This window comes from Lycorma delicatula, chromosome 4 (genome assembly GCF_047948215.1).
Source record: "Lycorma delicatula isolate Av1 chromosome 4, ASM4794821v1, whole genome shotgun sequence".
Taxonomy (NCBI): Eukaryota; Metazoa; Arthropoda; class Insecta; order Hemiptera; family Fulgoridae; genus Lycorma; species Lycorma delicatula.
The window spans coordinates 31,928,260-32,342,296 of record NC_134458.1 but is presented as its reverse complement, the minus strand read 5'-3'; the positions used below and the strand labels follow the sequence as shown (position 1 = coordinate 32,342,296).

At 33.1% G+C, this 414,037-nt stretch overlaps 2 protein-coding genes and 1 long non-coding RNA gene across 5 annotated transcripts; 1 reads left to right on the top strand and 2 right to left on the bottom strand.

Annotated features, from left to right (window-relative positions):
- Positions 1-400: 400 nt before the first annotated feature.
- On the bottom strand, positions 401-123,859 carry LOC142323236 (uncharacterized). Its single transcript, XM_075362605.1, has 9 exons — positions 123,580-123,859; positions 31,004-31,238; positions 20,174-20,269; positions 18,796-18,978; positions 16,063-16,240; positions 14,094-14,256; positions 8,380-8,544; positions 6,051-6,190; positions 401-865 (listed from the first exon to the last, which is right to left on the bottom strand). Exons 2-9 carry the CDS (start codon positions 31,236-31,238, stop codon positions 628-630), a joined length of 1,398 nt encoding a protein of 465 aa, XP_075218720.1. The 5' UTR covers positions 123,580-123,859; the 3' UTR covers positions 401-627.
- A 191-nt stretch (positions 123,860-124,050) lies between these two features.
- Positions 124,051-250,543, bottom strand: LOC142323237 (nucleoredoxin-like). 3 transcript variants are annotated; one of them, XR_012756057.1, is made up of 10 exons: positions 250,401-250,543; positions 227,491-227,734; positions 206,521-206,585; positions 203,482-203,582; positions 172,020-172,215; positions 166,195-166,285; positions 155,154-155,275; positions 152,650-152,864; positions 130,463-130,638; positions 124,051-124,483 (listed from the first exon to the last, which is right to left on the bottom strand). XR_012756057.1 is itself a non-coding variant. In XM_075362606.1 (9 exons), the coding sequence occupies exons 1-8, from the start codon at positions 250,491-250,493 to the stop codon at positions 152,670-152,672; spliced, it is 1,107 nt and encodes a 368-aa protein (XP_075218721.1). In that variant the 5' UTR covers positions 250,494-250,543; the 3' UTR covers positions 125,913-130,638; positions 152,650-152,669. The 3 variants fall into 3 exon arrangements, 2 of the variants coding, with proteins under 2 accessions (XP_075218721.1, XP_075218722.1); XM_075362606.1 differs by lacking the exon at positions 124,051-124,483 and having other exon boundaries at positions 125,913-130,638; XM_075362607.1 differs by lacking the exons at positions 124,051-124,483; positions 130,463-130,638 and adding an exon at positions 150,274-150,621.
- An 81,262-nt stretch (positions 250,544-331,805) lies between these two features.
- On the top strand, positions 331,806-339,306 carry LOC142322938 (uncharacterized). Its single transcript, XR_012755970.1, has 3 exons — positions 331,806-331,975; positions 334,699-334,891; positions 339,182-339,306. It is a non-coding gene; the product is annotated as an uncharacterized LOC142322938 (long non-coding RNA).
- Positions 339,307-414,037: the final 74,731 nt, after the last annotated feature.

Genomic DNA, 414,037 nt, shown 5'->3' with positions numbered 1-414,037 from the left:
TTAATAAAAAATGGAATGGAAAAATATCTTTAAACAAAAAATGAAGTTAGTTCATTACATTGTCATATACAATTTTATTTTATATTTAAAAAATAATATATCCTTTTGTGTAAGTTATCACAGTTTTAATTAATCTATCAGAAAAGCAAACAATATTAAAAAATACCCTCACATCACTGTAAATAAAAAGGTGAATTTAATTGCATATTTACTAAAAAAATCCTATAAATATAATTTCATCATATTACAAAATTCAGTAACAATTAGTATCACAATACTGCAAATTTTAACTAAAACATAATTAACTTAAAATTACATTTTTCAAGGAATGAAAGAAAAAATATCTTACAATATTTTACATGGAAAAAGAAATGAGTTCACTAATAAATAAAAGAAACAATTAACATTAGCTACAGTTCATTACACTGCAATTCTTTATGTACTGTTTTAATATTAATAGAACAAAGAGAAATACCTCCCCAATTTTTACTTGAGAGTTCATATTCTAAATTAAAAACACAGTACACAATAATCGGTAAAAAAATTTGATCATTCCAAATATGAATTTCACTGCTATTTGCAAGTCTTATTATGGATAATGTCGTAAAAAACAGCTACTGGTTACTATTAATTGAAGACTTCTAACTGAGGTCGCAACTGAAGGTCAAGAAGTCCAGCTACAGCTGATTGAAATCCAGCATTATAGTCAAGTGTTACTTCATTATATATATAATCTTCACGTAAATCTCTGTAAAAATCATTTTCATCTGGACCACTAACAAGAGCACCCAATAATAATTGTGGGTTTGGCGCATTAACACTAAATGACTCCCAACCACACTTTTTTGGTCTATCAGGGCAAGAACTGAAAATAAACAAACCATAAAGTTAGGATAAATTTAGATTTATTTTTCATAAGGAAATATTATGTTTTATTTTACACACAAAGAGCAAAGGACCATGAAAAATGAGTTGAGTTGTACCTTATGAATCTTTTATAAAGAATTATTTTATAAAAAAAGAATGTACTTTATATTTTAAAAGTTATTCTTTTCTGAATTACTTGTTATGCATTTTAATTCATTTGACGAAAGACTGTAGGAGTTACATAAAATTATATGTAAAAAGACACTGTGTTTCTAGTGTGACCTAGTGGCCCAATAGAGCAATTCAGTGTTTTAAAACTTCATTAAGAAGCAATCTAAAAAAAATGTTTTATGCACAATTAAAAATGTTCTTATTTAAGCACAATACTTAAAAAAAATATTCAGATGTCTGTTTCAATAGAGTAACAATTTATAAAAAATGTGCTGTTTAGGCTCTTAGAATAGACAAACTTATTTTAGACTGAACCAGGTGTTTTAAGATTATTACAAAAAACTTGCATAGTTTCATATTTTTATTAATAATGCAAAAGAAAAAAATCTTTGCACAATGATTGGAATCTGGATTTTAAACTTTTATCGAAACTAAACACCTTAAAACTGAAGACTGTAAATTTTGTAATCGGCAAACTAAACTGAATCAGGCCAGTCACAGCCTCAAATCACCCTTCACCTATCATAATAACCTTTCTAGATCTTATCCAGAATTGTAGCTCTAGTTGGACTCGTCCTGTTACTTGGTTGACAACCTGACAGATAAACATGGAAAGGTCATTTAAGAAGAATCCACCAGCTGGACTGAACAATATCAGAGTTCATAGAAGACGGTGCCTGGATATAGTTGGTTTTTACTTAAAATGTAATGACATATCAGTATCTGGAAACCCTCATTTATGCACAATAACCAACAAAAAAACAAAAACACAAGCCGTCCAAGAATAAATTAAAATTTAACAAAAGGAATAAATTCTCCTTCATCACCACATTAAACAACTCCCAGTTGAAAGTGGGAAAACTAAAGACTCTCAGTGATATTTTCGATCAATAAAAGAGTTCAATCATCACCAGAAGTTAGGAACACAGATCAAGAGCCCTTCAAATCAGGACAATGTCAAATTTACAAAAAACAAAAATTTACAACCAACAATAAAAATCAAACTGAGAAAGAGCAAATGGAAACATTTTTAGAAGAACTCTATCAGTTGATGAACAACATCCCAGTCACCCATATAAAAATTCTATTAGAAGACAACACACAAATTAGAATAGAATTAAAGTGCCATGACGTAGCTGGTAAATACCCAGCGCACAATAAAACAAACAAGAATGGAATGAGACTGATCGAATTGCACAGTGATCATAATCTAGTCCTGAAAACATCAAGATTTGTAAGAAAACCCCATAAACTCAAAACATGGAAACACCATAGCATAACAGGCAGTGAATTTCCACTTGATCAAGTTGCCATGAGCAAGGAGTATCAGAGGGAGATCTAAATGTGAAGGTTCTCACAGAGTAGACATCGACTCAGACCATTACATCTGACATAAAAATTAAACTAACCCCAAAGGCAAACTTAAACACAATGATAAAAATAACAAGAAAAAACTGACCCTACCCAACTAATAAATAACACCAAATATCAGGAAAAAACAGAAACTAAACTAGATATTGTCTAAAAATTAAAAGGCATCACCCAAGAACAAGCCCCAATAAAAAGAATAAAGAAACACCAGTGGTGGAATGAAGAATGCAACCAAGTACGGCTAAACAATGAATGAAAAAACTAAAAAATCCCAAGAAAAATCCTCCAAAGAAATAAGAAGAAATCACCATGAACAAGCTGTAGCCCTAATAGAAGAAACATTTAAAGAAAATAATACAAGAGACAACTACAGAATATTTAAACAAGACCTCTCTAAATATGTCCCACCAACTCTCACGTTAAAAGATAAAAATCGTAATATCGCCCTTAACAATGAAAAATATGCCAAGATATTAGTTGAGTAAAAAATAAAAGAGTACCTTCAATTCAACAAGAATCCAGTAAACTAAACTCCAGTTAAAAATGTCACCCATCAACTTATAGAGAAGTAGAATCAGTTATACTCAATTAAAAATTACAAGGTGTCAGGGGATCAGCTCATGTCAGAACTCTGGAAGAACGCAAATGAAACAAAATTTACATGAACACATCAATGATATTTGGAAAACCAAAATGATGCCTAGTCTCTGGAACACAGCCATCATTCATCCCCTTCATAAGAAAAGCGACAAAATGGATCCCAACAACTACAGAGGAATATCCCTTCTGAATGTCACCTACAAAATTTTCTCCAAGATCCTATTAGCCTGCATTTAAGACTAACTGGATGAGGAACTTGGTGAATACCAAGGAGGGTTCAGACCAGGAAGAAGCTGCTCTGATCAAATCATCAATTTTAAATGGATCGTAAAATACCTGAAGATTAGATCAAGTAGGTTAGTGATTTGATTACTTTTTCGACTTCAAAAAGGCATATGATTGGATCCATAGAGTGTCCCTACTAAAAATATTTGAAGTTAATAAGAAACTGGTTAACTTAGTCAAAATCACATTAACCAACACCAAAGCCAAAGTGAGATTGAGAGGAGAACTTTCAAAGGAATTTGAAATCAAGACTGGGCTTCTCTAAGGATATGGACTATTCCCCCGAATTTTCACCTGTGTCCTTGAGAAGATCATGAAGAATGGAACAGGAAGTGCCCATCCAGAATCAAAATTGGAACTGAAATCAAAGCCTTGCCTTTGCAGATGACATTCCTGCTATCCAACAATCTGGAAGAGGCAACCCACCTAGTACAAACCCTTCAAGAAATAGCAGCCAAAATTAATTACAAATATTATTTGAAAAAACAGAAATAATGCCCATTTTTAAACAAGAACTCCAAGCCCAAACTAAACTGAAACAAACCCAAAGAATTACGTGGCCAACATATAGAGGTGTCTATTAATCAACACAAAAATAAGACACTATAACTTGGTCACTAAATCAGAAGCCATGTTGAAAGTGAAGCACTGGTGGTTGATTTAGTGTTTAATAAACACTAAAACTTTAAAAATAGACAAGAATAATGAGAACTGCCATAAATTTCAAATATTAAATTCACGGTAAATGGTGGATAATCCCCAATAATGTTGTCTACAAAGAAAACGAATTGGTAAACAACAAAATGTGAAAAAGTATGCCTTTTTCAGCCACCTCTGCAGATTACTCAACACAGGACTCACTAAGAAACTTCTAGATTACAACTAAAGAACAAGACCCAAAATAAATGAATCCAAAAGATAAAGTCTGACATGAAGGACGTAAACATAACAGAAGAAATGATCCAAAAGTGTGAAGAAAAGAAGGTCTTAAAAGACAAAAAGTCTAACTATCAATTAACAAACAACAACCCAACAGAAAAAAATGAGAGTTGCCAGATCAAACAAAATGAAATGAATATGGGAACGATTGAGGCAACAGCAAGCTAAATTCAAAGCTCATTCTTCGAAGACTAAAGAACATGGAATAGAATAAATAGCAAATAAGCATAGTATACAGACCAAAATATAATGCTTGCCTGTAGAGCTGTTGTACTATGTTAACATCAAACAGTTTCATAATTTTACTCTTAATGAAGTTATACTGGTTGAAATGCATTATGAGACTATGTATGAAAAACAAGATTACTTTTTATGTAATTTCTACAGGTTTCCTTCAAATGAATGGGAACTTGATGCATTTACAGCAGCAATGCACAAAAGAAAAAATGTTAATACAAATAAAATAAAATTTTCTTTTGAGGGTGATTCGTAAGACATATTTTTCAGAGTAAAGTTTTTTCTTTTAGGTTAAACTTACTATCTGTAACTTTTTTATATTTTCATCTGTATTTCCTAAATAAATTATTTCTTTAAAAACAAATCTAACTGTACTGATTAAATTTCAATCAAACTTCAAAATAAATCTCTCCATAATGTGTGTTCGATTATATATAATTCAAGTTTATGTCATCATTCCTGTCATTGTAAAGATTTAATTTTGTTTGTTTGCTTATAATTATAAATAGCTGTATATTTTATTATATGTACATATCAGTTAACAGTTTACACACATAAAAACTGAGCAGTTGTTATTTCAAGCTATTCTACCATATAAGCTTCAAGCTTATATGAAACAGGAAACATAACGTGGACTTTCCAGATACAAAGTGGAGATGCTAAATACAGTAACAAATGATACTGTTATGGCACCTAACATATACATATAGATGATCACCAGAAATGGCAAGTCAGCTTGTGATCCTAAGAATGATAAGTGAATTCCTTAAGGTAGTCGTGGAAGTTAAAATTTTTATTACTTAAAGTAAATACTGGAAAATTTTGGACCATCTGCATTCTTCTCCACATTCTGTGAATGATTACAATGTCAGTCAGAAACATTACCTTCCAGAATTTACTCTTCCAAGATTAAAACTTTAAAAACAAACAAACTTGGCACATATTTCATCCATGCTGTGTTTTTTTTCTAAGTGTTTGGGTTTGCTCCAATTTGACCAAAAATCTTCTTTCAAATTTCTCTTTGATCAGCAGTGAGAAGTAATGGAACCCTCCAGCACAAAAGTTTGTCATGTTAAAATAAAGGTTTAATATTACTATTTTCCTGATATTCGGATACTGCGTCTGAAGTTATTTAAAGAATGCTCAATATCTTTTCATTTTTTTTTTATATGGCTAGTACCTGACAAATCATAATTTTCAACATCCTCTTGAACTCCCGGAGATCTTTTACATCTTCCAAACAAATGCACAACTGACATCATTTCTTCATACACCTATTTTAACTCCTGAATATATTCTTGTCATATTTTTCAATTTCATTAAAGATTTTAGGTTAATCAGCTTAATTTTTTTAACTAAATATTTTTCTATCACATATAAAAAACCACTCTGCTTCAAAGTTGCATATCAACAAAATAAAAGTGGAAGAAAAACAACATTTATAAGAAGTCTGTTAGAGCCTATAGTTGTAATACACGAGTTACAAATGCATTTATAAATAATACTAAGCAGAGTAAATGCTTAGTATTACAAGCCCTTTTTACTAAAATAATTAGTATCACAGTATAATGTAAACTTACCTAGCTGCATGATGTGGCTGTAGTGGATAATTTTTTCCATACCCAATAACATAGCTTCTACCAGAATCTCCCAAAATATAATCGATTTGACTTTTTGCAAACTTACGATATTTTTCAGGATTAATTCCAGTATCTGCAGCCTAAAATAAATATTTATATTAAGTTAATTTACAAAATATATTAAATCTGACCCAATAACAATTAAAAAATTGTTAGAGTGAAGCAAATTTGTATAAAATATTAATTATACGTAATAAACACTTAGATATTTACAAAACTGTGTATACATATTTTTAAAACTAATGAATTTCTTTTCCTGAAGTTTGCATGATTGAGTAAAGTTACTAAAATTCTTAGATGAAACTTAAAACTTTCTCAGTTCTAAACATGTTTTCCATTTACACTACAAATTTTATTTCCTTACATGAAAGAAATAACAAGGTACTTTTTTATTTTTTTGGTAAAATTGAAACCAGAAAAATTTACATGTTAATGAAATCACACATTCATTTTATTTTATAATATAAAAAATTGAATTAAAATAACTTCAAGTAAATGTCAATAAATCCACCACGTTTTTGAAAAATCCTTCTCAGTGAATTAAACAAAAATATTAATATATTATGCATGCTGACACACAACTGCCACACCTACTGCTATTGTGACATTGCCTCCAAAAAGTGTGAAAGTAATTCAAAATGGTAATCTTTGATAATAGATAAACTACTAATGACTATAAACTTTCTACATACTGCTACGTAGAAAGACCTCATAAGAATACTACTGATAAAAAATAAGATCATTCAATAATCTCAAGATAGGTTTACTACTAATTTACAATGGTAATTATTGTGAATACTTATCCAACTCTATGCACATAGTTATAATCACTTTATCTGTTGATAGTACATGAACGTAAATGTGTCCACTAAACCGCAAAACACCCCAGTATGTACTAATAAGCTTGTTACATTAATATGGGTTATAAAAAACTATGGCTATTCTACTCCAAGATCCAATCAATATTTATCATAGTTATCCCTCATTACTCAGGTACTTTATTGTACTCAGGTGAATTTGATTACATGTATGTAACATGACTATCTGCAAGACTTTTGCTACTCATGTTTTTGTATCCGTATCTTTTAATCAGAAATAACATCCCATCTAATTATTTTTTAATTAAATTTTTAAGGAAAAATTATGAAACAAATTAAAAACAGACTTTTCTTAATTTTAAATGATTTTCATACAAAGAAATAAAGTTAGTTTTTGCAAAAAAATGAAACCTAGAATGAGTCAGGATGCCAATAAATGTTGTCCTTCCTTTCTTATTTTTATGAATGTACTGTACCCCTTCACTAAAGTACCTTGACAGAGGAATTCATCAAAAGATTGGTTATACTTTTGGAGAGAAAAGACATCTAACAAGTTAAACGAACTAACTATTAACTGATATATTATTATTGTCAGACATTTCTCAATTTTTAATTATTATTCTTTATTTTCATTATTAAAGAAAAAAATACCAATCATAAAGTAACTTTGTTTAGTTTATAAAATAAAATTTTGAATGGAGTACAGTTTGTTTACATCGCAGAACAACATTTTTCAACTTATCAACTCTTGTGACACACAAACAACATAAAAAAAAAACTGTATGTGTCCTTCATACATACATAGTCAACAACAAATTAAGAGCTTCCTTGTTTAATTATCTATAAAGTTAAAGAATGTAAGATTCAAAGTAACTGTGTAAGTTGCTTGTGAATGGTTCTTCCTTGGATGTCTTGAAGTATGTAGTTTATATACTTATGTATGCATGCAGCTACAAAAGTTTGGAACTGGGCACTGTATGTCAAAATGGACTTAAGGTTTAACATGCTCACTACATTTTGATGCAAAAGCCACATGAATACGTTCAGTTTTCCATGTTGTTGCATATTTTCATTGAATTACTTGTTATTATAGATTAAAATACCATCACTTGGAACTTTTAAAATATTCTTTCATGCTTTCATGCTCAGTAACTGTTAAAATTTAACAAATAAACTGTCAGCATTAGACTCTAAATTAGCTTCAAAACTAGAAACTAACAAAACCAACTCGATCAGCAGTCAATGGATTGAAAGATAAAAGTTAGAATAGAGTTGAGAATTGAACTAAATTACTTCTTAAATACTGCAAAAGGATACTATCCATCACACTACTGGTTTCGTTTAATATACAGTATAAGTATATTTTTTATGATAAATATTTATTTCATGATAAATAACTGGTTTAATTATCACACAAATATATATTTTATTACATACAATATTTATATTACCTGTAGACAGGCAAAAGCAATGTTTGATGCATGACACAATGTTCCAAATTTATCAATGTACACTAATCCTTTAGGAGTCTTTTTTTGATGATCAACAGTGAAATCACAAAATGCACGAGCAGCTTCTATATATTCAAGTTTTTGTGTCAACTGTGCCAAAAGTATCTGTTTAACAATAAAAAAGAAAAATATTTGTCAATACATTATTCACTATGTAAAAAAATGATACAATAACTCTATTTTCTTGCTATTATCAATAAATATAAAATTTTTTTCAGAGGTTTTTATTGTCTCCCAGTGAAGGGTTTCATTCTTTTTGACCTCTCTTAACCACATAAAATTCCAGAAACCAGAAATTAAAACTGACCACTATTACACCTAACACTAAGCCTGACACTATTACACTATTACACATAAATGAAAAAGATAACATATTAAATCCAGGAATACTGAAAATATTGTATGATTTATGATGCACATGATTTGAACAGTTAAAATAAAGTCTGTATTGACAAAATTTTAGAAAAATCAAATTAATTGATTTTAAATGATTTATAAGACTGTAAAGTGAGATCTGCCAAAAAACTTGAAAGGAACACTACTGAATTTTTATGATGCAATGACATTGCCTACTCTGCTGTATGGAAAGGTATCCTGTGTCTCCAAAGTAAAAAGTTAAATAGAACAAGAGGATGACAGTAATGCAAGACATTTACACGGTATTGCATTACCCTTTCTGTGAAGGCTACTGCAAAACAGAATATAAAATACAGGTTGTACAGTATATTTTAATTCCATACAATCAAGACATAAGGAGGAGATTAAATTCATATTAAATCTTAAATGACAATAAAGCCAGTAGTGAATAATATGGGAATACATGTTCAAGTGTGTACTCCAATATTTGCTAATCATAAATTTATTATTAGCATTGATTTCTCTTTCTTTACAAGGTACTTTCTTATAACTTATTTAACACCTTTTTATAGCCCAAATACTGGCCGATAAAGTGGTTTTTATCTTGTCTTCTACCTCTATTTCATCCAGTAATTAAATTGTTTTAATTCAGTATGGAGTGGCTCTGACCAACAGCAATTTATCCTCACTTAAAATCATTTAGTTTTTAAGACTTAATTCCTCAGATGTTTTAAATGTTATGGAACTATTAATTTGTAAGATGGGGATGCAGATTACCATCATATTCAGGACCCAAACAACTTGTTATATTTTTTTAGATTAATTTTTGCATGCATTTCAATTTTATACTCTGAATGCAGAGATTAATAGAAAAAACAACTAATAAAATTATTTTTATCCAGCAAAAATGCCCTTATAATACACAATTATGAGTTTTTATGATTAAATAAAATTAATTTCTTAAACACCACTTTTAATGTTCTACTTATAAAGTAATTAATAAAACACTCTGCCAGCCTTTGTGACATAATGGTAGTCTCTTGTCTTTCAACCATAAGGTTGTGAGTTCGAATCTCAGTCTTGGAATTTTTCATTAGCTAAAAATAATGATTCCTCATCTTCTCATAAAGAAAAAGAAGAATAACTAATTTTTTTATGGTAACTATTAACTGTGATCATAAAGCTGTAGTTGCTAAAAGCAAATAGATAAATAAATTATTGTTTATTGATTTTTTGTATTTAAAAAACCAAAAGGAAAAAATAAACCAACAAACAATATAAACACTGCATGTACACACACAACCAACCATTTCCCATGAATATAATTTCCTATTTCAGCTCAAAACAGTGTCCTTGAAAATAATGATTTGTCTATATTACTGTGAAATTTAAATTTAAATTTTAACTAGGAGTGTCCAGATTACATTGTTTCTATCACCTGTATTTGTACAAGTGATAGAAACAATCACAAACACAAACAATCACAAACATCCACCCAGAAAATAATACAAAATAATCAAATATATTTATAAACCTTTTTGTTAGCAAAATTTCAAAGTTGTATTTAAGTTTTGCAGCGACCAACCAACATTATTTAAAAAATGAAGTTCTCAGAACGCTGATTTAGCTAGAAATTTTATTTATAAAAGTCACATACACTGTATCCCTAATAACCTGATTGTTTCAAAAGGCCTGGAATATCTTGGGAATTAGTATCATGGAAAATGCAGCGTGTTAAAAAACAACCAAAGTCAGGTGAAAGGAACAGAACCAATATTAGGAACAATGGATGCAGTTCACTGCATACAGTCACTGTCTTCTAGTGGCTAATGGCAATAAAAGTCATCAGCATTTGAAATACAAAAAAAAAAAAAAACAACTTTTATACCACACTAAAATAATTACAAAAGCATATTTGAAAATTTTAATTACTTATTTCTGAAATTTTTAACAATTATATTGATTTTGATATAAACATATCAGAATATTGATAAAAAATTAAAACATTAAGATACAGAAAAAGTTAACTTTAACAGACACCACATCTGAATCAGTTCTTAAGTTGATGTTATAAATTTATGTAAATAAAAATTATATTTTACAATCATCCAGTTGAAGGATTTATAGGTAGCAAACAAACTAAATTATTATTATTATTAAACAATAACTAAGCTTTTTTGTTTGACTACATATATATATAATTTCCAGAAAATTGTTATGACAAAGCAGATAAGTTTTGTTTTACGTGGGCATTATCTAGTTGATAAATGTATTTACTACTGTTTATCTATTATTCCTTGTATATGGATTATCAAACAGAACTACACAATACAATCTCTAATTAAATTAATAAAATCTAACAAGATCTAATCTATTTCTATTTCATATATTAGCTGAACATGTGAATAACATTGCTACTTTTCAGTATGCTATAATCTGAAAAATTTTTTTTTACTTTTTGAATTATCCATATTTTAAACAAATATAGTTTTCAGATGTAAAACATTTGTTATAATCTGATATCTGGCAGCTGATTTCTGCAGGTATCTGTTTTTTAATGAAACTCGATTTAAATGAATGATTAATGATAATTTAACACATTACTATTATTTCTGTACCCAATAACACATGGTTGCCTGTAAAAAAATTGCCGCAAGTAATGGCTGCCATTATTTAAACTAATTACTTTCAGTCTGGATGAGTGTGAATGAGAGAGAAGGAATGTGCACGCTTCTTCATGCTGTAAAGAAGAACGCAGCACAACTATCATATACAGAAGAAATTAAACTTCAATTTAGTACATAATTTTCTTGAAAAACACCATGAGCATAAACAATAACATACCTGTTCACACCTAGCAACAATAAGTTGCGGCTGACTGAGAGCTGGCAACCATTTTTTTAAAAATTCTTCACATCATTTTCTTTCAAATGACGTTTAATCACTTAAAAAAAATATAGTTGCAATTTGTTAAAATAAATTAATTACAGCATATTTAATTAAAGGTAATTGCAACTAATTTTTGCTAGGCAACCCAGGAGTAATGTATTAAATTATCATTAATCATTCACATAGTTACATTAAAAAAAAAACAGATACCTGCAGAAATCAGCTGCTGGATCTTAAGACTATTATTTGCAGTAGTAGAATGAAAAACACAAGGGATATAAATGACTTATGAGAAACAAGCGTTTTGACAATGCGTGGAGTATTGAGACTGATTCATTAGTTCATTGAGGTCTAATCCATTAAGATTTTTTAAATTTATTCTTGCTCTTGCACCTCATATATTTAAAAATTACAAATATAATGTTAGAATATGTTTTGTTTGTAACTTTAGGATGAAAAATTCAGGTGATGTGAAACAATAAACAGGTACAAGTCTCTAACATGTTGTAAACAGTGTACGTATAGGAAATATACTTCTGAGAATAGGATGTTTTAACCTGCTCACAAAAGATTAATCTCGGTCAGATAATCTGATGTACTCTATAGATCAAAATGCATAATTTAAAATCTGAATAAACTAATGGGTTAACACTATAGTATAACTTAAATTGTATGAAAATTAGTTTTTCCATGTTACATTAAAAAAAATCTCATTTAATATACACTAATTTTTTTTTTAACTCTTTTTTATGTTGTGGCAGATATTACTTTGATTGTGTTATTCAAAGGTTAATGTGTCAAACTAAATAGGAAAAGAAAGGTTAAAAAATGGAATGTGAAAAGAATGGAAAATGTAGATATTCAAAAAGTAAAATGCTTACAAATAATTATTAATATTGAAATACGTATGAAAATACATAGGAAAATTTGGTGATTTTTAAACTGGAACAGGTAATCTTCCTGGTCAAAAAAAGATGATGTACCAAAGTAAAGGAGTTCACAACAAAATAAAAATCAATAATTTTCACTAAGTATCAATCTAATAAAATAAAAAAACTGATGTAACATAAGAAAACTAAATACTATTTTATAAAAAAATAGAGATAGATCAAAATTCCATTATTAAGCCAAACTAAAAAATTCAGACTTTTAGAAAGCTATATGCAAAATAATAAAGTTTTATGGTATTCATCTGCAATATAATCTTTCAGATCCTTTGACCATGGCTACACTGTTGCTACCTTTAAGACTTAAATAATTGATGAATTCACACATCTCTCTAGATCTGAGTATACATATGTAGGTTTTATACGATACAAATTAAAAAAAAAAAAATTAATTTCCTAGATATACAGAATTATGCTACCAAATGATCTTTTCAAAAATACTGTCCATTTACTACATCAGTGGTTTTGGAAGTGATGTTCACGGTTAATAAACCTATTTAGTATATGATCAGATAGTGTAATCAATCTTTGTCATGTTTATTTGGCTAATAAATCATTTTTATCAAATTTAATATGCGGGCAAATTCCATATTATTCACGTATGTTGAGTTTAAAGCTTTTACATGCTATGTGTAAAATGTGGATATTGGTGTTAACATCTTTGTGTGGGTGACAAGTTTCTAAAAAGTGATTTTTAAATGTTTATACAGCTGTTTTGAATAGTGCTTGTGAAATTTCTTTACATCTATAAGTGAAATTATGTCCTGTCTAATGTAGTATTCAAATAATTATGTCCATTTTGTTTGGAAGCAATACAGAAGCCTTCTTTCCTGAAAACGATGGCAATTTTGTTTTAACACTGGTTGATGAACAATGACATTGTTATTTTTTGTTAGAATGCATGTTTTTTGTTTGGTATTTTAAAATATTTTGCTTATAATTATAGAATGTAGCATTAACTTGAGGTATTTTATTAAGTTCTTTATTTTAGATGTCAGATGACATGGGTGTGTGAAACAGGGATGTTATATACGCAAAAGCTCTGCACATTCATGCTGCATGAGGATGAAAACTAGATGTGTTGAACATAAGTATTTCAGTTGTGGAATTTTATTTCTATCGATGATTGAACTGTACAATACAGTAGTTCTGAAAAGATCTTTTAGAAGCGAATTTCCATATATTTAGAAAGCGAATAAATAAGTTTTAAATTACTTCATTAAAAAGTTAATAATAAAATATACATGATTTTAAAATTATTTAGGTTTATTCAGAAGAGGATCGTAAAGCAAGATCATTAAGAATGACTAAATATTGGGAGAAAGTAAAAGCTAAGAACTTAAAGGCCAAAAGATCGGCAAAAAAGACTTGAATTATTCTGACTAAAGTGGTCCTTTGTGGCCTTAAAAGTAAAGTAAATAATAAATATATACATAAGCTGATTAAAATAAAATAATATACCTGTACACCAGCAACCTTTTTATTATAAAAAAATTCATGTGGACGTTCTTTAAGCCTGAATTTCATGTAATGGTGTTCTGCTTCATCAAGATAAACTGAATTATTGGTAGCCTTGTATAACCATGCAGCCGCCCAAGTCAATTCATCACCGTAATCTGTTGATCTGTTATAAACAAAATTAAAGCAATGTGCAATTCAGCAATCCTAAAAAAGTGCTACTCAATAATTTCTGAAACTGAAGAATTATGATCAAAAGGAGTATGGTACTAATCTGTAATGCTAACAGACTGGCTGGCATCTTCTATTAGTGAGGAGAACTGCACTTGAAGAGACAAACCAAACATAATAAAAAGCTTTTTATGATGAAGCTACAGATCACAAACAAACCTATGAATTTTTAAAAATAGCTGAACATTCATCAGAGATAATCAGGGTAGCTAACTAATCTACAATGATTAGTTTTTGTAGCGTTCATTTGAGTTAGATGTTGTTTGGGGCTTTTGGCAATTTTTGTGATGAGTGGATAACATAAACAAAGAATTGCAGTAAAATTTTGTATTAAGCTTGGAAAAATTCAAAATGAAATGCAAAATACTTAAAGCGGTTTATGGGGAGGACTCTGTAAGCCACACAGAATGAAGTTGGTGGTTCAACCATTTTATAAGGCATAAAAAATTTACCAAAGATGATGATCATCCAGGAAGGCCATCAACAGACACATCCCCGCATTTCCCAAGTAAATGGTTTGGTGAGGCCAAATCAATGTTTAACAGTTTGCAAGGTAGCAAAAAAGACTGGGATTTTTATGGGTTCATGTCATGAAACCCTAACTGACAAATTAGGAATTCATCATGCTGTCATCAAGTTCATTCCAAAATTCTTGACACAAAAGCAGAAAGACAATTCTGAAGTGGTCTGTCAGGAACTTTTCAATCAAGCAAATGATGATTTAACCTTCTTGTCGACAATAATATCAGATGATAAGACATGGCTGTATGGTATAATGGAGAAACAGCCTTAGTCCTCAACCATTGCACTTGCTCATTCTAACGCCTGCTGACTTTTTCATTTGTAAAATTAAAATTCTCATTAAAAGGACAGAGATGTAAGACAATATAGACCATAAAAAAAATTTCAGACCATTTTGAAAATGAATTTGTAAAGTGTGTTTCAGAGCTGCTTCTCAAAGTGGAAGGGATGTTAAAAAAACTGTGTACAATGGTAGGGACAGTAATTTGAGATTAACTATATAATGCTGTAAATATTCAATTTATCCATTATCCATTGGATTTAAAATATTCAGTCTGAAATTTTTTCTTAGAAAATGTTTGACTTTTTTTGAACACACATCATATGTGACATGTTTTTAGATGTACAGCCACGATAAATGGCATGTTGTTATAGGTTAATAAATTTATTGCTTTGGTAATTGTAACATGAGATTTGCATGCACTAATGCAATCATTATAAGTGTTAAGATTTTTAAATAGTTTTATATTTACTAATTTGAAATTCTAGAAACTTACTCCTATTTTAGTTGTCTTTTTAAAGACTAAATAAACTTTTTAAGGATTCCATAAAAACAGGTCCTGTGTTAATATATGCAAACATAAAAGAAAATTTTAAAATGAGTAACAATAATACAAGAGAATATTTGAACTGAAATAAAATTAAAAAAACACTTATTGAGATAGAATAACTATACTGAACTAAGAAAAACCAAAAAAAACTCCATGATTAATTTTAGTTATACACAAATAACTTATAGTTGTGGAAGTGTTATAATTTGGTAAACTTTAAAGAATATTTACCTCAAAATATTCTAAGAAGTATTAGTTTAAATGATTATGATTTTTAAAGTTAAGAAAAAGAATAACCAGTATGGTTTAAAAATATTATAATTTATTGACAAAAACAGTACGTAATACTTCAGTCACATGGACTCTATATCATAAAAATAAATACATACTCATAATACTGCGCTGCTCCTTTTATAGCTTCGTGATAAAATCCTCTGTATTTGTCTGCAAAATTGTAAAGTTCTTTTGCATGTTTCAAACAAAGACTAGAATAATCTGGATCGTAATCTTGGAATACCAATGAAACAGCAGCCATAGCAGCTGCTGTTTCCCCGGCTAAATCAGAACCTGGATAGCAGAATCATAAATTTATGTAATATGAATAATCAGTAAATTTGTCAATAAGCCATCTTAAAAATAAAACAACCATCTGATAATAAAAATGTTTAATATCTATTAAATGTTACCATAAACAAACACTGTTTTCTATAAAATCACACAGCATACTTCTTTATAGAATTGGTGTTAATTGAATCATTTGTTATAGTTTCATGATCTTCAAAATTCCCTTTTTACAGCCAATTTAATCACTTGACAGTTTTCCATCCATTAACATTCATGAATTGCTAGCCATCTCCAGAAATTCCTTCCACTTTTGAGCAGAAAGAAATCACTCAGAAGTAAGTCTGAACTGCATATAAATCGAAGTTTGAAAACATCCACCTGACTTTTCCCAGAAAATTCATTGGCAACCAGTTATCAATGAATTTCAGCCAGTATCACGTTTAGAAAGTGCAAATAACATCACATTCTGAATTTATGAGTCAATGGCTACTTTGATTAATTTTAAAATGTTATAATATACTCATAAATGAATGTAAGCCAACCTCTGCAAAAAGGTTACTGAATAGTTTTTAACTTTTAACATAATCCTCTTAAGTCCCCACATAATGAAAAGTTTATTCATGTTTATAAGATGAACATAACTACAGTAATTGTACATTTAAATACTCTTTACAAACTTCTGTCTGTTTAAATAATAAATTTCTACCCGTGGTATGAGTGATGTTTCAGATTTTTTTTTCTTAAAAGTAATTAACTTATCTACAGTTGCACACAAGTTATTGTGGTTAATAAGTTCTTCAGAAACACCATGATTCACCAAACCAAGAACAAAAAAAATATTAGACAGATCAAAATATAAAAACATATTAAAGACCAAAAAAAGTTAATCCAAAAGGAACAAAAGTGTTATTTTTAATAGTGTTACAAAAAAAAATAAATATAATGATATATTATATTCATCTCTATTTAATACATATGTCTGGAAATTACAAGTCACTTAGTTTAATAAAAAAACTTATAATAAAAAATTATCATGAAATTTTTATTATTCTGCAATTGAAGCTGCACATTTATACCCTAGGGTATGGTATACTATTCATCATATATTTATTTTCTGCCCTTACGCATGTCCCTTGCACCATGAATGTCTCCATCATCCAATACCCCCAAGTAAAATTTTGAGAAACTAATAGTTTCTATTTCAGTTTAGATTGTCTATAACTTTTACTACTTTTCTGCTCTGTCTTTTTAGCACCTTCGACTGATTCTTCTAGCACTATTTTAATCAGTTCTTCCAGTCTCATGTTATGCCCTGTCCAATTAACCTTCCTTTCCTCAATTGTTCTGATTAAGATTCTATCATCACATACTCCCCTCACTACTTCATTTTTCACTTTGTCTACTCATTTAATTTTCACCATTTCACATCTCAAATCAGCATTATCTGAATCACTTTACACTTTTTTCTAAACGTCCATGTTTCACATCTATATAGAAATGCACACCAAACATAACACTTTACAAGATGCTTCCTGAATTCAAACCATCTTACTATAACTGTTAAATGTTTCCTTAGCCATTGCTATTCTTTCTTTAGTTTGTTTTTCATCTGCAAACAAGTTTCTATTAACATAGTATCTGAATACCTCTACTGTCTCACTGGTTCAATTTTTCCTTTTTTTGTGCCGACATTGTGCTAATAATAGAGCAAATTTATTATTTTACAAAATTTACTTTCTACGGCTTCTATGTTGTTGCAAGATTAAAATTTGTTGTTCATCAGTTATAAAGAACACAAGTAACAAACCAATTTCTGAATTGTAAGTCCATTAAAAATTAAAAATAAAATTCCCATTGCCTGAACAGCAAACTGAATTATGACTCTAAGGACATAACTGTTAAGTACATACTGCTTCACAAACGAGATAAAATGTAATGGCTTACAATCTGAAGTCACATACACAAGCAGATATTTCATTCCTAACAACTTGTTAAAAAGAATTATAAAATATTAATTATACGCCTGCACAGACATACAAATGTAAGTTCATGGGCGTACAGTATTGGTAATACTTAAGGTTACTTAACATTTTTTTGTGATCAAAATATATGCAATATAGTCATAATATAAAATTAAGTAGTATGTAATATCTTCATTTTTAAAATTCAGAATTGTACCCTTGCAATTTATAAATGTAAAAATATTTTTAAAATTGTTTATTGTAAAATATAAAACTATTATTTTTTTGTTCGTGACAGTTAACAAAAGATTATTTACAATTATAATCTTTAGGAAATGAAAAGCTGAATTAAATTTTATAAGTACAATGATTTTAATAACTAACTTCATGGTCTTGCAACCATCTTCAAAGATGTACAAATTTATAGGCACATACAGAGAATAATCATTTAATAATTTAAATTTAATTTGAGCATTTGAAAATCTGTTACTAACACCCAAAACCTTACACCACTGAAGATGTATGTCATAAAAACAAATTATCAAATTAGAAAAAAAATTATGCTAAAAATAAAAATGCTTGCTAAAATATAACCACCTGGATGTTCAGTGCTAATCTTGTAAATAGGCCTTGTCATATTCATGTCTTCGGGTCGACCCCAAAATGTATGATCGAGTGAAAAATCTCCAACTTGCCCATAAAGTTCATTAGGACTAACATGGCACTTAATGAAATAATCAGTAGCCCATCGTAGTGCATTGAGAGCGTTCTTCCACTCTCCTAAAAAAAAATTCAGTTGAATTATCTACTCATATAAACTCAGTGCTTAATAAAACTATGTTTTATAAAGTATGGAACAAATGATTATAATCTACCTAGTGTTTACAAACTTGCACATATTACCTGTTACTATTAAGTAATGTGAAAAGCACATATATTTATACAATTGATATGAAAAGTATACGTAAAAAAAATCATATAATAAAAACATACTCGAGAAGAAAAAAATGAAACAGAAAGTTCATACCAATAATGAATAAAAAACTGCAAAAAATTTGTTCTAATTTTTAAAAAGATACATAAGTTAAACAATTATAAAAATTAATTAACAAAAACAACTCAAATGTTAAAATAATATGCTGAATTTATTCTCGTTACTTCTAATTCACACTGTATTTGTAGAGATTTAATCAGAACATTCATAGAATACACCACAAAAACAGAAATAAATATGATCAAAGGCCTAGTTGTTGTATCTAAGGGATAATGCAAAATACACTTTCACAATATTAATTAAATATGTACAAAACAAGAATATGTATGCTATTGGATATGCGTACCAATAGCCTATAATAGGGTATGTAAAAATTTACTACAGAAATTTGTCATTACATTGTACATGTGCACACACATATTCCTCCTTTCATATTCCATTTTCACCATTGTAGCACTTCATTTCATCTGTCACATAGCTACACCTATATCTAACCATAGCCATAAATAACTTCCTAAATTCTGTTTTTCTAATATTTTATATATATATATATAAAATAAATAAATATATATATATATATATATATATATATATATATATATATATATATATATATGGATGTGTGTCCACGTGAGTAATTTTTATCCTGAATTTATTACTAAATTTAGGGTCAATGATCAAAATATAATAATGCCAATGATACCAATGATGTTTAGCAATATTAGTAGAGTTAACATACTCAGTGAAGCATCTTTCCGGATCTCAACTGTGCTTTTGCTGCTGCCCACTAAACAGTCTTCTCATGGTTTTTTAACTGACAGCATGTCACTCATTTGAAGATAATGTAAAATGGATGAGGAATGAAAAACAAAATTCAAATTTCACTAATATTTACTTAAGAAATAAACCATTAAAACTTAAATTCTTTACTATCATATAAACAAGTTCAAAAGAACAACGTGATGATTTATTAATAATTACCTGCAGCCTTATATGCATCTCTATATGATAAACAGCCCCATGCCAGTAAAGTTGTAGTACTTGCAACAGTAAAACCAAATTTTACAAAATCACCAGCTGTAAAATAAAATAAAAATGTAGTAACTTTATTATAAACAAAATAATTATTAATACACAAAAATGAAACGACAACAATCTTTTCTGTCACTTAACGAATTGAGTGTGTTGAAAATAAATTTTATTTTCAACCAGACTTAAACTGGCTACAAATTATTAAATACAAATTAATACCAGGTTGAGATGGCTCATGACTAAAAAATTTAAAGTATTGTGAAGTTAAGGTACTACGTCAGTTATGTTGGTAAAAATTCTTACATATCTTATAAGCATTTCTATAAGTACCAGTGGATTCCTAAGTTTGTTTAAAACTACCAACTTGATTTCTATATTAGAAAACAAAAGAAAGCAGAAATTTTTTTTAAATTATCACACTATTGCCTTGAATTAGGAAATTGCAAGTTTTGAGAGAGTGATTCATACAAGATTGCAGGATTTCTGTGATAAGCTGTGTATTACTCAATTGTTAGTATGGATTCAGGAAGGAAATATCTACTATTACGAGATGGTTGATTATTTTATTTAATAGACGTTTTTGATAATGTAGACGAAGGGCATACAGTGATCAGAGTTTTCCTTAATCTATCTCATTCATTCGATATGCTTTTGACCAACATTTCGGTTAACTATCTCTGTACATTGGCCATCAGAGAGACTCTTTTAAATCTTATAAAATTCTTTTTATTAATTACTCTCAATCTAATAAACTTTAATTTATAAATGATATAATAAAAAATTTTATTCTGAAAAATAAATAATTATAAAGGTGTGGCCCAAAGTTCCATACTGGAGCATGTTATTTTAGTAGCCTACTCCAAACATTTTCTTACTTTTGGTAATTACAATAAGACAATTAAAAATGCAGATGATTTGTTTTGCAATGAGAATAGCAATCTTCTAGCTCAAGACTTATCTGGTACCTGGCGAGCCGAGTAATTATTTTTTATCTGACTTAATTTAAATACTTAGAAAACAGATTCAATTCAGTTTTGATATAATTATTAAAAAAATATTAATCTATTAAAAATGAATCATTGTTCCAACACGTGAAGAGTCTATTAAGTTCCTTAGCATCTACCTATATTTATATTTTGATGAGGGTGTACATGTTGAGAGGTTATGTACTAAAATAAATTCTATTTTATGTCTCCTTAGAATTCTGTCTTTATTTTTCTTTTGCTGAACTGTTAAACAATTATGATGGGGTAGATTTTTTTTTCTATCCATTGGGGTTAAATTTGGGGTGGTACTTAGAGGAGTGGATCAATTAAACACAATAAAATCCTTAGGATTATAATAACATGAAAAAAGTTGAGTCATGCAAGCCAATTTGCTCCCGTACAAGTTGTTAAGATTGTATATTTTCAAATGTCTTTTTATTTTTGAGTCTAAGAATAACGATATCATATTAAATTCTCAAACGCAAAGATATTTCAAAAGGATGTTTTAATAAATATCATACTAATACCAATAATTTAAAATGCAGAGAGAATAACCGATTTGTAAAAGTCCATTATACTTCATCTGACTGCCATCTATCCAAGAATGCTGGAGGGCTTTAAGTTTGAAAATAAATTAAAACAATACTCAACTGATAAATGCCTGCCTGCATTCAACTGCTGAATTATAAGCAGTTTATAATCTATCAGCAATAGTTATTGTTGGTGTTTGTTATATCTGATGTTATTACAAACATATTTTGTTGTCATTCATAGTTTGAGTTTATTTAAAGTAATAGTTGTTTTGTTTATATATATATATAATAAATAACAAAGACAAATACAATAACAAAAAAAGAATAAAAGAATTGATATTTCTAAGTTAATATATATATATATATATATATATATATATATATATATATACTATTTATTTTTATAATATTAATTGTTAACTGTTTACTATTGCATTTATAAGTTATAATTAGTTGTAAATTTGACAGTGTAACTTACAAGGGTAAGTCAATTATTATCCGCAATGTAGTTATAAATTTTATTACAATACAAATAGAAAACTTACATGTACATCATTTTTCAACACAGTCTGCTTGCATTTCAATGCACTTGGTCCATCATTGCACAAGCTTCCTGACGCCCTCATAAAAGAAGGTTTTCGGTTGAGCTGCGAGCCAGGAATGCATCGCTTCTTTCACTGTTTCGTCTGAGGTAAATCGACGGAATATCTCTTTGAGTGGACCAAACAAGTGGTAGTCAGAAGGGGCAACATCAAGACCATACAGAGGATGAGCCACTACTTCAAAGTTGAGTTTCTGGAGCGTTTCAGCAGTGTGGGCAGCAGTATGTGGACGGGCATTGTCGTGCAACAACACAACACCTTTCAACAGCAGTCCTCGGTGTTTGCTTCGAATTGCAGACTTCAGCTTGGCAATAAGTATCTCGCTGTAACACACACTGTTTATTGTCATGCCCTTTTCCTCATAATGCTCCAGTACTGGGCCTTGTGAGTCACAAAAAACCATAAGCATCAGTTTTCCTGTGGATGGTTGGGTCTTGAACTTTTTTTGCAGGGCGAATTTGGATGTTTCCATTCCATACTCTGCCGTTTACTCTCTGGCTCGTAATGATGGATCCATGTTTCGTCACCAGTGATGATTCTGTCTAAGAAGATGTCCTGTTCGTTACCATAGTGATCCAAATGTTTTTGGCAGATGTCCAAGCGCATTTGTTTATGCAACTGTGGGAGTTGTTTTGGGACCCATCTTGCACAGACTTTATGAAACCCAACTCTGTTGTGGATGATTTCATAGGCAGAACCGTGACTAATTTGCAGATGATGTGCCACTTCATCAATAGTTACTCATCTGTCTAAGAAAACCATGTCACATGCACGCTCAATGTTCTCCTCATTTGGCAGTAAACGGTCGTTCAGCTCCTTCGTCATGCGTAACACTTGTGCAACCATTTTTTAATTTTTCAATCCATTTGTAAACACTCTGTTGTGGCAACACACTGTTCCTGTACTGTACCAAAAGTCTTTGATGAATTTCGGCCCTTGATACACCTTCTGATCACAAAAAACAGATCATTGAACGTTGCTCTTCTTTGGTGCAAACAGAAAACGGAGCAGCCATGGTTAATGGCAAGGCAGCGATAATGGAACTAACCTAGCAGCATCAAACCTGCACAGACATAACAACAATTAAACCATGCATCCATCATCTATGCAACACGACAGTACTACCAACATAAACAAAAATATATCGTCCTTTTGCTTATCATCCATAACTCAATTCCATACAATAAGACACCCATAGACAGAATTTGGCTAACCTCTTTCTTAATACTATAAATCCAGACTTTTACTATGTACTTTTACTCTTCTTACTGAAGCCCTGCCTTGCCGATGCCATCTTTCCTTTTATTTCTATTACACTCTTCCAGTCCTCTGTCCTCATGGTACCCAAATATCTGTAATACTGTAATATCTTGTTTTACTCTTTCTATTCTTCCTTCACTTGTCCTTACTGCTAAAACATCTTATTTTTTTGCTTCCATTACTTTTATATTCCTTCCTCAAAGACTGCTAACATACTTTGAAGTGTGTAAATGCCATCATCAGCAAACTTTATGCGTCTTACTTTTCATCCTTCATTACTTATTTCTTCTTCTATTTTTTTCTAATATATTCCTTATCATACCTTCAATGTAAATAATTTATAGTGTAAGTGAAAGGCAGCACCCTTTCCCAACACCTAGACATAAACCCTCCCAGTCAGTCATATTCTATTTTACCTTCATTGCTGCTATATATAATTGTTTAATTAATTACCCTTCTGTCTTTCTATTATACTTTTTTCTCTTTAAGAATCTCTACCATTTTCTCCCATTTGAATTTATCAAATGCCTTCTCTAAATCTATGAAATAAGACTCATTCCTCTTCCATTCTCTAAATTTCTCTCTCCAACCACCCTTTTATTAGCCTGATGGTTCCTTTCCCTTTACTGAAACCAAACTGTTCCTATCCTACATTCTCTTGTATTATTTTTATCAACCTTTTTTATTATTCGTAGAACAATGTGATGATATGTGATAATAGTTTAAAATTATCAAATATTAAACAACTCACTTTTAAAACTATGAACTTTTTCTTCCAAAGAACTTTCAAAGACAATTAATTGTTGGCTTCAAATTAAATTGCAATCCATGCAGTTCAATTTGTGTACTCCTGGGCCAATGTATTTGTAAGTGGGTGCATTAATTCTTTGTGTTTTGTCTGTTGTTTTGAGACTGATAAAATAAGCTTTTTTACTGAAAATATTGTTGGTTAATGTAGGTTGGTAATCTATTGCTATTAGTTAGTGTTATATATCTTTTATCTTTATGTGCATTTTTGTTCTGTGTTTCATGTAAATGTGGGTAGATAACCTTTATTCTGGGTCAGATGTTTTACTTCACCGAGTTTCAGAGAAGTGCTTCCATTTGTCTTTCTGAAGAGTCTTTAAAATACCTAAATCTAATGTTATATCAGTCAAGGATTTAAATTATATTAATTCTCAAATCTATTATCACATCTGTAAAAAAAATATCCAAATTTATCATGTACCCTACACAACTACCAATACTGGAAGCTTCTACTTTTTGACTGGATCATTACAAAAGAGAAATAAAACTGAATCAAACAAGATTAAATTTACAAAATTTATCTCAATTTAAGATGGGATTTATTTTACATACATTTAAAATTAATTAAATGTCTATTGTACACTATTTAATGAAGCGGATTGATTTAAATTTTGTCAAGGAGTTTCTACATGTCATTTACAATTAACCTACATAAAGGTTAGAGAAACAGATTCCTTTATAGAGGTTCCAATTATCAGTAAATGGTTGGCTTGTGGGAGCTATGAAACTTAAAATTAAAACAAAAAATTAATCAATAAATGAAACAAAAAAGTTGAATAAGGTTAACTGAACAAGATTATTTGTTTAAATTGAAAAGTCAACACAATACAGCAACAAGAGTAAGAAAGTTTAACTTATAATTGCAAGATTTAAACAAGTAGATATTAAGCAAGTTTTGTAACATGCACAATGTTGTACGGTTTCATTTAAAGTTGAATAAATCAGCTTCCATGTGGTCATTGTAAAACAAATAAACAAACAAACAAACATTCTTCAACCGCTTTAATGTTGTTTGAATTGAATCCTACCCATTACAAGTTTTTTAATGTACAACTTTTTAAAAACTTGTTATTATTAACTGCTCTTTGTAATCTTTGTATTGAATGCATTGACTAGTTTGTCTGGCTTTAGGCAAATTCCAACCAACATGACAGTTAATTTAATATAAGTACAGTTTTCAGTAGCATTAATATAATTGCTTACTATTATTATTAATAATATTTATTTATTTAAGCATTCATCTGACAGTTATATTTTTAATTATGCAGACTACTTTTTTTATTATGAGAATGATATGATAAATAGGTCAAACTCTTGCTAGGAATTATACCCTAGCAGTGATGCTCATTGCTTCTCCTTTAACTCTTGGCGGCTAGAGTTAAAGTAGAAGCAATGGGTATCATTACTTGATGAAAAGGGACAAGTGTCAGTAGATATTCTAAGGGTGAGGTCGTTGCACAGTTTTGAATGAAGACAGGCCACAACTATCTCCACAGCCACCTCCAGCGCATAGGAGTTGCCAAATCAGCAACATGCCCACTGTGTTGACAAGGGTCAAGGAACTATGACAGCCTGCATCTATCGACCTGTCCTGAATTACAAAACATTGAGGGTGAAGGGTATGGGGCTGCTAGATTTCAGATGGCACAAGACAATCAAGGCATAAGTTAAAAAAAAAGAAGAAAAATGAGGAATTATACTCGGGACCAGTTGAATGAAAAGCCAAATATGTTGATCACTATATCAACTGGCTGGCTGCCTATATATATATATATATATATATAACTATTCACTAAATAAAAAATGTAAATAAATAATTTCTAGAAAAATAAACTTTTCATAGTGTTAAAAGATTTAATAAATACATTACTACGTGAAATATGAACAATAAGCTATTAAAGCAAGAAAGAGAAACACTAAAGATTTGTCAACTGTTTTATATATACGTACAATGTTTAATATTGTTAAATATTTTATTTATAACCATTCTGGAAGTTATAAAATTCAAATTTTAAAATAAATTTATGAATAATAGATTTAAATTATTTACCTTAAAATACTGCTCATTATTACATATATTATGAGTAAGTTCACACAAGTGCTTTCATTGTGGCCATGGCTTCTTCAGCTGTTAGTTAAATAAAATTTTAAGTTAATATTAACAATTTTTAGACAGTTGTTATTCTCTCAATCACCGAGTTAAAACTGAACTGCTATTACAAGATATTAAATAATCAACCTGGTGGTGTAATATGTAACTAATATAATATTTTTAAATTATCAAAAATTCTCCTAATTCATTCGTCTTTATAAAAAATTAATTGTTCTTTATAAAATTTTTACTGTAATTATTTTTAATTATATGTCATTTTTTTCATCGCCATCGTTTTATATTTATTTCTAATATTTTTATATCTAAATTATTAAACATGTGTTTTCTTTTTTTTATATGTTCTGCATAATTTGACTTTTGTTTTGAATATTTATAAGCTTGCAAATGTTCTTGGTATCCTTTTTTTTAATTGTTCTGTTAGAAATACCTGTATAAAACTTTTCACAATCTTCTTTACCACATTTTACTTTATACACACCTGGATAATTATATTTATTCTCGTTTATTGTAGTTTTATTTTCATTTAACTGCTTATTCAAGTTTTTGTTATCTATTTTGTATACCATCCTAAATTCTTTAATTAAATGCTTTTTTTTATATATTGACGTATTATTATTACATGTAATTGGAAAATATTGATTACTATTATTGTTTATTTTATTTAAAGTAGCAAATGTATTAATATTATTATGTTTTACTTTACTTTAATTACATATGTCTAATAGAATTATTTAGATACAAAAAACATTTCTAAACTTATAAAAATTCAAAAAAAGTCAAATTATACAGAACGTATAAAATGTGGAGGTTCAAAAATATTAAAACAAATTTAACTGAGTATCATCTTTGAAATAAAAGATTTTAAACCAGAATCCAAAATCTAAGACATGTTTAATAAACCAGTTTTCACTGAACACTCGATTTTTGTAACATTGGGGCAGTTTTTATATGCTTAAATTTATACTTGAATGAAAACATTCTAGAATTTTGAGTTGTCTTTTGTTAGATGCTAATTGGGGTGACAATAAAAATGTATCTTTCATCCTTTTTTTTTATTATTTATATATAATATTCTGACAAATGTAAGGATTTTAATAATTTTTATAACAGTGTTCTAAGAAATAAAAGTTCTCAATTCAGCATGCTTTTTGTCATGTACCTCATTACATGACAAAACTGAACTGATCTATATTAACCTTCTCACACAATGTAGGTCTAGAAAGTTCTTCAGAGATGATTACAGGCCTAGCAAAGTGGTTCACACACAGTAGGCTAAAAATAAAATTGTTCATGATTAATACAAGATCAGCTGTTTTCTAGTGATACGAAGAAATTCAATTTATTACTAAAACGCAAATTGTTTTTTTAAACCTAGATTGAAGTCTTTCATTTTAAATTTTTTTGTTGCTGAAAGCAGTAGGTAGTTACCAGTCTCACTTGTTAGTAGCACTGTGGAACTTTCCCAAAATAAAACATTTTTGGCCTTACAACTGAATAAAATTTAGTGGGATGATCACATCAATAAACTGTATAAAAAGCTCAATAATTTTTTTAACACTGACATTTTTGGGTTGTTATTTATATGTGAGAACAGTGAAAATAACTTATTTTAAGTTTTTTCATTCATGTTTAAGCTAACAGCCACATTTTGTGGCACAAACAAAGAAGAAAACTGTAATGCTGTACAAACAAAACAAAAACTGTATTTGTCATGTTCCAGTTCTATTTATTCTTAGGTGGTTTATTTATTTATCTTTCTCTTTTGTGTAACTATGATTTTCAGCACATGTTAAATAAAATAACTAAACATAAAAAGCTAATTTACTGTTTTTCTGCTTTTGTCATTAGCATGACATATCAAATTTATTGTCATTTAATGTGGATACCATACATCTTTTTATGAATATTACATTCAGTGTCACTTAACATTGGTGATCGACAAAAACTGATAATTTTATGCGATTTACAGTTCTTATATCCTATTATGTTTATGGATGCTATGTCTTGAGACATTCTAAATGTTACAAAACTATCAATCAATGAGAAATGCAGTTTACACTCAACAACTCAAGACTTTCATGATGGGCAACAGAAATTAGTAAAAAAAAAAAAAAAAAAAAAAATAATAAACAGAAAGTGTTGAAATAACTATGTAAAAAATAAACATTAACATCAGAATTTCAATTCCTGTTTATAAAATAACTACATTTATGAAAAGCCAACTAGACAAAAAACTAATGAATGGAATAATTAAAATTATGTAAAAATATAATTTATATTATATTTTCTTATTTTAGAATTTAAGATACATCTAAAACTTACAAATAACTAAACAACGGTCATTTTCTTTAAATTTAAAAAAATAAAACTTTACTTAAATTGAAACTAAAATCCATCATGAATACAAACACAACTCTTGTAATGTTGCTTAATTTTGGGGAAAGCAGTATCTTCATAAAATACTTATTAAATAACAGCAATTAGGACAGTATAAATTAAAAAGAAAATTTTTTTCAATTATTTAAATGTATTTGTACCAGATGAATCGATGCAGTAATTTAAAAAACCTTTGCTTTAATTGCGAAAAATATGTGTGCATAGAAGTCAATATTTTTCAATTAACTTAAATTACATTAAAATGCAGTTACTATAATTCAAATAAATGTACGCAATGATCATCTGACATAGAAATTAAAAGTAATTAATTTTGAAAAAATGTCAACTTGTGTATTTTTTAAAAACATTTAACACTGTTTACATAAAAATATAACTATGAATGGTTATTAGAAACCAAGATGAGATAAAAACCTGCATTCCTCAAAAACCGCTCAGATCCTTTTTTTTTGTTAACCTCTGGGACCATCGTTAGGTATTGCTTCAGAGGATGAGATGAATGACAATTTTTGCGTCAGGTGAAAATGCCATGCCTGACTGGGATTTGAATCCAGGACCTCCGGATAAAAGGCTGAGATGATACCACTTGCAAACTTGCAACACGGAGGACGTTCAGATTCTAGATATGATGCATAACATTTGAATTCCAAATTGTAACCTTTTCTTCTCAGATACTCCGATTGTCCAAGTTTCACTTCCATATAAAGCGACACTCCAAACATACACTTTCAAAAATCTTTTCCTGACATTTAAATTAATTTTTGATGTAAACAAATTATATTTCTTACTGAAGGCTCGTTTAGCTTGTGCTATTCGGCATTTTATATCGCTCCTGCTTCGTCCATCTTTAGTAATTCTACTTCCCAAATAACAAAATTCTTCTACCTCCATAATCTTTTCTCCTCCTATTTTCACATTCAGTGGTCCATCTTTGTTATTTCTACTACATTTCATTACTTTTGTTTTGTTCTTATTTATTTTGATGCGATAGTTCTTGCGTAGGACTTCATCTATGCCGTTCATTGTTTCTTCTAAATCCTTTTTACTCTCGGCTAGAATTACTATATCATCAGCAAATCGTAGCATCTTTATCTTTTCACCTTGTACTGTTACTCCGAATCTAAATTGTTCTTTAACATCATTAACTGCTAGTTCCATGTAAAGATTAAAAAGTAACGGAGACAGGGAACACCCTTGTCGGACTCCCTTTCTTATTACGGCTTCTTTCTTATGTTCTTCAATTGTTACTGTTACTGTTGCTGTTTGGTTCCTGTACATGTTAGCAATTGTTCTTCTATCTCTGTATTTGAACCCTAATTTTTTTAAAATGCTGAATATTTTATTCCAGTCTACGTTATCGAATGCCTTTTCTAGATCTATAAATGCCAAGTATGTTGGTTTGTTTTTCTTTAATCTTCCTTCTACTATTAATCTGAGGCCTAAAATTGCTTCCTTTGTCCCTATACTTTTCCTGAAACCAAACTGGTCTTCTCCTAACACTTCCTCCACTCTCCTCTCAATTCTTCTGTATAGAATTCTAGTTAAGATTTTTGATGCATGACTAGTTAAACTAATTGTTCTGTATTCTTCACATTTATCTGCCCCTGCTTTCTTTGGTATCATTACTATAACACTTTTTTTGAAGTCTGATGGAAATTCCCCTTTTTCATAAATATTAAAATGGCTATCATAAGAATAACAAAAAAATGTATATCTACCGTTGTATATATACAGTTTTTTCAGCTAGGGTCTGAAGTGGTTGTACATTTAACATACATATCTTAAATGAGGACTTAAAGCATCAGATCGACCTCAAAATTAATACTAATAAGAGAGAATTATGTTTACTGCAATAAATTAAAATATGAAACATTAAAATATTACTAGAAACAGTTTAAGTAAGCAAGGGCAAAAAAAATTCTACTTCTACAAAATGATCTCAACTGAACCGATTAAATTCTATGTTAACACAGATAATTAATACTGAACAAGGAAGTCTTTAATTGGTATAATTAGAAACAAAAATAAAATAACCAAAATATAATTTAAACTCATCACACAAATATATTTAATAACATACATACCATCATAATAACCACCAGTGAGGTCTTCCCCATTTTCACCTTTATCTTGTAAACCAGAATCTCCTCGCCACGGTATCCTGTTGTCTGGAGGAAGGTGTCCTGAACGTTGAGCTTCATAAAAAAGTAAAGAAAGACGAATTACATCATCATATTGATGCTGACCACCAAAAACCATACAAATTAATAAATTTATGACAAAAATAGTAGCACTGTTTATCCACAGATTATTCCCCATCTGAAACAAGCAAGAAAAAACACTAATTAATACATGAGGGGTTATCTCTAAAGTAAAGACAGTCTCGTAAAAAAATTTATTCTGAAAACTTTATAAATATTTTTTTATTTCTCTTATACTACTTCTCTATATAATCGCCACATGAATTAATGGGATTTACGTATTAACGCCACCGCAGCTACAGCTTTATTTAAAAACAAAGTAGTCAATCGGATTTCAGTGGAAAATGGGCCGATATAGAGTTTAACATAGATTTAAAACAGTCTCTTCATTAATTTTAATAAATGGTTATTTATATTTATTTGTTTTATAAATATAATTTAACCAAACTTAACCTATGCTCGCTAACTTTGACTAATTAACAAGAGAGTGTTTTGATTATTTAAATAATAAATAATTGCAATATTTACTGAATTTATTAAATAAATACTCAAAAAAATTACGGTGTTAATTAGTCAAGGTTAGCGAGCGTAGGTTAAGTTTGGTTAAATTATATTTATAAAATAAATAAATATAAATAACCATTTGTTAAAATGAATAAAGAGACTGTTCATTTTCCACCGAAATCCGATTGACTACTTTGTTTATAAATGAAGCTGTAGCTGCGGTGGAGTTAATACGTAAGTACCGAATTAATATATTAAGCGTAGCAATACAACAGCTTCAATATACCCTCGTCGTATTCTTCTGCCGCCAGTCCATTTCGCCATTGATTAACAGCATTTTTAATTTCGTCATACGCGAATTGCTTACCAATATAAAATTCTTTCTATTTTCCAAACAAATGGTAATCGGAAGGTGCTAAGTCCGGACTATATGGTGGGTGATCGTAAATGTCCCATCCAAATGTTCTCAGTAAATCTCGTGTCGGACTCGCAACATGTGGACGTGCATTATCGTGCAGTAGGACGACGCCGTCGGTCAGCCGCCCACGTCGCCGAATTTGAATGGCGCACCGTAACTTAGAGTTTCGCAGTAGGCTTCTGCATTTAAAATCAATCAACAGTATGCCAAACCGATCCCAAAAAATTATGGCCATCAGTTTGCGGCCAAAAGGCACCTTAACAACTTCTTTCTTTTTTTCTTTTTCCTGTTTAGCCTCCGGTAACTACCGTTCAGATAATACTGCAGAGGATGAATGAGGATGATATGTATGAGTGCAAATGAAATGTAGTCTTGTACATTCTCAGTTCGACCATTCCTGAGATGTGCGGTTAATTGAAACCCAACCACCAAAGAACACCGGTATCCACGATCTAGTGTTCAAGTCCGTGTAAAAATAACTGGCTTTACTAGGACTTGAACGCTGGAACTCTCGACTTCCAAATCAGTTGATTTGGGAAGACGCGTTCACCACTAGACCAACCCGGTGACCTTAACAACTGAATTAAGGAACTCATCACCTTTTTCTGTGTAGCGCATCAAAAATTCCAAAGCAGATCCCGTTCGGATTTTTTTGTGATGTTCCGTTAAGACACGCGGCACCCAATGAGCACAAACCTTTCTGAAGCCTAAATGGTCATGAACAATGAGACCAATAACGGCTCTTGAAACATCAGGAAAGAGAAGGGCCAGGTCGGAAATCGTTAAGCGACGATCTTTTCTGATTTCATCATCGACGCGTTTCAACAAGTCCTTGGTGATTATCGAAGGCTTCCCCGAACGTTCATCACGCACATTAATTCTGTGAGTTCTAAACCTTTCACACCATTTTCAGATGTCTCTTACATTCATTACATTATCACCGTACACAGCAACCAACTGCCTATGAATTTTAGCCGAATTAACATTTTGATGGTTTAAAAAACGTATGACTGCACGTATTTCACAGTCGGCGGCAACATCCATTTTCCTATTCATTTTATAACGTAATAACTCACACATAATCAAAGATACTACAACGCGACAATTTACAGACAACAATGCAATTGTACATTACTAGCGTGGCCATGAACGACACATGTTTACTTAACTTAAGCAAAATGTCTTTACTTTAGACACGCACGCACGCACAAATACACACACACACACACACACATATATATACACACACACACACACACACACACACACACACAATGTTTGACTAAAGATTGCTTTAAGAAATGTCAACCTCTAAAACTACGATTTCAAAAATATGATTTTTTCATTAAACTGAATATTTATACAAAAAAAAACTAAACTAAAAAAATTAATAAATAAGTTATAAAAAGGTAGATTCTGATTATTAATAAATAAAGAAATATGTTGATTCTAAAGGTTTTTACTATCTTAAAACACCTCCTAATAAAATAAAATGAACTTTACTTTTATACAGTTATAACAGTAGTACTTTTATAGATCAAATGTACGATTAGTAAGGAATTGAAGATTGATAGCTAAAGATGAACTTAATGCAAAGTAACTAAACATAAAGACACACTAATTAAAGTACATGCTTTAATTTACATGCTGGTCTTCTGCTCACAGTCTAATAAAATCCTGCATTCAAATACATTAGGTTAACAGAACATATAATAAACAACACTATAGAATGATGTGTGAGAGTGGAATAAATAGTGCCCCTTTGAATTCTTGTTACGGGACTATTAATGAAGTAAAAGATCCTTAGCAAATTAGTAATATCTCCTTACAAAGAGATAGTTTATATACAACAACAGTTTATACACATCAGAGAATAACATACTTAAAATAAGAGGTTGTAAAGTGAGGTTAAAATGCTAACAGCTAAAGCTAGGTTTAAGAGAATGATCCCCATAGATCGCTAATAAATATCATCGAGTACAATTTCCATGTTGGTATTCTGTGTTCTTGATATTTATTTATGACTAATGATCATGCAGATAATGGTACTAAAGATTATTTCAAAAAACCTAGTGTTTTTGTTGGTTAAGAACAGAAAAAACCCATGAAAAATTAATTAGATCAAACATGACTTGCCTAAAATGACGAAGACAAATGAGTATTCCTTAACCACCTTGGTTCTTAGTAAAAACGAAAAGATATGAATATATATATATGTACATATACATGCTACATATCATATATTCATACATGAATATATATATACATGATTTTGGACTGAATATTTTGTATTTAATAAATAAAACAAAGTAGATCAATTAAACATAACAAAAGGAGAGTGTAAGTGAAAAAATAATTAAATTAAATTATCAAAAGAGTAATTAAATGAAGTAAAAAAGGAATTAAAAAATAAAAATGTTATTTTATATTTAATATTCTTAAACATAAAAATGTAGAACTTCAGTTAGTACTAAAATTATTCTGAAAAACTACATTATGAATTGTGGATAAACCTTCTTTGTATGTGGATTTTATATATCTTTATATTAACGAAATGTTTTAGTGGCAAATTCTACAAAAAATTGATAACTACTAACAACTAAAAGATAATTTGTACACAGTAAACAAATTCTCGTTTTTAATTAGTTTACTTACAGTAATCATTTTTTTTCAATACAAATGAACTAACCATAATAAAAAATTTAAATAATAAAAAAATACTATAAAACAACAGTTCTAATTAGAACGACTGAAAATATTTCCTTTAGTTTTATCTGCTTGTGTGCATTATGTCACAACCAGTTTCAGGCAACCCAACATGAGACACAACTTGCTGTTAAAGATTTTTATTAAATGCTATAAAATTGATAACATTTTTTATTGTTTAAATGTTTATTAGCTATGCTCACAAATTATCAGAAACCATTGCCAAAATTACATGAAAAAGCAAGGAGTAAAGCAGTAGCCCATTGCCTTCTTCACTAGGCCAAATGCACAGTCACTTATCAGCATACTGAGCTCACTAAATCCTGAGAAAATTAGCCTTAAAAATAACATTTTCAATCTGTTTATGATAAGAATTTCTGTGAAGCGGCTGTTTAATGAATGTCACTCAAATAAAGTAATTCTGATGAGTTCTGCTCAACAAGCTACATGATCCTAAGAAAGGTTGGGACAGGTAGTCTAAAACAAAAAAATAATGTAAATCTCTGTAACACCATTCACAAATGGCATTAGACAAGGATAATGATGTTATAGCATTATAGATATTGCTTCTATTCATTAAGAGAAATGCGACTGCAATAATGAAATCTACTGGCAAGAATCACTGCTTAAAACTGAATTCTTTTTCAAATCCTGTGCTTTTATAAATTGGTATTATGGAAAATAATTTTTACTGTTATTTTTTAATCTATTTAATATAATTCTTGCAACTCAAGTAATTTAAAAAAAAAAACATTATTTCTTCAGTTTCGATTGAACTATACCACTACCGCTATCCCAATAGATTTGTATTTCATTTTCAGACAATAGCTACAAAATAAACCAAAGCTTGTCATTAATAATGATATCACAAACACTTCAAATGTTATCAATTAAATAATCATCATAATCGATACTACCTCTTTCTTTCTATTTGTATTCTCATAAAGTATTCTTAATTTGAATTAAGAATAAGTGCATAATAAACATAGATTGATAACATGCAAAAAGTGCAGCAATGGCCAGGTTGAAGGTTTACTGAGGAATCAACCTGAAGGCACAAAAACATGTTATGAAAAATGGCAGAGGTTTATTTTCTTTTTATTGCATAATGCCAAGTTTCTGCATCAATTTAATAGAGAGCTAAACAAATGAAGTTACTTTCAAAGAAGAATTACACGGAATAATCCATAACTATTAAATGTAATATTTATTACTGTGCTTATCAGATACAGTACAAATCCATTACTTTGGCATCTAGAACTTATTAATACTCAACAGTTTGACACTGTTAATGGTTACAATGCTATACAAGAGAACATTTTTCTTCCTGCAGTCACTATTAATGCAGTTTACACAACATGTGTTATTTATCAGAAGAATTCAGTTTACTTAAGGTGGAACATTTTTCTTTTTCTTATGCTCAGAAATTCCCTAATTGTTGTTAAATTCCTTATAGATTGTTTTTTTTCTAATACTATTAATTTTAAACCTCTTTCTCAATGAAATAGCTTGTGAAATAAATAAATATGTTTTTTTGTCGTTACATTTTTACAGCATTAAATAACATTAATGGCTGTCATAAAAGAAAAATTGCTATATTCACTGCTTAAAAAAGTTAGATATTAGAGTGAAATATGTCAAAAGATATTCAATAACTGTTTATTTGTTCTTGAAAGAAAAAATTTCTGATTACACCAAAGAAATTTGAAAATTAGCACCATAAGAATTCAAAAATATAAAATAAAATAATTACAGAACAACAGATATTATTTTTACTTCAACATAACATAATAACAGACTTCATACTTAAGTTTTCTATCTTCATTCATATCAACGCGAAAAAAATTCCTATTTTATATCTGTAATAAATCTACACAAGTTCTAATAGTTTGGAATTTCTGATTACTCAGTAATTCCATTTTTTTCCAAAAAGACAGCAGTCCAGAAAAACCCAGTTAACAGTAAAATTTGGTTTCAAATATACCTCTATATTATTAATATAAATTTGAAAAAAAGGGCATATGACTTCATGCTTCTCTCACTATTGAATTTGAATTAGATTAAATATTGTTGAACTATCAACTACTTACAGATTATTTTTGAAATAAATAAATATGTGAAATGCACTTCAGACACAATTTCAAAATCAACAATTGTTATTTTGAGAAAATTCAAAAATAGTTTTGGTGATTGGAAACATTTTAACTAGTGTTTTTTCTTTAATATTTCATAAATTTCTTTATTTAAAAATATATTGACTACAGATAGTTGTCAGAATCCAAAATTATATCAGTTTGGATGTTCTGGTTCCTAGAGAAATCATATGTAATCTACATTAGATTACAATTACCTAATGATAATACCAGTTACAGACGCAATAAAAATAAACAAAACTTAAGTAAATTTTCAATAAAAGAAATATTTCATTTATAACTGATAGCTCAAATATTCAAATAATTTTACCATAAAGGGTTCTTACCATTACCTTTTTGTTTCTAAAATTACCACAATTGCATGATCTTAACTTTCACAACTGCTGTTTCTTTTTCTAACTTCTATATCTAAATTTATAATAAACCTGCTTCCATTTCTTAACTGTTATAACAATAATGTTACCCTTAGATCTTAACTTAATAATTTATAAAAATCAGATACTTCATCACACTGCATAATTTCGAGGATAGCTGTGGAGTCTTTGTTAAGTAAGCCTGACAGTATTTGAATTAATACACAGGATATTATATATATAAAAATAATTCTTTATAAACAGGACAGTTAAAGTATTAAACTATCATTTAAAATTTGACAATGTTATAAAGATTCCATTAGAGAACACTACAAATTAAAGAAAAGATTTAATTGACTTTTATGTAAAAATTTAATGCTTAAATATTCACATCATGTATAGACTAATGATTAATAATATGCTAGGAAATTGATCAGGAAAAAATGAAACGAATACATACATGTGATGTCATTTCATGTATTCTACATACTGTATTCTGTATTCTGCGCATCAGTATGTACCCTGTACATCAATATCTGTACCCTATATCTACTACAAAACTCAGTACTCGGTCCATCGTATCAGTGAAGCTGAATGACCACAGTGTATTAGAAGAAATAAAGACTTCAAAGGTTTCTAAGCTATGAGGGAAATTAAGTTTAAAAATAAATAAGAATAAAACAAAGTAATACATTGTGAAACAAGGATAATGATGTTTTAAATATTAAAAAAAAAAAAAAATTACTTTTTTCTTCTTAGAAAATCTAGATGTAGCATTGATCGCTACAATCATTTGCTGCCAAAATATACCATCAGCAAACAATGAACTGCACCCAGTACTCCTAATAATGGTGATCTACAAATACAAATTCATCGAACATGTGTTTCATTGTTGGCATTTAGCCACTTACTGCACACCTATCAGTCTTTAAGATGCTACTCAACAAGATGTTTTAGGTGTTGCAGGACCATCAGATTGTAAAGGGTTTCATGAACAACCGGACAGATTGTTAAATAGTATTGTTAATGTCTGTGCCCACAGGGTAACAGATTACCTGAAATAAACATCAGTCAAAACCTCAAATATCAGTTAGCAATTTATCAGTGTAAATGTAGATGATCCAAACATACTGGATCATTTCAGTAAAGAATTAATAATAAACAACTATTATTTTTTTTTTACTGCTTTTGAAGTTAAGGTTTAATATAAAAGAAAACTCTTCATTAAAGACACTAACAAATTTTCTGTTCTTTTTAAATTATCAAATCACAAGATAAGTTTAAAGCTTATGCAAAAGAATACGGTATGGAAATTTTGAAGCGCATGAAAACTTTCAAGTATGACAAGAATAGAAACCTGGGATCTGGAAGATCCCAGGTTTCAGGCTGAGGAAGTAGTGGAGTGTTCAATTTCAGAAGAAATTTTACACTATTTTTCAATTCCTTAATTCAGTACATCGAGCAAAGTCTGTCACTGTTTATCTGAATATGGAAGAAATGGCTCAAAATATAATATTCATCTTCACAATTAAATATAGTGGAGGGTAGGATGATACTTCTGTATTCACCAGGAAACTGTGTTGCTCACCCTTACTGTAACAAATTACAGTTGTAATAAAAATATATGAATGGAAAATCAGTGTCCATTTTTCAAAAATGAGATTAATCTCATTTAATGAATAGCTTTCCAATATCATTAAATCAGTTTTTCAATCATTTTTGGAAAAGTTATACATAAAAGATTGGTAAAATGTTTTTAAGTATTGATAATCTAAAAAAATTAAAACAAAAAAATATTTTGACTTCAGATACACCACTGATGCGTTACAGATTATATCGCACATTAAACAAATCAGATGATAGAGAGGAAAGAGAGGGAACTTTCTCAGACCATTCACTTGATAAATTCTGCTCTCTGTCAAAAATTGAATCTTAAGGTAACCGGGACATTATTTAAATCTCTTTAGATCATATATTCCAGCCAACATCGATAAGCTGAAATTCTTTTTCAGATAATTATATATTTATTACTAGACTGTTTAATTACTCAGAAACTTCCTTATTCTATTTTGGAACCATATTGTTAACTTTTTATATTAATGGTATGTCTACATCTGACAGTATTCTACTAGAATTGTAAAACTGCTTCAATCAGGAGTAATGGAAATAGTGAGATTTTCAGAAAAATTTTAAAAAAATTGATGCCATTGATAGTGCATATGGGGATAATCATAAAGTTAATGAGTCTAAAGTATAATGCTTTTTAATTGAGCAGATACTGCAGAGGAAGAGTAGAAAATAATGACTGATCAGGAGAACATTAAATTTACTAAAGCAATCCTATTTATGTAGAATTTAGCTTGAGTTACAGAAAACACATGGATAAAGTTTACAATAAGATTAACAGAAAATGTTTTTGCATTAAAGAAGTTAATCGTCAATTGAGGCGATTAAAAAGTGAATTTATTTCTTTATCTACAATTATAGCCCTTTAATTATATAATAAATATACTGATTTTTATTTTTATAGAAATTAATTCACATGAATCTGTTCCCTTAAGCCCAAAAGTTTAAAGTTAATGAACAGATTCATGTAAATTAGTTTCTAAAAAAAAAAACAATGTATTTATTACACGATTATAAATAAAGAAAAATAGTAACTGCTCGAATAGATAAGATATAATATTATTAAACTAGAAAAAATAACTATTTTACACTATGAAAAAATTTGAAAAAATAAAAATTACTTGTTACCGAAAAGAACTCAATTTTTCAGTTAATTACCTCCTGTTAAATGACTGCAAAAAAGTTTTCTTTTGAGAGTGAAAAACTTGCTGGTAAAAGAAGTAATTTACACTATACTCTAAATGGCTGTTACAATCTTAACAATGCAACTGTAATTTTTACCTAGTACATGAAAATGTTAGTTCCGTAAATATATAGTGTAAAATAATAAATTAATTGAATACCCAGATCTACGGGTAACGAACATAATACGGTATTACATAATATAAATATGCAAATATGATATTATATGAAGGTTAACGGTCTAAGATTATGACAGAGTAATGTTACAGTAGTATTTAAAATTACATTAGCAAATACTGTTGAAATATGATACCGTAATCATAATATAATATGGCTGTTATAATAGTATTTAATATAATGTAGTAATAAATAGTAAATGATAAGCTCGATCAACTATTGCGAACATTATATCAGTTATCTGTCCTGAGGCAGGTCCCTCGCACTATGTCCATCTCCATTCTTTGCTATTTCTAATTACACTTTTGAGTTCCTGACAGCTTAATTTTCTTTTAGATCATCTATAAACTTTATTCCTTTTTGTTCTCTCTTCTTTGCACCTTCTATCTTTTTGATTTAACAAAATCTCTCGTATCTCCCAAACTTTTTACGATTATCTATTTCTAACTGTCTTTTCTATCGTACAGTTTGCTTTTCCTAACTATCGTTCTGATATAAACACTCCCGATTTAGGTTTAGTTATTACTGTTACTTTATTATCGATTTATATTATATATTTATTTAGATTATTTTTATTTTATTTACTTTCTGATTTTATATAAACGAGTGCTATTGCTGCGGGTCGAAAATTACAGCAGTAAATTTTTGATAATATCAGACGATTTAATTTAACAGGTAAGGAGAGTCGTATCGAGTGTGTCGTATCTAAAAGGGTGTATCGCAGATCGCAGATGAATTTGTAAATAAAAATGCGATAAAACATTTCACGAGTGAAGGCGATGAACTGTAACTTTCACAAGATAACGATCGACCAGTACACCGCTATAATTACGGTTACTTTTAATTACCTGTACGCACTTTCACATCCAATAAGTAAAGAGAGACGTAAATATTTCATTTTAATACAAAAAAAACCGTTCTGACTTAAAAAGTTATTATTTGAAAGACGCCCGACAAGTAGAAAATCTTTTTAGTAAAAAAGGCCTAAAATTAGAAAAGAAAATGAGAAAGTGTAAGTAACTAGGCTGTTAATAGAAGGTATTTTTTTTAATTTCTGCTGGTTTCAGTCGGTTTCAAAGTAGAGAAAGTATTTTTCTTTAGTTTTCCTTCAGGCCTTTGAAGAAACAATCCGTTAATGAATTCGCATAAATTAACAGAAAAGAAAAAGAGGGATGAAATTAGACCGCTTAATCTTATTTCTCCTCCGTCGACTTCACAAACTTTAGGTCCAGAAACGCCCAAACAGGCCGAGGACGATGAGAAATAATTAGTTATTATGCGGTTAATAGAGCGCGTATTTGTAGTAAGTTGCTTGAGACTTTTACGATCATCTAAATCTTAAAACGATCAAAACGGTACTTTCTTTGATTTTTCTTCAGTAGTTTGAAGTGAATTTTCCGTACTGAAATTAAATCCCTCTCATCCGTATATTAACAGAAAAACGGTCGAGAAATAAAATCAGAGCGCTTAGGTCTTTTAGGATTATTACGACGAAGCGAGTTATTTAGCTTCAAACTCGTCAACAAAGATATAACGGAATCGAATAGGAAACCTTTGGTGTTTCAATTATCCCGGTTTTAATATAAAATATGTAGTCGATCGACGATTCTTTCATTTTTCCGGCTATTCTCCCTCCTTTATTTTCACTCACCACGAGCATATTACCTTTAATTAATGCCGATATTCGAGCGTTTCAAACGCTTCAGTATATTTTCTAACGGTTAAAAACGTATACCGAAAACGTGTCAGTAATTACAATGAAGCATTACTTAGACCGTTAAAGTCGTTAATATTCGCTACGGTCTTTACACCTCGATCGAATGAACTATTATCACGAAAAATTATAATCAAATAAATGCGGATAAAAATATAATTATACAGACAAACTATTGTACAATACGTATTGACAATGTACGATAGATGCTCGGATTCAGTACGTACACATCGGTACGGCTAATGACCTGCACATCAGCGTATGTTTATTCCGTACCGTAACCCGCACCTACAGCATCCTACCGCCTTCTTTAACTCTGTCGATGGCTCCGCTACGTGCGATTAATGACTTACGTTTAACCGTTAAAAATATTCGCAAGACCAAGCCTTTTCTACCTCGGGTTACAGATAATCCAGGCTGGATCGATAGTGGAACTGACTGATCGGTATACTATTATTTTTTTTATTTATTTTTTTCAGAAAGCGGCTATATATATTCGAATGGCTCTCTTCCGCATCAAAGCGTGCTATTAACCTTTGCCCTTTAATTTTTTTAATGCCGACCTACGTTTAACGATTTCTACGAACAGAAAATTATAGCTTATTTAATAATCTATAATACTAAATTTCTTATACTATAACTTGTAGACTGTGATATTTATTAAAGGGAACAAATGACCGTGAATTATTGAAAAGATATGACGAATTCTAATAATCAAACATCACGATTAAAAATATTATTAAGGTGTATTTAATTCGATGGATGTTTAAAACAGCTTTGCTGGAGGTAACACACAGTAGCGAGAGAAAGTCATGTATTTTTAAACCGCAAGTATCTTTCAACTTCTCGTATACGAAAAGCAGAGAGTGTCATGAACTGGGGAAATTTATTTTGTAATGACTAAATATTTCTTTTAGTTTGAATGCGGGTATGGCGGTGTGCGCATACGTCGGAATTACATACTTTTAAACGATTTTAATTTAGCATTAGCATTAGAGATCATCAAGCGTCCGTTATATACCGATAAATAATTAAATCGCTTCTAATCCGAACGGAAATAATTTTACACGGTAGATATGAAAACACAGATTTGTATTTTAAACGTGAATTCACAAACGGTTCCTACAATCTTGACAGAATTTTTCCACGTTTACCGTCATACTTAATTTTGAGTCCGTATTCTTAACACTTATGAACTTTTTTTTTAATTTTATAACCGAATAATTTATTTTTAAGCGACATCGACCGCTAATGTCATCGGGAACTGAAAAATTCCAACATTATCCGTCGAAACTACTCCGATTTCGGCGATAGAGGAACCGGTTTCTCGAACGAGACTATAGCGGTTGCAATTTTATCTTAATTAACACCCTTCGATTTCCCTGAATGCTTTTTACCGAAACATTCCAACGTTGCGGAAGCGTAAAGTCGTGAGATGTGCATTTCATAATCTCGTCCAGAATCCATACTTATTTTTAGTTTTCAAAAATTCGAGAATTCTAGATTTTATTTCTCAAAAACGGTTCGTAAGATTCCGATACGTTAACTGAATTCGATACGTTAACCGTTACGAAATTTACAAATAGGAGAAAATTTTCACAAAATTATAAAAAAAACCTCTTTTTACAGTTTAAACCGTTTTTACTATAGGTTGTCGTTTAATAGGAAGTTAATATCAATGAGATGTCCAGTTTTTATTACAATAAAGTTAAGCCCTTAAAAACATACCGAACGAAAATACGATTCTTTCATTTTCAATTCTTTAAATTTCGAAGTCGGAGCAAAATCTGCTTTTGCTTTAATTTGAAACCGATTTCGAAACTTGAAAATTTTCAAGAAGGATTGAAAAACTTTTTCTTTTTTTTTTAAGTTATTTAATTTTTCTCGTTTATTTTTATTTAATTTTGCACTTATCTACTCTCAAAATATGAATAAGCCTAAAAAAAGACACTGTCCGTGTGAAAACAACTTACTTTTAAAGTATCTTGAGAAAAATAGCAAAACAATAAAGCGAGGAAATGCACTAGCTAAAGCTAAAGTATGAGAATATGTATTATTTTTTACCTTAATTTTATAAACGTATAATCGCAGGAAGAAATTCGAAAGATTTTTCAAATTCGTTTTTAATCTACTTTTTAAGTAGGCAACGTTAACGGTACACAAAACAAAATAAATACGGGTTGAAATCAGAAAAAAAAGATTTAGAGAATAAATTTAAACAGATCGCTTTACGAGCAGATTCGTACACTAACATACTCGTATGTACTGAATTCGTCTCTCTACAGGACCCCGAGTCGGTTCTAGTTAATCCGAACAATAAACTATTTTAAAGAATACTAAAATTTCGTACAGCTTAAGAATGCGAGCCTCTCCTTTTACCTGCAAATAACGGTCACGCCTAGAAAAACCTAAGGTTTCTTTCTTTAGGCGATCATTCTCTTTCTTTTGGGGAAACGCAACACCTGGTTTTATTTATAAAAACACACAAACGGGCGTCCTTTTCATTTACTCAACTGACAGTACGTTTAACGGATAGATTCTCAAAGAAATCTGTACTTATTTGTCGATTCGTAAAATATATCTCTTCCTTACGGCTGTGACGCGTGTGAAGCCCCTGAGTACAACAGGCACCGGTGAGAGTCGCTTCTCTAAAGGTTTACGAAAAGCTAAAGCCGTTCGCAATACGACCCGTCCCTACGATGAACATAGCGAAGGCGTCGCTTACAGAGCTCAATGTCTGGTCCTGGCACGCCGAATCGCAATAGTATATTCGATTCGATGAAGATTCCTCGATCTCCTTAATAAGTACTGCTCGGTTTCATGTTATTCTTGAAAACGCCAGGCGACTTATACAAAGTCCTCTACATCTGTTCGGATAATGTTCCTAATACAAAAAAAGGTCGGGTTCCTACCAAAAGTAAAATCGTTAAAGAAACTACTAACGTTATATTTTTTGAAAACGGCCGTAAACTGTTGATTCCCTCAACCGAGGTTCTGGCTTGTTCGCAGACAAATTGTAATCGTTCTATTAATCGTGAACAAATATTAATTTTTCCCGGGGCGATTTTGTACTTTTAATGAAATTCATAATTTTCTAGTAGGATAGCTTATATAATTTTGAGGAGGAAACGTTTTTTCTAAAAGTATAAACTAGAAGACTCTCGATAACCGATGGAGCCTTTGTGTAACAGCCGATGATAACATTATAAAGAAATAAAGTTAAACAAATTATTAAATATTTTTCAAAATTTAGCAAATGGCATGAATGAAAACATTTGTGGCTGCAATAGTATTGAAGTTCGTATTATTATTATTATTAATAGTAATATATATATATATATATATTTTTTCTATGCAGAAATCTATAGTAAAGTAAATAACAGACCATGAACTTTTTATTCCAAGCATTTTTTTAAAAAAAATAATAGTTTTCATTTTTAATAAGATTTTAAAGAAAAAATTCCTTACAATTAAAAAAAGAGGTTAAACAGAGAGAGATATGGACATGGATGTTGTTTTATATACAGTTAAAATAAAAAAGTAACCTCCGAGAAATGAAAACAAAAATATTAAGATTCGTTATGACATTTTACTTTCGGCAAAACGCAAGATTGAGTTAAAAGCAATACTGAACTGTACGGTAACGTCGGTCGTGAAAAGAAAGAATGAAAGAAAGAAAGAGAGAGAGAGCGAGAGAGAGAGATTTAGTTGAAAAATAAATAAGAATAAAATGAATGAAATGTGACAGAACGGAGCATAATGAGGAATTAAATATTACAATAGAACGATACAATAAACCAGAATCGGTAGAATTTAAAAAAAAATATCTATGTGAAGTGTAGCGGTCTATTGCAGCGAAACACGAATTAGAACGAGAAGACAAAGAATAAAGCCTTTTGAGATACGGTATCGACTGTTCGAAATGAAGACGTTTCAAGTTAAATTGAAGAAAACAGAAGTTTCTGGGAGATTCTTAAAAAAGGATGAGCCGGATCGATGACCGTACATAAGACATCCGCTTTTATTTTATCGGGTAATTCAAAATAGAAAGTAAAATATAACCGCGATTACGGAATTCAGGACGTAGATATAGTAAATATTTTAAGATAAAAGATTAAGCAAACCAGAAAGGAATGGAGAATATTATAGAACCGTTCGAATCACCGATGCCAAAATATAAGAGTTTTTAAAACTGTTTACTTCAAAAGAAATAAATCTACGATTAATATTATTAGTTAAAGATTCATCTCTGATTTAAGATAAAGAAATCTCAAAGTCGATAAAAACATAATTAGAAAACAGCTAATTAATGACCTTACAGAAAAAATTAAAATTAATTTACGAATGTAAAATTTTTACTTTTTGTTTACACTAGATATTCATTTTTTTTTAATTTTGTATTTTAAGTCCAGTTTAGTTTATTACAGATACGATTTTTAACTGATCGTCCTGAAACATTAATTTATTATATTTAAATATTAAGCCGAAGGGACTGAAATTGACGAATCGATCGCATATGTTTTTTTTCCGAATTTCATATTACTTTTTCCAAGAATAAAACGTCATATAAACATCGTCAATCAAACGTCTTTCAAGTCGTCGTATAAAAGTTTGTTGTACGATCGTAGACTTTTGTTAAACGATATGAAAAATATTCGTCTTAAATATCGATAAACCTTTTACTTTATTTTTACGTTCGATGCGACAATACGAAGAAAAGAAAAGATTAAAGAGACCGCATCAAGAATTAACTGTTATAACAATAACGATAACTTCTCTAATCGAAATGAAAAAAAGATATAAATGCATTTCTTCACGTAATAAAATGAATAACTTTAAATTTTTTTAATCGAGAGGTATAGTTTTTACAGCTTATAAGGGGTATTATTAGAGATTTTGCTACGCTGTTGTTTTACAGCCGCGTTAAAAAGTAATATTATATATCATATTACACCGTGAATATTATATTTTGTGTATTAAACATTACACAAGGGTATGACAAGCGAAGAATAACTGTAGACTAGAACGGGTGAACTCAAATACCTAGTACGTGCAAGTCGTGCGGCACATATGCACAATTATTTTTACATCGGCGATGATATTTCAGCGTACAACGTAGTGTAGCCACCGAGTAATTTTTTCACTGAAGATTACGTCCGCCTGCTCGAGTTTCGTGATCGAGATAAATCTTCGCCGCAGTTTATTTTTATTTCAATATTACGCATACCGAGTACAACAATTCAGACATAATGTATGTAATATGAATAATTTCCATACGTAATCGTATGTAAAAGCTTAATTATCTACACGGTTCGCTTTTAAGATATGTTTCGTATAAATAACTTAACATCCTTATCTCTCGGTACATAAAATACTAAATACGATAAAACAAGAATTTTTTTTTTTAATGTGCAAGAGGTACGAAACATACCGATGTTAAGAAACGAGGGTAATGCCGGTTTAATTATTACAATAACAGAAAACAAACCAAAGGTCAGAGAGATTTCTTATCGAGGGATCACACGATGCGATCAGTAAAACAGAAAATAAATTTTGAAATGGGATCTTTTACATAAGGAAGTTGAAAATCAGGCGGATTCGTAAAACTCAAAACGAAAACGCGTTCCTATTCGAATATCTTCATTACGAGTCTTCGCGTGAAATAAAATTGTTACGTATGCGTATCAGAAGGACAGAAGTAAATAATATATTAATTGTATAATATATATTAAAATTGAATTATATTGTAATTAATATATTAATTAAGTTTGTCAAAAAATAAAATCCTTCCCGATTACAGACAGGCGGGGTGCCTGCAAGGAGACGATCGTAAAAGAACCTAGTCGCTGAGGTACACGAATATCTTACGCTTTCTTGACTAGGAACTGTATTCAGCTGATATAAGATTTACGAGCGTCTCTTAACGTTTCCGGAATCGGAAGCAGGTATAACCTACTCCGACATCGTCTTTTGTCTGATCCGGTTTCGTCGAAGAAAAAATATGGTATTATCGGAATTTTAAAAAAAAATACTGTGTGTACACAAACTAAACAACGCGGCGTCGATTTATATATATATATAAATTACGGTTAATAAACGAATAGTTTTAAATTGAATAAACACAGTCGGCGAAATTTTATAACTTTTTATCCTCGTATAAAGAAAGGAATTTATTGTTTAGTAGAAAATAGTTACGGGAGTTGCTGCGGAGATTAAAATTTCAATTCTAAAGTCGTATTAACCCCTCGCTAAATAAGTAAACATAAACGTGTACGAAAAAATATAATATCTTTGAAATTTTTACTTAACTTTATTACGTAGCTATGTATACGTTTATCTATGGAGATAAATACATATGATGTTATCCGTGTTATCAGGGTATTTTCATATGCTAACATTGTTACCCGGTTACGTAACATTCAATTCATTTTTTTACGTACACTATAATAATACTACATAAACATTATAATAAAGTTAACCGATTTCAGTTTTCAGTCTGTTAATCTTTAAAATTAATTAAACGATATATTGTTACCGATTAATTTACTCAGTCGTTCATTCGTTTAAGGTCACCGCAGATACTTAAGTCCTATTAGAGATATCCCTCTTTAAAACCACTACAATATGATCATATACGCGTTTTTGTAGCACGTGATAAACGCCTCGGTGACCGAAGCGGATTCGAACGCAGAACCTTCCGGAAGAGAGAGAAGGTACCGTTCCGCTATTAGCTGCTGCTGGCGATTATAATTTTTTCATCCAAACTTTTTCTTGAAAGGTATAAAACGATTCGGCTAGACGGATCACCTTTTAAAAAATTAATGAAAAAGAATTCGAAAAATCTCATTCAAAGCGTTCCGTAAACTTCAACAACAGATACATATTAAAAACTAAAAAAACACGACTGCCAAAAAAACATTGCTCTTTAATATAGGATAATTAAGAAGCGTTTCGGGTGACAATCTTTTATACAGTATATATTTTTTTCAACTTTTCTAACTTTATTTAAATATATGTACGAGGTCTGTAAATGAAGTAATGAACCGGTTCAGAAAAACTGTTTATTTACAATCCAATTATACATTGACTCTATCACTTTCGAAATACTTCCCTTGGGAAGCCACGCAACGCTTCAAACGGGTTTCCCACTTTTCATAGCAGTGTTGGAACTCAGAAACCGGAATATCCTTCAGATGGTCGGTTACGTTTTTTTTATGTTTTCTACTGTTCCAAAATGGTGACCTTTGAGGTGTTTTTATAAAATTGGGAACAGGAAAAAGAGGCAGGGACTCAAGTCAGGTGAATAAGGCGGTTGAGGAACTACAGGAATGCTTTTCTTTGCCAAAAACTCATTGAGAGCGCAGTGTGACACGGTGCAATGTGATGATGCAGCATCCAGTTGTCTTTGATGGCTGGTCTCGTAATGTCATTGTCCAAAAGAAGTTTTTGCCTGCAGGACAGACTGTAAATCAATATATTTACCAAGGAATTCTAGAAAGACTGCGGAAAAGAGTTACCCGCGTAAGATCAGCTATCAAAGACAACCGGATGCTGCATCATGAGAATGCACCTTGTAAACTGTAGTCTCAATTAATGAATTTTTGACAAAGAAAAACATTTCTGTAGTTCTTCAAGCACCTTATTCACCCGACTTGAGTCCCTGCGACTTTCTCCTGTTCCCAACATAAAAAAACACCAAAAAGGATACCGTTTTGGAACAGTAGAAAACATAAATAAAACATGTAACCGACCATCTGAAGGATATTCCGGTTTCTGAGTTCCAGTACTGCTATGAAAAGTGGGAAAACTGAAGCGTTGCATGGATTCTCAAGGGAACTATTTCGAAGGCGATGAATGTATAATTGGATTGTAAATAAAATGTTTTTCTAAACCACTCTCATTACTTCTTTTACAGATCTCGTATATAGCTATGACACACTCCTGGTAACATAAAGATTCCAACGCGGGTCATACATCTAAATCGGTTCAGCCATTGAGCTTCTACGGTGAAAGAAATATATATACATACACCCTAAATACACTACACTTCTTTTTGGAGCAGTCGTGTAAAAATACTAGTAAGACAACGCTGACACGTATGAGATACGAGGTTTCCGAATCGTTCAGAACGAAGTGTTGCGATAAGAGTTATTCAAAAACGATTCATTCAACTGATAGATTTTTCAAATTTATTTAAACATATATATATATATATATATATATATAATTATTATTATCCTGTTATACTTCCGATAACGTAAGGACTCCAACGCAGGGTCATACATTTAAATCGGTTCAGCCGTTTTTCTGCTACGGTAGAACGAACTACATGCATCCTAAATAAATTACACTCCTTTTTTGGCAGTCGTGTAAAAAAGAGATGTCGCTGTATTTCGGTGGAACCAATTTTTTGTGATTTATTCCCTCAGGAAGTATTGAAATACTTAAGTTCGTGGAAAAATGGAAAAAGAGAACAAAATTTGAAAAAAACATCTGCGGAAAACATTAAAAAAAATTCTGACCAGGGGTTGCTCTGTAATAATAAAATGAACAGACGCCGGATCGGACAAATGTCACACGTAATTCGGGTATAATAATAGGGCGCTACAGTACTACACCTGCCGTGTTGTATCTTTTCTGATGATTTTGAAGCTTAACAACTCGCTTAATAATAACCGTAAAAGAACTACGGAGGGTTACATTCTACTCTGTGGTCGCTGCTGTTCTGTTTACCGATTAAATGTTTTAAATACTTAAATCATGCTTCAAAAACTAAAGAAAATTATTTATTTAAATTATTTTATAAAATTTTTAACACTTATATCGGTTAAACGAGAACAGCTACATTTCTATTTAATGTTTTCAGTCCTCCCAAGAATGCACCCCCACGTATTAAAATCGCTAGCAATTAGATTCCTTACTGTTGCGACGTACAGTTATGACCGCGGTAGAAAAAATTGTGTTTCTCTACACTTAATATATTATATCCTCAGATAGTTAGAACGGAGATGATATTAGGTATCTATAATTAAAATAACACACACACATACACACATACGCAGAGAGAGAGAGAGAGAGTTCAAAAACTGTTATAAGTTGCACTTACGCGCGTAGGTGTTCTGTATAGCGAAAATACAAAATATTCAACTTAATCGGATAACTTTTAAAAGGTAAAATATGAAAACAATTTAATAAGAACATACTTTTATATTTATACCTCCGTAAGCCCTCATAACAAAAGGCGAGCCGATGCTTCAAGGTAACTAGATACTAACGAGTGAAAGGGAACAATTGCTAGCCTTACGGCGATCTTCGTGCGTCATTACACAAAAACAGTTAATTCTGAGAAGGGTTCGTTTCTATATTGTATAAAACGAGACGACCTTAAGACTAAATATCTCAACGAAGTACCTAGTAAATATTTATATATTAAGGGAATAAAAAAAAAACACGTTTTTAATACGTAATAAAAGTGTATAAATATAATATATTTTTGTTTTGTTAAACATAATACGCATCGACATCATCAGAGACAGATTTTAATTCGTTATCGTACCGATCGGTACCATCGGTTATAATGCAGAACGACCTCCGAAACCTAACAAATCAAAAACGGATTCGCTAAGAGTTTTAAAATTTTAATTACATCGATACCTTAACACGGTATGCATTGTTTTTTAAAGCTAGTCCTGTAAAAATATACACTCGGTCCGTTAAATGTTTACGATAAAAGCAAACCTACAGAAAAAAAACATTTTCTCAGCGACGACAGGACGCGCCGATTCAAAATTCCATTAATTATTCTTGATTCGATTTAATTTGCGTTTGTGCTTAATAACAACGGTTAAAAAATAAGTAGAAAAATTATATTATTCGTCTGAAGATAACAATAAACGATGAAGACGACGTAAAGATATTAAAGACAAAAAACTCTCACAAAAAAACTCTATTTCATGTATGTAAACGACCACTAATATGTTTATCATCGGAAAGCGACAATCTAGTACGGAAGTGCGCTATATTTATAATGTTACGTCACAGCTTGGGGAGGGGTGTAGTAGATAAACGTTTTCCAATCGAATTATATTTTCTCATTAACTTTTCTATCTTTCGACCGCAGGTTCAATTTTAGAAGCGGCTAAATCGCCGAATTTCTTTAACAAAACTATTAAGGTCTATTAGTGGGAAAATATAGTTCCGATACACTATACTCAAGGATGTATTTAAGTTAAATACAAATACCTTTCCTTTTTCCTGTTTAGCCTCCGGGAATAACCGTCAGGTATTACTTCAGAAGATGAATGAGGATGATATGTATGAGCGTAAGCAAAGTTAGTCTTGTACAGTCTCAGGTCGACTATTTCTGAGATGTGTGGTTAACTGAAACCCAACCACCTAAGAACACCGGTATCCGCATAAAAATAACTGCCTTTACTAGGACTTGAACGCTGGAACTCTTGCCTTCCAATGATTTGCGAAGACGCGTTCACTACTAGACCAAACCGGTGGGTAAATTTAAAGACCTACCGACACTAAATGAAGGATAAAATGGCGTGAAATCTTTTAAACATATGTTTATAAAAGCCAATATTTACACTAAATAATTTTTGCAGCTGTTTTATCATATTTATAGAGCTTGTAAATCGTATTAAATGAAAAATCTGAAAAAAAATTGTTTTTTCTTCGTTTTCGTATTTTTATAAACGAACAACGTTTGTTTCTTTATGTTTAAATATCTTTTAAAATAATACCGTAGAAAAAACCGGCTCTTATTTTTCTATTAACGTACATTTTGTACTACTTTTTTTTTTAGATAATAATAACAATTCGGTCAGTCGTTTTCTATCGTTAACCGAACCCGTAATGTATTCAGTCGAGAAATAAATGACCGACTAGGCCTGTTGTACTCTCATCCGTCACACCTTTTCCGCCGAACAGGAGTGTATGACGAATAAGGATCCTATAAACCGGATGTAAATAGGTATCTAGTGACGATAGGTCGTACTGTTACGGGTCGATAAACCTGCCCCGAGACCCGACTAATATAACGATAATAGAATGAATTTTTAAAACGATATTTTCTACGATAAACCGGGCTAAGACATTTGTAAGTGTTTCGGCTGATGAAAACTGAATGAACGATGAGATGAAGCGTGTCTTGGTACGCGCTGTAATGCCTGCAGATTACCTACGGTTTCACGCCAACCGTCGACGCAAACGAAATTTTAGCGATGATATAAGCCAACCGTTATTCATTACTGTACGCCTTTTAGAGATTAAATACCGATAAAAAATTGTCTTCGGTAATCACCGAAGATAATTCTTCAGTAATTTTTTTACTATAAGTTTTTACTGAGGTCATTGAACTAGACGATAATCGGTAAATACGGTAAGATGTACCTGAATTACGAAAATGTTAGCGTAATTTAAAATTCTTAGAATTACAAGTACTTTAAAAGGAAAACGATATCGAGAAATTACTTAACAGCAAGGATTTTAATTAATTCGATAATATTTACTTTTATTAACGCACAAAATCAACTTTACAAAACGAACACGAATCCGATTAACAATTAGTATTAGTATACGAGAGGATATTAAATTTACGCGCTATCGCGTATGTTTTAAATATGAACGGTAAGAAATGCAGTATTCTTCAACGATTCGTACGATTATAATTCCACAAAAGAGATGACACATCTTTTTTACTGTCGCCAAGGTTGAAATACGTACGATATATATATGCTGCATTATTTTAATGAAACGTTTATATTTCCCTTATTACGTATTCATTTAACATCCTTCAACAAGCGTGGTATGCGATAAACGCTGTCTTTTCCCAGCATCATATAACAAAAATTACCGATCATCTATACGAATAGGCGTATTTAATTAATTAATCGACTTAAGTTTTCTTCGAAAACTACTCTTATGCGGCTTTAAATCGATTAAAAAAAATTGTTACGAATGGTTTTTTTTTCAATATCGTTATTAAATGCCGATGACATTATTTTGCCATTAATTTTGAAGAGATAATATCAAACGTCCGCTGAGTCTTTTCGTCTCTTAAAAATATATAAATATCGCATTAGATTCAGTTTTTATATCAGACTTCCGTGAAAATAGATTTTAAAAAGAAATAAACTAAATACGAGTATGTAGGTTTACATAAGGATTAAAAAAAAATTAATAATAAACACAACGATACAGCCAAACTGTTACAAATAAAGCGCTCATCATTGGGTAAATAATCGCATAAAAAACACGACGCAAAGCTTTATTAAGCGATCGAAACTATCGTCAATCACCTTAATTTTGATTAACAGAAAATACTTTCTGTAGTAAATACCCGATTAGTTTTCATGGAATCTAGCGATAGCGTGTTTCCTTTTTTCAGTAAATAATCGTATATATCGAGTCCCCGGGTCGCTATATTGTGTTTCACATTAATCGCGACATGGATTCGCTTACGAACGATCGAGTGATACAAGGTAATCGTGTACCTGCAACGATAGCTTACCGTAGCAATATCGTCCGGTTATTAAGTTTACCTTTCCGTACTCGAACCGCATTAACGTCAAATCTATTTTACGACATGCATTATACTTCAGAGACCGCATCATGATCATTTGTACCTGTACTATCCGGTTCGAATTTAAACGCCGTTAATTTGATTATCTTTTAACCCGTTTTATTTACAATTATAAAAAATAAAAATATATTTATAAAGAATCAAATAAACGTACGAAAGATGCGGTTATATGCAAGTAAGTATGTTACTGCCGTAACTGAAAAGTTGTAGGCGCCTGACACGAGATATAAGTCATTTCGGAAGTTGGCACAGCAGTTCTCAAGATAACAAGCATCTTATTATAGCCGGGTTCATTAAGAAAAGCGATGAGGGAGTCGGTTTCCTGCCACCTTCTTCACAAAGCCAAAAAAAGTACCTCGATATAGTACAGTACATCGGCAAGCCGATCCCGTCATAGTGCAGGAGATATTCGGCTCTAAAAGCGACACGTTCATTCCTTTCATCGCACGGACCGGTTGTGCGATAATAATTATTCTTGGATAGAGCCACTGACCGGCATATCTTCTACCACGGGCCGTAACAAAGAACGGGATAGATCGGCAAATTCTCCTTCTGTCGAAAACCGATGCCGATGTACATTGCCTCTACTTTGTTAGAAGAAAGGTCGGTTATGGTATATTACGGTAAACGAAACACGGTATTTTAAAATAAATATATTCCAAATTAAAGATACTGAACGAATTACGGTATAAATTTATCCGGAACTGTAAGCGCAGTTTTGAGTGCCTGTCTCATTGAAACGTTGAAAATGAAATGAGAATGTTTTGACTCATTATTTGCGCTCGATTTGAAAGAAATCCTTGCGTTTAAAATTAAAAAAACTCACGTTTATTAATTACAAACTTTAGTAGTTTTCCAAAATTTCAGGAACTTTGATTTCTATTCTCAAATGAAAACGGTTACTGTATGTGTTTTATACATCTTGGTGATTTCACCTCCTCTATGAATCATGAGACCTTGCCGTTGGTGAGGGGGCTTGAGTGCCCAGGGATACAGAGTAGCTGGACCGAAGGTGCAACCATATCGGAGAGGTATCTGTTGAGAGCCAGACTAAGGAATGATTCCTGAAAGAGGGCAGCAGCTCTTTCAGTAGTTGTTAGGGGCGTGAGTCACAATGACTTAAACGGCCGTATCAACATCACTCAGTCCTCTGAGTACTGCGCAGCTGAAAGCAATGGAAAACTACAGCTGCTTTTTTTCCAAGAAAATGTGGCTCTCTGCATTTTCACATAGCAATAATGGAGGCGCCTTCCTTGGTAAAATATTCCGGAGGTAAAATAGTCCCCCGTTCGGATCTCCGGGTGGGGACTACTAAGGAAGGGGTCACCAGAAAATTAAAAAATAACATTCTACGAGTCGGAGCGTGGAATGTTAGAAGCTTAAAAAAGGTTGGTAGGCTAGAAAATTTAAAAAGGGAAATGGATAGGGTGAATGTGGATATAGTAGGAATTAGTGAGGTTCGGTGGGAAGAGGAAGGCGACTTTTGGTCAGGTGATTTTAGAGTAATTAACTCAGCGTCAAATAATGGGCAGGCAGGAGTAGGTTTCGTGATGAACAAGAAGATAGGGAGGAGAGTGGAGTATTTCAAAACGCATAGCGATAGAATCATTGTAATAAGGATAAAATCAAAACCTAAACCGACAACGATTGTTAACGTTTATATGCCTACAAGCGCCCATGATGATGATGAGGTAGAGTGTGTATACGAAGAGATTGATGAAGCAATTAAACACGTAAAAGGAGATGAAAATTTAATAATAGTTTGAGATTGGAATGCAAGCATTGGAAAAGGCAAGGAAGGAAATATAGTGGGTGAATACGGGCTGGGCAGAAGGAATGAAAGAGGGGACCGACTTATAGAGTTTTGCACGAAGTATAATTTAGTAATTGCCAACACCCAATTTAAAAATCATAATAGAAGAATATACACTTGGAAAAAGCCAGGCGATACTGCAAGGTATCAGATAGATTATATCATGGTTAAGCAAAGATTTAGAAATCAACTCGTTGACTGCAAAACTTACCCTGGAGCAGACATTGATAGCGACCATAATTTGGTGATAATGAAATGTAGATTGGGGTTTAAAAACCTGAAGAAAAGTTGTCAGATGAATCGGTGGAATTTAGAGAAGCTTGAGGAAGAGGAGGTAAAGAAGATTTTTGAGGAGGACATCGCAAGAGGTCTGAGTAAAAAAGATAAGGTAGAAAATGTAGAAGAAGAATGGGAGAATGTTAAAAAGGAAATTCTTAAATCAGCAGAAGCAAACTTAGGCGGAATAAAGAGAACTGGTAGAAAACCTTGGGTTTCAGACGATATATTGCAGCTGATGGATGAACGTAGAAAATATAAGAATGCTAATGATGAAGAAAGTAAAAGGAACTATCGGCAATTAAGAAATGCTATAAATAGGAAGTGCAAACTGGCGAAAGAAGAGTGGATTAAAGAAAAGTGTTCAGATGTGGAAAGAGAAATAAACATTGGTAAAATAGACGGAGCATACAGGAAAGTTAAGGAAAATTTTGGGGTACATAAATTAAAATCTAATAATGTTTTAAACAAAGATGGTACACCAATATATAATACGAAAGGTAAAGTCAATAGATGGGTGGAATATATTGAAGAGTTATACGGAGGAAATGAATTAGAAAATGGTGTTATAGAGGAAGAAGAGGAAGTTGAGAAGGATGAAATGGGAGAAACAATACTGACATCTGAATTTAAGAGAGCATTAAAAGATTTAAATGGCAGAAAGGCTCCCGGAATAGACGGAATACCTGTAGAATTACTGCGCAGTGCAGGTAAGGAAGCGATTGATAGATTATACAAACTGGTGTGTAATATTTATGAAAAAGGGGAATTTCCGTCAGACTTCATAAAAAGTGTTATAGTCATGATACCAAAGAAAGCAGGAGCAGATAAATGTGAAGAATATAGAACAATTAGTTTAACTAGTCATGCATCAAAAATCTTAACTAGAATTTTATACAGAAGAATTGAGAGGAGAGTGGAAGAAGTGTTAGGAGAAGACCAATTTGGTTTCAGGAAAAGTATAGGGACAAGGGAAGCAATTTTAGGCCTCAGATTAATAGTAGAAGGAAGATTAAAGAAAAACAAACCAACATACTTGGCGTTTATAGACCTAGAAAAGGCTTTCAATAACGTAGATTGGAATAAAATGTTCAGCATTTTAAAAAAATTAGGGTTCAAATACAGAGATAGAAGAACAATTGCTAACATGTACAGGAACCAAACAGCAACAATAACAATTGAAGAACATAAGAAAGAAGCCCTAATAAGAAAGGGAGTCCGACAAGGATGTTCCCTATCTCCGTTACTTTTTAATCTTTACATGGAACTAGCAGTTAATGATGTTAAAGAACAATTTAGATTTGGAGTAACAGTACAAGGTGAAAAGATAAAGATGCTACGATTTGCTGATGATATAGTAATTCTAGCCGAGAGTAAAAAGGATTTAGAAGAAACAATGAACGGCATAGATGAAGTCCTACGCAAGAACTATCGCATGAAAATAAACAAGAACAAAACAAAAGTAATGAAATGTAGTAGAAATAACAAAGATGGACCACTGAATGTGAAAATAGGAGGAGAAAAGATTATGGAGGTAGAAGAATTTTGTTATTTGGGAAGTAAAATTACTAAAGATGGACGAAGCAGGAGCGATATAAAATGCCGAATAGCACAAGCTAAACTAGCCTTCAGTAAGAAATATAATTTGTTTACATCAAAAATTAATTTAAATGTCAGGAAAAGATTTTTGAAAGTGTATGTTTGGAGTGTCGCTTTATATGGAAGTGAAACTTGGACAATCGGAGTATCTGAGAAGAAAAGATTAGAAGCTTTTGAAATGTGGTGCTATAGGAGAATGTTAAAAATCAGATGGGTGGATAAAGTGACAAATGAAGAGGTATTGCGGCAAATAGATGAAGAAAGAAGCATTTGGAAAAATATAGTTAAAAGAAGAGACAGACTTATAGGCCACATACTAAGGCATCCTGGAATAGTCGCTTTAATATTGGAAGGACAGGTAGAAGGAAAAAATTGTGTAGGCAGGCCCGTTTGGAGTATGTAAAACAAATTGTTGGGGATGTAGGATGTAGAGGGTATACTGAAATGAAACGACTAGCACTAGATAGGGAATCTTGGAGAGCTGCATCAAACCAGTCAATTGACTGAAGACAAAAAAAAAAAAAAAGGTGATTTCAAGATACGCCTGGAATAACAAGCCGGACTGTTTAATCTGGAATACAGTAAAGAGCTACTGTATCGCTTCAAAATCTTTAGATTAACTTTAGGTAATCATTAGATTATTTTAGACTGTAAAAATAATATCAATTACATCACATATCTGTATATCATCCTACGTCTAAACTATCACAGGGCAAAAACAGTGTTCCGTGACCGCTTTCTCTCGAAAATAGGTCTATATGCGGAGCCGCCCCCGTCAAACCGCAAAAATACCGAGAAACGCTGAAACTCAAGACCTTCGCATCCTATAAATTAATCCGACGGGCATTTTCGAATTCGTTCTAAATTAATGATGCAAAGTTTTTTAAATACATGCATATTTTTTAAATGTTCAAATTTAAACAAAATCGGATTGTTTTGTTATCATAATGTTAAAAAAGAATAAATTTGTGGCGGCTACGAAATCTGGTGCGGTCAAAAATAGATGGACCGTACCGACATCACCCGAGAAACTCTCGGCGAAAACCGACAACTATAACGCCGGGTCATATAAATCGTATTACCGTATATGACCGCATCGTTTCCGACTACGCATCCGCAAAACGATCGCAGCAGCATATTGTTGTAAAGTATATCCGTTTAAATTTACCTTTACCGCAGCCACCCTCTCTCAACCGCAGGTCGAGTTACGATTCGAATCAATAATTCGTTCTCGATATAAAATATGAACGTATGACCCGAAGCAAAAAATCGCGACGATTAATAAAAAAAAACATTTTCATTACTTATTTACACTTAATAAACGATCGCACAATATTACTATTCCAAACCTGAACGAGATTCAAAGACAGACGAATCCGAATCGAATCACGAATAATGCATGTATATATGCAATATTTTATATAATAATAACTTTTTTTTGTAGAACAAAATTATTTCATTTTGGTTGTATTTACAATCCTCAAAATGAGCATCTGAACTGGGTTTTGAACTGGACATCTGAACTTGATTTGCCCGCTGAACCGACGAAGACAGTATGAACAATATTTAGCTGCGTTTTTATGTTTTGTTAAACCGCTCAGAAGTCTAACTAGATAGACTGTTAGAACCTGATTTAGTAATTATTAAACAATAATCGCACTTCTCCGGCTGAAAGGCCATAACTATTATACTCTAGCGTGTACAAAGCATTAACTGTCGCCCGGTGAGTAATGGAACGACTGATTATAACTTTTTCGACGAAACATTCCGATTATTATGACTACCGGTATATATTAGTCGTGAGTTTTGGCGAAAACCGGCGTCTGTGTACTTTAAGAATGCACAATGCGTCCGCTTTCAGAAGATTATGGAGAAAGATTTGCCCGATTTAAATGTTCCCGGGCGTAAAAAATAAATATCTCTACCTATTTGACGACAGAACGATTCAGCACTTTATTTAGGAAATTTAATCTACTTTTAAGCATAAAAGAATTAATATAAGCGATTTTTATTTTTTAAACTAAAAATTCATTTCGAAATTCTCAGTTTTCAATCCTATCAAAACTTTGTTTCTCTGACAACTAGGAATATTTTCATTAATCTTACACCGCTTGATATAGAGTCGTGGTTTTACCTGTCGAGCACTCAAATTTATATTTCCGTGAATTTTTTTTAGAAATTTTGAAGTATTCAAGCACAAATGTAACTATAATTCGATAAAAAATCGTTATCTTTCTCTCCTGAAATCAATCGGTGAAGTCGTTTTAAAATTTTATTCGGTCGTTAATCCGGCTGGTACTTTTGTTTGTTTTGATGAACTTATCTGAAGCCTACCTTTCGATACTAAATGTTTTTTCATGCGTTTCATTTGAACAAATTTATAATTAGTTTTCTCAACGTTTTCAAAAGCTATAACTTTAACAATATATTTGCAGTTTTATAGAGCGAGCATAATTTTGAAAGAAAAGTTATAAAATAAATAAAGAAAGAAAAAAAAGTGTTATAATGGACTTTTTTTAAATATGTAGAATATTTAACTTTGTATTTAAAAAGAAAATTTAAATCCAGACACCAAAAAATGATAAATTTTAATTTACATAAAAAATAGCACTCGACGTTTATAAGAAAAAGATACAAACGGTAACATCGTGTTGTACAATGATCAAAATTTCTTTAAAGAAAATAAATCTAAAAGTCGGATTGTACCTACATCTTTAACTTCTTTTATTTTTTAGGGTCGAAATTTGGCTGTCGACCCTGATTTTTAGGATCCGTTGGGGTCCTTTCGAAATAATAATAATTTTTTAACGTCCGTTTGACAGGGTAAAAAAGAAAATCTGACGATCCAAATAATTAACGTGTTCTTAATCTATAATTAAAAGCGGACGACGAACATTATATGTAACTTAAAACGGTGAAATTAAACTTTCCGTAAATAGCAAAATTAGCAAGCAAACGGAAAATTTTGATAGCAAAAAGGTTTTGGAGTAATGGCGACGGAAAAGGAATAAACGACGTGAAAAAGAAACTTCCCGTAGGGGGCGCAAAATCAGGTACATATTGTTAAAGTAACGTGCTTTATGTTTTATTATGTCATCTTAAATCACTTTAAATTTTATAAAAAATAATATCGCGTAAAGCTTTTTTCTGAATAAAATGTTAACGTAAATCTAACCGCTAAAAAGTTATTTAAAAAATCTGAGTTCCTTAAAAAAAAAAATAGATACCGCTCTTTTTTTAACGGCGAACTTCTAAACCAGCCGTATAAAATCAGCGGGAATTTTTCATATGTACATCGTTAATATACCAGGAAGCATAACAGAGCTGAGAAATATGTTTTTTAATAATAATCAGAGCGAAAAACGAGCGTTAGCATTACTATAACGGTCATCGCTACCGTTTGATCTATCGATGACTTCGAACACGACTGGATAGCAATTTTTCTATTCAAAAGATTGCGCGTCGTGATTCCAATTTAAAAATATCTTATTAGAATATTTTTAAGTAGATTAATTTCGTATTAAAAAAATTTTAATTTTGAATTTTAGTTTATCTAATATTTATCATAATCGAATACGGAACAAAATGTGAAAAAATTAGGAGTTGAAAACGGCAGTTTTAAAAAAAGATTAATTCTAAAAAAAATCAACAATAATTTAAAAGGCTTTTATAGACAATTTACAATAAATAAAATTTATTAGTATATTATATCGTTAATTAACAAGTACAATAATTTATGACGGTGAAAACAGTTCTAAGAATTCGTCTCGTACGAGTTGATTTTAGAGAAAAAAATCGAATAGTTATTACAAATAAGTATAAATAACAACCTTTAGAAACAAAAGAATTTAAATAAATTTTCTAAGCAAAATTTTAAATATTTATAAAAAAAGAAAAAATCTATTTAATTACGCCCTTATATAACGAAATTAATAAAAATTGCAATAATATATGAACTCATCTTATTTACTGTTATTACGATGAAAAAATATAATATTAAACCGCTTTTTGTTGTTTAGGATACAAAAAAGTAAACAGGTAATTCTTCTATTATGAGAACAACATTTTTATGGACTGTAGACATAGTATCAGTGTGTTAGTGAAAGCAATAAAATGTAACTAATTCTTCCCGATCGAGGCGCTCACCTGAATTACACACATTTACTAAACAAGTTTACTGCCTGTCGATCAGTAATTGTTTTAAAATTATACATTCTTCTTGCTTACGGTTAATATCTAATGAATACTTTAAACCGAAACGCCAGAAACGGGTGTACGTTAAATCGTCGATTTATATTATCTTTCTTACGGCTGCGACCGGTGTAAGCGTCCGAGGTACAAGAGGAACCGAACAAAATCGCATCCTCTGAGAGTACGATGTTCATTACACGGCCAGTCCGAGCGGTGAATACAGTCAAAGTATCGATTAAAGGACTTAATACCGTTTTAGTTTTGGCGCTGGCGGCATGCTGATACGTTGAAAGGCAACGTTAAACCGCTTCATTCCTCGCTTTCCCTAATTAACCCGGAACGGGATGCTTGACTTTCTTGAGAACAGCTTTGTCATTTTTTGAAGTGACCTGTGTTTCGTGTGGGTTCAGCTACGACCGTTACGGTCGTAACGCTTATCGTACGAACTTATCTCAACTTAGTAGGTTAAAGATTACATTTTAAAAATTTGTGCAGAGCTAAAAATTTAAATCTTCACCGGGTTACTCACACTGATAATTATTTTTACCGTTACTTTAAAAAAAAAAAATAATAATAATAAAAGCTAAAATAACAAATAATAATAATAATAACAAAAAGAATAATTCTGTCTGACTTTATATGTGTGTGGTCCCTAGAGGCCTAATCGAAAAAAAGCAAAAGTTTTATGGAAGTTATTTTTTTGGACCGGTAAAAATAAGAAACATTTTGGGAAATTTTACCCCCTGTCTCATCGTAAGGTAGCTTGTTGTCCTAAGGAACCGTGAAATTAGATTATTATAGTGGTTCAGAATTCACAGCTCTGAAAATTGAAGTAACGAATAACAACGAAAAATCAGGACGGTAGAGGGGGAAGATACTAGAAAAAAGAGTTTCGATTTATAGAAAAACTTCGATTCTCAAGCGAGTCTGAGAAAAGGGTAATCGGTCGTTATTCAAGAGCGCTTGTAATAATATTGGTAAATACTACGATGTTAAAATTAATAGTTTTAAAAATTTTTGAGTAACGGGTAGATAAAAATTAGTGTTGAACTGTAAAATATGGAGAACAAAAAAAAAATTATTCTAAGTTATGATTATTATTTTTCTTATTTTTTACTCGAATATTTTCGGGGAAAAGTATCTCAGTACTTAGTCAATAGTACTGAACGTTTGTAATATTGAATGTTATAAAGACGTCGTTCTATTAGACTAGGGAGACGATGACCTTTTCACGATAAGTGAAAGCGGGTAATAAGAAACGTCCCAGATGAGATAGTAAGCCGTGTACGGTTTTGTACCCGTTATTTCTGGATTCTGTGAAATTCCGTTCCTCCGCTATTATGAATTTTATACAGCTAGTATGGCGACAGGAAGTGTGCGTAATTTTACAGTCGAGTTCAGGTACAGTCGATTCTTAAACGGGTTCATTGCTGCTTTATACATACATTCGTGTGTTTAACTGGAGCTGGTCAGTGTATTTTCTGCGAGCGTATTGTGCTGTTTTTTGATAAGATGAAAGACGAAGATAAGACTTTAAGGAAAAAACCGATTTGGAAAAAGCACTTATTACGCGGTTCAAAGTGAAGACGAGTGAAAACTTTCCTATAAATGGACACGTTTTGAAATTTCAGGCAGAAAAATTTGTTGACCGGCTAGGATACAAAGGGTTTGTTTGTGGCTGAATCGATTTAAAAACACACATCAAATCGTTTTTGCAAAAATTTGCGGTGAAGAAAGCAATTTATATAATTCTGACGTCTGCAATCGGTTGGATGATAAATGACCACTAATACAATCGGGTGATGAATAGGAAGATATATTTATCCTTAATGCTGATGAAACGGCTTTATCTTATAAATTAAACTTGGGAAAAACATTTAAATTTAAACGAGAAAAATGTGTTAGCGGAATCCATCCAAAAGTAAGGTTTATTGTTCTGTGTTCGAATATGATTGGAACTGGAAAAAGAAAACTGTTAGTCGATGGAAGGAATGTCAAGAAACCCCCGTTTTTTTAAGAATGTCAAAAAAATTTCGGTTAACTACTAAGCCGATACAAAGGCGCGGATAAATTCTAAGATTTCTAAAGCTGAAATTCGTAATCGGGACTGCTAGCTCAGAAAAAATAAGTGAAAGATTTTTATTCCTAATCGATAACTGTCGAGCACACCCCAGTAATGGAAAAGCTCACTAATATAAAAATTAATTAGTTTACAATTATTTTATGCTCGTACAGTAAGTATGCGCTTACATTTTATGCAATAGGATTTAATTTTAGTTTTTAGTTTAGGCTAATTTCTTATACAACTTGTATTCTTTAATGTTGAGTACCAGTTATTTACTTTGTGTTTAGAGGGGAAGACTTTTCGCGATACGAATAGGCTCATTCGTTTATAACAAGCATCCGGGTATAAAAAGAATACATACGCCAGTCCCTTGAAACTCGTTATAAGCGACTTTCACTGCAATAATAATATATTTACAGAACGTAGATTCATCACAGTTATCGTAAAATCACAAACAATAATTGTTATTCTGTTTATTTCAGTCGTAATTTTTAATAATTTTTTCCCGCGTCAAAATATAAATTCGTGAAGATTTCAACAGAAAAATGAAGGCGGTGTGGTATATATATGAATTTTTAATTTTTTTTCCAAAAACATAAATTTTAAACTATCAGAAAATAGTATCGAAACGTTTGTTACACGGCTTCCTCGGGTTAAAGAACTAATATTTTCCCCAAATAATACTATTCCGTTCAAAATAAATTTACACATAAACAAAGGCCGGAAGTACTCTATGAAAATACCAAGGAATATAGCTAAAAATTATCAATTTTCGAGGTGATTGTGAGAACGGAAATATAGAGAGTTCCAAGTAAATTTACAGGCAATCATTTACGAGGATAAAACATACTCAAAAAATGAATACTTCCAAGAGACAGGTAAGTTCAAGAGAGTTCCTAATCGTGGAAATCGACAAAATATTTAATTCAGGAAATTAAACGCCAAAATTACAATTTATTTTCAAGGTTAAAGTTCAAAACAACCTTTATACTTAACTTTAGCTTTAAAAGATCAAAGGATAATTACTAGTGATTCATTTAAACGAACGTTTTTTAATTTAATTATATCAAGAGTAGGATCGATCCCTGAAAACTGCTTTTAGGTTTACATACAAAGAATGAAAAGTATGAAATAAAAAACTAAAGAGACATCAAGAACAATTTAGGAGGTAAAGTACATAACTATCTTAAAATAACTCTCATTTTTCGCAACCTCGGAGTGTACACAGCGAGATCGTATAATTTTATAGTCTTCTTTTTTGTTTTATTTTATAAACGTGATTATTTTTTTTTATTCTCTTGATAAATCATTCCTTTTATTAAGTATAATATTTAATTTATTTTTACGATCGCCTTTATAAATGATAATCGTTTAAAAATAATCGAGATATGTAAAATTAGCGGCAAAGTTTTACTCCACGGATCCACTTAAGTATCAGCATGTAAACGGATAAAAAGCGTTATTTTATTTTTTAAGTTTAACTTTAGTCAGATACTCTAGTAATTGCAACTCCGTAGTTTTATTTAAACGATCGGTTATTTTTTTTAGTTGAAAACTGAAGAGATGGTAACACGACAGTAGAACTTAGACTTATCTAAGTCGATAGCGATTGTAATCGAGATGGTAATAAAGGCGAACGATTAAAACTTTATTTGAATACATTAATATTATTAAGAGAACATATATTCTAATATTTTTATAAATTATCAAATGTAGATCTATTCTAAAACAGGTACTTACTAACCAAATATACTGCGTTAAAAATGGTTTTTTAGACCTCAGATATCAGGATCGGAGATGACTGCATCGTAATTCGTGGCGCGGTCATATACAGGCCGATATTCTCTACGCCTCTTCACACGTCGCTTTCGTCAACTACTATGTTATCCGATATGCGCTATAGATTCGCAAAAAGGGAATCGATTACCGATTATATAGCGGCGGAGGTGACTGAAAATAACAAATATATTATTAACGACATGTCGAAAAGGGTATTAGCGCAGAAAAAAAAAACGATTGTCTGTTTGGCACCTTAAAAGTAAGAATATTTAATTTATACCCTTACTAACTTATTGTGTTATTCAAATTAGAGTCCTTCCAAAATCCTTAATAGTAAATAAATGCAAGGACACAATCCCACGCGTTATCGCATTAATTACCGACTGATACGTCGCCTTTTAATGACGATTGTAAAAAAAAAACCGAAAAGAATGTTATTATAAAACTTGTTCGCACGTTTAATTCTGAGAATTCATTAATATTACTCTGTTATTTGTGGTTTATTGTAACGAACAAAACACCCGCTGGATAATAGTAAATAATCATTTACAAAGAAAACTTAATTCAAAGAATTCGTGCCGTTAATTCTATCAAGGTATTGTTGCTAAAATTAAAACGGTTAATTTACAAAATAAGAAATGAACAGTCCGGCAGATATAAACAAACGACGACTACTAAACATAAGCTTGTAAAGCCGTTTAGAATCCGGTTATATAATGAATAAAATGTTTCGATTTGTTCCTTTATCCATCCGCATTCCGTCTAATAATATTTTTAAACTATAATGCGATTATAGCTTATCTTATTAAGCATACACTACGGAAAAAATGTTATATTAATCCTGATCCTGATCCTGATGAGGGGCTTCACCCCTCGACATTCATAGATTCCTATTAGCTTAAAAAAGTGTTGACGCTTCCAATCTCCACGATTTAATTTAAATTCCCTGCAGTATGCCAAAATATTCATGGCTTAAATATAACATAACCTTCCTGATGTCTAAAAACAAAACAAAACCAAAACTTAACGTCGATTTTAACCGTCAAATACTATCCTGATCTAATAACGACTTAGAATGTCGGATAGAAACTCTTATGCTTTTTTATTTAATTAAAAAATGTATTTATATAGAAATAAACTAAAATAAATTAAAAACATCCACAGTTTTAAGAAAATCACACTTACTCTAAACACATCAATATATTCTCTATCCGAACAAAAAGGTCTTCGAAAGTCATATGTGGTATTTTTTTATATATCCATTGATCAGAATGATATTAAAATGTGAGAATAGAGTTCGAATGAAGAAATAAAAAAAACCAGAAAACTTGGACGAAGTCGGTTGGAAATTTCGAATAAACCTCTATTTTTGAATTCGTGTATTCAAAAAAGGAAATTCCCTTTTTGTATTCCTCAAGATTTCACTACCTCCCTGAATTCAAAAAAATATATAAAAGCAGTATTGTGATTTCTGGTAAAAATACCATACCTTTGTTATTTTAAATTCTGGATTCAAACACCGGTCAAGTTTGGCATTTTTTCAAACGATACAAAAATTTATTCTCACTATCAGTAATTGTAATCGGACTCTTGTTACCTAAAGAATTAAACACAGTGTTATAGGATTTACTACAATTATCAGGAAACTAAAAAATGCTGACCCGCCGAAATTTTCGACATATTCACTCGTATATACATTTTTTCTACCCTTGCCTTTCCAAAATCGGGAATTCTGAAATATACCCGGCTATCTTTAATATTTCTCGATTAAATTTTCAAAGCGGCTTAATATTCTATTAATATACGGAATTTCTTCTAATTAATAGTATTTTTTACATAATTATTTTGTAGAAGGGTCTATAGATCAATTTTCTTTTTTTTTATGAAATTTTATTTTACTCTACAATTTTTCAGGAACGTTTAATCTCGAAGAATTTCTCCCTGAAATAGGTATAATATATAATTTCTTTCTAAGATCTTTCGACTTAATTTCGTACTTCTACTATGTAAATGCTTAAGATATCAAAAATAAAAACAAAATCCAGAAAATAACAATCTCGACGCAGAGGTCCATTTTTTAATATTTATTTTATCCAACTACACCTTAGATCTACGGCTTTAAAGTTGAGATAGAACAAACATACGCTACATAGCTAAGTATGTTGTAAAATCTATAAAGACCGTGCTTAATTTTAAGTCCTATAAAACAGAACAGGACTTAATCTTTGTGTACGTGTTTAATTTAAAAGCAATTTTGATGAAAAAGTTTTATCTTCATCGACTAACCAAAAATTTCTATTTAAATTTTCATATTTTTTAATGAGCAAATACAATTAGCGTTTTTAATTAAACGGAGAAGTTTCTGAAAAAAGAATAATGTCCCAAGAAAACGTCGGAATACAGCAATTCAGAAGGGTTTAGGCATTACAACGAGAATTTATTCTAACCGTACTACGGTTTTTTTGCTAAACCGAATGAATATCTGATATAAACATTAGTAGTCTTCACGAGTTTCCGCTCTAACTTGTAGCCCGCATGTTAATCAGAAAACAGAACACGACATACTGAATATCTAAGTAAGTAACTAAATACGTTCAACGATCGTCATTAAAATTCAATCGCTTGAAATAAAGGTTCGAGCAATTTGTAAAACGGGATATGCGGTTTAAGTTTTCGCGTGCGTCTGCATACGTGCGTGTAAATAATTGAAAGTGAACCGTAAAACCGTAGATTCACACTCGTTGACACACTACTTACACACATACGAAGCGATAAAAACCTGACAGCGCCATAAAATACTAAATCGGGTGGAAATGGAATCGAAATAAGAATCTTAAAATTACGGAAAGCGTCGTTGTCAGCGAAAATGATAACATTTACACGTCGATTCCTGTCGAATGACATCGGATGGTGTGATGAGGGAAGAGACTGTATAACGCCACAAGCTATCGGTATCCTGCTCTGTAAAACGGTTTCCGAACGTTGCTATGCGGAATACTTCCAGGTAACATATATGAGAAAAAATAAATATAAAAAAGCGTTATTTTTTTCATAACCTTTTTATATATATATATGTAAAAAAAATTCTGTAGCGAAACGATTTCAGTCTAAAACTATCAAAAGCGGTTTCCAGTTATTTCTTCATCGAGCTCAGTAATATCGTGGCATATCAGTACGCCAAGCCCATCGAAACGCGGAAGAATTTTCAGTCTTCTCGTTCAGTTTTGTTTTCATTCGGTACCCTGTACGCTAAAGGAACCAGGTGTAACGTTTGAAAAGTTCTAAAACCGATCTCGTATGAAAAGTAACCATGAGAAGACAATCGAAATTAGGTTAACGCGGTTATGCGATCCGAATAAGGTGCTCGCCCGAGTATCCTTTTCTTGGTTAACCGGTTTTCCGCTGAAACGAGGAGTAAAAAGAAAAGATAGGAATTTCTTAACTAGTGAAACTCGAGCGGAGAGGCGAAGCGAACAGACGTCTCGAGAAAGGTAGGCGAACGATCCGGTTAAGTCACCTCGGCTGAACTCGTCCTTCTCTCAAACGTCTAATGAAATAATCGTTATTCGGTGCTTTCAAGAAGATATACATAAGCGCTATTCGGTATAAAATTCAGGATTCGTCTCCGAATATCGATAGCATGTAGTACTTTCACTTTAACACTCCGGCGACTCGTCTTAAACCGGATAACGTTCGAATAGGAACGACAGGTAATAATAATTGAAACGATAAGTAGTATTATAATCATTAAATGTGCTAGTTTAAATCCGATTGTCGAGGCGGACCGAAGCTGTCCTATAAGAATTTTAGAACGGAACAGGAGATTCGGACTTACTCGATATGTACACCTAATATGCAGTCCTAGCTAGGAAACAGAGTAGATCCTGCGGATCTACTCTGTTTCCCCTAACAGAGTAGATGTTTCCGCCCTAACCGAGTAGATCCGCAGGATCTACTCTGTTAGGGCGGGATCACCCTAACCGATCCCGCCGAGGACGAATCGGCTCTAAAGACCCGTATTCTCAGCATCGTCCGAGCACGGTCAACATATACTCAGAACGGGAACGAGAATTCGTCGCAAAGGGGTAGGCGGTAAAAAGGACGAACCGCAACACATAAGAGCATTTGATTAAAAAACTTGGCCAAAAGTTAATTTCACAGAGTTACCCATATCATAAAATAACCTTATACCCGAGATATTTGAATAGATGGTAAACAAAGAACCGACTCTTTATTGTCTCCCCGCCTCACAATTTCGTAGCGCTCTCAATCAGAAATCGGTCGTTATTCACTGTATACGTGTCTTTTCTCGGCGTTTATTGCAATAGCAAATACATCAAAGTGATTTTTGAAGTTTTAACGAAGTGTTAACCGGTTACTGATTATGAATGTATCAGAGGCAGATATGCACAACACATTTTACTCATTTTGGTTACAACATATGTTATGAAAGATATAATTTTTAAAAACTAGTTTTTAATATTGTTGTCTGACCTTTTCTTTTTAAATTTTAAGGGTTTTATTTTAGTTTTGGATGCGTTGTGGTCATGATTTATATCTCATAATGTAGAAACAGCTATCCTCTAATCAACCTACTTAAAAATGTTTCCAACTTTATCCAGTTTCAATAGTAATCGCTCTATCTAGTACGTCCTTAGCAAAATTAAAAAAAAAAATATTTTACAGCACATAACGTTTTTCTTTGTAGGACTCTCCGGAGTCAAAATTATGATTCGGAAACGTTTCTACGACGAAATGAGAGAGCACCCGGGTGAAGACATAAACAAAAAATTGGAGCGTGCTGAATCTTCTTTGTTGGATTACCAGGATTACACAAAGGGCCGACTAAAAAAAATGAAGCTTAAATTATCATACACAAAATAAGAAATAAAACGCAGATGGATCGCTTCACATCATATCTTTTTCCTAAAAGAAATGATAATCGGCTTCAAGGGACATTTGAAATACCACAAACGAGAACTAGACCGGGAAATCCGCAAAGTCTTTTAGTGAAGCCAGTGAATGAATCAAAAGAAGAGAAACAGAAGCTTTTCGAAATGAAGTGAGCTGTGCAGAGTTAAATGTGGCCGCTTATATGAAGTTACGCTAAGAGGGCAAGACGGATGCTTCAAATGTGATAAAATATTTAATACAATCTCCAACGCGCGCAAAGAAAATGTAGAAAATTGTTCATTGAAACTTCAAAAAAGAAGGAACAAAGGCAGCGATTAACATCATTAGAAGAGTTGTTCATGTTCATTGAAGCTGGGCTATCAAGGAAAAGTATGAAGTTATAAGGAACTCCAATAAAAAATTCTATCCGTGCTGTGCAGCTCTACAAAAGGCCGAATAAGACTGTTATCCTATGCAAGAATCATTTAGAATTACAGATACTTGAGCTGAAGTCGATCTCCAAGATCTTTTAAATCACACTGCTTTGTGGCTTTGTTCTATTTGACTAACGTTGTTCAGCATTTGAATATTGAAGAAAGGACCGCATAAACTTTAGTGCACATGTGGGGATGTGGTGGGCCCCAGCAAGCAACATTTAAGCAAAACTTTGAAAATAATTCAGATGCTAACATTTTTTCCAAGTGCGTTTGTCCCGTTGCAATTGTCTTGTAGCGAAGAAAATAAGATAATATTGCCCAATCCAATGTCTTCTACGATTTTGCAGACCAGTTAGAATAAGATTTGTAAAAGAAACAGCAGATATCACGAAGGAAGAAATTAGTTATGAAGAAAAGAAAATAAGTTCACTGGAAGCAACTCGGATCACACTAATAAACAAAACGTTTTTGGTTAAATTTGTCATGATGCTGAAAATAATTGACGGTTAAGTATGCGATACCTCGACGAGCACTAAATCAACGATCACATGCTACATCTGTGGAGTTTCGTCCAAGTCCAAGGATTTTAACGATTTAACAATGACAAAGCAGATAAATGAAACTTTGAAATTCGGCTTATCGATACTGTATGCCAGAATAAGACTGTTTGAAGGATTGCTTCAGCTTGCATACAAATTGTCAGTAAAAAAAATGACAAGTAAGGACTCAAAGTGATAAGCAAATCGTTCAAAAAAGAAAAATGGAGGTACATGAGGAATTTAAAACACAATTGGGGTTTAATAGTAGATGTAATTTTACTTATAGTATATTTTTAATAGGTGTTTAAAAGACCGCTTTATACGGTTATTTCTTGCCATTTTAAGGGCAAGAAATCTCCATTAAAATGAAAACAGGTTTCGTAAACCCATTACATACGCGATTAGAAACATCGAATAGTGTTTAATTTAAAATAAAAGTATCGCTTAATGGATCAGACGGGGTAAAAGAGATACTAACATTTCACTCCACAAAAATTTCATTCAAAAGAAAAAAATTTATTTTAAAGTTATTTTTCGTAACTAAAATACCTCAAAGGAAAAATGCAAATTTACAGTTTGGAAAAATTTACAGTACTTTCAGAAAATCATAAAAAGTAGCTGATTCTCGGGTTCTTTCATAAAAATCGGCTAACTCGGTCGTTATGCTAACAACATAAACATAAATCGTCTTAATAAACAAAAGGGACGGGCTTTTGTTTAAAAAAAAAAAAAACGATTTATCCTGTCTCATCAACAAGCAAAAAAATTACGTAAAATCTATTATTATTCGACTAAAGACTAGATCGCACGACATATGAAATTCCTAAAAGCACTTCGTATTTCACAACCGATTGTCGAGAACAACTCGCCGTACTCGTTTTACATTGTTTACGACCGCAGCAGGTGTTTTCCTGGATTGTTTTCTCTGAACCGAAGCCGATTCGATAAAGATCGTTTACGAGGTAACCTGTTAAGCTGAATTCAGCTTAAAATATTGAAAACTACAAGAAACTTTAATTTCATTTGACGAATTAGGTTAATTTTTTTTTTTTAAGTTTTACAGAACGTAAATGATAATTAATCGAAGTAAATCAACAAATTAAGCGGATAAGGAAAACGACTAAATAAGAATCGCGATTATTGTTAAACAAGAAAATCAAATCGTTTGTGTAAGACGTAATATTTTTTTATAATTTTTAAAGATATAACTAGTAAAGAGTGAAGGAAACGTTTACGGATTATAAAATAAGGAAATTATATTACGTAATATTATAATGATTACGGGTAATTTTTCCTTATTATAGAAAAATACTGAGTAATTCGTACGTATAAATATTAAAATTAAGTTAGGAGTATTATTAACGCTAATGAGATAAAAATAATAAAGGAAAAATAACATAATACTTAAGGATTTTTTTAAAATGTTATTTGAAGAAGATTCTTATAATTCCGGAACTACTTTGCTGGGATTTATCCGTAATGAATAAATAAAAAAGTAATATATTTTGTTACGCGGTACTTTCCAGTAAATTCAAAAAGAAAATTACACGATCAATTTATAATATATTCAGTGTACGGCAAAAGCAAGTCGGCATCTACCGCATTCCACTTACATCAAGCGCTAGGTTAAAAAGTTGGAGCGTTGTAATATGGTCAAACGGTCGAAATTTAAACTACAACTCGACGTTACTGTAAAAATAAATACCGTTTTAACTCATCTTGTGCACACATCTGTTCACGGATCAAAACCGAAACGGACTATCTAAAGAAAGGAGCCGTAATTTTTCGGAAAATGTTTGTACTTTGTTAAGCCCGTCGAGAGCTACAAACTACTTATTTCTGTTGAAATTGTGTCGCTCGTAAGGAAAGCGCATTAGCTCTATTAGTAGCACCGCTATATACTAAACCTAAGGTTCCGGTCTAATTCCCGGCGCGGATTCTGGGTCACAGAGATTCGAGCTTTTTCTAGTCGTTTCTGTTAAAGAAAGCCGTGGGACGATAAAAAAAAAGGTTTCAGATTAACTTATATTTAAAACGATCACGTAAAAGACATTCAACGTGACTTCGGTGTCTATATGCTCTATTTAAGAGTTTGGACGCTTCAAAAAATAAAAACCAGAAAGACTACCGTTATCTTTCTTTTTCACAACACAGAAACGTTTCATTTGTACTATATATATATCGATGGCTTCACCGAAGCTGAAATTTTCTACTTTATCGGTTGAAAAGAATTAATATACAGGGAGTTCAATGGTCACGTGCAGTATTATTATTATTTTATTTCTCTGTACTACAATATCTTTAACACTTCCTACATCGGTCGATAAATACCGATGCTCATAAGTATGTTTATAAGTTATAAGTTTCTAAGTCAAACAAAGAAATATATAAAAATGCCCACGCACTAGAAGCAGATTGTAGAAAATAAGATTAAGATTTTTTGTACATCTGACGATGAGGATGACTGAATCTTGAGTGAATAAACAAATCTTTGATAAAATTTGGAAATACAAATCAACAGGATAATATCAAAAGAAAATAGAAATGCAAAATTCAATCTAACTAAAGAAAGTTTTTCAAATAGAGAAGAGTTTAAAACGTTCATGTACGATCTGAGCAAACCTGTGGAACAGAAAAAGCCCAGTGGTAGTAGAAGTGGACTGAAGAAGAAAAAAAGGTGAAATCATGAAACATGAAGAAATTTTGGGAAGAAAAAGAAAAACGTCAAAAAGTGATATATGAGTGATCCTTTGATCTATTTGCAAAAAAAAAGAAAGAAAAAAAAAGCAACTTGTGAAACATATTCCACAATACGTTATAAAACATTGCAAAAATATCCTTTGCTCGGGTGTAAAAACAATTTACATACTTTAAACGTCTAAACGAAATAACGAATTATTATTTCCGAAGAATTTTGAAATTATGATTAACCGCAAAAAGTGACATACATTCAGATCGGCAACCCAAGCTACTTTAAATAGTTAGACGGGTATATCTACCCGTCTAACTAGGGTAGATATACCCGTTCTTTTAAGGTTTATCAACCCTAAAAGAATGTCGATCACTGTTCCGATATACGTTTACAACTTTTACTTGTACATCCGTTGTAGTGTTATAAATTTGTCGTACACTTAGTTCCTCAAATCCAGTATTTACTCAGTACAAGTTTAAAATAAAAAAATGAAACGAAAAGGATCAAAACATAGTTCGCGGTTGAAACTTCAAGACGGTTAAGTCACGGCTTCGATACAGACTACTCATTTTAATAAAAATACAGTAATCTTATATGTAGAACATAATGTATACACGGAACGTTAAAAGTCGAAATATCCCACATCCGACATCAGCGATGAAACCGTTATAAAAAAAAGCTGCTAGCATGAAGAAACGTGTTCATGCCTGTACAGTTGCAAATGGAGAACATATTAAATATTAATTACAACAATATTACTATAAATTAAGAAATTTTTAATATTTATTTATTTCTTAAAAGTTTTTTCATATACCGATTTTCATGTATATTTTTCTCAAAAGGGTCGCGTAATTTTTCGCTCACTCGGTAGTGAAATCGGACCGCTATACATTTCACATCTCATTAACAATAAAAATCAGGAAAAATGAAATAAAACTGGGGGGAGGGGGGCGCAAAGGACACGTTTGTTGGACATAATGTTTTTTTTTCCTAACCCATATATTTAATTTGCCGTGTATTCAGCTTATGCGATCTTCAATAATCTGACTTTTCCCGGAAACCGGAATAACGCGTTATATCAAATATTATCCTTTTAACAGAATCGCGTAATTTCAAAATACGTTAATGTTTGAAATTGTTTTTTTATAACGGTCAAAGAAAACTTATCCATCCCGTTAATCGTCTATCTGTGTATTTTGTATGATTTATATGCATGCGTATTTGTACGTACGATCGTACGAACGTGCATTCAACAATTATCTGTAATTACTTATCAGACGATACAATAAAGGCTTATGACAATAACTATACACAATAATGGTTAACCCAGGCAAATGCATAAATACTCGCTCGCGATGGCGTCCCGCTGCTCCATAATGGTAAACAATAATTGGCCATTGTTCGAAACAGCACAACTACAAATGCAAAATAATACAGTACAATAAAATCAGGAAAACGCCTAGACACAACAAATTATAGACGACTATAATTAAAGCAGTTTTTTTTTTATAATTATTTGTCGTTTTTTTATCGAATGAAAAGTGTCAAAACCGTTTACAGATCGAAGAAGAAAGATCTATAATTCTACGAAACCTTTAGATACATCGACCTCTGTCTATTGCGACGACTTCGAATAAATGCCGATCGATTAAAATGATTTTATTTTTACATCACGGATGCCCGAACGGATCGGTAGACGATTTGTCAACCGTACAGAACCGGGGGAAGATCTCGTTATTTTAAAACGGCGCGGTAAAAGGCTTCAGAGTTGTTTCGATATTCTAAAATCGATATCCTGGTGCAAAAATTTTGAATACTTTTAGAAAAGAAAAATACGTCCTAAAAATCAAACTTCCTCAGTTATTTTGTAAACTAACCGAAAAGGCAAAAATATACTATTTATTTCGCACATTATTTTTAGATCGGTTCAGTATTGTTGTTGTATAATTTATTTATGCGTTTAATCCGCTTAGTTTTAATTTTGAATTGTTTTTTTATAATCAGTATAAGATCTATATAAAAATATGATCTTTCCGACTTAAGGAAGTTTTACAGAAATTTTAATTTTCACATCGTACATTGCAAAACAAAAGAAGAAAGAAAACAGATATAAGGTATATTTATTCAGTCGAGGGGAAACGTTCCAGCAAGTTAAAAAATATTGACGGGGGAAAAGTAATTAACAAAAAGGACTAATAAAGTGATTCCTGACAAACAGGAAATCTCATACAGTTATCGGTTTTCCTCGGTTCAACTTCGAGTGAACTCGCTAAGTTAAGAGGTATATAACTAATAAAATGTCCAAGTCGACGAACGAGTTTTGGCGACTGAAATAAGGCTGGTTTTTTCCTAACCGATATTAAAGAATTTTAATTTAAAGAAAAACAGTACGACTATATTAAATACCTTACGTAAATCCATTAACGAGAGTTAATGGATTATCGCTCCAAATAGCGAGCAGTCACCTGCTGAGGTATTAATCTAGGGAAATATGAAGATCACCTAAGATCTTTGTAAGTAAAAAGTAAACACGGTATGCATGCCGTTCGATTTAAAAAAAATCTTTAGAAAACGGCTGTGACCGATAAATTCAGGCACTCAATAAGATTTTAAGGAAGTGTTATCATTCTCGATGACGTAGTAACATTCGAGACAATCAGCAATCGGAATCGATCTCTGGATCTGCATTTTATCCGTTATTATTAATGGTAGAATAAAAAACTCGTAATGTCATCAGTAAGAGGGTGTAATTAATAGAAAAAATTTCTAGGATGTAATAAAGTAAGAATTTTTATGATTTTACTTGGCTGATTTAAGATATAGTCTGTATATTAAGATCGTAAATAAGATTTGTCGTGCTGTAGGCATTTTAAAACACGATTCCCGGCTAATGCGCCATACTTACGAAGTAAAATAGTCGAGCGTTTAATCTAAGCGTTTGCGCATGACACAGGACCTCTTTTTATGACACAAATTACAAATTGTGGGAGAATAGCCATAACTTCTAAATAAAACTATCCTTTCTATCCTGTTTTGCTTTCATTTTATACTGGAAATTTACCTGTTTTAAGACTACTTTGAGTTTATAGCCTCCGTCTGTGACGGAAAACGTGTTAAAGAGCATCTGTCTGCGCAAAAATGTATTGTCCTAGCCTTCATAATATTATTTAATTTAAAGACATAGTAGTCTTTATTTTTTATTCGATTAAATTTTATTTACTAAAAAAAAAATAGAGTATATTATAGAATCGATTACGTCCGATCTCGTAGAGAATTAAATCTTCTACATACATACACATTTTCTGCAGAGCGCCTGTCAATATCCTGGTCGGGTTCGAAGAAATCCTAATTTTCCCAAATTAAATGGATTTTAGTACCGACTTTCACGATTTCAGTAGGAGTAGCCTGTATTATGCAAATAGAAAGATTTTCGTAAATACGTCAATCGAATGGAATCTCAACCTCTGTACGATCTAACGAAAGAGATTTCCTGGTCATAATCGTACGTATATTCTGATTGTAACAATTTAACATAAATATGGCCTTCGAATGGCGATTTTAGCTGCTTCCGTCTGTCTTTCTTTTCTCGTTTATTAAACAGAAAAATACTGCATTTTGTACAATTTTACGTCAACATTCTCTAACAATACGTGCGACTTAATATTTTAAAATCCCATAGCTTTTTAATTTAACTTTTAAATCATACATATATCTGTAATCATTAGTTCTATCGATTAAATTTTATCAGCCAAAACCTTAAGCGTTCTAATACTCTTAACAAAGAAGCACATTACTGGTTAGAAAATGATTTCAAATGGCCGATACGCGGTGGAAACCATCAGTCGTAAATACAAACACACTTTACCGAGCCAACAATGATTCCTACAATTACTCAATTTTTGTTTAAAATTTAGAAATTATAAAAATTAAAATTTTTAATCTTATCCGTTAGGGATTCGCTTTAAAATCGCACCCTAGCAGCACTAATTTTCCTAGCAATCGTTCAGGAATTACTATCCAGTAATTCCTAGCGTCCTAGCAATAATTTTGTTAAAATTAATTTTCAACTTACTTAATTTCAATAAAAAAAATTCCTTTTAATAACCCAAGTACTTTCTGCAAACTCTCTCCGGAGACTTTAAAAAGGAAAAGCGGTATATAAAAAACTTGAAAATTAATTATCAACTTCGATTTGTAATTTACAACAAAATATTAATACGCAAAGTCTTAATCTATTCTTCGGGTCTAAATTTCTACCGACAAAACGCAAAAAGATAGATGGGAAGAAAACGAAGCAGAAAATTTTCAAAGCATTATTTTTGTTAATTTTAACGAGTAAAAGATGCTTATCCGTAGCCACCTTTTTCTATTATACTCTGAAAATACCAATCGGTTGAGTAATTTACGAATAAAAACCGGGCTAAATTCCAAGAACGAATAAGCTATGTTAAAAACTATTTTTAATAAAACATTTTCGAGGAAATATGAAAAAAAAACACTGAATTTGATACTAATTTCACCTTCCTATATGATCGATTCAATTATTTAATGTTATTTGCATTCTTACCTACAGTTCATAAAAAAGTAGGAGGAGAATGACATTCTTTTGCACTGAAATCTAAGTACAAGATTTCGGAATTTTTTAGTTACATGTGTTCTATATAACCCCCGACCTAATTATATTTACATTTTTTAAAAACCTACGCGTATTATTTGTATTTATACGATAGTATAACTATTTTTCTCCGCGTACTTCATTCAGAAAATGCAATTTGAAATTAGCTTTTCAAATTTAATACGCCGCCAGTAGATATTTTTATTGACTACTTAAGTACCTGTCTTTCCGCTATCGAGTTTCTGCAGCAGACCTGCATCTGAAATTTGTAATTTTTCACAAGAAGAAATTTTATTCCTAAAGCAAAGCGCCTTCATAATAAGAGGAACCGGCAAAACAATTGTCCGTGACATTAAAATACAAGAAAGAAAAGTCGATATATTTCAGTAACGAAACGAAAATTATTATGTAAAATACAACGATGGGAATTCTGAATAAAACCTCAGAAACCGATTCTAATCTAAAAGACTATGATGTCATTTAGACGTCAAACTGAAGGTCACGATTCCCTTTAAAGCGAGTGCTGAAGGCAGATTATACATCATCGCTTAATTTATGAATTCGATTCATACTAAAGCTCTACTATATGCATTATTAATATAAAACGTATTTCTGAATATAAGAATTCTAACACAAAATCTCGCAGACGGTTACGGTCGATATTACTTAGCACACCGGTACACACTACACTTCTTTCACAACTTAGCACACCGGTACACACTTCTTTCACAACATTTTTGTAAAGAAAATATAAGAGCCGGCAGAGATCTGTACGATAAATAATTTAGAAGATAAGAAATGGCTGAAAATTCGATGAAAGAAATTAAGAAAAGAATAAAAATGCCTTAATTTTATACTTTACCTCGCGACCTTCTTAGGTCTCCGATTAGGAAAATGCATCGAGCAATCTTTATAGTTCTCTAAAATCCTAAGTGTAACCGTCGTAAATTAATAACTACTTTTATATGCATCTCTTTACGGTATAGTAAATCTTTGGATGACATCGACCCGTTTAATAAAGTTATACACGACGGGAAAAAATCAACGGCTCCATTCAGATTACAAAATCCTTTGCGTTTCGTTATTACTCGGTTTATAGCGAGACAAACTTAAAAAAATTATATCCGAGCGCGAATAAGAAAGTCGTAAACAAGGCTCGACAAATAGGCTTTACTACTATATGTTCGACTATACGGATAAATTTTAGTTTTGCATACAGACGAATAAATGAACGTCGTCTTGATAGATGACCTCTTAAACAACTCTTATGTAAAAATGCATGCTTATAGCCTTTCTCATCGCTGACGAAGGATTGAATATTTTGGCTTAATAAGAATCTAATCGAGGATGGAACTTTAAATAAGAAGGGGCTAGGATGCGACCGCGAAATTTACAAAAAAAAAAAATTAGAAAAATACCGAACATGAACCGCTCTAAAGAAAATTAACGATCGGTTGAATAAAACTTATTTAGATAGGACTTTTTTACCGTTTTTTAATGTAAATATCTACAAATTTAAAAACTAGAAGTTAAATAGGATGCAAAAACATATAGTAAAAAGAGTGTTAATTCGATATAACCTTTCACCGCTATTTAATTTTATATTAAGTATCTACAAAATAATGAGTCTACTCGTATATTCGAAACCTAATCGCTCAAATTTACGAGTTTTCTAACAGGTAGGCCTGGAATCGTTGTTGAGGTTAACATTGTTAACCTCAATATATTCTATATATATTCAGAAATATAATAACAATTTTAAAAGAGGACTTACTACACAACTTCGTACGTGAATTTCCGATCGAGATGATCGTAGACAGCGCCGTGCGGTCACTCTTTTTACCATACAGCGCGATCTAGAGAACGGCGAATGTATTTTCTTAGTCCGAGGGTCGCGTATACGATCCTTAACACAAAATGTAAAAATTAAGTGTTTCATTGTAATCCTCAGTTTCATTGTAAGTCACAGACACCCTCATAAGAAAGCTGTGCCAGCACCTCACAACTTTAAAATTTCCTTTGAAATTCTTTTTTAATAAAATTTAGATCCAAATATTTTACTGTAATGGCAATTATAAAAAAAAATCTTGTCTCCTCACTTCATTTGTCTACTGGTTTTGATTTTTGTTTAGATCCAGTCGACAAAAAAAATTAGATAATCTCGCAATAACGTTAATGAAATTTCACAAAATTTGTTTAAGCTACATAAGTAAATAAGAAGAATATCATTAAACCAACGATTTCATTTCTTATTCGAATGAAACATCGTTTATTAAAAATTTACAAAAATTCCATGAATTCAACCCTTCGGTAAGGTGCATTGTGCTATAGTTAAAATTATAATTAACACCTCGAAATATTTAGATAAAAAATGAATACTATATTTTTTAAATATACATTAAAATTTTCCTCCTCTCCAACATTGTCAAAATTACTACTTCCATCTTAACTTGACGGAATAAAGTAGCAAAATAAAGTTTCAAGTACACAAAGAAAAGTAAAAAAAAAATTACTAAAAAGCAACAATTTTTAGAGCGTTCGTATTATTCCTAGCCCATACACAGATGATGACTGAAAACTGTCCATGCCCTATAAAAGTCACGATTAGAGAAAAAGCAATAAAGCGACCTTCAATGCGTTAGGTTAAAACAGAAAATCATTAAATATTTTTATAAAAATCAAATCTTTTCCATTTTATCAGTATACGTTCTTCGTTATTATTTACAATGAATTTTCTGGCAGTTTTAATTTTTAATAAACTAAAACGCACATTAGAGTAAAAATACAAATTTCAAAACTCTGTACAATACTCCCTTACTGTCTCCTAAATCTGCATCTGATTTTTTAAAAGCATTTAACAGAATCGATCCCCTAAATCCTCTATTTTAAGAGGATGACAGAACAAGTATCATAATTTTAGATCGATCCGTTTCCCAGATAGGCAGAATAGATATCGATATACACATTCAAAGAAACAGAATTTCATGACAGATTTAAATGTTTTTGGATTCAAGGGCATCAAAACCTAGGCAGGAAAAAATTCCAGAAGGGGATCATTTTTTGAACTACAGAAACATTTTTGTTACATACCACCTTTGCGAAATATACAACAGTATACTCACTCACCTATGTACTGGATTTTCTGCATTATGATCTAATTGATTGTTTTGTGTAAATCTATTACCATAATGTTAATTATTATTCTAAATGCAGAGCGAGATCCATCTACGAATTTGGCGATCTTGCTGGCCTTTATATAGTATCCTGCGAGGATGAAAATTTTATCATGAATCGATCTGTTCGTGATCTAGTTCTATCCAAGTCGCTATTTCTTTAAATTTTGACGTTGATCCTCTAGTTAAGATAGATCGGTTTCATCCGCCGTTTACAATCTCGATTAAGGAATTTGAGTTCATCAATTTGGATGTACCCAGAGCCATAAGGAATTTACAGTGGTGGCGATTACCTCAACCTCTACGCTGAAATTTCTCAAACGGCTTGGAGTGATGTTTTTCTTAAAATCAGTGTTGACCCAGCAGTAGTCCAGTTAGAAAATTTAATTGTAAATCCATTAAAACAATAATGTTCCTGTCGTTGAACTTTTCACCAGCAATTTTCCAGTTTAGTTCTTTAAAAACCTTACTAACTTGTTTAAAAAAAGAAGAGGACGCACTCTTGCTTCAAAATTTCTGGTTTTACTGCTGGTTATGAGTAGTTTTAGATTTTGAAATTAATCATGAATACTCTCCAGTGGGATAAGTTAACTTACACTCAACGATGTGAGAGTGACCTTCAGAGCGAGCCTTCTAATTTTTATAAGTTTGTCGCAAAAAATAAGAATGATACCAACTGTGCTGTTGCCCCGTTCGCCGAAGGTGAAGTTTTGACGGATTCTCAGGCAGCGTGCGAGGCGTTTGGAAAACCCTTCGAGTCAGTCTACCAGAAGTTTTACCTTGTCGACGAACAACCTTTGCTGGTATTTTCAGCTTTAAATGTTGCGAACTTTAGCTTTAACTAGAAGGAAACTTACGTTTCCTTCTACTTTGACTAGTGACATGATGACTGCAATAAAAGAGTTCAACAGAAAGTAGGTACTGATGGGATGCCGACATTAATAATTAAGAGCACTGGTGATCTCATCGCTCCAGTTCTTGCATCTCTTTTCCTGGAATCTTGCAAGTGGTTCTTTCCCCTCCACCTGGAAAAAAGCCTTGGTCACTTCTACCTCCAAGCCCGTGAAATTTTTACTGCAGAATCCCGTCCTACATCAGTCCTTCCCACTATCTTAAGTCTTGGAAAACTTTTTTCTAGAGACTAATACATTCTTTCATCGATGCAACACAGCTTCAGAAAGAGCCGATCAATATTTTCCAACCTGACAGCATTCTTGCCAACAACAGGCCATGCAGTTCAACAGCAAAAACAAGTAGATGTGGTATATTTTGATCTACAAAAGACCTTTGATAAAGTGTTACATCACTTGGTGCTTCAAAAGTTCCCAACTTCAGGTTTAATATGCAGTAAGACAACTGCAAAAGGTCTTATCTTCAAGCTAGGACTTTCTCGGTATCTTATGCTGACAATGTCTCTCGTCCTTTTTCTATGTCTTTTGGATTCCCCAAGGAAGTTTAGACCCTCTTCTGTTCCTTTTATTCATTAATGACATTGTTGATGTAACTATTTGCAAACTCCAACTGTATCCAGACGATTTGAGATTATATAGTATAATATCTGCACAAGACGATCATCATATTTTACGAAATAAAATTAATAAAATCCGTGATCGGGTACGAACCAACTTTAAGTCTCTTCATGTGGGAAAACTCAGATTGTATCATTCTCAAGAAAGATTTCCACCTCATATTACAGTTACAGCATTGGTAATGTACCAATAAATAGAATATACGAAGTGAGGGATTTAGGTATCTTTCTTGACGATAAGCTTCTCTTAGTAAAACAAGCCGTGAGGATAATCAAAAAGCTAGGAGAAACCTTGGTCTCTTACAATGGTTAGCACATAACTGTAGAAACATGAACACTTGCATTTTTCTGTACCAGTCAATTGTGAAATATGAAGTTGAATATTATATAGTCATCTGGAATCGAGACAGAGAACAGACCTCTATTATGATTGAGAGTGTACAGGAAAGGTTTCTTCCGTGGCTTAAAAGGAAGTTTCATTTCCCGCCATCTATCACGAAAGAATGTATTCGTCAACAATTCGACTTTCATCTTCTTGCTGAAGACGTTTCTGGGATGCCCTAAATTTTATCGTCTGCTCCACGGCAAAGTAGAACAAGAAATGAGTGGTTTATATTCCCTGATCGAGAATAAAAAAGGAAAAAAAGAATTTAAGTACTTCTTAAAGTTTAGTTTATTTCATAAATTTTAATTTTAGTTTCTACTTTTATTTCATTATATATGTTCCACACAGAAGATGCAAAGGTTTATGTAAACTGTTCTGCTGTATTCATTAAAAAAGAAAAAAAAATATTATTATTATTACGATCAATATTATTATTATACATTTAAATTTGAAGTCATTTATGATATTATTAATTACTGTAAAAAATGATTAGACTTGAAAATGAAACCTAATAGTTTTAAAACACGCATCAAATTAAAAAAAAATCAGTTAATGCGCAATATGATATGGACGTTGTTGGACTGGCGACTGGCTCCTTGCTATCTACGATTACCTTTCGCGGTATACTATCACTATTCCCTCCACCGCAGTATTAGCAGTACGAACACTACTTCAGATACCAAAAATAGAACGAACTACTTACGCATAATAAACTTCGACCAGTTATACTAATAAACCTTATCTTGTGGCAACACTTTCACCTTTTTATTTGGACATTTTAAAACTGTGCAAATTTAACTTTACAAATTTAATCTTTTTTTTAAATATTAAATAATTATAATTTCTTAGAAATTATTAATAACTACAAAATTTAAAAGATGGATTTCTCAAAACCGTTTGTACGAAATGGATTAAATTTTAATAAGCATTATTGTTTTAGGAAATTTATTTTTTGCACATATTTTTAGCATCAAGAAGCCAATGCAAAAAACTGCCGAAAAATAATAGTTTTTATTTTAAAGGGCTTTACGTTTCGGCAGCTATTTTAGAAATATTGATCACACTGGCTTCATATCGAAGGAAGTCTAATTCATTAAAAACAATATATCAATATTATTAAACGATATTAACAAAATCAACAGCATTATTAAACAATATATCATTTACCGGAGTTCTTTTAACGGTGTCAGGAGGTCACCTTTACTGTTATACCGTGCAATAAATTGTTCATTAGAGACAAATTTTTAATAATATTTAAAAAAGATAATGATCTGGAGTATTACAGGATTTAATTTATAACACTTTTTTCCGATGTAATAAAATTAATTACTGAAGCGTATTCCAAGGACGTACCACAATACGCTATTTCTTGACCTTATCGACTTGTTTAAAAATGACAATTTCACACGATGATAATTTTGTTTATTTAAGATTTTCCGAGTAAAAAGCAGTATTTAGTAAAATGAATGTAATAATGATAAGTCCCAAAATCATTATCTTTTAAGAAAGCACGACCGTAAGCTAAAAAACACTTTCTCGAATTTTTAATCGATTAATAAGCAAATTATTAAAATTCATTACAAAAAGGAAACCCAATAGAAATAGATTTTTGCTAAGACAATAGTAATAATAATTTCTTTTAATAGGTTATTAAAAAATAAGCTATTTACTATATTAATTATTAAATTATTATTAATTACGTAAAAATTAATTATTTAATTTAAGCTAATAACTATTATTAATTATATACAAATTATTTTATTTAATCGTAAATCTTAAAACTACGAGCACGTTTTTGCTGGTCTCTATTAAAGGTTTAATTTACAAACTATTTAGGTATACAAACAAGTGAGTAAAAGATACCGACGTTTTGTATCGAAAAATTATTAAATAATTAAATTATTATTATAATTAATATTAAATAATATTAAATTAAATTAATTAATTTAAATTAATATTAAATTATTATTATAATAAATTATTAAATTATTATATAACTTATAACTAGGGCTTGTTGCAAACAACAATAAGTTTGTCCTTGAAGCGTTTCTATAACAACAGATTTATAGCGACGACAGATTTTCGGCGGTGGAAGTATGCATTCGTTCAGTTGCTTCGTCTCTATCGAAGTTTGTTATTGTATCTGTATGAGTATATTATATTGGTCTTATGAAAACATCGTGTTGCATTTTGTTTACGAAAATTATCGGCGGTCGTTATAATTTTTTAATTTTTACATTTTCTGTTGTTAACCGATCCTGTTACTTGAGATTGTAATACGTTTAACGTAGGATAGTATTATAATTCCACTTTATTATCATGGAAGGTGAAAGTAGTGGGTATAGAAGAAAGAAAATTGGGGAGGCGTAAACTTATCCATAGCCAGACAAGAGAGTAGTAACCAACCGGGTTGGTCTAGTGGTGAACGCGTCTTCCCAAATCAGCTGATTTGTAAGTCGAGAGTTCTAGCGTTCAAGTCCTAGTAAAGACAGATATTTTTACACGGATTTGAATACTAGATCGTGGATACCGGTGTTCTTTGGTGGTTGGGTTTCAATTAACCACACATCTCAGAAATGGTCCACCTGAGATTGTACAAGGCTACACTCATGCACATCATCCTCATTCATCCTCTGAAGTATTATCTGAAAGGTAGTTACCGGAGGCTAAACAGGAAAAAGACAAGAGAGTAGTAGTTTTTAACTTTATGTCAAAGGAGGCACAAGGTGCCTCCTTTGTCCATATTCTTCTTAAACAAGTTCAAAAACGCGTCGCCCAAGCTACGGGAATTTCAGTCGGTAGTGTTCAAAAAATTTTTAATGAAGCAAAAACTAACACTCTTAAAAAAAATCGTAACATTAAAAAAAAATAAAACGTTCGTGGATAATTTTTATAAAAGTGTCATTCGTGAAACAATTTATAGTTTTCACATTGATAAATATGAACGCGTTACTTTTTGATCGTTACTACCGATCGTAAAAGAAAAAATCAATTTTCAAGGAAGCCTTTGGTCTTTATGGCACATTATGATAGACATGACGTTAAAATGGAAGAAAACTAAGAATAATAAAACAATTAGAAAATCGGGAACTGAGGCTACGTTACAGCTGAAGAGTACCGTAACAAAGACAGACCAATAATTTACACGGACGAATCCTACGTAAATGCCAGTTTTTCCAAACCAATATCGTTGAATGACGGATCTGACCGCAACCTAGCTGGTCTGATTTCTAAAGGCAAGCTTGCTTGCATTGTTCAAGTCGGTTCCGAAAATGGTTTTGTCGAGAACAAGCTTCTTATACTTAAATCTAGTACCAAAACAGAAGATTACCATTGCGATATGAACTGAAATTACGAGCGACGGATAAAATAATTAATTCCTCATTTTCCCTCTAACTCAGTCATCGTCATAGATAATGCTTCGTACCATAACGTACATCTGAACCGCGCTCCAGATTCTAACACGCAAGATGTAGACATGATGGATTGGCTAATACAAAATAACGTGTCATTTACAAATACAATGTTTTACCCAGAACTGTATAGTTTAATAAAACTGCTTAAGTCGCGTGTTACATTATTTAAAATCGATATAGTTTTAGCCGAGAAAGGTCACAGTGCTTGTAGATTGCTTCCTTATTTTCCAGAATTTAATCTGACTGAAAGAATTTGGGTGGTTTAAAAAAAAAATATTAATTTTAAATTAGATGATACTGTGAAGAATGAATTAATTGAAGAAAAATCAAATTCAATTTTGAATGCCGAATGGTATGTCAAGAAAAGAGAAACATCTCATTTGTCTCGGAAACCTTTAATTAATAATGCCATTGAAAACGTAGTTATTATGCAAATAGTGATAGCGATGATAGTGATTTAAATATTAGCAGTGACGGTATAAGCGATGATGAGTTATCAGGAATTGAAACATTATGTTTTGATTTGATAAGTACAAGTTCAAATCGATGTTCGTACTTCCCGCGCCACTTCTCTTCCTTTGTTCTTTCTTCCTTCTTCTACATCAACTCTTTCTCTTTAAACATATTGCGGTTTGCAACAAGATCTAACACAGTTACTTTTTGAGAGTTTCATTTAAGAAAGGATTAACAACAAAATAAGTATTTTTATTGGCATTTTATCGACACATTGGTATTAAAATATGTCGGTCAGGTCAAGCGCGTCGAACAAGACTAGTTAAATATATTTTTTTATGCGACCTCGAATGTATGATCTGATTTAATTGTAAAACATTTGGTGAACACGTACTCCTAAGGCGAAGACTTTGAACGAATCATTCAGCTAAAACTCAGTATATTCTAAAACGATTTGAAAATAGACTCGTTAAGACGTAAAAAAAGAAACGATTTTAACGTGTATATGAAGGTTTGGTCATACGATTAAATTAAAAATGTGTGTGTGTGTGTGTGTGTGTTAGAGAGAAAGTGCGCGCGCGCAAAAATACAGAATGCTAAAGGAATCCAAAAGTAACGGCCTATATTTAGAAAACCAGTCGTTGTAAGTTTTTAAACGTAGGCTCAACCGAGAGGAAATATCTCCAAGATTTTTCTATATACTCTCAAGGTCAGCGGAATACGTACGTGTGCAGTCAAGCCTACTCACAATGCAATTGTAGTCGGCAACGGAGTTTCAATCAGTTATGCGTATTCAACGGCGTGTACGAACTGAATGGAATATCGATTCTCATTTATCCAAGTCTATTCGTCAGTGAGATATGGCTTTAAGAGAGACTGGAAGCTTTCTTTCACAAACTGGAAATCATCCAAAAGTTTCAGTTAAAATGACGAGACTGTGGATGGTGTACGGGATACATTTACTGCCAATCCTGTAAAGTTAATTAGGCGGGCTAATTATGAACTTGATATTATCTTGAATAATCTTATTAATCTTATTATTATCTTACTATCCTTGAATTATCTTAATACATTGTTATTTAGTGATGAGGCAACCTTCCGTACGTGCGGGAAAATTAACAGACACGATTGCCAAATTTGTTATACTGAAAACCCCCATACAGTAATCGAAAATGTATGGGACACGCCCAAAGTCCATGTCTGGTTACGACTACACAGATGGTGTCACAGGTCCATTTTTTTTTTTCACGGATTCCACTGCGACGGGACACACGTACCTTGTCGTGCTTGAGAACTTTGCTGTGCCTCAGATTCCTGCAGGCTTCAGATTCCAACATTATGGTATTCCACCACACTTTCGTCGAGATTTTACCATATTCTTGAACAACACTCTCCCGGGATGTTGGATGGGACGAGTAGGTCGAGTTGGTCCAACCGCATGACCACCTAGGTCTCTAGATATCATTCCTTTGGACGTTTTTGCTTGGGAATTTATTAAAAATTGTCTGTACCAAAGAAAAGTTCGAGATTTGGAAGATTTAAAAACAGAGATTTGTTGAAACTGTTGCTCTACCGACGCAGCAGAAGCTCCTAAACACCGGGCAAGAGTTAGATTACTGTGTAGACGCTTGCCGAGCTAGAAAAGGCGCAAGCATTGAACTCGACTACCCTACATTAAAATTTTGTGACTTGGTTTTTTTTTTTTTACTTTTAAGGCCGCAAAGGATCACTTTAGTCAGAATAATTCAAGTTTTTTTGCCGATCTTCTGGCCTTTAAGTTCTTAGCTTTTACTTTCTCCCAATATTTAATCATTCTTAATGATCTTGCTTTACGATCCTCTTCTGAACAAACCCTTTTTGTATAATTCCAAAACTTCGTACTTTAAAGTCGGTATTCGGATCTTTAATAACAAATTTTAATTTTTCGGATTTATTAAGTAAATATTCGTAAGTCAAATTTAATTCTTGCATGTCTTCTTTAATTTCTTTGATACATAATGGCGGATTTTTTAAAGACCAAAATCGATCGATAATTCTCTTAGTAATCCTATCCTGCGGTAATCTTAACAAGTGTGCACCGAAAGAAATTCGCTTCTCTTTCATAGTATCAATAAAGTTTTCATAGTATCATTTGTTGTTTATTACAACAACAACAAAATTATGAAATTATATTAACTAGTTGTCTAGTTATAAGCCGTTACTTTTGGATACCTTTAGCCCTGATACCCTATGTTATTGCCACCCTGGGCTACGCGGGATTTAGGTTCAAATCCAGTTCTTAGAATTCGATTGTCCTATTTGAAAACTAGTAGACACCGACGACAAAATTCCGGTCATCGACGTTCCGCTAAATCTGTTTCATTATTTTTAATAATAAACATTAAAACTTCACTAATTCGTACTTTAAAGCAATGTAAGCGATTCGGATTATTCGCTGAGAATGTAGTTTCAAATGCGATTTCATCACTCACTCGCTAACAGTAAAAAAATAAAATCTTAATTCTGTAAAAAAAGCAGTTTATTTTATAGATGATAATTAATATTTAATTAAAAATTTCAGTATTTTATCCGTTTATTTATTCCTGGACTAATTCATTAATTCGGCTACTATAACAACAGCTGCTACAATAATACAAAATTTTCTATAAAAAAAAACCCGAAAAATTCTGTATGATTATTTTCAGTAATTATTATTTAACGTATAATCTTTCCGTTATAACACAAACATACAAAACGTAATCATACTGTAATGAATTTCCGTGAAATATTGCCGTTTTTATTAACCGTTTTATTAACGTTTTTGAACGTTGACTACAAATGAAATATAAAAAATTAACATCTAAAAACAGATTAATGAATAATGAGTTTATTATTTTTATATTTCTGGTAAGTATAGTAAAGATGTCAGCCTAAGAAGGAATTAATTTAAATTTTATTCCGATATAACTGGAACGGAAGTTGAATAAGTTTCTAACAAAAAAAAAAAATAAAACCCATAATATTAATTAATAAAATTAGCATAAAGGGAGAAAACAAACAATCGATCAACCCGGTAACAAAGTGACCCTTCATAACATCAGCTTCCTCTCCCCTGTAGCTTGATATTCACAACAGTACCGATGACTCGACCGAACCACACCTTGCGGAACACTAAATTTTTTGCGAATTAAAAGACGGAGATGTTGCAACACTGCAAGAACCGAGCCTATTTACTCCTACTACTCCGTAAGACCAGCCAGTTTACATCATTCATATGTCAGTCATACTGGCCTTCCGACAGCGTAGATAGGAAAGACGACAGTAAAAAAAAAAAAAAAAAAATATTATTTATATATATATGCTAGCCGGTCAGGGCTTGCTTCGCTATCCCGACCGTCTAGCCAGGGAGTTCTACCTCCTGGACCCTCGACACGTTCGTATCCTCATGTTTCTGAGAATATTAAGTATTTTACTGAAATATTTTAGAAAATAAACATTAGCATTTCGTCGCGATGAATTTATTGCAATGATTTTTTGACTACAGCTACATTTATCGATTCGTAAATTATAGAACCAAAAGTGCATCTCAATGGACATTTTCAAGAACATTCTTCAATTTTTTTTTTTAAATCTGTACTCAATAGCGCTTGTACAGTAAATTTTCGCGGTTTATGGCTTTAATATTGGGTGTAGAAAAGTTGAAAAACTTCAGAAGTTCCTAAAAATCGAGATTTATCATCGTCTTGAATTTCATTTTTATATGATGCTTCATTTAAAAATTATTTAACAGAAATTTTAAAATCTTTGATATCCGATAACTTTAAATAACGATCCACAACATATGATTTTTATTTGGTATATCGATAAAAAATTAAAAAATGAATCTTTCGGCTATTTAAAAAAAAAAAAACGTTGTGTAGCCGGATTTATGTAATAGAAATTGCGGTTTACTGGCGCATTAGCACTCGCACCGAAAAAAGAAAAACATAAAAACCACCCTTGCAATAAATAGAAACTTTTTGGCGAATCAAATTTTTTTGTATACCTATGGGGTCCTCAATCTTGCATTTCAAAGAAATCAACTCATACACATACATATATATATATATATATATATCTTGATGGTTTTCTTTATTTATTATTTTATTTCATATACATGCAAACGTTTCGTTTGTGGAAACAGATTTACTTCGAAAATAGATGAGAATTTTTTGTAGGTATCTTAATTACAGTCAGAATCTTTCCAAGAACGTATTTCCTATATCTGAATTATTTAACTACTCGATTTATTTGACCTTTGTGTCTCCGTTTAAAATATTTCTTCTTATATTCCCTTCAGTAAACCGAAGTTACTGATCCCGAGCGCCTTAAAACAAGTTACCCCCTCCATCCGAGTATACTTTTGTCGTGGGTTTTTTTTTGCATCGGAGTAAATTTTATCAGGACTTACATTAATTTACGTAAAATTCGTGAAATTTTTTTCTAGTAAGACTTACCTAAATTTTTTGTATATCGTTCAACAAACCGGAATCTGAAATAACAGAAACACGAAAACCGCCTATGTAATAGAAATCAATATATTTTTCATCGTTATATTTCGCTCGAAATAAATAAAAAAAAAAAAAATTATATATTCCTCACTATAACACAATGGCTGCAGGCGATCTGACACGAGACACAAATCGCTCCTGAAAACGGATTGACTATTTTTAAGAATAACAAGCATCTCGTACCGTGCTTACAAAAAAGACTAAGGCGGTTTCCCGTCGCTATCATCACGGAGTCAAATATACTGCTGCAAATCGGCGTACCACGCCGACCGAAATGCAGGTGATATTCAGGACAACACGAGACATCATTACCCTAGTCACCGCAGGAACACCAGTAGCACTTCTAACACATATATAACTCTCAGGGAAATAATTACATTTAGATTAGAGGCACTTGTACCTTAGGTAAGGCTACAGTGAAGTAGGTCTTATATATATGATATCTACCTTTAGAAATTCACTCTTAACACTTCACAACCTCTACTAAATCCTACCAGTGACGTTAATAACGTCGATGCCATTAATTTTTTATTAATATACCAAATTATAGTAGGGAGAAAAATGTCTTCCTCCTTAAAGAAAAATATCTTTTGATCAAGATATTTTGATTTTTATTATTTTTCATATACATCGTTGCCCTCGAATGAATCTTAAAGTAATTAATTGTTTAAACCCTCGTAGAACTGCGGGCTAAATCGGTAAAAACCAGCACTGATAATGCGAAGTAATATAGAATACAGCAGCCGATTATTCGAGGAAGAACGGTATCATATTAGGATAACCGGTTCCTCATGCCGTGTCTAAGACGTAACATTTCATATAAGGGTTGTATTTCTAGTTCCCCGTAACATATGAGAGGGGTTTGTTTTGGTAGGATCATGCTAGGCTCGACGCGGCAAGCTATTTATTTTATTTTCTTTCTTATTAAGTGTTATATTTAGGAATGATGTATACCACAATCCAATACAAATACATACACGTGTTCATACAGCCTCAAAACAAGATTATATTACTGTAACTTAATATAGAAAATATAATCGATACAAGATGTAACAATCATCGAGATGAGAATAATAAGAGGAGGAGATAGAGTTTACACAACCCTAAAGTAAACCAGCCCGTCGTAAAATTACAGAACTCTGTAACACTCCGTAATGGTAATTTAAAAAAAAATTCAAGTAGAATTGTTTAGGTGTTTAAGTACGAGTACAATCTTTAAAAATGAGAACCGACGTAGAATTTCTTTTACGGGATAGAATATTCTGTACAATTTTTATAATAATTTGCGATACAACACGAAAAATGCCTCAAAGAATTGTGATTCCTGTGTTGTATTTTATTCCTTACTCGAGAGGGTATATTTAGCTTTAATAATCCCACTACTTTTGTCTATTTTATTCGATCGTACAAAGAGTTGATATAAAGATAAAAATACATATAAAACAGAATAAACTGGCACAATAATATGTAAAATAATTCTTGGAAAATTTTACAACGTTTATTAAGTAAGAAATTGACCTACAGTGCAGTAGGGCGAGGCAAAATAATTAAATAGCTCCATATAACAGTAGAAAGCCATGATTCATACAACCGGTTGTAAGTTGTTAATCACTTAGCTTTCTAATTTGAATAAAAGCGAAAGTCGCAACCGATATTTACTTTAATATCAAGGAGATGTAAACAACTCCCCCCTTTGAATAAATGATGCGATTCAAAAAAAGAAAAAATATTGGAACGCTTAATGAAAAATAAAGAAATTTAGACTCTTGTTTACACGAGCTATAGATAATTGTAGAAAGAATTTCATGAAATTTAAAAATTCGGAACGCATCAGGAGTTTTTAAATATGTAAAATTACAAATTGACCTCCCGACAGCAACCTCATCTGTTCAGAAACAATATATAAGATAACAGACCGCATTCGATGATTATAGGCTAGATAGGTTTCGAAATATTAAACCGAATAAAGGGCAGTACACAAGCGCCGCGCGGTTAAAAAACGTTCGTAAAAGGTGGTCTTACTAGTTTTGAAAATTCAGTCGACTAATACCTGTTTAGACACGATTAAGTATACTAACCCCTAAAGATATTAATTTAAGTAAAATAATTGTACTTACTTACTAGCCAACGCCCGCCCTTGGCTGTTGAGCCGTTTGGCGATGCGCTGACCGATAAGGACGGGCTTCTGTGAACTCCGGGATCTCATCCGGCTGGGTGTAGTCCAGGGCCGGACAATCTCTCGGGTGATCAGCATCCATCCTCCCGTAACTACAAAGCGGAAACTCAGGAGACGGCAGCACATGGATACGGTGAAGGTGAAAAGCAAGATAGTCGTGGCCAATTTATAGTCGCAAGGCAGTTACGCTGACCGCAAGCGGTCCAAAATCTCCCATCTCCTACCAGCAGCCGTTTCGGCGAGGCGCTTTTCGTTCTAGCTGTTGACCGCCGCATCGACCAGTGCCTTGGATGAATGCAAAGACGAAGGACAGCTAGGTTCGGGTAGAGTCGTTCCTAACTTGCCCAGTTATCGGCCTTCTCATTTCCACGTATGTTGATATGACTGGGTATCCACTGAAACATCAGTATCCACCCGCGATTTCCCAGGATTTCCAGTCTTATTCTACACTCCAAGCGGACTGCCGTACTCCGGCAGTCCGCTTGGGTGTTGCGCGATAGATTACGTATAGCGGCTTGGGAGTCGACCAAAAACATTGCTTTCGAAGGAGAAACTAGTAAAATTTAATATTACGCATATTAAATTACTTCAGTATCATTTATTATTCAGATTTCTGAAATTAAAAAATTTTAATTTCATCCGATTAAAAAATATATAGCGATTTAAAATTAATTCGCACAATGATTTTAGATTTTCTTAAACCGGTGTCTGCTTTTGTGTAAAAACCGTTGACCATTTTAGAAAAAAATAAATAAAAGATTTTAAGTTTTAGGTATTTCAAATTTTCTGGACAATCGTAAATTATTTTCCGGTAAGGTTCATCGTCGGGAAATTTTATGTACCTACCAGCGTGTAGAATGTTAATTTCTGGGAATAAACAACATTTTAAAGAATCTTAAATTTTAGAAACCGACAAATTTTCCTGATTATTGTAAAAGTTTTTGCGGTATTTTTTTTGTGAAGTAAAAACGCACGAAAAATTTCAAACGCGCCACACAAAATAATTAATTTCATTTATACTATTTTTCTTTTAATTTTGGTGCCCCTTTTTGGCCTGCGTTTGAAATTTTTTCTGGAATGTACTTTTATCAAACAAAGTTTTTTCTAATTTTCTACGCAGCTCGTTGTTTGTACGCGATCAGGATATACGGTCGTTAGAAAATCGTCCTTATTCTATCAAAGATAAGAAAAAATAAACGGTCGGCGAATAAAACGGTTTAGAATTATCGGCAAGACGGGCAAAAAGCAATATCCCAGAAGGTTATGGGATGCGGCGAAAGCAGACTTAAGGAACAGGGTACAGTGTGACGGGAGGAAATCTAATTAAAGCGGTTACGGGAAGCGACTGATTTCGGCCCAGGCAAAAGAGATAAGGAGGTGACCGAAGACAGGACGGCACAAAATGACGGGATTTTTCGTTAAGTCGCTATATTTAGAACTAAAAGAAACCCGCATTATGCGTTCTATTACGCGATTAAAAAACAAATTAACACTCTTTTTCCTAAAATAATTATATTTTGACAATAAAAGAGGTTTAATGTATTTATTCTTCAATTTATTATTATACGCAACAAAAAGCTAAATGTTAATCGAATCCCAACGAATTATTTTTGCAAATATATCTTCTCAATTTATTAGTTTTAAGTAAATTTTTATTTTAAAAATAATTTTTCGAATATTTCCTAGAAGTCGTCAAATATGTGCAAATAAAATATTTATAAAGGTAAAATATGATATACGTGTCGATAAATACGCAAACTGATTTTATCAGAATCATCAAGAAGAATCTAATTAAAGTGAAATTTTGAAAAGTATTTTTGTTATTGCTCATCACGAAAAAGTACACTAATCTTGCCATCGGCTTACGCCAGCGCCGGATTAACCTTTCAATTTAATATTACAGATGATGAGCGAAATGTCGACCACAACTGGAACATTAAATTAATCGACTGCTCATACTGTCGTTCTAACACGCCCTTAAATAAAAATTTCATTTTAATACGAATATAAAATTAAACATTTTGTATATTTACCGACAAGTCAGTTAATTCTATAACAATTTTTGATACATTTTAATTATAAATCATAGTAGTATCAGTGCTGAAGAATAAGTAGTGTACACAACGAAAACGCTTCAAAAACGCATCAGCGCTTACAGCGATTTGAAATTTAAACATTACCTTACTTATAGTTTTATAGAATGTATTTTTTCAATATATATCCAGAAATCGTGCGCCCTACGATGTAGTAAATCTATAAATTAGAGTAACCCTCCATTAAAACAATGTTTAATAATTAAAACTTCTTATTTAAACCGAGTATTAGTTGTATCCAAAACCTTTAACAAGTAACTTATTTCAACTATAGCAGCAATAGTTTTATTTATACTTCTGGTTCGCTCCACCTATATTATAAAATTACGCCGTATAATCCACGCTACACACACGAATAACAATAAACGATTTGACAAAATAAAACACAGGCGCATAACCTACTGTATACCTAGTATAGGCTTGAAAGAAGAGGACTGTACGATAGAAATAACTTCCGAAGAATAATTTACAATGCAAAGGTTCTTGTGAAAGAAAAAGGAAAACAGGAAAGAAGTGGACAGATGAGGAAAAGCGAAGCCATGACGAAAAATGAGAAAAGCATGGAAAAAAAGAAAAGAGACTAGAAAAAATTGATATTTGCGTGGTTCTAAGTTGGCATATTCGCATAAAAAAAATATATATATATATAAGATTAAATAAAACGGTTACTTTAAATAGAATTACATTTCGACTGACAAAATATAAACAGTTTGATCTCAGTGATAACGTAATACACTTCTTTAAGTAGCTTAGTACCGATTCTTCCCTCTCGTTGAAATTTATCGGCAACATTTTCCGTATATACGACGTTTCAGGAAAAGTAGTAGCAGAAAAAATCAGCTTTCTGAACTTATTTTCGAATCTTTCTAACCTAAAATTAAATCCATTTTTTTAGATAACAAATGATAAAATTAGCTACAAAAAAATTGGAGAGTGATTTTATTTTATCTTTTTTTATTTCATTAAACATAATTTATTTCTGTAACTATGCTTAAGACATTACAAATACACGTAAATAATTAATTAGAAACAAATTTGTTTATTTGTTTATATATATGTATCGTATTGCATTTACTGATTAATAATGAAATCATACAGGTTTTATAGTGTAAGAAAAAATACATTAAACTTAGATAGTATTACTGTTATTAGATAACAGTTTTGTATTTTTGTTCTCAAAAAATATATTTACAGATTTAGACGCTTGTTTACGAAAAGCTCTAACTAAAAATTAACAACTAACTAATTAAAAAACAAAATTAACTAAATTCATGCCGAATTAAAAAATAGGATAGGATAAAAAATAAAATTAGATAAAATTATATTTGGAAATATTCAAGAAACTGAAATAAGAATAGAATAATCACCTCATTAAAAATAAAAAGTTAAAATATATAAATAAACGACTAAAGAAAAATGACGCTTAATGGAAACTCAGAATACGGTAGAATACTGGAAAGTTTATTAAGAAAACTGCACTGTTTGTTCAGAATGAACAACGATCTCGGAAGGGAAGAAAAAAATATATGCGAATTAAAATAACGAAAGAAAGAGAACTAGTTTGGCGGGGTAAATATTCAAGAATTCAGAATAAGCTTATTTATTCGATTCGATAACGGAAAGTAAAGATTACAAGAAACGGTTACGATAAATAAAGCCGGTAATTAAAAACGTCAGAGGTAATAAGTGCATTGACATTAAGACACTAAGGGAAAACAAAAAGATAAATAAGTAAATCGACTACTGTATCGAACGCTGAAGAATCTTAAAATAAATTAATGATGTTTACACAAAAAAATGTTATTAAAATAAAAGGATAATGCCAAAACTTAGAAGAACCCTTAACTTCCAGAATAAACTCACTTTTTATCGTACGCAATCTGATGTAAGAACCAGGCGACTCCAAAATAAACTTTTTTCTTTAAAACGGTTAAATGAGAAAAAAAGGATCAAAAAGTAAAACCAAGTGCATTAAGATATCTTTCTTGAGCCGAGCTCTTTTAAGCTTTATTTGTGACGAAATCCTTTAATAAATATAATTAATTACCACAGGTGAAGATAACAATCTATTTGGGAAAGGAGGGTATTTCACGTGATATATATATATATATACAGTGACTCTGTTCTCGCATTTTCCAGTCCGTATAACAATTTACGTGTTTATGTATTCACTAAAAACTACACGCAAATTAATATGCAATTAAATACAAAATATAATGTAAAAAATAATAACGAATCTAAAAAATACAGGATGAAATATATATCTTTATTTTTTCAAATAAATTTAAAACAAACTTACAAAATGCAATCTACAAAAAAAACCTAAACCAAATGTTTTTTAATACTTGTGTACAATTCGAATTTACGTGATAGTATTTTGTGACTCGTGGTATCGCTTTTGGTACCACTTTTCGGTAAGTAGATTTATTCAATTCGAAAGTTATTGAACAGAAAATGAGAAAAGTCAAGCTGCAATAAGGATAAAATACATAAGAATATAGAACGTCCCCTTTAATTTTTGTTTACAAATGGAAGAAGCGGTACAAGAACTAAAAGAAAACCGGAGAGCGCCGTGAAAGTTTAGGAACATAAACTAAATGAAAATATTATGATTCGATTAACATATGTCGGCTGAAACTAGAAAAGAGTGAACACGAATAACAAACGGGTACGGATAGATTTCTGGGAAAGAGAATCGATTCGATCGAATCTGAAGCAGAAATAAAGCTAAGGTATTGAAAGGTGATAGAAAGAAAAATAAGTAGAAGCTGAAACTTCGAGATCGAAGAACGCAATATATGCTAAACGTGGGAAACTTGCGTCTCGACAAAAATAAGAAAAGGGCTGTGAAGAAAACATCTAAAGCGAGTACTACTGAGCCTGCGCTAAAGATGTCAGGTAATCGGGACTCTATACGTTCCAGATTATGTAGAACAACATAAGACAAACAACATAGGTTAGAGAAGCGAGCGTCCAACGAATAAGATCGATCGACGTTCATAGCGTTTATTACAAAGCGGACGAGCATCGACCGAACGAGAGGCTGTCGAGCGACGATTTTACGACCTCGGCATAAACAAGAGAGATTATCAAAAACGTCTTTGGAAAGACGACCGCTGCACGAACCATTGTCAGTCTGCGAATAAAAAACGAAAATAATAAATCGGCCATCAAGGGGGTCGTAACCGGAGGCGCTTTTTCGACGAAGACACTTTGAGATCTGCGACCGATGCGTTTACTAATATACCTAGAACGACATATACAAGCAAATAAACATCACAAATTATCTATGTAGACGGTGTAATTTTTTTTTTTAAATCGTTTTATAGATAGATCATAATACGTAGTTATCTCCAAGAAATTTTCTTTAAAAAACACAAACCTAGAGAAATATTATCGACAAAAACGAACAAAAAACACATCGAAAACGGTGCATTTGGTAAAATGTAAGAATTGGACACCAAGAATGAAAGAAAAATATAAATAAATATATATATATCCCCATATATGAATCATGAGACCTTGCCGATAGTTAGGGGCCTTGGGAATTGAGTGCTCAGTGATACAGAGTAGCTGGATCCAAGGTGCAACCATATCGGAGAGGTATCTGTTGAGAGCCAGACTGAGGAATAATTCCTGAAAGAGGGCAGCAGCTCTTTCAATAGCTGTTAAGGGCGTAGGTCAGGAAGACTTATCAACATCATTCAATCTTCTAAGTACTGCGCAGCTGAAAGCAATGGAAAACTACAGCTGTTTTTTTTCCAAGAAAATGTATAGCTGTCTGCATTTTCATGTAAGAAAGATGGAGGCATCTTCGTTGGTAAAATATTCCGAGGTAAACTAGAGTACCATTCGGATCTCCGGGTGGGGACTGCTAAGGAAGGGGTCATCAGAAAATTAAAAACATTCTACCGAGTCGGAGCGTTGAATGTTAGAAGTCGAAAAAAGGTTGGTAGGTTAGAAAATTTAAAAAGGGAAATGGATACGTTAAATGTAGATGTAGTATGAATTAGCGAGGTTCGATGGTAAGAGGAAAACGACTTTTGATCTTTGGAATAATTAACTCAGCGTCAAGAAAAGGGCAAGCAGGATTAAGTTTCATTATGAACAAGAAGACAGGAAAGAGAGTAGAATATTTCAAAAAGCTTAGCGATAGAATCATTGTAATCCAAAAACCTAAGCCGACAACGATTGTTAACGTCTATATGCCTACAAGTGCCCATGATGATAATGAGGTAGAGGGTGTATACGAAGAAATTGACAAAGCAATTAAACACACAAAACGGGATGAAAATTTAATAATAGTTGGAGATGGGAATGCAGTACCGGAAAAGGCAAGGAAGGAAATATTACGGGTGATTTAGGGGCTGGGTAAAAGAAATAAAAGAAGAGATCGACTAATTCAGTTTTGCACAAAGTATAATTTAGTAACTGCCAACACCCACTTTAAAAACCAAAATAGAAGAATATACACAAGGTAAAAGCCGGGCGATACTGCAAGGTATCAAATAGATTATATCATGGTTAAGCAAGGACTTAGAAATCAACTCGTCGACTGCAAAGCATATGCAAGAGCAGACATTGATAGAAATTATTACTTAGTGATAATGAAATGTAGACTGGGGTTTAAAAACCTAAAAAAAAATGGTGCCAAATGAACCGGTGGAATTTACAGAAGCTTGAGGAAGAGGAAGTAAAGAAGATTTTCGAGGAGGACATCGTAAGAGGTCCTCCTCGAAAAAATCTCTCGAAAATCTGTAAGTAAAAACAGTAGCATAAAAGTTAAGGTAGATAATATAGAAGAATAGGAGAATGTTAAAAAGGAAAATCAGCAGAGGCGAAATTAGGTGGAACAAAGAGAACTGGTAGAAAACCTTGGATATCAGAGGATATGTTGCAGCTGATGGATGAGCGTAGAAAGTAAAAGAATGCTAGTGATGAAGAAGGTAAAAGGACCTATCGACAATTAAGAAATACTATAAACAGGAAGTAACAATTAGCGAAAGAAGAGTGGATTAAAGAAAGGTATTCGGAAATGGAAAGGGAAATGATCATTGGTAAAATAGACGGACATACATAAGTTAAAATCTAATAATATGTTAAAGATTGCGCACCGAATTGTAATAAGAAAGAAACAGTTGATAAGTGGGTGAAATATACTGAAGAGTTGTACAGAGGAAATGAATTAGAAACTGGTGTTACAGAGGAAAAAGAGGAAGTCGAAGAGGATGAAAAGGGAGATACAATACTGACATCCGAATTTCATAGAGCATTAAAGGATTTGAATGAGAGAAAGGCTCTTGGGACAAACGGGATACCTGCAGAATTACTGCGCAGTGCAGGTGAGGAAGCGATAGATAGATAGATTATACAAACTGGTATGTAATATTTACGAAAAAGGGGAAGTTCTGTCAGACTTCGAAAAGAGTGTTATTGTCATGATGTCAAAGAATGCAGGAGCAGATAAATATGAATACAAAATAATTAGCTTAACTACTCATGTATGAAAAATTTTAACCAGAATTCTGTACAGAAGAATTGAGAGGAGATTGGAAGAAGTGTTGGGAGAAGACCAATTTGGTCTCAAGAAATGTACAGGGATAGGAGATGCAATTTTAGCTCTCAGATTAATAGTAGAAGAAAAAAAATCAACATACATGGCACTTATAGGCTTAGAAAAAGTATTTGATAACGTAGACTGGAATAAAATTTTCAGCATTTTAAAAATTTGGGGCTCAAGAATAGAGATAGAAAAACAATTGCTAACATTTATAGAACTAAACTGCAACAGTAATAATCAAAGAGCGTAAGAAAGAAGCAGTAATAAAAAAGGGAGTCCGAGAAGGATGTTCCCTATCCCTAAACCTTTTAATTTTTACATAGAACTAGCAGTTATAATTTAAAGAACAGTTTCGATCCGGAGTAACAGTGCAAGGTGAAAAGATAAAGATGCCACGATTTGCTGATGATATAGTAATTCTAGCCGAGAGTAAAAACGATTTAGAAGAAACAATGAATGGCATGGATGAAGTCCTACGCAAGAACTACTGCATGAAAATAAACAAGAAGAAAACGAAAATAATGAAATGTAGTAGAAATAAAGTAGATGGACCACTGAATATAAAAATAGGACGAGATAAGACTATGGAGGTAGAAGAATCTTGTTATTTGGGAAGTAGAATTAACAAAGATGGACGAAGCAGGTGTGATATAAAACGCCGAATAGCTCAGGCGAAACGAGCGTTCAGTCAGAAATATAATTTGCTTACATCAAAAATTAATTTAAACATCAGAAGAACATTTTTGAAAGTATATATTTGGAACGTAGCTTTATATGGAAGTGAAACTTGGACGATCGGAGTACCTGAGAAGAAAATATTAGAAGCTTTTGAAAAGCGGTGCTATAGGAGAATGTTAAAAATCAGATGAGTGGATAAAATAACAAATGAAAAGGTGATGCGGCTGACTGATGAAAAAAGAAGCATTTGGAAAAATATATCTAAAAAAGAGACTTATAGGCCACATCTTAAAGCATCCTGGAATAGTCGCTTTGATATTGGAGAGATATAAATAGATGGGAAAAATTGTGCAGGCAAGCAAGGTTTTGAATATGTAAAACATACTGTTAGAGATGTAGGATGTAGGGGGTATACCGAAATGAAACGACTGGCACTAGATAGGTAATCTTGGAGAGCTGCGTCAAACCAGTCAAATGACTGAAGACAAAAAATATATATATATATATACATACACACATACCTATATATATAAGTGTTCCATCGGGAACTTCTTCCTTACTTTTTTGAAAATATTTTCTTGAAATTAAAAATATTTCTTACAATAAACCCTGGCTTATAAGTCAAAATTTTCAAAGAAAAAATAAAATTAAAATTTTCTGAATTTTATTGATTCTTTTTTCTGAAATACAACCAAATATATTATTAAAAAGGAAAGAAAATAGAATAAATGAGTTAACGATATAATTCTATATGACGGTTTTAAACTTATTTAACTAAAAATACGGTAACCTGTTCTGCACCATTAATCCCGTTTCAGCAGTAAACGTACCGCTCATATCCCGTAAACAGCTCCTTTCTTCGGTAGTACATTATTGCATCTGCTTTATGTCTTCCCGGCGGCAACCGCCCACTTGTACAAGTGCGCACAGATACTGCATACACGTTCCTCAAAGTCTCTTATGCGATTGCATAAGTTACGGTGGGGAAAACGCGAAATTTTAATTCCGACCGTTCATGAAGAAAAATGCCGTGACGTATAACAACGCAAACTTCGGTAAGCTTTCATAAAGCACTTTTCCTACGCACTCTAATCGGACAAAAAGACCGGGCCCGTCAATATAGTCTTTTAATTTTGTTTTACAAAAAAGGTTCTCCAAATACAAAACCGCGAGTTAATATTAGGTTGCAATTTTTAATTATATTTTCGCACAGAATGTAAAATAAGCGAGAAAATGAGAGAAGAGAAAAAACACTTTTTAAATCCAAAATATAAACGTCTCTGAAAATCATCATTTTAGAATATTTTAATGTCGACTTTCACGTCGTCTGTAGAACCGAAGAAAAATATTGAAAAAGTAGCTAACGACACGCACGATCTCACGAACATAATACATTTTTAAAGGGGTTAAGACCCGATTACGAAGCGCAATTATCCATTACTACAGCCAAGTGAACTTTTAGATAAGAATACTTCTTCCTGCCCGTGCGGATACGAGCGCACGTTTTCCTGTCCCAACAAAACTTTTGAAATACGTCCGAAGAGCGACGACTGATATCGTAAAAAATATTCGGTGAATACATTGCTAAGTGAATTCTCTTGGACTATAAATTTTGGAAGTAGAGCATCCGTTTAGGACTTTCGGTATAAAGGAAAAACACCACGATATACGTTTAAACATTTATAACGAACGGCTCTGTACGGTAACGTTTATTTCCTGTAGGTTTGCATCGCTAATAGTGCAAAAATCGTCATACCGAGATCGTAATTGGCGATGAGGTAAAATATTACGATGCGAGGTGGGAAAAGAATCTCTACATAGAACGCGTAGTGTAAATTTCGAACCGTTTTGGTCGGTTATATATATATAATGACGCATGACCTGGTAGATCACCCAGCCTTTGATGGGCGTTGCGAAAAGCAACCCTGAGACTCATAACACCAATTCATCACGCACCACCTACAAACACCAAACTTCAAAGAAGGATACTAACTATCCAAGGAATTGAAATACAATTCTACCGCACGTAAATAACAGCTACAGTTCTTACTGTTGACCGAATGTTTGCAATCTTTGCGCATTATTTTACAGTTGACCCAAGATGGAGCCTCGGCTTTCTGAGGACCGTCGTCGCGCTTGTGACTTTCCTCGCCATAATGCGCGCAGACCGACGCATACTTACAGAATTTGGCTCTGTGGCCAAAAAGACAGCACATGAAACACCTTTGTACATCCACATACTCAACCCTACAGGACGTTAAATCGACATACAACCTACCCTTAGAAACAAACTCTTAAAGAGACCAGCATCAAGTTCAAACACGCCGTGATACCGCTGGGTATCACGCTTACCAGTCTTGAAGAGCAGCCTACACTCTTTCCTGACTTCGGCCTCATCCATTTCAGTGTTCTGCTCTCTGACGAGAGACAGAACCTCCTCGGTCAATGTCGTAGACAATGACCCGCGGCCTACGCTTTCGCTTCGGGTCGACCTTAACCTCGAGCTTCTTTACCTCAGGATAGTCTGAGATGACTTGGACTGTCTCCTTGTCGTTTGCAACCACTACTGACTACTTCAGGTCGCGAAGAGCGACCTGAAAATCCTCCTTAAGTTTCCTACTAGTTTTAGTAGACCCCTCAGGCTTACTGACGAGCAACACCTCGGGCTGCTTTGAGGCTTGACTAGCTTCGAGCTTGCCCCGCACAACGTCAGCGTAACGCTTCGGGAGTTTGCGAGCAGGCGCCGAAACCTGCACTACCTTGACTTCTTGGGCTGGGAGGCCAACTTTTCAAAACCATCTGCCAAAGCAGAAAGAACTCCCCTAACATGCCGTAGATGTGGCAATATACTACTCCTCGCCCACCCGCGCTAACGCTGCGGGGACCTTCGACAAAATCAAGAAAATTGTCTATACTCTGCTGTGCTGCAGCCAACATCGCGATAGAACTGCCGGCAGTGATACTCCTGTAACACACTACGCAGCTGTGTAGCCTAAACTCTACATCAGCGCAGGTTGACTGACAGCCACTGATCGCTGTCAGCGCCAATAATGTGAACGTAGGAACGCTGTACTTGTAGAAGGAAATCGCTACCAGTAGCAGTAAACACAAGTTATACAGCACGAAGCCAGAGGCCGAGAAGCGATCCAGACGCAGTCAAGAAATTCTTTAAATAATCAATCAGAATATCCGAGATCAAATTATAATTTAACAACAGTTTTCAATTTTAAATAATACCTCCCGCAAGCAGTTATGAAAGCAGTCAAATATATCCAAACCTTAAGATAATTTTAATACAGCTAAATAAATTTAAATCGAATTCGGTCTGGAAAATTAAAAAAAAAAAAAATTGTATTATGTCGTTTCCTTTACCGTATATTGAATTTATACCCTCAGATTTTTACAAACCCCCTCAAAATGTGCAACTGCAAATATAAATCTATTCAAAATATAGTTTAAGAGTTTAATAGGTTCATAGAGTTTAATAGATTTTTCAGCCCTAAATCGACTTCTAATCGACGTTTTACGTCTCTAAAGCCGAAATTAATTTTTTTTAAAAGCCCCGCAAGGTATGCAATACGAGTATAGGAGTACAAGTATAGGAAGACTTTAATAGTAAATAGCCTATCGATCGTATGAAGTAGCCGGTAACCGGTTAAATCATCATCCGCTTCCGGCTCTATAACAAAATGTAAAATGTACTTACACGATCTAATTCCGATATAGGAACTAGATTGGTCTTCAGACCCGAGTTTCTAAATAGCATCCCTCAGTCACATACTAGTAAAAATACTTGCAAATTATATTAATAATTAAGCAGACTTTTACTAAATTAACCGGAAACTGTCCGCATCTCCTAACCCCCCGTAGGGGAAGACACTCTACGCCACCCCCTCCGTTCTTGTCTATGTAATCTTTGTAGATAAAAACATAACAGATATATCTGCTCCTCGAACGACCTAAGTCGTCTTTCTCAGTCGACTTTTTAATAGGCCAAGAGAAACATGTAACCGTTAAAAAAGTTCAGAGTGCTTCCTCGGATCCAGAAAGAACTCCTACACACTATTTTTAAGCTCTCCATTCATTCCAAAATTATCTTAAAAATTATAATAGTAATTAAAACATTTTTCAAAAGATTAATTAATAATTAAACGCCATACGCGTTTTGTTTTTAAAAAATCCGCCTCAGGTATTGTAAAAGTAATCACCGCGTATAAACTAGTAACAGTGTGAAATAATTTTACAAAATTTATGATATCGATATCGGTTAAATTGTAAATGATATCGATATATCATTCTTGTAATAAATCGTGTTTGCTGTAGAGTGTAGGATATTATTTGGTGACCGAATTCAGCATTCAACTGCAACTTTAATGCATCACACGTAAAAAACAGTTACATCTCTGTTAAAAGAATGTTCGTCATATGTTCATGCCTTCCATTCTTTGTTTATTCTCTACCGCGTAAAAATCACCGTATTTAAGCAAAATTTAAATGTTTAATCACCAAGAGAATTATAACCAGCCAATATAAAAAAAATCTAACTGCTATTTAAAATCCTCTAAAATAAAAAAAAAACTATTTTCAAAATCCAGAGTGTTGTTCGTAAATGAATTGATATTACCGAGTACTACGGTACTACGGGTTTAATTACCTAAGTTTGGTAGAGTCGGATTGCTAGAATAACCTGAATTTCACTTTATTAAAAGGTAAAATAGTCGCTTAAGATAATAAAATGTGCGACTGGAAAGTGAGTTAAAATCGATTATAAACCGAAAAATTCTAACGTATAACGAGTATCTTAATAACTAAATCAAAGGTTTTTGCCGTGTAAAAAATGTGACTTGTCTGCCCGTTGTAATCGAAAATCGAATAAACTATAATATAATATAATGTATTTAAATATAATACAGAAATGTGTTCTTAATAAGTAAGTTTGTTCCGTAAACGCATAATTTTATTTCTTGAAAAAATATTAAGGTCGGTCAGGGAAGAAAAATAATTTTTTTTACAATCTTATACGAGGTTAATACGTGATGTGAATAACAAGATTAATTTCTAAGGCTAAAAAAATCTAAAAATGTTTAAATCGATGCATAGATCTTACGATTAAAGTAAATAAAAAATACATACTATACTGCGATGACTTTTTTTAATGCACAAATATAACGATGAAGTTTTGTAAGCGAGTTAGTACAAAACCGGCTAATAGTTTTTATAGGTATAACTTGTGTCTAAAGCTATTGTTGCTTCGTAAATTTTTCGATAAATTACTTAGATGAGTTAGTTCTTACGCTATTATTTTAAGTGCTAACAGTAAGGTATAAGTGGGAACTTCCTTTTCCCGTAATTTAACAATCCTTCCCTTCCCAGATAAATCTTTCCGAATTTACACGAATCTCAAACCCTTTAATCTTTTACCCCCTTTACTTTCACTTCAAATCCGACCTCGGATTCGGGAACATACATTTTACTCCCCCTCCCACGACCACCTTCAAATATAGCGTGTGGGGTATCAACTCAACTTTTTTTGGCGGCTTGATCAATTTTGGAGATTAGAGGCTGATTGACCAACTGGGATTCAAGATACGATCAAAATAATTGCAGTCAGCAGCAGCAGGCGCTGCAATATACTTATAGTTCGCGGGACTCCACCACCAGTGAATCTACTGATGGTGTGGGGACCGGTGAAGGAAAAAAGGAACGCCGGAAGCGGAGCCGCTCCACTAAGTCCGACCCTGGCGCGAAGGAGATGAGGACGGTGGAGAGGATCGAGTGGACCCCGCAAGCAGAGTTGATGAAATACGTTAGAGTTAATAAGTGTGAGTGGCACACTGGCTGGACACGCCGAAAAGAGCCACACTGCCGGAAGCTGAAGGAGCTCGCGGGTGACATGGCGAGCGCAGTCGCAGCAATTCTGCCTTCGTCAAATCAAACCCTTTTAAAACGGAAACGACAAAGTGTGGAGTTGCTTGCAGGGAGACTAACAGCAAACTAGCAGGGAGATCGGAGATAACGAACTCCTGAGAAAAATGGAGGAAGGGGTTCGGAATGAGGACATTGATGTCCTTGTATCGGCTCGTCGGCATAAAGACTGTTTTCAGAAGACGGTAGAACTGAAAGAATCGGTGCTCCTGGAAAGGGAAGAGGACCTTGCGGTAGTATTTGACCTTGCAAAGATGAGAAGCAGATTCTCGGAGGCGATCTTCAGGGCGGCCCCGAGGGGAAAGGATTTGGCACTGCAAAGGCATTTGAAAGCGGGTCAGCTCCTGGGGTGCACAAAGTCTGCCACTATCCTTCTGGGCGACGATTTGGAGGATTTTGTGACGAAAGTCTTTACTATTGTGATGACCTTCTGCGGGCCATCGCCAGAGATCGTGGAGACGACCTCCTTGTAGTGGTCCCGAAACCGAATCTCGGGGTTCTGCGAGATGACAGATGGTACGATTACAAAGATTCTGACCGATCATGTGGGATTGCTTCTGTGTCTGGACGAATTGCTATGAGAGACAGTGGCTATGGAAGTGGGTTTATCTGGGCTGTGGTGGAGGAAGTGATGGTTTTCAGTTGCTATCTCTCACCGAATATACCAATAGCGAATTTTAATGAGATGGTTGAAGAATTGTCCGCGGCGGTGGGAAACTATGATGGACTGGTGCTAATAGGAGGAGATTTTAATGCCACGAAGTAACAAATGAGAGGTGCAGAAACCCATTCCGGTTGGTCCAGTGCTGAACGCGTCTTCCCAAATCAGCTGATTTGCAAGTCGAGAGTTCCATCGTTCAAGTCCTGGTAAAGTCAGTTATTTTTACACGGATTTGAATACTAGATCTTGGATGCCGGTGTTCTTTGGTGGTTGGGTTTCAATTAACCACAAATCTCAGGAATGATCGAACTGAGACTGTACAAGACTACACTCATAATTATCATCCTCATTCATCCTCTGAAGTATTATCTGAACGGTAATTACCGGAGGCTAAACAGGAAAAAGAAAGTGATACTCTCGGCAGAGGCGATGGGCTCTGTGGGTATGGTCTGTATCAATGAATTTGGAGTTCATACGTTTCACAAGGGAAGCAACGGTCACACTCTGGATCTAAACTTCACTGGGAAGTCACATGCGGATGTAGTGAGGTGGAGTGTTGGAGGAGGAGACGCTCAACGACCACAGATGTACAGAAGTGGTCTTTGAGCGTTTACGAATCTGCCGCGTTGACACAGTGCGCCCTAACGGTTGAAGTCGGCACTGTTACCGAAACTAAGAGCAACCTTCGAAATGAACTTACGTGGACAAGATATAACGGAGCCTGAGGGCCATATGAAGTTATAATTCAATCCTGCAAGGAGATCCTCGATAGGGGTGTGAGACGCAGGCCAGTTAGTTGGTGGTCCGCGCAAATACAGGAGTTTAGGAATAAATATGTCAGGTTTCGTAGAAGTCTGACACGAGCAAGGAAGTGCGAGGGCCCATCAGTGGGCGAAAATATAACTCTACTGAAATAGGCTAGAAAAGAGTGAAGAAAGCCATCATTAGCTCAAAGACAGCGAAATGGGCAGAGCTCTGTAGTGACATGGAGAGGAACCCGTTTGGGGATGCTTTTAAAATAGTCACGGGTAAATTCAGGAAGTCGCTACCCAAGCTACCTGGGAAGAGCTTAGGAACACCTTGCGTGAGGTCTTTCCAGCCGATAACAACTGGCGAAGAAAGGAGATTGACTGATGATAACGCCGTTCACGCGGGATGAACTGGAGTATGCGATGCCAAAATAAGACCGCGGAAAGGTCCTGGTCCAAACGGCGTCTCGGCGGATGTCCTTAGACTGTTTGTCGAGACATCCTTCATGACATTATTGGACGCGTTCAACTTAGTCAATGAGTGTAAAAGAATTCCTGGCAGTTGGAAAGAATCTCGTCTAGTGCTGATACCGAAAGGAGGAGGAGGAGGCTACAGACCTATTGCCCTTAGTAATGCCTTAGGAAAGGTATTCGAAGCCCTCCTAGCTAGGAGGTTAGAGTCGGAGCTGAATCGGCGAGGAGGTTGGTCGGAGAAGTATGTGTTTACAAAGGGGGAGGTCGACGTCTGATGCAATCATGAAGGTTATTAGGATAACTAACGAGGCGGCCGCAGGAACGCGACATTCCCTGGTCGTACTGGTGGATATTAGAAATGCATTTAATAGTGTGACATGGGACGCAATTATCGATCTACTGACGGAGAAGAAAGTGGCTCTCTACCTGATCAGAATAATACAAGAATATCTGTCAGATAGGGAGACGAAGATTACCTCGGAGGAGGGAGAGGAGGTCATCGTGGCCATGGAGAGAGGAATGCCCCAGGGTTAATCCTGGGCCCCCTATTATGAAACGAGGTCTACGACAGTCTTCTACGTAGGAGTGTTCCTGCTGGTGGCGTATTCGGACGACCTCGGTGTGGTGGTGACACCATCTCTGAGGACCATCGGAGAGGTGAAGACCCGAGTAAATCAAGCCCTGGGAGACTTGGTAGAATGGTTGAAGGCAAGGGGTGTGATGGTATCACCACAGAAGACTAAGATCTTTCTGATGACGGCTAGGAGGTGCATGTCTCGATTTTCCATTACACTGCAGAGCGTGGCGTGACCCTCTCGAGGAGAGTCAATACTTTGGTGTTTGGCTCGATGAGACGAGGGAGTTCATTACTCACATCAAGGAGGTGTGCAGGAAGTCGGAAAGGGTGTCCTCGACGGTCGCTAAATTAATGATGAACGTCGGAGGCCCCCGAGCTTCGACGAGGAAAATGATTGCCTCCACAGTTCTCTCCGCTAGTTTATAAGCGGCTCCTGTACCGGTCAAATCCCTAAGGATTCAGAGAGACAGGGTTAGGATGCTTAGTACCTACCGCAAACTTGCGCTTTAACTGTTCAGGCATACTGGTCTTTCTCACTTGAGACTGTATTGGTGTTGGCTGGTATGTCTCCAATCGATTTGATGGCCAAGGAACGCTCTGAAAGATACCGAAGCAAGGACTTCTCAGAGACCAAGACTGCACTGATTATAGGCGGTGGCAAGAGAGGAGGGATACGGCCTCAGATGGGAATCCGAAAGACCATTTGACTGGGTGGTCGCTCCTGAAAGTAATGGGAATCATAGGAGGCTCGAGAGAGGTCTGGGACCTATATGTAAGCCGGTTCCGGGGAGTCCTCTCTAAAAATATGGAAGAACCGAGATGATTTGATGGTGTATGGTTCGAGGGGGGCGATGTAAAGCCAGCTCTCGGGGGTGAGCAACGGGGTTCCAACAGGATCGTCGCTGCTGGGTGCCCTCGGGGGGACGCTGGAAGCCGCCTCTCGAGGACGACACCGGGTGTACCCGAGGTCACGTGTGGTGATGTTGCGAAACCCAACGGTGGTTCCATCACATCGTGAGTGGGGGAGGGTTTTTATTTCCCCGCCTTTAGCGATAAACCCCACACATCCAGCAGTACGGGCTACTGGGCGTCTGGTTGCAGATTTTTCCTCTTCCAACACAAAAAAAAAAATTATTTTTATAATTTGCACCTAAGAATCTACCTCAGAACTTGCAGAACACCGAGGTGTTCAGAACACCTTATCGTATATTGAAGAACCGATTTAGGACGTATTAAAAGGATACGAATGTCGTCTAACAAAGAGTTTTCGGGTTTTACAAGACGCACGAACAAGTTAATTTATAACCGAATTGCAGCATGATATTACTAAATTACCATAAAGTAAGCTATAATAAGCTATAAAACAACAGATAAAAGAGAAATTTAAATTACCTTTCAGTTACCTAAATAAATTACGACAAAAGGAATTACCCGACTTAAGTTATCGTCGAACATAATAACCTGGAAATTAGAATCCCAGTAGCAAGTTTAAAAAACTGAGAAAGTTACGATAAGGAACTCTAGAGAAATTACGTCGTACATCTAGTGTGAGAAGGGAGAATTTAACTGATTAATGACGATACGTTGCGGATGAGGAGAGGGAGGCGATGAGTAATGTTAATAACAATAAATTACACAAATTTTCCGGATTCTTCGAAATTTTAGTCATTATAATTACAAAAATGATTAGCAACTCGCTTTCACACCGCTAGAAATAGTTTTTCCAGAAGATCTTGAAGAACAGCAAACCTAAAAGAATACTTTCCATGTAATTTGAAAGCAAATCGCATATTTTTATATCTTTATAAAGCGTTATCGAGTATCGTTATGTTGCCGATGAAGTACGCATTAATAATAAGCTAAAACTAAACCTCCTCCAAAAATTCGTGCTCGTGGTTAAAGCAATCTCTAATTAAGCTGAAGCTTCTACCACAACCGGAAAGGTCGACCACCCGCCTCGACTATCGATCAAAATCGGTTTCATCTCGTCGATAATTACGCTTGAGATATGAAAAATATAACATATTTATAAAAAAAAAAAAAAAAAAACGCGTACCGACCCGATCTAAAAAATAGGATGAATATAACTTTGGCGTTGTCGTTGTTAGTAGCAAAGTAAGGAGCGATATCCTTTTCTCGTCTTCGCCGAGTTCGATATACGATATACTTTTACGGATCGGCATTCCGAGTCCATCGTAATGTAGGTCGTAGGTCGCAGTGAAGGTTTCGTTCTAACCAACACCTTCACTGCGTTTAACGTAAGAAATTGACATTAACAGTCTTAAGGCGAAGCGACTATCGATAGTTGTTTCTTGTATCTCGGGCGCTTTACAAGATCAAAACCGACAGTTTAAAGCGACAGACATTCGAACATAAGTAAATATTAAAGCGAGGTAATGTAATTTTTCCGTTCGTAATTCATTTTTTTTAGGGAGACATTATTTCAGAATATAATTACTACAATACGATTAAGAAGACGTTTTGCGCTTTTTTTATATAGTTTTTTGGGTGCAGAATATAATTTATTAATCTTTTTTTTTAACTGTTCCCTTAAAGAAAACAACAAGCAGAAAATTTTTTAATTTAAAATTTTTTAAATAGTTTTCCGAATGCTTTTAAATAGGTCGATGTAGCACATGACGTTTAATTTTTTTTTTGAAAAGCAAAAACCGATTTTATAATTAATTTTAAAGGGTTTTCTTCCTTTCGTTATAATTCGATGACGGTAGAACTGCACAGCCAACTCTACCGTTCGAGTAATTCACTGTTTTTTCGCTTCAAATAGGTTTCTTTTGAAAATTTAAAAATATATACATGCAGTTACTCTAACGTAATTTAATGAAATAGAAAATTAATAATTTAGTTAAGTATATTAATTAACAATTTAGTTAATCATCTAAACGGCAGATGCAGTTCGATTCAGATAAAACGGCGCTGAGCCGGACACAGAGCGCAGTAAGCCTGAATAAAATAAATATCAGTAGGGACGAGATAAGTATGAGTGTTAATATTACTTCTCTTCGTCGGCTTTATTTATTCCGTTCAGCAAACAAGCTTTCCAGGTGTATTCTGACTGTATTATAATACGACCCACAATTCTTCAGACACATGCATAGAGGTACACAAACAAGTGTCACCAAGACGTTGAATTCTATTCATTCTCCATTTCTAGATTACTGCGTTTATGGTTTGCAGCCGTGTGACCTTTGAAATAAAACTATACAAACAGCGAATACGATGAGGTCCTTCAGACGTCACAACAACAACATGAGTAACAATTATATCCCATTTGTCCTTCCGATTATTTACCTCTCCCCTCGACTCTTTCGTACTCAATCGCTCTCGATCACTCCATCTCTCTCATCATCGCTCTGTTTCACAATCTTTCTAAGTACGTGTCAAAAAATTCATGCTGCTTTCTAAAGTTGACGTCGTAGGGTTCAGTTTACACTTTACGTAGTAGGGTTTCCGAGAGAGAAGTAAACAAGTTAAATGTAGGCCCTAATAAAATACCGTATTTACTCGCGTAATTCACGTACTTATTCAATAATTTTTTTTTATCTAAACGTAGGCGTGTGATTTACGCTAGGAAACGATTTTACATAGGTTTATAATGAAACTAAAACCTGTTATTCGGCGAGAAAATGATAATTATTTGACTGACTATTTTATTTTTAAACATTTAAAAAAAAGTCGTTAAAAGATACAGACGCGTGAATTACGCAACTAAATACGGGTAACTTTTGCGAACGTTTTTTTTTTATCGCATAGAATCTTCGTTTTTCTATTCTACTTTAAGAATAAAAGTAAAAAATTGAGAATAAATTAAATTTCGTCCGCGACAAAAAATTAATAAAACTTAATTCGTGAAATTGGGTACTTACGTATTAACGCCACCGCAGCTACAGCTCTATTTAAAAACAAAGTAGTCAATCGGATTTCGGTGGAAAATGGGCCGATATAGAGTTTAACATAGATTCAAAACAGTCTCTTTATTAATTTTAATAAATGGTTATTTATTTTATAAATATAATTTAACCAAACTTAACCTACGCTCGCTAACCTTGACTAATTAGCAGGAGTGTTTTGATTATTTAAATAATAAATAATTGCAATAATTACTGAATTTATTAAATAAATACTCAAAAAATTACGGTGTTAATTAGTCAAGGTTAGGGAGCGTAGGTTAAGTTTGGTTAAATTATATTTATAAAATTAATAAATATAAATAACCATTTATATTCTATTTGAATCTGTTTCGGCCAATTTTCCACCAAAATCCGATTGACTACTTTGTTTTTAATAAAGCTGTAGCTGCGGTGGCGTTAATACGTAAGTACCTGAAATTGTTTCAAACGAATATATTTTTTAATACAAAAATTATCCCCTTTTTAAAAACAAAATAAATTAGAAAATAAGAAAATGCCGTTTACCAAAATTTAAAGAAACTCGGTTCGTACGATTTATTTCGATAACCGTTAAACATAATTAAAAATAAAACATAAAAAGTGAGAAATGTACTTAACACTAAATTAAACTTATCAACTTTATACGGGAGATATTTCATCAAACTTGTTTATCGAGAAAATCCACGAAATAGAATCTAATAGAAGCAAGTCTAATCTAATTTTATCAGGTCGGCGCGAACAACAGCAGCTTTCATGTAAAAAAAAAAAAATTTTGTTAGTAATAATATAAACTTAAAATAAAAAAGACATTTTGAAAAAATATGTATGTAGTGTAAGCCTTTTACGGTAGTGAAACGCAGACGACAAAAAAAAAAAAAACAGGAAGGAAAAGAATATAGGCTTTTGAATGAAATCAAGTCTCTATCGCTAAAATTCCAAATGAATTAACATAAAAGGAGAGAGCTTTTCGATTGAATTTTAGTTAAGAATCGAAATACGCCGGTGAGATCTAATTTAATTAATATTGTAACAGGAACACGTGTAAAGGGTGAAAAATTTAAAGGAAGACAAAAGGTTGTATATACAATGGGATAAGTCGAAATAGAATATTATTAATAGAACATAATATCATTAACAGAACAAAAAACATATAAACATACGCACGGGCGTATTTCAAAATTTGAATAGCTTAAAAATGCATATCTATCTGACTGTGCGGTCATAATGACAGAAGTAAAAAAGTCGGTCTTATTTCAAAAGCGGACACAATCCTAAATTTTAACTTTTTGAATTACTAATATCAGGTAGGTAAATTATTTACGGATTAAGCAATACGCGATATTAAATCGCTAATGTTTATTTTATCTGCCGTTGTAGTAATTATATTTCGACCTGTCTTTATTTTCTCTTAGTTATGTCGCTGCACTAGTCGATGCAGTCGATTACTTCAATGGTGTACCGGGTGAGTTTGGTGCGCTTGTCGCTACTCATTTCATCCATCATTTTACGGTCTTCGTTTTGCCAGACTTAATCCGTGAAGTACCACCTTAACTACTTGCTGTTCGGTTCGCTTTTTACAACCCAAAGTAAATTTTCATAACCGACTAAAATTGGAATTTGTCGTTAATTATTTCCTGTACGCATGGAGTAGGAAACATATCGGTTTTAAGTTCTGTAACAAAGAATTTCATACGGGTAGTGCCGCTATAACCGATCGGAAAAATTGTGTAAGGGAAGTGTGTGCAGACATGTTACTCCGTAATCCGGTAATAATTGGCAGCAACAGTTTCAAGGTGGAAATAGACGATCTATTTTTTCAAGGAGAAAATAAAATGTAGGGATGGTTTACCCTAAGCAGCGGGGTATTTGCGGGAATTTGTGAGAAACAAATCGTATAGGGGGGTCTGCGATCGAACGAAAGACACGTTACCAATTGTTATAAGGAGTGTATTAAACCTGGTTCGTGCAAAATTTCTGATAGTCGGCGGCGTTACGACGATATAACTGATATACAACGTTACAGTTTTACACGTCAAACTGTTAATCGCTCGGTTAACTTTCGAGATCCGATTACCGGGGCGCATACAAACACAGCGGGGAATTTACGGCCAGCAGCGAAAAGACGGAATCGCACGGAGTGTAGTACGTCGAGATGCTACGCTAAACGTCTATCCATGTGGGGCCAACGTAACATCGACAGGAACCCATGCGATCAAATTTTGCAGGATATCGCCTTGTTTTTTCCTCTACAACAAATACAATATGAATATAATTAAAATTTATATTTTATTACTTTAAGAGCGATTTAGGAAACGTGTTCGCTTTCGAAATAAAACCTGAATAACTTTGTCTCACCCTTTCGGCAGACGGCGAGACGCTAATTAAAACGAATCGACTAATAAATACCTCGGTCGCAATAGGAACGTTAAATAAGGTCGGCGATTTATTTATTTAACATTTTATTAATGTATTATTACAAATTTCTTTTCGCTACGTTATTAAGATCGATAATAACATCGTGAAACTTTCTGTTTCTCTTTGACGGATACCATTAAAAAAAAACTGTACGGCAGTTTTAATTCACACAAGCGACCGGAAAAAGCACTCGCTTAGAGCGCTATGGATTTACGATCAAACGATGGATGAATTTTCCGGCGTATGTGCGCATTACGTTGGTAAATAATACTACGTTAAAATGAATACTTTTGAGTAAAAGGTAGATAAAAATTAGTGTTGAACTATAAAATATGGACAATAAAAAAAATTATTCTAAGTTATGATTATTATTTTTCTTATTTTTTACTCGAATATTTTCGGGGAAAAGTATCTCAGTACTTAGTCAATAGTACTGAACGTTTGTAACATTTAATGTTATAAAGACGTCGTTCTATTAGACTAGGGAGACGATGACCTTTTCACGATAAGTGAAAGCGGGTAATAAGAAACGTCCCAGATGAGATAGTAAGCCGTGTACGGTTTTGTACCCGTTATTTCTGGATTCTGTGAAATTCCGTTCCTCCGCTATTATGAATTTTATACAGCTAGTATGGCGACAGGAAGTGTGCGTAATTTTACAGTCGAGTTCAGATACAGTCGATTCTTAAACGGGTTCATTGCTGCTTTATACATACATTCGTGTGTTTAACTGGAGCTGGTCAGTGTATTTTTTGCGAGCGTATTGTGCTGTTTTTTGATAAGATGAAAGACGAAGATAAGACTTTAAGGAAAAAACCGATTTGGAAAAAGCACTTATTACGCGGTTCAAAGTGAAGACGAGTGAAAACTTTCCTATAAATGGACACGTTTTGAAATTTCAGGCAGAAAAAATTGTTGACCGGCTAGGATACAAAGGGTTTGTTTGTGGCTGAACCGATTTAAAAACACACATCAAATCGTTTTTGCAAAAATTTGCGGTGAAGAAAGCAATTTATATAATTCTGACGTCTGCAATCGGTTGGATGATAAATGACCACTAATACAATCGGGTGATGAATAGGAAGATATATTTATCCTTAATGCTGATGAAACGGCTTTATCTTATAAATTAAACTCGGGAAAAACATTTAAATTTAAACGAGAAAAATGTGTTAGCGGAATCCATCCAAAAGTAAGGTTTATTGTTCTGTGTTCGAATATGATTGGAACTGAAAAAAGAAAACTGTTAGTCGATGGAAGGAATGTCAAGAAACCCCATTTGTTGTTTTAAGAATGTCAAAAACCTTTCGGTTAATTACTAAGCCGATAAAAAGGTGCGGAAGAATTCTACGATTTCTGAAGCTGAAATTCGTAATCGGGACTGCGAGCTGAGAAAAAATAAGCGAAAGATTTTTATTCTTAATCGACAACTGTCGAGCACACCCCAGTAATGGAAAAGCTTACTAATATAAAAATTGTACGTTTGCCTCCAAACACTACTGCAAAGCTACAACCTATGCATCAAGGCGTTATCCACTCTTTTTAAGTTAAGTTCAAACGTTTACTGGTATTATAATTACTTGACTGTTTGGAAGAAAAAATAAAGTCAGTCCAAATGTTTTGGACGCCATCAGATTAATCAATAGAGGTTATCTTCAACTACAATTCAAAATCGATTAAAAAAATCCGGTCTTGCTACAGTTACGACTAGAGAAGATTACGAGTCAGTAGACGAACTACCACTCTCCGAATTTATTCGGACCGTCGATTACAAAAATGTATTTAACAGATGTAATACGGATGATTATGTGCACGCTGACGACGAAGATTTAATAACCGAAAGTCCAGTAGATGAGGAAATAATTAATGAAGTGAAACACAGACAAATCAGCGAAAGCCAAAATGAAGATGACACGATGACTGAGAATCCAGTCATTTTCTTCCGTGCAGTTCAAGACGGTTTAGAACTGTTTACGAAATTTTGTGAAACAAATAATGAGTTTATAAAACGATTTAATAATTTAAAAAATTGTTTTTGACGATTTCAGACAAAAATCAAATTCAAAATGAAGCAACTACAGACAATTCTTTTAAGTTAAATTTAACATTTTATCGATGTACCAAGCCTACAGAATCGCGTATACCGATCGTAGGTTTTAAACGTGTTTAAGCGCAAAATGTAAGTTATACATGTTATAAAGTTTTTTAAATTTTAGATAAGTTTACAACTTTTTCATGCTAGTACAGCACACGTACGTGTTTATAATTTTAAGGAATACGATTAAATTTTTGTTTTTAAGTTCAGGCAATATTTCTTATACAACGTTGTATTCTTTAATTTTGAGTTCAGTTATTTACTTTGTGTTCAGAGGGGGACGATTTTTTCTGGTACGAATTGGCTCATTCGTTTATAACGAAATCAGAGTATAACGAGCACATACTGCCGATCCCTTGAATCTCGTTGTAACCGACTATCACTGTAATTACTCATTCACTCCCGCTCTGCATAAAAAATAAACGCATTTTCCGCTAAAAGAGACGTTCTGAAAAGAAGTTTAAAAAATAATGAATTTAAACCCCTTTAATTGTCGCATCGGAAATCTTTTCTCTAATATAAATCGACCTTTTCATCGAGAAAAAGTAACTGGGAGCGAAATTTAATACAAACTTGAATTCAATCATGACAAAACAGTCGAACGGAATAAAATGAATTATAACAAAATTGCGTAATAATACATATTATGTAATAAATGTATCGCATTACATTAATTGTTTTTACATTTTATAAATATTACTCTATAAAAAAAAAAGGTTTTAATCAACATAACGAGACCAAAAGCTTCCAGTAAACAATAAATCGGTAATATTAAAAACTGCAATTTAAATGATTACGCGCACGTAAATTTAAAAGTAATTTAGTTAAACCTGATAATTTAAAAGGACTATCCATCTTAATTTAACAATATAATTACTGTTTACATAAACAATAAATGAATGAATATAATATGTGAAAAAAAAACAAACAAAACACCTCGATAAATAGTTTGTTTACATATTACAAATAATTGCTAACAATATAAAACAGCGATTAACCGCTGAATAAATAGGCTATAGTTTGCATTCGGTCGTGCAATATTAAGTTTTTCCTCGTTTTTTAATTTCAAAATTTTATTTTCAACAATCCTTTTATGACGTGAGATATTCATTTAAGATGTTTTGTGATAAAAATAAAATCATTTACAAATTAGCAAAAGTAACCTTCTTCTACCTTACAATTAAAAGATTGTTTTTTTTTTCAATCGTCAGGATTTAATATAAGATTCCCAATCCAAAACAAATAAATTCTAAGAAGGGTTTTTTAAAATTATTTTCCTGTGCTTTTGGCGTTTATAGGTAAATAAGTAAAAACATAATTACAATAGGTTTAAAAAAATTAATTTTCGTTTAATCAGACATTTGTAAGGAATTGCATATTATATTTAGTACCGGCCAACCGGTAAAAAGAAAATTACAAAGATTTTACTAACAATTTTTACCAAAATCTTTTTTACCAAATCTATACTTAATTAAAAAAATATTTTCCATTCAAAGCTAAAAACCAAATAATCAATCGATACAAAGATTATTTTTTCTTGATAAAATCTAATTTCATACGCATAAAGTTAGCGACGATTTTCATCGTATCACAAAAAAGGGGCTCATGCATCGACACGAACGACCGGATCAAGTGCCACTTACAACAGAATTACCTATATTTTGCGTAAGAGGGGACCTCAGAAACTTAGCCTCGATTCATATAGTGACGGTAACTTTCGACAACGATATTACAAAAGTAAATTCTAATGTGACATACATAACGTTGACATCGGTGTAAACAGAAAGACTGAGGTCTTTAAACGCCGAACCTTTTATGCAAGTTAAAAAAATAAAATTGTAATGTAATCGTGTTCGCGGTTCGGAACACGCTTCAAAGTCCTACCGCAAAATAAATCGATATATTCATTTCTCATCGGCCAAGTAACAATTTTTCATCATTGACCGGTAAAGTAACAATTTCATTATTTAAATTCGGAATCCCTAACGCAATCTCTCGTTGGCTAATGAATAAGCATAAGCCGAAACAAACTTGGGTAATATACATATATTTTTTTAAATCATCTTGTGGAATAAGTTATATGTTCTAGAGAATTACGTGATGAGGTTCCGACTAACGCAGCATATCGATCAAAAAGTTTACTGAACTAATCTGTATCGTAAATTAATACAGCAGAAAATTTAAACGAGTTAAAAATTATTCAAAGTAAAAATCATTTTGGTTGTTTTTGTAAACTATCAGTTCGGATAATTGTTACTAAATATCAATATTACGAGATAGTTGGCGACGGCAAAACAAAAACCGGTTAAATTTCTAACGTTTTGTCAAATGGTAAAACAGAATCATTGTCAATAAATGTACACACACGCGCGCGCACAGAGAGATATGTGTGCTTTTAAAAAAAAGGAGTAAAGGAAGCATCAGTAATAAGAGATCTCAAAGTTAGCAAATACTTTCTTGTAGTTTCACAATTAATTTAACTGAGATCGGCTAAATTACAGGATGTCGCTAGAATAATTATAAAAAAATAACAAACAATTATGAGTTAATTACAGTGGCATAACGGCCAGTTTACGTGCCAGATGATGCTCAAAAGAGTAAAACCGGTCATGATACACATTAACACGCACAACGCTACCCGTGGAAAGTTTATACTTTTTAATTAATTTGTTTTTCTTTTTTACAAAATGCATACTTTCTATACGTTAATTATAATTCAAATTGAAAACATTCAACACGACATAATGTTGACCTTCATATCGACATAAAGAGGTTTGATTCGACGGCTAACTAGTATACAGTATAGCCTATAGAATGAAGCAATTACATTGAAAGGTAGACCCGACGCACAACGATCGCAGTCCTCGAGGGAGCCTCACTAATGTCGTACAACACCTGCAGCAAATCCCAAATCGAACGGACGAGGAAAACACCAAAACGACAGTCCTAAGATAATCATAAACCGATTGAAATGATTATTCATCCTTACATCAATCGGTACTAAATGATAAAAAAAATATTAAAAAATTGAAAAAACCGCCAAGTATTCAAATAAAGTTACGCCGAACGATATAAATGATATAATTTAAACCTGTTTATATAAAAAAAATTAACAATTAACTTACATACAATTCATTCTTTAAAGATCAAATACGTATTTTTGCAAAATATTTATAATGTATATTAAAATTTTAAATTAATTTGGCCAACCACAGTTATCCAGCCGCTGTGAGGTTCATGGCAATATATTCAAATTATCAGACAAGGGAAAATATCTTTTTGTAAACACAAGGAAGTACAATTTTGTTACATTAAACATAAAAAGAATAAAGTTACTTACCTTCACTAGATTCGTTATCAAACTTTCACTTGTCAGAAATAAGTTCAAATGTACTTATCGATATCGATATAAATCATAATAAAACATTCAACACTGACAATAAAAATGTAATTTAATGTCAAACAGTAGCAAACTCACGTCATACTTGGATGCGAGTGGTAGAACACACCTACGTTTAAAATTATCAAAGAGCACAGATCGGCAAAAACGAGCAAACACAACATTGCGTATCATAGACAGGACAATGCGCGTCGTCTCATGCTAACACAAGTTGTACCTACAGGCGTACATCGAGATGTAACTCGAAGAAACGTTACACCGATCTTCTTAAAACATTATGTTACTGTTGCTCTATCTATCTGTTACAGCTGACACTAGTATTACAGTAGTGTACTCTCGCGCCAACTCTTGTAGTTAGTTACCACTTGAAGATACGACACATACGCAGTCCGTGGTACATATTTTTTTATAACCTCCGAAGCAACCCGTATCTTAAATCTGCACGAATAAAATTTCCGCTTTCACAAAAAAAAGTGATCGAGGAAAATCAAAAACTCTTTCAGATAATAATTCTATGTGCAAGCTATTTTTTAAAGTTTTGTTTTCTAGAGTTATTCTTAAACTATAACATTTATTTTCATTAATTCATTAGGTAATTCCTAAAGAAGTAATTTGTTTAGCTATTAATTTATTCTTTTAAATTACATCACTTTTTTTTGCTTAATTATGAAGTATATTTTGTAAGTAGAAAACACATGTACTAAAATCAGTAAAAACTCTTCAAACATAGCTACTTGATAAAAAAAAATACTTGTTCTCAGTGGCGGCTCGTAGCTAAAATTAGTGGGGGTGCTGCTCCAGAAAATTTTTTTCTGGGCCTTTCCAAGGCCATGGTTAAAGTTTTCTGTAAAATAAAAGAACCAAAAAAAAAAAAAAATTAATCAAATAGAATAGCTGGAAGTATGATAATAATCTAATTCTACATTTTATCACATTCAAGAATATGGTACACAGTTTTTAAGCACATTCTGCTTAAAAACCGTATTCAGTTTAACCTAATAAATAATAAAATGTCAATACATATAATATTTTTTAGTATTAATAACTTAAATAGATGTCCGCTTAAAAACATTATAATCCAATGGTACTTAATCTAAATTTCTATGTACACAGAAATAAATACATAATTATTTTTTACTAATTACTTTCTTTTTCGCTGTTCCAGCGTGTTTTTAGGCAAATTTAGCAATCAAAGACCCCTTACTTTCCGCCATCTTCTGATCACTACTGAAAAAACAACTAAATCACTTTCATGTCTTTCCACCGACTAAACTAGAAAGGGACAAGGAACATTCCATACACACATGGAGTAAAAAAGAACTACCTTTCACCAGCACACAGGGTCGGCACTGCAGGTGTGACAGTGCTCTTTCTCCCTTGCAGCCTCGCTTGTAGCTTACCATGTGCGCATGCACACAACAGCCAAACACTGCGCCGCTGGAACTCTGAGGCACACAGTTCTATACAAAGACTTTTGTATCTTTTTCATGAACTGGGGGATGGTTACTGACATTAAACTTAAGGATTATACATTGTACAAGTGTAAAGAAAGAATTAAACAAAAAAGTTATCTAAGTTAAATAAAATAAGTAGAATATTAAATGTGCTGCAGTTACACAGTACCTATATACGAGCCGCCACTGCTTGTTCACATGCGTATTATTTTAAAATCTGCTGTTTCAGTTTTTTTAAAACTACCATTCCTAAGCAATAATACTGTGCTTTCTTCATTTACTTTATTAATTATGATTGCATGTTGTTAATGTTGAAGTAAATCGTAGACAACTGTTGAAACTTTATAAGAGATTACTTTTAGTTTTTGTAAAATGTTGATGGTTATGCTTAAAAGAAAAAAAAATACTAAAGTGTAACAAAATATTATTTTTTTATTTATAGATTAAAGATTAATTAAAATGTGGTTTATTGTAACTTTGATAATGATCTACTTTTGTAAGAGTAATGCTTACTTGCATTTATTTCCACTGAATATGTTATGTTTATTGTAGTCATAGTTGCTGTAGGTTTTAGCAGTAAGTGTGTAACTGTTATTCTTGGTTATTCATTCATTCATTTTATACGTTCATAATTATATTCATTTCATTATGAATGTGAACATTCATAATGTTCACACAGTCTTTTCATCTTCTTTGTTAAAATATAAATGTTTAAATGCCTGTCTGAGGTCATAAAATAAAATAAAAATCAGCAAGTGTTGAAGATAATCTAACTAAAGCTTTAATTTTTTTTACAAAAAAAATTAAAAATAAATTATTAATAACATTTATTTTTTAGAAGAAATTATATTTTATTTAAAATAAGATTACTATTATTTTTACTTAATTTTAATGTAGGTGTAAAAAAACTTAATCAGATATCTGTTAATATTTATGGATGTCACTTGAAACAATCGTGACATCACTCAATACTTCTCAGTTTTGAATTGTGTGCTGCTGATATGCTGTTAATGTGAGTAAGGACGTATGTGCTGTGCTGATCACATACATATATTCACAGTCATATAGTAGGTATTTACTTGTAACACTGATTGTATAACCTCTTTTGTGAATTCTACATCATTCAACACACCTTTATATCGAATAATAATTAGTTATTTTATCTCATTCTCATAATAAAAAGTTTTCATTTTATAATTTTACTTTCTTAAAGTAAAAAAAAACCAAAGGTCTTTTTTACTTTAAGAAACTTTTCTTCAGGCTGATATAGTAAAATAATTTAAATAAATGATAATTTTTGGAAAAATTAACTTGAGATATTAGCTCCATTAAGGTAATTCTTATCTTATAACTTAAAATTACATACTGCCACATCTATTGCAAAAATAATTAATATAAAAATGTATCTACCGTGCTAAATACATTTTTATCTGATGCCGCATGTCTAGCATAAATAATATAGTTTCCATAACAACCATTTATTTTGAATAGGCTACATAAAATTATATCTGACCTTCAAAAGATTTGTTAATTAAATGTAAATGAACAAAAATAAACACTAAAACAAAGGAAATCTACTTTCTATACATAATTTATTAAATGTTAAACATGGAAATATTTTAACAATTTTACAACGAATAAAATTTAAAAAAACTAACATTTCATCTTAATTTATGATGACTATAAGTTACAATTTTATTTAGTACTAAATTAACTTATCATTGTGAATTTAATAATTAATACAGAATATTTAAATATTTATTTATTTATGCATTATTTATATTTTTTATTAGTTCCTAATTATTTATTCAGGTTTAATATTACAAGGACACAGCTCCAGGGTCATTCACCTCCCATCCCAAATAAGACTCGAGGAAGAAAATAAAAAAGAATGGTAGGAAGTTATAAAAAAAGGAATGTGATTTCATAAAAAGTGGGAATGCATCAGTAACAGACTACTGTTGCACAGTTAAAGAAGGAAAAGATCAATATACCACATAAAACTCACTCTGAAGCTGCATTCAATCAGAAAATTATCCTGGTATATAAATAAAGGAGAATAAGAAAAAACACTAATATATATATATATATATATATATATATACATACGTTCCAGAATGTATTCGCTGAACTTCAGGCACTGATTCAGGACACCAAAATGAGCAAAGACGTTCATATCAACATAATCCTATTTTACTTTGTTTTCCTTCTAGACGCCATTTTATGATTTCAACAAAAAAATTATTTTTCAGGAACAGATAAACCTACTTTAATTAACTTTGACAAATCTAAGATTAGTGTCTTGTTCTACAAAATAAAAAATGTTGAGTCACCTTCAAAAATTTTTAAATGGCAGCCATATTAATTTTTTAATCTTCAATATCTTTGTAATTATTTGTTAGATCAAATTTTTACTTTCACAAAATTTATTAGCATTTTATTTTGAACAAAATGACACCCCATTTGTAAAAATGTGTTGACAAAAAATCGAGTTATTGCAGACTATTAACTCAGCAATACGCTTGCACACCATAATGCAAGCTATATAGATAATCTTTTGCCTGTTTTTATTTACTCCACTAAAGGTAATAAAAATTATTAATAATAAATAATAATAGTAAATTAATAATAATAAAAATTATCACTTTGCATTATGATGTGTAAGCGTACTGCTGGGTTAATTGTCTGGAATAACTCGATTGTTTGTCAACAGGTTTTTACAAATCAGGTGTCATTTTGTTCAAAATAAAATGCTTAATAAATTCTGTGAAAGTAAAACTTTGATCTAACAAAGATATTGAAGATTAAAAAATTAATATGGCCGCTATTTTGAAATTTTTGAAGGTGACTTTTCAAAATTCTTTATTTTGTAGAACAAAACGCTAGTTTAGATTTGCCAAATTTAATTAAAGTAAAGTTTACTTGTTTCTAAGAAATAATTTTTTTGTTGAAAATCACAAAATGGCTTTCAGAAGGAAAACACAGCAAAATAGGACTTATGTCCATTCTGGTGCCCTGAATGAGTTCCTGAAGTTCAACGAATACATCCTGGACCACTCTGTATATAGAGTGCGTTGGTATAATCTATAAACTTATATATATAAATTTATAATATTATAGAAGTATTATCTATCAACGTGATAGACATGGGTATGACCAATTGCAAATTCTCCAAATGTGCAAAAGAGCATATTAATAGCATTAAAAATAACGAACCAGAAAACTCCAACTTTGGTAAACATATTATAGAATACAATCATAATAATTTCATGAAAATCTTTAATATTTCTTATAAATATTATAATACTTCTAATTTAGAAGAATATCATATTTAGTGTAATAATAAAAATTGAATTAATGAACAAAAAATGTTTAAAGATGATACATAATTTAAAAAAATACTAAATATAAATATAAGGAAATAATAATTTAATCTAATAATTATCTCCTTGATATCATGGTTCTGTTTGATTTCATTTTAATCCACCAGAGTACATATATTTTCCTTCAGTATACTTTTAGGGCCGGACAATCATGACAGTTTATACATTTTAACTTATGATTTAACATTTTTGACTTTGATTTAATATTTTAACTCTTGATGATGGCTTCCAAGTAAGCCGAAAGATCTAGAGGATATTTCAATGTGGTGGTAAGATGAATTTTAATAATTGTTAATACTATTTAATTAATTAACATATCAGCGGTACAATGTTCAAAAGATTAATTATTATTTATCATTTTAAATAAGGTTCAGTTATATTTTAAATCTCCTGAACTTCTTAAAGTAAATTATACTTTTATAAATTTGCATCTAGAAAACATCCAGCTTTGACAAAGATAAACCCAATGATACATTATGAGGTATCACTAATTTAGTTATAAGCAATTACAAAAAAAATTATGCTAATTTATAATTTAATGTACTGATTAAAAATAAGTAATATTAGGCCATGATCTATATTTATACAGCTAATATATTAAATTTATGTAAATAACAGAGGTTATATGAAGTCAGAATATATAAAAGCATCAACAACTTATGATTTTTCCACTTGGTTCTACCGTGAAAAAAGTAATTTTTCTTTTTAAAATTTTATGACTTACCCTGTAAATCATTATAGTACAACAAAATCATAATGAGAATTATATGATAAAGTTGTCTTGTTTAATAAAACTGACTGATTATTTTGAAGATTTCCTAAAAAAAAAAATAATAATAAGTAAGAACAAGTAGTGGTGAGATCTGAAATGGCTACCACAAAAAATGTAGATGAAATATTTTAATTTTGCATATCCACCTGTGAAGAAGAGAATCGTTATACACTACTTAAGTATATGCTTTTCATACTGGAAGGATGTAGACCGTACATTTATAAAAGCATAATTTTGTTGTTAGATGTTCAAGTAAGTAAATATATGTAGCTTATTTATCTAATAACCAAAAATATAAATATAAATTTATGAATAAGCTAAATAAATTTCTGGAGGTTTTACAGGTGCTGTACCGTTACATAGACCCACTAGCAAATAGTTCATATAGAAATTCAAGATTTTCAATCTTGAATTTCAATATATACACTAAGTAAAATGATCTTCATTCTATTAACTTGACACATAATTTTTTATTTTTTGTTAGCTTCTGTTGTTAATAGTTTTAATTTACGTTGTTTTAGTATATAAATGTAACTAATGGAAATTCACAATTGTTTCAAATAAATAATACTAGTATACATAGTAATACTCAACATTTCTATGAGTTTTGAACAGCAACAGGTATTTAATCATAATTTCAAATTTTATGTTTCATAATTTTACTAGGTTTTTATGTAATAAATGCTACATTTCTAATTGTTTACTACAGTCATTCATTACTTGCATTAACAAGTAAGAAAACTATGGTTGAACCAAAAACAAACAACTAGCAGTAATGCATAAGAGCAAAAATAAATCCTCACGCAATGATAAATATAACATTAAAAAACAAAATATCTAGTTTTAGGTTTTAACTTTTATCAAGTTTTTAGATTTCATATAAATTATATTTATTATTATTATTATTATCACTATTTTTTAAACTTAATTTTTGGATTTTTTTGTTTTCTTATGGTTTAATATATCATAAGAAACATTAATTTTATTTTATACTGCGTTTGGACATAGTTATATAAATGTAATTAAGTACATGAATTTATTCATGTAGTATAATGAATTTCTCATAAAATATTTATCTACACTGTATCATCTACAAAGATATACTATAAAAATAAAATTAAAATAATTACAAGTAGTAAATCTGTTTGGTATTTATGTTAGCAAATTTCAAATTTCTTACTTTACGATTCATAAAATAATTTAAAGCGACTTACACAATATTAATATATAATTCTCTATTCTAAACCCAACAATTTGCTTAGCTGTAAATATATCATTAAAATATTTGTACTTATTTATCTTTTGATTGTTGACTTTTTTGATATTTAAATTACAATTTTTTTTTTTGCTTAATCACCATTTTATTGCTTTTTAATTGATCATGTAACACCTGAAATAAGAGAAATAAATATTTCATTTAGTATATTATTATATGTAAATAATTTAAAATTGATTTTAACTCCTTCATTTCTTAATTTTTTGTATAAATATCATGTGAAAAAAGTTATTTTACAAATACCACACATACACACACTCACACTTTAATTTACTTGGCATCTAATAGTTATTGTCATTAACCCATCTAAATTCCTTTAGCTCCTACAGAACCATAAGTGAAGAGTAAACATGTCCATTTTTACTTCATATCTTTTTATTTTTTAAAAGATATAACTTTTGTTATAAGTCTTGTTGGTTATTGTTGAATTAAAGTGTTAAGGTATAACAGTTTTAAGGATCAAGAAAGCATGGTAAAAATCAATAAGAATGACAATATTTGTAAGATTAGAGAATTTAAGGATGAGGTCTCTTTTTAATTACATCTTCTTTTATCAAACTTGGAATCCAAGTTTGGTAAAAGTCATCACACCACACATTAAACAAAATAGTGCATTGAAAGTGGATTGTAGTGTCTCATGTGGGTTTACCAGTGTTAAAGAATAGGTATTTAGAAAACTGAAAATTTTTATTTCTCGTAAAGAATGATTCATCAGCAACCAGAATATGACTAAAGAAATTAGATGTATATTTTTTCTAATTAACCATCAATAAAATTTTGATGGTTTTCATGATCTGTCTTGTATGTGTTACATGGAATGGGTATAATTTCTCTTCTATATTCACTACACAATGGTTGTGAAATATTTAATAATATGGCAACTTTATGGTGCTTGTAATAGAAGATGATTGCATTTCTTACAAATCATGTTGACCACCATCAACTAGTTTTAGTTTTAGATAAATCTTTCTCTAAGATGTCTTTCCTTAGCTTCAAATATTTTACAATTTGGTATTCTATGATTTGGGATTTTTTATGGTACTCTTGAACTGCAGTCATATTATAATTATCACTATAAAAAATTATTTACTTTAACATAAACTTAGAGTGCGTCTGTCAACTCTCCAAAGCTATATGAATTCATGTTGTCCTCTCATTACATATAACAACAGAAAAACTATTTTTGAAATTGATTGAAACAGTAACACAAAACCACATTCAAAATTATTGTCATGTAATACACAAAACCTAACTTGATCAGATGTTAACTGGTACCGAATGAAATAAGATTTCTCAAATAAATTAATTTGTTTTAAAAACAATTTTTTTTATTATTTTTATTATTTATTTTACCATTAAGAAGAAAATTTTTGACATGTTTAAAACTGTGACATTTGTCTGCCACATATTGGTGTGTTTTGTTTTAAATTAAAGTTGAATTTCTGAAACTTGTATTTATTTTCTACTGAATTTATTTACAAAACTTTTTCATAATTACTTTTTCTAAAATTTTGTCAGAAATTTTTATTTCTTTATTAGCAGTTTAATGTAGTTATTTTATAGCAAATGGATTTTACAACTCAAATTTTTTGGCCTTTGCAGCAATTTTCTCATATTCTACTTGAGTTACAGTTCTGGTAACTGCTTTATTCAACTTTTAGCACAAAAACACCAAAATTTGGTTCCCAAGAATTTCAGTATGACTTCATTTTAGACTTGTAGCAAAGATAGAGCAAAATATTTTGCTACCTGTAACTCAAAAACAAAGTATTTCTGATTTCTGGATAAATGTTTATAGGAACTTCTTTGCTTATATTAGTATCCAGATCAGCTTCTGAAATATTGCTATGTAATTTTGAATGTATATATCGTTTCATTTTAACCTCCCAGGTGATTTTCTCATAAACTAGGCACAATATAAAAAAAAATTATCTAAACAAAAGTTACTTGGACTGGAGGGGGGACAACTCATAGTGACCTTGACCATTATATAAAGGTTAACAAGATTTTTTCAATTAGAATGACCTATCTTTGACTCCACCAATGAAAAGAGGAAAATTTTACAATAAAATACATGGATACACGTATGACCTTGAAACGTTTTTGAAGGTCAAACAGCAAACCATCAGAGATAGTGTTATACAGTTGCACGTTTTTGAAGTTCATACAATGCAATATTCATATTCCAAGCCATTTATCTCACAATCTATGGGAAAGAGCATAGAAATGATTTTATAGAAGTTATTAATTATATATTTATTATCATTATATTGTCATTAATTATATATATAATTCCAATTTGTCTTGTAAAATGACTCTTCCACAATTCAACAACAAGCTAAATAGAATCATATTGCACAGTCAAATACTTGCCTAGTTCTCTCATTTAATTTCAAATATAATTGAAATAAACATAATTTTGTTTACAGAACCTTGGTCTTCTTAATGATTCCTTTTCTTAAACCATTCAAATATGGCCAACAGTTACCACCAAACATTTAGATTTTGTAAGTCAAAAGGAAAACCTCTACTATGATATTATATATTACGTTCTCTGTCTTTGTTTTTCCATTTTTAATTTTCTCATCTGGGATTAAATTACAACCTCTTCTAACTTTTTGAAAAGTTTAAAATAGCTACTAGTAACTGTAATTTCTTCTCCTATGAGACAAAGACAATTCTGACTATGAAATGTGAGAGAGACACCAGACAGCAAGGGCCTTCACTGTTTTTAAATCAAGGAAACAAAGGTCTAATAAGCTCCTTAAAGCCTTTTGATGTGTGATAACTAGGTGAGATTTGACTGGTTTTATGCAGAATTGTTTGAGGTTCAGATTACCATGTGTTGATTGTGGTGTCATCCACTTCCTTTAGCACTTTGGAGGGAGACTTTAACTATGAATTTTGCTCTAAGCGACCACATTGTAATCATTGGTGATGTGAATAGGCTACTGGTGCAGGATCCCAGTGTTGTAACAAAGATTGGGAGGTCAGATCATAAAAGAGTGTCATTTACTGTTGTTGGCTCAATTCTTAGGAGTGATATCTTATTGTTGAAATTCTGAGGAAGGATTTTTTTATTAATGACCGAGAGGATCCTTATTTCTACATTTGAAACAAATTCTCTTGGGATGATCAAATTAATTTCACTTGTAATCAAAGATGACTGTTTTGATTTGAAGCATCTTAACAAAATACTTATCTTTTTAATAACACGAAAGTGGGCTGTCAGATCATTTTTTAGCAGCCAGAAGTATAAATTATATAGATTGATATTAATAAATTATAAATGTTACATGATCTATGTGTTTATATTTCTTAAGCCACAATCTTCACTAGAAAGAATAGTCAGTTATTCTTAAAAATAACAATATCCACCTCTATCAAACCAGGCAACAAAACTGTTTTTGTATAATTCAACATAATACTTTGGCCTTTACTGAACTATATAAAATAAAATTAAAAGATTTTTTTTTATAGAACAGTATAGTCTGTCTGAGTTTAAAAAAATAGTAGTTAAAAAAATTAAAAATAAATCTGAATTTTTTCCATCTCCATTCTACTTTAATTTTTATTAAAGCCTTTTGAATCAATTAATTTTGTATTTACTTTATATATCTGTATCTTCATGTATATACTTTAATATTGTTCATGTGTTTACATTTTAAATAATTAATATGATGGACTTCAGTCACATTTACTTTTTATTTTATAATTATGCATTTTGTGATGCTGCATAGCATCAAGGTTTTTCATAGCCTGGTTATTAAACCTGGTATTATAGTTTGGTTTTTCACAGCCTGGTCATCAAGGTTTTGCTACAGCTTCCCTCAATCCACCAGACAAAAGCTTGGACAGTTTCCTTTTTTTATCCATGGAATAAAATATTTACCTACACCTGATATGATCTATAACAAGTATTGCGTACTAGTCAAAATAAAAGATTTTTTTATTTGTAGTGTTACTTCCCTTCCCTTTTATACTTTTCATACTTCAATTCTCAGAATTCGATGAGTAATTTTTTCAAAGTTGTGATATCCTGTACACACTTGTTTGTTGTATTCAATTATGCTTTCTGTAACTATTTTTACAGTGAATACATGATCATAAGTACTTCTAGATGGCCTGAACTCATGCTGAAATCTTCTCCAAGCAATACCTTAGCCTTCTCTCTATGGATCTCAAGTAAATTCTACCAGCAACCGAAAGCGAAGTTATTCCCTAATGGTTTGAATAATCTCTGTTACCTTTTTTTCTATGTAGAATGATAATTCTTATACTCCAATTTGGTGGGGTGGTTCTTTATTCCCAACTACCAAGACCCTCTATCTCTTAGCTCTACACTAAATCAAAAAATTTCTATAAGAGTCTCATCACGTCCTGGAGCTCTTTCAGATTTTACATTTTTAAGGTTGCACACAACTCCTTTCTACCAATACGATGACCTCTTAGTCACATTCTCTGTATCAGTGTGCAATTGCATGCCATCTCAGTAGTTTTTACCCATTGCTATTAAAAAAAATATTTCGGAGGTAAAATATCTCTCATTTGCATCTCTTGAGCATGGATTACTCAACAGCAAGTATTCATGAAGTATAAGAAAGACAAGATTCACTGAGTCAGAGAATCGAATGTCAGAATTTTAAACCATGACTGAGAAAAGAAAATACTTTCAGAGAAGATAAATGTATTGCACAGGAAAATAAGATAGCATTTTGAAGAAATTCAAAAGCAGAGGTATTGGTATGAGAAATTCATCAGATGGAAAACCACTCTTAGAAAGTAAAGAAACAGCTGTTAGCTAGCAAGAATGCAAAGATGGGAAAAACTACCTCATGATGTAAGGAAGAGAAATAATTTGTTGATGAGTTTAAAGGATATTATATTGAGTTCTCAATTTGAAGAGCTTTAATGGCCTAAACAAGAAAAAACCAGTATAGTAGATTAATATTATATTCAATTTAAATGCAATTTCTTAAAATAAAATATCTGGTGCTTTTTCAAGGAAACCCTTTAGAAGAATATTATAAATGTGTTCATAAAATTTAAAATGAAGAGGTTTTAAAGTAAATTCATTGAAAAAGGTTTGTGGCAATCATACAATTACTAGTTCTGCATGTCATGTAATTAATTAAAGCACCAAATTATTAAATCTAGTCATAGAAGGAAATGTAGAATTAAAAACTGTAAGGGGAAATAAAGGTCAGAATACTTAAGAATAATGAATAAATAGAATAGATCAGAATAATTAGAGAATGTAAAAAATACTTTGGCATTAAAAGACTCGCATGTAACAGAAAGGTTGGAGAAATGCATCAAACCGAATTCAAAAGGTTAGAGAAATGTGACTTGTTGAAAGAACCACCAGACATCATCTCTGATTACTTTCAGTTTATCCCATCTCTGTAATAATATATCTTATAATTTATAAGGCATAACCTATTCATTTAAAATTCAAATAAATTTATAAAATAACATTAATACCATTAAAAAGAATGGTAAACACCATTATATTTATGACTTAAAGGACCATACCAGATTTGATCTTAACTAAAAAAAAAATATTCATATTTAAATAATAAGGCTTTTTTAATTGAAATTTGTTAATAAAAATGAGTTTCTGAATTTTAATTCATATGATTTTTAATTTGATGATGGAGTTCTGGAAGTCAGCAAGCCAAAACACTAGGATGGATACTAGTAGAGAGACTCGAACATTATATCTAAACTAATTAAAACAGTCTCTGCATCAGTGTTAACATACTCATATTCTTGACGAACAGAAATTTTTCTTTGGTACTGAAACTTCATCAAGTTATATCTTAATAACTTTGAGATTTTAACACTTAGATATTATATTCTGTACTCAACTTGGAAAGTGCACAATACCAGATTGTAATGTACCTTTCAAGAACAAGTTCATGGGACAACAATAAGTGTGTATGATGGATTTCATTCTAGTGCTAAGCATTCTCATTGTTGCCTGCAGAAAATGACATCTCCGTGTTTAAATCCCATAATTGTGGAAAACATTGTGAGTGTTCAGAACCAAACAAAAGTTAGTAATATTATAAGTATTTTTATTAATTATAATTTTTCAATTTATAGTTCATGTAAACACAACAGAATTAAGAGATAATATCTACTTTTAGTTTGTTTTCTTTTTTTTTAGATTTCATTTATTATTATATTTTATTGGTAGCTAATGGTTATAGAAATCACTTAAAACTTGCAAAAGACAATTAGTGCTTTCAAGATAGCTTTATATAAATATAACAAAATAAAATAAACAAAATATGTTGTTGGATCTCCGTAAAATTAATTAAAAATCATAACAGCTGATTTGGTACACAGTACCTTCCTCAGGTGTTACTAACAGAATCAGCTGTTGTGATTTTTTAATTAATTTTATGAAAATGTAGTAACATATTTTGTTCATTTTCTTTTGTTATGATGGATTTTCATCAAGTAATAGCTTCATCCATTTATTATTATTTAAAAATGTTAAACATTTCAAATGTAATTAATTACAGTCACAAAGCAAACACACAATCAATGCTGTATTCACTTCATTAAGTGCACTCTACCTTAGATTTCTACTAGATTTGTATTTAAATTGCACGGTTTGGGTGGCTTCTACAGATTACTAAGTGAAAAGTAAGTAAAATAAATTTTTAATGAATGTATGGATGAAGGCCTGAATGAAGATGAAGAAAGGGAATTAAATAAAGTGGGAACTAAAACGAGAACAGAGGCAAAGGAAGTTTTCTAGGAGGAGGGGGAAGAGACAAAGTTAAGTAGAGGTCCATGATCTGCAACATTATGCGATGACAATTACATAAATGGAAGGATGATGATGATTACAGAACATAAATTAGGTAGAATTATTAAAAATGAATTGCACTGTTATATAACATTAAACTTTAAAAGATTACCATTTATAAAAACTGTTGCTCCTGAAACACAACTGATTATTAAAAATCTCTTTCGGCACATCGAAAGGCGGAGATAGATTTAAATTGTGCTTAGAAGGGAGATAAAAAAGATTTCAATCTTAAAGTTACGAAAAATTTCAAATTTACTCAATACGACAGTGGTTGCATGTGAAAAAAAGTTTCTCATGTTTAGCATACGACAAGCCCCATCTTCTTAAAATTCCAGGAACATTTTGGTCATCCCTTGCCGTAAGGGTTGGTCAAATCAAATATTGTGTTAGATAAAAGTTTCAGGTAATGTTTAGAACACTAATGACCACTTTAAACCAACTGAATACTGTGCCTATTAATGGAGGTATGATTTTTTTGTCTTCGAAACCCCATTTTTTTCACCCCCTGGGTCAATGGTTGGTGATATCAAAAAACTTTAACTAGATAAGTTTATGGATACGGCTCTTATCCAAAGAATAGTAGGAACTTTAACCGAATTCGATATTTTACTTTATAAGAAAATTATAGCGATATTTTGTTTTTTTTCGAAAAGGCCCACATTTTGTTTTTTTCCACCCCCATGGTCTGATTTTGCCCATTAACGAACTCAACCGACATTTTGGGTCGTTATATTTTATGCATCAATTTGAAAGTGATTGGTGCAAAATTACGGCAGTTATCGTGTCCACAAGAAAGTGAAATATATATTGTTGCCACATGTATACCTACTTTAATATCGGCGGGCGAACACGACAGCAACAATGTAAGCTGGCGCACGGTATACGTACGCGCTGATGCAAGCATCACTTCCACCGCGCAGTTCTCCCACCATAGCAGCGTTGCAGCCTCACCGCCCTCAGGCTGCAATAAAAAAGCGTGCACGAGAGTGAATTTTCAGTTCATCGTCGACCACCACCTGGAGAAGATCAAGAACAAGAAGGAAGAAGACACAAGTTCCTTAGCCGGCTCAACGTGGGACCTCGCGGCGGATACCAGCATCCCCACCGAAGCAGCACGCTTGGCCGGCCCGCCGAGGGAGCCGCTGGTCGCGGACGCTACCTTCCCGCTCCAGCTCGCCGGGATTCAATCGCCCTGGTCGGCGGACTCACCATCAGGAGCCGGCCCAGCGTGGGATCGTTTGGAGAGAACCGCCTCGGCCGCGCCGGCGAAGGACGATCGAAGCCGATTCGACACTGCGGGGCTCTGGGGGCTACCACTACCTATAGCGGCTATAGTGGGGACCCGACTGCCGCTGAGAAAAGCCCGGTTGGACTTCAATGGACGAGCCGCAACTCCCCGACTTCGCGTGTTTGTTTATTATAACCAGTTTAGTTTACTATTTTTGTTATTATTCAGTGCATTCCAGAAAACTGAAACTTTTATTGCCACGAAGATAATTAATTCTATTATAGCAAAGAAAGGTAATACTTATAAATATAGAAAAATTGTGATCATAATTGTGAGATATATAGTTTTAATACATACATTATAAATCAGGAAAATTATTCACTCTCTATCCTTTACATGACTTAAAAAACTACAAAATCATTCTATCTTACTTTATTATTTAATTATAATTAAATGCCAATCCATGTCCGTCGTCGTCCGTGGCTTCGATGGTCTCCGATTCGGAGACCGGGAGCTATAAGAGCGACGACATTCTAAAGGAACACGAAGTTGTTCGTAATATGGAAAAGAAGAGGAAAAACGGATGCCCGAAAGGCAAACCAAGGCCATAAATTAATTTACAATTAGCGAGTCGATTCTTCAGTGGAACATTAATGGATGTTTGTCAAATATCCATGAGCTCCAACGCTTGGTAAATGATGTAAACACAATTTGTATATGCCTGCAAGAAACACATTAATGCAATGAAAATTTCTAACTAAGAAGATACGATACATTTCGGCGAGATCAACCGACACATATAAGAGTTAGAGGTGGACTAGCCATTAACATCTACTAGAGCTACCGCCGAAGCTGTTGATCTGAACACAAATCTACAAGCGGTCACAATCAGAATGAAGCTTCCGCTTCAGATCACTATCTGCAGCATATACTTGCCGAATTTTGTTTGAAAGCACGATTAATTTGTAAGCTTTCCCCATGCATACTACTGGTGAGTGACTTCAATGCACACAATTCGCTTGGTAGTCGGATCGAGTAGATCCCCATGGAAGAGAATTGGAAAAGTTCCTGCTGAATTCTGATTTCATTCCCTTAAATGATGGTTGAGGAAGTTTTTCGGTGCCAGAGATGGATCGATGTCCTGTATAGATCTAGCACTTATAAGTGGATCGATAGCACCGAAGTACACCTTCCATGTTTTAGAGGATTTACATGGAAACGATCATTTTCCGGTGCAAATTGTAACTGGCGTTACAAAGAAAATATATCCCATCTAAAAAAGCTGTTTGACAAGACAGATTGGACGAGCTTCACACCTAGAACGATACTCCCTGAAATAACTGGAGTTATCGAAGCCGATTTCGACGCTATAACTAATGCCATACTTGACTCGGCATCAAGGTATATTCCCAAAACATCTGGGAAACTCAAGAAGCGACCCGTTCCGTGTTGGAACGATGAAATAAATGAAGCTATTAAAAGAAAGAAAAAAGCGTATAACGAATTTAAGAAACAACACTAGAAAATCTAATTGCATTTAAAAAATACAGGGCGTATGCAGAAAGACTTATGATAGACTCTAAAAAACGATCCTGGCAGCAATACGTGTCATCCACAGACAGAAACACAACTGCATCGGACATTTGGAAGAGAGTGAAGGCGATTTGCGGGCGTGCAAACCTTGCTTTCATAACTTGCTTTCAATATGAAGATGAAATTAGAGATACTCCAAACGAAATTGCAGAGTTACTAGCCAATCACTTCGAAAAAGCCAACAAAACGGCTAACTACGATAAATATCTTAGGACGAAAAAAGCAGAACTTGAAGGTCTACTAAATTTCACAACTGAGATAAATTATTCATATAATGTACCTTTTAAAATAGTAGAATTTGTAAAAGCGGTGGAGAAAGCCGGCAACACAGCTGCTGGTCCGGATGAAATTCATTATAACATGATCAGGCAGCTGAAAACCACTGCAAAACGTAGGTTGTTAGAAATATATAATCAGATATGGCGGGATGGAATGTACTCGCAGCAGCAGAAAAAAGCATATATTGCTCCAGTACCAAAGATATAAATCTGACAGAACCTAATAGTTACCGTCTCATTTCTTTGACGTGGGCTATGGGAAAAATATTTGAAAAAAATTATAAATAATCGACTCATTTGGATTTTAGAAAAAAGAAAACTTCTTACCTTCACATCAAGCAGGTTTTCGGCAATACCTCCCCTACTACTGATCCAATGATTAACTTAGAGAACAACATATACAACAGCTTTATCACAAGAAAACATTGTGTCGGAGCTTTCTTTGATCTGCAAAAGGCATTCGATATGACCTGGCAACATGGAATAATGTTTCAAATGGATGAATGGGACATTCATGGCAATCTGCTAGTTATACTCAGCAACTATATTAACGACTATACTTTCCAAGTACGCATCAACAACGAATATTCATCAGAAAAAATCTTGCAAAATGGCATTCAACAAGGTTTGCCGTTAAGCGGTACCTTGTTCACGATCGCCATCAATAAACTACTATATTAGCCATTCCAATAGAAATCAGCAAAAGTGTCTGTGTTGATGATCTGGTAGTTGTGTATACCAGTAACAAGACAGATATGGTAAAGTACAAATTACAACGAGCGATTAACGCCCTTAATGAAGTTGCGATGAATAATGGATTCAAATTTTCATCGGAAAAACGTGCTGTGTACACTTCTGTAGAAAGAGAATTCCTCACCGAACTCCTGTTTTGACCATCGACGACAATCTAATAGAATATAAGGATAATGTGAGATTTTTAGGACTGTTACTGGATAAATCCCTTACATGGGAATTACATACATAGAATTTGAGTGATTGATACAAAAAAAGCACTAAACATTATTAAAGGTTTATCCAACACTAACTGGGGCTTTGATAAAGAAATACTATTGAGGCTGTATAAAGCATTGGTTCAATAGAAATTCGACTAAGGATGTATTGTATTTTCATCCGCTAGGAAGTCGCATTTAAGAATGTTAGACGTAATACATAACAGCGGAATAAGATACGCGACAGGCGCATTCCGTACAAGACCGGCGTCTAATATAATCTCGGAAGCTGGAATAATGTCACTACATTATAGAAGAAAGATCTTCTTGCTAAGATATGCAGCAAATATATAGGCCCTTTCCTACCCGTATAAATAACAATATTTTTAAAAATCATCCATTCACTGCATTATATGAACATCGTGCTATCTATTCCAGACCAGGCGGAATAGCGTATCACAAATTGGCAAGAAAATATTAAATTACTTTACCAGAGATATTAGCAACTTCTACAAGAGAAATACCGCCATGACTTTTACCAGCGTAAACACAAGACTAGATCTCTCTGGGAAAGAAATAAAAAAGAAGCCAGGAATAATCATTCAACAGGAATTTTTATCAACCGTCATTAGTTACGAAGACCACATTAAAATTTATACTGAGGGTTCTAAAACCGAACATGGTGGTGGATGCTCCATATATGTAAATAGAGAAGCCCATTTTTGGAAACTGCCAGATATGGCCAGTGATTATACGGCAGAACCTATTGTTATACAACAAGCTCTTCACTACTCTGAACACTACTGCGAAAAGAGAGTGCTAATATGTTCCGACTCTCTAAGTGAGTGCACTTATTGCAATTCAGAACAACAGTAAGGTCGTCCTAATTGCAAACATCCTGTCCATTTTGTTGGACAGGATGTTTGCAATTACTCCATTGTATATATATATATATACATAAAAGGGATTAGCTTTTATGTATACAATGGGAGTCTTGAAGCGTGGCACGTATAGCTACGGAAGGTAGCCCTCTTGCCTAAGGTGCCCTGGCTCGCCTGCATGTAAGAGTATTGGAGTCGAGGCGTATCTGATGGTGGCATGGGGGACCCTCAAGGGTGAGGGGCAAAGGGTATGCGCAAGGCATGCCTGGAGCCAAGTAGGTCAGGACAGGGAAGGGACCCTCCCCGCCGAAGGGTTTTACGGCCATCCTGAACAGGTAATTGGTTAACTGGCATTTCGCCCGCCACCACCCCATTCGGTCGCCCTAGAGCATAGACCAAATGTACCGTGCCAAAAACGGCTACTGTGCCTCTAAACAGATTAGCGACCTCGTTATCCTAAATGCTCCTAATGAGCTCCTATCTTGCGTGAGCGGTTAAGCTGGGCGCCGTACAGCACCCGCCTATAGATTGATAGGAGTGAACCTATAGGTTCACTCCTATCAACAGGTAGGAGTGAACCTACCTGTTCACTCCTGAACAGGTAGTCAAATTGCTCTTATGACACGAGGGGGAACCCGATGGATTATGTCCTACGGGACTATTTATAGGGGGAAGTCAACGGCCACGGCATCCTACGGCGACTGATGTTCTGCTTAACGGTGGTTATGGTTGCCACGGGAGTGCTTAAAAAAAAAGTAAGGGAGACAGAAAAGAAGAGATATTGATATTGTGGACCCTTTCTTTTCCGTTTATATTTTTGTGTTTTACATGCCCATGGAAACAACAACTTCCATGGCAGAGGGTCCACGTAAAACCCCTCGTTCTTGAGAACCTCTTTCTTCGGTAGCGAAGAGAAAGAAGAGTGTTGAGTTTAGTGATACGGAAGAGTTTATAGTTTTAGAAAATACGGATCGAACCTAGCTTCGACCTAAGAGTGAAGAACCTTTTCCTATGTATTTAATAATTAAGAAAAAGGAAGGTGATTTTTCTAACATCACCCCCTTTGTGATAACTTGTGGCATCACCGAAGAAGCATTTGGATGAGCGGTTAAAGATACAAGGAAGATTAAAATTGCAAAAAATTGTGATGGGATTATTTGTTGAAACCGTTAATCCTTACTGTTGTCTCGATTATTAAAAGCAAAGATGATTGGACTTATCGAAGTTGAGGTTGTACCACCTGGTACTCTAAATACCTCTAAAGAAGTAGTTGTATGCAGAGATTTGCTTAACTGTATCGAAGTTGAAATTGTTGATGAACTTTACGGTCAGGGAGTTATTGAATGTCGACGACTAAACACTCGACGAAACGGAGAAGTCTTACTCACTGCGTCACACGTGTTAACATTTAACAGACCTAAATGTCTGGATAAAATACAGTCAGGTTTTTATAGGCTTGATGTGCGTCTCCGTTCATCCCAACACCACTGCGGTGTTTTCGATGTCAAAAATTCGGACACACAGCTGCAAGATGGATGGGGAAACAGATTTGCACGTGTGGCAACCCGTAGTATCCAGATGATCCCTGCAGGGACCTGCTTATATGTGTAAACTGTAATGGGCAACATACCGCAAGATTACGGAATTGTCCAAAATACAAGGACGAAATTACGATTCAGGAAGTAAAGACTGTTCAGAAGGTCAGTTATTTTGAAGCTAGGAAAATCGTGCATAACAGAATGCCAAAGGCCGTGACGGCCTTTGGCATTCTTGTGTATAAGTCACTTATACACAGGTCGCAGCTGCTTCTGCAGTCACTGTCAAACCTAAGGACATGGTAACAGAACTGGCGCCAGTCTTAACGACATTGGTAGAAAAAATAATTTATCAGAAATTAAAAAACCAAACATTTAGGGACAGCAGCCCAAAGTCATCTAAAACAAAAGCAGACCTGCCAAAACAACAGTGTCTAACTTCACTGAAAAATGAGCCATCGACTAATTGAAAGACCATGCAAATTCAAACAAAAATGCTGAAGGAACCTGAAACTAAAGTTCAGATTGAACAAACCCCAATTCGGGACCCATGAAACCAGAAATACCAATCTTAGAACAGGAAGATCTAGGGAAAATTACAATGGATCCTCCGAAATCACAGAGGCCTTTAGCTGAGGGGGTGAGACACTTGGCCGCTCCACACGTTCTTGCAGTAAGTACATCCAGTCTCGACTGAGATGTGCTTCTGGCTGCGCCAATGGAGCTGGTGTCATCTGATGCTGGCAGCAGGAGATCCACCAGAGGAACTGAAGGATCGATCTCGGATGTATCAGATATTGCAGAATTTGGCATCAAGGCCTTCAAGAAAATGGAGAAGAACAAGAAAAAAGGATGGCCTAAACGGAAACCAAGGCGATAGTTTTAAGCAAGAGAAAGATCAAATATCTAAATAGAGAATTTTATAATTAAATGTATTTTTTAATTTTTTATTGCTATGTATTATTGAGGTTTTAATATAAGTGTTTTGTGTGTGATGTTAAATAGCAAGGACCCTTTACACCCTTGTCATACTTCGTTTAATAGATTCTTTAATGTGTGTTTTTATTTTCATCACAGACAAGTTTTTGTTTTGAAAGTTTTGACTACAGTTCATAAGAAATGGCTAGAAAGATTTTAAAATGACAAGGGCCTTTTACCCTTGTTATGTTGTGTTTTTGGGGTTTTTAATAACCATTGACAAGTCTTTTTAAATGCTCTTTTTGACAAGACTAGTTCTTAACTATGTCACTTGTGTTCTGTGTTTTGGGGAGGAAAAGATATTTTGTCTATTGACTATGTCACTAGCATTTTTTACCAGGAGGGAATAGCATGTTTTTCTTTTTTGTTGTGGAAGGAGCTAATGACCATAGCAGTTGATGCCCCTAAAGCTTAAAAAAAAAAATATGTATATATTATAGTTAAACCTGTATTAAATTCTAACAAAAAATGCTTATTCAGATTACTGTGAAGCAGGGAACTTGTGGACCATTTACTACAGTATGGTTTACCAGCCAATCATAGTTTCCACTGAAGCTATTATAGTTATCTTGTATTGTGAAAAAATACTAATATCGATTGCATTCTTCATCCCAGAGTTCATTTTATAAGCCAATTCTAATTCTAAATATGACTATAGGTCAAAAATTATGACCGTGACTTAGAAATGATTCTTGAAATGAGTCAGAAGCATTAATACGTTACTTTTTAATAACCATGCTATATAAATTCTCTACTGACCTGGATAATGTGGAGTTACTGTATTATCATAAAGAAATGAGTAAATATGTATTTTACAGATTTATGCTCTAGTTCAGCAAAGGTAAGATATATTCATAAATGCTTAGCAGAAACCTGCTAGCAACTGGCAAAAATATGCTTGATTAAAAAGAAACTGTAAAATAGTATGAAATTTAAATGAATGAAGATGTTCATAAACCCCCATTCATTCGTGCCTCATTGTTAAAATAAAGAAAAAATTATTTTAATTTTCAGCAGAAAGAACAGCATCATCATTACATAGCCACTCAAGCACCCAGATCTTGCATACAACAAGCAGTGAATGTTTAAACTGTTTTTACAGTGCTTGTCTTCTTTATTTAACATTAACTATAAATTTAATGTAGAAATGAAATGAAGTAAAATGAAAAAATAATCTCCTCATTTCTTTTTTAATAAAATACTGAAAACTCTTAATAAAGTAGATGATATGTAATTCTAGGTAATTGAAAACAAACTATCTAAGTCTTTTCTTTATTAGTTACAAAAATCAATGATAAATGCTTAACAAAAATTAAAAAAAAATTTTTATAGTTATTTAATTTAATGAACTATTTATTGTTTTAACAGTATGAAAAATTAATAAAATTAATTTTAATTATGCGTATGAATATATTTTCTTTAATTTAAAAACTTCAACTTTGCAGTATGCTTTTAGACTGGACTACCAAATAATAAAAATTAAATTTTTATAAAATAAAATCCTAGCTGAGTAAGAGGACTACATCAATATATACAACACAAAAATAAAAAAAAATATATAAATATGCTTTTCTATATCTAAACATTGTAATAAAAAGTAAAAAATAATATTTTCAAGAGTAAAGGACTACTGAAAAATTAAGTTTAGCATACGAAATAATTCAATTCAATTCGAGGAAAAAATGATCCAAACAATGGATTACCCAGTAATCCAGTAAGTTCGGACACACGGCTGCAAGATGTACGAGGAAACAGATTTGCACATGTGGCAACCCATTGTATCCGGATGATCCATGCAGGGACCTGCCAATATGTGTAAACGGTAATGAACAACATGGCGCAAGAACAAGGAATTGTCCAAAATATAAGGAAGAAATTACAAAATTAATAATAGTAATCTAACCACTAGTCTTATTAGCATCACTAGACTAGCACCACTAGTCTTATATTAACCAACAATCGTATAGTGTTCACTTGCAAATACCTTTGCTCTCTACCCGAACAGTTTATTAATGAAGTCTATTGCATTATTTCTTTCACTTATAAACTTAATAGTTTTACTGTAACTCACTGATAGTATTTCTGGTTTACTGGAATTACTCATGGCGTTATCTTACTCGTATCAAACTGGATTCAGGACTCGCCATTAATTTAGCATGTCGTTGTTCACAGAATAGAAGATAATTTTTTTTACAACAAAATAATATGTATAAAATTGTCTATTTTTGCAAGACTACAATGAAAAGCACAGGGTGCAACCTCAGTTCTATTTTGCCCCTTAACTTTAGTTCATACAAGGAGATTTACTAGATATTGTGTATTGAAGGTATGATTTCAATTTAGCATCAATACCTTTGTCATATTTAAAGAATTTATGTAGAAATTGAACATGAAAGTCCGCCCCAAGCTTTTCATTGTGGACTTGCGAAAATAGACAACTTTACTCATATTATTTTGTTGAAAACAAAATTATCTCCAATTTATGTTTACTGGGTAATCCATTGTTTGGATCATCTTTTTCCTCAAATTGATTTGAATTATTTCGTATGGTAAACTTAATTTTTCTGTAGTCCTTTACTTTTGAAAATATTATTTTTTACTTTTTATACAATGTTTAGATATAGAAAAGCATGTTTTTAAAAAATTTCTTATTATTTTTTAGTTACAGTAAATTTCTATTATGTACTTAAATACCAACTAATTAATCACATTACACTAAAAACTGCACTACGTTTTTAAAATTTTATTTTATATTTTTTAATTTTATTAATTTAATTACATTTTTTTAATTACAATGTTTTTAGAATAATTTATTATAACTGTTATAGAATCTATTTATATTGAATAAATATGACTGTTATTTAATCTATGAAAACAATTTAATATTATTAACATTGTAACAAGACCGGTATAGCGAGCCTGAGTAACAGATTCCTACCAGTTATTATGAAAGTAATATAAAGTATAATAACTGCAGAAATCCAGAAAGGGACAAAAGGGGTTCTCCTTTTTGTAAAGTATAGATTCGTTTAACAATTGTCCATTGTTATACTGCCCGCTGACACATAATAAACACCTGTTGTATGGTGAGAAGAAACCAGGTTTAGAATTCATAGGAACAAAAGCCTCGGTCAACTGTTTTCACACTTCGACTTGGGTCTGGTCCGCCAAATAAAGAGGCTAACAGTATAAATAGCCCAGTAAGACCAGCTAAAAAAAGAGTTCTATTAGAATCAGTCTGCGAGACGTTAGGCATAAGTCCTGCAAGGGCAGTTCTGCAAGGAGTTCAATGAGGAGAGGCTGCGAGCTGTGTGGAATCGTGTGGGTTTGGTGAAGTTCTGTGAACCAGTCCAACGAGACATACAAAAACAGTCCAGTGAGGAGAGTCACAGGTGAAAGTCTTCAAGACAAGAGTGCAAGATGTCAGTCCAGGAAGGTGAGTCCTGAATCCAGTTTGATACGAGTAAGATAACGCCACAAGTAATTCCAATAAACCAGAAATACTATTGGAGAGTAACAGTAAAACTATTAAGTGTATAAGTGAAAGAGATAATGCAATAGACTTCATTAACAAACTGTTAGGGTAGACAGGAAAGGTATTTGCAAATGAACTTTAGACGATTGTTGGTTAATATAAGAATAGTGGTTAAAAAGGGTTAAGACTAGTGGTTTCTTTTGTTAATGGGTCTAGTTTTATATTTATCTACCTGGAATAAATTCTAAACTATTATTTATTTTGAACTCTGACTTATGTGTAATCTGTATTTACTTATTTATTATTTACTATCTATCACTATTTGATGTGTAACATTTTGATGGTTATTCTTTGTTGATTACGTTATGTATTTTGCTCAGTTTTTATGTCATACTTACTGATTTGATTATGTATTATGTCATGTACTTTGTTGTTTGATTTGTTGTTATTGACATGTAATATTATTATCGTTTACTACTATTATCATCCTGATTACTATTATGGTTGTAATTACTAAATTAATATTTGTGTTCATTAATTGTTTTATTATTGTCACTTATTATTATTATCATTATTGTATTTGTCACCATTGTTATTATTATTAATTTGTCTGGTTGTAATTATGAACATTTTAAATCAATAAACTGTAATTATATAAACATTCTAAATTGTCAACAACCTCTCAATATCCTGATCAAGCCGCAGAACATACAACAATATATTAAAATATACCAAAAAATATGTAAAACCCGAAACCGTTGAAGCATGAACTGTGGAACAAAGGTGAGTTAAAGAAAAGCATGTAATAATAATTCTTTTTCTTATGAGAAATACTTTGAATGTAAACATAACATGAATGTTATGTTTACATTAAAAATATTTCTATTAAAATAATATATTTTTGTAAATAATTTTACTATTTTCAAATTATTAAGCGATAAAAACCCTCTGATTTAAACACCAGAATCATCTTTACTAACTGCTTAATCACAAAGTAGATGAAAATGCTTCCAGGTTGACAGAACCTTCAGCAAACATGATTATCTTGATTTGCAAGCATGGTAGGGACATATTTTAGTTATCAACTGCAGAGATTTCTTGTCAACATATCAATGGAGCAACTGATCATAAAATAACAAATTGAATGGGTGCAATATGAAAGCCATTTCAACAATATAATTTTTAATAACTGTGGTATTTTTTGATAAGTGATATCATCAGACCTTTCTACTTGAAAAAGAAAGGGAATTCATTCCCTTTTTGCTGGGAATTCATTTTTTCTTGTCGTTTGTATAGCGCTGATAAATGTAGTTAAAGATTCATGAAGAAATAAAACAAGTGAGAAGTTTTAGTAGCTACTGAGGAACCTGTGTTCATGATCGCAGAGAGGGATTGCACTGCAGAGTACTTCTATAAAGAAGTGAACTTTTTGATGTCAGTTACAAATGCTATAATTTAAAATTTATGAAGTCTTAATCTTATATGTTAATTAAATAAATTTTAATTACTCTTACAATTATTTTTAAAATTCCTATTTCTGCAGTACTTAAATACAAGTACAGTACTATGTAAAGTACATGCAGTATTATGTAAAAACTGCATTGCTTAATTAAAACAATTACTGACTTGATCAGAACTAAAATAGAGAAAAGATATAGCTTTGTATTTAGCTTAGCTGATGATAACTTTAATACATATCAATGAGCCTCAATTCAGCAGAGCAGCACCTCAAATATATATGACTGCTAGCTAAGATAATAAATAAAATGATTTAATCAAACAGATGCTTCATTTTTTTTATTTTAAGATATTTAAATGTCAAAAAAGTATTAGGATAATTTTATTAAAAAGTAACTATTAAAAGTAACTATAAGTATTTATAAATAGAGCAGAGTAGTGGAGAGTGGTCAATTTTATGTCTTTCACTTTTCCACTTTTACTAAAAAAAATCTAATATAGAACAATCAAAATTTTTTAATATAATAAATAGTATAAAACCACTGAGAACTACTCAAAAAATTCCTCAATCACTGTAAACTTTGTAAAGTTCTTGGCTTACAAATGATGAAAGATATTAAGCATTTGTAAACGCTTAATTGTAAACGATTTGTTTTTCACATCGAAAAATTTTGTTCTGCCAAAAAAAAAAAAATAAAGTAAAAAATTTTATTTATCACAGAAAATGAAAATTTAATCTGTTATCAATTCAGTGTTTACTTTCTTTTAATTTAGATTTCAGAGTAATGTAGTTAATTGTATTTAAAGTTTACTGTAGTAATGTAGTTTAATATATTTTGAATATGAAACCCTGTGAAGATGGGATGTTGGGTGAGAAGCATCCCTGACACAAAACCTGCAATATATCAAATTAGTCAGTAATTTTATCAATTGTCATTCCTTATTGATTATCATTCTAAAAATATTATGCAAATATTATCATACATTTAAGTCTTTGTATTGTGCATGTTTATAATACTATAATCTGAAATATCAAAATTATACCTTAATCATCGAGTCTAGTATACATATAAAAACAAGTAACCTAAAAACCTTTTTCCTAGGATTTTCACACATATAATGAATTATATACATTCTATATTGAAAATCTTTACAGAATTTAAACACAATATAATTTTATAAAAAATTTTTTTTTTGGGATAATTTTTAAATCAACATGAAATTTTATGAAACATTTGGTACTGCCATTTTTTTACATTACTGTGCAGCATGGTATTTCAACAGTTGAACAGTTTAATCATTAATTATAATTGTGATGGAATAATTAATGTCATATAATGAAAATATGAACATGAATAAGAATTATTACTTTTTTTAAAGATAAGCATACTTTGAACACATTCAATGTGTAGTGATAATTATAATTTTGTATGAAAACTGACAAAAATTTGAAAGGATCAGTCAGTGAACATGGATGATAGCTGTAGATAAGAAATGTAGCTGTACTTGGCTAAATTTTGTATATATTTTTGGGAACTATGATAATTTAATTTTTTTTGATAAATTTTGCAAAGGTTCTACAAATTGCTGAGTCAAGCTTTTCTTTATATCTGTGTTCGCATGAGAACATGGTTATCTCTGATCTTTTACTATGTGAAGACTGTTTCCTATTTGCATTGTTCTGTAAACAGTATAAAACAATAATGTGAAATTAAATGGAAGAAACTGAGGCTCAGTCCTAGGCAAGATGGTACACTTATAATTCAATGCTTCAAAAGAGTTTGAAGTATCTTGTACAGTAGCATCCTGAAGAATGTGGGGTAGGGGTAACATAGACATCGATGGGTGAAGGTATTTTATAAATGATAATAGATGAATAACTTTAAACAATGCTGTGTGCAGTTTACATCTGTGTAGTAGGCCTTGATTACCGATTAATAAATGTAACAGTTGATGCCATATACAAAAGCAAGTAAAAAACCCTTGATCATGAGATGAAGTTAGGATGCTATTATATCATTCTACTATTTAATCTGGTATAAAAAGGATTTGCCAATTTTTCAGCTAATCAGCAATTAATAATTATTACAATTTTTTATCCTGACTTTGTTAATGAAGTGTGTTTATTGTATTTTTTATACGTGAAACTGTTTTTTTTTCTAGTTATTTTATGTCTTAGAGTTATATGCAGTATGAAATGTAAAAATAAAAATGTTGATGCCATTTTATTACAGACTACAATAACTTATTAAATACTGAATGGAGTACAAAGAAAAAGTAATTTACTGAAATCCAAAGCAATCATTCATATAACCCTCTATACTAAATAAGTTCCCTTACCAAACCTTCCTTTGGTTCCTGTGATTACTACAAAAAAATATTTACTGTGAGTGGTTCAAAATAAATCTTTAATTTACATCAAGCAGTCTACCTGTCAAGTTGGTAGTTGTGTCTTTGTACTTTCTGTATGTATGAATGTGGGCACATCTCTCTTTCCCTCTCTTTATCTGTATGTATATATATATATATGTCATACACACACACACACACACACACACACACACACACACACACACACACACACACACACACACACACACACACACACACACACACACACACACACACACACACACACACACACACACACACACGTTGAAGAATAAATTATAATTTTAAGAATAAATAATTTCTGGGAAAGGAACTGTTAAACATAAATAAGTATTAATATCCCAAAACATCAAACCGTGCAGCTATTATACATAGGTACAGTGAATTTTTGGCTGTCAATTTTATTTAAAATTTAAAGATTTTCAACATTTATAGGATAATATAAAGATACTCCTCTAAGTAGTTAATTATAATAAATAATTAAATAAAATTAATTACACTTATCATCATAATAAATAATACAAGTACTTACTTTTTTTTAGTTTAAAACTGTTATACTTGTCCTATAGTACTATACGGTAAAGTTCCTTGTAGAAAACTTCCAACAAATTTTTTAACTGATACCTCTGTTATTTCAGCTGCATACTCCATAACACTAATTCTGTTGGCAGGAAAATCTATTAATGCAAGTAGAGGTACGTCATCATCTAATCGAACATTATCACGGATAAATTCACTGACATCATTCTAAAAAAAAATCATTATGTTCATAACAAACACATTTCAGTAAATATTAACAATACTTGTAGTTATCATTGTTTCCTGTTGAAGTAAAATAATTATAAATCTTAAACCATTCCAATACAGTTTTTTTCTAGTCCTCGACTGGACTTTATGAGTCTTATTTAGAAATTGGAACAAACTTCACAAACATATTTTACTACATCACATTTCTTAAATGTCAGAGAAAATGGCATACAAAAAATTGTTATTCTGTATGCCGTATTATTTTTCTGGTTGCTGACATTTTGTTTTGTACTGAAGTAAATATTTTACTGTAAGAAAACATTAACAAAACTCAAATTATCTTTCAGAAAATCACTAAAACAGTAAATTTTGTTTTTCACAAAATAAAAGCCAAAAGCTAACAGATGTTTTTATTCACAGTGTATAGTAAAACCTTTATCAATTACATAATTTCATTCCATACTAAAATAGCAATGAGCAGCTAAACTTATATGAATAATTATACAACAAAAAGCTATTTACAAGTATTAATCATAAAATTACATGATCATTTCTCCCCAAATTCTTAGCTACACCTGTTCTCAACTTTTGAGAGTATAAGAAATAATGACCTTGAGGTGTAAATGAGCCAAGCTACTAGTTGTGGTCTGATTTGATTTAATTATACATTTTTAAACATGCATTATAGTTTATTTTTCTCAAAAAATTTCAATATAAATTAATTAAAGAAAAAATATGTTAATCATCAGTCTTCTACAGAAAATCTTATGTAGCATTTAATGAAGTTTTATCAATAAATTAAAAACTTCAATGGTTTAGCATACTTGAAATTTCAATTACAATTTAATTTCTAACAAATAGATTGTAAATTTTAACAATATAAGAAGATTAAATTTCATCAAATTCATATAAGAAGATGTTTATCAAGTAAAATAAAAATGTATTTAATTTAAAAGATTTTTAACTTTCATTCAATCTCCCCAAGAATACAAAATATTTAAGATTCCCTACCCCTTTTTCCTATTTAAGTCTTTTCTATGTTAGCTCCCTGTTAAAACACTTTTTTGCTAACTAAAAAAAAAAAAAAAAAATACTTCTGTTTAGTTTTCAAAAATTTTACTATGAAGACCCCTAATTGCGTATGATGCATACCATAAGTTGCATAAAGTTCTGGCAAAAGGTTTTTGGAAAATTCATCATTTTTACATTAGTAACATGCTGCTAAACAATGGTGCATGTCGCTTAAGAATGATTAAAAACATCAATTTTATTCATACAGGTACCATCATCGACCTAATGAAAAATAAAATATGCATCTTAAAACAAAAAAAGATTATTTTGAATATCAAAATTCTATACTTATTTCTTTTAACAAATCTTTCAGAGTAATATATTCAGACTTGAAAAATTGTATCTTTTCATGACCTTAGCTAAAAAATATTTGGTAGAAACAAATGAAGCAATAAACTGCAACCAATTTTTGTTTTTCTATTAAATAATTCCTTTTTTTTGCACAGATTAATGTTTTGGAACACAATAATCATGATGACCCATCAGATCTGGTATCCAGGTGATTGTCTTGTTTACCACACCCTAAGGTCATCCGGTCTGATAGTAACCTTCTTGAGAGTGGTTATGCCAATGTTCTCAGTTTGCTTCCAGAGACCTACTGCAATACAAGTGCTACTTATGTGAAGGCCTTCACCAATTTGTTGAATCAGATCTTGATAAAAAAAAAAATGATGAATACAAAGAAGTCTTAGAACAGCAAATCTCTAAAAATTTTAATTAGTCTAGCTCAGAATGATATCATCCAGCAAGGGCCCTCTGCCTAACATTATGGGTTAAACACTTGTCAATTCCTTAAATGAAGATCTTCCCATCTAAGCTAATCAGAAAGAAATTTTAATTACTAAAAAGGTGCAAAAACTTGCCAAGGAACTCTGAAATATTGTGAAGCAGCTATTGGGATATGAGGCAGAATGCTATTTCACAAGATGACAGAGAATGAACTGTAGTGTTCATTTTAAATAATGTTTTTGTATAATAAAGAATGTTATTAAATTATTTATTACAATATTTTGATGGCAACATGTTACTCAAATTTCATAGTTTCAAAAATTTTCATCACTTGTAGCCAATCTATTTTTAAATTAAAATTACTCCTGCACATCAAAATAACTTGTTTAACATTTCATGAACATTTATAAAACTCAAATCAAAAAAGGATAAATATAGGCAGAATTAATATAGATTAATGTACTTATTAATTAATGTTTGTTTACTTACATCAAATGCAACAAAAAATTCAATTTTTACATCGAATTCATTAGTTTGATTTTTCACCCACTCAGCTGCTGGTGTCAGGACTGATTTAGCAAAACTGAAGTCTTCGATCTCATTTTTTCCTTCTAGATATACCATGAAACATAAAAGATAACAAAAACATTACTTTTTCTACTTATTAGTAATATAATGTAATATACTAGTAGTCATTTATAAAACAATTATCAAATTTATTTTACAGTTTATCTTGTGCTACTTAAATTCATGAGTTGAACTGGTTTAAAATATAATATCAATTCTGCATAATCAATGATCATGTATAAAAAGATAGTGGTTTTTATATGCCTACAAAAATTCACTATAATTTGGTGGAGAATTAACTGTTTGGTTTCTGGGCAAGATGTTGAACTATGTCTTTCATCTGGAGGTCCTGGGTTCAAATACCAGTCAGACATGGCACTTTACTAACGGTGGTCCCAGAGGCTAAAAAGAAGATGCTGACCTACATTCTTTACATTCTTATAACCTAATGATTCAGCAACATATAATGAAAAAGGTTCTTTTGTTGTTGATTACCTAAAAGTGATAGGAAATTAAACAAACAACGTCATTATGTCTCCAAGGAGATACTCCCTCTAGAAGATTTCTTGCATGTACATATAAACCTAAGTTTTCCAAGATTTTGATGGGGATCATACTGGTTACAAAAACTGAATGATAATCAGAGGAAAAAATATTATAATTATTAAAGATATTTATCAAATGCTAAAATATTATAACTATTTAGTATTTAATATTCACAAGTAAAACAACTGATATTATAATAATACTAAAATTGGAACAGTAGTGACAGTTCTAATCAAACAGGAACAGTGCTGTGGGGCAGTACAATCCATAGTATGTATTCTAAAAGATTATCATTTTAATTTTAAAACTGATAAATAATTACCATGACATATTATTAAATATTTTTCTTAAAATTCTCCTTATAATCTTATCAAAATTATTTAGTATAAAATTAAAAATCTTACAGAGCTCTATTACAAGAAACAGTTAAGTATTCTTAATCAATAATTTTTTTTTTAGAGAAGAAATAAAAGTTTAGCTAAATCAAATTAAAGATCAGTAATGTTAACAGAACTAAGTAAACAATAAAAATAAACTTTCAAGGAAATCAAAGTAATAAAAAAATACAATAACAAACAAGAATGCCATATACAGTATAATAATGTGGTCAACTCTGGTAACATATCCCTCTCTCATCATCAGCATTGTTCTGTCTGCAGCAGGTCTCTTATGCCACCACAGTCTCCATTCATTTCTGTCCCAAGCCTTCTCCTTCATCCCCTTGTAGTTTCCAATCTTCATCTCATTTATTAACTTCATCCTTCTTTCCTTTGTCCTTCTACTGGCCCTTCCAGTACAGTTTTTAAGATTTCACTTTCTCTAATTACATGTCCTAACTAGTTTCCTTTTCCTTTGTGCACTTCCTGCATAAGTGATATTTCTTCTTTAATCCCATTCATTACTTCTTAATTGATAAATTTATCCATCCATTTTACTTTCTGTATCTTTCTCCATATACAAATTCAAAAGCCCCAATCCAGTCTCTCTAAATTATCACTAAATTCACTTTGTTATTTACTATTGTTATTAGCTTAGTTTTTCCTATATTAGATTAATTAAGTTTACTTTTTCTTATATTAATTTCCATTCATACTCTTTCATTCCTTCTTCCAGAGCTGTTAACAATCATTAAAGTGTGTGAGTCCCATCAGCTGAAATTACTATATCAGCAAACTTTATGCTTCTTATATTTTCTCCTTCTATACTTATTCTTTCTTCTAATATATTCCTTATTCAATATAGGATGTAAAATGGAACAGGTACGGTATAATATGTGGACGAGTATTTGTTGGAACAGTGACAGTGAGACAGAATCCTTGCTTCAACCTAGACCTACTTGATCAGTCATATTCTTATTTACAATCTCTCTGTCTGTCTCATGTAAAATCACTAAATAACCTTCTGCTTTTCCATTCTACTTGCAGGTCATTCTCCTGAACATTATAGCCTATTATACAGTTCAACTATTTCATCCACTCCTTTCCATTTAAGTATTTATAAAATTCTATGGGAAATTCATCTACTGTATTAATTTTATATTCAACACTTCTTTAATTGCTTCCTGCACTTTACATTTTAATATCAATGGTCATTTATCCTTCTTATCTACCTCCCATTCCTTTTCTACATTTAGTTCCTCAAGTTTCTCTCTTGTCATATGCAGGTCTTCCACATATTCTTTCCATCTTTCTCTTACTTCTTTCTTCTTAAGTAACATTTTATCATCCTTTCATCAGTTTCTCTCATTTTAAATCCTTTCTTTTTAAATCCTCAATATCATTGCATTCTTCCTTTAACCACTTTTCCCTAGCTTTTTGTGTTTCACTCCTCAATTCATTGTTTAATTTGTGATACATCGCTTTTTCATTTTCTTCTGTCTTATTCTTATACTAGCTTCTTTTCCATTTTATTTAGTATTTCTGTTTTAACCCCTGGTTTCTTGGCTCTATTTCTCTCATAACAGCCTACATCTTACTACTGCTTTTACTGTGACTGTTATATTCTCATCCAGGTCTACCCACTGTTCTCATTTTCCTTTCTTTAATTGCTTTGGCTAGTTTTTCTTCCATTATTTCCTACCCAATTTCTTCAATTGTCTATGTTCCATTTCTTAACTATCTTTTGCTTTCTTTAGTTTCTTTAAAGCTATCCCTATTTCCACAATAAGTAGCACTTGATCACTATTGATATCTGGACCTGGTAATCCATATACCTTTTATTTACTAAGGTATGGTCTACCTGACAGCAAGCTTTGTTCCATGGGAATACCCATGTATATCTCCTCTTTTTATGATTTTTGAACCAAGTTTTAGTTATAAATAACTTTTTCTCAAGTCAAAATTCAAATAATCTGTTTCCCCTTTCATTCCTATCCCTAAATGAAATTTTCCTACCGTATTTCCTACTTAACCTTCTCCAATCACAGCATTCCAGTCACCCATCAGGACCCTACAGCAGCATTTTTCTGATGTTTTTATATCTTCAATACTCTCATACATTTTTTTTAATATCTTCTTTTTCATAATTTGATGTTGGCATATATACATGTACTATAACTATATTTTCTGGTAACATCCCAATCCTTAATGATATTAATCTATCATTTATATAACATACCACATAACATAGTGATTTTCTATTGTCTTCTGTATTCTAATATCACTGACTTCCTGAAGAAGTTACTCTGCTTTTAGGGGTAGTTTCCCACCCCCAGAGTAATCAGTGATCTCTTTCCATCACTGCTCATCTGCCCTCTGAGGAGGCTGTTTTTAAAGTTGGCCCAAAATCCCATACTGTGAAAAGACGCAGTATGCTTTGCCTTATGCAGAAGCTAATAAGCTAATCTAGTTTTATTGTGCACATATTTAGGTACATAAAATTTCCCTGAATACAAATGCAGTACATAATATATAATGAAAAAACCTTTAGATTAAGACTTATCCTAATAGGTAATTTTATGCCTCTTCTTGCTTTCTGGACTGCGAAGACTTTTATTGTCACCTCCAAATTTCACTCGATCGCTACTTCTCCTTTGACATACAAAATTGTGTAAATGTTAAAATTTTCTTCCCCTAAATTTGCCCTCCGACAATTCTTAATTAACTTCAGGAACATGTCATGTGTTCGGCAGTGGCTGTGCTGACCAGGAGGGTAAAAATAAACAGAGCAAATCAGTACATTCTGGAAAACTGTAAAACAGGTTATTTTCAATTATAAATTCTGAATATTTAAGTGTGTTGTGTCAGTACAGTTCTCAGTAGAGAAATACAATTCAACAAAGCTCTTGAGTTCATATTTCAGATCAGTCATAAGTCATAAACAGCTAACAATATTTTTTTATTAAAATGTTAAGCAAGTTTCAGAATTACTTACTTAACAGCATATATCATAATTTTTGTGGCATTAAGAATTTAAAAACTTTAATAATCTCTTGAAATCCAGAGATGCGTGCTTCTAATTCATTGCACATTCCATCCACTGCTTCGTAATAACCTATTCGATGTTTATCTAATGATTCCAAAGCACGGTTTGCAGTAGTTTCAAAAGACATTATTTTGATTCAATGTATTCTCTGAACTGGAAATTCACATTTTCTAAGCATATTTTTCCCATTTAGTTTTTGCTTCCATAATAAAATTATTGTAAGTACTTTCACTCCTTAAAAGTTTCATATTGTTCAAGGCAATTAACATGGTGTTTTAGGTTGCTAGTAAGTTTATTTCTTATTTTTTATAACTGTATTTCCACAGTGTGAATTATTTGTAGTACAGAATACCACCAAAATAAATTTAAGTAAAACAAAACAATCAATTCAATGACAACAACAATGATTGGGCATTTAAAACATCTTCATTCTAATGTGGTCCTTAAACCTCTAATGTGGAGTATTCTTATGTTAAATTCTTCATCATCTTCTTCCTGATCAAACATCAAGATTGTCTGCTTCAATTCTTTCAGAATTTGAACTTCAAATCTTTTGGATTCGGATTCTTTGGTTTGTAATGGGTGGGTTCTTGCTTGATTCTAAAAGAGTGTTCCACCACCTGTGAGATCTTAAAAAGTAATTGAAAGTTGTTTAATAACTGAGAAGAAAACTTCAATGGAAGGACTTACAGTTTTTCAGCTGGATGTTCTAAAACTAAAGCCATTTGTTATGAAGGACAATGGGTGTAAGAGACAAACCTATTTTTACCAATATATTCTTTTATCTTGGCTTGTAAACCACCATCATCTCCTGACATTAAATTTGCACCATCATATCCTTGACTGCACAAATACTCCTGTAAATCACAACCTTCAAATAATAAATCAGTTACCTTCTCACAAATAAATGCAGAATCTTCTTTACTCATTTAAATAAAAGTAAAAAAAAATTTAATTTTCACTTCAGCTTCAGGAAAGCTGATCATGACATAACATAATAAAATGGCCATCTGATCAAAATGTGCAATATCAATGGTCAAATCAGTAAGTAATATAAAAAATGTATCTGTAGAATAGATTTCCTAGTTTGATCAGCTAATGCATCCAGTATTTTGTTCATGATTGTTTTACTTAGTTATTTAATCTTTCCTGAGGACTAGATGTGAGTACATAAAGTAGAATTATGACAGGAAATTAACTTGATTATACTGAAGTAGATATCTTAGTAATTGTCTTTCCGCAGATTTTCTCTCTGACCCTAAAACACAACGCCCAAAATGTTATGACAATGTTTTCACATTATCAAAAAGAATGTTCAAAATAGTATGTTTGCTACTTCTTAGCTTCCATGAATTGTTTATCCAATTTACAAACTATCTTCATCTTGAAAACAATGTACAGTAGCTAGTGAATTATGGAGATGGACTTTACTTAGAATGTGCTTCTTAATCGAGGAATGAAGATATTCTCAGTTGGTAAAAACCAGTACACTACACACTCTTCAATTTTGCAGCTGCAAATACCCAACAAAAGTGACAATACACAAACTTTTTTTTTGGTGAATAGGAATAGGACACCCAAGGACTGACGCTCTGACTCATAAGAAATATTTTTCTATAATATTACATGGATTTGAAACAACATTCATTAATTATTGGAAATACTCCATTAGGCAAACAAATTCTTTTGGCTGTCAAGGACCTTGCAGTAAGAGTTCTGATTTGATCTTCAATCAAGAAAGAATAACTCTCAAAAAGCCCCTTATCACTTCCAAATTGAAGAAACAGAAGGCGCTGGCAGTAATTTTTCAGGAAGAGCAGGATTAGCTGCATCATCAATTTTGTCAGAAGTAACAAATTCACTAACATCAACTGGTTAGCAACTAGAGCTGCCTCTATTGGCAGTTAATTTGAACTTGATGGGGCTGATCCATTTTGATTTTTGAGTTTGATTTCTAGGGATGTACTGGTACAGGTACACCTTTTGCTTTCTTTCAAGCCATCATTGCTCCTGAATAAAAACACAATAAACTTCCTGCTTTCAGTGATTATAAGACATGGAATATTGAGAGTTTTCATCCAGTCATTCTTACATTTGCACCTTTATGTCCTTCTTACCATTTTCCTATATGTACATAACACAGATTTAAACAAATATTATGAAACATTATTATTATTGATTCTTTTACAGGAATATTCCGAGCCTCCTAATCACAACTCATTGTATACTTGTATGTAGAATACAGAAACATGAATAAATTGATAAGCAACTAAACATCTATTGTGGTTACACCATTCACTCACATTCACATTTGAGTTCAAGAGAGCTGTATCACTATATGAAACAAGAATGACCGACGGCATGAAATTCGGACACATTATGTGGGAAAAAAACAAAAACTAACTATCGAATGAATGAAAGTAAAGTCATGATGATGTATTGTGTATTGTGCAAATCTGCAAGGATTCAAGGAACGACACAATGAGAGATTTCCTTGAGTCCTGCCATCAAGGCAGGAATGTCCCAATGTACGCTATCGTACCGTATGTTCTTCTATTATTATGTCAACATTGCAAATTTGAACACGCGTAACAGCATGTTGTGAGAATGAAGGTTAGACTGTCAATGGAAGGGACTATGTTTAGATAGCGTGTATGGCTATGTAGGTATAGCATGTCCAAGCCGAATTGGCACAGGTCTGTTCTAGGTGACGGTTGCCTAGTTAGCATGGGGCTATAATATGCTACTTAAGGAAGACATATACACGGTATAATAAATTTTACAGTATAATTTTTTTTTTAGTATTTTTTATACTAATGTTTATACCAATCAATAAACAAATTGACATCATAAAATCTTTTAATTATTTTTAGTCTTATGTTTATATAAAAAAATAAATAAATTCATAACCAAATAAAGCAATACACAGATTACACAGACAAAAAATTAAATATATTACCTTGAAATGTAGGTATTTCTTGTTTTTGCGTTTTAAGAATTGTTTTTACTTGCTCAACAATCCTTTTTTCAGTATAATTTTTACATTTTACTTTATAATGTATTTTGTTATGAATTTTGTAACTAGCACTAGCATAATACAAATAACTAAAGTAAAGAATTTCAAAGTTACCAAATATATAGCACTTCACTCCCTACTGTATGTTTTTGTCTTCTTCTGACAATTCTGATGAACTCTTGCTTCCCAAATTGATGAAGACATATTCAATTTGTTGTTCTAGAGATCCTTGCAGCTTATGATACATATTTTTTTTTAAACATATTCGCAACATTTTATCCAGTCCTCAACTGAGTGTTCTGTGAACTTTTTATGACAAATCTCCATTAATTCAGCTGTTATAAATTGTAAATTTTCGGCTGCAACCCAGTTGTTCACCTGTACCCATAGCATCTTGATGAGATTCAAATCATGATGGTATGGGGGTAGGCGTAAAACAGGGAACCGACCTTCCTCCAATATATCATCTATTTTATGTGTTTTCAGATGATCTTCAATTTGTTTAATTGTCTTATACAACTATACAAATGATCCTTCATCAAATTTTCATGGAATTGTAAGCTGAATTCATGTTGATGCTGAATTCAGTGCTCGGCTTTCTTTAGCATTGTAATAAGAAGCATTATTATCTAAAATAACGACAGTTTACTGGCAAGTCAGACATTAATTTTTCTCTTATCCACTTTAAAAACATGTTGCAGTTCATCTGAGAATGACAATCACCTGGGGAAGATTTGGCTTTCCATACTGTCAAGCAGTTGGGAACGAATTCCATTTCACTACTGATGTGGATAATTATCATCCTTTAGACGATTGGTCTTCCTTTAACTCAATCTATGTCTTCTTGGTCTTCTTCAACAATGTTCAGATTAACAAACGTTTGTATCGAACATCATGTTTTTCAATAAGAATTGACCTTTTATTTTTGATTCTCTTCCATTTGAAGTCCATGCTTAACAAAAATGTCTATAAGCTACTCATTTGCCCATTAAATACCCCACCACTTTTTAGTTATGCGGTAAGTTTCCTTAGAGAAGGCAAGCAGCCCTTGTTTAAGAAAAATTTTAACACTTTATGTTGTATGGCATTCCGATGAAAACTGTCTGGGATTGTCACTTTCTTTTTGCATTTTATTCCTTTGTGAGGAGAACTGAATTTTTTACTGAAGCCATTTCATCTGTAATTCGTTAAAACTGTTCTCTTTGAGACTCCTGTGGCACACACAACACGTTCTACATTTTTTAGGGTCACTAACAAACATTGAAACTGCAGCTTCTCCTGCCATGTAATTAAAAACGTGTATAAGTTCTTTCCCTTAGCAGTGATTGTCTTTTCCATGAAAATTAAACATAATATGCAATATAATAAAATCAATTCACCACCATAAGAATAGAGCCATCAAAAATTTACTAATTTAATGGCGAATAAATTACTTTTAAAATTTCACTTAAAACTTAACTACTGTCAAGAAGTAAAACTCAAAGAATGCTATAATCAAATGATAATCTTACTCTTTGGATACACACAATTAATTGAACAAGTTTTAACTGCAAATAAGAAAAAAATAGAATGGGATCATTGACAAAAACAAGTTAGTCTCTGAAGGAATCAGGAATGGTTTGTATAAATAGATTTAATGTTTCATTTGTATGTTTAGAATGACATATCATTCAGTTATTATTTACACAAACCTGAATAAAGAAATTTTTCTTATGTATGACTCATAGCCTACGGTAGCGTACAGTTGTTTGCCACTCCTAGAACCAAGGGCGAGGAGTATAGCATAAACAGTAGACATCAATCTTGTGTGTGTTTGGCTTGGATATTTTATACAGTTATAAAACTATAAATAAATACATTTAGGTGTAAACAGTAGTCAGTAACAGCCGATTAGTCTGGATAATATTGCATGACATATCTATTTATGTATCTAATAAAGAAATAGATTATTAATTTAATAATATATAAACTTAGGATTAAATAAGTAATTAATAAATATAACATAAATTTATTCATTGATTGGAATAAACAATAGTCATACTGTCTTTAATCGAATATTATAAACTTGTGCTCATTAATTGAATGTTATAAACTCGTGCTTGTTAGGCAGTTATGCATGATGCCTAAGCATGATTCTATGCATGATATGGGATATGGTGATATGCTGTTCATCAGATCTGTGCCAATTCTGCTTGGACAAGCTATACCACTGTACATGTACAGGCTATACCATTGAAACTGATGTACAGTGCACGACATAATACTCTGTTGAATAACACCACTTGCATTTTTATAAATTTAATTAATTTTATAGAATGCATTTTCTTTTATTCCCCCATACAGCCGGTCTCTGACGGTCCAGTCGACAAATGCCGCATACGCCACCCGTTAAATTCACCACTGGTTTTCAACGAGGCACAGCTGTTATATAATCACTATCAATATAATTCTAATTTTAATACTAAATGAGTCACATTTCTTTTCATCATGCCCTGACTAATTAACTCATTAAATTTTTTAAGATAAGAACGATAACGTCATCCAGAGGTCCCGGGATTGAATCCCAGCCAGGCATAGCATTTTCACGCGCTATAAAATCATTCATCTCATCCTTTGCAGCAATACCTAATGATAGTCCTGGAGGTTAAAAAAAATCTCAGCATTTAGTGTGGTTTTGTTTGTAAATCTGATAACAAATTTCATAACATGGTTAATGATGTTACGAAACTTTTAGTTTCATAACATTTACAACCTTTAGTTTTAGATAGTGATGTCAATGGAATTTTTCTTTACTTTTACACGGGTCTTGGAAGGAAGAAAATTTAAATGTGGGAGGAAAAGGATAAGATTTATAACATATATATCAGAAATTAGGGCACAACTCCTTTGTTGATTTTAATTCTAAAAAAATACCTATCTCCTTATATTTCAGAACAAAAATTTATTGAAAAAAGAAAGCTAACAAGAAAGTTGTAATACTTTTCTGGCATATATTATTTATTCTTATGTAGTGGAAAAGTAATAATACAAGAAAATAGAGAAAACAAATTTAAAAAAATCAATACTTTTAAACTTTGATTGGCTACCCCCCCTCCCCTGTAATGTCACCCCAAACTATCTTTTTTGGGTCTCTTATACTACTAATATGACTAGGAAGACATAAAAGAGAATTTGGTTAAAAAATATGCAATAAGTAAAAAGATAACTTTTTTTGATTTTTGGGGCAAGATTAAAAATCAAATGGTAGCACATGCATGCATGTACTGAGTTTAATATAATGTTCAATATAAACTTTTGAGAAAATTGATCCCAAAAACCTATCTATCCCTCTGGGATACAAGATTTTCCCTCTGTCTTGTAGGCTTGTAGGCAGAGGGATCCCTCTGGGATCCCTCTGCCTACAACTGCCCTCTGCCTACAAGATTTTACAAACAAATTGCTTCATAGATATGAGACATAGATTTTGTATGACATAGATTCAAAAGATCATCAAAATTGGTACATCGTCAAAAGTTATTAAGCTTCAAACAAGCCAACACACGTACATAGATATGAACATTACCCCTCACTTTTTTTGTTTTATGGAGTCCCTGGGTCATGAAAAGTCGAGAAAAACCCATACCCCATTTTTTGATAGATTAATATACTTTCCTTCTTATAGCATAGCTGTAGAGTTATGATACCAGGTATGTAAACAACGTAAAAAAATTAAATCTTTAGACAAAATAGTGCTACGCATAATGAACAATATGTAAAAATAATTAAATTGAATGATTCCTTTGACATAAAATAATAATGACTTTATCTTTGTAAAAAGAAGATACTGGTGCTATCCACCTTTCTCCCCATCTTTTGTGTAATAAAAAAATGTTTCAGATTGTTGTTACTGTGCATGTTACTGTGCTAATTAAATACCTAATACAATTAAGTAACCAAATTTACAAATATAGTGGAAATTTTAAAATCATTTTTACTTACCAAGAAATAATACAACAGTTGGGGAATACTGTAAACGTTTAGCCAGCCTTCCGGTTAAAATATTGACAAATGATGGTTGCCATGGGAAAAACTGTAAAAAGAATTATGAAACCTCGATGAAAAGAATAATAATTATAAAAACAATATGAATTTTAAAAAGACTGAATATATCTACAGTGAATATATATATATTTGTGACAAATATTAAAACTTTAATTCAGTGAATTAGAAAAAACAATTCAGTGACATGGAAATATTGTGTGTGTGTGTGTGTGTGTGTGTATATATATATATATATATATATATATATGTGTGTGTGTGTGTGTGTGTGTGTGTGTGCGACACACACACACAATGAATATGAATGATTCCACATTAATATTATATACTTCTACCTTTAACTTTTTGAAACATTAAATGGTATCTTTTCCCAAGAAAATTATAAACTGTATCTTATTTTATTAACTGGTAATAATTATTATTAATCACATTTAAGTGAAAGTATTTATGCAAAAAAAGTTAGTCCACATTTGATAATCCTTAAAACTGTTGATAATATTACAAAATGCAAACTCTTCCATTATAAACATAAGTTTACATTTGTGTAGAGAAGTGTGGTCTGTAGATCTAAGTAGCCACTTGGGTCCATTTATTAAAACAAAACACCAGAAGAATAATATTTAATGTCCCATTAGTTTTTTAAACATTGTAACATTATAGAATAAACTTTCTATAAACTAGTTCTCTACAGTTATTCAGTTTTTTATTTTTATATTCATTATATTTCATGAAAATATTTCATATGTAGTTGTAAAAATATAAATCTTTAAACTCATTATTTAATATCGATAGAAAACTGCGATTTCATCAGTGAAATTAATTTATAAAACATCACATAAAATTATTTTTTTTCATTTTAAGGATTAAGGTGATCAGAAACAACTAAAGAACATATTTTTACTATAGTTTTATTATGTAAAATTAATTGACACGAAACAAAATAAGCCAAGACCATGTATATTTAATTTCTTTTCAGTGAGAGTAAATAAGAGTTTGGGAGAGAATGCTAGAGAACATGCAAAGTAGGGTTAGAAATGGTTGATATAATTAAATTATTCAAGACTAGATGGTAAACTTTGATTATACTTTTGATCAGAGACAGTCCTTCTCCCCTTCTCAGAGTCCTTCTTGAGTCCTTCTCAGAGGCAGTGCATTCATCATCCCCTCTCTTTACTCGCTCCCTTTCTATATCCTTCATTTTCTCTTGCTTGAACAGGCACTATAGGAATTCTGTCATCTGCTATTCTAGATGTACACTTGCAAGTAGCTGGCAGGCAGGATAGCCACTTCTTTATTGATGTTCACCGGGGTAACAACTCTGACTGTAGGACTGTTAAAGGACTCTCTTTCCTATCTAGGAGTGGTATAAAAAGAAAAAAAAATTGCTTAGGTTTCTACCAGGTAAAATTGGCTCTTCGACTCATAAAACCTAAATCAATTGTTTTTAGTTCCTAGAATCAGGTTTTATCATTAATTTCTACTTGTATACAAAAATGTAGGATAGTAGGGTACGTTTTTTGAGAAAGTGTTTAAAATAAGGTGTTAAAGATTGCTTACTATATTTTTTAAATATAAAATCAAACAATTAATTATTTTAGATCTTTTACCTGAAATGAGAGCTTTCTAAAAAGGAATCCTAAAGGAGAGAAGAATTCTTTTTATCCATCTGAAAGTTTACATACTTGTCTTTTACAGTATTTTAGTAAATAAAAAGCAAATAAGCTGTCCTTAATAAGGTTATTATTAAATGGAATATCCACTATTATAAGAAGGAACCTCTGATAAATAAGAAATAGGTTAAGTACTGTTACCAGTAAACAAAAACCCAATTTTTTTTATTTCTTGGTGATGGGTCTCCGACTTCAAAACTACAGGCATCATATTAAAAAATGTTTTTGTTAATATGTATACGAGTTCGGCTCTATTTGGCTTCATATTTTCTGCTCTCTTTACAATCTGATGGTCCTTGTGAAAAATATATAAATCAAATTACGCTAGATGGCCCAAAGAAGATGTACATAGAAAGAATTGTCTGCACTAAAAGTGTTGTATGTGATTATTTTAAAGCTACTATGATGCTGAAGACATAGTGCATAGTGTTATGCAGTTTACTACAACAATATTCTGTCTCCCTCCATTCTTTTCTTTTTACGGTAAAATTTTTAGTTCTTGATAGTTCCCATTTCCTTTTAAATTTCTGAAATTTTTAATCTTCTCCATATCTCTTCCTTAGACCTTCTCCTGATTTTTCTAGGGCTCTTTTAATCAATCTTTCTCCTCACATGATATGTCCTAGCTGGATTGTTTTCCTATTCAGTATTATTTTGACGAAACTTATATTTTCATTCACTCTCTTAATTACTTTCTCATTATTCAATCTGTCGTTTAATGTTCGTTCCATGTTCCTATTTCAAATAATTTTATGCTAGTTTTTACTCTGTTGAAAAATCATAGTAAAAATTGTCCATGAGTACAATGAACTTCATGAACTTTCATTCACATTTTCATTTCAAGTTGCTAGAAGGGACTTGATCATCTTCTATTTTCTCCATGATGAAAGACATATGCCTTGACTAGTTTATCCTCGGCAAATCAAACTGCAAAATTTATTCATTCCTAAGAGATTTTTAAGTGACTCAATACACATATCAAGCAGTTATAAAGAGAGATCCAAAAGATGCACACACATCAAAATTAAAACATCTGTAGTTGAAAAAGTTCTATTGGCTACCACAAGATAGCACCATGGGTATTAACAACAACAAACCTAGATGCCATTGTGATGTAATGATCACATGACACTTGCAGTAGTGCCAAGAGCAAGAAGTTTTCATTGTTGAACATTATTTTTCCAGTTGTTGTTATGCACATGTTGTAGATGAATTTTGTGGGAAATATCCAGATATGGCAGTGCCTAAAATTCGATCATAATGACATTAATTGCCCATTTTAGAGAATGCGGATCAGATGCAGACAAGAAGAGAACCAGGAGATCAAGCATTTTGACTGATGCTTAAGTGGCTGAGGTTAAGAATGTGATGCAGCGTTTGCCTTCAAAAAGCTTGAGAAGACTATCAGTGTACTTTCAGATTTCATATGGAAGTGCTCAGAGAGCAATGAAGTGGTTACACTTTGGTACATATCATGTTCACAGTGTTCAGGAATTGAAGGAGCTGGATTTTCAGTCATTTGCTGACAACCATGGAATTGCAGAGCTTGATTGTGTTTTATTCACTGATAAGGTGTGGTTTCACCTTAGTGACTATGTGAACAGTCGAAACAGTAGAATTTGGTGACTGAAAATCCACATTTGTTACATGAAAACCTCTTAACCTCTCAGAAAATGGGAATGTGGTGTGCTGTATCACACCATCAAAAATGGGCCCCGTTGTTTTTTAAAATAAAGTGAACAATGTTGTGTACTAACATTGTTAGTACACATCATTACATGGTTTATTGTGTTTCTTGAAGACAATGAATGTGAGTGCTGGTTCCAGCAGGACAGTGCCACATATTACACATTTAATGAAACCATAGATTTCTTGCACGAGTTTCTTTGCAAGTGTATCATCTCTAAAGGATTATGGCCCCCATGTTTACTCAATTTGACATCCGCAGATTTCTTCCTGTGGGTTTATCTTAAAGGAAAGTTTTATAAAAAAAGGCCACACACGCTGGAGGAACTAAACATGAACATTATAATGGAGATTAAAGATATCAATATAATCGCACTCCACAAAGTGGTTTTAAATATGGTAAAAAGAGTTTGTACATACATTACTGAATGGGCAACCATTTTGATCATATGTTGTGAAAATAAATAGATCTTTAAATATTATTACTTAATGTCTGATTTTTTATTACTTTGACATGTGTGACTTTTGGCTGTCTCTGTATATACTTAATTTATTATAAGCAGAGAGCAATAGTTATTCGTAATCTCTACTTAATTTGCAGTGATGTATGATCATGATGTATCTGATATTCTTATTTGTCTTTAATATTGTATTCCTTGTCAATGCAGTGTAGATGTTACTTTAGACATAACCTGACTATTTATTAATTAATTCCTATGTTATCCACCCACTTCTCTCATGTTTGTTATTAACACAGAACAAAATATTTCTTTCAGTGTAGTTTTTCTAATCAATGCAATGTAAATACTACAATTTGCCCCTAGGCAGTAGGACAATACAATTTATTTATTTTTTATAATTAGTAGTTTTGATGCATACTTCCTTTTCTCCTTTAGAGTTTACTGTCTAATAAGCAGCACTGAAAAGTATTGTTTTATTTACATTACAATTCTGATACAGGAAGTCTTTTTTATGCAAACTAATCATATGTTGTTGACAACATATTCAGTGAGTTTAGTTTATAACCTGTCTTTTTTTATAGCAATAGTTTTTTTCCTAATGGCAAGTACTATCTTCTAATAAATATTCACTTCAACTCTGAGTGACCTTAATTCTCATGTTAATTCTCCTATGCCTTTAATATTAAGGATTCATTAATAATAATAATAATAATAATAATAATAATAATAATAATAATAATAATAATAGGTAGTCCTTATTTTTGTAATAATTTATAGTTGTATAATAGCATCTATTTAATGATTATTTCTTTCTTTGGGCCAGAAAAAGATTTTTCAAAAGAAAAATATTTTGGTTTCATACCCCAGCAACAGCAGGCAATTATTTCACTTATTTATGACTTTTATCAGTTGCGCAGTTTTCTTCAGCTAACAAGATAAGTATTGTTTCAAATTCTGTTTTTTCATAAAAAAAAATAAAGAATACATACAATTAAAATATGTTAGAGAAATATGGTACAAAAGCAGTATACACTGCACAATAAATTTTAGTGGGAAAGTATGCAAGAGAAGGGAAGAAAAGCAATCAGATTTAATTTTGTAAAAGAAAACATTCTTTCTTAACAAAAGATGATGGTTACAAGCTACAAGCCTCCTGCTAAGATCTAGAATTCTGTCTGACTCTTTTGCATCTAGATTTAAAGTTAAAGATTGCACCACTGGTAACAAACATCCAGCATCCCCACACAAATTATGACCAATACTCAACCTAAACAATCATTTGATATTTTCTTTCCCTACCAATAATCTAAGCAGAATACTTCTTGCTGGCTGAAATTATTCAAAATATAAAACTAAACTTTTGAGAAGTTTCAGTTCATTTATACTATTTACATTTATTTTTATGTCAGTCTAAATTTTATCATACAATTTTTTACAGAAATTGTACTGCTTAATGTTACAAAAATAGTTTAGTTTAATTTAAACATATTTTTAATAACTTAAAATTAAACATTTTAAATAAAATATTCTCATTTATATTTTTATAACTATTTTTTAAATAAAAAAAAAATGTTTCAAAACTAACATGATAGATTGAATTTTTACTGATCTCCATAACTTTACAGATATAAAAAAAAAAAATTATTTATATAAATAAACTTTTTTTTTATTTTTTAAATTAAGAAAATAAATGAGATTGTACGATACGGGAAAGGGTTAAAGCTTTATGCAAAGTTTGCAAAGATTCAATGATATCATTTCCATCTTTTTAGAATATGTGATATATTCTTAATTAGTTATTTTAGGTACAGAATCTAATTTAATTAATCTGAATTTTAATTTTTTTACTTCTTATAACAACTTTAATTATTTGTTAAAATAACATGATTTCTTGTAAAAATTTAATAAAGTGTACCTGTATTTATTAGATGAAAGAAAGCCAAATTACCTTGCCTTCTGGATCATCATTTATCTCTCCTCTTCCATCAAGAGTAATGACACTTAAATCATGATTAAGAATCACGAGAGTAGGTATACCATGGACATCAAATAATTCAGCAAGCTCTTGACAAGTATCTCTATCATCGTATGGTAGTGCAAGCCAAGGCATTGTTGCTAAATAAGTTTCAAATGAGTCTCGACTTCTAAAACAATAAATAAACAAACTTTCTTTATAAACTGATACAAAAATTTTCATAAGCCCTTTAAAATTTAATAAAATTTATTTCTTTAAAAATAAAAATATTTGAAAGGAGGAAGTTAACCATGTCATAGATCTACAGAGCACTGAAGTATATGTAACCTCTTCTCCTAACCTTTATTTAATATAAGGTTATATATTAGTAGGTCAGTATGATATGTTAACTGCCAGTGTATCTTCCATAAGCCTCCCTAAAAGACATGAATTTCTTTGGGTTAGGATTAAAATAATGTCTGAACAGGTCATTGTAAAATTCAAGTTCTTTGACATATTTCTGAGATGAACTGGCACTGTCTCTTGAGAATAATGTGTGTTATCATCTCCTTAAATCAAAAGAATCTTTTTTGCATTCTTCAGGTAGTCCCAAAATTTTCTGATATTCAAATCAGTGGATCCTAAATCCTCCTGTACTGAAAAAAGTCAATTTTACCTTGTATCTGTTTCATCTGTCCCAAAACACAGTTATTTGTTATTGATTGAGCTCATTCAATTTTTTTACTCAGGAAAAACAAGAACAAAAGCTGTAAAAACTGGCAAAAGTTGCAAAAACTAAAAAAGCTGTAAACAAATAGACACAGAAAAATATCTTTGCTTAAAATGGTGTCACTGAAATATTAGCTGTTCCATGATTCTCTGTTCTTCTTCATGACCCCCATGAACCTTTCCTAACTAAACAATGTACAAAATCATTTTGGTATTCTATCATTTCCTAAGTTAGCCATAATTCCCTGAAACCTGTAACATGATAGAACAAGTCCAACTGAGGGCTTGTACTCATTCTACTCAGTACAACTGAGTAGAATGTATTACAATCATTATAAGATCGCTTATCTTTGAGGCTTTACTAATAATCTCTAGCTAATGATTATTTTTCATTCTTATACGATACACTTTCTGAATCACTTGATCTATTGTTGGAAAAGATTTTTTTCATAAATTAATACAGAAAGTGAGTCTTAAATACTGATGTTTTAAAATGCATTATCAGATTTTACAATAACCATTTAAGAAAAACATATACTAAAAAATAAAGAAAAATAGTTAAATGCCCTTGAATAAAAATAGACACGAATGAAAGTAAAATTAAACTTTAAGGAAAGGTAATTTTGGAAAATTTTAATGAAAACCTTTGATAGAACTTTAAAAAAAGCATATTTTCTGCAATCTTACCTCTTAGCACTAATTTTGTTTTAAAATATAAAAGATGTACACATTTTATCACGATCATGGTTTTTAACTTAATGAATTAAAAAGGTTTACAGAGCCCTCTTTCATTTTTATTAATAATGATTCTGACAGTATTTTTTTGACAAGATAGATTACTTTCATTATGAGAAGAATATCATTGTCAAGAATGAAATGGCAGTCTTTTAAACTCTAGAATTTCCAGATGAACTTTCAGATTTCATTGTAACAATAACATAAAACTTACTTAAGTAAATATAATAAAATAAATAGATCATTTGTCATATTCAAATAAAAAATTGTACATTGTTGTGTTTGTGTAAAAATCTAAAAAGTCAACGTTTTATATATATATTTGTATTTTTATCTGAAAATAATCATTTTTCAGAAAAATATTAAACAACCAAAGAAACATTTTCATTTTTTGGGAAGTGGTGTGTAATTTAAACAAATTATTTTATCATTAGTATTAACATGGTACATTTTTTGTTCAAAAAATGAAATGTGGTCGCTTTAATCGACAATGTGGTTACTTTATGGTTTCACAATAGGGAAGGTTACTTACTGCAGGCTGCACAGTAATTTAAATAAAATCTTTTAGACAGATCTCACTTATTATAAATGAAATTGTGTGTAAAATGTAAACAGTTGAATGCAAGTTTGTTAATATGATGGAAAAAGAAAGGAAATACTTTTGCAGACTGAAAAGTGTAATATCAGGAGATGAAAACTATCTGAAATTATCTGTTAGCAGCATGCTATTATGAAAGGAATCTCAACAACTTCACTTCATAGGATATTAAAAGAGGAAAATATACACTTGTATAATGCAAAATTTATGCAGACGCTTTGCCCAGGAGCTTTGCAACATTGCAGATCAGTTTTGTAAGAGGGTTCTGAAGCATTTTGCAAGAGACCAAATCCTTGGCAAAAAGGTAATATTTTCTGATGAGTCTACTTTTATAAAAAATAAGCAATTTAATAATTTTCATAATATTTTGGTATAAAATCAGTAATGCCGAGGATGAACTTGATGTGATGAAACTATTACTTTCCCGTTTAGATTGCACTATAGCAGAGCTATAGCTCTAGAAGGGAAAGTATTGGTCCAATTTGGATATATGCGGTTTTCACCCGCATATTTCCTTAGGTTTCATCTAAGGAAACCAAAAAACTGGAAGGAGATTTTCCAGATGTTAATGTTCGTATGTAGGTGTTAGCCTCTAAATCACTTTATATCTTCAGAACTATATGACCAATTTTGACCAAACTTGGTCAGAATTACTTGTACATATGGAGCATTGATTCCATTAAATTTTCAGCTTAAAAGTTCAAGGGGGTGAGGCGATTGAGTAAGGTCACCATCAGTATCTTGAGATTTCACATAATTAAGGTCATATTTTTCTTAAGCACATTTGTTAACGATCAAAAAATAACAATATCTGTAAAAAAAAATTTTTGCAAAATTGCACCCCTACCCTAACAAATGTTGTAGTCGTATGATTATGTTGTGACACCAGAGGTGAGCGGTAGAATTAAATAAATGAATAATATCTTAAGTGTAAAAAAGTAACTCGGTCTGGCTGGGTCTCGAACTTGATCGCCCGGTGTACTCGGCACCTGGTGCGTTAAGACTCGCGGCTATACCAGTCTGCCGACTTTACAGGCGAAATTTGTTCTATGTGTGTTGTGAAATTCATTAGTTTAATTAGGGCCGACTGTCGCTGCTAGTACCGCCACATTCCTGCGGGAATTAAATAAGGTATGCGCGCGCGCTTTTTTTTAGAATCATTGAATTAAATAAACGAAAAAATATTATATTTAAATAAAATGAAATTTTAGTTTTAAATTTAGATTAAATTGTGTATGTATAGCCGTTCATCAGAAACAATCGACAGTTGTAGAACTTTCCCGGAACGCGGCTTAGCTGTGTGGCGGGAAAGTCCTACAACTGTGTAGTCAGCTTTTTTTTACATTCACTCTGATATTAGTAAGCATGTCTTTACATCACCCCGCTCAACTATTTGTAGTCGGTTTTCTTTTGTTGTCAACAGATCTTGACCGCACTAAACTCACATAAAACTAACTGCGATGATAAAAACGTAGTCGGAAACATTTTCAAGACGACCTGTAATTCAGGATGATTTTGAATTCGCTGTTTTTAATTGAATTTTAACTTCTTATCGGCTGTAGACTCCACCGGTTCTTTCTGTAAATCTTCTTCTATTTCCTTTACGGTTGAAAACGGATCTAAAATCCACCCCGGAATCTTCACGGTAATGCGAACCTGGAATCTTTCATCAAGACTTTATATGAAGCTTCCGATCAAAGTAGACGAACACTTTTTCGTATTTCCTAAGTGTTGCTTAAAAAGAGTCTTTCTAAACTATCGCAGACTTAACGGCCTTCACTTTAATCGAATCGAGTTCATCTCCTTGTAGCTGCAAATTCATATCAATAAAGTTTGCGTGTAAAAACTCTGACATATAGGCTACGAAACATCCAGATTTTTTCATATCGACCACTAGACTGGAATCTCCGAGAAATATTTCAAAATAAGCTTAAAAAGACAACAAAACCGTTCAGATAATCACCCTTTGACAACAGGCCATCTTCAGACTGTTGTAACAAACGGTGTGAATTCCTCACTGTTGTCTTTGTTCAAATAATCATTCGTTAAAAAAAAATAAGAGTTGAACCCGCGAATAACGAGCTCGCTTGTTTTAACAAACAAAATATCGGGGTTTCTTTGGTTTTCTATCTCATTAATGATAAATTAAGTTTCTTATAGCGAGGTATCGACGAATCATAAACTTGTTTATTACGAGCATCTACATTTTTTAAAACGCTGTAATTCAAAAAAGTTAAATAACAACAAAATAATCTGAATGCAAGGGAAATTCCATTTCTTCATTTATAAATTATACCTTTACGATATATACGTAAAGATTGTGACATTTTATCTTAGCCTTGTTCAGGTCAGCTCTTAAGGGTGAACAAAAGGTTTGTAACAGGACATTCTACAGTACCTACAGAACAAGTTCCATTGAGGTATTACATAGGCTGATAGTTATTTTAATTACTCGGGTTTTTCTGTTTGAAAATTTCCAGGAAAGACTGGGATCAAACAATGATCCGTCAAAACCGCCCAATCAGGTTCATCAAATTCTTTAGCGCATTTTAAACGATTTAAGTGAAATCTGAAAAGGGGCGTGGTTAAAGATAAATTTTACCTGTCCTACCCTCACTGGTAAATTCAGTGGTCGTAATTTGCAGTTTAAAAAAACAGTATTGTACCACAGAATCAGTTAAACAAACATTATTGCGTTAAAGTGATCGATCAGACACCCAGTAGCCAAATACAGTACATTAATACTGTAGTCGCGTCAGTGAATTGCTTTTTCATTTTAGTGTTTTTTGCTAAAAAATATGGCACGACGTATTTCAACGGAAGATTACCATGATGAAGACGATATAACACTCTCAGAATGGATTCAAACTCTTAACGCGCTAAAAAAAGATCAAGAATACTTCTCTCAATACATCTTTCAAGAATACTCAATAGATGACGACGTACATACTACAAAAATTCCGACTGATGAAGACATTATCACTGAGGTAACTCATAGTTATGCAGGTAATAGCGAAGCTGAAACTGAAAACGAAGATGAATCTACAACTCTCCTAGTAGTATCAGTTATTGACGCCAAGGAATATTTAAAAAAATTAACGGACTTTAGTGAGACTAATAATGTAAGTGATAAATTTATGGTGTACTTGAAAAAACTACAAAATTGTTTTGATGATTACAGGTATAAGTTTATTAAACAAACAAAAATAAACCGTTATTTTAAGGCTAATTAGTTTGTATGCACAAATTAGCTTTTGACGTATTCTGTTAGAATGAAGAAAAAATAGATTAGAATGATTTTATAGATTTAAAAAATACAGTTTGTACGTAAAAACGTGTGACAGAAATTTTTGTGTGGTGTTCATTTGTTACTTTCCTCGATGGTTTTACTGCATAGTTATTACCAATTTTTTGCTAATTTACTGAACGATAACAGTTCTGGTTAAAAGCAAACATATTAGCGTCTATAAATTGTATTACATCTAAATTTTATTTTTTAGTCTATAATACAAAATACATCGATATTTTATTTTAAACAGCTTCTTAGGTATACAGTATATTTTTTGTATTATAATAGATAATGACGGCGTAAAAATTTACGTTTACGAGGTGGAAACTCGGAAGTACCGAACACTCGGTTGTAACGAGCATATTTGATCGGCCCCTTACATCTCGTTATAACCAAGTTTTACAGTATATTTAAAAAAACACTCCAAATAATCTTTATAACACTCTTCCAAAACAAGAAATATCAAATCTCCTTAAGTTTCTGTCATCGAAAGTCAGGAAATAACAAATTTTTAATTAATCTTTCTTTTTTTATAAACCGAACGTAGGGTAGAAAGTAAGGCATCACTTCCAGATAGAGTTAATTTATCCACAGCTAATTAAAATTTAATTGTTCTTAAAAAAATTACATAACGAGCCTTCTATATACGGAGCCGTTTTATCGATTCGTCGTTGTACTATTATTACTTAAAGGAATTTTCTTAAAGGATTATGTCGGTTGCCGACCGTTGCGACACGGTACGTATAATCTTACTGGCCGCTGGCCAGCGAAGAATTAACTATTCGCTGACAGTACGTGGGTTTTTCGATTTCACAATAAGAGGCGAAACATCGTAAGACGCTGATAGCCCACCGTTTATTCTTTTAATGCGGAAGAAAATATGTAATAAACGACTTCGACCGTTAGAGAAACCGGTTACCGAGAGCTTGAAAATAAGGTAAGTCTGTACCTTTCTTATCACCGTGTTTAATATCCGAGTGTTCTTCCGATGTCGGACTGTAGATTACGGAAAATGCCTTCTGGTGAACGAGACGCATCAGCAATAGTATTTTTGTCGACGAGGGAATAAAACCGTGCTTTAATATTCGGATCGTAACGCCGATCCGAATATTATTATATTTATGTAATAATAAATATTTACGAGTATATAATTATATTTCTTCTTTGACTCTGTCACGGTTATAAAAAAAGTCACTCCCGAAATTCCAAGACTTCAGTCGATAAATTAACTAATAACAGCGAATAAAAAAAATAATATTAATAATGCTTCATCAAATAATAGGAAATTAACAGTAGTAAACGCACAATATAAAAGAGCATTAGCAGTTAAGGCGCGAAAAAAGTATGAATATCTGACTCCTTAAAATGGTATTTTGTTACGCACCGGATAGGATAGAGCTGTTTAAATAAAGTGTAATCAAAACATGCGATGACAATCTGTCATTAGGCTCCAGAATTAGTGCTCGGAAGCCTAAATATGTGTTTATTAAACGAAGAAACATAATTATTCAACGAAAAACATAATACGCGGTTTTTAGTCGACAAACCAGTTAAGCACAAGCTCATGAACCGTCGTCTCATCGTCACACGTTTGATCCTCTGTTTAATTTACAAGATTCATAAATAATAATTGACCACCTTTGTTTTCTCATATCGCATCATACATCTAAATAACGTGTATTCGCAAATTTTATTGTAAATTATATTTTAATAAAAAACTGCTGAAAGTTTATATTACAGCAGATTTAAAAGAGTATGTTATACATTTTACTATAATGGAAAAATCTAAACTGTGTCTAAGTAAATAAAACCATAAATTATTTTTTTTAATTTACTATTTTGAAACTAACAAAACTATCTAAGTCTAAAGTCCTGAATTTTATATATAATTAACCTTTTTTATAAACGGAGTCCGACGGAGTTTCCTTTGTGTCCGACGTCCTTCTACAGCTTGTAGCGTCCCCAGAGTGGTAATAGTACCCGTTTTGGAATACGTTGATGCAAAGGAACGATAGAATTAAATATTTTGTGTGAAACACGGCCCGGTACGGTACCCACTAGACTCTCCGGTTTTAACTCCCCTTGAAGTCATCCTTTGGACCTACCTTAAAAATATAATACTTACGGAATAAAGATTTGTCGATAAAGAATAATAAATAAAATACAGAAATCGCAGTTCATTATGTTTTACTAGAGCCGTGTTTTGTAAATAAAAAGCGGGGTAAGTATATGAGAGAGTATTTTATCACAAGATAACTCTCGAGCACCTTTACGGATACACCGTGTGATTATACAGTTATATAGTAGCTTATTACTATAAGCTACTGGTGAAGATACGATTATTTGTCAAAATACGAGTTGCCAATAATAGTGATATTATATTAGTGTAAAATTAGTTAGGCGAAATACCAAGCGAATTATTAAAAATTAATGGTAAATTTAAAAAAAAACGTTTTAGCTTCTTTTTCATAAAAAGAGTTACTGTAGTATGAATTTAAGTAGCGACAGGAGCCGTATAAAATACTCATGCATTCTCTTCGTCGTTGACGTTCGACAACTATAAATAACACTATGCAGTTTTAGAAACGGTACGGTTCATACTTTGATCTTTTCACGCTCGTTTTACAAATCTTCACCTTCAAATAGATTAAATTAGAACGACCAAAAAACCAGAAGGAAACCTGTTTTAGCAGGAGCTACAACAGACTTACCATGGTCGAAAACCTACCGTCAGAATCATCAGCGGCGGGTATGGACCGTATCATCTCAGCGAAAGAGAATAGCAAAATTAGAACGGTCTTCACTCCAGAAGGGAGGCGCATATGACAGTCTCCTATGCGAACATGGAAATGAAGAAATAGATCGATGAGATAATTTCGCAGATCAAACCTCGGTAAGGTACTTCAGATAGGTAAAACGAGAAGAATTATGAGGTCGAATTAGGTGTTTTTTAACGCGCCAAAGCTTTTATCAAAGTATGAGTGTTCTGACTTCGTGCATGCGTTCAGCAACCGCTGTATATCATTAAAAAAAAATAACGTATGGCAAATGGAGGAAATTACATTTTCGTGGGAAAAGGAGGATTACTGGCCGTATTCAGCGTGTTTGTAATTTGCAACTTATTCCTCAGAGGAAAACTCTTCAGTTTTGAGAGTGTTGGGTTTCAAATTACCCTCCAGTTGACAGCGCTCTCTGGAGGACATTCTTAGTATTAGTTTTTAGTTTGTAGTTTCAGTGTAGGGACAAGTAGTGGACAAAGAAAAGTCAGACAATACGGTTTATGGACGCCACTACGGCCTCTGCACCATAGTAATATAGTTTAATATTGTTAACCTTATAAATATAGCGTAATTAGTTCTTAATCAGTTTGTAATTATTTATTTAAAATACAGTCCATTAGAGTTCATTATTCTGCTACAACGTACAGCCCGTTACAGGCAACTTCATTCAAAAACAGAAGTCTGCTAGTATCAAATATAGATTTAATATTCGGAAGGACATTTCGAAACTATTTGTGAGGAAAGTAGCGCATAATTGTTAACGAAATATGTATAACGGGTAAAGAAGAAAGGGAAAAACAAAACTCCTTCGGTGTTATAAGAGAATGCTGAGAATCAAAAGGTTCGGTCTATTTCGAAACAAAGAGGTAGATGAATAGGAGAGGAGAGCGATTTTTGGCAGAATATAGTAACGGACGGGCTAAGTTTGGTATTAAGACATCCAGGTTTAATTAATTCGAAGGTTTTACAGAAGGTAAACTGTAGAGAAAGACAAAGATGTAATTTATTAATCGGGTGATAAAAATGTAGTAAATATATATTGAGGTTAAAAGATTAACAAAAAAATAGAAAGGAACATGTGTGCAGCAATAATGTCTGTAGTCGACTGACTGATAACTTAAAAAAGATTAAATATGTCGCATCAGTTCAAATTTTAAAGTTGATATTGATGTTTCATGTCTGTATTTTCAATCGATGTACTGCTAATATTTCTGAAAAAACCCGTTGCCGCACCGATTTACATTCATTATTTGTTGTAACTAATTTTATGCACAACGGCTCGTTCAGTGAATTCGATAATAAAAATTAAATGTAGAATTTGCAAATACATAATAAAATCTATATTTTATATAAAGTAAATTGAAAGATGATAATAATACACTGTAGAAAGAATTGAGGGAACTTAAAGGGTTGACAGACTTTAACGTACAAGCGACGTAATAACGTGAATTGTGCCGACGATAAAAACAAAACAGTTTTTATAAGTTCCGGGCGGGTCCGTCCCTTTTTTTATCGTTTCTGGAACGCATATCTATTTACTTAACTTTAGCTTGTGAGATTCTGGAACCGTTTGGAATAAGCGATTCGTATTGGATTTACAGCTGTAATGATGTCCACCGTGACAATTAATTAACAAGCTTCTAACATGTTACAGGACGTAACATGTCCTGTAAGCCTGTAACAGGACGTAACATGTCCTGTAAGTAACAAGCCTGACAGATGTCAGGCTTTTTTAATACAACCATCGTGTATGTACAAAGTCTACTTAGCGCTAGAGAAGAGGACATGGCCAGGAAATGCGTAGAAGTAAGGCCCCGGTCTCTTCCCGGCAAAATCGTGCCCTAATGCCGACGATTACCATGCGATTAGCTGAATTTCAATACTGATGTTCGATATAGCAAGTGAAAATACCGACGAGTTACCAGAACTATACACTGCTTGGTCGGATTCACTGTCATCGTCTGGCGATCGGAGCGGATTGCTAACAACTTATTAATCGTATCGGTGATAATGGTCATTTCTATGATCGGTGTTTTCTGTCTATGAAAACGGCGTATTTAAATTAATACAAGGCTAGGATTTATCCGATCCGATTTTCAATCTCGAAATATAATTTAAGATACGTCTATGTTAATATACATAATGTTTATATATATGATACATAATGAAAAGTACGTCTATGTTTGATCACGGAAGCGTGTTCTTTCTTCTTGCTCTTATGTTTGCCGGTGCTACTTCTTCTTGATCATTAAAAAAGGGCTTTAGAACATATCGCCCACACAGTTGCTAATCGTACTCATTTTAGATCGAATCAAATATGAACGCTTTTTCTAATAGAATTACAGTAAAACTTTCCACTATCGGACACGGCTCGGGAACAACAATCCGTCCGTTATTTAGAGGCGACCGCTAATCAGAATAAAGCGAATACAGTGTTATGTTCGATTATTGTACAGAAAAAAACTTTGAATAGAAAAACAGTATCGTGTATTTATTTCATTTAAATTAACAGTTAAAAAAAAATTAGTTTCTAATTAAAACGACTTTGTAAAATTATATAATTGTTATTTGTAATTTATTATTATACTACTGTAATCGACCAATAAAATTACCGTAATATACTAAAATGGAGTAAAAATAATGTATACTACAAAAATATTAAACAAAGAAGCTAGAGTATTGAAGAATATTAATGAAACCATATTAACAAAAAAATAATGTAAAAATCAATATAAAAAATTCAAATACGGATACGTACAATTTATTTATACGTAGATGGTTTAAAATAGCTGGCTATTTTAGTTTTAACTATGTCAAATTGTCTACCGCTAGGCCTGGCGTTTTAGGAAATGACGTTTGCTTAACTGATTGTCATTTTCAGTCCGTGACTTTAGGATATCAAGTTTGCTTTTTAAGATATCGCTTATCTGAGTTTTCCCAACATCAAAACGTTTTGCCATATCACGCACACTTGAGTTTTCCTTTTTCGTAGACATTTATAACTGCTACTTTTTCTTTTAATGTCAAGCGTTTACGATTTTGAGATATGGTATTTTAAGTTGCTGACGATGGCAGTAAAGATTTTTATAAAATAAACGAAATTAAACGTACAGTAAACGTAAATATAGAAAATGTACTACAAGAAAAAATATAGTACTATACCGTAACAAAAATATTACGCGTGTTCAATGTATAGAATAAACTTGTCCATCAACTGATGACAAATCACGCTGGTTGATGAATTGCTTGAAATCATAACATCAACTCAAATACTTTATTCAGGTAGCTTGCAGAGTGAAGAATAAACAAATGTTGCCTTGTGCGAGTGAGTTCGTCATGATTCTGCGAGTCACGTTCCTTGTAACAGTGCCGATTCACAACGCAGCTATGAATAAATATAAATATATAATACAACACTATAATCATTACTCATATGTAGTCACCGTATAATTAATTTGTCCTACACAGTAGTCAATGTAATCAAACGTTTATACAACGTTGTCTTCTCAGTTCTACAAAACCCTTGATATTTTCTTAGGATCACTCTTGTTCTTGTGTTTCTGTTATTTATTTACTTTAATGTTACTTATAGAATGGAATTTTTTAAGTTTACTGAAATGCGAGTGTAGTGTATTCCTAGATTTGTGTCTTTACGACTTGAGTTATATCATTATTTTTGATGTCGATTCAACTGATAACATTGCACGTTTACTGATATCCTCTCTGAAAAAAAGTCCGCGAAAACAGCCCTTCAGTCGTGCGGAAAAACACATAATTTTAAATGCTTACAAAAGTGAATTACAGAGTAATCAAACGGCGCTGATTTCGGATGTCATTAATAAACTACTAACATAAGTAGAAGTTATGCTGCTTCAGTATACTACGTGATTTGCGAATATGAATAGTAATGAGTTACGGTTTCCTAAAAAAAAAAAAAAAACACCGCGCAGATCAGTTGAAGAAAAAGTTGACGATTTCGATCAAAAACGCGATTCATAAAAAAGTACACGAATCTTATTTATTGAGAAATGGTTTAGCGGTGTGTCACCTCCTCTGGAAAATAATTCGGTTATCGTCTTAGACAACGCCCCTTTCATTTATATAAAAAGAAAAGAATTTCAGCCGTGTCTTGGAAAAAGAATGATATCAAAATACGGCTAAGTCCAAAAGGAGTGATTTTTGAAGAGGATGAGCTTAAGGTCCGATTATTGCAAAGGATTTCGCGTATTAAAGGTAATTTTAATGTTTATAAAATTGATGAGTTAGCAAGATCCAATGGCAAAACCGTGCTACGATTACCTCCTACAATTGCGTACTCAATCCGACTGAGTTAATTTGGGGACAAACTAAAAGTTACGTAGCGTCAGAAAATACTGCTTTTAAATATCTGATGTTAAAAATTTATGCTTAAAAGCCATCGATAAAACAGGCCAGTAGGAATGGAAAAACTGCATAAAGCATGTAACGGATACTGTCGAACCATATTATTGGGAATCGGATATTGTAATAGAAAACAAAACTGAGCTTCCCGTCGTATCTTTTAATACTGACATCACTACGGATTTCTCGCAATCAAATACGAAAACTGAATTGAATTTATTATTTGTTTATTATCATAGAAAGTTAATCTAATATATTAGTGAAATTTTACTGTTTATGGGCAATTGACAATTTTATAACTCTTAAAAAACTCAAATAATATGTCTTTATTTATTTAAATTAAAAATATATATAATAATTTAAAATATACTAGCGCGTAGTTACAGAATAAACGTCGCGTAGTTTCTTTTATACGCATCAGGATTTACAGAAGATCTTGTGATCGGTTGCCTGAACACTCGTACGAGCAGTTTGTTTACTTCAGCTCTATAAGCTATCTCTTTTTTTCTGTTTACCCTCCGGAACCACCATGAGGTATTCCTTAGAGGATGAATGAGGATGATACGTATGAATTTTAATGAAGTTTAGTCTTGTACAGTCTCAGGTCGACCGTTCCTGCAATGTGTGGTTAATTGAAACCCAACCACTAAAGAAAATCAATATCCACTATCCACGATTTAGTATTCAAATCCGTATAAAATTAACTGCCTTTACCAGGATTTGAACCTTAGAACTCTCGACTTCGAAATCAGCTGATCTGCGATAACGAGTTAATCACTAGACCGGCCCGATGGGCAAACTTTATAGTCTAAATGAATAAGATATAGGCGGGATGTGATGCGATTCACAATAGATAAACAAATTTTTCATATCGAGTATAAAATGAAATAAGGAGAATTGCAATTTTTATTCCTGCTGTCCGTTTTTCAGAACTGATTGAACAATAAATTCATTGTCCGCGTCCGTTATTTAGAAGGTCCATTATTGAGAAGTATTTTATCCATTAATACCTCTACAAAACTGCCGAGGAATCTAAAAATGTCCGGTATTAAGAAGAGCACGTTATTGGGAAGTGTCCATTAACGGAAATTTCATTATATATAATAAATATTAATGTTTTAATTAGTGAATAAGTATTACTTGATATCGAATGTTTGTATTTTTATCTTCATGTACCGGCCGGCACCTTTGTGACGCGAGGTATTATCTTTTTAAAGAAATCGAATAGTAAGAATCGCGGGTGAGAATAATAAAACTAAACCCCAGATGCCCAGGGGACATAATTGAAACAGAAAATATAAAAATTTGCAGATGCTAGAAATGTATAAAAAAACAGTAACAGCACGGAAAGAAATAATTTTACTAACGAGTGGTTCGCGATACGAACTGAAGATGTTAACAAAGAAAAAGAAATCACTTTGTAGGACGTAAAAATTGTGTTAACTGTTTAAGAGTTAAGCGGAATAAATATGAAAACAGAGAGATATTTTATTCGTAATCGCTGTACAATTTCCTTAGAATTTCTTTTTTTTTTTTTAAGCGAAATACTATTTTACATAATTATAAATAAATAAATTATCATTTATACGTATCTCAATAATTCTCTCGAAAATTAAAAATAACCTACACTTCGTTTCATCAAAGAGTGGTCCGCTGAATTAATACAGAAATAGAATTTTACTGAATGATGATAACGAATATTGTTTTATAATGTTATTTGTACATTTATACTACGCGTTGAGCTCGTTTTAATCTGTAATGGATCAGATACTAGGATTCAATACAATTCCCGATTACGTTAACGCATCGTGGTCCTTAAATACTATATTTCACAACTCCGTTCCTCGGATGTACCTTAACACAGAAAATTACATTATATGAAAATAAACAGAAACTTTTTTTTTGCGTTTTGGGTATGTTCGTAGTAATTTTTTAAATATATTTACTTTATATTACAGAAAGATTTTACAAGAATTAACAGATCTGTAAAGTTAACTGTGTGAGTTAATGAAGTTACTTAACAGTCGCTTAGTAAACTTAGTTTGGTAAATTACCTTGAGTATTAATTAGTCGGTGTATTAGGTTAGTCGGTTAAGATTGTTGCTGCAGCTGATCTTTCCCCCCCAGAATTACGCCTTCTCGTAAGCAATCCGTATGAAAATCCACGTTTTTAGTCCACATAAAAGAGAATTACTTTAAGATTTACACCTACGTTAAACTATTCATTCGTAGAAAAGTAGATAATAATCTTCAGAGAAATAAAAATAAATAAATATATCAAACTACTTGTAGCCTATTACGTATCTTTTTGATGTGATTTACCTAAAATAATTTTATAAGGAAAAATGAAACGGTATCATTTTCTTCAAGTAAATAGTGACCGACCATTCCAGCGGATTCTATTACGCACCGTACTGTACAGTAGTTCTGGATCCATTTCATTTGGGTTGTTTGACGCCCTATGCAAAACTTTTGTTTATTATTACTATTATATATATAATTACATTATGTACTATATATTATTATTTACATAAATGGAGATTTGAGATTCGCATGATGCGAATAACATTTTCGTAAAAGTTTATAAGGTTTGGCAGAAAAAGTCATTCGATTAACTGGATTGACGTCATTTAATGTCTGAAATACTTAAATTTATACGGATGCATCTTTAAACCCTTATGATAGATCTCTTGAATATCGAAGACCGTTCAGGGCTTCATAGCATTGCAGTTGTTTCTATACATACCCATCGATACGCCCACGCCTTCGTTTACCCGTTTACACTCCTTTAAGTGCTTCTAGTTCAACTCAGAACAAGTTTCTAAAAAATAACATAGATTGCACCGCATCCATCCGGAGGATATTGAAGTGGCATCGAAACAACCGTTACGCGTTATTATAAAATTTCGTTAAAATAGAATACTCGTAATCGATTCGTCGACGATTTAATAAACAATATTTCGCTCCATTCATTTTTTGTTTTCGTAGTGTGTGCATTACTAATACGTAATGACGTGTGACGGTGGGATGAGTGCGCGAGATAAACTCGATGCGGTGCATGAGGGGATCTTAGTTAGGAATTCACGCGGAAGCAAGCAAGATTTGCACGAACGGAGCCTCAAGTGTTTAATAAAAGCGACATAGCAAACAACAGGAAATATAAGAGACCGACTTTTCTTTTTATGTTTAGCCTCCCGAACCGCGTACGTTATTACTTCAGAGGATGAATGAAGATGATATGTATGAGCGTAAGTGAAGTGTAATCTTGTAAAGTCTCAGGTCGACCGTTCCTGAGATGTGTAGTTAATTGAAACCCAACCGCCAAAGAACACCGGTATCCACGATCTAGTATTCAAATCCGTGTAAAATTAACTGCCTTTAATAGGATTTGAACCTTAGAACTCTCGACTTCGAAATCAGCTTATTTGCGAAGACGCGTGTACCGCTAGACCAACCCGGTGGGTCAAGACACCGACCTACAATCGTCTAAAGCGATGTTATTTTGTTATGTTATTTTATTTCCAAAAGTCTCGTCGGTTGAATAAAACCACCCTTTTTAAAAATAGATTTAATATACGATATTTATTCAAATGAAAAATTATACAAACTAATAATTAATATCGAAATATATACATTTTATTTGTAAATCTAACCGGAGGATTTAAGCTTTTCAAGTTAAATACAGAAAGAATATAACTGGATTACTCGCAGTAAAGTGTGAATAGCCGAGATAGGAAATGTACACAACCACCCCTGCTCTTTTGGCAAAGATGCATAGCGGGTAATAACGCCTCTCTTTCTCCCTATCTAGGGACGATCTATCTAGGGAGAGGTTGCTATGACAACGCTACATCTGTTTCACACCGCAATACTCTCTGATCGCATAATATAATTTCATATAATTCATTTCGTTGAAAAAGAATAAAAAAAAATGAACAAAATATCAACACTTTGTAACGAAACTAAGTTCTTCAGTTACACAAATGAAATTCATCGTATGCAGCACGTTTGAAATAATAGCTTCGAACAAAGGGAACGTATAAAGCAATGCTTATGCGCTATAGAAAAACTGCAGTTTATTGTAAAAACCGTTAATTATTTTATTATTAATAAATCTGGAACTTTACACCAGATTAGCTTCCAAAATGAAAATGATTTAATAATTTTAATAAACGAACGTTCTTAAACCGTTACGTTCTTTCTATAATTCTTATAAATGTTATACGTTACGATTAAAATCGGACAATATTTACAACGCGTGTACATAGATCGTAAAAAACGATCGCGCATCGATAGTTTTACAAAATATGTAGATTCAAGAAAATTAATCGTCTCCATTTTGTATCACAACCGAACAAAAAGTCTCAATATAAACTAAAAACGACTTACAGAATGTACCTGTAAGCGCCACAACTAAACAGTTATAGGCGATCTGACACGAGATAAAGTAACTCCTAAAAACGGTGTACCGATTTCCAGAACGACATCAAACGATATCCTTATTAGAAAAAGTAAGGTTAATAGGGTCGTCATTGTTTTCTTAACAGAATCTAATATATTATCGAGAAGCTGCACGACAAGCCTACAAAAACGCATGTAATATTCAGCGCTACTGCCGATACCTCCATTATGTTCGCCGCAGGGACTGAATGTGCAGTACCTGAGACATCAGTACTCTCAGCGAAAGTAGATCCTACCGGTGTTTATCATAGCTTGTACTGTTCTCCGGATCGCAGCGATAAGAAAGACTACTTTCCGTCGCGAATAATTTACGAATGTTTTATTGCCTGTACTAAATTTTGATTTTCAAGTAATGTTCTTTCCGATTCGGTAAGATAAAATACACTTCAGTAACAGTGTTCTGTTGTGTTTTACATCGTAAGATAATTCGACTAGCGATAACTAATAGTATTCGAATACGTTAAGGAAGTATTATCTTTACCTTCTTTCTTTTAAGATCAAATTCGACCGAGCATACCACGATTTGCGACCGATAATTCTTGTTTGTTTATATAAGATTCGTTTTCAAAAATCCATATGTTATCGACGCAACCGTTTCAACATCCTCTGTAACACCGTATTCTAAAAGATTCTATCCTTTTGTTCCTGATTTTACTAAAACGAAAAGCTCTACTCAGAGTTATCGTATAATTATATTAATAGAGCTCTCCTAGAAATTAGAATGAACTCGCACCGTCTTACAAAATTGTATCTACGTTACTGTGGAAATCAATGATCTTACGATTCGTTTGTAATTAAGGTCTTTTTCATATTTTTTCGCTACAGTTCAGTTGTATGATGCGTTCCCAGAACGAATACGATCCAAAACTGGATTCCAAATTTTCATCGATGATATAGCATAAATTCTCTAACACAGACCGTATGAGTTTGTTTCCATTAAGTTCCCGCACTTCTTTTTCTTCAATTTATTGATATCTTACAGCTAAATCTGCAAATAGAAATTTTATATAATATTAATAAATCTGTTTAAAATTTTTCTTTTATTAGTTAACTAAAATTGAATATAATTTCTTTTAGGCGATCTGATTTAATTTTAATCGTGACGTTCGCTGATTGCGCTATCGTGCAAACGATCAGTTATAAAAATTAATCCGCACAATGCATAGCGATAATGATTATTCCGAACTATTAGTAATGAATTTTAATACTCTGACGATTGTTATTCTGTTGCACGAGTGTTTTTGGGAATGACATAATATGCTAGCCAAAGTAGAGATCTGCTAAAATCCCAAGGAGAAAAAAAACCAAAAAAGAAAAAGACCTTAAACATCTGTCTTTGAAATGGAGAAACTATACGACTATCGTTGCATATATCGTATAAATAAATCATTCTACCGTTGTATCACTTTAAAGAGATGATATGAATTAAGCTGGGATTTGAAAATAAAAACCACTAAACCGTGTCCAAAATTTTATAAATCTTACACAAAAGTTGGCTTTTTTTGTTCACTTCCTGTAAGACTACGGTTTTATTTTTATTTAGTAATAATGATTATCATTACTCTATTTCTACAATATCGATTCCCGTTATACTAATAAACGATCTCTAACTTACACGTTTATGAAATGTAATCGATTTTTCGTTTCAAAAACAATCCGTTTTTGTGATATTTTTTTAAAATAACAATTTTCACAGCTATAACCTAATTTTAACAAATTTAAAAAAGTAATCTCATTGTGTAACAGATTTCACGATTTAAATCATCTCAAGCACTGAAGATAAAATTTAACGATCGTAATGGAAAGCCTACATACTGTCTACGTAACACCGTTTAGTAAAAACGTATCGACTCGATTATTTATTTCAAACGCCTTTATGTTTTTCGTGAGAATATCTTGTAATTTTTACATTATATGCACGAACAGAAAACTTAGAAAACAAATGTTATAAACGCTTACAGCATTCGCGATTTGTACTCTTAAAAAGTACGAAGGAACGTATGTATTCACCGGCTGAAGTTCAGACTAAAATGTTAAGATTCCAAAAGTTACGAAAGCGAACTCCGTTCTTCTTATAACCGCTACAATTTTAATTCCGATGACACCGTAAACACGAATCTACCTACTTCGTCCGCGTTACAAAGATTATTTATTCATTATAAAACCTTTTATTTTTAATAAATTACCGATTTTCTCACTTCATGAAAATTCAAATATTTATTTTCTGCAAACTCGATTTCGAAATTAACGATATACTGTGTAACAATAAATGAATATGTATGTACAGTATACCCTCCGGGTTGGTCTAGTGGTGAACGCGTCTTCCCAAATCAGCTGATTTTGGAAGTCGAGAGTTCCAGCGTTCAAGTCCTAGTAGAGTCAGTTATTTTTACACGGATTTGAATACTAGAACGTGGTATTTCTTTGGTGGTCGGGTTTCAATTAACCACACATCTCAAGAACGGTCGAACTGAGACCGTACAAGACTACACTTCATTTACACTCATACATATCATCCTCATTCATCCTCTGAAGTATTATCTGAAAGGTAATCACCGGAGGCTAAACTGGAAAAAGAAAGAAAAAGTATAAACAGTATATTTAATTATAGCGCATATTTTATAAATATCTTATATATAAGATAATATATTTTATAAATATAAAATATTGTTTTATAACAAAACGATAACGGAACGATTGAAAACAATTTACACAATAATTACAGTATTATTCGACAAGCGGGCTGAAAATAGCTCGCAAACAATCGTTACTTTAAAGTTTTATACCGATTATCTTTTTAAATAAATTCTACGCTGAAGAGGGCTCTTTCGACGAACATAATAATCATAATTAAATCGGATCGCTAAGTATATTATATTCACTTCTTAATAAAATAATAAAAGAGAAAAAAAATTGTAAACAGAAAATCGATATAATATACAAGTTTATCGAACGGTTTAGTTGAATGACATTAATAACCTGTAAAATAGAAATTGGTGAAATTAATGTGTACGTTTAGCAAATTAATTTCAGTTCCCGTTCGGTGTCATTCGTGATCACAAGCAGTCCCAAAAACACAGCAATTTGTGCAACATGACGACAATTGATCAGCAAAAAAAATATACAAATCGATATCCACAGTAATTACTATTATTTTTAAAACACCGGCATATTCGAAGTAAATTACTTTAATTTTTTAAGACAACATATGATATATTATATATATAGAAATACATACAGGATATATTCAGGAATCAGGTCGCTACAATAAGAGTAATAAAAAAGGGGAAAAACTTTGGCAAATAAAACAATTAAAGATAAAAGATAAAGGTGAAATAAAAAATAAATATAAAAAATAGATAAATAAAATAAATGAACATTAAAAATAAAAATAAAAGATAACATAAATAGATAAAATAAAAGATTCACTTATGATATAAGCTAAAGAAGAGCAAAAGAAAATTTACGAAACGCATACTAAAGTAGGATAATGATGATTTAAGTAGAGTAGTAAGTTACGAGAAATCAAATAAATCGTTTGAAAAGAGCGGACGAAGTAAACAAGATAGCAAAAGAATACGACTGTAAACCGTGAGCTGTTTTTTGATCGATGCATGATTCCCCGCAAAGCTAGACGTTTGTATGTGATAATATGAAACGGACATTTCTTGTAACTTATGAAAAATGCCATGCCTGACCTCGATTCCTTCAAACAGAAAATCTTCTGTTTGAAGGTAGACACGCTATCGCTCCGCCGGCATCGACTTCTTTTATTAGACAAAGACATTTTCCGGTGTCAAAAATATATTTAGAAATTAGAAATAAATTCTTAATACATATTAACATACGGTGTAACGCTTCATTGCATAGGAAAGCCAAAACAAGTTACAGATACTTTTAAAATGTAGTATAACGGAAAATGCTGATAGGTCCGTTGAAAGAGAGTAGTGCAGTAGTCCGAAGGCAAACTGCAGAAGAGAGATGTTTACGATAGAAGCTTACCTTTAAAACATTCTACCTTTCTTTTTAAGTTTGCATCATTCTTTTAGAACGTTGAGATTACACTATCGCCGTAAAAGATGAAACCGGGGTATTTTTTGTTCTGACTTGTCCAGGTTTTTATCAAATAAATTGAAAGCGTCAAGAATTGCACAAAAATAGTCAGATTTAATAAGATGTAAAACTCAAATTTTCCCATTAAGACATTTTATGAAATAAAACTCTTCAAAACTTGTTTTTTGGTGGCCTATACCGCAGTCGCTGTATACAATATTAATATGATGAATGAAAAAAGTGTAAGTAAATGTTTTCAAATGTTACAAGGAACGTATATGATGAATAGCATTCCGGCTGAATCTCGATCGTCGCCCGCGACTTAAGAAGCTCACAAATGATGAATTCAAAGAAAGGTTGTCGCCGCTATCTCGGATTCAGAACCGTTTTTTTTTTCAGATAATCGCAGAACAGTTCGTTGTAAAATCGCCCGTACAGATTTATACTAAAAGAGTTTAGGGCGTGGGGCATCTTACACGCTAACAGAAAAGCGCAAAAAAATGGGAAGCGGACCGCACTGAAGTTATTAATGACATGAACACAGCAGAAGCGGATGAATTTTTAATTTGATTTTTAAGACGCAAATATAAGCCGTAAAACACGGTCGAATAGCGTTCCGGAGAAACACTAATCGGTCGAGCAGCATCGATGTCGGTCACCGAAACAATTACGAAAACGTAAAGTGTTTTACGGTTTCGATTATCTGAAACGGATTCCGTTTTCTGTCGTTCGATCTAATGCCACAAGGATCAGGGATCGCTGCACCTATCTGCCGGTCGTCCGTCATTAGGCGGTCGACAGAATGCGCTGTTCTGTCGCTCGATGACAAGCGTTTAAATTTTGAACCTGTAAGTCGTATTGCCGGTAAAATTTAAACGGACCGTTTTCAGTCGCTCACCGTACGATCAGAGGCCTCCGGACTTATTTATTCAAAAACTGAAAGGAATTCTTGGGAGGTAAGTGAATCGTCGGTGACGACGAGTAAAAACAGCAACAGAAGTAACAAAACAGAGGTTAAATGTACCGGCGGCAAAGATATACGACGAGTTATTTTGACGCTCACGGATCGAGAATAATCGTCGCCTCTATGTCGGCACTGATTATTTACGAAAGTAGGTTAAGGTATTTGAAATTAAGAAAAACAACAGTTAACGTAATTATATTTAAATTAACCGTTTTTATAATCATTTTTTATTTTAAAGATAGGCCTTGTGTTATATTTCCACACGTTCCAATTTACCATAATCGTTAGTCGCTGGCGTTCATGTGCCCGACACAGGTCAGTAATAAGAACGAGAGGCAGTACGGCGGTGAAGGAAGACAGACGGTACAGGCCGTGCGGTAACTGAATTTTTCCTGTGAAGATACCGTAGATAAACCGAGTAAAATATCCAGATAGAGTTAAATCGACTTCGGTCTCGCTGAAACGAGCAAATAATTTTACTGAAACCGTACGTAGAAAGAGGATACTTGTGAAAAATGATCTCAAAGAAATTCGTTTGTAGACGGCGATAAAAAAATATAAGATTCTACAACGCTTAAGGTAAGACGGGAGCTTTAGGACGTAGTACAAATATAAAAGTGAAGTATAGGAGTAATATTCTATAGTCGCTGCATCAGTACAAGTCCGGCCTGAGTTCTAGTACTCTGATCTCTCGCTCCATCGTCAGGCATACAACGGTCTCCCCACTACTGCATCTTATTTTAAGCGAGCGCGCGCGTGCTCGAACAGATATTCTCTGGAAGCTATCAAACGCGGGGTGGAAGTACGAGTTCGCTTACCACTTAAATTTAGCCGATATAAGAAACATATGTCTGGAAGAATATTAAAAAATAGTTTTACTCTTAACAAGTTTGTATCAAATTCTTGTACTAAATTTCCTATTTTTGAACTAATTTCCGTACTAAATTTTTTTCTCTCCTTTAGCGTCACGCTCTATTAGAAAGTCGTTTAGTAGACGAAGACTAATAAAAATGATTACAAACGAATTTCTAAAAAGATCCCCAAACAAATAATTACTTCTAAAAGATGAAAAAAGGTAAAGGAAGTCGCGTTAATTACTCGAAAATGAAATACCTCGTCTATATAATAAAATTACATACCTTTTATTAATATGTAAAGAGTAAAATACCAATCGGAAAATAATAATAGAATCGGGTCGTATATTTTGTTGCAAATTTATTTTATGACATTAACATTTAATAAGATCACTTTTCTTAGAAACGTACTTTTTATTCTAGTGTGAATGTAAAATCGATTTACACACTCGTACGTATTTACAAAAAAATACGTATGTAACACCTTCACTGTAACGTAAAAAAGAAAATGTAGAAACGTGAAATAAAGAGCATATATTGCCGTCTTAAGAAATATGGAAATTATTGTCGAAAATATTGCATTATATATTTTACAAAATTATACATAAAACGGTATCAAACCTTTTAGCGAAAAATTGAAACGTTTCCTTTTCGTCGATCCTACGTAATTATTACTTACGAATTTATTATTCGATATTTACTAGATTTTTACTCTTCTGTTTTATACTACCATTTCTAATTCAAAGGGTTTATTCGATTATATTTTAAACCCGATACATAATTATGGCGAATTGAAATATAAACCGACAAAAATTTCATTATAAATTCGGATAGCTGTAAAATATACCTATTTGTAGAAACCGTACAATCCATTCTTTCGAATTAAATCCGGTAAATTAATGAATACAACAATTTTATTATGAAAATAAAATTATCGTTACCATCTTTTCATTATTAAAATTAAATTAAAAGTTTACATCAAGAAAACATCCATATCGATATTTTAAAGGATAAACAATTATTTATCTTACGAGTAAAATCTCTTAAATTTAGAAATTATTGCTTTTTTTCCGAAGGTGATGTTTTAATTCCTTGAGAGGTTCGATCATTTTTCGTCGCATTTCATAAGAGAGCACAAATTTAATAATTATCTTTATTTTTATTTTTTTTATCTTTTATTTTTTGACATTCTGTATTTCCTAGCTTCAATTTTTCCTTGTAATAAAGGACCACACTCTATACGAATAATAGAAATCTCTTTTTATTTACCAAATTTACGTTTCGTACAAAATATCAACAATATCGCACAAAATATATTTTTGCATTATATCGGGCGATAATTATAAAAAAACGGTATCGATGTAAACTTGTTACTAAAGAATGTATTTTTAATTAATTTACTACCCGATAAATTACATAATTATAAAATCGCTGTAATATCCGGAAAAATGGCCGTCACTTGAGTGCTATTGCCAAGCAGTTTTTATAACTAATCATACGAGTATGTCCGAAAGCTTTAATTCGATAAATTCGAAAATAAAAATTTAATCGGATCATTTAAATTAATATATACGCGTATCCTTTAAGAAAAAATTAATAAAATAAAAATAAAATCTCTACATATATATTTGAAATTATATAATAATTTTATGCGACTGATTTATCTGTAATATATTATTACAGCGGCTGAAAAAAGGTAAGAGAACAAAAAATACATCCGACAGGCTTGGGGTTCGCATCAGGTCGTTTTTATATCTTACATTTTTTGACAAGTTCTTGTCGTGTCTATCCCTTGATGGCTCGTACTCCTTCAGGGAACGTGTTAATTTGTAAACGTATCGGCAAATGTATTGGCGCACAGACTGAAAGCCTATGTACAAGCATTCTGCGTGCATTGGCCTCTGTTATAAGCAAACTAAACACATTGTCATTTTCTATATGTGTTTTTTTGGCATGGTAATATTGGTTTGCTTGACATTTCTCCCGCCACGACCCTACTCCGTCCCCCTAAGTATAAGACCGAATGTATGTGCCACAAACGGCTCACGAAACAAGTTAGCAAGCAGTGTCCTAACTTGCTCTTAGAGCTAACCTAAAAGCGTGGTACCATACACCACTCGCTTGCGTGTCCCACCGCCCACTTGTCATATATCACGAAAATGGGTAGGCCCACCCCGTCAACTACTAAAACATATATGACTATCAATAATTAATTTATCTTATCAAAGACAGCAATTCGCTGCCACGCCTAGGCCGCTGAATGCCAGCAAGTACCTGTCCACCGTTAAAACGCTTGGAGCCTTAATCTGGCTGGTAGCCAGCCACATCTCTCGGTTACCTTCCTACAGCAGCGCGGTAGGGGTCTTTTCCCTTAGGTGAACTAGTGATGTCGGTTGAACAAAGCAACCGCATCAAGGAACTCGCATACGGTTCGACAATGCGGCTCTCGCCACATTTACTTGCCGCTTGTGAGTGGCCAATTTTCCCCTTGACTTCTAAGTTCCAGGGTGGCCTGAGTTCTGGCCCCTGCAAGAGCTGAGCAATCTAATATCATGTGTTCGTTCAACTGGACCTCCCCGCAGACGCACAGCTGCCAGGTGGAACCAAAATAAATATTGTTTTAAATTTACATGGTTGGAGAACACTCGGGCTCCCGTTTCCCTTAAAAACAAAGGAGAGGCATACCATCCATCCAGATCCTGTATAAATCTATACAAGGACCTTCCCTTAGTCGTGGCGTGCCATTCTTGCTGCCATACTTCCATCTCGAGGCTGTATAGTCTCCTCCGCAGGCGGGTGATGAGCAACTGTTCGAAATTTAGAACCGGTGCATTGAGATCACCGTTCCGCTCCGCTAATGGCCCGGCTCGAAACCGCATCCCAAATACCTCGGCCTCCCTGCCTCTTCGCAATTTCCACATGGCCGCCCGATCTTTCACCACTAAATCGATTGGTTTATTGAGAGGCTTTCCCAATACTACAGTACTAGCCTCGAAGGAGGTTGTTTTAAAAACACCAGTCCATACAATTAAGGGCCTGCGCTGGGCACTCCTTAAATTTTGAATAAGTGCTCGATTTCTTTCCAACCTATGCGTCCAAATGGACGCCGCGTAAGAGGTCATACTTTCAAAGACACCTCGTTACTCCATGTACAAATGACGGCCCGACAGTCCGTAATCCTTTCGAGCAATCCTCCTAAGCTTGTGCATCACAGAGACGGCGTCCGCCGTTACTTGCCTAATGTGGTTGCTAAACAGCAACTTCTAATCAAACAAAACACCTAGGTACTTATGAACTCGAACTCGACTGATTACACAACCTTTATACTTAATACGGAGGTTACGACTGTTACCCCCGTAACAGAAGTAGCCATCATAAGGATAATTTGTCTACACCCTTGAGAAGCATAAACTTCGCCTTGGGCATAGAAATCCTTAAATTTGGAATGTCGATCCAGCCCTTTCGGTTGACAAAGCCGCCTACGCTCGGTCTTCTAGCTGCGGTCGTAAATTACCACGAACTAATAGGAGACAGTCATCGGCGAAAGCCTGGGCTGTGACCCCTTCCGGGAATGTCAGTCCCAAAAATCCATCGAATACCAGGTTCCACATCAAGGACCGAGAACGGAGCCCTGCGGGCTTCCCCTGATGACGGATATTTACACAACTAAGTGCGCATCCTTAAAGCCGTTCGATTCGACAAGTAGTCACGTACTACGGCCTGCAGGGCTTCGAGAACATTGCGGCGTTCCAACTCATACAGGACAGAACTCCAACACAAGGAAGGAAATGCTGCCTCTATGTCAATAAAAATTGCCAAAACATATTTACAGTCGGCGCTCTCCACCTCGGTAAGAGCAATTAAGATGCAATCCTCGGTGCCAACCCCTTTCATGAAGCAATACTGGCCTCGAATTAGAATTGAGTTCATATCGATGCTTTCCAAAGCCGTTCCACAACCAGCTTTTCAAGCAACTTTCCGATTACCAGCAAGAGACTGATGGGTCGATAACTGCTGACCTCATCCGGATCCTTTTTCTGATTTTAAGAGCACCCTCATCAAAGCCACCTTCCAACAAGTCGGAGAGCAACCCCAGTTTAGGCACCCCGAGAACAGTCTGCCACGCGGCTCTCTTATGACAGGCAGCAGATGATAGAAAATATCCGGGTCAAGTTGTCAACCCCCGCTGCCTTTCTCCGCGCCATTCGAAAAACTACTCGGTCTAATTCTACGGGTTCCGCAGCCCGTACGCCAGGGAATGGTGTCTCACCCGCCCTAACGCCGACTTCTGCTTCACCCACCGGAGCATCTGGAAACAGAGTATCCAGGAACGCCTGGTAAGTCGCCACAGATGTTAAAGTGTGGTCACGACCACCAAACCCGCATCGAGCACTGGACAGCTCGTGCAATGGCTTTGGCTGGTAACGACTTCGCGAGCTACCAGGGATTGCACTGCAACTCACGCATGGAGTCTTGCCAAAACTTGAGTTTGGCTTCCTCGATGTAATGAACGTAGATCCACAGACCTCAGCGCGCACATCATCAACGATAATCCCCGTTAGGGGGCGACGCTGGTATCTTCTCCTAGCGTACCTAACTCTTGCGCGCAGCACGCTAGGGTCAGAGGACCACCACTTTTTCCCGGGTTTCTGCCTGCGTTTAACAGACGGCTCCCCGGAAGCAGCGGTCATGACGGCTCCAGGCACTCACCGATCAGCGGACTGGCCACTACCTAAGGGTCCATCCATTGGCTGAGGCCGCCGTAGGACCCTATCGCAGCCAGTCTTGATGGCCCGGCCGAATTGTTCAGCCATCAATTACACCTCGTCCCTGTGCTCCATGCGCCATTCCAACTCCTGTAAGGCAGCCGCACACTCGCGCCGCAGCCTGTTCTTATCCGGGCCCCTAAGGTTATAGCGATCCGAATCTGGAGCTCTTGGACCACCACCGTAAGCGATCTCATCGGTTATAAGCCTATGATCACTCACACTGGGCTTGTACACCTACTTGTACCAACTACTTGTACACCTAAGCAGATCGCCTGTCACCAAGGTGATGTCGATGTAACTTTCTCCCAGTTCGGAAGAGAAAGTCGGCGGTTGTTCTACCTCGTTAAGCAAGTAGATGTTCCTGACTTCAACGAACTGTGCGAGACCAGCGCCTCTGGTGTCAGTGAGTGGTGAACCCCAGGCGCAAAACTTGACGTTAGCGTCTAGAGCAACCAGCACTCTGATGCCCGGGAGACCGTCCAGAATCCGCATGGTATGTTAATATATAAAAAGTAGGTTTCATGAACTTGCTGTAGCGTATGTTATTACTGAGTTTTGTTCCAAATTATATATTGATGTTGTGATATAGGCCTACTTCCTGTTATACAACAACTAATAATAGTAAAATCATTCTAGAAGCATGCATGACTAATGTGCAATTTTTGAATTGTTGTAAACACTACACGCAATTCTATGAATTTCATTTACTTATTTTTAATCTACTCTAATCATTTCGCTATGAAGAATCATATGTTACACATCGCTTGTAATTATGTTCTAGAAGTGGTTATTATAGAAACATTTACTGTGGTATATATTTTACTTAATGAATTGAATAGCTATTAGTGATTATTTATACTATTTGTTGTGTTGTTTTCATTAAAGGCTTTGTCATAAATTCAGTGAATTAAATTTTTAAAATGAAATTAATTTCAAAGGGAGTGAAAGATCTTTAAGGAAAATATTACGTAAAATGGGATCTAGATGAAAAAACAGAAGACAACCGGATAATACTGATAGAACGGCAAGACATTAAAATGCAAAGAATGAAATTTCTACCACAAATTTCCCTATTTCGCGAAGAAGGAAGACCGATTGTACACACAGATGAAACCTACATTCACAGTAGTCATGTGACACCAAAATCGCGAGTAGATACAACAACGTCATAAGGACTGAAAACACCAGTATCCAAGGGTTCACTATTAATAATTTGCTCATGCCGGCTGTAATAAAGGATTCATTAACTATGTTTTACTTATGTATGAGTTAAATAAGAAAGGAGATTATCAAAAATCGATAAATTCCGAAAAGAACACGAAATGGGTACGGGAGAAGTGTATTCCCAACTTGCCACCTCGGTCGGTTATTGGGCTAGATGACGCATCGTACCGCAATGTTCTGCTACAAAAGTGGCTAAATTGTACCCTTTAAAAAGCAATATGATAAAATGGTTAGCCAAATAACGAATTAACAAGTTCACCTGCTATGAAGAAGACTGAATTATATGATATTATAAAATTACACAAAGAAAATCAAAATAAATTTCTATTAGATGACATTTTCGAAAATTACGGTCACACAGTTCTATGGTTGCCACCTTATCACCCTGAATTAAATGCTATTGAAATGATTTGGAGTCAAGTGAAAGGGCAAGTAGCTAAAAGAAGTACAACTTTTAACACGTCGGACGTTCTTAAGTTAGCTGAAGAGGAATTTCATAAAGTGTCTGAAGCTGAGTGGGGAACAACGTCTGTGAGCATGTTGTTAACGTTAAAAAAAATAAACTGAAGATGAACATTTGTATGATGTGCACAATCGACAATTTTGTGATAAATGTGAATTAAGAATCGGACACGAGCTCTTTAGAATCTACCGAATACAGCGATTTCGGAATTTGCGAGCTACAACAATATAGTGAGTAGAAAAAATAATTATTTAAGTACTTTAAAATAATAGTATTATTTGGGAGACTAAACTAGTTTTAATTAAATAGCATCGTATTTATGTTTGGTTATAAATATCATCTATATTAAACTGACAATGTTTTCAGTCGGCCTAGTACCGTGCCAAATCTTTGCTGAATGCTAGTAATTCTTTATGCCAACTTACGTGTCGATAGTTCTAGAATCTTAACCCACCGGGTTGGTCTAAGTGTGAACGCGTCTTCCCAAATCAGCCGATTTGGAAGTTCAGTTCAAGCGTTCAAGTCCTAGTAAAGTCAGTTATTTTTACACGGATTTGAATACTAGATCGTGGATACCGGTGTTCTTTGGCGGTTGGGTTTCAATTAACCACACATCTCAGGAACGGTCGAACTGAGAATGTACAAGACTACAATTCATTTACACTCATACATATCATCCTCATTCATCCTCTGAAGTATTATCTAAACGGTAGTTACCGAAGGTTAAACAGGAAAAAGAAAGAAAAGTTCTAGAATCTCATCGTTTTTAACGACGGCAACCTTTAACGGCAGTATATTGTAATAGCATGCGCTAATATAACGGTATATGGACTTAATGTGTGAATACAGCGTGCGAATATAGCGTCTTTAGTCAGTCCTATTCGATATAACTGTAGGTTGTTATACACTACCTACCTTACTAGCACCGGATACGGGCAGGAAATATGTCGTCGGAAGGCTTCATTTTCTTCCGTACCGGAATCACGATCTCCTATTAAACATTACAACATATTAACTGCTTGTAAGTGTATATCGATGTTCGATACGATGCGTTTCCAGAACTGTACACAGCAGAAACTATATATTTCTAGAATATTTGGATTTACTTTCATCATCCGATCGGTTTAAGACTTGAACGGTTGAACTGAGAATGGTTGTCGAGTCCCTTCGACTCCGGAGACGTCAGGTCGACTGTAGTCGGGGAGTGGCGGCACGTCCATCGGAATCGGTGCGAGCTTCCCCTCAGTGGGAGTCGAGTTCCCGCTCCCAGGCGGCAGTGGTGGTCCCCCAGAGCCCCGTAGTGTCGGGTCGGCGTCGGTCGTCTTCCACCGACGCGGCTCCGACGGGGATGTCGGGAGGTCCTGCCGGCCAGAGAACTTCTTCCTTTTTTTTCTTCTTGTCTGCTCCTCCGGTGGTGGTCCGTAAGAGATGCTATCATAGTGCTCGGATCCAGCGTACAAAGCCGACCAGCGCATGTCGGGGCCGCGCCATTGCTGTGGGATATCGGACGGTCAGTCGGCTCGGCGGGAGTGGCGCTTTTGCAGGCGCGTTGGTGTACTGTAACTCCCGCTAACATCTGAACGGCTAGTGTCACGGTCGTATGAAGTACAGCATGCGGTAACAAGATTTAGGATGTATGTAAGTACGTATGCCCTATCGCTTCACAAACAAGATAGGAAACCGGGTACGCGCCTGACCGAATAGTTTCTCCGCGTATCCATAGTGTTCAACACTATAAAAATCTCCCGACTCGTTCGCTGTATTCTTTTTATAAAAAATGCACCGCGTTCAAAGTATGAAAACCGACGTGTCTTTGAACTGTAATTTTATCTCTTAAAAAAGATTGTTTCTGTTTAGTTCTTCTGGATAATCTTTATTCAAAAAAGTAACCACGAAATCAGCAACAAATTAAGTTTGAAAAAATCTAAGTTTCGAAAAGATTCGAAAACTACTTTAAAATTTTTAAAACAACTACTTTAAAGACTACTTAATACTGTTCTACCAGATTAATAAAAAAAATCCGTGCATACAAAAGAGACGCGCTCGCACCCAGTTTTACACCCCCCCCCACACACACTAAAACAACAGACAGTTTTTATACAAAAAAATTTACTTTATTTTATCCATAAATATAGAAATATGTGAAATCAAGCTTACCTGTCAGAGCTGACGAATATTATTTGAAATTTCTTTCCGCAATCCTTAATTTTTCTATATGTTTTTATAAGTTGACGAGTAAACGCTTTGCACGGCGGACACTGAAACATAACACTTTCTATGTTATTGCAAAAAAGAATTAATTAAAATTTACGTGCAGTAAAAATAAAATACTATACTCGGGGCGGATAAAGAGTAACATAAACATTTTTTTTGACATTAATAAGAATATTATCCGTTTGTAACTTAATACCTATTTTCTTTTACTCCTTGATTGTAACATAATTTTACATCGGGTAACACAACAAATTTATACGTATTTATCAATAAAATTAAATACTGAGAATTTATCAATTTATTTTGTACTACAATCTGTCACGGATAATACTGTTCTAATCTCCTGATGTATCTGTTTGTGGTAAACGCGATTTATTACGTTCTTTGAATAAATAATTAATCTGAAGTTTTCTTGTATTTACGAGAAAGTTGTTATAACGTACAGATCGCTTAAATCTTGTTATTATAATTGTTTTATTATTTATATAATACCTGTTTTTCAAAAGTGATTTCGAGTTATTTTGAGGTTTTAATTGAAATCGTACGTACGAGTCGCATTATATAAAATCCTTTCTGATAAGTTTAAAACTAGATAACGTAATTCATAATGAGGATAAAAATTGGAAAGTCGTCTTATTTTACTCCCGAATCACATTTCCGTTAATATGTACGATTTCATTTCACTGCTGATATTTTCCTTCAAAACTTCAATTATAAAAATATACCCTTATCGACTACTTTTTAATCTAATTCCATTTTAAACCGGTGTGCAACGCCCCAAAAAATTCTAAAGATTCGTCTTAGTAACCGAGTAAGATCTAATCAATCTCATCTAATTTTGGCGTTTTTGAACCTACCGTTTTAGTCATCGAATAACTTGGGTGAAAAAATATTACGATCGGTAATGGGTTTTTTAAAACACTGGTATTTTCGTTTCGGTAAGCCTAATAAAAAATACGTATAGTAATGAAAACCATCGTTTTTAGATCGCGAATGAATCGATACTTGTAAATAAAGATATTAAATATTGCGCGCACTACGGGGGTGACATACTGTGAGTCTCGCAAGAAAAAATTAACCGGTACATTGTAACACCTTTTTGTATTTCAAAAACAGCACACCTTGCGGTAAAACACCTTACTTTAACAATTCTTCTTTTTTTTTTTAATTACGACAAATAGCTGTCGTAATAACGGTCACTTAACACATCGATCGCTGCAAGTTGTGCGATTATGCACGCCATGAGAGTGTGAGTATCTGTTGCTACCGACGAGATTTCTCAAAATCTCGTTAATGACTTGCTTTGAGGTATTAACCCGTACCTTTAATAACATCGTGTAGTAAATGTTCAGTAAACTTAAAATAAAACCCGTCGGGTCTTAGTGAGTGGTGAATGCGCCTTCGCAAATTGCTGATTTCGAAGTCGAGAGTTCCGACGTTCAAGTCCTAGTAAAGTCAGTTACTTTTATACGGATTTGAATACTAGATGGTGGATACCGGTGTTCTTTGGCGGTCGAGTTTCAATTAATTACACATATCAGAAATGGTCGAACTGAGACTGAGCAAGACAACACTTCGCTTACACTCATACATATTATCCTCTGAAGTATTACCTGACGGTGATTCCCGGAGGCTAAAAAGGGGAAAAAATAAAGATGACGTTTTCTTTTTCAAAATTTTAATACTAAGACACATAAACACGTAAGACGCATTACTATCCTAGACCGCAAATGTTTTAGGTTTCGGTAGACAGATCGGAAGATGTCAATATTCGAGTTCCTTGAAGGAGTTAGATACGTCACCGAACTCGATTTATTAGCATTTTGTATTGAATAAAAACATTTTTCAACGGTAACTTTGAAAAAATACAAATTTTAATAATTTAATTTCTTCGACATTTTTACAATTTTATTGAAAATAATATATATTTTTATTTATCCTATGTTTAATAAAGCTTCATAGCTGAAACCGTTCCGTTATTAATTGATATTTTGAAGTCACTGTTTCTTAAATTTGTCTAATACTTACGCTGGACTGTAATAGCAGACTTAAATTTAGCTATCCTCGAGACACGCAGCGATTTTTTCTTTCACAGTTCCCATGAAGCCATTAAGCTATCAAAGTAACAGCCAAGACGCTACAGGGTCTAATACTAATTATTGCCGGTGTAAAATTGATAAATTCCCCTTCACTATAACCTAAACATAACCTTCCTAGGTGCGTTTAAGAGGAAAGTTATTAAACTGCAAAATATTGTGATTTTTCGGATATCCTGCCTTTGTCTACCTTCAACAATTTTGGTAAGAAGGAACCGAATCAAAAAAAAATATTACACTATATTGCACGATAGGCTCAAACAATTTTTTTCAATTTTAAGAAACCTGAATTTCTTAAGATTAGCCAGCACAAACTCATATATATATATATATATATATATATATATATATATATATATATGTAGAACCGGCAAGCAATTCTGGCAAAATAATTTAAAAAAAAAAATTATTTCAAGTTAAAGTATAATTTTAATGACCGTATTTGAATAAAAGTTCACACGATTTATAAAATTTTGTGTACTTATCGTTGTTTCTCTAGGGTAATATACTTATGTAAGTTCAAAATTATTTCGTACGAGATATCGATCACCCGAAAGTCGATAGGTTCAAGAATACTAAAAATGGTACTCGGGTGATCCGAAACATTTTATTTGGATAACTTTTTTTTTTTTTTTTTTTTTTTTTTTTTTATATTCCCACCTACTCCTCTGGAACGGATCTACAATCAAGTTTGACTCGCGCCAGAGGAGTGTCCAATTATCCAATATTTGGATAACTATGAAATTTGTACAATCTAATTTTTATTGAACCTGATATCATAAGGCACGGCGACCCATTCCGACCTGTACGATACAGTAGTCGTATCGTTATGTCATTTTCGCCACTAAACATGTAATTTAAGAATGTAATTAAATTGTACACTTACCCAGTGCGCAGAGAAATATAATCCTATTACAACGCCTTCTAAACTATTGAATTGCACTTTGGATTCTGAAATAAAAAGATAACATACGTATTTAAGTAAGGATTCAAAAGAATTTTAACATTTATTTTAATAATATATCTACAATTTGAGAATTCTTCAGTTTTTAACGCGTTGTAGCTTTTTATTTATTTATTTTTAAGAAATACCTTACTTATTGTTTGATTACGAAGTAAGTGGGAATCGTTTAACCGGCATTTCTCCAACCATCCCCTTTCAGGGTTACCTTACGGCGTAGACCAGGAGTCTGCTCATAGGAAATCTTATCGACTTTAATATAACTTATCGACCGTTTCATTAATAAAATTAAACGTAAGTAATATACACTATGTTAAACTATAAAATAAATAAGGGAATGGATCCCGTTTCCGGCATACTAGACCCGATTAGATCGTGTCTGCCATTCGCATGTCAATCTTAGTAAAATCATTATTATACCGTGTTCTGTGCATCCTAGCTGTTGTTTGTAGCAGTGAGATTTTACTGCAGCGTGTGCGATCGTGTTAGTGCAGTGACTCAATTTGTTAGTCCTCACCAGTATTTAAAAAAAAAATACTTTATCGTCTACAGCAGCCGTACTCGACCTCTTTTCTTTCGGGCTGGTTATATTTGTTTGCTACGTAACGCCGGGCGCATCTTGTTAATGTTAATGGATCCTGTTAACAGTCCGATAAGTTAAGACCGCCGGCAACTTTAATCGAAGGAGTTACAATATACTAACTTTAAATATTCCAAACGTTTATTTTTAAATATTAATGTGATATTTGACATCGAGATAAAATTTTAACACTTTTAAATAAATTGGGTTTATAATTGCTACACGCTTCTCTTAATACATCGTCAAGATGGAATCGGTAAGCCGGTTTTAAGAACGTTCTTCGCATATTTAATTTTAGAGTAGGATGTTGCGCAAAGCTATGTTGGTGTGAACAACGTGGGCAACGTTTGTGCACATTTTGTGGTCTTATATTTTTCAGGCATATCTTTAAAATTCTACATACTTCTTTCCCTCCCTTTCTTCTTTTAAAAATAACCTCCAGATTAGTGTCGTTTTTGAACTCGATTAATTCGTCAAATAGCGTTATATTTCATATGAAAATGTAACTAGTTGTGTAAGAGTTGTTGTTTCTATGCGCCAGGGATTTTCTATCGGTAAGAGGCAATTCTTAATACTTCTTAAATCTTGAAATCTGCTTTTAAATTCCTTCGACGAGGGAGCTTGAAATGATCGTGCAGCTATCTGAAGAAATGGTTATACCGTCTTCTTTAGCTTTTGTTAGAGTTGGAAAATGAAATAGTATTTCTTCATTAGATACTTAGTTTCTCTTCAAAGACGAATACTTTATTCGCCGTTTGCAAAACAATCGTATTTTCACCTTATAAACCAAAATTTAGATCACAAAGTTTGTCTGTAATGTCTACAAGAGACTACCATCCGTTATTGTCAAGTTCACTGTAAACTTTATTGTTTTCTTGTAAGAATAAAATAATTTCATGACGTAAAGAAAAAAACAGATTCAGAACTTTTCCTTTGCTTAGCCATCGTACTGAAGTACGTAAAATAACTTTGCCGTAATTTACAGTTAATTTCTTCTAAAAGATTTTAAAATTTTCTGCGGTTTAATTCTGCGGCTCGAATATAATTTACTACGTTAATGACAATTTTCATCACGGAATCTACTTCTTTAATAGATATATGGGCGTCAAATTTTCTTGATGAATTACACTGGAATGATAAAACATTTGTTAAATTCTATTTTTTATAATAGGGAAACAAATCCCTTTTCCGGTCTGACCATTAAAGGACATCCATCAGTGTATACGGAAACCGATGTTTTTCAGTACTATTCTTCTCCAGAAATATACTAATATTTTATACAAAATATACACTAACTCTGGTTTGATTAATCATCGGGAGAAATTTGTTTAAATCTTTCTGAATTAAATTTTGTCGAGTACAATATCCGACAAATATGGAACATATTGTGATGTTACTGAAATATCGGAGCTAGAATCAACAGCCAAAATAATATACGATATTTACAATTTTTCAAATCTCCTATAATGTTATGAGAAATTCGTAACGCAACTTGTTCAATTTCTCTAAAGCAAGTAGAATCTGAGAGATATTATTTGATTTTTTTGTTAAATTTACAAAATAATATACCGGAAGCGTTTATAAAGCGTTCCTGTACAACTTCTGTGTCTGTAAATGGTTTTATGTTTTTCCAAAAATGTAACAAATTTCATACGATGTTCTTGTGATACTTGTGAAATTTCCGCCATTGAAATTTGTTGTCCTGACGATAATTTTTGAAGGAAGCTAATTTTTCACGCCTCATAACAGAACCGCAAGGAAAAGTGTCATTTAACGATTGTGTTTCGTATTACAATGACGATCAATATCGTACTTTTTTAAAATGATAGTCACCCAGCAAATCGAACACGCCGCTGGACCTTTTTTAAACCGACAAAATATTCCTCATCCCAAGACAATTTCAATCATCTTGAAATCCTTTATTTTCCTCAAATTTTTTTTTTTTATTGTTAGAAGTCATTGCGGGTCGTTATATTATAGTTTTGTTTTTAAAATGAAACGTTTCAAAGAAGGTTTTTCTTAATATATTCTTTCTGAAATAATAATCCAAAAAATTTAATAACGTAAAATAATATATTGTCACTCCTAAATAGGTATACTTTCACGAAAAATGTAAGGCAAACAAATTTTTCAAGTAGAAATACTGCATTTGTTATTGTTACTAGAAAACTGGCGAAGAAAGCGTCTACCCTTCGGTTTTATAAGAGCAGCCGAGCGAATTTTCTGTCCATTTATCCGTCAACTGATGGCTATTGCCGGTTTCAAATTTTTAAAAACTCATAAATTCATAACTTGCAATCGGGCCGCATATAGAATAGCTCGGTGGGCCGCATGTGGCCCGCGGGCCGTAGGTTGAGCACGGCTGGTCTATATTGTTTTTTCAACAGCGATATAACTTTAAATATAGTTGCAGTATAATTAATTCGTAAATAGCTCGATTCAGTCGACGCCAAATGAAAACGACAAACATAAAACATATAATTTGTACGCGTGACTTTCGAGACGGTCTATTACAACGCCACGCGGTTTGTTTACTACAGGATAGCTCTTTAAGTAAATCGATTATAGAATATAAACCGCACTATATTTGAAATAGCCATAGGGTAAACTTTCCTCGTAGGGCGGCTAAGACGGTTCGCGAATACTAATCCTTCTTTGAGCAGCGTGATCGCTCGTGCCGGTTTGTGTCTATACACCGCTAAGGTCGTAAAGGCGTAAATCGAGTTTTATTTTTAAAGAGATTTTTGGTGATCGTACAAGATTAAATGTTTACAACGATCGTAAAAATAAGTTACATAGCTTACTTCACGAGTGCGGTTGGAGTAGCAACAACCTCACTCCACTACTCGGTACAGTTTCGAGTTTGGTCCTATTTATTCTAGACGTTAGTAGCTTCTATTTCTAAAATAGATGATATAGTTAACCGTTCTGTTAAATCGTTTTATATCATATTTATAATTTTTTTAAATTTTGATTCACAGTTTGTATAAGTTTAAAAACCTAGTGCGTATCGAATACTATTCTTTAAGTTACTGATTCCAAAATATTACTAATGAAACGGAAGCTAAGTACACTTTTTTGGTGAAAAATCTCCGAGATTAGCTTAACCGCTAATTCGGCGAAAAGTTTCGACCGAAACTAAAGAACCTACGGTCAAACCGATACACTAAGATTATCTGAACGGCTAATTACATCAGAATTAGTACTATTGCGGTTACAGGCGGAGCTTATCGATCGTCCTTAACCCAAATAAATAAATTTTTATCTTTAAACCGACACGTTAGCTTCACTCTTATCGTTTAGATAACCTAGAACAAATTTTAGAGCGTGGATCTGGAAAACATATAGAAACCGCTTAGATAATATTATTTCTTTTTAAAAATGATATTTGAGAATTTATTTCAGCAAAGAAATTTATGTTTGTAATCTTTTCTTTCATAAATCGTTTCGTGTTTTTAAACTTAAGACGACCGTTTATCCGTATATTTATTACGTCATAAATACAGCCCATAAAATATTTATTACCGAATCTTTCGCCTGACAATTTATCGAAAAACGACAAATTAAAAAAATATATATATTTTATCGGTTTACAAATTAATAATTACGGGAATACATATATTAAAAATATATATATAATAAATGTAATTGTTAATAAAATTAGAAGAGCACTTATTAGAAATTATCATTTTAGAGAGGAATTTATTACTCCCTAATAACTGTAACTGTAATTAGTTTATTACAGCGTTTATCAGGTACACGCTGTAACGGCGTAAACACGGTGGCAAGAACTTCTAAAAAATCCCTAACGTTTGTACCGCTAGAGTTTAATTAATTTCAGATGTAATGCCGGAACAACTTTCGAGTTAGCACTGTTTTCGACTCATTTATACGAGTCGAAAAGTCACCATATATGAGAGAAAATTAAAGTAATAACAAATAAAATGAAATAAAATCCAAACGGCATGGATTCATTACTAGGATTATTTAACTTATTTTTTTTTTAATAGAAAAAAATTTAGTAATAGAGTAAAACAGAGATAATAGAATAAGAAAAAAGGAGAATAATGAGGAATTAGATATTAACTTAGAGAAACACAGTTTGCCAGAAAGAAAAACGTTGTTATTTAGGAAATGAAATTACAAAATATTAACGAAGTAATATAGATATAAAAATAAGACCGACAAGAAAGCAGGACTTTTGTGCAAAAGACGTCTATCGAACACGGATTTAACATCCGAATGAAAGTTTTGAAAATATTTTTACGGAGTGCAGTAACAAAACACGGACGACAGGAAAAACAGTAGCAAATTATTGAGGTTTTTGAAACGAGAACGGGATGATGCTGACGATTAGATGCGTGTACAAATTACAAAATGAAACGGTCAAATAGGAGACGAGAGGTGTGCCGTAGAGACGAACTAGATAGTTAGGACATTCTGGTTTAATTATTTCAGTCATAGAGGGATGTGTAAAGAGGAGAAAAAAACGTACAGGAAGAGGGAAATTGGAATTTTTAAAACGGATAACCGAGGAAGTAGGATGAATCGATTGTATTGAAGTTAAAAGATTAGCATGGAATAGAAAGGAATGATGTAGAGCATCGAACCGGTCGAATAAATGTCAGCTCGAACAAAAATTATACTTGTGTTTTTACAAGACTGCCCAAAAAGGAGTGTAATGTATTTAGGGTGTATGTATGTAAGTATATTTGTTCCACCGTAGCAGCTCAACAGCCGAACCGATTTAGATGTATGACTCCACGTTGGAATCCTTACGTTACCAGGAAGGTCGTAAGCTATATAAATATGTTTATATATATATATATATATATATATATATATATATATATGTGTGTAGTAATGGAGATTTGCCGGTTGTGCTAAAAAAATTGATTAATGAACTATGAACTGCGAGCCTCTATCACTGTGTTAGCTGGGTTTGAACTGAATGATTAGAATTAATCGAATGAATAATATTACAAAAATAGTAGAATTAAATTTACGTTAAATAAAATAAAATAGTATTAAACAAATTTAAAAAGTTTTTATTTCATACAAATTTCTGTTTAAAAATAATGGGCTTCCCAAGGGGACTGCGTGTGAGGCTGCAGTGGTTAGGTGATGCGAGCACCTCGTACGAGGCTAGACCAATCATCATTATCAACTGGTAACGAACGGGGTGTCCCTTGGGAGCTGTTTTAGGAGGTACAATGGGGTGCTCTTATAATATCACTGCAAACAATCATCCGATTTTTAGAATTCAAATGCGGTATTTTTTAGCAGGTTGAAGGCTACCTTTGTATGCGTCAGGTACACTCTCGATCTAGCAGATCACGCTTATTCGGAAATGTTGTTATATCCTCGCAACCGATCTTCCGATTTTAAAAATTCAAACGGAGTATTTGCTAGTGTAATACAAAATCACGATGGAACCAAACCAGAAGAAAAATTGATTGTTATCCTCAGAAAAATCGAGTGGCTTGCGCTACGCCGAAACCAGCTTGAGCCCGGCGAGCTCCCGCAAACGGTTTTTGTAGTTTGATGACGGTACGGTTAGAGTCAATGCTGTTGGCATCGGGTTGAGGATCGAGCCTACTATTGTGTTGAATTTGATGCAGCAGGGACACAAGGCAAATTAGAACGGCCTACGGTGCCCCTAATATTATGCTGGGCTGTGACGGTCCATATGTAGGGGCTACCCTACATAATTTACAAGGGACTACCCTAAATAAGCTATCATACATCTGAGCACTGATATCTTTGCCAAGGGCCAGGCCTACGTAGCACTGACTCGCGTGAGAAAATAGCAGAGTTCAGCCATTGCTTGTGTGGATTCCAGAAAATTGCTGTATGATAAACTCAATCGCTTGAAAACCTGTAAGTTTAGATCGGTATCACACAATTAAATAAATAAATTGAAATGCTTACAATTTCCTCATTTGGCTCAGTACGTTAAATATGTTATATCAATAACTTTTGGAATCGTCAATTTTATTCCATGATCACTAAAAAGTATTAAATAATAAATTATACTATTTATTATAAATGTATTTATTATAAATAATAAATAAACAATTATACAAATAAAAAAAAAACACGACTGCCAAAAAAAAAATAAATAAATTGAAGTAAAAAACGACAATAAATCGAATTAAAAAAAGAAAAAAGCTATGGACATAAAGGACTAAATATCGTTACACAGTATTTATTTAAATAAAATAATGGGTGACCGATCAACCTTCAGACAGTTTTAATTTATTTAAATATATTTTTCATCTTGTAGAAATAGCAGGCATTTAATGCAATCTGATTAATTTTTCACCAGGTCCTACATCAATAAGAAACGTTTGTCCTTCAACGAAAATATTTAAATGCAGTCGGGGAGGCTCTGAATAGAAATTGTCCTATATTAAAGAGCTCTGAATAGTAATTACTCTATACTAAAGAGTCCCCCGACTGCATTTAAATATTTTCGTTGAAGGACAAAATTTTCATATCCATGCAAGAACTGGTGGGAACTTGATTATTAGACAACTTTAAGTGACTGCTATTTCTACAATGTGAAAAGAATATGTAAACAAATTAAAACTGCCTGAAATTTGATCGGTCACCCATTATTTTATTCAATTAAATACTGTATAACGATGTTTAGTCCTTTATTTCTATACCTTGTTTTCTTTTTTCTTTTTAGTTCGATCTATTGTCGTGTTTTTAGTTCATTTTATTTATTTTTTGGCAGTCGTATTTTTGAATCTTTACAATCGTTTTATTATTAGAGATATCTTAAATTTATTACTTATCGATACCAGATAATGATTTGTAACGTTCCACGCGGTCTATTATATCAAAGCGGTTTGTTTTCAACAGGATACGTCTTATGCTGAATGCGATAAAAACAATTTAATAAGTATAAATGGCCTAAAGAACATGGGGTTAAATGTCAAGTTTACCGAACGAAATCTGAGCGATTTCTTTTGTTTCACTGAATCGAAATTAAATTGGAATTTTTTAAAGGAAACGTTACTTCTATTACAGTCGATTTAATAATAGTTTGCATTTTATATTTTTGATGTAAACTAAGAGGTACGAACATAATATAAAAGAGCCGTTCCCTATTCTAACAGTTTATCCCGGGAGAAATTTTAAGGAACAACCGTTTAAACGATACAACCGAAATCTATTAGTTATTAATTTATAAGTAAAAATTACACTGGTCAACATAAAATTTGGAACTGAAAAGGGAGTGGGTATTCTATATAGTATTTTATGTGCTGAATCTGAATTACTGTATCTGAATGTGCTGTATTCCGAAATCCCATCACGTAGCGTTCTTAAGTTACAACCCCTTAAATTTATTTGCTCCATCATTCGTAGAACAAACAATACAAATAAGTTAGTACGTCTGTATGTTTGCTTCTTCACATTTGATTTATATCGTGATGCATGCTGTACACCTACAACTGATACATAACAGGCGAATGATGTCATTTCATGTCAAGCCAGACATGTATATACATGTCAGTGAGTCAAGTTGTAACGTCAGTAATTCAATGTGATGAAATTTTTTTCAGTATGAATTCAGCTACGAGTATAGCGGGCGGCGTATTGCTGTGCACGTAGACTGACAGCTGGCTTACCAAGCTATTAACTAACCTGAAAATATCTTATACTAACTTTTTTTTTGTTTTCGATGAGTCGGAGGAACCCCATTTATAGGCGAAGTGACGGGCTCGCTAATAGGTTCCGCAATATGTTATTAAGAGTGCATATGTGTGCATGCGCCCTACCAACTAAACCTCATATCTAACCGATCCTCCCCTCCCGGGGCCGATCCACAATTAAGCATTGCTCGACCCCGGGAGGTTACTTAATGAGGTGGCATTATTTTTAACCTGTTAAGGCAGGTTAAAAAGTCCGGTTGATAGTGAGTTGGCTTGGACATTTTATCGGATAGAAAAGCTAGAGGTGAGGAAGTGGAGGTAAGAATGAAAGGGGATGGCAAGCCCCTGATGACCTAACAGGAAAATTAACCGATGCCTCTGGAGTGATTATGGAAGAGAAGATTCCGGCATCCAAGTTGTCAATCGTTCATGTTAAAGATTTGGACGTAGACACAATCAGAGGTTAAAGACCGTGGTTAAAGAGGCGTTAAACACGGACTGTGATATGAAGATCACATCATTAGAACCGTCAATTGGAAATTGTTAAAATGGGACAATTATAAAGCAAACAAGGCAGCAGGACGGCTCTCGGCAGCGGGACGCGTCATAGTAGGATGGTACTCCTGCCGAGTAGAAATACGGAAACCGGATGTGTCATGTTACCGGTGTTGGGAGAAGGGCCATGTGGCAGCTGTTTGTGGAGGGGTTGGTCACAGGAACAATTGCTATAACAGCTGGGCAGCGGGTCACAGACGGGCCGACCGTAAAGAAAGGCCAGATGGGTCCTATATGGAAAGGTCGGACATTGGTCTGGCGGCCGGGAATGCGAATTGAATAAAAAATGAGGTGTGTACAGCTTAATGTCAATAGAAGTATAGCTGTGGCGTTAGAAGAAGATGTGGATTTCGTACTCGCAGTAGAACCAAACCCAATGAAAGGCTGGTGTCCTCTTAGGGCTTTTATGTTCAGAAAAAGTGGATTTTACAAAACCCTACTCAATCCGCACCCTTTTAGGGTTTGATGAGGTGGTCGTGACTCTGAACATGTGGCACACATCCAATCGACCGGTTAGTATTTCAACTGTAAACGCGATCCGCATAACCTGCAATATCGTCCACGGTTAATTGTTAGGTGGGGAGGAAGGTCACATAATTCACGAATTTTTACCAAAAGTGGGACGAGGATATAAGATAATAGAGGTTCCTAACAGCGCCATTTACTTGCCGATCAATACCAAGTCCATACGAAATATAACGGTACGCATGTGTATTCAAGATTCCACCCCGATAAATTTTGGTGACGAAGAGGTGACAGTAAGGTTGCATTTGAGATAACGAAACGATGAGATTGATTTTTATCGATGATGGTAAATATAAATTTACCCTCGCAGACCCTTCGCCAGACAGTCAACAATGAACGGACAAATAATAAATGTAGATTCAATAAATGTGGTGTTCGACGAAACCATGACGGGTACAGAATATCACACTAACTACCCTTACGCGGTTCAATGTTTAACAACAGCGATGAGATAAGAATTCCCGTTCAACAGCAACAGGTATACATGTTGCCATGCGGCAGTTATCTATAAATTCACGGAACGTATGCTGATTGTAAGGGAACGAGTGATAGAAGTTTAAAGCTGTGCAATAACTTCGGCGCTTTTCTGTTTGATTAAATCGGTCCGAGATAGCGGGCCAAGAAGTTGACAGGGTGAGAAACCCGGGTGTAACGTCTACAATAAAAAATGCTTTATCCCTTAGGAGTTCGGAAAAAAACGAAATCCACTCAGCGGGTTGGTCGAGTACGGGTGTAGACGAGATCAGTACGTCTGGTGGTGGTTATATTGCAAATGATATTTGAATGTTTTGTGTTTATCTTCCGCTAAGAATACTGTGGGATTCTTTGAAGACTACCACAGAATACTGTTGAACGTGAAACAAGAACTAATTCTGCTTCGGGCCTCAACCGATAATAACGCGGTGGTCGTTCCAGCAGGAAAAACGTTCGCTTTGAAAATCACAAGAAATTAATGTATCCGATGAAAGACGGTTGTCACTGCTTAGACTTGTTGACAGAGATGAACCTGTGTCAATTGCCTTCAGAAAATGGTACTTGTACAAATACCCATCCTACTGGAAAGGATACCATATGGACTGTGAAAACAACAACACAAGCGGAAAAACCACGTTATGTAATTATCGGATTCCAAACCGGAAGAAAGAAAGATGCCACTAAAAGTGAGTCAAAGTTCGATTCCATTTCTATTTATAACATTCGCTTGTATTTGAATTCAATCTATTATCCATATGAAAATATTCAAGGAGATCAAATTGTGTTGTACGAGATGTTCAAAAACTTTTATCGGTCGTATTACAACAGGAGAACTGAGGGTATTATCATTGATTCGAATAGCTACAATTCTATACCATTGATTTTCATAGACTGTTAAAAACAAAACGATATTCTGAAAACTGGTGCGGTAGATATTAAAATCGAAATCGAAACCACCAATTCTATCCCCGCCAACACTACTGCATATTGTTTGATGATAAGCGATTGCATAATGCGATACACACCTTTAACAGGAACAGTAAGGAGCGTTTCTTAACCAGTACAGTTTGTTGTTTGTGCGACTCAACATGACATCCTTCATAACCGACTTTAATTGTTTTAAAATATCTGATACCGATGTCTATATCAAAGACCATCGTTTCTCTGGATGGGTACCAATTTGATCATTATTTATTTAAACCACTTTTCGACTACCACAATATATTGTCCCCGGCTACCAGAGCTACTATACAGAACCTCCAAAAAGAAATAAACCATAATTGGAATTCGGGATTCATTTCATATTCAAGGTTGTCGTTTCATCCTTAAGGAGAGCATAATTGAACAAAATATGTAAAAGGTAAAGACAAAAAGACTTTGTTTAACCGTATCTTGAATGATAAACGTAAAAAAGTGAAAGATCTCGACGGGTAAAATTGTCCTACGATCAACATGTTTACCTGTAAAACGAACAAAATCTGTCCTTTTGGAGATCATTACGACTGTGCTATGCACAAAGCAATATGCTGCACATGGTGGAGTCAGCACATCAAATTCTGTAATACGCTGGAAGCGGTGGGGGGCACTATGAAAAAACGAACGAGTGCTGCTTTAACAATCCCGGATGAGAGGTCTTACGCTACCTTCCCAAATGGTTCATCATCAACCATTATGGGCGGGTCGTTTTCGCAAAGGTGTACAAAGATCTTCCTGGTTACCTGCAACAAGATTCGGACATCAAGGTTTACCAACCATTTCCCGAAGACGGTGAAGACGAGTTGAAATTGCTTTTATATTTAAAACTTAATGCTTATCTGTTTGTAGACTATAACTGTAATTGAAATAATAAAAATAGGTATTTAGGCTTAGAAAGAACAAACAATTGATTTGTAAAAAACATTTGTTTTCATTTCTTGATTTAATAACCTCGTTTCCTGTAGCAATAACTTTTGAGGTGTATTTAAATGCAGCGTTCGAGTCGAATCGTTCAGTCCTCAAACGAAAACAGTGATATAATCGTCACGGTCTTATAACTTTTTCTACTGCGACTGTCATTGTCGCTGCAAACGAAAGCAATTCGATTCAATTTCTATTACACTCTGGGTAACTGAAGGGGGATAATTCGAGCTTAATCGATAATTAATCGAATAATTAATCTAAACTTCTATAAATTAAATCTATAAATATATTTAATATATATTAAATATATTATATATTTATTTGTTTATTATATATTTAATCTATATTAGTTCTATACATATTTACATTTTTTAGATTTAATTTAAATAACAATTGCATACGAATAGTTTTTTGTAAAAATAATCGTATAAAATAAACAAATTAATTAAACGAATAACTTATATAATTATTATAAATAAAAAACAAATTTAAATTAAAGCATTTTAAATTAGATAATCAATTTGAATAATAACAGCTTAATGCCCTTTTTTTTTTTTCTCTCAGCTCCCCTGGGCCGGACCGACTTGTTGGTATTACGCCGACCAGGGGAGTGTCTTTAAACTCAAATAGGCCTCCCCACCTACCGGCTATATACCGGCAAGGCAGGTCGGCCTACCGGATAGCTCTTTTTGAGAGTTCTTTATCAATATTGGCCCCTTGGGGACCCAAAAGGGCAATACTAATACACTACGCCAGACCCAGTTCGCCGCGACGCGGTACCGGGTCCCTTCAGTATTCAGTGTGCTCTTGCCTGACTGTTACTCGTGGAGTCCTAGGTGGCTCATCAGTGCCAACACACCGCAGCATGCTGGACCTCACCAGCAAGGCTGTCCACCCAGTCCTATTCTAGCCAACACCTTGTCTTCTCTCATCGGAGTATTTCTGTAGAACAACCTGTCTAACAAAACTAGCAAAATTATTCCAGTTTGACTCGCTTCTTAGCATGTAGTCTATTGTTGTCTCTGGAGTTATACCTGTGAGTGCCTTACTATGTCTAAGTGTGTCCCACCTATTGCACTCAAAAAAGGTGTGCTCAGCATCATCTATCTCGTTGCAGTAGTTGCAAATTGGTTCTTCTCTCTTGCCTATTTTGTGCAGGTAGTTATTGAAGGAACCATGTCCTGTAAAAAACTGCGATAGGTGATGATCAACCTCACCAAATCTTCTCGACAACCGTGGCTTGATGTTGGGGATGAGGGTTCTCGTCCATCGACCCACAGCTTCCTGCGACCATCTTTCCTGCCAGATATTATAAACGGCATCCCTGACCTCTTGTTCTGGCTTGCCTTGTGCCCTCTCCACCCTCTTTTTTGCGATTAGGTCAATAGGAGGTGTACCCGATAACACACACAGGGCGGCATAGGACACTGTCCTGTATGCGGACACAACACCTAGGAGCACACACCTGTGCGTCCTCGCCAGTCTCTCTTTGTTGCGCCTGATGGCGATAGAGCGCCACCAGGCCGGAACGGCATACATAAGCGAAGACACGACGGTGGTCGGCAGTAAACGGCGCTTTGAGGCCCGAGGGGCATTCTGCGATGACATAATGATGTTTAGACTTTTTATCATCCTTTCTGCCTTGTTGCATACATTGACTATGTGCTCGGTGTATCTACCGTTTTTCTGGAGGATAACTCCTAAGTACTTGATGTTAAGCTTAATGCCCTGAGGTAGATATTCCCCACGTCCGGAACACAACATCTACGTTCCACGTCCAGGGCGGCAACAGCTGTACTCAAGTACATTACATATAGCTGGCTAACGGGGTTCCGAGTGTTGTTTCTCGGATATGCTTTTTTCGGTCGATTTACATCTATAGGCCGAATTACAGGACTGGACCTTACGGCCACCTGCAGATACGACATTCTTAACGATTACGGAAATGGATTAATACCGCCTTTAGAGCTGGCGATGTGGCGGCCACGGTCAAAGTTATTTGCAGGTGTAACGGAGACCTTTCGTCGTCCACATGCCCCCCGCGATGGCAAGCATGTAGTTAAGGTGCCCATGTTCGGAGCATGGGAGCCCTGAAAGCTTCGGTGTGTAGGGGCCTGGAGTCAGTACAGAGACTGCGCATCTGCTCTCTGCCAGGACATATGCCGGTTCCACCGGAGTACCGGAACGGACCTCCAGGGTTGGTAGCCCTGGAGTGGGGGTGTACCCCGGCGGCTAGCCTTACCACAGAAGGGATTATTTGTTCATGGAAACTGAACAATTAAACGTGGCAGAGGGTTCACGCAAACACCCTCGTTTAGAACCGGCTGTTTCGCCTGAAGCGAAACGCCGAAAGAGTACGGAGATTAAGAGGATTGAGATTGAGGCTAGGAAAAGCTTGCAGAAAGCTTTTTTCAAGAGCAGCATCCCAAAACCTAAGTATTTGGTTATTACGAAGGAAGAAGGTAATTTCTCGAAGGTGAGTCCTTTCCTTATCGCTCGAGAAATAAACAAATGTGCTGGAGGCCCTGTTAAAGAAATAAGAAAAACTTTCACGGGACTTCATGTAGAGACTGTTAATGATATACAGTCTCAGAAGATTCTAGGACTGAAGAAAATTGGAGAATTAGCTGTACGTGTTGATCCCCACGGCACGCTCAACACCTCAAGGGGTGTTGTGGTCTGTCGGGATCTTTTAAATTGTTCGGAGCAAGAGATTGTAGAGGAACTGGCAGCACAAGGAGTAATAGAGTCCCGTCGATTGAACATGAGAAGGAACGGTGAGGTCTTACCCTCAGCTTCTCATGTCCTCACTTTCAACCTGCCTACTTTGCCAGAAAAGATAAGAGCGGGGATTCACCGTTTGGATGTGCGGGCATTTGTCCCACAGCCAATGAGGTGCTTCAAGTGCCAACGCTTTGGCCACACCGCTCTTAGATGCGAAAGACCGCAAATATGCGTGTGCGGTGAAGAGGTGCATGAGGGAGAGCCGTGTAAAGAGCCTCCTACATGTATTAATTGCAAAGGAGCGCATTCTTGTAGATCAAGGAATTGTCCTGTCTACAAAGATGAAGTAGCTGTGCAGGAAGTAAAAACCCTGCAAAAGGTCAGCTACTTCGATGCAAAGAAGATAGTTAACGCCCGTAAGCCTAGAGCAACAACAACTTACGCTCAGGCTGCGGCTGCCGCTCCTGTCACTGCTCCAGTTGCTGTCGATGAGGATCAACTCATAAGTAAACTTGCTCCGACCTTGGCTAATATGATTGAAAGAATTATAGACAATAAAATGAAACATTTCAATAGTAAAGAGCCAATAAAGCCAAAGATATTAGTACAGCCTCCTGAAGATAAAACACAAAAAGTTGCTCTTACTCTCAAGAAAACGGACGCCAAAGCAGAATGTCAAGTCCGTCTCAGTGAGATTCTTGATGAAAAGAAAAAGGTGACTCCTACAGAGACTGTTATGGAGGCTCCAAAGCCTCCAGCAACTGAGTTGGCCTCTAAACCCCAGAGGCCACAAAAAATCACACAGGGGGGGGCGAGTGTCCCCCCTCCCACAGGCGGTGACCGGTGCTATCCCCGTGTCGGGGAGTGGCCAGGTTGCCGCCTCTCAATCGGCGCCTGAAACCGGCGCCGATCCATGTCGGTCGTCGTCGGCGGCTTCGGTGGTCTCCGACACGGAGACCGGAAGCCTTACAGGCGACGACCTTCTCCGCGAACATGCTGCTGTTCGCAACATGGAGAAGAAGCGAAAAAAAGGATGGCCGAAAGGAAAACGCAGACAATAATTTAATTAAAAATTAGTGAGTCGATAGTACAGTGGAACATCAATGGATGTTTTTCAAACATCCATGAGCTCCAACGCTTGGTACATGATGTAGACCCGATCTGTATATGTCTGCAAGAAACACATTTCCGCCGAAATGAAAATTTTTAATTAAAAGGATTCAATATATATCGGCGAGATCAACCGCCAAATATAAGAGTTAGAGGTGGAGTAGCTATATTAACATCGACTAGAGCTACCACCGAAACGGTTGTTCTAAACACAAACCTGCAAGCGGTCGCCGTTAGAATGAAGCGTCCGCTCCAGGTCACTGTCTGCAGCATATACTTGCCGTATTTTGATTGGAATAAGGATGACATAGCAAGACTAATTTCCGAGCTTCCCCCACCTGTTTTACTGGTGGGTGACTTTAATGCTCATAATTCTCTTTGGGGATCAGATCGAGTAGATCCCCGTGGAAGAGAACTGGAAGGGTTCCTGATGAATTCAGAACTTATTATTTTAAACGACGGATCAGGAACCTTTTTCAATGCCAGAGATGGATCGACGTCCTGTATAGATCTTGCACTTATAAGCGGATCGATAGCACCGAGGTACAGCTTCCATGTTATAGACGATCTGCATGGAAGCGATCATTTCCCGGTGCAAATTGTAACTGATGTTACAAGAACAATATATCCCATCCCTAAAAGATGGTTATTTGAAAAGGCAGACTGGACGAGCTTCACAGCTAGAACGATACTCCCGGAAACAGCTGGAGTTATCGGAGACGATGTCGACGCCATAACAAATGCAATAATTGAGTCGGCATCGAGATATATTCCCAAAACATCTGGGAAACTTACAAAGAAACCCGTTCCATGGTGGAACGATGAAATAAGTGAAGCTATAAAAAGAAAAAAAAGGGCGTATAACGCCTTTAAGAAGCGTCCTAGTATAGAAAATCTTGTTGCCTTTAAGAAATACAGGGCGTATGCAAAACGGCTTATGATAGATTCGAAAAAACGATCCTGGCAGCAATACGTGTCATCCATCGACAAAACTACTACTGCATCAGATGTTTGGAGGAAAGTGAAGGCGATTTGTGGGCGTAATGATTTTGCTCCCATAACTAGCCTTCAAGATGAAGATGAAATAAAAGATACTCCATATGAAATTGCAGGGCTCTTATCCAATCACTTCGAAAAGGCCAGCAAAACGGCCAACTACGAGGAAGGTTTTCGAACCAAAAAAGAAGAACTCGAAGGTCTACTAAATTTTAGAACTGAGTATAATTACTCATATAATGTACCATTTAAAATGGAAGAATTCGCGAAAGCGTTGGAAAAAGCAGGTAACACAGCTGCTGGTCCGGATGAAATCCACTATAATATGATCAGGCAGCTCAATACCACCGCAAAGTGTAGATTATTAGAACTTTATAATAAAATATGGCGGGATGGAACGTACCCGCAGCAGTGGAAAAAAGCTCATATTGTTCCAGTACCAAAGAAAAATAAAAATTTAAGACCCCAATAGCTACCGTCCTATTTCTTTAACGTGTGCTATGGGGAAAATATTGGAAAAAATGATTAATAATCGACTCGTCTGGGTTTTGGAAAAAGAAAACCTGATATCACCGTATCAAGCAGGTTTTCGACAATACCATTCTACCACTGATCAAATGATCGGCTTAGAGGACATTATATATAACAGCTTTATTACAAGGAAACATTGTGTCGGAGTCTTCTTTGATCTTCAGAAGGCTTTTGATATGACCTTGCGTCATGGTATAATGCTCCAGATACATGAATGGGGCATTCGTGGCAATCTGCCTATACTGCTCAGCAACTACATGAATGACCGTACCTTCCAAGTACGCGTCAACAATGAATATTCATGTGAAAGAATCTTGGAAAATGGCATACCGCAAGGTTCGCCGTTGAGCGGTACCTTGTTTACCATTGCCATTAATAAATTGATATTAGCCATTCCAGTAGAAATCAGCAAAAGCGTCTATGTTGATGATCTGGCAATCGTATATGCCAGCAACAAGACTGCTATGGTGAGGTACAAATTGCAACGAGCGATCAATACTCTAAATGAAGTTGCAAGGAATAATGGATTCCAATTCTCACCAGAAAAAACGTGCTGTGTACACTTTTGTAGGAAGAGAATTCCTCATCAAAGTCCTGCGTTGACAATTGATGATAATCCAATACAATATAAAGACAGCGTAAGGTATTTAGGACTAGTATTGGATAAATCCCTTACATGGGGATTACATATACAAGACTTGAGTGATAGATGCAAAAGAGCCCTAAACATTATAAAATGTTTATCGAACTTAAATTGGGGCTCAGAAAAAGAGACATTATTGAGATTGTATAAAGCATTGGTTCAATCTAAACTAGACTACGGATGTATCGTATATTCATCCGCTAGAAAGTCGCACTTAAGAAAGTTAGACGTAGTTCATAATAGCGGAATAAGATACGCAACAGGTGCTTTCCGCACAAGTCCGGCGGCTAGTCTGATGTCTGAAGCCGGAATAATGCCACTACATTATAGAAGAGAGATCCTCTTGTTAAGATATGCAGCAAATATATGGGCTTTCCCTGCTCATATAAATAATAAGTTGTTTACGAATCATCCCATGGCTGCATTATACGAACGTCGTGCTACCTATTCCAGACCAGCCGGAATTAGGTACCACGAATTAAGAAATAAATATGAAATTGCCATTCCAGATACATTGGCAATTTCTACTACAGAAATACCGCCATGGCTCTTGCCAGCGGTTAATACAAGTTTGGATCTCTATCAAGGAGAAATAAAAAAGAAACCAGCAGTGATCATCCAGCAGGAATTTTTGGCAACCGTCAGTAGTTACGAAGAACATATTAGAATTTATACTGACGGTTCTAAAACCGAATATGGTGTTGGATGCTCGATATATGTAAATGAAGAAGCCCACTTTTGGAGACTGCCAGATGTGGCCAGTGTCTACACGGCAGAACTCACTGCAATTCAGCAAGCTCTTCGCTACACTGAACACTATTGCGAAGAGAGAGTGCTAATATGTTCCGATTCATTAAGTGCACTCGTCACAATTCGGAACAAGAACATTAAGGATGTCCAATTGCAAACATCCTGTCCATTTTATACGTACCAAAACAACGAGGACAGCGATGCGTATTTGTATGGACTCCGGGGCATGCTGGTATTACAGGTAATGAAATCGCAGACGAAGCTGCCAGAAAGGCAACAGTCTGCGATGTTTTGGATGCAATTCCTGTAAGAGTGGCAGATGTTAAAAACCGTCTAACAAACATAGTAAAAAACAAGTGGAATGCTGAATGGAGGAGATTAAATACAAAATTAAACACAGTAAAATCTTCTCCTTATAAATGGAAAAGCGACTATAAGTTGACTCGCCGTGAACAAGTAGCGGTGACCAGACTTAGAATCGGTCATACGCGATTAACAAATTTATATTTGTTAACCGGCGAAGTGAGACCAATGTGCGGTGTTTGTAATAATACACTGACAATCAAGCATCTTATAGAAGAGTGTACCATATATGAGGACCTCAGAAAGAGGTTCCGTTTTAGAAATAATATTACTGCTGATCTGGATAATGGAAATGAAGAAAATATAGTTGCATTTTTACACGCCAGTGGACTTCTTAAAAGTCTATAAAAATGAAAGTTTAAAGCTGTGACAAAAGAAACTCTAAGCGGTAGCTTATATATATATATATATAAAGAAAAAATGGTATTGATAAGTTTAATTTTAATTTTAAATGTATGCATATATACATAAGGGAGTCTCGAAACGTGGCACGTATAGTGACGGGAGGTAGCCCTCTTGCCTAGGCCATTTTGGCTCACCTGCATTCAAGAGCAGTGAGTCGGGGTGTGTCCGATGATGGCATGGGGGACCCTCAAGGGTGGATTGAGGGCGCGAGGCTGTGGGTGTACGCTGTGCATGCCTGTACATAAGAAACTGTTTATAAGAAGCCTGTTTATAAGAAGGATTCAACTGCCACGGCACCCTGGCGCGACTGATATACTCCTCAACGGCGGTTCTGGTCGCCCCGAGGGTGCTTAAACAAACTATAAATGAGACTCGTAGAAGAAAGAAAGAAAGATATGGTAGGATAAGTTTTAATTTTAATTTTAATTTAATGGTCTTTTGGGAAACTATCTCAAATTTTAATATTGGGGCCCTTTACACCCCATAAGTGTTTGTGATTGTCCTTGTCTTTATGTCTTAAATGTTTTGTGTAGTTTTGTGCTTTTAAATAAAATGTAAGGGCCCTTTACACCCTTACATACGACGATCCAGATGGTGATAGTAGTTTCTTTTAAAGATTATTACGAGGGCTAATGACCTTAGCAGTCGATGCCCATAAAAATTCAGAAAAAAAAAATAACAGCTTAATTGAAATAGATGTTGTAAATAATAGATTATCTCTATCAATACACCTTTAGTTACAAATAAACCTAATTAAAATAATTAATAAAAAATATTATTCATTAAAAATATATAATTATTAAAAAAACCTGTGTGTAATTCTCCTAAAATTTTAAAAATAATTCATTGAATAATGTATAATATATTCAATACCTCAGAGTATAAATAAATATTAAAATTTACTGACATTTTTGAAGAAATTAAGCTGCTTTTTCAATGAAAATTCAGTGAAAACAATAGTATTGATTTTTATCGTTTCAGCTTTTCCGTGTGAATGGAAGGGTTTTAAAAAAACCGCTAAAACGGAGATCGGTACTTGAATCTTCGCCTAGTGAATTAAACGGATTAACTGCATGACATCAAATTAATTAAATTAGATTAATCTTTTCTGTAGATAAACAACGTATTATGCATTGTAATTGATGTTGGAGCTTATTTTTTTATTAGAAATGTATTTTTACAACCTTTCGCACAAACACTTTCTGATTTTCAATAAGTAAAGCTAATCTCATTCTGGTGCTCACGTTTATACTAAAAGAAAATCGAGAGATTTCTAGGCCGTCAAATAATTAATTGCTCGACAAACAGTTAATAACTTATTATATTACAAATACTCATAAATAAATAGCTACAAAAAAATGAACAAAAATATAGAAAATATTTCCTTGTAAGTAAAAAATCCTTACGACAAATTTTCTGAAATTAGATGTCCTTTACGGTTAAAAAAAAGCTTGTACGCATTTATTATATCGGGGTTTGCTATTTATATTAAAGAAAGTTTATTTATCTAATTTTGAATTCACTCGACTTTATAAGTTCCCTTTAGTTCTTTAATTAAGAATCTACTCTCTGATTTTTCAAAAGCCAGAACCGTGAAAATGTATTCCAAAAAATAATAATAATAACTATAAACATCTAGCAAAGGAAAATTATTTTAAGAAAATAAATTTGATTACCTGTAAGGTGACTGTAATCGCTGTTGGCAGAACCTCCTTTAAGGAGACCTCTTTTAGTGGCACGGGTAAGTAATTTCTTGATATCTTCCGCGGTAGGTGGTGCAGGAGAAGACCAAGGAAACCGAACGCCTTCTGGGTCGTCAAAAATCCGATCTCTCGCACACCTTGTCAATTCGTTACCGGATTCTCCATTAAGAAGTATCAAGCTTCCATCCCTAGCTTCATATCGACACAGTAACCTTATCTGGAAAAATATTTAAAAAAATATTAAATAAAAACAATATTTCAAATAGTTTACTTTTTTTGTAAAGTAAACTTTTTTAGTTTAATTTTTTGTAAAAATTAAACCTTCATTTAAATTTTTCTTTAATTAATAAAAAATGTTAAGAGATGAGGTTTTCCGTAATTAAATTAGATATTATACACGCTATCGAATAGGAAACTAACTGTGTGCACGATATTATATAACTTAAAAAAGGTGAATTTAAAAAAATGATTTCTAAAATAAATTGTCACTGTTAAAAAAGAGAGCGAGTTCACACGGACAGAAATTCTGTGTTTAGCACTCTACTTACAAAAGTATGACAAACACCAACAAAACGTTCACGAATTTCTACTAGCTACCTAAGGATAGATTTAAGGAGATAGGAAATGTTAGGCCTAATAATCCAGTAATTTGCTTTCGTTTAATTAAAATCGATCAAATACTTTTCAAGAGATATCTGAGGACACGCTTTGCCGTGTCGATACGCTTTATTTTTTACTGTATCCTGGATTTACAGGACTATTTACTGTCATAAAAAAAATCTTCTTAAATTCAAAGTATTTGAAATATCCATAAGGCATTGTCGGAATAAACTCTGATCCGCACCAAAAATTCGCTAAATAAGATGAATTAAAAATTCAGAATAGTATCTAAATTATCGGTTAAGTTATTTCTTGTCTCAGATTATAATAGGTAAAAGAACTGATGCCAATTTTTTATGCGTAATCATCACACCTCAGGTCAAGTAATAATAATAATAATAATAATAATAATAATAATAATAATAATAATAATAATAATAATAAAAACAAACCATGTTAATTTTTAGCAGAATTAACTATTTTTCTGGCGTTAAAAACACTGACAGTTTTTTATTAAAGAAAATTAAGCTCTTTAATGAAAATTCAGTGAAACAATAGTATTGATTATTATTGTGTTAGCTCTTTCGCATGATCAGAAGGGTCGTAAAAGAAAAGAAAACTGCTAAAGGGGTGATCGGTACTTGAATCTTCTGCTAGAAAATCGGAACCTTGCCAAAATCGTAACTTTATGCGCGTTCAGAGGGAGTTACTGAGACCTTTCACACTCTATTAAGCCCTCATTATTATTTTACTAACAATGTTTGTACTGTTCTAACATACAACTTACTAATGCTTAATTATGTAGTGCGATATATCAATGAAATATTTTAATTAAATTCTCTCGCGAGAATATTTTTTTCGCTAAAAGAATCTCAAGTAAATTTATGACGAAGAGAAAAAAATAAAAAGGCGAATTCGTAGGGGCATATAATGAATATTAACATCTGGAAGATATTATTGCACCAAAAAAAAAAAACGGCAAGGTGACGCGAATAAAAGACATGCAAAAAATATCGTTTATACTTAAAATATGTTTTGTAAAATTTTCATTACGATTAAAATTTTCTAATTGAAGTTATATTTGTTATAATTAAAAAGAATACATTCCTGCTTGTGCAGTATGCTCTCTGATCGGTAGGGGGGAATTATGATTTTGCAAATTTCAGAAATATTAAAATAAAATTATATTACGCTATACTGAGATTAACATTTACGTTAGTTAGTCTTTTATAAACAACGAACGATGAAAACTTTTCTAAAATTTAATCCACGTATAATTTAGAATAGGCCAAACATAACTAATAAGTTATCGCTATAAATTAATACGTATTGAAACTACCCTCGCAAATAGATAAAATTAACAGCGGTTAGGCCAACAGCAGTAAAATTATATTACCGATATACCGCAAAGTTTTGGAACGCGAGTTTACAATCCAGTGAAAACTCTTTCTTTACCGGAGAGTTTTTTTTATTATATAGAATGTTTTAAATACAATATTATATAAATAGATATAAATATATAAAGTATATTGCAAGAGCACCACCAAAACACCGAAGGTGTCGAATGAAAAGATCTTCTATGTTGACCGGTAAGAAAAAGAGTGGTTTTTAAATATCGTTCTTAATAATATTTCCCTTACTCCGTCCTGATATTTAAAAAAATTTTAAGAGCATTTACTTGTAGTTATATCATGTTCCTTTTTGCGAACGTAAAAATAGGTTCAGAAAGCTGCCCGTATCCCTGTATTTTGTAATCAAACTGATACGGATTCGAGTCTGGGAGCGCCTTAAAAGTTGTTTTTTTGTTTTTAATAATTAACGTACCGATAAGAAAAGAATCTTTTAAAACAGAATCGAAAAATTCCTTAAAAATAACAAAATATGTAAAGAACTTCATGATGCAGGACTTTGAGAGTGTAAAAGGTCGAACACATCCGAATAGTGTAGCTTTCATTTTAATCGATAAAACAAGCACCGTTTATACAATCTAGAGGGCTCTTTTTTAAATAAAATGAAAAAAAATTATGAAGGGATCTATTACAATAAAAAAAAAAACCACCATACCGTCGGTCCCTACCTTTTCAGGTTGGACTATAAAAGCAATATTCAAAAGAGAGTAACTATACGTTATACAATTTTGAACACGTTCTTTCTTTTCAGCAGTTTTTCGCTAAAAGCTTATGAAACAAACGCATTAACGCTATCGTTAATGTAGGGTTAATGCATTACTCTTTCACCTTTGTTCTTTTGTTTTAGATTTCACTCGAGTAACACTAACAACTCATTGTTACGTGCAAGGTAACTTTTACTTCCTATTACGACTAATTTTACTACATTTTTAACGCTCTCGAACTACATAAATTCATGCTTTTTTTCGTATAAAAAATGATTTTTGAAAATGCAAATTAATCAATAAAGATTAAATTTAATTCCATAATTTTATTTCTTACACGTTTACAACTAATGAGTAAAACCAAAATTATATAATTTACAATAAACGCTAACAAAAATATCCTGCAAATTTATAAACTTTTAATGGTTGTTGTCCGATAAAAAACAGTTGAATAATGAACAACACGGATCTTGATGGAAGCCACTTTTTAGTTAATTATTTCTTTAATGTAGAACTAATCGCTTTCAAAATACGCTAAACTGGATTTTCGGAAAATATTTACCGAGCTAACTTTACGGTTTACGGTTTACGGTTTACCGAGCTAATTTTACAGGAAGCGGTTTTACTTTACTTCATATTAGACTAACATTAAAGCAAACTTTAAGTTATAAATACGATGCCGATAAAAGTGCTTTCGGCTAATTTCGATCCCAAATTGGTTTTTTATCTTTGCTGATCCTATACACAACGTATAAATTTCAAATTTATTCTGAGATAGAGAATACAAATACATTTCAATCGACAAAAAATTCGAAATAAGAAATCTATTTGTATAAAAAGCTGACAATAATACTTGCCTGGCGACGGTTATTTATTCTTATATAGTGGAAAAATAAATATACATGAAAAAAGTTAGCTAACATTTATTTTTGTGGCGTGGGGACAAATTATAATGATTTTTTTTTTTTTTGTAAAATTATCATTATATGTTTAACTAAACTGAAAAAAGTTTTGAAGAATTCAAAAAAATTGATAATTTTTAATTTCGATTGGCTACCCCATTCCCAGTATTGTTGCCGTAGTATTTTTTGGATTATCTGGACCACTACTACTACGCCTAGGAAAAAATAAAAAAAAAAATCCGTTAAAAATATGCAATAAATAAAAAGATAGCTTTTCGATTTTTTTTGGAGAAGAGGGAATTTTGGGCCAAAACTTTAAAAAAATGGTAATATAAACATGCACGCATTTACTGGGCTTAATATAAAGTGGGATTATGTTTGCAAAATTTTAGAAAATTTATCCCCAAACTGCCCATCCACCCAGTGTTGATATCGACTACAAAATGTTACCGACAGGTTGCCTTACGTACAAGTGTCTCCGTACAAAGATTTCATGAAAATCGGTTAATGCAGTCAAAAGTTATTAAACTTCAAATACGCCGACACACGAACATACATACGTATAAGCATTACCCACCACTTTTTTGTGTTTTGGGTTCCCTGGGTCATGAAACGTCGAAAAATTAAAAAACCCATATCCCATTTTTTAACCGATAACCATACTTTCCTTCTAGCAGCGTAGTTCTAGAGCATGCCAGGGTAGTATTAATTTTGTTTTATTTCAACGTCGCTAATGAAATAATTTAAAAATAAATTTACAAAGATAATTAAATATAGTTAGAAAGTTATAACTAAAACTGTTTGTAAAAATAAGATACGGCTATAACTTAAAACGTTTTTAGATCGAAAATATTTATTTTATTCTTTCTTAGCTTTAAAAATAATACTTTGTCGAACAAAATTCTGCTTGCGGTTAGTTTCTGAATGTTTATTTAATAATTTAGCGCTTATTTTTCAGAGAAGATCGCTTCAGAGGTCCGTTAAAAGTATTAAGATTTAAATATACGCTCTATAAAAATTCTACTTCAACTTTTTATATAAATTTGTAAATACCGTATATAATTTTATTCTTAGTGAGCTCTTAGAAACGTAAATCTGTTTACACGTGTTATTATCATAACGATCAAAATACGATCGGTTAATAAATTTGATTACGCGGCTACTGTGACTTATGAGATTAAGGTTATAATTTTTCCTTTAGAGAATTCTATCGATACGTTGCGATTAAGTTGTGTTGACTTCATGCCTTTTCTATGAAATTAAAGTGAATTAATTCCGATCGTTTACAGTTTAGCAGCCGGTTGGACTCCACTACGGCCAAGATTTTCTAAAAAACAATTTTGATAATAACGAGTCGGTCGCAACAGTTTTCCGTTCCAAGTGGATTATTCTTCGAATAATCCTTAAAATATACTGAAAAATAAATTTAAAAAAATATCGCTCGACCGATACAGGAAACTGGTATTAAACTATTTTGAGGTTGACCTTGATAATTATAATATAAACTTATCGATTTTCATAATCGAGTTCTTACTCTCGACGAAGTAATCGGAACGCTAGGGAAGAAGATCGAGACGAATCTAAGACACAACGAGAACGAAATAGTATTTTTTTTGGCAAAGACCTTTTCCTAAAGAGACCGTAGAAATGCTCTTACACCCGGTTAGTGCGGAAAAACGCAAAGACAAGGAGGTATTGAATTCCTGGAAGAAGGCGACTCTTTCAACGAAGTAAAAGATACGCTGTACTGAATTTCTTCGTTCATACAGCGCTTCTCTGAAAGGTTAATTAAGTAGATTAAAGGATATCCGTTCCTTAGATTCAAAACGTTTGTAGATAAGAGTTTAAGACTAAATATTTGGTGACCGGCTAAGTCGATGATAGGCGTGAAACTGGGATTTATTGGGTAAAATTTCGCGAATTAAAGTTTTAATTATTTTTAATTAAAAATAGTTAAATATTTTTAATTAAACTATTTTAATTGAAGTTTAAAAACTATTTTTAAGAATCGTATGTAAAAATGTCTACTGTTCGGTTACAGATGTTAAGATATCGATTGAAAAATAATAAAATAGCCGCAAAATAGAGTTTTATCGGTACGATAACAAACGCCAATTGTTAGAACGATTAAAAGATTATGTATATTTCAACTGTTCTTACAGCCATAAAAAATTATCTAAAACGCACAGTTTGATATTAATCTATTAACAATACCTAAAATTAGTTAGTTAATAATCCTTTACTTGCTAAACTGAGTCGTGACAACACGTGTTTAATATCTCTTAAATGTTTACATCTGCTCGTACCATTAAATTATTAATTTTTTTTTTGTAATAGATAAGATTTTTTTTTAAAAAACTAAACGGTAATTAATATGCTTTTTAATTTAGTGTATTTAAATATTATGTTCAGTACTTCAAAGATCGTTAAGTTAAAGAGAAATTCAAAGAAATTAAAGGGTAAAAAAATCAAGGGTAAGAAATCAAGCTAGGTCAGTGCGGATAAAAATCACGAATAAAAACTTAATCTAGATAAGATACGATATCGTTCGTAGCACGATATGCTCGATCGTACATTGCGGAAAAATATGACTGCAAGTAATGTAGATTTATTTGTTCCCCGTTTCAAATTAATGGAAGGAAGGCTTTACGGGATCAATCAACAAATTTTTTATTCTAACCGGCGTCGGAGTTCCAGACAGTATTACTCGTACGGAAAACTGTATGTTGTTTTTTCCATTCCCAGTAGAATTGGAGTGCGGTTGAAAAATAAAACCGAATAATATATATATATATATATATATATATATATATATATATATATATATATATATCGATACCTCCACTTACTTATCTTTTATACCGCGAAATATCGTTTACAAACCGATGAAATTTACGAAATTAAATCTTTTTCGAAGAGTAATTTTATATCTCTTCATATATTAACTAAACAGATTAAATAAATTTTGCGCTATAATTTCTGATTAATTCATCGAGAAATGTTTCAACATTTTATAACTTGAATTTCAGCAGGGTGTAAAATACTATATAAACTTCGGTTTTTTAACTATACAGAAGGGAATTTTGAATTCCTCTGTCTTTGTGTTATTATCAACCGAAACGGTTGTAGGCGATCTTATATAAGATACCAGCCGCTTATGAGACCGGTAGAGGTATTCCCAAGAATAATACATATCTCATACCCGTTTAATTGGGGAAATCAAAGAGGGAAGCGGTTTCCATCACTTTCTTAACTGAACCGAATATAGTACAGCGTATTAGCATCTCGAGCCCGCCAAAATGCAGTTGATATTCAGCCCTGAAAGCGATACTTTCACAGGTCTTTTCTTACATTTGAGTTTGTTATTTTACTGTAATTATTATTTTAACGTAGATTTGTACGTACTTACTAACGATCTAGTAAGTATATGCATCGAATTGTTGATGTATATAACGATATTTACAGTAAAGGAACAGAAAGAACTGCTCCAGGCACCCCCTCTCAAAACTACCTCATCGGTCGGAAAGGAAAATCAAATACTATTTTACTTTCACCCTCACTATAAATGGGTAGCTTTACTACCACCCCTTCCTTAAAATTTTCTTCGTCACCTGTAGTTAAAAAACACCCCATGTTTTTTTTTTTAATAAACATTCCTATTCCTTAAAGTAACTGCTTCCTGAAATACGTAATATATATGTAGTAAGATCCCTATTTATCGAATCGTCTTGTCTATGTATTATAGAACATGTACATAAATATTCTGGTAATGTAAGACAAACACTTTTACAGGAAATATGAAACGGGAAGATTATGGGCTTCCAGTTACAAAATATTATAAATAATCTACAATTTTTTTTAAAAGATGCATAAGTATCTCTTAATATTAATTTGTTTACCGAGTTCAGCCGCTATGGAATCGTTAGTAGACAGCGGCAATGTAATTCTAGAGGAAAGCATAAAAATAAACCGACTTAAAATATACTTTTAAAAAAGTAGCAGATATTAATGAAACGGAAGTTTCTGGTAAATAGTAACAGAATATTTATTAGGAATTTATGTCAAACACGTGCGGTAGTTAAATTAATCTGAAAGTACAGCTGAATTCGGTATTTCGGCTTCTTTGTAAAAGCTGTTCAGTGTTATCATAACACCGCTTAGAGCATTCGTTCTCAAAGTGAGCTACAACGCCCCTTGAGGGTGCTGGAAGCCTTCAGGGGGCCGACAGAAAATTGGGGGCGTTCAGGCAGTCTAGGAAGGCGATGACTGATTAAAAAAAAACCAAAGATTACGTTTTCCTGATATTTCAAACTAAAATTACATACCTACTACACTAGCACAAAAGATTAAAGGGACACCTACATTTTACGATAGAGAATGACTGTATTCAAACTACTTTAACTTTGCAAGCAAGAGGCTTAGAGAGACGAATAAATAAAAGAATCAAAGCTTGTTTTTTTTTTAAATTAAAAATGCTGTTTTTAAGAGCGCATCTTAAAATCAGCAACTTCAATTATTATTTTTAACAGATGGTAGTTTAAAAATCTTAAGGAAAGCTAGAAAAGTTTTGATTCTCAATGTCGGTGGTGGGCGAAAAAGTTTGAAAATCAATGGCTTACAGATTCTGTTTTTGAGGAATTACTGCTAAAAAAGCAAACAAACTTAATCCGTAATATTTCCGGTTTCAATTCACACATACAAATTATACAGCTTTCAGAAAATGTTCGCATCGTTTGTGTTTACAGTGTACGTATACAAATACTTAGTACTTAAAGGGGATGCGTAACTGAAATTGCATAAAAATAAAGTCAGTTAACCGATTTATAAACACGCGATACGTAAAGATAATAAATACGTAACTTTATTTTTACGGTTAGTAAATACAATCGTAGGTTAACGTTATATTCGAGTGATTTATACGTATCAGGTAGATGGGAAAAATTGTACAGGCACGCAGCGTTTGGATTATGTAAAATAATCTACCTGTCCATCCAATGTCAAAGCGAGGTGTGGCCTATAGGTCTCTCTTCTTTTAGCTATATTTTCCAAATGCTTCTTTCTTTATCAGTTTGCCACAACACCTCTTCATTTGACACTTTATCCACCCATCTGACTTTTAAGATTCACCTGCAGCACGGTATTTCAAAAGCTTCTAATCTTTTCTTCTCGTGTACTCCGATCGCCCAAGTATCACTTCCACGTAAAGCTACGCTCCAAACATATACTTTCAAAAATGTTCTCCTGATGTTTAAATTAATTTTTGATGTAAGTTAATAATTTTTCTGACCGAAAGCTCATTTCGCCGGAACTATTCGGCATTCTATATAGCTCCTTCGTCCATCTTTAGTAACTCTACTTCCCAAGTAACAAAATTCTTCTACCTCCATAGCCTTTTCACGTCCTATTTTTACATTCAGTGATCCATCTACTTTATTTATACTGCACTTCATTACTTTCGTTTTGTTCTCGTTCATTTTCACGCGGTAGTTCTTGCGTAGGATTTCATTCATGCCATTAACTGTTTCTTCTAAATATTTTGTTACGTTCCGCTAGAATTACTATTTCATCAGCAAATCGTTGCATCTTTATCTTTTCACCTTGTACTGTTACTCCGGATCTAAACTGTTAGCTCCTGATGTAAAGAGTAAAAAGTAACGGGGATATCCTTGTCAGACTCCCTTTTTTATTACTGCTGTTTTCTTATGCTGTTTGCTGTTAGATTATTACTGTTACCGTTTGGTCCCTGTAAATGTTAGCAATTGTTCTTCCATCTCTATAATTGAACGGTAAATGTTTTAAAATGCTGAACATTTAAAATTTTTATAAAACCCTTCAAAAAGTAGTTTTTTTAATATTGGGTGACGAGAACTACGGGTGTTTACGACTTAATTTCAACCCAATGCTTATCGATTTCTTTCAGTATATAGATTCTTTCTTTATATATATTCGATTTCAGAATATCGATTCTTTCAGTTCATATTCTTTCAGCTTACCGATTTCTTTAAACAATAAGTAATCTAACCTGCCGGAAGAGGCTGTGTTTTTAAACGGTCCATGTTTGAGGTGTGTTATGCCCTAAATGAATATATAAGAGATCGGCTTATTATCTGGTAGGATGAGATCGATACGGTTACAAATCTGTTATAATCTGTGCTGCACTGTTATAAATATTGCTGAATTCATCTTAGTAAGGTAAAAAAAAAAAAAAAATAGATTACGAAAGACATTCACCGAGAAAGTCTTCAGAGGGAAACTAATTAAATTCTACATGCTAATGGGTAACTGTATCTATTAAAACATAATAAAGAAAAAAAATCAGAAAAAAATAATTAATATTATTATCATCATCCAATATTACACACTTTATAGCTCATCGTGTTTTTCCTTTATTTTTATAAAGAAAGGACACTGAAAATTAATTAGGAAAAGTGCACGTTACACTTGAAAAAACTGGAACCGGGAGCTTAAACACAATGGCTTCCTTTGTATTTCTATGATGAATATCTTAATAACTATAATGAAAGATCGTTGTTTATGTGTGCGTGTGTGTGTATGAACATGTCGTGAGTAAGTGGTGAGCGATTCATAATCAACGCCCAGCAAAAAATACTTAAGATAAACTGATGAAAATTAGTATTCACGTTCTTCTTAGTGTAAGTGCATACTAAGAAAAGATTTGTTTGAAATTCCGAGTTTAGTTAAAGTGGAGTATGAATGAAATTTACTAATTTTATAATTTCTCGGTAACAAATGAAAATACCAACATGATTTTTAGTGTATGTAATCTTCATGCGAATATCTAAAATCAAATTTGTAGATTTTTTAAAATTCGACCTTGAAAAGGGGTGAAGAAAGGTAAAAAATAAAAGTCGAACAATGATTGAACATTTTTCTCATTTCCGATTATATTCAACGAACTATTCACTCGTTTTGGGCTTGCAAATACTCTTCAGATTAATATTTAAAAACCATTTTCGGGTTTTTAGAATTTTTATATTTTCAGGAGTAAAAAGACAAAAATCGTTTTCTACATTTTTGCCGTTTTATGCTACCGCTATCAAATAAATTCTTATGAGGTTTGGTAACATTGTGATGGTACGTTTGTAATTCCGATTATGTATTTCGCGAGTGAAGCCGTGACGAGATCTAAAAACCAATTAGTGGGTACTGTACCGACCAAATTGTGGCTCTGAAGTGACTACAGTATGCTAGTTTATAAGTAAGTATAAAAACACAAGTCCGGGAAGTCATATAAATTACTTATTTGCACTGCAGCTCATTGATTATTCGTGTACACGGATGGAATAAAAAATTCTACGGCTGATTTAATTATAGAATTAACGGTGGAAAAAACGAGTAATTATAAGAGGAAGTAAACGGAATAATACGGACACAGGACCATTTAAAAACGGATTCATATCTTTTTAAAACAATTTCTATTGAAACAAACCCTACGTAATTTTAACTACTACTTATTACAGTATACGCATTGCAAACATGGCGTGTGTGCGTTTTCGACATCAAAGAAACTACGATATTACTACAATTAAAAGCACAACTTCACGTTCCACTCTGCGATCATTTTATCTTCAACACAGAGCTTAACGGTTCGGGTTGATAATATCGACGGCTGGTTATACAGCAATCGCTCATATATAACGTTTACTCACCGATTTAAAATATTTCCGATAAACCTTGCCGTAAATAAAGTAAAAAGGTTATCTGCATAGAAAAGATTTTCCTTAATAGATCGCAAAGATCGACTGATAAGAGTGAAAGATATGGTGGAAACTTTTTTCTGCGAATTTTCTTTTACGAGTTATATATAACTGTATATCTTGCTAACCGACGTCGCACACTGGAGTATTTGGCTCAAAAATCTGACCAAAATTGAAAATTTCGTTGTATTTATTCAAAACCTGACACCTAAGAGTTTTTGGGGTCACTGACTTCAAATTTGGCGTCAAAACTACGAAATTCAAAACGACCGATCCATTATAGTAGCCGAAATCACAAGTTTCCTCAATTTTTATAATGATTTGTCGAATTACTATATTTATCTCTTGCTTATTTCAAATAAAATTTGCATTTTAACTAATAAAACAAATTCATTAACTTATTCATTATTTTTGTTTTTCTCGTGAAAATGATTTTGTACATCCTCACTTAAATTAAAATCATTCTTTTCCTTTAACTTATTTTTACAAAATTACTTGGTTTTATAAAACAGTAGTAACAAAATTATATTAACTTAATATGTTGTAGTTTGATACTTTTTTCGTATTATTTATTGCATTTTAACTTGCAAAAACAGTAACTCGTTAAGTATAGTTATCGTAACATTCAGAATATTTCGATATTATAATATCGTGAATCCAATTACTTTATTTACTTAGGAATTGTGCTTTCAAATAACTTACACCGAAAACGTTGTTGTAATGTAGTATGAACAGTTAGGCCTAATGTCATAAGCTATTAATAATGAAAGTGTTATTAATAGTTACAATAATTTATTGTACTATTAATAACACACCGCTATGAAAACTGTTTTTTTAAAATAATAAATATTACCCGATTACAGATCTGAAGTAAGCAGCAACCTATTTAGGATATCTCTGCTGCAGTCTTTCCTTGTAAACTTCCTGGAAAATCGTAATCTGTACTGTAGAAAGTCGTTATTACTCGACGCAGCTGCCTCTTCCGTCAATTGATCAATTGGTAGTAGGGTGTGATTTATAACAGTAGAGCCATGAACTAATATTTTGTGCATTGTCGGAGTTATCGGGTGCTAAGCATATAACGTTACACTTTTCCGTATCTATACTGCGACCACTTGAAATCGCCTCAAGAATAAATTTACATTTTGCAAATTTATTCTCATTTTGCGAACGGTTCGGCACAAGAATGCCGAACCGGTCGCTGGCCTGCGTTCTTAGTCATCCACCATTGGCTTACGCCGCCATACCACGGCTATAATGACCAACTCCTCAGCCTTCCTCGGACCACCTCCAGTCTCTTTGGAACCGGCTAACGTCCGTTTCCACCGCGGTAATATGCGAGTCACGCTTACAATCAACAATTTCTGCAAAGATACGGGCCGTCCATCCCTTCATGGAGTTCCATGGACATCATCAAAGAGCACGACCCAATCGGGCCCCACTCCTCTAACCCAATGGATTGTTCGCACCCTAACTAATTACTTCCCGTCGTGTTCGCATGACAGTTTTCACAAAATCTTCAAATAACTAATAACCCTCTTTATTCTTCATCAAGGGTTGCATCTCAAACGGGAGGCTCAATACCTTTGAGGTTACGCAATAATATGTCCCGATAGTAGTCGTGCAGTATGCAATTAAATAGAACATGTTCCACCGTGTCCAATTCCTGACATGCCGCACAGAGACTATCTTCACCAGTCCAAAGAAGTGCAACTTCGAACGAAATGGAACGTTTCTTGACAAAACCTGCGTCAGTTCAAAATCTGGTTGAATGTAATCCAACCTCACACCTTTGTTCGAAATCCTGGAAAATTACATATGTATGTCTACCAACCACAGAACATTCCCACCGTTCTTGCCAGTCTGTATAACTTCGCAACTCAATCTCTCGTATCCGATCCGTCGTGCACATCCCGGCACACCTCAAATCTGTAATCTCTTTGCTCTCTCATACCAGCAAGTCCAGCGGCTTTACACCCGCTGTTGCACTAAGCATCCGAAGTTGTCCTATAGGCTCTAGTCGCCATAATTAATAATGTCCTTTGATACCGATGTAATAACTTTCTGCTACGATCTTATTGCAAGCTACATGACCACGCTGAAGAGGCATACAAAATAATAGCTTCTGCCAAGCCTATATACAAGGTCAAGGTCGAAAAAGTCTACCCGCATCGGGACCTTGACATTCGCCTCAATTTCGAAAACAGGGGGCAGGCTTTTTTACTGACCGTGTGAAAGTATTCCACAAATGAGCCCCGAGGATCCAAAACGACCCCCAGGTACTTCTGGGACGTAACGAATATCATCCGCTGGTTCGCCACCCGAATCACTGGCCTTCTATACCGATTGAAGTTTCCCTTCAGCATCATTACCGTAGTTTACCGGCATTGAATTTCAACTTGTGTTATCTAGCCCATTTCTGTAATAACTCTGCCGCAAAATTTGACCGTCTTTCCATCTCTACTCTGAATCACCTGATACCAGCAAAAGAGCGTCGTCTGCGCATGCGATTACCAAACTACCTGGAGGGAAACACAACCGCAACAAAATTTCAAATTCCACCGCCCACAAAAATGGGCTCAATACACTGTCCTGAGAGCAACCTTTACTTAGCACCTTCTCTTGACCTAACAAGCTCACTTTCCTATTTTTAAAGTAGTCAATCATTACTTCAAATTCCTCTCTCGTCACTGCCCGTCATAATTGATAACGCACAGAAGGCCACCATAATTATTATGTCATAATTCAGAATTAGTCATTCTAGGGCATTTGATAATGCCCTAGAATGACTAAAAAATATTCCCAACACGTATTTCTCAGGCGCATTCGTGATAAAGGCCTGTACCTTCCAAATCGCATCTCCGCCTGCATTGGTGGAATGCCGATATAGCAAGGAATAGAGAAGAATACCACCGGGCTAGAAGGCGTATGACAAGGGCGTACTTGCATTCGGTTAAAGTCGTGTTCGCTCAGCTGTATAAGAAAAAGAGGAGAGAGCTTGCTAAGCTCATCGTACAGTCAAAGTCAAAATGTTGGGCTCAATTAATTGAGGAGGTGGAGACGGACCCGTGGGGGAGGCCCTATGTGGTTCTAGTGAAGAAAGCAGTAAGACCTAGAACTACAGTTATGAGGTGTCCACAAGAAGTGCTGAACATAGTTGACTGGCTCTTCCCCTCGGGGGGCGTATTACTCCCAGAGGTAAGAGGAGCGGCTGAGACTGCACCGTTGTTTACCGATGCAGAACTGGAGGCCGCGATCACACGAATATCGTCGGTCAGGGCGCCTAGCCCGGATCTCTTGCCTAATATGTTTCTCAAGGTGGCGGATCGGGCTGAGCCAGAGGCGTTTTTAGAGACATACAACATCTGTCTTACCAAGACAGTTTTTCCTGAAAGATGAAAGCGTCAGCGGCTGGTGCTGCTTCCTAAACCGGAGAGGGATTTGGCACTTCCCTCCTCGTTCCGGCCGCTGGCGATGATTGATGCGCTAGAGAAGGTACTGGAACGAATGCTTCAGCAAAGGGTAGTTGGTGTACTGGAAGAGCAGGGCGGGCTCTCTGCGAATCAGTATGGATTTCGCTGCCAGTATGGTAAGTCCGCCCTCGATGCTGTGGGTGCTGTCTGTGATTTGGCGGGAAGAGCCTTGAGGAGAGGCGATGGTAGGATCTGCGTCCTAGTTACACTGGACGTATGAAAGGCGTTTAATTGCATTCGCCACTCAGCAATAATGGGAGCAATGGAAGACCTTCACGTCCCTTCTTACCTGCGACGGATGGTGCGAAATTATCTCATTGGGCGTCAAATGACCTTTAGACTGTATGATGGGAAGAAGTTGAGAAGAATCTCGATAGAGGGGTGCCACAGGGGTCAGTTCCTGGACCGACCCTCTGGAACATGGTTTATAATCGAGTGTTACGGGTTGTTCTCCCACAAACAGTTACATTACTTGGGTATGCAGATGATATAGCGTTGCTAGTGGAGGCGGAAACAAGGTATGAGGCTGTAGGCAAAATAACAGTCGTATACAAGGATTAGTGAGTGGATGGCTGGGGTAGGACTGGAGTTGGCTCCTGAAAAGATGGAGATGGTGATGATCTCTGCCGCCAGGAGGAAGCCAACTTAACGTCTGCATTCTATCAGTATTCTGATGACGTATCCACATCATCAGAATATTGGCACAGTATTCTGATGACGTGGATATGTCATCAGAATATTGCGTGCGAGCCCAGGAATATCGATATCGTGCGTTAGGCAGTACCTGACTTCCTGACCTGAGTTAAATCTGTGGGAGGCAGTTGACTGGGAGGATCCAGGCAGCATCAATGAACCAGGACAAGTCCAACCATCTGTCGCTCGCACTTTGTGACATATTGACTGGTGAAACTATAGAGTATGGTACAATCTGCTTCCACAAACTCCGTGGGAGAGGGTCCACGTAAAAATTCTCGTCCTTCAGAGCCTTTGTCTTCGCATGAGAAGGGAAGGAAGAGCGTCGAGTTTAGTGACATGAAGAGAAATATCGAACTAAGTTTTGACCAAAATGTAATGAAGCAATGCCAAGATATTTGGTGATTAAGAAAACTGAAGGGTATTTTTCCAAGATCAGTTCTTTTGTGATCGCTCGAGGAACACAAACAGCAGGATAACTCGTTAAGGAAACAACGAAGACTGCGACGGGATTGTTTTCTAAAACCGTCAATAAAATACAGTGGTCATATCTGTAGCTCTAGGTCTTACTGCTTTCTTCACTAGAACCGCATAAGGCCTCCCCCACGGGTCCGTCTCCAGCTCCTCAATTAACTGAGCCCAACATTTTCTCTTTGACTGTAAGATGAGCTTAGCAAGCTCTCTCCTCTTTTCCTTATACAGCTCAGCGTACACGACTTTAACCGAATGCAAGTACGCCCTTGTCATACGCCTTCTAGCCCGGTGGCATTCTTCTCTATTCCTTGCTATATCGGCAGTCCACCAATATGCAGGCGGACAACCCCTGCAGACGTACTTACGTGGGGGAACTTCGCAGGCTTCTTCAAGACAATCGGCAAGACATGTGGCCTTCCCCTTGGCCGTGGAGACCCGACGTACTGCACGTAGGTCAAACCGTTCAGTAAAAACACCAGGGTCGAAGTCCCTGGTGCTCCAGCCCGTGAATATAGGCGGTCCATCACTACCAGCTCCGGTGCCAGCGATCGTCATCAAGATCGCTTGATGATCGCTGGCCGTGTAGCCTACCCAAGCTCTCCCAGTCTGCAATACGGACAGCAAGCTCAGAGGAGGCAAAAGTAACGTTGATTATAGAGCCCAAGGGCGCTCTCCGAAATGTATATGCATCGCCAACATTTAGCACTACTAAATCCAGTGCCGCAGTCGTGTTTACAAGCACCGAGCCTCTTGCGTTTCTCCTGGCCGATCCCCACTCGGCCGACCAGGCATTAAAACTATCTGCCACCAGCACTGGCCGACGTGTAGACATATCCCTCACCATAGTAGTTAAAATCTATAACACTCCATGCTGATGTCGGGCGAAAGGTAGGCGGAGTAGTAGGTCACTCCTCCCACCCTCGCCCTTACAAAGCCCCGTCCCAGCCACACATCACAGGCAGGGAGTCCTGTACAGCACCAGATCGCCGCAGTCCCGTCCTCAGACATCAGCAAACCAGGACGCAGTCTAGAAGCGCACGGTTCGGAGATGAGCACGACGTCCAAGCCCATCTCCGCCGCATAACTGACCAGAAGGTCCTGTGCCAACACTGCATGGTTCAGGTTGACCTGCAGTATCCTCATCGACGGGTAGGAGCCCTCCCCTGGCTTCTACTACGTCTCTCCGTATTAGCCTCTCCATGTCATGCTGCTGCTCCGGTACGGTGTGCCTCTAAGCCACATCTAACGCATTTTTCAATATTCCTGCACTCCGCAGCGCGGTGCCCTTCACCACCAGAGTTGAACCACGCAGCCTACCTATCAGCACCTTTGCAGTTTCTGGCTGTATGACCAAACTCCAAGCATCGATAACAATTCATAGGTAGATCTAAAACATCTACTCTGCATGACACGAGGCTTATCTTGCCCCTTCTTCTCTGCACCAGTGATGAGACGATCGGCGCAGGAAGTCGACAAGTCGCCACTGTAGTTTCTCTGTATGCAGGTCTGACGGTCACTTTGAGATCTTCCTACAGGCAGGCCTGAGACTACAGGCCTCAGACAGCCCTTGTTGGACTTCAGCTGGCTGTATGCCGCTCTCCATGTTTCGCACCCGGAAAACGCTGTGCCAGTACTGCGATGACGTGGATATGGTGGAGTGCGCCTTCTTTTTGTGCCCCAGATGGAGGCAGGAGGTACCGCGTGACGATTGAACTAGCCCGGGGGAGAGTCATGCGGTTGATGTTCTCTCCCGGTGAGGGCTAAACTGCGTGTACCTGATGTTTTATACGGGTACTACAGCAGAAAATAATAGAGGAGGACCGTGAGGGCGACAAGGAGAGATCGGTTGAGGAAGGCGATGGACGCCAGCCTTTGGGGTAGGGTGGCGGGGATGCCTTGGCATTGTCGTCACCAATGGCTCCCGTGGGACGTATTCCTGTTGTCTAGGCAGGCAAAGCTATAGTATAAATTCTGAGCTGTATATATTATTAATTGTAAATACTGAGTGTAAATAGGTTCTGAATGTGTTATGTAAATATTGGTGTAAATGAAAAGTGTGCCTGTTACGCGGGTGGTGCTGATGTTATGCCTTTACGTCAATTCCAGCACCACCCTGCATGAAGAAGTGGGTTTTTAGTGGGTCCCACCTCATAGGCGGTGAACTCCACCCACCCAGTACGTTCGGGTTGCTGAGAGTTTTTGTTCAGGCAAATTTTCCCACTTCCTACGAAAAAAAGCCTGAAGTGAAAGTAAAAATTGAAAAACTCCCCTCTCAAGGAAATAAGAAAAAAGGAATTAAAATTTTATAAAATGAAGATATTGGACGGCATACAATGGAGCCTCCGAAATCTCGAAGACCTTTAAGCGAGAGGGCGAGCGTTTCAGCCGCTCCACAAGCTGCAGTGGGAAGTGCATTGAGTCTTGACTCCGATGCATTACTGACGCACCTTCTGAGCCGTTATCATCTGATGCCGACAGCAAGACACCCTCCAGATTTACTACGGAGGATCAGAAGGATTCATCTCCGAAGTATCAGAATCCTTTGATTTCGACATTGAGGCCTTTAGAGAGTGGAAAAAAGAAACAAGAAAGAATGGACGGAGGATAAATTTAGGCGATAGAATTTAAGAAGTTTTCATGCGATTTTAATATAATTAACTTAGTATTCTAATTTATTTTGATATTTTTGACGTTTCGTTAGAAATGGTTTGTGCGTTTTAAGTGTTTTTAGTATGTTAGTTTTAAGTGTATTTAAGTGGCAAGATCCCTATACGCCTTTGTCATCTTGTGTTTATTTGGATTTTCAAAACCCTTTGATAAGTGTATTTATTTAGATTATCTGATTCGACAAGAATAGTCTTCTGACTACGTTGTTAGTTTTTTATCAGGGAAGAGAAAGAATGTATCGACTACTGTGGTCTAATGACCACAGTAGTCGATACCCCTAAAACTTCAACAACAGAAAAAATAAATAATAATAATAATAATTTTATTGTCATATTTTGCAAAGTACATATTTCTTACTGAATTACGTTGTAACTTAGAAACAATTCAACACACTTATATAGACTTAAATAAAATACGCATAGCTATATGGATACATAATTATATGAATAATAATAATATACATAGTAATAACAATGAAAACGAGGTACTCCCGAGGAGATTCAACATGGGCGTTAACAAACTTTGTAACTTAAAAAATTGTTTACGCTGGGTCTTATTTAAAATAAGACGTTAAAAAATTGCAATTTGTAGTTAAAAAAATAAAATTAAATTAAATTATTTGTTTTGGGACACTAAATTTATACGTAGAGTAAGGGTAAAGGATTTTATAATGAAAAAAAAAATACGAAGAGGATAAAAGGGGGAGAAATTAAAATCACGTAGTTTACAGATGACTTCGTACTTTTATAAAATAAATTAAATTTATTATACAGCTCCTTCGTTCTTACAGAATTTTCTTTAAATGGAATTCTACGTACAGAAAGAATGCGGTTTATTGGTATTCATCATTTTACGAATAGAAGAAATTTGTCATGCAGCAAGAGTTAACATAATCATTATTTCCAACGTATACTATTTACCTTATTTCAAGACAGCGACACAACAGCATTAAAAAATTATATCAACTGTTTTTTACATAAACACAAAAACGTACTACAGAAATAAAGAAAGAGAAACTGTGTACCGTACGTAATCGCCATCGATTGAATTTATGACTTATTTTGTGGTTTACGTTTAAAGTTATAAATTATATTTCTTATTTTTAAAGCGGCATTTCTTTTAACTTCTAAGTTATAATGTACTGCGATTTAATAAATACCATACCACCGCATTCATTTTATATCGTGAAAGTTTGTTAATGATTTTAATTAAAATTTATATTTATAATTATTCATTAAACTTAACTCGTTTACCCGGTTAAAAGTCACAACACCATCGTTTGTAATTAAACTAATAATCTTTTTTTTAATTTATCGATCGATTTGAATCGGTTTTCCGAGTGGAAATATTATGGATTCTATTACTTTCATTAAATTAAAATCTATTACCTTCGACAGACGGTACCGGTACTTTAAATTACTGCAATAATCTTAACATACGAAAGGAAAATCGAATATAGCTTTTAAATTTATAGTAATCCCGTTATTTATTTAGTCGTACGGGTTAATATAACAATGACGGCAAAGGTTTTGTTAACGTAACGAAAATAAAATTAATTTTGAAAAACAACATATCTGTTCTGGAAATCGAACCCGAGACTTCCTGAACGAGGAGATATCGTGCTCTCCTTACTTCGTCGGTCGCCATCTTTATTTTCTAAAGAATGTCTGAACTGAATTTAAGTGGAATTTTTGCACGTAAAGACCGAAAAACTAAAGCGATAAAGTTCATAAATCGCGGCTGGTAACAAAACTCGGTCGGTCGAGACGTTTAAACAATTTTACTAGAATGTAAACAGAGTTGCGCGCGCGTTTGTCTGTCTGTCTATCTGTCTGTATGTATATGTATATATGTGGATGTGTATAAGCGCGCGCCTCTCTCTGTGAATATATATATATATACATACACACACGTGTGTGTGCGCGCGCGCATAAAATTAAGTATGTGTATACAGTAGTATGTTTATAAAGGAGTTTGGGTTATAAATAAATGGATAAACAAACCTGCAATTCAGGTAATACTTTTTTGTACTTTGCATTGTGGCTTGTATAATAAATCTAACTCGGTTTTATTTATATATTATTTACAAACATAAAGAACGGCAACAGCTGGAAAAAATGATGATGAATAGACGGATACGCGAAAGAAAGGAGAAAAGATTCCCTACCGAACGGCATGAGAAGGAAACAATCTGACAGGAATTCTCGAGAGATTTAAATAAAGTTTAGTTTCACACCTTTCGACCTCAAAGGCTGCGAACAAAACATCTTTCCGTATATTTGTACGTATCGTTAAAAGTTTCATAGGAATAAACATACGGATAAGATGGATACACAGCTCATTACCTGTACATACATACTTGCGCTCGCGGGCGCTGGCGCGAATGGAGCTACTTTACGATATGGAATCCATTATTCGACTCTGTCATGTCAATAAGTAATATTAATTTATGTAACATAAAACTTACGCGTTACATCGACCACGCTATAACTTTAAAATTATTATAATTATGAAACGGGCTAACTTTTAAGTCACTCAGTCTATCTGATTTTCAGTTCTTTAAATGCACCCCTCGATCTGAGAAACTTAAATTTCTCGACCGACTTAAATCTGTTTGTCTATTTTTATATACGATCCACAATAAATACGAATCTATATAAATGAAATCCGGGATATTACATGTAAAACCGTGATCGGCAAAACGCCGATGTTTTTTTGCAAAATAAAACACCGGCAGAAAATACATTAGGTTGCGCCGATGTAACATCGACAAATAAAGTTCACAAGGCATTAAAGAAAAGGAAAATAATACCGATCGTAAATTTAAATTAACACGTTCGTCGATTTACGTATTTCACCTCAAAATTATGTTATAAAATCGGATACGGCGTTTTATAAGATATCAGAGCCAGACGCTTAAATTAAATTACAAACCAGACATGTTTTGTTAAGTCGGATAAAAGAAAGACCATTTTACCAAAACAAAAATAAATAAATAAATGCGAGTATTTGATTTCCACGTGAGCTACAAAGTCGGAAAAACTAGGTCGAAATATAACACTCTAAAATGTTTTTACGTCACGTTTCCTTTCTTTTTTCGTAAATATGAAATAAATCTACTTATAATTAAGTCTTACAATAACTCTACTTTGCTTTAGAAATTCTTTTTTATTTGCGTTCAATATTTTCTGTCTGTTTTAATATTCACTACTTTCAAGAAAGATCTACTTTTTCGGGTCTTCTTCCTACGTCGTGCGGTGTTAACATCGGTTCAAAATGAATCCCAAAGATTACGATAGACAAATAAAAAAATCGTAGGAAATAAAGCCAAAACATTGAAATATTTAAATTTAACGAATTTAAAGAGGTAAAATATAAATTTAGTTTTTATAATAATAGAATTTTAACTTATCTTATTTGTAATGTAACGACGGAAAATAAATTACGATTACAGGTAAATGTCACCGAAAGAAGTATAATTATGAAATAGTTTTCAACATCGAATGTTTTTGATCTTTCAAACGGACGTACAGAACTGTTACAACATAATGTGATTTTCTTTTTATTCGGGACACGATATAGAATTAAATATATTTCCTCTACTTCAGTCGATCATATTGTTCATTTTAATATACTTAAAAATAAATTCGGTCGATGAGTATGAATTTTCTGCATTTGAATACAAAGTAAGTTTTTTAAATTCTATTTCCAAAAACATATCGTAGTACGTACATAAATACGAGTAAAATTAAGCAAAATGGATTCTATATATAAATATACTATATATCATTTCAACGAGATTTAAACAATATACAAAGTTAAGTCGTCGCCTACAAGAAATTTATAAACATTACACGTTTAAATAGTGGGGATCTTTAAATTTTACTTCCATTGTTTTTCTTTATTTTTCTCCTTAATTAAAACGTAAAACTACTTTTTCATATTTCACTACATAAAATGTTAGTTATAGTTTATATAATCTTTATTTCTTCGTAGAGAGTTAATTTAATTTTACTTTTTAGAAAAAACCTAGAAGAATTAAACGGCAATGTTATGCAAAATTATTATTATTAATAATAATAATATTATTATTGTTGTTGTTTTGTTTATTGCATCTTTCGTTAAACAATTTTTCAAAAAAAAAAATCAAGTAACTTCTAAAGTTTAAAAAAGAAACGATTTTTGTTAAACAATAAAGTTTTGAGTAAAAAAAAAAACGGTCAAATCCATAGAATCGGCTTACCTGTTTTACGTGTTGAAGAGGTAAAGCAAACCACGGTACGCGAAGCAAAACTTCTTTTAATTTATTCGTAAGTTCGTTTTCGAGTTCGAACATCGAGAACGGTGTTACAAATACTTGAATAACTTCTAACTTTTTTTCATGAGCGTTTATAGTCTCGTAAAACTGTAACAGTTGTTTTACGAACTGATCTTTTGTACCGAATTCGGTAAAATACAGGCCGATGACGAATTTTTTATCGATAACGTTATCGATACATGTTTTTTCGATCCGATCGCCAGAAGTTACGATCAGTTCATTACCCAGTAATTTATTGTACCAAGCCGATGACGACGTCGAATTCGAAGGGTAAACAGCTGCGGTAGCCATTACAGCGCGTCGCGGCGGCTGGCAGACGACTGAGCGAGGGTTATACGTACAGTCCCTGCTTCGGCTTCCTGTACAACCACCCTCAGACGGTCGATCGATATAGCGCATTACATTTATCGATCCGATACGACCGGTCTTTACGGAAACTACATTCGTTTCAATTTACCGAATAATTAGCTCAGAAAAAACTATAAAATCGAGCGATAATACTTTTTCTACATCTACTCTAACATCTACCGCGTAAAGTATTTTTTTTTAAATAAAATTATCCTTAGTCTAGTCGACTCTTTACCTTCATTTTTGTCTTTTTTAAAAAATAAATTAAAAAACTTTTTATCGTACGAGTTAATCGCGGTAACAACATTAAGTTTACTTAAATAACTCGTTCGAAATCGAAAGAATAAAAGCCGGTGTCAGGATAGAATTAATTTTTTTCTCGCACGATTAAAAACCAAATCAATGTTATTTATATTACAAACTGTAAGTAACCTTTAACCGTAAGTAATACTTAAAAGTAGTAAACGATTAAAAAAATTAATTAATAACACACACACACACTCATATTAGTAAGTTAATATATATATATGATAAAAAATATCTACTTACGAAATATCTGCATTCGGCGCAGAGAAATACTTGCAGTTAGTTACAGCTGACGTCTTCGTAGACATTTCAGTGATTTATACCTTGTACGGTGATATATATAATATCAGTGTTGTAAATAATATGTTACGAGTATTTATCAATTCCATTAATATTTTCAGTCGATCTACACAAACAGGTTAAAGAAAAAAATCATAAAATCCAGTGAAATCTAAGTTATAACTTGGCTATTAAAAGAAATTAATTTTCATTAAAAATTAACTCGCTACTTGTTAAAAAGTTGTATATGCTCTATCAAATAAACACTAAATCTCATACGGTTTTGTTAATACCATACGACCCAACATACCAAATAAAAATTAGATTCGGGTTATTCAAACCGCCCTACTAATCAGCCTTTTATATGTCTCATATTAAATTCGCAAAATTAGAAAAAATAATTTTAGCGATTAATATTTATACTAAATACGCCAGGATTGTAAGTACATTAACTGCCGTATTTACAGCGCTTGTAGGTCTAAGTCGACAAGACACCGACCGCTGTCAAAAACCGCATCTCAGTTCTCAAGAATAACAAGCGTACCGGGCCGAACTTAATAACGAAATCGAAGAGTTAAACTCGCATTCTATTTCACCGATCCAAATATATTGATGCGAATCAGCACGTCAAAACCATCGAAATGCAGCTGATATTCGATCTAACCAGTGCCACTTTAGTTGAGTTCACCGCAAAGAATGGCCGTATAATGAGCATCGCTAAGCTCAGAGAAAGCGATTTGGACTAATATCGCTCACACCTCAGATGCTTTAAATGTGTTAACGATTATTATAAATAATGGGGGATGGAGATAATGTAAAGCGACAAAGGATAAAACAATAACACACCCTTTTTCTGAAAAATAAATTGAATACGTCTTTTAAAAAACTGCATCTACTGTGTAGAAGCCCGTTATCATTAAAAATAAATAAAACGTTTATGAAATATATTGATTTTAAATAAAAATGACATTATTGTCTAATATGTACGACGATATGGGATGTAAGTTTTACTATAATGAAACATTTACATTTACATTTTCTGTTAATTTAAGCATAAGCTTTAGCCGGTCGAATTATTAAAAAAAAAAACTCTATGTTTTTTTAAATTTTGTGCGGCATCTGCAACCTCTAATTTAGGAACTTTTTGAAATTAATTTTTCAAAAACAAGTCGTTATCGCTTTAAAATAAAAAATGAGTATGTCTGTAATTACGAAGAACAGTATTTACAATTCTAAAACTAAGAAAATTAAAAGATTAAATCTCTGAAAGACAGTCGTAACACTTCTAAAAGTTTTAATATATTGTCGTGTGGAAAATGAAATATGTACTAAACCGCTGAAAATGTTTAAAGAGACTATTAATTGTATAATTCAAATAAGATCACGGATACATTGTTGAGAGCTTGTATACTTATAAGCTCTTAAAAAAGATGTCATGTGAAAAAATAACAGTTAGACTAAAAATATTTTACACGTTCAAACGTGGGAGCTCACACACACACACACGCGCACTCACCTTATGAGTACTCTAAGGAGAATTCAGATCATTAAAATATTTTTGTTTTCGGTCAAAGTTGACAACTCATTCTTCGTAATCTTTTCCTTAGAATCCTTTCTAATAATCGAATTTTTACGCAGTATTTCTATCTTATTCGTGTAAATAGAAATATCGCAACTGACTGTTTGAAAATGGAAAATTTATACTTCTTTTAATCGTAGGAAAGATTGATATCAAAATAAAATATCGATCACCGATTAAAAATAATTATCTAGGATATACGGAAGGTATAAGCGGTCGATGTAAGGAGGTCTCCGGCCACTTCAATCGAAGTAGGTTTTGTGAACGTTATCCCTTCCGAAAGCAGACTTAGAAAATGGTAGTAAAAATACCATACGTTAACTATAGCGAGGGAAGAAATTACACTTAATGTATTTTATATCGAATCGGTAAACTGCGGGAGAATTTAGCTCATCTTAAAACTCAAGGAGGATATTTATTAGATAATACCGCGTAAAAAATTTCTGACGATCGGTTCAGAACAGCAGTTTAGAAATTATCGTACAAGCGACCCAGCCAACATATAAAACCGATTTCACGTTATACTGTTACTTGCTTTCTCAGTACGCTGAAATGAAATTTTCATAAGATCTGTCTAATACAACGTTTACGATAATAAAGAAAACACTGATCGATAAAACCGATTCGAAGTCGCTATTTCAAATAGTAGAATAATTTTAACCTACAGAGGAGAAAGTAATTTTTAAATAAAATTCAGCCGTTCGTTTCCTACTAAAAAAATGGTATCGCCAAAATTACCTAGGCGATCGTAAAGAAGTAGGATAATCAGCGTACAGAAAGAAACGAGATGAAATTCTGGTCCCGATTCGAATTGAAATCTGAATGAAACGAGACTGCGGCTTAATAAAAAACAATTTAAACCTAGGTAAAAAAATCTCCACAACGTTTGTTTCATTTCTGAAGTTGGAAATTAACTTTAGACGTCACAAAGAGGCAAAAGAGTGAGCGAAAGGACATTTTTTTCTTCTTTTTTTTTGTTCTCAAGAACTATGAATATCTATAATACAGTAAAAAAATTAAATTAAAAACGTACGTATGATTAATGTAGCCGACATAATTAGTTTGTTTCATTTTCAATTGAATTTTAATAATGAATTTTAGTTATTTATTAAACGAATGAGTATTACGAATATACGAGTACTTTTAAGTGTTCAAGATAATATTAGAAAGAATAAATACAATAACTGAAAAAAAACGTAAAAACTTTCGGTATCTTTGTCTTGATGAAAAAATACTCATTTTAGAAGATGAAGTCCTCTGTCAGCTCGATAAAAATTTCTTTGCAAAAATAATGTCGAATTAAAATAAGATTATAAATAAAGTTCTAAAAAAATAATTAATACGAAAGCATTTAAATTAGTACATTTCTCACGATTAAATTTGTTTATTTCTATCGGTAATATTTAAAAATAATATAAAGTATATCAAACGCTGAACTCTATTGTTAAATAATACCCACAGTAACAATCAACGGTAACAACCATCCAAAAAAGAAAGACGTAACCACCCAAAATTTACATACACATAAAATATGTTACACGCAAATCACACGCATATACAGCGTGTATCACGAAGTTCTCTCCAGACTTTTATAAACTATTCTACTCGTGAAAATAATGCAAAACGCTCAGATAAACATCTCCTAAAATTTTTCGTTTGCGAGTTACGGCTAGTGAAACATTTCGCTCGAATTTCAGCTACCCCGGTGAAACGAGGTCATACTGAAATTTTTAGGATATTAATTAAGAAAAAGAATTAGTGAATTCTTACGGTTTTAACCTGTAAAATCGAAAAAATAACATCTAGAACCGTATTGCAGCAGTTGAGAAATTTGGGATGAAAACCAATAAATTGGGGGTAAAAAGATCCGATTTATATATTTGACGTACAAAAGCTCTGTGAAACAGGTAATAAACATGTAAAACTTAAACAAAACTTGGAAAGAATTTAATTCTGAACAAAATGGTGAAAGATAAGTCGAGTAAATCAAAGAAGTTAGAAAAATTCGAATTTTATTTGGAAACGGTTCACTAGACCAAAGTGCATTATACATACCGGTTTCTAATAAATATTCAAAAATGAGTCTGCTATTTTCAACCCGTTTCTTGGCACGCTTCTGTACTGCTTGTGTTGCTCTTTTTAGTCCTCCAGGGCTGTCCTTAAAATAGTCAGCCGTATCCATAATGCGGACAACTAATTCTTCACGAGAATGTGTTTTTGTTTTGTATAAAATAGTTTTCATCCATTCCTAGACGCAGAAATCTAAAGGTGTTAGATCAAGCGAACATGGTAGCCAGGAATATGGACCTCCACTACTGATCCGTTTCTCAGCAAAATGATGATTTAAGTCAGCGGAAACGGCACAAGAGAAGCAGGGAGGCGCGCCATCGTGCTGGAAGTATACTTCGCGTCTGAGCGCTAGAACACCTTCAAGCGGCTGCAACAATTCATCTTGAAGAAAAACCAAACAGACTTCAGCATTTACGCGGACAGGGAATACGAACCGTCCAAACAGCTGATTCTGGAGAAGGTCGCGGAATACACTAACGCTACATCAGTGTTGAAAATGGCGTTTCACGAGGAGGATTTACTTCTGCCTACGCATGCTCATTGCGTAAGTTGCTGACGCCATCTCGAGTGAAATTTGCCTCATCCGTAAACAAAGCAAAACATACTTGTAGAGTTGAAAATATACAATCTGAGAAGATTCAATCTGGTTCTGTTCAAGTAATCAAAATAGTGCGACCGAGAGTAGACACATATACACGCAAACGTGAGCGCACTTACAGACCGATTTAAATTTAAAGAAAAATCTTTTTCAAATGCTCCTCCTAAGATTTATAAACCAATGTGAACCACTTTTCCATTACAAGCAGAGACATACAACGTTCAGGAACGATTGAACTTCATGAAATTACACGACTCAAGAAGCACATTCGGAACCGAAAAAATAAAACCCTGGATCGGTTGGAAATTTGAATCGTTATATCTATGAATATATAATACATATATCTGTAACGTCTTAAAACGTAGGAATACATCGGCTATACGATTCAAACGTATAGGAATTGTTCCTATATACGTTTCTACGTTGTAGGAACGTATATAGACGTGAGAAAAAAATCGATTTTTTTTCATTAGGATACTCAAAAAATTGGGTTCATCACAAAATTAAATTGTATATCCGTTGATTAATATGTAGCGCTAAAAAAAAGTACCTATTTAAAAATGAATACTACTATATCGAAACGTTTATAACAAGTTCTTATAAATAATTAACAGAATTAATTATGGGCATTTTTATTTATTTACTTTTCGTGACTCAATATACGTCTAGTACCGAACACATTACATCACGTTTACACAATAATAATAAATATTTATAATCTTTGAAAGGAAAAAATAAAAGGAAATTGAAAGGAAAAAATAAAAGATCGTAGACGTGAGAACTACGCTTGGGAGGAAAACTCTATTCACGATTCCATTTATCAGGAGGAAGGGTGGGTTTACCTGTAAATGTTAAATATATAAATAATAAAATATAATTTTGTTTTTTACCCGTGTATATATATATATATATATATATATATATATATATATATATATATATATATATATATATATATGGGTAAAAGTACATAAATACATGTAAAAAAAGGACAAAAATGTATATGTTTAAATACACATCTACATAAAAAATTTGGAAAACTCTCCTAAAAGGGAAATATACACAAGCACACAAAATATGTATACTATATATATATACACACACACATATACACACACGTGTATGTGTGTAAAAATAATACAAATGAAGCGATGAAAAATTTTAGCAAACCATCAAAGCCGAAAAGTAGAACACAAAGTGAAGATGTTTTGATGTGATAAATAAAAATCTAAACGAAACAAAAATTATCCCGATTTCAGTTCAGTTCACCTCGATTATCAAACCAAAACCTATCGGTAAAAAATTAAAGTAGGATCTACTTCTAAATGAAAAGAAGTAGAAAAGAGAAAGACAAAATACTTTATAAGTAACATTTTTTTTTATGCACAAATAATTTTGATATTTTTATTATTTTTAGTGTACTGAATTTTGGAGCATACTTTTGACGACTTCAGTCAGACAGTCAGATATCACAAAATATTATTATTCTTTTAATAATTTTGTCATTAAAGCGAGAAATTCGGATACTTGTTATTTAATGTTACATTTTTTTTTTCTCTTGAGAGGAATTTAGACGAGATTATCGTTTTTTTAAAACATTAATTCTTTTTTTATAAATTTTAATAAACGTTATCAAAATATTATTTTTAATTATATTAAAACGAAAATGTTTTTTTTTTTTTTAATTATAAATTTTTACCTTAAAGTTTTCAAAGCCATTTTATTATTTTGAAAACTGGTCGTGGTAAAATGTAAAACTAAGCGAGATAAAAGGTTCATAATAATTTCTCTCATATACCTTGTATAACGGCTGAATAAAAGGTATTAAAATTTGAAAAGTTTAACGTCTCTGAAAATTAATTTCTAGGAATAAAACTATAAAGTAACAAAATAGTATCGCGTGTTCGCGACTCGACCAGGATATTGAGGAACTAACAAATACAGATGTTTTCGCAAATACAGTTTATTAGTTTAAGAGTATAGAAAATAAGGCAAACCAATAATAATAAGCAACATACAATAACAATCAATAACAATGGTATAAATAATAGTAATAACAACCACACAATAATAATAATAATGAATAAATTACACACAAAGTAGTATTTCAAATAAGGACAGAATTTATTTAAAGATATTTAAATCATAAAAACCAGCATAGAGACTAATTGGCAAAACACATTATAATGACCGCTAATATTAACACCTAATATTGCACTAACAACCAGATAAGATTAGAGAAGTCTTAAGTTTAAGATTCATACAATTCCACTCGCTGCAAATACCTTTGCTGTTTACAGTAAAATACCCTAACAATTTATGAATGAATTCAATACTGTCATTTTCACTTATTGTTTATCAAACACGCCGAACAACTTCCTGCATTCATCACTGTCCATACTGGAATGCTTGGTACGTCACTCTACTCTTCGTTACTGCACGCTGACCGATAACACCGTCTCACAATCGCGTTGAACGCGACCTGCCGCACTACTCGCTTTATCTTGATTCCTACTGACCGTTCCACTGGTCCGAGCAATGTTTATGAACACCGTTGTAGCGTGAGAATTCTCATCGTCCCTTTCATTTTTCCATGAATTCCTATTACGGTACGGTAACCCTTGTTGAACAACAGCCGTTGGAGGTGTGTCATTGACAGTATTACAAAGAAAGAGGTTAAGCGGACCTATTAGTTCCAGAAAAGGGCTCCTTTTAGTATCCTTCAGGATTCCTTTAATAAATATTTTCTCATACTTTCTTCTTAATTTGAATGAATCCGTTATACTGGTTTTGTTACAAAGATTCACTCTTAAGAGTGCCGTATTGTTTTTGAGTGGTGGAGAGTAAGAAAAAATAGGTGATGCCGACTTCAATTGTACGTTTCTTAAAAACGCAAATTAATAAAAAAAAGAACAGACCGTCAAACGGGTACCTCAAATGACTGTTCTGCAATATTAGAAAAGACATTGTTTTTTTGTTTTTTAAAACGATAAAACTGATAAAAAGGATTTATAAGATATTTTTAGTTGCAACAACATAAATATCGACACAATTTTAAACGGAAGTTCAAAATACATTTTGCTAAAAAGCAAAAATGAATTATTTTTCATTTTATATCGATGTAATTTTGAGTTCTTACTGTAGATATTTACTTATAACATACGCACACATATTTATGTTAGCAGAGTACTCCAGGCAAATCCTGAATCATCTGACACCACTTAATATTTTAAAGTGGCTTTTAAAATATTTTATTGTCGTTGATCCTACAATTATACGACTAAAATTTTCAACAAAAATTGAAGAAATATAGGAAGCTTGGTTATTAAAATTCAATCTTTCGAATTTTAAATTATGTTTCCTTTTGTTATAAACGGTTCAAATCTTTTATTTTAATCAAGCGTAAGGATATCATGCATTATACGTATTATTTATCATATACTACGAAGATATATGTATATCTTTATATATGATATTTATGATTATACCCGGATCATAATTAGAGTATAATTTATCTATATTCAAGAAAGCATATACCCCTAAAAGTTTTCAGAAGCCTAGAAAATTGAGGTATACATATGGATTTTTAATCCAGAAGGTGGGAATTGGCAAAAAACGAACGGTTTCTAATTTCAAATCACGTGATTGTCACAGAAATGCGTCTCCGACAAAAGGCCTAGCTCTCGCAGTGCGATTATAGTAAAATAACGAGTTAATTAAAGCACAAATGCTTTAATTCTAAACAAGATTCTGCTATATGCCAGATATTAAATTGTTTAATTTTTGATGTTCAAAAGCGAAAATATCAAAAAATGAAGAGGAGAAGACTTTGGAATTAGTTGCAAGACTGCAAGCCGACTGATTTCTTCACTCAACTTCAACGACATGATACACCGATTCCTGATCAGAACCGACCTTCGTCATCAAAAAAGAACACTAATACTACTTTGATCACTTCAAAATCAAAATATGATGATGTTGGAATATTCGAATCGTCGAGATTACGAGGAGGTTCATCAGCACATCTCTCACTACTGACCTCACTTTGCCTGTAAATTCTCTTTAACCTCAACTGCAAATTTTAATGTAAGTTGCTTTACAAAATAGTTTGAGATTGAAATAATTGCTGAAAATGAAAGTTTAGTAGGCTATGGTAATGAAATGATTTAGTCGGTAAAAGATGAAGTAAATATAGCAAAAATCCAGTGGCTTGATTGTTTTGCCGATGACGTGACTTATTGTACTGCTTGTGGACCCACTGACTGACAACAGCACAATGGGACATTTGAAAAGTAATGGTATTTCAGTAGTGGCAAGCCAGTAACATACTGTTGGGACAAAAATCAATGGTGAGAAATACAAGAGAAAGGTTACTGTATTCTCCAACAACGGGATCAGTTTATCGTTTGGTTAATAAACTGTTTGTTCCTAAAATTTCAGTTCAGTGACTGGCAAAATACTACTGTAATTGATAACATGAATAAAACACTATTCACCGAGACCTATACTAACATACTTAACTTGCAGAAAAGGTGTAGGATTGGGGCAACAGTTGCAAAAACAAATTCAGGAAGATTGTGATTACTAGGAATATGTCTTGAGGCATGTCATAACTGCTATTCGTTCGTCGGCTGAATGTGGTTTGACTTTTCAAGGAACCGAAGAAAGATTTGGATCACTGCAAAATGGAAACTTATTAGGGCTCCTTAAACTCAGAAGTCAGTTTTAACTATTTTTAGCAAGTAAAATTATGAAATATAGAAATTGTGGAAAAGGAAATATTTCTTATGCGTCCAAAACCACCTGCAATAAACTCATTCAACTATCGGCGTAAAAGGTACATGTACTTACTATTAAGTAAAATTGTCTGGTTGATTCAACGCCAGATCTCTCACATATGGATCAGTTAAATGTTGTACTTAGGTACTTAAAAAAATATGGACACCATATTGAACGCTTTTTAACCTCTTTAGAAATGAAAAGCCATACCAGTGAGCAAATCGCAGATAAGGTGGTACAGTACTAATGTAAAGTTTGTCAGCTAAACTTTTCAAAATTTAGGAGTCAGTTTTATGTCTGCTACATCTGGACTTATAAAGCAATGCAACAAAACATTTTAGAAACAAACAAGTTGCTATATATATCCGCTGGGCAGCTCATTTACTAAATTTGGTAGACTGAAGTGCTGTTGACTTCTGTCAAGAGGGAGTTAATTTCTTCTCTACAGTGTAGTTGCTCTAAAGATTTTTTTCAGCCGCAACCCGCTGCTGGAAAATTATTAAAGGTTGAATTGAAAATGAAAGTTTCTAAAAATCCCTCTCCAATACTAGCTGGGAGGCGCACGGTATGGCAACAGTGGCAATTTTGAAACGTTTCCTTCAAATTTTAGAAGCATTATATCTGAAGACCACAAACAGGAGACATTAGAACAGAAGCAGATAATACTTCAAATAAGATGCAAGAGCTAAAACTCGTTTTTATGTTGAATTTTTGAAATGAGATTTTTCAAAATTTTCATCGAATAAGCCAAGTTCTACAGAATGAGGATGTAAACTTAAAAAAATATGCAGATTTGTATGGATTATTAGCTGACCAACTGTGCACTTAACCAGATGAATTTGAAAGATATGAAGCATCTGCAAAGGAAGTGCTACCAGATGTTCATTAAAAGACAGCTCAAACTTGCAAATGTATCAGAAAAAAGATATCCAGTGACAGAGATGCACCAGAAGTATATCTGAATACCAGAGATAATGTTCATATCACCTTTTACACAACTGTTGAAAAACTTGAAACTGAGATGATAAGATGGGGAGAAATAAACAAAGAAATATCAGAGAGATTTTCTTTTCTAAGTGATGCACCACATAATGTTTTACTACTTCTGTGACTTCATCATCTACTGAAATTAAAAGGTATTCTCAATCTTGTCAAAAGCTCATTGATACTTATCCAAGAGAACGTGAACACTAATTTTTCAGCTGAGCTTCAGCAATTTCACTCATATGTGCGCCATAATTTCAGTACAACAAAAAATTTAATAAGATTCAGTCATGATGAACTTTATAAAATAAAATAAAAAATTTATTTATTTAATAAACCATGTCTCACTGTCTTAAAATGTGTACAATATATTAATCAGCAAATCAGCACAATAATTCACTAAATCTTAAAATTTTTCAGACTTCATAAAACAATCAAAAATTAAAAGAGATGAAAATACATAATAACTAAATCAAAATGAGCTGGAAAAAAAAGTTCATTTGTATTAAGTAATAAGGGCACTGCCAGCAAAGCAAAAAGCTTGTGCGCTAGCAAAGAGTGCAATTCAGTCAAAGTGCAAAAGGAAATGTCACTACAAATAAAATAATGTAAAATAAAAGTAAACAATATTAAAATAAATCTGAATAAGCTAATTATAAAAACGGTATAACGATACCACTAAGTACAATATTATAATAATAATAATGCAGAAGACAATATTGAGTACAAATTTAAGTACAATATTTAAGAACACATAATTGCAGAAGAAAATATAGACATTTACTTTCGTATATTTTTAACATTTATAGTCATAGGTTGCTCAGCTGAGGGTTCATTTTCTCAGTCAAAGTATAAAAAAATCCACAGAACCACTATTCAACATGACAGGTCGAATCTCTTATCTTTACTAAGTATAGAAGAAGTGTACTGTTATTTATTCATATAAAAACGTTTTTTTGTTTTATCTAAGTCATTTTATTGCACTGGATGTAGGTTGGTAGCATTTATCTCTATATAACTGATTCTTATGGCATAAACTACAATTAAGTGTTCTATAGAAAAGCGTACTCCAGAGCTGCAGAATGAGGTGATGGGAGCTAAACAAAACCATTGTACGCTTGTGTGCAATCTTTCGTTGTACTTACTTAAAGAAAGACACATTGCTCAATTTCATATCTTTTGTTTTACAAAACACATACTTCCACATGATTTTTACTCACAAATTTATTTCCAATTTAAAAGTATTCACAATCGCAATCAGTTGTTCTTTAATGTAATAAAAACTGGTCACTTCGTTCAAAATCAGAACATTTCTACTGCATCGGTTTAAATTTAAAACGTGTATGTTGCATTGCATTTCACACACAATGCATTGTGTGTGAAAAATGTAATGGAAGATAAAGATCGGAATAAATAAATAAGATAACTGAGGATATAGGATATAGTAAATGTGAGGTTAAGGGATTACAGTACTAAAAGGAATGGTGAGAGAGGGAAATGAAGAGTATCAAACTGGTCAAATGACTGATTATTCAAAAAAATTAAATAAAAATTTAACATGTTATGAACACAAAATTATTTAGAACATTTAATCTAGCATTTATTTCAGCTCACCGATATCATTTTGTTGCATTGGTTTGACAAGGTTCTAACTGACAAGCTTGAGGTTATGTATGTTGGAGTTTATTTAGAATGAGATCTTTAAAAAGAACTTACTTTGGCTGCAATCTGTTCAAAAATACATAAAATAATAAAACTTATACAGTTTTATCTACAGTACTTTTCGTGAAATATTTTTGACAAGGTTGTAACTGCCAGTTAGAACTATGTCATATTGTAAAAGCTGCTGATTTTATGGAATTATAACCAGCTGTTTCTCATCTTTTTAAGACTGTTTTCAAGTTGAAAGTAGAATTCGTTGCTAGTAGTTGTTTTTTGAATAATTATTTATTAAAAGTGTACTAATCATCAGCAAACACAGTTTTTTGACAGATTATAGTTCTGATTAGACAGATTTTCAGTGATGGTGATTCAGATGACTATTTTACCTTCAGCTTCAGGTGATAGCGATGGAGGCAGCAGCAGTTCTGAAGACATTTTTAGCAGGTAAGTTAAATATATTTAATTTCTTTAATACATAATACTGTCTTTATAGATCATTCAGAAGGAAATAAGTTTAACTCCATTTTTTGAAATGGTGAAGAATTTTCATTTCCATATTTTGATAACCACTTTTTTCATTGATATAACTAGATAAAGTAAATAACTAATTATTCTGTTGGAGTTATCAGGAAGAATTTTATTTTGTTAAATTACTTTATACATTCCATCCTAAAATACTTTGAAAGTACATTCTTCATTAACATCAGAAAAATGCAGTAACAAAAAAGTTAGTTTCACATAGCCTAAATTTATGGAGGCCTGTATACATTATGGTTGCTTTGTTTTCTTAGCAACAAGTGTTATTTTGTTTCTTTGCACTACAGCTAAATGGACCCTATTTTTTTTGCAGGAAATGAGAATGAAAGTAACAGCAAATTTTCAGTGTAAAAAGAAAATGTTTTTGGGCATTCAGCACCAAAAGCCAATTGAAAATATTGATAGTATTAATAAAGTATCAGATTACCATGAAGATAATGACCAAGAACAATATGAAAATGGTATGCAACTGAAGTACGTAATTGTAATTAAGAAAACTAAAGAATCAGTTTTTATACTATTTAGCAGTAGGATATTAGATTGGTGTTAAAAATTAAAACAACATATTCACAAACATCCTCACTTGTGTACTTATTAGCAAGTGTAAAACTCCTATGTCTTCTTACACTGTAGTGCAGTGCTAATTTTAGTGTACCTGGCATCATGTGAAATTGTTAACATTCTAACATTTTTTAGGTTTTTAGAAAATACTGATTTTGGTGTACTTATTTTATGAAAAAATACACAGGCTGCCTTTACTTCTGTAGAAGTTCTGTAATGAACATAGTTTAATAACTACAATATCCATTTGAAACATACTGTTATGTAATATATTTTTTTCTAGGCTTGAAACTTCCATTTACCAAAGTACACCACATGAAGAAGAATGCCCGTAAAGTTGTGTTAATTCATCATTTTGGTAATGTAATATAAGGAAGAAGGCACACCAGAGTGGTAAGGCTTATATACGTCAAAGAGGTAAGAGGTTCCAAGAAAACAAATAAGTACTTCTAAAAACTGTCAGGTTGATTGTAAATATAAATGTCAACAAAGCATTTCGAATGAAGAATGCTCAGATGTCCACAATTCATTCTATTCTCTACCACCTGCTACCGAAAAAAGACATTTTATTTTAAAAATCACTAACCAGTTTTTTCACAGCAAGGCCACAGAAAACATACATTGAAGAAAATGATGATATAGGACAGGCATATAATGAACTACATCACAGGGCTTCAAGAAGAAAATTTTATTTTAAATACTGCTTTCATATTAAAGAAGAAATTCAGGTATGCAAATCATTTTATTGAAGTACATTTGCCATATCACAAAAACCAGTATACACTGCACACAGTACAGAACACATTATTACCAATACGCCTAATCAGGAGCAAAGGGGAAGAATTAAAAAAAGGAGACAAGTGCCTGAAGGTGATACTGTTGCTGTTATGAAGTACATAAAGTCATTCCCAACAGTAGAGTCGCATTACTGCAGAGCCAACACAAAGAGATGTTACCTTAATAAGAGTTACACTCTTATTTAAGTGAATCAAAGATATATTACCTGTACAAGAAACAGTGTGTAGATAAAAACATTGTGCCAGCTAAGGAGTATAAATACTACAAAATTTTTGTAACAGTTTAATGTTGGATTTCATATCCCTAAAAGTGACAGATGTGATCTGTGTGAGAAATTTAAAGTAGCAAATAAAACCCAGACATTATCTGAAGAGTTAAAGCATGATGATGAAATTCACCAGATACTAAAATATGAAATGCGGGAGGTCGGGAAACAAGAAAACGACTGAAAAGATGTATCTGTATTATTATTTGATTTGTAGAATGTTATTTTAATTCCCCAATCAGATATTAGTTCACTGTTTTATTTAAGAAAACTCAATATGTATAACCTTCACTGTAACTAAAAAAGTCTATTATGCTTTGTGCTGAAAATATGGAAGGACGATCAGGCAATGATATTACCAGAGCTTTTCATAAGATTCTGGATGTTGTTGCTGATCAGGATTTTAGTCTATTAATTACTTGGTCTGACTCATGTGTACCCCAGAATCACAATTCTGTTATATCTAATGCAGTCTTACATTTTCTGAGAGAACACCTGAATGTGTCATCAGTAACAATGAAATATTCGCTACCTAGACACTCATGTGTATAAGAAGTAGACAATGGACAAAGCATGATAGAAAAATCAATGAGAAATAATGATTTTTACTCTACTATAGGATTAATAAGAATTTTAAAGCAGCTGAGCCTTCAAAATACATATAGTGTTATTCGGATGCAGCATAAAGATTTCAAGGATTTTTCAAGCACTGCTAGGTTGTTGAACTGTAAGACCGTGCCATATTCTCAAGTGGTGTATTTGAAATTTACCAGAACATTTCATGTGGTGTATTACAAAACAACACATGACATGTATAAACCAGAAAATGCTGCTAATATGAAGTTTATTTAAACAACACAATGGAAATGTAAGGAGGGCAAAGTAAAATCTACAAGTTGTTTAATCCTACAAGTTGAACACAAAGTACTGAAGTGTGTAAATGAGATTTCAGTTCAGAACTATAAAAAATAAGATATAAAAGCTGCATTCCCTTTCATACCACTGCAAGATGAGAATAATATTCATCAGTGTTACACAATTGACAGGATGAAGTTAATCTGTAAACTGGATGCCATTTTTTTAAATCCATTATTATTTTAAGTGATATAAAAGTTAATATCAAGATAACTTTTTTTTTACATAAGTATGCTAAATCATATATTTTATTGTTTGTACTTGCAGTCTGTCTTTAAGTATTTCTTTAAAATATGCATCTGATGTAATAGATTTAGTCTGTAGATGATGTAATTTTTATGTGTATTTGTGAGTTTTACATTGTGTTACAAAAATTATAAAATGTGTTATAAAATTTTGTTGTGACTATGTTGAAACCTGTATTTTATTTTTTGTACTTAGTCTTTCTTTATGTTTACATCTTTGATATAGTAGATTTAGTCTGTACATAAAGTTTTTTATGAATGACAATTTTTATAAATACATATTACACTTAATAAAAACATTTTTGTAATTATGTCAGAAAAAACTTGTATTTTATTTCATGTTCTTAACATGAAATTAAACAAAAATAAATAATGATAATTTGACAAAGTTCTACTGGCACTTCAACCTTGTAACTTACGTAAATGCCAAATTTGGTTTTGACACAGTTCTAATTGCAAAACATAACACATCTTATCTCTTGTACAGGTAAGTTCTTCTAGCTGAATAGATACAAAGGACATGTAAAATTGGCTAATAAACAAATGTTAATACATTCATAAACAAAAAAGCTACGACCAGTTGAACCTTTGGATGCGTTTAACTCAGAGCTTAAGCGAATGCAGATAAAACCATGTCATTGGTAATTTCATTTACGTGAAATATTACTACAACGTAGGCTTTATTAAGTTAATTTAAATTCTGTCGTTACCAAAAGTTAATATTAAACAAGCCTGAATTACAGTTAAAACATTATTTTTCTATATTTAGATTTAACTCATTAATAATACACAGATACAAATGTAATAATAAATAAGCATAAACTCCAGATCTAGCAATAATTAGGCTGTCGGTATAAATGTGTACATTTCATGAACAGAGGTTTTAGGTTATGTCTACCGACACGATTTTTAAAAAAAAATTTTATAACGGAAGAAATGTAGCTTATTAATGACCTTACGCATTAAAAGAAATTTTCAATTATCAATCGATTAAAAGTAAATTAGTTTCTTCAAAACAATCTTTTAACTGTTGAGGGAAGTTGTCGAAATCTTATGATAATGTGTTCCAAGCGTAAGTAATAAACTATTATTCAAGATTTGTATTACAATAAAAAATAACATTAATTTTTTAAAAATATGTATGATTTATAATTTTAAAACTACCTTTTATTAAGATAGTTCTACTTACGCGTTACAACATTTCATATTAATTATTTTTAGAAATATGAAGACATTTCTTAAAGACGTTGTCTACCGACCTAGTTATATGGTTTTAACAGATGCTGGTGTATGACTTCACTTGCCCACTGTACCATCTGGCTGTGTTCCCTCCTACTCACTCATCCTGTCCAGCCTGTTCATGGTTTACCCCTCCATCTAGTGAACTCAGACCCTCAGCATCGTAGTAGTTACACTAGTACAATAATTTAGTCGAGTCAAGTAATCGAGAGATAATTTCCTTAAACGGCAGCATTTTTTATAGGTGAAAGTACAAGCACGCCTTTCGATTTTAATTTCACTTATCTCTTTTTATTTCATTAATATTAACTAAATACATTTATATTAATTATCCTGCATTCTATATATCTATTTTACGCGATTAGTTTACTTTATGTTAAGATATTTTATTTATAATATTACATAGTCTGATGTATACAAATGTACTTAGGTGGCATGAATTCTATAATATTTATTAGGCTATTATAGCAAGGGGCATGAAATCTAAGCTTGAAGTCAAGCAACTAATATGCTGTATATTAGTGATTCTACAAACAATTCTCGTATCGGTATTTATAAAGCGGAAAACTAAATCTGTTCATGATTCGATCTCAATCATTTTACAATTTACGTTAAAAGTAAATCTTATTTAACAAAGAAATTGTTATACCAATCGATGTTAAGTATAATTTAATAATTTATTTTATAATATTAATTACAATTAAATAAAATATCCTGAGTTATTTCACTTGTAATTATTTTTGAAAATGTTGAGGTATTTCTAAGTTATGATAATTTATATCCCAGCGATTAAAAACTACAAATGATGTATATGTTGACAAAATTGATAAATGTAGTCAACAATTCCTTTTAAATGAAACAATTTTGTAAGTATGAGTTTTGTTAATGAATGAATCGTTCTAATTTGCTGATTAACAGTAAAGACATACATCGATTGCAAACATATACAAATAAGACAAGTATTATATTTATTCTATTTATAGAATATATTAAATTTGAAAGCTTTGCGTAATAATAATTTTCAGTCATTTTTGCTCATCTGCTGATTGCGTTTTGCTTTTCTTGATTTATCGTAGTGTATATGTACTATAGGTTAAATCTATATTTGATCTGTAGTTGCAAGCAGGATGAATGAACTTAAATCCACTGTTACTCGTAAAAAGTTAAGTCGGTAAGCTCAGAAGTTAATCGATAATATGTACGAATCAAAGAAAAAAAAAGAAAGTAAATTTGGAAAGTCGGGAAATGAAGACAAACATATTATTCCCATTCAGAAGTATGAAGAAAGAACAGCGGATATAAAATCCGCAACAAATTGGTAACAGGACTAGATGATTTCGATATGTGCGTAGTGAGAAGGACCGAAAACGTATTTTATCTCAAAGAGAAACTGTTGCCCACCGTTCCAAAATTGCAAGTACATCTTAAAAGATTCAATAGGATTCTCAGGAAGTAAAAGAAGCCTACGAAGAGTACTACAAGAGTTGGGTTTCTAACGGGAAAATACTGAAAACAGTAGGAAACTTGTTTTTGAATATCATGGCATTTGGATTAAACGAATAGAATACGTAAACGCGATAAGAACCGAAAACAGGCCGATCATATACCTTGAGAAAACTTATATTTTGTCAAGTCATACCTCAACGAAATCATGGAGGAATGATTCAGAGGGAGGACTTCTAACTCCTACTTCTAAAGGCAGTAGATTGATTATTATACATATTGGGGGTAAAATGGGATTTATTCCGGACACATTGATAACTTGGAAAGCAAGTGCAAAATCTGGCAACACCAAGACCATATGAATGGAAATAATTACTTAAAATGGGGCTGAAGAAAAATTAATGAAAAATCTTCCCGAAAATTCCGTAATAATTTTAGACAACGCATCATATCACATTGCAAGAAAAATTATCCACATCCAATACAAGAAAACAAGAAATACAGTACTGGTTACGTAATTATTGCATTCTATTCTCATCTACTATGCTGAAACCTCAATTATACGAGACAATTAAAAGGATCAAAGAAAAATACAAAGCGTTAATGTTTGATGAACTTGCCAAGAAAAACGGACACGAAGTGTTACGACTATAAATATTAATTAAATAGAAATAATATTATTTAATAATAATTCTTGACATGATTAATATTAATACAAATGAAATAATAATTATGATAATAATAATAATAATAATGCCTGGATAAATCCATCCCCACGTCCATGTAACAACATCTACGCATACATCCGGGGCGGGTAACCACATGGTACTTCGGTACCTGCACTTATGTCCGCTAACTGGGCAATGGTCATGCTCAGTACTCCCTTTGGAGTACGAGATTGGCGGTCCCAGCTGGCTGCGGTTGTGCTTCTCGGTTTCGCTGTTTGCAGCGGGGATGGGAGGGCATGACCGTGATCTGTTTGCCTACGCCGGGCGGATTGCGGACGGGGAGTGCTCATCCCTCTTCTAGGTTGTGGAGCCGGGTCGAGGATGGGCTGCTGTGAGCTTGCTCTGCCGATGTTTTGCGCCGTCCAGTGTGAGTCAGTTGCTTTGGGCATTGGCAGGGATTGTTCCATCAGTGAAGGCGTCGAAGCCTTACTGTTGTGTGCGAGCCCTATGATGTCGGTTTCGTGGGTCAGGCAGTACCTGACTCCCTGCCATTGGTTAAATCTGTGGGAGGCGGCGGACTGGAGAACCCAGGCAGGATCTATGATCCGGGACACGTCCAACCTTCTCTCCGCCAGCACCTTGTGACATGTCGACTGGCGATAATATAGGCTATGGAATTTTTAACATCTGTACTGTTTTCTAAATCGAGGCTTGTATGGCTTCACGAAAGGGGTTGGCAGCGAGGATTTCATCTTAAATGCTCTTACCGAGGTGGAAAGGGCCGACTGTAAACATGTTTTGGCAGTTTTTATAGACATAGAGGCAGCATTTCCTTCCTTGTGTTGGAGTTCTGTCCTCTATGAGTTGGAACGCCGCAATGTTCGCCTAGCTCTCAGGCCGTGGTATGTAACTATTTGTCTAACCGTACGGCTCTGTTTAAGGATGCGCACCTAGTTGTGGAAAATTCCGTTCCCAGTGGAAGCCCGCAGGTTTCCGTTCTCGGTCCCCTGCTGTGGAACCTGGTATTCGACGGATTTCTGGAATTGACATATTTAGAAGGGTTTACGGCCCAGGCTTTCGAAAATGACTGTCTCTTTTTAGTTCGTGGTAATTCCCCAGCACAGCTGGGGAATTAACCAGCTGATATTACCCAGGGAATTACCCAGATAAGGCGGGCGCAGGCGGCCTTATCAACCGCAGAGGGCTGGATGGACATTCCAAATTTTAAGATTTCGGTGCCCAAGACGAAGTTTATGCTTCTCAAGGGTGCACACAAATTATCGTACAGTCGTAACCCTTATATTAAATATAAAGGCTATGTAATTAGCCGAGTTAGAGTTCATAAATACCTAGGTGTTTTGTTTGTTGAGAAGTTGCTGTTTAGCAACCACATTGGGCAAGTAGCGGCAGACGCCGCCTCTATGATGCACAAGCTTAGGAGGATTGCTCGGAAGGATTACGGGCTGTCGGGCCATCATTTGTACATAGTGTACGAGATGTCTTAGGAAGTATGACCTCTTATTCTGCGTCCGTTTAGGTGCATTGGTTGGAGGCCTAGGTCGAGGCCTAGTAGGAAGGCCGAGGTATTTGGGATGCGGTTTCGAGCCGAGCTTGTACCGGATCGGAACGATGATCGCAATGCACCTGTTCTGAATTTCTAACAGTTGCCGATCTCCCGTCTGTGGAGGAGACTTTACAGCCTCACAATGGAAGCATGGCAGCAAGAATAGCACCCCACGACTAAGGGTAGGTCCTTTATAGGTTTGTACAGGACTTGGGGAGATGGTACGCTTCTAAGTCTTTTTAAGGGCAACGGGAGCCAAAGTGCTCTCCAACGACGCGAATTTGAACCAATACTTGTTTCGGATCTGCCTGACAGCTGATAATCTGCGCGTCTGTGGGGAGGTCCAGTCGAACGAACACATGATGTTAGACTGTCAAGCTCTTGGGGCGGCCAGATCTCAGGCCACCCCGGAAGTTCGAGGTCAAGAAGAAAATTGGCCTATCATAAGCGGCGGGTCAATGTGGCATGAGCCACATTATCGGACCGTTTGGGAGTTCCTTGATGCCGTTGCTTTGTTCAATCGGCATCAGTAGTTTAAGAGATATAATATTCCTACCTTTCTATAGGCAGATACTCTCGAGAAATGCCTGGCAATCGGTCAAATATAGCTCCAGTTGCTATAATACGATTGACAGGCATTCGGCGACCTAGGCGTGGCAGCGAATTTTTGTTCTTTACGGAATAAATTTTAATTTATTGACAAGTCAATTATTTTAGTATGTAGACGGGTTTGCGCCTACCCATTTTAGTAATATATGACAAGTGAGCGGTGGGACACGAAAGCGAGTGGTGTAGGACACCACGCTTATTCTGCTCACACAGTTAGGTAAGCTCTAGGAGCTAATTAGGATATTGGTCGCTAAACCTTTTTGAGGCACAGTTGACGTTTGTGGCACGGACATTCGGTCTTATGCTTTAGGGTGACCGAATGGGGTGTTGGTGGGAGAAGTACCAGTCAAACCATACCGTTAGCAGTTATAAATTCCCTAGCAGTCCAGATAACGTTGATAAAGTAAAGTTACGAATCGGCTTCAAGTATCATTCAAATTCAATCTTCACTGTACGTAAAAACTATTTAATTTGTCTATACTCCATTCATATTTTTCCGAAATACCTTATAAAGCAGCAAAGTCCAATTCTCTCTATTCGAGAAGAGATCTTCCAAAGAACAGATACTGGTAACTCCACAGAATAATAAATTAATTTTTGAGCAGTTCTCCTCATTAAATTCATTGCAGACCGTATATACGTTTTTTTGTATTTACGGGCGAAAAATCTAAGAATCATCATTGTCCGAATACCGAAATAATACGTTATTTTTCCTTCCTGCAAATCCCAAAACATAAAATTAAAGAAAGACAAAAAATAAAGTTGAAAACAAAGTAACCGTAAAGATATTATAAAACAATTCATTCTTTAAAAAAATCAACATCGCATGCGATTAGCACTGTAACACGCCTTAATGTGGATTCTAGGTATTACATTTATTTTTATCTTATAAATGAATCTTATAGAACTGAATTCTTAATTAAAACGTTTATACGATTAAAACGATATTATACAATATTGGCATTAGATAAATTATTGTAAAGGCTGCGAAGTATTAATCTGAACAGCTCTCGTTTTTCTGTTTATCCTCCGGAACTGCCGTGAGGTACTACTTCAGAGGTTGAATGAGAATGACATGTAAATGAAGTATAGTCTTGTACAGTCTCAGGTTGACCGTTCCTGTGATATGTGGTTAATTGAAACCCGACAACTGCCTTTAGTAGGATTTGATCGTTAGAACTCTCGACTTCGAAATCAGCTGATTGCGATGACAAGTTCACCGCTAGACCGACCTGGTGGGTCGATTTGAACAGCTAGTTTAATCTAAATAAACAAGATTATATATATTTATTTCTTATTACTCGTTTGAAATATTATAGATACTGTAGAAGTCGCGTTATATCAGTGCCGATGAATATAAAGCTCGTAACGACTAGAAAAAACTAAAAATGTTATTTATTTTGCGATCGCATTTATTTTATCAATCATTTTATTACTGTAACTTGTTTTTCAAATTTGTTCGTTACAAATTTTGTAAAGTACGACTATAGTTAACAATAATTATAATTATTATCTTAGACTTTGAATATCGCTACTGATTTCACTTCTGTACCTACTGTTAAATGTTATTATATATTTTAAAATTTAATTTGGATTCTGCTTGCGGACTAAAATTAGGTTTACGGGCTTTAGGCTTTTGCAGTATTTATATCTTAATTACTTTACCGGTCGATTTGGTGACGGGAAAAGTAAATATAAGATAATTTTCGATAATTTTAATGCTACGGAAAAAGTTAGCTTTCTATCGAAAGAAAACCGCCCTTTCAAACAAAACATTATAACTCTCATACATAAACATCCAACCCCTTACTTTCAAACGTTTACAAATGCGAAAATCACGCCGCTTTTTATTCTCTACCGTACCTTCCTCTCATTATATAGTCGATCAGTTCCCTCTTGCAGTTTTCAATGCCCCGGTTGTATTAAGGTGAAATAAATTTCACGATGTGGATTTCATTGTTTAAATCGATTCATACGGTCTTCGATTCTAATTTATCAACTATAAAATACACATTATAACGCCTAATAATCTTTTTCGTAAGCCGGAAGTAACGATAAGTTAGGTCAAACGGTATCTCCAAAAATCTTTGTTTTAGAAATTTTCGTAAAGTTTTTTCCTTCAAATCTTTAGCCTTTGCCAATTACGGCCGTACCAACCCGTCTCGCTAACTCCTTATCGGCCGTCTTAAACTTGTCAATCTACCGATTGAATTTTAAATTCGGAAGTTTTTTCTAACATTCTTTGCATACGGTTCGGTATGCCCGTCTCAGACGCAATCCTGTTCATTATTTTACTGAATTCAAACTATATTTCTCGGGTTCCCTTTTCGTGTTAACATTTTTCTTCAGATCTGGTCTACTGTTTGCGGCCTTGCGTTTCAAAAATTACAGACGGTTTGCTATAAGGCTGTCATTTTACCTTTATACTGTTTAACGCTACGTCAATATAATCGACAAGAACAGATGATCAATCATCTTGCATTTTGTACAGTTCCGTCCGGAGACTATCATAACATTAATGAAAATTTTGAAAAGACAGTTTGACTTGCGTTACTTAAAATACAGGCCATAGCTAATACGAGTGATCTTAAGTTATCAGTAAATAAATCCAAATTTTAGCACTCTTTAAACATTATAACGGTTATTTTTGCCGCGATTGTTTATATCGAAGCTATAAACATGAACACCTCGTTAAACAGATGAAGAATACAAGTTAGATCTGGGACCGAGAAATAACGTATTGCGGCTTGTTTTTCGTTTTCTTCGTATAAACTATATTTTTTATAAAATACCCGAGAGGTATTTATTTTAAATATGATAATGTTTAATATGTAATATTAATATGGTAATGTAATACATTTTCAAGCATATAAAGTTTATCGATAACAAATAGACTTGCTGACGTCTTAAGCTGAGTAAACCGATTTAAAAATCATCTGTACGACCTAGAACGGTAAAAATTAAGAAACTCATCCGATTTTCTGGTAAAATATATTTTTTTTGAAATAATTAACACATCTGGACATAGGTAAAGTGAAATCTCACTCATCATCCACTTGTCGATCTGCCGTAATACGGTTGCTGTCTATAATATCATTTTTTTTAAGAATCACTCGCGAATTGTTGTTTCAAAAATGTAGCAGTTTTTTTTAGATGTTGTGGAAGGTAGGAAAGGTGAATTAATTTTTGTGTATTTGTGCGTTCTTATATAATAGTGAACTGTTTTCCAATTTTCAAACTATTACCGATAATTTTATGAACTGAGTAGTTTTACTACTATTGTTTGCTAAAAAAATATAGATTTTTTTTTAATATTACTATATTTAGGATTTTTAATGCACGAGATGAAAAATATTTTAACGCTCGCTCAAAATTATATCGATAAAAAACTAGAAGGAAAAATAAAGTCGTAAAAATTATTAACGCAAAAAAACTTCAACTTAAAGGGGAAGAAGTACTTCACGAATATCTTTTATGTCGAGCAGTCTTCATAATTGAAAAGGGTTGTATTCTCTTTTTTTCAACATCCAGTGTCATCTCCCGTTTCTCTATTTGTATCGGATCTGCATCTTGTGCACGTTCACCGGTATAGTTCTTTCTTATTCGGTGAGATTTTCCCCTTTAATTTCTTTTGTTTTATTTTTCATTTTAGTGTATTTCATTCGTTTGGTATTACTCTATTCGAATTATTAATTAAAACCTTTTACACTATTTGAACCCTATTATTTTACTTTTCAATTATACCGTGCGAATCATCCGTTGAAGCTGAAATTCTTGGAAGCTGGATGATCTGAAGAAGTGGAGAGGAAAACGCACGATAACATTAGTATACAGCACGAAAAAATAATATAAATAAATATCCATAAATCACACACAAAATTATTCAGTTATTCGCACAATATAGAAAATAATAACCGTCACTAATGATAATACGAATAAAGGGTCAGAGCTAAGAACTCGATCAAATTATCAAAACAAACCGCAGTATTATAAAATAAAATTAAATTATTTAATACTTACCGCTTACAATCGATAGATTTACTTATTAATGAAAGAACATCGACAACAACAACACCCACAAAATTAGGAAGATATACGTTTATTTTTTCTAAGTCAAAGGAACCGAAGAAGCTGGCTGCTGCATCCAAAGAAAAATACGATTCTTTTTAGATTTAATATAAAGTACTCGAAAACTGATAACGGTTATATCACTAAGAATACTTCCTTTGAGTATCTTAGTAGCAGGTATAACATCCTGAAATAGTTGCTGATCGATCAGAGAACTAAAACCACAAAAACTACAACGGGGTTTCTGAACGGCTTTAATAGAAGTGCAATTTCTATTGTAACCCTTATCGGGACGCAGTATTCAATCGATGGCCTAAAAAGGATAGATCGAACATCTTGTAACAAGACAGATAAAAAGCAGTTCAAGTTTATCCTCTTATTCTGGATGTTTTTTGAAGAATATTTTCATTAACCAACAGTTTGCGATCAAAACACCCGATTCCATAACTGCTTCTTCTCTACGTAATAGACATCGATCGACCTCAGAAATATTTTATATTTTTTTGTCTTTCTAGAATAATTAACGAAAACGGTTTTTCTTAGATCTAAGGACATTCTATTAGCAATAGACCATCGATATACTTATTAGTTTCACTCTGAAAAACAAACTAATGACCTTTAGATTAATCTGAGCGCAAATTCGAGGAAATAGTGTCAAAGCAACGTTCCTACAAATTTTCGGAAATGGAATTTTTTTACATATTTTGCTTCCTCTCCATGAACTACGTCATGTGCTATCATATCCCTATTGTTGGTATTTTATACCGTTAGCGTAGCATCAAATATCGCATTTTTGTTAGAGTCAAAAAATCGTAAGTGGAATTACGCTACTTTGGCCCATCATTCCTTTTAAATAAATTTAAATCCGTAACAGCCTATTTAAAGACACTTCTACCGACTGTCGTTCTGCTACAGCTAGACCGGCGTATCTAGATAAACTATGCTAACACACTTAAAATCATTAATACCTAGATGTCTGGACGCCTCTGAAATTTATATAAATTAATGTTGAAATAGTCAACTACAAGTAGCGATTCTGTTTTATTCGTACATTGTAACTCAGATAATTTTCTTTAAAAGTATTCAGTAATCTATTGTTATTAATTTTCGAAAATTATCCGAATTTTAAGTTTTGAAAGCGAGTTGGCTTACGATAAATTTACCTCCGTTATTGTTATAAACTGACCTTTTTAATGAATAGCGAGAATCAAATAGTCGATGTGAAAGTTGAGTAGACATTCAATGAACGATTGCACTCATCGTATTTTCAGTTAAATCAGCAATAATAAATAAATAATATTATTTTTTAACTATTTACGAGGTTCTACTTTACGAGTCATCACATATTTTATTTGTATTCAACTTGGTACAGTATTCATTAATTTTACTGTGCATATTTACTTTTAAATATTCACAAATTATTTACCGTATTACATATGAATTTGTTAATTTTTAGTTGTTCTCTGTTAATACAAGTGTAAAATTAATTTTCGATTGTAACTCATTTGTTAGTTAAATTATATAAAAATACGTGGCAATATTTTTCTATACTTTATTATTTTATAGTTTTATTATATATAAAAACTGACGATTGTAACATATTTTTCCTCGAGGGAGAACACGAAGATCAGTTACTTATCAGTTTTTCGAATAATAGTTAAACAGTTATGTAGCCGGATTAATTAAATATCGGCTAATTAACCCAGCATTAAGTCTTGTGGAAATGTACTTATTTCTACCTTCGTTTTATTTAAAGACAATTTAAAATAACAAATTGAATATCATATATTATGACGACCTAAACTAAAGGTAAAACGAAAAGTAAGTTCATATTACTATACACAAACCTAAATAAATAACAAACAATAATTGTAATACACGAATGTATTGTATTAAGATGTGTACTAAGATTTCTATTTACCAAAAAATTTATGCCGATTACATTGATAGACAAAAAAAATTTTAATGTTTCTCTTAGTGTGATACCATTTCTTAAATTGCTTTTTGGAGTTCATTGCAGATCTGTAAATAAATTTTTTCATCACTGTTTGTTTTAAATAAATTACGCTTCAAAAACAATTAAGAGAAAATATAGTTAAAATCTGTAAAATTTATAATTTTGTATTGCCATACCTGTAGTAATAGAACGATTTCGTTGATACTTTTCCTTTATAAATAACCTCAGGCACATCCCGAATTAATGTCCAACAGTAATCGGCTAGCATGTTAGTATTCCATTTCCCTTCATAGCGACTTTCCATCACCTAAATATCTTGATGGAAACGTTCACCATGTTTGACACTTACGTCTCCGTGGTTGTCCGGAAAAAATCCAGATGCGAGTTAGGAATTGTATTTTCAAAGACATTTTACATCCCATAACTCTATATGAAGTAAGACGTTGATTAACAATAAAAAATTTTGCAAACAAGAAAACAAGAAAAATTTTGCAAACCTCTTTAAATGAAGCCCAAGCTGTACTTTCTACATTATTTAACATTGAGTTAAATATGTCGTCTTTGACCAACTCTCTTATTTGAGGACCAACAAATATTCCTTCTTTAATTTTTCCTTCACTTACATTCCGAAATTTCTGCTCGTGTACAAAAATCCGGGACTATCCTTGTTCATTCCTTTTACAAAATTTTTCATTAGCTTGATATTGAGAGGGGGTAAAAATAGTTTTTGGGTTCAACTAAGGGCTCATAAATATTTTTCCCATTTGGAGTTAAGCTATCTCGTTTCTTCCAATCTTTGGTAACGTAATGTTTATCCCTAGCTCGGCTGTCCTATTTGCAAAGAAAACACGTGTATAGCCTAACTGCATGCCTAACAAAATAGATATAACTTTCAAATCACTGCAGAATATGTTCCAGTTCCAGCTATGTTTCTTATAATTTATTTTTTTAAGAAACGTCTTTGATCACGTCGTTTGTCTCTTTCAAATTAATACCATAATCGATTGGTATCGAAGGATATTTGTTACCGTTCTGTAGTAGAACCACTTTTAAACTGTACTTGGACGAATCTATGAAAAGGCGCCAGTCCTCAGGTTTATAAACTTGTCCTAAGTGCAACATAAGCTCATCAATATTTGTGCAATAAACCAAATTATTTTCATTAATAAAATACTAAGAAGTTCTTTTTGTTGGCTTCGAAAACCCGAAATGTTTGTATTTTTTTAAAGTAAATTCCAACCTTGCAGTCTTGATCCTAACAATTCAACTTGAGTTTTTGATAAATTTAAATCTCTAACAAAGTCATTTAATTCACCTTGTGATATAAGATGTGGCTTATCGTAACATAATTCAAAATCAAAATCATTGTTGTCTTCTTCAGTCTGCCTCATTCTTCATCGCTGCTTTCAAAATAAACATTCACGGGTGGCTCAGGAACTGGAATAATTTCACTGTGAGGTACAGGACTGATTGCAGATTGCAATGAAGGATATTTTACAGTATGTTTAGATTTATTAAAAATTCCAGACACACTTGTTAAACAAAAGTAACAATCGGTTACATGATTTGGTTCACACCAAACCATAGGTACAGCAAATGACAAGCCTTCCGTGTATCTTTCAGCCATCCTCTTAAATATACAGAACAATTAGTGCACTACAGGAGGAACCCACGTCTTATCCTGATCACCATTTTTATACTGAAAGTACAAATGATATGCTTTTTTTAATTAAAGGTGTAATGTTTTTCAATTTGATTTTACGGTAAACTCACCACATCAATAACATAAGGCATCCACATCATTTACACAATTTGACACTGCACTGTTAACAAACTTAAGGCAGCAATAAGATTGAATAAAGTTTATTCATTCCTAAAAATCCAGTGCTTAACACAAACAACACAGCTGTGTTTTCAAGTACATGTTGTGACCTGCACAGACATGGTTAAACTTGTCCATGAAGGCTCACTCTTCGGTATTAGATATGATGTAATAATATGTGACTATGATACGATTTAATTCTTTGTCTAGTATTGTTTATTTATAGCTTACAAATTATTTTAACAAAGTTAAAAAATAAAAAATGAGCTAACAAAAAAACAGTATAGGAGATTAAAATGCTAACTATACGTTGAAAAATGGAAAACATCCTTTAATTAAAATTTAAAAATTTTTCAAAAATGGTGGGTGATAGAAGTATTCTGAGTATATATTCGTTTTAAGCTTTAAAAACCAGATTAAAATAATGTTAGGAAACAAATATTATGTTTATCAGTATATATATATATACTGATAAACATAATACCTTAAATTAAGATACCTTAAATTTTTACCAGATCTGAGTCTAACATATTTCGGTTTGATACGACTAACCGTCAAAGAGCCACCCACCGGGTTGATCTCGTGGTGAACGCGTCTTCCCAAATCAGCTGATTTGGAAGTCGAGAGTTCCAGCGTTCAAGTCCCAGTAAAGTCAGTTATTTTTATACGGATTTGAATACTAGATCGTGGATACCGGTGTTCTTTGGTGGTTGGGCTTCAATTAACCACACATCTCAGGATTGGTCGAACTGAGACTGTACAAGACTACACTTCATTTACACTCATACATATCATCCTTATTCATCCTCTGAACGGTATTAATTATTATCTGAACGGTAATTACCGGAGGCTAAACAGGAAAAAAGAAGAAGCGTCACAGAGCCGGCTATCACACGCTGTATTTAGAAACTATTAATATTTCAGCCTACATTATCAAGTTATTACCAATTCACCTATCTTTTATATAAAAAAAATGATTTATATTTGTTAAATTACGGTTTTTGATAGATAAGTTACATTATTCGATGTTAGTCAAATGTGAACGAATCGTATCATTAACTGTTTTATACGCTGGATATCTTCACTTCGAAGTTCTGTGGATATCAAGGCACGAAGAGGCTTTGCCGATTTCAGAAGTTATAAGGTAGCAAGCCAAGGACGTACTATAATCTTGCATCTGTGACACTGAATCTATCATAAATCTGCTGTTTAGACCCGTACGTATGCTTTTGTTGTAAATCTACTTCAATAATGACCGTACGCTTTATAACGGTACGATTTCGTAAGGCCCCCGTGCAATTAAACCGTGTACCGTATATGCGTTCTGCTATCTTGTATCGAGTGATTTTATAAAGCTCTTGATTCTCTCTCCTCCTATGCTCGAAACAACATCCATAATCGTAAAGATATTTTCTCATTCTGGTAACCTTTTTACTGATCTCGGTAAACCGTTCCGTTTCTTCATCAAATCAAATTCTTAAATATGGATATTCAGTAATCGCAACGGCTACACTATTACATTCCGTAGAACTCTTTTCACGGCTCTTCAATGATAAGTCTACCGGGTCAGTGTAATATTTAAAGAAAAACAACATAAATTAAGTCTTGGCAGTTTTTACCTGCGTGTAATCGGTAAAGTTTTTAATCCTTCTGGATCCGATCTCTTCCTTATCAGATTCTTCGTCTCGATTCTATCCTTCGATTCGGAGTAGTGAGTGTATCATCCGCAAATTAATCCGGTGAATTACGACTGCTTAAAGTATTTAAATAAAATAAAAACATATAAGAGTCCTAACATGAACCTTTAGAGATCGCACAAACATGGCAGGAGCGGTGGGATCGGGCCACGAAGGGTAGGTGGACCCACCGCCTTATTGGGGACATCAGGGCGTGGTGCCGGAGGACCCATGGCACGCTGAGTTTTGAGTTAACGCAATTACTGGCGGGTCATGGGGGATTCAGGTCTTATTTGTATAGATTCTGGCTCGATCAATCTGAAAATTGTCCGGAGTGCGAGGTGGAAGAGACCCCCCCCCAACATGTATTCTTTTTGTGTCCGCGATTCGCCATAGAGCGTAGAGCGATGCTCGGCAACCTGAGACGTGAGCACATGTTTCGCCCTGAAGATACCCTACGAGTCCTATTAAAAGGTGAGGCACAGTGGAAGACTGTGGAAAGATTCGCGAGGACGGTCATAAGGAAGCTCCAATTATATGAGGAGTTCCGCAGAGGAGAATGGCGCCGGAGGGCGCGGGGGCGGACAGGTCCTCGGCTGAGTGTCTAGGGAGCCCCCGTACGTGTGGGGGTCGCCTGGGTGCGATGAGGTCGGAGACACTCTGCTCATACGTCTGATGGTGGCTACTGGTAAGTGGTGTGACTATTTAAAATTTCTGTCTTGACGGCTGTGCGGGTTGTGGATGTTAGTAGCGGTCCTGTTTTCTCTAGGTTCTTGTCTGTTGTTGTTGCTGGTGTATGTATTTGACGTGCTGAATGTGTTGCTTCCAGTAGTGTTTTTATGTTGTGTGTGACATTGTTGGATTGTTATGACTGTGTGTGTGGGCACACAAGAAGGGGAAACTCTTCTTCTTATGAAATGTTTTTATAAGCAGTCCCAGGAAGGGTGAAGCCAGGGGTGGAGGTTTAGTCGATATTGCGCAGGTATACATACGCCCTTGGTTATAACTGGCGGAACCTGTTAGCTAGCCCGGCACTGCTTAGGCGCCCGTAAATGGGGTCCTCCACCTCTTTAAAAAAAAAAAAAACATGAATCTTTGATTCTCCGCAAGTTTCACTTCCTCTAGGTCTCTATACCTATTACCGATCGAAAACATCTGTGTACCGTTAACCGTATAGTTATAAATGTAACATATTGTATTTATGTATGTTATATATATATATTATATAATATCATATTTTATATATATAGTATAATGTAGAGATGCATTTGAGTATTAAATATAATTAGCACAGTTACAATATGTTTTTATCGGTTTTGGTCGGAATACCTATCATTAATCGATCATACCGATTTAATCACATGACACATTCATATAAATATATATATATATATAAGAAATGAAATTTTAAGTAGTCTGCAATAAGCGTAACGTTTACGTTTTAAATGCATTACGCGTTTAATGTCGTAAACATATGATATAAACTTGTGTATTGTAGTGGGATTTGAATCCCGTTGAGAGCCCGAAAGAATTTTTATTTTATTTTCTTAATTTCTTTTCGTATCTTAATTGTAATAATATTATAGCTTTCATAAGCTATAATAATTTTATTTTTCCATTTAGTAATTCTAAAACACAAATGAAACTTTATATGATGATTTTGTTATTTAATTCAATAGATAAACAAATCAACATCCTATCTTTTTAAATTGTTTTTCTACTTTTAAATTATTTAAACGAATTGCACGATTATGCTGACCAGAGCGATAATGGCTATATAATTTTATATTAAATATTTTGAAATGAATGTTCTTTTATTTATTATTTAAAAAAAAAAGAAAAGACTATCATTTTATTAGAAATGCATCTCAAAAAAAAGAATCCGTTGAACCTTAATCATTTTAAAAACAATTTCAACATTTATAACGAACGAACATAAATAAATTTATGCCAGCAAATTAAACTACGTATCCGTGTAGACCTAACTGATAAATCTTTGTAATTAAAAAACTTAACCTTTTCAGATCATTTAGTCTTGGAACTGGTTATGTACGACGTCAGTTTTAAAACGCTGTTACAAAATCATTTTATATGGTATCTAAGTCACTTATTTTGTTTTATATTCACAAAGGAATCAGTTTTATTACACAATTTGAACGACGTTTATACGATGTAAAATGTTTTATTTAGACTAGAAAGAATATTACCATTTTTTTCTCAGAAATGTGCTTGTGTGCGTGCGTGTGCGTGTGTGTGTGTGTGTGTGTGTGTGTGTGCGTGTGTGTGTGTGTGTGTGTGTGTATTGTAATTGCTATGACGATTATGGATTTATTTATTATTTACAAAAATAGCTTATCTTAGTAGCAACATATCGATGTATTGAAACAGATAATAAATTATGATATACAGCACACACAAAAAAAGGAATTTGTGGTCATAAATACAGAGTGATTCAAAGAAACGGGAAATTAAAAAAATTAAATAACGTTAATGAAAATTTTTTTTTAGAAAATGTATTCTATTTCATGTAATTGTACAAATGTTGCCATTTTAGGATACATACATTTTAGTTTATTTTTTAAAGATGACATCTTGCAGGTGACCTCCTCTTCTACGTAAACACTCACGAAGTCTCTTCGTTAAATTGTTCATGGTTTGACGTAACATCTCAACTGGAATTTCCGCAATTGCTTCTCGGATCTTTGCCTTCAGTTCTTCCGTTGTAGCAGGTATACTGAGGAACACTTAGCTTTTAAGGTGACCCGACAAAAAGTAATCGCAAGCTGAGAGATCAGGCGATCTGGGAGGCCATCTAATGTCACCGTTTCGTGAAATGACACGTTGTCCAAACAATCGGCGTACAGCTGCCATCGATATTCGTGCAGTATGTGACGTTGCTCCGTCTTGTTGAAACCAGGCTGTGTTAAGAATCGGTGGAAATCTCTTTTGTTGTTCCACAACAAAGGTTTCAAGTACGGCTACGTAACGAGCCGACGTCACTGTAATCGCAAGACCGTTGTCATCCTCAAAAAAATAAGGGCCTATAACACCGTAAGATGACATTTCACACCACACGGTCACTTTCTGACAGTGCAACGGACGCTGGTGTAGTTGCGTAGGATTTTCTTGTGCCCAGTATCTGAAATTTTGTTTGTTAAAAAATCCACTGAGGTGGAAATCCGCTTTGTCTGACATCCACAGTTCTTGAACAAACTCTTCGTTATCATTTATCTTCTGAAGAATTACATTACAGAATTGTGCTCGCACAACTACATCGTTCGGTTTCAGTTCCTGGACGATCTGCAACTTGTATGGATGGAATTGCAAGTCCTTCACTAACATTCTTCGAACGCTTGAACTATGCGATTGTAAAGATGCTGAGAGACGACGGATTGACCGATGTGGATTTCGTGTGACAGCATCTTGTAAAGCTTGAACATTCTGTGGTGTACGGACGGTTCGCTCACGGCCTGGAGGTTTCTTTTTCATTGCCGAACCGGTTTCCTCAAAATTAGATATCCATGTCTTAATTTCATGTGCTGATGGAACACGGTCGTGCCATCTCAGATTAAAATGACAGCGAAATTCTCTACCCGCTCCCACCACACTTTCATTATTTTTGTAAAACGCTTTGACAGCAAATGCACGTTGCGCACCACTCCAAGGATCCATGACAACTAAATGGCAGGTTAGGTTAGAGAGGCTAACCCACCGGGTTGGTCTAGTGGTGAACGCGTCTTCCCAAATCAGCTGATTTGGAAGCCGGGAGTTCCAGCGTTCAAGTTCTAGTAAAGCCAGTTATTTTTACACGGACTTGAATACTAGATCGTGGATACCGGTGTTCTTTGGTGGTTGGGTTTCAATTAAACACACATCTCAGGAATGGTCGAACTGAGAATGTACAAGACTACACTTCATTTACACTCATACATATCATCCTCTGAAGAATTATCTAAACGGTAGTTACCGGAGGCTTAACAGGAAAAAGAGAGAGAGAGGTTAGAGAGGCGGGCGCCACTTATCAAGTGGCACCAATCGCCCACGGCTACCAATACAACTTTCAAAATTTCCCGTTTCTTTGAATCACCTGTACGTCACTTTTACTTGAGGTCTATAAATATCTTTTCTGACAAATGATATCGGTAAACATGTAACACATAACCATTCATAATGAATAACAGTATACAGTAAAAATTGTTTTTTGTCAATCTGAATAGCCTTTTCAGTGGTGGGGATTTTTGTAAAACGTAGTTTTCTGAATTTACTTTCACTTATACTAACATATGTTACTAATCTGTGATTTATGACACGGGTTTTTCATCATATTTTGCCCAATTTTCAACCGATTTGCTTGAAAGTATTATTTTTAAAATCAGCAAACTGTTTCATAAAACAAAGCAAAAAAAAAAATTTCACTAATAAAAACGCGGTAGAAATGCGCAAAAAAATTTTGCAATTAAATTATCGTAATTTTTGTACTGTTTCAATGTTTTTGTTGTTAGAGGCATAAAAAATATCCAATCGTAACGTTTTATTTGTCAGAATCTGTTAAATCTCTTTAATATACGGTAATTTTTGAAATTTTTTTCACAAGAGGGTAGCATAAGAATATGAAGGGAGGCAATCAGATACTAACATATTTTCGCGGAGCGCTAATCAAGCGCGGATCATTGTGATGGGAGAAGCACCAAGTACTAAGCAGCAGCTGATTACTTACCACTTATAATAGTTACAAAAGTTAATTATTCTCACTTTGTGCTTAAACTGAGCATAATGTTTCACATTTAATTTTAGTTTATTAAATCATCACGGCACCTAACTTTTAAGCCCAGGGATAAGTCCTTAAATATTTCTTCATGAGACACCCGCGTTAAACTTAATTTGCACTTAGCAAAGGGATTTGTTATATTTATTTTTATTTTTCTTAATTTTTATTTAGTAACTTTATTTTTTTTAAATTGTTTTATTAAATTATGTTTTAGCCGCTCTTCACTTTTAATATTCTACAAATATATGTCAAATACATTCTCAATTACCGTTTGTACTTCCTATTTTTTATTCAACATTACAATAAAAAAATCTTCGCTTATCTGTATTAAGGCAGTATGCCGCACTAATTAGTCTTAAATTAAATAGAATTCACGCTACCCTATTTTTTTTTAATTTTTATAATAATTAATGTTAATCCTTTTTTTTTTATAACCCTACTCCCCCGGGCTAGATTAACAATTAACTAGAACTCAGCCCGAGAGAGTGTCCATTTACTCTAAGGGAGTCTCCCCACCCGCCGGCTGTATGACCGATACGGCAGGTCAGCCTCCCCGGTCAGATCTTATTATACCATGCCTGCCACTAATCCCTAACGGACGGTAACCAGGCCCGACTACGTCGTTCTCGGGCCGCCCGCCGGAGACCGGCACTAGGTCTTAGACTTTGCCTGCCTCTAACCGCAGAAGGGCGAGAAAAGGTCCGGCTATGGCGTCCCCAGCCCCACCCACCGTGTCCGTGATTCGGTCTTAACTTATTTTTTCCCGATCCAATTAATGTTAAACCTGGCACGAATTATATTTATCAATAAAGAAATTTAATTTAAAAATATGGTGGAATACAGTTATTAGGAAATATTCATGTTTAAATTTGTCGCGGAAGATACGACGTTATAAATGTATTATTTATTTGGAGATCATTCTATATGAGTCAGACCCCGAATGCGTACAAGCTGTTTCCAGGAATAAGACGCTCGCACTCAAGATTCTTTGAATTCTATTTCAGACTCTCGCACTTAGCTCAAGTCAGTCGGTCAGAAGACCGCCATCACCGGCGACAGGAAGCGGTAAGAATATCCGAAGCGATCCAAGGATCGTCCCCCTGCACTACTTTATCGTTATTCCAACCGGCGGTTGATTTCCACTGGCGGCCACCAGGACGACTTCTTCAGCTTGACAAGAGTTCGGCTGATAATGATAATTATATTGTTTTATTATTATCAAAAAGTTCATTTCACAATTATGAGTATAATTTCATCGCTAACATTACCACAACCCAGGATCGCCAGGCTAATCTTTTATTCATCTACCTTTTTTGAAAAAATTCCAAACTTAAGGATTTTTATAATCTCTCTTTTTCTTTCGATATTGACTATTATAATTTTATTCTCTTTTTTTTCAACATTTAATTTTTTTTATTTATAATTTATTTTTAGAATCCCATCATATTTAACTATACGTGTAAAATTTAACAATTATGAAATAAAAAATTTCATACTATTACGATATACACATATATGCAATCGGCAAAACTAGTCTAGAATTAGTATAAAAAATATCGAATCAGAAGATTTTGAAGAATTGCTTCTACTGCTATTTAAAATAATTTGAGATTTATTCGCTTTATTTACCGTTCATTTACTATTTTATGGATAGTTTAAAACGACGGAGGAAAGATGCTTTTTTCAAATTACTTTTTCACAGCCGATGAATATCGATTTAATATTTATAAGGGCATAAGAATAACTAAAAAAAGTCTGCGTCTAAGTACCGATGTATCGATTATTGTTTAATTATATACATTATGTAAAAAATATAATCGTATACAATTATAGTTACGTATAATAATTAGTAATTTTACAAAAAATGCAAAGAACTTTTATTAGTTCGCAAAGGATGAATAAAAACCAGTGACTTATACTAATGAAAAACCATAAACGGAAACTATTATTTCAGGATGTAATAAATCAATTTTATAAATTGTTAATTTTATAAATTAGTAATCCGAGGAGTTCGTTAACATAATCCGGCTATCGGATCTAACTCTCCATAATTTTTTTATTTAAAATAAAACAGTACATATTAATAATAATGTTAGTAGCAACAACTAGAGTTTAGTTAAAAGCATGACACTATGTGACTAGATTCTTTTTCCTAGAAATTATGTTTATACATATATATTAGAAACACCTAAATAATCGGTTCACCTTGACGTGAGTATTTTTGCGTACGTGTGAATTTACTATAACAATATTCGTTAACTGGATGTGTAGCTGTGTCTTTTTGGCCGACCTTTAACATAAAAGAGAGAAATTTTATTTAAGAGTTAACTATGATTTTACATAGATTTAGTAAAGCGCCAGCAGGATGGCAGTTTTCAACACAATCAGCATTCTTCTAACGTTTTTTAACGTTTCATTATACTTAAAGCGGGTAAGAAAATTCAGATTATTTTTTAATCTAATCTATAAATTCCATTATTATAAGGTTTTAAAAAAGGGTTTCAGGTAAATTAGTTTTAAAATTTCAAGCAAATTATAATAAAACATATTTAGATATATTAAACTCATTTTTTAAATTAATTTAATTTTGTAATCGAGAATTACTATGTGCTTCGTCATCATAAAAAAATTCTAGGAGGTCAAACGTTTTAGCTAACTTTGTGTTTTTCGTTTTAGTCGTTTTTGTTTAGTTTCTGTTTTCTAGTATATCTGTGAACTATAAATGAATAAATTATAAATAGTCGCTATAAGCGGCTTAATTAATTTGAGTTTTTCATCAATATTACATCTATTAAAAAATTCAGTTTCAAAAAACCAACAACAAAACAAGTAATTTTTACTACTCGACTACTTTTCTGACTATAACAGCATATAAAATTATAATTAGGGAAAGTACTGTAACGGGTCAAAATTTTGGTGGTTTTGCCGATTTTTTTGAATTTTTCGATGTTTTCAGGACCCTTGAGCCCAAACGTGCTATGAAATCTAGGGTCCTGTATAGTATGTAAAGATGTATGCGTGACTGTGTTGATTTCTAATTTGCCTAATATATCTGTTGGATAAATTTTGGAAGGCGGGAGTATATTAATGCTATTAAATTTTTAATGAAAATCGGATAATTAGGTGAAGTAATTCCTCATAAATCTATGATAGGTGGGAAAATTCGACGGGAAAAATTTCTTAACCGCGTTTTCAGCTTTTTTGTCGCCTAAAAATAATACCTATCTTATGTTCTACTCTTATAATATAATAATAATGATAGTAAGAATAATAATAATTATTATTCCCCGTCGGAACGGGGAAGTTCAACCCTCTGCATCATACGTGTTAACTTTTAATAAACCAAAGTGTCCGAAGGAGATAAAAGCTTGTTTTCACAGGTTGAATGTGCGTCCGTTTATCCCAAAACCTTTGCGTTGCTTTGTCAGAGATTCGGACATACGGTGGCTCGTTGTACAAGGAAGCAGATCTGTGTGTGTGGTGAACCACCAACCATGACGACCCCTAAAAGGGATCCTCCTGTCTATGTTAACTGGCATGGACACCATTCTGTAAGGTCTAGGAATTTTCCCAACTATAAACATCCCAACCCCGCAGGGAGAAGACACTCACCTTGTGACATTACCGGGCGCCACACCACCCCCCCGTTCTAAGCCCTGAGGGGCTTTACCGGATATCGTCTTTAGACCTTCTAACTGATTACCATCTCACAGTTATCAGCCAGGTTCGGTCGGGATGCCACTGATGTAAATGCCTCGGCAGACATTTGCATCAGATCAAATTTCGCCTTCACGTAGGCCTCAAACGGACATCTTCACATCTAACCTTACATGATCCCCTCAAACTAACTAACTGAAACAGCGGAAGGGCGACCCCCGCGCCTAGTACAGATTTCACAACACCGTTCGTGATTGTGAACGCCTCAGAAAACGAACGAGTTTAAAGGTAAATCAGTGCTACACTCATACCAGTCAAAATTCTGTTTTACGCAAGTAGAAATTCAGACCTACACCCAAATAAGTCGACCGGTTTAGGTCGCCTAACAAGGGGAACGCAACCTCTTTCCGATCCGCGCAGGAGCCGGGGACAAACCCCGCACCCGGTCTCATCATGGTGTCTCGCATGGCATTACCAAGTCATGATCAGAACCGTCACCGGCGGAAGGAAGCCACGTCCCCCGGGCTACCATACCCCGGCAGCGCAGCCTCCCCCACCAGCGGGAGCCCCAAATCGAATCACAAACAATACCAATATAACCGCGGCACGATGCCAATGCGCCTACCTCCAACCAATCCAATGCCTAGGCCGGAACCCTAGCCACCCGGGATCCTACCACGACCGAGTACCTCGATCAAACTCTCTCTGCAAAAGCTGTCCAAGAGATTAAGACAACACAGAAAGTCAGCTACTTTGACGCAAGGAAAATTGTGCTTACCAGAACACCAAAAGCCGCGTCCTATGCACAGGTTGTTGCTGCTCCTGCCGCCTCTTTCACACCAAAGGACATGGTAACGGAATTGACTCAGCCTTAGCAAGCCTAGTGGAACAAATCATAGATAAGAAATTGAATTGCTTTCCTCGACGACATTAGTCGTCTAGGAAAGCAGACGTAACAAAACAATAGTGTCCTGCTCCACCGATGAATGAGCCTTCGACCAACTCAAAGGCGAAGGAATTGAGACAAAAAAGCAAAAGGAACTTGCAGCTAAAGATCAGACTGAAAAATCCCAATTTCGGGAGCTGCGAAACCAGAAATCTTCAGTTTAGAAAATGAAAATTTAGAAAAGACTACAATGAAGCCTCAGAAATCACGAAAGCCTTTAGCTGAGAGGGTGAGAAACTCGGCTACCCCACATGATCTTGCAGTGAGTACATCCAGTCTCGACTGTGATATACTTCTGACTACGCTAATGGAGCCGGTGTCATCTGATGCCGGTAGCAGAAGATCCTCCGCGATTTTCGCCGGAGGAACTGAAGGATCGATCTCGGATGTATCAGAGACCGCAGAATTTGACGTCGAGGGCTTCAGAAATATGGAGAAGAGGAACAAAAAAGGATGGCCAAAAGGGAAACCAAGGCGATAGAATTGAAGAAGAGAAAGATCAGTTGTCTCAATCAAGAATTTTATAATTAAATGTGTTTTTTATTATTTTTTTATTGATATGGAAATTTGAGGTTTTAATATAATTGTTTTGCATGATATTAAATGGGAAGGGCCCTATACACCCTTGTTACACTTTGTTTAATAGACTTTTTAATGCACGTTTTAATTTTCATCACAGAAAGGTTTTTGTTTTGTGAGTTGGACCAAATTTCGTAATAAATGGGTAGAAAGATTTTAAAATAACAAGGGCCTTCACACCCTTGTTATACTGTGTTTTCGGGGTTTTAGTAACCATTGACAAGTCTTTTTTTTTAGATGCTCTTTTTTGACAAGACTGTCCTTGCCTATGTTACCAGTGTTTTTTTTTTTTTTGTGGGGAGGAAAAGATATTTTTTCTATTTTTTTCCTTTTTTGTGGAAGGGGCTAATGCTCCAATTTTATCAATTCGGTTTTTCTGAGTGATTTTGAAAAGGGTCTCGCTTCCGTAGGTGACTTCTGGCTGAACTACAGTTTTATAATTTTTATGTTTTGTTTTAGTCGAAAGGCATTTTTTGTTATATGTTGACCAAGTTAATTTTTGGGATTTAATCATATGTATATATATATATATATATATATATATATATATATATATATATATAAATAATTTTTAATTAAAAGAAAATTTTAATTTTTTTTTTATTAACTTAATTTCTAGTTATTACACTGTAAAAATTTTGCAACTGGAAAGTTTTTGTAATTTTTTACCAAGTTTTCCATTCAAAAAGATATCAGTTTATTTTTATTTTTTAAATTTATGCTCAATTTTGATATACCTTCTATGAATATGTAATAATTAAGTATAGTATCTGTTTGTACTAAAAAATGTATAAACTAATTCTTAGTTCTAAACTAAAGTAAGAATATATTTTTTCATTTTTTTAATTACGATTGAAGTTAATCAAACGATATCGTTGACTAAGCAGTAACCTAATTGTTAATAGTAATATAAATATTGACTCTCTAAGAACTAAAAAATAGTCAAACATGCGAGTAATATTTCATTATATTTATTACGTTACTGTGCTAGTATAGTAATAAATAAACTATGCTTTCTTTTCAGATAAATAAATTAATAAAAAAAAAAAAAATTATTCAGATCTAAACATATTTTAAGAGCATATATACATTATGTAGATCACGTAAGGAACTGTAGGCTTGGGATTCGGATTCCCATTAATCCAATATGTATTGAAAGGAATAAACTTAATGTGTATGTGTGTCGCGCGTGCACGTTTATGTATACAAACAATATATATATATATATACATGGGTAATATAGTTTAATTAAATCAATGTTTGGTGTTTACAGATGTACTGAATTTCTCGAAGTACCGTACATAGATTATGTAATTCTTTGCTAACAACAATTTCAATAAGAAGGTTTCATTTTTTAAATTGCAAAAATATTTTAACTAAGAAAATGTTTTATGCTACTTAAACACTAATGGTATTTCTTTCTACCTTATTAATATTTTTCACAACGGTTTAAACAATATTTTGTTCTAAAAAAAGGCTTCTTTTGAATAATTATGTTGATTATCTACGTACGAAAAATGTCTAACTATTCTATTAAACGAGTAATACTTTAATAATAATAATAATAAACTAGAATTTGATAAATGATATGCCAAAGTAAAATTCAGTTCATTTTCTCCGCTTCGTTTTGTGCAACCGTACTGTTATCTCTTACCGACCGTGATCCAGTCGGGTACTCAAAATATTATTACACAAAAAATGAAAATGCAAAGCGCAATACGATATGCATTCAGTTTATGCTTTAAGACTTAATGATCGATTTGGTATCCGCTCCATCACATTCCCTGTCACGGCTTCCCAGTTCTATCTTGTGCTGGGAAGCCGCTATCTGCTACTTGCGTTTCCCGTCGCGGTCAGGGCTCTGCTCCCTCAAGGAACCTTCTATGTTCATTAAATTCAAGCTTGTGAGAATAATAATGAAAGATAAATCAAAGCCTGTTTAATTTCTTTCTGGAAACTTCCCATCCGGCCATTATAATTATAATTTATATAGTTTAATTAATAATAGACTACAAACTGGAAATCATAATAATTTATATGAAATTTGTAGAATCCCAATTTGTATTATTATTATTACAACAGAGATAAAATGTTTATTATCAAATAGTAATGTATTAATCGCAAACTTTTTTCTGTTTTTAACAAGAACATAGATGTTTAACAATTTAAAAAAATATATGAACTAAGAAGAAATTGCTGATTTAATAAATATGTGTAAATTCAATATTTACATTAAGAAAATGATTGTTTTTAATATTCTATTTTTATCTCTTTTTAAAAAATATTTCCAACTTCCTCATTACTTCAAGAAAGAATCGGAGATAGTATAATTTTTTTTGTCTGAATAAATCTGGGGAATATGAATTCTATAGAAAGAAGTTTGGGTAGGTACCGTTCGATAAGAAAATCAGTGTTAAAATACTCGTAGATCTTTTCTGTTTCACGACTCCCACTTGACAAGCGCTTTTATTGCTAGCCGAACCGGCAACTACATTCTATTAGAGGTAAAATAAAATAATAAATTTTAAGAATTTTGTGTAGATAATCTTTTCGTGTAGGTCGTATACTTTAGGTTCGTGATAAAGCTAATGAATCTTTTATTAGTTATCCCATTTAAAAATGTTATAAGTTTCCAGCCAGCTCTACGGCCAATAAATGGTGAAGAATATATTTAATTAATTAAATTGAATGTCGGGCGAGAGATTCAATAGCTTTACTTGCAATAAAGGATACAGAAAATTATAATCGTAATTGTAAAATTAATATTTTCTTTATAAATTTCAATATATCAATCGCAATAAATGTATTAAGCGCACGTAAATTATATATTAATACGAAAACCATTCTCTGAATCGAATGACGTATTTTTGTTAATAAGGTATAATTAATATTTGCGGACTATCGTGAAAAGATCAACCTAATCTTTACTGTGGAAAACAAGCGGATCGTCAAGACACACTCATTCAAAGCAATGTATGTACTGTTACCGACAGTCAGCAGTAAACGGAAAGTAATGGAACACATTTTTGCTGCTCTTGATGTTGCTGAAGACTATGGAAACGGGTAAATCGTTTAAATATGTGTGTTTAATTTACAGTATAAATGCAGCAGGGAAACGAGTGGATAGTTTAGAAAGGAACATCATTTCTAAAAATGCAATTTAAAAGACTCAAACTCAGATCAGTGTTTTCAGGGATCTTGACTTTATTAAATATCACATACAGAACATACACACACACATACATACACACACACACATATATATATATATATATATATATTTATATACATAGATTATTCGTTTTATTTACATTTGAATATATTAGTCATGCTAAACACTATCAGGGTTATTTAGGCAGCTGAATTATATGAAATCGTGTACAGATCACACTAAAATAAAAAAATAAAAATGGTATTTTTAAAAAAATTACATTGCTTCGATAAAAATATAGGAATATAGGATTATATCCCGCATCTCTTCCGATGCGAACATTACTTCTATGTGTAGAGCATCTAGTAGATCTCTCCTCTCATCATCGTATCCGGTGCACGTGAAAAACACGTGATGGGTGTTTTCTCCTCATTGCACACCGGGCACATGTCTGAATGATCCAGGCCAAACCTGTACAGATAGGACCTGAATCCGCCATGGTCCATCAGAAACTGCATGAGGCAGTAATCCAACGAGCCATGACGCCTATTGCTCCAGCGTATGACATCGCCGAGAATCCGGTGCGTCCACCATCCCTTATCACTCCGATCTCATCTCCGTTGCCATATACAGTAAATCTCAGCCGATGTTTCAGCAGATTGTCTCTTCCTCTCTTCTGATGAAAGGGCCCTTGCCTCGAGCATCCCTCTCCGTTGTTCTACCATTAGATCTATGGAAAGAAGTCCCGCAAAAACTTCTGCCGCCACACCTGAGACAGTACTGCATGCGGAGATGACACGGAGACAACACCTTCTGCGATGGGCCTCCAGCACCCCCCTGTATCTAACATATACCACGGTTCCCGCCCACATCTCTGCGCCATACAGAATCTTAGAGCGGGCCACGCTTGCTAAAAGTTTCCTTCTGTGTTGTTTAGGGCCATTTCAGTTGGGTAACAAACCAGCAAATTTTCCCAACACTCTGAGACGGGTCATCTGTCCCGTTACATCTCTAGTACGATTACTATTTTGTAAAGGTATACCGGGATAATTGTTCCCATCGTTACCCTATGTCACTTCTAATTTAGTTATGTGTTACTAAAAAATACCTATCGATATAGTTTCAAACCGATTGCAGTTTATCGAATATTAATTACATAAGGAGTTCGTATTGAACATTTTTAAACACGCTGGTATTGAACGTGAAATATATCGCATTTATTGCTGAATTTCAAATACCATTAAGATTTTAATTTTTTTAATAATCGTTACTTCTTTATTTTTCTTATTATTAATAATTTATACTATCAGCATTATCGAAATACGCTTACAATATAATCGTTTTCATTTTTTTTGTAGCTCGATCGACCTAAATTAAAATTTTAACTGAAATTTAAATCAACGCCTTCAAACCGTGAAGACACTAACAACAAAGAGAACTTTCAGATATTCCGCCTAGTAAGCTATAAAAAAACCTGTCAATTAAAATTACTAATTAAATAAATATTTTAATTGTTATTTTAATACGCAATTTATTTTTATTCAAAAAAGAAATAAGAAAGCGATAATCTACGAAAGCGCTCTTCAAAATAAAATTATCAAAATTTCCTTACTATTTCATCACAACGGGCAGATGAGGTGAGATTACATGATTCAAAAATATTAAATCTTTAGTGTTAATCGAACCCAGGACTAGATGAATGAAAAACCATTTAGGTTGTTTGTATATGCGGGCGCGTTGATGTAAATTTTACTATTATGTTAATACGAACACATACTATTTCATTGAAGAAGGAAATTCATTTTAGATGAGATCCACGAATATTTCTTTAATCTTAGTAAGATCGTTTACGTTTCCTTTAATATATACATCATTTCCCACGTTTATATTAAGATTTCAAGAAGGATTTTGAGGAAAAAATAAACATAAAACATAAAAAATAACATACTCTCAAATAGTTTATTCAAATCCTGCACTTAAGGATTACACGCATTTACGGATCGCATATGTAAACGTTCATTTCACATGTAGCAATGCGTACCACGTATAGGTTGCCGGTTAAATAAATAAATAACTTCATATTATTTTGTGTTGAACATTTTTCTTTTTTTTAGATTTAAGCAACAACACAGATTACTTATCATTACTAAACAATTTTTTCAAAATTGAATATAAAATTTAAAACATAACTAGCAAAGGAAGTAGGAAGCCGCTTAGCTTAGAGAATTTCAGTTGCGGGTGGTTCTCCGTATTTGCTAAAGACGGCCGAAACTTGGAAAATCAATTTAACATATGTAGGAAACAATTATGTTTCGTGCATTACAATCGTAGAATACCATACCGAAATGAATCTCTGTTTTCCGTTCTTTATTTTACTTACTTAATTACATTCATAGTACGTCTACAGTAATGCAATTTATATTACCAAATAATTTTTCCCGGCGGGAAAATCTATAAAATGAAACACCAAGCAATATTGTTAAATAATTAAAATTAACTTTTTCTTTCGCAAGGTAACCGATCGTATATTTACTAAGTTATACAACGTTTTACGTCTCTCTTAAAACTTAAAGCTTTTTCAAGTGCATCACCTTTATAAAATTCATTCATAAAACAATCATTTACAACCGCCTAACATTACCGTACGCGAAGACCGTAAATAATGAATGTGAGATAGTGTGTTGTACAATTTAACAAAAAAACTATATTTTTCACAATATTTTATATTTCCATCTGGATTATCATATAATTGATTTGATTGTTATTTTCCACTATTCCTAGCATAAGATTATTAGTGCAAATGTTAGGAATGGCCAAAAATAACACCCAAATCAAAAAATAAATGTTATTATTATGTATTAGTCGAAAACTTTTTTAATTATTTTTAAGGCGATTCACTATTTCGACTCGTAATGTGTAAACCATTCATTCTCAAAGTGGGCGATAATGCCCCCTTTGTGGGCGCTGGAAGCCTTCAGGGGTGCGGTAGAAGGTCCACAGAAAATCTGGGGTGTTCAGGCGGTCCAGGAAGGCGATGGCTGATTAAAAAAAAGACAAAAATTATGTTTTCTTGATATTTCAAACTAAAATGTAAGTTTTAACTCAGAAATAGGTTATGCCACGTTAAAAAACAATAACTGCAATTGGTGTTTTTAAGAGCGCATCTTAAAAACACCAATTGCAATTATTATTTTTAACAGATGGTAAGATTTTGGGGGCGCTGCAAAATGTTTGATTCTCAATGTGGGCGGTAGGTGAAAAAGTTTGAGAATCAATGGTGTAAACGTTTGTTACACGTACCCATTTACATATTAATCGTAAATCTATCTCTCTTTCTATGGCTTTCTCAAAAGGATTTTTTTTATTCACATAAACTTTTCATCAGATCTTTATCATAAATTAAGTATTTTAATTACTTTTCTACAGTGAACTTCCATCGAAAGTATTTCCTCTATTTTTAGTACTCCAAATCTTCCTTTTTGTTTATTTTTTCTCCTTATCCTTCCTCGGTCCTTCGCTATAGTTAATTCCCGCGTAGCATAATACCCGACCAAATAGCTTTCCTTTGTATTTTATTACGCACTGAATTTACACACAAATAAATACAATAATACCTAGCGTAATGAAATATAATTTTTTCTGTTCTATTAATTATTTTGAAACTAATGTTATCGAAATATAAATTTTAACCGCTTTTTACGATTCTCCTTCAAGCTTCTGAAGAAGCACAAGAGATTCCTAAGCCTGGAATGGGGAGTTAGTTTGAATGTATGGGAGTTTTGTGTGTTTGTTTTGCCCGCAAGCTTGGGTGTGAGGAATTATACAGATGTAAAATATCAATTAACAAATAAATATTTTATATTTCTTATTATTTTACAGGGGATGTCATCCTACGTCTTGACAAATCCTTGTAAGCCATGTGTGGTGTCCGCCGCTACATGCCCTACGCTCGATTCACGCGGCTGTTTTCCTTCATGCCTTTCAACAATACCATCCGAAACGCCACCAGTGGATCCAGTATCTCTAGCGTTAGCTCTTCAAGCTCCGAGCCCGTGTATAAGAGAGGATAAACTCCAGTTCGGACCGAATAGATTACCTTTAGACGGAAGGATAATAAAATGTGCAAATAATATACCGGAAGGTGGTTTGGATACGCTGTGCAGACAGATTATGGAATTAAAACCGATTTCTCCGCAAAAGACGCTCGCTGAAGAAGCCGCTGAATCTTATCTAGACAATTGCTGTTGCAATATAAACGCGTGCAATAAACCCTGTTTAACATATACGGATCTAGGATTTGTACCGGAACAACCAAAATGTCCTCAGTTCTGCCTCGGGGCACCGCCCCCGGTCAAATTACCGGGAACGGTTATGTACGATGGTTCGGCAGCGAGTACTTGCGCAACTCTTTCGACATGTCCTACGTTACCTTCATACCCAACAGTTCCTAACTGCGTTCCGCAATGTTCTGCATGTTCTGGGTTACCTACTCCCCAAACAAACCCTCTCGCTTATTCCAACTGCGCTAACTGTCTAGCGACAGCCGGCCTTCCTGCAGTTTCATCCTGCGCCTCCTGCTCCTTTCAACCCGGTGGCGTTTATATGACTCAAAACTCATGTACGAAGGGGGCTTGCACTCCTGAATTATACCGTTAATTTTTAATTTAATCAGAAAACTCAATAAATAAACTAATTATTCATATATTAATAATTCTGAAACTTACCGATTGAGCGAACGCCTTTTATTTAAATTACCCAAGGCAACGAAGAGACTTGGAAAAGGATAAAAAGGAGATAATCGTAGAGAGAATAATATAATACTTTTATCTCGATTGTAAAGTTTAGGCTATTATTTTTATTATTAGTACTTTTGTTATATGAATTCGTTAAGTCTCGATACTTGTAATATATTTATTTTTATTGATTAATAAATTAATATTTTTTTATATAAAATTTGTTAAAATTATTTCCTGATATCAGAAACACTTTGTTTCATTTGTGCAATAGATACATATGATAAAGGTAATCGATATATAAAAAAAATATATTTGAATAAGTAATAATTACAATGTGTACGATGGAATGCGGATATAACCTACGTGTAAGTAGTGTACTTCAGATATGCGAAGTAACGTTATGAAGTTGTTTCCAGTACAACAAAACATGAAACCTGAATTAAGAACAACGCAGTTGTTAAGAACAACGCAGAACTCACCGTACAATTTTTAAAATTTGATTTTAAAACTTATTCCTTTCTGAATTTATTTATGAACAATGCGTTTTACAAATATTTTTCTGTAAATTTATAGCTTTTAATAAAGGAAAAATTTATTTATAAATCAGTTTTTATGTCAACCGACTTTGAGAACAACTAGCATATTTCAACTAAAAGAGATTACTATTTCGAGAAGATATTCTAATAAAAATGTTTCAGTATATCAACAAAGTTTTATTGAGTTATACATGTACTGTATTCTAGGTAAGTAAAGCTTAGGTATGTGGGATAATACAATATTGAAAACCCATTGGTATTTTGTACGTACCTTACAAAATAAATCTATGTGCATTATTACAAAAAGGAAGTGTATTAATTCAGTTATCCTTCACACGAAAACTTTAATAAGATTTAAGTTAAGCCAGTAACCAGAGAAATTCAACTAACATATTTTTAGATTTCTATATCGTTTGGTCGTATTGTAATATATTCTATATAATCGACTATCGGATATGTCGTGTTACACTAACATCCCGGATAAACCTCCAGCAAGTTGAGGGTCAACAGTTTAGGTACATAATTCCAAATGCCATACGATTACGGAGACAGACGAGTTCGTTCCTTCTGTAAACTTGTTATCTGTAGTCGATCGGCTCTTTAATGTCGGGAAGAAAAGTAACCGTCAGTAGTATTTAAGCCAGTCGAATCAATATTGTCAATCAGTAATGTGCTGCTCCCGTCCGGGTAAGTACGCCCCCGATCTTCTGAGGGATGAACGGCCACCCGTTGCTTAAAACCAGGACTTAAGATTTCTTCTGGATGGAGATTTAGCTTCATACTGCGGATGAGGATAGATCATCTTTTCTCGCCGCCGTGCTTTCCTTACTCTCAGTTCATCTTCCCGTTACCAGTTCTGCTAGTGTAGGCCGGATCCTACCGGAACCATATGCGTTCCAGTAGGGGGAGTCGCCTTTAATCCGATCCGGATGCACTGTTTTGGGTCCGGTACTAAAAAATAAGCCTACCGGTTGAAGTGTTTATTGGATAAGGCCGAGTTTCTTAATGTTTCCTAAACCAAATACATCGACAAGAATCAGTCAGAAACTTCGAGCCAGAGAGTAACTATTTACAAATGTACTGAAGGAAAAGTGAAAAAAAAAAATTAAAAATGTTAAGAAAAAATTAGAATATACTCGTAATTGTTCGCTATCCATAATTTGATTTTTATTCAAAATATGTAAAAATAATTCCGTTTCATTCTAATAAAGAACAACGTTAAATTTGTAAAATTATTACACCTAAAAACAAAACGAAAGTGGTAAATGTAAAAATCCGCTAATAAAGACAGAACAAGGAAAAGAAAGGTGAGAACAAACATCATTTTATAACGATAGTTTGTTTTGTCACAAACGCCTGCCGAAATGTTCTGTTATAAATATATAGATAGTATATATATATATATATATATATATATATATATGTGTGTGTGTGTGTGTGTGTGTGTGTGTGTGTGTGTGGTGTATATATATATATATATATATATATATATATATATATATATATATAGAGTCAAAAGGCATCTCTTTAAGTCAAATTTATGCAACGGAAGACGAATTATTGTCGTCCCTTTGTATAACGGTAGAAGACAGAAGAACGTTCTGTTTTTACTTATTGCACGTTTCCTCTTTCTCGTATTAGAATAATGAAATGAACAGAGGGAATGAGGTCTGTTATTGAGACTCGTAAAAAAGAGGCTCCTGAGAGACCTGAGAGAAAAGAGGACCTGAGAGAATTCTTCCTGATTTGTATTAGAGTTTGCAAACCATGAAGGTAGTCGTGTGACCATCGAGACCAAAGATTCTGACGCATCTTCTGTACTTGCTGCCATCTGGAAAGCCTGTTACAATTTACATCTGAAAAATTGGGTTCAGGTAAGGCTATAATAGGATTACCAATTAGAAAATTCCAAGTGAAAATAAGATGGATCGCTAGGGTCACTGGATAAAGCGGAAATAGGTCTCGAATTTAGGATAGCTTCTATATCAGATAAAAGAGTGGAAAACTCTTCGAATGTTAGATAAGTTTTACCCATTACTCTTTTCAAATGATGTTTCATAGACTTCACAGCCGCCTCCCATAGGCCACCAAAATGAGGCAAATTAGGTGGTATGAAATGCCATTTGAGCTGTGACTTGGCGGCGTAATTTTGAATATCTGCATTGAATTCTTTATTTAGAAAAAGTTTCATCAATGAAATTAACTCACTGTTGGCTCCAACAAACTTTGTGCCGTTGTCGCTGCACAAGTCGGCAACGCGGCCTCTTCTTGCAGTGAAACGTGTTAAAGCTGCGAGGAAGGCTTACGATGTAAGATCACTGACTAACTCAATATGAATTGCGTGAGTCGCCAGACAAACAAAGATTGTAATATAACATTTGGTCGTAATTTTTCTTCTCGGATTGCCACACTTGATTTGAAATGGTCCTGCATAGTCCACTCCTGAGTTGAGAAAAGGACGACTAATTTCTACTCTTTGTTTGGGCAGCTGACCCATTAATTGTTTAGCTGTAGCTACCTTAAATCGAAAGCATGTCACACAGTTATGAATGATACTCCTGATTACTCTTCGTGCTCTTGGAATCCAGTGTTTGAGTCTTAGTGACGCTAACAACGACTGCGAAGCGGCGTGCAATAATCTTATATGTTCAGCCCTGATAATTAGCGAAGTAAGATGGTGTTTTGGCGGCAGAATAATCTGATATTTGATGTCGTAATCAATATCAGCATTATCAATATTCCTCCCACTCGTATTACGCCACAAACATCAAGAAAAGGATGAAGGTGAAGAAGTTCACTTTTCTTAGAAATGACAGAATTTGACTGAAGATCGTTAATTTCTTGACAATATATCTCTTGTTGTGCTATCCAGATACATCTTAGTAGTGAATCTTGAATATCTACAGTATTAAGATATTCGGCTTTTTTTTTCTTATTACGACAATTATAAATAAATCTCTTGCATAAGACAACTACTACATACTCAATTTATACATACTTGAAAACTTACTGATTAAATCGTCATTCATAGGAGAAACACAAGCCAAACTGGATACAACTTCTCGTGCTTCTGAAATATCTTGAACATCATCACCGTCTGAACTAGGCCATGAACTAGAGGATAAGGATAACCAAGTAGGTCCACCCCACCAGGTGCCTTTATGTAAACTACCTGGCTCGTATCTCTGGAAATGAGATCTACAGGATTATCTGACGAAGCAACATGTTTCCAGTTAGTGATGTTTGTGAGATCTTGAATCTGTGAAACTCGATTTGCCAAAAATGTCTTCCACTTCGAAGCAGGAGCAAAGATCCATGCCAAGCAAATTTTGGAGTCAGCCAAAGATGAATCCCTTCAATCGACAAATTCAAGATTGGTAAAGTCTTACGTAAACGTTTTGACAACAGTAAAGCATCACAAAATTCTAAACGCGGTATGCTAACAGTTTTAACTGGTGTCACACGAGATTTCAAGCAAAGAAGTTGAACTGAAACCTTTCCTGCAGTGTTGACAGAACGCAGATATAAGCAAGCACCATAAGCTTGTTGTGAGGCATCGCAGAAACCGTGTACTTCAATATTTATAGGATTATCAATTAGAACTCTTCTCTTTATCTTAATATTATCAATTAAAGGAAGTTATGACCTTAAAATATGCCACTTCTAAAGCAATGATGATGGTAAATTATCATCCCAACCAATACCAGTAAGCCACAATTGCTGCAAAAATATTTTGTAAGAGATTACAAGAGGGCTGATTAAACCAATCGGATCGTAAATAGAAGCCACTGTTGACGCTACTGATCTGTCTGTTATTACTTCCTTAAATGATTGAAATTTGATAGAAACAGAAAACATACCTGGTTCAGGAAACCACTTAAAGCCTAAAGTTTAAATGCTACCTTTCTTCTCAATTTGAGTTGATGTATTAGTCATTTAAAGTTCTTGAGGTAATGAATTTAAAAGAGATTTATGATTAGAACTCCAATTTCTCAGTCGAAAACCAACAAAGCTTAACAAATCTATTAATTCTGACTGGATTGTTAAGGCTGTGTTGATATCATTAGCTCCTGAAACCAAGTCATCAACGTAAAAATCATGACATAAATTTTTGGATGCAGTTGGATATTTGTCTTTTTCTTCTTCTGCTAATTGTTGTAAAGACCTTTTAGCCAAAAATGGAGCTGAAGCATTGCCGTAGGTTACTTTTTGAAACTCCTAACACTGAATTTAATTAGGTGGCGATTCCCGCCAAAGAATGCTTTAAAGGCTGCAATCTTCAGGATGAATTTTAATGTGGCGGTACATTTTCTCAATGTCTGCTGTAAACGCAACGGCATGAGTTCTGAATCTTATAATAATCGATCATAAATCTTATTGCACCGTAGGTACAATCATTAAGCTGTCATTAAGGGAGGTTCCAGTTGATGTTCTTGCTGAATCATCAAAAACTACTCGAAGTCTGATTGTAGTACTATTCTGTTTAAATACAGAATGATGTGGAAGGTAATAAGTTTGTTTACAACCATTATTTTGAAGTGAGACTGGTTTCATATGATCGAGGTTTTCATATTCTTGAAGAAATTTGGAATATTCTAGACGAAATGTTAGATTTCTGTGAAGCCTTTTCGGTAAGTTTTGAAATCTCAAATTTGTTTGCTCCCAAAGGTAGATGATCTGGTTTTAAGGGAAGTCTCACGATAAAGCGACCTGAAGTATCCCTGCTTATCGTGTTTCGATAGTACTGTTCATACTCGTCTTTTTCCTTAGACTTGGGTGGAAACGCCAAATCTTCTAATTCCCAAAACCTTCTGAGCTGCTGTTGAAGTTGATCATTGCTTAATGTTAAACATGTGGTTTGAAGACCTGGAGAGGTATTTTCTGACTGAAATTTTCATGATAATATCCATCCTAATTCAGTTTCAAATAGAACTGGATAACTACCTGGTCTAACTCTTTTATCGCATTTCAAAATCTCAAAATATAACTCAGCGCCTACTAACATGTCAATATTTGCTGGTTTATAAAATTGTAGATCAGATAACTTCAAATTTAGAGGCAAATTCCAAGAACTGTAATTAATAATGTTGCACGGCATATTGTTAGTTATTTGTGGTAATGTTAAACAAGAAATATTTGCATTAAAGGCGCTATACATGGAAAACAGTTCTACGTCCACACTATATTTTGTGTTAGTGGGAGGCATTATTTATACCCGTGATTGGTATCGCCTTACGAATTTTTCTTAACCCTAAACTTATAACACAGTTTTCAGTAATAAGATTTGACTGACTAGCTGAATCTAATAATAATCTACATGTTTGTAATCTTCCTTGACTATTTTTGACCTTAACTATAGCTGTAGAGAGTAAAATATCCGATTGTACTCTTGATTTAAGTGAATAATACGTGTTGGAAGAGCTACGAAGAGGATCAGTCCTGTCTTGCGAACAACTAGGAGATTTATGGTTTGAATCATTATCGTTCTTGGATTTAAACGAATTATTTTCTGAACTTAAGTGTAATGATGTATGATGTTTTCTCTTGCAAATTCGACAACTTCTTGAGGAACAATTCTTAACTAAATGACCTAATCTAAGACAATTGTAGCACAACTGTTTAGTCTTAACTAAATTAATTTTATCAGAAACACTTAAATTTATTAAACTTCGGACATTTGTATAAAGTGTGAGGTTGGTTGTAACATTCGTATATTTTGGAATCAGTAGCAATATATGTGTTATAGTCGAAAAGGTTTATATTTTTGCCGTTCATCTACTACCCTTCGTTTATTATTGCTTGAAGAGGCTAAAGCCTCCAAAGCTTGACATTTATTTTCCAAAAATTCAAAAAGAGTCTTGAGTGATGGAAAACCTTGTGTAGAATTTTTAATTCCCATTCTCGTTTAGTTTTTGCATCTAACCTATCTACATAAAGATGAGTGAAGGTTATTTCATGAGTTGTTGTTAGAATATTTAAAACATTAAGAGAGTTAAAATTGCTAATCGCCGTATTGATAAACTTACGTAATTCACTGGCATCTTCCTTACTAACTTAATATTAACTATCTCTCTAACGTGCGCCGAAGCAATCAATCTTTTATTTTCGTAACGGTCTTGTAATAATTTCCAAGCAACAGGGTAATTAGCATCAGTAATAACTAAGTTTTTTATTAACTGAGCTACTTCATGGGTTAATGTGGAACTCAGATAATAGAATTTTTGAATCGGACTAATATCTTTGTTGTCATGTATAAGGCATCCAATTTTCAGTATGTGCCATTAAAACGAGGTAAATTTATCCTTAGTAGATTTACTAATGGTTTATTTTCAGAGATGGAAGAGTGATTGCATTTAAATTTTGGGTTTCTGAAACCGATGTTTCCTTTAAATATTCTTCCAATTGAGCCCTAATTTCATAATAATAGTGTTCAAAATTTAACCTATCTTCTACATGCGTATCGAAATTTTCCTCGTCCTGTGCTTCTAGCGCACTTAGTCTTTCGTTGAATTTATCTAAAATATTTGGCACTGCATCATATCTAACTTTAACGGTACTTTTTTGGTGTCCTTATTACACGTATCGAGATATTTATTTTATTTATTTATTTACAATTTAAAACTTACATATCATCCGTCAGACCTAAGTCTGTCGACAGATATGCTAAAGAATTATTATAACATTATTAAGTGGTTAATGCAATAACCAATTTTATGTAACAACTAAAGATATTATTAGTTTTTCTAATAGTTATAATAGTAGTACAATTATAAAAATTAATTTAACAAAATTAAACTATATATTTAAAAACTAATGAACAAATTATTTCTTTAATATTTTTAATGTATTAGATTTAGTAACTAAAACTATATTCAAGAAACAAAACTATACTTAATTACAACAACTAATTACACAATTAATATCTTGTTGCAACAATTACATAAAGAAAATAAATAACTAAGCTTTAACCATTCAACAATAAATTATTTATTGATTTACAATAATTATCAACATTAAAATAATAACTATAGTCATGTTATAATTGTCTGGACTGCCAGTATCTTTGGTGGTTGGGTTTCAATTAACCACACATCTCAAGAACGGTTGAACTGAGAATGTACAAGACTTCATTTACACTCATAAATATCATCCTCATTCATCCTCTGAAGAATTATCTAAACGGTAGTTACCGGAGGCTAAACAGGAAAAAGAAAGAAAGAGACTGCCAGTATAAATCCAACATGAATCCTGTTAGTACCTTTTACGTTATAGTTAATGCCCACTCAATGAGAAGTTTTTTAAATCATTTTTACGTTATTGAGGTGATTCGGTAAAGAATTATGTAATGCAGGAACAACATACTTCTTTAATCGTTTACCATAAGTATTATTATATCTATCTGTAATAAAGCTAATTGCTCTCAAGTTGTATCCACTTTTTACATTCACCCTGTATTCACTGTTGTTAAAGTTCTTAAAAATAATTAAGAATTTAAATAGACGTCTAGCTGACAGAAACCTTGTAAGATTATTTAAATTGGTGTCATAATTGTTATCAGAATCACAACGAGCAATATCTTTGAGGACCCTATTTTTTATTCAATTTATTTTATTTATGAGATAATCTGCGGCTGATCCCCATGCTGTCAAGCTGTATCGAATAACAGATTCAAACAAGGATGAATAGAGTAAGCGTTTACAGGGAATTGGTAATAGGGGTGATATGTGGTGGAATTTCATAGCAACCACTCTTAAATTTTTACATATATGTTTCATTTGGTGATCCCATCTAAAAAAAGAGTCAAAATGTACACCCAAATATTTGTATTTGTCAGCATTCTGGAGATGTTCACAATTACAGTTTATGTGGTAATTTTTAATTAACACGTATATATTTTTATGCGTGTTAATTGAGCCTTGCAAATTCTTCGCTGTTTTATTAAAGTTTTAATTTCCACTTTAAGAGACAGTGAATTAAAAAAAAATATAATAAATAAAATATTGAATTAATAGGTTTTCTATGAAAATAAGGAACCCAAATAATAACATGCGGTCTCAATTAAAAAGGAATATAGCAATATTGATGGAATTAATTATATACATTGAAATAGTAATGTAAACAATGAAGGATTAAAAAAACATAGATAGGAATAATAAATAATAATAACGGATATGACCCGATTTGTCACACCTTATCAGCAGCAATAGGCTATGCGACTGGCAGCAGCTGAATCATTGGAATGTCAAGGCGAATGGCCGAGACGTTATGTCTACGTATCAAGGCGTGAAGAGAGACGCGGCGCCGCGGAAATACAACTATGTATTTCAACGTACATACGTGTAAACTTTAATCTTAAAAGTTACCGTCATTCCCGATAAGTAGTGAAATACATTTACTGTAATCCTTACTACTATGTATTTCAACGTACATACGTGTAAACTTTAATCTTAAAAGTTACTGTCATTCCCGATAAGTAGTAAAATACATTTACTGTAATCCTTTATCGAACAATTGAAAGAGTTTACAACACAATAAAAAAAATAATAAAAAAATGGCACGAATAATAAAGTAAGCACTAAACAAATATCCGGCCCGGAGGACCAATGTAACGGGCTGTACGTTGTTGTAGCAGAATAATGAACTGTATTATAAATAAATAATTACAAACTGATTAAGAACTAATTACACTATATTTATAAGGTTAACAATATTGAACTACATTACTATGATGCAGAGGCCGTACTGGCGTGCATCAACCGTATTGTCCAACTTCTTGTCCACTGACGTGCTCTACACTGAAACTACAAACTAAAAACTAATACTAAGAATGTCCTGCAGAGAGCGCTGTCAACCGGAGAGTAATTTCAAACCCAACAAATAATTTCTATCAAAAATTCGAATTTTTCTAACCTTTCTTTGTTTTATTCAACTTATCTCACACCATTTTGTTAAAAATTAAATTCTCAAGTTTTGTTTAAAAGTTTTATTTGTATATTATCCATTTAACAAAGGTATTATACGTCAAACATAAAAAAACAGGTTTTTTTACTCCTAATTTATTGGTTTTCCACCCCAAATTTCTCAAAAATTAGTGCATACGGTTCTGGGATCTATTTTATTCGATTTTTCAAGTCCATAAAACCATAAGAAATCACTAGTTCTATTCCTTAATTAAGTTCCTAAAAATTATAGTACGACTTCATTTCACCGGGGTAGTTGAAATCCGAGCGAAATATTTCACTAGTCGAAACTCACAAACGAAGCATTTTAGGAAATACATTTATATGTACGTTTTCCATTATTTTCACCAGTAGAATGGGTTATGAAAGTCCCGAGAGACGTTCATAAATCACTGTGTACATATAATTCTCAGCATATGTAAGCAATATTATTAGTATGCATCCTTGGAATAATAGTCGTTCTAAGAATTGTAAAATTTAGTTGAAGCCTTTGTTCTGTATATCATTTTATTTACTTTGAAATTCACTACTTTATAATGAACATCTAATGTATGCTCGCTTTATTGAAAGGAATATCCAATGTAATGTATAAGATTAAAAAAAGTGTATATGGACATGATCGCTGAATTTTCGGATGGTCCGACTTTATTAAAAAAGTTTATTATGTAATGTGTCAAACTTGTGGCAAAATATTACGTTAATAATAATCCAGATTTTCAAAATGAATGTTTATTTTCAATCAATTTGTCTACAATAAAATCGCCTGCTTTAGAATTAGTTATTAGTTAAAAACAGTTACGAATGGGACGATATTATGCAACTGTTATTAAGTAGTTATTTAGATAAACGCAATTGTTTCACAGTAAAATTAGAAATGCGAGAATTAAAGATCGAACGAATAAACTTAATTTTTTTGAAAGAATTCAAAAGCTATTGAATTTACTAATAGCTTATTTTACAAACACAGAACCTGTAATAGCTAACGTTTTATAGGAATATGTTAGAAAATTATATTTAATACTTTATTAAGAGGGTTGTGGAAACCGTTAGGCTCACTTATGCATACTAAAAATCCCCAGTTCCCCAGAGAAGCTTTAAGTATGTTAACAAATGATTTTCAACTTAAAACGAGTAAATTAAATTATTATTAATTTGGGGGGGGGGGTGTAGTGAAAATGCATTTACGCAAGGTGTATCGGGCTCCCACTGATGGTATTATCTGATCACCAGCAGTAGACTATCGACTAAAAGAGCAAGGTGGTTGCTTCGGTGTCTTCTATGGAAGCTTCCAAGCCTTCTGAAACTGAGGTGGTCTCCAAACCACAAAGACCACCAAAAACCACACAGGGGGGCCCGATTCCTCCCTGCCTGAGGCGGTCACTGGTGCGACTCCTGTTGCGGAGGTCTTCCAGGTTCCCGCATCACACTTGGCCCCTAAACCAGGCTCCGATCCGTTCCCGTCTTCGTTGGTTCGATGACGGCTTTGATGGTCTCCGATTCGGAGCCCAGGAGCTATGCGGACGGTGACATACTTATCGAACACGAATCTGTTCGAAAAATGGTAAAGAGAGGAAAAAAGGATAGCCGAATGGCAAACCTAAAGAATAAACTAATTTAATATTAGCGTGTCAATTCTTCAATGGAACATGAATGGATATTTGTCAAACATCAATGAGCTCCAACGCTTGGTACATGATGTAAACATAATTTGTATATATCTGCAAGAAACATTTCTGCGGAAATTAAATTTCCAACTAAGAAAATACAATATATTTCAGCGAGATCAACCGCCAAATATCAGAATTAGAGGTTGAGTAGCTATTTAACATCGAGTAGAGCTACCACGGAAGCGGTTGAAATAAACACAAATCTGCAAGCGGTCGCAATCAGAATGAAGCATCCGCTACAAATCACTATCTCCAGCATATACATACCGAATTTTTATTGGAAGGAGGATGACATAGCATGATTACTTTCTCAGCTCCCCCCATCCATACTAATGGTGGGTAACTTCAATGCACATAATTCACTTTGGGGTCGGATTGAGTAGATCCCCGTGGAAGAGAATTGGAAAAGTTCCTAATGAATACTAATTTCTTTATCTTAAATGATGGTTCAGGATCTTTTTTCAATGCCAGAAATGGATCGACGTCCTGTATAGATCTAGCTCTTATAAGTGCATCGATATCACTGAGGTACACTTTCCATGTTTTAGAGGATCTACATGGAAGCGATCATTTTCTGGTTCAAATTGTAACTGACGTTACAAGAAAAATATATCCCGTTTCCAAATGATGGCTGTTTGAAAGGCAGACTGGACGAGCTTCACAGCTAGGACGATACTTCCTGAAACAACTGGAGTTGTTGCAGCCGATGTCGACGCTATTAATAATGCCATACTTGACTCGGCATCAAGATATATAACCCACAAATTCTGGGAAACTAAGAAACAACCCGTTCCGTGTTGGAACGATGAAATAAGTGAAGCTATTAAAAGAAAGAAAAAAGCTTATAACGCTTTTAAGAAACGTCCAACACTAGAAAAATCAATTGCCTTTAAAGTATACAGGGCGTATGCGAAAAGACTTATGATAGATTCTAAAAAACGATCCAGGCAGCAATACGTGTCATCCATTGACAGAAACACAACTACATCAGACGTTTGGAAGAAAGTGAAAACTATTTGTGGGCGTACAAACTTTACTCCCATAACTTTGCTTCAATATGAAGATGAAGTTAGTGATACTCCAAATGAAATTGCAGAGTTACTAGCCAATTATTTCGAAGAGGCTAGCAAAACGGCTAACTACGATGAATAATTTAGAACACGAAAAACATAACTTGAGGGTCTGCTAAATTTCACAGTTTAAATGAATTATTCATATAATGTACCATTTAAAATAAAAAAAAAAACTTGTGAAAGCGTTGGAGAAAGTCAGCAGCACAGCTGCTGGTCCGGATGAAATTAATTGTAACATGATAGGCAGCTGAATACCACTGAAAAACTTAGATTGTTAGAACTTTATAATCAGATATGGCGGGATGGAATGTACCCACAACAGTGGAAAGAAGCTCATATTTCCACTGCCAAAGAAAGATAAAAATCTGATAGATCCCAATAATTACCGTCCTATTTTTTGAAGTGCGCTATGGAAAAAATCGTTGAAAAAAATGATAAATAATCGTCTCGTTTGAATTTTAGAAAAAGAAAATCTTTTATCCTCGCATCAAGCAAGTTTTTAGCAACACCACTCAACTACTGATCAAATGATCAATTTAGAGAATATGATATATAACAGTTTCATCAAAAGAAAACATTGTGTCGGAGTCTTCTTTGACCTGCAGAAGGTATTAGATACGACCTGAAGTTATGGAATAATGCTCCAATTGCATAAATGGGGTATTCGTACAATTTCCCAGTTTTACTCAGCAACTATATAAACGACCGTACTTTCCAATTATGTGTTAACAATGAATACTCATCAGAAAAAAGATTGGAAAATGGCATACCACAAGGTTCACCGTTGAGCGGTACGTTGTTCAAGATAGCCATTAATACACTGATATTAACCATTCCAGCAGATATCAGCAAAAGTGTCTATATTGATGATCTGGCAATTGCATATGCCAGCAACACTACGGCTATGGTGAAGCACAAATTGCAACGTGCAATAAACTCCCTCAACAAAGTTACGAGGAATAACGGTTTCAAATTTTCACAAAAGAAAACCTGCTGTGTACACTTCTGTAGGAAGAGAATTCCTCACCGAAGGCCTGTTTTGACAATCGACGACCATCCAATAGAATACAAAGAAAATGAAAGATTTTTAAGTCTATTACTAGATAAATCCCTTACATGGGGATTACATAAACAGGACTTGAGTGATAGATGCAAAAAGCCCTAAACATTATTAAATGTTTATCCAACATCAACTGGGACTCAGATAAAGAAATACTACTGAGGCTGTATAAAGCATTGATTCAATCGAAACTCGACTGTGGATGTATTGTATATTCATCCTCTAGAAAGTCGTATTTAATAAAGTTAGACATAATACATAACAGCGGAATATGATACGCCACAGGAGCTTTTCGTACAAGATTTCTACAAAACATTTCAAGAGAAAATAATGTTTGAATAAATAAAATTTGAAACTACAATTCTATAATACGAGGTGTGGCTATTAAATAACGAGACTAATGCTGTAAAATATTTTATTTTAAATTTATATATATTTAGTTGTTATCCCCTTCAATATACACCCCTCCTCTATCCCTACAACGCCCCATGCACATTTTCCATTCTTCGAGACAGTGCTAGAAGTCTTCTGTGAGCTCTTTCATGACGCGTGCCGCTTTTTCTTTCACAACTTCAACGGTCTGAAATCTTGTTCCTTTTAATGCAGATTTAACTTTGGGAAACAGATAAGTCACATGATGCCAGGTCAAGTGAATAAGTGCGCGTGTGTGTTTGTTGGCGTCAGTTTTGCTTAATATTTATGGAATGGGAAAACGTATAATTATGAGTTTGGATATGATGACCACACTGGATCATAATGATATGGCGTACTGGAATTATATACTTCATTAGGTATATCATAAAAAAGTCGTATCACTAAAAATACTTGCAGATAAAGTCAATATTTTACTTACGTAATTTTTGCTTTCAGTTTTGTTATGAAACACTGAAATTATGTTTAGTAACTTTTTAACAAGATTTTATTTTAAAACACACAAAAAATAAGAAATAAAAATAAGTGAATATCAGAAATGTTTCATTTTTTTAGCAAGTGTTATTTTGTGTCTGTTTTTTATTTTTTCCAATTCTTTAAACTCTTCGTGGTACGGAGGCGATGAAATATCAAGTTGACGTCTAAAATTCATGGAACTTTCTAGAAAACGACCGATTTCAAAACGTTCAGTTGCTAACTGTCTAAACTAGTAGTTTCATTCAACGATTTAAAGTTAACAGAATTAACTGCAACTTTTTTATCATTCTATTCCTTGCAGGTAGTTGAAGGCTTCGTTATTATAAAGACTCTTCTAGTTTTTTTCTATGAATTTTTCGTTTTTATTTCGCATAAGTTCTTGGACTTCTGACGTTTCAATTTAGTAGAAACTTTGACGCGTTCGGTTATTCGTATTCGCTTACCGCAAAACCACACATTGAAGACTGTGAATTGTGCAATTTTTCTCCATAGTTGCAGGCTTATATTCTAGACTAACGACCTGAGACTGGAGAATAAGGTTTTTTTTTTGTCGTAGTACGGTACAAAATAAATCTTTTCGAGAAATCTTTTTTGAATTCTTGCGACTGCGAATACCGAGGAATTACTGCACGTGAAGAAAATTTGAAAGTCCATTTCCTTGATATTTATCCTCAAACTCGACTGCACATAATATTTAATCGGATAGTAAACTCTTCATACGGATCGATCACCTAATCTAGATCGACTACTCAGATACTCTACAGGATCAGATAAATTAATAAAAAATATATATTGTAATTTACAACTCGTAGGATGAAAAAAATGAACAGAATAAAGGCGCAGTTGGCTCATTATAAATACATAAAATCAGAGAAATTATTCGCGGTTTAACATGGAAACTAAATTTAAGAAACGTCTATAATAAATAGGAATTAGATATGCGGAAAACTTGCTTTATTGTAACGCCAGTAAAAGAGTAAACTGTTATATATTGATTTGAACTAATATTTAACAGCTTACGAATTTTAAAATTGCTTAAAGACTTTTGAAAGTTATACCGTAGATTGAGAATTAAACGTTTTCCAAATCTTCTCGAACATTTTTTTATCGGTCTTTCTTATCATAAATCTTTATTTGATACTACTTTTATGTAAAAGAAATAAAACAAGGCGTTAAAGGGTTGGTAATCGATTAGGATTGGCAGCCTAGGCGGTGATTTAACGAGATATAAACTAAAATTTATTTAGTAAAAACAGGAAAAATGTTTGTGTATTTCTTCACGAGGTTGAATGTCTTTGTAACTCTTGAGGATGACTGTTTTATAATCAAAATGAAAAAACTGATTCTGCATTTTTACCTTTACACGAAGGTTCTTGACGATTCTTTTTATTACCATCTAAGTAACTAATTTTCATAGCGCGCGCTTAATTTATATTTAATGCCTAATATATTATATTTTAATAACTTTAAAAAAAAACTATAAAATCTCAAATAAGTCAATAGATCTACTCTTCTGCTTGTATTTTACTGTGAAGCCTAATATATACTTTTTTTACCAGTATAAATAAAAATAGACGTTTCTCCAGGCTATATTGATTAGAGTTTGAGTACAACGGGTGTCATGAAGAGTGAATTTGTACAGGGAAAAGAACATTTATTTTTGCTCCCTTCCGACTGGAAAGAAGTTATGCCCCGTTAAATTTATATTAAAAAGTATTTAATTATTCTCTTTCAAACACTCCGCTATCCGCATTCGACCGGTTTATCGGAATTTTGTAAACGTGTCTCAAGTATTACCGTTCTCACTAAAATTACCGAAAAATATTAATGAAAACTAATTCAGCTCGTTTTTTCATACGATTAATATAAAATTATAGTTATATTTTCTAAACGAGTTGTACATCCAATCTTTAGCAAAATGACGGAAATTTAGATTAAGAAAATCAATATCACGATCTCGATCTCTGCTCCACTGGAAATATTTCGAATCTAATATAATTCTATATATATCTGTATATACCTAATATAATTTAAGAGTAAAAAAAATAGGGAATATTTTTTTAGAAAAAGAAATTAGAAGTGATGTGATTAATTTCGAACCCGTCACAAATATTTACAACGCGCTAGCATCTTATTGTGCTTTATAAGCCTTTGAAGCTCATCTAGCATTTTTTTCCACAACCTTTTCTCCGACATTCGTCGCCCGGTGCAATACAGGACCGAAACAAATCTCCCCTTTTCATCAACGACTACATAACTGTAACCCGAAGGCAGGATGAGATCCACTATATTCGTGAAACTGATATGCGGTTGAGGGGCGGCGGCGTCAATCGGTACTATAAAAGATTCGAAATCAGCATAAACCGTATACGGTACTCGAAGAGTGGATAAATAGTCCTGGGATCGCACAACACATTCCCTCTCCTTCTAGGATCGTGCATCTTCACCCGTTGTAGCTAATACCGCTTACATTCGAAAATATGTTTATTAAAGTCTTGTTTTGCAAAAAAGAGCATCGGATGAACTACATCGATGTAAACAGTAAGGACAATAGTGTCAGGTAGGTTTCAATTTTGTCAGTCCAGTCAGTAGTCGTGATAGTTCGTTGTATCCGTGTCTGGTGCTAATGAGTCAGTAGTGGAATTTGTCTCGGTTTTTGCCTACCACTAGTAGCAGTAGATCGTATGTATGCGATCCCGGTTCTTGGTAACACAACCGGTTATAGACCTAAGTCGTCCTTTGCCAGTTCGTAACCGTATACATTTATACTGATCTTTGGCTTCTGCGCTCGAACCGATCGATATCTTTCACCTTCACAGGGTACTCGATACCCGTCATGTTTAGCTTCCTCTCATGTATTGAATAAGCGGAAGCACGGTAGTTTCTTCCAGCTTGGTCATACAGATAGGCCAAAACTGACCATAGGAAGCGTTTTTGACCATTGATATTTTTAATATTGATGACCGCTTTTTTCTTTTGAATTTGTGGAGGAAGTTCGATGTACGAACTAGCACCACCATATAGTGCGCGGTGCCGAACAATGCTTAGATCTACACGATTAATCTTGTTTATTACCAACCCACTACCGTTTTGAATAAAGCTGGTAAGAGTGTCGATGATTTTTTCGACACTCCCATCATTGATCATCAGTAAGGTCACTGTTAATATCTACACTAATTACCGTTCTTGTTTTCCCGTGAAGATTTAGATTGCATAGTACTATCTCTGTCGTTTCCTCCCATGTGTATCTCTTTTCCATCTCCATGTTCACCACCACGTACCTGTAGCAAAAAACAAATGTTATATATTAGTTCATGTTTTGAATATTTTTTTATAGCTGAAAGAAAACAAGATTATTAGTAGATATAATGAAATACATTTTTTGTACCCACCTTTTAACGTTATCATTAACGACTAAAACGTTGGGTGTATCCTTTTTGAATCAGAGTTGAATGTTGTTTTACTCCAAATCGTCTAGCCTCCGTTTTCAGATGGTCCTGTACGGATGTCTTTTGCTGGTCAATGATTGTTAATACATCCGTGAAATTTAAGTCCATTACATTTCACCTGAAGAGGATCATAACTTTCGAGATAAGTTAGAGCAGTAAATAATAGTTTAGATAATTTGGATTCGTTTTGTGCAATTTTAATCGTTAAACGAATATACATCTCGTAATTATCCATAAGAAAATATTACGACGTTTGGTCTACCGGTGGCGACCGAAATCCCTAGTTCATTTTTATTTGTATATCTCTTTTTACCTGCTTAAAAACATATGCAGGATGTTCTAATTCGATCGGTTTGTTGTTAATATCTTTATTTTTTTCACAAAAGGGCTGATTTCGATTATTCTTTCTTTTTTTTATTTTGCATAGGTAAATAGGTTTTTTCCAGACGACTTAAGTATAAGATTACTTCGTCTGTACTATCGGTTCGAATTTAAAATTTTTTCTTGTCATCATCGCGAAGTAACGTTTCAACGCGAAGTTGTTATAGCCTTATGGTATATATCCGGATATTACACTCTTATGTATTTTCGCAAAAATTATCAAGAAAAATTAGGGTAAAAAAGCGTATTCTCACGTTTCAAAAAGTTCATGCCGAGTAGCGTTCTCTTAACGTAGTTTTTCCTCATTCCTTTACTTTGGGTTTCTCGCTTCTGCATTTCCTGCAAAGGATTTTTCTTTAATAACAACAGCGTTTTTTATAGCCTTATTCATATTTTAAATAAATATATAATTGATAAACGCTACATAAAATATGAATATTAAAACAAATAAAAATAAAATCCATTTTTAAAGAACTGCCGCACTAAAAAGAATGAAATAATAAAATAATTAACGGTCAGTAAGTCTATAATCCGTCATCAAATTCCAGTCGAAATTTAAAGCACTATTTTTTACATTTTAGTGCTGTTTCTTTTAAGTCGATTTTATTATTATTTTTTTAATTTTTTTCGAATTTTATTTAAATTGTCTTATGAAGTTAGGACAATATGACAAAGGTTTTACTATTTTATATGTTCATAACGGTCTTCTTTCTTCACAGGATACAAGTTGTCAACTAGATACGGAAATAACAGATATCTGTAAGGAAAACAGGTAAAAAAATCATTTAAACATATATTAACTGTTAAGATGCTATCGTAAGATGTTTACCTCGATCTAAACAAGAACGACTGTTATAGAATAAAAATTTTCTATTATAGTTTACTAATATCATTACCGTATACAGTACGACTAATCTGTTCAATTATTTTGTCACTTTTCGCATTCTAAAGGCGTCATTGTAAAATCGAATATATGCGCTGGTGTCTTTTAACAAACCGTTTATTCGATTATAATTTTTTTTTAAGTGTTTACCGGTATGATTTTTACGATAACGCATTGTTTTTAGCGTAAACCTATTTGTTTTTAGAACGTACGTTGTAACGTTAATTAAACAAAAAATTGGTAATTCCTTCGACAAAAGCTAGAATTTACATAACATTATGCGAGGTCAATTTTAGGAAAGTAATAACAATAAGTGTAAGTGCCGAGTAAGCTAAAATATTTTAGTCACGTTAATAGAATCTTTCCTGCCTTTCTATGAAAACAAATCACTTTACATTATTAACATAATAATGCCCTTGAAAATACGAATTTATATACTCAAGAGAGTGGACAAAATTAGTTTTTATATGTTAAATTTTTCAAGCGATAATTTATTATCGTTCAAAAAAAGATGGTTAAATTTATAAAAAAATTACGTTTATTTTCCTGTAAAATTTTGATTACGACCGATCTAATTATTCAAGTAAGTAAGTGTATTTTAATGTAAGTGTAAAATTAGGACTAACACAAAATGGAAATTTGGTTTAAAAACATCTAAACCGATCTGAAATGGAGGTTATATTGGTAGGATGCTTTTAAGCTAAAGTTATGCTTTCTATTGGGATTGGCTCAAATGACAATAATTGTATGTATTTTTATTGTTATTCTAAAGCTGTGGTAAAAATTCTTCATAGATATTATTTTTTCTACAATTACTAATTTTTGGTACCGTTTCTTATTTTTTCATTTATTTATTTAATTTATCTGCTTACTTTCTTAGATATACTTTTTCTTAGCGTCTACTGATGATTATTAACAATTTAAATCTACTTTTAGATTTTAGATAAACTTTTAAACGGTTTTTGAGCATAACCTTCTTTTAGAATCTATTTCTGAAACTGTTTATCGTAGCTGTTTGTATAATTGAATGTTGTATATGTTATTTTATTAAAGTTAAGTTGGAATAACTAATATGACTAGGCATATGCTTGTTCATTGGAGGCTTTTCTAATGTAAAATTGGTAAATAAATATCTTGTAGAACATGTTGGAAATAGTGTCATTGTCAAATCAGTAAAATAAATAATATAAGTTGCTTAGCAACCAAATAATAAATAAAAAGAAACATCTGTTTTTCACAACATTTTTAGTTTTTTGTGGTTGCTAGCTTCAACAGGATGCAATTTTTTTAGTGTGAATATTCAGTGTTAATACATTATATGTTTTTCTAACAGTATGTTTCTTCATTTATAACTTAAAATTTAAACCCAGCATGAAGTAGCACCTATTAATAATCTATGAATATCAATATAGTCCACATGTTATCACATTTTTGCATCTTTCTCCAACAACATGTAAAAGTTGTAACTTTTGCAATCAAGTTAAGTTAATTTTTCTGAACTTTTCTAAGACTTTTAAAGTACAGAGCTGTTGAGTTGGCTCTTCACACTTGTACATGTAGACAGAACTTTCATTATAGAAAGAAGTACTTCACCTTTTGAGACTGGCTTTTTTCCACTCTCAGGGTCTGTTATATAATTTTATAAACGTTCTATAAATATTTAATATTTCAGTTAACACAAACCGATTGTGTTAACTTTTAAATTAAAAAAAAAACCATTTTTATTATTAAGATCAAAAGAAAATTTATCTACTTAGTTTTATTAACAGAAGTAAATTAGAGTATTAATACAATAAACCGTGGTAATTAATATCCTACAAAAGAAGGACATTGTTTAATATCTCAGACTACTAGGAAGGAATACTGAGTAAAATTTAACAAGGGTATATTGTCAAATCATTCTTATAAATAATTTTGGCATTTTAAATTAAAACTAGAATCTTCAAGAAAGTATAATTTAATTTTATCTTAATTCCATCAGCCCTCAGTTACCATATGCTGATTCCCTGATTCTAACTCTAAAGTTATCCCCTCTGCTCATTAATTAAACATCAAGGATGACTGATCATATCAAAAATGTATTTGAAATTTGCTATATACATTACTTTTTTCATAAATAAAATTACTTGTATATATAGTAAATTAAAACAAAACTGATAATGATCATTTACAAAAATTTTATATTTTGATATGTAAAGAGTGCGCATGATGTGTCTCTGTCATTTAAATTGTGTGAATGTACTGAAATTTATAATGTTTGTCCATTTTTTAAATAATTACAATCTGTGCTCATTTGTTTCAGCTTTCAGTGGTAGTACTTATTGGTAAATGCAATGTATTCCCACACACTTGCCATAACATTGTAAGTTTTAAAAACCACAATCAATTACACGTAAATTATTATGTTATTCATTTCAGAAGATTAACATGATGGATCAGTGACGTATTGTGTCTGTGATGAATGAGTAATTTTGTTTGTACCAGTGGTTAAAAAATAAGATATTTCATAAAATATTGGTAGAATAATTAACTTAGATTTTTTACTGAATTAAAATAAAAATAAAAGCCTGCAGTTCATTACTAAATGAACTTTCAAAGTTATTAAGAAAAATATTCTTCACAATACGTCAGTGATTCTCAATCCTTTTAAAAGGCGGATCACCTCAACAACCTCTGTAATTTGGAAGACCATCGAGGTAGCAGTGAAAATTTGTTGCGTTAATAAATTTTTTTTATGCCCAAGGATGCAACAAAACAATGATAGTTAGGCAATGAATAATTCTTTAACTGTTGTGACTCACTGAAAACCAGTTATTGTTATTGATTTCCAATAACAATATTGAAATATCTAATATTTAACCTTTTAAATATTAGATTTATATTTAAGTATTAGATTTAACCTTTAAATCTGTAAAAAGCATCCATATTGGTATACATTGTTTCAAAAATGACTACGCTCTTACAAAAAAATAGTAATTGTAGAATGTGTTGATGAATCAGTTAATTGCATCTAAGATGTAAAATATAATTTATTTGTTAACATTAATGTGTTTTCCACTTTGCTTAAGAATCTCAATTTTTTTTTTTTGTTTAATGACTACATAATGAAGTTATCCTGAACATTTTGTTAATTACTGCATTATTGTTGAGAAAATTGTTTTCTCTTTCCTTAATATTTAACATGTAATTATTGTAAAATTTTGGTCATATTTCAATAAGTATATTTTATTCTGCTACTGCTCAATAACGCTATAATTAACTTTAATCTCTTTAAAATAGAAAATCTTGTCATCTTTATTTGCTTTTTTGGGTAATTCACAAAGTTGAAAAGCAACAAGGACATGATTTACCTTTAAGTCATTCCTTTGAATTGGAGCTTAATGTTTTCAGTTTTTTCTTATTACTGCTATTTTATACGTAGATTATCAATTATTCTACTTTTCCTACATATTTCAAACTGATTATGATAAAACATTTTAAAGAAGTGACATTCAAAAAACTTTATTCTTTTTAAGTTTCCTTCTACAATTCTTGGAGAGCTGAAGTTGCCTACCTAATACCTATGCACTTACTGAAGTTGAACTCACCTTCACAGAGTATATCTTCTATCTCACATTCTATTTATTTTATTGAAAAAATTATCCTAGTTAACATGAATTTATGGAATATAAAACTTGACAAAAAAATTGTTAATTTGCTTCTGTTTTCTTTGAGATTTAAACAAAACATTCAATCAAATCTAATGCTCGTTTTCAGTTCATAAATTTTGCATACAAACTCATATAACTTTTTCTTCTTCCTTATATCAACAGATTTTCCACTTCTTCATATTATTTTTCTATGTATTCTTTTTATTAATTATATTTCCTAAATTTTTTAACTGCAGTATTTCATTTAAACTTTTGTAACTAACACTACTTAATTTCATTTCTCTTATGCATATGAAATTTAGAAAAGGATTCTTTCTCATGTACTGCTTAATTTTTTTTCATAGTAACTCTAATAACTGTTTTCATAACTATAATTTTCATTATTTCCTAATTACTGAATTACTTTTTCATTGTATTTATTTTTCAACCAGTTTTCCTTGGCTGGTTTACACTATTCTCAATGTTATGCAGGAACCAATAACTATTTTCATAAAATTTACTACCTCTGAAAACATAATTTCTGTGTATATGTTAATTATTGTGTGTATTAGCAAGTAAAGAATTTTGAGAAACATAAGCATTATACATAAATTTTTTAATCTTAAGTGGTATCAACCACTAGATGTCACTAAAATTATATTTTGATCATTATAAGTAGATTACTAAAATTTAATAGTTTGTAAGATGAGGGTTTAATCCTAAACCCTACTTTATCTGTGGCAATTTTCTAATGGCCACAGATAAAACAAACTGAAGTAAAATTACCTATAAAAAAATCAGTTATTCAGACTAATTTTATTGAAATTTAGAAATTAAAAAAATATATAATTGTAAGGTTATGTAATTGTAGATCAATTTCTCAATTAAAACAAAATGCCTCATTCATTCACTTTAGGACAGGCTAATTTTTTTTTAAAAACATTTCCATTTCCTATTACATCTGGTTCCGGCAAGATACAATATAAAGAATTTACCTGTTCCTCTCAGTTCACCACTTTAGTTTATAAGCATCGTTTCACAATTAAATATTGTTTCATTGGTCAGCATAAGAACTTAATGAGTGTTTATTAATATAACTTTTATTTTTCAATTAGTTAAGTAGAACTTAAATAACTCCATTCAGGCTATTTAATATTTATGACAATAAAAAGTTTGTTATTGTAAAACTAAAACATAAAAGATTTCATCAAGTACCAGAATTTACACATATAAAAAGATATTTCATCTCCATACAATCTCCCAATGGCAGGTCCCTTGCACATTGTCCATCTTTATTTCTCTTCTATTTCTTTCTAAGCTTTTGAGTTCCAAATAGTTTCCATTTCCTTTTGGATTGTCTATGATATTTACTCTTTACCACCTTTTCACAACCTACTGAATCTTCTAGCACTGTTTTAATAACCTTTCTCCTGTCATGACATGTCCAGTTAGCGGCTTTCCTATTCCACACTGTTCTGATTAAACTTCTGTTCCCATTTTTTCTTCTTCATCTTCCATCCATTTTATTTTTTCTGGTTTCCTCCTAGCTAACACTTCAAATCTTTTCAGTGTTTTCTTTACCCCATTTTTTTAGTGTTCATGTTTCCATATTCAGATAAATACACACCAGGCACAACACTTCACAAGATACTTCTTCAAGTTTAACTGAAACTTACTGTTAAATGCTTCCTTGGCCATTGCTATTCTTGCTTTTAGTTAATTTTCACTTTTTTAAACTTCTATTAGCATCATACTTGTAGTGTTTCATTTTTTCAATTCTTCCTTCTTTTGAATTCTTCATTCAATTTTTCCTTCATCAGTTTATTTTTTCTTGTACTCATTACTTTTATTTACCTAAGATTCATTTTCATAGAATATTCTATCATTATATCTTCTAATTAGAAATCCTCTATTGAATACTCTGTACATCATCTCCTATAAAGGCTACGTCATTAATATTCTTTATACAATTTATTTTTGTTTCTTCCAACAGTCAATTCTGTTCATCTTCTTTTATAATGTTGTTGCTCACATCTTAAACATACTTGCACATATTAAGTAAGGTGTCTGTTTGGCAGAGCACTTATCTTATTCCTCTTCCTAATTCAAAACTATTCAGTTTCTTCACTCTTTTTTAAATAACTGCTTTTTGATAATGGAATAATTCTATAATTAATCTTTTTATCATTTCAGTCTACTGTTTGGTGTTTTAATGTTTCCATAAGCTTATCCTTTTTTACAGATCAAGTATAAATTGATAATTGCGAGGATTAATTTTTATTACTCAGAAATTTAAATATAAAAAATCAGATAGATCTTACTTGATGTACACATTAAAAAAATTAAAAATTATTTTTACTATCATCCTTTATGAATATTTGAAAATGTGATATATGACCATTTTATGAAGGTTATCAGACTAACATTTGGTTTTCAACACATTAATTTGCACTACAAAAAATATTATTGGCTTCGCAACAGCTGATAATTCTATCTGGTATAATTTTTTTACTTCTTTATTTTCATTTTGAAAATTACCCAAAATAATTTAATCTGTTATAAATACATTCTAATATGCTTCATCATAACGTCTTACTTTTATCAATAATCAATGAACCATTACTTTCCTCATTAACAAATCTCCACAATCAACAATTTAGAGACCAGATAATGTGGAATAACGTGGTGTTGGGTAAATTTCAAAGATGGAACTGGTAGTCCAAATTCATGGATTCATTTATTCCTGTTTTTAATGACACTGACCTAACTTCCTTGGTGGAGTGGTGGAAAATCTCTGTCTTTTTCTGAAATTTTAAAGTTTGAATCCTTTTCAGGATTGACATTTTTCATTCTAAAAAAGTAATTACCATGAAGTTAGTTTATCAGCAACAGAGATTCATTGAAATGAATTTGTCTCAACCAATCAGTTCTGAAAATTCAACTGTGATTTTCTCATTTTGTCCTGGTCAAATTTTTTTATTCTGATGTCACAGAAGTCTTTTGTCATTTCTCAAACCAGCTAAAATAGCTTCAATGACATTATTATTACTGTAAAATTCTTATTTACTAAAAATTTCCTCAGTGGTTCAAATAAGAGATAATCAAAGACAAATCAGTGATGTTTGGTGAATGAGCCAGATTAGGCCATTTGGTATAATGGAAAACTGCCATTGTTAAAGCAGCAGTATTAGAATGAGCATTGTTTTGAAATATGAAACTGAATTGTGGGTTGCTCTTCAGCCGGAGCATAAAGATAGCTTAAGTTTGTCTGCAACAAATTTGAATAATTCAGCTCTTTCTCCATTTGATTCAGGTATAAAATGGTGGTTGCAATCTCATCATGGGTTCAGTCAAGTTCAATAGTTGTATAATAGTCTTTCAGAATGATAAAACGAGTTGTGTCATGAAGCAAGATATTTTGTCTTATGCTCCAGTGTAAACAGGTAAAAAGCCATCTTGCAAGCACTCTTTTATACTGTAATTTCATATTCTACATTTCTTTACCACTTCTGACTCTTGGAGTTAACTTCTGTAACAATTATGTTGTGAGTTATTCTCCAACTGGTCTGAAAATTCTCATCGATTTTCATTACATCATCACAGGTAATAGATGTTCTCAATTGCTGAGGATGAGGTTTATTTTCAATATGGTCTCTTTTCTTTGTGAAAAGCTTTCACCTAATTGTATACACCTTTTCTTTCTTTTTCCTGTTTAGCCTTCGGTAATTACTGTTCAGATAATGCTTCAGAGGATGAATGATGATGATATGTATGAGTGTAAATGAAGTGTAGTCTTGTACAGTCTCAGTTCAACCATTCCTGAGATGTGTGGTTAATTGAAACTCAACCACCAAAGAACACCAGTATCCATGATCTAGTATTCAAATCTGTGTAAAAATAACTGACTTTACTAGGACTTGGATGCTGGAACTTTTGATTACTAAATCAGCTGATTTGGGAAGACGCGTTCACCACTAGACCAACCTGGTGGGTTAATTGTAAACACCTGCCTGTAATAAACATTTCCTAAAATCCTAAAATTCAAAGTTTAATACAATTTTAGAATGCAGAAAAACTTTATATCAAGAAAAATGCCATTTCTTGGCTTTTCTTGTTGAGACAAAGTAACTGACTGACTGATGAAGTGGCCGAAATCTTGGATTTGCTAATGTAAAGATAAATGAATATTACAAAAAAATTATGACCTTGTATATATATTACTATACAGAAGGGAAGCAAATTCTCATTTGTATTTGAACCATACTTTCATATCAAAATATGCTTTAAAAAAATAAGTGTTTAAATTTATTAACAGTGCAAAGTAGGAGTCTACATTCCAGACTGCCCAAGCAATACACCGTTGCAAGTGATACAGTATGGACCACCTTGTCCTCTACCTCCTCAGGTAAGGATATAAAATAATTATATTAATAAAGTAAATATTATATCTAGGATAGTTAACTAATATTATTATACTAAATATCTACCAAATTTAAAAATAATTTTTCTAGATCTAAATTTTTTTTTTGTAATTGTACTAGGTGGAGTTTAATTCAGTCCCCAACCTGCAAGAGGTCACCACCTCTGCAACAAACAGCCACCCTGAATAATTTTTGGCTAAACAATGGCAAAGAGTTATTCAGTACAATTTTCATATACTGAACAATGTTATGTTCCACACTTTTTTCCCCTTTTCATAGAGTAATGAAGAACGAGAAGCAGAAAATTTAATCAAATGGCAACACGCTTAAGTCTATTCCATCAGTATATATAGAGAAGCCCCTAAGGTCCACAAGCAAATATGCAGGAGGATGAACAGGGATCAGACAACCTCTGCTCACCCTTGTTCGCCTCCCTACTGCGAACAATAGCCTGTACCATGGCTGCTACAGCTTTCACATGCAACCTCCGACTCAAGCATCTGGTGCTTTTTTCCTCTTCTATTCTTCTTAGTACATCCTCATTTCTCACTTTGACATTCCATCTTATTTTCTCTGCTTTCCTCCATAATCACATTTTAAAACTTCCCAATTTTCTTCTTTCTTTTTTGTTGCCTATGGCTCACATCAGTACAACACCACACTCCATACAAAGCATTTGGCAAATTTCTTTCTCAGTGCTACTGGTATTTTCTTTGCAGTTAATAATCCTTGCATCTTCTCAAATGCTCCTTTTCCCATCAAAATTCTGCTCCTTATTTCTACTTCCATCCCAACTAAACTACCTAGGTGCCTAAATGACTTTACCTGTTTTATTATTTCTCCATTCAATACTAATTTAACTTTACCCTCTACCTTGCCAATTCTCATAACTTTAGTTTTATTTACACTAATTTCCATTCCAAATTCTTCACCAGTGTTTGCAATTCTTCCACCATTACTTGCAGCTCTTCCTCTGACTCAGCTAATGCAGCTTGATCATCAACATACTTTATTGATTTCATTCTTCTCCTTCATTTACAACACCCCTTGACTTTTCCAAGGACTTTCCTACTAATTTCTCTGCACAAACATTAAAAAGTGCTGTTGACATACAGCACTATTACCTTGCAGCTCTACCAATACTTATTTGTTGTATTTCTTCATTTTCCACCCTGACAACTACTTTCTGCCTTACATACAAATCATTTATCAACCTTCTATCTTTCCAATTCATGGCAATACTCTTTCAAATTCCCATTAGCTTCTTTCAGTTCACTCTATCTAAAGCTTTCTTCCAGTCTGTAAAACACATATACATTTCCTCTTCTATACTCAATATTACCTTATAAGCCTGAGCATCATACAATTCCTTTACATATTCTACCCATATTTGTTTATTTTCTTTTACATTAGAAGTTATTTTATTGCTTTTGTCTACCAGTCCTTGCCTACTTATTTTCCTGGGTTCTCTCAATGTTAAGTTCTTTACTGTTCTGTACATTTCTTCCATTTTACCATTCCTTTCTAGATCTTCTACCCCTTCACATTGCTTTTCTATTCATTTCTTCTTTGCCTTATCTATTAGCCTTCTCAGTTTGTTATTTAGTTTTTTATATTTTTTCTTCTCTTCCTTTGAAACATCACACTTAAATTTTCTTCTTTCCTCCATCGTTCCTAACATATTTTCTGTGATCCATCATTTCTTGTTCCTTATTTTCTTCACCACACCTACTCTTTCTTCCAAGGAGTCAATTATTGCATTCTTAATATTACCCCTCTCTTCTGATACAACTTTGCTTGGTATCACATTTTATAATTTCTCCTCAATCCCATGTACATAGTTTTCTCAGGTATTGTTCAACTTCCTTACATCCCACTTATTCTTAACCTGCTTTCTTTTAATGTGTTTCAGTCTTGTTCTAACATCCATGACCAGCAGGTTGTAATCTGTGCTTGCATCTGTTCCTGGATATGTTTTTGCCACTTTAACACTATTTTTAAATCTTTGGTTAATTAAAATAAAATCAATTTAGTATGATATCTTGCCTTATCAGCAGGGGTTTTCCATTAATAAAATCAGTGTTGATGGTTCTGGTACCAGGTGTTGGCAATCCAGAGTTCATGAGCCTCACATAAATTAATCAGCTTCCTTCCTCTTTCATTTCTTCTTCCTAGTCCAAAATCACCTATCACATTTTTCCACTTCCCATTTCCAACCACACTATTCCAGTCATCCATCATTTTTGTTCTAACTTGTCCCTTTCAATTTTCTTCAAATACCTCTTGCAATTGTTCATATATATCATCTACCTTTTCCTCTTCTGTCTTTGATGTGGCATTTGTACCTGACTGATCAAAATGTTTACTGGATCACATGAAAACTTGATTGCTATCACTCTATCACTGACAGGTATGATTTTGATAATATTTTTATCTAGTGTGTTTTGTATATATTATACCCACACCTTTTTCTTTGTGCTCTCCTCCCTTATAAATCATTTTATATTCTCGTGTATGAAATTCACCTTCCCATTTATAACGTATTTCACTCGATCCTAAGATACATATGGTATGTCTCTCCATTTCTTTTGTTACATTCCTTAACTTCTCACTCCTATTCATGGTTTTAACATTCCAGGTTCCTGTCCTCATGTTATATATCTTCCTTCTTTAGCACTGCTTAGCTGTCCTGTAAAAGTAATTATCTGAAGATCTAAATGTGGGCATATTACTCCAGAATATTTCATTTTAGGACTTACCATGCCCTCATATTTCTTTCCAGTGGGACTAGGGATACCCTGAAGGATATTTAATGTAATGGTTTCCCATTGCCTTTTGCATTCCCCTGCCGTAGATGAACTACTGTCCCTTCCGCCTTTTGAGATGATTTCTCATCTCAAGGACAAGAGAGTTATCCAAACGCTCATCCATCCTCCAAGGAGGCTGTTGGCACTTGATGAAAGGTATCCCCTTATCCTGTGGGATATTCAGTCCTGGTATTCATTAGCCACTTGTATGTACCATAAATAGCATATACAATCATTGCCCCCTCTCTACCATGGGGAGGTGAATATCAGGAATTTTCCTTCACTGAATCCAAGACCCTAAGGCATTTCCTAGATTCTCCAGAACTTTTAGAGAGGATAATATAGGTACCTTAAGTTAATTAATTGTGTAAATAATAAAATGTATAATAAAAAAATTAAAAAGGTATAAATAAATCTAAAAAAATTAATGTTAATAGAAATAAAATTAAAAAAAAAAAGAAATTGTAATAAAATATATGTAACAAAAAAAAATAAATCCTAATTTAATTATTAATTAAATTGAAACAGATGTGAATGTTTCATATTTTGATTGAGTTTTCTTAAAATGCTACAACCTTACAACTATATTAAAGATAACTTTTATGATTTTTATATATATATATATATATATATATATATATATATATGTATAAAGTAGCATACAAATTAATCCACACACAGATTTTATTTAATAAAATAATAAAAAGTAACTTTATTTAAACAAATTCATATGTGTACAATTTATGAATATGTCCATTATTCTTCATCACTTCACATACACGATTTGGCATCAATTCAACAAATGTACTACACATTTTTTTGATTTCTTACTATACAACCATACCAATATTACTACTTTAATGAGATCAGTTTTTTTACACAATTCAATTTTCAGAGTCATTTTTTGACTATTGCCCAAAGATTTTTAATTAGTATTAAGTCTGGGGATTTGCCTGGTCATGGGAGCACTTTAATGCTTCATTCTTTGAAAAAATTTTTCCTCTTTTTTGGCAGTATGACATGGTGCCAAATCTTGTTGGAACACTCTGTTGCCTTCTGGGGATTTATTTTGAAGTTGTGTCACAACCTTTTCCCTCAGAATCTTGATATATCCAGCACTTTTCTACATAACATCAACTGGAAGTAATGAACAAAGAGCTTTCAAATGTGAAACCCAAAAAATTTTTTTTCATAAGCTTTAGTCCACAGGAGCCTTTTTTTGCTCATTGTTGGTGTTAAAAGCTGCTTATTAGCTGCTTATTAGCTGCTTATTAGCTGGCCGAGGAGCTTTCTGTCCAGCTGCAAGTAGTCGGCATCTATCAGTTGTCAAGCATAAATCTATTTCACTGGCTGCTAATTCTCAATTTAAGTCCACAGCAATAATTTTGGATCAAGTTTACTTTTTCTTACTAATAACAGATCCTTGGTTGGAGAAGTTCTTTTATGCCCAGAATTACCTTTCCTTTGGGGTGAAAAGGAGTCAGTTTCTTTAAATTGTTTTAAAACAGCATTCACTGTCCCTAGCACAACACTACACTCAAAAACTATTTGTCAGAACAAAAAAAATATGAAAGTATGTTTTTATAATAAAAAATGAAATAAATTTTCACTAAACTCTATTTAAAACATGAAAATTGCTAAATAACCAGAAGAACAGTAATCTCATATAATACATACAATTTAAAGAATGGGTGTAATCTGAGACTGTGCAAGACTACATTTCACTTACACTCATACATATCTTCCTCATTCATCCTCTTAAGTATACCTGACAGTGATTCCCAGAGGCTAAACAGGGAAAAAAGTGTAGCCACAACATAGAAATAAATCTAAAAAAAGATTAATGTTTATAAAAGTAAAGAAAATAAGAAATTTTTGAAAATGAAATAAAATCTATGTAAAAAATGAATAAATTCTAATATAATTATTAAATTGAAACAGATATGAATGTTTCATATTTTGATTGAGTTTTCTAAAAATGTTACACTCTTGCAACTGTATTAAAGATAATTTATACTTTATTAAATCCCTGTGTTATGATTAATTTGCATGCTGCTGTATATATCAATTTTTTTTATTTATGTTTATTATCAGAATTTTAAAAATCATTAAAATACTGAATATTAATTACATTTATTTAATGCTGGTGTTTTATAATTTAATTTTTACTTATGATTTTACATATATATACAATATGTCGCAGGCTATTATTTCCCAAGTCATCTGTAAGACATGTTAGAACTACTATGATTCTTTTGGTAAACAAGTACAACTCATGTTAAAATGTCTTGACCTAATTACTGACCATTTGCCTATTTAATATGGCTTCCGTGATAGTACTAAATGAAAAAGTACTGTACAAATGTTAAACACTTTTTAACCACTTCGTAAAAATCATTAATATCTTCAGCTGAAACGTTTGTTTAAAATAAATTTGCCTTAAAAATTAGTATTTTTGTTTAATTACAGCTTAATTAAGTAACAATAAAGAAAAACTTAAATTATAATAATATAAATTTATAGTTTTATTAAATATAATTTATAAAAATACAGAACCTGAGTTATTATGGTAAGTAACGTACTAAGCAAATGCACCGTTTGTTAAAATTATTAGTTCATCATTTTTCAGAACCTTCCATATCATACTGAGTCTCCAGTAACAAGTAACTATATACCGGAATGTAAACTGCATTGTTACAATGTACAACCATGTCTGACTCCAATGTGTCCTCCTGTAATACGAGTACCACCAGCAACAATTGAAGTTCCACGCTGCGAAAAGTCAGTATTTCCTTGTCTATCGTACAAGTACGACGTTACCAAACCTTTTTCAAAGCAATCAGAATGTGCACCAAAATTAAATCTACCTTACCGGACAGAAACTCCTCTTTGCCAACAGCCATCCGTATGTGAACGGTAAGTAAATAAAAAAAAATTAAATCCTAATTTAACATAAATCGTAAAACTTCAGTTTTATACTAAAAACATATACTTGTAATGAAAAACTGCACATAAAATTTCATCAAATCTACTACATATGGAATTAATTTTATGTTTTATTGGTTCCCAAATAAAGTAATATAAAGCAATTTTAAGATAAATGGATTGAAAGAGAGAGAGAGAGAGCCAGACAGATAGACAGACAGAGGTAAATAGGTTAAAATAAAGTAATTTTATGATAAATTTAAGACAGCTACATCGGTTAGAGAAATTAAGTTTTTATGTTTTAATTGAACACTAAAGTGTTTTGAAAGAATAAATAGATCAGATAGAAATCATGTGAATGAAATAAGTGAAATCTCGGATAAAATGCAGTCCAAAACCTAGGTAAGAATGAACAATGAAAATTCTCATGATTTTTTTTGTATCAGATTTAAAAAATTGTTATTAAAGAATTCATCATTTCAATGGTCAGCATCTTTATAAGATTGATTCGGTCGAAACAATTTTATGAAACTTTTTTCATTTATTCCTTTAAAGTGTTTGGATATTTTCAGTTCGAAATATACAAACGTTAACATCAAATGGCATCGTTTTACTAAAATGAGTACATTCACAAGTACAAATACATCATTAAAAATAAAGGCCATAATGCAGACTAAGAAATATAAATTTTATTGAAGAAGCAATACTTCAATAAAATTTAAATTTTAAATTTCAGTCTGCCTGGCTGAAGGTCAATAATTTGTTGGAATGTTCATAATTTAAAGTTCCGACAATTATTAGAATACTTATTTATGAAGGGTCATCCATGCTAATATTTGTTAAGCTGAATAGAATACTACACGAACAGATCACATTATATCAGTTAAGATATACATATTTTTTTATTGACATGTTTAATATACACAGCTGGCTGAAAATGTATGCAGATTTAAATTCTGCAAAAGATGAAAATTTTGTTTGTAGGTGGTCAGCTCTTATAATTCCTGTTATAAGAATTATTACTAAAAATATAATTGTAAATAATTCAATTTTTGTCCAGTTCATTTTTGTACTGTGTTGAAAATAATGTTGTTACACAAACAACTACACAGAACAAAGACTTCTTATAAATCAGTTCTGGTGGTAAAGCAAGGGTACTGCTACCATCCGTGAAGAATTCCAAGTGAAATTTTTTGATTCTTCACTACTGAGGAAAATTAACTACGGAGAAAAAGAGAACCTGAAATTCATGCAAACCTTAAATATACTAAGAATCTGGTATGATATTGCAAAAATGAGTGGTTGGAACCTTATTTTTTTATGAAAGTGTAGTGTATGATTCACATTATGAGATTTTGTTATTGACAAGCTATTAAACAACCTTGAGTTTAACATCAGATATCGCTATGTTTGATAGCAAGATAGACCCCATTTTTACTATGCTCTTTAAGTTAGAAACTATCTTTATCAAACATCTCCTGAATGGATAGGACTTCTAGAAATAATTGAACAGCTACCATGATCACGTGATTTGACGCTTTGCAATTTTATATTCTGGAAAATCATGAAAGTCTAAATGATTTTTATTTATTTCTAACATGAATGTCCTGTGCAGCCTCAAGCTGTTGATTGAAAACACAGCTGATTTATAAATCAGAGCAAAACATTATTTGCAGTAAAAAATTTCTAATTTAGTGGTTTAACACCACCATAAATGCATAAACATTGAAGGATGACATTTAGAATAATTCCTCTGATGTATATGAAACATGTAATATAAAATCTTTTTTAACTGTTTTCTTATTAATAATTAGGAGAACTGATGTATACACTGGTGTAACTGTTACATCATACTATTTATTTTTAAAGTACCTTCAATGTAACTTACTGCCAAACAACTTTCTGAACACCAAGAACCTCAAGTTTTTTAATTTAAATTTTACCCTTTCCCCTTCATTTTTAATATTAGAATAGATGCATAGGTTTTTCACAACTTAGAAAAATTGTATTACTACTGTTATTATGAAAATGCATGTGTTTTTGTTTCACTTTTAATAAGTGCACACCATGTTGCATAACATAATGCATCAGAGACAAAACTGAAATATCATTTTATATGCTATTCAACTAAAGTAGGTAGAAAACCTATGTAAATAATAATGAACTAGTATGTATATTGTCTTGATGATGTGCTTCTTGTTATGGCAACCATTGTATGGTCTGCCTTTCTATAATAAATGACACTGACAGAGCATTAAGGTTATGGTTGAATACTTACGGAGTAACCTGACCATCTGTTAGTAGCCTCATTGTAAGATAAGTATAAGTAATTCTGATATTATATTAATGGAATTAAAAGACTACTTAAATCAAAGTAACATCTGAGCCTGAAATGGAGTCAGATTGATTGGGTTAAATGATAAGAAAGAAAAAAACACTTGTCTCAGAATTTCAAAATTTCTTGAATTCTAAAAATTTAAATAATTTAATAATTTTATAGAATACCATCATTTATAAATTATGATAAGTATTAAGATAAGGATTAAGGACTAATCTTGTCTTTAAATTTTGTTTTGTAACTTGATCGATTTCATAGTCCCATTGTATGGATTATGGATACAATAACAAATATTAGAAAGATTGGTTAAACTCATTTCAGTTCATGATGTGTTTATTTTGATAATATACTCATAATTATTTTATTTTATTTTTAGGTATCAGCATCCTTACACTGTACAAAAACCATCCGTTTTGGTACCGACCCAACCTTCACATATTAACTGTGGTTACGTAGCTCAGACTCCTGTCCCAAAACTCCAGACATGTTTATGTAACCTTAAAACTAAAATCGATCGTGTACTTATACCAAGATTGTGTCCACCGTGCCCGTGTTCAGATTCTAACACAGTAAGTAATTGAGATAGCATCGTATTTTACGTTACCTAAATCATTAAACAATAATGAATTCATTAATAGGGATTGGTAGTCTTAGATTTAGAAAAATTCCTAGCGGGTGGGTAGCAATAATAGGAAATGGTAATCAGCAATATCAAACTAAAAAATATCCAGGTAGGTTAGCAACTTATGTAGAAATCATGTAATTATTATTCTTTCTGTTTTATATAATTATATACATCTGAAATAGAAACTGAACTTGTTCCTACCCCAGAATCAGACAATGTACAAACTTTCTTTAAAATGATAACAGTTAAAGCCAATATTTTGATAATAAACTAAAAATTCACAGATCCAACAGAAGCCAGTTTTTGGGGTTGCTGGGCTTACTTAGTTGGCTCCTCTTCTGCTTGTCAATGATGTGGTTAGAGGAGATTTCCTATGCTTTCTAAGAAGTGGCATTTCTTTTGCCTTATTCCAGCACACCCCTCACCACCTAAGCGGCTAACATTTCATATAAAAATGTTAGGTAGATGCCCCCTCCCCTACAACCTCTTGTATGATCTCTTGGCTTCTGTGTTACATTGTAGTACTTGGATCTCTGCAGAGTCATCCTTTTTAAGTGATTGAATCATCAGAACTGTGTTCTTTCTACCGTTTTTCTAATTTACTCTATTTAGGCTCTTTCTTATAACCTGGTTTGTCACACAGTCATTTTTCTTTTTGTTTTCTATTCACAGTTGGTGCTGCATTTACATAGCTCTGATTGCTTCTTGTTAAGATTCCAGAATTCATTATTGTACATAAGGGTCAGAAAAAAAGTATTACTATATAAAACTGACCTTTTTTTTTTTTTTAGTTTTTTTATTTTCCTTTTCTGATCACAGTAAATAGGAGTTCCCCAGTACCAGTTTTACTATGTAACTCCTCATCCACACATCCTGTTATTGGGCTTAACCGCTTTACAATACCTCCAGGTTAAATCTTTTCAGCATATGCAGTCAATTTTTAATAACATGGTAGCATAAGTATTGATTGTGTATAAATATTTTAATTAATCTTTTTCGTTTTTTATTTAAATATTACTGTTTAAAGCAATATAATTGAATAAAAACTTATACACAAATTTAAGTCAATATTCCCACTACTGATATAATACCATTAACTAAAACTTCAAGTGAAGACCACCGGTTCAACAGGGAGTAAAAAGTAAAACTCTTTCAATTCAGCAAAATGTATGCATACATTAAGTATCTCAATGAATTCTAAATGAATTAATTTACTGTAAGTGTGTAAATATTCTTTAACAATAATCAGTTTCTTTGCATGTACATTCAATAGCTTGAAAGATGGTTTGAGCCACTAAAGATGGTTTTCCTATAAAAATATCTGCTATAACTTATAGAAAGTGTCCTCACCTGATTACTGCTGTTGCCAACTGACTACAACTGGTTTCTTTCTCCTTCAGAACAATGATGTGGCATATTCCGTAAAAAGAGCAACTCATTGGAGAGTTTTTGATAGAATATGAGTTATCTACATGAACATAGGGCTATTCATGCAAACACGTTAAGTATGTATTGACTCCAAGAAAAAGTTTCAGTTATAACTTTTCCGTTATTTCCTGTATTATTGCAAGGATGGAAGTGGTTTATTGATAAGAAAAAGAGTGTTTTTATATTTATAGCGTATTTCAGAACACGATGTGTAATTGCAGTGCAGGAGTCATTTCTCCATAAAGTACTCATACAGACGAAATAAAACATAGATATCTAGATTAATGAAAAAATTTACGACCTGTTAACAACAAAGAACAATTTATAAAATATTCATGAAAGGATTAAATGTGAGAACAATAACTGGGTGACTGCATGTCCTCTTGACATCATTTGTATTTTAATATGGTGTGCTTATTCATTGAATTGGTCTCCCAAGATCGTTCATTTATCGTGGCACAAAAATGTTAAATTCTAACAGAGTGAACTCAAACTGACTAGGCGTCAGATTATTGGGCCAAATAAAGTATTGTGTTTTATAAGGGATTCAGAATTTTGGGGTAGATAATTAACAGACAGTAAAAAGAGCAAAAGATTAAGGCTACTTCCTTATAGCACTTGACGTTCTACATCTTGAAGTGAGGGACTAAATTTTACATGTGTATTCTTATCAAAGGATGATATTTCAGCTGCTTATTTATGGTTGGAAAAGTACGACTAACTGTTAGCAGCTCCTCTGATACCATAGTCACTAAGTTTTTCATCAGTAAGAAATGTGGAATATGCATTAACTGCACTCAGGCCTTTCCTTAAAATTTAATAATGGATACTAATAATAAAAATAAAATGGAAAACATAAACTTTAACGTACCTGTTGTATCACACATCTATGTCAAGACAGGATATGTCAGTACGTGTAAAACACATCTCTTTTATCCCTTTCTCAGGTTGAAGTATCTGAATCATAATTTGAATTTAATATGGTCAAAGTTTAACAGTTTTGTGGCACAGTAAATATTATATATTAAGACACCAATTTTAAATTGTAAATGTCTTACTGACCAAATAGCAGTCAATCAGTCCTGGATATCAGATACCGTTTCAATATTCAACACTTATGTATCTTTTGTATATCTTATTCTTAACTCAACAACATTTCATCAATAATCTTAATATTGATTTAAGAATAGAATTCAGTTTCTTTGGATAGATTTTAGAAAAAAAAATTCCTGCTCTGAAATTATGAGTCGCATATCTTATATGCTATAACAATAAAAAAACAAGAAAAAAGAAATCAACTTTACCACAGAAAAATATGAGTACAAAAACCAAATCATTTTTGGTTCTGATAGAAATTTAATGAGTCATGGCAATGGTAAAATGTATGTTGGATGACTTAATTCTGGTAAGTGGTTCAGTGAGACGTTATTCAGTGAGTTGCATTTTATATTAAAATAAATTCCATTTTCAATGAATAGGTTTGCAGTAGTAGTTCTAATTACATAACTTTTTTGTGACAATAGTAAAGTGTAACTGCTATTTTTATTGCATTTTAATAGTCACGAATAAAGAAAATATATAATAATAATTTAAGCTGTACATTTCAAGGTATATTTAAAAATAAACAGTAAATTACAATTTAAATGTCAGCAATATTTTTAAATTCAGTCATGACTGAACATTATCAGAATTTCTGTAAAACTGAAGTAAAATTGTAAAATTCATTTAACTACACATTCTGCTCAATTAAATATTCTTGCGAATTACAAATTTTTCATATTTGCTCAAACTACCAAGAATGCGACTACATGAGTTTGAATTTTAAAAATTAATCAGTGGTGATTTAACAGAATTTATTAAACTTTACTTACTTAACTTTGAGAATATCTGAAAAAATTTATCTAACACATAACTCTGAAATATGAGGTATTGCTTGTTAAATCTGAATAATCATGATGAGTATTTGACAGTGATATGCACATCATAATTATGGTGACAGTTATGAGCTTTGTAAATCTCACAAATGAGACCCGTAACTAGGCAGGTGAAAATTTAGCAAGTAAATAATGATGTTAATTTTATACTCTCCACTGATTTTTGATTTGTTTTATTACTTCTACATATATGTATAATTGTTATTTCAAATTATAGTGTTCATAAAATGTTATAAACTATAGTTAAATTTATTTTTTGTTTATGTATTTAATATTTTATGATGCTGAGTTGATCAGACTTTTCCAAGGTTTTTCTTACTCTTACAGGGAAAAGGTCAGATCAGTTCCACTATAGTGTAGCATATCTACCACTGTAGCATATCTACTCATTTCTGACATGAAGTTATGTACTGATACCAATAAAGTTTTTATTTTTTATTTATTTATAAGGTTCATGTGGACAATGTGTGATGGCAGTGAGAATTTAATTTGCCATTTTATTTTTTACCACTGAGTTAGCCCATTTCATCCCTGTTAACTCATTTTAATATTTAACTACTTACAACATACAAACACACACACACACACACATATATATATATATATATATATGACACCTGATTTCAGGAGAATTTGATTGAGATAGGATTTAACTAATAAGGCACATACAGGATTTTATTCATGAATCAAGAAGAGTCGATTATAAAAAAAAACAGGAAACAAACCACGTTAATGAACTTTAATTTACATGATAAAAATTGTGAAGATATTTTGGGACAATAAAATGAAAAACTGAATCAATTAGACACAAAAACCTGACAAAATATGAAGAACATTGTATAATTTTGTAATATTTGTACATTTGCTTACAGAATCCATGTTCACCAGTTTCATTAGTTTGTGTGTAAGGAAATCTTGCTAATAGAAGATAACGAAAAAAGAAAGGGTAAGCTTATATAAGTACATGTTTGAAGAATTTTGGTGTGTTGTGCAGTTAAAATTTCAGTAGCTATTTATAGTTAAACTTTTGGATACTTTCTTTGGAACGTGATAAATTACCTACAGGTTGCCAAACTTTTGTTAGTACTTTCTGTAGATGAGAAAAATTGTATTATCTTAATGCTCTGTTGACTAAGAAATATGAAGCAGCTTTAGGTTGTTATTTAATAATTCAAACATTCAATCAATGAATGTTTTGATATAATAATCAGTTTATATTAAAAGTTTTCTTGCAACCTACCACTGTTTAAAAGTGTTACGAAGTATGAGTACCTAATATTTTGTATAAATTCACTGTCACTCTCTGTATGAGACATACAAACATTGAAAGATGTAAGGAACAACCAGGGCATTACCTTATGCTTCAGATCTTAAAGAAATAATGAACCTATAAAATTTTTACTTTTTAGCAAACCAGTATCTGATTTGACAAATTACTTGTATTTCCATCATTTAATGAAAGATCTGCTACACAGGTTACTCAATCCACAATTACATTTAGACTGTTACAAAAACTACTTATTCCAATATCCTAACAATGAAGATCTCAGATTGAATTCCTGGATTCAAATCGGCATTTATTCATGTCTCCAGTCATCTCATTACAAGCAACAAACAATTGAAAGTTGTAGGCAGTAAAACAATTAAGAAAATATTGTTCCAATTTTATTATACTAATAAATAAATATAGTTTATTATACAAAGCAAGTATATTTCATAATAATCAAAAGAAATATACCTTTAAGCATGAGTTAGTACAAAGTTATGGCTATTGAACCAGCAGTTATTAAAATGTTTAAAATATTTTTATTAACATACTCATTAATAACTGTCAGCAGAAGATCTTGAAGACACTCATACTGGATTAATTTTTTTCATATTCTGCAATGGCATCTTTAATGAATGGTTTACAGTTCAGTTGAACACTTTCATACATCACATAATTTGTGAGGGTTTTCCTTCAGGAAATCTGAAGCTGAGCCTCTTCTCTAGTGGTTTTTTTTATAATAAAAAGCAATTTATTATTACTTGTATTTAAGCTTATTAGTAAAAAGGTCATTGATCATTAATTTGCTGATGCCATCTTGGGTACCGTGATCATTTGTGGATGAAATTGATGCTTGCTGCCTGGAGACACTCTTTTAAGTGGTCTTGTTTGTTTTGTTTTGTGATCTCTCTATGAGTGAATAATTTCTCTCTTTCTATCTATCCCTCTCTCTAACCTTGAGCCCATCCTCCTTGGTTGTTTTGTGGGTTTGGCCAGAACCAACTGGATTTGTCCTATGTACCTCTCTGATATACCCTAAGTGGTGAATTTCTATTCTTGTGATGCTATTTGTACAACATGATGAGAACAAGTGTGCCAGCGAGCTTATCCAGACATTCAGTTTCACATCCAGTAGCTGGACACAAAGTCCAACCTGGGGTCAGGGACCTATTTAGCAAAATCAGATCCTCATTAGCCTTTTTAATGTACGAAATTCATTCTATTTTCTTGTTTGTTTCATAGTAAACAGAAATTAAAACTCTCCTGAATAATGTGACACATTTTAGATTACACAGATCATTTTTCATAAAGAGAACATGTAGATAATAAAAAGGAGTGGACAATCTTTAAAAATCTAACAGTCTAACAACTTTCTTTTAATAATCCTGAGAGCCAAACATATGTTTATTTTATTTTATACCAGCAGGTTTAAACTTCTAAAAATTTTACTTTAGAATAATTAGTTATAACAATTTGGAGCATAATAAATCTGTATCAATATACTGTACATTACATAGAAATTACAATAATATAACCTATTTTAAATTTAATATCCACATAATTTCCTCCCTCACTTCAATAATTTATATTTGTATACATACATCATATATATATAATATATATAAAATAAAATAAAAATATATATATATGGCTTAAATTTATAAAATAATTGAAAAGATTTTCTTATAGACTGTAGGTTTTAATTCTCTTAAACAAAGTAAACATTTTTTTGAAAAGTCTTTATTATTTAAATTAAATTGTTTTCCATACTTTAGTTTTACAAAATATGACTTTTGACTGGATTAATTAAGTTGTAATAGTTTCACTTAATTAGTGTTTCTATATGTTTCAAAGAACTTTAGTACTTTTTGCATTCCATCAAGTCCTTGAAGTGAAGGAACATTAATTGCTTCATAGTCATCACCATCTACTGCTAATATTTACTATATTAAATCTGGTTCCCTTTTTATCAGTTAAAATTATTAACTCTGCTATCAGACTAGAAGTTAATAATTCTTTATTTTCTGTCTAGCAGATGTAATCTCTAAGTGTTTTCCTAACAGTTTTTTTTTAAATTTTCCTATGTAAGTCAGCAAAATTAAATTTTGTTATAAGAAAACATTTCTTCTAGTTGAAATAAATTTTCATGAAAAATAAGAAAGATAATTTATTTGCGGTATATGTAAACATGCAGTATAACAGGGCATTTCTTTATCTTAAAAAAATTTAAAAGCAAATACCAGAAAACGGTTTATATAATTTTAACAATGCGTTAATGCATTATGTGGAATACTAACTTTTAATATATGCTTATCATGTGTAAATAATTTTTACAAAAATTTTAAGAACTTATAAGTAATATAATTTTAACAAGTAATAAGCAGTTGCGCAATCAGGCTATTAGAACTGTTACATAACTTGACAATAAATCAGGTAAAATAAATTAATGATATGTCTTATACAGAATGAACATTAGTATTAAAAATACAAATTTCTTAAATTATGAGCACTAAGTAAAATACTTTTAAATATAAACTTATGTTAAACAACTCAACCTAAATGTATCACAGAATTATTACATGAATTATTATAGATTATATTACAAATTATGTGATAAATATATCACTTGAATTAACATATTCATGATTATTTCTTTTAGTTCAGTTGAAAGCACATCATTTTATAATTCACTGATTTACAGAAAAAAAAACTTTTCCTGATGAGAATTAATTTTTATGGTTTAATGATGATTTATATTTTTTTTAAATATTGTCAATAAATATGTACATAAAAAATTATTAATTACAACTATAAAGTTAATGACAAAGTTTTGCTTGATGTTGCAGTTAAAAATCAATAAATAATATACTGCACAACTTCCTCAAGAGAGAATAACATCCTGAGTGGAACAAATATAAGTCAATATATTTGCTTAATCTATTGTATTTACCATAGTAATATAAACATTTATACCTTATTTTGTAATTTTGTTAATTTATAATTTTTTTAATTAAAAAAAACTAATAAATAAATTGTAAAAATTAACCTCCTGGTTATTTATTCACTCAACCATTTATGAAAAAACTAAGTGAAATCAATAAGGAAAGTTGTGGTAAACATTCAAATATTATTTTGTTTTAAATGGATTTTAAAAAAAAAAGTAAAACAAATAATATAATTTTTCTTATCTGCTTTCCTATATAAAAAGAGTTTTGATGAAAGTTCTTCCTAATATAGGGGTGTAATTAAACATATGCTTGTTGATTTGCTGCATCATAGAGAAAATAATTATTTTTGATAAAATGCGAGGTTTTTGGGGTCCAGATTTAATATCGGAATTATATTTCATTTAATTCAAAAAAAAAATTTTCTGCTTACTTTAATATTCTAATATTATGATAGAATATATGGTGTGCCATTCAATACCATAATTAAAAATTTTAATTCATCTCTACAGTTTTCTTATTTCAAATTGAAATCATTGTTTATGGCAAATATCTTTTATTGTTATTATACGTAGTGCGATTGTGTTATAAAAGTACAGTTATTTTATTACAACATGTTCTTTGAAGTTCACTCGATCGAACGTGCTTTATCATTAATTTTTTATATAATCTTTTCCTGTTTTCCTCATTTCTTTTGCTCTTCCTCTTAAAATTATACCTCTTATAAATGAAAATACTTCCTCTAAAATTACTTCCTCTTATAATTATTTACAAAGAAAGAAATGAGCTCTACGCTGTTATAAGAATAAAATTAATAAAAGAGCCTTCGAAATCCGTTAAAAAAAAAAAAAAAAAAAAAAAAAAATAGAAAAAAACGTCTATGATCGAACGTATTCCTGCAAAGCCGATTTAAATATAAATATACTTTTTCTTTGTTGTTAGACGGTTACCGAAGCTCCATTCTTTTCTTTCGGTGTGCTTTTACCGTGTTATGAGATTTTACAAGGTTAGAGCCGTAGGAAAAATTAAGCCGATATGTTATATCAATTATAGTTATTCATCGGTAAAAATGAACATTTATGATAATTAAAACTTTTCTCAGACAAGTTTTGCGTTTTTAGTTCTCATTTATTGATTAAAGCGGACTGTGTAGTACTATAATATCTCGCGTTATTACAGAAATGCATAGGACTATGCGTATGAAATCATATTTACTTATTTTAGAATGGATTGTAGGAATAAGAAATTAATTTAGGAGGTTTAATACCATTTATAGCTTTTACGCCACAAAATCGAGCTAGTAACTTTGAAGATAAAATTACTAACACATTTTATGATCTTTATGGTAGTTGGAACGATCTAACTTATCTAACTTATTTAGTCAACAATTTTTAAACCTCTTTTTTTTTGAAAAACAGATATTTGATGAAACCTTTATTTTTCATCAAGTTTTCATTAAGTACACCAAAAAATTCATTCTACATGAATAATTAACAAAAATATTATTTTTTTCTGGTTTCTTTCGCTTGAAAGTTAATATTTTACTAAAGTATTCAAAAACTGTTCGAAATTCTAGCAGAGTTCGTTCTGATACGTCGAGTAGTTCCTGAGAAAAAGAAAAATTATGTAGGTCGATAATGAGTTTTTGAAAAAAGAAATAGACCGCAAGAGATTGAAATATCACTCGATAAATACACTTCTGTGAAAGAGTACTATTCATTTTTAAACGATCTCTTTTTAATTCTTACTTCATAATCGTCATATTCGATTAATTCATTCATTTAAGAAGATTCATTCATCTTACATTTCTAATCTAAACAATTTTTCTAATAACTTAAACTATTTGCTAGAACAATTATATTTCTTATTTACAACCCTATTATATTAAGAATTGTAGCCTTATCTGTTATACAGTTTTCAAAGTTTTAAATCCTAAGAAAACACTTCTTGGCGTGCGAGGCCACTAAACTTAGAATTTTGTTCGGTATCATTCAAATAAATTCTTATTCGTCTTCGCGCCTGTTTTATTCGCAAGGACATTTTAATAATAATATTATTATATAATAAATTATAATATATTAAATAACACCTTACAAATATTTTTTTTTAAAGAAAATCGATGTCCATGTTCTTTAAGAACTTCTGGCAAAATACACGCTAAATTAAAATTAACGTATACAAAAGTGTATACTTTTTGCCGTGTTTTCATCAGTATAACTTAAATTAGGGTTTTTATAAAATTATTTATTTGTATCTACGTATAAAGCGGAATAATAAGTAACGGTCCGATACTTCTGTGCTTTAACCTTAAGATAGTAAAAGAATACGGTAGAAGTTGAGTGGAAACGGCGAAGGAGTAATAAGACAAAAGTTAATGAAGGAAAAAATAACTCGACATAATTCTGCACTATATTTGCCGAAGCCGTATCGAAAAGTTCTAGTCCCTGAAGGGATTATATCGCGATAAAAATAAAACGCTTAGGAATAACGATCGATCAAACGTTCAGATACATAGAAACCTAAAGAAGTTTTTCTTTTTTTAATTCTGTAAGCCAGTACCCGTTTTAAAAGTTATGTATATTTTCCGTTAACAGGATTACCTTTGCGATACGGCATTAAATGTTGTGAGTGATGTATATTTATAAAACATTAAACCTTTAATTACCATTAAAAAAAGAACAACTTTTCAGTACTTATAAAACCATAGGTTTCGCTAGTTAAGTACAACATTCTACCCTTAGACGTTGTTTTGTTTACAAGGAATTTATAATATTGTATATTCGAAGAGGAGATATTATTAACGGGAATATTAATGTCCGGAGAACAAATTTGCGTTCTGAAAATAATCGTTTATTACAAAGACTAATAGTGAAAAGTTTAATAGATCGTACTCCTATTTATCTCTGAAAGTATATAACTGAAAGTAGGGCACAACTACTGCAATGATTCTCATGAACTTGCGAGAATGGCTATTCGGGTTAATCGATTCAAAATATATTTCTAACCCTTTAGTATAGTAGCTTATATTCGGCTTGTTATAATTCCTATCGGTGTAGGCTACTAAAGCGATAACAAATATATTTTATATTTTCCAATGTAAACTGAAAAAGGTAATATAACATCTTTACGACCTATTCTTACTGTCGTCAGTAAAGTAAAAACATGGATCGGACAGATATGACTATAAATTTTATTTTTTCTATAAATTCATCAAACCGAGGGGTCTAAATCGGGTTTTATAATGAATAATTAGATAAATCTTTTATTCTAATCTGTACTCAATATAATTTATATATTTGTACATATAATGTGTAGATATACTGTATACATTATACAAATCGCGTCAGGAACGATATATTTTATGGATAAAAAGGAAGTACCCCGGCAAATTTGCCTGGATGGATCAAGCGAACCGGGAAAGAACCTTGATCAGGGTAGCATCCACAGAATACATACATTTTTATACGATTAAAATAGTCGCGGTAGTATATATTAATCATTTAAAATTTAAATTCGTGAAATTACATTAAGGTAAATACGTGAAGATACCAAACGTGAAAAACTACAAAATAAATCACAGTTCAAAGGTGTTAATGAAAATCATTTGATCGTATATTTACGTACACATTGAATGAAAGGCAGAAAATTCAGGGTATTTTCATTTTTTAATTTGTATTATATGAAAATTCATTGTCAAAACGATACTTTTTTGTAAAAGAAAATCTTCTAATTGTATTTTGAATAAATCAGCAGGAAGAGTTTTTAAAAAAGTTGCGGTAATTTATTAAACATGTCAATAGATGCATAATAAGCCCTTTCTGGCAAGCCGAATTACTATGCTGACTTACATCAAAATAGTTCTGTTTTCTGGATCAGTATAATATGGAATATTTAGGGAATAAGGTGACTTCATTTAACAACGAATGCTCATTCGTACAAGGATAAATTGATGCTTTTCATCTTCTTATTATCTGTCTACGTGACTTTTCTTACTTGAGCGCGAAACTATGATCTGACAGCCCATTTTTGTGCTCGCGGCTTCATTATATATTATTTTGATAAATCCTAATCGCAGATTCTAGTGATCCCGTAATTACAGGATAAAATGTAACTAGACAAGGTATCAAATGATAGTAGACGGGTGGTGTCTCCCGATGAAAAATGAATTTTTGGACGACGGTGGAAAAATTGTCCACCGATGATAAACAGTAATTTCGAATACGGATTAATTGTAATGGATTAGAGATAAACCGGTTATAACATTGAGATTCTCGGCAGACCGCGATCGTTTGCAGACCTAACCTATCTTCGTATTTATTCAAGATATCGAAGTCGAGCTTTTTTCACACCGATCAGGAAGCACGTGAAGCTTTAACCGGTGTGCTAAAGGGTATGAAAGACCAATCGATGGAATGTTGTTTTATATATATATATATATATATATATATATATATATTTGTCATATAACACCATAAAACTATTATAAAATATAGGTGCGGTTGAAAATTAGCAAACATATACATACACATATATTATTTTATATATATATATGTATGTGTGTGTGTGTGTGTGCGCGCGCGCGTATGAGTATACATGTATTTCCTTAACATCACTTGACCTCGTTTACGGTATAAACAAGATTTTAAGCGAAATTTAAAGCGAAGCACATTAATCGAAGTCTATCTTTCGTTGATAATTTTTACTGATTTATGATCTCACGGAACTAACAAGTGCGCAAAGAAATATTTCTTGATAATTCACCGTAATTTAATTTTGTATTTCCGGTACTCTCGGTCTACTTTGATCCGTGCCAAAAACTAGAAATATTAAATTATTTATTTATTTATTTAACTGTATTTTTTCAGTGTGATAATTTTGTGCGATATATTTTATTGTTATTATACGTAGTCCAATTGTTTTATTAAAGTACAGTCATTTTATGACGTGTTCTTTGAAACTTATTTGATCGGACGTGTTTTATCATTAATTAAATTTTTTTTAAATAATCTTTTCCTGTTTTCCTCATTTCTTCTGCTCTTCCTCTTAAAATTATACTTATTTACAAAGAATCAAATGATCTCTAATCCGTTATAAGAATAAAATAATTAAAACGGCCTTCGAGATCCGTTTACAAAAACAAATCTAGAAGAAACGTCTGATTATCGAACGTATACCTACAACGCCGGTTTAAATTGAAATTTAATTTTTTCTTTGTTGTTAGACGGTTACCGAAAGCTCCATTCTTTTTTTTCGGTGTGCTTTTACCGTGTTATGAAATTTTGCAATATTTTTTAAGAAAGCGGATATTGAAGAAAATCATATCTCTAATTTTTTCAGCTATAAATAAAAAAACCCAGAAAACCTTCAAAATTTTATTTTTAAAGAATATAGATTTTTATGGCTTTTTTTTAACGAAAATAAATCTTCCATGATGAACGACAGTGGACATTAAAAAAACGATGAACTTTTTTATTGTCTCTTAAAAATGCCTATGATTGTGACAGTAGCGTACAAAGAATCAATGATGATCGTTTTACTTTTATTTTGAAGAAATAAAAATAATGTAGAATATGTGAAGTATCACGGCTCAAGTCTTAGGTACCATTACGCGTTCCTTTTAGTAATATCGTAAATATTTGTCTAAGTACATTTAGATTGCGCATATCCCTCGTTAACTGGTGCTTATTGAAGTGTACGTAAAAGTAATTAAAAAAGAATACAAAAAAGCTATAGGTAAATAAATAAAAATTATTATTACGAAGAAATAAAAAAATACTTGTACTTATAAAATAAAGCATTCTGGAAATTTCAAAAGAAAAGCGTGCTCTATCAACAGTTCATCGGAAAGAAGAAAGCTCTCGTACGTTTGAACTGGCTGATAAAGATTGGACCTGGTCCGGTGGAACGTTTAAGTTTCCGCATAAACTCTCATAACGACGCTTTTTTTTATAGCTTTCTGTCGGTTTCTTTTTTCACAACTACTGCTATTTTGCGTATGTGTAATCATTATTTTTTTTGTTGTAACCTGATTTGTATATGAACTTTTTATTACTAGACGAAATGTTCTTTAAACATTTAAATATTCCTTTTGTAGATTTTTTTTTATAAATTCTTCTGGAGAATTCTGTTAGTATTTTTTAAAAGTATTATTTCATTTAATTTAAAAAAAAAAAAACTAGTCTGCTTATTTTAATATTCTAATAATTTGCTAGAATATATAGTGTGCCTTCAGTACCAAAATAAGAATTTTTAATTACTTTTCTATAATTTTTTTTATTTCAATTGAAAACTTTGTTTATGACAGATAAAATTTTATCTTCAGGAATAACTTTGTCCTACATTTTAAACGTGTCCTAGTGAAAAATATTTTTCTTTAAAACGGGGAGATTCAAGTAAAAGTAAAAATAGTTTACTTTTGCGAATCGAAGGACTCGCAAAGGTAATATGAAACTTACGTGACGGGTTAACGTTATTATTTTTAATACTTGGTATCATATTTTGAGATCGATTTATTAAAGAGTTTTAATAATTCAACAGTCAAGTTTTGCCCGAAAATATTCAGCTTATGAAATAATGTCGCATAGTTCATACAAGCCACGCACCGTTAATTAGCTGAAGAACGTCGACCTCTACGTGTGATATGAAAATTCTTTTAGGCTTCTTCTTTACTAAGTGGTATTAAACAGAATTTTTTTTGTTTGTGATGTGCAAGTCCCCGGAATATCAACCTATGGAGAGTATTAGAAAGTTCGGTGTGTGGTCTTACGTGGCTGACGAACATTGTTACCTTGAGGAGCAGGGGGAAAACGTAAAAATTCTGACTGTTCTACTGACATTAATTAACTAATTGTAATGAGTTGACAAGAATTATTTGTAAGACTACCTGCAAAAATTATTTCAGCCACTGTTAAAAAGATCTTGCTGTAAATTTCCATGACAAGTAAAACAACTGACAAAATTAAATTTTATTAAATTAAATATAGATGAAGCCGGAGCAGAAGCTGAAGAAACTGATACGCCAGGGTTACATAGTATCAATTACAATCCAGCTAGCACCCTTGGCTATGAAGACATAAATAAATAATTTAACAATTTTAAACATGGTTGAATAATGCTAAGGAGGAAAGAAATATATGAAAGTACTATTTATAACCAACGAGTTTCTTAGCTGTAGAGTCTAATTTATTAATATATATATGTATATACGAGTATAATATTATATATGCAATTATAATAATATTAATATAAAATCATACAAAACAACTGAAGTTAATCGTTTGCTAAAGATACATTTTTCATAACTTCTCCCAATAGGTGTCAACTATTTCCTAGTAGGTGTCAACAGGATAACCCAGCGGGTTGGTCTAGTGGTGAACGCGTCTTAGCAAATCAGCTGATTTCGAAGTCGAGAATTCCAACGTTCAAATCCTAGTAAAGGCAGTTACTTTTATACGGATTTGAATACCAGATCGCGGATGCTGGTGTTCTTTGGTACAAAACTATATTTCACTTACACTCATACATATCATCCTCATTCATCCTCTGAAGTAATATCTGAAGGTGATTCCTGGAGGCTAAACAGGAGAAAAAAAGATATCAACCGGATAGTAGGTATGAACAGGATAAAAGTTTAACTGCACTAATCATACATCCGATATACAATATATACATTAGAAAGTATTAATACATACAAATATATATGTTTATGAATGTAAATTATAACTGCACAGTTAGATTGTATCTATGCAAAACAGACTGATAATCTGGACCTAATAGAATCTCATTTGTTCCAGATCAGTGAAAGTATGGATGAACCAGAATTATTTTTATTGTCTTTGATTTATTTACAATTTTAACATTCAAACTTTTAGCACCACTGGTTTCTTTATTTGTCTATGTAAATTACATCTTTTTATAAAACTTGCAGTCTGTTTATTCTGATTTCAGCTAATGCGGTACCAATCTCACCACAATAGTGGCTTTTACTAACTAAATTGGATATATTAATCATAAGAGAATACTTTTTATACATCTGTTATTTATTCCTCAAAATTTTCATTAAAAATTTATATTACAGGCTCAGATCACTCTGGATAAACCTCAAGTCTAGACTATGAATTCCAGAACGCCATAGTACTGTAAATCGATAGGCAGTAACCAGTGAAGAAAGCTTCCAGTTAATAGCTTAGTAGGGTGTTTGCTTTGTGAGTTGGAATTTTAGAGAACAATGTTAACCGTCTAAAGATTTTCACGAAAAGCCCAATTTGTAGTAGATGTGGTGTCTTAAGATGCACTTAATTAGCGAAATCTATGGTTTTATAAGTACTGAAAAGTTGTTCTTTTTTTAATGGTAATTAAAGGTTTAATGTTTTATAAATATACATCACTCACAACATTTAATGCCGTATCGCAAAGGTAATCCTGTTAACGGAAAATATACATAACTTTTAAAACGGGTACTGGCTTACAGAATTAAAAAAAGAAAAACTTCTTTAGGTTTCTATGTATCTGAACGTTTGATCGATCGTTATTCCTAAGCGTTTTATTTTTATCGCGATATAATCCCTTTAGGGACTAGACCTTTTCGATACGGCTTCGGCAAATATAGTGCAGAATTATGTCGAGTTGTTTTTTCCTTCATTAACTTTTGTCTTATTATTCCTTCGCCGTTTCCACTCAACTTCTACCGTATTCTTTTACTATCTTAAGGTTAAAGCACAGAAGTATCGGACCGTTACTTATTATTCCGCTTTATACGTAGATACAAATAAATAATTTTATAAAAACCCTAATTTAAGTTATACTGATGAAAACACGGCAAAAAGTATACACTTTTGTATACGTTAATTTTAATTTAGCGTGTATTTTGCCAGAAGTTCTTAAGGAACATGGACATCGATTTTCTTTAAAAAAATATTTGTAAGGTGTTATTTAATATATTATAATTTATTATATAATAATATTATTATTAAAATGTCCTTGCGAATAAAACAGGCGCGAAGACGAATAAGAATTTATTTGAATGATACCGAATAAAATTCTAAGTTTAGTGGCCTCGCACGCCAAGAAGTGTTTTCTTAGGATTTAAAACTTTGAAAACTGTATAACAGATAAGGCTACAATTCTTAATATAATAGGGTTGTAAATAAGAAATATAATTGTTCTAGCAAATAGTTTAAGTTATTAGAAAAATTGTTTAGATTAGAAATGTAAGATGAATGAATCTTCTTAAATGAATGAATTAATCGAATATGACGATTATGAAGTAAGAATTAAAAAGAGATCGTTTAAAAATGAATAGTACTCTTTCACAGAAGTGTATTTATCGAGTGATATTTCAATCTCTTGCGGTCTATTTCTTTTTTCAAAAACTCATTATCGACCTACATAATTTTTCTTTTTCTCAGGAACTACTCGACGTATCAGAACGAACTCTGCTAGAATTTCGAACAGTTTTTGAATACTTTAGTAAAATATTAACTTTCAAGCGAAAGAAACCAGAAAAAAATAATATTTTTGTTAATTATTCATGTAGAATGAATTTCTTGGTGTACTTAATGAAAAATTGATGAAAAAAAAAGTTTCATCAAATATCTGTTTTTAAAAAAAAAAGAGGTTTTAAAATTGTTCACTAAATAAGTTAGATAAGTTAGATCGTTCCAACTACCATAACGATCATAAAATGTGTTAGTAATTTTATCTTCAAAGTTACTCGCTCGATTTTGTGGCGTAAAGCTAAAAATGGTATTAAACCTCCTAAATTAATTTCTTATTCCTACAATCCATCCTAAAATAAGTAAATATGTTTTCATACACATAGTCCTATGCACTTCTGTAATAACGCGAGATATTATAGTACTACACAGTCCGCTTTAATCAATAAATGAGAACTAAAAACGCAAAACTTGTCTGAGAAAAGTTTTAATTATCATAAATGTTCATTTTTACCGATGAATAACTATAATTGATATAACATATCGGCTTAATTTTTCCTACGGCTCTAACCTTGTAAAATCTCATAACACGGTAAAAGCACACCGAAAGAAAAGAATGGAGCTTCGGTAACCGTCTAACAACAAAGAAAAAGTATATTTATATTTAAATCGGCATTGCAGGAATACGTTCGATTATAGACGTTTTTTTCTATTTTTTTTTTTTTTTTTTTTTTTTTTTAACGGATTTCGAAGGCTCTTTTATTAATTTTATTCTTATAACAGCTTAGAGCTTATTTCTTTCTTTGTAAATAATTATAAGAGGAAGTAATTTTAGAGGAAGTATTTTCATTTATAAGAGGTATAATTTTAAGAGGAAGAGCATATTAGTACTACTAGGAAGATATTATAGTACTACACAGTCCGCTTTAACAATAAATGAGAACTAAAAACGCAAAACTTGTCTGAAAAAAGTTTTAATTATCATAAATGTTCATTTTTACCGATTAATAACTATAATTGATAATACATATCGGCTTAAGTTTTCCTATGGCTCTACATATTATATTTAAGGGTTATAATTTATTTTTCATCTCCTTGAATATTTCTGTTCTTTTTTGTCTATGTCTTTTTATTTTGTATTTAGTTTTAACTAATCAAACGGCATAAGCGAATATGTTTCATGCTTCTCTCTAACGTAACATAAAGTTTAAAAATTTTATTGTAGAAGTAAACTGTTTTTATAAAACGTCGTGTAACTGTTATTTATGAAGTATGCTTTATAAAGAACATTTTCAAAAGCGTTCATTTTAAAAGGGTTACTTAGAAAAATACTTTTCTGTAATCGGTATGTCGTCGTCAGGTGGAGGCGGAGAATCGACTTTATTTTGGTCGACTTTATTTTTGGTAAATTAAGGATGATCCTGACCAAATAGAGCTTGTATTCGTAATCATTATAAAAACTTCGTCGCGGGCATTTTTAGGGGATCGATCCAAAATTATGGTTCGGTGAATTCTAGACACAAAAACGACAAAATTCCTCTTTGAATTGATAATAATAACTAAACAGTTATATCTATTTTATAAAAAACAAGTAAGCAAAAACTTTAGATCTAAAACGTACTGATCAATGCGTTTAGATAACTGTAGTCAACCGTACTTGGCCCAGTTATTATAGATTGATGGTCGCTGATACGGTATATTTTACAAATAATACTGATATGCTTAAAAGAATAATATACTTGTAATTTCTTATAAAACACATTATACAATAAGAATTATTTTGTTATAAATCATCAGTACGCATTATGTATTATCTACGTTATCTTAATTTTTAGCTCTATTGTTTGTTAATCATAAGGCTGACATCACACACGCTAGTACTGAAAAAATAAACACCAAAAAGAAAACAATTTAATTTGCGCAAGAACTATAATTTAATCAGCTTTATTTCAAATTTAACGCATTTAAAATAGAATTTTTTTTTTTTGCAATAGGACAGCTACATACAGCCTTGGTATATTACACAGAAAGAACAGATTATGGAATACATGTACGTATAATTCAAATTTAAAATAGCACAATTTACACGTAAATAAAAACACATAATTAAAAATATATATAAATAACATGAATAAAATATAAACCAACAAACACATATCGTAACATAATGGTGATTTCACAAACTATAAAAATAATTTTAATAATAATAATGCCCCGGATAAAGCCGACCCACGTCCCTGCAAGAAGCGGTCCCGAGCTGGTTTGGGTTGTGCTTCCTTGGTTTCACTGTTGGCAGCGCGGGTGGGAGGTGTGACCGTGATCTGTTTGCCGATGCTGGAAGGAGAGTCCCCTTCCCTCTTCCTGGTTGTAGAGCCGGGTTGAGGGTGGGTTGCTGTGAGCTTACTCTGCCGAAGTCTTGCGCCGTCCAGTGTGAGTCAGTCGCTTTGGCCCTTGGCAGGGAATGTTCCATGGGTAAGGGTATCGGAGGCCTTACTGCTACGTGTGAGCCCTACGATGTCGGTATCGTGGGTCAGGCAGTACCTGATTCCCTGGCCTGGGTTAAATTTGTGGGAGGCGGTGGACTGAGGGAACCCATGCAGGATCTAAGAACCGGGGCACGCCCAACCGTCTCTCCGCCCGCACCTTGTAACATGTCGGCTGGCGGAAATATAGGTTATGGATTTTTTATCATTCACAACATACGTGACAAAGGGTCCACGTTAAAATCTTTATTCTGGAGAGCTTCTGTCTTTACTGATGGAAAGGATGAAGCGTGTCGAGTTTAGCGATAAAGAAGAGTTTCCAGTTTTAGAAAAGAAGGATCAAACCAAGTTTCGATCTAACACTGGAAGCCTATTCCAAAATTTCTAGTTAACAAGAAAAAGGAAGGTGATTTTTCTAAGATAAGCCCCTTCGTGATAGTTCGAGGCATCACGAAAGCTGCTGGTGGACCGGTAAATAATGTGAGGAAGGCTGCAGTATGACTCTTCGTTGATACGGTAAACGATTTACAATCCTTACAGTTGTTAAAGGCGAAGAAAATTGGACTATTAGAAGTTAAAGAATCACCACACGGAACCTTAAATTCGTTGAAGGGTGTAGTTATATGCAGGAACTTATTGAACTGGACCGAAGAGGAAATCGTCGATGAACTCGGTGAAAAGGGAGTTATAGCTTGTCGTCGATTGAACACACGGTGCAGTGGAGAAGTACAACCCTCCGCGTCACACGTATTAAAATTTAACAAGCCAGAATGTCCAGAAAACTTAAAAGCTTGCTTTCACAAACTAGACGTCCGTCCGTTTGTCCCAACACCATTACAATTCTTTGGATGTCAGCGGTATGGTCACACAGTGGCACGTTGCACTAGGAAACAGATCTGTGTTTCTGGTGAACCGCTCTATCCCGACGACCCATTCAGGGATCCACCTCTCTGGGTCAATTGTCAGGGGAATCATTCAGCGAGATATAGAACAACATTATATAGATATTATATAGATATAGATATTGTACAACATTTGTACAATATAAAAAGAAGAGGTAGTAATCCAAGAGATTAAGACCACTCAAAAGGTGAGCTACGTAGAAGCGAAGAAAATTGTTAAAAATAGATCGCCGAAGACAGTGTTACATGCACAAGCTCTGTCATCTCTTGTAGCTTCCTTCAATGAAAGTGATATGATTGCGGAACTGGCTCCAGCGTTAGCAAGGATAGTTGAATGTATCTACGTTAACAAACTTAGATCGTCCAACCAGAGAGGGTAGCTTAAAACGAAAGAAGAAAACACCAGCTGTTAAGGAAAAGAGTTCGTCTCCTTTGAGAAATGAAAGAGTTCTTCTCCTTTGAGAAATGAACCCTTTCTTTGAACGTCTTCCTTTGAAGACGATGGACGGTGAATGCAGGCAAGAAAAGAACCCTGAACTAAAAGTCGAAATTACTAAAATCCCGTGCAGGGAGTGACAAGATAGGTGAAAATCTTAAAAAAAGAAAATTTAGAAAACACAAAAATGGAGCCCCCAGAATCTCGTAGACCTTTAGCAGTGAGGGTGAGGACTTTGGACGCTGAACATGTTCTAGCAGTGAGTGCATCCAGTTTGGACTGTGATGTACTTCTCACCGTCCCACAGGAGCCGGTGTCATCTGTTGTCGGAAGTAGGAGATCCTCCGAGATTTCCACCGGAGGAACTGAAGGATTGATCTCAGAGGCCTCAGATCCTTAAGAAAGATGTTGAAGAGGAACAAAAAAGGATGGCCTACGGAAAAACCTAGGTGATAGGCATTAAGATGAAGCTCATTTCATATGCCTTGACAATTTTTAACGATTGGATGAATATTTTAATTTTTGAGTGACATTACCTTTAATCTTTTATTAATATGATAATTTTGATATGTATTTCTTGACGTTTTAAATGTTCTCTGAGATGTTTAATGGGAAGGGCCCTTTACATTCTTGTCATATTGTGTTTGATAGACTTTTCAATGTGCGGTTTAATTTTCATCACAGAGAAGTTTTGTTTTGACCGAATTTTGTAAGAAATGGCTAGAAGGATTTTAAAATAACAAGGGTCTTTACACCCTTGTTTTGTTGTGTTTTCATAACTACTGACAAGTCTATCTTTAGATGCTCCTTTCGACAAGACTAGTTCTTGATTATGTCACCTGTGCTCTGTTTTTGGGGAGGAAAAGATACTTTTTAATTTTTTTCTATTTTGATGTGGAAGGGGATTATGTCCATAGCAGTCGATGCCCCTAAGACTTCAAAAAAATAAATAAAAATAATGATAATGTTAATGGTATTGACAATGACAAGGACAATTACAATGACAATGTCAACTACGACAACTACAACGATAATATAATAATAATTTATTTTCCAAACTAAGAATTCACTTTTTAAGACAAACAATACAGTATCATTTACAATATAGAACAGAGTTACAAATTAGATATAGCTTATGAATTACGAGTATATATATATATTTCTGTTAACCTTCAACAATTTGTGTCCGTAGCTTCTAACTGAACTACAACAGGCTCACAAGAGTAACTATAGTTTTCTAATTTAAAACTGAAACAATAATTTATGATGAAATAATAATTTTTGTGATTTAATAATAGTTAGGAAAATTAAGTACTCCTTGAGGACAAGAGTCCTGTTTTAGGAGTTACCACCAATTTATGATTAAAACATTGAAGAGTATTAAAGATATATAAATGAGGAGAGAAGTGGATGAGTAGAGATTTAACATTTACTATAAATTATAGAAGTATTAGAGGAAAAATCATTCAGTTTTTCATTAGAAGTCGAAAGGTGATTCACGAAAGCCATAAGCTTTATGCTTTCCTAGGATAACTTGTCAATTTTAGTCACAATTGAATCAAAATCGTTTTCATACTGAATGAGCCAGCGCTCAAGAGAAATTCTGAACGAATTCTGAACGAAACCTAGACTATCTTTCATACAATTTGACAAAAAATTATAAACCTTTGGTGCCATATAAGTGAAAAATCTATGAAAACACTTCTTCCGGGGTCTAGGAAGTACAAAATTACCCTTGCTTCGCGTATCTCGGTCAATTAGTCTATATTTAAGAGCCTTTTCTCCACTTCTAAGAAAGAAAAGTTTAAGTACCTTAAACAAGTACTTATGCCTCAAAGAGAGCAAGTTCAAGTTACAAAAAAACGGGAATGAATGTGTCCTAGCAGGTATTCTATATACTATACGTATAAGATATTTCTGGCTTATCACTATAGGTCGGATTTTATTAAAATACGCAGCACCCCATTACTCAATTCCATATCTTAAAGGATATTCAACCACAGCCAAGTAAAGCATTTTTAAAAAACCAATCGAGCAGAAATCCCAAATGTAATAAACCTTTATCACGCAACATAACATTTCATTCTTTAGACTAAGAATATGTTTTTCTGATGAAAGATTGCAATCAGTAGTTACTCCTAGATATTTCATACTATCGACTTGATCAATACTACACTCAGCTATTTCAGAGCAAGTGAGATTATGATATCTAACATGCGAGTTGCTAGTTTTCTCACCCTTTAACTGGAAGATTATGTATTTAGATTTAGATACATTTAACGTAATTCCGTTTTTGGTTAACCACAACCATGTTTTGTTTTTTGTTTTATGTCGGAGGAGGGAAAATTTGTTGCAATCAGACGCCCAGCAATCCGTACAACTGGGTATGTGTGGTTTCCTGCCAAAGCAGGGATCCACTAAAAACACTCCTCCTCACGCAGCATGGAGATGGGATCGCCTTAACAGGCACACATCATCCCCACAAGTGTCTCAGATTCTACCTGTGTTGTCCTCAAGCAGCGACGATCCTGTAGGACCCTCGCTACCCACCCCTGAGGGCTGACCCTCCACCACTACTCTCGGACTAAATACCACCTTACCTTGGTTCCTTTGCTTCCATTTTCTTGGACAGTACTTCTTGGAACCAACGAGAACAATGACTCCAAATGTCATTGGAACTAAGCATAATGCTCATAATTTCCTCCGGGAAGATCTCTCACCCAAACGGTTTATTCGGAGCCCATTCTGGGCACTGTAGGAAGGTATGCTCTGCATCGTCTTCAAGACCGCAATACAGGCACACCTGGCAACGCCCGTCTCTCTTTCTTATGTAAGTATGCGTTGAACGATCAGCCACTGACAGCTACTGGACCGTCCAAAAATCTATCACGCCATACTTCCTAGAGATCCATTTCTCAATACAGGGTATCAGCCTGAAAGTCCATCGGCCCGTTAGGCCACTACACTATCTCTCCTACCAACGGCCCATTAGGGAGACCCTAGTCACAGACCTGTCCATGCCCTGGTACCTTTCAAATCTCTCCTCTGTCAGAAGATCCACCGGTGGCATCCCAGCAATAACCAGCACCGCCTCTAGCAAAATAGTGCCGTACGCCTGAGCCACCCACAGTGCCAATCTCCGGTATAACTAATTGGCCCTCATCTTATTCCTTAAGATGTCTAGAGACTGATTCCATATCAGTGTTGCATAGAGAATAATGGAGGTCACCGTCGAAGCTATTACTCTCCTTTTGGAAACTCTAGGTACAGCGGTATTAACCATCAGTATAGTGACCGCCGATGCTAACCTTTCTTCCTTCTTGAGTATTTCTTCAATGTGAGCCGTGAACCCCCTCGACCTGTCCAAACACATACCCAGGTATTTGGCTTTCCTCGAGTGGGTCAAGTTGGCGCCATCCATTCTAATGGAGAACCTAGAGATTCGTCGCTTTCCAGTCATCAAAATCATGTCAGTCTTTTGGGCAGAAACCGAAAGTCATCTGTCCGCCAGCCATCTCACAGTACGCTTTAATGTATTGTTAGTTAGTGGCGTCACCTCTTGAAGACACCTCGCTGTCACTATAACGGCGAGGTCATCCGAGTAATCTACCTTATCCACACCGGGTGGCAAATCCATTCTCAATAGGCCGTCGTAAGCCACGTTCCAAAGTAGGGGGCCCAATATTGACTCCTGAGGCACTCCTCTTTCCACGGGCACGACGACCTCCTGACCTTCTTCCGACAGAATCTTCAGCTTCCTATCAACCAGGTATTCTTGAACCATTCGAACCATGTAAGGGTTTCTATCATACAGCTGACTCAAAATAGCATCCCATTTGGTGCAATTGAATGAATTTTTGATGTCCACAAAGATCAGCAATGGGATACGTCTGGTGTGCCTCGTTTCCCTAGCCGCCGCATCCACAAGTTCCATCACTCTCGCTATCGACCTTTATATCGACCGAGGATCTGCATTTTCTAAAGCCATATTGTCTAGTAGACAACCCGCCCGCTGTTGCAAATCTGGCTCCAACCTCCTAGCCAGAAGAGCTTCAAAGTCCTTACCCAAAGTATTTATTAGAGATATCGGACTGAACCCTTCGTTACCTTTCCTTACCAACACAAGCCCAGCAGTTTTCCAGCTCTTTGGGATGTATTCCCTCCGCATGGCCTTTTTGGACGAGGTCAGCAGCGTCAGAGGCGACGTCTCAGCAATTACTTTCATGACATCCGCTGTGACGCCGTCAGGTCCAGGACTCTTATGCGGATTAAGTTTAGAAACCGTATATTCTAGCTCTTCTACAGTAAACCTCAATAGTTCTTCAGCTACAATCTCTCTACGTCTCCAATCTCGGTCCGGAGGAAAAGGTGCCTGTACAGCATCCACTAGTTGTTCTCTAAGTAGTTTGGACAGAGACCTGCCGAACCTGCCCACAACTATACTATAGGCATTCCCAAAAGGGTCATCATCGAGTTCACTGCAAACCTCCTACCATTTCTCTCTCTTTGATCTGATTATTGCTCTTCTGAGATCTTTTTTCTAGCCGATCTAAGCTGTGAAACAATAGTCTCATCCAATGAAAAATCCTGATGTTTCCTTATATGTGTTAAGATACGACGGAGTTTAATGCAAGTCGATCTGATTCCCGCAATTTCTGTGTTCCACAGTAAACTGGTCTGTGTCTTTCTCAGTTATCCCAACCACCCAGGGCCTCTCTGCAGGCTTCAACTATAGCATCATGAAGCTCATCCGGCTCTAACTCATCATGTCCTTCTCCACAAACCTTCCCTGAAGTCTCGGTATCTGCGTTTCACGTATCTTCCAAGAGATCACGTACTCAGCGTGGCTACTTAGACGACGCCCAACAATCATTTCAATACATCTATGATCGCTGAGCATCTCATTCTCCAACACCCGTCAATGAACACTGCCCGTATAAGTCTCTCTAACTAATGTTAAGTCCAAAGCAGATCCTCCATTACTCCTCTGAAATGTGTGAACGACAAAGGCGTTCACACACACTATGCCAAGCGATGCCATAACATCAGCGAGTTGTCTGCCCCTCTCATCGGATATCTCACTTCCCAGTTCCTAGCATTTGGCATTAAAAATCGCCTCCTATAAATACAGGGTCCCTCAGTTTCCTTATTTCTGGAGCTAGTTCTTCCACAAACTCGCCAAATTTCTCTATAGGTATTTTTGGGGAAATCTAACAGCTCAAAGAAGGACATCCCCTCAATAACGACCCAAACACACTCTTTACCTCCTTCCTTATCAGTGACAGTGTACTGTGTAGTTACTACGGTCATGGCACATGAGCATTCGGAATCCGTAATCCATTTATCATCCTTCACAACGCTGAGATTACGTTCCGAGACCAGTAGGAGGTCCACATCAATATCCCTCGCAATGGCCCACAAGAGATCATGGGATTGACAGCTTCGTTGGTATTCAGTTGTAATACCTTCGTGGTTGCTTACATAGAGGGCTCCCCTGTCTGTAGCCCTCTGCACCACATTTCCGGCAGGTCATATGCTCCCTGCAACCAGACTTAAAATGCCCTTCATTGCCGCACTTAAAACAACTGCGGGATCTGTCAGGGCCTTAATATTTTGCCGCCTTTTGGCCCATCTCCCAACATTTGAAACACCTCTAGTCATCAAAGGCAGGGGGTTACTCTACATGATACTACCCCTATGCGGACTTAACCTCTTTGCATTAGTTTATCCGCCTCCTCACAATTAATCGTTAACAAGGTCACCTGCGTGTTAGAATGGGCAGGTCTTAACTTAATAGACAGCTTTCTCTTGTCGTCAATTTCAATTATAGCAGCCACAGCACTGATCACCTTTTCCCTAGTTGTTAAGGCATCTATGTCCTTAATGTTAATTTTCCGGGTTCGAACTTTCTTTTTTAATGCCACCTTAACACCTCAAACTCCCTCTTGGAGTTTTTTAATTAGCTTTTCAGGGCCTTCAGCTTCATTTTTAACTGATTAAGATATTCTCTCCCTGCCCCCTTACGGACAGAGAGAATTTCCAAGTCTCTGTCCGTGACTCCTTCCTTGACATCCCTAATGAGGTCAGCGAAAGTTTTCTCTACCCGTGGTCTGCCGCCCTAACAACTAGAGTCTTCGCCCTTTCTACCGTTGCCACACTGGTAGATCTATCTCTCTTGGCTTTAGTTTTACTTTTTTTTAACGTAGACACCGGTCGTTCTATTAGTCCTTCTACCCACGTATTCCAGAACTTTCCTTGTCACCCTGGCTGCTTCGCCCTCCTCTACTCCAAAGATAACACCTAGTTTAGCTTGGAGAAACATTTCGGCAATACCCTTCCTTAGATGTGATATATTCTCCTCTCTTATAAAGGAATCAATAACGAGAATAAACACACTCCTTTTAAAGTCCTCCAGGTCATCTCCCCGAAGAACTGTGGCTGACTCCTTACAGGCTAGCAGCTGACCCGTAGCCATCAAATGTTTTATCCTTGGAGCCACTTTAAATGTTCAGTCCGAGAATCTCCTTTTCGGCTTATTGAGATTGAGTATGACAGCAATGTCCCTCTCTCGTTCCAGAAATACAGGTTCATCCAGTTCCACGATCTTGATAAACCATTCTTTCCTCAATTTAGCGTCCACGAGGACATCTATGTCGTCATTCTTGATGCCCTCTTCCAATTGCCGTAACAGTTCGCTGCTATCGGCATCAGTCCTGTCTGACATACAACTTCTCTCAGTTCCGCCTTTCTTTCAAATGGGTTAGATTCAACAAATCCTCTAAATGCCGTCACGACCCTCGCCATATCTACGGCAAGCTCTTTCAGTTCTCTGACCGTGCTTAAGAGCGTACTGCTCATACTAAGTAACTCCTTAACATACTTAACTAGTTCCCCTTGAGGGATGTTCTCTAGATTAACCTCAGACTGCTACTGCATTTCAGCCGGAACCGTTTTAGCAGAACGGCTCCTCTTCCTCCGCTCTTTACTCTTCTCGACAGTTGATGCACCATCCGTCGACTCGCTAGTTCTCGAGTCTCTGGAGCTAAACGCGTACTGGAGCGCCTGCTGTTAGGCTTCGACTCCTTTTGACCATTTTGCCAACCAGAAAATGGTCAAATCCGGGTACCCACAACCACTACTAACGCAGAAACCCCGCACCAACTACTGTCGCAAAAGCAGAAAGATTAAACGCAACCTAATTTTAAATAAGTCCTCTTCGATAGATTTCAAAACTCGGTAAAAGCTTTCTTCTCTATAAGAAAAGGCAGTATCATCTGCATATGAGATCAAATAACCTTAAAATTTTCCAGAATAGAAGTTGTTAATATAGTTTAGGAACAAAATTGGGCCCAAAATTGACTGTTGAGGGACACCGAATTCTAATAGTCCCTCGTTACTGAGCATATTTTTAATCTTAACCTTTTGAGTTCTTCCTTTTAAGTAGGATTCAAACTAGTTAAAGGCTAAACCTCTTATACCCGCTTTCTCCATCTTATTTAATAATACATTACGATCAACGACATCAAAGGCCTTCTGGATATCCAGAAAGAGGGCGCCAACTTTACAATCTTCATTGATGCCGTTTACCAACTGTGAGACAAATTTAAGTAAGGCAATTTCAGTGCCTAAATTTTTCTGAAAGCCAAATTGATTAACAGTGAAAATTTTTTTTAAGAAAGTTAACCAGTCATGACTTTACTACAGTTTCGAGAATTTTGAAAATTGTGAAAGCAGGGATATGGGCCTATAAAGTTCCTGACATAATCACTGTCTCCTTTTTTATAAATAGGAACTACCGCTGATTGTTTAAGTTTATCAGGAGATTTACCTGACTGCAGACTTAAACTGCATAGATACGCAAAAACATGAGAAATATGTTCACACACGAATTTTAGAGCATACGAAGAAATTTCATAAAAACCAGATGACATTTTGGTTTTCATAGACGTTATAATTTTTTCAATCTCGAGTAATATGTAGGCTCCAGGAAAATAGTGGCACCTACCTCGGTTGAGGTAAAAATATTGTTGTATAAATATTGATTCTGAACTGTAATATTCTCAAAAGTAAAATGTTTCTGAACCCGTTCCATCTTATAATTTAGGTCATTTAATCAGTCTATCAAAAAAAAGGCAATTGCCACCAAAAAATATAAGACAAAGTCAAAAATCCATTATATATTGACTGCTTTAATCAAGGCTGCACACGTGACTGGTATGTTTTAAAATATTTTTCATCATCACCGAAGTTATTTTCTTTTTTGATGCCTTAAATAAAGTATTAAAGGTACGATAATTAAAGTATTAAACGTACAAACAGCCGCTACAACTTCTACCTAATACTAAACTTAAACACGGTTGCTAGTATACCGAAACGACCGACATATCAGAACGTTATAAAATGTTTAGATCATATACATATACATCCTATTTCGATACAGTTATTTTTCGTTTGTTACTCTACTTCAACGATAAAGTTAAAGGAAAAGTAATATTAAAAATGTATTTGTAACAATGATAAATATCTAATAAAATAACATTTACAATTTTTCTAATAAATCTTTAATTAAAAAAGCATTAAAAAACGATTTAAAGGGCAGATTACACCGATCAACAATGATTTTGTTAAATGAGAGTGAATAACTGATTCTTATAGTATTTTTCTTGCTGATTTCAAATATGAAATCAGAATTCTTCTAAGAAGAAGAATTCTTCTAATAATTCAGGCTTAGTATTTTTTTAAACTACCATTCTTATTTTCACGTAGTATCATGCATGAACTCCAGTTTCATAGAATTTTGTGTACGTATTTTATTATATTAGTTATCAACTAAGCAGCTTTTGTTTATTTGTTACAGTCTCGTAACTGTTAACACACCGGGTTGGTCTAGTGGTGAACGCGTCTTCGCAAATCAGCTGATTTCAAAATCGAGAGTTCCAACGTTCAAATCCTAGTAAAGGATTTTATACCGATTTGAATACTGTGGATACCGTTGTTCTTTGGTAGTTTCGGTAGTTGAGTTTCAATTAAGCATACATTTCAGAAATGGTCGATCTGAGACTGTACAAGACTACATTTCACTTACACTCATACATATCATCCTTATTCATCCTCTGAAGTAATACCTGACGGCGATTCCCGGAGGCTAAACAGAAAAAAAGTCCCGTAATTAAAATGAACAAGAATATGACTCGTTCTTCCTACTTTCATCTTACTATAAACATATCACCTTCTCGTTAGTTATTTCTGTCGTTATTATATTTACCTATAAACTACGGTGCAGACTAGAGAAATATTTTTAATTCTCATTCAAGTGCGAATTCTCGTGTGTATAGCATTCACTTTTGTAACTGGCTTTCGTATTTGCGGGTATATGTTGTTCAGTAAAGCGAGTGTATGTTTAATTAATTAGCGTGTTTAAAGCATTTCTTTTTAAACAATATATAACAATGCCTCGCAGTTGCATAACCATCCAAACAATCTCTGCTACATCTGAGGTGAGGTAACATTGAAGTCTCAGAAAATAAATATAACTGCATCGATAAAAAAGTCGTAGAACTGTATTTTGTATATAAATTAGGTGATTAAGACAAATCTTGGGCTCCTCATATTTGCTGTGCTTCTTGTGTAACATTGTTGACTGGTTGGTTCAAGCAGAAATACTGGCGTCAAGACAAAGGATGGCAAATTTTACAACCAAACACAAAAACACAGTGCTTTTTGAGACAGACAGTCAGAATTTGAATATTTCTTCTCTTAGTACGAAAACGTAGTATATTGTAATGATGTGCACTGTTTACTGAAAGCTTTGGGATATATGCGTCATCCTGACGAATGGAAAATTTTTATTGACTCGTCAAAGCTTAGTTTGAAAGCTGTTCTACTTCACATTGGAAATAAATACCCGACAATACCATTAGCATACGCTGTTCACGTGAGGGAGTCTTATGAAAATATGAGACTTGTATTGAGTGGGATTCAGTAAGAAAAATATATATATGACATGTTTGTAGAGATCTGAAACTAATAACGCTTTTACTTGGACGGCTACTTGGATACACTGAGCTCTGTTGTTTTCTGTCCGAGTTGGATAGCAAGGATAGGAAAACCCGTTTCATAAAAGAACAGTAACCAAACGTAGAAGTACTGACTGTAGGAGAGAAGTATGTTGTTACTCAGGCATTAGTAAACCAATAAAAAGTTCATCTTTCGCCACTACAGATGTAGTGGCGGAAGATAAATTCATTTAACACACAAAAAAAGATTCTCATTTAACAAATAAAAAATTTTTAGGAAGCTAGGTTTATTCAAAAATGTTATTAAAGTAATGGATCGTAATGGTGCAGGGTTTCAGTTTCTAAATAACAAATTCCCTAATATAAGCGATGCTAAAAAAAAGAAGGTATATTTGTTCGACCACAAATAAGAAAAATAATGAGTGATCCGACGTTTGAAAAATGTTCAAATGACTTGGAGGTTGGTGCATGGAAATCATTTCAAAATGTAGTAAACAACTTCCCTGAAACCATAAGGCCAGTAACTTCAGATAACTTGTGAGTGAACTCCTTCTAAACTATAAAGCACTTGATTGTAAAATGCCACTCAAAATCCATTTCTTACATTCACATTTGGATTTTTTCCGTAACAATCTCGGCACTATCAGTAATGAACATGGAGAACACTCTCACCAGGATATATCTACAATGGAAACACGATACCAGGGAAAGTGGAACCGAAAAATGTTAGCTGACTATTGTTAGAATCTAAAGAGAAAGTCAATTTACAAAAAAGAGAAAGAATATTACCTACAGCAAATTATAGCGGAAACTCTAAAAGAAGTAGATTTTAGGCGAGTACAAAATGCATGCAATGTATTATAATATTACGCTAATTAAATATTTTTTGTTTATAAAGAAATTTCAATTACAAAAAACTGAGCCCGATAGAGAAAAATCTGTTAACATATATGAAATCAACATAAAAAAATACTGTAAGAATCAGCTACTCGCTCTCATTTGACAAAAAAAAAATTAAATTTTGTCGACCAGTGTTATCGGTATATTTAAATGAATTCGGTACACATTAATATTACTATTAATCGGTCAAAGAAGTTATGAATTATCTTTTTTCTTAATGTGATTCAGTTGCAAATTTAAACGCAACGGACAGTATTTAATTAAACAGAATGAGAAATAGATAAAACACGGTGGTGTATTATTATCTGACCCTTATCGTTGTTAGTGTTGCATCGCCGATCATGCGCGTTTCCAAGAAATATAATCTCGACAAATCCTTCCTATTTAAATACATAAACAATCTGACTGCATATACTTGTGCACCGAACATAACGTCCGTTCAAAACAAAACATGCATTCGGTTGCTCTACATTCCTTATGTTTACTAACAATTTTAATAACAACTGTTTATAAATACGGCTCCATCGATGCGCGATGTATTCTCAACAGTTCTGAGGTGACTATTTGTTTTTATTTATTTAGAAATATTTTTTACTGCCAAAAATATGTATTTTTTTAATGTCGTAATATCTCCTTTTACTATGACTTTTAACTGCATTTGCAGAGCGTATAAATCATAGCAATTGTTACCGTATAATTTTACGAATTTAAAACCTCGTGAAACTATTTCGTACTTCACTATTAAAAAATATCTCCGTTCAACGGAAATAATAATTTATTATTTTAGTCTTTAGTTCGGTTTATAATGTCGTTTTTAATAAATTGTTATATTAAAATAACCTTTTATTTATTTATTTTTTAATAATATAGAGAACACACAAGAAAAGTTAAAGAAAATGTTAAGTCGTACGATTTTTATAGATTGGTATTTCAGAGTTAAACGATCTCCATCGGCAGATATAAAAGTTTCGATAAAAATAAATAAATAAGTAAATAGAGATAGAGAATACTTACAAAAATACAAAATACATCCATAAAATATAAAAATAAAGTACATAAAATATAAAATACTTGCAGAAAAAAATACTTATGATCGCTGTAAAAGATGTCTACATATGCATTTATACAATAAAATATAAAGAATAAATGTTAAATTTACTTTAAACGTAAAAGCTGAAACTTAAAATATTTTTAATTTTACTAACTTTTTTTACATTTATATTAATATAAGCTGATGGTGATTCGTGATCGAAACGTACATCTATTTAAATCTTTTTGTAAAGGGTTCTTCAGCGTTTCTCTTTATTTTATTTCGATATTTATTAAGCATAGCTCTTCGTTTGTATTTTGTATAAATTAAATACTTGAGCCGACAAATTAAGAAGTCGAAACATTATAGCTTTTATCTCTTTTTATTTAATTAACTTTATTTTGCTATCTATTTTATTATTTTTACTTTCCAGACTGTTTTACTACAGAAAACTGTTCCTAATAAAATTAAAAATTGACACGCTCTTCGGATTTTATACTTCTCTACTTTTTCAGATTTCCTGAGTTAATAAAAATGTTTCGGTTACAAAATTCTGTTCGTATGTGTATGTGCCTGATCTATATCACCGGTCAACATGAATTTTATCTCATGAGTAACAATATGTATACTTAATGCAGTTTTTTATCCTGTTTTAAAATATGTATTCGGTATTTCTTATCACCCACAGTTTTGTTATTTTAATTTTTTTAAATATTTTAAAATGTTTTTTCGTCCATTTGTCTATTGTCAACTAAAAGCTCCTAGAGCGTTGTAAATATGGTGAAACCAAATGAGATAACTCAAAGGATGTGCAGGATAACCTGCACAACAGTAGCAACGCTACTGTTGTGCAGGTTCAGACGTGAATAGTCATATACAAACTTGATTTAGTGTAGCACATATTCAAAAGAACGATACCAGTTGTGAGATAGAAGTGAACCAGTAAACACGTCATTGTGAGTGCTTTGTGTTTCTGAATTATTGTGTATTACATATTTACAACTTTATTTCTTTTAATTAGTCGTTAGTTACAAAATGCCTAGAGTTTTTTTTTAAAATCATCCTACCAATTTTTGTTGTGTATGTGGTGAAGTGACGCTTTAGTTTCAAATTTGAAACTTTTCTCCATTAGTAAAAAACTGTTATGAACTTTATTTTGGGTGTAAAGTCAGGGACCAAACAAGGACCTGGCCCCCACATATCTGTTGTTTATCGTATTCTAGACTTCTAGTTGCATGGAAAAATGGCACACGCCACATGTCATTTCTCTCCCTATGATTTGGAGGGGACCCAAAAATCACTCTTCTGACAGATAATTCTGCTTAACAAACATTAAAGGGATTACGTCAAAATCAAAACATACATATGAAAACTTTAAATCTACATTGAAAAAGCTTCAATGCAGTGTATGAATGGAATATTTTTTGTGATTTGAAGGTAATTGAACTTATTCTTGGTCTCAGCTTGGTTACACAAAGTACCGTTGTTTTTTGTGTGAATGGGGTAGTAGGGACAGAAAAAATTATTTCATTAGAAAAGAATGGCCTAAACGCAAATCACTCATTCATGAACAGAAAAATGCGAAACACGATCCATTATGTAATCCTAAAAATGTGTATCTACCTCTGTTAAATATCAAACTAGGATTAATGAAGAATTTCGTCAAGGCCGTGGATAATACTCCTGCTTTGATGTACAGAAGTTTTCTAAAATTAGTGATCAAAAATTAAAGAAGGAATATTTGTGGGTCCACAAATACGATCACTAATGCAGATGAAAAGTTTGAGGAACTATTGAATCCACTGGAGAAAGCAGCTTGGCAAGCATTCAAAAATGTTACTCAGAGTTTTTTGGGAAATCGAAAGGCGGAAAATTACCGTGATATTGTCAACGGTCTTATAACATCTTATAAAAATTTGGAATGTAATAGGTCCTTAAAAGTACAATTCCTGCACTCGCACCTAGATTTCTTCCCGGAAAGTCTTTGCGCAGTGAGCGATGAGTACGGGGAATACTTTCATCTGGAGATTTCATCAAGGTATCAAGGCAAATGGAATCCTAATATGCTGGCCGATTATTGTTGGACCATCAAGAGGGATGCTCCACAGGCGAAATATAGCAGAAAATCGTCATTTCTTACTTTCTAGGTGAGTCAAATGTTTGAATATTGTGTAATTAAGAATGAAGAAAATATTAAAATGTTTGAAATTATAAATGCCTGTCTCTCGGAAACCTTGAGTGATGGGGAATAACGGATATAATTTTGAATTCAGGAGAAAAAATACTATCAGAATTACATATTTTTCTTCCTGGGCCAAAAAAATATTCTTTTTTGTTTCTCAGTGTATCTGACTTTATATTTAAAGAGCAGTTTAACTTGCAATCATGAAATTCGGTTAACAGCTTATTAGGAGAATTAACTACAAATATAATTACATAATTATATATATATATATGTGTGTGTGTGTGTGTGTAATTATTATTATTATATAAATTTGATCACGGGTGTAGAGATATTGAAGGAAGTTAATTTCGAAAACGGTTGGACTCAATAAAACATTGCCCGTGTTTTTTTGGCTTAAAAATTAAAATTAGGAATACAAGAATATACAGTTGAACACTTTTTAAAAAAGCCCAGCCATCCCTAAAATTGAAGTTTATATTAAAAAATAGATTAATTAAGAAATTTATCATTCTACTTATTGACTTTAGATTAATTTATTTTTGTATCATTTAAAAAAAAATATTTTTCTCAACGCGAGATGTCATTACTGCAGAAATAGTACTCAACCCTCCTTAAGGGTCTAATACTATTAAAGGAGACAACTATAAGAAGCTACGCTGAAGTCTTAAGGGAACACTTGATTTATATTTTTAGAGCACTAAAATCTATACCACCTTCTAACTAATTAAACATAAATAAATATTACACATTTTAAAAAGGATTTTTATTATATCAAATTTGATAAAATTTGTACTGGTATATGAAATCAAGATCACATAATCATATAGCAGTCAAGAGAAATTTGTGGAGAATGGGATCGGTTTAAATACCGATAGCCTAAAGCTATATCGCCTAAACGGATATTAACAGTCCGTAGAACTAGAGGGTACGATGAAGTCAACGAACTATGTTTACAGTTCTAAACATGACCTAACCTAAAAGTGAAATTAAAATGGGGGGAAAAAAATAAGCATGAAAACATATATTTCAACATTATATTAAACATTATGAAAACATTATATTTCAGTTCAATTTGATTTTTAATAAAGAATACTTTCAAAAAATACCTCGAATTTTGTTAGACAACGGTTTTTATTCCTTTTGATGAACTGTGGGACTCGAATATGTCACTTTTCCTCAAAAAGGTGGGTTTAAAAATCGCGCCGCGATTACTACTAGATCCGTGGACACACTTTTATTATTATAACTAGATAGCGTACAAAAATTTGATAATCTATGTATGTAAACTTGATAAATCTATACTATACAGCTTATTTTAATAATAAATGCGTTTATGTGAATGAAAGTACGGAAGACGAAACAACTTTTTAATTCCCATCACTTCATTAAAAAAAAATAAAAGTATTAGTTTAAAAGAGATTATAGCTGCTAATAAAACACAAAACATACGAACAGTAGGAAAGTGTTGCAAATGTGGAAAACAAGATTTGTTACATAAAACAGAAATAAATTCGATTGGTAAAACGTTTATTCTACAATTAGAACTGTTTGAACTAACTGATAGAAAGATAAAAAAAAAATTCATTTAATAATAATATAAAAAGTGTGTCCACGGATACGGTAAAAATCAAGTTACACTTACAAAGTAATAAGTGGAATATTACATAACGGATCTTCGATTCGCGATGGTCATACGAGTTTTACTGAAAAAGGAAAAATAAGGTATGGAGTGAATGATATGACTATCAACAAAAAAACTGGCCGAGATATTCAAAAAATGTATATTTTGTTTGTTCTTGAAAGGCAACAAAGTTTAATAATAAATCCATAAGTAATTCATAAAAAAAAAAAAAAATAAAAGAATAATGTAACAAAACGCATTGATATCTAAAAAAAATTACAATGAAATTGTAAACCGTACGGTAACAGTCTGGCAGATATCATCATTTCTCCCGCTCAAAAAAAATTTCTGTAATACAATGAAAACGGTTTTTAATAAAATGATACTGATATCAAAAAATCTGATGTGGACATCACATGTCTTCCTTGACGTCTATTAAATTACATATACACATCTTTTTAAAATGAAAAGTACATAAAATGTTATTTCATAATAACTTCTGATATTTTTTCATGTTTTTTTTTTTTTTTTTTACTATTATTATTGAATTATTTATGGTAATTTTTTTCTTTTTTACAAGAGCTTAATTATTAATAAATAATTAAGCTCTGTAGGCTCTTAATAATTAAGCTCTGTATTTTTTTTATTTAAATAAAAAAACGTTAACAAAAAGGAGATGTAGTCGGATTAGAACAGATTACTCTTCCCCTTGTAAGATCCAAATGCTTTATTAATTAAAATTTTATTTGGCTATAACTCTGGAACCAATGAAAATAAATACCACTTATGATATATCGTTGAAAAGCTCTCAACGAGGGCTTATTATATTCCCGTACGCTTTACAATTTCATTGTAATTTTTCTGGATTACAATTTTCTTAAATATTAACGAGTTGATGACGCCTAAATAAATGCATATCAATTTATAAATTAACAGAACAGTAAAATAAGATCGATTTTTCTAAAAAATATCTGAACTGAACTGATTTTCAGTATAATTATTAAACTGAATTAGTACGGTTAATTCAGTATATAACCGTTTAAAGTCGTTATAAACCATATTTAAGAACGTTAATATATTTATAATAAATAGTGTAGTCGGATCGAAGGCTTTCGCGGAATAGCAGATGTGCTCATATCCTTCTAACCGAATCCTTAGACTTTGATTAGGGGGGGTGGTTGTTTTTTGAAAGTACAGAAGCCTTCTGTGCTATTCCTCCACTACATCAAAGTTTTGGAGGTCGCACAAAAGTCTTGTATACTTTCAAAATACTGCTCCCATAAAAAACAGTCATTTTTTGCCAACTGTGCACAGCGTATCTGTAGTTTAGTTTTCCTTAATGATATTATATTTTTAAGGTAAGACTTTTATCAGGCCTCAAAGGCTACCTTTATCGACTCTTGGATACTATCTTGAGATTAAACTTCTTTCATATCCGTACACGCTCTGACCTGATGTATGCGGATTTTTCTGTGTACAAACCGTCTTATACCCGTTTCATGAGAATAATTTAAACGGAGTTTTTAAGGTGTTCCTTCGTAGACTCTTGTAGCATACAGCCTACGTATTTTGCACAAAATGTTCAATCGGCAAGTTCTTCTCATCACCGCAACACATACATTATACTACATTTATGAGAGTGCAGCCATTATTACAGTCTGACCTAAACGGATTTTTTTTTTTTTTTTTTCTTGAGGGAAGTTAATCTATTTGTCTCGTTCACCCTTTTTCTACATGACTTTAGCGGAACATTTTTTAACCTAAAACTTACATCGATTACATAGGCGATTCCAAGATATTATTTTCAGGTTTATTCACCACCGCTTAGTATCGGATTGTTATAGCTAAACGGTACACAGCCTGGTGTCATTTTAATATTTAAAGTATTTTCACAAGAAAAGTATAAGGAAAACTTAGTTAAATAAATAATACTTATTCCGTATTCCAGTGAGCGAACCTTAACTCACACTCGACAGCGGTTACGTTAGGATATTTCGCTACATTCCTTTTTTTTATTTCTTGCTTTTTCGTTTCTTTCAAACATCTTTTCTTCATACGCGTTCTTCAACCCTGCGTTCTTTGTAGATCTATCCGTATTTTAAGTTAAAGGAATAATTAAAATAATTAATTCATTAAAAAAATAATGAATCGCGTAAAATAAAATAAAACCGCATTAAAAACTAGAAAATAATACTTTTTAAATTGTTCTTTACATTTTGATATTCGGAAGCCGTCACTAAAATTAAAACAGATTACTAACCCTTAATTAGGCGACGACTTCAAAAGTCGAAATTTAAATAATATAAAACATATTACTATTTTGTTTTAAAGTACGGTTTTTTAAAATCCTTTTATTTAATCTTTTAAACGTACTTTATTACACTTTATGAGTGAAATACTTTTAACTACGAATGTCGATGTCGCGTGAGATATAACATTCTTTATATAAGTAATGGGATGTAAGTTTTTTAAAAATACAATAGCTGGAGCGGTATTAGTAAAAAAACCTGTCGTTGACGGAAAAATGAGGATAATAATTTTGAAGCTGTTTCGTTCAAAACAGAAAATGCGATCGGTCAAAGCGAGCTGACCCGCATTAGAAAACTTTGTAGCTAAATGAGCCGACCGGTAGTTTAAATCGAGTGAACGGCAACCTATTCCGGCAAGAGTTTTCTTTACTGGCACTTCGGTAGCCTGGTTGCGAGTGTAATATTAATATCTCGCGAGTAGCTACACGGATGACTCCGCGTTTTATATGTACGCAATTTAATTACTATTAAAAAATAAACATAAAAACTGAATTCTTTCTCGATTCTGTAAGTACAAAAACAAATGCTGTACACGATTTACTATTCTTTTTAAGCAGTGAAATGAAGGATCAATGAAATTCTCATCGCATAATCACCGCAAACAATCAGAAAATTACCAGGAAAGGCATTAATGAAATAATTTATTTTAAGTTGGAAGTAATAATACTAATAAAAACCGTACGAAAATATGTCGCTAAATTATTCCTTGTTTCTTTTTTACTTAAAAGAAGCAAACCTTTATATAATTTTTACCTTATTTATATTACGATTTCTATGTTTTACAACGTCTAGGAAACAATAGTGGTTTGCATGGCATTTCTCCCGCCACCACCCCATTCGGTCACCTTAAAGTATAAGATCGAATGTCTGTGCCACAAACGGCTACTGAGCTTCGAAACAGTTTAGCGACTAGTCCTAACTAGCTCTTGGAGCTAACCTAATTGCATGAGCGAACTAAGCGTGGTGCCACACACCACTCGCTTTGTGTCCCACCGCTCACTTGTCATATATTATTAAAAAAAAAATGGGTAGGCGCACCACAGCTAGGTCACTGAATGCCAGCAAGTACTTGTCCGCTATTTTAAAGCGCTTGGAGCATTATTGGCCGGTGGGCAGCCATCACTCTCGGATAGCTTCCCACAGCAGCATTTAGGAGTCATTTTCCCCCGAAAAACTACTGATGCCGATTGAACAACGCAACAGTATCAAGTTCCTTGATACTGTTGCGGAACAGGAACAGTATCACGGTCAGACAATAAGGCTCTTGCACATTAACTCGCCGCTTATGAGCGGCTAATTTTCCCTTTGACCTCTAAGTTCCAGGGTGGTCTTAGTTCTGGCCCCCCCAAGAGCTGGGCAGTCGAACATCATGTATTCCTTTGACTGGACCTCCCCGCAGACGCACAGCTCATCAGCTACTAGACGGAACCGAAACAAATATCGGTTCAAGTTCACGTGGTTGGAGAGCACCTGGGCACCCGGTGCCCTTAAAAACAAAGGAGAGGCATACCATTACCCCAAGTCCTGTATAAATCTATACAAGGACATTCCCTTAGTCGTGGCGTGCCATTTTTGTTGCCCTGTAAAGCCTCCTACGCAGGCCGGAGATGGGAACTGTTCGAAATTTAGAACCGGTGCATTGAGATCACCTTTCCGCTCCGGTACAGGCCCGGCCCGAAACCGCATCCCTAATACCTCGGCCTCGCTGCCTCTTCGCAACTTCCACATGGCTACCCGAACTTTTACTTCTAAATCGATTGGGAGAGCCTTGCCCAATACAGTAGTAGCCTCGTAGGAGGTTGTTTTAAAAACAACAGTGCATACAATTACGGCTTGGCACAACTTAAATTTTGAACAAGTGCTCTATTCATATCCAACCTATGCGCCCAAACGGGCGCCACGTAAAGGGTCTATCCGAGCAATACTCCTAATTTTGTTGCATCACTGAGACGGCGTTCTCCGCTGCTACAGTATCTAGGAAAAATCTGAAAATTTCAATTTAAGCCCCAGTGTAAAAGTCAATTCCAGAATTTTTCATTAAATTTTTGTTCCTATAACCAAAGACACGCCAGAATAATATTTACAAAGACCGATAAGAGATACATATATAACGGTGAACAAATGAAGCGGGTGGTTATAAACTTCGTGTTTCCGATATTATTCGGTTCAATAGATTCTTCTTTCTACACCGTTTAGTTATGACGGAGCATCAGACGGATGAATAGCGTACGTTTTAGATTAAAGCTTTCTACAAAATTATTGTCGGAATGATACGGTATCCTGTATCATCGGCCAGTGCGACTGAATAAATCCGGATGTAAAATTTCAAGAGACCGGTTCAACGGCGAGCAAGAAGCGCCTCCTAGTAAACGAAGAAACGTACGAGCACCGAGCACCTGAAAGCATAGAAGCCTTACGAGTCGAGTTTTGTACCGTTCGTTTCATTCGGCTCGTAGAACATTTGTTCGAAGGATTCTACATAAGGATTTAAAAATGTATCCGTATAAATTCTAGTAGTGCTGGTGTTAAATGATGGCGATCTAGTTGATCGTGTGATTTTTTGACGCACAACCTTTATAAGACATTATTCACAGTACGGTGACGACTGATGAAACACATTTCTTATGTCAATGTGTAAATAAACGGAACTTCCGGTGTCGAGCAACAAACAACCCTAATGAAATGCATCGAAAATCATCTGCATAGTAGTACAGTCACCGCGACTGGATAGCCGCATCCGACCCGCTGTTTAAAAAAAGATTATTCAGAATCTACTTGACGTTATAAGGAAAATATGCAGGAAAACCATCGTGGGTGAATCGCATTCGGTACACACGTGCTAGACTATATCTAGAATAATCGGTCTATGCTTCTTTGAGGACAGCAGTGGGGATATTGTTATCGTCAGAACCATTAAATTTAAAAATAGGTTGCCTGTTTTATTTGGTCACTGGTAAACAGCTTAGTCCAGTCGTTGAAAACGGGCTCGTACATGTCAAAAATTAAAATAAAAAATGTTTAATCGAAATTTTGCATGTAGTCTTCGTTTTACCTTATATAATGGTTTTTGAGTTCGATAATGAATTCTGAGTTATTATTTTCTGATAATCGTTTACCATAGCTCATGCAGTGTATTATCTGTAATTTTAATATTAAAAAAAAATCTGTAATCGGTTGATTTCAGCATGAAGGATATTTTTAAATAAAGTTTATACTTAGACTCTGAGAAAAGCTAGGCGTTTTATTTTCCATTCGACTGAGTTAACAACACCGATTTTTAATCTCGATCATATGTCAAAGAGTATACAAACTTCGTTTTATACAAAACCAGGTTTATATACTTACCCAAATTTAGAGCAAAGTAATCTTGCAATTTTTACAGGGGTTACAAGACCTAAACATGATGTAAGTTGACTACTCTTTTCAGACAGAAAGAGAGATAAAATGAATAAAAAAGAGAGAAACAATTTTTTTTAATTTAAACGATTAAATAATTTGGATTTCATTTGAAATTATTATTTTTCAGAAGTAATCTGCAGCACCTTCTTCAGCATAGCTCAACTGAAAAAATGTGGAACAAATTTTTTACTGAAGCAGACTTGAGTAGTTCTGTATTAAACAGAAAATGTTTTAGTTATGTAAAAGCGTTATCGTGTTTCGTCATACAATTTTAACGAGTTAAATTTAATTTATATCAAAGCATTTATTTCAGAATTTTCCCGGTTTTATCTTTAAAATTATTTATTTGATAAGAGATTTTAAATTTTACCGGAAGTGAGTAATTATTATTACACTAGTTTGTATGGACGTTAATGAACTAAATTATAAAAAGTAATTATTAAAAACATTCACAATCACATTTTAAAAAGCTGTTTTTACAGGCTGCATGGTGAACATCATTACTTTCAAGGAAATGTAACTCTAACCGTTTTGTGTCTCTTGTTCCTCAGACGCTTTACACACATCGTGTGTGCTCTTAAGAAAGAGTAAGACAGATAATGTAAAGCAACAAATCAACGTAATACTTCTGTCAAGAAACAATTATACAGAGTGTATAGAATAGATTATCCAATATTTCGGTAGTGTTACTAACATCAGAACAGGAAAGTACATTTCTGTACGTCCATTTTTATCCGTCAGTCTGCCATGTCTTTTTTAAAATGAAATTTATATTTTCAAATGAACTGAACTGCTTTAAAGAAATTTGGTGCATATTTTTTAAATTAATATTCTTATTTTAAAAATAAATAGACGTGAGAGTTTTATGTTTAAAAATTTTCAAGCGGTTGATTTTAATAGTTTATTTGCTAAGTGTTTCATTGTGAACAAAATGACACCTTTTTTCCTCGAATTGGAGCTCTAGCAGTTAAAGTATAATAGAAAATTTTTGTGAGTTCATTCTTAAAATTACAAAGTAATTTTTTACCACTTTTTATCTCCTACAATACGTGAAAATATTAGTGGATACCGTTTAAAAGAGTTTAATCGCTCAAATATCACTAAACAGGCGATGTTTAACAAAAACTCAAACATAATATAAATTTGATTATTTAAAAAAAAAAATGTACTAGTTACCTGCAAATACAAAACTAAAAGTTTCGACCATTTAATTTTTCAGTGAAATAAAATTACACATTACCTAAATAATGGCATGCAATAATCAAAGTAGATGTTCAGTGCGTTACGTATTTACAATTTTGCAGAACTCAGCCTGTTTGACCTTTGAATTTCAGACGTATTAAAATATTCCACATACTATTCTAATTTGTTGATAATTAATTATCTTAGGTATTAATTCACTGGGGGTGTTTATTGGCGTGGCATACACCGCTCGTTAAATGCTGCCGTAAGTAAAAGTCCATCTCATTTAAATCGGTATGCAGCGAAGCCAAACGACTGTTTAGTCACATAAAACCCACTGTTCAAAAGAACGATTATTCAGAATTTATTTGACGTTATTAGAAAAATTTGCAGGAACATCAACGTGCGTGAATCGCATTTAGTACACATGTGCTAGACAACAGTTTTCAATATTTCATGAAACGTGTCGGTAAGAAATTCGTGAAGCGTTTCTCCAGTCCATCTGTTAGGTAAACCGCAAGATCGATCAGCCATATTATCAAAGATACCCGCCCGTATATCGTCGAAAAACCGATTCCGATGCCTCGACGGAAAAATGGATTTTCTTCTTCCAAGAAACCGTTGTAACGGAAATTGTTTATACCAACTCGAGTAAATAATGTCTCATCCGTAAATAAGAACATATTGTCGTGAACATGCCGGTTCACTAGCTGCCTTCGATATTGTCCGGTTAGAGGGCTTGGAACAGCTGGAGGGGATATAAATATACTGATTATGAAGAATAACCCATGTGGTGCAGTGGCCACAAATTCTTCCCCGATGAAAGGTCCTTCTACATGACAATATTTGATACTCTCCGATTTTGTTCAAAACCTGTTTCTCTAATTCAAGTACAGAGACAGACCTCAGTCTACTGTAATCATTTGTTAAAGGTTTAAATGTATCGGTGAACAATGTAGGTGAATATATGCTAAAATATATCGATGAATATTTTACTGAAAGAATATCTACGAGCTGAGCAAGCTTGACAAAAAAGATGGATCACTTCTGAGGCAGATCCATTTTATTTTTTTTACTTCAAATGCATTTCAGCTGTTTCAAGATTTTTATACAAATTTTTGTACAGATTCGACATACTGTAAGTAAAGTAGCAATGTCAAAGAACTTCTCAAAAATATTTGCTTCACACCCACAAAAAATATACACCACACAGTATCCATAACAATGTGATGTACTCCATTAAAAAAAAAAAAACTTAACTTTATATTCAATTTTACACATTTGCAAAAAAAATAAAGCTAATTGAAATATTTCTGATGAAATGGAGAAGATAAAATTTGTAGAAAAAAATATCACTAGTTTTGGTATTTGACAATATCAATTATTTGATTGACATTGACTAGAACAAATTATTTTGAAATCAAAATGAGTTCAAATTTTCAATTATAGTTTGGCTGTGAAAAAAAAAACACTTAAAATTTGATTTTATACAGAACTGCTTCCTAACATTTATAGTTCTTGAGTTATCATGGAAAGAAAATTTAAGATGGCTACATTAGAAAATATACAAAGCAAAATTTCCAATTTTATTATTTTGTTTATATAATAAAGAATATTAGTTTAAAAACACATCCCAAATTTCATTAAAATAGTTTAATCTGCTCTGCAGACATAGATTTCTATCTAAAAGACACAAGTGATAGAAACTAGATTAAAAGGCATTTGTTTGTAGGAATATTATTTCTTGTACTGGTGTTAACTATACACATGCGCGCACGCACATATACAAAATATTGAATAATCTTTTTATACACTTTGTGTGCAGTGTCTCCACTCAATAGGGAATTATTTTTTTTGCAATTAACATAACCGTTTCCCCTAATGTAGATACTTTAGTTAGATTTCAGCTGTAATAACTATCAACTCATTAGGAATGAGAGCAGATGAAACAATTACACTGCTTCTACTTTCAGAGTTACTAATACCAAAAAATTCCTATGTTCAAGAACACAAACAACATTTATTGTGTACTGCGTTAAATAAAAAGATAGATAAAACTTATTGTGAATAGGCAAAAATTTATGGATTGGAGTAAATTTGTCAAGTAAAATAATAATATAAGACAAACTGGTGATAAGACAAAGAATAAGAAACAAATTTTTACATGGAAAATAAAAGACTAAGTGCTTTACAAATATGTGGTTGTCCTTCAAATCTTATATAGCATTCATAATTGAAATCTAGTAATTGTATCATATTAGAATTCACATCTCCATGAAGCAAAAACTTCATAATTAATGAATGCAAATGTTTTGGAAAACTATTTAACAAAAAAAAAATTTACAGTGTATTAAAACAAAAAAAATACTTTCCTTGCAGGATTTAATTAACTTCTTGTATTAATGAATAGTTTGAGAAGAAAACCAAAATATATTTCATTTTTAGAGCTAAAATCAAAATAAAACATGGTTGAACTTGAAAGTGCAATGCACTTTAATCAAAGATCTCCTGAAATTTAATTTGTACTAGCTGGTATATATTTTAATGAAATTCAGCTGTGAAGAAAACTTTAAATAATATTAGGCTTCATAATCTCATTTCCCTGAAAAGGCTGTGCCAGACACTGATATGTAAACAGTAATTTTTTCATAACAATTACTCCAGTACTTAAAATTACAGCAAAAAGAAAGGAAACTAGATGAATAAAATTTTCATATGGGAAAAAATTATGTATATATTATTAGTAATCAACAGTAAATGAAAATAATAAAATTTAAATTTGATAACTTATCTGAAAGATTTCTAAACGTATCATTAGTTAAGCATCTGTGAAACAATTTGTGAAACATAAAAGCATTTAATTTTTTGCATCCTAGATATTTTTAAAGAGAACTGGAACTGCAACAGGGAAAACTTGTGCTTAAAAAATGGCACAGAATAGAGAACTTTATATTAAATACATAGATCATACTCCTGGTTATGTAAAAATTGGCAGGTTTTGTGTATACAAGAGCCTTCATTACCTATTTGAAATGAAGTAAGTAATTGAACAAAAACTTTAATAAAGTAATCTTAACACATTTCACCTTTACACATAGTATTTTAATATGTGTACATAGTATTTTACTAGTAATAACATAGTAAAAAATAAATAGATGATAAAAGTTGTTGATGATTTCAGATAAGAAGCTGTATAAATAATGAATGCTGTGAATATGATATGAAAAAAACCATACCACAGCAAAACTCAGATTTTATGAATATAAATATTCATGATAGTAACTTAACAAAAGAAATGGATTCTATAACTCAAAAAAACTTAATAGATAATATACGTAAAAGAAGAGATACAAAGAGTCTAAGAAAGAATCATAAACAAAGATGTTACTGTAACAAAAAAAAGTGTAAGCAACTTAAAAAAAAATTGCAGAACAAAAACTGTGATATCACAAAACATGATTTGTTAATACTACTGAAATATCTAAGAAAATTCACCATGTGTTTATGTGAATGTCAAAAAGAGGCTCAAAAAAAGAAAATTAAAGATAAGTATAAGTCAAATCAAGTAAAGAAATCTAAACCATCAGCAAATGAACATTTTGGTTACATTTCACATGAAGAAAATGAAGAATACAGCACCCCATTAGAAGAATTTAATGCGCTGAATGAATTTAAAAGTCTATTATACAGTGATGAATCATTGGAAAACAGAAAGAGTGAAACAGGTAGTACACCGAGATCTGATTATTTTGTATTAAATAGTAAACAACATCAAGATGAATCAAAACCCTCTGATTTATGGAACTGCAATGACAAAAGCTATGAAAAAACATGTGAAGAGACAAGCTGGTCTAAATTAGATGAAGATTATGATTCAAATATATCAGTAAACCCACAATTTTGTGTAAATACAGATATTGATGATAGCAATGCACAGAAATCTTATTCATGTCTAACGCAAAGTAAACAAATATCAGAAGAACCAAGATTCTCTAATCTACAGGAAGTCAATAACATCAATTATGAAGCATCATATGATAAAACAAACATATCACAATCAGAGGAGGATTATGATTCAGACATTACAAATTATTCACAATCAGGTGAAAGTACAGCAAGGGCCGATAAAGTTAGTTGGAAGATGACTGATAGATATACATTAAAAGATCCTAAATCATCAAAAAAATCAAAGCCATCAGAACCATGGGATGATAATGAAAATAAATGTGAAGCATTCTGCTCAAAAACATCAGATGAAAATACTGATTCAGAAATGTCAACATATCCTAAATCACACAAAAGAAAAGGAAATAATGATGACAGTAATGAACATGATAATGATTATTGTACATTAGAAAATAAAGAATTATCAAAAGAGAAGAGCTCTTGTAAATCACCTGAAAATAATGATTCAAATAAAAATGAAATTAGTAGTGTAAAAAAACCAAACGATAAACAAGCATCAGCGGAACTATCTACAGATTTGCCATATTACAATCAAGGTAGTTATGAAGTATCCTGTGAAGAATTAGATCCATATGAGACAGATAAGGTGCCGGACTCTCATGAATTAATCAATTCAAAATCATTTGAAAGTACAGATAAACATGATATTGGTGGTGTAAAAAAAACAGATGGTAAACAAGCATCAGCTGAAAATACTCCAGATTTGCCATCTTACAATGAAGGTAGTTATGAAATATCCTGTGAAGAAATAGATCCATATGACACAGATAACGTGATGGACTCACATGCATTAATCAATTCAAAATCATATGAAAGAACAGATAAACATGATATTGGTAGTGTAAAAAAACCAGATGGTAAACAAGCATCAGCTGAACATACTCCAGATTTCCCATATTACAATGAAGGTAGTTATGAAATATCCTGTGAAGAAATAGATCCTTATGACACAGATAACGTGATGGACTCACATGCATTAATCAATTCAAAATCATATGAAAGTACAGATAAACATGATATTGGTAGTGTAAAAAAACCAGATGGTAAACAAGCATCAGCTGAACGTACTCCAGATTTGCCAAACTACAATGAAGGTAGTTATGAACTATCCTGTGAAGAATTAGATCCATATGAGACAGATAAGTTACTGGACTCACACAAATTAATCAATTCAAAATCATTTAAAAGTACAGATAAACATGATATTGGTAGTATAAAAAAAACAGATGGTAAACAAGCATCAGTTGAACGTACTCCAGATTTGCCACACTACGATGAAGATAGTTATGAAGTATCCTGTGAAGAATTAGATCCATATGAGAAAGATAAGTTGCTAGACTCACATGAATTAATCAATTCAAAATCATTTGAAAGTACAGATAAACATGATATTGGTAGTATAAAAAAAACAGATGGTAAACAAGCATCAGCTGAACGTACTCCAGATTTTCCATATTACAATGAAGGTAGTTATGAAATATCCTGTGAAGAAATAGATCCATATGACACAGATAACGTGACGGACTCTCATGAATTAATCAATTCAAAATCATTTGAAAGTACAGATAAACATGATATTGGTGGTGTAAAAAAAACAGATGGTAAACAAGCATCAGCTGAAAATACTCCAGATTTGCCATATTACAATAAAGGTAGTTATGAAATATTGTGTGAAGAAATAGATCCATATGACACAGATAACGTGATGGACTCACATGCATTAATCAATTCAAAATCATATGAAAGAACAGATAAACATGATATTGGTAGTGTGAAAAAACCAGTTGGTAAACAGGCATCAGCTGAACGTACTCCAGATTTGCCATATTACAATGAAGGTAGTTATGAAATATCCTGTGAAGAAATAGATCCATATGACACAGATAACGTGATGGACTCACATGCATTAATCAATTCAAAATCATATGAAAGTACAGATAAACATGATATTGGTAGTGTAAAAAAACCAGATGGTAAACAAGCATCAGCTGAACATACTCCAGATTTGCCATATTACAATGAAGGTAGTTATGAAATATCCTGTGAAGAAATAGATCCATATGACACAGATAACGTGACGGACTCACATGCATTAATAAATTCAAAATCGTATGAAAGTACAGATAAACATGATATTGGTAGTGTAAAAAAACCAGATGGTAAACAAGCATCAGCTGAACGTACTCCAGATTTGCCACACTACAATGAAGGTAGTTATGAAGTATCCTGTGAAGAATTAGATCCATATGAGACAGATAAGTTGCTGGACTCACATGAAGTAATCAATTCAAAATCATTTGAAAGTACAGATAAACATGATATTGGTAGAGTAAAAAAACCAGATGGTAAACAAGCATCAGCTGAACGTACTCCAGATTTGCCACACTACAATGAAGGTAGTTATGAAGTATCCTGTGAAGAACTAGATCCAAATGAGACAGATAAGTTGCTGGACTCACATGAATTAATCATTTCAAAATCATTTGAAAGTACAGATAAACATGATATTGGTAGTATAAAAAAACCAGATGGTAAACAAGCATCAGCTGAACGTACTCCAGATTTGCCACACTACAATGAAGGTAGTTATGAAGTATCCTGTGAAGAATTAGATCCATATGAGACAGATAAGTTGCTGGACTCACATGAAGTAATCAATTCAAAATCATTTGAAAGTACAGATAAACATGATATTGGTAGTATAAAAAAAACAGATGGTAAACAAGCATCAGCTGAACGTACTCCAGATTTTCCATATTACAATGAAGGTAGTTATGAAATATCCTGTGAAGAAATAGATCCATATGAGACAGATAAGGTGCTGGACTCACATGAATTGATCAATTTAAAATCATTTGAAAGTACAGATAAACATGATGTTGGTAGTGAAAAAAAAACAGATAGTAAACAAGCATCAGCTGAATATACTCCAGATTTGCCATATTACAATGAAGGTAGTTATGAAATATCCTGTGAAGAAATAGATCCATATGACACAGATAACGTGACGGACTCACATGCATTAATAAATTCAAAATCATATGAAAGTACAGATAAACATGATATTGGTAGTGTAAAAAAACCAGATGGTAAACAAGCATCAGATGAACGTACTCCAGATTTTCCATATTACAATGAAGGTAGTTATGAAATATCCTGTGAAGAAATAGATCCATATGACACAGATAACGTGATGGACTCACATGCATTAATCAATTCAAAATCATATGAAAGAACAGATAAACATGATATTGGTAGTGTGAAAAAACCAGTTGGTAAACAGGCATCAGCTGAACGTACTCCAGATTTGCCATATTACAATGAAGGTAGTTATGAAATATCCTGTGAAGAAATAGATCCATATGACACAGATAACGTGATGGACTCACATGCATTAATCAATTCAAAATCATATGAAAGTACAGATAAACATGATATTGGTAGTGTAAAAAAACCAGATGGTAAACAAGCATCAGCTGAACATACTCCAGATTTGCCATATTACAATGAAGGTAGTTATGAAATATCCTGTGAAGAAATAGATCCATATGACACAGATAACGTGACGGACTCACATGCATTAATAAATTCAAAATCGTATGAAAGTACAGATAAACATGATATTGGTAGTGTAAAAAAACCAGATGGTAAACAAGCATCAGCTGAACGTACTCCAGATTTGCCACACTACAATGAAGGTAGTTATGAAGTATCCTGTGAAGAACTAGATCCAAATGAGACAGATAAGTTGCTGGACTCACATGAATTAATCATTTCAAAATCATTTGAAAGTACAGATAAACATGATATTGGTAGTATAAAAAAAACAGATGGTAAACAAGTATCAGCTGAACGTACACCAAATTTTCCATATTACAATGAAGGTAGTTATGAAATATCGTGTGAAGAAATAGATCCATATGAGATACATAAGCTGCTGGACTCAGTTAATTTAATAAGTTCAAAATCATTTGAAAGTACAGATAAACATGATATTGGTAGTGTAAAAAAACCAGATGGTAAACAAGCATCTGTTGAACCAACTCCAGATTTGCCATATAACAATGATAGTAGTTTTGAAGAATTAGATCCATATGAAACACATAAGCTGCTGGCCTCAGATGAATTAATCAATTCAAAATCATTTGAAAGTACAGACAAACATGAAATTGGTAGTGTACAGCAACCAGATGGTAAACATGCATCAGTTAAACCAACTCCATATTTACCATATAACAATGACAGTAGTTTCAAAGAATTAGATCCATATGAGACACATAAGCTGCTGGCCTCAGATGAATTAATCAGTTCAAAATCATTTGAAAGTACAGACAAACATGATATTAGTAGTGTAAAGCAACCAGATGGTAAACAAGCATCTGTTGAACCAACTCCAGATTTGCCATATAACAATGATAGTAGTTTCGAAGAATTAGATCAATATGAGACAGATAAGCTGCTGGCCTCAGATGAATTAATCAGTTCAAAATCATTTGAAAGCACAGATAAACATGATATTGGTAGTGCAAAGCAACCAGATGGTAAACAAGCATCAGTTGAACCAACTCCAGATTTGCCATATAACAATGACAGTAGTTTCGAAGAATTAGATCCATATGAGACAGATAAGCTGTTGGCCTCAGATGAATTAATCAGTTCAAAATCATTTGAAAGTACAGATAAACATGATATTGGTAGGGTAAAACAACCAGATGGTAAACAAGCATCAGTTGAACTAACTCCAGGTTTGCCATATAACAATGAAACTAGTTACGAAGAATTAGATCCATATGAGACACATAAGCTGCTGGCCTCAGATGAATTAATCAGTTCAAAATCATTTGAAAGTACAGATAAACATGATATTGGTAGGGCAAAGCAACCAAATGGTAAACAAGCATCTGTTGAACCAACTCCAGATTTGCCATATAAAAATGACAGTAGTTTCAAAGAATTAGATCCATATGAGACAGATAAGCTGTTGGCCTCAGATGAATTAATCAGTTCAAAATCATTTGAAAGTACAGATAAACATGATATTGGTAGGGTAAAACAACCAGATGGTAAACAAGCATCAGTTGAACCAACTCCAGATTTGCCATATAACAATGAAACTAGTTACGAAGAATTAGATCCATATGAGACACATAAGCTGCTGGCCTCAGATGAATTAATCAGTTCAAAATCATTTGAAAGTACAGATAAACATGATATTGGTAGTGCAAAGCAACCAGATGGTAAACAAGCATCTGTTGAACCAACTCCAGATTTGCCATATAAAAATGACAGTAGTTTCGAAGAATTAGATCCATATGAGACAGATAAGCTGTTGGCCTCAGATGAATTAATCAGTTCAAAATCATTTGAAAGTACAGATAAACATGATATTGGTAGGGTAAAACAACCAGATGGTAAACAGGCATCAGTTGAACCAACTGCAGATTTGCCATATAACAATGAAACTAGTTACGAAGAATTAGATCCATATGAGACACATAAGCTGCTGGCCTCAGATGAATTAATCAGTTCAAAATCATTTGAAAGTACAGATAAACATGATATTGGTAGTGCAAAGCAACCAGATGGTAAACAAGCATCTGTTGAACCAACTCCAGATTTGCCATATAACAATGATAGTAGTTTCGAAGAATTAGATCCATATGAGACAGATAAGCTGCTGGCCTCAGATGAATTAATCAGTTCAAAATCATTTGAAAGCACAGATAAACATGGTATTGGTAGTGCAAAGCAACCAGATGGTAAACAAGCATCAGTTGAACCAACTGCAGATTTGCCATATAAAAATGACAGTAGTTTCAAAGAATTAGATCCATATGAGACAGATAAGCTGTTGGCCTCAGATGAATTAATCAGTTCAAAATCATTTGAAAGTACAGATAAACATGATATTGGTAGGGTAAAACAACCAGATGGTAAACAAGCATCAGTTGAACCAACTCCAGATTTGCCATATAACAATGAAAGTAGTTACGAAGAATTACATCCATATGAGACACATAAGCTGCTGGCCTCAGACGAATTAATCAGTTCAAAACCATTTGAAAGTACAGACAAACATGATATTAGTAGTGTAAAGCAACCAGATGGTAAACAAGCATCTGTTGAACCAACTCCAGATTTGCCATATAACAATGACAGTAGTTTCGAAGAATTAGATCCATACAAGACAGATAAGCTGCTGGCCTCAGATGAATTAATTAGTTCAAAACCATTTGAAAGTACAGATAAACATGATATTGATAAGGTAAAACAACCAGATGGTAAAGAAACATCAGTTGAACCAACTCCATATTTGCCATGTAACAATGACAGTAGTTGCGAAGAATTAGATCCATATAAGACAGGTAAGCTGCCGGCCTCAGATGAATTAATCAGTTCAAAATCATTTGAATGTTCAGATAAACACAATATTGGTAGGGTAAAACAACCAGATGGTAAACAAGCATCAGTTGAACCAACTGCAGATTTGCCATATAACAATGACAGTAGTTTCGAAGAATTAGATCCATATGAGACAGATAAGCTGCTGGCCTCAGATGAATTAATCAGTTCAAAATCATTTGAAAGTACAGATAAACATGATATTGGTAGGGTAAAACAACCAGATGGTAAACAAACATCAGTTGAACCAACTCCATATTTGCCATGTAACAATGACAGTAGTTGCGAAGAATTAGATCCATATAAGACAGGTAAGCTGCCGGCCTCAGATGAATTAATCAGTTCAAAATCATTTGAGAGTTCAGATAAACATGATATTGGTAGTGTAAAACAACCAGATGGTAAACAAGCATCAGTTGAACCAACTCCAGATTTGCCATATAACAATGAAAGTAGTTGCGAAGAATTAGATCCATATAAGACAGAGAAGCTGCCGGCCACAGATGAATTAATAAGTTCAAAATCATTTGAAAGTACAGATAAACATGATATTGGTAGTGTAAAACTACAAGATGGTAAACAAGCATCTGTTGAACCAACTCCATATTTGCCATGTAACAATGATAGTAGTTTTGAAGAATTAGATCCATATGAGACAGATAAGCTGCTGGCCTCCGATGAATTAATCAGTTCAAAATCACTTGAAAGTACAGATAAACATGATATTGGTAGGGTAAAACAACCAGATGGTAAACAAACATCAGTTGAACCAACTCCATATTTGCCATATAACAATGACAGTAGTTGCGAAGAATTACATCCATATAAGACAGGTACGCTGCCGGCCTCAGATGAATTAATCAGTTCAAAATCATTTGAAAGTACAGATAAACATGATATTTGTAGTGTAAAACTACCAAATGGTGAACAAGCATCTGTTGAACCAACTCCAGATTTGCCATATAACAATGAAAGTAGTTTCGAAGAATTAGATCCATATGAGACAGATAAGCTGCTGGCCTCAGATGAATTAATCAGTTCAAAATCATTTGAAAGTACAGATAAACATGATATTGGTATTGTAAAACAACCAGGTGGTAAACAAGCATCAGTTGAACCAACTCCAGATTTGCCATATAACATTGAAAGTAGTTGCGAAGAATTAGATCCATATGAGACAGATAAATTGCTTGACTCACATGAATTAAGCTATTCAAAATCATTTGAATGTACAGATAAAAATGATATTCGTTGCGTGAATAAAATTGATAGTAAACACGCATCAGTTGAATCAACTTCAGATCTGCCATATTACAGTAAAAGTATTCATGAAGCATCCAGGGTAATATTAGATCCATGTGGGGCAAATGAAACTTTACAATCAAATATTTTAATTGATTCTGTACCCTATAAATGTGTCGATAAATATAGTACTATCAATGTGAAAAAACCAGATGGTAAACAATCATCAGATGGATTAAGGATTTGTGATTTGCCTCATTACAATGAAGACAGCTACATTGCACCTAGCAAAGAATTAGATACTTGTGTATCAGATAACATTTCTGGTTCAGATGAATTAATTGATTCCAAATTGTTTGAATGTACAGATATAGATGGTAATGGGGCCATGAAAAGGCTAGAAGGCAAAAACCAGTCACATAGTTCAAGAACTTTTGATTTGCCATATTACAAGGAACGTATTTATGAAACATGTAGTGATGAGTTAGATCAACATGGGTCTGATGACATCTCTCATTCTGATGAATCAAAACATCCTCTATCATATGAACATTCAAATACAGTGGTGAACAATGAAAGTAATTGTACACCTTGCCGATTTTTAAATTTCTATACTTCTGCTGAGAATCCCTATTCAGATATATCAGAGCATTCTGAATTATGTGAAGTTATAGATAAAGAAGTTAATGATAAATACTCAAAGGAGGGTTATTCGAATTGCTCCTGTTCAGGTACTTCTTTAGAAGTAGAGTCTGGCAAATCGTGTTCTGATGACTATACAATTGATATTACTGCATTACCTCTTTCAAAAAATTATGATAATGATTATGATATTGATGACAATTTTAATGGTGACTATCCGTGTTTATCTCTAACCTTAAGAAACAACAACAATAAAAAAATTTCTAATATCACTATTTCATTACCTGGAACAAACAAAACAAATATTAGCATTGGTACCATTAACTTATATACTGTTGAAAATTTGTTCAAGTTTAATAATATAGATAAAAAACAAATAAAACAAATTATAAGTAAACATAAATGTTAATTTTAGAACCAATATTTTTGTTAATACTTTATTTATTCTGCATCTGCATTTAATTTATTTAAATATTTATATTTATTTTGTAATGAATATATAAAATATTATTAGTTTTTCTAGTCACATGTTAATATGTTATATGAACATTTATATTCAATGTATAGAAATATGTTTTTAAATATATAAACTATTTTGCTTTTAGTACTGTTTTACAGCCTTAAAAAGATTAATTCATACCTTCATCCCTAAGTTTTGTAATTATAAAATGATATGGTATAATAAGTAAAGTTCATTTGTTATTAATTCTGTACAATAAAATTGAATATTACATTTCAAAGGTATAAAGTTTGGAATGTAACACACACATATGAATACAAACTTAGATCAGGAAATGAACATTCCTTCACTTCAATAGTAAAGATAATATGATGTCATAAAGATTATTCACTCTTTTTAATTTTACTCCTTAATTTAGTAAGTCAAAGTTATTCGGTATGAAAACACAAGCAAACATAATAAACTTCTTTATTTATCTTTTACTATAATTCTATAAATTATTTCTTGAAAATCATACAACTGCATAAAGTAACAGAACGAAATTTTAGTTTGGAAAACCAATTTGTTGAGTGAAATATTTGTTTGATGTAAGTGAAATAATCTTTTTGTACCATTTTTGTTGGTTTTCCTAAGTCTGATTATAATGTTCTGGCAGAAGAATTTTTTGTTCATAGCCCTTATTGCATTAAGCTGCTAGAAAGGATATCATTGTTGTATAATAAAAATAAACCATTACAACCATTTATTTATCACACTCAGTTTAGTTAAATTAAGTATTTATGAAGAATCGGAAACAGTAAACTCCTCAATTAGATCCATTATTTATTTTGGATTCTTCTTTAAATAAGGCATAAAGGGTATTATATCTTACATTTGTCTATGCAATATATCTTTTTTGTAAACTGATGGTTGTAGATATATTTCATACTGTTTGAGTTTGTTGAGGGCATTCTTTTTGTGTATGTGTAGATGTTTTTGGTTTTGGTACTGTAAAAGTATTTGTGATTTATTTGTATGGGATGATTATGATTAGTGAATGTCAAGAGTATGATACAGTAAGTGTACTCTGTTAGACTACAGATTTCAGGAGAAGCAGCTTAGCCCTGTCCCTTCAATCTAAAAAGCTTTGTGTGTTCTCCATCTACCTAATTCTACTTACTCTCTTCTAAGCCTGTAGTAAGGTACTATCAAATCAAAATCTGCCAGAAAGACTACTAAGTTTGGTTTGGGTGCACCTCATATTCCATTTATAAGGCTGACAACCTCATTGGATTCTTGATATAATCTACATAACAGGTCTCATCAAAGAAAATCTACCGTTTTCAAGTGATCCCTGAACATACTATTATCCAGTACTAAGCCAGTCATCTTCCTAAGACTTTCTTATACAGTCTAAGAAGAAATCTTGTAAGATCTTCTGGCACTTTAATAAGAATCCTATGAAGTTTATCAGAGGGTCAGATTCCCTGTAGATTTTATTCTCCTTGAAAACTCATTGTTTGACTGCAGTTTTAGCTTGTATAATGCTGATTCTGCAAGCTGACTCAGGTCCAGCTAATGATTTATTAGTTCTTTTAACCAGAAAATAACTTTTTCATTACTGTCAATCCCATATAATCCACACATCTATCTGAGTACTACTTTTTTGAAGCATGAAAAGTCTAAAAGCCTTGTTTGGCATTCCAAAATCAGTGAAGAATGACACCAACTTGAATGAAGTTCTTTAAGTGCTGCTAAACTTTCCAGATGACAATGTATTTACAACATAATTTATCTGTAGACAGAGTTGTACACTCATAAACTTGCATATTTTAAAATAATGCAAATTCTAGCCTAAAAGGTAGATATATAATTCTCTAGGATGATATTAAAATTAGTCTTAAATAACTCACTCTAGAACAACTTCAACTAAGCCAGCAACATAGGAACCATCTGTGTAAAATATCAACAGTGTCTAGCTTTATTGTCATGAAGCCTTTCAATATCTTTGACTATGAACTTGAAAAGTTGAAAGAATTATTTTTCTGTATCACATAATCAAATTTCATTGACATTATAGAACAGCTTTGTAAAGTTATTCTACTTTGTATGGAAGAATGACCACCCTCATTTCTTGTGTGATCATTTCTTCAATAGTTGCCAGTACAGAAGAATCTTGTCTCTCTCTTATGCCTTTGCTAAAATATAGAGATGAAGTGGAATTTACTCTTGAAAAAACTTCCAGTGTTGCTGTTGGGATAGTTTTAAAAGTTGAAGAGACTCTTCAGCAATCCCAGAATTTGCCAACAATATGCCTTTAGGCCAAAAGTGGCCAAGTTACTTTGGATATCTTTTCCAGATGTCAATCTATAATCTATAATGACGCCTTACAATACTCAGTTTTCCATCATCAATAGTAAAATTGATAGCAGCAGCTTGAATATTATCTAATAGCAACAACTACCTTGATATCATGCTGATCAGCTTGAGCTACACTAATAAGTACGGCTTTCAGACACTGAAAGCATCTGTATTACAAAATTGAACTGCTTGAAAGTTTTGTATTAAAAACAAAACAAAATTTCTGCATTACAAAAGTATAAGATCCGTATTACAAAACTGAACTGCTTGCAAGTTAGATTTGTAGGACATGTATCAAAGCTCCATGAATATCAAAGAAAGCTGAGAGGACTATTTAAAAAAAAAAGAAGATATTACTGCTTATAATCTATGTAATGCTGTGCTGGATTTACCAAATCAATAAACATATTCATTAGAGCAAATAGCAGTTCTTAGTGTATCTTAGTTAATTAATATACTGTGCGTGATTTATTCCATCAATTGCTATAATGTTTAAGGACAAATGACGACATAAAAATTGTCCAAAATTCTTCTTCAGGTTTTTTGCATTGTTCCTTACTGAGTTCTTTGGATTCAGGATTTCAAAGAATTTGGAATTCTTTGTCAGTGTTCATTAAATTTTTTATTAAAGCTACTAGCAATTATTGCAGTTTATTACACACACCCCAAACCATAAAAGTATATTGTGGCTAGTATTATTATCAAACTAATAACTCAATAATATCAGCAAATCAGTAGAAAAAATGCACACTGAAACAGTAATATTACCAGCATTCCTGAATTAGTACACTAGCTCAATTTCAGACTCAAACTCATCGCCAAAGTGAAGAATAAAAACAATAGTAAATGCAACTCAGTCAATGACCACATCACACTAACATATATAAATGCAGATTTAAAAAAAAATATCATACAAAATCAATAAAGTAACATTCACAACATAATAGATTTCTGGACAAAGGATAAAACAAACATAATGACACATTAATTTACATAAAAAATTGTTTCACAGAAAATTGTTGATTATTAAATCTCCAGTTTTCTGTTTCTAATTTTCCTAGAACAACAATTTTGGTCAAATCCTTTTGGAAACTCCTTCCTTTACAGCTAGATTCATCTATTTAACAATAAAAATTATCTGCAACAGAACTCAAGTTGTTTTACAAATCAGTTAATAGGAATTCCCATTTAGTGAAATGTCTTAGCAATTTTATATCTTCTTTTCTTCCTCACTTGCTTCTTAACTATAGAATATTGCATTGCTTTAGTTTAATAATAGTAGTACATTTTATTTTACTGAAAATAATGTTGGATTCACATTAATAAATTGAAGATGCTATCATGGATGTTTTATCCATGATAGCAGAAAAATTTATGTAAAGTAATAAATTTTTAATGACAAAACCAAATTTATATTAACGTAATGTTTTAAAAAATTATACCATTACACTTTCAGTTACTTTTACGACCAGCAAGATTCCCTTTAGACATTGGCCACTTTAGAGTTTTAAATGTTATATTAAAGTAAATTTGATTCAGTTTGTCATTAATAATTGATAGTTCTGAATAAAATAATTAGACCAATAAATTTCCATTATAGTGTATTGGTTATTTTTATGTTCATGTTTGTTAACACTACTGATGCAATAGATAGTATTAGATTTTACATCATACTTAAATAAAAGAAAATATAGTCTTAGAAATAAAAAACAAACCATTTGAAAAAAAAAGTTGTTTATAAAGCAAATATTTCTTTTCTTATAGGTAAATAAATATTAATTTTGGCACCAACTATTTTACCACTAGCTGCATGAGAAACAGATTTCTTCTAGATATCAACATTTTTTTTAAGTACACTAAATTAATAGTACCTAAATTAAATAATAAAATTAATTTTTTCAGCTTCAATTTTAAAAGATTAAACAAAAACAATGTATGTAGTATAATGCTGAATAAACTAATTTGTCATCCAAAGAGTTTTTTCAGTTTTGGAAAAATAAAAATGCTACACTATTACACTATTACTTATGTGATGAAAATTATTTAAACCTTAACTTTTTAAAAAACAAACAGACCCAAATTTATTAAAGACAGGTTTATATTTAAATCATTGCTATGTCCTACTGTCTACAAATGTTATTGCTGGTGTTTTTTTCTTTTCAGTTAGGCATTTAACCTTGTTAAACCAGATGTCACTTTTGCTACTGTGCCATCAATTAAAGCTCCTATAAATGCAGGGAACCAAGAGTGTGGATCTTGCAGTGAACTGAAAAAGCTTGTTCAGATGTTATCTAATCAGGTTTCTTCACTTACTGCAACTATCTCTGAGTTAATGAAGATGAGTAAGAAGTCAGTAGTTGCAGCTGGTGAAGCTAACACTAGTGGGATCACCCAGAAAGTTCCTGTCCCTAAAGTTCTACCTTTGCAGACAGGAGTAAATACAGCTGGTGGTAAGCCACCCAATAAGCTCCCTGTTAAGGGAGCCTATACAATCACCTCCTCTGGGATGTTTGTAACATCCCATTTTCCTAAATCTCCCCCTCCAACACCACGTCTACTGGAGGATATGGTAGAGGAACCACCCAACCCCAAGACATCGGATTTTTCTAAAACAAAAAGAAAAACAAATCACCTACAACTAAATTTTTCATGTTTATATGTATGAGCATTACTTTCCTGGGGCTCATCTTACTGCTGCTTGAGAATATATGATAAACAGAGTCAGACAAGACTTGGAACTTTGTCTTCTGAATGATGCATCATATACATTTATGTCTTCATCTTCTGGTACACTGTCAAACATCGACCACTCCTTATTCTCACCAAATTTATGCCCTCATCTTAATTGGTCTGCTTGTGACCTTCATGGCAGTAACCACAGGCCAATTACTATAGATTTGGTGTGGACCTCAAGGTGAATAAAAGACCACGTAGATGGATTGTTGAATCCATCTCACGCACTATTCCCATGTCTACTGTGTGGAAAAAGATCCATGCATTCTGCAGATCACCAAAACAATCCATTCTCGGAATCATTCATGATGGAGAACTCTTTACATCACCTTCTACTGTGGCAAGTATTTTTGCAGATTGTTTTTGTTCGGTTTCCCTTACCTCATCATGCAGTACTGAATTTCAGATGTACAAATTACAGATGGAAGAAGTACTATTGTTAAATCCCCATTTTCTTTCAACGAGTTGTCTGTCACACGCACTTAACAACTCACATGACACCTCCTCTGGATCTGACAACATTCATCTTAGTATGAATGTGTGTATTTATAATAGTCTATTCTCCTCACAAGTTTTCCCTTTGGTCCTGTCAGAAGCCATTATAGTAGCAGTACTTAAACCTGGTAAAGACAAAGCAAACCCCTCAAGCTACTTCCCTATTTCTTTGACAAGCATTTTATGTAAAGTCATGGAAAGAATGGTGAACCACAGGCTCACTTGGTACTTAGAGAGGCATGGTCGTCTATGTCTAAAACAATGAGGTTTACACCAAGAACGTTCTTCCATTGACCACTTACTGTCAATGGAAGCAACTATTCAAAATGGATTCCTATTCTGCCAGTGCCTCGTCGCTATCTTCTTTGATATCAAGAAGGCTTATGATACGGCCTGGTGATGTGCTATTATTAACACTCTTAAAGAATGGGGAGTCAAGATTGTTATCAGGGGTTTGTTAAATGACCGAACTTTTCGTGTTCATGTTGGAGATTCCATATCAGATAGCGTCAGTGGAGAATGGGGAATACCACAAGGAAGTGTATTAAGTGCCACTTTGTTTGCTACAATCATCAACAGTATTAATGAATGTGTGCAACCTCCTGTTTCATGTTCATTATTTGCTGATGATTTGCCATATATATTACGTCCCATTCAACAGCCACAACAGAGAGACTACTACAGAACACAATATCTCGTCTTGAAGGGTGGTCCAAGATTACTGACTTCACTTTTTCACCTGAGAAAACAAAATTTGCAGTCTTTTCTTGCTTGCGGAATCCTTTTATACTACAAATCTTTGCGAATGAAGAGCAAATCACTATCTCTTGAGATATTAAGTTTTTAGGTTTGCTTTTTGACAGCCGTCTTACGTGGGTCAATCACATCAAACAATTAAAAGCAAACGGTTTCAAACTGCTTGATATGCTGGGAGTTCTTAGTAACACCAATTGGGGAGCCCATAGGTCGTGTATGTTGCGATTTTATTATTCCTCAGTTCGTTACCACTTAGATTATGGTTGTATCGCCTACTCTTCAGCGCGTAATACCGCACTGAAGATGTTAGATGCTGTCCATCATACTTTTCTCTGTCTTGCTACAGGTGCTTTTATATCAAGCCTTGTCACTAGCATATTTGTTGAGTGCGGTGAACCATCGCTTTTGGATAGACGTGACCAACTTCTAGCATATTACATTGCCCGTCTTAAAGAGCACCTAAATCACTCGGCTTTTACCGCAGTTCTTGCGAATCCTAATTTACAAAGATATGAAGACCATTCACGTGATACTGCACCTATGGGTGTACGTACCCGGCGGTTACTACATCTTTTAAATGTAGACATCCCTCCTATTTTTCCAACGCATCCCTATTCATATCCTCCTTGGAGAATCAATCTTATAAATTTCATTTTTGATCTTACCAGATACAAAAAAACAATCAACACCACCTATCGTCTTTCTGCAACGTTTTCACCATATTCTTTCCAAGATAAACCCAGACGCAATAGTATACACAAATGGATCGAAACAGAATGATACCGATGGATGCGCATTTATTCTTAATAGCAGAATATATATGTTTGGTCTACCTAATATTACAAGTGTATTTGCCGCAGAACTGTACACTATTAACAAGGCTTTGAACATCGTTAACTCAAAATACCGTCATATCCTTATTTGTAGCGAGTCTTGTAGTGCACTCCAAGCTTTAGAAGATTTTTACTCTAGATATCCTTTGGTCACCGAAATCTATAATGCAATCGCGTTGCGCAGATTCCGCTCCTAAGGACGCATATAGTCAACCTTCTTTCACCAATCATGTTACTACATGCGATTTTATCAGTTGTGTAAAACATGCTCTTCTAGCGACGTGGCCGGATGATTGAACTGCCACAGTTAATAATAAATTCTCATATATTAAAGACACTGTGTTGCCATCGGATTCGTCTTTCAGAAAAATCCGTCGAGGGGAAGTACTCCTTTATCGATTGCGGTTTGGCCTTACCAAAACCACTTACGGACATCTAATATCAAATGTAAATGCAGCAATATGCGTACGATGCAACTGCCGCTTTACTGTGCGCCGCCACATCCTTGTAGATTGCGTACGGTATGCGGCGTTTCGTCGTAAATTTAAGTTCCCCAGGAACATTCGTCAAATCCTGGGCAATGATAAGGACGTTTTGGAACGGCTGTTTTTATTTCTCGAACGTGTAAATATTTTACATATCTTTTAATAGTGTTAAAATTATGATTTTCATGTTAAATGTTTATTTTTGCTGTTATCCGAGGAGCGTTTTACAGTCCTCTCTGAGTTTCTTTAGTTATTTTATTTTATATTAATATTTTTGTTTTAATTATATATATTTTTTTCTTCTGTGATATTAGTTATAATTAATTTTTAATGTTAGTTATATATTTTTGCGTTCAATATTTTCTTTCTTGATTTTAATATTTTAGCTAGTTTTATTTTAGTTTTAAGTTTTAATATTGTTTTTTAATTTCTAGTGTTATTTTTTTTTGTTTAGATTTTATATTTTTGTTTCCCGGGCGATGATAACGTTAAAACGTTTTTCACCTCCCCCCCCCCCCCCCAAAAAAAATAGGCATTATCTCAGGCTTTTAGATGTTCAATGACAAGCTGTATCCTGTTGTACTATTTTATCTACATCCAGAGCAGCATTTTATTTGGTTTATTCAGAGAGATTGTTTAGTAGTTATGTAATATGTGTAATGGATTGTTTTATTTTATTTTTTCTGAAAAGGAATGTGTCAACGAGTATGCTTTTAGTTCCATTTGTGTTGTATGTCCAACATAACATAAATATAGTTAAAAATGAAGACAAAGATAAATACAAAAGATGTTTCACATTAATGTACATAATCAACCAAAGAAAATAGCTCACAAATATAAAAAATCTGGCAGTGTAAATTTCAATATAAAAAACAAAACAAGCCACTACACAAAGAATAAAATTACCAAAAACAACATAATGCTTATGGAATACCGTTCTGATCACTCGATGCTCTACAGCGGTCAAATGATCTACGGCTTCAAAGAGATAATGAATATCATTATAAATCCGATGAAAAGCCTATCACACCTACCCCCTACGGTCAACATTTCCCAAATACCAAAATTACAAAACCATCGACATTAACTACTTTGATATTTTACAAGTTTACAAAAAAGGACACAGCTTAACCACATTTTTTCATAATGTTTCAAAATATTATGAAAATTCAAATATCTCACAAAAAACAACAAAGTAAATGAACATACACTATTCAAATACTACATACTTTCTGATCAAATTCCAAATATGTGTTTATCTAAGTAAAGAAAAAAAAAATTAACTGACACCAGATAATAGTAGCAGTACCAAACGCTGAAGGTGGCTGCAAGAGTGAGTGAAAGAATTGATACACGAGGTTTCACACTTCGTATTTAATAAATTTGATTCAGTTTATGTTTAAAAATTAATAATTTTATATAATTTTTACAGTAAACAAAAATGAACAATAACAGAGCAAAAGCAAAAGCAAATTTTTTAGAAAAATATTTTATATCACTATAACCTGTACAAGTACAGATAAGTCAACAACTATCATGTATCATATCTATTCTATTATTTACATATTTACTCCTACATTTACCTAATTATTCCTATTTAATGTACTTCTGAGTTAAATGCGGTATAATTTAGTGAACTGTCTTTAATAAATAGTAGAAATCACTCTCTATAAAAAATGATGGTGCGTGGGTTTGTTTATTGCATGTGCTCAAATTTTTATTTTAGCTGCTATTGGCGCGGAGCGGACCAATGGTGGTATGCCGGGCGGGTGCATACGGCTCCCTCCACGACTCTCTCCCACTAGAAGCAGTCCGTAGTCAATTGATTTACAGATTTTAATTTAATTTCTAAGCGTAGCTTATTTAAATTTAAAATTTTATATTTGTTTTTTTATTTACTTATTATTATTCATTAATTTTATTTATTTAATTTTATTAATAAAAGAAAGGGATTATTAGTTAATATTTAACAGTAAATAAAGGATTCTATATTTAGCGTGAGACAGCTGTTGCATAAGGCTCCATCCACGACTCTCGCTAGAAGCAGTCCGTTGTCAATTAATTTACGAATTATTTAATTTAATTTAATCATGAAAATGAACCTCACACAAGCACACATAAGACTAAAGACGGCGTCCCTAAGCCAACTCCCTGTTATCAATATGGCTAGTGTTAACATTGTATTTATATTAAAATCTATAAATTCTAAATTACCCGTTAAGACTATTTTAAATATAAAAACACCAAAATGTTCAGAAAAATATTCTTTATTGACTAACATTTATTTTGTTAAAATATTTCTATAGAATACTTAACATTGTCACAAACATGAGGATACGAATGCGTCGAGGGTCCAGGGGCAGAGCCCCCTGGCTAGAAGGTCCGACGAGCAAAGCGAGCCTGACCGGCTGTTAAAGGTAATGAAAAGACACGCAAAAAAATATGAATATGAAACCGCAAATAAAAATTTAAACTTTACCAAGTCAAAGATTTAAAAATTTTTAATATATTAGTTGTTTGGCTGGTAGTCAGAGCAAACGGGTGATTTGGATTGCTCTGTAGTCTATTGTTTCTTTAGGAGTTTTTCGATGTTTTTTAGATCTGTTTTCGTATGAATGTGTTGATTTAGGTACTGATGTGAGTTTGGGAAACTTTTGCTTGTGTAGTGTTTAGTATTAGTTTTTTTAGAGTTTATTATCTTTTAGAGTATAAATCTCGAACACTGTATTAATAAGGTTTAGTTTTGCCTGCCGCTGGCAGTCAAAAGCGGTAAACAACTTTATCAGTTATTTAGTTTCGGTAGAATAACAATAGAGGTTATCTTCTGAAAGTACAGACTAATATTATTATTTGGTTATCGGAATTAATTTTAATTTAGCTGGTGGTTATCTCTTGACAACATTGACTCGCTGTGTTACTGTGTTATTGTGAATTGGAATACGGCCTTGATAACAGTAGTATCAAGATGCGGCGTCTTAATCCACTCCCGTCTGCGGGATCAGCGGAGAAAGGTGTTCCTGGGACCTCGGAGGCACATTCGAAGTGACAGGAGTCTAAGGGGACGAAAAGGGTTCGGCCGGTGTCGTCTGAAGAGAAGGACCCTGTTCCTGGAGGATTGAAGGACTTGGCGAACCGGTTAAACCTGGTGAATTATACACTGCGGCAGCATCTGGGTTCAGGGGTGGGTAAACATATTACCTAGCATGAAAAGGACCTAGTCAAGATTCAGAAGGGCCTGCAGGCGCTCACCGGGCTATCATCTTCTATAGCCAGGATTTCACAAGCTACACAGACAAAAGGACCCAAAGAAGTTAACATGGAAAATATTCTGCCGGAGCCCCTTTCCGATGACGAGTTGATTGATCTAATTCCTCGCAGATGGCCTGCGAGTATTATTCAGAAGGTTAATGTGATCAAGGACCTGTCCTTGGAAGCAGGGGACAGATGTTAACTTAGAGATCTGTCCCGGACGCAGTCTGCGGGTGACGGCTCAGCCCAGTAGGCTGACATCAAACCTGGCGATATAGACGGAGATGTCACGATGATTATAGGCAAGGACGCGGAAGCGGCCTCGAAAAATTGTTTTGGCATTTATTATGATTCCAGGAAGGGGAATCGAGATTCCCTGATTGCTGTAGTGCAGGCAGTGAAGAGGGTCCTTGGAAGTGCAAACGTACCGATCTTTATCTTACTGGGGGAATTAATACCGAGGGGAAATTAATGCGTTGATTAAGAAGATACTAGTGTACTTGACACGAGATCGGGAGGAGATGGTGAAGGTGGTGATGCCGCAGTTGGACCCGGCAAAAGCAGTATTCAACCTGGCGTTAAGAAATCGAGCCCCCCCCCCCCCTGGTGAGCGACAGTAGAACTGTAGTGGTTAAAGCTGCGGACAGATCGTATGCTGACCTGCTTAGAACAATGAAGTCCGCTGTTACACGGGATGAGGCCGGGAATGTTTTATCTTTGCGAAAGGGTAATCAGGAAGAGCTGCATGTCAGAGTAAAATGTTTGCAAAATGCAGACCGCTTCACCTCGGTGTTGAGAGACAGGGCTGCAGACTTGCGAGTTGATCTCAAGTCTCGCAGTGGAGGACGGGCAGTGGTCCACATTAAGGATATGAACGCGGATACCACAAACCAGCAGCTTGAAGAAGCTATTGCCCGGATCATTGGTGGTACTAATGAGTTTCGTAATACATGGGTGAGGTCCGCGTACAGAGAGACAAAAAACATCACGGTGATCACTACAGGGCAGCAAAGAAATTGGTTGATGAACGCATACGTATAGGATGGGTTTTCTGCAGGTCCTATAAATGGGAGGACGAGGATCGCTGCTACAGGTGTTGGCGCATGGACCACCGAAGTTCTGAGTGTAGAGAACCGAACAGAGCAGATCTGTGCCACAATTGCGGTGGCAGGGATCATAAGTCCAGTACCTACAGGGAACCTCAGGTGTGCTTGGAATGCGGCGGCGGGAAGCATCGCATGGGAGGAGTGCTATGTAAGAATTTGCATAATGCTTAAACTCATGTTATTGAACGCTAACAGGAGTGTACCCTATCATAATCTGCTCGGAAAAATGGCGAAGACCTATGATGGTGACTTGCTAGAAGTAACTGAACTCAACTGGAGAGAGGCAGCCAGGATTAGCTGGTGTGCCGATTCGAACGGGGACGTCGTTATTCGTAGTGTCAGCAACAGATACGGCTGGCGGTTGCTTGAACGGAAGTCCGGCGTAGTGGCAGTGAGTTGGCAGAGGCCGTGATGGTGGGTGTTTATATATCGCCAATTGCAAACTTGCTGATTACGATATCTTCATGAGTCAGCTGCAGGATGTGATCGTCAGGGCCACTAGGAAGGTTATAATGCAAGGTGATTTTAATTGTAAGGCCCCTGAGGCTGGAAGTTTGCATACTGATCGACGGGGTCAAATTCTGACAGGTATGATGCAGCTAACGGGACTCTATTGCGTCAGTGATGGGACGCTGACATATGAGGCTCGGGGTCACAGCTTGGTTCTGGACCTTTCATTGTTGGATGCTGGCTGGAATTAGGATCTATGTGCCTGGCGAGTCTTGGATGATGAAACAGCAAGTGACCACTTAGCAACGCTCCTGGAGCTTCGGGATCCCTTGTTTCGGGTAAGGGAGCGGGTGGTGCCTTACAGGCTTTCCTGGCGACAGGTGGAGACAGTGGTCTTGAATGTGGCAGCAAAAGTTAGAGACGAGCTCCAATTATTGCCGGAGGTTCTTCAGGACTTGATACGTCGTGAGATGTCTACGTTCCCGGTTCACCATGAGGGACACAGGCCCGCCTATTGGCGGACGCTGCATGTCGCGCGGCTTCGCTGTGAGTTACAGCGACTGAGAAGAATCAAGCATAGGCTGCGACGTGGTACCCAGCCGGGTTATGAGATGGCCACTCAGCAATATATCAACTGGAGGAGGATTTTTAATTTCTAAATTAAACAAGCGAAACGGCAGAAGTGGCTTGAGCTATGTGTAGACCCGGACAGGGATCCCTAGGGAAAGGCGTATCGCATCGTCACCAATCAGTTTGGAAGACGCCTGCCTATTTTGACGGACGAGATAGCCAGGAGAGAGGTGGCGGAACTTTTCACCTGTGGTGAACAGGAAACGATCGGGCCCTAAGAGTTTGAGAAAAGACGCCTTACGTTCGGGAAGGTCTCATCGGCGGTTAATAGGCTGCGGGACAATAACAGCCAAGGTTCTGGAGCTGTACCAGCCCGGGTCCTCAAGGGCCTGATGCAACACATTCCCTAGGACATTGTGGAGATGGTGAATCAGGGGATAGAGAGTGGTCCTTCCCAACCTGTTGGAAAGAGGCCCGGTTAGTTTTTTTGGCGAAGAGTTGCAGTGACTGGTTTGGTTTGCTTGGCATTTCTCCTGCCACCACCCCATTCGGTCACATTAAAGCATAAGACCGAATGTCTGTGCCACAAAAGGCTACTGAGAATCGAAACAGTTTAGCGACCAGTATCCTAAATAGCTCCTAAAGCTTACCTAACAGCATGAGCGGACTAAGCGCGCTGCCATACACCACCGGCTTACGTGTGCAGACCGCTCACTGGTCAAATATTTGTTAAAATGGGTAGGTGCACCTCGTCAACTACTAAAAATATATATGACATCCATAAATTAAATTTTTTTTTTCAAAAAGAGCAATTCGCTGTCACGAGGCCGCTGAATACCAGAAAGTACCTGCCCACCATTAAAGCGCTTGGAGTCTTAATCTGGCTTAGGTTGGCTTCCTACAGCAGTGCGGTAGGAGTCTTTTCCCTTTTTTAAACTACTGATGTCAGTTGAACAAAGTAATCGCAACAAGGAACTCTCACACGGTCCGAAAATGCGCTCTCACCGCATTGACTTGCCGCTTGTAAGTGGCCAATATTCCCCTTCACCTCTAAGTTCCAGGGTAGCCTGAGTTCTAGCCCCCCAAGAGCTGGGCAGTCGACCATCATGTGTTCGTTCGAGTGGACCTCCCCGCAGACGCACAGCTCATCAGCTGCCAGGCGAAGCTGAAACAAATATTGGTTTAAATTTTTATGGTTGGAGAACACTTGGGCTCCCGTTACCCTTAAAAAAGAAGGAGAGGCATACCATGCCCCCAGATCCTATATAAATCTGTACAAGGACCTTCCCGGAGTCGTGGTGTGACATTCTTGCTGCCATGCTTCCATCGCGAGGCTGTAAAGCCTCCTTCGCAGGCGGGAGATGGGCAACTGTTCGAAATTTAGATCCGGTAAAAAAAAATTACTAAACCACAAAAATTAAAATAAAATTTTTCAATAACCCCGCTTGAGGTATTTACGAACACAATAAGGGTATCTCATTCTAAAAAGTTGTATTTTCCCTTATACTTTGCGACCAAACTACTTCATTCCTTCTTGTATTGTTATTGAGTAACAGTCACGTACAGAGGGAAATTTTTTGTTAAATAAAAAACTGACATAATTATCATTTATGTTATTCAGTTATAGTCTATGAACATAGTCAGTTCATAGTCTATGTTTACTATTTCAAGAAGTTTTACATCATGTTTGTCACCACTTTTATTTTGTAATGCAATTTCGATCAGTTCAGATTACGGTTTTATATCAATCGAACGTGTAATTTCTTTCGTTGACCTTTAATTGTGAAAACTACGTTATTTTAATTGTGTAAGCATGTAACTTAAAATGGTAGCAAACAGTCCTCATTTTCGGAAACAATCTAAAAAAATCCCTTCCGGCACGCCGGAAGGCGGAGGTAGATTTCATCGGTGCTAAGTAAGGGATAAAAAAGATTTCCACCTTATGGTTAAGAAAAACTTCAAATTTACTCAGTACGACAATGGTGGCATGTCAAAAAAGTTTCACATGTTTAGCATACGACATGCCCAATCTTTTTACAATTCCAGCAACATTTTTGTCATCCCTTACGGTAAGGGTTGGTCATATCAAACATTGTTTCAGACAAACGTTTTAGGTAATGTTTAGAAGACTAACGACCACTTTAAACCGATAAGATACTGTGCCTATTAAGGGAGGTATGATTCTTTTTTATCTTTGAAACCTCATTCTTTCAAACCCCTGGGCCAATGGTTGGTGATATAAAAAAATTTACTTAGATACGTTTTTGTCCCTTATCCAAAGAATAGTAGGAACTTTAAACGAATTCGATGTTTTACTTAATAAGAAAGTTATAGTGATATTTTGTTTTTTTCGGAAAAGCCCTCCCCCATTTCCACTCTCATGGTCCGATTTCGGCCGTTAACAAACTCGACCGAGATTTTGGAACGAGTTATTTTTAAGGAACAATTTGAAAGTGATTGGCGCAAAATTTCAGCAGTTATCGTGTCCACAAGAAAGTGAAATATGTATATATAACGTTTATATATATAAAAAAAATATATATATATATATCGTTTATATATATATATAAACGTTTGAGCTGACGGTGGTTTTGGGGTCTGAGGAATGTGAAACGTGAAGATATGTTGAAATTTTCTGGAAGTCGAATCCTGGTACCCATTACAATAGGTAGCTTTCTTATCAAATCTACCTAAAAAATGTTTTGTAGGGGATATATAATTATTTAAAAGAACTTGTGCATAACAAACCTAATGCTATTAAAGAGGTTTTTACTGTAATGCAGGAAGTGACGGCAACCATGTGTGCTGTATCAGTGCGTATTGTGCAAAATGTTTGTCATGAAAATAATGAAAATGCATCACCCCAAAACGAATTATGCGAACATTCTTTTGAATCGGGTCGGAAAAAGGCTCCTCATACAAACTAGGTATCGGACCTGGACGATTTTAATAAAGATATAATTCGTCGTTCCTTTCCAGAATTTTACGATAGAGGAGAATATCCGACGTGCAGTAAAATGAGATATTTTTGAAAAACAAAATTTACCGGTAGTGCCTATTCTACGTGGAATATTGTAAGACAATTAGGGTTGCGCTTTCATAAGTATAATGACGGTTGAAAATTTTTGATTGAGAGATCTGACATTGATCTTACTCGGGTAAAATTTATAAGGAAAATGCACGAAATTAGACAAAATAGTTCTCGACTTATAATTTACCTAGATAAAATGTGGGTAAGCCAGAACCATTCCAGGAAATACATCTTGTAGAATTCAACAAGCAGTGATGGCCGTAAGATTACAGTTTGGGAAAGGGTCCCGTTTAATTATATGCCACGCTGGTTGCTATGAACTTCGTTTTATAAAAGACAGTGTTCTCCTTTCTCAGTTGAAGTGTACGGGGGACTTCCACAATAAATGAACGGTGACGTATTCCGAGAATTGTTCGTAATTTATTGCAATCTTTAGAAGAAGGCTGTGTATCTTAATTGATAACCCAGATATCATTCTGAGCTTAAACAGAAAGTGCCAGTGACCAACAGAAAAAAGGCGGAAATTATTTCATGGTTATAAGAGAAGAAAATACCACACAATATTTTGCTCACAATTCCTGAATTACTGTCTATTGTTAATGAACACAGAGAAAAATCAGAGATATGAGCTTAACGACATTGCAATAGAAGTAAGGCCTGAAGTCGTTCGACTACCCCGTATCACTGCCAGTACAACCCAATCGAGCTAATTTGGGCGTAGATAAAAGGTGAGGAAGCAGCCAAAAACATTTCCAAATTTTGAAAATGTGGGAAAATTAGGGAAATATTTAATGCAAAATCCAAAATTTCAAATGTGAGATAGTAACTTCTGTTGCTTACCAGAGTAATGCAATAAACATTTTTCTAATAAATACGTAAGATAAGTTGACGAAGCGTTGGTTTGTAAAGAGAAAAGGAACAATTCAATATAGTATTATTACTGTGTGTAAGGAGGTAGGGGCGTATCCAGCGCAGAACGGAAAGGGAAGCAGCTTTCTGAATTTATCTTCTTTCATGGTGCAAGGGTAGTCCATGAGGATGTTACTCGGATGGAAATTTATCAATGAAAATGCAGGCGATTAGTCTGCAGAAAATTTGACTTCTAAAGGTGATATGGTGGAATTCAAGTAAGGAATTATTAGAAACTTCATCCAAAAGTCGGATGGATATTTGTCTGAATATAGGCTTCTGTCGGCCAGCAATGCCAGTGGCGGTTATATCAACATTTAAATGTATTGCATGTCGCCTGCTTCTTTTAAAACGGCAGTCATGGCGTACTCTGCATCTTCCCGATGAACTCGAAGCATGTCAAGAGTAGTTTGAATGTGCTGGTTGGCTCCTTAAAAACACGGATGTTCTTGTATTACTCTGACCACTTTTTCTCACAAAATTTAGGAATTCTAGCAACAAGCTTGAGTTGTAAAATAGACTTGCGAAAAAAAAGTGATTATTTCCTTGATATTTCCAACGCAGTTTCGAATTTCTGGGATAACGTTTAAGTGGTTCACAAAAAGGTTAAGCTTGTGAAAAGAGTAACGGAAAAGGTTTTTTGTACTTTTGTCTCAAGAACGCTGCACACATTTTTTCACAGGCATGGTGGAAGTCCGTCGAAGACTAACCCTAAACACTTATCAGGATCTAGGTTTAAGTTTATCGTTACAAAATCTTCAATGGTTTTGGCAATAATCACGGAATTAAGTACTTCAACCTATACAAAGCCTAAAAATTCTTCTTCGATTTCGTTGACCTTTTCATCCAAGAAACGTAATCCAATAGACAGCTGTTCTTTGCCAGAAATATCAGCGGTTTCATCAGCCAAATGCTGTAAACGCAAGCTTTTTTAACGCTTGTGACGATGTATTCCCTGATTTTAGTGCCATGTAGATTAATTATTTAATTTTGAATGATAGTTAATCGAGAAAACGCGTTTTTCTCAAAATGATCGTTTAGTTGTGAATCATCTGCTTTGATGAGTAAATTGCATAAGCCGATAAGTACCCCTTCATCCAAATTTTTGTCTGTGAGAGTTAAATCATATCTGCCGAAAAAAATGACACAGGAAACAACTGAGGACAGTAGTTTTTTGTTTTATTCTATTAATTTTCGTGAAGACTGGTGAAGTTAAATGTCTACTGAAACGCCCTCCATGAACGATTTTGAAGATTCCATTACAGTCTGATGTGACTGGGACTGTACATGTTCTTTGCAATAACCGTACACGTCTTTGTACGTAGTGAAAGGTCTGATGGAAAAAATCTTAAACACCTCTCATCGTTCTGGCTGACGGCGGAAAAACACACAATATTTACACAAAACACCTCTGAGGCCTTGAGTAAGCCAGCCATGGTGAATATGCGTCCAGCCTCTGGTGATGGAATTTTTTTGAGGTGTTTGTCATCTGCCGCAAAATCGTAGTTATTCGAAGTTACTCAGACATTTTTCAAGAGACGTTTTTCTTATCAACCTGCATAATGGTCGCTAGGTCGACGAATTTCCCAGCATCATCTTTATGACAACCATCATCTTCGACTTCACTTTCACTGGGTTACACATTGGTTTGAGAAGAAGGCTCTGCAGTCACATTATTTAAACCAAAGGGTAGTAATATTTACTTGTCCTCATTCACATCACTGCTGCTGGAATTTTTTTCGTTTTAAATTCAGTGCAAAAAAAATAAATTTAATTTGACCAAACGCTGATGTGGATGCAGACATGGCATATCGTTATATTGGTTTGACAAGGAAGGTCCTAACTGACATTTTTGTCAAAATTGAGTTTTATGCAATATATTGTAACGAGACTATTCTAGAAAGCTCTTGTTGCCACAAGTAATATAGTGCCGGTGTATAACAGTAGCTTTTTAATATTCTCACAGATGATGGAGATGTCTAATTTTGTAATTAGTTTTTTCAAAATGTTGTTTAATTTTACATTTTTCAAAAATTTGTTATTTATATATATATATATTTTTTTTTCCACATTGAAAGGGGGCAACTGCCCCTCCTTGTCACCCTCTGGATACACCCATGTAAGGGGAATGTGGAGAAACCTTTGGCAGTTGAAGGGGAAAGAGCGTTGATAGGTAGGTTGTGAGGTCAAACTCATTGTCAATCCTCTGGCAAGTCAGGAAAGTGATACCCTTATCTCACCTTTGGTCAAAGGTTGGATTTTCTATTTTTTTGAACAGATACACCAACTGATGAATTTTTTGTGTCTGTTGCTGCAAGTCCTTATGTCAGTGTTGCTGTTAATGTATCAGCTTTTAATCACACCTCTCTAAAATCTGAATACCTTCCAGATGTTTTTAACGTTTATACGGATGATTGTGATTTCCTTAATCAGGCAAGAAGTATGGTGGTGGGTCGGTACTTGCCGTTTGTTCTTCTAACGCTTCCTTCAGACATCCTGATTTAGAATGCTTTGACGAATGTGTCTGGGTTGAAATACAGTTGCGTTAGATTCTATTTATGAAGGTGTTAATTGAGACAAAAGATAACCAACAAAATGAAAACAATAGCTTAAAAGAACAGATTGAAATATTAAAAGCTAACAAAAGTAAAATAAACTAAAAAAAATGGAGTACTTACAAAATTTTTCCAAAAGGAATATTCTTATATTTAAAATTGCACAAGTTCATCAATAGTATTAATTCAATTGATGAAACATCTGCAGAACAAAAAATAATGAAATGAGTATTAATATTTTGGGTACCAAATATAGGTGATACAGAACCTAATAGAGTTTTAAAAAAGCAAAGTTAATGAGCAATGCAATAATGTTAATCAAATAAAAGAATAATTATATTATGAAGGTGATTTTGAAAAGGTGTAAAAAGTTAAAAGGAATAAATTTATCAGTTGATAAAAAATTTATGTGAAAAGACAAGAACTGAAAGGAATGAGATATTTATTCTAAGGAAAAAATTACAAAATGAAAACAGGAATCTTAAATAAAACTGAAAGAAAACAAATAAGAGTAAAAGAATAAAGTATTCTCAGGTAGGGTGAGCATTTAAATTTAAACTTGGGAGTAAGAAAGGAAAGAACTGGTGAGGCATTAAATCAACTGTTAGGTGAAGAAGGAGCTAAATTAATTGAGAGAGCAAGCTACAGTGTCTTTGAAATGAAATAGAGGTGAACCAAGTAGGGGAATATTCTTTTGACTCTAAATTTAGACAAATTAATGAAATAGGATCAAGTGCTCAGGGGCAAGAAGCAAAAATCATGAAATTGTGGACCAGAATATATAGAAAAAAATTCAACATATTTAATTATAATTTTAGAAAACTAAATTGATAGAAACTCTAAATGAATTATTAATGTACTGAAAAATTTAGAATGGGGAATAAGTAGATTATTTGAGTTGAGGAGAGATGGAGAGTGATATGTAGACATTGGTAGTGATAGGATATTCAGTTTCAACAGACAAGTTGAAGTGAGTGGCACTGGACTTTTTACAACTATAGAGCTAAAAAAAATAATTCATTATAAATTATATATATATATATATATATATATATATATATACAGGATTTCTAAGATAATTTGGAAGTTAAGAGAAATATAACGTCAAGAATTAGAAAGGGCATGTAATTACATTATAATAATGGCAGATTTTAACTGTAAAGTTGGAAAGAATGTTGGTAAAAAATACACTAGAAGATAAGAACTAGGGGAGAGAAATGAAACAGGGGAAATACCTGGTGAATTTTGTTGAAGGAAATGACCTGTACACCTTGCGAATGTGTATTTTTAAGGAAAGTAACTGGATATGAGTTAGTTCAAATGGCTTGACCAAGAATAAAATAGATTATTTCATCACAGACAAGAAACAAATTGTACAAGATGTTGACACTGTAAATGAGATAAGTTTGATCATAGACCAATAAAAATAGCTGTAAATTTGTGCTCATCAGAAGGAATGGAAAACAGGGAACAAATAGCAGTGAGATCAAACTAAAGAATAAAACACTTGGAACAAATGAACCAAAGTTAGTAAAGGAAATAAATGTGAATAAGATCTCTCAAGAGAACAATATTACAAACAGTACAATATTGATGAACAAACAGAAATAATAAAGCAAGCAGTCAAGAATTCAACCCAAGATTTAATGCAAATGAACAAAGAAAACAAACCAAATAGAAATACAAGTGAAAGTAAAAAGAAAGTAAAGGATAAAAGATCTGAGTGAGTGGTCTGTGGAAAAGAAACTTGCAGAAGTAGAAATATTATTAGAAACTGAATATAAAATAACTCATTTGAAACCAACAATTAGAAGTCAACAAAATAGCAGTGAAGGATGTAAAAGGATTGTGAATTCTTTCACAAAATTATTGCATATAATAAGCAAGTTCTTTAGAATTGTAAGAACACTATTGTAATAAGAAAGAACTGTAATTGAACAATAAGAGACTCTTGAATCTGAGGAGAAATAATGCATAGATTACTTAATAGAGGATAATGTAGAGTACATAGTGTAACAGCTGAAAGGAGATAAAGCTGACAGAACATATAAATTGATAAATAAGGAAATAAAGGCAGAAGGGTAGAAAATGTATTTATTTATTTGTGAGTAAATATGTTTTGTAATCTGTTCAACAATCTCATTAAAAAGAAAAGAGTTTCTGATAACTTTGCAATACAAAAATAATACTGTTCAAGAAAGGGAATTGTCAAGTTACCAGGTACTATAGATTGATCAGTCTTTTTCCCGTAACTTATTAATTATCTGTGAAAGCTATTATAATGAGATCAGAGAATAACTTAGAATATATGACAACAATAGATTGAACTGACTTCAAAAGGAACTTTTTGACTTTAGTTAATATACTACCTATTCAACAAATTACAAAAAAAAAATCTAATGACTATATTTTTTCCAATGTTCATAAATTTTAAAAAATCTTTTAACAGTGTGTACGTGCAAGGTATATTAGGTACCTTACAGAAAATGAATTCTGTAAGAGTTATTTTAAAATGTTTGAATGTAAATATGAAAATGCAGTTTTAAACATTAAATTTGAAAAATCTAATGTTTGCAGCTATAAGGATATAGCTGCAAAGAGAGGACTACAAGAATACAACAAGGAGATGTTCCATCTACAAATTCCTCAAAATCTGATGAATGTAGCTGTTAATTATTACATACTTTTTTTAATGTTTTTCATCAAAATGCTGTTGTACAAACTTGCTCAGAAATCAAATCAAATACATGATTTTTAATTTTAAACAAATATTAAAAGTTATAAGTTAAAAATATAGAAAAAGTTGTGATTTTCTAACTTTTAAGATGCACTGACTGAAAATTTAGCCCAGCTTTTTCCATATTTTTAACTTATAACATTTTGTACTGTTTTTTACAAATCATATATTCAAATACTAGTAAAAAACTATGCTTTAAAAAATGAATAGCATGTGAAAAATGCTTTGAAAAAAACAAAAAATTTAAAGTAACGCATAAAGTACCCTGCCCTACGAATTGGGAGCCTAGCTGCAGGTGACAGGGTACATCTCTGAGTTGCAGATAGTGGAATGGCCACCAGAAATGGTGGTTAGCTGCGAATAAAGGTTTACCTTAATAAGAAGTTGTGGACAGGCAGCAGCATTGTTCAAAGCATGATGGATTATTACCAAGGTGGATGGGAATACTTCTAAAAAATGCCACAAACTGAAAAGGCTCTGTGACATGGTTCAGCAACACAATCGGTTCTAAGGATTCTGGGGAATTTGAACCAACATGCTTGAAGAAGTTGGAGGCTTCTAGAAACCCTTTGTCAAAATTAGAACTAAAAAAAAAATATTTCATTGGAACCCTAAACTAAATTAAATTAAATTGATGTTAAAAATACAAAAATTAAAA

Coding starts and splice junctions, on each gene's coding strand:
- LOC142323236 (XM_075362605.1), bottom strand. CDS start 31,238: ATGGGGAATAATCTGTGGATAAACAGTGCTACTATTTTTGTCATAAAT. Junction 14,257..16,062: donor GGAGCAGCGCAGTATTATGA/GTATGTATTTAT, acceptor TGTTTATAACAG/ATCAACAGATTACGGTGATG. Junction 6,191..8,379: donor TTGCTTTTGCCTGTCTACAG/GTAATATAAATA, acceptor TATTTATTTTAG/GCTGCAGATACTGGAATTAA.
- LOC142323237 (XM_075362606.1), bottom strand. CDS start 250,493: ATGTTCGAACTCGAAAACGAACTTACGAATAAATTAAAAGAAGTTTTG. Junction 227,735..250,400: donor CTCTTCAACACGTAAAACAG/GTAAGCCGATTC, acceptor ATATTTTTCCAG/ATAAGGTTACTGTGTCGATA. Junction 152,865..155,153: donor AATTTTTTGTTGCATTTGAT/GTAAGTAAACAA, acceptor ATTTTTTTTTAG/AATGATGTCAGTGAATTTAT.